Raw genomic sequence first — 576,716 nt, 5'->3', positions numbered from 1 at the left:
TCCATGACTTGAATGACATAATGAATGTTGGCTTTGCTTTGTTCATCTTGGCTTATGATGTTAATGGTCTACTAATCTTTTCCCTTAAGTCTCACCTCCTGTTTCACCCAACTGTTTGACAATAATCAGTATGTTTTACTATATTTTGTAATGCTGAATGATTACGGATGTAAACTAAAATGAAAATTCCCATGTTTTAATAGATGGTGCACTTATTCCCCACTTCTTCATTCTCCTTCCGTGAGGAGTATGCTCCAGTTATGGCATCTTTCTTGAGGAGAAAGAACAAGTTTTCTGATTGGTCCAGCCTGTGTTGGTCAACCCCTTTTACCTTTTTCTCTGTTGGAAGGGAGGGGCTATATACCTATCTCCAGCAAGAGCATTCTCTAGGATGCTTTACTTATTTTAAGAAGTGTTTTATTTGTCTAGACTTGACAGGGACTGGCTATTTGATGAGGTATTCACATCCTTCATATTTGGTTGCTATACAAATCCAAGTCCTCCATTTGCCTCAAATAAAGATGTTTTATCTGACCAATAAAATAATTTTTTTTAAATAGTGGCCATGCTTTTCCTTCTGTCTCTTATACAGAAAATCTTTTATAAATAGAAACCCTCTGACAAATGCTTTTTTTCATTTATAGAAGTATAAATTTTATACCACACATACTAGTATAAATGTTTTACATATAATAGTGTAAATGTTTTATACAACATTTTATAAATGGGTTCTAACATTCTCAATTTGCAAATCAGGTTGAAAGAATATAAAATGTGGAGTGGATTAGTGGATTATCAGGATATCATACCACATAGGATAAGTCCACATCTTACTGCAGCTCACCAGAACAAGGAATTGTCCTGTCGCCCTGGGTTTATGCCAGCTTCCTGTACTTAATCAAATCACTTTAGGAAACTATTAAATCTATTGTCTACCTTTCTTCCTCTGTAAATAACAGACAACAAAACTGTCCTGTACAAGTTTTAAAGTTGTATATACCTAAGAAAATACCTAAATAACTTTGTATACATGATCAATGGTATTAAAAGGAACAATCAGACTTCTTTGAAAGATTACCTACATTTTTAAAAATGCCTTGGAATAAATGATGTTAGCTCCTCAAGAGGATTAAAGGTTATACAAACTCATGAGTAAGTTTTTAGTGAAAATCAAACAGTTGTTATACTAGGGGTTTTTAACTTAGTGGTCCACTAATAGAATTCAGCTGATCCATAAAACTGGCTAGAAATGCTGTTTGCTTTTCTTAACCTTGAACTAAAATTTAGCATTTACTTCAATTATGAAAAGTGGGCAGCCATCCACAGTGGTAACAAGCAGTAACTGTGACTTTTTTCTATATAATCACTGATGTTTTCATATTTTTACTGCAGTTCTTTTGAAGCTTTATCTCTATATATGTACACATATATGTACACACATATACATGCACACACACACATGTTTTAGCGCTTATCTTTTGAGTTTTTAGCCTAGGTTCCTGTCAGGAAATGACACCTAAGACCAAGGCTTGTTGTGCAAGGTTTTTGGGGAAATGACCTCAGTAAACAAGAGTGGGGACAGGGGAGAATGAAACAAGGAATGAAGAGAAAAATACGTGCACTGTGGGCAACATACGCAATACCACCAGGAGGTTCTGAAGTTATATCCAGTAGCACTCACCCTTGTTGGTCAAGCAGCTGCTTCATGGTGTGTTAGCCAGGAACCACTGAACACCTTAAGGTTTTCCATGAGTAAGGGTCTTGTGATTTTTCTCAGGGGTCCCAACCGGTTGAGATTTCAGGTAAAATGTTCCATAATTTGTTGCCTCAGCATCTATTTTATGTGGCCGAGAAGCCTGGAGGAGCCTTGAATTGATACTAGTACCGCTGGTATACACTAGATAGCATGTCCTAGATAACAGATGGCTGATCACAAGTCAATGTACATTCCTGATGCGACTCCTCCAATGTACCTGGTGATAAACAGTCTCTCCGCCCCCAGCTCCCTTCTCTCTCTTTGCGTGTCCTTTAGGTTAGAGCCCCAGTGAGCTTACCAAAACTCCACTCCATTTGGTTTGAGTCATCTAATCCACCCTTACCCCAGCATCCCAAAGCATTCCACCCAGGTACACTAATACAGGCATGCACCCCAGGTCCTGCTTCTAGCTCTCTGTCTGCACCCTGGATGGACCTTTCTATGTGGCACCTGAAGCCTGCCGTGTACCTGCTCTGTACCTGCCAGTAATATACTTCTCTATTTCACTTTCCCTTGAGGTCTTTTTGAACTTTGTCTCATCATCCATCACCCCGGCACTCTACTTAACAAATATCTCAATACAACCATAGGTCTCAGAGAAAATGCTAGAATAAAAAGAAATAGTTGTAAAGATGAGGAAAGACCCTATCCAATTACAGCTGCGTGAAAGCAGTTGTTACAGCAATGGCTGGAGTAAGATACAGGCTCAGAAGTTATGAAACAGGGAAAGAGAGATCACTTAACTTTTGACAGGATTTTATATACTACATTTACTTTCTTTTTTTCTTAATCTTCCTTCACCCAAGGACATTTCTTTTTCATTGCTTTTAGAGAGAAATGAAAGGGGGGAGAGAAACGTCTACTATGTGAGAGATAAACATTGATTAGTTGCCTCCCATTCGCGCCCTGACAGGGAATCAAACCCAAAACCTAGGTATGTGTGCTGACCTGTGATCAAATCAGGATGATGCTCCAAGCAACTGGTGGAACTACTTTTTTTTTATTTTTTTTATTTTCAGTAGTTATCGGATCCTTGAGATAGAAACAATACAATTATCTTCACTTCTTAATTTTTGTTACTAATATCTTTCTTAGAGTTTTCTTGAATAAATTTAGATTTCTACTATTTGTTTTGTCAGCTTTGGCTCACAGTTACAGTAGAAAAGATATGTCTATCCCTGGAAGGCGTGGGTCAGTGAGCTGTTGGCCTGCACATTGAAATGTCACCATTTCAATTCTCTGTCAGGGAACATGCCTGGGTTGTGGGCTGAGTCCCCATTTGGGGGTTAACAAGAGGCAAACACACATTGATGTTTCACTCCCTCCCTTTTTCCCTCCCTTCTTCTCTCTTTGAAAATAAATAAATAAAACCTTAAAAAAAAGAAAAGACATCTTAACCATTTTTATTTTTTCCTAAATACTTTCCATTTTTCTCCCTCTTTCTTGTAGATTTATAATTTCTGCATTGTCAGTATATTTATGTATCCAACCCATTCTTTCATCCTTGCCCCATCATGGTTTTAGAACCAAAGATCTTTAATGAAATATATTTAGTGTTCATAATAAAGAGATGTTCAATGGCATTACTTTTGCCGGAATTTCCACAGTTTCAGTTGAATGCGTGGAGATACTTCTCTTGTCTTTTCTTAGATGGGCTCACATGAACATTATTCCCTATGTTATTGCATGTGTAAGGGCTTTATCTGTAGTGATTGCACATAAAAGACAACTTGTCTGGATGTAAATATATTCCCATGAGAATGTGTAAATGTCACTGCACTAATTTTGGTCATTAAATGTTTCTGGATCCATTAGATTTTGCTTCATAACTAATAGCCTCAAAATCTCAAAGGCATATAACATTAAATAGTCATTTTTCATAACTCTGCTGATCAGCTGAGAACATAGTGATCCAGTCTGAGCTCAGCTGGGCAGCTCTGATGACTTTAGTCAAGATTATTTGCATACCCATGGGCTGGCTCAGGTCCTAATCTAGGTTGGACCTTGATGGAGGTAGCTCCATTTCACATTTCTCTGTCCTCCAACAAAGATCCACGTGTCCCAGGAAAGATCATGTAATGGAGTTCAGAGTGGGGTTCTCCTGAAAATTGGACAAAACCCCCACAAACTTTGGTTGGAGGAAGGAGGAAGTGGATGATACCAAGTTTAAGGCACTTTGCATAACAATAGCAAGTTAATAGCTGCGTATTTCTTGAAAGGAGTGGGCTGCCGCTCAGGGCAAAAGGTGTATGTGACTTTGAGAGTGACTCCTGACATAGCCAGAGGAGGCAGATGCCCCTGTGTCACAGGGAAGTCTCTTTTTAAAGATTTTATTTATTTATTTTTTAGAGAGGGGAAAGGATGGAGAAAGAGAGAGAAACATCAATGTGTGGTTGCCTTTCATGCGCCCCCTACTGGGAACATGCCTGCAACCTAGGCATGTGCCCTAGACTGGGAAGCGAACCAGCGACTTGTTGATTCTCAGGCCAGGTCTCAATCCCCTGAGCCACACCAGCCAGGTCACAGGGAACTCTTGACCACACTAAATATGACACCCAAAACAAGGTAAAAGAAATGGGGGAACTGGCACAAATGGCATATCATAGAAGGGGGCAGATATGAGGTCACATAGGAAGTTCCAGGCTGAGCACTTAAAGGAGGATGGGCTGAGAGAGTCCAGCAGGAAGGGGAGTTCACCACAAGGAGAGGCCATGCAGTCTGGAAGAGAAGAAGCCACACGGTATGAAAGGGTATTCATGGGAGTCAGTTACTATGAAAGGGTGTAGATGGGAGTCGGTTACGAGCTCTGGTGTGTAAGGGGGAAGCTATGTGGTTTGTGTTACAGCACACCACAAGGTCTGGAGTTAGAAGGAGAAGGCCGAGGCAGAGCTGATGGAGCTGTGGGGCACCTGCCTAGCAAAGCACGACGTGAGAGATGCTTGGAGCTGAACTGTGACCGGAATGCTGAGCTACTTCTGCTCCCCTGCAGGACATACGGAGAAGCCACTCTTTTGGGACGTGTGCTTTCCTGGACTCCACCATGATCCAGTGTAACTTGGCACCTGTTTTCCCAAACCACAATAGGAGGCTAAGAAAAATGTACCCCAGATCCTGTAAGAAGGTGGTGACTCTGAAATCCACAAGGGAGGATGGAGATCTGTTTGGGCAGCCAGCTTAAGAACAGATAAGGATTTGGGGAACATCTGGGCATGGTTTTGCATTTGGTGGAGTGAAGGAAGGGCTGGGTTTTGGGGGAGAACAAGGCTCTGAGCAGGGGTGCTCTCAGCCCCCTGAGGTTGGAGCCCTGTTAGTAAAAACCTGCTTTCCTCTACACTAATTGTTGGGTCATGTGTCAAGGCATGACATGGCCAAGCCCAGGTTTTGCTTGGTTACAATCAGGCTACTGGCCCATGCATGTCCTTTTTGTGGTGAGGGTGTAAGCGTAAAAGCAAGTAAGTGTAACTGTTAGAGTAGGCAGCAACTTTGATATTAACAAGGAAAGAGGGAGCAAACCGAACACAACATCTGACTAAGCAGGTAAATACCTTTGCCATCACCCCTGGGAGCACCACAGACCTGGGAGAAACCACAGACATTCTGAGAAGGGGGAGAGAGGGGCAGAGGGAAATTTCTATTATTATTAGCATGTGTGCAGACTCATACACAAGTCACCTCAAAGTGACCTCTCCTCAATTATACCCAGATTATAATAAATTAGCATTGTGATTTTGACCCCCCTTGTGGGCAAATCTAAATTGTGGGTGGGAGCCAAAGTGGCAGGAAGCCTCCCAAAGGCAATCAGAGGATAGGATTGGACAGTTCAAAATACACCCACTCTTCTTCCAAGCCCGAGACAATAGGGGCAGATCTCTAAAGGATCAGCATAGTTGCTCATGGAGCCTGCCTGCTCTCTCCCTGAGAGCGAACTTCCACATTAATAAATCTTGCCGCTGCTGCTTTAACTCCTGTGTGTGTCCCTGAATTCTTTCCTGGGACACCTCAAAGAACCTTCTCAGTCTGGTTACATAATTAGAATAACAGAACACTTTTTAAGTGTAGGGGTTAAAACATCACTTTTCCTCCTACTTTCTAAATTCTTCTTGCTGGGCTAATAATCAGGTTAAACAGGATAAAGTATACAAAGTTTATTATGGATGTATATGCTGGGGGGTATCTTAAGATATGATACCCTAAATACATTGGGGAGTTGAGATTTATAAGCCATTATGGACAAAGGAGAAAGGTCGGAGGCGTCTGCAAATTCAAAGAAAATTAGCAATTCACAGGTAGCTGAGAAAGAGCTGAACACGTGTAGCCGGCAAGTTCTTGCTAGGCAACTCAGAAAATAAAAGGGTCACAACTAGGGAGGGAGGTGAGGCTACCAGGCCCCTGCCTGGAGCCTTCCTTTCTAAAGCTAAGGTGAAAAGATTATCTTTCTGGAGCAGGCCTTTCCATTTTAATTGGTAAGGTAGGATGGGGGCAGAGTCAAAGGTTCTTTCTCTGTCTTTTGTTTCTTAACAATCAGTTTAAAATCGTATCTCAGAAGGCACAGCTTTAGGGATAGCAGCAACATCTTGGTCCCATTAAGAAGCTTTTAGTCACATCACACCAGTAACATTCGTAAAAGTAAGACATACAACTTATCCCCAAGTTCAAGTGCTGGGAAATATATTCCAGTGCTTTTGTTTTTAGAAATTGCTAAATCATATGGCAAAAAAAAAAAAAAATCTGGGGAAGAGACCAAAATTCTGCTATCCTGAAGCTGCTTTTTAGGATATTGATTTTGAGCTACTAAGAAACAAAACAGTTAGAACTTTTGACCCTCCTCCCCTTTGCTGCCCAAGAGATTCAGTCAGAGAAACCTGCTGCCGGAAGAGTTCAAAATATTCCCCTTAAGGCAATTGAATTAAATATGGTAAAGAAGAGGGCTTCAGGCAGGTGCCTGTTGGCTAGGTTCCCTCTGTGTCCCATTGTTCCGAGTCACCTAGCAAGGATCCTCCTGCCACGTGTGTTCAGTCCTTCCTCCACTACCTTGAAATCACCCATTCTCACTGCTGACGTCTCATAGCACAATACCCCCCACCTCTTCTCCTTTGTCTCATATATCCAAGGTTGCCTCTTTGTCCTTGGGATTTTCATGGATTTATCATGTCTCTGTGAATTCCCCTGCACATGTATCAAACTTGGATTTTTTTTCTTGTTAATTTGTCTCTGTCAATTTGTTATTAGCCCAGCCAGAATAACTTAGAAGGTGGGGGGAAAAGTATTAATGTACTTTTCACTGGCATACCATATACAGGGATGGATGAAGAAATTGACAAATACTGAAATCTACATCAATGCAATAAATAAGTTCTGCCATAACCTGATTTTATTTTCCTAATAAAATAACTTAATGTTATATTTTGCTGTCCTAAAGTATTATTTCTTTGTCTTAAAAATCCAAAATTATACTATAATATGTACTGTCTGGGTCAACTTTCCCTGGAATACTGTTGCTCTTTCCTTATGTAATTTATCTCATTTGATTTCAGGAAAATATTTTTGAATTTGTCATAGCAAAAATTACATTGGATGTAATTAAACAGGCCAAAGGGTCTTTCTGCAAAGCTATTGCAATAAAGACCTGAACTCTCAGTCTGAGCTCAACTCTGCTCAGCGGGTGGCTGAGGGTATAGAAGAAGCTGTGTGTTTGCAATTGTCTTTACTCAAAGGAAAAGCAAACTTTCTCACATTTTTATGGCAGCAGGTAGTTTTACAACTTGGAGCAGGGTGCTGGTGGAAATTAAGCCCCTCTCCTCTCAGAGGAAACTGGGAAATAGGGTGCTATTTCCCTTAATGATTCTATTTCAAAGGGATGGTTCTCAGGTCATTGAGAAAAGCATTCCTGGATTGTAAAACCGCCAAGAATCTTTTTAAAAGATTTACAACTCAAAGAGCAGAGGAAGAATTTGCAATTATACATTTTCTAAAGTACAGGTTCTTAAGTATATGGTCTAGGTAAGAGGTCTAGGGTCTAAAAGAATCCTGTCTGAAGCTTAGTCAAACTTAGGGAAACATTAAATTCTTCTTGGTCAAATTAAATTTTAAAACATTTGTTAATGTTCTAGTTACTTTAGTCCTCTTTGGCTTAGGCCTCCCCATCTTGCATGTGGAGTCATTGAGTTTGTTGGGGTTTAAAGGAACACCTTTCTGCATTGAAAAGGAAGTTTCAAAGTTATAAAACATATTTTTTAACCATGAAGGGAATTAATCAGAATTTATTACTTACTTTTAAAATAGAATCTTTAGAACAGATATATTTAAGAGGAAAGTAGGTCTTTTTGAAATTAACATTTTGCATCAAGACTAACTGCTTAAGAATAGAATCTTATAATTGGATTTTGGGTAAATATTTTTTAATCCAACTATGTATGTGTAGCTGTATAGTGGATGCTCTAAGTACAGTGAGAAGGATCCAGCTCCTCCTAAAAATATTCTTGATGTGAGACATCAAAGGTAATGTTTGTAGAGGGATGCCCTAATTTTCTCTCATATTGTGACTGGTAATTAAAAAAAAATTATCCCTGAAGCTCAATCCCTAGTTTAAATTATAAAATAACATGCATGACAATATTTCAAGCTGGGACTGTTAGAGGAACCTCAATGATTTCTCCTTGTGTCCACCTGCCTTTGTACACTGGCCCCAAGCAATGCACTAGCAAGTGTTTGTAGTATATAAAGAAAACCTAGTGAAGCAGGGTGCAGCCAAGAGGAGGGCCCCAAGAAGGGATTTGTAATGGGGTCCAGGACTCGGGGTGTCCAGGAAATATTAGAAAAATGTATATAGGATGTCCTTACCCCCACAGGCCTGAGCCAGGGGGGATGGGACACATGGAACAGGGCCATTCAGAGCTGTTTTGGGTAGCAAGAGCTTTGCAGCTAACCCCTGGCACAGTCATTTAACATATCTATAACCTTTCACTGGTTTCATGGATGTGTTAAGTAGCTGTGGCCATGCTTTGAGCCAGGGGGATGGGACCAAATTCTACCTAAGATGGGACTGGGAAGCAACTCCCCCTGGTTACAGGGCCTGTGGGAGAGCTTGGAGATGATTGGCTCCATGTCATGGGGCCACACCTGCCCAGACTTACTATGGCAGCCCAGTAAAGCTGGAAGAATACAAGGATGCTGGCAGGTGTAGCTGGTTGGAGGAGGAGTCAGAAATGGGGCTGCAAAGGAAGATGGGCACTGGGATTTAAACCTAGGCCCGGCAGCCATAGAGAGAGTAGACCACGCGGCTCTGAAGTAAATGGGAGAACCACAAGGTTCTGAAGCAAGTAGATAGATAGAGGTCCATGTGGTTCTGAGAGTACCATGAGGTTCTGAGGGGAAAGGAAGAGGGCCAGGATCAGGCAGCTTTGGTGAAGTAAAGAGAGGACCATGCGGTTCTGAAGGGAAAGGAAGAGGACCACGAGGTTTTGGAGTGCTTCTTTTTGCCACGTGGCTTAGGCAGCAGGAGAGACTTTGCCGGAAAGAAAAGGGGAGAGAGGACTCTTGCTGGTGGGCCATGAGAAGGTGCCACATGGCTTTGGATTACCTGGAGATTGCAGCAGCCACACAGCTGATGGTGCCGGGAGCCTGAATCATGGACTTCTACTTCTTTTCCTGAGACACGGTACCCCGGACTGGGCACAGGGAGAGGGAAGGACTGTGCATCTGTGGGTATTCCAAAGGACTATAGTATCTTATTGAAGACATTAAGCCATTACTCTAAGTCTGTGTAACTTTTAAATAAACAATTCCTTTCCTTTTCACCAGTCTCTGGCATTGAGAGATGTCTTTCCTCTGGCGGCGGGCATTTCGAACCTAGCAGATGGGCGTGGGGGAAGGAACCTCCAGAGACAGAAAAGGGGAATCCTTTCTGTAATAATTTATCATGAACCACCCCCTGCCCTGTTCTGTAACACTAGTTTAACACTGAAGTGGCCAGCATGGAGAAATAGAGCTTCTTCCAAACTTGGACTCCCACATGGCATGTAGGTTACAGATTATACTGAGCAAATTCAAAAAATAGAGTAGTTAAGGGGTTAGGGGTCATGTTGAGAGCTGATTGGTCAGAGGTGAGGTAAGGGTGGTAAATCATTTCAGGTCTTGAGGAGAGTTCTGAGGCCTCTCTCACCTTCTCTCTCTCTGGTTGCATGGGAAAGTAGCCGGACAGGGAATGGGCAGTGGGGAGGGGGTGTCTTTCCACTTAGGGCTCAGGAGCTGAAACCTAACTTAAGTCAAGATGTTATCCTTAGTCTGCCAGCTGTCCGAAACTTGTGGCTCTTAGTCAGTTTCTGGTTACTGTTTTCTGCTGCCTCAGGGGTGCATTTTGTCCAGGTCTCTGAGGGGTATATACGTAGAAAGATAAATAAGATTTCTAGAGCTGTGGTTTTGTAGTGCTTCTATTTGCCACGCGGCTTAGGCAGGAGGAGAGACTTTGCCGGGAAGAAAAAGGGAGGAAGGACTCTTGCTGGTGGGCCATGAGAAGGTGCCACATGGTTTTGGATTAACTGGAGATTGTGGCAGCCACACAGCTGATGGTGCCAGGAGCCTGAATCACGGACTTCTACTTCTTTTCCTGAGACACGGTACCCCGGACTGGGCACAGGGAGAGGGAAGGACTGTGCTTCTGTGGGTATTCTAAAGGACTTTAGTATCTTAATGAAGACATTAAGTCATTACCCTAAATTTGTGTAACTTTTAAATAAATAATTTCTTTTCTTTTCACCTGTCTCTGGCATTGAGACGTCTTTCCTCTGGCGGTGGGCATTGCGAACCTAGCAGGTATGTGTGGGAGGGGGAAACTCCAGAGACAGAAAGGGGGATCCTTTCTGTAATAATTTATCGTGAATCACCCCCCGCCTGCTCTGTAACAAAAAAGCTGCTTCTAATGGCAAAGAGCAAATTTAGGTCTTAGGTATTCTCAGCTTCATCAGAATCCACTTTATGCTCAAATTCAATTTTTAGGATTTCATTTCTCCTCGATATCCTCATTGTGAGAAAAGAGACTCTGTGGCATTGAGAATTCATTTTGGGCTGTAATTTAGACACCAGTATGTTTAAACCTAGGGTTTAATTTTCAGAGGTCCAGACCTGGTGGCTGCAGGAGATGTGTTTCTTTTAGGAATGCCATTTATGCTTTTCTGTTTCTATACATTCCTTTATGTTGGAATTTAAAGCTTTGATCTCATCATCTTTATTCCCAAAGTTCTCGGAGCACTTAGGATTTATTAACTCACCCCTGTGTATTCTTTATTTCACACAAATTTTTTTTCTATGGTAGCAAGTGGTTGATTACCCAGAGCGTTGCCCCCTATGAAAACTTGATTATAGTTACACACAAACGATAAGTTACATAACTGTTTTGCCTCTACAAGCTGCGGACTAGTAATGCCCCTTTTAAAATTAAAACTTGCCCTGGCTGGTGCAGCTCAGTGGATTGAGTGCCTGCCTGCAAACCAAAAGGTCACCAATTCGATTCCAAGTCAGAGCACATGCCTGGGTTGCAGGCCACGTCCCCGGTTGGGGGCGTGTGAGAGGAAGCAGTCAGGTGATATATCTCTCACACCTCAATGTTTCTTTCCCTCTCTTCCTCCTTCCCTCCCCCCTCTCTAAAATTAATAAATAAAATCTTTAAATGAACCTAAAATCATGGATACTAATAGTTTTAAATATAGTAAGATCAGAAACCCAATTACAGATAACAATAATTCAGAGAAGAGACTCTTAATATTATATTGCTTTGGAACCACTTTTGATATCAAACTCTGTACCAATCCGGTTCTACTAGAGAAATAGAACCACTATTGTTAATGATAGGGGACTCAAGAGTTGGAAAATTTTAGTTTAAGGTAAAAAGTTATAAGCCTAGCAAGTAATGTCTGTGTTAAAGCTTTTGTTTCAGAAACTACAGATAAGGCCAATCTTGGCTCCTGGGAAAACAGCTGACCTCCTGGGGCACTGCTGAAGATTATCGCCTGGGGACAACTGGAGGCATCCTGGCCTTTGTGTTCCAGAGAGAAACAGACAATCACTGCCACAAGTAACAACTAACTACCCAGGACAGGAATGTTGCAGCTTCTTTCACCCAATCCTCCCTGAACCTCAAAGCCCTCACTGCACCTTGTTTATTCCTCGTTATGAAATGTCTGGCTGGGAAAGAAAAGACAAGATGGTCTGTTAGGGTATGAACCCACCATCTTCTCAGATTGCCAGTCATCTGAATAAAGCGCCCACAAAGATTCAATCGCTGTCATTGCTTATTGGGTTTGGTAGTGACAAGCAGCCCGAACGCTGGTGTCTTTTCCAGTTTCATTACTACCTAGATATAATCACATTTGCAGGACCTTGTTTTAGGAATTGATCTCACACAATTCTGAGAGCTATTTAAAAACAGTCTGATTTTTTCTTGTTTTACATGTCTTTAAAGTCCACAGTGCCTACAGTCAGGAATTGAAATGGTTGCATTGTTGGTGAGATCAAAAAGGAGTTGGGACATATGAACCAGAAAAGAACCCATGAGAACAGAATGCAGATTCTTACTGCCTTCATCAATGTAGAGAGGGTATTTTATAGGAGAAACCAATGCCTTTTGTCATGTACTTAAACACACAAGAGGGCCAGAAGTAGAGAAGCCAAATGAGGATTAAGGGAAAAGTCGATTGGATTGCAGGCCAAGCAGCTGCTTGAGGAAAATCAGCAAATAAGCATGGAACTTTGTGAACAACAAAATTCTTCTCCCTGCTGTTCTGAGTGCAAAAACAAAGCGGCTGCTTCTTCATTTCTGACCTTCGGGTCCTCTGGAAAAATACCTTCTGTGGCTCATCCAGACACATGCAAGGAAGGGAATTCTGGGATGGTCAGTCAAGCCAAGTTGACAAATTGCAAAGCCAGCTGAAACACATTAATTTGTGCGGCAAAACACATGATTATCTACAAGCGACAAAAAACTATAAATGAGCTCACATTAAATACATGTCAGGTTTTGCCATCAAAAGACTGCATTAACCTAAAGAAACATACAGGTTTTAAAGATTCTTGGCTTTATTTTCAGTTGTTTTAAAGATATTCTACAGTAATAGGGGGTTACTTGATGATGTCAATAACTTTCTAACTTCTCATACCTGCCTTCCATTCCTCAAAAAATCACACAAAAACCTGCGTGATCCTTTAACTATATAACTCAGGTAACTTCACTCCTTTGTACAAACCTGTGCATTTGCCCCCATTTCATTCATTGGCCTATAGGATTTGCAGGCGCACCTCTCTGGCTTCCTCTTTTAGTGTCCTAGTGACTAACTCAACTCCAGATTCACGGGCCTCCATGCCATTTCTGCACTTGAGGGGAATTCTTTCTCTTCATGCCCTTTGTCGAGCTTTCCCTGTGACTAACACCTTCATTTTGTTCTGTGTTTTACTCAAATGTTTCATTTTCAGTGAGGTCTACCCTGAACATCTACATTTAATACTTTAATCTTCATTCTCCTTCCCCAGCACTCCTTTGCCTACTTAAACTTTTCCCTTTAAAAAAAATTTCAAGAATTTTCCATCTGTTTAACAACTGATTTGCTTGTTTATCATGTTTATCGTTCATTCTTTGTCTACTTTAGCCTGAACATGAGCTCTTTAAATGTAGGTATCTTTGGCAATTTTGCACCAGCACAGAGCCGCAGCGCCCGGTCACCTTTCAAGGGACGGCGTGAGGCTTGCCAATCTTGTTCCCCCAGTAGCCTCGCCGCACAGGGACAATGGAGAGCTTGGCCAGGACGATGGCCCCACGGATGGCAGCGGCTACTTCCTTGAAGCACTTAACACCCAGACCAACGTGCCCATTGTAGTCCCCAATGGTGACAAATGCCTTGAACTGGGTCTTCTGGCCTGCACGAGTCTGCTTTTGCATGGGCATAATCTTCAAAACCTTGTCCTTGAGGGATGCCCCAAGAAAAAGTCAATAATCTCAGATTCCTTGATGGACAGAGAAAAGAGATAGATTTCCTCCAAGGACTTAATTTTTATGTCCTTGACCAGGCGGCCCAACTTGGTGACGGGGATCCACTCCTTATCCTCGGCCTTGCTCCTGCAAGCTCCATGGCCTGGACCCCGACCAGACCCCGGCAGCGACCTCAGCCCTGGATGCCGCTGCCAAATCCTCCTCGGAAGCCGCTGCGGCCTCCCATTCCAGGGCCCCCGGGGCCTCCTGGCCCCTCCGCAGCACCGGTGTCATCCGCCATTTGATGTTCCTTGGGAAAAAAAGAGTTAAGATTTGTTTTAAATGTCTGTTTAATTATTTAAATTAAGTATATCGTACCAATATTTAAATAGCTTTGAGAACACACACAACATACAAACAGCAGTATTAAAGATACGGAATATGTATAGAGCTCAAAAATAGAGAAGAGACAGTCAAAGCTCAACTGCTCACACTAACGAAAGGAAAAAGGAGGCTCCGTCTGAGGGGAGGTGGTGGACACTTATTTTGATACTCGAGCATGGGTGTCCGTCATCTAAGGAATAATGTATTCATTTCATGAAGCAGAAACTAATGGGTGTCTGGAATTTCTTTGTTGGTATTTGCTTATCTGCAAAAGCCAGGTCATGTAAATATTAAAGAAAATCATCTCTCAGATTGATTCAAACCACACATTCCAGAGAATTGAGCTATCCATTACCTCTCCTCAGATATATTATATTTTGCATATATAACGCACACCCACGTTTTTGTCCCAAACCTTCAGGAAAAATATCTTTTGTTTTAATTTTTTTATTTCAATATTTTATTTAGTTATATGTAAATACTTGGTTTTGTATTATAAAGGAATTTTAGCATTTGTTTTTGAACATAGTATGGTATAAGAAATTTTATGGAACAAATAATTACAAAACACAAGAACAGATACAAAGGTATTTCAGGTACTACCCATGTACAATGTGTATCCTTATTTTTCCCTCAGAAATTTGGGCAAAGAAAGCGTCCATTATACATGATAGAACACCAGTAGTCAGATGCTTTGCTTTCAAGTAGCTTCTCCTTAGATTGCAGGGTGAATGAAATGATTAAACTTTGTCAGAGAGAAAGTACTTAAACCCAATAAATTTGAGGTATAAACAATTTGGAAAATAGAATGTCCTAATGATAATTTTCCTGTAGAACCCTTGGAAACAGTAATTGCTCAGAAATAGGAGATTATGTTATACTTCAGTACTCTAATTTATAATGAGCATTTAAATATTAAAACCTCTTTAAACATGTAATTGAAGGCCAAGGTCAGTCTATTAAGAATGCAACAATGAAATTATTTTCTAGAATTCAGGGATAAACTTAATAAACTCAAACTTGAAATTCAGAGACCATATAGTTTTTGGAATAAAACTATTGCTGTTAAGAATTTCTTAAAATAATTTTACTTTAATAAATATATTTTGTGCAATTAGCATTAGAAAGTACCTGTCTCATAAACACTGACTGATATCCTCAAAATATCATTTATTGAATTAAAATATCAATATCATATTAATATTATAATATCATATTATATCACATTATAATATCATATTATAATATCATATTAAAATATCAATAGATTTAACATCATTGTTTCTGGTGATGAAAAAAGATTTTATATGTGCTACCGGATTGAGAGTAATTTTATAATACCATCACTTGTAAGGTCCATTGCTATTATATTTCAACTAAAACAAATGTGAAAAAAGAATAACTCTAAAAGTGATAAACTAGAGAACCAATTTTCAATCTGTGTGCTGTGGCAGACACACTGGTGTGCTGCACAAGTCTGTTCAATATGAAAATGGAAAAGACACCGGCATCTGGGCTGCCTGTCACTACCAAACCCAATAAGCATTGACAGCGATTGAATCTTCATGGGCGCTTTAGTCAGATGGCTGGCAATCTGAGAAGATGGTGGGTTCATACCCTAACAGACCATCTTGTTTTTTCTTTCCCAGTCAGACTTTTTATAATGGGGAATAAACAAGGTGCGGTGAGGGCTTTGAGATTCAGGGAGGATTGGGTGAAAGAAGCTGCAACATTCCTGTCCTGGGCAGTTAGCTGTTCCCAGGGGCGGGTGGTTGTCTGTCTCTCCCTGGAACACAAAGGCCAGATGCCTCCAGTTGTCTCTGGGAGGTAATCTTTAGCAGGGCCCCAGGAGGTCAGCTGCTTTCCCAGGAGCGAGGATGGGCCTTATCTGTAGTTTCTGAAACAAAAGCTTTAACACAGACATTACTTGCTAGGCTTATAACTTTTTACCTTAAACTACAATTTTCCAACTCTTGAGTCCCCTATCAGATATGCAATACCTGCCCGTCAGGGCACTGGTTCTTTTCCTTTAGTTTGTAAAAAAAAAAAAAAAAAAAAGGGAGAGAGAGAGAGGAGACCAGTCAACACAACTATAGCCATCTGGTGTGAATGAATTCAAATAATACCTATTTTTTGTCTGGTTGGCAAAAAATATATTTTTGGTGTGCTGCAGAATTTTAGTAATTACTGGATGTGTGCCATTGTAACAGGGCACAGAACCTGAGTCCCCTGATTATAGGAGGACACCCTCACAATCCTGCCTTCGGGGCAAGAGAGGTGCCCACAGAGAGGAAAGTACAGCATTTAAGACACATTACATAACAAAGGCAAGATTAACAGCCTTGCCTTTCTGAAGGGAAGATCACAGAAGCTGCAGAATCCTGTAGCTCTTGAGAACGTACAGTGACTCATAGCCAAGAGGGAAGCTCACACAGCACCTGCTCCAGAAGTGGGGGGGGGAGGTGCCCACCCCAGATGTCCCTGTGTCTCCGGCAATTCTTGCACTGATTAAAGATGGTCACCAAAACAGAGCCAAAGACCCTGGGGAGCTGACAAAAATGATGGGCACTAACGCACCATAGGAAGAACCAGATGAGATCACATAGGAAGTTCCCAGTAGAACATACAAATTATGGCAGGCTGAAGCTGGGAAGGGGAGAGCCACAGGGGATCTGAAGTGAGAGAGGAGATCTACTGGGAAGTCTGAAAGTAGGGAGAGACACGAGGTAAGGGAGGTCTGCAGAGGGGGTCTGACTGGAGGCCTGGAGGTCTGAAGGTCAGAGAGTCTGCCATGAGGTTGGGAGGTCTGCCTAGAAGTTTGGCTGGAGAAGACGGTGGCAGAGTTGGTGGTGCTTCTTCAGGGAGCCTGTGTAGCTACCCAGATTCGTGACAGGTGCTGGGACCTGAACTGTGACTGGTATTGCTGAGCTGCAGATGTCTGCTTTTCCAAAAGATGGTACCTCTGGGTGGCATATTCTGAGACTGGCCTGGTTTGGCAGAGGGAGGCAGGGCTATGTGTTTTTACAGGGAGTGGGACTTAACGGCAGAAATCTGCCATTATTCTAAATCTGGATAAACTTTAAATAAACAATCCCTGTCCTCTTTCATCAAAGTCTTGCACTGGGAGTCCTGCTTCCTGGTGGCAGGCGATCAAACCCCACAGCTGCTGCAGAACAGCGTGGGCTAGTTCTGTAACACCATGAGATGAAAAAGGTTGAAAATCGCTGAATTAGAGTAATACGTAGACAATAGTAAATTTGGGAAATGACCTTCTGAAGACAATATTTGTATCAAAATAATATCACAAAATCTCTAAATTGTTGGAAAGAGAAAATTATAAAAATCTTTGCAAGTAACATTTTATTATTTTTATGCATTTCCATTACATTCACTTAGTACTGTTTTTATGCTTGTAACTATTAAGTCATTATCAACTAAGTTACTATTTCACATAGTTCTCAGCATTGCAAACATGCAATATTTCTAGGAAAGAAATAATCAATAGTAATATGCCATATTACTAGTGATCAGTTTAAGCATTTATAATAATGGGTCAAGCTATTTCTCAGAGTAAATTTCTTTAAAACCCTTTAGAACTGAAAGCTTAGTGCCTGCATTAACATAACTTTACTATTCAACATTCTGCATTAACATTATTTGCCTTTTCCAGGAAATTCTTACCTAAGAAGATAAAGTTACAAATAAGTTTGTTCCAGAAACTTCGAGAAAAGCCAGATACATGAACAATAGAATATTTAGTTCTCCAGGAAATACTCCTCAGTTCTCACGGACACCAGCTGTTCTAGGGTTCATTGAAGCTCCCTTTAAAAACTCCACCTCATTGAATTCCCCACTAATAAATTCCACAAATTTGACCCAATTTCAAATACAACATCTCACTGAAGGGCTCACCTGTATTGGACCCCTCAAATCTTATAAATATCTTGTCCGTGACCTTCCTGTGATTGTCAAGATAGTTCGTTCCCTTGTGTAGCCAGCAATAAATCCGTGTCTACTTAACCGACAGGTTGTGTTCGCCAGTCATTCTGGGGAGGTGGCAGGAGTCACTCTCAGTACCTAAAAAATGTTTACGATTACTATTGATTTATTTACTATGTGATTTCCATAAAATAAAAGAGCATTAGCATCACCGTTTTGTTATACTCAGCAGCTTGCCATATGGTAAACATAACATTAGAAGACAATTAAGGGTGAAAAAAGCACAGCTTTTCTCACATAACACAATTATATAGTGTGAAAACATTCAGGAAGTGTTTATGAACTCCGTAGATGTTGAAACATAAGCTATTTCTTCACAAGACATAAGGAATTTTGCAAGGGAAACATAACCAACATTTTAGTTCCTTTTTAGAGATCTAATTAGTATGTCTTTTAAAGAAAAGCTGTCTAACATTTAGATTATTTTTATGTGAATTATAATCACATGAAACCTTCAAACTGTAAATCAGGCAAAAATATCTTTTAACTCTTGATAACCTCACATACAGTTGTGCAGTTTTCTAATAGAATAGCAGCAGATCAATGTTCATATTAAAATCTAGGCTTTGAGTTAGTGCAACATACAGTTCCCTGAGACTGTCATCATGCCTGGGAGACTTGAATCTTTACTCATAAATGTGTAAAAAATATTGTTGTACAGAAAAGAAATGAACAAGAGACATTAAAATTTAAGAGAAGCCAGTAAATTTGATACAAATCAGAGCTGCCTTTTTAAATTATTGAAATACAACATATTGCAGAAAAAGTGCAGAAATTATCAGTACCAGATCAAAGAAAGTCAACAAAGGCAACTGCATAATCAACACGGAGAAGAAGAAAGGATATCACCCGTATCTTGGAAGATCCCCGCACATTCCCTCTCCATTGTTGTCTTCCCTTAATGATGGTGCTGTCTCGGAGATGTTTTGGTGTTTCCTTTGGTGTAAACTTATGTCAAAAATACATTTTAAATATGTGAAGCTTATTTTATGTTAATTATACCTCAATAGTTGTTTCTAAAAAGTAAATATATAGCCCTGGCTGGTGTGGCTCAGTGGACTGAGTACTGGCTTGCAAACCCAAAGGTCACCAGTTCAATTGTCCCTCAGGGCACATGCCTTGGTGGCCGGCCAGGTCCCCAGGTGGAGGCATGCGAGAGGCAACTGATCAATGTATGTCTCGAACATTGATGTTTCTCTTCCTCTCCTCTTTTCCTTCCCCTCTCTCTAAAAATAAATAAATAAAATCTTTTAAAAACTAAATATAAAAGATGATTTCCAATAATGATATGTGTCATAATGTGGTTAAATGGAATGAAGAAGAGAAACATAAAAACAACCCCTTTGAGGAGACTGCATTTTTTTCATGATAGACCTGAATGACAAGAATGAGTCAAACATGAAAAGCTCATGATAAAAAGCATTACACACAAAAAAAGAACAGTGATTACATGTCACAAACACAATCTTGAGTTAAAGAAACCAGGCACAAAACAGTATCAATGAAGAATTCTTTATTTATAAGGTACAAGAGGGATGACATGAGTGTTTACTGTTAGAAGTCAGAACAGTGATTATCCTTGGGTAATTATGCGATGGGCAGAGACTGGTAAGGGTCCAGGGGATGCTTCTGACGACCTGTTAATATTTTTTATTTTGGTGCTGCTTGTCCAGCTATATTATGTTTGTTAAAATTCTGTGAGTCACAATTACACACACACACACATATGGACTAAAGTTTAAAGTTAAAATTTATTAAAATATGAAATAGAAATATTATCCCATTTAGACACTTTCCAAGAGTTGACTTCTGTTAAAGTGATGTCCCACTTCTGACCTAGAACTAGAAATTATCTTCCTGCTGGGGCTCTGGGAGCTCCAGGGACACTGACTTGCTTGTACTTCAGGCTTGCCCTGTGTGACTGCCTAATATCCTCCCATGACAGGGAAATCTCCAGAGAAGAGATGCAGGAAGTTGTTGGCATGTATAAGACCCCTCTCTTAACTACCTCAGGTATAGACCAAGAAGATAGAGTTGGGAAATTGATGCTTTGTGCCAACTATTTTGCCTCCTTTTGTGAACAGTATCCCTAACACTCTTTTTTAAAAAAATATGTTCATTGATTTTAGACAAACATGAAGGGAGGAGAGAGAGAAACATCAATGTGAGGGAGAAACTTTGATTGGTTGCCTCTCATTTGTGCCCTGACCAGGGATTGAACCCACAACTTGGTATGTGCCCTGACCAAGAATCAAATCCCCAACATTTTGGTGTATGGGTCGATGTGCAAACCAACTAAGCCACACCAGCCAGGGTATCTCTGAGATTCTTAATGGAACTCTGGCTTTGTTTGTAATTATGACCTAGGGTGAGCTTAATGTTGGCGGCTCCCAGACCACCCATTCTCAGAGACTGCCAGAATTAAAAATTGTTAACCCCCTTTGGTATGCTTCATGGTGGTTCATGAGCTTTTTCAGACTCCACAACCTTAAGTAGGCTGGAGAATTATCTTCTACACATATAGTTTTCCCATGTACTAAAATATACTACATACATTGGAAAATATGAAAAAAATTGACCACATTCAAAAGGTGGACTTGATGATAATTAAAGGTGAATGGAACTGATAGTGTCAGAATTGCTAGTCCAAGAAAATAACAGTCACAAATTGGGTGTGAGTTAGCATGTCAGGTGGTATAGGCCATTCAATATCTGACCACAGAGCAAATAAAAAAAACAACTGTAGAGATAGATGATATAAACTGTCACCTAAAATAGGAGAAAATAACTCACAAAAAGAAAAGAGAGAGCTAACAAAGAACTAAGTCCCGAGGATATTTTTAGAGGGCCATGGGATGGTGGTGCACCAGAAAGGGACTTGGCAGTCATTATTCTGACAACTCTGAAGAGAACCTCTGCTTGTAAACCTGCTCTAAATGTCTCGTGTCAGTGGCTATAATACGTGTTTATTTACCTCAAATGAACAATGTATTTTCCATGTTACTTAAAAGGTGTACATTCTCAAAACATAATTTGGAGCAGAAGTACCTTGCAAATAACCTAGAATTTAGTGGCAAGGGTCATAGTCCTCCTTAAGGCTGACACACTTGAGTAGTTCAGTAGGACTTCTACTGGTATAGGCTCTGCCTCAGGCCCAAGGAGCAATAGTTGCTGCATGAAGTCTCCGGTATGTGCACAGTAGTGAAGCTTGGGCAAGTCACAGGGGACATGGCAAAGCAGTTTAATAGATGTAAAAAATATCTTACTTTCCCACTGTCAAAAAATCTGTTCCAACTACTATGTTTTGATCAAAGTCTCTTTTAAGTGCTATAAATAGATTATGAGAAAGAACTTAAGTGAATAAGCTTTTAAAAAGAAGCTTTGAATTGTCAGAACAGTCTCTGGATCTACTGTTCAACTGCATAGTAACCTAGATGTGTTCAGAGAGCCTGTTCATGTGTCAGAACTTTAATAAGGTGGGGTGGAGACTGGTATATGCTATGTGGCCTTCCACTGTCACATAATCTGTTCACCATGAATTAAATGTAGATGATAGGAAGGACATTCAGGTGATTCCTGCTGAGCACAGCAGTATAATCAAGCAAAGGAAAGACAATTAAGTGATAATTTCAATGAGGTAATGTTATTTGAGAGTGACATTATTAATGATTTAAAGAAACCACAGATTTTTTGGCATATGGTTAACTATCTCCTAAGTTTGGTATGCATGTCATTAAAATTTCAAACTCAATTTACTCTTGTTTGTGTGTGTGTATATTTGCTATATTGTGAAGTTGGCATATTGAAGTTTCTGCTAATGAGTAACAGTATTCAACAATCTGTTTTTGAGAAGTAATGTGAAAATAGTCATAAAGACACAAGTTCCATGAGAACAACTATTTCCCTATAATTTATGACAAAGAATAGCTCTATTTTGCTCTAGATTTCATTGGAGATGCATTAGCTACAACAATGATTATTCTTTTTCTAAGATGTCCACACTTCTGCACATCTGAACAACTTTCCTATATAGAAAGCATCGGTCTGACATCATTTTGTTTGCACTTTTTGTTGCCCTTTTCCAAAAACGATCATTTTCCACTCGCATTTTTCCCTTTTAAAGATTTTACCTATTTTAAAGCAAAATATTGTTTTAATCTAGCAGACTTGTATCTGACACTGTGCTAATATAGTTTCTCAAATATCAATGTTGATGTCAAATAATTTTGTACGTGCCCTTTATGGAAAACCTGGTGCATCTAATGTTCTGACATCTCTATTTTTCTTATTTTTCATAACCGTTTAAAATTCTTTTTTCATTACTGTCAAACTGGGCTAATACACAGAGGGACTTTGATGAATATGGCTTATATTTCATTCATAAGGAAGTATCTATCATACCACGGAACACAAATGCAGTCTGGAGATATCATAAGGGATATTGTCATCGTTTTTAGTGAAATTTACTTCTTCATTGAAGTAAACTATAGATAATGGAGAAATTATTTACCATCTTTTTCCTACCACTATATTTATCACTTCCTAGCATAGCAAAGTCTTGTGAGGCAATATGTTTAAAAACACAACTTCATGTTATTACTACACAGACTATACTAGTAGGCATTTTCCCAATCTAACAGAGTCGAATTTCCATTAAAGATACGTGAACCCTATTTTTAGCAATCCCAGTGCTAAATAGATTTTGTATTTTATGTCACTGAATCTTCACCAGAAATCTCAAAAGTACATATTGCTGTTTATCCCATATTACAAATAAAAATCCTGAGGCTTAAAGTGTTTGAATTACTTGCCCAAAACTGCAGAGCTAGGGAATTTGGGACAAGGATTTAAAGCCAAGTCACCAAACTTCAGAAACTTGCTCTTAAATGTTGCATTGCACTGCCAAACAGGGTTCTTCAGGAATTACGATAGTTTTATTCTGTCCACTTCTAGTAGTGTTTATCTAGTGGGTATGTGGATTGCTTCACTTCTCCTTTTTAGGTAATATAAAAATTTAAGTAAACATTTATATTATCCTCCAGAAACTGTGTACTGCCCACTCACCCATAGATATAATCCTATCTTCCATTCACTTTAGGTCTTTTTCAAGACTCCTCACCTTAAGTAAGTTTTCTATTGGTTTCTACCTAAAGTTAGTCTTCCTAAGTTTACACTACATAGTAATTTCTCTTTAAATTTAGTGTATCATTATTTTAATTTAATTTCAGTTAGTTCTCAAGTAATTTCATATAATGATTTTTATAAGCTTTATTGAGTTATAATTGTCATGAATTAAATGCACGGATGCAAAGAACACACACAGATATTTTAGTTAATTAATTACAAAATTCTATTACTAACACAATATTACTAAATGTTCTGTTTTTCTTCAGTGAAACTACTAAAATCGTTCTGACATTCCACATTTTTAAAATGATGACCTTGTGACCACATCTTATGCTATTTTGTGATATCGTTTTCTTACTGTTATTTTTCATAGGACTTGCGAAATGCATCTCTAGTGGACTTGTACAATTTTAACATTTTCTATGGTTTTAAATCTGAGAAAACATGCTATTTTGAAAAGAGAACTTTCTTACATATCATCAAATAAAAACAATAAATGTCTCCATACTTAGAAAAGTTGTTATTTATTTAATTCCCTCTTTCAGGTCAGATTTGCAGGAAGCACTAGAGGGAAGTAAAAACAACACAAACCAGACAAGGAGAATATAAGATGATGTGAAACATGTGGACAAATCTTAAATGTCACAGTAGACTTCTTAGAAGTGCACTAAGATTACTGAAAATGAAGAGCATGAAGATTAATGAAAATTTCAGGGAATTACATAAAGTGGAAGAAATGTAAAATTTGGAGAAATATAGGAGAAATATCTAAATATGGACATTAATTATGTAGACTTCTTTGGACAATTTTAATACTATTGATAAACATGTATTTATGACCTAAGGCTACAGTTAAAGGACAGAAAATAAATGTGTACCCAGTAAATTTTTTTACTGCCTGATAAGTAGCAAATTTTCTAAAATGAAGAACCTAGTATTTCTCCTTTTACTTATAAGCTGTTTTTTTTAATCAAGGATCTCAATATTAAAAGGGAAAAATCTGAATAAAAATAAAAATAGAACAGTATTTTATAACTGGAAGTCTACTGCTAATTTATTGTGTGTTTGTATGGCTAACAATCTCAATTTAAATTCTAGGACATGACTTCTAAGTGTCACAAATAGTGTGAAGAATATCTTAAACCATAAAACTGGCTCAGTTTATTAAGAGTAACTTTGGATTCTGTATGAATATACTCCATTTTTATTAGACTCAAGAAATCACACTATAATTTATAATGTTATGGATGGATATTTAAAAATTCTAATTAGTCTATTAATATTGTGTAAAGATAATAAACCTAAATTATTCAGATTAGTTACTTTGATATATATTAATCTATTTTTCAAACTTGTCACAATGAACTCATTTGCTTATAAAATCCATTTTATTTATCCTTACAGAACTTTCCACCAACTCATTTAATGTTAGTTTGGAAATTATAAGGTAACAATGGGCAGACACATCTAGGAGACATTATCACATATGTCTTATATTATGGTGTTAATAAATTGCATTCTTTGAATTTGTTTATGAAATAGTTAAACATAAGATTTAGATTTTTATGGCCAACTCAAAAAATTAACACTAAAAACAATAGACCATTTGCTGTAATCTCATTCTATGCCAGGTAACTTAAAGTCACGAGAAATTAGATTGTAAGAATACTTTATTATATGTTCTTCATACAAATCCCCTATTAGATATACAGTTGGCATATATATTTTTATCATGCTGTGGGTTAACCTGACACTTTCTTAATGGTATAATTTGAAGCACAATATTTAAAAATGTTGATGAAGTCCAATTTATCAACTTTGGGGGTGTCGTTCTGCTGTTGGTGTTGTATCTATGAAACTATTACCTAACTCAAGGTCACAAAAACTTACACTTATGTTTTCTTCTACTAATTGTATTATTTTAAATCTTGCCTTTATGTCTTTGATCTGTCTGTGGTACTTTTGTGTATATTGTTCGGTATTTGTCCATGTTCATACCTTTTGTATGTGAATATCCAGTTAGCAGAGCATCATTTGTTGAAAGGTCGATGCTTTCTCTTGAGTTGTCTTCACGCCATGATAAAAATCCATTGATCATAAATGTAAGGGTCTATGTCTGAAATCTCAATTACAGTCCATTAATTTACATACTTATCCACATGAAAAACACCACAGACTTTTGATTACTGTATACTTACAGTAAAGTGTTAAAATCAGCAAATGTGATTCCTACCACTTTGTTCTTTTTAAAACTTGTTTGGCTCTTCAGTGTGCCCAGCAATTTCATACAAATTTTAGCTCAATCTTTCCATTCCCCATACCAGCCCTCTAACTTCCCCTCCCCCACCAGCTGTCAGCCTGCTGAGTCTCCACTTTCTAACACATATTTTCCAAACTGTACAATTAAACACTCTTTAACATTTACCTCAATGAAAACTGGTAAGTAAACACTAAAACACCAAAACCTCTCAAAATTTATTAAAATGACCTTCAATTATATTTGCAGTGGCCAAACAAAAGCATTCGGTCTTTTTTTTTATGTTGTAGAATCATATTTATTGGCGTGGAAAAACGTTCACAATATACAGGTTGGGGGCAGGAAGCAAGTTACAAACAGTATTTACAGTATGCATTGTGTTATTTTCTGAACAGTTTAAAAATCTCAGACCGTATAACCCATTATTTTCACACACTGAGACATTCTTCTGGGCTCAGACCAGAGGTGGTAATTCCTACCATGAGCCTTAGAGAACAGAGCCATAGCCCAAAAGTCCTGGGGATGCTTTCTGAACCCTAAAGACTTCCAGAAATCACTGTGATGTCAGTTGAGGCAGCAGCTTCTTTCATAGCTCTCCTGTTCTGTGTTGATAAAGCTGTAATTCTTGGTCTAAGTTTATCCAATTACATTTATCTGGTATAGTTTTAGCTAGTGCAGATGCAGGAAAGTGGACTAGTCCACCAGTAAAAGATGGCAAACACATGATATAGAAAAAAATATAAATGGTAATAAAATTGTTATGATTTTGCAAGAAGAAAGAAAGCAATCATCTTTTAAAAATGTAATATATAAAACAATGCACAGAGTTATTCTGGTTATTTGAGAAAAAAGTACAACCAGATTGAAAAAGATAGGAAGGATATATGTCAAATCTCACTTTCTGATGACTCCAAATTTACATCTTATTCAACAGTTTTGGCTGTCTACTGTTTTCTAGACACTTATCCCTGATTGATCTTCTAACACCAGGTATTGCCAAATGCCTAGTGGATATGTACGTTTGGAGGAAATGACAATTGCGAGAATGAAAGAGGCATTATCTACAGCAAATTGAATTATTAAAACCCAACTCTGAGTTTTCAAGGTCACCACCTAAAGAAGTGAGAGGACCATGAGGTTGTGAGTGGGTTTTGTCATCAGACAAAACAGCTGTGACAATTGCCTGCTATGGGAATCTAAGAAAAAGTATTTAACCTCAATGATTCCTATTGGAGGTGATCCAGAATAATAAGTTAAAAAAACAAACAAACACAAAGTAGCAAGAACAATGACAACAAAACTACCAGTACCTAGCTCACAGGACCGCTGTGAGTAGAGGGACAAAAATAGGCACAGTATGTGAACATATCTGCCAAGAAAGTACCTGCCGTAAGACCAGGTAACCAGGAAACGTGTCCTCCCTGTGCTTACCTCCTTTCTCTTCGGGAAGATGACTTTGCCATGAATAAAAGAGCCACACAATGAGTTATAAATTCAGTAGCAACATTTACAAATGAATATTACATTTGATCTAGGATTCAGGGCCATTTCTGTGTTGTAGAATAAGTCACATGACGCAGGCAGCATTCAGTCTTCAGGAGTTATTGCTGGATTGTCAGATATAAATTATTTCAAGCAAACAGAACTCAAATTGGAACTCATAATCACCAATCATTTTGTCATGGTTTCTGAATATAGCCAACCATTGATTCAAGGTCCAAGGTAAAATACGACTAGTGCATATACATATATGAGGATGAGAAAACGATCGTCACGGAAATTCCACTGCATTTTCACATTTATAACACATTCAATACAATGTGAGAGTGTCGTTCTGAGTAATTCTGCTCCATGAACATTGCCATAGATATAATCATTAAAGAAATAACTAAAAAAACTATTTAGGTTAGTTATTTATGAAATTAGGGAGAAACTCTCATACTTTTTGAATAGTGGGCAGGAAAAAGAAAATAGCCCCATACTGTAGTGAAACTTCCTGAATAAAATTTCACTTTAACACACGCTTTGATTTATAGAGTTGCTTAGTGCTTTCTGGGAAGTAGTCGGAGTAAGGTTTTTAAAAGAGAAGCAAAGGCTCTACTAAGTATTAGTATCCTTATATGAGAGTTTGAGCTGAGTGTTTTTTACTTCTTTTAGATATTAGTATTTTGTATTCTTAAAGTGGAAAACAGTATTTCACTTAAAAAATAAAATGATGACATTTAATTATTTTGCTACTTGATATTATGTTCCGAAGAAAAGGCAGCTATGCAAAAGGTAAAGCTTGACTACAGTTAAGATTTCCCCTCCTAAATACAGGCCTTCACTGGCAAATATTCCTTTAGAGGAAACGGTGATCAGCGTCTATCTGGTTCTCCTGAAGCACAGCTCAGAGGATGGCTGCAACAATTTTCTGCCTGAATCAATTACTTGAGATACCTCCTTCATCTCAAGTGACCATGATTAACAGGATGAAAGACAACACTGCAAATTGTTTCAAGGGCTTTAAAAGTCAATAGCAAGAACAAATCAACTGGTTATGTATAGTAGTTAATTTCTGCCATCACATGAATCACTCCTGTTAAGGGAGACCTATTGATTTATTGTACACATATTTGGAGATTATCTTTGAAAGCAGATTAGAAAAGATAATTCATTGAATTTAAGCCTTTTATAGGGAAATATATTACTATTAATAATCTCTTTATTGATTTGTTTTCAGTTTCACTTTCATTATGGTTTAATGAGCAGAACGTTATCTAATTGAGGGGAATATTTTTAGTCAAAATATAGTTTTTAATTCCTCAAGTCATGTTTTCTCAAGTGGATTTTGTAGTCACTAAAACATGAAAAAAATCAAAGACATGGCAAAGATTTGGACATATTTAAAAAATAACCAATGCACATTCTTGAGTCCAAACATTGGTCTTCATTGTTCACCAGGACAAAACCTTCTCATTTTGCTCATATAACCCCATTTCTGGGCCCTGGGGAGAATAGCATTTCTCAGAATTACTGTACCGATTTTTTCCACTGTCTACTTCATGTGTTTAACGAATATGACAGGTTATGAATATAATAAATACAATCAAAATTGACCTAACGAACCTGATCCTCAGAAATTTTTCACCATGTAATGACTCACTCATGGATTAACCCTTCATTACATAATCTCTAGCACTGTAACTTTTGATACTACTTAACTTTTAATGTTGCATAATGGGACTGCCCTCCCAGAATGTAGGTTGGCTCGCGGAGCACCTGCAGCAGCAGATGTCAGCGCTCTGACAATCCCCCCTGGTGTGTTTACCATTTTCAGGTCCGCAGGCTCCCGCCGCGCCTTCACTCCCTATTGCCAGCACTTGCGTGTCTTTCTCCGAGGGCTTCCCCCAGGCTGGCAGAGCTCAGGTATGGACTATGGGAATTACCCTACCAAGAATCTGCCCTGAAACGATGACCTGTGGGTATGGGAGTGTAGATATTTCTGCTCTCCTGCCTCAAGCAAGACAATCATGTGACCCTACCCTTGACTCTAAAGCTCCCTGTGGGACTGAGTCAGAATTATCCCCTGGGGTACTAGACTCCATGTTCTACTTTGCTTGGTTTCCTCCTTTCTTTGTCTTACTCCCTATCTCTACTAGATTTTTCACACTAAACTTCCAGGTCTGATTCTATGGAACACAATTTAAAACAATACTCAATCCCAATCTCCTTCTCTTTTTCTTGATTTTGCTAATGGAGTTTAAAAAAGGTAAATATCCTTCCCTTATAGTTCACCTCACCTAGAGACTCTCAATATCCTGGGCCTGACGTTATGAGCCTCTGAGATAATGAAAGCAGCAACCTAATGATGATTCTTGTCACGTGAGACAAATGAACTTCCATTTGCATTGCAAGTAAAAGATATACATAAAAGTTAAAAAACATATTTTTTAGAGCTTTCCAGGCAACACTGCATGCATTGTTTTGTTCCATAACCCCCCCAGAAAATATGTTGAAAGATTATTATATCAAACATGCTGCCTGAGTATGTCTTATGGATAGCTGTCTATGCCCTGTTTGGTTAGAGAAGTAAGCAGATGAATGGCTAAATGCAAGAATGCGCTTCGTTAATGTTGACTGCAGTGCCTAAAAATAATTAATTCTCAGTGTATGAAGAGCATGTTAAATTTTACTTCAAAATGTGAGGGGTTTTTTTTGTTTGTTTGTTTTTGTTATTTAGTTTGCAAGAACTGTCAGGAAAACAAGCAGCAGGGGTAGCCACATGACTTATTATCAAAAGCACCCTGACCCTAATTATGGGATCTCAGTTTTATCATTCATTAGTTACATAATCCTGAATTTATTTTAACATTCTAAAGTGAGGGGAAGCCCAACCTTACAAAGCTACATTGTTATCCAGCAGTGGCTATTGCGTGCTGTCTGCTGCATTTCTACCAATTACACTACCCATGGGTATTCGTAAGATAATTGATCTACATAAATTCACTGTTTTTATCAATTAAAAAATGGTTCAAGATTGGCAAGTTACAGTTTAACCTATTTAGTGGATATGAAATTCACAAGACTCTATCCTACTGTCAACATTCTATTAAGTTATATGGTAATTTATGTAAAATTACATAAATGATAAAGTGAATCACACAGTTGACTCACGATCTTTTTGGAGGCAGTTGGTGCTGAAGCTGGGTTACAGTGAAGACTGCGAAATGCCACACAGGAGAGGCCACGGCCATATTTTTATTATTTATGAGCATTGACAACTTTCCTCCAGTCTGGCGATTTTAGATTTCCATCGTATATGCTCATATACTTGTATGTGTGTGTTAAAAGTGCCGACCTCTAACACAAAATATATTGCCCACTCCATTTTCATTGTGCCAACACCTGGAAATTGAGTATACAACCCTATGTCTTCGGGTACCAATGGGTGACCGACACACGTGTCTTTGGGATGAATGGGAGATGGATGGCATCTTTACCCCGTTACCAATATAATGAGACACGCTGCGGTTTCTTAATTAAGTGAAAATTGCTTTGAGGCGTTTTTAGTCATAATCTCAGCTAACTTCATCATTTCACTATATTGCTGTTTAATTGCTGTAGGATACTTTATCAAATGAATTAATTTAGCAGGAAATGCATTCTTGAGGGAACTGATTGTGTGATTTTTCTCTTAAGTATTCTCTTGCCTAACGCAGTCAAATTCTTAGTAATTTGTGGTAAAAAAATTCTTACGCTTGTATTTAGTTATAGCAAACATGAAAATTAATCCATATGTACCATACATGTCTAATTTATAAGCACTAAAGTAATAAGGAAATAAAAATTCCCTTTGAAGTTCTCATGGGGAGAGAGCAGTTCCTAGTTTAATTACTTTTTGGGGTTTTTTTTTACATTAATAAAGTAGATTCATGAAATTAGACACTATTTGTTGCAATGTCTCAAGTGAGCTTTATATTTATGTTAGCCTCTAGAGGCGAGCAAAATTAGTTTGGGGAAAGAACAGAAAGGTCAAGTACCCCAAACAGATAAGGAAACAGGCCTGTGAGGTGGGAAGATTAATTGAAGGGTGTGGTTATCTACAGGTGGATGCAGCACCTGCATATGAGGGAATAATAAGGGGCAGTGAAAGAAGATGTCAGGCTACTTATTACAGAAAGAGTTGTCAGGAGACAAAGATGATTTTCTGAGGAATAAAGAGCTAGCTTTTAGATGCATTGAACTTGAAATGGAAATGCTCAGCAGGCACTTAGGAGACCCAGGATTGAAATTTAAGTAGAGAGATTAGAGCTGGAGATGTGGATTTAAGATCAGCCTCAGATAGATCATTGTTAAGCCTTGAGCTCTGTGAACTCTCTGAGGACGGTTACGACAGAAGACTGAAATTTTCAATAAGCATGTATAAGAAGTGAAAGAAAGGACATTTATCAAGTGACTTCAGGAAAAGTTCTCTTGTCTCACCCTTGTCAATGCATTTAATTTGTCCCTTCTGTTCTGGTTCATTTCCAACACTACTTAAAAATTCTTAGGAATCTACCATCTTAAATACAAAAAGAAACAAAACCTCATTTCTTTCTCCAAACACACACACACAAGCTTATCTCTATCCATTGTTTCATAAACATCTTTTTCACAAGATTATTTTCTCTCTCCATTCCCTCATATTCCCTTATACCTCTTACCCGTTTAGTTTTTAACTCACACAATTTGGCTTTAGCTCCCACTGTCTACTCTGATCAGCCCTATAAAGTGTCTAATCAGTGGCTCCTTATAGTAACTACAATGGACAAACTTTAGTGTTTATTCAGCCAGACTTGGAATGAATTGATTATGTTACCCATTTTCTCCCACAATATTCTCTTTCCTAGGCACCAAGTCAACCTCTTTGGCTAATTCTTGACAGTAACCATCTTATTGTTTTTTCTTCCTTTTCAGGGGTATAGTTCCCTGAATTCTGCATTAATTATACCTCATATAGTTCTAGGGAACCATACCTGAATAATTTTACTCATGACCTTTTTTAAAAAATTTGTTAACATCCATTAGACATTTATAACAATGTCTAATATAGAGTAAGTGCTATATAGATTGAAAAAACAAAACAAAACAAAACAGCTCTGGCTGGTGTGGCTCAGTGGATTGAGTGCTTGTCTGCAAACCAAAGGGTCGCTGGTTTGATTCCCAGTCAGGGCACATGCCTAGGTTGTTGGCCAGGTCCCCAGTAGGGGGCGTACGAGAAGTGACCGCACATTGATGTTTCTCTCTCTCTCTTTCCCCCTCCCTTTCCTCTCTCTAATTAAGGAAATAAAATCTTTAAAAAAAACAGTGTTTTCATCACCTGTGTGCTAATCAATTACTCTTACCCTAAGAATTTTGCACTTCTGCAAACTCAAGTGCACAACAATGCAAAAGTCCTACAAATTGCACTGGCAAAGGTGAAAGCCCTCAGCATAACCCTACTGAACCTCTGTAAAGTCACTTGTACTCCAGATTGAACAATTCAACATGCTGAAAATCGACCTGAGCACTAAGTCCTTTCTCTCAGCCTGCTCTGTCTGTGGAACGCTGATTCTATGGGTAGACACACATTTGTGTAATTACCTAGTCTTTTGCATTGCAAAGCATTTAGAATATCCACACTTAAAATGATCCAGCACAAACTGGTATATCAAAGGCTACTGTCATTTTACAAATAAAGTCATAAACATCTTGATATAAAAATACTGGTTTGTAAATGTAGAGAATAAAGGACAAATCTAAATTTAGAACATCTTATGTTTTATCTTCTTGTGTGAGCTTGAGCACAGAAACATACATGTAACTTTATCAGGTATATTATCCTCATATTTAGGTTTCAATGTTGTTATTTTTATCTTTTACAATTTAATATAACCAAAAAGAAATGGTGTTTCATGCAGAAAACCAAATGTATGTTCATAACACGACTATTGTTCCTGCTATATGGTAAAGTCCCAAAGGGGAATTAAAGCGTTTAGGACACTTAGTAAATTTCTGATATGTGAGGGAAAAGCAAGAATTACAACACTGTGGATATTTTTAAAAATTCTAGAAAAGTAGTCAGTTCTTTAAAGTACAGAGAAAACAATCAGGAATTAATCAATGACCTTTAACAGAGAAGGTTGTATTAAATGGTGTGATATGGAATTACAGTAAAGTAAATAAAAACACAAATAGTTGTGAGATTATTCTAAATGAAGTAAATTATTAGCATAGGTGTGATATTAATCATGGTAGGCTAATTAATACCAAAAATAATAAAAATACCCCCTATGACTTTGTACATCAAAGGATGAATTGCTTCTTATGCTTGGCTGGGGTTCTGTCCACATAGTCACTCAAGGATCCAGCTGACATAGGCTTCGTCCATTTTGTACCCGAAACATACTTTACAATTTATATTGGAACATACAGTCTCCCTAATATTTGTAGCAGGAGAAGGGAGCTCAGGAACCAAATGTGAACTTTTCTAAATCAGAATGAGTCACCTGTCTTGGCCTCACCAAGTATTGGTCTGGAAAATCAAGAGGAGAAAATGGAATATTTGGTGAGCACTACCCTGATTTCCATAGGTACCAAATTTAAACTTAACAGTTAAATTTAATTTTAGCTTTCACAGTATATGGCAAATCCCAAATAAAAATGGTTTAGAAAATGTTATAATTGTTTAAAATCAGAGTGGTTACATTCAATACACAAGATGTGACTAAGTTTTTAGCTTAGTCATAGCTAGCTATCTACATTTGTCTTTTTGTTTTCTTCCTCCCTTCCTCTCTCCTCTCTCTCTCTCTCTCTCTCTCTCTCTCTCTCTCTGCCTCGTATGCAAGAAACAACCCTTAAGTTTGTACAGAGCAGCTTAATATCTAGCATTGAACTCCGCCTCGCCAAATTTATGAAACAATCTAAATGCTTGCTAAGTTTACCCTTTCCTCTGACATCACATCAAAACTCTAAAATCTTATGCTGAGCCAAGGTATGTGTTTAGACAAAAAAAGAAAGAAAAGATATGACTGCTATTACTCAACCAAGAATTACTTCTCTAGCATGCTAGGGAAATGGGAACTGCTGAGGTGGATCATCCCACGCCAAGTGCCTAACACACTATCTAGACCTTCTCTGGAGTCTGGCTCTTCCCAGAAATGATGCCAAAGAGTGGGGCCCAGGACCACATGGTTCCAGGACTCACATATTTCTCTTCAGCCCACCAATACTTCCCCTAAACTATTAGAGGAGGAAGGGGTGTTAGTCCTCATGACTTTCCAAAACCTTTCTCTCTTCTGTTTTTTAGAAACCCTCTGTCACACAAGGATTTATGATTTTGGAATTAAAACACCAAAAAAATAGTGAAATCTACTTATGCTTTCTCTCCTATCACATACATTCTCTAAGATAATGAGATCATTGAATGTGTGGCAATTTAAGAATAGAGTAATGGAGAAATGAAAACAAATGTCCCAAATTGGTAGTAACTACACGAACAATCCCAGTACCACTCTCTGTTGCTTGTTCCTACGTATAATATTATCACTTGTATGTACTTCACAGTCTTCTTCTTTTACCACCTCACACATTTCAGCATATGATGTGATTTTCTGCCCTACTTCCTACTTGATATTCTGATACATTCCCATGAATCAATATCCAATTTTAAATGAGGGCCCCTCCCTGAATATAATAACCCTCTTGGTATATGTGACAGCTGAACACAGAGGGAGCGATGTCAGCTTTGTGCACGGTGGTGCCATCATGAGACAAAATCTTCCCTTGTTGGTCATCACCGAAACCAAGTCATCTCTCTTCATATTGACAAATATTAAGACAGATATTAAAAAGTCTATACATATATATATATATATACTGTTGCATGTGTATATTTTTTATATTTAAGCACATAACTTTCCATTTATCTCTATTAAATTCATTGACATTTAGTTATTCATTTTAACATCCTAGGACTTATATTTTTGAAAGAAATAGACTTCCCCTAGACTACCAAAACTTGCGTGTGTCTCACCACAAAAATTCACCCATTTGGACTGTACTATCTTCTGAAATAATTTTTCATTAACATATCAGAAAAGACACTGTCAATAGGAGTTTGAAAATTTGATTTGACTTAGTGTATCAGTTGAGTAGACATATTTTATATATACATTATTACTTATGGTTTCTCTTAGTGAATTTAGGTTAACTCTTTATTTCATTTTCTAAGAACCTATAGGAATAATAATCATATTCTAGAAAATTTTGGAATAAATTGTAAAGATTATTTGTCTATAGTTTTCAAAATTTGTGTTTATTCAAGTATGCAATATTCCCCAGTCTCAAAACTTAATGAACTTTTGTATTATCCATTAATTACTATATTTCTATGTATAATATATAATTCCTAACATATAAAAGTTGCTCAGAAATTGTTCAGATAAAAGAATAAAGGAAGAAAAATTATTTTTAAATAAATTGGAAGGGATTCTTCAAATAATGTATTCTTTCCACTTCCTGGGATTAAAATATATAAAACATAATACTTGAAAGATAGTCACAGACCCTTTGCTGGAAACTAAATGATGAAGAAGTAGTTGGTTTCAAAAGAACTTGTAATGTTTTCAAATAAAAGAGCAATGTAACATTTCACTTCTCACTGATTTAGTTATATAAATATCACTTTGCTATCACCATTATTTATGCTGTGTTTATTTAAATAAAATTTAACACAGTTGAAAACTTTAACTTTTTCAATGAATGGTTTCAATCTTGTGATTATTGGAGTATGCAATTGTGCGAGCACACAGACATGCAGTCTGTAACTTATTAGCTAGTTAATACACATTTGTCAGATAAATTAGTGATCTGCAAATGGCTTTTTTCAGAAAATCAACACTGTCAACTCAAGCAAGTCACTTAATATTTTAAGGACTCTTCCTCTTTGCTGAAAGGCGAATATAAACACACTTACTTCAATTAAATTTTTGAGACTGTAACTAAGGTATATGAAAGTACTTCTAAATTTAACTTAAAAATTATGTTTCACAATTCCTTAATAAGACAATACAACTCTGTATCATTCCTATTTCATAGTCAAACTTCCTGGATAAACTGTGTATATTTATTGTCCTCTACACTCGAACCAACTGAAATCTATTCTTTCCTTCCAAATTATTTTGTTCAATGCCTTCATAAGCTGCTTTCATCAGCCTATTCCTTAAGTGATGGTATCCTTTAAAGTAGGATGCTAACCCCATTCTGGTTTCACATAAAAGTAAAAATAAAGTATACCCTTTAATGATGTTATCTATTTCCATAACATCAATTATTATTTATGAGTGATTATTGCAATGTACATATCTACAGTCCAGGCATTTCTGAGGATAAGCTTATAAGCTTTATATGCTAGAAATCTCTAAATGGATATTGTATGGCATCACACAGAATACGTAACACTGAATCATTCTGGAATCCAGAAACTAGAGATAATTGAGATATTTGAAAAGTGTAGGCAAGACATAGTTTTAAGCTATGACAAAAATTGACAAATTAAGCAAAAATTGACAGGAAGATTAGAATCTTAAGATTTAAACAGAAAAGACCTACTTGAATGAGTTAAGTATAAATTTTAGGAATGAAAGGTATAACTATTAAAATATAAAGAGAAAAAAGCTACCTTTAATAAATGGGTTAAATGGTAAATTGTACTCAGATGAAGATAGAATCAAAGATTTGAAAACAAATTTTATAGACTCTCAGAAATGCAACATACACACATTGAAATATTAAAAATACATGTGACATGTGTATATATAAATTTTTGTAAATATAAGTATTTGTAATGCATGTAAAATATAATATATTCATTAAAATATATATAGGACATAAAGGTAGAGTATAAACATCTATCAAATATGTAACAGAGGTTCATAGAGAGAAAAAACAAATAATTTAGTTGAGAACTTTTTGAAAGATAATGGCAGAATGATTTGTGTTGCCTGTTACAAAAATGTAACTGGTACTCAACTTGTTCTCCTAACACAAACAATTTTAATATAGGACAAAATACATGAAGTGACTCTTTTAGACGTTTGTATTTAGGCAGCTCAATCCCTAGGCACTTTCCAGACACCAGAACAGGAAGGTGGAGTCCCAGCAATGCCTGGCGGACTCACTAAGATTCAGAGGCACAAGCCAGAACCTGAGGTTGTTGAAATAATTTGCGAGGACACTGGAGAGGAAACTTTTGTGAAACAACGTGGACTAAAACTTTGCGTGATGTGTCCTGCATGTCTTGGGCCAAGGACATGGAAGAAAATTCATAGCACAAAACTCTACGGGGTGCAGAGGAAAGTGGCTCCTCTGGATCTAAGAGCTGAACAGATTTGCCATAGGTTGGGCAAGGCTGGAAGATGTTGAAGCTGAAGTCCAGTGATATTTGAGGTTCCTCATTCAGCAATTGAATCATCTAGTTGATCTCTTAAGCTCACACCTTACACGGTACTTCCAAAATTGTGTCTACAACAAAGGACAAAAGCCAGGTATTTGAGCCTTAAAGAGAATCTAAGTCAGATGGAGGAAAAGCCAGCAATATAACTGTTTATCAGGAAAAAATTTAACACCAGACCCCTTGCACTCATTTGCAATGGCAATCATACAATAAAAATTAAAACAAAGAATCAGATGTTGGAAATAACAGATAAACAATTTAGAACAACTATTATAAATGTGTTCAGGACCTTAAGGAAAATATTGATAATGAGTGAACACATACAGATCTCAGCAGAGGAATGAAAATTGTAAAAATAAACCAAAAAGAAATGTAAGAACAAAAAACTATAATAGCTAAAGTGGTAATAGAAAAGTATAATCCTTCCAGTGTTGGCAAGGTTCTGAAACAACTCAAACTCTCATGGACTATATGTAAGAAGTTAACTAGGCACCACTTTTGAAATGGTTTGGCAGTATTTTTGAAAAGTTAATCACATAAACACATATTACCTAGCAATTTTACTCCTAGGTATTTACCTGAATAATAAAAATGCATTTATACATGGAGACTTGCATACAAATATTCATAGATACTTTATCTGAAATAGCTCCATACTGAAAGCATATCTAATATCCATTAACAAGTAAACAAAAAATATTCTGCTATATCAATAAAATGCAATAATACTCAGCAATAAAACTTGAATTAAGTATTGATATGTATAAGAGTTTCTATCATTCTCAAAATCATTTTACTAAATAAAAGAAATCAGACAGAAAGTCAATTGCTTGGTTTAAGAGCAAAATAAGAGAGGTAAGAAGAAATGGTAAGTAATTTGAAGATAGACGAATAAAAATTATCCTAACTGAAGAACAGAGAGGGGGACATAGTAGGGAAGGTATGAACTGTGGGATGGTACATTCACAAGTGTTCACTCTTCTTACTTGAAGAAACACAATGAGAGCCTGATGGAAGATTAACAGGTGAATAATGTTAGCTTCTAATTAATTTATTCCCATAGCTATATAATTACAATTACTAATTAGATCTAGCTTCAGAAAAACATAATTTATAACTTTCTTTTAGTTCTTTTATTAAAATTATTTTATCTTTTAAATATTATTGTATTGAGCAATTGAAGCAAATCATCCAAATGTTAAGAAATGTTTTTATTGTTAATCACAATTTTTACAAACAAGTTTCTGAATTCAAAACTCTCCCAGGAATCAAACTACAAAATTATCTCCCAGATAAATATGTTGAAAATCAGAATTTTCAAATGTATTTAAGTTACTAGACTTTTAACACACATTTCACATCATTTGCCAAAAAAAAATTTATGTCTAACTTTTGTAAGCTAGTATCCCTGTGGCCTATTTTGGATAACTAGACATTGTTTATCTTTGGCTTTCTTACTTTTTGGCTTATGAACTTTTTAACACTAATGAGAATGTTGAAGTGGTGGGTATCCACAATTCGAGAGCTCATGATCAGATTTATTTCCACTTATAAGTTCATGTAAGGAATCAAAATTCACCATGACAAAAAAATATTCACTAGTGAACTCACCACAATAAAAGCTAGTTTCCATTCAAACATACCTATTGTTTAACATTAGTGCTTTTTTTCCACCTTTCCAGGCAATTAAAAAAAATAAATATCCTGTTAATTGAAAAACTGTAAATAAATTACAAACTCAAGTAGTTTATTTTTAAGTAGATGAAGTACTTCATAAGCCAATTACAATGTTTTTCAAAATATCCTCATAAGCGAACGCATGGCTAATAATCAGCTGTGATGTACTGGTTCAATATCTACTCAGATGCAGCATCTCCATGCCCTACTGATTGTGTAAATATTTTGCATAAAACCGTATCAAAGCCTCAAGATCTGGCAGAGATGGACTAATTATCAACTGAAAAAGAGAAATTTACACAAATATGATGATAGATGATATTCTTCAAAAGAAAATGATTATCATATCAATATATTAAGAGTGGTCCTTGGAAACAAAGATGAAGCCTGAGATAGTTTTACATAAATGACCTGTTTAGTGATCATATTTTGAAAGCCTCTTGTAAAGAGATAATTTATGTTACAATTATACCATTTTGTCTGAAAAATTATCCACAAAATCAACCCAATTTCTTTTTATTCATCATTATTTAGTCATTTATTAAGTATATGCCAATACATTTACTGAAATAATTTTCATCACATTTAATTTCATTCATTTGTCTGCTATATTATCTATTATAAAATTTTGACTTTATGCCAAGGGTTTACTTTAAGTGAACTTTTCAAAAAATAATTTTCCATAATTGGTAAAAACCTTCTCAAATGACAAACTGTGATAAATAAGCTAAAGGTAATATTAAGAGTTCAAGGAGAGAATGTTCAGGGCAACACTACTCCACATAATGCTATCTCGTTCTAAACTAGATGAGCCCGGGCTGGTGTGGCTCACTGGACTGAGCACCAGCCTGTGAACCCAAGGGTCATAGGTTTGATTCCTAGTCGGGGCACATGTCTGGATTGTGCACCAGGTTCCCCAGTGTGGGGCTCGCAAGAGGCAACCACACATTGATGTATCTCTCCCTCTATTTCTCCTTCCTTTCTCCATGTCTAAAAATAAATAAATAAAATCTTAAAAAAAACAAACAAACAATGATTTGGTAGTACTCCATTGTATTGTATGGAGTTTATTTAAATATATAACAAATACAGTTTCATTTGCATAGAACAAAACTATAGTTTCTTCCCTTGTTGTATTTTTGATGCCACAATTCTTCATTCTTCATGTTGTAATTTCATTATCAAGTTGTAGTAGCTATAGTTACATTTAATTATCTTTAACTTTTATGCTATAGTTAAGGGTTTAATATGCTATTCTAAAAAAAGAGTTATGGAAGTCTAATTCTGTTTGTCACATTAATTAGGGTCTTGTGAACTTTTGCCCTTTAGTTTCAGCTTAAAAAGTTCCCTTTAGCATTTCTTTTAAGGCAGGTCTAGTAGTGGTGAATTTTCTCAGATTTTTGTTTGTCTGAGAAAGACTTTATTTCTTCTTCATATTTCAAAGATAACTTTGTTGGTCAGAATATTCTTGGTTGGCAGTTTGTGTCTTTTAATATTTTGAATTTGTTATTCCATTCTTTTCTAGAGATTTTCTATAGATTTTCTGCTGAGAAATCTGCTAATAGCCTAAATATGGGTAATTTTGGAATTTATGGCCTCTCCCCCCAATAGGCTGCCTTTAAAATTCACTCTTTATTGTTGACTTTTGACAGATTTAATATAATGTGTCTTGGAGAAGGTCTTTTTGTGTTGAGATAATATGATGTTCTATTAACTTCGTGGATATATATATGTGTACACACACACACACACACACACACACTCTTATATAGTTTCTTCCTGAGGTTTAGGAAATTCTCAGCTACTATTTCTTTAAACATGCTGTTGGCTGTCTTATTTTTCTGGGATTATTCTTATGTTGGGTTTCTAATGGAATCAAATAATTTACATAGGGATTTTTACTTTTTTAAAATCTTAGTTTTCTCTCCTTTTCCACCGGAGTCATTTCTTTGCTCCTACCCTCAAGCTTGCTAATTGCCTCTTTTATATGTTCTGCTCTTCTTCACATGCACTGTAGTGCATACTTCATCTTACCTGAGTTTTTTAGCCACAGAATTTCTCTTTGTTTCTTTTTAAGTATGTCAATCTCTTTAGTAAAGTATTCCTGTTTATTAATTTCAATCCTGAGACCATTGTAATGACTTTCTGAGTTTTCTGGTTGCTCACTGAATTCCTTCAAAACAGCTATTTTAAATTTTTTATCATTTAGATATCAAAATTCCATATCTTTGGGCTTAAACATTGTAATTTTTTATGATACCACATTTTGATTATTTTTCATGGTGTTTGACAAGAAGTTCCTCTGTCTCCACATTTGAAGTAGCAAACTCCTTCCCTACTGAGGCAGGCTCTGTTCATTTTGATTCTAGCAGTTCAACAGGTTGGTAGTTAGGGGCCTTCTTTTTGTTTTCTGGAAGGTGGAACTTTACCACCTTCTGGGTTCTCTTACTAACAACTAACACTGACTCACAACAGCCAAGGTTGGGAGCACAGGCATGTCAAGTACAGCACACAGAATGTAGTCCATAATTTGTAATAAGTTTGTATAGTACCAGGTGGGCACTAGAAATGTCAGAGGGAACACTCTGTAAAGTATATGATTGACTGTCTAACCACCATGCTGTACACCTTGAAACTAATACAAAGTAATATTAAATGCAAACTATAATTGAAAAAATATAATTTAAAAGAACTGAAAAAAGCATAGTCTGACAGCAGAGCACGGGGAGGTTTGTACTTAGCACTTTGGGTTTTGGGTGTGCCCATGGCCCTGTAGGGAGATCCTCAAATGGGAGGAGGATCCCAGAGGTTTTGGGGTGGTCTTCTTGCTTCCTATGACAGATAGCAGAAAATGCTTTCTTCAGCTTACTTCATTTTCCTTTTCCTCCCCTCAGTCACTGCGGTATTTCTTCAGAGAGAGGGCAACTGTTTCCTTCAGCTGCAGCATGCACGGCCAGGCAGACCCTCACTCTTTGCCATCACTTTCACCTGCTTTGCCAGAAAGGTTGGGGTGGCTCGCTGCTTAGTCAGCTGTCGGTTTCTCTGTCATCACTACCTCTGCCATCACTGGCTACAGTGGTCCAAACTGCCCCCTTTCAGGTACAGAGATGACTGGATTTCTTAGGCGTCCTGGTGTGTCTGGTTAGTTGTAAATCAAAGGGGAGAGAAAAAAACAAGTTAAGCCATCATATTGCTGGCATAAACATTGTTTTTTAAAATTCACATTCATACTTCTCACCTGTTAGAATGGCTACTACCAACAAGATAACTAATAACAAGTGCTGGAGAAAATTGGGGGGGGAAAGGAACCCCTATTCACTGTTGGTGGGAATGTAAATTGGTATAGCCACTGAGTTGGAAAACAGTGTGGAGGTCCTTCAAAAATTAAGAGTAAAACTACCACATGACCTAGCAACCCATCTTTTGAGTGTCTACTTGAAAATTTTGAAAACATTTATTCATAAAGATATATGTACCCCTATGTTCATTGCAGCATTACTCACAGTGACTAACGCATGGAAACAACCCTAGTATCCTTTGATGAATGATTGGATAACGATGCGCTTCATATGAAGAATGGACTACTCAGAGATAAGAAAAGCTGAAATACTGCCATTTGCACAACATGGGTGGGTCTTGAGAATATCATACTAAGCAAAATAAGTCAAATAGAAAAAAACCCAGAACCTTATGACTTCAATTATCTAGGATATAAAGCAGAAAGCAACAAATAAACAAACAAAAGAAACAAATAAACAAAACTCGAACACAGACAACAGTATGATGGTTACCAGAGGGGAAAGGTGGTGACGGGAGGTAGAAAACTGTAAAGGGGGTCAAATATAGGGTGATGAAAGGAGATTTGACTTTGGGTGGTGAACACATAATGCAATGTACAGATGATGTATGATGGAATTGTACCCTTGAAATTTATATGATCTTATTAACCAATATCACCCCAATAAATTTAATAAAGTTTTTAAAAAAATGAAGTTCAAAATCTAATATAATCAATTAGAATTACTTCCTGTTAAAAATGATAAATTAAGCAATATATTTGCCCCAACTTTCTCCTAAAATTTTACTAGAAGAACAGTAAAATAGCCACATAAATAAACAATGCATTCTTAATTATAAAAATAATAAAAGGATAATGTACTAAAAAACACAGTTTTGGAAGTTGAAAATCACGTGGGTTTGTAGAAACTAACAGTAAATTTAAGAAACATAATACTTTGAGCTATAACAGAAAAAACCACAACATAATAGGATTTTCACCGTGAAGCCGTAACAGCCTCAGAAATGGCCTGCAGCCTCTAAATACGCGGGCAGAGTTGGCCTGAGAACAAAAAATTTGTTGACTTGTTGAGCTTTTTTAAAAAAATGGGTAGCTCCTTAGAGTCTTTATACTGGCAGGAAGCTGAACCTTTGGTCTTTGGAGAGGTGATGCAGAGGATCCATATGGAACACACCAGGAACATCTAATTTTAGGAGAACAGTACTGAATGCAAAAGGATAAGTTGAAAACCCATATGGGTTTTCACTTAAATTTTGTCACTTACTGACAAAATTTACAGGCCCCTTCCCATCCCCATCTCATTTTTTAAAATTTAATGAGCTATTTAATATATTTTTAGAGGCAACACATTCCAATTTGATAATAGCAGATGTAAAAACATTGCATGTCATGGCACAGGACTCATCTCTACAGGTGAAAACAGAGTTGTACTCATTGTCACCATAAAAAGAAACAGAGGGATTCCTTATGTATAGAAAGATCTTGGTTTTTATGAGGGAAAGGTGCACTTGACCCCCACAGTAGAGCTTGCTAAAATGATAATGGAAAGTCTATGTTACAGTGGAAGAATAATCAGCACCATGGCACACGGACAGCTTCCTGTGCATCCTTTTTTGACCTCATCTCTTGCTGTAGCCATGCTTATATCCTCTGGGCGGAGAAGATTTTTATCTGAGCATTATAACCAGCCTGACATAAATTTCCGTAGAAGCTGCCAGATTATCTATTTGAAATCTTCACTTGATAAGCCTTGACTAAAATATCAAGCTTTGCTCAACTTTTTAGTACCTTTTAAAAACATGTGCACAGCCATAAATCCTGAAATATTTGAGGAAAACTCCTGAAAATCAAATCAGGTACTCTGACAAATCTTCTAGAAAAATAAAATTGAATGACCAAATTCAATTAGGTCTTAGAGAGATGCAAAAGATAGGTTTCTATGAAAAATTGTACCCAGAGAATAAGTTTAAATTAAACACATCACAACAGAAAAATCTTTTTAAATTAATATTTTTATAGATAAAGATGACATGGTTTCTTTAAAAGTAAGAAAAAGATATGGGAAATAAATAGATAGAGCATAAAAAAATTTGAGAAACACTTCAGGTGTCCAAGAGCAAATATTAGAAATTCCAGAAATAGAGACAAAATTAGGTCATGGTACATGCAGACTATCTGCCTGTTTAAGCTAAAGACTAATGAGTATTTGCAGAGTTTCCTACTCTTATCTGATTGCATGTTTTTCCCCTATAATCTCTGTATTATATCTGCATTTTTTGCTGCAATGACAGTTTTTCTGTGACTACTGTACATGACATCACTTTAATAGTTATGACTTAGAAGCCTCACCATTATAATTTATTCCTTCATTACACATCATAGTCATTTAAATTTACCAAATCTTTCTGTTTTTATTGTCTCTAAAGTAGTCCTCAGATCTATTGTTATTCTACTGCAGTTGTCTCAATTTTCCCCCCTTTGGCCTCCTCCACCAAGTCTACCCCCAATCCCACAGTCAATCCCCACACTGTTGTCCATGCCCGTGAGTCATGTTCTTTGACTAGTCCCTTCCCCTTCTATCCACTATTATCCCCCTCTCCTCTCCCCTCCTCTCTGGCTGCTGTCAGTTTGTTCCATGTTTCCATGTCGCTGGTTCTATTTTGCTTATTAGTTAATTTTGTTCATTAGATTCCTCTTATAGGTAAGATTATATGGTATTTGCTTTTCACTGACTGGCTGATTTCACTTAGCATAATATTCTCCAGTTCCATCCATGCTGTCACAAAAGGTAGGAGTTCCTTCTTTCTTTCTGCTGGATAGTATTCCATTGTGTAGATATATCAGAGTTTTTTGATTCACTTAAGCTGTTTCCAGTAGTTGGGTATTATAAACAGCACTGCTATGAACATAGAGGCACATAAATTCTTTTGAATTCGTGTTTCAGGATTTTTAGCATATATTCCTAGTTTTTGAATCTCTGGATCAAAAGTCAGTTCCATTTTTAATTTTTTAAGGAAAATCCATACTGTTTTCCACAATGGTTGCACCAGTCTGTGTTTCCACCAACAATTCATTAAGGTCCCCTTTTCTCTACATTCTCATCAGCACTTGTTTGTTGATTTATTGATGATAGTCATTCTGGCAAGTGTGAGGTGATATCTCATTGTGATTTTAATTTGCATCTTTTTGATGGCTATTGTTGAGTATCTTTTCATATATCTAAGGCCTATTTGTATGTCCTCCTTGGGAAAATGTCTATTCAGATCTCTGGCTCATTTTTAAATTGATTTCTATGTATTCCTGGCATTGAGTCCTATGAGTTCTTTACGTATTTTGGAGATTAAACCCTTGACTGATGTATCATTGGCAAATATGTTTTCTGATGAAGTTTGTTCCCTTTTCATTTTGATGATGGTTTCTTTAGCCATGAAGAAGCTTTTTGATATAGTCCCATTTGTTTATTTTTTCCTTTATTTCCCATTCCCTGGAAGATATATTGGCAAAACTACTGCTACGTGGTATATCTGAAATTTTACTGCCTGTGATTTCCACTAGAACTTTTATGGTATCATGACTTATACTTTAGTCTTTTACTCTTTTTGAGTTTATTCTGGTGTATGGTGTAAGTTGGTGGTCTAGTTTCACTTTTTTTTGCATGTACCAGCCCAGTTGTCCTAATAACATTTATTAAAGAGGCTATTTTTATTTCATTGTATATTCATGCCCACTTTGTCAAATATTAATTGACCATAGAGACATGTGTTTATTTCTGGGTTCTCTAGTCTGTTTAATGGATCTACGTGTCTGTTGTTATGCCAGTACCAGGCTGTTTTGATTATGGTGGCCTTGTAGTGTAGTTTCATATCAGGTATTGTCATCCCTCCAATTCCATTCTTCTTTCTAAAGATTGCTGAGGCTATTCAGGGTCTTTTTTGTTTCCATATAAATTTTTGGAGTATTTGTTCTAGATCAGTGAAATATGCCATTGGTATTTTAATAGGGGTTGCATTGAATCTATAGATTGCTTTGGGTAGTATGGACATTTTAATGATCCTAATTATTCCAATCCATGAACAGGGCATATGCTTCCATTTATTTGTATCTCCCTCGTATTTTTTCCTCAGTGCTTTATAGTTTTCCAAGTATAGATCTTTTACTTCCTTGGTTAAATTTATTTCTAGGTACCTAATTTTTCTTGTTGCTGCAGTAAATGGTATTTTTCCCTTAGTTTCTCTTTCTGGTAGTGCATTGTTGGTGTACAAAAGTGCCATCAATCACTGGCTGGTGTGGCTCAGTGGATTGATCTAGTGGATTGATCTAATTAGGTCATTCAGCGTGATCTAATGGGTTGCTGGTTCGATACCCGGTCAGGGCACATGCCTGGGTTGCAGGCAGGGTCCTCAGTTGGGGGCATGTGAAAGGCAACATGTTGGTGTATCTCTCACACATTGATGTTTCTCTCCCTTTCTTTCTGCCTTACCCCCTCTCTAAAAATAACTAAATAAAATCTTTTAAAATGCCATTAATTTCTGAGTATTGACTTTGTGTCCTGCTACTTTGCCAAATTTACTTATTAGGTTGAGTAGTTTTTGTTTTTGGCATTTGTTTTGTGTGTGTGTGGAGACTATAAGGTTTTCTATGTACTATCATGTCATCTGCAAATAATGACAGTTTCACTTCCTCCTTCCAAATGTGGATATCTTTCATTTCTTTTTCTTGTCTGGTCACTGTGGATAGAACTTCCAGTATGATGTTGAATAAGAATGGTACAAGTGGACACCCTTGTCTTATTCCTGATCTTAAGGGAGAAGCTTTTAGTTTTAGCCCATTGAGTATGATGTTGGCAGTAGGTTTCTTGTATATGGCTTTTATTCTGTTGAGGTATGCTCCCTGTATTCCCCCTTTGCTGACTGTTTTTATCATAAATGGGTGCTGAATTTTACCAAATGTTCTTTCACCATCTATTCATATGATTGTGTGGTTTTTGTCCTTCAGTTTATTATGTGGTATATTGTACCATCCTTTCATCCCTGGGATCAATCCCACTTGATTATGGTCTTTTTAATGTATTGCTGGATTCGGATTGCCAATGTTTTGTTAAGGATTTTATCATCTATGTCCATCAGAGACAGTAGCCCATAATTTTCTCTTTGTTGTGTCTTTATCTGGTTTTGGCATTAAGATAATACTGGCCTCATAAAAAGAGTTGGATGTCTTCCCTCTTCTTGAATGTTTGATTAAGATTTATTCATTTCTTGCCTTATTGCAGTGAACTCCAGAAATATACACTGTAATGTGAATTTTTTTAATGAATAAGCATTGATTCTTATCACTGAGTCACTTTGCAATGATATTTGACTTTTCACTACTGTTTTTAACTGTTTGAAACTTTTTACTTTGAGTGAACATAGTTCTCAGAACTGTTGTTTTCTGCCTCCCCCTTTTTTATTTTTTACAAAAAATGGGTTTTCTCTTGTTTAAAGACCAGTAGGAGAGGTCAGATTAATATTTTCAAAAATTAGGCTTCACAGAAAATATTCATTTTATCACACGATATTACTTCTTCCTTGAGCTAAATTTGGACTTTATCAGTATGTAGTGGAGACAAACAAAAAAATCTACTTTTGAGATTTGGAGAAAAAAAATTTCAAAAATAAATGTTATATGCTATTGTTCTGTAGTGAAGTGTTATCCACATAAATGAAAACGAAAATTTATTCAAGGTGTAGTGAGTATGAAGATTCTCGTTGACTCCTCCTTTAACAATGATTGTCTGACTTCAAGAGAAGAGCAACAGCCCTGGGCTCTTCAAATCAAATAGAGAGGACATGTAGACATGTTTTTTAAAGGATCAATACCTCAACTGGTAATGAGAAGCAGAGTCTATTTCACAAAGTTCAATACTGAAAATCATAGCTTAGGAGTTCTATTATGTTTAAACTTTCAAACCGAAACAGAGGGGCTAAAGAATTCACAGTAAAAAGAGGGAGTCAATGGTCTTTAATAAATCACCCTGTGACTTTTTGTACCATCAATAACAGTCCTATTACAAAGAATAAATTAAGATCTATGTTTCACAGCTTATTTTGAAGGTTTTTCCAGGGGAAGAAGCTGAGGCAGTCAATTTTCCTCTCAAAGGAATGACACAGGCAAATACTCATATGCCAAAAAGCTTGAATATCTTCCTGGATAAAACTGTCCTCGAGGCAAGAAAGATCAAACAAAAATCTGTCTTGAGCTTGTTGTGTCTTGATCTTTTAAAGTTTTATTTCTTCTGCTTGAGCAAGGTTTTGTGAAGTTTGCACTGTTTTAGTGTTTTTTAAACTATAAGCAATCTATTTTGTATTTATTAGTGCCATCTTCTTTTTACATTAATTTTAATTATTTTAATATTTTATTCTAATACAAATCTAATAGAGTATTACTTTCTGTTACTATCTTTCTGAGTCTGGAATTCCTTTTTTAAGTTTTAAAACATGGACTGTTTCCTTGTTTAGTTCTAATAATATTTCTCCTCCAAATTCTTAATCAATTTTTAAAAATGATAAAATATTCTAATCAGCTAGAGATTATTACTGGATTATGTAGGATATAGGGATTCAATATAAATGTCAGTGATCCAAGCTGTTTCAAGAAAGAAATAAGACCGCTTTTTCTAATTTACATTTTGGGATTTATTATTTGTCTTGTTTAACAATACCTATTCAAGCAGCTTTGCATCTCATTACCAGGAACAATACAAGCACAACATATGTCCAACATACACACACATATGCACACAGTTTTTTGCTAATTTAAATCATACAAAATGTAATTTAAGTGTAATTATTGATAGATACTGTATCTGTGACTACTATACACATAACACTTGCCTATGAATCCCTTTAACTTGAAATAGTAAATCAACTAGCAGTCAATGACTATTTTCCAGACTCATGCATTCAAGTTTAAGAGATAATCTCATTATCTTTTGTGTGCCAAATTGGTTTGTGTTGAGAACTGTATAGGTTTATCAGATTTTGAAATTTGTGTCTAGAAGTGAAAGTTATTCCTGTGTTCTTAGCCTACTTATTTTCTGCCTACAAGTTTCTGCCTACAGATTTAATAAAGGTGCTGTGTATTCTTTGGTAATTGATTTTTAAATGCTTGTGCACCTCTATCTAGTACCTGACCTTAGTTGAAGCTCTTTGTATCTTCCTGTGGCTCAGTTTCCTCCTCCGTAAAATTAAGAGTAGAGATCAATTGTCATAAGTCTCCTATCTCTAGTATTTTAGACTCCATATGCAAATTAATGGTTATCTGATAATAACAACTATATGTTATGATACAAGTTAGATAGCTCAGGGGAAAAATGGTTAACACATGTGTTCAAACAAAGAATGGAAGATCTATGTATGATGCCACAACCAGGCCCTTTAATCAACACTATCTTGTAATAAAATTATTGTTTCTTTAAAAATTTTTTTATTGATTTTAGAGAGAGGGGAAGGGAAAGAGAGAAATGTTGACTTGTTGTTCCACTTATTTATGCATTCATCAGTTGATTCTTGTACATGCCCTTCTAGGAGATTGAACCCGCGACCATGGCATACGGGAACAATGCTCTAACCAACTGAGCTACCTGGCCAGGGCATATTCCTTCTCTTCTATGGGCAAACTGTACTAAAAAATTAAAGTATGGAAATCCACTTTACCTCCATTTAACCTTCATTATCCCTAGGGTACAGTCTTTTTTCCTTTATCCAGTGTTGGAAGATTCCTATCGTCCCTTTATAAGTACCTAACCCCCAACAAAACTGGAGATGTACAGGAAATTCTGTGGATTACAGACATAGTACTTCCTGTCCCCACTGTGTGGCAGACTGAAAGCCAATTTCCTCTTGAAATCAATCACCACAGTCATTATAGTAACCACTTTCTCTCTCCTATATTATTGGCACGAGATGCCCCAAATAGCCAACTAGTAAATTTCACCTTCCATTTCAATGTACTGTTACATCTTTTGATGGAAACATTCTTCTCAACTGGATCCAAAGTTCCAGACAGAGGAATAGAAAAGTTATTTCAATGGATCTTCAGGTCTACTCGTGTAAAGGGCCACCCCCACACCTTCATTCCTAACCCTGTGTATTCTGACTGTAGAGCAATGAGGTCCACATGTAGTTGTCTCTGCCTCAGAGCTTACAGCATGCTTTGTAAAACAGCACACCAGGCTTTCAGGGCATCGTCTCCCAGATAGTATCATACATGTTAGCAAATACTTTCCAAAATGATAATGATTTCTATAACTGAGTACTTCTAGCCTGGCTGATGATGTTTCCAAAGTATAGCTAACACAGTAGGGCTAGTGCTATTCAAGTCACCTCATATATGGATGCCATTTGGCACACAGGTTAAATATTCAATATGAAGCAAAATATCATGTCCTCCATGAAACCACCACTTGGTTGTATTCCATCCCAAAGCTCAGTCTAGGTGTGCCATATGCCTTCTGAAAAGTGTCCAAGGGGTGTCATTGGTGGAATGAGGCAACCATGTCACCCCTGTGCCTGTTGTCCTCAAAGTAACAAGGTTCCATTGCCACTTTCCTTGAAGGCATTTCATCTAATTTATATTCAGTGTAGATGAAAGAGCAAATCAAATAATACCTCAGGTATGCTGTAGCCATCTGCTATCCAACATACAGAGACAGCTGTCTTAGCAATGTGTCAACTTAATTCACAGTCGCACCAGCTCTGAATGACTGGCTATTGAGCAATTTTCACCCTGTACAAATCAAAGTGATCTCTCTCTCAGGTTATCAAAAACAGGAACAAATTAGTAAATATTGCCCCGAAATGGTAAAACAAAAAGTATGTCTAACTTGTTACCCACCAGTTGAGTGATCATGGGATTCGGTATCAAATATTTTCTCCAAATTATCTAGGTTTAGTCTTGAGGCCAAAGCTATAAATCTGCAGGATCTGTATTTCCCTTCTGTCAACATCAGCTTTACATGGGCAACACACTGGGAGAATGTGCTCTGGGACTCTCATCCAAGTAAAGTTACTGCATTTTTTCCATTTCCCAGCTGGTTATAATCTACTCTTTGTGCCTTTTCCCCACTCACTGCAACCTCTTTACATGTCCACTTAGTTTCTGTTTTAACTCATACCCTGCCTGTGTCCACTACCTGTCTTTGTGTGCTAGTAATAATAAAGCACATACTCTGATCACAGAAATACATGCATGTGAGAAAATCAGTAGACTATTTATAGCGCAATCCTTTAATTATGCTCATCCTTGTTATTTCTGTTATGGTGTGCTCAGAAAAAGGAACACTTAGAATAGTTATCAGTTTAAGTGAATACCTACTCGTAGCCTCCCCAGCTATTAACAGACAGGTTTCCTCTGGAAATCAGGCCTTCTGCCATCATTAGGTAATTTCTTTTGTGCTGATAATAAAGTGGAGTCAGTTACCCACAGTTGTTACTTCAGTATGTGCAGCAAATATGTAATCATTCGACCAGTCTTTGCATTGGTTAAGTCCCTTTATTTCATAAATCCACATCTGAACCCGGTTTCAGGTATCTGGCTTAGGCAATGTTTTAAGGGTTCCAGTTCACTTCTGAACTGTCTGCCAGGTTTGTTTCTTTGTTTTTTTAGTGCGAGTCTCCGTGATTCCTTTCGGGTTGCGGTCTCCACGGATCGGTCAGTGACAGGGCAGGGGGTCTCTAGTCATCGCAGTTGATTCTTGTGTCACCTACCTGGTTTTGCTGCTTTTCTGGCCTTGGAGCTGAAACACGACTGAGGCCTAGATGTTATTCCTGGGGAGGTGACCTTCGGTATCTGTTTAGAAATTGCTCAGCCAGTTTGTTCAGGCCATTGTTGTCAGCTGTCTCCGTTTCCCTGCTCAACTTGCAAAGGAATCTTCCTAGTTTCTTACTATCCTGTCTCAACACTAGCATCTGTAAATATCCAAAAAGCCCTGTGAGGACACGAGCCTGATTCTTTCTGTAGTCCTAAACAGTGGCTCCACGTTCTAATGCTGGCATGGGTTTGCCCTTATTCTCTCTCAGGCATCTTGCCCTCTGCCTAGAGTTCTACAGTCTGCAGAACATTTTGCATCCCATTTTCAAACAGCAATACTATCCTAAATGAAGACAAAATCAAACAAAAGCATACAAACAAACAAAAAAGCCCATATGGATTTTTTTTTTGACTTGGAGAGAATCATAGAATTCGAATAACAGAGCAATGGCTGTGGAGAGATCTTTGGGGGGACCCATCATGAAACACACAACCAGAGAAGCATACTGCATACGTTTTGGTTGAATTCTCTGAACTTATCTGAACTCCACACATTGCATCCTCCTGATTATATCATTTTTGCTTAGCGAGTACTATCTGTTGAGCAGCTTCTTTTGTATCTATGTGTCTCTCAAGCATTACCAGAGAAATGGTCGCCGTTTCTGGGCTGAGGACTACTGGATGGCATGTCTGTGGTACGGTCTCTGCTGACAACTGGTAGCAAGTTCACAGTTGCTTGGAAGGGGCTCCACTGAAGAACTGCGTTAAGCAGCTTTGTCCCAAAATCCAACAATCACTGCCTGTATCCTGGCTGTAGACACTTCTAAAATCATTTGAGCAGTTAAATTAAATGAGTTAAATGGTGTTGCCTGAGCAAAAGCAGTTTGTGGATCTTTTTGTTTTTTTATTTTAAACCTGGGAGCAGGGTGTGGGGTGCACAGACGAGGGCAAAGGGGGAATATTGGGACAACTGTAGTAGAAAAACAATACAAAAACTGTAGTGAGGTATAATTTACATGCAGTCAATATTACCACATCAATTACCCTCAAAAGTTATCTCATACCCCTTTGTAAATTCTCCCTCCCACCCCTCTCTTCCAATTCTGACTCCACACAATCACTGATCAGCTTTCTGTTTGATAGATTAGTTTGAAATTCATAGAATTTGAATAAATAAAACCATAAAATGGGTATTCATTTTTGTCTGGTTTCTTTCAATAAACATAACTATTTAGTGATTCCTCCATATAGTGTGAATCAAAAATTTATTACTTTTTACTGCCAACTAGTAGTCCATTAAATGTATGTATCATGATGTTGTTCATCTAGTTTATTTATAGGTTTTGCTGACTATCAATAAAACTTCAGTCAGCATTCACAAGGCTTTTCTGTGAACACAAATTACCACTGCCCTGGGAATTGGACTGCTGAGCCACATGACAGGTGTATGTTTATCTTTCTAAGAAGCTGCTAAACTGTTTTCTAAAGTAGTTGAATGGTGCTGCCATGAATGGTTCATACCAGCAATATTAGGAGAATCCATTTCCTCCGTATCCTTATAACATTTGGAATAGTCTTTTTTCAGTTTCAGCCATTCTAACAGACGTGTTGTGGTATAATACTGTGGTTTTAATTTAGACATCCCTAGTGACATTTCATCTGTTTGTTTGTCATCTTTATACGTTCTTCGGTAAAGTGTATGTTCAAACCCTTTACCAGTTTTTTTAAAAAAATATTATTGAGTTTCAGAACTTTTATTCATTCTGTATAAATGACCTTTTATTAGGTATATTATAATTTGTGTTTTGTCTTTATCTGTGGCATATCTTTTTATTCCCCTAACAATTTCTTTAAAGAACAGAAAGTTTTAATTCTGTTGAGGTTTAATTTATCATTTTAATCTTCTGTGGATTATGTTTTTGGTGCTATCTCTGCAAAATATTTAAAATATTTGCCTGCTCAAGGTCACACATTTCATGTTTTCTTCTAGAAATTTTATAGTGTTGTGTTTTATAATTTGGTTTATAATCTAATTTAGTTCATTTTTGTTCAATATTGTAAGGTGTAGATTAAAAATTGTTTTTTCCACATATAGCTATGCAATTATTTTATTACCCTTTGCTGAAAGACTAAAGCTTTTAAGGATTGTCTTTGCATTTTGGTTTAACATGACTTTTCCCTTAGTCTTGGCCAATTTCTGGATTCATCACTGTGTTGATTGATTGGGTTGTCTATCATGCCAAACCTCTTTGTCTTGATTATTGTAGCTTTATACTGATTCTATAAAACAGTGTTACTCCTCTAGTTCTGTCCTTCTTAAAAGTTGTTTGGCTAGTCTATGTCTTTTTCATTTCCCTATAAACTTTAGAATCAGCTTTTCAATTTCTATAGTGAAGGTTGATGGGATTTCGATGAGGATGGTGTTGAAACTAGGGATCTATTTGAAAGAATTGACATCTTAACATCACTGAGTATATCAATCGATGATTACGGTGTATCTCATCACTTAGTTAAGTTTTCTTTCCTTGTAGTCAGCAGTGTTTTGTTGTTTACCATGTGTAGCTCTTTTACATGTTTTGTCAGGTTGATCCCTAAATTTTTCAATGTGTTGTTACTGATAGTAATGTAATATTTATTTTAATTTCAAGTTACATTTGTTTGTTGATTATAAATGGTAATTCATTTAATTTTTGTACTTTGATCTTTCTTTATATTTTTTGCTGAACCTATTTATTTGTTCTAGGAGCTTTTAAGAAGACTGCATAAGATTTTGTATATAGACCATTATGTCATCTGTGAATACTTATCCTTTTCTAAACACAATGCTTTTTTTTCCTTGTCTCATTGCACTGTTAGAACCTTTATTATAATAGGAATTGGTGAGAGTGGAAATCCTTGTTTACTTCTGATTTTAGGGGAACATATTCAGTCTTTCACAACTGAGTGTACATTAGCTATATTTTCCCCCAATAATTGATCATAATTAAATTGAAGTTCTTTTTTTCCTCGTTTTCTGAGAGTTTTTTTTCTTTGGGGGGAGATATGTTAAAAACTTTTTCTTTATCTATTATGGTGATCATGTAGTTTTACTTTTTTTTACTTGGTTAATATGATGAGTTACATTAATTGATTTTCAAATATAAACCCAAATTTGGCGTATGGGATAAATAACACTTGGTCTTGATGTTTATGATTTTAATAAATTGTGAGATTCAGCTTGCCAAAATTTTAATAAGTTTTACATCTTTGTTTAAGAGGAACATTGATTATTAATTTACTTTACTTTTGGAGTCTTTGGCTTTATTATAGAATGAATTAGAACATATTCCTTCCTTTTTCAACTTCCTAGCCATTTGATTATTTTTAGGGTTTTTTTTTTTCTCTAAATGTTTGGTAACCTACCTGTAAAGCCATCTAGTCTTCCAGTTTTTTTTTTTTTTTGTGGGAAGGCTTTACATTATAAATACAATATCTTTACAATAGATATAGTTCAAACCAGTTCTGTAGAATCTATACAGGTGTCATCTTTCACCTGAAAGTTGTAATTTGTGTTCTCTCTCTCTTTCTCTCTTGTGTTGGCTTAGGTACCATATTTTTCAGATCATCAGATGCACCTAGCTTATAGAGGGGGAAAATAGGAAAAAAAATTTTGAAGCAAAAAATGTGGTAAAATATTTAATAACACCCTTTAAAGCAGAAATGCTGTAGTGAGCCAGGTAAGCTACATTCGGACTATAAGACGCACCCCCATTTTCCTCCCAAATTTAGGGGGTGAAGTGCATCTTATAGTCTGAAAAATATGGTATATCAATATTTTTGGTTTTCTCAAAGAATCAGGTTTAGCAGTAAAAATACTCTATACAATTATAATGATCAACAGATGCCATTATGCATATGCCCACATGCATAGAATGTACAAAACCAAGCATGAATCATAAAGTAAACTATGGACTTTGGGTAATTATGATGTCAATGTTAGGTTTACCCTTGGTTAAGAAATACATGATTCTGGTGAATGACGTTGTTACTGGAAAGGCTATGCATGGGTGAAGGCAGGGTTTACATGGGAAATATCTGTATCTCCTATCACTTTGATGTAAATCCAGAACTGTTCTAAAAAAAATAACATCTTAAAAAAAAATCAGCTTTTGGTTTCATTCATTTTTTTCTGTAGCTTTTTTTCTTTTATAAATCATTGATCTTTGCTATGATCTTTATGTTTTGTTACTTCTACTTACTTTAGGATTTATTTGATCTCTGTTTTCTAGTTTTTAAAGTAGAAACTTTGGCCACTGATTAAATCAATTTTAGTTTTATTCTAATATAGATTTTTTCCCTGTAAATTCCTAGCAAAGCAATGCCATCTCACATATTTGGATATATTGAGATTTTATTTTCACTCAGTATAAAATATTCATTAAATTAATTTTGATTTTTTCTTTGTTCCAGAGTTTATTGAGCAGGGTATCTGTGTTAGGTAATTTTTGAAATATTTTCCCAGATATCATTTTTATATTGATTTTACTTTAATATTATTGTGATCAAAGAATAAAATCTATGACTTAATTGCTTTAAAGAGATTGAGACTATTTTTATTGACAAGAATATATGGTCTATTTTGGGAAATATTTTATGTGTATTTGAAGAGAATCTCTGTTTCGCTATTTGTTACTCTATCCTAATACCTCAATTACATTGAGTTAGTTGTTAGTGTCTTTCAAATATTCAATACCATTGTTGATTCATTTATTTTTTCTAACAGTTATTGAGAGAGGAACATTGAAATTTCTGAGTATAATTATGAATTTGTCTATTTTCAGATTCTTTGTTATTAGTTTTTGCTTTATTTATTTTTAAAGTTATGTTATTAGTTAGAAAAACATTTAGGATTATGTTCCTTGAGTAACTTGATTTCTTTGTTATTATGAAATGGCATTCTTTATCCCTGGTAATACCTTTTGCTCTGATTTTCTCTATTGTTTTTCTTCTTTCATATCATCACTTTCTGCTCTTACCATATTATTTCTTCCTTTGGCTTGGTTTTGGTTTAATTTGCTCTTCTTTCTCTAGTTTCTCAAAGGAAAAACACTTATAGTTGCTATTTCTTCTTTTCTCGTGTAAGCTTGTCTTGCTATAATTTCCTTCCAACCTTTGCTTTTGTTGTACTTCATAATTTTATATGTATGTATATTTTCATTTTTAGTTCTAAATATATATTTTATTTCATCTGAAACTTCCTTTGTGACCCATTGTTTGCTTAGAAATACAGGGTGTAATTTTCCAGTTACTAGGGTTTTGTTTTAATGTAGCTCTTATTAATTTCTAGTTTATTTTATTTTGAATATTTTTATTTTTAATTATTATAAATGTTATAATTTTTATGTTTTATGGCCCAGTACATGCTCTATCTTGATGATTGTTCCAGGTAAGAATAGTGTGTATTCTGCTGTTGAGTAGAAAGTTTGTTAATATCAATAAGTCAAATTGTTTGAGAGTGAAGTTCATGTTATTCACATCTTCATTGATTTTCTGCCTTCTTATTCTATCAGTTACTGAGAAAATAATGTTGCATTTCCAGGTATAATTGTGTATTTGCCTATTTCTATTTTCAGATTATCAATTTTTGTCTCATGCTCTAAAGCTCCGCTTTTAGGCACAGATGTTTATAGTTGTTAAGTCTACGTCTTCTTGGAGAATTGACTCCTTTTTCCTATCCAATGCCTTTCTGTATCCATGATAACATTTCTTGTTCTGAAATTATTGTTAGAAATGAGTATGGCTTCTCCAGCTCTCTTTTGGTTAGAGTTTGCTAAAAGGCTTCTAGTTTCTCTAGTGACAACTTGTGTTTATGGTGTGGACTAATTTGCCAGACAGATTTTACCAATATCTCTTCCACACTTGCCTTCAGGTCTTTCTACTTGCCTTTGCATTTTTTCTTTGCTCTGATTCCCAGAGGTAATCTGTGCCTTACAGCAGTACCTGATGCATCTTTCCCACTGTTGGTTTTACTCGATGCTTGTTGGCATTGTGATGTGGGGCGAGGGAAGGCAGCCTTTGCTGATACTCCCATTATGGCTTAATGTTAGGCAAGGACTGTATATCCTTGTCTCTGGGGTCTGTCCTCTTTCAGATGTAGCTTTTGGGTCTAACAGTAACTCGGTCCTTCTCTTGTAAACTTTTTTTGTTTCCCTTTCTTTTCTCTGTTGTTGATTTCCACCAGTTCCCTCAGGATAGCTTTTATTGTTCCTGTGCCTGCAGATTAAGAAATTTGTTTTGTAGGAGAGATAAGGGAGATGGCTTTCAGTGGATTTTTTTTTACAGTGGCTGCTATTCCCTTCTCTCTGCTGCAATAATTTCCCACCAGTTCATTCAATCTAAAGTTATTGTTTCCCAGGACCCAGGGTTTTGTGTAGTAGAAGAGATGAGAGAGAAGTGGTTCCTGATGAAGCTCAGGAGTGGCTGTCATTCTTTCCCACCAAGCACCAGAGGGTAACTTTCTTCTTCACTGAAGTCCACTGGTGCTAATCAAATGTTTGGGTCCCTTCAAATACCTCTGTCTATATATATTTCAGGTTGGTTTTTTGATCTGCTCCCTTATTTCTATAACATGTTCAAAACAATCATTAATTTATAATTCTTTCAAGTTTTTTCTTGTTTTAAGTGTAGGAACATTCTTTCTGGCTTTCTAAGTCTTCAATCTGAAATGTAAGTCCCTTTTCTGATCATTTAAATATTTTTACTATTATAATTTAAAATTTTTTCTTAGCTTTTCTCATTTCTATACACATCCATATTTCCCACTACAAAATCAGTTCTTCATTAAAGTCAGTTCTTCATTAAAATCTTCATATTTTCTTTAATTTTATGGTTTTGTTCTTGGATGTATTATACTATATCTTCTCATATTTAGTTTTTCACATATCTTTCTGGAATTCTTGTAACTTGTGTGTGTTTTCCTTACACATTGGCAATTATTTTTTAAAAAATATTTTAATTATTGACAAAGTGCTTAATCCCTCTCTTTTCTACTGTGGCAATATTTTTCTTCTTGGTTAGTGGGTTTCTGGTGTTTATTTCCTCATACTTCCTTTATATTATTTATAAAATCTATTTATTGATCTACACCAGGGTTTTCTTTCCTTTTATTCAGCATTAGATGAACTAGAGTTTCCAGGATGTGGTATTTGCAAGAAATCTAAGACACCGATATAGAGAGATGAGTGGTCTCAGAATTTTCCAGACCAGCTAATTTTTTTTTTGTAAATCTGTGCTTTTATTGGCTACTTGAGAGGGATGAAGTGGGAGGAATGGGTGGCCCCAATGCTGGGCTGGCCATGCTTCACTGGCTTATAGGTGATGGAGAACTCGCCCAGGTAGTGGCCAGTCATCTCCAGCTTGACTTCCACCTGGTTGAAGGTCTTGCCATTGTACACGCCCACCATGCTGCCCACCATCTCTGGCAGGATGATCATGCCCCGCAGGTGTGTCTTCACTACTTCAGGCTTCTCCGTGGGCGGCGCTTCCTTCTTGGCCTTGCGCAGGCGCTTTAGCAGTGAGTGCTGCTTCCTCCGCAGACCGCGGTTCGGCCGCCGCCGCTGCTTGGCTGGGTAAAGCCGCATCAGCTGCTCCCAGGACACGTCAAGTAGCTGGTGGATATCCACGCCGCGGTAGGTGAACTTGCGGCAGGTCCGCTTCCTCTTCTGCTCCACTTCCGCCACCTTGTCGGCTCTTCGGCGAGCCAGACCAGCTAATTTTTATGCTCCAATGTTTCTCCTTCTTCCTACTGGCATAAAGCTATGCTTCTTCATGCAAATATAGTTTGTCTTCTTTTCTGAACCAGCAAGAGCCAGGGAAGCTGTAGCTGTCAACCCTTCTGAGCTCAGTTCTCAGTCCCATTATTGAACTAAAAGTTTACTCGCATAGCCTTTGTTCTCTTGCCTTTGCAGATTTCTTCCAGTGACGACCCTCACAATATTCTCTGTGCTTCTGCTTTTTACTTTCTGGTTCGCGGTGTCTACTTGATCACAGATGTTTTGGGAAACTCATGTATTTTGGAGGGCTTAAAATATTTTTGTCTCCAAATATATATGTAAATATATACTGATATATGTATATAAATGTGTGTATATGTTTTTCATGATAAAACACAAAAGAATTACTTTTATACAACCAGTAATGACAAATACTTTGATTAGACATATGTTGGACTACAAAACTAAAGTTCATTATTACTTTCCATTAACGACAGATACATTATGTATTTTGGATGACCATGTACATCCATTTGATATATCATTTGGCAAAGTGATGAAAATAACTATTTTAATCTAGATATGATGCATTTAAAAAGTTTTGGGCCTGGAATATAAAGAAAAATAATCGTTTCAATGATATCATATTTCTATTAGTAATATACTTATTATATGTAATAAAAACCATATGTATATATATTCCATCAACTTCTAATGCTATACAACTTCAAGATCTTTATTAAGAACCAGTAGTGAAATACAGTTATCTAGAGTTGTGAGTAATATATTCATCTATATTTTATCTACAGGGAACTTTCAGGATTTAATCTTGGCTCATGGATTTAAGGTTTTGTGCATATTTTATTTACAAATTATTTAAATTCACAGGTCTGACTTTGATTTAGAGGTCAATAAAGTGAAACTTCATGCCTGTAGTTGATTTTTAGTATTCTCTGGATATAACCTGATTTGTGGAAAACAACATTTTGTTTAGTATTTAGGTTTTAATGTTGGTATATTGAAGCAAAAGTGCCTTGAAAACCTGTTCATACTTTTAAACATCAAAATTTATTGCTGAGCATATGCAATGGAGAATTTTATTTTTTTCTCTCAGATCACCATCAGCAGCAAGATCTTATGATGGTGTAATTAACCAGATTATTTTCTCAGTTTTACGTTTTGATTATACCTGAATACACTAACTTCAAATAATATACTTAAATATATGGACACAGAGATATATTGAGTTTTTTAAAAAGACTTAACAGACCAACAGCATAAATCACATGTTAAAAATCAAACACAATGTTACATCATATATAATGTAATTTTAAAGACTGAAAATATTCTGTTAATATGTAGAGGTACTTTCTTTTATGGTGTTATAGAACCTATACATTGTATAGGTGGTTATTTACAACCGTGTTTTCTGAGAGAGATTTTCATTGACTGAAAAACAACCCATGCTTTTTGCTTTTCCTTATAACTTGAAATGACTCTCCTGTAAATATTTCATCCACTATATCATATTCCTGTCCTTTTTTCACTGCTCTCCACCTGCACTAGCTGGGTCTTTGGCTTCAGGTTGAAATAGTTGGAGTGCAGAACTCCTCAATCCTTAGAGGGAGAAAATTTCACAAGTTGTTGGCTGTTGCTGTTTTGCTAGCTCAAGGATACCATAGCATAAATACGACTTCATAATTCCCCTTAAGAACCATCTGTAGAAACCTAAATTCTTTAAGATCCCTCTTTTCCTCTAATTGCATTGCTCCTAATTTTCCCCTTGGGTGCTTTATCCTTTACTTTAGCAAGCTAAATTAATCTTTTTTTTTTGTACCTTACCTAGATAAAAGTATGTATGTTCCTGGTTGTATTTGTTGATGGGCATTGGCAATCCTGGAGCTTCCACTGAGGTTTCCTTCAGACCCTGGCTGCCACACACTAATATCCTTCCTTGACTTAAAAGGAGTGTGTGTGCGCCTTGTATCTAAACCGACTAGAGGCAATCTTGGGAATGATAGTAAAGGAAGTTAATACTCTTTGTTCCAAATATTTCATTGAGCCATTTAAGATTCTTTTTTGTTGCCTCTTTAAGAATAAAGAACCAAAAATTCCTTGCTTATCTGATGTTTGCAGCAATTTCCCTGATGAAACACTGACACATCATTGATTGGCCATTAACTACCCTCTCTCTTTTCTCTTTATTTATTTATTTATTTAATTTTGGTATTATGTTACCTAGAGGAAGTTGAAGACCACTGTAGGTTTGATAAATGTCTTTTCAAAACAACTTGAAGAATATGGGCTCTCCTTAGACCGACCTTCCTTACTTACTTCCTTCTTTTTTTTTCTTTTTAGAACAAACTTTGCAGTATGTCTTTAATCAACAAAATAGTAACACTTTCCTCAGTCTTGTTTATGTATACGAAGTTGTTTTTAATGATATTTTGTCTTCACAAATTCAGCTGCCAGGGGGACTGCTGATTTCTCCAGTCAGCAGGCAGAAGCAGCTTGACCTTAAGGTTGAGGGTCAAAGAAATGCAAAAGAGATACTTTTTGCTTTGGACTGATTGTCAGCCAGCCTCTAATGGATTGTCTGCTGATAGAATAGTTACCTGTTGGCATTAGCTTTTGTATTATTTTCTTGCCTTTACTTTTCTAACTAGCAGGACAGCACTAAGGACAATTTAAAATTGCAGTTCAGTTGTCACTTTGGAGAACTGCAGATATAGACAAAATTGGGTATTTGAGATGCACTTTAGAACAAAATGTAAAACAACCACAACCACCACAAAAAAACACAATAAAATTCAAGGGGAAAGTCTTGTTTATATAAAAGAGAAATTACTTTGTTTAATAAAGAAGACCTTCTTTTTCTGTACTGGGAGGATTAATAAGTATAAACTTTTAATCATGAAACCTGGCTGGAATTGCCAGGGTCCCTGATCATCGTTCAAACCAGCTACAGTGACAATCTCTTTACCTCTCATCAAAATTAATTTTGCTTCATATAAGCTTTCTTCCCATCTTGCAAAGGGAAGAGAATTAACATCTAATATTTAACTCTCATCATGTTCGACTACAGATGACTCACTTGTCCATTTTTTTCTTTACCTTCCTCTCATATTTTCCCTTCACTTAGGAAATGAATTCTTCCTCAAAATGTACACATTCTGAGTAGTTTGCTGTACATAAATAGATCTAACACAAAGTGGGGAATTATAGGATAACATTTTCTACAGTCTCGTGGTATGGAATTTTATAATAGACTTTTACAAACAATTTTGGTTCATTAAAGATTTACATACATTTGAAATTAGAGATTCAAGGATTTACAATATAAAATACACCACACTATTTTTTAATTTTGTTGGTTCTAAGGAAACAGCTCTACAAAAGAAAAAGTAATTAAGCTTCTATGTTATTGGCTTCATTAGCTACATTACCTTACACAGTAAAAAGAAAAGCAGGACACTCACAGCCTTAAAATATGATCTAAATATTCTGTAAAATGAAATTTTTAAACACAAAAACTTATAAATTACATTTTAAATGTTTATGTAATATTTCTATCAAAATTAATATTGATGTGTGTTAAGCTGATTGGAATGAGTTTAAGAAAATACTTAGTTCTTGATTTTACCAGAGCATAAAAATATTTTATTTCTATATAGTAGCATTGTACAGTACTTTAGTTTGTATAAAATGAAGGTTTATTTTCCTGGATATTAACTTTGTAAATTTCTTACACTGGTTTTTAAGATCAGGAAATTATAATTTATTATATAAATTGTTTGAAAAAACATAAAATTATGTTTATTCAAAGAAATTTTAATACTGAGTCTTTTATAGGAGTTTAAATTTCTGACATTCTTTCAATTTTACAAGTCATAGACTTAACATGTGAACTTTACATTGCAATTTTCAGATATTTGATTTCCTTTGAGATTTTAAACAATATAATTAATAGTAAGATTATTGTATCTGTACAATATACTTTAATATACTGTATTGTTTTAAATGTATCATAGAGTAACCATCAGTTAAAGGTTAAAGAAGGATGCATAACTGTATTTGACTTACCTAAAAATCAATGTTCTCTTTAAAAAAAAGTGTAAAATAATGTGTATAATAATACAGTAGATATTTATGCAATATCATAGATATGTTTATGTTTATCAAGGAAACATTTTACTTTTAAAGAAAAATATTGGTGTTCATGCTGGGATATTAAAAAAAGGCTAAAAGGTGATTTTGAAAGGATACATTAAATAAATATTATTATCCTTCTATGTAATGTATACAAGTAATAGTTCTGAGAGCAATAAAATATATTAAGATGACACCATTGGTTAATTGTTTTTATGAGAAAGAAAAGCATTAGGGTATTTCACTGCAGATTTTTACGTAGATGATATAAAAGAGAATAAAATTAAATTCTTAATTTTCTTTATTTTAAAATGCCCAAATATTCAATGCACAAATTTCCTTTTATCATCAAAATATTCTACTTTTTAGTATGCTTTTGCCATAATCTTAAATCATTTTAAATATAAATTATTGTTTCAGAAATATACTAGCTTTGAGATAAAATAAACTAATGAACAAAATGGAACCACAGGCATGGAAACGTAGAGCAGACAAAGGCCGGGGTGGGGCAGGGGGAGACCGTGGTGGAAAGAAGGGGAAGGGCTAGTCAAGGGACATGTAGAGCGGCCCACAGACATGGACAATGGTGTGGGGATGGACTGTGGGAGCAGGGGTGGGCTGGGCGGAAGAGGGCAAAGAAGGAAAAATTGGGACAACTGTAATGGAACAATAATAAAAATGATTAAAAATATAATTGATATTTATTGCTGAATTCAAAAAATTGTCTAATTTTCCTTTACAAACTTTTGAATTATTTTATCTTTTCTTTTCTGAAAAATTTTATTGATTTTGTTTTTTCCTAACTCAAACACCAAATTCAGAATAAAAATGTATTAAAATAACTTTTACATCAAAAGTATGGTACAAGAGGGAATAGAAGGAATAAATGGGCAAGGAAGAAGGCTTGCCTGGGGGTGGGGGGTGGTGAGCACACAGTACTAAACACAAATGAAGTATGTGGGCCTGAAACCTATATAATATTATTAACAAATGTCATCCCAATAAATTCAATGAAAAAGAAAAACAAATATAGCATTGGGTTACCTAAATAGCAATTGAATAGCATGAATATTTGATCTTTCAAGTTATAAAAGGAAGGACGGTAAGAATAATTTCATTTGTAAATCTCTACATTTTAATTAACTTACAATATTTTGAGATTTATTTTTTTAATTTACCAATCTTTAGAGTCCAATAAAATCTGACAAATCAAAGGTAAAATTTAGCCCATATAGATTAGTTACTTAAAAAATATATTAATGTAGATATGCTTCAATAATAGTGTACTTTTCTGATTAAAAATATATTCATGTTATTAACAGAAGGACACAAACATTGGAAACAAACTAGTAAATAAAATGAGTCTTTGATTCTAGGTTTCTACTCTGTAAATTTGTGATATTTGTAATGTACTTATGAACTAGTTAAAGGCCTAGAAATTTCTTAATGGTTTCATTGTTCATATTATACTCTCACTCTCGGAACATTTAATGAAGAAATACATTTCTTGTATAGCACAAATGAAGCTTTGTTATCTTCTATTCTGGTTACATACATTAAACAACTGAGAACCAGCCAGTGTTGTCCCGACATGTTCTGACTGTCTTCCTTGCCAGGGCAGCACTACCTGATCCCTAGTTAGCAGGCTGGGTGTTTTGAGAGCACCTGCAGCAAAGCACTGCCCTTGAAAATGATTGGAGAAAGTCTCATCAGTAATATTCACTGATATTACCACAGGAAAACTTCAAGAAGATTGATTTTTTCAGTGTTTTTTTTTTATTGCTAAAACAACAGTGCCTGGTATCCAGCAATAAAAATTATTAATTATTCAGCATTGGAATTGAAACAAAGGATTCTTAAGAATCCTTTGAAAGCAGACAATCTTAGGAGGGAGACTGCTAACCCAAAGTACTTTAATTAAACAGATGACAATAAGAAGTAGAAAGCTTCCACCCAAGACAAGAGAATAACTACTTAGGGACTTCTCCACTTCTTTTCTTCTAGCTTTATTTTCAGTCATCTGTACTGTGGCTCTACTTCTAAACTCCCAGAGCACTTTTACAGCCTCAGAGAGAATTTCATTGTCCTCGTCTGACTGCTGAACGGGTCAGCTGTGCCACATGATCTCGTTGACAAAATATTAAAAAGTGTTTTCTTAAGTACTACAGAACACAGATAGCTTTCCCTTAGTCTTTTCAGATACTGACTTTTTTTACCTTAAAGGGGAAAAATTGAATCTATAATTTTTTTTTTAATGAACAATGATGCTAAGACAATAAAGTGCTTCCACTAAAATGATCACATTGTTGTCATTGCAACCAAGCTCACCAGGAATTAAAATGATTATTGCTGCTACCCTGCAGCAACACCAGTATGTTATTCCAGGTCTCCAGCCTGTTTGCAGGAGTAACTCATTTCAACATAGGAAAGATTTCTACCTCAAGAAACCAAGAATTAGTAGGAATTAATATGGAAATTAAGAAGCAGTTTGTTTTAATAAGGCAAAAAGAAGAGTGTACCTTTACATTCTTGCCCAGAATTATGTGGACTCTCTTGTACTTCATCTGAATATTGTCTCTAGTGAATTTTGTCATCATGAAATACTATAACATTGATCTGTCTCATTGCTGACATTATATTCATACTACTGCGAAGAAAACAGAAGCATCCTACATTCCCTGATAAGATATATGTGCGCCAGAGCATGTAAAAATGAATCTGTGAATGTTAGAGTGCCTGACTTTGGGCATATAAAGATAAACTTTTAGAAGTGAAACACAAAGTAATGCATATTACATTGCTTCCCCTGTAAATGGAACAAAAATACACAGTGGTCTCTTTGAACTTAATAGGTAACATCTGAGTATATCATATTTGCTTTATTAGCCTTTTTTTTAAAACTGGGAACTCTTAAGTCTGCCAGTTTCAAGTGATATCTTGAGAAAGAAATGGCTTTGCAACACCGGCTCTGGCACAATCCTGCCCATAACCTGACTTTACGACACAGCAGACTGCTATGATCAGAAGCGACTCTGGCAGAGATAATGCCCCATCCTCAGGGAAGCTCCACTGTGCCAGGAAATCTCCGGTGAGACTACCAATATGTTGGAGAAATCCACACCGTCCTCCACTGGGATTACTGAGACCCCCTGTTAGAGACATAAACTTGACCCTGTGACCATTGATATAATACTGGATTTGCCAAGAATCAGTCCACTATAAAAGGGAAGGAGTGTGTTCCAGACTAGGCTGAGTTGTTCAGAATCTTTCTAAAATGTGATCTTTTACTTTTAATGCTTTCCTCTCAATCCTCTGCTCTTACTTTTCAGTGACTCTTCTGTGATTATGTAATAAAGGAAAAAGTGCAGGTGGAGTCATGGTTAGGTAGGGAGGATGGGTTACAACTAGTGAAGATGAATGGTTTCTGAACTATAACTTCACCAAGGAGTGACCTTCAAGGCACTGATAAGATGAAATCTTCTCTGTAGGAGGTCTTTAGGTCGTGTGTTCTCTTGTACACTTCATCTGGCCTGAGGTGTGCTTCTAAAATCACCTATGTTTAGCAGGTAAGGGGTTGACTTGCTACTCAGGGATGTGGGAAAAGTGAAATTGGAGACAGTGGAGGCAAGATAATGTGGGCCAGTCTACCCAACCGTGCAGAGTGTGAAGACTTTTGTGTACCCCATAACTGCCAACTAGATAACATCAGTGGAGAAAGAAACATTGTTAACATTTAGATAGACAAGGTGAGCTGTCCTAGAAATATTGATCAGTTTTTCTCTCAGCTGTCCTCATGTGTCCTCAAGGAAAACATGTATGAAGTAGCCGTGGTGAAAGTGACGCTGCCTCAGCCTGGGTTCCGCTTGTTTTTCTCCAGATCTCAGCTTGTCTGGCTATACCTGCCAATAAATTCTAATACCATCCTAGCTCCTTGTGGGTCAGAGAGCAGATAAATTTTATTGTCCTGCTCCCGTAATGGAATAGACAAACTTTTGCTCTCCCACAATTAGTTATATACTCCTGATATGGATTTGCATTCACTGACTCTGCCAACTTCAAGATCAATTAATTTTTTGAATGCTTCACTTAGTATCATAGATTGTACTAAATGCTGCCTCTGTCCAAGGAACAAAATGGGCTGATCACAAAGGACATCTTCATGGGACTGCAAAAGCAGAAGTCGCTTGTGAGGAAGTTTCGAATCATGAGATGAGGATTGTGACCAAATGCAGGTACTTTGGGGATAGTCCATGAGAAGACAATCCTCTACATGTATCTTAGAAAGGATTCTTCTGCCTGTATTAAGTAGCAATAAGTAGCATTTATATTGATTATCACATTATAAAATCTTTCCACATATATGATTTTAAGTAAACCTTAAATAGACTGTAATATAGGTATTAGGTTTAAGTTGTTATATTATCTCCTATTACAGATGTGGGAACCAAGGATAAAAATCTTAAATGAGCCGCCACATAGATCCAGCAAATAGGTAATTAAGCTGAAGCTAAAATTCTGGTCCTTAAGAAATCAGCTTTTATATTATATTTCACAGTATCATGTTTTTCCATATAAACTCATTATGTTTTTAAAAAGCATAATAGCAACTAAATAATTGATAAATCAGACTTTGGATTATATTTTTAAGATATCCACTAATTACACTAAAACTATTCTTAAGCATCATTAAGTTTATTCAAACTGTGTCAGCATTTCATGAGAATAACCTCATGTTTTCTCATGTCAACAAACAATTGTGTGTTCGTTTAAATGTGGACTGGGTATAATCCAATTGAGGTTAATGTCAGGAGTTTAAACAACCTAAACTATGAGATCACTCTAAGCTGAAGGGGAAAACGACAAACACTACATTGCATAGTGGCAGAGGCATTTGTAGTTGCTTTTCAATTAAGGAGTTAAGATTGGATTTAAAGATCTGACTTTACCTAAATAATCAAAGTTATTAGTTCATAACTAGAGGCACAGTTGTGAATTTGGAGCACAATCAGGAGCATCAGTCAAGCATAACAGAAACAGTTCTGTTCACATATGTTCTGTTTTAAAATGGAACATCCATAACAGTTCAGTGGAGCTCAAAATTACAGCTGAGAAGTGATCAGTTAACCACCCCGTAAAACTGCATATGGGAAATAGACTGAAAAATTAGTTTCTGAACATTGACATGTTGTTCAGAACAACATTATGTTCATGAAAAGATCTAAAGAACATTCCTCTCAAAATAAAGTGTGTATAATTATATATTAAGATATATTAAACATTAAAGAATATTTTAAAAATTAGAAAAAGTATATGTATTTGAAGATCTTGATTCTTAAAACAAATTCTAAAACTTGTGCTAGGAAGATAGGCTAAGAACGCGTATAGTGTCCCACCGACCATTACGACAGGCACCCAAAGCAACAAAGGTAATCTAAGAATCGGTTCCATTATTACAAGGAAAAATAATTCGTACATGTCTACATTTGAATTCCTTGTCTATTAATTTTCCAAAAAGTAAAATGATTAGATGTTCATATTAGTGTAGAAACAGTATATCCCAAGAAAAGCAACTGTCCATGTGATCTCACACTTAAATTTGTGGTTTTCCAGTAGCAGGCCTCGAAATCGCAGTGCTCTTCCATGCTGCTGCTGGCTGGGGGCTCCGATCAATTGCGAGGTACACAATCTATAGGGAAAACAGCTGACAGGAGACATGCAGACCAATGGCCTAGCAAACTTTTGTGATTGCCAGTCAGTGATGACAAAAAACCTCTATGGAGTAAATTCTCACAGAAGAGAGGCAGTGTGGTAAATCGGTCCGGAATACAGACTGTAGATTACAGTGTCTGGGTTCACTTCCTAGATAAACCATTTTCTTTGTTACTAGGAATAAGCTAATTATTTGTGCTCTAGGTTCCCATTTATAAATTGAGGATCATAGTAGTTTCTGATTCATGGGACTGTTGTTAAGAATCAAATATCGGTTAACAGATAAAATGTTCTAAGAATAGGCTTGGCGTAATGTAAGTATTATATAGATATCAGTGTATTATTATTATTACATTAAAATACACACTTCCAAACAGTTAACACACTTCTTTAAACAGAAACACTGAAATGGCTCACTCACAGCATATAGGCTCAGACTGTGACGCAAGCTATATTCTGAACCAGGGATGGGCTCCCCACCCTTCTAGCTCAGTGGAGCTGGATCCCAGAGGAGAGGTCTTTGCACTATTGGTAGAAGTGCCAGGAGAAAAGTTTCCGAATACCACCGCCTGTGGCCTTGGCAAATATTCTTTTTATTAGATCATTAAGTCCTGTCCATCTTTAATGTCTCAGGTTAAATGTCACCTTCTAATTGAGGTCTACTTTGAGCCCCACTTTATGAATGTTCTCCCTTCCTCAGCTCTGGAATCACTCTTTCCCCCCAAACCCCTTGTTCTTCTAGTGGAGAAAGGCATTTGGATGTGCTCAGTGCTAAAAGTCTGTCATTACATCTACTGCAATTTAATCCAACACCTTCTGCTGCCATCTCCATTTTTCATTTTCCATATTGGTAGTGGGTTTCCACAACAGTGAGAAACCTGACTTACACTACCCTCAGTGTATTTTCATTTGCTCGAATCCAGAGAGTATAGATTGTATAGATATTAGTTTAATAATTGCTACTCTGTATCACTAAAAAAGTCAAAACTTTTAGCTAGAATTCAATATTGATTTACAGTTGGATTTTTTTGGGTAAACCTTCATTTGCATATAGTGAAATGTGCATATTTTAAAGATACAATTTAATATTTTTTAACAAATATATACGTTCACTTAACTGCAGCCCCATTAACATATATGTCCTTATCCTCAGAAAGGTTTCTCATGTTTTCCTCCTATTCAGTTCCTCCAAGCAGCCAACAATTTTTAAAAAATTTTCACGATTATATTTTTTCTGTTCCAGAACCACAGGTAAATGGAATCATATGGTATGTGCTCTTCTGGGTCTGCATTCTGTCACTCAGCATTATGTTCAACAGACATATCATTTAACAACAGACATCATTTAACATGCTATTTCAAAGGATGCACTGTTCACAGAATGTGTGCAGGAGGCAGTGGAAAGCCATGTTTTGTATCCAACTTGGAAAAGCTGCTTTATAAAAGTATCCCCCAAGGCAGACAGTGCTTCTGCTGGCTTAACTGCCCTCTCTCGCCTTTGAACCATGTCTGCAAATCTTCCTCACAGAAAATCAGCAGCTTAGCACCCGTGGTATCTCTTCTATTATTTAGCACATACATTTGTTAATATGGCTCTAGACTATTTGTCTTGCTAATGACAAGGCTTCGTATTCTTTTTTTTTTTAATCCTCATGCAAGGATATGTTTATTGATTTTAGAGAGTGAGTAAGGGAGGGAGGGAAAGATTGAAAGAGAGAGAGATGTGCCCTGATAGTGGATCAAAGCCTGGACAGTTCCCTGTATGTGACCATGCTCCAAACAGCTGAGCTACACGCCCAGGCAAAGCCTTCCTAGTCGAAGGACATCTTGTAGCTACAGAGAAGGAAATCATCTTCTATAAAGACTAGTAATGACATAGACACAGTGGAGTATCACGCACGAATATAATGAAATGCCCCTAATATTACTGCAAAATATGGACTTTTAGCCATGCTTTATGTTTAAGGATATGATAATATAAGTCAGTCTTTAAGGATACAGACAATTAAAAATTAGGAAAATAAATTAATTTTGTATATTTACTCTACTAGAGGAAGTGTATAGAATGAAATAGCAACACTGGAAAGCTTTAAACATTTGAAAGAGAAAAATGATAATTTAATAGAAGCACTTATTAAAATTAATGCAAACCTTTAAATAAAAGCAATATTTGAGAACCTGAAAGAAGTATATAAAATGTGATATTTAAATGTGTCTGTCTTTGTGGTTCAGAATCAGAAGTCCTTACAGATAGCAAAAAATTTTTGAAACAATTACTTTTCCAGTTTATTAAATCATTCTCACCAATATATCCAGTTAAAATTAAATGTTTTCTGACTCTGCACCTATTTCGTCTGCCAGGAAACATGAAGATAATAGAAGTATATTAACAAACAAAAGAGGATTGTTGCCTTCATAATATTAATGCTGCTCTAAGGCTTGAGGCTGTAAGATTCAAAATATTAGGCTGAGTGTCTTATTTCAAGCCGGGCCAATCTTTGTGTTTCAAAATTCATAGGGATGATTTAAAATGACATGTTGAACAAGTTAAGGTTACCGATCATAATTGCTAAAATCTGTGAAGATAATTGATTATACAAAGCTGTATATAACTCATTTTGAAATTAGTAGCATGGTTTTTCAGCCTTCAAACAATTTAATTTCAGAATTACCTCTTTCTCTGATTGACAGCCTATAGGACACTGTGTCCAGACAAATTAGTAATATTGCTTATTATATTACTAATTTTTCCACTCTATGGGTCTGCTTCTTATAAACTTTCAGCATTTGCATATGCTGAATGTTTCAATATTCCACAGTTTATTTCTACATTTTAAACACAATTAAAATCACTTACAGGTAAACACAGGTGGTATAATTATAATTATTTCTTAAATAACGTTTAGATGCACAAACCCTTCTGTCTGGAGTGTGTGTTCACAGCTCTCAGATCTAGCAAGCTTTGAAACAGCAGTTCCCAAACTCTTGAGGCCCCCTAAAGACCCTCGAACTGTGAGCCCTCCGTTCGTGACAAGATAAGGACCTTGTGTCAGAGGGTTAATCTACCGCATGACCAAACACATGGTTTAGTTGCTCTGCCTTATTTTTTACAGCATGACTTTTTTCATACAGGAAATAGTGCCTGAATTCACAGACTGGCACAAGCTCCTGCACTTGTTGCAGAGTGGCTTTTTGAATAGCATTTCTCTAAATCAGGGTTCAGCAACCTTTCTGTGAAGGGTCGGATAGTAAACATTTTAGATTTGTGGGCCAGGCCATTCAGTTTCTGCTGCACACACTCAACTCTGCTGTGTAGCATAGAAACAGTCATGGACAACACGTAAGTGACTATGTCTGGCTGTGTTCTAATAAAACTTTATTTTATGGATAAGAACATTGGAATATCATAAATTTTCACATGTCAAGGAAGGTTATTCTCACCATTTAAACATGTAAAAATGCCTAGCTTGTGGCCCACAGAAAAATAGGCAGTTTGCTAACTCCTGCTCTGAATCCTCCTCTAACTAACAATTGAATTGACACTTATAAAACTTTTTCTAACTTAAACTGAAGGAAATTCAGTATATCCTACACTTTTTAAAAAATTCATGTAGACCTATAGAGGTTTATTACTCTCCATTTCTATGATGATCATTTTTTTCTTCAAAAGATTGACATCACCTGTCTAAGGTTCTGCATCTAGTAAATGTGTCCGGGATTTGAACCCAAGGGTCTTGTAACAGAATGTGTTATTAGTCACCGTAGCAAATGTCAATTCTTAAAGCATCTGTCTGCTATATAGAACGAAGTTGGGGCTTAGGAACAGAACTTGATGCTTAGAGAAGGCTGTATATTTTTGTGATTCAGTGAGTGTCATTTAGGACATTACTGTGTTGAGTGGCTTTGCTAGACTCTGAACGAGTTATTTAGTTTTTTGAGTTTCTGCTTCATCCGGAAATTTAAAGGCTATGATGAGATGTTCTCTAAGTATCTCTAATTTCTTCCACTTTTTTGATTCTAGGATATCAGGGCACCATAGAAACAGGATTGGCTTTTATATAGAGTAGGGCAAAAGTAGGTTTACAGTTGTGAGTATGCAAACTGGTTTATTCTTGTATTATTGTTATTGTAATATTTTCCATGCACCAAATTGTAAGCCTACTTTTGTTCTACACTGTATTGAATATCTAAAATACACAGATTTGCATTGAAAGGACAAGAAGAGAATGTTAAAGAAGTTATCCAATCAAAACAACATTTTTAATGGTTTATGAATCATTGTGAATACTGGAGATAATTCAGTAAACACATTAATATATGTTACACTGATTTTACCATCAAATTAATGAAGCTGGGGTCTGGCCAGTGCTGAATTATAGCATTTATAGTTATGGCCTCTGAAAACTTGGAGTTATCCATGCTCCAACCTCGGCACCTTCTGACAAAGTCTGAAATCATGTGATGCTCTGCTCAAGACCATCTGCAGCGTCAAGAGCCCAGAAGAGCAAATTCTGGTTCTGCTAGATCTCTGACACTAACTTTTCTGACTTTGACTTACAATATTGTCAATCATGCTACACTATCAGAATTCTCTTTGGAATCTTGAAGTCTATTTACCACATCTTGACTAACATTTCTGTAATTTTTGGTCACAAACTACACATAAGAAAAGCCCCCTTGGTTTTTTCTCTTGTGCATGTCACTCAGGGAATGCCTGTTTACCTAATCCAAGTTCCCCACTAGCTTCCTTGAAAATAGGTCCACTGGGATTCTCTCTGTTTCTTGGTCTAATCTTCATGTGGGATATCAAACCATTCAAAGCCAACCTGGCAATAAATCAATCCTGAATTTGCTGTGCAGGAAGAAGAGAGGCTGCTAAAATTCCCAGCTACTTTAATCTTTGAGATGGGAGATGAAATTGACTTCTTTCTTGTCCTCCAAGAAACACTATCCTAGATTACTTTGCCTTAGACTATTTTTTAAAAAATTCCATTTCACTTTACTCCCTCCTCATATGCCATATACTGCTTTCCTGGGCTTGGAGACATTTCCTCCTGATGTTCATACCTGGTTAAACCTTCACTACTCCATTTGCTGCAGACCAGACAAGTCATTGGAATGATATTATGTGATGCTGTCTCTCTAGAAGGTAAAATGCATGGGTTACCAGAATTATAAAATGAAATATAAAACACCTGGTTAAGTTTGGGTTTCAGAAAAAGAGCAATTTTTTTTAATGGACAGTATTCCCCATGGAACATGGGAAGTATATTAAAATATTATTTATTGTTTATCTGAAATTCAGATTTTACTGTGTTTTCAATTCTGTATGACAATTCTAATAGATGGCATATAAGGCATATTATGAACTGAAGTACATTTTTTGAATAAAGAAAATCAATTATGTGAATGTGTGTGCATATGCGTGTACATTTTCAGAATTAGTTGGATACCATTTTTATTTCCCATTCCCAAATGATAGGTAGGACCAATGGAACCCATGGGTCTATACCTGCTGTCATACTTTCTTAATTATAGAGTGAGTTCCTTAGCCTAAGGCAATATTATGTGGAACACCACATTAATAAATTAACCCTCAAATATTGATGCTGATAGAAGTCCTGTGAGTAGGAAAAGAAAATCCACACTCAGCATACATATTAATCTTGATAAGGATGAATTATTGTTTTTTCTAAGGTTACATGAATGTTACAGAATCAACTCAATATCAAGCGGCTGGTTGGCCTCCATGACAAAAATATAGGGGCCTCAGAGCCATTAGCGCCCGCTGCTGACAGGTTGCATCTTTAACATTTCTAGTATCTATATCAGCTTTAGTGTGAAAGAGAAATTGTGTTTTGTTCTATGCACACTCTCTGTATCTGCCACCATGTCTACTCCTTTCACGTTTAACGCTGGAGTGGTGGAGGGAAGAGGCTAGTTGATATCTACTGCGCGTCATCTTTACCACCTGGTTATTGAACACTATTGTGTAGAGTACAGGTGGCAAACACAAGGCCTGAGGGCTGGATCCCACCTTTCACCTTGTTTTATCTGGCCCGGCACCTGGTGTCTACCTGGCGGCAGCACTGAGCTCCTTGCCCCTAGTTAAGGAGTAGTTACGTTTACACAGTCCTAAAATTACATTCGGCCCTTTGAAGGCAAACTGCAAGGCTGATGTGGCTCCCCAGTGAAAATGAGTTTGACACCTCTGGTGCAGAGGATGCTCTTTTGGGTGCTACAAAGACCCTCTTATCTTGTGCTCACTCTTATAGTTACATTTGCATAACTTTTCCCAGACATCCTTGACTATGAACTTCTAATATCTATCATCTCAAGCCCCTGATCAAAGTATTAATTATTACCCAGGGGTCTATGTGTTATGTTCTTATTTCAGGTTACTCTCACACACAGGTGGATGGCCAGATGCTTAACCCAAACCTCTGCCCTGGGGTAATTTTTCTTACAACTGTCTTTCCAAGAAAGTCTGAATGGGAATGTAGTAAAACAGCAGTATATTTTTTGGCTTACAAAATATACTGAATTAACCAATTAATTCAATAAGCATAGCCCCCCTTTGTTGATGATCTGTAAGATTGTACATATGGGGTTATAAGTATCAGAGAGGGAGAAGCATTAGGAAAACAGACATGAGACTCCTGGGAGGTTGGGGTTGGAACTAAACTCCCAGGCATTCTGGTTCTGCACGTGTGGAGCATACAGCTCTATAGCCTGACTGCAGCCTGGGAGAGAATCCCAAGTGCTGGCTATTCAAACCAAACACGCTGAAACCAGAGGAGGGAGCATGGGAAGGGTAACAGGAATCTGAGAGGGGTCAGAGTAGAGAATTAACAGTGTCTGCATATTTTTGTAACCCTGTTATTCTTTAACATTTGTTCAGCAACTCATCAACACAAATTTTAATGTTTTCTATCCATTTAGCAAAGCAAATTGGAGAAAAATGACTGAACTATCTTGATAGATGTCATTAAAACTTAACCGTTTCAAAACTCACCTGGGTCTTCACTGTGACTGTTCTTGGTCAACACATAATAAACATACAAAATCCACAAACACTACTGTAACTCCTGCTTCCATCATGCCCTTATGAGACAATTTAAAACTGAGGTAGCCATGGGTGTTTTTCTCAGGTTGCTCTTCCCAAGTTTAAATATTATTTCTATCTATGACCTTGCTCACTACCTTTCTTCTGGTCTCAGATGATGAGGTATTCCTCCTGCTCAGAATAACCCCTCTGCTTATACCCATCTCATCTTTTACCCGTTAGGCAGATATTTTCTACCTTTCTTCTCTTCTATTTTCTTACCCAGATTATGAATATACCTTTTTATTAGCAAAAAGTCCCAGACACTGCCAGCATTCTAGTGACTGTCTAATATTCCTATATATGTTTATGTTAAAACTTGTCAAGGAGAGTCCTAAAGAATCACTGTGTCCATTTTCACTCTTCAATCTATTATAGTCTGAGTTACTTCTCTTTTTTTTCATTAAAAAATTTTTTTTATTGTTATTCAATTATAGTTGTATGCCTTTTCTCCATAGAATGGAATTCTATGCAGCAGAGAGAAAGAAGGAGCTAATACCCTTTGCAATAGCATGGATGGAACTGGAGAGCATTATGCTAAGTGAAATAAGCCAGATGGTGAGTTACTTCTCTTTCAAGTGCAGAAGCTGCCATGGCTAAGTCCTCAGTGATTGATTAGGCAAAACAAAGAATATATTTCAATGGCTGTCTACTTGGATATTGACTTTCCTCCTCTGACTGCTTAGAAAATGTATTTTTCAGGCCTTTTCTTTCCCTGCCAGAGTGATACTACAAATTATTTCCTGGTAATGCCATTTAATATATACATGTACATCTGAAACACAAATGCTATCTGTACTTCAGACTCGTGGGTTTTAGGTTCACATAGCCAAAGTCGTCTTGTATGCATCTACTTTACACTCATAGCTAAAAACAAAACTATTCAAAATTGAAGTTGTAGTGTCTCTGTCTAGTTATCTTCTACAGTAACCAAAGGGCATCCTCGACTCCTCTTTCTAATTCTACTACCCACATTCAGTTTCTATAGCTACACTCAACTAATTGTCAAGACCTGTTGGGTTTATCTCCTATGTGTTTCTTATACCTATCTTAACTTATCCATTTCTTTTCTTATTGAAATTATTACAATAGCCAATACTTCATTTCTAAGTTTGTAGTTCCATCATGTTAAGGTGCTTTTTCTATGGCTCTCCTTGAAAAATTTCTCTAAAATATAAACCTAGCTCTCTTTATTTGACTTTGTTGAATGCAAATAGTTTATATGCAGGGTGATCCCAGGAAGCACCATTATGAAGTGCAGTGAGATAGGAAATGGAGGAAGTTAAAATGATATATTATTAATAAACAGATGATCACCTTGAGAAACTGAGGCTTAATCTTGTTGAGAACCTTCTAAAAGAATTATATAATGTACTTCAGAATTACTCTGCTGAGGAATAAGAAAGCTTGAAAGTGTATTCACCAATTCCCATCTCACACAGGTTGAGTATGACTTATGTGGTAAGTTAAATTCCTGGCATTTCCATCTGCCCCTGTGAAGGCTGAATACAGCCCTACACTAAAAGAAGCTGTCCAACAGAGAGAAGCAGGTGCTTGAGGTAGGAAACCATTAGTGAGTATGGGACCTGTAACTGAAGCCACAGGTGACCTCCAGTTTGGACCAAGGGCATGGGGCTGAGGCAGTGGTGGAGTCAGCCACATTGTCAACATTCTTTTCTATTTCAGACTCTTTAGTGTCTTACTATTATGTAAAAGGTGAGGACGTCCACAAATTTATCTAAGATGCAACAAGTCAATTCTTACCACTCCTTGCCTCATATATTTTATTCCAGCCACAATCAAGTTGCTCATAGATATTAAACACAGAGTTCTGTTGCTTGTACATGCTAAACACATATTTCTGTGTTGTCCCAAACTCATTCTCAGCTGTTACCTAACTAATAATCATTGTTCATGAAGCAGGAAAAGAGTCGCTTGATCCAGGATTTCCAACTGGAATCTCTCATAGTTAGATAGGTACTTTTTCCCCCTCCAATACCATTAGTACAGGCATCTAATATGTTTTCCTTTACATACCTGTTATAGTAAATTCATCCTTTACTTCTACCTAACTTTAAGCTTTTTGAGGAAATAAAGTCTATATCTATCCTATTTATTTATTTTTTTGCCATTCCAGTATATGACTAAGTATCTGACCAAGCAAATTGTCCATGCTTGCTGAATAAAACATTAACTTCTTGCTGTCTCATACATAGAGGAGTAATTCAAACTGAGCAAGTCACTTTTTACATCACAATGGGTCATAACTCAAAGGTATATTAATTTCCAGTGTAAAAAAGTTTTATGGTTTTAGGTCCACTATGTCAAAACATCTCTTCTACATTCAGTCTTAAAATAAAGTATGCATTGTAGAAACATTTTACACGTTCACCTAAGATATAGGAGTAAATCAATCCTACTTCAGCTGTCGTAAAAGATGTATTAAAAGGAGAAGATTTCTGCACTGTGTATTGGCCCACTCTTAAGTGACACGAGGAGATGAAATGTAGAATCTGAATACCTGTGACACATTATCATTAATTTTCTTGAAATCGAAGAGAATTCTGTCAGCTTAATTTCCTAGGTATCTATTCTGCTGAAATTTTTTCCAAAAGCTCCTTCTGAGTGAAGAGCTTTGTTTTCCATGTATGATTAATATGTAAATATTAAATTTAACTCATATTTTTAGAAAAGCCTATTCTTTTTTTAGTTGAATCACTATGGAAGACCAATACTGCACTTCCATAGTAATCTACCAAATAATAATTCTATCATCTTAACACCTCAATGCAATTTCAGTGAAGGCTCATAGATGCTAAACCAATAAAAATGCACATTGCCAAATGATTAGAGGTCAATATATATTTGAAATATATATTAGTTATTACAAAGAAGTTTGATGAAGTAAGATAATCTAATATAACAGTGAAGTGGCTAGAAGCATTTTGTGTAAAATGTAATCTGGACAGGTAGAACATTTATCAATAACATATGACAGGAAAAAAGTGGTTCTTTCATGTTATTTCTCTTGCCAGCTAATAAAAAAGATGTTTTCTTGAATTACTTGAATCTCTAGTTTTTGTTTTTTTCTGTTGGAATCTGACAGATGGGAGCTCAGCAGCAGCCACACAGAATGTTGCTGAATGTGATGTGTATACAAATCAGATAACACCTTTTTTCCTGGGATGCTCACTTAGCCCTCCTCCGAAACTTTGACCCACTTCATCCAATACATCCTCACAACAAAATTGCAAGGCATTTGTGGAATTGTCTGTGAATTGAAATTGGTTACATACCGTAGTGATTTTTTCTGGATCTCTTTATTAAATATAACTATAAAACACATTTTCCCCACATAAATATTAGATTTTTAATGTAATATTGATATTTATTTATCCTTTAAACATTATCACTTAAAAAAAACCTGATTCTATAAAGCATTTTTGGCTGTGAATTTGATGATATAAAATCAAACTCAGTTCAGTTTAAAAAATATTCAAAATATACTGACCAAATCATCTTAGGTAGAGTTTTAAAATTATAATAATCATTGATATTTATCTATTTAAACTCACAAACAAAGAAATAGTGACTCTCAAAGGCATTGAAATGGTTGTTTGAAATAGAATTTGAGTAGTAATCACTATTTTTTCTTTTTCTAACTTTTTAGTAAAATAGAAACCGGGAAACAAAATGCAACACAAACAAAAGGCGCATAACACGGAAATCCAGACTGGCAGAAAGCATTACACCGGAATTGACAGTCCTTTTAAAGCAACGAAATTGGACTTATAAAGCTTAACCAGGGTTAACCAATTATGGTTTCAAATCATCAAAAAGAAAGCCTGAAAAAGGTAGCTAATTTTTTTGTGCCTTTCTAGAATGCTCTCCAACTCAACAGATTGAGACTGGCCACACACAGACATGGAGCAACAGTTCCACTCCGCCTTCCCGTGCTGCCTTGTTCCACAGCAGCAGCGCTGACTTTCCTCACTGTTTGTCCTCTCTGCCACCCTTACAAATTCAGGGCACAGAATGGAATGCCAGAAAATTCTGGCAAATGATAAAGTCACATCGTTTTCTGCGTTTACGGAGAAGGGGTGCAAAAAAAAAGTTTGTCCCTTCAGAAAAAAGTCAAGAAACTATAATCAGGGAAATAATAACAGAACATTATTCCATTAAATAATACTATTATTGTCCCCAATGTATAGATAGAAATGTCAAAGATGGGAAAGAATACATAAATTTCCTGAGACTATGCCGTGATCTTAGTAAGTATGAATGGTATTCGTGGGATGTGAGTTTCTCATGGAGTAATTTCAGCAGGTAGAGCCTTATAAACAACAATAATAGACACAATTAAATTAATAGTAATAAGGATAATAGTTAATTTGTGCTTATTCTATGTCAAGCACTATGATAGATTCTATTTTTATTTTTTGTAATATTTTTGGAATCCTATTTATATGTCATACAATCACTCAAAGTGCAGAATTCAATGGTTTTTGCTATATTCAGAGTTATGTTACCATCACCACAATTAAGTTTAGAACATATTCATCACTCCAGAAAGAAATCCTATACCATTTTGCTAGAATCTCTGCCCAATCCCATAATTTTCTCCAGCTAATCTACTTTCTTTTTATTTTTAAAATAAAACTAGTATATATTTAAGGTGTACAACATGATGATTTGATAAACATGGTGACATCATTGCCACAGCCAAATTAATTAACATATCATCTCCTCTAGTAGTAACTAGAGTCACTACTGCTTTTGCATGTGAGAGCACTTAAAATCTACTGTCTTAGCACATTTCCAGTGTTCAATACAATATTATTAACTATAGTCATCACGTTCTACATTAGATTTCTAGTCTTATCCAACTTAACCGAAATTTTGTACCCTTGACAATTTCTCTGCCCCTGATAACCACCATTCCATACTCTGATTCTGTGTATTTGGCTTTTTAAAAGATTTCATGCAAAGGTGATATCATGAAGCTGCTTTTCTTTTGTGCCTGGCTTATTTCACTTAGCAAAGAACTGTGGAGACCCACATTGTTGTAAGCTATGTTTTCTTTCTTTATCATGCTTCAATAACACAGCATTTCATTATGTATATGTATATCTTTTTGGTATCCTTTTAAAAATTTCCTTTGTGTATATACCCATAAGTGAGATGGCTGGATCATAAAGTAGTTCTATTTTTAATTTTTTTAAGATTGTATTTATTTATTTTCAGAGAGAGGGGAAGGGAGGGAGAAAGAGAGGGAGAGAAGTATCAATATGTGGTTGCCTCTCATGTGGCCCCCACTGGGGACCTGGCCTGCAACCCAGGAATGTTCCCTGACTGGGAATCGAACAGCGACTCTTTGGTTCGCAGCCCACTCTCAATCTACTGAGTTACACCAGCCAGGGCTTCTTTTTAATTTATTTTAAAGAAACTGGCATACACTGGTCTATAGTGGCTGAACCAATTGACATTTCCACTAACAGTCCAGAAGGATTTGCTTTTCTCTCCATCCTTACCAATATTTGTTATGTCTTGTCTCCTTGATGATAGCCTTTCTAACAAGTGTGAAGTGATCCTACATTGTTGTTGTGATTTGCCTTTCCCTAATGATTATAGATATTGAACATCTTTTCATGTCTGTTTACCATTTGTATTCTTCTGAGGAGAAATGCCTACTCAGGTCCTTTGTTACATTCTTTACAAGAATAATCTCATTAGGTCTTCTAAATAATTGTATGAGGAATGATCATGATGTCCATTTTATCAGTCAGGTAAAAGACTGGCAAGTAAAAATTATTTGCCTAATGTCCTTTTATTTTTTTAATTTGTATTTATTTATTTTTAGCCAGAGGGGAAGGGAGGGAGAAAGAGAGGGAGAGAAACATCAATGTTTGGTTGCCTCTTGCAAACCCCACACCGGGAAACCTGGCCTGCAACCCAGGCATGTGCCCCAACTGGGAATTGAACTGGCGACCATTTGGTTTGCAGGCCAGCGCTCAATCCACCGAGCCACACCAGCTGGGGTTTATTTGCCTAATTTCATACTCCTGTCCCTGAATCTGTGACAGAATTGATTCATACTTTTGTGGAAACTTTATATAAGCTGAGTCAATGTGATGTTCTTTCTTTAGAATTCTGAACTGTGTAACAGAGACAGCTCATTTCTATATGTTGATGCCTATATTACTATACAGTAATCTATATGTTGACACATATATTACTATAGAGAAATAAGAGTAAGAGAGGAGCAAGAGAGAAGTGCAACAGCAATGAGATGGAAGAAGAAAGAAGCAAGAATGAGAAAATAAAGCTGGATTTGTTTCCAGCTTTGTGGCTGCACTGAATATAACACCATGTTGCATTCTAGCCCCAGGTTTGTGTCTACCATCTCTGTAATTCTACATTTTATTTCAGCTAAATTTAGGTAGATTTTTATATAATAGTTATATATTAATGCATAATAATCATTCATGTTTTGTATGATAGGCATATATGTTAAAGCCAAATCAAAAGATAGCATTGATTATTACTTTGAGATGGGGTTTATTAATTCATATTATCTTGTTTAGTCTTTATTGTATTTTCCAATATTCTGTGCTAATGAAGTTAATTAAGCATTGGATTAGATAAAGAGAAATTTAACTACTTTAGCTGATAAATTCATTCAATTATATGTTAAAATTAAGGATTTGTAAAACTTGGCTGACAGTGGTAGAAAAACACTGAGCTCAAATCAGAGGTCTTTACCACACTAGCTTTACTGAAATGTTCAAAGCACTCCTTCTAATCTTTACAGTGTACACTGGGTTTTAGGAGACACTTGAAAAATATTTGTATATGCATTGTATGTATATGTGGGCACATACACATACATATGCATATTCAACTTTAATTGCAAAATGTATAATTTTATGGGACACTTTTTTCTTTAATAAAAAGTCAAAAAATTCATAAGAGCCATACAAAAAGATAATAATATTAGCGGGTAATCAGAAAATTTAATGAATGGGTAGTTTTATGTGTATAAATGTCTAAATTTGAACCAAATGGTATCCAGTAAATGTCAAGTGTAAAGAAGTAGACTTAATGAAATATTCTATTTTTATAGTCTTGTAACTATGAACAATCAAATACAATTTTTCAAATATTAATCCAGAATTCCTGCCATAATGCAATAATCAGCCTAAATGTTTTCATTAAAGTAAAATATCTAATTATAAGTTTTAGTATTTCCAAATTAGTAAAGAGCATGTATTTACTATATAAGCAAGAAAAATGTAATACTTGGAATTAATATGTATTTTCAAGACAGAACAATTATCTATTCTAGTTTCTATGATTCCATTACTTAGCATTTCCAGGGTAAAGATATCATTTTCATTTTACATTAAGAGGCAAAATCTTAATGAATTGGTTTCAGTGGTAATCAGGAAGAGTATCTAATACATTATTTTATTTTATAGTTATTTTTTTAAAAAGATTTTATTCATCTATTTTTTTAGAGAGAGGGAAAGGGGAGGAGAATGAGAGAGAAACATCAATGTGTGGTTGCCTCACACACACCCCCTATTGGGGACCTGGCCCACAACCCAGGCATGTGCCCTGCTGGGAATCAAACTAGCAGGCCTCTGGTTTGCAGGCCTGTGCTCAATCCACTGAGCTACACCAGCCAGGGCTGATGTGTTATTTTAGAACTCAAGTTACATGTTACTTTAACTTGCATTTAATCTTAATAAAATTGAATAAAATGTCTTTCTTTTCTTCTTTTAACTATCCAAAAACATATATTTCTAGTAAATCAATAATTAACACATGATTTTTCAAATTTGATCTTTTAAAAACATTATCTACCTGTTTCTTGCTTCTTAATGAATAGCTATCATGCGTTTAAAATCCTCTGCGTGAAAAATTTTCTTTATAAAAAAGAATTTAGAGGCATTCTTTTGCATGTTCTTCTCAATTAGAAATCTCAAAATGAGACAATATCTTTTAGTTTAACTTGTTGTAGAAATGTGATGCAGGAAGATTGGGTCCTATTTTCCTTGATATAAGTCATGGCAAAATCATTAGGTCTGTCCCACATGAGCCAATTAATTTCACATAGAGAAACACCCACTTCTAATCTCAGTGTAAAGCTTTAGTTCTATTGACTTACTGAAAAAAATCATATGCCATTAGATTCAAAGTGTAAATGGTGCAAACCCAATCTCTGAATGTCTGAAAGTGTGGCATCTGTTTATTAAATTCAGTCCAATGATTCATTATGTGGTGAAGGCACACAACTACTAATTAAGATGGGAGTTTATGAAGACTTAAGTTCTCAAGACATGTGAGTCTGTTAGAGTTTTTATTTACCTACATTCCTTTTAAGTCTTAACTGTTTTTTTTTCTTTCTAGAGTAAAAAGTTCATTACTTCTACTTCTGAAAAATAAATATTTTAGCTTTACATATAGAACACAACACAGACTGCATGACAACATAAAATACCATAAACCCAAATCACTTTGAGAAAAATTATTAATAAACTACATTTGCTTATTAATGTAAAATGCATTGCACGGACCCTGTGCCCTGTGCATATGTAGAGACACTTGATCTCCCCAGTCATGTTCAGGAAAGATCTACCTTCTCTAGTATTTGGAGTAATTGGTCGGGAAAAATTTAGAGAAAACAAACAAATAGTCCATGTATCAATAATTAGCATGAAGATAATTCATATATTTCTATTAAAAATATGTCAAACTTTGACAGCTGAAAATATGCTTAATTTCTAAAATATTTATAAAACCATACCCACAAATCTAGAAATATAAGTACAAATTAAATTCAGTTTAAGACAAATAAAGAGAATAATATAGATGGAGCAGTTATAAGCACATGTTAACAGAAAAGCAACAGAAGAAAGCTACAAGATATAAAACTTGTTCTTGAAAAAACATAAAAATTTGTAAACTTCTAGTGGATCAGGAAAAAGTAAAGGTCAATTTACCAGTTCAGCAATGAAAGAGGGGAATCACAACAGGTTTTATAGACATTAACAGAATAATGAAAGGACTTTGTGAATAACTTTACATCAATCAACTTGATATGTTATATGAAATAGATACATTATTTGAAAGATTGAAACAAACTTTACAAGAATATAAAACTATAGCCATTATAAATATGATAAAAATATCACTAATATTTTCCTTCATTCTTCATTCCATTCTCTCTCTGTCTCTCTGTCTCTCTGTCTCTCTCTCAAATAAATTCTGTCAGAGTAGAATTTCTTAGATTTGTTCAACCTTTACAGATTAATTTATGTAGTATAGCCTAAAATATTTTTTAAATGTAAGTTCATTGTCATAAATGAAGAAATACATTTGACAACTTTAGGATCCATGATGTAATAAAAATAGCTACACAAGCTAATGAAATATAACTTTCTCAACCTGATAAAAAGCATCTAATAAAAACCTAAGCTAACACTGTATTAAATGTTCTAAGAGCAGAAACAAGGCAAGGATGTCTGCCCTCACTATTCCTTTTTGAATTTGTGCTAGAGATGACTGCCAATAAAATCAGGAAAGAAAAAGAAATGAAAGGCAATCATTTCAAAAAGGAAGAAGTAAACTTTCTTTTTACAGATGCCCTAATTGTATGTGTATAAAATCTCAAAGGATCCCAAGTGAGCTGCCAGATGAAGTAGGTGTGTTCAGGGAAGTAATACAACACGAGGTCAATATATAAAAATCAATTATATTATATGAACTCTAGATTCCTTCCCTTCACTGTTGTTTCTCTGTGAATTAGTTCTTTGTTTCACTTAGTGTAGCCTTCATTTCTTTCCTTAAGCTTTTGCCACACTCATTGCATTCTCTGAGTATTCTTATTAGCAGTGGTTTTAACTCTGCATCTGATAGGTTGGCTATATCCATTTCACTTAGGTTTTTTGTTTTTTGTTTTTTTTTCCTGGAGTTTTGATCTGTTCTTTCATTTGGGCCAGATTTCTTTGTCTCCTCAATTTGGCAGCACCCCTGTGTTAGTTTCTATGTATTAGGTAGAGCTGCTTTGACTCCCTATCTTGGCAAATCTCTTGTGGCCTAAGGAGTGGAGCCTTAGGTATTTGCAAGTGTGGGTCAACCTCTTTTGTGGCACTGTAAATGGAGGAGAGTTTATAAAGGAAACAATGCCGCTTGATCATCACTTGTCCCATTTCCAGTCACTTTACCCACTTCCTTTATGTGACTGGTGCCCCTCTAGCTGTTTTCCTGGTCGTGGTTCACAGAGTGGATAGGTTTGTGTACATTCTAGTACTGTGGGAACCCTTTATTTGGACTCTCTTGAGAGACTGGCAGTTTCTTCTTCCACACTAACCCCCACTGGCTTTTACAGTTAGCAGTTATGAGGCTTTATTTTCCCAGTACTGGAACTCTGGGCTGCGTGGTCTGGCCTGGCTATGGGGTTGCTTTCTCCCCAAGTGTCCCTCCTGGTTTTTATCTGCCACACGTGAACATGGGACCACCAGTTCCACTGGCCACTGCTGCTGCAGCCTGGCCACCACTGCCTCCCTGTCACCACACTGTGTCCTCTCTGCCCAGGCTTCCTATTTCCGCCCCTCCTTCCCGTCTGGATGAATATTTCTTCTTTAAATCCTTAGTTTTTGGACTTCTATACACTTTGGTTTTCTGGCAGTTCTTTGTGTTTTGTTTTGAGGTTAGTTTTGATACTTCTTATGGTTGTGTGAGGAGGCAAAGCATGTTTACCTACACCTCCATCTTGGTCAGAAGTCCCCTGAGCTTTGCTTTTAAGTGTTAACTCTTCCTTGGGTCTCTATTCTGCGTGACTACTCTGCACATTTTGGACTGGTGAGCCTCCACAATCACATGAATCAATTTCTTGAAATAAACATCTCTCTCTCTCTCTTTCTGAATATGTATACTATATACGATAACATATATATATATATACATATAAATGTTTCTGCATGCAGAAATAGGATGTATACACACATATACATATGTGTGTGTTTATATACACACACATTCTATCCTGTTTCTCTGGAAAACCCTAATAAATACACATGTATTTGCACAGAATCAAATCTATTTCAAAAGATCTCAGTATAAATGAATATAGAACTAGTAAGCTATTTTATATAAAACTTTCATTGTTGACTAAATTATAATTTGGTAACATTCAAATATTATTAATACCCTATATAAAATAATGTATACTTTGAAAGCACTTTCAAAAATATTTTATTGTTACTTATCTTTATAAGCTTGTGAAATAAATATAGACAGAATTATTGATGAGAATTTCAAGCCTATATTTAAAATAAATATAAATTTCAGGCTAAAACTTTCAGGCTAAAATCAAGAACTCTCTTGAGTACTGATATTTATCACCTCTCTCTTCTAGTTTGTTTTCTAAATTTCCTTCTCTTTCAGCTACCATGTCCACTGGTGTCATCTAGACTTTCATCCTTGAGTGACCTGCTTTCCTGGTCAACGTTCTCTTCACAGGACAGGGTGCTATATCTGTTCATTTATAGTCACAATTGCTCAACAGAATAATTACCAATTATGGAAGCAGCCCTTACTTCTTGTTATAGACTTAATTATTCCTACTAAGATAGTGGTTATTCTTTTTCTTTTATTATTTTTTTTAATCTTCTGGTCTCCAGATATTAGGAGCCCAAAGTGTCCTAGCAGCTGATGTAGGTTATAGCTCATTGGGGTTTTTACTTGTCCCTTGAAGTGTTCTGCCTTTGGTCACCATGGTCTCTAATGCTATAAAACTCAGAGTTGTAAGATACGGAAGCACAAATCTCCCAAAAATGTCATTGGGAGTGCTGGTAAGTATAGTTACTGCTATTCCAAAACTTTGCTCCAAGATCCATGTGGAAGTAGTCCACTGTACAAATCTTTGATTTAAGATATATGTTTAATATACACTATGGTATATACAAGCTTATTCTTGCTACTTCTTTAAAGTATCTTTTCCAAGCTGGTGCTTCGGTTGTGCCTTCAGAAGATTTTAGGTGTTCAGTCTGGCTAGAAACTCCTAGTCAGTGGCACATGTGGTACAATCAGCGGACCTAGTAGCCATGCACACACCCTTGTACTTCCTCTCCTGTAAAGGGAATCCCATGATCTCACATAAGGTTATGTTTCATCCTCTAACATTTCATAAGCCTCGTGGCGGTGCTAATGTTGCTCAGCAGACAGGAAAAAGCAATCCAAACCTGTAATACATGTCTATTTTTAGAAGCACACATTTCTACCTCGTTCATGTGGAAAGGACCTGGTGTAGCAAAACTAAACCATCCTGCATGGTGGTTGTAATTAATACTGTTATTTAGCTGAGATTTCTAAATTTAGTCTTCCTAACACCTCCCAAATAAGGATATGAGAGCCTCTTGGTATGCTACTAATAATACCTCTGGCTTCTTCACTTAGCTTTCAATTGCCTGTTAATTGATCTTAGCTTTTCCTTTTTTTTAAAGCATCTGCTGATCTTAGCAATAGCCACTCTATTTCATTGCCCTTGAAGTTACTCTTCCCATCATATTTCTAAAATGCCTAACATATTACGCAAAACTGAATCTAACTTTAAGATTGTGGTGCCTGGTAGATTTGCAAATGAATATGTTAAGTACGAATGTGTATATGTGCATCTGGAATTCTGAAGAGGATTCACATAGAGACAATCTGGTAGATGAAAATAAGACTTTTTCTAGGGAACTTCATCTTCTCTTTCTAAATCTGCTTCATTTTCTTCACTCTTGGGTAAAGCTGAAGTTCAACATAAACATACACATGGCAATAGCAATTATGAGTGTTACAAGGTATATGATAGGTTAGAAATCATAAGAAAAGTGGAAGTGTATAGGAATAAAATATGTAGGGATATACTAATATGCAAGAGTTAAAAAGAGAAGATAAATTTTGCTGTTACCCAAATAAGTGCCGAAAGAGCTATGTGGGTGCCGCAAACACTCTTTCAGTTAATTTTTATTGGTATAGACAGATACAGGTCCACTAACTGCACATAATTGGGAATTAAGCTCAGAACCAAAATTTGAGAGAATGTCTGTGGCAGTTCATGTCAACACAAAATAGGTTTTAATAGAATCATGAAAATTTGAGAGAAAGAATATTCAGAGTATTTTATATGAGAATGACAATGCTAAATGAATGACTACCAAAGCAATATAACCACTCCACTGTGGAAAATCTAGTTTGAAAATCCAGGATAATTTATTTCATAACTGGATAAAAATTATAGTAAGATAACTCAAGCATGCCTATGGAATATTGATTTTACCTAAATTTTACATATTATTAGGAAGGTTTTTATATCCAATAACAATTGAAGAATAAGTATACAGCCTCTAAATTTGTGGTCAAGCTGTTTGAATATTCTTTTTTTTTTTTTAGGTGAATGGAAAGGAAATGTGTTCAGAATGGCAGTTTGTTGGGGAGAAATAATAATTTTTCCACTACTTTTTTTTTAGGTTCTTTGCAGTGATTACCCCCTCCCACCACCTCTATAATAAAAGAAGGATTAACAGGAGAAAAACAAATAGAAATTTAATAACATGTACACCTCTTCCTGTATACATAAGAGATATCTAGGAAAATTGAGTAGCTCCCTGAAATGGCCAAAGTCACCACCTTAAATAACATCTCCTGTTAAAGACAAAAGAATAGGTTGGGGTGGGAGAAGCCAGTTATGGGAGGTTATCAGGCAAAGCACAGTAAACAAGAGTCCCTGCCTTCTGCACTATTAAATTTCTAGAGATTTATTCATTCTCTTCTTCCTGCTACAGAGAGGGAGATACCTTACAAATGGAGATTTTACTTTTAAATATATTTTTTCTTATAAAAGGGCAACTTACACTGGTTTTCAGAGCTTTTCCTGTGTCTGTAGTTCTTAAAAATAATCAACTCAAGATAATTGTGCAAAGAGGCATATTTTGGGGTGACAAAATTCTGCTCCCCTTCAAATTCTATGTAATTATGGTACTCCTGAAGAAGACAGCAGTTAGCTTCCTTTGAGGTGAGGCTTCCCAGTGGAAATTCCTACTAAACTTGAATGTTTCCTGAGATTGTTATCGCATACTTTTGCCTGCCCCATGCACCATGCCAGGTGATAGAGCACAGGTCAGTACTCCCAGGTCTGGAACTGAGGATCACTAGAAGCAGGGTTTAAATGATGCTCCTTGTTCTGAGATGCAAAGCAATAAGTAGCTCTGAATTTTGCAATGTTGAAATTAGATATTGAACTGTGTTCCAATTTCAAGTACTAAGATCCCGTGTAACATTTATCAACATATATTAATATACTTAATCCACACAGTTCTTACTGGATGCCCTCATGCTCTAATTGATAAGCCCATGATTAGTTTATATAAGTCCAAATAGTGTTCTCAGTTCTTTAGGGAAGACAAATAATCTGTGCTTCTTGTTTTGTTGTTTATTTCAATAAATGGCAAAAACTCATCAAAATTCTATCATAGTGGTTTCTAAAGCTTATATACTATGACACAATCCCTTAATGATTAATTTTCCTAAAAATAGCACTGGCATGACATTTTTTGCTAAAGAGTAAGTCATTCTGTGTTTGACTCAAAGGTGACTTTTATCTGAAATATGATTGACATTTGTACTTATTTCTGTAGGAGAACAACCATGAAAATAGGAAATTAACTTAGAAAGTAGATACAGGTTTCTTGTGTATAAGAAAGAAAATAGATAAAATGAGTTGGTCTATGGTGCATAGAAATTGGTAAAATTGGTGCTGGTTTTGATGTTATTGGGGAGAAATTTTGATTAGATTTCATTTAGTGTGGAAAATTGGACCCTGCTACAAACTCTATAGTATTCCATGCTCCAGACAGGCTCACAGACCTCTCCATCTGTCAAATATCATGCTCTTTGGTTTGGAACATATTCCTTGGTTTGGAGCATTATGTTTGAACAGATGGAGTGGCCTGTTTGTAGATAAAATTAACAATGCATTTCTGTGTATATTAGTTCGTTCTAGTTTTCATAATTTTTTCCCTGTGGTATTTAAAAGCCAAATTACGTATGTTGTCTAAAAGAGGGAGAGTATGAAAACGCTGAGCTTGAGCAACTGGAAATAACTCTGCTGGAATCATGGCTAACATTAAAGGTTTTGAAAAATTACTTGACATGTAAAGGATATCTTTTGAATACTTTTTAAAATATTGAATAGCAAATTTATTATGTTCTAAATCTCTAAAGCTTTGTAAATTAGAATTTTAGCATTATGCAATCAATATGATTTGATGCTTTCTATTAAAATGCCATTATTAAATATTGTAAACTATCATTGCTCTAAGAATATAGAGGATATAACTTTAATGGTCAGTAGAAATAAGTGGCATTAAGATACATGAAAAATGAAAATTATTTCTTCCCATGAGAAATGAATAGCCAAAAGTCATAACTGTATGTTGCTTAATTTTGTCTTCATAATTTCATTGATTTTAAAAACCTATGTGCAAATGTACTTACAGATACACATACATGGTCAATAAAATTTCAAATATTTTGTTATTCTGGTGTCTTTTTAATGCCAATTTTGTATGTTATGTATGTATATTTCATATATAATAGCAAAATAGAACATATAGTCATAACAATCCCTCTTTTTATTTATAGTTTCTATTTTTTAAACTATAATGAAAACTTCTGCTCCATATGAGAACATAGGCATTTTGGTATAATTTCTTCTACTAGTTTTATACTTGCTGGGTGAATAGTTCACATCACTATTCTATCTCACATTTACTTTTTTTTCAGATGATGTTTGAACTTCTGTTGTTAAATTCCCATCATTCCACCTAATTTTTTCATTGTTCCTGGGTCATGTTTTATATATTTCTAAAATTTACAAAACATTGTTGACCTTATCATGCTGCTGGGATTTTAATTCCAGAAAAAAATGTTTTCCACTTATTTAATTTTTAAAATTAAATCTAAAGAGACTTTTTAAATTTTATATCTCTTTTGAGTTAGATTTTTGAGGGATCAAGTTTACTAGAGAATTATTGCTGTTTAATATGTATTTTTAATTGATTTATTTACTGTTTAAAATAACTTTTATTTGGTTCTTGGGGTTTTCTGGAGATTTTGAAATAAGCATGTCAGGTATGAATGATTATTATAAATATACTTGTTGATCTTGTTTTCTCTCATTTGTTTGAAGTTATCTTAGAAACTAAAAAAAAGGTTGCATTGCATCTGTGATAATAATTTTTTCTTTACTGGGAATGTCTTTAGTATGAGATATATATATGAATGCTTCACATATTTCTAACTGTAGTAAAATAATAGTCTTATACTTCTTGTGTGGCAGAAACTGGCTAAACTGTTATCCATTATCCATATCCTTTGTGCCTTGATGAACTGCTAGACTGTCTTTCTCAGGCCATTTGCATTAGCTAGAGTTATGTAACTACCTGCATTTGTGTATTTGGCAGAGAGCTAAGGTGATCCAATCAGATGTATATTTACTCTTTTCTTTCTCTTTTCCTATATGTCATCTAGATGCAAAGGATCAAGTTGAAGGCTGGGGAAAGCCTACTAATTAGAAGATTTACCTCAATTAAATAGAATCAATGATTCCTCAAATAATTTTGTGGAGCTGATACCTTACTTGGTTTTACCATACCTTCAATCCTAACCACATTGAACAAATTGAAGAAGGAATGATCCTTTTTGTATTAAGCAACTGATATTTGGGATCTATTTGTTAAAAAAGATTTTACACACTTAGGTTTTTGGAAAAAATGAAGAATTGACATAGAATGGATATTTTGGGATCACTGTTTGAGGTTATACTTATATTGTTTATTAGAGTTGTGATGTTATAGTAATAATTTTTCCATCACTGAACAACTTTTGGTACTAGAATGTCTTTATTTAATTATGGTGACTTATTTTTAATCCATGTGTTAACATTTTGGAAATATTTCCATATATATTCAAACTATGACATATAAAATATTTTAATATTAATTTTCTAAATATTAATAGAGAAATTATATGGCTTGATTCATGACTAGAAATCAGCTACTGAGGATAATTGTTTATTTGATTCTATTACAATGTTATATGATTGCTGACAAACTTTTATTTAAGCATTTCCATTTATATTTAAAGTATGATAGCCTTTAGAAATATATAAAGCATACCTTTTTGGATAGCAAACATTCACTTTTTATTTGTATCTGAAGTAAACAAACTTGTTATACCTTTAATACACTACTGAGCATCACCATTCAATTTGTGATCAATACAGAAAATATTGAACTAGTTTACATGACAACTTCTCAGTACATGTACATAATATCCAATAATGAAACCTGTTGTAACAACAACAAATGCCACATTGTTATATTCAGAATCTGTCCAATACTTTTTCATAGGCATTTGAATATCTAGCATGAAGTAAATTATTTCTCTAGGGATTATATGTGTATACTTTTTAATTTGTGGCTTCTTTAAAAAGATTAGGATTTAGAGTCAATAAATAAGCAAACTTACATAATTTGCATGGATAGTTACCATCGTAGTTATGTAATAACAATATCATCTGATGACTTACAATAGAATCTATAAATAGGTTAATTAAGTATTCAATTGTTCAGTAAACATGCAGTAATTTACAAATATTTTCTTAATGGAGAATGTTATGGTTCCTTTTACAAAAATATATAATATTAATCATCATTATCTTTAGTGGAAATCAGATGTTTAGTATTTTATTTTAAAATAGTCAATATTTTGATATGTATTTCTATGAAATGACGTATTATAAAATATACATCACACTTATGCTTGCATCATTCATCCACTTATCTCTATGTTTTTCATATTTCAAATATTATTTAGCAGGTTGATTCCTTATTCTTTGAAACAATAGACAACTTGATTTAAGCAAACTTTTCTTTACAATTTTTTTGATGGTGGGCATCACAAAAGATGTACAAGTTTCTTATCATCATGTAATCTAAATGTTGGTCAGTTGCTCTATCGAGAGACCTCTCAAAACATCGAATTGTAGTCCAAAGAAATGGCAATTATCCTAATGGAACAGCTGCCTCCAATTTTTACAAACTTGTTACCAAAGGTAATTTTAGTGTCAAGAACAGAAGCAAATTTAAACTGTTTGCCAAGTGTCTCAGTGAAAGAACACTTTGCTCTAAAATACTTGTGAGCAGCCAACTTATGAATCATTTTGAGAGTAGAGCCAGACAAACCAATCATCTTAGCATACATTCATCGATGGTTCCTATAACAGTGGTTTCCCCTAATCTAATTCATTCTGTGCACAAGTTAAATGCTATAAAACTGAAAAATGTCAAGCAGCGATTTTTTTTTTGCTTTTCATTTGCTTATTTAATTTTTTTTCAGGCAAGACATTGAACATGAGGTGCTGGGACATGCAGAAATGCCTAGCCTACTTTTCCATAATGTCTCCTTAAAAGAGTTGGCCTTGGTGTTTTATAAAGTACTTTTGGCTTTGACAATATTGAACTATCATGTAGTTAAGAAATATTTTATAACCTGACTATATCGCAAACATAGTTGTGTTTGGCTCTCTCCCAGTCGCTGTCTCTCCCTCTGTCTCGTCTCATAGACACACGTTTGTGTATATAACTCATGACTCATGGCATGATGTCTGGAATCAAATCCAATTCTACTTCTTACCAACCATGTGCCATTGGCTAAATGAATTAAGTTCTCTATGGCTCAGTTTCCTAATCTGTGAAATGAAATGACAACAATAATTGATCAAATCTTTTGAAATTTAATACCTATAAAGCACTTACAACAGTGTCCAGCATATACTTAGCACTCAATAAATGTGAGCATAAACATTTTATTTATTTTTAAAAATTATTTTATTGTTGTTCAAGTACAGTTGTCTGCATTTACGCCTCACCATTAAAGGCTGTAACGTAGAAACAGACATGAGGTAGTATCCATGATTTCCTGCATTATGTTTGCTGACAGTATATCTTTATACATAGTTTCAGTCCTTTGCATGCATATTTTTTCTTAGGTAGTTTGGTATTCTCTTCCATGCAAATGGAGCAACTAGAATGATATCTGGGAGTTGGCCTTTGTAGTAATGTCATTAAGAATTACAAGTCTTCAAAACGTGTCTAACATTTTGACAGAGAAAATGCATGGCCCAGTCATTGGATGAGGATATGTTGCACCTCAAAAGAGGTGTACCCCTATGTTGTGAGGTGGTGTAGGGCAGATATATATTATTTTGGTAATCCTACACCCTTCATTGAATACATTTTTGTGAAAGGGACACATTTTCCAAACTTGGGTGTGAATTACAGTATTCCTTGCCTCTACTGAGAGTTAAGACGTGGACATTTTTAATAGTTTTGGCCAATTAGGACTTGGGCATTTTAACATAGAGCAACTGACTCAAAGAAACCAGGAGAGCCAGCTATAACTCAGAGCAGCAGTGAAGTTCACTGTACAACAATAGCACCATGGATGTGTAGAGAGAGGTGGCAGGCCATTGTAACAGATTATTTCTGTGGACTATCATGGTTGTATTTTCTGCTGCTTGTTTTACAGAGCCGTTTCTTCAGGCTTCTTTTGATTCTGTAATCTTTTCAACGTATCTCCAATAAATTGTTTTGTTATTCCCATGCATACATAAGTAGGCCAGCTAAAGTTTGTGTATGTACAAATGCCTTCAGTAATCCACAGGTAAGAGCCGTGGTGATAGTGATGACTGCTTTTAGAAGGGAGGACTCCTAGGGAATGGTTAGGCTCAAAGGTGAGAACAAATAAATTCAGTACAATGTTTACATCACCTTTGATGGTGCAGGACAATAGCAATTTGTACAGAGAAAGTAACCCATGGGGATGGTGGCAGGAAATCAAGGTCACTAGTCCTTGGTCTTTGAGGAATGTGGCCACCACAGCTAAAAGCTCAGCAAGGACCATTCTTGATCTTTACATGATCTTCCAGTGACAGAACTTACTTAGGAGGAAAAAAGTGAATCCCATAGCTGGCAGAGGATACCAAAGAAATGCAGTTTTGCTAGTGTTGTTATTATATTGTTGTAGACGTGGTAAGGATTAAATTGATTTCATAAAAGCACCAAAAACAATGCCTAGAACATAGAAAGCTCTCAAAAAATGCTATCAATTTTTGAGAATCAAGAAGACTTTATTTCAGTTGCCCTGAATACAAGTGTGCTGTCTTTGAGCTTTATAGAAAGAAATAATATGTTTTTAAAAAGTAATATGATTATCATTTAATGATTTGATTTCAATAATGTAGAAGTGGCATATGGCAATTGTGTTACACATTACTCATTGTTACTGATTTACACTCTTCTTTCTACTTGGAGACTTAAAACATGTACATTATTATTTTAGCATAAAATATTTCATATGGTTTTATATTTCAACTCTGCTTTTACATGAATGCAGGCAAATGACCCCATAGTCCTAAAATTTTTATATGAACGGTTTAAAATTTAAGTAAGACATAAAACATTTAAAAATAAAATTAATTAAAAATAAAATTTGATCTCATTTATGAAAACATATTTATAAACACAAATGACTTTAAAATGAATAAGATCAGTGGGTTTGCTAAAATTATATTTATGTATAAATTTTTGGGTCTAGTCTGATCTATATGCAAAGAAAAATCATACAATTTTTATCTTTTATACCTGACAGAAACAAGTTAGAAATTTTGATTTAGATGGGACATAATAGTGATACAATTTCTTAAAAATATACTTCATGTATTGTAGTATTAAAAGAGCTACCTATATAATTTTTATGTTTAATAAAATTGAACCATAAATATACTTTAAATAATAGCATAAAAGCCATTTTTTGCCCTGGCTGGTGTGGCTCAGTGGTTGAGTGCCAGCCTGTGAAGCAAAGGGTCTCCTGTTCGATTCCCAGTCAGGGCACATGCCTGGGTTGCAGGCCAGGTCCCTATTAGGGGGCACATGAGAGGCAACCACACATTGAAGCTTCTCTCCCTCTCTTTCTCCCTCCCTTCCCCTCTCTGAAAAATAAATAAAACCTTTCTAACAAAGTTATTTCTTAGTTGATTTTACTTTTAGTTTTTTAATAATATATTCATTTTAATAATATTCATGGTTTATGCAAAGGTTAATAGCTGCCAAAATTATGCTAAATGATTTATGCTAAGTGGTTTGTAAAGTGTGCTATAATGAATTATCTGGAGTGGCTACCATTTTTATAAATGAGAAAGGTAAGGATTAAGGTGACTTGGTAACTTGTACAGAATTACACAGAGACGGTGACTTTCTCTCAGCCCACCCTTGGACTCCAGAGGCATAGTTCTTAACCAACAAGCCCTACTGTTTCAAAGGTCGGGGTTTTCCTGTCTTAGTTTTTAAAAGGGTGTCTGATTTTTACTATATTTTCAAAGTGAAATATTAATTTTCAGGTGGAGAGATGTATGAAAACTTTTTATAAACTTTTAAAAGAAAAAAATACGTATTACTTGTCACATGTCACCTGGAAAGAGTATAAAAACTAAAAAACAGACAACAAACAGGCTATTTAAAACCATGAGGGAGCAAAAAATATAGCCTGACCTTGCAAATTCAAGATCACAGAGAGATGGGAGCCAAACTGACAGGGAGTGGACTGTCCGGACCGCTCTCTTCACTCTGGCAATCAGCTGTTTCCTAGGATGTGCCCAGAGGCCCAGGGACATTGCAAAGCACATGCACACTGGGTTTCACAAGGCCGGGAAACATCCCAGAACCTGCTCAGTCTCTGATTAGAGCAAGTGATTAAGCCCTGCTCTTTAACAGCTGGGCAGAGAAAATTAAATCCTTTAGGAAGATTATAATCTCATTCAGAATATGTATACATATATGTATATAGATGCAGATATAAGCTACATATATACATTCTTTACAAACTAGATTGTTATAAAAAGGTTGTAGTAATGAAACCTTTCAACAATCACAGCAATACTTTCTCTGAAGTTATATAGCCACTAGAATATATATTATTTTTCTGGTAATATTTTTCTTTGATAACTTTATAGATGGAAGTTGTAGAAACACTGAAAATAAGCACTTGTTTTATTTATCTTATATTATACAATTTCAGAAGAATATCTTAAAATCAAGTTGTCTGGATACACAGTTTGTTTCAAGTTAAATTCTTTTTCTGAGAAATATTTATACATATGTTAATTTAAATCATGGCGATGAACACGGAAAATAATTATTTTCGGTGTTAAAGATTTGACAATTTTTGTTTGTAACAATTGTGTTCTCTATGTCATTTTAAAAAGTGTATCTATTATTCACAATTAAAAATAAACAGAAATGGTAAAGTATGAATTTAATGATTTCTATAACATCCTTTAAAAAACACATGCCTAACTATAAGAATTGTAATTTTTTATCTTGAGATTTCATGTGCTTTTCTCCATTTGACTTAATATGTTGCCTATAAAACATAAACTTCCTATCACTGCTGCTGCACATTTGAAACATAATGGCATTTGACAGTAAATACATAGGCTTATCAAATCACTTAGCCCTCCATGTTTCTGCAGTAATATTGAGGGAATCTGAATAAATCACATCTCAAAGCATACAGCTGCTCTCAAACAGCATAACTAATGAATTGCCTTGACTGGAAGAGAGCAGGCAATGTCTTGCATTCATAATCTAAGACCACTGACAGCCTGTGCTTGATCTGAATCAGTCGCCGTAACTAATTACATCTTAAAATATTATAGCCATTTTATACTAATAACTAGTAAACACATAACTATAATGTGTAATGATATAAATACTCATTTTTGCTTTATGTTTGACTTTCTATTTTCTTTATTAAAATTAGAGTTGTTGAGTTATTATTTTAAAGCATTATTGATAATGTACATCTATAGAACAAACTAAAGATAATAATACTTTATTGAACACCAGAAATATGGTAAGAGAGTACACTTCAGATCTGTCATCACTTACAAAAAAGTAGTAATTATGTGAGATAGTGTATTAATACCCTGACCATAGGAATCATTTCCTTATATATATATATATATATATATATATATATATATATATATATATCAAAACATGTTTATACTTTAAATATATAAACTTTTTATTTTTTAAACATATAAATAAAAAGAATAAATAATAGAATAATATAGAAATAAAAATTAAAATCTATAATAAAGAAAAAGTAACTAACTATAAATTTACTTTTTTGTTCCAATTGAGTGTATATATTTATACAAATTGCAGTATATTTTTGTAGCTTCCCAATGCTATAGGGTAGCATGTGTGATTAATATCTGTTAAAGGAAATTCCTATTGATACATTGAAAAACTTTTCAAAATATGAGAATATGCTATTTACTACATTTGACTGATATATAAATTTTACAATCATGTAATTTTTGCACAGCAAGATTACCAAGATCATAGGTGAAGTTTGTATTTGAAGAAATATAAAGTAATCAAGACAAAATAACTTTCTTATGTGGCTGTAAGTATTAGAAGCACATCATATTTCAAAAAAGGAAATGGGGTAGGAAAGAAAGAAAGACTGTTCAACCTTACTGAATCAATGAAATATAAAACAAAATCCTAATTAGGTGAGCTGCAACAAAATCTGTTCTCTACTTTAAGTGCTGGAAAAGAATAAGTTGCTAAAGCATTTTAAGGAAAATATTCCATTCATTTAACCCTTTACCCCCCCAATAATAAATTATCAATCAGTAGTTTAATTTCTGTGATTTTTTTAATAAAAGGAATAAAATGGAATGTAATAAAACTTACATAAGAAAAATGTATCAATGGAAATTTTGTAGCAACAGGGAAAATGCAAGGTAAAAATATGTTCATGTATTACACATAAAATATGTTACTATTATGAAATAAAAGCAGTGGGTAAAATAGGTGAAGGTGGCCAAGACATGCACACTTCCAGTTGTAAGTCAAGTCACTCCTGGGGCTGTAGTGTACATTGTGGTGACTGTAGTTAATAACACTGTATTATATACTTGAAAGTTTATGCTAAAACAGTACATCTACTTTTTTATAGTTCATTTTGTTCTGCATTGTTTTCATTGCCATTTGTCCCCCTATACCCTCTCCCACCTCCACCCACACCCTTCTCCCACTCTCCCACCCACACCCCCTGCAATCACCACACTATGGTCCTGTCCACGAGTTCTTTTTCCTTTGTGCTAGATGTCTCCAGCCCCTGAACCACGCCCCTGCCCCAGAGCTGTCAGCCTGCTCTCTGTGAGTCCGCCTCTATTTTACTTGTTAGTTCAGTTTGTTCACTTAATTCCACATATGAGTGAAGTGTTATATTACTTGCTTTTCTCTGACTGGCTTATTTCTCTTAGCATTCTTAAATGCTTTAGTTACAAAAATCATTGTCACTATGTGTGGTGGTGGATGTTAACTAGACTTCTTTGATGATAATTTTGTAATACATATGTACAAATATTGAATGATTATATTTTGCACTTAAAAGTAATTAAGGTTATATGTCATTTGTATCCAAATAAAATGTATATGTTATGAAAATAAAGCATGACTCAGTGTCAGGAATAATGGATATTAATGGTAATATATACTTCAAATTTATAAAGTATGCATGTATAATATAAAACATAGTATTTTTGTATATTACCCAACTTAAAATATTATCAATTTATCTTAATATTTCCAGTGCAAAAAATAGAAAATGTACCACCCTTTCACATTATAAATCAGTCATGTAATACTGAAAGTATATTTGGAATTTAAAAATAGCATTGTTTTTCTTAGATTGACGGTAATATTTAAAATATATAAATATTTTGTCAATGGTTTACAATTTTTTAACACATATTGCTAAATAACTCAAATTCATGATGAGATGCATGCAGAACCATAGAAAAGACCTGGAGGAAGTTGTATTCACTGTCAAGCAGAAGCTTATTCACTTAAGTTTTATAATTCATCATTTTTATAAGATCTTTGCTTGAATGAATAATTTATAAGATATACAAGAAGATAAGAATAAAAAGTTTGAACACAAGATAATAATTATGGCCAAATCAGATATATCATATATATATGACAACTATCAAGGAATTGAAAATACCTATGACAAATATGTCAAAGGCTCTAATGCAGAAGTTAGCCAACACATATGATCAAACATATATTGAGTAGAGAAATAAATGAAAAGAAATAGGAAAATGGAAATGCTAGAAATCAAAACACAATAATAGAAATGAAGAGCCTGTCAATGATCTTTCTGGAGCAGCTGACAGAGCTGAGGGGAATAAGATGACCTAAACCATAATGTGAAAAGAAAAGAAAAAATAGGGAACCATTAGAGTATGGCATACATGAGTTATAGGGCAATGTCAAGTTGTCTGACATGCTCATAATCAGCGTCACAGAAAGAGAACAGAGTGAAAATGATACACGAGATATTTGAAGAAATAATGACAGAAAAATTTCCAAATCAAAACACAGATATCAAACCACCTATTAAAATAATTGGAAAATTAAAAGAAAGATAAATGGTAAAGAGAAGACCATATATATGTATTCAAATTGAAAGCCAGTGATACAAGTAAAATATGGAAGTTAAGCAAACAGAAACTATATACAGAAAGTAAGCAAAGATTCAGCAGACTTTTTTCTAGAAATCATGTTAGCAATAAGACAATAAAATTGGAGTAAAATTGGTAAATTGCTGAAAAAATAAAAAGTAAAGTAGAATCTTAAAAAATATTTTCTAAAAGCCTAGCAGAAATAAACACTTATAAATAAAAACAGAGGGAATTAATTGTCAGTAAGACATATTTTATTAGAAATATTAAAGGCAGTCTTCAGGTAGAAGGACTTTGATACAGGTCACAAAAACATAAATCAAAGCCAAGAACTAAAGAACATTTAAAAATGGGAAAATTAAAGTTAAAATAAAACCACTTTTGGTGTTAATTTCTCTAAACTATAATTGAATGCTCAAAGCAAAAAACTGGTAACAATTATTGCGTGTTTTTAGTACAGGTAAAAGTGAACCCACAACAAGGGGAGGGTGGGAGGGAGTGGGATTGCCGTAACAAGATCTTTATACTTTAAGTGGCATCGTACTCTGCCCTCCTGTCCACGAGGCCACTGAGAGGTGGAGGGCGGGGCTCAGGAGTCTGTCCTGGCCTGGGATGAGGCAGGCTTGCTCAAGAGGTTTCTTGCCACCTGCTGCCCCAGCTCTAGGGCTCAAGGAGCCTACTCCCCTCGCCATCCCCAAGGGGACTTCTCTCTCCCCAGGAAAAAAAAGTGGTATCTTAATCTTTGATAACAAACTCAGACTATTTAAATACACATATATTATGTTTATATATAATATAAAATATGTTTATATGTAAACATGTCTATATAACTAGGGTAATAACTAAGTTTTTTAAAAAGGTATAAATAATTGTAGAAACAAAACATCTGTGAAACAAACTCTGTGAAACCTTAGTAAAGTAAGAAAAAGGATAAAAGAAGGAAAGAACAAATAAAAAATTGAAAAGAGTGAAAACAATGATGTTTTAATTTAACCATATTAGCAATTATCTTATATATGAATAATTCCCATCAGTTAAAAAAACAGATTGTCAGTTTTATTGTTAGTATAAGAAAATATGACCTACATATGTTTTCTTTAAGATATATCATATTCTTCAGGAAGGTCTTGGGTGAATTTCGGTACCACATTTTCTTGCTGTGTAATTCCACAGTAGCGCTGTGCTGTACTCTTTGAAATACTCAGCATGTTACAACTTACTTAGACTGTGTTCTACTCTCTACCGGAAATGATGTTTGTCTCATCCCTAACGTTATCTCAGTGCCTACCACAATGCTGTGCAAATCCCTGTTATAAAGTGCTCAGTTCTTTAAACAAATCATAGTTTTATAGATAATTCATACAAAAATTGATAATATGGCAAGAATTTTCTGAGAATGGTTCCTGGGGTGGGGTGTAAAGATGCATTCAGATCAATTGATTAATTATTTTACAAAAATAATGATTTAAATGTAACATAAGATGCACTATAATTCTTAATGGGCAAGTAAATAAAAAGAACAATTATAACCATATGAAAGTATCTGAGAAAACATAATAATATTTCAGCCCATGTGACAAAGAAAATACTTATGTATCTCTGGATGTTAATGTGGAGAATGCACATAATATTTAAAATTGTGTTCATGATACTTTATAATATTTGGAAAGGCAAGTATGATTTCAAATAATAAGTAGAAAGAATATGTTAATGGATTTTCGGTTACTTTGGTTGATGAATTCTAAATTACATATAAAAATTGAATCAGATCAAGAAGAATTACTCAAAAACAGGTTTGATGCTTGCCAGGTACAAAATTTATGTAATAAAACTTCATTCTCCTTCAAAATAGCTATGATTCTAATCTATTTTTTGCATATTGAATTTTTAAATCATTCTCTCAGTATCATAATCCTGACGTATTTCAATTTGTTAAATGTTTTATATGAGTTAATAAAATTTGTGGTTCACTTGTCTGTCATGAGTTCTAATTTCGAACACAATGATTTTATTTCTTTGAAGGTTATTATAAAGGAAATTCATATACAACATTCAACTGTGTGCCATATGAAATCATGTAATGTCCCAAAATAAGTATTTAAAAACTATTCAATGACATAGGATAAAGAGCTAACTAAATTGTAATTTAAAATAACATTAAGAAAAGGCAAAAACAATTATCTCCAAAACATACAATATACTGTAAGATAAATATATTAATGATCAAAACATTATATTATCAAAAACTAATAGATAAGATACTAGTATATGTTTTTTCTGTAAACCTAAGGCAGTTACACACATTGGTTTCTCCACACACACAAAAATGTCTGTAACAAGGACAGAGCAGTCCCCATATATAATGTATAAATTACATTTGAAAAATAAAAAAATTCCAAAGCAAAGATTTATCCCCATCAGTGATGTATAGGTCAAAAATCTAATCATGGTAATTATGTGCCATATGCTAGATTTATTTCATTATATGTTGAGCAATAGCAGATTTAATGGTTATGTTTTACTAGAAGCTGAAAGCAGAGCAATTTATTATTCTTTCTTAGACATGCTTTACATGGATTTCCAGTCAAGTATAATAAAAGTTATATAGTGTAATATTTACATGTATCAAAAATATGTATCATTTCATTCCAGGGTAATATGCTACCTTTAAAATGCCAATTTTATCCAATTATATTGATGTTCAAGCCGGGGAATTCCTCCAAATTGTGCACATACCATCATCTCATTTTCTTAATCAACATTGATTGCAAAATTCTTTCTAATTGACTCAATTGTGTTATGCCTGTCTTGCCTCATCCAAATCAAACAGGGTTCATTAAAATTCAAGTTTCCTGTAATAACATCAGATTATACATTGATATGATCCATTTGTTTAGAGACAAACTAAATCAAATTGCCATATTTTGCACATGCAAATAAGTAAATTTGGTCAGTAAGCATAAAATTTTTAGTGTATAGATATATCAGAAATGACATTTTCCTTTTATTTGTAGTTCTATTTATCCTTGGGATAATGTGAGAGGAAAAATTGCAGGTCATCTACAAAGAAAAGCATTGAAATTATATATTTTTTGTATTAAAACATAAATATATTTTAAATAAGACTTTTGGTGTGATTTATATTTATGTGGAAATCACATCAATAACACGTGTCTGATTGGAAATACTAATGTGTTTTTGATAATTAAAAATAGAGAGCAACTTGAAAAAAACAAGAATTAACCATATCCCAAAAACTTTAAAAAAGTTTTAGTTAATTTTTAAAATTATGATACTTAAAAATGGAGTCCTATTTTATTTTGGTGTATACATTTACAAATTTCAACATAATTGCCAACATAATACGCATAGGCAACATTTTTATCACCTCAAAAATCTCCCTCATGCCATCTCTCGATAACCACATACTCCCATGACTTTTTGCAACCACTCAGCCATTCTCTGCTCCACAGTTTGTGTTTTTCTTTTTTTTTAATCCCCAAATGGGCATATCATTGGCATGGATTCATATAGTATGCAATCTTTTGAAAAGGATTTCTTTCACTCAGCAAAATGCATCTGAGATCAGTCAAGACTTTGCAGGTATCAACATGTATATACACTTTTGCAAGTATCAATGACTTGTATTATGTTATATGGAGGCTCTGCATTTTGTTTTTCCATTCACTTACTGAAGATCTTTTCCTTTAGGGATTGCAAATATAATTATTCCTCTACTTACAGACTCCAAAGTATTGGCCTTCTGTTGTTGTCCTACAGGTCTTTGAAGCTCTATTCATTATTTTCTTTTAATATATATTTTTTCCTGTCTCTCTCAGGTGTTCAGAGTGAATAACTGCTATTGACCTATCTTCAAGCTCACTGACAGTGAAAGGGAGAGAGAGAGAGAGAGAGAGAGAGAGAGAGAGAGAGAGAGAGAGAGAGAGAGAGAATGAGAATGGAGGAGGGCAGAGCCTTCCCCAAGTACAATGTTCCTTCAAATACTGCAGAGCTATGCAGGGCACTCTGAACATGCACTTATTGAAGTTTCAGGGAGAAAACTTGATAATACCCACCAAATGTCTTTGTAGGCAAGAGAGCTAAGAAAAGTTCTTCTAAGACAATTTGGGCATTTGTGGAGTATACTGCACAGAAACAAATTTAAGACTGTAAAACAAAGAGTACTTCTCAAAGATGCACAATAACAGGGGTCCCCAACCCCTGGGCCAGAGACTGGTACCAGTTGGCAGCCTGTTAGGTGGATTTTAACTTAGGTGGATTTACACAGTGCTGGAGTAGAAATCAAGGTGCAGCAGAATTTGCATAAGGTGGGGAAGTTAAGAAGAGATGCTCCCACATTCATCTGGCACGCTGAAGTGCCACAATATTGGTATAATTTAAAGTAATATTTTCCAGAAGATTTTAAAGATTGTTTTGACAAGGAGCAGCTCATGGGGTAAATGGCAGGTTAAAAACATATTTGATGCTCACATCATGTAGGGTTGCAAGAACTTAAAACTATGAACTTAATGATATGGAGAACCATAAGAGTGCCCTGGGCATGGGTATAGGCAAAAGGAAGTATGTTCTAACAGGAATATTTAAAAAAAATTCCTAAGTCAAGAATATACAAAAATAATGAGTGATATGCAGAATATAAGCACCTTAGCTAACATATCACCATATATAAAATCAAGCAGAATCAAAAACAGTAGAAAGCAGCTCACAATGATTTCAAATTTGGAAATATTAAGCATAGATTATAAAACAATAATAATGATTAAAAATTTATAGGATAAACTTTAAGGTATTTTCAAGTCTTAGACATAATAAAATGTAGCCTGACAGATATGAAAACAAAACACTATTCAAAAAGCAGCAAATAAATTTTTAAAATGATAAATACAGGTATTGAAAACAGAATCTAAACTGTGGGGTTCGAGGATTAGTGACAGATAATTGTCCTTCTGATACAACTGTGCTCTTGAATTTGGTGTCTTTTGTAGAACTAATTGTGCCAGAATGTTTATTAAGCTTGATATATCTACATACAGTTAGTGTTTACTGCACTTATGCTGGAAAATTAAAGAAATCTTTATTATGTATGTAAAATAATTTATCCTTGTATTTTTAAATCAGCTATTTTATAGTAGGTGAGAAAATTTGATCACTGCTATGTGATCAAAAAATCTTTCTCATGCCTAGATTATAATGGGAAAAATAAAATCATTCTCACCCATCGATAAAATATTTTTTCATTATTATTCGCATATATTGGTTCAAATGTTCACCACTTCAATATAACCATACTGTCAAGTCGTTATTGAATGCCTGCTGACATTCTCAATAGCAGTACATAACCAGTTTACGTGAAGTAAATGGACAGCCCTGTCTCCGTGGTTTTCTTATCAACAGCCTTCAGAATTATTCTTACTCATTTGAACACATTTACTGATTAAAAAAAGAAAAATGAATTATCTGCCATGATGAATTAATTAAAGAAAGCCCCAATACATCTAAAGTCAAAACTAGATAGTAGCTTTGAAAATCCAGAACCTGCAGGCACTGTAATAATGTTTCGAATTCTTATACTGAAGCACTGGAGTAACTTTTAGAAATCTTATTGGGATCCTTTTAGGGGATAATCTCAAAGGACTTTTTTTCTAAAATGCTATAATCTATTTTTAGATAACTTGTAAGGAAGCCACAAATACATAATCCTACAGCATTATTTTTACTCGTTCATCAATAAAACGACTTTCTTCCCTCCTTTTTGTGTTTAGAATAATACTATTAACTCTTTATAACAATACTGATTTCCTAGACTGACAATCACAACTCTATGCAAACCACGCTTAGTGACGTCTGTGCTAAAATCAGTGGTCTAACCCAGCAGTTCTATGTGAACCCCTCCTCAGACTTGAAATACTCATTATTAAACAGCATCTTCTATAAGAACTCTTTTTTTCTTATGAAACTTCTTTCTAGTCATAATCAAATTTCCAATTATTTTTCTTTTCAATTTTTGAAACTTGGAAAAAGGGGGTTTTGATACAGCTGTTTAGTTTTGCATTTCTTATCCCCCCCCCATAGACTTACAATCTAAGGCACTCACCTTTTTGATTTAATCTTTATTGTATTTTTCCCATTACCAGTCAGTCCTCTTCCACCCCTCCCACCCATTCAGGTCTTCTGTATTTACTTTACAGTTTCCAGTGCTCTGCATAGTACTTATATAGGGTAAAACTCACACATGTAAATGAATACCAAAGTTATGAGAGAACAAATAAAATCTCTGGTCTTATTCCAATATATCTTTGTGAAAACTATGCTGATTTGTCACTTGTCCTGACATTCACCTGAAAACAGTCCAAGGATGAATAAAGTAAGTTGAGATAAATAGCTTCACTAGACAATGATTTCACTTTGTTTGTAGAGATAACTTCATTTCCTTTTCAATTATCTCAATACAACTGAATACATGCAGTACTATGTAAGTATCACTTTTTATATTGTTTTGAAACAGAAAAAAAGGTAAATTTCCTTACATTTCACCTCATATTTCTTAAAATACTGCTGCTTTTTTGTTATCTTCATATTCATCTTTGCATGCACTGAAATGAGGCCCACTGCTGCTTTAATTAAGACCGTTTCAATAAGCAGGAACTTCTGCTTCACATGAGATTCTGACAAGTTTTCTTCCTCATTCTTATTTATAGATCTTGGAAAAATAACAACCATGCTTAGTACAAAACTATTGTCCTTTTGAGGAGGTTAAATCTATTAGATCCAAATAAACACTCTCTATGGACAATGTCACCAGTTTTGACACAAATTTAGATGTTTGCTATATGGACATATTTTAAACTAAACACCTTTTTTAAAAAAATTTCATTGTTATTCAGTTACAGTTGTCTGCATTTTCTCCCCACCCCTCCACCCCACTCCAGCCAAACCCACCTCCTCCCGCCCCATTGATTTTGTCCATGTGTCCTTTATAGTAGTTCCTGTAATCCCCTCTTCCCACCGTCCCCACCCCACTCCCCTCTGGCTATTGTTAGATTGTTCTTAACTTCAATGTCTCTGGTTATATTTTGTTTGCCTTTTTCTTTTGTTGATTATGTTCCAGTTAAAGGTGAGATCAGATGGTATTTGTCCCTCACCACCTGTCTTATTTCACTTAGCATAATGCTCTCCAGTTCCACCCATGCTATTGCAAAGGGTATAAGCTCCTTCTTTCTCTCTGCTGCATAGAATTCCATTGTGTAAATGTACCATAGATTTTTGATCCACTCATTTGCTGATGGGCACTTAGGTTGCTTCCAGTACTTGGCTATTGTAAATTGTGCTGCTATAAACATTGGGTTGCATAAGTTCTTTTGGACTGGTGTTTCAGGGTTCTTAGGGTATAATCCCAGCAGTGGAATTGCTGGGTCAAAGGGCAGTTCCATTTTAGTTTTCTGAGAAAATTCCATACTGTTTTCCACAGTGGCCTCACCAGTCTGCATTCCCACCAACAATGTACTAGGGTTCCCTTTTCTCCGCATCCTCTCCAACATTTGTTGATTTGTTTATGTTGGCCCCTCTGACTGGTATGAGATGGTACCTCATTGTGGTTTTAATTTGCATCTCTCTGATGGCTAGTGATGCTGAGCATCTTTTCATATGTCTCTGGGCCCTCTGTATGTCCTCCTTGGAGAAGTGTCTGTTCAAGTCCTTTGCCTACTTTTTAATTGGGTTGTTTGTCTTCCTGAAGTGGATTTGTGTGAGTTCTTTAAATATTTTGGAGATCAGGCCCTTCTCTGAAGTATCATTGGCAAATATGTTTTCCCATACTGTTGGTTCTCTTCTCATTTTAATGCTGCTTTCTTTAGCCATGCAGAAGCTTTTTATTTTGATGAGGCCCCATTTATTTATTCTTTCCTTTATGTCCCTTGCTTTAGGGGACGTGTCTATGAGGATGTTGCTGCGTGGAATGTCTGAGATTTTCCTGCCAATGTTTTCCTCTAGGACTTTTATGGTGTTACGACTTATATTTAAGTCTTTTATCCATCTTGAACTTATTTTTGTGTATGGCAAACACCTTTTCTTATTACAAGTGTCAAGTACATAAAGATGACATTTAAAAATAAATATCCAAAACATGGTGTTTGTCTAATTTAAATATACAAATGTTAAAGAGAAACAGAAACATGGGCTCCCTCAAATAGTATTAAAATCAATGGTTTTACCTTTAGTTTACAAAGAAAACCATTATGAAAAGCAAGTTTTGGATGCTACATACTTAAGTACCCAATTATATGGCAGACTGAGTTTTGTTTGTTTCCATTAAAAAAAGAGGACCAGGGTGATCCTAAGGTTGGCGGGAAGGAATGCAAACATGTCCAACTTTAGCTGTTCTTTTTGTTTTGGACACAATCAGTCCCCAAGTTATACTGAATCCCAGTGACACTGGAATAGTTTCATAGTCACTAGGCCAGCTTTATGTCGCTTTTATTTGCAAGATATCTCTTTAAGATTATATTGTAGATATTAAAACTTTCCCATTAAATTTGTTGCTTTTTACATAAAATTCAACAAAACAAAAAAGTTTTAAGATTTAATCATTGATGTAATGAAGAACTGGGATTTCAGAGTTGAAGACAAACTCACTGAATTATTCAAAGCGGGTTACCTGCAGATTCTATTCTATTTATTATTCACACACTACTTTGGAATCATATTTATATACCATAAAAAAGGAAAGTAGAGGAAGAAAATTGTAAATTAACATGTGGTATGTAAAATATTTGGGGTATTGGAGGTTTCTTTGTTAATGCAAAGATATGTAAAACTCACTAAAGAAATCTCTTAGAATGCTCTTCCCTGAAGAATTATTCTTATAGAATCCTCACCACTTCAAAAGCACACCAACTCTGAACTTATTTTGCTACTCACAGTAATTACTTAAACTTATAAAAATGTAATAAATCTAAATTATAATTGTCAATTCCTAAGCCTTAAAAAAGTGTTTGATCAGTTTGTATATGCAAATTCATTATTGTCAGTTGCAAATGAGTATGCCATCATGTCAAAGGGAAGTTTAATTTATTTGAAATAGCACTTATGAAATACTAATGAAAGTCATAAAACATTATTTCTGTATTAGTAAGTGTAATTACTAGATTAAGCTATAATTATGTGAAAAGCAGACACTGTCCGCAGATACATATTTTCTGGAGTACTATTTATTAGATTAAGGAGTGAAATGAGTATGGTGCTTATTCTCCCAGAAGTGCTAGGCAAGTTGAGAAGAGACAACATGAGATTACACACAGTTCCATTTAGGTTTTATTTAAAAAAAAAATAGATTCTGCAGGTGTTACACTGGAAAAAACCACAATTTCCATGGGATGTAATTCTGACTTAGAGGCTTTTAAAATTTTAAAAGATACCCATTTTTCCAAGGTAAGAAGTATTATAACACTTATAACACATATGTTAGCAAAAAACATACATCACTATTTATCAAGTAAAAACTCACTTATTATTTGGCCATGAAGGAGCAATTTTAGAACATTTTTCTAAAGAAACTTGTACTAGAAATAAATAATTTATCCCTGATGACACAACCAATTAGAAAACACTTGTTGAACAGAGAAAGGATAATTGTATGATGTAATAGGGATGCTAACTATCACTACAATGTCAATCATATTACTGTCTATGAATGCATCAAATCAATGTTATACACCTTACAAATATATACAATGCACATCACACATATGTTTTAATTAAAAATATGAATAAATAAAAACTACTTGAAATATATATCTGTACATATATATTTATATATATAAAATAAGTCATGAAACATCATCTTTTATTCTCCATGATTTTCCACCTAAGGACACATTTATGTCCAGTGACTCACTAAGAAGCAGAGGTTGGCCATCATTAAGACCAAGTCTTAATTTAATCTATCCATGCTTCTTCTAATACTTTGTCCAATATACCTGAAATAACCAATTTGTCAAACTATCACTTTTTTTATTAGCCATAGTTTATTACCTGCAGTGTTCCCTGCAGTTAAGAACATTTTAATAATTTTGAATACATGATTCAATACTTCCAGTTGCATACACACTAAATCTTTGGAAAGTAGACAGCAGCCTCCCTCTCCTACGGACCTTTCCGGTTGGGGAACTCTTGTTTCTGGTGACCCAGCACGGTCAGGAGGGTGGTCCAGCTCTTGTTTGCTCGGCATTTATCAGTTCATTATTATCAGAATGGGAGTCAAAAGTGACACAAACCATTGTTTTAGTCGCACTGGAGATTTAATTCTGGAATACGTTTTTCTTTAAGAAGAATCTTATCAATTTATTATTATTCAGATATATAGAACATTTTAAAAATGGGTCACTTCCTTGTCAAAATGTTTCAGATCAGCCGAGTACAGGAAAAGCAATAATTTGGAATTTAGCCATGTTCGTTTTAACTGATTGATCATATTTCAAAGTTTTTGACATACAAAGAAAAATAAGCCAATTCCCAAGTCAAGTCACTGTGCATTTAACATCTTGTTTTGCTAATGAAGTTATCCTACTCTGGAATACATCTTTCTGACTTTTACACTCAAATAACAGTGTTAAATTTTGTGTTTGTGTCACAGCACACAGCCTAGACACTACCACTGAGAATAAGCAGGGAGAATATTGAAAAAATGTAATGACATATTTAATAACTAGAGACTGTATGGGGCATTCCCTTATTAAATATTTACCATCTGCTACAAAACCAGATGGCCAAGTTATTATTTGATAATACGGTTCACAATGATGTATTAGTTTTGCTCTGGTATAAATAAAATTTTAAAAAATTAAAGTAAAAGAAAAATTATCACATACACAGTTTCTCCACCAAGATTTTAACCATTAAATTTTACTGGTTCAAAAGCTAAATTTATCAAGGTAAGTTACCAGAATTAATTTTCTTCAAAAAGCTACAAATTCTTTCTTTCAAGTTTTAGAAATTGATAGATGTGAACTTACAGTTATGTAACTATTTTGTGACTGGCTTTATTCATTTTCATTTAATTTAAGGTTCATTTAAATTGTGTTTGTCAGTAGTTTGTTTCTTTTTCTTTGTGACTAAGTAACATTTTTTTATATAAATAGACCATAGATTTTTAAGCCATTTTTATACTAACGGAAACAGGCTATTTTCAGTTTGATGCTATTATGAAAAAAGTTATTAAATGTTTCTATGTAAAAAAAGAGCTATAAATTTTTTGAGGAAAAATGCCAATGACTGCAACATTTAGATACATTAAAATCATCTAAGGACTTTGCTCAATGATGAATTCAGATATTATGAATTTGCTGAATCCATTTCAGATGAAAGGAATTGTGTCTCTATGACCCATTAACTCAATATAGAAAGGCAACAACAAAATTTTCTATTCGGGTTATTACCTGAATCTACTAGGTATTAAGAAGAGGAAACATGTAATAAATTGAGAATATAGCAGACATGAAACATATGCTTTAAATAGATTACTAGTCATTTTGCTTGCCCAGGAAAAATTAACTTTTTAAAAATTTGAGGTAATAAAAATACAGTATTCACTATTATGTTTAAGTAATTGTGAATTGTCTAGTCCATGCTGAACTTAGGTGGGCCTGTGCAAATCCAAACGCAGAGAAATTCCGTGAGATCACGGCAGCACTCGTGGTGCGTCCCTGGCATGAGCCAGTATAAACCAAAGTGGGGGAAGCACGTTCATGCACAGAAATACAAAACATTGGATCAGCATCGCACAAAAAATAAACAAATAGGTGACACATGAAATCTCGTGATTCATTTACATTATTTGGAAGTAATTTCTTACCTGCAGAATGTCCTCTGTTTGTTACACTTTGAAATTTACTTTACATGGTTTTACAGTGTATATACTTAAAATTAGCAATTCCAGTTTTAATTTTGTACCCTAGGGGAAAACAAACATATCCAGGAAAAGTTACATCCAAGACTACTTATAGCAAAACTCTTGGTGATATCAAAATACAAAAACTATTCTAATGTCCATCAATATCAGAATAGATGGATAAAGTTCTGTTTGTTAATCCCATGGAACACCAGCAGTGAGAATGTGTAAACTACAATGACATGCAACAACATAAATATATCTTGGACACACCAGTGCAAAACCATGCAATAAAAATATGCATGTAGTATTGTTCTAAACAATTTTACGGAAAACAAAAACCTAGAATATAATATGTCTGTATTTAAAATCCATAATAAAACTGTGAAGACAAACAAAAGAAAATATTAAATAGCATGAACACATAGTATTGCTCACCTCCTAGGTAAGAGAGAAGAAATGAAACCAAGGAAAAGCTCAAAAGGGCTCAGATTTGAAGGGAATGCTTAAACAAATAAACTCAAAGATATACAAGTCCTACTTGTTTTTAATTCATTTGACCTACAACATATACACTTTATAAATATTCCATCACATCAAGTAAGTATTAAGTATAAAGAATTTTAAATGTTATGCTACCAATAACAAACTATTCATTTAAAGTATCTCATAACAATATATGTACAGTGACTTGCAATTCTTTTTCTGTGCATCTGCATTTCACAAGAGTATCCAATGTGTATTTGCATAGCAAGTCACTACCTCTTAGTTGGTAAACATAGACAAAGTGAAGCATTAACTTCAATAAATAATTACAGCAGAACATAATTAGACTTTATAGTTCATGTACTAATCATGGGTCCTGACATACCATGAAGAGTTCTCTGTCATTCCACTCCACTTGCTTATTATCTTGATACAGAGTTATCTCTGCAAGCCACAGAACTCCCTTTCTACATTAAAGATGATTGAACGTTGGTAAGACAGGTGAATCAAGCTGCATTAGGATGTTTAGTCACTGTGATATTGTATCCTATTAAAACATAGTTGGAATATCATAGTCTTTTGTTCTCAGGAAGATGGATTGAGAAATATCAAGTTCATCCGTCATTAGCAGGAGCCGAAAGTGAAAACCCACATGAGTTAGAAGGTACCATGATGTGTCCATTTGAAGCTGGAGTTACAAAAAAAGCAGAAACTAAGAGTAAAACAATCAGTTCCTATGAGAAATTAAAAGTTATGAAACTAGGAAAGAATACATCACCTGCTAGGAAAATCAAAAGAAATGGAGACCTGTAGAGCAAATCATTCATATCAGTGATGGAAAACTAAAGCTTAAGTCCATGATTCATTCTTCTGAGATCTCTAAACTGCCTTAATTTAGGACCATCTTCTGTTCTTAATGCTCAGATGTTATTTGACTTTTCTTGGCTTCTATGCACAGGCGATTTTGCGCTATAGATCACTTCTCTTGTGCTGACTTAAAGTTAGCAATGCTGACAGCTTATCTTAAAACCGCTAAAATAATGTTTGTAATATTTTTACCCAAATTATAACCTTAAATGTGAGACAAAAAACATCAGTCATGTGAATACGTTTGAGTGTGCATGTGTGTATGCATGTACACACACATATGCACATGATACATAAAATTAACTTTAATCTGAAATCTGCGTATTCATCTGATTCATGCTATTTACTGGGCTTGTTTGAAAAACTACAATGTCTTATGCTGATAATGGTGCCTGTTCATTCCTTGACTTTTAATTGATGCACCATAATGCAAAGGGTGGTTCACTTTATACTATTTATCAAAAAGCTATTGCCTAGAATGAAAGCTCCGACCCCCACCTTTCTTCAACAAAAAAATCTACCTGTGCCAAGTCTTGCATTAAGAATATGAATTATGTGGCAGCAGCTATAGTAATGTTCAAGTGGATGTATATTTTGGCAAGTCCTTTACATCAACCTGGGTCTGCCTGACATAAGAGGAGGCATATTTATATTCTCTTTGTTGGATACTGATAATGTAATATTTATAGCATGGGAGGCATGCCTTTATTCTGCTGCATACTACAGTTATTAATTAGATTTGCATTCAGAGAAGGGAGAAAAGATTGATGCTCATAGTTTATCCTTGTCTGAACAGACTGATCAACATACTTCTCTTATTGCTTTATATGGTAAAGCCTCATCTAAATTTACTGCTAACATCCCAAATCCTATTTAAAGTATTTTGGCTTATTGAAAAAAAAAACTCATATTCTCACCTTTTTACAATAAAATCTTCCCAGATTTCAACATTGTAATGCCAATACAAAATGTATGTATTTTCTGTATTCTTATTACTATTTTAACATACTTTTAAAAACAAAAATCCCAAATAGAATAAACCCAAATATTTAAAATTAGGCTTAAAATATATCTTCCATATAGTACCTGCTCAGTGTGTAATCTTAGAGGAATCTTGGGTGGTTTGAGATTTTCATATTTAAAGAGTGTTCCTAATATTCTTTGGCCACTTTCAAATGATTACTTCAGCAACACATTTTTATTTTCAGCTGGTTTGTGTAATCCACAGTGATGTGGATGAATTTCACGTCGACTTTTAAGGTCTGTAGAGGAATACAACAGGATTTTTGTCTCTCAGTATTTCTAAAACCATGCTTCATGGTACCGGTTCTTGCTATGTTATTAGTTCTATGTAAAACCAAGAACTGTCTTCAAAAGTGATGGGAAATGCTATATTACTAGCAAAATTAAAGAGTTTACCTTAGAACTCTTTATAACAGTTAAAATGCGTGGTGATAGCTAAGAGAAGAATGCCCATGTAAGATTTCACATTTACTTGATCACTATTTGTTTATTTTTTTAAACTGAATTAAGCAGCCTACTTAAAATTTCGTGAATATACTTTTCTATCAGTTGAACCTATCAGAATGGTTATATTTATAGTCCAAATGAATTGAAATATTTTTAAAAAGAATGTTTTGCTTGTGATTAAGCTTTAAATTCTAATATAAGATTTTTACAGAGAAATAGTACATCATGCATTACTGTATTACAAGACTTGTAGCAAAATAATAAGTCACAGTGTTTATTGTGATAGTTATGCTTCTCCCATTTTTTTAATAGAGATTTGGGATTGAGAGATATTTGTGAAATTATTCTAGTAGAGGTTTTTTTTAGATGGTTATGATTTGTTTGTCTTTTATAGATATTGCACAATTCTTCTTTGGCTTTTTCTTAAAATATTATATCATAAATCATATTTTCCCATAGGACAATGAAAAGATACTTTGCTTTTATATTCTTAATTTAAAGCACATTTCATCCTTTAATGCAATTTCATTACTAAAGGAAATATGCATAAACATGTTGTGAATAAAAGGAGGTTTTGATTTCTGGTAAGTACCCAGCTCTGTTGGTAGGTGAAGAGGTGTATAGATGTGCATCCGGTAAACCTTACTAGCTACCAACCTTTGGTGTGCAATGGACATAGCGCAGAATATTTTACATTAAAAGTGGATAATCTGGTAGACCCATTAATTAGAAGCTTAGAGAGTCTCCCATACATAGCTCACCATCTGCAAAATAATAATTTTATAGTTGCGTTAAGAGACCAGTAGTCTAAAGATCAACAAGAAATGGGTAGGCACATTCCCTACTAAGGTATAATGCCTAAGGTCAGACTAATAGTTAGAGGATAATAAACCCTGCATAAAATGATACTCAGTAGACAAATAGGAGTTCTTGAGTCACTTAGTAAGTGAATAATTGAATAAATGTTGATCCTTTATGAATTTCATAACACAGTGGATAGGTGCTCATCATACATAATGCCCCATTTAATATTCACTGATTTAGCTATCCTAAGTGAATGAATTTAGAGGTGGAATCAAGTGCAGTGATCAACTAGTAGAGCATGAGGATCAACCTACCCCTTGATAACAAATATTTGCTGAAGCCCATTCTATACAGGCCACTTCAAAGAACTGTAACAATGTGAATTGTAGCTCCCTTGAAGACATGGGAAATGGAATGCTGGCTTGTGAAAAGCCGTGTTGATACAGCCTAGAAATAGCATTGAAACTTAATGTATCCTATACAACCAAAATCAGGGCCATGGCCATGGGTAAATTATTCATAGTTCAAAAAAGGAATAGCAAATTCATAGCAGGAAAACTTCAAGATTCTAAATCTAAGGTCAAAAACGGATGATTGCCATTTAAAGAATGTGGGAACAGTTATTCAGCTTCAGAAAGTTTGAGGTGATATCGTTAGGTTTTGTTGTCTTTAGAAATTCTCTTGAAATACCAGAGACCCACAACTGCTCCTGGGTCTGCCAATGGCACAGGTCACTGACCTGCTGCCGCGCACCTGCTCTAAACCAATTTTGACCTCAAATATAACACTTTTTCTTCAAATAATCCTTCCATTATCATTGAGATTCCATCCTGAATTTCTGTTCCCTAAAAAGAATCTGTCAACTGGAGAAAAAGGTTTAAAATTATGCTTACATACTTTTCAATTCAGTATTGAGTTTAAAATCTTTTTCCTTAACTCTGTATTTTCATCCAGTTTAAAATAAATTCTTTATATTGCACTTCTCCATCTCTTTTAACATTCAGTAACAATGGAGCAAACTGAGGACCACACTTAGGTAAAGCAGTGGAATCAGTAGGTGAAGTGGTTGCTTAGCAACATCATCTGTGAGTAATTAAGCAGCTCTTGAGAATTGCTGAATTTGGCTTTAAATTCTTGGCCTTGTAACAAATAGCTATTTGGACTAGTTGGACTCTGCCTAACTATCACATTAAAGATTACAATACCCAAGGTGTGCAACAAGGGGAAGAATGTCTTATCACCACAAGTTGTTGTTTTCTCAAAGCTCATGCTCTTTCTTTTCCCTGCAGTCTGCCTAAGGCATATACCAAGAGAAGTACAAGTGTCTGTGACTGTCACAGGTGAAAAATCCCTTTTGGTAATTCACAGGACAACACTGTTTTCTGATTCCTAGTCATCCTTTGTCTTATTCTGCCTTAGGTCAGTGCTAAAAATACATGAAAACATCCAGTTCAGGAGCTCTGGCAGTAAGGCAAGGCATGGATGAGGTGGGTTTGAATACCTAAAGAGTATTAGAAGCTAAGTCAGTATTCATCCAAAGATGAAGATTTGCAAATCTTTTCAAGCTACAAGAAGCGTACAGTATGGAAATGTCATCACATTTTATGACCCTTCAATCATTGTGCTCTCAGGCTTCTTCCTTGGAACTGTGCATTCCCCAAAGAAGAATAATCTCAACTGAAAGCATCCTTTGGAACACTTCATGAGAACAAAGGCTTTGCAGTGCTCTCAATTTAATCAAGGTGCCCAAAATATCATCATAAACCATATACGACTTGTGTGACTTCACATATATTAAAAAACTCTGAATTGTGGGATTTCGATAGGGTCAACATAAAAAGTAATAACAGCCTATGTGGTTTCATTTATAATGCCAATAACTTTCTAGTTAGAACAAGAATGATATAAAGGTTAAAATGGTCTAACAGCTTAATGAAATAAAGAGCAAAAATGGGCGTGACAAGCTTGAGTTGCAAATACAATAAAAGAAAGGTGTAAGGAAAGAAGAGTTTTCAATGTCTTTATTTTTTATACAAAAAAGATACCATACCATAGATGACAAGGACATATCAATCTACAAGAAATGGATGCTCCATTATTAGCATTTTAGGAAAAAATCAACACAATGCTAAATATAATAATTAAAAATAAAACTTCAAATTTATCATGTGGAAATACCCTAATATATAAAAAGAAAAGCACAGTGATACCTCAGAAAGAACAAGATGTTTAAGGTGAAACGTATTTTAGAAAGATGTAATAGTTAAACTGTCAGTACCCAGTAAGTTTTGGAGAGTTTTGCCATCAAGAAAGCCAAAAAGACTTTTGAAAGCAATGAAATATATCATCATTGTTAGAAGAAGCAGTCCGTCTCTAGGTTGTCAGTGTCAGCAATAGGTAAATTACTCAGGAAACCAATAAAGCTTAATAGAAACTCAACTATTTATATGAGATTGTTGGTGGTTTCTGTGACTTGCATTCCTTGGCAGATGGCCAGTGAACTCAGACATTTTCAATCATGAAACGAGCTAAGAAGCTAAAATGTCAACATGTAATCAAACACCAAAAACATTGTCAAATGCTATTCTTGTTATTTGTGTATAATTTTCTACTAATTTTGGCAAAAATACAATCTGACACAGTCCCTTGAAACAAAAAGGGTTCTGATTTTAGCTAATGACAGAGAAATGTGAGAAAAAGGCAGAATTTGGCATTTTCGGTTTCAAACTGTACCTAAACCTTCTTAGTTTTGTGAATTTTTTGCTCATTTTAAGGATCTTAACCGAAATTTGACAATTTTCAAATGGCATCATAATATGACTTATAGAATTGTGCTATGTGCTTGCATATCTGACTCATTGATTCCTCTATATAAACTAATCAGGGAATGAATGTATTAGCAATATGTTGTTTAATATTCCATGCAAAAAATTTTGATTCTCACTCTGTGATGAACAGGCAAAATTAGGCAATGGTTTCAGCAGCAGGAATATCAGTTACCTTTGGAGATGAAGGTTGAGTTTCTGACTGGAATACAGAAGTAGTGATTCTTTGACATTATTGTATGTACTGTGTGTACTGTATGTTAGCAGTACACTGGTGTGTTTGCTTTGTGTTGATAAATATCATTTATACTTAAGCTTTTTAATTATATTATGTTTATGTCAGATTGCTTTTAAATGTCTATAAAAATGATATTTTAAATAATTTACATGTTAAATTGTTTTAAATCCTGCTTATACTAATATTTGAATGGGATTGGCATTACAGGAACATGAGTGGTCTTTCTGCCTTGGTTTCATCAAGCTTTTTAGGCATTCTTAGAGAATTATGGACTTTTACAAATATTTCTAAACAACTAAAGAATTTTCAAAACTGTCCTTTGAAGATATAACTACTAATTTTTCAGGAAGCATGGCTTTAAAACAAATGCTGGTAACCTGAAGATACACAGATATTTTGCTTTTTACTGGAACTTAATTTTGTTAGCTGAAAGTACACTTCTCAGCCCGTGTCTCATTTTAGTCAGTATCACACATGACATGCCAGCACTGCGGTGCCTCTCCTGGTGGGGATAAATCACTCCACTCCAGTCCTCTGGACCCATCAGGTACCTCACCGGTGATAAACCTGTGCATTAAACTGAGGACTATGCGTATCATTTTCATAAAATCTGGCCTGATATATTTCCTTCCCAGGATTTTAAAAATCGTTCTGTTTGAAAAGATCCTCTCTGATTTCAGGATGTCAGACTATCAACTCAAAAATTCCTACATAGATAAATAAACCCATGACAGGTTCAGTTCCTGCACTTACTTATCAAACTCCATGGTTCTTAGATGCTGGAACTGAGTGCTGAAATTGATAGTTCCAGTCAAGATTCACATACATGAAAGCAATAGTTACATAAAAATTTAATTTACAGTTGTACAAAGAGTGTAAGACAAGGGAAGCCAACCAAAATAGACCGGTACTTTCAATTAGGTAATTCAAGTGCACAGTATCTTCACCAGATTTAAAAAATATATATTTATTGATTATGCTATTATAGTTCCCATTCCCCCCCTTCACTCCACTCCATCCTGCCCACTCCCTCCCTCCCACATCCCCCCCTTATAGTTCATGTCCATGGGTCATACTTATAAGTTCTTTGGCTTCTACATTTCCTATACTATTCTTACCCTCCCCCTGTCTATTTTCTACCTACCATTTATGCCACTTATTCTCTGTACCTTTCCCCCCCTTCCCACTCCCCTATTGATAACCCTCCATGTGATCTCCATTTCTGTGTTTCTGTTCCTGTTCTAGTTGTTTGCCTAGTTTGTTCTTGTTTTTGTTTTAGGTGTGGTTGTTAATAACTGTGAGTTTGCTGTCATTTTTACTGTTCATATTTCTTATCTTCTTTTTCTTAGGTAACTCCCTTTAACATTTCATATAATAAGGGCTTGGTGATGATGAACTCCTTTAACTTGACCTTGTCTGAGAAGGACTTTATCTGCCCTTCTATTCTAAATGATAGCTTTGCTGGATACAGTAGTCTTGGATGTAGGTCCTTGCCTTTCATGACTTGGAATACTTCTTTCCAGCCCCTTCTTGCCTGTAAGGTCTCTTTTGAGAAATCAGCTGACAGTCTTATGGGAACTCCTTTGTAGGTAACTGTGTCCTTTTCTCTTGCTGCTTCTAAGATTCTCTCCTTCTCTTTAATCTTGGGGAATGTAATTATGATGTGCCTTGGTGTGTTCCTCCTTGGGTCCAGCCTCTTTGGGACTCTCTGAGCTTCCTGGACTTCATGGAAGTCTATTTCCTTTGCCAGATTAGGGAAGTTCTCCTTCATTATTTGTTCAAATAAGTTTTCAATTTTTTGTTCTTCCTCTTCTCCTTCTGGCACCCCTATAATTTGGATGTTGGAATGTTTAAAGATGTCCTGGAGTTTCCTAAGCCTCTCCTCATTTTTCTGAATTCTTGTCGCTTCATTCTTTTCTGGTTGGATGTTTCTTTCTTCCTTCTGGTCCACACCATTGATTTGAGTCCCAGTTTCCTTTGCATCACTATTGGTTCCCTGTACATTTTTGTTTCTTTCTCTTAGCATAGCCTTCATTTTTTCATCTAACGTGTGACCAAATTCAGCCAATTCTGTGAACATCCTGATTACCAGTGTTTTGAACTGTGGATCTGATAGGTTGGCTATCTGTTCACTGCTTAGCTGCATTATTTCTGGAGCTTTGATCTGTTCTTTCATTTTGGGCCATTTTTTTTTTTTTTTGGTCTTGGTGCGCCTGTTACATAAAGAGGCGGAGCCTTAGGTGTTCCTAGGGGTGGGGTAACGCTGGTCATCGTGCTGTGCTGTGATGCTGTATGTGGAGGAGGGGCCAAGAGGGAGCAATGGCACTTGCTCCACTCTCTGCCAGATTTCAATCACTCCTTCTGCTACCCACAATCAAACTGGGCCCCTCTGGTGCTCATTCCCAAGTGGGTGGGCCTGTGCACGCTCTAGGTCCCTGTGGGTCTCTCCAATGAACTCTCCTGTGAGGCTGGGAGTTTCACCTGCTGCCGCCTCAACCCCCACGGCTGTTTTCAATCAGAGGTTTGAGGCTCTATTTCCCCGCACTGGAGCCCTGGGTTGCGAGGTCTGCTTTGCTCCCCCGCCATTCCTCCTGGTTTATCTCTGTACGAATGTGGGGCCGCGGGGTCTGCTAGCGGTCACACTGCCTGCCCTGTTGCTCCACAGTCTGCCACCGCTCTGGGTCCGGCCGCATTGCAGCAAGTCCTCTCCACCCCGGCTGCCTGTCTCCACCCCTCCTACAGGTCTGGATGAATGTCTCTTCTTTATCTCCTTGGTTGTAGGACTTCCGTGCGGTTCAATTTTCTGTCAGTTCTGGTTGTTTTTTGTTTTTAACTTGTCGTTGTCCTTCTTTTGGTTGTGTGAGGAGGCGAAATGTGTCTACCTACACCTCCATCTTGGCCGGAACCTCCACGTTCACCTTCACCAGATTTTTTTAAAGAGCATTCTTAATTGGTTTCTCAGCTTTGTCATCCTCATATCATAAAACTATTCTAGTAAATTCTATCTTACTTGGAAACTTTTTCTTCAAATGGGAAAAACAAGAAATTTTAACACAGCAAATTACTATAATTTATTACTTATTCCTCTAACATGAAAGAGAGCGTTAAGAAAATGATTCTACATAGAAGTCAAATATTCTAGGTATGCTACTGAAACATATACCATGTTTAAAATTACATCAAATATACTAAGTCTAAAGATATATATTAAATATATGTAAAACCTTATGGGTTTGGATAAAGAATATTTACTAAAACCAGACACACATTTTTGCTCCTGAACTAAAAGACTACATATCTTTAAGTTGTTAAATCTCCCCAAGGTATACTTTTTAACATGATTCCAATTAAAACACAATCTGTGGAGAGTGGCTTGGCCCACATAGTTTGATTTACTTGACACTGGAAATAAGTGATTCTTGTTCTCTCGTGTTCTACATTTTTCTTTGTGTATTTTTTTATCCTATATATAAACATATATCTAGATTATTCAGTATTCAATGGAGAGTTTCTTGGGAATTATTGATTCGAACATCGGCCACCATCAGAGAGTCTTTTATCATTTCTTTATCCAAAAATGCAGCATTTGCTTTATGAAGCAAATCATAGATGAATGGTTTGTTAAAAGAACTTGGACATATATACAGACTTATGGAATTGTATTCATTAGTAGTTCAAGTGTAAGTCCTTAGCATTGCAGAATTTTGTTTCCCTTTCAGTCTTTAAAAAATAAAGTGTTTGGCTTTATATAATTCATGAGCTGCAACTTTCTGGCCTCTGTCTTACTTCTATTTTTGCTTTTTCCTTCTTTCTATATTACTATAAAATATTATTATATTTCATGTACTATGCATCTTTATTTATATCTGCATTGTGCATATCTATACCTATATCTATGACAGCAAAAAAAATCAACTCACATTTAGAGAGTCTCTGTTCATTTCAATTACCATGCTAGGCATTGTGAGCAACAGAAAAATAAAATGACATGCTTATTGCTCTTAGAATTTTATGAATAAAGTTAGAATGAAGCAGAGCAGTTTCTCTTAATTGTGAAATCATCATTTTAATCACCATGTTATTTTACATGCACTTTGTGTAATTTTAACTCTAAATGCATGAGAAAAAATAATTTATAATTTGAGACGCTTTTTTTTTTTTGGCCAGAAACAATTTGAAGGTGTTTCAAAATTTCTTGTGAAAATATTATACATGTTATCTATGTGAAAATTTGACAATCTTTCTAAATAAGACTTTGTGGGTCCCCTATATTAATATGTAAACAGAATGGTTCAAGAAACTCTTGCGACCATAATTTTTATAAGTGTACTTCTTTCAAGGCTCTATTTAAAAAATGCTGTTTTGAGTCTTTGCTGACAGCTGCCCGTAGGTAGTCAGTTAGGCCAAAACATCAACGAAAACTGCTTTTTAAGACAATCATTCTGGAGATTTAATAAATATTCTTAAATTATGCCAATCTACTATTTAGATGTTCTGCTTCTTCATTAGGCCCTAATACCATATTCAGTGATAATCAATATTGTTTTCCTTTAAGAATTAGATATACTTTGTGCTTCTAGAACTTTCTTTGCTATGTTTACAATTGGAATATTAGTTATTCTATTAACTCTAAGTTCACTGTCTAGCTCAAACATGTTGATGTAACCTCTACAACATCCACCACAACTCATCCCAGCCATTAGGAAAAAGGCAACATCTGGGAATGGCCAGGTAAACTTGGGCTCAAAAGAAACAAACAAAAACACATTTTCTGTTGAGCATTTGTACTTCTCTCCTGTGTTGCCTCAATCCACAAGAGCAGAATTCAGGCTTCTGCTCTTGTGCTCTCCTCCACTGAGCATGTAGCTCTCCTCACCTGTGCAGTTCTTCTTGACAGGTGCTACTGTCGCTTTCCAAACATCACTGCTATTCTCTAATGCCTATGCTTGCTCTCCCCCCCCCCTCTCTTCCTCTTCTCCTTCCCTCTCTTCTCCTCTCTCCCTTTTCTCTCCCTGTCATGACAGCCTTCCATCAGGAATAGAAATTCCACTGCTATTTCTTAATGAACAGTTAAGTCACCCGTTGGTCTCTGCTGCTCCACCAGTGTCCATTGATGGCAATGGCATTGTCATGTCCAGGTTGTACTCTAGTTCCCAGTGAAGTCAGAGAGTGGTTTTTCTTCTTCTTAGGCAGTACCAAAATGAATTTTTGTGCCTAAGGGTCTATGGTGATGGGGTTTTAAAAATATTTTGAAGTTTTGTTTACATACCCCTCTCTCCCAGAATCTCACTGCTGAATTACAGATTTACTAATAGAGCTTAGGTCCTTATTTCCTAAAGAGAATTCTCTCCTAGGAGACAACACATTTGCAGTCACATCAATTTTCCTGGACAAATATACCAGTGTAACAATTTAACCTAGACATATCTATATCCTGCTCTTGGATATAACTGACCCAATCATCTTTAATCTTCATGCACATACATTTTTGAAAGGGAAATATTAAAGCATATTAATCTCACATAGAGCATATACATTGGTATAATTTTTTATAGAACCATTAGGTTGTAAAGCAACAAATTGGTATTGTTTCCTAAGCAGTTCTTAACTTTTGTGTTATTTACTACAATTATTTTGGGGGGCATAGTAGAACATCATTGGCTTATAATATAATTAACTTCAAACTTTCTTAATATTTTTATTATTATGTCAATATGTTATTCTGTTTAATTTGAATTTTAACTACTAAAAAGCAATGCTAGTGATGGTCACAGGAAAGCAGAGTTAACTGCTGTTTCAGTAACATGAGTCCTGATGGAGATACCATAGTATATAATTTATTAGAGAATTATAAAGAAAAAACCCTCAAGTTCCTTAAATATAAATTGTAATACTTAATGGAGATTGGTGTATGTGAACTACATCATCTGTTTTAACAATGGCCTTTCACTATTTATATCATATATTCAACATTGCTTAGCCTGCTCACATCTCAGTGGGGAAAGATGTCATTGGAAGCTACCTGTCTTTCTCCCACAATGGGATATTGTATTACCAACTTTTTCAGTTTTTAATGGAACGCCCTGTTCTTTTTATACTGAAATCCTTTTATTTAAAGTTTCTTAGTGAATAGCGTAGGTATCTCTGACATTTCCTGCTATCTCCCTCTGAAGCTTTAATAGCAACATAAACAACAACAAAAGAAAATGTAACAACAAAAAACACTTTAATTAGAAAAGTGTGATTCACATAAACCCTCATGGAAAATATTAATAAAAATCCCTCTCTGTGCAAATAATTGGTTTGTAAATGTTTATGGTACTTCTTACCAAAAAGTGTAACATAATGGTCACGGACCTTAATGCAAGAGTGTTCTTCCTGTTGAAGTTTTTGATCATTTGTCTCTTTTTAGTTGCTTTAATTGAGGTTCTTTTGCTGAATGCTTAAGAGAAACAACTGAAAAGTGTAAAGTGAAATGAAAATACAATGCAAAGAAAGAAACCTGCATAAAGAAGTGCATTAACGAGACTTGGCAAGAATAATGGGGGGGACGATTGTTGTCAGTAGAGCCGCCATGGCCTCGCGTGTTCCTGCTCTGCTGAAACCTGCACGAGAAGCTTCATGTTGAAAGGGGTTGGGAACTAATTCTTACATCAACTTTGAATTAACATTTATATTAATTCTTTTTCACAGGGTATTCAGAAAATTAATTTTTCATTAACATAAATGCAGACTGTCTAGAATAATTGCTAATGTGACAAACACTGTTTCGTCCTGTAAAATGTGCCTTTCTGAGAACACTTATTGTATCTAGTGCATTTACAGTCAGTATTCTTTCTTTTTGCCATTTGCCAAGTTGGTATTTTAAATTTAATTTGTGCCGATTCTAATTGTGTTTGAATATTTCAGACTATATCACTTACCTTTAAAATAGCATATACTTATTATAACACGGCACTCCTTACCATTTAGGTTCAGAAGACAAAAACATTTGTTCAACATGACTTTACAGTAAGAACACTTGCCATCTTCTTTCAGTGCAAAATATCAATTTTTAAGATCTTAAAATATATATTATATACTAAATCTCTTGTTTTCATGATAGATAGGTGGTTATTCTTGCATTTTTCCTTCACAACAGCTTAAAAGAACTTTTGAGCAAAGATCAGATATATCAATTTAAATATAGTTGCTTGAAATTATTTCATTATTTCTTCACATCTCTGGCTGTACATAATGATGCTGATACTGTTGTTTCATTATCAAAATATGGCTTGATAGTTTAAAGAAAACAATATAATGAACATTTAAAAAAGAGAATAATTTAAATGATATATTCATCAAGGAAAATATGGTGTGTGTGTAATATATAAATGTATAATGTATTAATTCAAATTAATTTTTAAATTATGAGGAATACATACATACCCCTTGGAAAAATAGATATAAAAATCACTAAAATATCATGGAAAAGTATAAGAAGTCTTAAGCCTTGTATTGCCATCTATCTGCCAATAAGTGAAAAACCTACAGCTTCACTGCAGTCTTCCTTCTGAGTGCTAACCCCATAGAACCAACTGTCACTGGCTGAACCACCTAAAGCTCAAAATAAATTTGTCAGAAAATACTATATGTAGTGACACCGTTTATACTTTATTACACCTAGCCCCTCCTTACTTTTGTTAATAACCTTGAAGGACTTTAACTAGTCCTCAAAGGATAGTCCATTTCATTATTTTAAACATCTGGTGCTACAGACCTGGTCAGTCATTCCTCGGTCCTCTGTACTCAGTGCAGGCTATAGACCCTGGGCCTAAATAAACCCAGTAAGATCTGGCTCAAAATTTCTTTTAATTTGTCTATCTTGCTCTGTGATCAAAATCTTTAAAATGCGGGCTGCTTTTTGTCACTCAAAGTACTTGAAAATTAAGGCATGCAAAATAAATCAGACTCAAGAATTTAGAAGGAGAAACAGCAACTTGAGGATATTTCCAATGGTGACTGTAATGTAAACATACCAGAGACATAGTGCCTTGGTGATGCTTACTGTGGAGTCTCTCTCTTGCAACTCATTATTATTCACAAATGTATTCTTCCTCTTTTATTAATAATGGGGTGTGATATTGCCATCCTTGTTTTCCTACTATCACGTTTGACCTAGGATTGACTTTCTGAGTATAAGATACTTTCTCTTTAACCAGTGAAAGGGAAAATATAATGCTTTGATTGCAGCACTGTTTTAAGGATAAAAAGACTACAATGTCTGCACTTTAAAAGTGGTTAGGTATTCACCCAGGTGACTAAGAATCACTTTGGAGTTTTCTTAGCCATTCATTAATTTTCATCATCATATATGTATCCCTTTTAATCCATTCATTCTTCTTTACTCTTTCTGATGCAGTTAAAGTAAGTACATTTTGGCAATATACTGCCGAGGTAACGAGAAGCCCCAAACCTCAGTGGCCTCCAACAGTAAATGTTTTTTGTTTGTTTTTTTTTGTTACATTAGATGTCAGCAATTGGTGGCTGACTGTTACAGGTTCTGCTGCATATATTTTCATGCTGACACCCACATGGAAGAATTAGTCTCACTTTAGGACATACTTTTCTTGCTGCAGAAGAATACGAGTGATTGAAAGGAAGATATATCCACTGACTCAAGAATTTCCATAGGACTGACACTCTGTTACTCCATCATAATTCATGGGTCCAAAAAAGTCATATGGCCATGCTAGTTATTGGGCAGGCAAGCTAAGTTAGCTTACAGGAAATCATTGCAAGTCACAGTGGAGTAGAGATGCATTATTTTTCCTAAAATGCAAAATTAGACAGCATACCACAATCAGGATCCATTTAAGTCTCTTCTGACTTATGGTAACAAACACTTTACAAGACTTCACTCTATCCTGTCAAAAAAATACTTTAGAAAACACATCTCTTTTCTTATCACCCTTTTTAAAAATATCTTACTCAGGTTCACCATCAATAAAAATTATAACTTCTTTGTGGACATTAAATTCCCAGCTTACTTATTTTACTTTTGACACTGTCCCATAATTGTAGATTGTATTTCCTAGATGTTTCTCATTTATTTCCATACCTTTGCATCTGTTTTGCCTCTGTCTGAAATAACACTTTTCATTGTCAACTCCTCCTGTTTCTTTTCAAAGGGCAATAGTGGAAGAATAAACCTCAAAACCAAACAAATTCACTTCATGCACTTTTGGTGATCATCTTTTCACCAAACTTTTTGCTAGGCATTGCTATAATTAAATCTTTCTCCTTTAGCAAACATCTAATTACCTCTGCCAACAATACCGTCGAACTAATGCTTACATCACTTAATCTTTACCACCAGCCTTAACAAGTGACACAATAGAATCCATTTCATTCCCTAGAAGACAATCTTGTTATTTTCATGGTGTTGTGTTTCCAACTTGGATTGAAAATCTATTTATAGTTCTCCCACATTTAACTTGTCACCTTCAGCCTGGAAATGAAGTAAAGAATAGCTTTTGATTTTTGATGTTCCATTTGAAGAATTGTGTTCCAATTGAGCCTAAAAATGTCCAAATGGATTGAGACTTTTTTAAAATATGTGCAATGTCCTCTTTCTCTCTGTATCTTGCACTATTATTTTCTGGCCTTGGTCCTCAGTTTCAGATAACTGTTATTCTTATTATGGATTTACATTAAACACAAAAGAGTCTACATTGTAAAGCATTAACTTGAAAGCATAGATTTAATAAGTATTGTAAGTGTTCCAAATGACCCCATGAGATCAGTGCTCTTATTATCCATATTTAATTGATGTGGAAATTGATTTAAATGTTTATTAATTAACTTGCCTAAGTCTCAACCAGCAATCTTTAGAAAGATAGTAGTCTCTAAGGGGACCAATTAAATATCTCCTTTTTTCCTTGCTTTTGTTCTAGACCAAGTGACCACTAAAAAAACAGAAGTTACATCGCCAATTTTGTTAATGATTAACATACAGGTTGGAGCAGAGGGCTGCTTTTTACAGGCAAGCAGATCAACTCATAATAAAGTCTAGTGTGGGGCAGTGATGGACCGGGGCAGATCTCAAATGTGAAGGAGACTTAACCCAGTTAAATTAACACCATGTCATGAAGGAATGAAGTAGACAGCTCGCTCACTTCAAAGATTACTGCCAAGAGGAAACAGAAGTATAACCAAACCATATACATTCCCAGTGTATTGTTTCACAATTTGCCAGTAGATATGCTTTCCTCCCTCTGTAGGGAAGAATGAGTAAAGGATTAGAGAAAGGTCAGTGGAGGCACAGGAATGAGGACTTCCACACAGAAGGGGCGGGGTGGGAAACGCCAGGAGGAAAGAAGTGGTGCTTCCTCACAATGATCATCTCACGTTTTTTTTTTTTTTCCTCACCCTTTTTCTCCCGCCCCTTTATGTTCAGCTTATAATTTTGCTTCATACTTCATTGACAAATATTAATAGCTAACACTTATACTTTCTTGGTGCCAGACACTGTTCTAAGAGCTTTACATATATTAGGTCTTTTAATGAAATGGAAGCAATCAAGCAGAAACTTCCCCTGTTACATAATGAAAAATCTACAAAACGTCTTCCCTTCTTTCCTGTGGAATGTTTTTCGTTATTACAGGGGATAACCTTTTCTGCTTCTGTAATGGGTCACACATACCATGCTCGTGGGTGCAAAGCCATGCTCATGTTTTGGATGAAATCTGATCTTATTTCTCAAAAACTTTGCTCTTGAAATTATTTCATTTTTACAACTGCATCTTTAATAATTTCCTTAATCTTCAATTATAGGCATCACATCTTCATTTATAAAAACAAATTCCTTCAAATTACATATTTTCAAGGCTGAGAAAACTCTGTTGCCATTTCTTCAACCCTCTTTTGGTCTTAATCGGGGCTCAGTTTGCTTCCCTATCAACCACTCCAATAAAACAAAACCTATCAAATCCAACAACTTCCATAATATAAAATTTTAAAAGTATTTTTCTTAATCTTATCATAATTTTACCTCATTTAGAAATGTATCTTATTATATCTCTTAAAGAGGTTTTACTTAAGCAATTGTCCATTATGATTCTCAACAACCTATAAATAAATAGCTATTTAATTTCCACTTAGATTTTTTTCCTCATCACAACTTTCTTTATCAGATAATAAGTCTTAACAATGCATCATTTAAATTGTGCTCTGATTTCCAGGAGTCTCAGTTAAAATTTTGTTCCACACACTAGTGCTTGTTTTTTATGAAATCATTTTTATTGTTCTTCTGTTACAGCTGCCTCAATTCTCCCACTTTGCCCCGCTCTGCCTGTGCCACCCCTGCTCCCACAGTTAATTTATGTGTGTTGGTACAACCCTATTTCCTCTCTCTCTCTCTTTCCTCTTTTAATTTCTTTTTATTCACTGACCACTTGTTAATACTCTTAGCTGAATTTTCTATCTCCTAATTAAATCTAAATGTTGGGATGTCCCAGAACATCTAAGCCCACCTCCTTCTCATGTTTTTAGACTCATCTTTATGCATGTGTTGTTAAAATATGTATCTGATGAGCCTTTTACTATATATATCAAAATATTTTTCCAGTCTAACAATTTTTCAATGTTAGCATGCATCATACCTTATACTTGATTGCCCTTCCTTCAGATCTGCTTCTCTTCACATTCTTCCTATGTTAATAAATAACAAATGGCTCCATCATCAACGCAGATTCTGACATGAAACCTCATGAGATCTCGAATCCTCTTTTTAACTAAGCTGTCATGTCCAGGCCAACCATGGGTCCTTCCAGTTCTATCAAAGTATAACTCAAACCCGTGGCCTCCTTCTTGCTCTAAGTCACGTGGGTTATTGAAATAGCCACCTAACTAGATTCTCTGAGTCCCTCTGTACTTTTGCAAGTAGTCAAATTAAAAATGACCATTTAAAAATGTGCATTGTTAATTCTCTGATAAAAAGCCAGCTGATAAAGGAAAAATGTAAATAAGTTTTTATGAACTTCCTGATTCCAATGAATATCCACCAAGTGAGTTTGGGCTTTCACATGACCTCATATTCTTTGGCTCACATGTAATATGTTCAGAGAGGCCTTCCCCGGCCACCCATTCTGTAGTATTTGCACTCACCCAGCAAGTTGTTCTGTTACCTCAGTTCTTGGATAGCACTTATTTATACTCTGCAGTTAGTGTCAGTGTATTTGCTTTTGCTTATGTATTTTGTTGTCTCATTGCAGTAGAATATCATATCTCAAATGGCAAGGATATTATCTGCTTTCTATATTACCACGCCACTAGTGGTAAAACAGAGCTTAACACATGATGGGTACTAAGTGATATTTATTGTGCACATGAATGGATATGCATAGTACAGTAACTGGAAAAGCACATGCAAAAATAGCTGCATTTTTGCCAGTGTCATGGGAAAAGAATTAGTCATCTTTCAGCAGTGCATTCATGTCTTTAGAGTTAAAGTATTAGCACTGTAGTCATGCAGTGTGTTTATAGTGTTAGTTTTTGAAAAGATTATTTTAACAAAGATGAGAGGGTTTGTATAAAAGTATGTATAAAAAAAGACCACCTGGCTGCTGTGGCTCAGTGGATTGAGTGCCAGCCTATGAACCAAAGGGTGACCAGTTCGATTGCTAGGCAGAGCACATGCCTGGGTTGCAGGCCAGGTCCCCAGTACAGCGAGCATGAGAGGCAACCACACATATTTTTCTCCTCCTTCTCCCTCTCTCTCAAAAATAAATAAATAAGTAAGTAAATAAATAAATAAATAAAATATTTAAATTAAAAAAAATAAAAAAGAATAAAAAAACAAACAAGATCAAAAAATGTTATTAAATGTTTGAAGAAAATAATTAAAACACTGAAGCATAAGCTATCTACTTATTGAATATATGCTTTGATCCTTCCAGGAAAATTTTATAGGTCATTCGAGGTACTCATCATAAACACAATAGAGAGACAATGAGTAAAGTTAGACTTACATCCACAACTTGTAGGTGCTTCTGGTGCTGATGATTACTTAAGACAATATAAACTATATGAAATATATTTGTTATATATTATATATTTGTAATATATTACATGAACTATATGTAATAGGGCTTTCTACTTAAAATTATGTAATTCTTTGAAAATATATTTTAACAAAACTGATATAACATTTTATAATTAATAATTAAATTTATATTTTTCCTGTTACTTCTCTTCATTATAATTTCTTACATATATAAGCCCTGATTAAATCCTTAGTTCTGTTTATATAAATTTCTGTGATAAATAAAAACATCTTTATTTGTATCTCTATATATCTGGGCATCTATCATCTGTCTGTATATATATCAGCCATCTGCCTATCTATATTTTTATCTAATTTCTCATTCTCATCTCTTATATTTTATGTAATATTATATTAACACAAATAATATTGTGAAAGGAGAAATACTAGTCATATATGGTTGGCTGTATTACTCAAGTTTTATTTGCTTTTCTTGATTTAGAAATAAATACCCCATTTCCTCTGGGGAAACCACTGCTATGCACACCCATTCCGTGTACTTTTAAGCAGAGATGAATCTAAAAGTAGACTCAGGTGGCGTGTTCCATCAGTATATCTTATCCTCCATGCCGACATGGTTAGGAATGAACAAAATCCAATCAGAAACAATTGGTCCTCAATAAAGAAAAAAGTCTTTCCTTAGGAAAAAAAGGCATAAAAATAGGAAGTACATGTAAGTTTGAGGTTTTTTGCCTCCAGGATATAGGGAAGGAAATACCAAGTGAGGAGGAGCCTCTGAGGAGTCCGAAGATGAAATGGTGGTGGGAATCTTGGTTGCAAAAGTATTTCTCACTGGCAAACTGACAAAAATAAAAGTTGAGGAAAAACCATAACATAAATATATGAAAAGTAAACTAAAATTTCTGTATAGCATAATCTCTGAAGTTCCATGTTCTGTACAACATGTAGCTAGCTGCCCCATACTTGGTAACATTGTAATTAGTATTCTCTCTACTCAAGTAAATATCAGTGCAATGATAGGTGGGATTAGACAGAGTTCATGAGGAGGGTAGAAATTAAAGAATAAATAATCCTAGCCAAGAGTTAGCCACAGAGGTAATATTTTCTCTTAAGTTTCACCCTCATTCCCAGGAAGAGTATATTTCATCCTACCCTGTTGTCATGTGACTTGCCGTTCTGCCCCGACATTGGATGTAGCCACATCTGAGAGCTGATATAATGTACACCAGTCATTGCACGTTTCCCCCAGTTCTCTTGTTCTTTTTCTTCAGGAATGAAAGTGTAACATAGGAAGTAGGAGCTCCTGAATTCCAGATAAAAGACACATGGAAGAGCCCCACAGCTGACCCAGGGTAACCGGTAGTGGGTATGTCACATTTGCCACTATGCTTTCCTGGCATTTTCGTATCATGTGCTACCGTAAGAAAGATGACTAAATCTAGAGCTTTTTGAGAACCCGATGTAAGCATTTGAACTTTGCTATTGTTTTGCAGGATAATAAATGAGATTGATGATAGAGGAAAGATAGATAAATAGATAGGTAGATAGATAGATGGACACAGAGATGATGGCTACACACGTAAGGCTAAAAATATTTGTGAATGGAACAAATTTTAACACATCAATTAAAAAATTATTAGAAATGCTTAATCAATCCTATGTGGTCATTATCTTTTTTAAAATATATTTTATTGATTATGTTATTACAGTTGTCACCTTTTCCCCCCTTTATTCCCCTCTGCCCTACACCCCCTGCCCATCAGCATTCCCCTACCTTACTTCATATCCATGGGTAGTACACATAAGTTCTTTGATTTTTCCATTTTCCATACTATTCTTAACCCCTGTATCTATTTCATACCTACCATTTATGCTTCTTATTCCCTGTACCTTTTCCCCCATTTTCTCCCCTCCCCTCCCCACTGATAACCCTCCTTGTAATCTCCATTTCTGTGATTCTGTTCCTGATCTAGTTGTTTGCTTAGCTTGTTTTTGTTTCAGGTTCAGTTGTTGATGGTTATTTATTTGTGTGTATTTTCCTAAGCACCCAAATGAATTTCTTGTCTTGATAGTATTAAACTACATTAAATGCAAGCCATAATTGAACACTCTAGGGTCCTATTTTGTATATACTGTTAGTTAAACATCATGTTTAAAATAAAAAGGAGACTTTAAATTAATACATTAAGCTTAAAACCTGTCTCTGCTGTTTTTGTTTTGGCTTGTTATAACTTGCTCTGAGGCCATTTTCTCCTTTCTTAAATGAAATTAATATCTGTACTACATAGTGTTGTGAGGCTCCAAGGCCATTAACCTTGAGTTTGGGGATCTAGATGTTTCTCCTGGATAAAGTGATAAAGAAATACATACTTTGGGACAGAAGAGTATATAGAAGTTGGCCAGATGATTTGGAATGGGGAGAGGAGAGGCATATCCCATGGAATAAAAAATAGACGGATAGATGGGTAAAGGCTTGGATAAGAGATCGTGAAACCTGCCATTTGGCTGTAAAGTTCAGAGGCAGTGAAAAGTAATCAAGAAAGCAGACAGGAAGAACAGAGACTTGTAAACTATATGCAAGAGATTGGACACTAATCTAAGTATGAGGTAATGTCACTAAAGAATTTTAAGCTTCTGACAGTCAGACTTTGCAAAATGTTTTCTCTACTCAAATGAGGAACAGTGATTCTGGAGGATAAAGACTAGAGGCTGAGAAATGTAGAAACTGCTGCCATGTAAAATTTCCCTGAGTGCCTTAACAGCAGCGCCATCAGGGAGAGGTAGATGTATGAAAAATAATTTAAAATACAAGCATTAAGGGGCTTGGTGATGGATTGGATTTATGGGATGGCTTATGAGGGAGAAGAAGGATTATTTTGTAGAGTGCTCAAGCTTCCGGTTTGAGTACTAGATTATGTCACTAAAATTAGACATAGGAGAACAATCAAGTTTGGAGAAGTTAAAGGCCTCAGTTGTTTTCCATGTAAATTTGAGTTTCCTGCAAAGAGTGGAATGGATTGAAGGTAGTCAGAACTAAAGTTTAGAGGACAAATCTGGCAAGGACATAATTAAAGTAATGTGAATGCATTTTATCATCTATGAAGAGGAGGTGAGCTAGAGTGGAAGGAAAAGCAGTTTATAAGAAAAGAGGAGCAATTCTATAACTGAAGAAGAAATCGACACTTCAAATAAATTGTGAAATGATTTAGTAGAATTAGGAAAAAAACATTCCGGTTTGACTTGATACAACAGCATAACTTGTTTCAAGAGGTGAGTGGATAGCACTTCGAATGTGGCTGAAAGAAACGAGGCATGTGGAGGCAGTGGCTTGGGGACTTTGCAATAGAAGGCTGTTAATGGTCTTGTTGATGAAGGTTTTGAAGAGAGGGAGAAAATGGGTGGGAAGAAAGACGCAATGCGTGGAGGAGTCAGTGTTGGCTTGCAGAGTGATTGGTCAAGTGCCAAAAATTCTCAGGTGTCTTTATATTTACTTCATTTCAGAATCACATGGGCATTTTTCTTTTTCTGTCATAGTTTCAAGTACCAATTGATGCCAGTATTCTATTATTATTAACATCCATCATTGTTTTTCTCTTTTACACATATACAAAGTCTTATGACTATTTGGGGTTTCACTCATTATCTCTCTCTACCATTATTATCATCATCACCATCATCACCTGCTTATTATCATTCAATATTTAATGTAAATTGTATCCATTTAAACATAACATACTAAATTATTTTTTAAAGTTAACATGAAAAATTTCCTAAGTCTGTTTGATCACGTATAAATAAGGTGTTTAAAAGCTTAGATCTCATATTTTTGTCATATTCAAGTATCGTGTGATTTGGTGTGTTGTTATCACCATGTTTCATAGCAATTTTAAAATTGTACTTAGAGTTCAAAGTTGGACAAATAAGAATATAATATAAATTGATAAATAATGTGGACTTAGGCAATATATAAAATATACCAACATATAGTTTTAAACCAATCACTACATTGGCTAATGTTGAATAAAATGTATAACTACCCCAATGCATGCACAGTGACCAATAAATCTTTTGATCTATTGTATTAAAACTGTCTTAATATTGTAGGAGAGACAGAGCTTTACCTCTACCTTCGTAGGGTCTCTGACTGGACCTGAAAAGAAGTGGCTGTACCTATGAGCCCTTGTGCTGGGTGAACCAAAGGTAGGCAATGTGTGAGGAGAGCAAAGGAAGATAAGAGCTAGTCTAACTAGGCCTGTTTATACTGATTTCCCTTGGCCTCTAAAGCTCACTTGGTGATAAGAATGTTTCCATCTGGAACAGGGAAGCCATCTTTCACAGGGGAGTTTTATCTCCTGCTTTCAGGAAGAAAAGGGGAGGTCAGAGTGCCCTCTCACTTACTGTTTTTAAAGGTTTTTTTAGTTCAAAATAATTCTTATAGCAAAATAGCATAAATTGGGGTTCCATCTTTTAATATTTAAGCATCAATTTCAAGAAAATAGATACCTCTGAAGCTAAATGTTGATTATTTTTAATTTTATACTTTTGAAGAAATGACCTGTTCCCCAGTGGTATTTTTTTAATGTATTCATGTTAAATCTTCTAGCTTGTCTCTCATTCTGCCCAACTCTCCTAGGATAAATCTCATTAAGAAAATGAAATTGCTCCTAATTTTATCACTATAGATAGCTCTGGATGACATAAAATTAATGCTGTCCCAGGACACATCTGAAACACAAGCCAATCACGTTCTTTTGCTGGTGAGGCACATTTAATTGACAATATTCAGCTAAAGATAAAATGAATGATCTTTGACAATTTAAATGTCATACCTCACATCCTTCAAGCAAAAGAAATAATTCCATGTTTTCTTTTTTATTAATATGAACTCTATTTCAAATATTACCAACACTTCTAACTATGTGTAGTGACCTCTACATCTTGCTAATGTATATCTTGTACATTGTTACTGTATTATTCTTTTGCAGTGTGCCCATAAAGATTCTTTTTTAGAAAACTCTTTTAGAAAAGTTACACAAGGTAGGGTAATAGGGAAGTATTTCTAATTAGCCATTCTACAACTCTCCAAAAATTTACAGAAAAGTAAAACTTTGTAAATTTCTCAGGTTACATTTGAAAACATTCATATGTCATATATACAGTACATAGGGACACATAATATGTGTATGTATGTGTACAATATGTAGTTTTATTTTAATCATACAAAAATTCACATAAATATTTTCTGAATCATTTATATAAGCTATTTAAATCAAGTGCCACGAAGCTATTTCTGTTGCTGTTATTTTTTATTTACATTTATATTGGTCTTATTTGTACCACCATAGCATACATAGTAAAATACATATAACAATATATATTTTAGGAATATATTCTAAGTGAGTAAGGCCAACAGAATCCATGCATTACTTTAAAAAAAAGACGTTATGGTTTTGCAATGCTTTGAGTAGAAAAAAGTAGTGAAAAAATGAAATTATCACACAGTATTAAGCGGTGTTATATAAAATTCAAAGGCAACTGCATAGTAGGCATGTGCCATACATGCTGTACAAGTGTCTTACAGCAGAGTAGCACTCTCAGTTATATTGTCGTTTTGATTTTGAGGTTAATTATTTTATGTGTTAATACTAAGCAAATTAATCGTAGTTTTGTATTTCTACATAAGTATTATAATGAAAATATTTTAAAGCAATAATGGGTAATAAAATACTTTTCTCTTTAAAGTATATCTCATACATTACTCAAGAAAGCAGCTTAACTAAATGTCAGTATGGAAGAGTTTAGTGAATGACGCATAGGCTTGACCTTTCCATTGAGCATTTTGTAGTAAAACCAAATAAAATAGGATAAAAATAATAAGAGGGAGGATATGTTTTGACTTGCTTCTCATCCTCAGTACTAGACACACACACACACACACACAGGCTGAAATCAGGTATTAATGACCATCCTCACATTGTCCAACCAGAAGTTCTCAGCTTTGTGAAAAAGTTCTACGTGTGTTTGAGTGTTCTAGAAGACAGGCAAATGAAGAAACGTAAGTGAATGTCTCAATGAATAAAATACTCCAGGAATTTCACATTTACCTTTCATTGTTACACTTGTATTGATGACATTGTTCTTCTATTCACATAATTTTAGAATGTAATGTTCATGTTGAAATAAAAATATGTGTTTTGCTTTTTTTTTTTATTGCAAGCTCTACCAATTTGTGCTAGACACAGATTCTTTCGATCAGCATTAAAGATTGGACTGGGAAACTCATTTTAAATCAAATATATTGCGATTTTATATAGAGATGATACTATGATAGGCAGAAAGAAATACAATTTCAAGCAATTTCACAAGTGATTCTCATAGAAATTTCTTATTTAAAACTAACCAGAACCATCATGCCTACCTGACCTCCTTCCAAGAACCCCATTTGAATGAAGAACAAAAATAAGAAAAAATTAATAACATGACAGCACCAAAAAATAAAATAAGTAAGTATGCTACTGATAAACGAAAACACGAAAGGGACACCTTGCAAACAGCAAACAGAAAAAAACACGATTGAAAAAAATTAGGACAAAGGAAACTACAATCACGTCCGGTCAGGACATGAAGGAGAATACTTCATGCCAGGAGAGCCCCAGAGAAACTCACAGTCCAGAATCTAGTGAACTGTCAGCCTTAAGATTATTGACAAGATATAATGGACTGCTTGAAGAGCGGGGTGAAGGCTCAGTCTACCTTTCAAACCCAGATCTCTAATTAAAGAAAGCAAAATACAGGGGAGAAAGGGGAGGTGTTGGGGAAATTATACGGGATGTGAGAAGGGCCTTATCCAAGCTAAATATAAGTTCTGAGTTTCTTTCTTTCTTTTTTTTTAATTTATTTTTTTTTAGAGAGAGAGGAAGGGAGGGGGGAGAAAGAGAGGGAGAGAAACATCAGTATGTGGTTGTCTCTCATGTGGTCCCCACTGGGGACCTGGTCTGCAACCCAGGCATGTGCCCTGACTGGGAATTGAACTGGCAACCCTTTGGTTCACAGCCCACACTCAATCCACGGAGCTACAGCAGTCAGGTCAAGTTCTGAGTTTCAAACATGATGTGGAATAAAAAGGAAAATGCATTCTGTGCATAAGTGGTGTTACAAAGCTGTCTTCCTGTGAATTAAAGTTTTGAGGGAGGGCATTTATTTTCCTGTCTGCATACGCTCCCTAAAGAAGAGTGTGTTAACCAGGATACCCTGCTCATTCCTATGCAGAACCCTATATTTATTTTTAAATATGTTTCTTTGAAAACCTATATTTTATTTATTTCTATTTTGATTTTTTAAATTAAAGTCGATATTCAATATTATTTTAGATTGGTTTCAGGTGGCTAGCAAATGGTCAGGTACATAACTTACAGAGTGATCCCCCTATAATTCCAGTACCCAGCTGGCACCTCCACAGTCACAACTTCATTGATCGTACTCTCTGTGCTGTACCTTCCATTTCATTGACCACTTTGTAACTGCCGCTTTGTACAGCTTAATTCCTGCACCTTTGCATCCAGGCCCCCAAACCACTCACCCCTGGCAACCACCAGTTTTTTCTCTGTATCTATGAGTCTGCTCCATTTGTTCATTTATTTTGGTTTTTAGATTCCACATATGAGTGAAATCATAAGGTATTTGTCTTTCTCTGGCTGACTTTTTCACTTAGCATAGTACCCTTCAGTTCCACTTATATTGTCTCAAATGGCAAGATTTCATTCTTTTTATGGCCAAGCAGTATTCTTTTGTATATATGTACCACATTTTCCTTATCCAATTGTCTATTGCTGGGTGCCAGGGTTGCTTCCATGTTTTGGCTATTGTAATTGATGCTGCAATAGACACATGGGCGCATATATCTTTTTGAATCAGTGCTTCAGGTATATACTCAGACGTGGAATTTCTAGGTCTTCAGATAGTTCTATTTTTAGTTTTTGAGGAACTCCCACACTGTTTCTCACAGTGGAGAATTCAGTAGGCTTGTCTCCTTAGTCTCCTTTAGATTGTGAGAGTTTTTTAGACTTTCCTGTTTTTGATGACCTTGATTGTTTTGAGCATTGCTAGTCAGTGGTTTTATAGTTTAGACTGTCTCTCAATTGGGATTTATATGATGTTTTAGACTGGGGTGTTTGGGGAGAGAGACTACAGATGAACATTTTTATCTACCCTATTAAGTGTATATTCCATCAATATGACTCATTACTGTGATGGTAACCTAAATCATCTGGATTATGATGATATTTGTCAGATGTCTTCACTGTAAAGTTATGCTTTTTACTCCTTCTTCCCATACTGTACTTCTGGGAAGACAGTCACTATATTCAGCCCACACTTAAGAAATCAGGTATTATGATCTTACTCCTTAAGAACAGGCTATCAGAGAAATCATTTGGAAATTTTTTGCACAGGAGACTTATTTATTCCCCCTTATTTGTTTATTATTCTATTATTGATTTATATTGTATTTTTGATATATTCCAATACTACTGATTAATTTTGTTCAAAATTTTCCCTATTCGGTCATTGGGGGAGACTTTCAGGGTTCCTATATCCCTTAGACATGATTCTCCTGTCCTTATTTTATCTATCTTTTTCTATCTACCTTTCTATCTATCTATCTATCTGTCTATCATCTATCTATCATCTATCATCTATTTTTGATGTCTATTTTGATACATGATATCTAATCTGTTTTTGTGAATACAGTCTTATTTTCTGCTACTACAAGTTTTGCAAACTAATCGTGTATTTCCTGCTCTAGTCTTATAGGAAGCTATTTTTTTTTTCCTAAGGAGAATAGGATTATACCCTCCTACATAAATATGTCTCTATGTATTTCTATATGTAACTAAATATATTTATATTAAATTAAACAACAGTTCATACTGATGAATCATTCTGTCTTCTTCCCCGTGTTTTTTTTGTAACCTCCCAATTCAACGGTGAGAAATATTTGTTATTCCTTACCCCCCATTTAGTTAATGGTTCAATTCTGCTATACGGAAATAGTGATTTCAGAATTGTTATCCCACACTCCTGAGGTGCAGAACATTGTCAGTTAGGCTGCAGTGTGCATGTACAGTGTCTTTTGCCTTTATTGCCAAGTATTTCCAAAGTTGCTTTGGTCAATACTTTACTGCTCGTCTTCAGTTAGGTTATTTCATATATTCGCAATACATTAAAATCTTTTGACACAAACTACATATTTCATCCTGGGATACTCTAGCCTTTTAAACATATGTATATTTTTTAATTTGCATGGATTAAGATTTACTCTTTGTACTGTAAATTTAAACACATTTTGATAAAGGCATAGTGTTGTGTATCCACAGTTACATTTCACACAAAATAGCCTTATACCCATCAAAATCTCATTCTCTGGCTATTCAACTCTCTCCTTGACCCCTAAGCCCATGGTAAACACTGACCTACTTATTGTCTTCATAGTTTTAACTTTTTCAGAATGTCATATAATTGAAATCACAAATTATGTAGCTTTTTAAGACTGGCTTCTTTCACTAGAAATGTAAATTTAAGGTTCCTCCATGTCTTTTCATAGTTTTGATAATTAATTTCTTTTGTTGAATAATATTTCATTATGTGAATGTACCACAGTTAGTTTACTTACCATTAACCTATTAAAGGACACTGGGGATGCTTCCATCTTGGTGATTATGAATAAAGTTTCTCTGCATATTCATGCACAGGCTTTTGTGTGAACACAAATTTACAACTACATTGTGTAAACATCAGTCATGTGCCATTGTTGATTACAGGTGAGTATGTTTAGTTTTGAAAGAAACCGTCAAACTGTATTCCAGTGTTTCTGTAGCACTTTATTCCCACCAGCAATAAATGAGAGTTCCTGTTGCCTCTGGCCTTGTCAATAGTTGGTATTATCAGTGTTTTTCTTTGTATTTTGACAATTCTAATGTGTATGTAGTCGTTTATTATTGTTGCTTTAATTTGTAATTCTCTAATGACAAATAATGTTGGACAATTTTTATATGCTTATTTACCATACATATTCTTTCCTTGGTAAGTGATCTATAATGATCTTTTGCCCATTTTTAATTGAATTGTTGTCTTTTGTTAAAATTTAAGTTTTCTTTGTGTATTATTACATTTATATATGTACCTATATATATGGTAAAGAAAACAACTCAACTTCTAATCTTATTTTTAAACTTAACTCACTAAGTATTAATATATCTTAAAGAAAACAAATGTAGAATTTTTATTTCCTTCAGGCTTACTTGTTCACTTTTCTTTGGATAAATTATTGAAGAATCTGTTTATTAAAAAACAGGTTCTTATAATAGACTCTAGTAACAAAATATTACAAAAATTAACTTTTATTATTTATAAGATAAAATTGAATTTTTTATTCATATTGGGCCTGTAAGAAACATTTTTTCCTAGAACTTACCAGTTACTTACAACAAAAGAACAATAACTTTGCAAAGTAAACAAAATTCTTTATGTACTCTCAATTCAGTCACTGTGCTTGAATATATAGACCAGACTTATGTATATGTTTTTCACGGATCATGTATTTAATCTTAAGAGATAAGTTGCTTTATAGAATTATTTTAACATTATTTATTATTATTTCTTTATAGTAGAGAAAATATGTTAAAGTGTTTTAATTGTTTGATACCTTTGCCTATTAATGCTAAACCTAAGCTTATGTTCAGAGAATATAAAAAGTACTTCGTGTTCTACCTGGATAATTTCTCCTCTTTGTTATAAACTAAAATTATGTCTAGATTCAAACAATTGTGTCCCTGAAGTTTACAAAAGATAACATGTCACATGTTGTCTTACTAATTAGCATTCATTACCTCATAGAAATTAAGATATACCTGTTTCGATGCAATAAAAATGGGTCCTGGTGCAGCTTCCTGGGTGCTGAAACTGATTCTTTTCTTTTCGTGGTTGGCGTTCTGGCTTCCATGCGCGCGTCCAGATGTGAGCTCCGGTCTGTGGCTGTGGCAGGCTGATTTACTCCGGCGGCATCGACACGTTCCTTTCCTTCTGGCTTCTGGTGTGTTGACCTTTGGAAAGCACTAGTGGGTAGCAGAGGGTAAGGTGAGAGGTTGATGACACATCGCCCAGCATCTGTAAGTATAGGCTCAGTTGGCCTCTGTGCCCCAGTACCAAAAATCACAGGACTTGTCAGATAATACTCATCACCTCTTCACACCTCTCTGTCCCCTCCCCTTTTCTCATTCTCTTTCCCATTCTCTTTCTCTCTCCCTTCCTCTCTCTCTCTCTCCTGAATAAAGTGGGGAATACAAAACTGATTAGATCAAATGTAATTGATGTTAAGTATATACTATACTAAAGTTCTAAGATTCACCAGATCTCCTTAATTAGTAAATCCCTGTGAGTGGACAGTGATGAATTTGGAAACAATAGAGGCATTCTGTTTGTTATTGTCTGCTGAGTTAACTGAGGGATTCTTATAGACATAAAAGTATGCATTAATTATAAGTAAAGTTAATGTTCTATTAATTCCATATAAAATGTTACCGTTGTGATGCACTTAAATAAATGCATTGAAATATATACACTCCTGATATTTTCACCCCAAAATACTCCCATCTAGTATCCCAATATTTGAGAATTACTTTTCAACATGTATGAATTGCTCCTTTTTTCTTTTTTTAAGGAAATTAAATCTTTCTTATATTTTAGTTTCTATACCATATAATTCACCCCTTTAAAATGTAAAATTAGTGCTTCTAAATATTCACATAATTGTGTAACTTTTTGCTAATTTTACAACATTTTATTAATATCCCCCCAAAACATCTAAGTATTTTCCTTTTCCATCAGTCCATGGCAACCATTAATCTACCTTCTATCTTTACAGATTTGCCTATTCTGAAATGTTCACATAGTGAGGTCATAAAATAGATGCTGATTTGAAACTGAGCTACTTTATTTAGTGTAAGTGTTTTGAAGGGTCACACGTGTAGCATGCACTAGTATTCCATTCTTTCTATTGCCAGTATCCATTGAGGGATATGCCATATTTTGCTGATCTGTTTATCAGGTGCTTAAATGTCTTCTGTGAGGTTGAAGAAGTTCCCTTTTCTTTCTACTGTGTTGAGTAATCTTCTTAAGAATATGAATTTCTCTTTCTGCATCTATTTGAGATAATCATATCCTTTTTCTTAATCTATTAATATCTTGCATGAAATTGAATGAATGATTTCTAGCTGTCAAACATATTACTTTTATATATATTGGATTCAATTTGCTCTTATTTCGGCAAGGATTTTTATGTCTGTATCCATAAGGAATATTAGTCTGTGATATTATCTACTTAAGATGTCTCTGGCTTTGGCACTAGGACAGTATTGCTTCATAGAATGAGTGAAGAGCTATTTTCTCTGTTACTTCATGGAAGAGTTTCTGAAGGATTTGGTTAATTTTTGTGTGTGTGTTTGGTAGAATTTACGAGTGTCGCCATCTGGGCCTGACTTTTTCTTTGTGGGAAGTTTTAAATTTACTAATTCTATTTCTTTACCTGTTATAGAGACCTTCTTAGCCCATTTCAATAGTTTGTTTCTTTCTAGGAGTGTTTCGTTTTGTTTGTAATGAAATTATCTGATTGTCTGGCTTATGGTTATTTATAATATTCACTTCTAATTCTCCTGGGACAGGACTTTTATGGAACTCCAAACTTAATCTCTCTCCTCCAGGTTCAGCTAGGCCACTAGCTGTTCACCTGTTTCCACAGTTGCCACAGTTGTGAAGTTTAAGACTCACATGAACTAGGAAGAAGATTGGGATAAAAAAATTAAAATTCTCTGAAGTTGAAAATTTTTATTTACTGTAGTTGCCATTACATTTTTCCCTGGTACTTTATTGTGATATAAGATAATTCTTCAGAATGGTAGGTGTTAGTCAACTTAACATATACATGCTGAATATACCATATTAAAGACTGATTGGCTTTTTAAAATACACCTTTACTGATAATCTCATACAATGACTTTTAAAATCTATTAATTTCAGTTATTATCATATTTGAGTAATGAAGTTTACCTTGTCAAATGGCATTACTTTAATCTTAAACTTATGTCTATAATAAAATCAGACTTTGTCTCAGTTTTAAAACAAAGAAAGATGCTTTGGAGTCTTAGATTAAAATTATTCCATATTATTTTATTTTCTAAGACTTTATTGTCTTTAAATCTTCTCCATAAAGAGCTCAGTCTTATCCATGGGTAACAGTGTGACTGAAGTCAGAAGAAGATGATTTATTGTTGGGTTTCTGTAGCTAAACTTTTAGTGAATATTTTCAGGAGTATTATCATTTATTATTATTATTATTATATAAACTATTATTATAGGACTATTATTAAAATCATACAACTTCTAATGGATCCATTTGGCTTTTGAGAAAATACACTATTTCTAAGACAATCTGGATGTGCCAAAATTTTCTCTTCTGCCTCATTTCTACTTTTATACATAAAATCTATAGGCAGTGATGCTATGTTAATAGTGACTGCAGAACAACACCTACTGTCTTTAAATACCTTACAATCTGTACTTCAAGTGACTGGCTAACTGCAGTAATTTTTCCACTGGCCAGTAGAATTTCACACTGTGTGGGAGTTATTAATCCTTGAACACCAGATCATGCTTCCATTTCTGAGCATTCATGTCCACCCACAATCTTAGCCCCATAGCTTCTCACTTTCTGTCTGCTGAAAGTCTCTGTAACTCACAACACCTTCAGGGCCTGTAAATAGTCCAGGACAAGAGGAGAGGCAACGTTGAATGTGTTAATTTTTGCACACTTTGAGCTTTGTATATGACAAAATATTATATTTTTGAAAGCTTCAAACAAAAAAATGAAATCTATACTGTGTGCTGTGTAGCAAATTCAAATTGAGAGAAGTCTTTTTAAAACAATAATACCTAATGGAATCTGTATACTTAGACTTGTTACACGTGGCCATTATCTTTATTGATTGCTGATTAAACAAACAAACAAAAAACAAATGCACTAATTAGGAAAAAAACATAAAGTTACAACCACTTAGAGTCTCATCACATAGAAACTGATAGTATATATGTTTTTATGTTTTCTTTTACAGCTCTTCATGCCTGAAATTTAATGTGTGAATTAATAAACAGAGAAATGGAAAGACATACATATATATATGTGTACATAATACAACACTGTATATATGATTTACATCTTGCTCAATTCTCTCTACTTTTAAGATTTTTTGTGCTATTACATTTTTCCCAATCACAATGGCTCACACTATTCCAGTGTATGCATTTACCTAATTTATGCAATCATTTTGCTTTTCCTGACTTTTGGATGATTGCCAGATTGAGCAATTATAAGGAAGGGTTGAATATCATTGACCATACATTAAGGGCAGTGTTTAACAAAGACTTTTTTTAGGAAAAATTCCCCGAAATAAAAGCTTGGGGCCAAAAAGTGATACTGTTGATAAATGATTGGAAATTTTTATCTTATGTTGTTACTTTCTTCTTTTCTATACCAAATTATCTAGGATGTAAATGGATCAGTTTATGGAGTCCAGAAACATATTTTCTTAAATGGCATAGAAAATAAGTTGGTAAAGGGTTTTTGTCACCTGTATAGTATTTATGCCAGTAAGTGATAAATTTGAAAACAATGACTAGATGTATTTTAAAGTGAACGAACAACTTAAAACCCATGAATTATTACCTAGTATGGAATAAATATTTGAGTATAAGGAAATTAATAGTAAAATTTAGAATATATTTTTCTTAATATTTAAAATTCTTAAAAGGCATAAGGTATCCTGACAGAATATATTCAAAACAAGGGATTTATTTATAATATAAACACTTTAAAATTAGAAATAAAGGAAATAGTCTATAAATCACAATTATATTTCAGGTTTACTTTACATGAATTAATTTCTTTTAAATGTTTAAATGGACAAAATTTTTCTTTTGAAATAATACATGTAAATGTATCAAATTTAGATAATGAAAATGGAAACAAAATATAAAACAATATAGAATATCACTTGAATTTCTACCATATAAAACATAATAATTTTTAATATTTGACATGTACTTTTCCAAACTCTGTCTATGCATAATGATATATTAATTCACAAATTAATCATTGCACAAATACATATTAAATGTGTTAGATACCAATTACTGGGTGTTGGTGATATAATATTTTACAATAAAATTCTTTATAATGTTAAAAGTTCTTTATGTGTGCTAACTCATCTAATGCTTTATTCAAAGTTCTGAGAGTAACTTCTTATATCATTACATGCAAATTACAAAGGATGACTATAGTGGCCGAGAGGGTTTTGGCGATAGACTTGAGATCGAAGGACTAGAAAATGAATTTAGGCACTATGGGTGAATTCACTATTCTGAAAAAGCACCTAGAGTGGAAGGTAGGCTAGCAAAAAGAAGTAAGGACATTTATAATTTAGTGTTGTAAATGCTTTGATGTGGCAATTATAGTTTGTCATGGATTAACATAGGAATAGCATTAACAATATGTTGATTTGCCTTAAAAGAATTCTGGAGAATGTGACAGCTAAGCTTCGTGAATGATTAAAGGAAGGATAATTCAGGAAGTGGTTGTTTTGTATTAAGGACTAGAGATCAAAGAAAACATAAGGCTTTTGAAGAGCTGTTGTGGTATAAACTCTGAATGAGAAAGAAATGTGAAAATGAAAATAAATATATATATTATTTTGTACATACCCATTGTAACATTCATTTAGACATGTTTTAATCATTTAAGTTTTTCCGCACACTTCATAATATCCTGTTAAATATGTAAAACAAATAATCCTTCCCCTCCTCAATGAATATTCATTTCCTTTTTTTCTCCTCCTTATTCTTAGCCTTTTATACAATCTGCCTTTTATTGTCAATACTTCTTTATTATGAAACAATTTGTGAGCTGCTGTATCTCAGATTTGGTATTGTATAAATCTTTGAACCCTTCACAATATTTTCTATTCTGCCCAACATAATATATATTTTATTTCTATAATTCTATTTACTTTTTTCAGTGTTCATGACCAATGAATTAGATGCTATGATTGGATAGGACTGGTAAATAATAATCCAGTTTTCCCTCCCTGAGTCCAGAGAGGTGAGTCAAATATCAACTATATTGCTAATAAAGATTGACTTCAGAACGCAGCTTTCATATGGAGGCGCAGGAGTTTCCTAATATAGAAAGATATATGCACCGAGCAAGAGCTTGGTATTGGCAGGTCTCTCTGAAGAGTTTCATTCCTAATCTTCTTAAGACAATGAGCTGAGACTATATGGACTCTGCAAGCAGGAGAAATGTAAAAACAGAAAACAGATGGAACCGACACCTGCATTTTATGTTCTTCCTCTAAAACTCATCAAACATGTAAATCATTCTGCTTTCTTTGGGAGCAGGGAAGAGGCTGTAGTGTAAGGTTAGAAATGGTTCTCTTAAAGGGTTTTCAGGAACTACCATAAAGGGCACATAGACAAAACCAAGGGGGAGGGTGGAAGCAGGGGAGGGAGGTGGGTTTGGCTGGGGTAGGGTAAGGGGTGGGGAGAAAATGCAGACAACTGTAATTGAACAACAATAAAGTAATTTAAAAAAAAAGAAATGGTTCTCTTAAAGAACTGTCCTCCTTTTGGAACCCAAATCAAGGCAAAAAGTGCCCCCTCCCTGATCTCATCACAACATTTGCCATGTGCCAACCTCCAATTTGGACTGCATCTATAATATTATAGTACTGTATCATCCTCAAGATTTTTATAATATAGAATAAAATATAGACATATGTAAGTAATTAGAAAATGGTGTTCACATGCTATAACAAAGAGGTATAGAAGACTGTTTTAATGAAATTGAGAAAGAAAATATTAATTCTCCTTCAGTGGGGGAGAAGGAGGACAACAGGGTAAGATTTGCACACAAAGAGCATAATGTGACTGAAAGAAATATGTAATTTTATAAGCTAAAATAATCTATCACAGTGCTTTGTATCCTTCCTCTTATTCTATGCAAACCACTCAGGTTGTAAAATGTTCACTATCTCTAATGACACATGTACAATTTGGTGAGTCATCTGGAGTAAAAGCCTGTTGTTTCCTAGGATCTTTCAAAGTTCATGAGAATGTAAGCATTGCTTGCTCTGTGAAATTGTAGGTTTGCTTAAAAATTTTGACACATTATTCCTCAGTAAACTGTTAGTGTAAATGATGACACTTTCTCTTCTTCCTTTTCTTCTTTCTTTCTTTCTCTTTCTTTCTTTCTTCTCTCTCCCTTCCTTCCTTCCTCCCTTCCATTTTTTCTTCCTTCCCTTCTATTTTTCTTCCATTTTGCAATAAGATACCAGAGTGCTAAGTCTCCATCTAAGACTATTCATTATACTGTTGCTGTTTGCTTCTCTGTTTACTCTATGCAACATATACTAGTACTCTGTATTTCTTTGAGACTCTGTTGTCTTATTTATCTGTCCCATAATGAGGAAAAAAAACCCACTCACTTGTACCACAGACGTGCTTCAAACCCATCCCGCTGTTAGATGAGAAGATTGAAGCATTTATCCATTGACTGCTATTTCTATTTGATTGAGGAAATTACTTCTGAGATATACCTGCACATAATTTAGGAATTCTTTATAGCTTGAGAAATTAAAAAGTGCATAGCATTGTCAACCGTACTGTGAGAGTTATCAATTGCTGTGTAACAAGTCATTCCAAAACCTAGCATCTTAAAGCACATACACACACATTTATTATTTCATAGCTTCTGTGGGATAGGAATTTGGATACAGCTTAGCTGAGTCCTATGCTCAAGATGTAAGACGAGGACTAAATCATTTCAAAGTTTGAACAGAGAAGGATGCACTTTCCAATGGACTCACATGGTTGTTGGTAAAATTGAGTTCCTTTTGAGCTATTGAGCTAAAGCCTTCAGGTTGACTGATGGCTACAGGCTTCCCAATTTCTTGCTATGACATCCTCTCAAATATTTCAGTCTGCTTCTAAACAAAACATCCCAACAAAAAGGCATTGAAAAGAGTCAACAAGCAAGTTGGAAGCCAATGTCTTTTGTAACCTAATTACAGAAGTGACATCTTATCACTATTCTTGTCTTCTGCTCTTTAAAAGTGAGTCACTAGGTCCAACTCACACTCAAGTGGAAGGAATTACACAGTGGTGTGACTATTAGAAGTCAGGTTTGGTGTGGTCCATCCTAGAAGTTTGCCTGTCACACAAACTGTGCTTATCATGTGGCTGAGGAAGTGTTGTCCAGTGCTTTGCTACAGTTAATTTTACATATTTAAAAATGCATTGACATGGTATATACATATAAATTTATGTCATTCTACATGAACATATTAATAAAAATATATGCACAATGGATATTAAGAAAGCCTTTATATCTCTATTCATAATTCCTACCTCAAAAAGTACATAAAGAAAATTATTATTATTTATATATTTTCAGTTGGAGACACTGAAAGTTCAAAGATGCCTGTGTTTTTAAGCTGAGTGGTTCACAAAACAACATAGGAACATTCAAATATCTGAACTATGAAAAAATAATGAAGCAAATTTTCAATATTACTTGATTAAAACCAAATTAATCACAACTCACAAAAACACTAATCAAACCATGTAAAACAAATTATATGCTAGAGAGATTTACAAATGAGTAAAGTTTATTCTAACTTTTCTGACTTCAAATGTTTATTAAAAGATCTATATCCAAGTTATAGGAAGACAATAACTACTTCCTTTCTTTTAAAAATAGTAGTAGGCTGGTGAAAAATGGGAGTTACAGTTTATTAATTTTAACCATGTAGGCAAATTAAAGTGCTGACTTCTGCATTTTGGTAGTTTAAATAAAATAACTATATCATGTAAGTATGCAAAATAAATTTCTGAGAATTTGTAATTAGAACATACAATTCTTTTTCCTCAAATATTTTCCTATAGCTTTACCGATGAAATAGAAAAATATAAACCTTATCTATATAATTTTGTCTTTCAGAGTGAATTTAAAAAAAACAGTAGTAAATCAACCCATTTATCACAGTTCTAGGTATAAAAAATCCTTTTCTGATGATATAGATTAATAATTTCCAACAAAAGAAAGCAATCCTTTTCAAAGAACTTAAAGATGTTGGTGTTCTGAGTTTCTGTTATTTTAGATATTAGGTTCGCTCCTCTGTCTGTATCTTATGAAATGACATGTTTTCATAGGAAATATGTAACTATGTATTATCCTACTTTATCATGAATATTTAAAACCAGATCACAGGTTGTGGATAATTTTTCCTGCTTAGACCACTTTCTGCTTTGCATAGCAAACTAAATCTCTTCATGTGTGTGTGTGTGTGAGTGTGTAATATCCTGATATCGCCTGTGTCAAAAGCGCATTTAGGAAACAGATTGAGGAAAGCTAAGTCAACTCAAATATCCTCTTCATACATTCAGAACATTGTGACTTTTTATAAATAATCCTGATTCTCTATAACTTGAAGAAACTGGTTCTTTAAAAATATTTCAGAAGGATAATCTTCCCACATTTTCTACAGTAAAATAATTTACTTCTAATAGTTTCAAAAGCACCTTGCTAGAGGTTGGCACTCTGTAGAGCCTATCAGAAACCACTTTTCTTGATACTGGCTATAGATAGGGATGAATAGATGCTAAAACAAAACTTCAGAGCACAGGAAGAAAACAGGTGGAAGCTCACATGAGAAAACCCATATTTTTCTTGCCTTACTTTTCACAAGTTTAAAGATAATGAGTCATTTACTTCTGGAATCTATTGTTTGATTTTTTAAAAGTTAACTAATTGAAACGTCTATAGGATAATTTAATTGAAATATTCATTTTCAGTTTTAAAGTTTGAGAATAATTACATGTACCAAAATATATATTATTTTAATAAATTATACTGTGAATAGAGTTTTATCTTTAAAGCACAGAGGGATGTTCATTGTAATATATACACATATACTTTTTTATGGGTAACATCTTTTTTACAAATAATAAATAGTTTTTTAAATCTTCTGAAAATTTGTACTTTAAGGACAAAAAGTAGAAAAAACTTACCAAAATATATTTAGTTTCTCCTTTAATAGATTGTGAACCAAGTTAATAACATATCATCCATATCATATATAGTATCTACATCTGTGCATATAGTGTTATGATATGTGTGTATGTGCAGCACATACAGACTCCACGTTTATAGGGGGAGAGATGTGCTTTGAAAGTGAAACTTACAACTCAATTATGACACTCAATAAAGATATTTATGTTTGAACTCCTTATATTAGCAATTTTCAAGTACATATAAATGTTCATGCTCAGTTAAACACAAAATCAATTTTGCAAATAATAATATAAAAACAAATATAGTTGTTACTTGCTTTTTTATTTATAAACATCAGCCAAATATAAAAAAATAACCACACTCTTGTTGGAAAATGAGAATTTCCTACACAATACAATGATTTAATTTTTGATGTTCAGTAAATTCCAAGGGAAGATTAAATTGGGAATCTAAACTAAATATTTAATAAAATTATATTTATTTTTTAAAGATTTTATTTATTTATTTTTAGAGAGAAGGGAAGGGAGAGAGAATAAGAGGGAGAGAAACATCAACATGTGGTTGCCTCTAATGTAGCCCCAACTGGGGACCTGGCCCGTAACCCAGGCATGTGCCCTGACTGGGAATCAAACCAGTGACCCTTTGGTTTTCAGCCCATGCTCAATCCACTGAGCTACACCAGCCAGGACAACGTATTTAATAAAATTTTAAATGAATTGTATATGTCTCCTTCACTTTGGAGTAAATTAAAGCTAAAACATTATGTATATGTATTTCTTAGTCACCATGATTATAACTTTGATTCAATATTTAATTTTGATTATATTAAACTTGAAAAATATTAAGAAACAGTAAAAGTGCTCCACCAGATTTGTGTATTAAAAAAAATGTCTAACCTATTACTACCCTGAAACTAAACCTACTTCTTAATGCTATCCTTATTTTATAAAAAGATTTTTACTTAATGACCTTTAATTAAATGACTTTTTGTATTTATATAAATGATCACATTTTTGCTTTTTGCTATTTATAAAACATTAAATTACAATAACAGAGTTGATCCTATAAACAAAACAAATACTACATGCATGATCTTGGAGTATGGTAATGAAAACAATATACCGCTAAGTTTAATACTCTTGTATTTATTAAATAATTTTAATTTTGCCCTAAGACTATTCTTCAGTCACTTCCTACCACCTCATGCTCTCTATACTTCCCACCTCAGTCCACACTTTTTCCAGAGTTTGCTTTCAGTACTTTCATCTGTCATTATCTCTATAGGAAGCGACAGCACTTTCAAATTAAAGTAAGTCAGAGAAGCTCTAATAAATAACTGTTCAGAAAAGTGTGTGGAGAGTGTATATGAGAACCACAAATTGCTACCACATTGAGAACCAAAGACATTACAGGAAAGTGGAGTTATCAGAAACCAAAGAGGATCACCCCCTTAAAAATGACATGGCCAACCAAGGAGACGCAAAGGGAGAAATCCAGGGGATTAAATACCCTCCTCTTACTCTGATCCTTGCTTTCAGGTGCATTCTGGGGCTACGCATTGACTGAAATTAATCAGAAGCCATGAGACAAGGAACCAGATGATATAATTCGGGGAATACAAATCAGTCACTGAGGCAGAGAGGATGCATTTAGGGAAACAAATGGAAGATTTTTGCAGACTGTCATATTAGATTTACAGAAATAATTGGAAGATTTTGCTACCTGCCATTTCATTGGAAATTTATAAATAGAAATGTGTATTTCTGAAAATGAGGGTATCAAGGTAAAAATTGTACCCAAGTTAAATAGGTGAGGAAGACTATTGCAGTAGGTGAGAGAAACCAGGATGCGATCTGAACAGAACTACATTGAACCAGTGTGTGGAAGACATTTTTTAAGAGCTGGATGGGTGGGCTCCCAGGCCAACTGTTTGCTAATTGGCCTTATGCCAAAGTAAAATTCACTCTCTTCAGTCTTGATTACAGAAGGTCAGCGGCCTAGAAACAGAAGGAAGCCTGTGGAGAGTTTACTCAACCTGAGGAAAAATTAGGGACATCCTCATTTGTGGTCTCTATTTCTTCAATGGTCACTTTTATTTAAATTGAGGACATTTGCAATTCTCCCTCATTTTTTCCTCTCTTTATTCAATAGGCCTTATGTTCAGTCAGGTATAGACAATTCCCTGGGAATCATTCTAATTTTTCCTGAGCAGGCTCAGCTTTATGCCTACGCACAACCTTCTAGAACACCAAGATTAAGTGGGATTTTAGCAAGCCCTGCGGCGCTCTCTTATGCTAGATCTCCCTGTTGAGTTTCAGGCTGGCCTGCCTTGGTGTTGCTTGCTTTAACCCTACTCTGACCTCAAGCTCCCCTTTATTAGCCTTCTCTAATTATACTCCACTGAGTTGTCTATTGTTTTTGATAGTGCCCCAGGCATGGATTTTTCCACACTTCCAATAAAATTAGCCCATCTGCAGTGTAACAGAGCTGCTGGTGCTTCAGACCTGCACCAATGTTTCAGGAATGAAAGCAGTCCTGGAATGAAATGCCTAGAATTCTTAATCTTACTAAGTTTAGCAGGTTTTCTTGAATAAATAATGCTTTTCAATTTGTTAAGCCTTGAAGTGGTTCTTCTGACATCTTTGTTCTGCGTTATCACTGCTTTCAGGAGAAAGGATTAATATTAACCAGGCTCCTCACCCAGCCATTCTGGAAGTCCTATCCTCTCTACATTCTACACATATTTATCTGTTTTCTTGCCCCTGGTTGTATAAGATGTCCCTTATCTCTGAGGTTAGAAAGGTCATTTATGTAAGTGCTTAAATAAAGGATTTTTTCATATTGTTTATATCTTTACCAGTCACAAATTGTTACCAATTTTAATACTAAACACTCTTTAATTAGGGCTATAATGTTATGATTTAGAATAGGAAATATATATTAGATCTTCTTTCCCGTTTCTGCCATAGAACTCCTAAAACCCTTAGAATTTTCTAAATAATGAGAGCTCTAAACGTGTGTTTTGGTAATGAGTGACTTTTGTTCCCACCTGCCACCAATGCTGGAGGCTGGTTACAAACCAGAAAATGGGGTTGGAATTTTTAGTCCCACCCCAGACTTTCCAGGAGGGGAGAGAAACTGCAGATTGAATCAATCCTCAATGGTCAGTGACTTAATCAACCAAGCCTATGTAATGAAGACTCCGTGAAAACAGAAAGGTGGGGTTTAGAGAGTTTCTAGGTGGGAGAACAAGAATAATTCCAAGTGCCATGTCCCCAGCTCCTTTGTTCAGGACCTCCCCTTATGTATTTCTTCATCTGGTTGTTGATTTCTGTCCTTTGGTACCCTTTATAATAAACTGGTAATCTAATCAGAACATTGATTTTCCTGAGTTCTGTGAACTGCTCTAGCAAGTTAATTAAACACTAAGAGGGGGTCAGTTGATAGACAGTTGTCCAGAAACACAGACTTCCGACTGGCATCTGAAGTAGAAGGTGGTCTTGGGCCTGAGTCCACCGCGTGTGGAGTCTGGTGCTGTCTCCAGGTAGTGTCAGGGTTGAGTAGGATAGTGGGACACCCAGGCGACGTCTAGAGAATTGCTTGCTTTTTGGTGGTGTGCAGGAAATGCCCCTCTACACAAGCAGAACATTGCACTCCATTCCGCACCACTTTAGCTCAGAAAAACAGATAACCTTTCCTATTTTCCTGCTTAACTACATTAAAACCAAAGTTCCACCATTCTGCCATCCTAGAATCTGACTGAAATACAAATCTGACCATACCACACCCACAGTTGTTTAAGCATCTGACAGGAACTCTTAACGCTTGCCCCAAATTATAATCTTGTGCCTTATATAACCCCACCCTACCCCCCTGCCTCATCTTTACTACATGCTATCTATACTGTATCTTTCAGTAACAGGAGCCTGCGTGTGGATTTTCAGTACACACCATACTGTTTCATTGCTCTGCAACTTGGAAGGTTTATATTACACTGTATGCATCATCTTTCCCTAGTATTTGTCTAATTGGCATTTACTTATCCTTTAAGAGCACACAAGTACACATTGTCAGAACACCCACCCTCGAGGCTGGGTTTGTTAGCTCATCCCCTTCTCTCATACCTCCTTCTGCATTCCTGCAACATTTTACCACAGTCTTTAAACCATTTATTAGAATTCTCGATTTCTGAGATTTGTTTTTCCACTTTTATGGTTGTTCGTCAAAGGCACATAATCTTTCTTATTTGCAGTACATAGCATAATGCCTGGCAAAGAGAATGGGTTTTATAAATATTTGTGAGCATAATCCAACGGATTCTGGCTGACAGAAAAGCAAATTATAGTTTATTTTCTCTCTATAAATTTGCATATATTCTTTTACACCAATCCAATTTTTTCGCATCACTTCTATGAACAAAAGCCCAGTGACTATGAACTTTGCTGTAAAAAGGCGAGGATGGACAGATGTACAACTCCGTGCGCCCAATTATCTTTTGCCTCTGAGGGGAAAGCAAGCTGTCAAAAAGGCATTGGATGTCTCACTGTTCTTTGCACTGGGCTAGAGAAAATGACTAATTTCTTAATATACAAGATCAAAACTGCACTACGTCACCATGTCACCATGTCACTGTACTCATGTGCCTGTCTTGGCTTTTACAATTTTCCCCCAAATTGATGGCCTGGAAGTACTAAGACTTGGCCCAGGTGGTGCTTACAAAATCCACAGCAGCCTGACCTGTGTTCCTTTTGAGGATTATTGCCACGCTCACTTTGCAGACGATTGATGATGTTCTTATGAAGACAGACTTCTGTTATTAAAAGAGATAGTCAGACTGCAGAAACTAGTATTTCATTTTATTATCTTTCTATCTATATTTTATTATATTAACAAGTAAATTAAAATTTAAAAGATTTGATAAATTAATGACAATTATGTTAGTGACATAGTGATACAACTCATCAGTTTCGGGATCACTTTTTTAATGATAAAAGAAGAAAAGATAGTACTATTGTAAGAAATATTTCAAGTTGGCTATATATCTCTTAGCATTGGTATCATTGTTTCTAACTCTTCAAAGACCAAGAAACTAGATAAATTATAACAGAGTGGATAAACTTCTCAATTCATAAAACTTTTCAGTTAGAGAAATTAGGTAAACTAATTTCACAGAGAAAAAAATTGTCTTTAGGATTCCTTAGTTTATAACCCTTGGTTTATTTAATCATTTAATACCTGTTTGAATACTTAAAATATGGGAAGAACTGATAAACACACAGAAAATATACTGATTTTTCAAAATAACTATTTTTAAATTGTTACTTTAAGTGGGGAAAATGAACTCTAAATTGACAATGTTTAAACATACATATTTAAAGTCAAAATTAAGAATATACACTAACAGGATATACATTCAAGATTTTTTTGACATGTGGTCAAGATGGCAGAGTACATAAATGCTGTGCTTTTCTCCTCCCAGGTCCACATCACAATTACAAGTAAATTATAGGACAACCATTAATGAGAACCACCTGAAGACTAGCTAAACAGAAGTCGTATAACTAAAATATAAAGAATAAGCTATGTTGAGATCAAAGAGTGTATTTGTACCCAGAGAGGGAAGATGATATGAAGACACAAGGATTTTGTTCTCATTTTAGTTAATGCAGTGAAATAAGAAAATAAAGTATATGTATTAGATAAAAATAGCCAATTCTCACTATTTATAAATAGTATCTTTACATACATAAGAAAGCCAATAGAATTATACATCAATCAACGAATCTAATAAAAGAACTCTGTAAATTTAATTTAACACAAGCTCTACATATTCAAAACAATAACTTTCTACTAGTTATATGAAAGATCAACATAAAGACTTTTAATGTTTGTAAACAGATTTCAGAGTATTTTACAACAGAAAGGTAAAGGATATGTACATATGTGTGTATTCATGGCTATGACTTTCAATACTAATATTAAAGTAAAATGTGTGAGCATATGGTATGACATATTTTGAATATGAAAAAGAAATTCTTTCATTATTTAATTGGAAAATAATTATTAATTGTGTGTTTGGCCATCTACTCTGGAAAATTCAGGGGGTTCTATCAAAAATAAGCACGCTTGTAGAGGTAGATATCAATTTTTTCTTATTCTTATATTTAAAAGTACATTTGAAAGAAAATAATCCATTATAAATAGTTTTCAACTTGTAGCATAATGACTAAGATTATTTTATATGCTTTTTTTTACCAGCAAGTCATTGTTACACCAACCACTTAGATTTTGAATAAGGATTATATACACATCTGAAATCTTATAAACGTAAACATCCATAAGCAGCATAGCACTGCCATTTTCCCACAAAGTCCTCAGCTTTCAGCCTCATGACGTTCACTCCTCTGATGTTCATCTGTCAGAGCAGAGACCAGAACTATTGCTGCTCTCGGATACACAGACTTGGCACTACCTGAGTAGCTTTCTATTATTGTCGATTGTCTTTTCTATTTGTGTTTTATTGAACTCCAAAAATATGGATTGAATAAAAAACTAAATGTTTGTAGTGACATTGTTATTAAAAAAAAAGATGTCTTGTTCAGCACATTTCTTGTATTATTCTCTTATAAGATGCTCACAATATTGTTCATTTAAAGAACTGGTGATTTTAGAACTTGAACTGCCATTGGAAATAATTTTTTCAAAATAAGCTATATGCAAGAGTATAAGAGCTTGACTTATTCATTTATTTTGAACTTGTAAACTGTTTAAAAGAAAACTGGTCAAAGAAAAAAAAAGAAAAATAATTCTGAGCATAGTTTTCATGTTATAGAATTATCCAATAGTTATCTAATTGTAATAACAATGAATAGTACAAACAGTATCTAATGGATGGCATTATGTTTAATAACTTATGAGGAAGTAAAATAAATTTATTCTTTCATCAATCCACCAAATTTTAGTTCACATGTATCCATCATTTTGTTAAAGGCTGTGTAAAAATTGTCTCTCTTCATAGGTCATTTTTTCTTTTATTTTTTGAGAAAGGGAAGGGAGGTAGAGAAGTAAAATGTGCAAATATTTTTAATTGTTACAGTAGTACGTAAGAGAAAACTGTAATGCAGTATAAGAGGTGGCTCTGAGGAAAAGTCCCTGAAGTCTGGGGACTGTTACATGGAAGAGAACACACATGAAAGGCAATGCTACAATACTACTGAAGAAAAAGAACTCTAGGAGTGTTTTTTATGCTCTAAAATATAACCCCACTTATGATTACATGTTTTTTTAGGTGGGTATGAAATCTGTTGTACTATCGTATTATGCCCACTTTATTCCAGGATATATTTAATTGATTTTGTGTAATAGTTAATTATGAGAATGAAGAGGTTGTTTTGTCTCTTTTTATTGAAAATAAACTCTAATTTCCCCAAAAGACTTTATTAAATATGTGATCTTACAGGTCTACTATGATCATTTTCTTTTTTTTTGTATTGTGTATTACACAAGCTTTCACAAGTCACACACAGATAGCCCACAGTGCATATGCCCTGTGAGGATATAGCACTGAAACAAACAAAAATACTGAAAATAAACTAAAGAAAAAAGATCTTTTCTTACATGGTAGTGTTAGGTAGAAATGTTAAAGAATGAAAAAAAGCTTAGTGGCTTCATAGAAAAAGAGACATTTCTACTTGAGTGAATATGAGATATTTTTTATTTGATTCAATAACTTAGAACATTATTTTGGTAAAGGGCAGATCTGGGAGACTGAACAAGAAAAGCACACCAAATAGAGGACATTGCATTTATATATTTCAGAGACAATAAGCTTACCCAATGGAAAGCTAAGACATCAGACACAATAAAGTGAAACTTTGATATAGAATTGTTAGTAAATTGGAGTAAAAAATGAGAAAAAAGGGAAATTACATATGTATTAAGTATTTTTAAGTTCCATTTGCCATTGATATGTTTTCAGTTGAATATATTTATTTTAGAGAATATTTATTCAACTAAATAGATTCATAGCATTTTCTATTGAAGTATAAGAAATGGTTGAATATTTTTTTAACTACATGAATTTCAATTGGCATAAGAGTTAGAAGGAACCAGTAAAAGAGAAAGTTTTTTTCCATAGTCTTTGTTATTTAGCTCACGTCGGCTGATCAAATTAAGCATTCCAAACAAAGACTCTACACACTTGCTTTTTAAAAGGCTTTTTTCACTGTTGCTGTAGAAAAAGCCATAAGTAATAATATCAATTTGCTATTTGTTTTTAAACTCTTACATTTTGTTTCAGTACAGGGTCACTCTCTTGGTCTGGTTGCTCACGTATGTACAACTGCTATTAGATCATAAGCTAATCTTTACTTGCAGACTCCCTTCACTTGCTTGTTCAAAGGTAGAAACCGAAGTGTTGAGTCAGGATATGACATGTCACCTTAACAACCAGGATGCTTAGCCTAAAAAACATGTGAGAGGTAGAGAAAATCAGCAAAAACGCTATCAGAATTAGTATGGGAGTCCAGCAAGATAGTATGCTATACAAGCAATATACAAAATCAGTAGTTCTCCAATTAATTGGAAATAATGAGATAGAATACCTTATGAGATAAATTCTTTGTTCATAGATAGGAAAAAAAATCAATATCACACCCATGAAGAAATTTACCAGAGTATGCGTAGAATCTCTGTGAAGAAAGTTATGACAGTTTAAGAATAAAAATAAGCTCTAAAAACTTGTAAATAAATGCCATGTTAATGAATGGAAAGACTCGATATCTCAAACGTTTCACTTCTAACTCTGACAATGGAAGTAAAATAAGTAACTGGAATAATAATAATGGTAAAATAGAAGCAACAGTAATATAGTATCACAAAAAAGATTAAGACATATAGTAACAATAGACAACGAAGTTATTAATATCAGTAGATACAGATTAGATTTTAATGGTATTATGAAGAATGAATATTTGTAAAAGTTTATGTTAATCTATATTTATCTATATATACTGTATAATGGACAAATAAGGTAGGAAATATCAAAATATTTTTGCCATACATTTTTTATATAAATGATTACAACCTGAAAAGAAAAACAACATACTAGAAAAACCATTGTTATATATACACACATGTGTCTCTACATATACAAGGGTGACCACCTAAAAGAACAGAATTATTTTCTGGAGGGCGGGCCCCTTGCAGTACAGGTTTTCCCTGGTAGATGAGTGTTCTGGGAACCCACCTGTATCAGTGGATAGCTGGCATTGTTGTGAAAAGCTGTATTTGGCTTCAATTAATTTTTTGAAGCCACTCTCTCAATGTGTTTGCCCATTTCATGATGGATGACTTATGAGTGCACCTGCCCACACTTCACTGAGTGGTCAGCAGTTTTTGACCAAAAGTGGCCTGACCCCCCATGCCCCACCCTCTCCATTCACCCAATCTTGCTCTGAGCGACTTTTTTTTTGTTTTCCCAGATGAAAGAAGTCCTTAAAGAGAAATGTTTTGCCAGTGAGGAAGAGATGAAACAAAAAATGGCAGAAGCACTAAAAGTCATCAAAATTGACAAGTTCAAAATTGTTTTGAGCAGTGGAAAATGTGTCTTAATAGGAGTATTGCGTCAAATAGAGAGTACTTTGAAGGTGACTGAAGTTTAAACATGTAATAGTAAATACACAATTTTTAATAAGTAAATTCTGGTTTTGAGGGGACCCCTTGTATATCATATCATGAATTTATATTCATTAGTTAATATATAAGGAAGTTGTACCAAACATTCAGAGATTAAGAGCCATCTCATCAGTTTGTTTAGGTTGTGCCTTGTATAAGGAAACCCACTTGGTAACACAAGGGAACTGAATTCCAGTCTAAACTGGGCTCACTAAACCTTTCCAGCGTGGACTTGTAACCATCCGAAGGAACTTGATTATTTTCAACAAAAGTTCCTGGTAACTTTTGGTGGCCACAGTGAATGCAAAGAATACAAATAGGCAATTCACAGAAAAAATACAAAAATTTTCAGATTGTATATACAAATGTTTTCACTGTACTTATAATCAGAGTAATGTTAAGTAAGACAAGGGGAAAATTTACATTTACACAGGAATCATATATATGAAATATGTTAAAAGATCCAAAGCTGGTTTGGGCAAAAATAAATGAGCATTCCATTTGCATTGTTAAAGTATTAATAAGTATAGATATTTTGCAAGGTATCCATGAAAATATAAAACACATAAATATTAACTTGGCAATTTCACTTCTTCATATCTATTTACATATGCAGGATACACAAAGTTTCATGAACAATGATTTTAGTTGCAGCCCAGTTTCTAAAATTAAAATTAAAAAACTACCAAGTTATCATCAATGTAAATTAGATAATCAGTTGTTTTACATTTATTTTATGCAATAGTAGATATTAACATGGTAATAAATTTAGTATGTAAATAAATATCATAAGACTTTGTTTACAGACATTAAGAAGATCTTCATGCATTTTGTTACATTAAAACCAAAAACCAGTTGCCAAAAAGAGTCAATCATTCAACCAATATTTCCTGTGTGATTACAAGGGGCCAATTGCCAAATATCATGAACAAAAATCTTTGCCTTTGTATAAATTTAATTATAGTGGAAGAAAAATAAATAATAATAGATGCATAAATTATATATAACAAGGTAATATGTGCTATGGAAAATAAATAATACAAAGTGAATAGCAGTGAAGGTATGGGGGTGTTTATTTGCAATTTAAATGTAGTATCCAGGTGGAGTTCATTGGAAAGTTGTCATTTGAGCAAATACTTGAAGAACAATGGAATGAACCTTGTAAATATCTAGTAAAAGAGCTTTCTGCTTTTGGAAAGGAACAGACAGAGCATAAACAATGAAGCATGAATAGGCCTAGCTCTGCAGATGAGGATAAAAGGAAATGGCTGGAATAGACTTAGTGGGAGAAAGGGGATTTCATAAGAGATGAGGTGAGACTAAAAATAGGGATAAGACTGTTTAGATATTCTAGGCTAAGAGTAGAGTGACACCATAATTGTCAGAAACTAAATATTTGTGAAATGAAAGGTGACTCAGACAAAATGAACATATATAGTGTGCAAAAAATTTATATATTGACCAATTAGTTTAACAGTAATGTTTTATTTTAAAAAATTAAAATTGTATCTTTATTTTTTCCATTTATTTATTTATTTTCCACAAATAACTTTATCATTGTTCAATTACAGTTGTCTGCATTTTCTCCCCACCACTCCCCTCCAGCCCACCCAAAACCATCTCCCTCCCTTGCTTCCACCCTTCCCCTTCGTTTTGTCCATGTGTACTTTATAGTAGCTCCTGAAAACCCGTCTCCCCACTGTCCTTTCCCCCCTCCCTTCTGGCTATTGTTAGATTTTTCTTAATTTCAATGTCTCAGGTTATATTTTGTTTGCTTTTTTCTATTGTTGATTAGGTTCCAGCTAAAGGTGAGATCATATGGTTTTTGTTCCTCACCGCCTGGCTTATTTCACTTAGCATAATGCTCTCCAGTTCCATCCATGCTGTTGCAAAGGGTAGGAGCTCCTTCTTTCTCTCTGCGGCATAGAATTCCATTGTGTAAATGTACCATAGTTTTTTGATCCACTCATTTGCTGATGGGCACTTAGGTTGCTTCCAACACCTGGTTATTATAAATTGTACTGCTATGAACATTGGGGTTCATAAGTTCTTTTGAATTGGTGTTTCAGGGCTCTTAGGATATAATCTCAGCAGTGGAATTGCTGGGTCAAAAGGCAGTTCCATTTTTAGTTTTCTGAGGAAATTCCATACTGTTTTCCACAGTGGCTACACCAGTCTGCATTCCTGCCAACAGTGCACCATGGTTCCCTTTTCTCTGCATCCTCTCCAACACTTGTTTGTTGATTTGTTTATGATGGCCATTCTGACCGGTGTGAGGTGGTATCTCATTGTGGTTTTAATTGGCTTCTCTCTGATGGCTAAAGATACTGAGCATCATTTCATATATCTCTGGGCCCTCTGAATGTCCTCCTTAGAGAAGTGTCTGTTCAAGTCTTTTGCCCATTTTTTTTTTTTTGTCTTCCTGGAGTGGAGATGTGTGAGTTCTTTACATATTTTGGAGATTAAACCCTTGACATGATAGTGTGCATAGAAAATCCTATAGACTCCACCAAAAAAACTATTCAACCTAATAAATGAATTTGGAAAAACAGCCAGATACAAAGTCTATACTCAGAAATCAAAGGCATTCTTGTACACCAACAATGAAACATCTGAAACAGAAATCAGGAAAAAAAAATCCCATTTGATATAGCAACAGGAAAAATAAAGTACCTAGGAATAAACCTAGCCAAGGAGGTAAAAAACCTGTATGCAGAAAACTACACAACACTGAAGAAAGAAATTAAGGAAGACACAAACAAATGGAAGCATGTACCATGCTCATGGATTCGACGAATTAACATCATCAAAATGGCCCTACTACGCAAAGCGATTTATAGATTCAATGCAATCCCTGTTAAAGTACCTATGACATATTTCACAGATATATAACAAACATTTCAGAAATTCATATGGAACCATACATGACCCTGCATAGCTACAGCAATTTTGAGAAAGAAGGACAAGCAGGAGGGATTATAATACCTATATCAAACTGTATTATAAGGCCACTGTAATCAAAACAGCCTGGTACTGGCATAAAAACAGGCACATAGACCAATGGAACAGAACAGAGAGTCCAGAAATAAACCCAAGTCTCTATGGTCAATTAATATTTGACAAATGGGGAAGAAGCATACAATGGAGTAAAAATAGCCTCTTCAACAAATGGTGTTGAGAGATCTGGACAGCTACATGCAAAAAAATGAAACTTGATCACCAACTTATGCCATATACAAAAATAAATTCAAGGTGGATAAAAGACTTAAATATAAGTTGTAACATCATAAAAGTCCTAGAGGAAAACATTGGCAGGAAAATATCAGACATTCCGTGCAGCAACATCCTCACAGACATGTCCCCTACAGCAAGGGACATAAAGGAAAGAATAAACAAATGGGACCTCATCAAAATAAAAAGCTTCTGCATGGCTAAAGAAAACAGCATTAAAATGAAAAGAGAACCAACTATATGGGAAAACATATTTGCCATTGAAAATTGTATCTTTAAATAACAAACATAACTTACATGTGCATTACGTTAAAGTGCAAACATACATTAAATGGGCAGCAATAATTGAAAACTTTTGATCATAGGAATGTCATGACCTAATTAACTTTGACAGAACTATTTTGGCTGGATATTGAAAAAAGACACTAAGATGATTGGTAGACACTTCCAGGCCAGTTAGGAGGCTACGATAGTCTTCTATCTAGAAGAGTGATTTTCTACCTTTTCATCTCATGACACACAGAAATTCAGCAGCACAGTGAAAAATACATTCTTCTTTGCCGACCCAACAAATAAATAGGTATAATTTTGATTCATTCACACCGAACGTCTATTGTATGTTGGTTGGTGTCATTTTGTAATTTGACAATGTAAGGGACAAGAGGGCAGTGCCCCTGCCTAAATGTAGATATTGCATGTTTTAAAAATTCTGTGAGAAACCAGTGCCCTGCAGAAAACCAGCTGAAAATTGCTGTTCCAGGAGAAAGACGTGTGGGCTTGAACCAGGATGTAGCACTCTTACACTTTGCTGAACTTTTTTTTTAAGGAAACACAGTGCAGTAGTTCTGCACCCACTGTTGCAGTTTCTCTGTCTGGAGTTTCAGTTACTCATGGTCAACCATGGGCTAAAACTATAAAAGTCTTGAAATAAACAATCATAAGCTTTAAATTGTGCTTCATTCCAAGTAGTATGATGAAATCTTCCACTCCATGCTTCCTGGAAAATAAGTCATTGTTTTGTCGAGTGCATCCACCTTGTATACACTATACACTATACACACATTAGTCACTTAGTAATGGTCTTTGTTATCAGATTTGTTATCATATGTTTTGAAAGAGAAAGAGATATACCACATTTCCCTTTTATTAAAGTATACTATTGTAATTGTCCTATTTTATTAAAAGTTATTGTTGTTAATTGTACTGTGACTAATTTAAAAATTAAACTTTATCATAGTTATGTATGTGTAGGGAAAAAAAACAGTATAAACAGGGTTGGCTTACTGTCTATGTTTTCATGCATCTACTGGGGATTTTGGAACATATCCCCTGTATTTGGGGGACAGGGGCTACTGTAAGTCAAATGTGAGCAGTGGTATATGTGCAGAGGTAGAACTGTACATTTCAAAGTAAGGCTTTGAAAGTAGATGCTCATTGGTTGAAGACACTGTCTTTGTTCCATTGTATTGTATTTATGCCTTTGTCAAAGATCAGTTGATTCTATTTATGGGGGTCTATTTCTGATCTCCGTATTCTTTTCTATTTATTTATGTGCCTGTTATTTCATCAATAGTAATGCTGCCTTGATTATTGTAGCTTTATAGTAAGCCTTGAAGTTGGATAGTCCTCCAAATTTCTGCTCTTCTCCAGCATTGTGTTGGCTATTCTAGGTCTCTTGCCTCTCCATATAAAATTTAAAATCAGTTTGTCATTATGTACAAAATAACATACTAGATAAGATTTTGTAATGTATAGACCAAATTTTGATGGGATTGCATTGAATCTATAAAGTGGGAAGAACTAACATCTTGACAATATTGAGTCTTCCTTTCTCTGAACATGCAATGTCTGTCCATTTATTCAGTTCTTCTTTGATTATGTATTTCAGTTTTGTAGATCTGAAAAATTTTATTAGATTCATATCAAAAATATCCTTTCTTTGGGTGCTAATGTAAATGATATGTGATTTTTTTCAAATTCCACTCATTTATCTTTGGTGTATAAGAAAGCAATTGGCCTTGGCTGGTGTAGCTCAGTGGACTGAGTGCTGGCCTGCAAACCAAAGCGTTGCTGGTTCAATTCTCAGGGCACATGCCTGGGTTGTAGGCCAGGTCCCCAGTAGGAAGGGCACAAAAGGCAACCACACATTGATGTTTCTCTTCCTCTCTTTCTCCTTCTTTCCCCTCTCTCTAAAAATAAATAAAATCTTTAAAAATAAAAAAAGAAAGAAATCGATTTTGTATATTAACCTTGTACCCTAAAAATGTATTAGTTTCAGGAGATTTTTTAATGTTTTCTGGAATTTCTATATAGATAATCATGCCATCTGTGAAAAAAGACAGTTTTGTTTCTTTCTATTCAATGTGTATACTTTATTTCATTTATTTGTGTTATTGTATTAATAAGGACTTTCAATACAATGTTAAAAAGGAGTGGTGAAAAGATACATACTTACCTTGTACTTGATCTTAGAAGGAAGGCTTCAAGTTTCTATATTAAAGTATGTTAGATGTAGATTCTTTGCAAATATTTTTCAAGTTGAGAAAGTTACCTTCTATTTCAGTTTGTTAAGAGTTTATACGATGAATGGGTGCTGTACTGAGTTTTATGAAAGGAAAACAAATATATGTAATCCAGATAGAAGTCTGTGGTAGATCATATTTGATCCGACTGTTTACTTCCTCGCCCATTGTGATGCCCATTGTAGGAGAAATATATTTCCCAACCCTGTTGATTTTGGGGCTGGATCATTTGTCTAATGGAATGTGAGTAGACAGTATATATGTTATAACCAAACACAAGTTTTAAAAGTATATGATTGGCTTCTCCTCTTGCTCGTTATGTCTCGTGTTCCATAATAACATCACACCCTAGAAAAGGGCACTGCTCCTTCAGCTAGGGTTGCAGAATAAGAGTACATGGTGAGGGCGCCCTTATTACCATCTACAATCTGAAGCAAAATCTCATTTTGGAAGAGAATCTATTGAGTTTATGGTATTATTCTCGAGCCTCTTGCAAAGAGTTAGTATAGTCTATATTTCTGAAACTGAGAAAAATAGGTACAGAAGGCAGAGATATCTTTTTATGACCCTGATGACCTCTGTTTAGAAGAAAGTGTTAGAATTGCCTCCCCTTTGATACAGAGAATCTGATATCTAACAATATAAAATTTACCTTGGTTACAAACATAGAAAATCTAGGGAAATAATAATCTGTCCAAAATTTTTATAAAAATAAAAATGGTTTTTATGAGAACATGAAAAGACAGTTAACTTTGTTGGGTCTTATGAAATTTTATAGATCTATTTTTCAAATAAAAATATGAAAATGCTAGCCTCTAGACTGCTTTGAGAATGTACATGTTTTGACAATTTCAATTCATTTTCAAAAGGTCATCTGTCCTAGTTCTTAAATAAATTGACTTTATTTGCTTTTGTCTATTCTAGATAATAAAAAAGTACCTAGGTATTAATTGAAGTACATCAACTGCTATTAGAGGGAGAACAATATAGATTAATTTCCTTTACTAGATAAAAGAAAAAAAGAAGCCAGTATTTCTCTTACCAAAATTGCATAAATATATAGTTTTTTATTGAATTATTGATTTCCTCCAACTATTTTTCTCAGAGGATAGCGTTAGATGAATCTGCTATGGGAACCTGAAAGATATAGTTCCAAAACTTAAATATCAGAAAAGCAAAGATCAATAGGAGACATACATTTATTTTTAAAATCAGACATGAATGTGAGATATAAGCTCTAAAGCAAATTAAATTCCCTAGAGCTGCTCATCTGTCAGCCATGACAGGTTTGAAGGTCATTGTTGCTGGCTATTTGGCTAAAATTCAACTCAATTTAAGCCCTGATCAGTGATTCAAAACTGACCCACACAGATGGGCAACCATGTGGTTCCCGGGTGCATATTAATCAGAAGATTCCCTTACTCCAAAAAAGAATAGATGAGTTGTTTAAAAAGAAATTGTGAGGACAGATGTAGAAGGGTTGGGTGATGTGCCAAACAATTCTAAGGCACTTTGCTTTTTGACTCCTCACTGTGTGGTTCCTTTTTGCCAGTAGGAAATCCAGATCCTATCCATGCGTTATTTTTCCACATGTGGAAAAAGCATCCAAGGGCTGATATTAGTTTCAAATAATTTACAGATATTCTAGCTTTATAGAATATAAGATATCCTAACATTCTGTTTTATTGATTTTCTATAGTAAAATATAATTATTTTTCAATTATTCATTTATTTTGTGCTAATCAGTTCTTATTGCCTTAGGAGTGTAGTGTGAAGTAATCAATTCACAAATATATATGACTTGAGAATTCTATTCCATTTTTAATCTAAATTTAAATGATGTCTACATTAGTTTAAATATCAGACTTCTTTACTATTATCTAATATAGGTCACAGAAAATAGTTTCAATTTTCTCAATATACTTTGGTAAAAATAACTTTGTGTGGGCCAAATGATAGGTATAACCAAAAATATAAAATACAGTAAAAGTTATTTCAGTACATTTTATTCTCAGACATTTTTATTTCCCAAGTAGTTGCATTTATAAAAAATAACTGTGATATATATATATATATATGACCAGCAAAAATTACCAATAAAGCAAAAAATGAAAAGATTGTCATGTCTTCACAGTATGAATAGTAAATATAATAAAAATAATATTGATTTTAAAAACTCAACAAAGTTTTTCATATTATTATATTCTGAAAATTCTTTACTTTTAGATAAAACTTCCATGAAAAGTCTTACATTGGTAATTTAAGTTAGTGCTAGAGAACAACTTGACTCTTCATTATATAACCACATACATCTTATTAAATCTCTCCCTCCTTTTAATCATTGTTTGGAAATAACAACAACAGCAGCAAAAGTCATAGCATTCTTAAATGCAAATATTAAGTCAATTCAATAATATTTAGAATGTGTGATCTAGCATTCCATCCTGGACTTATTTTTTTCTGTTATACCCCTTAGCTCAATTAATATTTTTATGGCTATTTTTCATCCTGTATGTAGATGATTGATTTATATCCTTCTTGAAAAATAATTTTACCTCTTCAAGTTTTTATTCTAATTTTTAGAGAGATATTCTAAATCATAACCTCAAATCAAATATGAATAATCAGAATATGTTTTATCATTTGAGATTTTCCCCTTGTGGATCAGTTGACTCAGTGTTCTGTGGATTCATTCAAGTAGGCAACACTTAAACATTTTCAGAATCAACACTGCCATCTTTACCTCCAAAGCTCACACATTAACAATAACCACTGACAGTTGTGACTCTTCAGAACTGGAATTGTACTGTAACCTGATATATGTTATCTCAATCATCTTGTTCTGTTGTATAATACCATGGTAGATTCTACTTCTCTTTTCTGATATTCATTGTGATTGAAAGTATGTATTTTCACTTAATCTGTGTCATGTTAAACACACTCATGACATGCATCTGCCTTTTTCATGGGAAAACCAATAAAAATATACCTGTCACATAGCACATGATCATAAGCATTTGTTGAACAAATTAATGATTCGAATAGAAAGGTATTGTTATGGTTAACAAATGGAGAATCTGAAGCTGATCAGGTTTCAATAACTTGCCCAGCATCACATAGCTAAGTAGTATTATAGCTGGGAGTCTAAAGATCATGTATGCTTTTTTCATTTATTCATATATATATATATATATATATATATATATATATGTATATATGTATATATATTTCTTGTTTATCCTACTACAGCTGTCCCAACTTTCCCTTTTGTCCCCCTTTTCCCAGTCCACCCCCCACCCCAACAGTCAATCCCCACACTGTTGTCCATGTCCCTGGGTCATTCATACATGCTCTTTGACTAGTCCCTTCGCCTTCTTTTCGCCACCCTCCCACCCCTTTTCCTCTGGGAGTTGTCAGTCTGTTCCATGTTTCTATATCTCTGGTTCTGTTTTGTTCATTAGTTTATTTTGTTCATTAGATTCCTCTTATAAGTGAGATAATGTGGTGTGTCTTTCACCAACATACTTATTTCACTGAGCAGAATAGTTTCCAGCTCCAACCAAACTTTCGCAAAGGGTAGTAACTCCTTCTTCTCACTGCTGCATAGTATCCCCCAGTGCAAATGTACCACAGTTTCCTAATCCATTCATCTACTGGTGCACACTCTGATGTTTCCAACCCCTGGATATTGTATATAGGGCTGCTATGAACATAGGGGTGCATAAGTTCTTTTGAATTTGTGTGTCAGAATAATTAGGGTATATTTCCAGCAATGGACTCACTGGGTGAAAATGCAGTTCCATTTTTAATTTTTTAAGGAAAATCCATTCTGTTTTCCACAGTGGCTGGCATCGGTCTGCATTCCCACCAACAGTGAAGAAGGGTTCCCTTTTCTCCACGTCCTCTCAGCACTTGTTGTTTGTTGATTTATTGATGGTAGCCATTCTGACAGGTGTGAGGTGGTATCTCATTGTGGTTTTAATTTTCATTTCTCTGATGACCAGTGATGTTGAGCATTTTTTCATGCCTATAGGCCATCTGTATGTCCTTTTGGAGAAGTGATTTTAATTTGATGTAGTGCCATTTGTTTATTTTCTCCTTTATTTCTCTAGCCCTAGGAGCTATATTGACAAAAATATTCCTGCATGAGATCTGAAACTTTATTGCCTATGTTTTCCACTAGGACTTTTATGGTACCACAATTTATATTTAAGTCTTATCTGTGGCCCCTATTACTATAATTGTTATTTTACAAATCATAGAAAGGTGAAATCCTACAATATGCATCCTTCTGAGACTGCCCTCAGATAGTTTCCTTAAGATTTATTGAAGTTGTTACATGTCTAAATAGTTTTTTTTCTCTTTATTGCAGAGTAGTATTTCATGGTACAGATGTATCACAGTTTGTTTATTTACCCAATGAAGGATATTTGGGGAGTTTCTAGTTTTTGGTTTTTACAAATAAAGCTGCTATAAACATTCATATACAATTTTTGCATGAAAACTGATATTTATTTCTCTGAGATATAAGTACCAGGGTGCAATGGTTAAATCATGTGGTAAGTCTATTTTTAGTTTGAAAAGGAATTACCAGACCATTTTACAGAAATCTGTACTTATATAAAACTTCTAAGAATAAAAATAAGAAAAAAAATTGGAAAGCTGGGGCTAGGCAAAGACTTAATAACAAAAGAAAGATCAAATAAAAAGAAAAATCATAAATTAGACCTTATCACATTTGAAAAGGTTTGTTCTGTGAGAGACTGTTTAAGCCACCATCTATGGTATCTTCTTATGGCAGTCTAGGGTGACTGGTAAGTTCTACTCAAGTGAGAGAAGATCCCAGTTCTTCTCACTGTATCATATATGTAGAGCAAGTTACACAAGGAATAACAAATTCCAACATGAAAATCAGTTTTAAAAAGCTAATAATGCCAGAGTTTTACTGGGTTAATACTGGGTTTTTCCCACTAAATATTCCTCCTTCCAACTTGGTGGTACAATGCTGTTTCCAACTCCTCGGACCACACGAGAGCTTTAGTTCCAGGAGGAGTGACAGGAGAAGCCTAGTTTCTCCAGAGAGCACCCACCACCATAGTACCACACATGAAGTACCCTCTGTTGTGTTTATCAATACACTAATCCATATTTTTATTAGGCTGTGACTTAATTAAAGCAAAGAAACAAATAAAGCATAAAAGGGTAAAAACAGTTTAGATTCAGAATAAGTAAATACTAAATTTAGTAACTTCTTATTTTTTCAAGACATAGTGCAGAGTATCAGTAGAGGACAAGTTTACTTCCTAAAGTTGTACTTTCTGTAAAAGGAAGTAAATATTTTATAAAAATGTGTAAATATAATAGAAGTAAAATTAGATCCAGGGTATAAAAGAGAGGTAATCATAGTTTTATATAAAACCATGCGTGTGTCCGCTTGCCTATGACTAATTCTAGTTTTCCTCTCTCCCTTACTCCTCTCTCCCTTAGGAAGCTACCTACATACTACAAACTAAAACATGGACTGCTAACGTCAATGAAATATCTAAGCAGAGATATTAAGCGTAGGGTTGAAAAAGGGAATCTAGCTTCAGAAATGTATACTAGATAAGACATACAAAATGATATGAAATTCAGCCGCATAAAAATGTTGGGTACACTAAAGGGAAGTTATGTTAAGATAAGAGTAGCATTTCAAGAAATGTAGAGATGTCTTAATAAAACTCAAAAGGAAAAAAAAAACATTAGTCATGGAGAGTAAAAAACTAAAATAGGAAGATTTCAGTTGACATTATGTAAATTATACAACTTAATCATGTCCGTGTGTGTTGATAATTCATGACGTTATCAATGATCCTTGAGCATCTTCTCATGGGCCTTTTCAACTTTATACTGTAATAAAAATTCTCTGGCATATGGTGAAGAGGGGATTGAGTTGGCAGAAGGGGGCACATTTTCCATGGTGAAATATTGTTTATGTAGACAGCCAAATAAACTTTCCCTCAGATAAGGCCGGAACTCTAAATAAATAAGTCATTTTTAAGCCATTAAGTCAAAGTATCCTACTAGAATAAAATTACTAACACAAATCACTAACAGAGAATGGAACAGCAGATCAAAGTCTTTTTATAAAACTTATAAATTACATGCTTTATTCATTTGTGTACATACTCCCACAAACTGGTATTTTCAAAATGACTTTCTTTTTTCAATATTTTAACCCATTATTCACTCAGTTTTACTAGGATAGACTTACTGTGTAGGTAAGCATTCTACTTCCTTCTGACTGATTCCTTGGATTCTAAAAATAATGCCATAAAGGCTATGAAATTTCTCATCATATTAAAATAGCACTAAATAAATATTCCTCAATCATAGTTTCACTTTTATGTGAGTCAGTAGGAGATTAAAACATCGCAGTGTTACAGATATCAGGTTTTTCCCACTCAATGACTTTTTTGGTATTCGTCTACAAATTATTTAAAGAATTGTATTCTGGAATAGAAATGAATCATCTGTTCCCTTAGCAATGACTGAAGATACTCAATAAAATCAATGAATTGGATTATGCAAATTATAAACTTTAAAATGTTGTAAGAAATCTATAGCATATATTTCATTGTTTATTTGATGGTGGTTTATCTAATACTTCATAAATTTGCTTATTTTCAGTTATTTCACATTTGATATTTGACTCACTCTGGTCATTCCAAAGCATTAGTTAGAATGCTTAAAAGGGTAACTCAGTGAATTTTTTAGTGTGTTTGAAATAAACAAAAACATTTGTGTTTAATAACTTACTTTTTATTAAGAAAAATAATAGGTTATTATCAAATGTATATTAAAAAACTGCCTTTGTGGTTTTCAAATAGCCTAAATAAATGCATCACAAATATTCTTAATCATAGTAAACAATTAGTGTATAAATCACATGCCTAAGTCAAGATAACTTTCATTGTATGTATTTTCCTTTTCAAACTTCTTTTTTAAGGCAATCTGTCAATAGCTTACACAATTTAGATGATCACAATTTGACAGAGGAATTCAACTTCTATAAAAGCGTCCTATACATATATTCATACATATACACAAGATATCTAAATAGGTAGATGTTTTAATAAACATACAAGTGTGTGTATGTTAGAATAAATTTCCCCCAACAAATTTATTCTAACACACACACACTTGTATGTCTATTACCACATCTACTTATTCGGAAGCGGGAAGGGTTTTCAGGAACATCTATAAAGGACACATGGACAAAACCAAGGGGGATGGGATGGGGGGGTGGGGATGGCTGGGGTGGTGAGGAGTGGTGGTGGGGGGGAATGGAGGCAATTGTACTTGAACAACAATAAAAAAATTAAAAAAAAACCCTCATAGAATACATGCTGTGTACTAAAGAGCCAGCTGAGAATACTGCATCTGCATTGCTTCTCTACAGATTGCTCATTAGGTGTAGACTCCATATTGGGAGGAACAAGCCAAGAATACCAGTAACTGCCATCCTTGGACAGAGACCCTCATAGAGAGTGAGAAAGCTACTCAGCAGAAGCAAGCTGCTGTCTGCAGCTTCAGCATTAGGACAGTGGACCTGAGGCACCACCCAGGTTGTCTAAGGAGACTGCCTTTATTTACAACAGAGAATGGGGAAGTGCATTAAAGACAAGTAAGAGGAAGCTGGTAGCTATGTGATACAAGTTCTAAAAAAAATGACAGGTCCAATGGAAGTTTAACACAGTGAGAACCAGGAAAAGAGAAAGCTAAAATGAACCTTTGGGAATCAGCTCACAGAGTAGGAACACCCTGCCCCTGCAAAGGGGCCGGGGGGGTTTGGATCAGACTATGAAGTAATTTATGCTCCAGGACATCATCAGACACTAATTCAATTCCACTTGAAAACACAAAGAATGTGTGTTATGCGCTGAATTGTGCCCCCCTCAAAAATTCTTTTAAGTATGAGAACAAAGGAAATAAAATTTTAAAAAAATAAAAAGAGGAAGGCACTGGTGTGATCTTGGAGAGAAACTTTTTCAGGATTCCTGGAAAAACAATGCCACTTTGGCATGCTAGTGTCCTTGCTTTGGGGAATCAGGAGGTAACACACTAGGTGCAGACATTGACACCGACACAATGAGCACCATATATACATCAAAATTCTGAGGCTTCCCCCCACATCCAGTGACCTTATAGAACCAACAAGATGAAAGAGACTAAGGTCATGAACATTACTGAAGTGGAGAAGAAAAAAGGAATGACCTCCATGAACCCAAATAGCAAGGGGGATTTTAATAGAATCTAAGGTCACATGCAAACTTATGAATCAAGAGGCAGAAAAATCTAGTTTGATACTCTTAATGTGACACTATTTCTACACTCTGAAAACACAGAAATTTGGGTGTTTAACCTTTGCATTGAGTTTTTACTGACTCACAAATCACACAAATGCTTACACACTAAAACCACAATTTATTTAGCTGACAATTCTGGGGGCTGGTTGGACAGTTTTTTCTCTCTGACAACTTAAATGAGCTCTGTTGGGCTCTCTCATTAACTTCTATGCAGCTGGTACCATCATCTGGGCCTGGATGACCTAAGATGCCTTTATTTATGTGGTTGGTATTTGGCTGGATGGCTCTTTTATGAGGCATCTCAAGTCTCTGCAATTTGATATTTCTTAACCCGTCAGGCTAGCTCTGAGTGTTTACCCAGGGATTTCTGGTTTCTGAGAATAGCAAGAAAGGCCAAGATTTAATGAACAAACACTTCTTGTCAGGTCTCTGCTTGCAACGCATTAGGAAATGTCTGATTAATCACAACACTTTAAAAGTTTGAATTTGCTTACCATTTATTTGGCTGTTATTTTGCTACTTAATGTTGGTTTGTAGACAATAGCAAGAACGCTGCCCCTGTGTGTGTTAAATTGCATTATCTCAGCGGCTACCCAGATGTAATATCTGAACCTGTATTTTAACAAGATTTTATGTGATTTATATGTACATTGCAGTTGGAGAACTTTTTGACTTAGCAGAAAAGTGCTTATCTATGTAAAGCTTTTTGATTTGCAGTTAATCTAAGAAAAAATGCTCTAACCATTTATTTTATAGTGGAAGCTATTAATGTGTAATATGCTAAGTGGGAAAAATTTAGTAGCATGACATTTCATAACATAATCATAACATGAACTTCACAGATTTAAAATTTTAATATTCAATATATAATTTACTTATTTTGAAAAGTATATTTGATACATATTAATATTGAGTTAATTAACATAATATTCAAAACATGCAATCAGAAAAAATCACCCTACAAAACAATTCCATTATATTATAAATTTTAAAAGTATTCAGTGATTTATCATCAAGGTAAGCATGTTTGTTTACTGAAATGTTTCTCTAATCTATTACTTTTGGACCCTATTTTCATGCTTACAGAGAAACTTTTTATTACTGCTTACATGAACCTTTTTAATTATGTCTATCCAATTTCTGTATCTGGACTCAACTTTGAGACCATAATTCCATTGTACTTCTCAATCTCCACAAAGTTTCTGGATGATGGCATGGTTATTATATTCCTTTAAATGGCTATCCTTCCAAAATTTATAATCCCTATCCAGATGGCTTTCTCGGGCATCAAAATCACATCCACTGCATATTGCACATTTTAAATATAAGTCAGATAATTCATTACAAATTAATTTCTCCTCATTTATCTTTTCTAGCAAGTTCCCTAACTGTCTCTCTCTTCCTCACTGGAATAAATCTATTTATTCAACGCATATTAACCACAAATACATTTTTATTACATTATTTTGTCATCTGCTTCCCTTTCATGTGATAGGTGAGGAGCATTTTAAATGTTCATTAAAATAATGCACATTTTTAGTACGCTACACATATTAAAGGTGCTTGCATTATCTTATTCATTTTATATCTTCAAAGTCAAAGAAGTTTAGTTAAAATCAATAGAGCATACACATACCTATGCAATGCAAAACTCAAAAGATTCACTGATTTTGAAGTACTTTCAAATAAAGAATAGCCAATCTGCTTTTGCAACTTTTCATGATCTAGTTAAAAGCTGTTTTTATTACTTCATATATTTTATTTATTTTCACTCAAAATAAAGTACCCTACTACCTGTTTTCTCTATCTTGCTTTTCTTTGTGCCTTGCCTATCTTGTTTCATTATAATGTGTTTTTCATCTTCCATGTCCTAGTAGTCCCTGTTAGAGGTTTTTCATTTTCATTCATTCTCCATCTTAGTAGAAATTTGAACTCATCTTTTATCTAGCATACATGTTATTATGCATGCTAAATCTACCCATGAATGGCAGGTGAAACTTTAGGAGAAGGGCCTATTTTTTTCTGCATAAAAACAACATCACGTCATCCTCCCCTGTGCTTCCTTTAGAAACATTCTGTTAATTTTGTTAGATTTATGTCAGCAAGGAGTTCTGCAATTTTTTCATTTTTTTCTATTGTTCAATTACAGTTGCCCCACATTTTCCCCATTGCTCTCCTGTCCCCGTCCCCCCAACAGTCCATCCTCACCCCGTTGTCCATGCCCATGAGTCCTTTATACATGTTCCTTGACTCGCCCCTTCCCCTGCGTTCCCCTGTTATCCCCTCTCCACCACTGGTCACTGTCAGTTTGTTCTTTATTTCCGTACCTCTGGTTCTATTTTGCTGCTCTGTTTGTCTTGCTCATTAGGTTCCACTTATAGGTGAGATCATATGGTATGTCTGGAGATCTTCATTTTCATCCTTATCTAAGTTTCTACATGGTACCAAATTTTTTCTTTAACTTTGCCTATAGAACTTATTTGCTGGGAATACATTTTCTGAGTTTTCATTGGCTCAAAGTCCTTTTTCCTAAATTTTTCAAGATATTTTTGATTGTACAATTCTAGATTGAGAAAGGTTTGCCCCATCCTCCATATTACAGTTTGAAGTTTCAAAATATAAACTTGCTGTGTTTCTAATGTATGATTCTCTATACGTAATGTGTCTTTTTTGTCCGGGTACCTTTGAGCCTTCCTCTATATCTTTGATTTTCAGCAGCTTAAATATGAAATGTCTGTGTGGCTGTGTGTGTATGTGTGATGTGCTATTCATCTTGCTTGGGGTACACTGATATCTATGATTCTCAGAAAAGTTTGATGTCTTTGTCATTATTTTTGGAAAATTCTCAGGCATTTCTTTAATTAGTTTTTCTTCCCCATTTTATCTCTTCTCTCCTAGGATTCCAATCACATACATCTTTTCTTTTAATTGTCCCACAGATTTGAATGCTGTCTTTTGGTTTTTTTTCCCCACAATCCTTCTTCTCTACATAGTTCACTATGGGTAATTTCTATTGACCTATCATTAAATTCCTGTGTCTTTCCTCAACTATGATGCAACCACTTATGAACCTTTCCAATTAATTCTTTATCTTTCTTACTGTAGCTTCTACTTCTAACATTTCTATTTAACTTCTATTATTTCCATTACTTTCTGAAATTCCTCATCAACTTATGGATATTTTCCATTTTTTCCACTAGAAGCTTTAATGTTTATGTCACACACTGTATAATGAAATAGTTACTTAAAAGTTTCTCTATTGTTGTTCTAACATCTTGTTCCATTTCTGAGTCTGGTTTTATTGTTTTCTTTGTCTCTTGAAAGTGGGTTCACTTTGTGTGTGTGTGTGTGTGTGTACATTCCTTATAATTTTATTTGAGTGCAAGACATTGCATTCTGGACATAGAACAGAAGATACTGAGAAAAATAACATTCATACCTGGAAAAAAGTCATATTTTTTCTGCTTGATGGATATTGTGGGTATTTGGTCACTCTATTCCAGAGATGAGGTTTTGTTTTGTTTTTCTTTTTTTTTATAGGTGGGTTGGTTTGCTTTTGTTATGGTTCCTTTCACTTCATCACTACCATAAAAAATTAGTTTAGAGTTACCCTTGTGTAGCTAGGAATAATATATATATATATATAATAATATATTAATAATAATATTATATTATATTATTTATAATATAATATTAATATAATATATAATATAAATATAATATGATATCAATATAATATAATATAAATATTATATTATATATAATAATATATTAATATATAATTAATTATATGTGTGTGTGTGTGTGTGTGTATAGTCTGTCTAGAATGTATTTAGCCATTTAATTTGAAAAAGAGAAACATTTATTAAAGAAGATGCAAGAAACACTGTACATAGGACAATGATACCTCAGTCCCCTTCAAAGTAGGCACCTTGGGACCTCACACAATTTTCCCAATAGCCATCAGCTGCCCCACTGTATTTTGCTGAATCTATTCAATGGTCTGAAATCTCTTCCCTTTCAAAGGTGATTTTAGTTTTGGGAAAAGCCAGAAGATGCAAGGCACCAAATCTGGTTGGTAGGGGGGCTAAGTCACCTGGGTGATTTGATGTTCTCCAAAAAACTCTGCAAGAGACAGGATGCAAGAGGGGGCATGTTGTGATGAAGCTTCCAATCACCCATTGCCCATAGCTGTGACCTTCTGAAATGTCCTAATAGTTTCCACAGAGGAATGTTCAGGCTTAATGCAAAATATGATGCAGATTAGTTGCTCTACCTGCTCAGTCATTTTGAATGTGACAGCCACACAATACACATGCTCACTCAATGGTATCTACCACCCCCACTGACTAGTGTAGTGAAGTCATCATTATTCATGCATGTACATTCCAGTCCACTCTCCTAGGTTGCCAGGTTATAATGTTGTCACACAAACTGTTCATGTTATTTTAACAGTAATGACTGGACTTGCTCATACATATATGTTTCTGCTCAACCCTCAATGTTTAGTCTTCCATTTATACCTCTGTCCCAGAGTGGTTCTCTGTCTATGTTTGTGAACTTCATGTGGGGGTAGAGTACTATTGTGTGTGATTCTGTTATTGATAAGTAATGGTGAGGCACAGCTGGAGTTTTCTGTTGTTCATTTTAATCTTCCATTTTAGGCAGGTCTTACTTCTCTGCCGAAATAATTATCCAAGGATTAAATCAATGCAAAATTATTTCCTTGATTATCTTTATCTTTCCTTTCTTCAGCTGAATATTTACTTTCTCTCTTGTGAATCCTATAGTATTTTATTTATTCCTCTTATTGATGATTTCCACATTTTATATTGAGATGCATTTGCTTAAATTTTATGTCTCTTATGAGGTATTGGGACTTTAACTGGTTACAATGCTATGCTATTAATTTGAAAATAAAGGTAAATAGATAATTTTAAAATTATGTATAAATTAAGAAAATACGTAGAACACAATGAATTATCAATAAATACCCACTGATGAGTTTATCAATGAATAAAACCACCTTTAGTATAGCCCGATGTAGTATGTATATTTAGAGGTTATGTGTGTAGAGCTCAGTATCAATAGCTTATAGCTTCAAATAATCCTTTAGAATGAACAACTTCATGTTTAAAATTAAAATATATTAAAAAGAAGAATGTATCAAAGTCTTTCTTCCTACATTATTGGCTTCATGTTTTCAGCTAATTATTTTATTAAATTAAAACTTCTGGGTCATTCAAAATAGGATAAGGATCTAATTTTTCAAAAGTTGTAACCTCACAAAATTTTGCTGACTTTGCAATGGTAACATATTTCATTTCTTTACGTTATATCCTACTTAAGGAAAAGGAAAGGTGATGTAGTGGAGCAACTGGATTGATGTTGAAGGGGCACTGCAGCTCCTATAATAGTAAAAGTTGAGCACTTTCATTATGGACTAATGCCAGGATTGCACATAATATACCAGAAGCTCTGTCTACTCTCTTAGTCCCTTTCCATGAGCATTCATATGTAATTTCATCTTTTGTCATACAACAAACTTAATATTTAATTGACACTGAAGGGATTTTTGGAATATGCAGAACTGCATATACTTATTTCACAATCAACTTTACAAATCTGCATTATTTATCTGTATTAGATTTGTATAAATATTATTTATATTTATACAAATCTGCATTATGTAAAGATACATTCTTTATGCTTTGTGATGCTATGGCTATTTGAAAAATATTAAACATACTTACCATGTTTGGACATTAACAGAGAAAGTCACAAGCTTAGAATATTTTCACAATCAAAATGTGTGACCATTTTAACAAAATGGAATACTATACAGCAGAAAGAAAGAAGGAACTCCTACCCTTCACAACAGCATGGATGGAACTGGAGAGTATTATGCTAAGTGAAATAAGCCAGGCAGTGAAAGACAAAAACCATATGATCTCACCTGTAAGTGGAACCTGATCAACAAACAAACAAACAAACAAAATAGAATTGGAGACATGGAAATAAAGAACAAACTGACAATGATCAGACAGAAGGAGAGGGGGATAACAGGGGAAAGAAGGGAAAGGGGCAAGTCAAAGAATATGCACAAAGAATCCAGGGACAAGGACAATGGGGTGGGGATTGTCTTTGAGAATGGGGATTGGACAGGGAAGGGGAGAGCAACGTGGGGAAGTGGGGAAAACTGTAACTGAACAGCAATAAAAAAATACTAAAAAAACCCCAAAATATTTAATGCTGTCAATTAATTTATATGATACTTTTATGTTTATTTCTTGTGCAAAATAAATGCATTTTTGAGAAATAAAATGAATGAGTATAATAGATGATTGATACATAAAATATTTTCAATAATAGATGAACTAATTCTTACCATAATCACCATGAAAGGCCAACAATGTTTTCAGTGAATTCATTGAGACCATCATTATAATTAGAAAATAATTTTTAAGTCATATGAATTAATATAACTTTTTATCTAACTGTGCTTAAATGGAGGAATTACTTCCAATGAGTTATTGATATGAAAACCCACATTATTTTCCTGAAAAAGCTCATGTATAAACACATTTTTTCCCTTTTCCACTGTGGAAACATTTCCCATAGTTATTAGAAGTGTATATATAAAAATATAACCTCATATTACATAGCTAATATAACCATCACTTCAATTTTATTTAATATGTATAACCTTACTTTTTCTAAAGATCTTACTTATTTATTTTTAGACAGAAAGGGAGGGAGAAAGAGAGGGAGAGAAACATCAATGTGTGGTTGCCTGTCATGCACCCCCTACTGGGCACCTGGCCTAAAACCCAAGAATGTACCCTGACTGGGAATTGAACCTACCACCCTTTGATTCACAGGTCAGCACTCAATCCACTGAGCCACACCAGCCAGTGCTGTATAACCTTACTTTTAATGTTTCCTGGACTTGTTCATCTAGATGCATGCTTCACAAAAAAATATTTACCTATTCCCTTTAATTCAACAACAGTATGTAACTTATTTCAACATCTTCTATAAGAATGTCTCCATCTTACCTTTCTTTAGGGTCCCAGTTCAGGTAGATTTGATGGCATCATTATCTGTGGCAACAATATAGTTGTGAATGTGTTTCCTATAGATGCATAGCAATTGCCAAAATATGTAATCTGCTCTTTTATTGTTATTTTTCCTTGGCATTTTTGCCCTGATGAAATGGTCCAACTAATTTATGAATAGGCGGTTTGCCACTCAGACAGATGGCTCTGACTAAAACCCAGAGAGCCTAAATAGTCCCAAAATGCCGATGCTGACAAGATTTTCAGACGTAAAAAAATCAAATGTCTGTCAGTGTCTTAAGATGTGTCAGCACCAATCCACTATTTATTGGGTTATATTCAAATACAAATGTTTTGATTCTCATAAGGAGTGATTATAAAAAGAAGTATTTTAATGGAAAATTCAGAGCTGGGCTTCCTTTCCCAAACAAAGAAACAGCATTTTATCTTTAATGGGCAATACATCCAAACATAACACATAATGCTATGCCGTGACTTTTACACTAGGACGAACTTGCCAATAAAATGAATGGGCACATTGCCATAAAGATAAAAAGTTTATCATAGCCTCATTGGGTATTTGCTCTGATTTTATCTGTATTTCCTGCATATAAAATCTAGGAAACTAAATTAGATTCCTTCTTAGTAGTATTACTTTTGTTATATAATAAATCCTGTTTATGATACATTCTGAGATAGGTATATTTTTAGTTATTTGAAATATTTTTTAGTAACCAGAAAAAGTAAACATCAACAGAACTAAGCTTATTTTCTGATGAGCATTCAGTTGAAGCCAAAGCACATCTAACACACACTGATACCATTATCAAACTGTATTTATAGTTAGTCATATTGATTTAAATGTCTACTTATGTTACTGGTGCATATAGACACTGACTTTTTTGTCATGTTTTCTTGATAATAAAAGGGGACCATTTTGCTAAAAATATTTCTGATGTGATATTTGATGTAAGTAATAGCATTGGAAGCAAAACTATTTGTCATAAAGTTTTCTTTAAAAAAAATCTTTGTCATGTTATGCTGTGGTGAATTTATAGGAAATAACTGTTTTATGGGGCAGAAAATATGTTATACCATCTAAATATTACTGCATCTAAATAACAAATTTACTAGCAAAGTCATTTGGGATTATATATGCTGTCAATGTTTTGGGACAGAAAAACACACTTTTAAAAGATTGCTTTAAAAAATACAAGCTTGCTTGAAGACAAAGAAGGGTTAAATAAAAAAGATAAAATTGATTTAATGTATACACATTCAAACAATAATTTGCAATTTTACTATAGCTAAATAAAATAAAGACTGAATAGTAACAAATTTCATATGGAAATTCACATGGAAAGGTTATCAGCATTTATAGACTTTCAGCTTCAGAACAATCATACCAAGAGCCAACGTTTATAAACAGAGACTTCATTCAAGTAATCCCCATTTATAGTCTTCTCCAAGAAGCTAAATTGCCAATGTGAGCAAGCTTGGGACTCTAGCAAAAACTTCTAAGGCAAAGGTAGGTGGCTAGTTGCTTAATAATTTACAAATGTTCCCATATCATCACAGTGTGCAGAAACTTGTGAGAGAGAAAAATGATAAGACCTAGATCTTATTCTTTAGAAATTCAACATTCATTTGTGAAAAAGGGCAAATCTCAAAATGATGATGTGCGTAGAATCATACATGTGAAAAAGATGTAATATAAAGAGTTTGATAAAGGACATATTAAAACAATAAATTGATTAGTAATCAGGTACAATGAAAAAAAATTCAACAATCTGGTGAAATAAGGATATTAAAACATAATTTTTAGAATTGGCAGTTTTATAACAGTTTTTTAATGTGAGACTGATACATTTTTTATTTGCAAAAGCAAAATTTCTGAAAATATCTTCCTCTCCATTTCTGATATCATGTTGTTGTTCTTTACTGAAATTATAAAATGTTTCAATAATGCAGCAATAATACAGTAAAGTATATGTAGCTTATGTAACTAAAATTACAACGAATAAAACTAAAATTACAAAATGTACAAATCCTAACAAAAATTGCAAGGTTAAGAAAAACTATGCCTTAGTAAGTGTGAAAAAAGGAGCCTCAGAGGGCAACATTTTGGATGAAAATGCCAGGCAGTGGTAGATCTCAAGAATCACCAGCCAGCAAGAAACACACTTATGAATAAAATGTGCATTCTCCAAGGTGGAAAATGCATATCTTCTTGCATCAGTTGATTTATGGGGTGGGGTGAGCAGGGCTGTGCCAGATATGATGGGATTCTAGTAGTAGTAAACAATGATGAAAGAACATGGACAAACCATACTTGCAGAAATCAGTAAAAGTGGTGGCTTCAGTTAATGGACCCTATGCTTTGTAAAAACCAATCATCTTAGAATAATGTTCTATGATACTGGGATGTTCTAGCACATAACTGATTCAGAAAAATTCAACTAATTGAGTTACAGGGAAAGATAAAAGAAACTAGCACAGCATCTTACAAAGACTCACTAATAAAAAAATAAAGTGGGCTAATGAGCATCAAAGACTAATAGATAAAGAACATTTACCAGAAGTGATACACCCATTTAAAAGGTGAGTATTAAAATCAAATGTTTTTTTGTGAATCAAAATAATCAATATAATTATGCTTCCACACATGTTGGCAGGTACCATATTCATTTTACTGTAAGAACTATGAAAGAACTTGATAAATGGCTAAAACAATAATAAAATTAAACATAACACAATAAAGCATTAGTGAACAACCAAGAAAGTCAATGTTAAGAAGCCACATTAATTGTTGATGACAAAACAGAATTATATTGAATTTTACTAGATTTTTTCACAATCTTCCTTCCTTTCCTCTAGAGAATATTCCCATTTGTGAAGCATGCGGATTAACAGAAAGTGGATTAGGATTTAAGGCAGTCTTGCTACACTACAGATGAAAAAAAAAATTGGACTGGAAAGTAATTATTACCCTCTGTACCTCCTCTCTACTATGACATTATAATAAGTTCACTGCAATTCCTTATATTATTTCAGACTAAAGACTGTTGTGTGCTTCTCTGTTTTTTTTTAACCTCGTGTTTTCCAAAAACATCAATTCTTGTCTCTTTTTCTTTCGTTTTATTCAATTTTACTTTTAAACTCACCTCTAACCAATTTTCTCTCAACTCATAGTGTAAGTCACATATTTGCACTTAACACGGTCATTTGATACATTAACCCAAAACCCTAAAAAACAATGAAGTCAGAAAATGAAGGTCAGGGCCTGTGCCCAGGAACACTGATCTTCCAGCCTCCTCAGTTCACATCACTTTGTTCACTCCTTTTGGCCCATGTTGAAATTTATCATTATTCTCAAAAGAATGTTCTGGAAAATGTGAGGGAAAAATGTGATGTTTTATCCATGGGAAGATTGGGAGAGTAGAACGAGGGATCCGGTCAGGCTTTAATAAGTCTCCTACAGCAAAGGCTGCCGTACTTGCCCACATCTGTACCAGGCCCTCTGCAGTGTCTTTCCCGGCCTCTCATATCTCACGTGAGTGCCTGGTGGCACATCTGCAGGTGAGTGCAAATTGCCCCAGAATATACTAATACACTCTGGAAGTCTAAGAAAAAAGTAACACAAGTAGAAAAGAAGTAAAAAACATTTTAAAATGCTCGGGAAAAGTATCTAAATATTCACGTCAACAAGTGTGCAATATTTTTATTCAGAATAAAAATACAAAAACAGATTTCAAACTCATTGATTTTGATGCCTTTTAGTGCTTCTGTGATTTTTTTTGTTTTATCTCTGCCACAATAGCATACCATTTCCCTTTGAAGACTTTTTTTATTCCTGGGTAACAGAAAAAAATTGCTTGGGGCGAGATCAGGTGAATAGGGAGAGTGGGGCAGGTGGATCATGCCATTTTTGGTCAAAAATTGCTGAACACTCAGCACAGTGTGGGCATCTGTTCTCGTAAATCAGCCACCACGAAATGGGCAAATGTGTTGTAAGGGTCTTCAGAAAAAATTAACCGAAGCTGAATGAGGCCTCTCACAACAGCACTTGCCGGCACCCTGATACAGCCAGGCACCTAGAACACTCACCGAACAGCAGTAGCCTGCACTACAAGGGGCGTGCCCTCCAGAAGATAATTCTTGTTTTCTTTAGGGGGTCCCCCTTGTGTATTATATTTCAATAAAATGTTATAGAAAATATTTAATAAATTCTATTTTACATATAAAATGACCACAAAAGAGAAATATAAAAACACAGAGAATAGATGGTGAGTCAATAGCAAAATATGAATAAAGAGTACAGAAATAAACACACGCATACACCATCAACTGATCTTATACAAGAGGACCAAAAACACACATTTGGGAAAAAGGATAGTCTCTTCAACAAACGAGGTTGAAAAAAAGTGAGTCTAGACATGCCCCCCCCAAAAAATTGGACTCCTACCTTATACCCCACATAAAAACAACTCGAAATGCATGAGAGACTTAAGTGGAAGACTTGAAACTAAAACTCCTAAAAGAAAATATCTTGACATTGGTGTTGGCAATGATGGTTTTGGGTATGACACAGAAAGCACAGGCAACAAAAGTAAAATTAAACAAGTGGAACTACATCAATCTAAAAAGCTTCTGTACAGCAAAGGAAAAAATAAACAGAATGATAAGATAACGTAAAGTAAAGATCTTAGGGAACCATGTGTCTGATGATGGTCAGTTTCCAAAATATACAGGGAACTCTTACAACTCAACAGTAATACAACAAAAAACTCAATTTAAAAATGGGTAATGGGCCCAAATATACATACCTCCAAAGACATACAAATACCAACAGGTTTATGAAAATGTGCTCAACATAAATAATCATTGGGGAAACACAAATCAAAACTGCAGTAATGTATCACTTCACAAGTATTAGGCTACAGAAACAATATATCCATGTATGGATGAATAGATAACAAATTATATATAATGGGATATTATTCAGCCTTAAAATAGAAAGAAAACCTGGCCTTTGCAACAATGTGGATGCACCTCCAGGTAAGTCAGACAGAGAAAGACAAATACTATATGATATCAGTTATACGTGGAATCTGAAAAAGCTAAACTTATGAAAACAGAGGATAGAATGGTGGTTACCAGGGGCTGGGGGTGTTCGTAGATAAGGACATCCTGGAGACTGAATGCAGACTACAGAGATTATAGTCAATGATACTGCATCAACTTCAAAGTTGTGCAACTTCAAGTTGCTATGAGACTAGATCTTGATTTCTCTCACCATAAAAAGAAATATTAACTATGTGATGTGATAGAGGGGTTAGCTAACACAACAGTGGTAATCATATTGCATTACATAAATATATCAAGTAACCATTTATGCAGTACATAAATAATTCGAGTAACGTAACATACCAAATAACCTTAAATGTACATCACATGTCAATTACCTAAATGAAACATAAGAATGAGTATTATAAAAAACAGAGCAAAATTCAAAACTTAGCAAGACTTTAATAAAATGTAAAGAAAAGGGAATGTTTATACATGGTTGCTAGGAAAATAAAATGGTGTTACAGCTATGAGAAACTGTGAATATTCTTCAAATAAATAAAAATTTAAAAATGAAACTATGATATAATCCCACTTCTGAGTACATATCTTGATAGATAGATGATAGATAGATAATTGATAGATAGACACATAGATGATACATAGATAGACAAAACCCTGACATCAAAGAGGTATCTGCACTCCTACCTTCACCTTAGCATTATTCACAATAGCCATGACATGGAAGAAACCCAAATATCCGTCAATGTATGAATAGATAAAGAAAATGTGGCATTTACAAATAATGGAATAACATGTAACCTTAAAAAGAAAAGTATCCTGACATTTGCAACAACATAGATGAATCTAGAAGACATTATGCTGAGTAAGAAAAGTCAGTCATGTATCAATAAAGCATTTTTTTAAGAAAATACTCATGCACTTATAAAAACAAATATTCTCAAGCTACTCCTATTTTAAATGATAAAAGTGAATTTAAGAATGGTGCACATATCAAACCACCGATTATATGTCAAGTATGAAAAATTATGCATACGGCTTAACCTTTTCAGAAAAGACAGAAAAAAGTAGTAATTGAGGTTATTGACAAGGATGGAGTGAGAGGATTTTTTCATTGTATACTGGTTTCATAATAATCCTAAACCATAGAAATATAAGTTATCTTAAACCATAAAGTGTTTATTCAGTATGTCAAAAACTGAATAAACATTTTAAAAATAAAATAAGCTCCAATATCAGCATTAATTATCTCTTGATGATGGGGCTTTGAAGTTTTAGTTTTGCATTTTTTGTTGTTCTGTGTTTTCACATTGTAAAATACTTCAGTATACTTCATTTAAAAGAAGTCAACACTAATCAGAGCTGAAGTAATCTCAAATTTGAAATCCCAGGCTTAGACTAGGGATGTCTTTTCTACACAGTGTGCATTCGCCTAATGCAGTACCCTAAAACGGGACCTATGTGCAATGTCTGTGTATGTATCATCACCTCGTCACTCTCTCACACCCAAATGGTCAGTCTTTTATGCTTTCTTCCATTAATTCAAGCTGGAGACACTTTTTATCTCACTTAAATTAAAACTGTCAAGACCTGTCTCTTTCTTTCAGGCTTTTTTTTTTTTTTCTGGTCTAGATAACCTTTGAAACTTGGTGTGTTATAGTTCTGTTACAATTAAAAAATGTTAAAAGGAATGAAACTCAGAAACCCAAGTTTGGGACATGTTGCTGGCCAGATGTATCACTTTACGTCACTCTACTTAGATTGGCACAGCTGCCTGCCCTGAACTTTATAATAATTCCCAAAAGAATGTTCAAGCAAATCTGGGGAGGAAATATGGTGACTCGATTTTGATTCATTTTCTCTTTGTTCACAAACATTAGAAATTTTTCCTAATCAGGATAGGCAAACTTTCTCAATGTGCAGACCAGTTTTGCATTAAGGAAGTAAGGCAATTTAATAGTTTAATTCAAACAGTGACATAAAAATGTTGAAGGACAACCAAGTACATAATAGTGCATCAATGTAGATGTGAGGATAGATAATGAAATATATTTTTATACTTTAGCACTTAGATGTACTATAATTAAGGCTGACCTCTTTTGTGTTGCTTCGGATCTTTTAATTTCTTCAATCATGATACTCAAATTCTTCTATTCAAAACTGTGTCAAAACATAAAAGGATTGATTACCACCAGTGGATAATCAGCATCTTCCTGTTTGAACATGAATTCTGACAACATGATTTAGACTTTATCCAAAATCTTCAGGCAAATTCTATATTGCTTGGATAATTAAACCCTCAATAGCTGTGAAATATCAAAAGTCTTGTTCATGTGTGATTTTGGTTCTAAATATGGTCTTATAAACCATTTTATTACACACACACTAGCAAAGTGCCACTAGCCTAAAAAGTTAATTTGCCTGCTTGCTGATTGTTCTAATGACTTTGAAAACTCCTTTAACAAAAATGCCATCGGCTGGTAAAGAGGTCAGTTAGCCAAAGTCCCTGTACCTCTGAACATAGTTAGGTACATTCCCAGATTCCAATAGTGAAAAGAATCCGTGGACTATTTATATGTACTACTTTGTGCTCATCAGTTAGTTTATTATACCACATTATACCTTGGTTAAATTTTGAATAAATTTCTGGTGCTTGTAAGCACATTTGCTCAGCTTTAATGGATATGACCATACTCATATTTTCAGCAGTGCACAATGGACAGGGATTGAAATTTCTCTCTCTCTCTCTCTTAAGGTGCTGTTACCGAAAGCTGCACATACCTCATACATGACCCATGCTCCTATCACATTCTATATGGGACATTTTTGAGGTTCTAATATTAGTTGTTTCTAATGATGCATGTATCCTGCTACTAAAACAGTTTATTGAGAATGTCTTTTCCATGCCATTTATTTTTTAGGCCATTCTCATAATTGATATTCCTTACATTTTTTCTTTCTTATAAAAATAAAAATGGAAAATTTGTATCTTGTCAAGCTATTAATTTTTATAAACATGTAAAAAGAGAAGACTTTTTCTTTGAATCTGAAACTTTCATGTCTCAACTTTCAATAAAACTAGAAGAATTTTAAAGTAAACTTAATGTATTTTTCCTATATTTTTTATGGCTTCTCGGGAACCTTAAATTAACGAATATTTTTATTCCTCTTGAATATTCAAAATCTCCCTCAATTGGATCTTTCACCTCAGATCTAAACACTATTTTCTCCTGAATTTAAAAAAGTATTTATTTTAATCCAATTTCTGACCCTCAGCCTACCTTACAGATACCACCTTATTTCTTGCTTTCTACTCAAAACTTTTCCTACAGCTGTCTCAAAGAGTAATAACTTGTTCATTCACTAACTCAGATTTAGAAAATGGGCTATTCTTTATTTTTATAACTGACTTCTAATTTCTGACTCTGAATCCCCAGTCTGTCTAATGACAGATAACCACTTTCAGTTAAATTTAGTTCAATCCAGTGATTAATGAATCAATTCAAGATGTATAAATTAGTCACAGTCTAGTTAAAATTGTCTGTTTTTATTCTTTTCCTTAGGTTCCAGATTTTATTTCAGGAGTCAGAGGGTGGGTGGGAAAGGAAGCCCTATACTCACTGCTGAAAGCAGCACAGTAATGGCATGTGTTTGTCCCATTCATATTGTCAATGTCACCCCCTTCACAGATGGTAAAGGCTCTGAGGCCGTCTGGAGAAGGTGACATAGAAAAGTCTCATGCAGTCTCCTGGTGGAGGCCATCTCACAGATACGCATACCACGCCCAGTTCCTGCCACCCAAACCTGTTACATGACCTTTTGTTCTAGAAGCTCTCTTAGGCCCATGAACACCTCAGAATCTTCTCAATTGATCTCTTGGCACCAGGACCCTCTTATGACTAAGTTCACCGTGCTAACACCTCGCTTGTAGTTCCTGCATCTATATTTTATGCATTTAATAGTTAAGTCACCATATTTGAACTGCATTCTGAAAGATAGTGGTGGTGGTGGTGAGATTAATTTTATCTCAGGCATCCCATATTTTAGAAATAATATTTTTGAAAAAATCAAATTGATTTTTATTACTTTTTCTGAAGTTGTGTTGTGCTTCTCCCAGCCAGAAAGTAAGAAATAGGAAATGAAATCCATTGTTCTAACATAAAATATCCAGTCTTCTTTTCTATCTCCTAATCTATTAACAATCAACTCTGCATCATGAAAGATGACATCTTTGTTTTCTGATATTTAGCAACTGTACACACCACCTCATGCACATGGTTAACCTGTATGCATGCTCTGCGTGGATATTGGTTGCAGGAATAAAAACAAATTAAGGTACACAAGTTAAATATGGATGTGTAGGAGGCCAAAAAGTATAAGACTCTAATCATGAGCTCAGGAATAGAGGAAAAAATCATTTTTATGGACTATCGGCAGTATTCCCTGTCAGCCAAATTTTAGCCAAGAATATCTACTTGCACTCTCTCCTCATACACAGACAACAAAATAGAGAAATATATGTATGACTCATAATTTTTAGATAAAAACTGTTGAAAAGGATTTTCTATGATGATGGAAATGCTGTATACCTGTGCTGTCCAACACTTTAACCATTAGCAATTGTGACAACTGAAAACTGAAATACGCATGTTGATTGCTAAATTCAAATCAAGAAACTGTATTTGGACCTTTCTTTAGTGGCTATCACGTAATGCATTGTATTCTTAGAATAGGTTTCCTTCTTTTTCTACATACTTCCAGAATAAGCCTTGAGGTTTAGCGTGGGCACAACTTCCATTTCTCCGGTTCCCCTTTGCTTTCCTGTGTTACCTGCCTCTACAGTGTGCTCATGCAGCACCTGCGAATACACTATATTTTACAGATTGCTTTCTCTCTTCAGCTGAGGTTCTTGGAAATACAGGTTCTATGTTAAACCCAATACCCATAGCACCTATCATGGTGCCTAGTACTTGAAATTTTTTGATAGACATTTGAGGAAGGAAGACAAAAGAAAATAGAAGTAAGGAAGAAAGAAGGAAGGGAGGGAGAGAAGAAGAAGGAAGGGAGGGAGGGAGAGCCAAAAGAAGGAGGGAAGGAGGGAAGGAAGGAAGGGTTAGTGTTAGGGAAGGGAAGAGAAGAGAAGAGAAGGAAACTATGGACAAGTTGTTATAAAAAGAACTATCTTCTTCATATCAGGATGGGTCAATATATGGATTAGACTGTACTGTAAAGGAGTGAATTTGTCAATGATTAATGTATTTAAAGAGAATGTTTGTGAGAGACTGCTAGAAATATGGAAAAGATAGTTTTGTACTTAGAGGCAGGTTTAACTGAATACATTCCAAGGTTCTGGAAGACTCTTTTTTAAAAAAATTGTAGTTCAAGTACAGTTGTCTCCATTTTCCCACCACCCCTTTCCCCTGCCCCACGCACCCCCACCTCCCATCCTCAGTCCTGCCCACCTTTGGCTTTGTCCATGGGTCCTTTATACATGTTCCTTGATGACCCTCCCCCTTCTTTCCCCTGTTATCCCCCTCACTGCTCCCTTCAGGTTACTGTCAGTTTGTTCTTTATTTCAATGTCTCTGGTTATATTTTGCTTGCTTGCTTGTTTTGTTGATTAGGTTCCTCTTATAGGTGAGATCATATTGTATTTGTCTTTCACCGCCTGGCTTATTTCACTTAGCATAATGCTGTCTTAATATTTTGTAACTGTCTTGAAAGTTGCCCAGTTTGAGAAATTATGCAAATTAAAAATTCTCAGTAAAGTCTTCTATTGCTCCTTTTTTACATTCATACTTTGCCACACAGGAACGTAATAACGTTATATATGTTATGGCTTATCAATTACCAGCAATGAGAGTTCAGTTAACACTGCAAATTGGTAACATGAAAATTTAAGTTGTATTGGAATGAATTTTAATGAATGATGTAAAGTAATAAAAATAATTGCATATAAGTTTTCTGGGTATTAAATATTAAAATTTGATCAAAAATATACCTATAACATAACATTTCTGCCATTAGAATTTTACTCATTTTTAACATTAAGTTTCTTGTGACTCATAAATAAATGGGTCTCCATAGTAACTGTCAGTCAAACATTTAAGTCCTTGGAAATTATTGAGTAGAATGCTATGAAAAATGAATATTTTATAAAGGTTGTTGATGACACTAATTTTAACATCAGAATGACAGACAAGACATTGGAACATTTGCACTCTTAAAATAACTGAAATAACAGAAAAACATATGTGCCCAGAAACAACAGAGGAATCAAGTAGGAAGAGCATCTCTGAAAGAAGCTGAGAATTTATAATTAACAAGGTAATCTCTATTAAAATTATCCTAGATTTATGTGTGTAGCAAAATTAATTCTTACTGTAGCATAATTACTGTTTGAATGGAAGAAATGGAAATGTCCAAATCAAAGCATTTTACATTCACTTATTCTCCTTATAATTGTTGGCACAACTTTGTGATCAATTCTGGAAAAGGCGGAAGTGACACACACGGAGAGCAGGAAGAGAAGGCACATGAAACCCACTGCTGTGGCTCTGTGCCGTCTCAACGGCGTGTTCTCGTCAATGTGTGTGCGTGTGTGATCACGTACTCATGCGGTTTTAAGATGTACATGCACATATTAGACTAGCATTAAGTGAAAACAGTGAGTATCGTTCAGAATTTTGTCATAATATATGCATTCTAAATTGTAACCATTCATTCTGATAGTCACTGTTTGTATCAGAACTGCAAACACCATCACAATGTGACTATAGGGTGAAAAGTATTCTCAGAACCAAGGTGAATTGGGGAGCAAAGAATGGACCAAGATGTTAGCAGAAAAGATAGTTTGAATATGTCAGATTCTGGAAATTATCGGAAGTTTGGGCCATTCAGAGATGCTGATGGATTGAATGCAATGTGTTAGAGAGAGTGAAGAATCAAGAATGATTCTAGTATTTAAGGACCTGAAATGTAACTTTAAAAAGTACTCTTCAAAAGAGTTACCATTATCAAAAATGTCAAAAGAAGCTGGTCTAAATAAACATTTTAAATGTGTGCTCACTGACAATTTCTTAGAAAATATCTTTGAATCAAGTCCAATGTAACTCTTATCTTGGCTGCTCCATAAGTGAGTGTTGCTTTTGGTTGTTTGGTTTTTGTCCTCTGTCTTCTAGGATTTTCTTTTTGTCTTTTGTATTCTAAGTTTGAGTATAATAGGCATAGTGTAGTTTTTTGTTATTTATGTTCCATGTTTACTGAGCTTTCTAGAAGGAAGCTAATCATGAATTTTGGAAAATCTGTGGCCTTTATTACTTCAACTACTTCTTCTGTTTTCTTTATTCTCTCTGTATTTCAAATACATGTAGGTTTGCCTTTTGTCTCATAGTTCTTGGTTGTTATTTTTTTAATACTTTCCTTTGCATTTCATTTCCATAAGTTCTTATTGACATATCTTCAAGTTCACCGATTGTTCGTTCACTCATTATTGTCAAGTGCACTGATAAGATAATTAAGGACTTTTTTTTCATTTTAGTTACTGTTTTTATTTCTAAGATTTCCTTTGATACATTTTTAGACTCCCTGTCTTGCTCCTTACATTCCCATGTGTTCTTGTATGTTTTCTATTTTTTCAGTTAAAGTTCTTGACATAATCATAATTATTTTTAATCCCCTGATAGTTTCAAAATTTGTGTGTCATTTTTACCTGGTTCTGATACATGCTTTGTCTCTTCAAATTCTGTTTTTTCTTGCTTCTTGTTTTTAATTTGTTTTGTTTATTTATTTCACTTTATTTCATTTGTTTGTAAGCCAAACATAATGCATTGGGCAATAGGAACCAAGGGGAGAAAACCCTTAGTATGAAGTTTTATGTCCACTTGGCTACATGTAAGCTGTTTAAGTTTTTTGGTAGCTGTAAGTACAAGGGACTTCAAATTTCTCTCCTGTCCTTGGTTTTATCTTTCTTTTTGTCTCTGGCCTTCTTGAGAAACTCATCTAGAATCTAAGTCATTACAACACTTTGGTTTAATTCACTGTTTTATTATACATTTTTGAGGGTGGTAAGGTGTGGAAAGGAGAGATTTCTATACTCTTGTGACTAAATAACATTTAAAAAATAGGATGCTCTCTCTGGACGGTGACGTTCACACTGTTTCTTAGCATTTTTCTCCCGTTAGATGAGCTAAGACTGGAGTCAGCTGGAGTCAGGAAAATGCTCTTCCTTCTGGTGAGGTAAGGCCCTGATGAATTTTTTTGTCCTTTTTTTCCTGGATAGGTAGCCCTTTTTTTGTGGAGAAATTCTGGGTCTTTTTCAACTACATTCTCTCATTACCTGTCATAGTTATGAAGGCATCTTTTTGGCTCTTTACCATGAGAACCAGGTGTGGATCCTGATATAGAGCCCATCAAAGTGCGCCGAATCCCCTATTCCCTTTTCCCCCACCCCAACCTCTCGTTATGAAATTGGATCCCCCTGAGTTTATCACTGTCGTGCCAATCCGCGATGAGCCCCCAGCATTGTTCATAACATACAGGTAATGTTTTGACCAGCTTATGGCTCTAGCAGCTTCTGCTACAGGTAAATATGTATCAGCTGTGACTCTCGATTTACCTGACTTGCCTGCTTCCAGGGTGGCGCTCTGCTCTGAACGTCAGTTTTCTGAGGTATCCAAGAAAGGCTGATTTCCAGTTTGTTTGGCTTTCTGCTGTTGTGACTGTTTTTATTCTAAACTTAGGAGTGACAATTCCAAGCCTTTTACATGTCCAGGCTTAATCTGAAAGTCTGTGCAAATTATTTTATTTCCAATTTCAGGATTTATCTTTAGAACATAAATATAAAGGTATAGAAAGGTACAGATAAACAAGGTGTGTTGTGGCATTATTTAAAATAGAAATAAAATAGGAAATAACCTGAAGACCAAGAAATGGATGTGAAGCGATTACAGTACAGTGAAATACAGACATACTGTACATCTGTTAGCACCAAATGTGTGTGATAAGATTCATAATATATTGTTAACATTTAAATGATCATGTGTAAAACAATTTCTTTAAAGTCATATCATTTGCCTTAGTGTAAGTGGTCAAAAAATACACTTAAATTTTGTTACCACTGAATACATTTTTTGTCTTTTATGCTTTCTTATTCCACTAGTTTGTTTAGCATTAAGCCTGATTTTTTTTAATTAAAAAAAGGGTGATTAAAAATCAAATTAGTGTGAAACTCAGGTAAATGCATTATAGTTAATTTAGGCCATATATTCATCATTATCTTTTCCAAAATCATGTTTTTGTAATAATAATTTAGATCTTTTTATGTTGGCGTTTTTTAATCTTATTGTATATGTCACAAAATAAATGATTGGTACACAATAACGATGTGCTTTTTCTAAAGATACAAATTGAAATTTTAAAAATGAGCGGGAAATAAAATTTCAATTAAGCTATTTTTGAAACGAAAGGCCATTAGACTTTTTAATCAAACTTTTCCCATTCATATAGCTGTAATATTTTATGTTTAATTAAGGTTTTATTTATTTTATTTTTTATATCACTGTAATTTTCATAGCTGTGAAATGGTACATGAATACTTTGATGTCTGTGAAAATCATTCATAACCTTGATTATCATTCTGCAAATTATCATCATGACCATCATCATAAACATTCAAACCCTATCTCATAAAATTAAAATAGTTAATAAAATACAATCTTCTCACAATAACACATCCATAATTCATATTAACATAATACTAATAAGCTATCACTCACCATGGTAACCACTTAATGGAGAACACAGATGCTATTTTTTAAACTGTCATGATAATCAAGAGTTAGATTTTTTAAATTGAGGTAAATATGGATGAGCACAGCATTTTTGTTCCATGTCTTGTCTTCTTAATTTCCAGATAACAGAGATAAAATAAGGTACAAAAATATTTTAAAGATCAAATTTTATAAGATTTATGTAAATATTTTTAATTCAAAAGGCAGAATCCTCCAGCTAATCTTCAGTGTTTATGTATTCAATGGACGTGCTTACACAAACATTTGTAAAGCTCAACCATTAGAAAATAATTTACTGTTAGTGAACTTTTATTGAGGCATATTTCAAGTCACTATTTTCATTTATAGAGTATTATTACAAGAGTAATTTAGTTAAGGAAGTTTTCTTAGTAACCTGAAGCACTAAAAGGTTAATGGCATAATTAATTTTACAAAATAAATGGTAAGCCTTTAACCATGTTTCTACCAGAGGGTGGTAAAATAACAGGTAATAATGTTTGTATATAATATGCATTCACATTTGAATATCCTATATTTAGAAATTCCTTTAACTGACAAGCAAGGCATAGAACTATGTAGTTTCTGTGCGACCAACCAAGCAAAACAATATTTATCACGCAAGAATTGATATCTTTATACTACAATTCTCTACATAGTTATTTCATGGCAAAGGCATGTATCTAACATATGAGGTGAAATTGAGAATATGTGGCAAACTCACGGAAGGAGAGGGAATCTGAAGTTAAGAAGAAGAAGAGACTCAGAGACCAACAGGGTATTAGTTTAAGACCCGTGCTGATGAGATTGTAGGTTCCCACATGGAGTTTCAATTTGGACTTCGTGTCATGAAAACTCCACAGTATACAGCAAAGACTAGGATCTACAGTGTTAACGTTTAGCCAGGGAAGCAAGCTGTTGAAATGTTTGGGAATTTGTAGCTGTTAAAGGTATAGGGACTAAATAAAACCTCTTGGAAAAGTTGGGGGAGAAATATATACCAAATTTGGGCAGGACAGGGGAGAGTAATGGGGGGAAATCAGGACAGCTATAACTGAACAACAAAAAATTAAAAAAATAAAGATACAATTCACTTGGAAAAAAAAATAAGCAGCCCTGACAAGAGCATTATATAATTATATTGGTAATGACTTTTAAATCTGAGGGATACTGAATGAACAAGAATTAGTGATCTATAAGGTCATCATTAAACTCTTAAATGAGGAGCATGTAGACAAGACTTGGATAAGTTGAAGAAGACGATGGGATTTGGATGGGATAGGATAGGGTAGGATACCTGGGTTATTTCCAGGGGCATTAGAAAAGGGCAATGTCATACTCTGTATCTGAATTAAAAGATTTGCTATAGGATCTTATTTTATGTGGACTTTAGGTACCATGGATCAAGCCAAAGGTAAATCTTAGTATTTATACAAGTAGTAAAATTTATAAATTTAACATAATTTCTACAGGAGTTTTTTTTTTTTTTTTTTTTTGGTTAGGATGCTAGCCCAGTCTTCTTGACTATGTGTTAGATCAGCAATTTTCACCTTTTTCATTTTGTGGCACACATAAACTGATGAGTAAAATTCTGTGGCACACCAAGAAACATGTATTTTTTGCTGATTGGACAAAAATAGGTATAATTTTGAGTCATTCATACTGGATAGCTATTGTTGTGTTGGTGTTTGTCATTTTTGTATCTGTCAATGTAAGGGGTATAGGTCAATGGCCCTGGCTAAGTAGTCGGGTATTGCGTATTTTAAAAATTCTTGCAGTGCACCAGTTGAAAATTTCTGTGTTAGATCCTTAAATGGAAAATATTACTAATCAATATTTAATGGGAAGAGCAGTATAAATAAGGATTTGGCAATTTTTTAGTAATCTGAGTACAATGTTTTTTAAAAAGAAGGTAGTGAAAATTCTGCATATAAAGAGGAACTTTTTAAAAATTTAAATATATTAGATTGTGTTTTATGCAAGAGGAAAAACATAGAAAGAAAATACTACTCTTATCCATTCTCCCGGTTCTACTGAGTAATCTTGAAGATAAATAAAGCAATTAGAAGGAAATGAAGAACCTATATGGAACAGGTCTCATGTTCTGATGATATAAGGGAGAACGGACATTATATAGATAGATATATCCATGACTGCATGATCACGTTACCATCAAGCTTGTTCAGATGATGCCTTCAGTTCCCAGCTCCACTCTGGTGTGTTCTACATTCCATGGTCACAGAGAAGCCGTATTGTAGTGTATTTATCACTGTCTCTATCTATCTAGAGACAGCTATCTAAGCAGGAGGATATTCTATGTGAGGGCCATCAGATGCAGATTAGGTGGAGTGTATGGCTGCCACTTTTACTTCTTCCTTATGCAATGTACTTTGAATATATTGAACACTCTCTTAAGAACCTACATTTTCAGTGAAACTTATTTGAAGAGCCTATATGAATGGCCAAGAAAAGTGAGATAAACTTTATTACCCAAACTTTACATCTAGACTACTCAGTGACCATCCGTGCATTATTTATATTTAATCCTCTCAAGAGTTCTGTAAGGTAGGCATAAAACAAGTTCTGTTTAGTTAAGGACATTCAGAAAAAGAACCGAGGTAACTTGCCCATATTTCAGCTGGGTAATAGTAGATCTTGGATTTGAAGTTAGCCTTGTGCCTCTATGCTCCTAACATTTGGCTTAATGCCCAGTTATTAATTTATTCATTCACTTATGAAGTCATCTGAAAGCCTGTCAAATAAAAATAGCATGCAGGTGCTATTCAAGATACAAAAGTGGACTAGAAATCTCCACTTCTAAGGGAAACATAAAAGCTTATGGAAAATAAATATGGACTGTCAAATGATTTGGGAGAGCAAAGCAAACACAAACAAAAGATAAAAAACCTTGTGGCACTCATTTTTTTCTATGTTGTTACAAATAAACTGAGTTAGAATAGGTTAATAGACATTGATATTCAGAATACTACTTAATTTAAATAATAGGTTGTCAATTATCTAAAAAGAGATCAAAATTATTTAAAAAATTTAAAAATAAGTCTACAGAAATACAAAATGATGATACATTTTTCTATAATGCAATCAAAATAGTATACCAAAATTAATTAATTAATATTCTTTTCTTACATTTCTGGAAATAAGTTATTACATTAGTATCTAATATTTGTGCCTGTAAAATAGATTATACATTTTAAAGTACATTAGAAGTTGTTATGCCCAGTCTCTGACACTCTGACACAACTTCTTTATTTTATTTTATTATTTTATTTTTAAAATTTTTATTCAGTTACAATTGTCTGCATTTTCTCCCCATCCCTCCACCCCACCCCACCCCACCCCAGCCAATCCCACTGGAGGAGCAACTTCTACAGCCTCTCAGAAGTGTGCCTTCTGGAATGTGGGGAGGCGGGTGGGGGGAATAAGGTGTCATTCCATCCCTTTCTCAATAACAGAAACCAGTTACAAGCTCTGTCATATAACTGCAAAAGGTTCTCTCATGTAATGAATAAAAATGTTTCTGTGAAAACTTTTAACCATGGGCCTTAATTCTGCCTTTTGGAGCAAAATATATATATCTATAAATTCCCTCATCCATATGGTTCTAATAAAAGTATTTATTAAAAAGGGCAAATTTTTTTAATTTTCTGTACCTTAAGGGAATAGAGGGAAGGGCCCGAAGGGATCCTTTCTGTTGCTTGCCTGCGTGTCGACACCACTGCTTTAAAAAGCTGCTGCAGCGTGGTCAGGGACCAACACAATGAGTGCTGCTGCTGTGAAAACGACGCGTACCCAGCAGACACGAAATAAGGTGCAGGGGAAATTATCTGGGGGATTCCAACTAACGGAAATTCTCTGTCTTCTGAAGAAAATGTAGGATTTCTTTAGCAAATTCATACAAAATTCCTCTTATGTTTCTTCGAGACAACAAGATGATGGAAAGTTTGTGAGTAAAGTTTATCAGGGCTCGTTTTTTAAAAAATTACTGAAAAAATAACATCCAAAATATGTATTTAAAAATCTGAGTATATCACCTGTCAACAATTGAATCTCAAAAACAAACTAAGTAAACAAGAACAGAGATGGAATCATAGCGTTTTGATGGTTGCCATATGGGAGGCAGGTGTGAGGAAATGGGTGAAGAGGTGAGAGGATTAAGAGGTACAAATAGGTAGTTACAGAATAGTCATGGGGATGTAAAGTACAGTGTAGGAATTGGAGTAGCCAAAGAACTTACATGCATGACCCATTGATATGAATAATGGTGGGGGGACTGCCTGAGGAAGTAGGGGCACTGGGTGGAGGCAAGGCAAAGAGGAAAAATTAGGACAATTATAAAAACATAATCAATAAAAAATAATGACAATAAAAAATAAAAACACCTGAATAGGTCTAGCACAAATAATGCCCTCTTTTTATTACAAAATCACAAGCATGTAATTCTGTAACATAACAATATCATGCTCATGCACACCATGTGACACTTTAGGCGAAATGTTCAAATTAAAACTATAAATTATTACACCCATATTATTACCCTACCAACCACACTCAAGCAGGCATTACTTCTGCCAGACCCTGTATCTGAGTTATAAGTAGTATTTTAATATTTTATTTGAATTATTTGAAAAAAATGTACCAAAACAGTAAAAGAATATAATAAACATGTACAAAACATTTAGATGTAATTAATAATAGCATTTAATAATAGCATATGAATAGCATATTCATATTAGTTTATGTTAAAGAGCACAATATTACAAATTCAATATACTTATCATGGTATTCCATCACCCTCCTACTTTACTTTCTCCCCCCAAAGTGAACAAAACAAAGTGTTTTGTAGGGATTTTTTTTACATAGGTACTGTAGTTATTATTTATTTATAGTGATGATGAAAATCGTGGCTGTTATTTATGAGTTGTTCTTGCAGAATATACACACCTAATTATACATTTTGTACATACAAACACTCTTTCTCATATGAAGTATTTACATGGCCTTTAGCTTTTAAATTTCTTGTTTGTAAGGATATTTTATTTATTTTTGAAGCATATTAGTATATCTGTTATTTATGTATTTATAGATCCATAAAAATACATTTTAGTTTTGGTATTCTAAACTTTAGGTAAGTGACATCAAATTTATTAGCTTTATTCAACATTCTGTTTACGTTATTTATAAATATTGATACATTTTGCTCTAGTTCATTTATTTTCATTATTACAGGTAATTATAATACATAGATTCTTTAGCCAAAATTTGCCTTCATTTTTTTAATTTTTAATTTTTTATCATTTTTATTAATGTTCGAATACAGTTGTCTCCATTTTCCCACCACCGATTTTCCCTGCACCACCCACCCCCACCTCCCACTCTCAATCCTACCCCCTTTGGTTTTGTCCGTAGGTCCTTTACACATGTCTATACATAGGTCCTTTGACAATCTTTTCCTTTCCTTTCCCCATTATTTCCCTTCCCCCTGCCCCTCTGGTTATTGTCAGTTTGTTCTTAATTTCAATGTCTCTGGTTATATTTTGCTGGCTTGTTTGTTTTTTAATTAAGTTCCACTTATAGGTGAGACCATATGGTATTTGTCTTCACCGCCTGGCTTACTTCACTTAGCATAATGCTCTCTAGTTACATCCATGCATAGATTTTCTTTATCCACTTTCTTTTTGGTGGACAATTATTTCTAAATGTATAGCCCATACAGATAAGGCTACCATAAAACATTTCTAGATTATTCAGTAACATCAATCGATAAACTTCTCTCCATAGAAATTTCTTTATAAAACATATTTTGTATTTTTTAACATGAGTTAGTAGTATACATTATAAAATATATGGTTATATATTTACTGGGACAGAAATGTTTATAATTTAATACTTTCTGGAAATTGTTACACAATGATGGAAATATCTATTTAGGAAAGATTAACCTTTAGTAACCCTAATTATCCAGGTTTTGTGATTATAAAATGTAATATGCTATTAATTCTCACATAACTTTTGCATAGTCTTCTATTTCTGCATTTAATGCTTACTAAATTTCAACTTTATACTACATGTTAATCTACACCTTGAACATGAAACTGGATGCTTTAATGCCACAAAGCCATATTTCTTTGAGGCTTCTCACCTTCACCCCTCTGCATCCAGCACAATCTGGGACATGAATCAGACAAATTCACTTAGAATAGCTTGTGGGTTAGGGCTTAGTAAGTTCCCTTGGTCAATATAAGTAACTTGAGGTGAATTGGAAGGGACAGAAATCTTGTAGTTGATGGAACAGATGGTATAACATAATCTTGGAGGTCAGTTATGTCAAAATTTTGGTCTCCCAAAATAACTAGTTGTTACCTTGGGTAAATTATTTAACCTCAAACTTTTAGTTTTGTTATCTATGAAATGGGTATAGCACTTTCAAGTTTAGTCCATTGGCAAATGATAATTATGGACCCCATGTATTGAATGTTTACTTGTTCCAGGCACTGCGTTATGTGTTTCCAATGCATATATTTATTTATTAAATACTCTCATAACTTGAAGCAATTGCTTTAAAGTCCCCATTGAACAAATAAGAAAACGGAAGTACATATAAAGAAAATAAATTGTGGATAGTTACAAAGCTACTATACGGCAGAGTTGTGATATAACCCAAGTCATTTTTATCACTGGCCATCACTTTGAATCTTTTGAAAAATCGTGCCTTCTAATTTGTACCTTGTATCAACTATCTATATAAAGATGGATCATCTCCAGTTGCTGTCTGCGGAAACCTCAAAAGTAGAGGTCCACAAAAGTTTTTTGAGTCATTAACATTGGGGGAAATATTACTTTGGGTATCATAAAGCAGGGGTTAGCCTCAGGATTGCTCTACTTCACAGAAGGCCGCAAGGAAATTTCTTAGCATTTGGGGGTCTCAGATTTCCTTATTTATAAAAGCAGAAGTGGAAAAGTTCTAATTTGAGCTATCTTGAAAATGTTCAGTAAGTCATATGTATTTTTATAAATATACATACTCAAGATATGTTCTTTCTGTTGTTTCAAAAACTCACTTGACAAATATACAAGCAACAAACGTCAATATTAACATTATTTGAAAATTGTCTTACAAGTTTTATGACATAAAATATTCCATTTTTAGCACATTTTTCTTTTTTAATCCTCAGTTATATATCTTTATTAATAAACGATAAATGAGATACAGAATAAACATCAGTCTCAGACTTCAGGTTGAACTATCCTATGTTAAAGTAGGAATATGAAAACATAAGATTTTGATATTCTTAAAGTGGGTAAGAATTAGATCTATTTGCATTGCTGTTTTAATTTCATACCAGTCTGAATCTAGACATCATGTATATATCCATAGTACTTGAAAATTTGATTCAGCTACTCTCTCAGCAGAATCAAGTCTGAGATACTAACAATGCAGCATCTTAGTGGATTTTGGTAGCTCAGAAAACCCAATGAGCTGTTACAAGTCAATGTACTCATGTCCGACGTTTGAAACTGGTTTTTTTTCATTGACTTGCTCTCATTGTCAGTATTATTTTCTCAATGTCCTTAGAAGAGGCCTAAGGATTATGCTTGTCTGAGTTACGAGTAGCCCTACAAGCTATCCTTACAATACTTTGAAGAAACCTTCAACTTCAGGTTTTGCTTTCGCAAATGTTACAAAATGACTTAACACAATCATTTTTCATATATGAACAAGTCACAGTTATAAAGAGATTTTTATACCAAAATGTTGATGCTGAGCACAGATATTCAAGAAATGTAACAGCCTCATTATTCTTAACCGGAAGCTCTACTCTTTTGACATACGTACTTGTTCATCTATGATCTCTTGGATGCCCACACATGAATACCATCTAAATTTATGACATATTAAACAAAATTAATTTATATTTTGGCAATTTACACAGAATCTAGAGGAATATTTTGAAATAGATTTTAAGTGTCCTATGATACTGAAGGTATATTTAAAAAATTTGATGACATCTACAGATTCTGAAGAAAATGATGCCATACAGTTGGGAAAAAGAATAATGTGATTTGGGAAATGATTCATTTGCCAGTAAATAGGTTATGAATATGCATGAAATTATTAAAGTTGCATAAATGTGTCAAATGAAAGGAGCCTGATAAACCAAATTTTATATAAAAGTAGAACCTGGTTAGGTCCCTAAAATGGAAACTTCTAACTAAATAATAAAAATGAAATAAAGTTGAATGTAAATTAAATGCAGTGAAAATTATGAAATCTTTTAACAAGAACCACATATATTTTGAAGCAGAGATATTTTGCATTATAAAAATATGTCACTTTGGGAGATATCACCAAGATGGCAACTAGGAGGCTCTTGACTTTCTCGAGTCTCGTGGATATACTGGGGATACATGTAAACGTGAATCGGTTTCCTCTGAGAGTAGTTCAAAACCTGTTGGACTATTCCCACACACTGAACAGCTGAGACAATACACTGAAATAGGTAAGAAAGGCTGAGGCACGGTCTTGCCATGAACCCTACCACAAGCACAGTGTCTTACATTCAGGAGGGAACCCAAGACTCCCAGTTTCTCTCCGAAGAATGAAGGTTTGCATTATACTTCTGGCACCACAACCTTTGAGGTTGCCACTCAAAGGACAGACCAACAAATTACCTAACTCTGAGAGCTGAGAGGGGAAGGCATTTATGCATCTCACAGAACCATAGTAAAGAAGCAGTTTTTAAACAGGTATGTGAGCATTTACAATAACACTCCCCTCTAGACTCATACTTACCAATAATTACTTTACATGTTAATTAATTATTTTTCTAATCAAAATACATATAATTGCTGCATTATGCTAAGTGAAATAAGCCAGTCAGAGAAAGACAAATATCATACCATTTCACTAATATGTGGAATCTAAGGCAGAAGCTGAACTAGTAAGGAAAATGGACACAGACTCATAGATGGAGAGCAGGATAACAGCTAGTTGGGGTAGGGGGAGGTGAGGGGCTGGAGGGATTGAGCAAAAATGAAAAATGACTCATGGACATGGATAATAGTGTGGTGATTGCTGGGGAGAGAGAGTCATAAAGGGACTAAATGGTAATGGAAAAATAAAGATTAAATTTAAAAAAGACATATAATTGCTGCATTGATTAAAAAGAAACCAAGACCCAACTCTGTGTTGCCTACAAGAGACTCACACCAGCTTTAGGTACACAGAGTCTGAAGGTGAAGAGATGAAAAACGTTCCATGCAAATGAAGTATGCAACTACATGAGGTAAATATTAACAAGCATAAAAGGGAGAAATAGACACCAATGCCATGATAGTGGGGGTTTCATTACTCCATGTTAAAAGGTCCAGAGAGAAAATCACTATGACAATATTTGACTTAAACTATATCTTTGACCAGATAGACCTAAAAGACAGCTGTAGAGCATTTCATCTGACAGTAGCAGAACAAATATTTTTCTCAGATGCACATGGAACAGTCCCCTATGGAGACCAAATGTGAGGCCACAGAACACATCTTACCAAGTTTAAGGAGATTGGAATCAAATCAGGTATCTTTCTGAGTATAATAATATGAAATTAGAAATCAATTACAAAAGGAAAATTGGAAAATTTGCAAATATGTGTAGATTAAACAACATGCTCCTCAACAACCAAAGAGAGCAAATTACACCAAAAGGAAAATATGAAAAACATTTTCAGGCAAATAGAAACACAACAACAAAAACATTTGTTTTTATGCAGCAAAAACATTTTTTGACACAGAAGGACATATAAATAAACTGCCTATGAAGAAAAGAGAAAGTTCTTAAATAAACAACCTGACTTTACAACCCAAGAACTAGAAAATTAAGAATAAGCTAAGCTGAAAGTTAGAAGAAAATAAAGTCAAAATAAATAAAGACAATAGAAATGATCAATGAAACTAAGAGCTTTTTAAAAATTAGATAAACAAAATTGACAAATCTTTAGCTAGAGAAAGAATAAAAGAGAGATGACTCAAATAAATAAAATTAGAAATGAAAGAGGCTAGAAATGATACAACCGAGTACAAAACATCATAAAAAATTGCTATGAACTATTATGTGTCAGTAAGTTTGAGAAGCAAAAAGAAACTCATAAATTTCAATAAACATAAAAGCTAAAAAGACTGAGCTATGAAAAGTACAGAATTTGAACAGAATATTAATGAGCAAGGAAATTGAAGCAGTAATCAAAAACCTCTCAACAATAAAAAAGCCCAGGATTGGATTACTGTGCTGGTTATTTCTACCAATCTTATAAAAATAATTAATACCAATCCTTCTCAAATTCTTTGAAAAAATTGTAGAGTGGGGAACACTTTCAAACTTACTTTATGATGCCATCCTATCCTGATAACAAAAGCAGGCAAGGACGCCACAAGAAAAAAATGATAGGCTAATATCCTTAAAGAACACATGCAAAAATACTCAGAAAATATTAACCAAAAATCATTAGCATATACAAAGGCTCATACATCATGATTAAGTGGGCTATAACTTTGAGATGCAAGGACAGTTAAAATACACAAGTCAATAAATGTGATTCGTAATGTTAGCAGAATTAAGAAGAAATATTGTATGATCATCTCCATAGATATGGAAAAAAGCATTCAAAAAATTCAATATATTTTCATGATAAAGACTCTTAACAAACTTGATGTGGGTGGAATATAACTCAACCATAATAATGGCTCCAGATGATACGCCACAGCTAAAAAGCTTTCTAATTTGAGGAAGATCAGAAACAAGATAAACGTGCCCACTCTTGTGCCTTTGATAGTGGTGGAAGGCCTAGACAGACCATGCAGGCAAGAATAAAAAAGCAACGAAATCAGACAGGAAGAACTAAGTAAGACTGTATTTGTTTGCAGATGGCATGATCTTATGTATAACAAACCCTAAAGACTCTACCGAAGGAAACAGCTTTCCAAAAAAAGACCTCCTTAGTAATTTTTAAAAATATTTTTAAAATTTATTTTTAGAGAGTGTGTAGGGAGGAAGAAAGAGAACAAGAGAAACATTGATGTGTGAGGGAAACAGGGCTTGGTTGCCGCTCACACACACCCCAACCAGGGACCAGGCCCACAGCTCAGGCAGGAGCGGACTGGGAATCAAACCAGAGACCTTTAGTTTGCTTTGCAGTAGGACACCAACCAACTGAGCCATTGGTATGTCTCAGGTATTACTTGGCCAGGAACCAAGTAATTTTGATATACTAATTTATGAAATGGAAATGTTTTTCTAATATCTCAATTATTCTACTCATTTTCATGGAAAGACAATTATTTTTCTTTTGTCATTACCACATTTAAGAATATGTACATGAGAATTTGAACTTTGTGTCTGTTTACTTTCAAATCAGAGTTCTTTCTAAATACAAATCCTATTAGGTAATATTATAAATATTTTTACTGGCAGTTAAAATGAAATATGGCAATTTATTGTCATTTTGGTGATTTGAAACTATCAGCCTAAGACAAATTTAATTAGGAGTTTGTTCAGATTTCTCCATGAAAATTTTTTTGTAGCTACATGCTGTAAATAGAACACTCAAGATCATTTTTTCTGTCGTCCCTTCCTTCACTCGAATACCATGAATTGAAAAAAAAAAAGTCCTCCAATGTAGCCTGAACAGTCAATTTCATACCTGGCCACAAAGAAAATGCAAAAGTAATAGACAGTATCACTTTAAGCAGTAAGTACAACAACTATAACCATACTGGAGAATGGTGTCATCTTCCTTCACCAGAAACAATGGATCATGTATTTGCAAGGGGAATTTAGTTACTTGTCATTTATATAGCAGGCTGCTATATCATGGGTTGTAACACCAATGATTATGCCAAATATGAAGGTCTATTTCTTATCCTACTTGTATTAATGCTTAAGTATATTAATAGAGGATATGTGCATATTATTAATATAATGGGGAATAATATTTTAAACATTGTGTCTATTCAGGAATATCTAACATTGTTTTAGAAATCATTTGCTTTAGCTCTGGTCCTGATAGTGAATATGCCACCCCCTGTGTATATACACAAAATTCAAGGAGCCATAAAATACTTGTGAGTCATTCACATCTGTGTCAAGATGAGAATGTGCCCAGAGAAGAACACACCTGAATTTCATAGCCTTGACCTTCCATTCCCATCACTTGCACGGTCAGCCACTGACTGTGGCTGCCGCAGTAACCCGTGGAAACTCACTCCTACTCAGGCCTTTATTCCATTGTAGGTGATGTGAATAAAAAGCAAGCTTTAGGCAGATGCCACAAATTACTTAAATTCATAATTTAGAATCTTTGATATTATTGATATGCCAGGTTTTAGGAGGATGAGGAAGAGAGCAAAGTGTTAAGACAGAAAAACAATTCAAGTCTCAGTCTTTAAGCATTATTAAGTTGGGAAATGGACTACAAAGTGAGAGAAAAATAAAGAAACAGAAGCCAGAGTTTTATATAGGATTAATTCTTTGATTGTCATTGTCATTGTCACAGTAGAAAACCTTTTCTTCTACCCATTTAAAATTAGCAATGGGGTCCATAAGTTAAACTGAAAAGAAAAGACAAATTAAAAAGGAGTAAAAACAAAGTTTATTCTCAGAGGTTCATGGGAGCTCACAGAGTGGCTCATGCAAGTGACCAGTATTTAGAGTTTATACACAATCTTAACAGGGGGAGGGCAGGGGAGAAAGGTCACTAGGAGAACAGCAAGTTACTTTCAGGAAGGGCAAGTGGAACTTTAGGAGCTTGTATGGGAGGAAAGACAGTGTTGTGACCAGTTTTGGATGAGATTTCTTCCAGGTGCTTGGCGTCTCCTTCTTGGTGACAGGAGTCAAGAGCCTTGAAGGGAGATTTATGGCTCTGATTTTAGACAGGTAGTGTTCAGAAGAACACTCTTTCCGCATCTGTTGACTTTCAAGTGTCTGCAGTTCAAAATATTTGCTATGTTACAGTGGTATAATCTAGATACTGTCACCATCTTCTCTTCTCATTAATGGTTCTAACTAGCACTGGATGAGGAAAGCATAGGAAAGAAAAAGTGCTAATTATACTTCTTGCTGACATCAATCTGGGATACTTAGCACGCACATTTATGGTATTCCTGAGGTGATTTCTAATCATATAGATTAATTAACTATCTTTAATTTATTACAGTCCTTTAACATCGACTTATTTTTCTTTCCAGGCATTTAATCAGCAACAAGTTGAATAACGAAAACAAGAATCTTACAATGTGGCACTCTTTAGATTTCTTCTAATAGTCTACAAACCTCTATTTTCTTTTTTATTTAATTTTATTATTATTTTTTTAATTTTTATTGTTATTCAATTACAGTTGTATGCCTTTTCTCCCCATCCCTCCACCCCACCCCAGCTGAACCCACCTGCCCCCCCCCCCGCCCTGGCTATTGTTAGATTGTTCTTAACTTCAATGTCTCTGGTTATATTTTGTTTGCTTTTTTCTTCTATTGATTATGTTCCAGTTAAAGGTGAGATCATATGGTATTTGTCCCTCACCGCCTGGCTTATTTCACTTAGCATAATGCTCTCCAGTTTCATCCATGCTGTTGCAAAGGGTATAAGCTCCTTCTTTCTCTCTGCTGCGTAGAATTCCATTGTGTAAATATACCATAGTTTTTGGATCCACTCGTTTGCTGATGGGCACTTCGGTTGCTTCCAGTACTTGGCTATTGTAAATTGTGCTGCTATGAACATTGGGGTGCACAGGTTCTTTTGGACTGGTGTTTCAGGGTTCTTAGGGTATAATCCCAGCAGCGGAATTTCTGGGTCAAAGGGCAGTTCCATTTTTAGTTTTCTGAGGAAATTCCATATTGTTTTCCACAGTGGCCTCACCAGTCTGCATTCCCACCAACAGTGCACTAGGGTTCCCTTTTCTCCGCATCCTCTCCAACATTTGTTTGTGGATTTGTTTATGTTGGCCACTCTGACTGGTGTGAGATGATACCTCATTGTACAAACCTCTATTTTCAAACAGCAATGTGAAGGAGTTCTAATCACTGGGAAGAGGAAATGACATTCATTCAAGCTGGCAAATATATGTGTACTTGAAAAATGGAGTAGGCTTGAATTTATCAAGAATTTTATATTGCCTAAATCACACATACTCTTTTCTGAAAAATCAGTTACTCTATAAGTTACCCATTATTTTTAGTCACTGATGAATAGTGTAATAATACAGACAAAACCATGCACTTTTAAAAGGAGAATCTAAAATAGTGGGATGCGTTTTGTTTTCCTGCTCTTTGTATGGTAGTCTGTTTGTGAAATCAAAATTAATATAACAATGCATTAGTTATTGTATTTATTGAAAAATTTGTTGGCATATGGAAACAAAGCTCATGTGGAAATTTGTTTCAGTCACTTAGAGAAAATATATAAGGTAAGAGAACAATCTGTTAATTAAAATTCAAAACTGTCCAGCAAAGCTATCTAGCTCTGCATTACGTAGCTTCTAGATTTGCATTCTGAGTGCAGTATGATTAGAACTTGTCTGTCTTTCTTTCATGTCGCAGTTGTTTCTGGACACAATCAATTTGACAAGTGTCCTGGGAGTCACCTGTGCAGCAGATGCTCTCTGTACTGCCTCAATCAGCTGTCCAGAGCTCCAGGAAATGAAGATAAAACAATTTCACACTTGTTCTTAAAAATCTCAGACACTGTGTTTTATTGAATTATTTTCAAACACGGGTTATTATTTCCATGAAGCAGATGCTACTCCAGTAAAAAGATATAGACAATAAATAATTGCATAGTGTTCGAAAGGCTGTATAGTTGCTTTTTTAAAAGTCTGTACTATGGGCTTTTGATATTTTTCCTCTACTTTAGTGTATACATTTTTTCTAAATATCATATCATGAAGAGTACTAATTTAATGAATAAATTAAATTGCTCCAAGAAATAAGGATATTTCCTTCTCTGAAACAACCCATTGATGAAATAACCCATAATTTACTAAGGTAAATGCAGGGAAATTGATACATTTTGCTGGAAATACTTTAATAATTTTGAACACATACTATTTTAATATCCTAACTTGTAGTCATACTGGTTGGTTTAGTTTTACTTTAGCAGACACAATCATGAGAGTAGAATTAAAAAGATCTCTTGAATTTTTCTATGACTGTCAGTTAATACATAGCAGTATCTTACATTTAACCTAAAGCAGTAGATTGGAGAAGCAGCTCAGAAAATCAGTGGTGATCAGGAAAAGTACAGACACATTAATTTAATCACTGAAGGATAAAGAATAAAGCATGTTTATATTTCATTAGAAATTTATACTATTCTGATTTAAAATATTTCAAAAATATATCTAGTATTTCTAAATTGCTAAACTTTTTTTTCATTTAGGGAAAGTACCAATAACTAAATGTAATGATGTAAGAAAACTTAAAATAAATATATTTTTGACCATGCTTAAACAGTAATATATTACTTAATGCCTTCATTTGCCATCCCTCAGAGTAAACCCAAAAGTAAGATTTCCAGTAAAAGTATTTTATTTGGAAGATGATGATAAGAGGAACAAGTAGAATAAGTAGAGAGGAGGAAGTATGGGAAAAGAAGAGCAAATTGTCAAACAAGTATACCTGTAGGCAACTGGAACTTAATGCCACTCAGGAACTTTGAGAGCCTGGAGATGTGATAGGGTATGGACTTCAGTGAGTCTTCCTGTGGGGCTAGAGTGTACTTCCACTAACACTCATCTTTGGTTGAGGGCTGTTCAGATTCCCTGACTCTGCCAGATCGTCCCACATGTGGGCAGAGTGTCCTCTTTCCACTATAGAAAGCTCTCTGTTAGGGATTTTTTGATATGTCAGCTTGACTAGATTTACAGTCCCCAATTATTCATACAAACATTACTGCTTTTAAGGGATTTTACACATGTAATTAAAATTTCTCTCGGTTGATTTTAAATAAAGACTATCCTGGATACTCTGGCTGGTACTGACTAAATCACTTGAAAGGCTTTGTGTGGGGCTGAGGCTTCCCTAAGAGGAAACCCTGCCGTGTGCAAGGGCACTGGCACTGTGTTCCAGCCTACCACGTTCTTCCCTTCCTGACTCTGTCTGCCCTGTGCACTTCAGACTTGCCTGGCCCACTCCTGCAATCTTGCAAACCAAGCCAATGCTTGGAGATTGTATGTATATATTATCTGTCAAAGATGCAATGATGCAGTTACTGCAGTTACTGGCCATTGACAATCGAGCTGATGTGCATGAATGATGTGTCAAGTTGATGTGGGCAACGCACTGATCGAATCCTCTGACTGCCCTGATACATTCATAGCTCACAGAGAACTACTTTCATTTTATCACTGACTTCTCAAGGTGACTGCCAATGAATTCCCTAAAAAATATTTACATAGTTAGTTGAGTAGGATAAGCTACAATAACTCTGCTGTTTTCATCCTGAGGATGGAACTGATATCTATTATCTCCCTCCACATTCTATTCCTCATCTTTAAGTCACTTCCTAACTTCAGTTGCTTGCCTCAGAGGGTAACCCAGATCTTCATCCCTGACAGGCTTGTGGCCCTGGTTACAGTATCCTTGTCATATGTGGTTGGCATGACCTTAAATCATTTCTCTAGAAGTAATAGTAGTGTGAGTTGATGATAGAAATTGAGGAGCACAAGTTATCTGCCTCAGATTTTTTTATGATGATCTCCAATTAACAGTACTTTGAAAATGAGAAAGTCATTTATCAGGGGTTAGAGCAGTGAGGTTCAACCAGTGTGCCACTGGTGTGCTACAAGAATGTTTAAAACATACAATACCTGACTATTTAGTTGGGACACTGACCTATTTTCCCTTAAATTGCCAAGTAAAATATGACAACAGCCAACACAAAAATAGCTGTCCACTGTGAATGAATCAAAATTATACTTATTTTTGTTAGATCAGCAAAAATATATCGTTTTTTGGTGTGCAGCAGAATTTTAGTAATTAGTTTATGTGTTCCATGAGATAAAAATGGTTGAAAATCACTGATTTAACACAATGAAATATTTTTAGCACTTTTATTTTGAAGCAAAGACTTTTCATCTTTTTCCTTCTATTTTTCTCAGCAGCCCCTATGGGGACAAAAGATCCTACCTCTTATATTTTAAAAAATTATTTCAAGGCATGAATACAGTGCTTACAACTACAACTCACTGGCAGACAGAGTCCAGTCAGCCCCAGTGAGGGGGGCAATGATTGAAAACAAGTAGTCAGACTGGGCAAAGGGATGCTAGACAGAGTGGAACCTGGAAAGACTAAGCCTTTTTTTGGTCTCACCCTACCTATCTAAGATGAGAAACTTACATAGCGTGTTTCACAAAGAACGCATTGGTGGATTTCTTCTCATTGTAAGATAGGAAGGCTATGATTTCTGTTCCACCTTTTGTGCTATTACATCTGTTTGATGCAAATTAGTGCAACTGTTTGTCATTGCATCATACAATTACAACTGAAAACTCACTGGTCTTTTTAGCACAGTTATTTTTTTTTTATTCCTTCCTCTACATATATTATAGTCTGGGTACAATCCTAGGGCAGAAAATACAGTCATTGGAGCAGAAAACTTCAGTGAAGATAATTAGTAATATGGGATTGGAGTAATGGCGAATTGGTTAATAAACTAAGAAATAAAAATAAAAATCTTATCTCAGTAAGAAGAAATTTGGGAAAAAAACAAACAAACAGTTCTCCCCAAGGCCAGGATTCACACTGGTTTCAGTCCACTGGATCTCAGAGAAGTTCACTGGGTTGTCCTGGCGGAGGAGCTCCATAGACAGAGGGTCAAGACTCAGGTTCAGGAATTAGCTATTGTGTGTCCAAGGAAATTTTACTGGAAGCTCATGCAGGTGAGAGGAAGGTGTGTGCAGTCACGCTTTCTGGAAAGTCACAGGACAGCTGCTCATGTGGGAATAAGAACAAGGGGAGATGCTTAGTAGGAGCTGCCACCACCACCACCACCAAACTTGCCTGACGGGGACAGGTGTAAACCTCTAAGTAAACCACCGATAGCACTCTGGTCTAAAACTAAGAAGGTGGCTACGATGTCCTTGATTTCCATACATTAATATTGTTAATGGCAAGCATTATTTTAATCAGTTTTCCATTAGTTTATTAAGTTAACTTCCTTAAAAGGGAATTTAGGATCCTATCAGAACTTTAAAGGATATTAGACTGATAGATAAAAAGAAAAAACAGGAATATATAGAGAACAACTATTTTAATGGGGAGATAAAACCAATAAAATATCTGCACAGGGATGTTCATTTATCTAGACCATTATGCCTTAAGTACATTGTAAAATCTCTAGTGTTTAATGAGTTTTGTGAGGAATCCTAGTGCTCCTGTCTACCTGCACAGCTTGATCATGTTAGCCATACAGGCGCACACTTCCAATTTCCTTAAAGTCCTGTAGACATTAACCTCACAGATTACTTCACAATTACACTCTTCGCCAAACCTGTGCGACTTTACCACAAGATTTACTTGTCTCGCTTTCCTACAGCTCAGTGCTATAAGGATATAACTATGCAATTTGGGAACATACTTCCAATTAGTAAGTTGCAGATTCAAAATGATTATGGGCAGATTTATAGTTGAAACCCAGAAGTAACTGTTGGCTTCACGGAAAACTAAAACAATCTGCATTTGAATACAAAGGCTGACAGGCTTCTGGACATGAAAGAAATGAACAATACATCCCTAGTTTAGTTTTTGGGTTTTCTGTATCAGATTTGCTAGGCTATTTAGCGATATTCAAGACCAATAGTAAAATACAAGAAAAAAATTCCATTTTCTCTATCTGAAATAAAAGGAAGTTAATTTAAAGAGAATTTTAAAAAATTCTCAAAGGCAAATAAAATGCTATCATAAAATCCTCCTTTAAACTTAATAATTCTGAATATAAGATACTGTGTTATATTTTAAAGGGTTGTATTATATATTTCCCTCTGAAAAATTCTTCATAATAACATTTAATTTTTAATAACTTTATTGGAGTGACATTGGTTAATTAGATCATATAGGTTTCAGGTGTAAAATTCTGTGCTCTATCATCTGAGTCTTACATTGTGTACCCACAGCTCAAAGTCAGATCTTCCTCTGTCAACATATATTTGACCCCTGGATGTTTTTAAAGACTATAATTATCATTATTTCACGTTGGAAATTAGAGGAAAGTAGAACATTATTCTTTTTAACCTCTAAGAAATAAAGCAAACTATAATCTTATTCTGGTCTATCCATTTATCTAGTGCTTTCAAAGAGTGATTGTTTATATGATATAGTAATAAATATAACTATTTACTTCCATGATTGGACTAAGAGTTTATTAAATTAGGGGGAGGTTGTTGTAAGATTTACTATGTTCTGTGTTTTTCCCATATTAAATACTTTAAGAGGAATAGTTGGTACAATTAATAAAAATAGTCACTTTGATTGATAGTATATGAGTATTGTAAAAAAGACAGCATAAAACTAGCAGTAGTATGAACTTCTTTAGAAAACCATAGGACTTCCAATCGAGATGGAGGCATAGTTAGAAATGCTTCACCTCCTTGTGTAACCATAGAAAGAATTACAACCATATCTCAAAACCAGTAAAACCCAGAACTCTCAGAAAATAAAGCTGTAGGGAGTTCTGACAACCAAGTATTTAAAGAACACACATTTATCCAGACTAGGCAGAGTTGTGGAGATGGGTAGAGAGGCAGTGTAGCATGGAAAAGTGGTGGTGGAACAAGTGGGACAGATACCTTGGAAGCCAGTAATCCCAGCCCCAGGCCAAACTGCACAGCCCAGACCACACAGCCTAGGGTTCTACCACCGAGAAGATAGATCCCCATTACCTCTGGCTGAAAAAACCAGCAGGCATTGGGGTGGTGGAAGAAACCGCTGGATTTTTGCCACTTAAAGTGTCAGCACAGTCTTAGAATATGCGCAGGCCCACCTGCTCTTGGATTCACCACCAGGACAGCAGCCAGAGGGGTTCCAATCATACACAGGAAGGGTGTGAAGTGACTAGAAAGAGGGCAAGCACCAGGCTAACCACCAGAAGCCAGGCAGCGACATTGTCCCTTCTTGATGTCCTCCCCACACAGTCACAAAACAGTGAAGAGGGTTGCCCAGCACTGGGAATTACCTAAAGCTCCACTGCACACAATTTACAGGTGCCTTTTTAAGTTGGCCATGCTACTAAGACAGGGAATAAAAGCAGCTATACCTAATACTCAGAAACAAACACAGGGAGGCTGCCAAATTCAGGAGACAAAGAAAAATGGCCCAAATGAAAGAACAGAACAAAATACCAGCAAAAGAACTAAGTGAAAGGGAGATACCCAAGCTATCAAATGTAGAGTTCAAAACACTCATTATTAGGATGCTTAGAGAACTCCTTGAATACAGCAAAAAAGTAAAGGCAGAAATGAAGTTCACACTAAGTGAAATAAAAAATCATCCACAGGAAACTAACAGAGAAGGGAAGGAAGCTGGAATTCAAAACAATGATTAGAACATAAGGGAGAGATAAACATTCAATCGGAATGAAAAGAAGAAACAAGAATTCAAAAAAATGAGGATAGGCTGAGGAACCTCTCGGACATCTCCAAACCTGCCAACATCCAAATCATAGGGCTGCTAGAAGGAGAAGTGGAAGAGCAAAAATTGAAAATTATTTGAAAAAATAATGAAGGAAAATTTCCTTAATTTGGTGAAGGGAGTTGACATATAAGTCCAGGAAGCACAGAGAGTCTCAAACAAGTTGGACCCAAAGAGGAGCACACCAAGACACATCATGATTAAAATGCCAAAGGTTAAAGAGAAAGAGAGAATCTTAAAAGCAGCAAGTAAAAAGCAGACAGTTACCTACAAAGGAGTTACCATAAAACTATTAGCACATTTCTCAAAAGAAATTTTATAGGCAAGAAGGGACTGGCAGGAAGTATTTAAAGTGATGAAGAGAAAGGACCTACAACCTACATTACTCTATCCAGCAAAGGAATCATTTAGAATCAAAGGGCTGATAAAGTGCTCCTCAGGAAAGCCCTTATTACATGAAATGTTAAAGGGACTTGTCTAAGAAAAAGAGGAGGATCAAAAAATGAACATTAAAATGGCAACAAATTCACAACTATCAACAGGTGAATATAAAAAACAAACAAAAATGAAAGGAACAACCAGAACAGGAATAGAATCATAGATATGAAGATCATTTGGAGGATTATCAGCAGGGAGGGTGAAGGGGGAAAGTGGAGGAAAAGGTACAGGGCTTAAGATGCATAATTGGTAGGAACAAAATAGAAAGAGGGGAGTTAAGAATAGCATAGGAAATGGAGAAGCCAAAGAACTTACACGCATGACCCATGGACATGAACTAAGGGGGGATTGCTGGAGGGAAGGAGGGTACTGGGCAGTGGGGAGCAAAGGAGGAAAAACTGGAACAACTGTAATAGCATAATAAAAAATATGTTTAAAAAAAGAAAACCATAAAGGGAGTCTAACAGGGGCTGTGATCACTGTCTCTAAGATCATGACATTATGTAAAATATTCTTCTTTGTAGAAACAACAGAAACAGCTTGAAGAATTTATTTTCCTGATTAATTTGTTTAGTGATATACATGTCATCTTTTGAATACTAAAGTGGTAAAAATGAGAAAGAGACAGAGATGAAATATGAACCTTTTAAATTAGAGGAAATATTGAGCTAATCAATGAGAATGCATCTCAAAAATCTTGTTTTAAAAACTTTAGTTCACCAGGAGTTGCTATCAAGTGCTGCATATTTCTTATGATCGTTCAAAAATATAAATGGGTTTAATAAAATCAAAATAAAAACTAACAAATTAAATCTTCAATCGGAGAAAATGTATGTGCTAATATACGCGATGTAATGTTTAAGTATTTAAAAAGATTTAGAGACTACTGACCTTTGCTTCCTCCTATCTTAGGCATTAAACAAAGTGGCTTATTGTCATTATTGATAAATTGCTTAATGCCACAGTGTATCAAGATCGCAAATTCATTCCTGTATCGCTCACCATCTCCACCATCCCCAACCATCCACTCTTATCCTGGGAACCGGAGTGTTGTAACATGTACCTGAGATTATACATTACCCCAAGCATCTGCTAAAAACAACCAATGTTGGAGCTGAGCTATAAGCAAGGGAATCAGATTCTGAAATTTAAGTACTAAGATATATGTTTGAGCAAAAACAGGAAAGAATTCTTGGGGACTAACACAATAATTTACTTACAGGCAAGGATCTTTGCCTTAGTGAAAGTTAAACTTGTTGAGAAGATAAAACTTTAAGGGGCTTTAGAAAGGGACAATTGCTAAAACCTGTCTGTTGTAATACATCAGTAAGTAAAGTCTGCCTTAGCCAATGTGATGTCTTGAATCTCTTAGCAGACAAAGTAGCCAACATTCCTAGTTATACAGAGCTTCTACTCCCTAATATCTTGTCAGCCTACCCACACTCTGCCTGGAATGAATGGAGACGCAGATGAATACTCTAAATTCAGGAATTCTCTTAATACCCATTTCACTTCAATTTCTTGATAAGTAACAACAAAGTAATGTTAAAAAAGTGAGAGGGAGAGGCAGACTGATCTTGCAATTAAAGTCCCATAGGGCAACAGATGTAATATTAGGAGCTGGTTGTATTTATAAATCTCCCAACATACGTACCACAGAAATGATTCCACACTACCTTTTCAATCAAGGCAGAGAAGTCGTAAGTATATATGTCTATTGTATGTCCTTACATTCAGATTTAAAGTTGCCAGGTAAGTAGACTGTTTCATTTTAACTTTCCATTTATTTTTGAATGTCATTATTGTCAGGAAAAAAAGTGACATATATTTCAGTAGAAAGGCTGCCACTGACTGGACTTGTAAAGAGTTATTAGAAGTGTTCAAATCCTCCTTAGAGAGAGTTATCATTGTATAAATGGGAGAAATTATAGCAATCTAAAATACTCTCCTATACACACTGATAATTAAAGTAAACAAAATAATAGTATCCAAATATTTAAATAACACAGACAAGCACCAATAAATAGGTCTTTGTTTCAAATTGTCCAAATGAGCACGGTAACAACATTCGTGACCATGGCCACCCTCCCAGCCCAAACGTAATTAGCGCAGCTGCATCTTGCCATAAGAATTATTTCCCTCACTGCAGAAACTTTAATCTCACACACTGTATTAATCTGATACTTACCTGTCAGAAAACACATATTTCCCCTCATAATTTTAAATACATTTTGTGCGTTTATTCAAGTAAGCTTGTTAAGAACATTTTGACATGTTTATAAATTTATTGCAAGTCTATTCTAGTTTTTAATAAAAATATAAAGGAGACCAGAAGTTGCTGGGCTAAGATACTATGAAGAATTACTGATGCCTTCCTCCCCCCTAGTGAAGCCAAGAGTTTGATGAAAATATATGTGTGTGTGTGTGTACATATGTGTGTATGTATAATTATACACTAAGTTGTATGGTCCAAAATGTCAGTGTTATAAAAGAGATAAGACACCAGCTCTAATGAGAACTGGATTAGTTGGCATAGAAAACTTGAAAGCTATGTCTTTAGAAGGGAAAGAAGATGGAGAAAAATATTCTTTTGTGGAGGCATACAGAAGAAAGCTAATGTGGTAGTATATAAAAATCATGCCAATAAATGTAGGTTAGATGTTGCTAGGAATTAGTAGTGACTTTTTAAGTCGGTTAATCACATGATAAAAGTTCAATTTTAAGATTCTTAATATGGTAAGGAGCATAGGATGAGTTTTCAGGAAACCAAACAGCTTGAAATCCTAGGAAGGGATTGTTCCTTCCCCACAAGTAGAAATTGAATACTTGTATTTTCTCAATTGTGACAGAGGAAGAAAAAAAGGGCCAACATATAAGCAAATAGTATAAAATGAGCTAAAATATCAACAAGTAACTGAAGGCCAAGTGTCGGTGAATTTGACAGTATAAGCCCATGAAAATGAGATAAAAGCAGAGTTTGCACCCATTCACACTCCCTTTCCTCCGCACGCCATTGTATACTCATGGGAAAATTTAAAGCAGGGCCGCAAAGCAGCAAGTGCTACCCTCACAGGGATAGGAAAAAGGATCAGGTCCCTGTAGAGGAACAGCACTTTTTCTTAGAAGCATTAAGCATCAAGGGAAGGAGGAGCAGATCCTGATAACCACAGAACACAGGGAAATGGTATAGATAAAACTACCCATTGGGAAAAGGAGAACAAAGTCCTGAAACAAGGATAATACGTTAAATGGTCTCCCAGACAAAACCCAGCAAAAACACAGAATTTTCCTGTCTGCAATAGGAAATTGAAAAAAATCCCACACTGGAGGCCCCAAATGGAGGCTGGAACAGGATAAGAGCAAAGTAACCCCTCCTTTGCCCCGGAGAGCAACAGAGCTTTAGCGAGCGCAGAATTGCAGGCATCAGAAAGCTACCACTGGGGAAAGGTTATGTGCTTTAAGAGAGGGCACTTGTGTTGTGCAAGCACATGTGGAGAGTTGGAAACCAAGGAGAGAGCACAACCCTGAGAAATGCCCTGTGAATTCCAGACTCCCATCTAAGTACACGGCGTCAGTAGACTAATTTGAAGCTTGTCTTGCACTGAAGGAAAAGAGCAAAGACCAAACCTAAACCAGGCTCACCTCTTGTCGAGATTGATTCAATCCCCCTGCTACTACCTGAAAAGAACACATAGTTCCAGGTATAAATCCTGTATCTGGCAATTACCTCAGTCTGTTTGGCTCCACAAAACATTTCCAGTATTCAATCAAAATTTATTAGACCCAAACACATGCAAAAAAGAAAAAGAAAAGTAAAAGAAAACAAAACAAAACCACCGACAAACAATGAACAGACTCACACTCAGAGAAAATCCTAATATTGGAACTAATAATAAGTAACCTGGAATCTATTGAAATAACCTATTTAAAATAACTACAGTAAATGTACCTAGAATCTAGTGGAAAGCATGAACATGGATGAACTTAGGGGAATCTAATCAGAGAGGGAAGACTATAAAAAGATATCAAATACAGTGTTAGAAATAAAAATACTAATTTCAGAGATAAAGAATTACTGTGATGGGCCCTTTCGTAAAATTGGCACAGTCAGGTAAATGATCAGTGACCTGGAAGATAAGTCAAATAAATCACTCAAATGAATACACCAAGAGAACAGTGAAAACTTCACATAATCAAGTAGTGCAAGTATAAAGGATAAATATTTCTACTATTATTAATAATAACAACTCATACAATGCATACATAAGTAGTTGCTCACATTCAAATTAATGAAGGCAAAACATAAGAAAATCTTGAAGGCAGCCAGAAAAAAAGACACATTAATTATAGATTAGCAAAGAAATAAATATACAAGATTTTTTGTCAGAAAAAATGCAAGCTTAAAGACAATATTAAAATATCTTTAAACAGTGGAAGGAGGAAAAAATGTCATCTACACCAAATAAAAGCATGTTTATAAAGTAAAATTGATTGTTCAGATAAATAATAGCTGCAAGAATTTAATTCTAGCGGAGCTGTGCTTCAAAAATTGTTAAACTAGGTTTTCAAGCACAAAGAACACTGCCAGAGAAATATGTCTACAAAAACAAATAACATGCTTGGAATGGATAAAAATAAATGTAAATATAACAGTCATCTTGGCCTATTTTTAATTGCTCTAAGAGATAATGTAGTGTTAAAGACAAAAATAAGAGTCAAAGACATGGGGGTATATAACAGATATAAAAGTAAAATATGGAATCACAATAAGACAAAGGAGAGGAGGGAGAAATTGAAAGAATACTGTTCTAAGATTCATAGACTACAAGTGATGTGACATATTATCAAAAAGTAGACTGTAATAAGTTAAGGTACATACTCCAAATCCAGAGAAACTTCTAAAACAGAAGTTAGGAAAATAGATATAACATTAATATTGAAGATACAATGTAATAAAAAATGTACTCAATCGAAAAGCAGTTTGAAGAACAAAGAGTTGAAAGCAGATTAGAACTAGAAAATAACTACAAATATCAAATTAAATTTCATCGTATTAATAATTATATTAAATGGAAATGGTTTTAATATCTCAATGAAAAGTAATGATTATAAGATTGAATTCATAAGAGATCCAAATATATTATCTTTACAAGAAATCCTCTTCATAAATAAAGACATAGATAAGTTAAAAAATAGTTTCAAGATAAAAAATGTAACACCATACAATTAATCAAAAGAAATCTGGAAAAGCTATATTGCTGTCTGAGAAAAGACTTCAGTACATAAAATATATTGCCAGAGATAAAGAGAGATATTACATGATGATTAAAAAGACAAATCACAGAGAAGAAATAACAACCCTGAATAAGTAAGCACCTAAGACCAGAGTACCACAGTGAAAATAATAATAAACTGAGTTTGTGGATAAGAAGCTAGCAGAGCAAAACAGTGGAGAATATCAGTGGAGAAATGTTGGTTATTTATTCTGAAAGGTGTCATCCAGAACGGGAAGTTAATGTTCAAAGACCAGAACTCCCGATGGCAGTGGCCTGTGGTACAGATTATACGGACAAAATCACAGGGCATTGTGGGTTAGAGATTCAGAGTCCTGCTTGGAGCAGATAGGTCAGAGGTGAAGAAAGGGAGATAAATCATTTCTTCAGGTCTGGAAGACAGCTCTGAGGTCAGGCCTGGTGTTCTCCATCTCATTTCATGGGAAAGTAGCTGGAGTTTTTTTATCCAGCTCAGGAGCTCAAATGTAACTTAGGTCAAAATGTGATCTTTAGGCTGCCAGAGGTGAGGACTTTGTGATCACTAGTCAGGTCCGGGCTACTGTCTCTTGATGCTTCTGTGGTTACTTGATTATTCAGAGGGAAAGGCTAGGTCTCTGAGGGTATATTTTTAGAGAGATAGGTAATTTCTAGAGCTACGATCAAAACCCAATTTAATCGAAGCCATAAAGATCCTTGTTTTCAATTGTTAGGATGAAGTAGTTACGTTACAAATAAAGAAAAAATTAACAAGAATAATCTAGAAAAACAATAGGGGATCAAACAAATTCAGAATAATCTAAAAATGAAAATAATAAAAATAGGAGCATCAATAAATGAAACGCTGAACAAATATTAACATAATCTGTATATATTGCATTGTGTGCCCACCACCCAAAGTCAAATTACCTTCCATCATCATATAATTGGCCCTCTTCATCTGCTACTGCTCCTCCACCCCCTTTCTTCTGGTAATGAACATGCTATTGTCTGTCTGTGTCTACGACTTTCAGTTTTATATCCCACACATGAGGAAAATCTCATGGTTCTTAGAGTTTTCTGACTTATTTCACTTAGCATGATATTCTCAAGATCCATCCATGTTGTCACAAATGGCAGTATTGCATCTCTTCTTATGGCTGAGTGGTGTCCCATTGTACGTATGCACCACACCTTCTTTATCCAGTCCTCTATCAAAGAACATTTTGGTCGTGTCCATGATTCGGCCACCGTGAATATGCTGCAATGAGCACAGGGGTACATGTATCTTTGCAGATAAGTGTTTTCAGGTTTTTCAGGTAGATACATAGGAGATAGATTGCTGAACCCTATAGTAACTCTATTTGTAATTTTTTGAGGAATTTCCATACTGTTTTCCATAGTGGCTGTACCAGTCTACTTTGCCACCTGCAGTGAGTGAGGGTTCCTTTTCTCCACAACCTCTCCAACACTTGTAATTACTTGTCTTGTTGACAATGGCCATTCTAACAGGTATGAGGTGGTAACTCACTGTGGTTTCGATTTGCATTTCCCTAATAGCTAGTGAAATTGAGAATCTTTTTATATATCTATTGGCCATTTGTATGTCTTCTTGGGAGCAGTGTCTGCTCAGTCCTCTGCTTGTTTTTTAATTGGATTGTTTGTTTGGTGTTGAGTTATATGAGTTCTTTACATATTTTGGATATTAACTTTTTGTCTGAGCTGTTTTTCACAAGTATCTTCTTCCATTTGGTTGGTTGTCTTTTTGTTTTGTTAAGTAGTTTCTTTTACTGTGTAGTTTTGATTTGCATTTCCACACAATGAAATATACTGATATTATAACATCCAAATGTACACCTAAAAACTACATGACCATATGAACCAATGCCATCCCAATAATTTAATATAAAAATTATGAACTGTAAAAAATTATCAATATAATCAATAAACAAGGACATCACTATAAATATGACATTAAAAATAAAATAATGGAGTATAAACAACTTTATTCTGAGAGATTTATCAATTTCTGTGACATGAACAGTTCTTTAAAAGACACAAACTATCAGCCCTGGATGGTGTGGCTTAGTGGATTGAGCACTGGCCTCCGAACCAAAGGGTCACCGGTTCTATTTCCAGTCAGGGCACATGCCTGGGTTGCAGGCCAGGTCCCCAGTAGGGGGCGTGTGAGAGGCAACCACACATTAATGTTTCTCTCCTTCTCTTTCTCCTTCCTTCCCCTCTGTCTAAAATAAATAAGTAAAATCTTTAAACAAAGTCACAAACCATCAAAAGTTGCTCATGAAAAATATATAACTGAAATAATTTTGTTTGAAATTGAACTGTGGAAAACATCTTTACAACATAGAAAGCTCCTGGTGCAGATGGTTTCACTAGTGAATTCATATATTGAAAGAAGAAATAATATTGATTGTACACAATCACAGTCTCCCCTAGGTAATAGGAAAGGAGGGAACACTTCAAACTTATTTTATGAAGCCAGAATTATCCTAAGATAAATAAGAGAAAAAGATATTAAAAAGAAAGAAAACTATATATAAACACCCCTTATGAATATTTTTGCAAAAATCTTCAACAAATATAAGGTAATAAAATCCAACAACATATATAAAAATTTATCATGAACAGATATATCTGTCTCAGGTAATGCAAAGTTAATTTAATATTTGAAAATTAATTTATATAGTTAACTATATCAACAGACAAAAAGCTATTTCAATAAATGCAGAAAAGTATTTTTAAAAAATTTAACATCCATTTCTAATTTTAAAGTATAAGGAAAAAGAATTGCAGGAAACATTCTCAACCTGGTAACATTTACAAAAACCTAAAGCTAATATTATATATAGTGGTTAAAAATTTCATGTATTTTCCCTAAAAGCAGTAACCAGGGAAGTATGTCCCATCTCACCACAAGAAAAAAAGAAATAAATAAAAGACATTCAGATTATAACAGAAGGAATAAAAATGTCTACAGTAATAGATAACATGGATTCCAACTTATAAAATCTCAGAGTCTACATAGATATAAAACTAAAATAGTCGAGTTTAGCATATCCATAAGACATAGGGTGAATTCAAAAATTATTAATTTATATATATAAAGATTAATTGAAAATTAAAATTTCAAAAAGTCAAATAATATGTTCAATAGAGTGCTTACATTATGCCCATTGCTCATATTCATTTGAAAATATTCAGAAGAGAAATTTTGTTAAAGTTAGATTGCACAACTCTTCTGTCCAAAACCCTCTATTATTTCCTACTTTATTAAACTTAAAAGTTCTTAAAAATCTGCACAAAGCTCTACATATACTGTTCCCTCCCTATTCTCTCTGACATCTCATACTTTATCATTCTTGTTTTGACCTGTTCCAAAAATGAGCTATATTGTTATTCTTCAAACACAAAAAGCATGTCCTTGTCTGAAGGCTTTGGTACTAGGCACCTAGCCTGGACCGTTCTTCTCCCAATAGCCATGTGGTTTTCTCCATCACCTCTTTCAGCAGGTCCCTGATTAAAGGCTGTCTTGTTCAATTAGTCTATTTAAACTAGCACTCTTCTCTGAAACCTACAATACCTATGATCTCTTGGTTATCAAATAGCAAAAACATAGCTTCAAATTATAGTTTGGAGTATTTCCCATAAGATTATGGGCTAGGTTTTCCAAGAATTTAAACATGTTTTTTATACACCAGAAATTAAATTAAACAACATAATATGTACCATTACTTTGTTATCTGTAATTGATCTAAATTTCCTCACCTTTTTGAAGTCTCACTGAATACTTTGGGGCTGGAGTGGATGGACAAGAGAGGAGGGGTAGATTGAGAAGAATTTTATTTACTAGCAATCTATCACAATCTCTTCTAATATAAAACAAATCTCTAGGTTTGCTTATTTTTTCCTTTAACACAGACCCCACCCCACAAGTGTCTGGGGAGAACAAAAATCTTAAATGTCTTCATGATAAATAGGAAGGAGATCTTCAGATCTCCATACCCATGCATTCTACATCCAAGGATTCAAACTGAGGGTAAAAAAATATTTGAAAAAATACTATATTGTTGCTGAAATGTGCTACGTAGTTAGGCCTATAAGGGTTGCATCTATACTAAATATGTATAGACTTTTTTCTCTTGTCATTATTCCATAAACAATACAAACACTATTTATATAACATTTATCTTGTGTTAGGTGTTATAAGTAATCTAGAGATTATTTTAAGTGTATGGGAGGAAATGCATAGGTTATATGCAAATACTATGCTATTTTATATCAAGAACTTGAGCATCCATGGGTGTTGATATCTGAGGGGGCTCCTGGAACCAACCCACCGACCCTCTGTGGATACTGAGGGATGTCTGTCTGTCTGTCTGTCTGTCTCTGTCTGTCTCTGTCTGTCTGTCTGCCTCTCTCTTTCTCCTCTTTGGTTGGGTTAGTTCAGACTTTGTCCTATTAAGGTTTTTGGCTGATAGAATTATCATCTTCCATATTATGGAGAATACTCCATTTAGTTAAATATTAACTTCATTCAAAAATACCTTCACAGCAATATCCAGAATAATGTTTGACCAAATATTTGGGCAACATGGTCCAGCCAAATTGATACATAAAATTAACCATGATGCTAACAATCCCCTGGTATAATTTATACCTTAAATATGAAGTGTAAGTTACTTTCTATATATTACAATTATATGTACCTACACATATTTGTGTATTCAAAGAGTTCATTCAAATAGTGGGAAATATTACTTACCAATTAGTTCATCTGTACCTTTTTAAAGTAACAAAGGTCCTTTGTTTGCAGTCACACATTGCAAAGAGCATGAAATCATTTTGCAAACATCACTTATGTGTGTTAGATTGCAGACTATACTGGATGTGCAGGTAACAGGTAGTGTCACAGGTAAGAGACAGTAGGGATTATACTGCTGTTTTTTTAATCTCTTCTCATGAAAATGTCTCAAACATAAAGATCTACTACTTGGAAGTCTCTGCAGTGGAAGCTTAGGAAATATATACCAGTAGCATCTACCTTGTGAATGCATTTTATAAACTGTTGATTATTTATATTTTGTCAATAACCACCAGGGATCAGTCTAGATGAGGGTATAAGGAATAATGTGATTTGGACCATTGTAACAATTGGGTATTATAACCCACCCCACCATTCTTTTGATATTGCTTCTGTAAATACTGAGTCTGACTAACACACAACTTGTAGATAAACAGCATGTTTATACAAAAATCCTAGGAACTAACTTCAAAAGATACAGACCTTCAGCCACCTCGGCTCCAGGAGATTTGCCGATCTCCAGTCATAAAACTGGGATGGCAGTAAAAGCAGGGTGATGCCCACCAGACCGTTGCTTGAGCGGTTTTGAAGTCCTTATCAGAATGGACTGTGCTGGTCTGCACACAAGGAACTTTTCAACCCTCTCCCTTAATCGCTTTCTTCTGCTTTCCCTCATTCTTATGAAAACCTCTGCCTGCACTGACATTTTGAGATTGGCTTTGAGACAAGAGTTCCCCATCATCTAGTTGCTGGTGTCTAAATAAACCTCTTTCATTTTCACCGGTATCGGTCTTACAAGTTTGGCGTTCATTGTAGCAGGCAGACAGACCTGAGTTCAGTTACATGACTAACTTCCATGTACCTGTCCTTCTTATTTTGGGAAGATTCAGCCTCAACCCAGCTCCCATACTTACTGTACTACCCCATCCTCAATAATAAGACAACATCCATACTGAAACTTCCTAGGAATGAGCCTTCATAGTGCTGTGAGACCACACTATTGAACTAAAAGGTTGGTCATCAGTACATTCTTAAGATTGATTTATGACCAAACCTGTGGATGCAAAAAAGGGATTCTATGAAAAGTAACCTCACAGGGTGATGTGATTATAAATTCCTAACTGGGCAGGTTTTGTTGGGTAGTCACACTCCAGGCATATAACTTTTTAGTAAAAGGTTTATTTTGCCTTAAGCAAGCCCTGTCCACTATTTCTAGGCATTTAGGTTATTATCTTTGAAATACACCAACCCCACATAATCTTAACTATCCAGTAATTCTATCCCCATGTTCCTTCCTGCCACCTTATGCAATTTTTCTTACCTATGTCTTTAATTTCAATGCATAAAAGAAGCTGCAAATCTGTTCTTTTGGGGGAACACTTGAAATCTTACTCCCCAGCATGTCTCATCAGTTTGGCTCAAATAAACTTATAAAAATTCTCTACCATTTGGACATGTCTCACATTTATACCACGTAACATTGCAAAAACAAACAAAAATCCATACTGTTGTTCCCACTATCATTTAACAAAAAAAAATCAGAGTTTAAACTTTAAATATAACAAAGTATGATCTCAAATTATCAAACAATACTAAAACTGGGAAGTCTTTATTTTCTCATTTTACCACAAGTGGCTAAAAATTCCATGAGCATTATTGAATTCTGCCTTATGAGAATAATATATTCTGTCTTCTCCTTTCCATCAGATGAGCTTGCTCCTTCCCCTCAAGGACATATACCACATCTATTTCTTTCTTTCTTGAAAATAAGGGTAATTTTTCTCTAATTTGGAAAAGTTAAAAAGAACATGGGGGTGGTTCTTATTACTGGGGATGGGAAAAGCACGCGCAGTATTACATACTTTAGGTCTATTTAATACTTTTGCATGTGTATAATTCAAGAGGAGGTACTTCTGCTGAAAACACACACACACACACAACTGCCCATAATTTCAGGGCCTTCACGGAGTCTCAGGAGCCTAAGGACATTGGGATCAGAACTGTTGTTCAAACATGGCTGATCCATATTTACCTTCTAGTCAAATACTTTCGAATGGCTTCCTTTTGCACCACAACAGCAGTGATGACAAACTACAGGTGCTTCCCTGAGGTGTCCACTGACACGTATGCCAGAGAACTGCCCTATGGAATCCCCCAGCCAGGTTAAGCTCATAACACCACAGGACAAGACTGAGTGAATGAAGCTACTGGCTTGGATGGATTTTTGTCACAAGCAGCATTGCCATGAGAAACTTTAAAACATTTAAATTCTAAATAAATATTAGTGTGAGGCATGCAGGTTTTATATGTGGGTTAACAGAGCTTTGCTTTCTGTGAAAAAGATTCTGGTAGGTATTTGCTATTTAAATATTTTCAGGTAATTAGTCCCTATGGTGCCTCCCAATTCAGGCTCCTGCTGTTCACGCTAATGAGATGTGACTCAGTGTCAGGCATTCCCTGCCTCCAGCATGAAGTGGTTAACTAATAATGGGGTGCTTGAGAAATGGCACACAGAAAGGGGGTAATGATTGACTGAAACTTAATTAGCACTTTTTATGTACCAAAAAAAAAGGCAAGTGATATCTATAGTATTAGTATTAGTAGTGAGTTCTCTGTGATGAAGCATAGTTCAAAGGGAAGGGGGAAAAAACATCTCAGCCATCATCAGAGAAAAGGTATTTCTTTAGATGTACAACCTGATTCCTGAGACTATTAAACCCACAAAAATAATCAAATATTTATAAACCACTAACTCTTATATCTCACATTCACAATAAATACATGAAGAGTTCTAGTTGGCCAACATAAAGAACTGTAAAAGGTGAGTTATGAGTTCCGCATTTTGTATACTGCCACTTCACTAACAGTGCTTGACTGACTTGGCCTAGGAGTGAGTACATTAGAGTTTTACATATTGATTATCTGTGAAATGTTTAATTTATAATTTAAATGTAATATATTGTCACACAAAATGCTTAGAAAGTTCCAAATAGGTATGTTGCAGAGCACATTATCATCAAAATGTAGTAAGACTAGAGGTGAAGTTCAATTTAAAGATATAAAAAAATGAACATGACTGTTCTAAAATAATTACTGGATAAATGAGTAAACCAAAATTGAAAATATAAAAATAAAAGTTTTGAATTATGGGCCTCCAATCTACATTTAAGGATATTGTAAAACATGTGTTTTAAACTAAACAATAATAAACAAATAAATGCATTAAATTTTAAATGAAAGAAAGAAGAGAGTTAAAGGTTAAGAAACTAATCATGATAGAAGAAAAACTAACAAATTACAACATTCAGAAGAGCTGACCCAATGACAGAGATCGAGATCCTTGAAGCTGGTTGTAAAAAGACAGAGAGATTTCATGACAAAGTGCATTACTTCTTGGAAAGCACGACCCAAACTAAGGTGTGCTGGGTGGGGGTGGGCAGGAAAGCAAACTGACATAAGGATAAAGACTGAGATAAAACTACATACTGTATATGGATACAAGTAAGAGGTTTATGAAGGAATAAGATGAGAATATTTTGTCAATAAATAAAAAATAAAAGTAAGTTATAAAATATTGAGCTACATTGTATGAAAAGATCTCTGTTATAAAGTAATGATGAATAACATTTATAGCCCAATGTGTTATTAATTAAACAACTTTCTGGTGTGAAGACGTTTGTGCATGCATGTTTATGCGTGTGTAGATATAGGCACAAGAATGTCAAAAATAACCTGAAATTCCTGACCACATGGTAGATTGTCACAAATTCCTGAAAACATGGCAGACTTTCTTAGGGAGAAGGATTGACCATTATACTTTTATTCATATTTTAAGTAGAAAATATATTTTAATTTATATTTTCCTTTTGGTTATTTATTTATAAAAAACGCACATTAATAATAACAAGCATAAAAAATATAGCTATATTACTCAGCTGCTTAGAAGTGTTACTTATTCTTATTACTATCATTATTATTAGAAATCTGTAGTTCATCAAAGTAAACTCAGAAAATCTCCTAGTCAAAACTATTCAAAAGCAAGTCAAAGATATTCAAATGCAAGAGTACCTGCTGAATTTGAGGCCCAGTGTGGACATAAAAATTAGAAAGATGCATGTCTTGCAAGTCCAAGAAGCACAGAGAGTCCCAAAAAAGATGAATGCAAAGAGATCCATGCCAAGACACATCATAATTCAAATGCCAAAGGTTAAAAATAAAGAGAGAATCTTAAAAACAGTAAGAAAAAAGAAGTCAGTTACCTAAAGGGGAGTTCCCATAAGACTGTCAGCTGATTTCTCAAAAAGAAAACTTTGCAGGCTAGAAGGGATTGACAAGAAATATTCAAAGTCATGAAAAGCAGGGACCTTCAGCCAAGATTGCTCTACTCAGCCAAGATATTTAGAATCCAAGAGCAGATAAAAACCTTCCCAAAGAAAAACTAAAGGAGTTCATCATCACCAAACCTTTGTTATATGAAATGTTAAAGGGACTTAAAAAGATCAAAATTATAAACAATAAAATGACAATAAATACATATCTATCAACAATTGAATCTAAAAACATGCTAAGCAAACAAGAAGAACAGAAACAGAATTATGGATACAGAGAAGGTTTTGATGGTTGCCAGATGGGAGGGGAGTATGAGGGAATGGATGAGGAAGTGAGAAGATTAAGAAGCACAAATGGTAGTACAGAATAGCCATGGGGATGTAAAGTACAGTATAGAAAACGGAGAAGCCAAAAAAGTTATACGCATGACCCAAGGACATGAACAATGGTGGTGGGATTGCCTGAGGGAGTGGGGGTGCTGGGTGGAGGGAAGCGAAAGGGGAGAAATTGGGACAACTGTAATAGCATAATGAATAAAATGTAATTAAAAAATAAAAACAAGCAACAAAAAAGATATGTGTCTTACAGAGACAAAAGGGAAAACATTCAGATACTAACTGCTAGATAATTGTCTTTTAACTAATTCCTTTATTTTGAAAAATATATAAGTAAAGTAGAAAAATTCTATCTTTGTAAACCCCAGCATCACTGTTCTAATTATATGTCCATTTTTGGTTGTACTCTAATTTAAAATGTAAGAATCCCCAATATATTAATGTAATACAATAAAAAAGTTACTGAGACTCAGTCAATACTAACTTACTCCATACCTGTCCATATCCTTGCTATGCAGCCTTCGCTCTGGTAAGGAAGATTTCATTCAACTGAAATTTAACGAAAGTTAAAAAAATAAAACACTTCAATTTCATAACATACAATTAGTAAGGAAAATTGATTATCTCATATAGAAAGAGATACATGGTTAAAAGTGGTCATGGGTGGGGAGGCTATTGCGTAGACATCTAGGAAGTGTCCTACAATAATTTTTGTCTTATCCAACATTTTGGCATTATGTGAAATACAGTCTTGTCACTGTAATTTGTTTTAAAACTGGATCTATAATGAATATGTTTTTGTCCTTTTCTTGATGACTTTATAGAATCACAATGTGTATATGTTGTTTATTTTAATCTCCTCATCTATTTTCGTCTCCAGAAAAAGAAATGTGGTTTTCTTGACACCAGTTGTACCTGATTTTCAATCATATTATTTGTGCATGTCTCAGTTGGGGATGCCGGAGATTTATAGCAAAGGCAGAACAGCATTATTAAATCCATCTCACCTTTCTGAGAGCATTATGAGACTGAGGCTAAAAAGAGAAATGACTGTATTGTTTCCTGACAAACATTTCTTTTTGTAAATGACTATGACCAGTGTTGTTATTCCCATTCATTCACAATATATTTTTATGCCCAGACTGTCAGGTACTAAAACCACTGTTAATGTGGATGGACTAAACCACAGTTAACTTCTGTATTTATCATTTATAAATTATAGAGTAACAGAAAATTACTTAATACCTATTATGTACAAGTAATTAGTGTATAAAGCATCCAAGGTACCTCATCTTTCGAATCTGGAGCAGGCCAGAGTGTATAATGCCTGTTATGTACCAGTTCTTATTGCAGCCACATGTTCTCTTTCAAACTCCTTGATCCAATTATTTTAAATTGAATACTATTTTGGGAATTACCATAATTTCTTATTGTGTTCCAGAACCAGAACATATATGATGAATGAAGATATAATTTTGAACAAATAATATAACTGTTTTTGCAAACTATGGTCATTAATTTAATAATCATTTGTCAGTTTTTTATTATAATGGGAAAAATTCCTAAATCACCAGATTTCCTAGTTAAAGATAATGTTCCTAGTTATTATAAGAGCTAGACAGTAAAATTATGTTCCTTACCCACTCCCAAGTTAGATTTGTTTATTTCCCCTACGAGAGGATGGTCTACCACACTACAATGAACAAAGAAAACAAGTTGGCTCGTGGTCAGTGGCCAGTAAAAAAAACTTTTCAAACATCTACCAGGGGGGTCCAGCCTTTTTTCATCTCTGGGCCACACTGGAAGAACAAGAGTTGTCTTGGGGCACACAGTAAATACACAAATGCTAACAAAAACAAACAAGCAAAATCTCGTAATGTTTTAAGAAAACTTACAATTTTGTGTTGGACCACATTCATAGCCACCCTGGGCCACGTGTGGCCCATGGGCCACATGTTGGACACCCCTAACTGTTGTTCTTCATTGGTTGGGAGAATTTTAATTTACAAAACTTAAGCCCCTTCTTTTACTATTTTTGTGGCTTTTTCTCCTTTTTTTCTGTCTGTCTGTCTCTAGTCTAATTGACTTTCTTTTTAATTTGAAAATGAGGGCTCCCCAGTAATTTTCAAAAGCAATGGGTATGGAAGAGAATGTGCACACCCTGTTCTGGCACATCGCTGCTGCCCTCTCTGTAACATTGAACACTAGGGTCTTATTTATCTTCAGGGATCAACACCTGTGCTGTGGCCTCGATATTCCTTGACAAGTTGGAATTTTTATACTGATCATCAATAAATATATAAATATAATTAAAGATACAAATTATAGCCCTGGGCTGGTGTGGCTCAGTGGATTGAGCACTGACCTGCAAACACCAAAGGGTCTCTGGTTCAATTTCCAGTCTAGGGCACATGTCTGGGTTTTGTGCCAGGTCCCCAGTAGGGGGTGTGCAAGAGGCCACCACACATTGATGTTTCTCTCCCTCTCTCTCTCTCTCCCTTCTTCTCTCTAAAAATAAATGAATAAAAAGGTACATTTAACAGATAAATTTATTTTTGTGTTTTTTTCTGTTGTGAATAAACAATGTATCCTAAGACATAGAAATATTTTATCAAAAATTTTCAGGTTAGTACTTTATTTTAATTGTTCTTTATTCATGGAAAAGAGAGCAGGGACTACTAGAGAAAGTGACTAAAATAAGCAAGAATAATGTCAACAAACTGCAAATGATATAAACAAATTTACATGAAATCCTTTTAATAAGAGTTGTGCAGAGTCTGAGATTTAACCTACTGGGAAGATAACACGTCAGACCACCATGGTTTTATGGGTTCTGGTAGAAGACAGGAGACTGTTGTGTTAGAGATGAAGAACAATAGTTATTCACAGTAGTAGCAGTAGCCCGAGTGCATGTTGTGTGAACCCAATTCCAACAGATTAATGTCAAAACACAACAACCCAAAACAGATAGCTTCTAAGCATAGTTGGTTGCATTGAAGAAGAGGAATGCTGAACATAGAAAAACAGATTGTTTTAAATAATGTAGGAAGCATGCTTACCCTTTCTTCCAGAAGGAGAAACCACCATTTGTTGCTCACAATTCAAACACCATTCAAAAATAAATCAGAACCCAACATAGTCAGTCCCTCACTTAACAAGTCATACTCAAACATGAGAGACACATCAAGAACCGTCTTTCAACAGCCTCTACCTTATAAAAAATGTTTTCTTAGGATCTCCTTGTAAAGTAGAGTAATTTGTGGGAACATTCAAAATAGAAGAAAAGTCAAACCCTATTTGATAACAAATGAGTATTATATGATTTTAATTAGGTCAACTATAAAAGAAAACTAGAAAATAATGCCAGGGTAGCAGACACTGAAATTTCTTTTCCTCTTGGTGAGTACTGCTCCTCTGGCTTGTCTGTAATTTCATTTTTAAGGGTCTGCATCAGCAACTCTCTCCAGAGAACTTCCCTTGGGATACTGATGCCACTTTGCCTACACTGGCAGAGTTGAAAGAGGCTGAGAGCTTGTTTCCTGATGGCTGCTCTTAGCCAATGATTGATTGGTGCTTGAATTGAAAGCTCACTCTGCTTCTAATCAAGACGAACACTGAAGTGGAGTTTACACTTCCAAGTTTTCTTGAGGGATCAGGCTATATTTACCCTCCCTGAACATTCTGGAAATAACATACTTCTTGACTATTATTTCCCTTTCTGTTTTTTTTTCCTTTTACTTTCCTAGTTTCTCCTCAGAGGACTTGTTAAATAAATCATTTTTACAAAAAAAAATTATTCTCAGCTTCTGCTTCTCATTAAACGTGCAAAAACAGTCAGACAAAACAAAAAGAAAAATGATAGTACTGCTGTTGACTGCTTACTATATGCAAGCACTGTGTACGTCCTTGATTTCATCCCTACAACAACAGTACAAAGTGGAAACAGTCGTTCCCTTTTTCTTAGGAGAGAGGTTTAAAGAAGTTAATTAATTTGTTCAGGTTGCATAGACAGTGAGTGACAGAGCTCAGTTCTGGAGTCATCTCCACCCGAAGACTGTACTTCTGAACACTGTACTGTGAGTTGTAAGGAAGATAAGAAGATGAAAATCTCTCTCTCCCCCTCCCAATCTTTCCCTGCAGAGTTTAGAAAATCTAATTCAACTCTCAGTCTTTTGAACTCAAAAAGCAGCTCTGAAGAATATTTCCATGAGTCCTTTGGTTAAAATGTTAACAAAGAATGCATCCCATGGACATATTTTAGCAGGGATTACATATATATTTTTTCTTTTTTTTTTTTTATTCAACAAGTTTGCAGTACACCTCAGGTAACTGCAATTGCATTATAGAATTTTCAAAAGTCAAAGGTGTGAAAAAGAAAATCAATTAATATTTAAAATATGAATGTTAATTTATCATTTAATGGTGATGTAGTAGAAACACTTATAAATTCATTATAATATTCTAATAATGTTGTCCTTTTCCTTTTTATTCACATTGCCTTTTTTCCCTTTTCCTCATCTCTACCACTGATACATTTCAAGTGAGAGTGTCAGAGTTGATTCTCGGATGTTGGATTACCTAACCTGCAGTATTAGGAAGCCTCTAATGAGGTTCCTTGCTTTTCTGCAAATGCTGCAATAGATGCACCTCAGTGAGCAGAAGCCCCAGGGTCCGAGAACAGACTTTGCAAAGGAAAGTGTACATTTCCAGTCATACAGATGGATATTTTGCTAAATTCTATCTCACCATGCTGACCCAGAAACAGATTTTGTAATGTAATATCTTTGTATCATCAGCAAGTACCTGAAATGACTTGGTTAGTCCTGATTGATAAGTCTTAGGCCTTTTCTCCTACTTTTAACATGAACTTGCTTTTATTTGATCACAGGACTGATGTGGATGAGAAAAAAAGAAAAAAACCCAGTCCAATCTCGATACTACCACTCCTCGGAGTGTTAGAAAGTTCAAAATGCTGGTTTGAATGCCATGTCTAACAAAATTTATTTAAAGTTGATATTTTAATAAAACAATTACAAGGAACTTTATAAATTACAAATATGTCTTAAGTTACAGTTTTCTACTAAAGAAAAAAGCAAAACATCAATAAGGACACAAGAGAATAAGAAAAATATCTCTTCTTTCTAAGAAATAATTTATGAAATTATTTGGCAGAAATTTGTCTTATTTTGATTGGTCAATAAAATAGTAAAAAGGGGAAATGAAATTATATTATTAAATATATTAGGTTATATAATTTAAAGTAGAAAATTAAAAAATTGACTATAAAATTAATAAATTGTGAATGATTTTCATCTAGAATATGTTAACTCAGGGGAAACGTTGAAGAGTAAGTGACATGGAATGTTTGATTCTTATAGTAATACATTGAACCATTAATTGTGCATTGGAAAATAACAGATATTCCATATAAACATAAAATATTAGACATCTACAAAAGCTCAGATTCCCTTAAACCTGGTATGATTCAACAAATATCTTTTTATAAAAGATTGTATTTGCGTATTTTTAGAAAGAAGGGAAGTGAAGGAGAAAGAGAGGGAGAGAAACATTGATGTGAAAGAGATTGGTTGCCTCTTGTATGTGCTCCAACTGGGAACCGGGCCCGCAACCCATGCATGTGCCCTGACCGGGAATCGAACCACTGACCTTTTGCCTTGTTGTAGGACACCCAACCAACTGAGCCACACTCATCAGGGCTCAGCTGATACCTTTTAGACTTATGAGTACCTACAATCATTTTTTCATACAGTAAAGTATGTTTGTTTTATCCCAGCTTTCTTATATAACGATGTTTCTTTACATTCCTCATCTATGATGACACTAAAAGATTCAATAAGTAACAATTGTTTCACTAGAAAATCCAGTCAGCACTTTCATTGAATATCATCATTAACAACATTAAACTGCTTTATAGAATTTGAGCCCAGTGAAAGTTCCAAACATACATTCAAATTTCTAAATTACCATGTAAGGAATATAAATTATACATAATTGACTGATACTTGGTTTTATGTCTAGTCAAATTCTCATGTATTTATAGTAGTTTTGGACATCATTATGAAATTTAAAACCTTTTTTAATAGTTAACAATCATAATCCTACCTTTTTTGTCCCTTCATAGATATTCTAAAAAGTTTTGCTTATACTTTATCTCCCACAATTTTCTCTTAAACTCCATGTAATATGGCTTCTAAACCCACTAGTCTATTGAAATAACTATATCAAAATGAACAAACAAAAATGATTTATGTCATTAAATGAAAAATGCAGAGCTGTTATTTACTTCACCACCTAATGCTATTGACAACTTTTAACATGCCTTTTACTCAAAACTACCTCTTGTCATTATTTCCGTGATGCTATATTTCTGTAGTTTATGCCCTAGTTCTGTGGACATTTCTCTGTGTCTTCCACAGCTTCTTTCTCTTCTTCTCAAGCTTACAGGTTTGTTACTTCCGGGACCCCCTTTTCTCTTCATAGATTCTCCCTGGGCCTAATTTCAGATTTCTAAGACTTTACTTAAAATGGTAAGGATGATGATTCCAAAATAAAATTTTTATTATATACCCTTGTGAGCTTTAGATCTGTTCAGCAGTTCCTTTTTCAAATGATCTGCATTTCTATCTCAGAGTGATCACATTCTTCATTTCCTATAAAACTGAATCCCAAAGAGTAATGTGAAGCTATTAGGCCATTCTCTAGGATGTCATTATACTTACTTCACCACTGCTAATAATTTGCTTACCAGGAGTTAGATTTGTACTCCAATCTCTTCGTGCATGTTGAGTTCATTACCACAATTCCATAATTTAATTCAACGTTGAGTAAAATGATGAAATATAAATGCAAAGAGGTAGAGTTTATTTCTACTATGTTATGGCCACATAGTAAGATTGGAGAAAAATAAATAATTAAAACACTTTTTATTTGTTCAGAAATACATTTTAAATAAATAACTCTGCCTTCTGGCTGGCATGGCTCAGTGGATTGAGTACCAGCCTGCAAACCGAATGGTCACTGTTTCCATTCCCAGGCAGGACACGTGCCTGGGTTGTGGGCCAGGTCCCCAGATGGGGGTGTGTGAGATGCAACTGATGGAGCTGTTTCTCTCACATATCAGTGTTTGTCTCCCTCTCTTTCTCTTTCTCTTCTCCTTGCTCTAAAAATAAATAAATAATATTTTAAATGAATGAGTGAATGAATGAATGAATGAATGAAAAATAAATAAATGAATAAACAAACAAATAAATGGGAAGTCATAGATGATTCATTTTGAACATGGGCCACAGGAGAAAAGACAACCAATAACTTCAGCAATGAAACAGTTATTCAAAGACAAGGCCTTGGACCGATAGCACTGTATCAGTGAGTTTAACATACAGTAAGATCATGTGAGTCAGTGCGTGATGCTGAGACTTGGCCAGTATGCAGGCACCTTAATGTGTGCTTTCCCACTTTAATCGAACCACGACAGTCAGTCTGTCCTGACTGGTTCAGACAGGAGAATTCATGTAATTCAAATACTCCGTATTCATGTATTTGCTAGACAGCCCGACTCGGATATATTCCAACTGCCTAAATTTAACGTATCCAAAGTTGGATATATTATCTTTCATTCCCTTAAAAGTCCTCTAACTTTTGCAACCTTTCTTCTACTCCTGTCTTCTATCTCTCCATAGTTTGTGAAAGACCAAATCAACCTAATTGCCCCGGCCTGAACTTTAAATTTCATTTTGAGATTCTCTTTCACTCTTCCAGAACTTTCTGTATAAATCAACTCCCAAATGGCTCTAGATTATCTAACTTCTAGCTTATGTAACCAACATTGGATCCATTCCCTTGATGCAGCTTGAAAGTTCCTTTATTTTTCTGGCACCCTCAACACTCCCTAACTGCATAATAATGCATAATAATGCATTCTTCCTTATGTAATCTTAGGGATATTTCCAATCTACAATTCTGATTTTAAAAAATTCATCTTCCTGTTTAAAACTGTTAATAACTACCATCCTAACTATAAAGTCCTAATGATCTGCCCTTTCCCTTGCTTATCTCTTAGCCTCTTCTGTTAAAATTTCCCCTTCCACTCTTCTGTTCTTTTAATGTGTCGTATATCCTCTCTATTAACACATTGTTTAGCACCCTTGTTATATTATGTAGCCTATCTTATTAAAATTGCTTATTTACTTATCTATTTCCTTCTTTTGGCTCATTAGCGATAGGCTTTATTTCCATCTCTCTCTCCCCAGAGCCTACTAGAGCCCTGGAACATAGTGGATGTAAATGACCGTAGAGACAAGTTTGCCTATACAAGGTATCAAATTAAAAGGTGTGTCAAAGATGAGAATAGTGTAGCCATAGCCTGAAACTATGTTATTAGGCAGAGTTTATTCCTTTACCTCATCATTGATCAAACCTGAGTACAAACAACCTTGTTTAAGCACTTATTAGATACATTTTACTAGAATAGGTATCATGGCATTTTCTATGAAAGACCTAAGGAAACATGGGATTTATTAATGACATGGAAGAGGAAGGCATCTCAGATGCTTCTAAGCAGTTAAAAGTATTTCCTCATCTTAGACTATATGTACATAATAATATATTCCAATTCGGCTCTCGACTATGACTATAAAGAGGTAGAGTAGCATCGTGTTCAGGGAACATCAACTGGAAATTCAGGCAGTCCTTGGTGTATGTGTGTTTCACAAAGTGGGTCTGGAAGGACTAAATCTGTCTCATATGCTTGGAGTACCAGTATCTGGAGCCCTGAGCTCTTGTGAATTCACAGGGGTGACCAGCAGAGAACAGTCTGCCAGTGCCCTCCCTGGTGCTAACTCAAACTAAACAATTCATATTTGAGAACATGTATTATTTTTTTAAAATTTTTATTGTTATTCAATTATAGTTGTATGCCTTTTCTCCCCATCCCTCCACTCCACCCCAGCTGAACCCACCTCCCTCCCCCACCTCCACCCTCCCCCTTGATTTTGTCCATGTGTCCTTTAAAGTAGTTCCTGAGAACACGTATTATTTTCAAAAGCAGGAATGGCAGTTAATATCTCTCAAAATGGGATGAAAATTTCAAGGGACAGTGAGGGGGAAGCAGCACACCTGAGGGCAAGTGACCGTGGTTGGGTACTAAAATATTAACTCCTTGTGAATAGTTGAGTTCATTACCAAGGAAAGTCGTATTCGGTGCCTGATTTCAACATTTGCACTCTCACTTTGAAATCCCTCTATTCTCTTAAATGTCTCAACCATTCAGTTCAGAAAGTTCCACGTGTTCTTTTGGAAGGCATAATGAGACAGTGCAACCCATTGCATTTAACCTTTGCTGTGGCTGCAGAGAGAGAGAGAGAAGCATTGTCAAAGGAACAACGTCCAAGAGTTCCAGGAAATTAAAACGCAGTACAATTAGCACCGGTTTCAGGGCGTGGGGGGAGAAAGCCTCCAGTACTGTAAAGCAGCTTCTAAGTTTCCAAGTAACAACTTGAGAAATTTTTAAAAAACCTACTTTTCTTCACTTATCTCTGAGCTCATAGTTTATAGGTGGATTCAATTTAAATTTGTGTACAGCAATGCTATAATGTATTATTTTTCATGTAGAGTTTTATTTTTATAGTTCATCTATATTCAGTTTTATAGTCCACTTACAGTCCACTCTATATTCATAGCCATTAAAAAATACCTTTACTGTTTGTAAACTCTCATTTCAATCAAAACGTATAAACCGGTTTTTAACAGAGAGGGGGACTCTAACACTTGATAGTGCAATTATAATGAGCTTTAACAGCTACCTCCAACTTTAGCTACATTTATCTGTATAAAAAACACATTTTTGTACAGTCTTTTCTATGCTGACATGTTTAGGCGAAGGTTATCTATGAGAGAATGATGTATCTTATGAATACTAGGGAAAGACTGATTCTCAGTTTTAAAATAGATCTTTGTTTAGCAATTGGAAAGGATAATGTCACAATAGTATCACGTAACAGCACAGCAGATAGGCAAGCACATTGGCAATTCTTGGATATGTAAAATGCAATTAAAATGGTTAATGTCTACAGTGTATTTGAAATATTGCATTATGTTTTACACTACCTAAGAAATGGTGTGGCTTCACAAAGGTCATGGTCAGGAAAGCTGGGTTTTAGGACAGAAAATAGAGTTCTCATGTCAACAGAACATACAAGGTCTGTCCAGAAAGTATCCAGCCATAAGCTGTGAACAATAGACATTTATTGAAGTTTCAAGATACAAGAAACATTGTATGACACCTTAATCCCCTTCAAAGTAGGCACTTTTGGACTTCACACAGTGCTCCCAATAACCATCAGCTGCCCTGTCATATTTTCCTGAATCTCACTGATGGTCTGAAATCTCTTTCCTTTCAAAGGTGATTTTAGTTTTGGGAAAAGTCAGAAGTCTCAGGGCACCAAGTCTGGGCTGTAGGGGGGCTGAGTCACCTGGGTGATTTGATGTTTCACCAAAAATCTCCGCACAAGATGCCATGCAGGAACGGGCACATTGTCATGGTGAAGCTGCCGATCACCAGTTGCCCGTAGCTGCAGCCTTCTAATCATCTAAATAGTTCCTTCAGAGGAATGTTCAAGCTTACTGCAAACTTTATGCAGATTCATTGCTCTACTCAGTCATTTTGAATGTGATGGCCACACAGTACCCATGTTCATTCAACGGAGTCTACCACCCCCACTGACGAGTACAGTGAAGTTGTCGTTACTCACAGATGTGCATTCCAGTCCACTCTCCTTGACTGCCAGGTTCCATCGATGTCGCACAAACTTCTTATTATAGCAACAATGGCTAGACTTTTTCTGGATAGACCTCGTAATAATATTGCTATCATTTTTGTTTCAGTACGACTGTTTTGGAGATGGAAGCCATTTAATAAAACCTACAAAAGTTTCAGGCTTATCATTTTAATGAGAAGGTTAATTCCCTACGAATATACACAAGTTAAAGTAATAGCACTTTTTAAATCATTTATTTATTTATGTTTAGATTTTATTTATTTATTTATTATTTATTTGTTTATGTTTAGATTTTATTTATTTATTTATTATTTATTTATTTTAGAGAAAGGGGAAGGGAGGGAGAAAGGAAGTAAAAGAAACCTCAATGTGTGGTTGCCTTTCATGACCTGGCCTGCTACCTAGACATGTGCCCTGTCTGGGAATTGAACCAGTGACCCTTTGGTTTGCAGGCTGGCACTCAATCCACTGAGCCACACCAGCCAGGGCTGGATATGTTAGATTTTTAAAACTCACTCCTCCTAAGTTTAAAATGTTATAACTGGGCAGTCACAAATCAGATATATGATGGCAATTTGTTGAAAAGGGGGTAATGTGTACTGTAAGTCAATAAGCATTTAGGACTGACATAATTAACTCAAGTAAAGTGGTTAACTTCTATGAGTACATCTAGGACAGGGGTGTCAAACTCTTTTTCACCGGGGGCCACATCTGAACATATGAAGAATAAAATTAAATTAATATTAAATGATGAAATTAAAATAGTCTTAGACATAATCAATATTAGCATGATATGGAAGATAACAATATTAAATAACAAAGTATAATGAATTCAATTGAAATGTAATGAGATCTATTTTTTTAAAATCTAAAATATATGATATAATATTCTAAACAGTGTGAAAATAATAAATATATAGAAAATATGTTCCATAAAAATGAGGAGGTTAATTTATAAAAAATAAAATGCAGTAGTTGAAATCAGAATTCTATAAGAAAAATATTAGTAAATACATAAACAAATATAATCTAAATATTACCAGAAAAATACAATTAATAAAAAATAATTTGGTCATTTGAGATGATTAAAACACTCTTAGTTTTCGACCAGGAGCATCCCGGCTCAAGTAGATGCCATAGTCATATTTCAAGGGTGGAGAGCTCAGGGAAAGTGCTGGTCTGTAAGATGACTCCGTGAGTAAATAAAAGGATCTTACTCTGGGCAGTTGGTTTTATGAGCAATGATGTCTTTTTGTGAAGGCAAAATGAGCTCTTTCTCTGGACCAGTGCCGCCCATGCTGGGTTAGGGACGGGGACAATCCACAGGGCAGGCAGGTGGTAGACTGGACTTCAGTCACATACAACACCTCAGAACAAATTGAGTAGCTTTTTACTACTGTCTCCAAAGCAAGATCTTGAACTTCAACTGATGATATAAATTAGTCTTAAGCCTTTATTTAATTTTATTTTTGAGAGAAAGTAACCAGTTTATTGGAAAGCATCCCTGGTGGCAACTTTCACTCTCAAGGACAGGGGTTTAGCTAGGCAGATAAGCAGAGGGAAAAAAGAGTAGAAACAAGAGCGAGAAAGGAGAATGCAATACAGTGGGGGCGGGCAGGGGGAGCAGGAAACACATTGGTGAATGTAATTTCAATCTACGTGGGTAGACACAATGAAATATCAAACTTTGGATAGCTAACTAAGGTTACATCTGTCCATCTCCCTTAGTAGACCTGCGTATCTGAGCAGCAGATGCGTTCCATTCATTTCTTTATCTCCTAATCTAGTTTAGTCTCTGACACGTGGTATGTTAATGTTTGATGACAGGTACTAATAGAAAGATGAAAGATAATAGGTGATGGATAGAAGATAGATAGACAGATAGATAAATAGATAGAATTTGTGCCTACCTCTTGGGCTAAGTGAAAGGGTTGAAGTCACACTTTGATTATTGATTATGGAGTTCTATTTTAAGTGATTCATAATCCCATTAAAAAAATAAGTACTACTTCATGCTAACAAGTGATTTGAAATCATAATGTTTTAGCAAATTATATTTTTAGTTTGACTGGTTTAGAGCCATTTGGGAGTGAAAAATGGATAACAGTTTCAAAACTATAGTAAAACCTGCAAAGATTTTCTTTACATTTTTCCAATTCATTTTATTCCCTCATTCAACTTTTATTATTTACTATGTGTCACATACTACATTAACTCAAAGAGGTCTTATGTTGGGAACCACCCTGCCTGGTTTCAGAGGCTGTAACCGCCCATAGTTAAGGCCGAGTCAGAGTTGGGACCATAAGCCAATAAGGAGACAAAGCTTAACTCCCTGGCAGGGGTGCCATCTCTGCCCACTTCACCCTGCTTGGCCCTGAGCTTGACCAGTTAGCCAATGACGGGTAAGAATCCTCAAGGGAGGATCAACCTAAGACAGGCTCTGGTCACCACAGATAAGCTCACAGGGAAGGACTCGGGGGGGCTGTGGAAACAGGGGGTGATGGACCCTCGCCCCTTGGCTTTGAAATAGCCTGAGTCCTCATTCTGTCTGCAAGAAGTCTCCTAATCTCTTGGCTGCCTTACTTCCCTTGCCTGACTTAAGCCTGAAGCAATAACAGAGGGCAGTGCAGTCCTGTGCTAGGAGGGGCAGATTCCCTGGGGAATCAGGCCTAAGAAAAATACATACATTCCTACTTCATTTGTACCCTCAGCTTAAAAGATAAGGGTCCAGACCTGAGATGAGTCTGGCACCTAAAGTTTTATGGCCCTCTAACTACTTGGCTGTAACTCAGAACAAGCCCTCAAAGTTCTCTGTAAATCATGTATTGTTTAACCCTTACTGGCTAACAATGATTGATGAGCTTTATCTGTATCCTGTGCTAATGAACCTAATAAAAGCCCATGGAGGGAAAGGCTCTGGGCCCTTCTCCTTTGAGAGATTGGCCACCTCTCCTCCCCAAGCAGATCATGTCTTGGTAGACTTATTCTTCATCCATGGCGGACTGGGGGGCTGCGTTAAAGCTCCCCGACAGTCTTATTCTAATGAATTTGACAAATGAGAAAGTATATTCAACACAGAAAACACTACAACAAGATGTGTCCACAGTATGCCTTGTAAGGATAAAGGACAGGAAGCTAATTTATCTGCAGAAAGAGGGAATCTGGGAAAGAATCTGTAAAAAAATACTGACACTCAAACTGAATTTTGATTCATAATAGTTATCCAATCGCAGAAAACTATAGTGAGGAAGCCATTTCAAGTAGATAGTAGATTGTAATTTAGTAGATAGAAGGGTGGCCCTGCAGGAGAGCCGGAATGAACGGTCGTGAGCAGGGAGGCTGCACCTACATCTCCATAGGTTCCCTCATGTTAAGGACTTTGATGTTTATCTCGAGAATAATTGAGAATCTACAACAGGTTGTAAAGTAGAAGGTCGTAATTCCATTTTAAAAATGTCTGCCTGGCAGCAGTGGGGAGAAAGATTGTAGGAACATGGAAACTGGGGGAAAGACATTAATTTATAACAGCAAGTCAACAATTCCACTTATTGAGGACTAGGGTTAGAACATACAGTGTGTAGGGGCAGGAAAGATTTGAGAGAGAATTAAGGAAATAGAGCTGAACTGATCTACTGATTTCATTGATTGATTTGATATGGGCATGAGACCCTGGCTTCTGAATCGGATAACAGGGTTTTTTTCCATTTGTTTTTTGTTTTATAATAATGTATTCATAGAGCTTAAAAACACAGAACAAAGAAAAGTTTTCAGAGGTACCTGAGTTTGGGTACCTGAGTTCAAAATACTTGGCCAATTTCCAGGGTGAGATACCTTGTGGACAGTTTTCACATCATAAAGAGAAACAGAGAGAGAGGTTATTTGGTTAGAGTTACAGGCTACTTTCTATGTTTAGGTTTTATTTTATATTGTAATTCATTCATCTTTATAATAAATAAATGATATAGCAATGCCTGTAACTAGAAAACTAGAGAGCTATAAATGGTAGGTAAGGGATAATGTTATAGTTACTTAAATGTTTGATTTTACAGGCTGTGCATTAATTTACACATGGATAGGACTGATATTTCAATAAACGGTAGCCAAAAGCACTTCCAGAGTGTACTATTATGCTGGCCTGACTCTTGACTGGTGGTCCTCTGACAGCTCTGTTGCCTGATTAGTCCATCCTGACTTACCTGTCTGATTGCTTTGCTTGATGATGATCTTCAGCCCATCAGCCCCATTCACTTGATTCTGTAGTTGGTGTTATCAGAACAGATGAACTAGTGTCACATTTTATATTCATTTGAGTCCCCAACATATAATGAATGCCCAGACTATGTTAACAGTATCTTATCAAAAATGAATTATCTAGATGAATTACTGATCATCAGAATGGCTTTGACATGCTTAACTAACATGTGTTTCTTGTCCAGCCACTGGTATCATGAAAACAGTTTGATTTCTGCTGAGTTTCAAGTTGTCTTAACTGCAAAGTTTTTCCCACTTTCTATCATATACCTAGAAATCAAGCATGCCTAGTCATATTTAACCAAAAGGAATATAGGAGAGCAACAGAATTGAAAAAATAAATAAAAGAAATGATAGCATGAAGAACAAAGAGGAGAAGACACACATCCCATAAATGGTGTCTACAATGAAATTAAAAAGACAAATACCAAGAGGAAAAGGAATTAAAGAACAAGAACGAGAGGCATCCTAAACATATAGGATGGTAGAAGATGACAAAAAGAAGAGATAAAATCTGTACATTTCAAAGTGAAACACTTGGTTTGATTGTAAAAGGCGGAAGCAACAACCCTGCTCCGAGATGAAAGCAAACTGGGCCAGCGTTCCCCAGTAGATATTCCCATCGATTTTATTTTCAAGGGTAGTCTCAAACACTTTGCTTGGGGAAAAACCATCTGTTCCAATTCTAGTTCCCATTTTTGGAACATGTTATCTTAGAGCATTTGAAATTAAATTGCTTCCCTTATCATTTTTATCTTCTATTTGTCAATCACAAAATGGTATATTCACTCTTTCACAACCATTTTCTAGGAAACATTTAAGTAAATGATGATTATGGCACATTATCAATCAAGTATGTGACCCTAGATTTTCTCCCTTATTTCTCTACTTAAATTATAATTAAATATAGGTTATTTTGATATAGGAGTATACACTGATATTTAATATTATTTAGGGTTACCCAGTTGCTAAGGGGAACATAAAAAATAGGGGAACATACTAAATTTCCTTAGTCCAACATAAATGCTGCTCTCCCTTTACAAGGATTCAGTTGGAATCTGTGTCAGAAGTCATTGCCAGGCTGCTATAATCCCTTATCGTTTGCACATGATGAGGTGAACCCTCTCTACCAGGCATGTAGATTTGTCTTACTAAGTTACATGGACTGGCACGAGTACACATGGCAAACCTCTCTTGGGAAGAGTGTGGTGTTTCCTAATTTTCTATTGAATAACTATATTCCTCAGTACAAACAGAAGCACTTGAGTAAACAAAAATGCAGAAATCATTACAAATAAAGCAGAATCTGGAGGGGAACCATAAAGGCTTTCTAAGTGTTCCTGGGTGACTTAGAAATAGGGTACAAACATGACCACTAAAAAGATGTGCAGAAGGAAAAGCTATTTATTTATGCTCCTTCCCATTTCCAGGTTCTCAACTAAGAGTATATCTAGATACAGACTGTTTTTATGTCATTCTTCCCAAGATGTTACATAATGGATAGTGATTTATTAATTTATTGTCTAGAGGCCAAGTTGTTCAGGAAATTTAGTAAACCGTGGGTATAAGCAACATTAGAACAAATCAGAAAAAACTAAATAGATCTCTTATACTTATTCTGAAAGAGGGTATCATAATTTAAGTCCTGATAGGACTCCAAAGATATTTTGCAGGATCTCTGAGTTTCAGAGGTAACTACGGATAGAAGAAACAGGATAAATCCAAAATTTATTGTTAGCATACAGTCCCCAAACAGTAAAAGCAACTAAAACAAAAGTTTTATTTACTTAAATATTTAACAAAAATTTATTGCAAGAGATATTTTTACTGAATTTACAGTTTCGAGGAACATGGTACAAAACATAGTGCCATTAGCTTTGTCTAAACGTTAAATAGGTGCAAATACACAAAGATTTAAAAAAAAAACAAAGCATACTTTACAACATAAAATACAGTACTATAAATATATTTTATGTACATTATACATACTCTTAAGACATCAATTTAATATACAGCATATATTGTATTGATTTTGAAACTATCAGTGCCTTAATAATATTATATATTGGAAACTAAGAATTTATTTGCATCATTAGACTTACAGTAAATGATTTCATATCAGGGAGGCCACATTTAGGCTAGTTTCTTCCCACCATTCAAAAAGGCAACGTTCCCCTTAGATGAGCGTTTACACACACGGTAATAGTTTCCACATGAATATTTTCTATCCCTTTTATGGTGGCGACTAGAAGAGGGGCTGTAGGGGGATGACGGCAGGGTGTGGGGAAAGCAGGGAAGGGAAGAGTGCGTGGGGTAAAGGCGGAAAAGCCAGATGGCCAGGACGAAGAACTGAAGCTGGAATGATGGGCATCTGAGGAGGAGCAACAAAAGTTGGCTGATTCCCAGGACAAAGCCTCGGTCCGACTGGTCCTATTGAGATTTGAGGTAACGATGTTCTGGTGAGAGCTGGGACTTGGGCCAGAAACTGGTGGTGTGGTTGAAGCACTTTGAAGGTTCCTGCAGCGGCTGCAGGGGCTGCAGTGTGGTGGATTGCGGTTACAGAGGTAGAACACAAGGGCTGCTGCAAAGGCAAAGGCTGCAGAGCTGTGCTGGGGGGCGCGAGGGCAGCTGGAGGAAAGGCGAACTTGACTTTGCTGGCCAGCACGTTCGGTGGTATGATGTGCTGGTAGACCTCACAGGGGAGATTTTTGAATTTGTCATGGTTTTCGATTGGGATCAGTAACGCTTGTTCTGGTAAAGCCAGTGGAGCCAGGATATGCTCTGTCGTTACAAAGGTATGACCACTGACATGTGCTTCTTTGAACGGTAATGGTGGTTGTGCGTTAAGAATTCCTGAATTAAAACGCAGCCACTCAGTTGATGCTTCATTCACCTTTCCCTGTGGAAGGGCTTCAGCCAGTTCATAGTGACAAAGGTATGATTTAGGTGGTGACTGTCTAAAGTTCTTTTCTACATTAGGCACCTTGGAAGGAATTTGCTGTTCATTAATATTTATATTGTTTTTTGCTTTGTGTTCCAGCAAGGTATTATTGATTTCTTCTTTTGAGGGGGTGCTAGCTACGTCCACAGATGTGGTGGGTTCACTGGAAATCTCTGGCAATGCACCAGAAGTGGCGGCCGTGACCAAACGCTCATTTTCCCCACTGGTTCTGGAAGGAAGGGGACTGCTAGGGGGTAAAGTCGGTTTGTTTGCTACTTGGTCTCTTTGTTCTGAGTTCCTTTCAATGTGTGCAATTTCTTGTGGTTTTATTTCCTCTTTTTTACCTTCATGTATTAATTCATCCTGGTGACATAAGGAAGAATTGCCTTTCATGGGATAATCTGTATTCTCTTTGAGTTCCAAAGCTTCAAATCTGGAGTGGAATCTGTTTCTTTTTCTCCTCCGTTTCCTTTTGGGCTTAAAGGGAGCAGAAGCATGTGGTGGTCCCCAAAATTCTTCTGGTAAATAATTCTGCCGATTTAAACTTTCATCTGAAGAATAAGAATATGAATGTTGTCTACGTTTTTGATAAAATATTTCTGATTCATTAATGAGAGAATTATAACTTCTCTTAACAGCCTGATTTTGATGCATGCATTTTATGTCATTTTGAAGAACTAAGCATCTGTGATCCTGACTACAGCTGGACATTTTGGCTTTACAACTACAGTAAGTTCTGGAGTATGCTAAACAGTGTTTCCCAGAATGCAGCATTGTTGGATTGGATCGTTCATTTAAAACAACTGAGTTCTTTATACAGTGATTTTTAGAACTGACATCATTATTATTGTATTCAGTGTTCCAGGTTTTACACATTTCTTCATTTTCACTTAAGTGTATAAATGCTGACTTGGGCTTTTTATCAGGTAATTCATGTGAGTCCAATAATTGCCCTACAGCTGAATCCTGCTTTTCTGAAATTGGCCCCAGCAGAGTTTTCCTACTCATATCAGTGCAACTATTTTCTGTTTCCATTTTGAAGTGACTTCTTGATTCTTTGGTTTTCTCCCCATGATGATGGTGACATAATTTTCTTCTTTTCTTCCTTCTTTTACTTTTATGGAACCAGTGTTCATGTGTATCTTTCAATCTTGTTTTGTATTTCTCATGAGTATTGTGTTTTATTTTCTTTTTAATAAAAGTATGTCTTTTTGCTCTTCTCATCCTACAGGAAATATTTTTATACTTCTGACCCAAATTCTCACTTCTTTCAGAATCGCAACTATTGGAAAGAGTGTCTTCAGCCAAAAGAGTGACTTGGGTGGATTCATTGCTGCTACCTCCAACGCCATCCTCTGTGAGTCCTGCAATAGCTCTGTCCTTGCAATCCAGAACTGGTCTCTTGCCAACGTCTTCCCCCTTCTGCTGAGAATAAAGGTCATTTAAGGGCAGCTTGTTTTTACCTAGATTGTTGTTTAATTTAGTGGACTTGAAGTCAAAACAGAGAGGATTGCAGCTGTAGGAAAGTGACGGCTGAGTAGTTGTGTAAATGAGCATTTCTGATGGCCACTGAAGAACTGTGGATCCGTCTTTGTTAAGTACAGGTGCAAATGGCTCACAAGGTCTTCTACAGAAATCTGTTTTTTTCCCTAAGGTTATATTATCCTCCTCAGAGTTTGAAGGGGCCAACATCTCAGGACCACAATTTTTATTTTCAACTTCAATTGTGCATGCATCATTGTCCTTCACGTTTTCCTCTAGGGTAGCTTGCAAAGACATGCGGTTATCAGGAACTGCGGGCTTATTTCCTAACAACTCGGAGCTGTTACCACTCATAGTTACGTCTTCATTAATAACATCTTCCAGTGGTAATTCACCTGTTAATGGTACAGAATTTTGACAATTATCAGCCTCAGAAGCTAAGGGGAGTTGAAACTGGCAAAATGAAGGTAATGAAAATGTATCTGTTTCATTAGAAACGTCTTTCATCTCTTGAGTTTGAGCAGTTTCTTTGTAAGTGCACATTCCCTCTGGTGGATGAAGAGAGTTAGCTTTCTCCTCAGGACTCAAAAGCATGTCTGTTGGTGAAGACAGTTGAAGATGACAAACACCAGGGACAAATCTGCTTTTTCTACTTAATCCTTTTTCCACAGAAGCTTCCTCATTGTGTTCACAGAAGGCTGCAGCTGAGGACTCCAGCTTCACGGATGCTTTCTTTGGAAATGCAAAAGAAAAGCCAATTTTGTGTCTGTTAATTCCCTGGGCTTGATCTCCGAGTTGGTTACTTTTTGTATAATTGTTTGCACTTTCTGGATCTGTAGCAACAGTGGTAACATCTTTAGCATTCTCTTCACTATGAAGCAAAGTATATTTGGAATCTTCCTGGTTATTAACTGAATCCACAACAACGCGTTGGGAAATCTCATTACAATTTTCTCTCACAGTAACAGTTGTTGACTTGAACATGGGGCCACTTCCGGGAGCACTACAAAAAGTAGCAAAAATTATATTAGATGGGGCACTTTGGAGGAAAAGTATTCAAACACATTTATCTTGGAAATGTCATTATAACATTTTTTCCAGTTTTTTAAATCTTTGTGAAAGAATTACTTTGATACGGTACAATTGCCTCCCTAAGGGTGACAGTTTTACTTAATTACTGGTTGTCCTTTGGTGTGACTTGGAGGCACTGTCACCAGGTCACTTTCACAGCTATCTGCTAACAGCGATGGCCCGGGTAATCCCTGCTCCCAGCCAGCGCTTCTTGACCAAGATCCTTCAGCCCCCATGGTCTCCTCTGAGACATCTATAAGTAATATAAAATTTTCTAAAATACAATTATTTTTAATTCACAGATACTCAACATCATTCATACTATGTGGAGAATAGGAAGGAAATGAAAGAAAAACCCTTCATCATGCCCTCAGAAGGACTGGGAATTCACCAACATTTACTGAAAGTGTAACACCGGCCAGCCAGCATGTTGTAACGAAAAACTTACTAAGAGATAATACTAGCTTCATGAGAGTTTTGAGCTTTTAGAATTGATATTCTTAATTTTTAAAAGTACCCAGAAATTATAAATTGTATAATAATATACAGTGAATATAAGGGAAATTTAAGAGAAAATACTTCTTAGTTAAATTGTGATTTCTATTTATTTGGAATTCCAGTATTCCCAAAACTGAGCTGTGATGAAAAGAACAATACTACCTAGCACATAAACAAGAAGCTACCTTGTTTATCTTTGCCCAGGCAGAATCATGCTATGCAGAATTGTCCAGCTTTCACAAAGTTAGCTTCTTAGAAATTAAAATTGGCTAAATTTTAAAAATTATTTTCTTTAATCTCTAACACAATGGACTATTTCACCACCTTATTTTATATTTAAAAACAGCACTACTTTTTAGCTGCGCATCTTTAGAAGCACCAAATTAATGGAAAATCATCTGAGGGTGTGTATGTATGTGTGTGTATATAATGTGAGAAATGTACTGTATACTGAGGAAAGTAATTTAGATAAGAAGTATTGCTTTTTTGTACATTTCCTGTTATTAACTTTAGTTCTTTTAATATATTAGAGTTTATATTTGCAGCTGCTGCTCATTGGACAGGAATCACATAGGTCCTTTGATTATCTATGGCAGCAATTTTCAACTTTTTTCATCTTGTGGCACACATACACTAGTTAGTAAAATTCTAGGGAACACCAAAAATTTCATTATATTTTTTGCCACTCTGACAAAAATAGGTATAATTTTGATTGATTTATGAAAAAAATAATAGTAATTACCTACCCATTTTGCTTTAAAGCAACTTTTTAAAAAACCAAGTGCCTATACTTGTATACAAGGATTTCTGGTACAAAGAATTAACCAATCATGTTCAACCTTACTATGCGATGCAACCAATAAGATGCAACTCTATTAAATGACTTGCGTGTTTGTGGTTCAAGGCAAGGAATTCACACCAGTGGCTTCTGTTGTGTTGGAGGCTGTCATTTATGTTTCTTTGACAATCTAAGGGAAGAGAGGCCAGTGCCCCAACTAAGTGGTCAGTTATTGCATGCTTTAAAAATTCATGAAGCAAAGCAGTTGAAAATCACTGCTCTATAACATAAACTTGTACTTGTATAATTTTTCATTTATTACCACACAGAGCAAAAATATCTGGTTGGTACAACTGGATAGCAGTTATATTTTAACAGTTTCATATATGATTCCAAATGCACTTAAATTTTATTTTGATTTTTTCCAAATTTGACATTCCAAGGAATGTTTTATATATAGTCAATATCCCCTAACACTATTCTATACTAAATAAAATGATCTAAAATAGCTTGGTTTTAAACAATAGTAAGAGAGACTTATGTATCAGGAGGAGAAGGAAAGTACAGTATAAATGTGGTCTTCTTTTCATACCATTGCCCTGGCTTGAACTGGAAGTTCCAAATTTTAACATTATAGCTGCTGTTAGAAACAGGTCAAAATGTAACAGTTGTGAAACTTCTAACAGTCTAGTGACAATAAACTAATTTTGACCTACCTCTGAAATGTACAGTGTCTTCCTGATCCTTTAAAAATAGAATTAAAATAATTTTTAAAAAGTTTTTCCAATTTATAATTAAATAGTCCCTCTTAAAACTTCATTTATAACAAAGGTCATAAGATGCTGTTTTGGTCTCTTCTTCAACCAAATGCTTTTAATTTCTCCAAGAAATAGAATACATTTCAATAAGACAGCTTAAATAGCAGAGTAGTGTGAAATTTATTTTTCATAAACTAAAATTTTACATTTTGACTTTTTATTGAAATGTGCATTAAACACGTTTGCATGAAATTTCAATTCAATTTGCTGTTTAAAGCCCATGGAGAGCCATGAAAATGTGTCTTATTCTCGGTACAGAAAAAAATTAATTTGTGTTCTTTATTTGTTTTTTTTTAATTTTAAGAAAATAACATTTTATTGCACACTCACCATACAGTTTCTTTTCTTAGCTCGGCCAGTTTGTGCAGACGTTGAAGTGCTTTTTCCTGTTTTTTTTCATCTTTCCTCGATTTAGATGCTACGTTTCGAGCAAATTCCCTTTGTTTCAGTTCTTTGAGCCTCTATTTAAAAAAATATGGAAATGATTAATAGTATTTGGGTCTATGGCAATATTAAAGTTAGTATTGTTTTTATTATTGGAATTTTCCAGTACATCGTCTTTGACCTTATCTAAGGAAAATGCAATATTTGTGACAACCCACTTCAAACAAAGATATTTTCTTACCCTTTTGGCTTGTGAAGATGCCATAATATATTGTTACCTCATATTAGATGATATACCTATGCCTCAGGTAAATTGAAATTGAAAGCTTTCATTTCTGCTTCTTGACTGTTTCCTGACAAGGTTCTCTGCCTAATTCAGATGAACTTGTGGAGCCCTGTAAACTCCTAATTTTCAAACAAAATTACTTTGTGTAATTCAATTACATATAATAAATCTCATCATATTTTGATATGCTGTATATTAGAAAGGTATCTGGTAGTTTTATGTTTTCTAAGAATAGTAAATGTTTTATGTTAATTCATAAGATAAATGGCTTCTACTAATGTGATTTAAAACAATCCTTCCCCTCATATATTAGGCACATTTCCCAAATAATTCAAGATATGACATGACAATGAATAGTGTTTTTGTGTAAATTATTTTTATATTAGGTGTATTTGTCTTATTTTTTTAAATTTGTTGATTTTTAGAGAGAGGGGAAGGAGGAGAGATAGAGAGAGAGAGATGAGAGAGACAGAGAGAGACATAGAGAGAGAGAATTTGTTTTCCACATTGGTTAATTCTTGTATGTGCCTTGACCAGGAATCAAACTCATATTGAGAAGATGCTTCAACAAACTGAGACACCCTGCCAGGGCCTAGGTGTATTTTCTATCTATATTATCAGGCTCACTTTGGGGTTGAAGGCAAGGAAAAGAGCGTGTCAGCTTGAACAGAATGGATAAATAGCCGTGCACGTGGCATGATTTGAGATACCAAAGTGATTCTATGCCCCAAATATTTTCACTATAGCCTTTCAGAAACACAGCATATAGTTAATGAACATGCTTAAAGTACTATATTTTTCATGAAGGATCATGTTATTATGCAATTGTAATATGTTACAGTCTTAGAGTAAGACTATGAGAATAAATATATATACTAATCATGATTTTATGAAGTGATTGAATAAAGTTTTAATAAATGTCATATATACACACACACACAGCCACACACACTGATTTATACTGAGGCTTAGAACAATGCCTGGTATGTAAAATGACTGCTTAATAAATATTTGTTATTTATATGTGAATCACTTTAGGTCCTTCAAATTAGGAATTTTCCTCCCACAAAAAAATATAGTAATACTAATAAAATAATATTAGACTCTCAGTAAACCTGAATTGTATCTGCTTAATTTCAGCTGCTTAAGCTTTAAATAAACTTTAATATTTTAATTGGTGGGATTTATATAAAATGGGTATAATTATTTAAAATTATTTTAGAATAATTATTAAAAAAAGATATTTTGAGAGTGAACACTTGCATTGACATATCTCTGAAGAATGGGTTTATTCAGAGTTGAATTTAGATAAAAGACAGACCATGTCATAAATATCTAAATTGTACAAGTATTTTATAGACAGTAGAACATCAATATAATTACTTTGATACAATGATTAAAAGTAGCTATAATTTTATAATCTACAGTAAATTATTTATTGATCATAGAAAAGATCAAGAATTAGAGTACAAGAGGGAAAGGACATTTTACTTATAAATTTTGGTATTCCTAGTCTTGGTCATCACTATTTCCTAAATTCTTGCTGTAATATCAAGACTCATCCAAGGGAGAATTACTGAGCATTATCAATAGTCACTCTGTTAAGTGGCTGGGATTTTTTAAAAATTGAAGAAAAATTTTTACCTTTATCTGGGCTAGGTCTATATGTCTGTGACTGTATGTAGAGGCAAGTGCATGCAAGTGTACATGCAATTTGAAGAAATGAGGAGAAAACACACACAGGAAGGGATGCCAGCAGTCATCGGCTGAGACATCCTTATTGTGCCATATAAAGACAGATGGGATACCCCAAAAATCCCAAGAAAGGCTGCCTTGGAAAAGGATACCTGATCTGGGCCTTGAAGGACATAAAAGATCATGAAGGAATAAGGGTTGGGTATTGGAAGTGGGAGGATATGTCAGCAAAAATAAATAATTTTGTATAAATGTAATAATAGGAGCATGCATGTTCTAAAAAAAATTGTGTGTAAAGAAGTATAACAGAACAAAGGGTATTTGTGGAAGTGATTAGAACGGATGAATTACAGGGTCCAACCAAATCATGGGGCCCTGACAATCATATGAAATGTGACTAAAAGAAACATTAAAAGACTTGAAATGATGCAATGCCACAATAGACTTTTGATTTTATCAAGAATCTTTTGGCATTGGCATGCATAAAATTTTGCCCTGGAACAAAATTAGAGGCAAGGAGATACATGATGGGTATACTGCAGTGTGTACCCACCGCCCATAGTCCAATCATTTTCTGTCATCACATATTTGGCCCCTTTAGCTCTCTACCGCCCCCCACCCCTTCCCTCCAGTAACTACCATGCTGTTGCCTGCAAGTATCTCTGAGTTTCAGTTTTCTATCTCACAAATGAGTGAAACCATGTGGTTCTTAGTTTTTTCTGACTGACTTATCTCACTGAGCATAATATTCTCAAGGTCTATCCATGTTGTTGCAGTAGTGGTATTTCATTTCTTCTTATGACTAAATAGTATTCCATAAATATGCGTATCACATCTTCTTTATCCAGTTTTCTATCGAAAGGCACTGTGGTTATCTCCATGTCTTGGCCATGAAGAATATGACCCGGTTAACAAATGTCACCCCAATATATTTAACAATAAAAAAGACAAGGAGAGCAATAAGTAGAATGTGCAATGATTCAGGTAAAAAATATTAGAGCCTTTTCTAAGGCAGTTACAGTAAGGAGAAAAAATAGAATTGGTGACTTCTTTGATATGCTCAATTGAGTGACCTAAAAGAAATGCATTTTCTTTACTGAGAAATACTGCCTGCCATTCTAAGAAAGAGACATTTAATCCTAAAAGTGTCAGGGTGCTCGATGGAGGACGCTAACAGAGAATCTGAAAGTCAACAGAAGCTGTTTTCTAAAATAGATATTTAAATAAATCAAAGTGCCAAGCAAAACACAGCAAAATATAAAGTTGCAGTACCAAAGAAAGAATTAAGGTTCCAAGATTCTAAAAGTTCTTATTTAAGGATAGTGGTATTTCAACTAATTGTGATAATTTACTTCCTACTATGTCATTTGGGAAATTGGGGACCACAAATAGGAAAAAAGACTATTTTAAATAAAATCTTTAGAAAGTGGGTTTCTATTATATATACATATATATACACACGTGTATATATATATATACATATATATACGCACACACAATTTCTACTTATACCTTTATGAAATAAGTTAAAAGTACACTGCTTCTAACAAAAAGCAAAAATATAAAATGCCAAGAATTTCACTTACTGTTTGACCATTAAGATTTGAATTAATCCATTTCCATTTGCATAGTAGTTAAACACAAGTAGTCTGCCAGTTATCAAATGTCAGTACTGTTGTGTTATTTGTGACATAATTGGTGACTGACATGGCTGGAATCAGCCCCTAAATTCTGACTTAGATAACTGTGAATATTCAGAATGTAAACGTAGTTTTAGTCTTGTAGAGGTTGTCAAGAAGCACCAAGCTATTCAAGGACTGTATTGATCTCAGTCTCCCTCTCTATAAACATAATTCCCTCATCTGAGCTCCAGACTTAATAATATTTAAGGACTATTCAGCTACAGAGCTTATAGGCCTGGGCGTATACTTCAGTTAGTTTTAGGCTTGAATTCACCAGTCTTTTAATTAATTAATTAATTTGTTTATTTATTTATTTATATGATATAAGATCTGTATATTGCATGGTGTGTCGACAACCCAAAGTCAAATCATCTTACATCAGGTCACCATACACCTGGTCCCGTTTAACCTGTATTACCTTGCCACCCCCCCTTTCCTCTGGTAATCACAACACTGCTGTGTGTGTCTCCATTTCAGTATTATTAGGTTGTCCAAGGAGTTCAGTTTTATGGCTCTAGACATACTTAGCTGTCCTTAACTTCATTAGAAACTATTTTGTTAGAACATATTTTGACAGCTGTCATGTCAGCATACATTTGAAAAAATTATCAAAGTTGGTAAATTTTGGTGGCCATTTTAATATTGAAGATGGAAGAAAATATGCAACATTTTCAGCATACTCACACTGCACTTGATTATTTAAAGAAAGGTAAAATGCAACTGAAATGCAAAAAAACATTTGTGCAGTGTGTGGAGAGCTTGCTGTGACTGATCAAACGTGTCAAAAGCAGTTTGCGAAGTTTCATGCTGTAGGTTTCTCGCTGGATGATGCTCCACAGTGGGTAGACCAGTTGAAGTTGATAGCAATCAAATCAAGACATTATTGAGAATAACAAATGTTATACCACATGGGAGGTAGCTGACATACTCAAAATATCTAAATCAATAAAGTTATTGGAGAAAATGAAAAATGTGTCTTATTTTATGGAAAAAACTAAACAGACTTTTTGGCCAACCCAAAATACCCCACATATGAGTGAAATCATATGGTTCTTAGTTTTTTCAGCCCGACTTATTCCGCTTACCATGATATTCTCAAGGTCAATTCATATTGTCCAAATGGTGGCATTTCATCTTTTCTTATAACTGAGTAGTATTTCATTGTATCTAGGAATGTACCACATCTTCTTTATTCAATCACCTATCAGATGATATTTGTTTGTTTCCATATCTTGGCCGCCATGACAAAGCTGCTATAAACATAGAGGTACATATATCTTTTTGAAAGTTTTCAAATTTGGGGGTCAAATACTCGGAAGGGGATTGTTGGGTCATATGTTAACCCTACTCTTAATTTTTTGAGGAAACTCCATACTGTTTTCCATAGGGGCTACCCCAGTTTACATTCCTACCAGCAATGAATGTGGGTTCCTTTCTCTCAACGATCTCTCCAACACTTGTTAATACTTGTCTTGTGAATAGCAATTCTAACAGATGTGAGGTGGTGTGTCACAGTGATTTGCATTTCCATAATAGCTAGTGAAATTCAGAATCTTTTTATACATCTGTTGGCCATCTGTATGTCTTCTTGGGAAAAGTGTCTGCTCAGGTCCTCTGCTCATTTTTTTTTAATTGAAATGTTTATTTGTTTGGTGTTGAGTTGTGTGAGTTCTTTACATATTTTGGATATTAACCGTTTGTCAGAACTGTTGTTCACAAGTATCCTCTCCTATTTGGTTGATTGCCTTTTTGTTTCATTGGTGTTTCTTTTGCTGTTCAGAACCATTTAAGTTTGATATAGTCCCACTCATGTATTTTTGCCATTTCCCTTGACTTTGGGGTCCAATGCATAAATTCTTCCTTAAGACCAAGGTCCATAAGTTTAGTACCTATGTTTTCTTCTATGTACTTTATTGTTTCAAATCTTATATTCAGATCTTAAATTCATTTTTAATTAATTTTTGTACATGAGATTAAACTGTAGTCTTGTTTCATTCTTTTGCATGTGACTTTTCAATTTTCTCAACACTATTTATTGAAAAGGCTTTCCTTTCTCCATTGTATGTTTTTAGCTCTTTTTTCATTATATGTTTTTGCCCATATACATGTGATTTTATTCCTGTACTCTCAATTCTGTTTCCTTGATCTCTGTGTCTATTTTTTCCTGCCATACCGTGCTGTTTTCATCACCATTGCTGGAGTATAATTTGAAGTCAGGTAGCATTATACCTCTGGCTTTACTTTTTTTTTGTCTGAGGATTGTTTTAGCTATTCAGGGTGTTCTGTGGTTTCAAAACTATCTGATGATTTTTTGTTCTATTTCTTTAAAAATGTCATTGGTATTTTGATGGAGATTGCATTAAATCGGTGTTTTACTTTGGATAATATGAACATTTTAACTATGTTGATTCTTCCAGTCCATGTAATAGAATATCTTTCCATTTTACTGTGTCTTTTTAAATTTCTTTTATTAATGCTTTATAGTTTTTAGCATATCAGCCATCCACATCCTTTGTTAAGTTTGTTCCCAGCTATTTTTTTCTGTTGTTGCAATTGCAAAAAATAAATTTTTATTTATTTTTTCTGAAATTTTATTTTAAATATATCAATATGTAGTAGATTTTTGTACATTGATTTTGTAACCTTCAGCTTTACTGTATTTGTTTATTGTTTCTAATTGTATTTCGGTGGAGTCATTAGGGTTTCCTATATAAAAGAATCAGAAAGTTTGTCATCTGAAAAAAGTAACACTTACTTCTTTATTTCCATTTGGATGTGTTTTATTTGTTTCTCTTGCCTGATTTTCTGGGTAGGACTTCCAGTACTATGTTGAGTAAGAGTTGGTGAAAGTTCACATCCTTGTCTTGTTCCTGATTTTACAGGAAAAGTTTCCAGCTTTTCACCATTGATGATAATATTAGCTGAGGGTTTGTCACATATGGCATTTATTATGTTGTTGTACTTTCCTTCTACACCTGTTTTACTGAGTTTTTTAACCATAAAGGGATGTTGTATCTTATCAAATGCTTTTTCTGCATCTTTCGATAATATCCTATGACCTTATTTTATCTCGTGTTAATGTGATGTGTTATAGTGATCAATTTGCATATGTTGGAACCATCCTGTGTCCCTGGAATGAACCCCACCTCACCATGATGTACTTTTCAATGTTTTATTGTGTTTGATTTGGTGTATTTTAAGATTTTTACATCTGTATCAGAGATGATGGTCTATAGTTTCTTTTTTTGTCTTTGTCAGGTATTGGTATCAGGGTTACATAGGCCTCATGAAATGTGTCAGGAAGTACTGTCTCTTCTTAAATTTTTTGGAAGAACTTAAGAAGGACAGGTATCAAATCTTTGAATGTTTGGTAGAACTCACTAATGAAGCCATCTGTTCCTGGATATTTTTTTTCTTGGGGGGGGTGGATGATAGTTTTAATTTTCTCATTGTTGATATGTTTATTTAGATTTTCCAGTTTTTCATAATTCATTTTAGGAAGGCTATATAATTTTAGGTAGTTATCCATTTCTTTTAGGTTGTTGAATTTGGTGCCAGTCTTTCATAGTATTATGGTATGATTCTTTGTATTTCTGTGATGTCTGTGGTAATTTCTCCCCTTTCATTTCTGATTTTGCTTGTATGAGTCTTTTCTGTTATTTTTTTGCTTGAGGAGTATAGCCAGTAGTTTGTCAATTTTATTAATCTTTGCAAAAAACCAGCTCTTGGTTGTATTTTTTTTGTATAGTCTTTTTGTTCTCTATTTCATTCAATTCTTCTCTAGTTTTTATTATTTCCATTCTTCTGGGATACTTTTATTATTTTTCTAGTTCTTTAAGCTGTAATGTTTGTTTGTTTACTTGGGATTTCTTTGTTTCTTGAGACACATCTGCAATTATAGAAACTTGCCTCTTATTATTGCTTACACTGTATCTAGAAGATTTGGTATGCATTATTGTCATTTTTATTTGTCTCATTATATCTTTTGATGTTATCTTTCATTTCTCCTTTGGCCAAGTCATATTTTAGTAGTATGTTGTTTAATCTCCACATATTTGTGAGTTTCTCTACTTCCTTTTTGCAGTTGATTTCTAATTTTAAAATGACGTGTGGTCAGAAAATATGGTAGGTATAATTTCAATCTTCTCAAATTTATTGAGGCTACTTTTGTGACCCAACATATGGTCTATCACTGAGAATGTCCCAGGTGCATTGGAGAAAAATGTGTAATACCAATTAATGATATCAATATGTTTAATTGGTAGTAAGTGATGTATCATTAATGTTTTGCCTGGAAGTCATGCATTTACTAAGAAACCTGCAGTATGTTACAGACATAATAGCCATTTGTATTTCATTATTTAGAACTGATATCATTTCATAGTATTTATTAAGTGATATTATATACATTACATTGACTCAGCAAATGAATATCTGAGCAAAGATAGCATTATTTTCATATTTAGAGAGGGCAAAACTAAAACTAAACAACTCTTTGATACTTGTCCAGAGTCACATGCTAGAGGATCCTTATTCACGGTCTCAGCAACCTGAACTTCCACTCACCGGGGATGACCTGGCTATAGCCCCCACTGCGTGCACAATCTGCCAGCAACAGAAATGAACACCAAGCCCCCCAGTATGGCACTGTTCACAAGGGCAATCAGCCAGTTGCCTAGAGGCAGGTTGATTGTATTTGACAGCTTCCTTCATGAAAAGGGCAGGGTTTTGTTCTTCCTGGAATAGAAGTCAACTTTGAATATAGATTTGTCTTCCCTCCATGAGATACTTCTGTCAAAACTGCACTTCGTGGGCTTACAGAACACTTCATACATCACCATGGTATTCCACACAGCTTTGCTTCTGGTCAAATAACTCCCTTCACAGAAAAGAGTACGACAATAGGCCTATGCTCGTGGAATCCACTGAACTTACTCTGTTCCCCACCACGCTTGTTTTCATGGAAAAGGGGAATGGCCTTCTGAAGACTCAATTACAGCTCTCTGGAGGTGGCAATACCTGGCAGAGCTGCAGCAAGATGCTCTAGGAGGTTGTATTTCTCTGAATCAGTGTCCAATATGTAGTTCTAATTCTCTCACAACCAGGATTGAAGGATTTAAAATTCAAGAGGGAAATGGAGGTGACACCACTCACTATTACTCCTAGTGATCCACTAGCAAAATGTTTGCTTCCTATGCCAACAATATTATGTTTTGCTGGCCTAGACATCTTAGTTTCAAATGGGGAAATAATTCCACCAGGAGACACATCAGTGATTAAATATGCTACCTTGTTATTTTGAGTTCCTCAAGACACTGAATCAACAAGCAAAGAAGGAAGTTACTGTGCTGGATTAGATGACAAATTCTGATTCTCAAGGGGAAAACAGTCTACTAGTCCATAATGGAAGAAAGAAAGATTATGTTTGAGTACAAGAGATCCCTTTCGGTGTCTCTTAGAATTACCATGCCATGTGATTATAACCAATGGAAAACTATAACAACCCAGCCCATGAAGTACCCTAGACTCTATAGAAATTAAAGTTTGGGTCACCCCACCAGAGAAAGAAGCATGGTTAGTTCACGTTTTGCTCAGGGCAAAAGGAATTGATAGTGGCACAAATCAGTTATAAATGCCAACTATTACCATGTGGCTACTTAGTTTAACTACACATGAATACATGAATATATTTATATTTAAATTGAATTATAATATATGAATATATTTTTCTACTTTATCTTCCATTATATAACATAGGATGAATTAAATTTGGATCATAGTATTTAACTTTATTTCATAGTATTTAACTATAGGATATCTAGAGGAAGATGAACATCATCCGCGGACTTTGATCCTCTTCTGCGGACTGAGTTCATGAGTTTTTTGGTTATATGCAGGATAGTTATATCATGTTAGGTAGTATATGGCTGGTTATTGTCTTTATTTGGAGGTAAGTACAGTTTAAGGAAACATCCACAGGTGTCAATTTGACAAGGGGTAGATGTGGTGGTAAATTATGTATGTCAACCTGGCTAGTCTACAGTAGCCAGATATTTAGTTACACCTCTGTCTAGATGTCACTGTGAAGGATATATATTTTTTAAATATTTTGTTTATTTATTTTTAGACAGAGGGAAGGGAGGGAGAAAGAGAAGGAGAGAAACATCAATGTGTTGTTGCCTGTTTCACACCCCAGACATGTGCCCTGACTGAGAATTGAACTGGTGACCCTTTGGTTTGCAGGCCAGTGCTCAATCCACTGAGCCACACCAGCCAGGGCTGAAGAATATTTTTAGATGAGATTAACTTTCAAATCAGATGAGTGATCAGATTTACTCATTAAATCTTAGTAAAGCAGATTATCTTCTATAATGTGGGTGGGCCTCATTGAATCAGTTGAAGGTTTTCAGAGAGAACACTGAAGTTCTACAGGAAGAATTATACTTCCAGACAGCCTTCAAACTTTAGACTGTAATCCATCAACTCTTTCCTGGGTTTCCAGCTTGGTGGCTTGTCTTATAGATTTTGGACTTGAACTTGTCACCTCCCCAAATGGTGTGGGCCAATTCTTTAAAATTAATCTTTCCCTTCCTCCTTCTCTCCCTCCCTCCATCCCTTCCTCTCCCAGTCTCCCTCCTCCGGTCCACCCTCTCCATCTCCCTTCTCTCTTTTTTTTCTTTTGTTCTGTTTCCCTAGAATGCTGATTAATAAAGAACATGTTTTTGCTAGTGGATGGGTAGTCACGTTGTGATATTTGTGGTAAACATTGCAAATTGCCTTCACTTTATCAATTATATCCTTTGACCTCATTAATAGAATTTAAATACTGAGAGTACAGAAAAGTGTTCAACTAAAATAATAAAAATCCCAGTTTTTAAGTAAATAGGAGTGGCTACGTGATAGTCTTCACTAACAGAATTACAAGCCGATATCTCTGAGAGGGGTATCCCTGGAAAAACAAAAGTAAAGTCTCATTAGAAGAAAAACTCCCTTCCTGTTTCTTTAACCATGATGTTTGTTTCTTACCATCGTGTAAGTGTGTGTCTTAGGTGGGCAGCAGCCGTTTTTCCATTGTGAGGCTATCAGTTTGACAGGGAAGGACTAGATGCTAAAGCTAGCAGAGAACAAAAGCTCCTGTTCCCTAATAGCATCATCGAATGACTGCAGCATCCCAGGACTGATCACCTGTGTCTTTCGGCAGAAAAAAATGTATATAAGCCAACATTATTTGAGTTTCTCTTATTGGCAGCTGAAATAATCTTAGCTTATATATCCACTTACCAGATGTGTGACTGGAAAATTCACTCGATATTCTTAGGCCTTTGTCTCCCCAGACGAAGATGCTGGTGGTGCCTAAAGTTTTTTCTAGTTTCACATTCGTGATCAATGTTTTCATTGCCATCTTTTAAAATGGGGTTAGTTGGTATTAAATAAAAATATGTGTTTAGGACAATAAGAATTGCCTTGTTAAGTGTTTTCCCTACCACAAGTAAATTCATTATTCTTTTGAATTGTTCCAATACTCCTGTTTCTAGTTTTATATTTCTTTGTAAGTTAATATATTACCCACTATTATTGCTTCCATGGGCTTAACATTTTTTTGTGAATTCCCAGGAGTTGATTCTATCACAAACTATTTTCAATGGCTTTTGAAAAAGCTAAGTATGCTTTCTATCTTGCATGGAAGTAATATCCTTTAAGAATTACAGCTCAATCACCATCTCTATTTCCTGAATCAATTTAGCTTTCCTGGAAGACAGTGTGCAGTGAGTGCTGTTAGAATGTTAGCAAATACATTTCTTCAGAGACAGTTCAGATATGCAACTGAATGGTGTCACACTTCAATGTGTAATTTCCTTCTAGTCATTATTTAATCAATGACATTATGCTGAGTGAACTTGTGGAAGACTCTTTTTAAATTTCTTTCCCCATTACTATCATGAATGTGTATCATTTGGACTTCTCTCTGGGCAGCTTTAAAAGAATCTAATCTCTTAATGGCATATCAGATCAGAACAGTATCTTTCCCTAAGGTCTCGCATTCTTTAAATTCCATTAACTCAAGTTTCTCTTTGTGGACAGAAATTTCATTCTAGTTCTAATGTAAAAGTATTTTCAATCTGCATGTGTTATATCTAAAACGGTTATTTTGACCATTCAGTTCATTTTCTTAAGTGCTGAATCGAAAGTGTCTTGTGCTCATGAATGCTGTCAGATTAAATTGGCACAGGACGGCAGTGATTAACTTTTATATAAAATAGAAGGCTTTAAAAATTTGCTGACAGAAATCTCAGTACGATGTTAGGTAGTACAGGGAAAGCAATGGAAACCTGAGTATAAGAAATATTGAAACTCGTATTTTTATTTATTTATTTATTTTTATTATTAGTTTTGTTTTTTTTTGTTTTTTTTTTGAGAGAGGGGAAGGGAAGGAGAAAGAGAGGGAGAGAAATATCAGTGTGTGGTTACCTCTCGTGCACCCTGTACTGGGGACCTGGCCCGCAATCCAGGCATGTGCCCTGTCTGGGAATTGAACGGGTGACCCTTTGGTTCCCAGTCCACACTCAATCCACTGAGCTACACCAACCAGGGCTGAAACTTGAATTTTTTTTAAATGAAAAAAAAAAAACTTGATTGGCCAGAAATTAAAGAATAGTTAAGAATTATGATATAATTTCATAAGAAAATACTTTTGCTGTGGTTACCAATAATGCTAAAAGCTGTAAAATATTAGAAATATTATTATATTATAATCATATTTAAAAATAGCATGCTAATAACTTTACAACATATTCAATTATATGTGCACCTATAACAATAAATGCCACAAAATATACTATAGCTCTATTATCAAATGTATCTGCATCTATGGAAAAAAATGCCAGAAAATACACAAAATGTTAAAGATATTTCTCTTTTTAAGGTAAAATAAAACAAATAGTAGTTTTTGTTTTCACTATATGGTATTTTTCCATTTCTTCTTATTAGTATGTTTTACTTGAAGAAGCTTTTTTTAAATTTAAATTTGAAATACAAAAATGAGGTGTGTTTAAGAATTTTAACAAAACTTACCATTTTTTGGATTTTCCAAACATATATTCCTATCTATAGCTTGATAAGAAACTAGATTGTTCCAAGCATTCAAAGTTCTCTGAACATTCACAAGCAAATCAATACAACTATAAAAAGGATGAAATCAATCTGGTGAATTTTTTACGTAGTATAAGATTTTAACACATAAAACACATAAAATACTTGTGGGTTGGTTAATATTTTTATGAGCTCTGTTGTATATGTATAGTATAAAAATAATATATAGGGACTGTAGTAACAGTTGTCTGTGGGAAATACAATATTATGTTACATAGATACATTATTTTATTCTTTTTATTTTCTGTCAAATATATTTTTATATATAATTACAAAAGATTTATACTTTATTATATAGTACAGTCATTGTGAATAAAGCGTTAAAATATCTTCTCTTTCTCTGGGGAGGAATTTAACCTTTGTGAAATGTTACAGCTTTGTTTCTTAAACATGTAATGAAAGTGGAATATCAATTGTGTTATCAGGTGATTTTGCTTATGGTTGAAAATAAGTCCTGTTTGGCAAATTGCATTTGAACTGAAGAGACTGTGAAGAATTTATTAACTCTTGGTGGGAAGCCATAACTGGTGACTTTCCGTGTGCAAACCAGAAGGTACAGGTTTGTCCCTTGACAGGAACGTGGCAGTTATACCCATGGAAACTTCTGCAAAGATACCAGTGACTGTTTGTAAGATGAGGCTTTGAAGCCATCGTGGTTCCCACAACCACACATATGCCTTCACTTTTCTCTCTGAAACGAGACTGTAACTTGGAAAGGCACCCAGAACTACTGTGGGAATGTGAGGACTCTTGCTGAGGAGAAAACCTCTAGAGTTAGATGCTGGCCTGCTAAGTCAAATGATCATTCAAATATGCAAGTGTGGCAAAATTAACAAGGGAAATGAGTGTCGAAATCACAACTAGATACTATTTCACACTTAACACAATGGCTAAAATGACAACAATAACATTGTCAAGGGTATGAAGAAATTGGAACTCACGCCAATTGAGTTCCATTGCCAATGGCTGTTGGCAATGTAAAATGGTGCAGCCACTGCTGAAACAGTTTTTCAGATCTTCAAAAATTAAACACATAATTACTTTGTGACCTAGCAATTCCATCCCTAGGTATATACCCAAATTGTTTGAAAGCAGATATCCGAACAAATACCTGTACACCAACAGTTATAGCAGCACTACTCAAAATGGCCATAAGGTGGAAAACCCAAATGTCCATGAATGATATATCAACAAATTGTGTTACATGTATACAGTGGGGCATTATTCAGCCCTGAAAAGGAATGTGCAGCATGGATGTACATCAAAAACATCATGCTAAGTGAAAGAAACCAGACATGAAAGGTCACATTTTATATTATTCCATTTATGTAAAATATCCAGGATTCCAAAATCCACAGAGATAGACAGTAGAGTTGCCTGGGGTCGAGTGAAGGAGGAAATGAAGAGTAACTATAAGAAGGGTTTAGGGTTTATTTGGGGGTGATGAAAATGTTTCAGAATTAGATACAGTAGCAATACAACACTGTGAATGTATGAATGTCACTGAATTGTTCATTTTATTATGGTGAATTTTATGTTATGTGAATATCACCTGAAAAACAAAATATGCAGCAATTTTCCCACATTGTTTAACATAATCATCATTTTGTCTAAGTATTTCTTTAATCAATTAAACCAAAATGAGTTCTCTTTAAGACCCTAACACAAAATCGACAGTTGGGGCATTTTAGAAATGAAGAGGAAGGAAGAATATGAAAAAGTAATAAAAAAAGAAAAAAAGCTTTATTTTTTGTCCTACTCATTGATTTAGTAAAATCTGATCTATTTAAAATTATAGGCCTTGAAATTGTTTTGTTTTATTTTTAATAAACCAATACTATTGAAACAGGGTACAGCCAAAAGGAGGGCCCCAAGAAGGGATTTGTAATGGGGTCCAAAACTCAAGGTGTCCAGGAAATATTAGAAAAATATATATAGGATGTATTTGTGTCCCTCACCCCCACAAGCCTGAGCTGGGGGAAGGGACACATGGAGTAGGGCCATTCAGAGCTGTTTTGTATAGCAACAGCTTTGCAGCTAACCCCTGGCATGGTCATTTAACATATCTATAACAGTTAACTGGTTTCATAGATATGTTAAACAGCTGTGGCTATGCTTTGAGCCAGGGGGATGAGAGTGACTTCCACCCAAGATGTAACTGGGAAGCAACTCCCCTTGATTACAGCACCTGTGTGAGAGCTTGGAGAAGATTGGCTCCATGCCATGGGGCCACACCTGCCCAGACTTACTCTGGGGACCCAGTAAAGCTGAAAAAATAAGGAATGCTGGCAGGTGTAACTGATTGTAGGAGGAGTCGGAAATGGGGCTGCAAAGGAAGATGCGCGCAGGGATTTAAACCCAGGTGCGGCAGCCATAGAGAGAGGGCCACGCGGTTCTGAAGGAGAAGAGAGAGGACCACACGGTTTTGGGGGAGAGGAAGGAGGACCGTGTGGTTTTGGAGTGCTCCTTTTTGCCACACGGCTTAGGCAGCAGGAGAGACTTTGCCTGGAAGAAAAGGGGAGAAAGGACTCTTGCTGGTGGGCCATAGGAGGGTGCCACATGGCTTTGGATTAACTGGAGATTGCAGCAGCCACACAGCTGATGGTGCCGGGAGCCTGAATCACGGACTTCTACTCCTTTTCCTGAGATACGGTACCCCGGAGTGGGCACAGGGAGAGGGAAGGACTGTCCATCTGTGGGTATTCTAGAGGACTTTAGTATCTTAATGAAGACATTAAGTCATTATTCTAAGTCTGTGTAACTTTTAAATAAATAATTTCTTTCCTTTTCACCAATCTCTGGCATTGAGAGACATCTTTCCTCTGGTGGTGGGCATTTCGAACCTAGTAGGTGTGTGTGTGGGGGGGGGGGGGGGTACCTCCAGAGAGAGAAAGGAGGAATTCTTTCTGTAATAATATATCGTGAACCACCCCCCATCTGTTCTGTAACACTATACATTCTAGAGGATTACTTTTGACTGACACAATTGCAAAGTTGCATAGACTCTTGGCATAATCCTATCTAGAAGCAAATTCAGGCTGAAGCGTACAACTCTCCCATCCCTTTGAAGGGACAGGCCCACAGCCAGTGCGATTCACAATACTGGAGGTTACAGTAATATCTAACAAGAGCCATAGAGCTTTCCTAGGGGGTTTTAGGAGACTCCTGAGAAATCCAGACATATAAAAGGAACTTTATTTTTAATTTAATCTTTACTGTACTTTTTTCCATTACCATTTAGTCCCCTTATATGCCCCTTCACTGCAGTCCCCAAACTGGTGTCCATGAGTCCTTTCTCCTATTTGCTCAATCCCTCCACCCCTAACCTCCTCCTGCCACTAGCTGTCATCCTGCTCTCCATCTATGAGTCTGTCTCTGTTTTCCTTTTAGTTCAGTTTGTTCATTAGATCCCACATATGAGTGAAATCATGTGGTATTTGTCATTCCCTGACTGGCTTATTTCACTTCGCATAATGTTCTCCAGGTCCATCCATGCTGTTGCAAAGGGTAAAATTTTCTTCCTTTTTATGGCTGAGTAGAATCTCATTGTGTAAATATCTCATAATTGTTTTATCCACTCATCTACTGATAGACACTTGGGGGGCTTCCATATCTTGGTGATTGTAACTAATGCTGCAATGAACGAAGGGGTGCTTATGGTCTTTCGAATTCGTGTTTTGGGTTCCTTTGTATATATATATATTCCAAGAAGTGAGATCACTGAGTCAAAAGGCAGATCCAATTTTAATTTTTTGTGGTATCTCCATACTGCTTTCCACAGTGGCTGCACCAGTCTGCATTCCCACCAACAATGCAAAAGGGTTCCCCTTTCTCCACATCCTTGCCAACATTTGTTCTTTGTTGATTTATTGATGATAGCCATTCTGACAGGTGTGAGATGATATCTCATTGTGGTTTTAATTTCCATTTCCCTGATGGTTAGTGACAGTGAGCATCTTTTCATATGTCTATTAGCCATCTGTGTGTCTTCTTTGAAGAAATGTCTATTCAGGTCCTTTGCCCATTTTTTAATTGGGCTGTTTGGGGGGTTTTTTGGGGGGGGTGTTGAGTTTTGTGAGTACTTTATAAATTTTGGATATTAACTCATCAGATATATTGGTGAATATGTTCTTTAATTCTGTGGATTGTCTTTTTATTTTGTTGATGTTTTCCTTTGTTGTGCAAAAACATTTTAGTTTGATGTAGTCCCATTTGTATTTTTTATTTTGTTTCCCTTGTCTGAGGAGATATATCCAATAAAAAATTTCTATGGGCAATGCCTGAGATTTTGCTGCTTATGTTTTGTTCTAGGATTTTTATGGTTTTGGGTCTAACATATAAGTCTTTGATCCATTTTGAATTTATTCTTGTGTGTGGTATAAGAAGGTGGTCTAGTTTTATTTTTCTACATGTATCTGTCCAATTTTCCCACCACCATTTATTGATTAAACTATCTTTAGCCCATTGTATGTGCTTGTTTCCTCTCTAGAATATTAATTAATTTTAAAGGTGGTGCAAATCAATAAATGTGATTCACCACATAAAATGAAGGATAAGCTTTTCACAAAATCCAGCACCCATTTATGATCAAAACTCTCAGCAAAGTGGGAATAGAGGGAACATACCTAAACATAATAATAAAAGCCATATATGACAAAACTATTGCCACCATCATTCTCAATGGGCAAAAACTATAAGTGTTCCCTTATGATAGGGAACAAGACAGGGATGTCCTCTTTCACCTCTCTTATTCAACATAGTACTGGAAGTCCTAGCCACAGCAATCGGACAAGAAGAAGAAATAAAAGGCATTCAAATTAGAAAGGAAGAAGAAAAACTGTCTTTATTTGCAAATGACATGATACTGTACATAGAGAACCCCAAAAATTCCACCAAGAAATTACTATGACTGATAAAGGAATTCAGCAAAGTAGCAGGATACAAAATTAATACCCAGAAATAAGGAACTTTATGCACTACCACTTTGATCTCAAAAAAATGTGGGATCCCCTTAGGAAGCTGGATTTTCATTTTTAGTTAAACACATCACTGTCACATTCCAATAAAATTGGAATTGAAGGTATATGAAGGAATAGTCCAATGTCTATTTTGATATGCTTTTAACATTAGTTCTCCCTATACATTTATGTCAGTATTATCAAATCTATAAAGAGGTGGTATTTATCATGGAAAAATTATGAATTTGGGGATATTTCAAGAAGTGGAATTTGGCCTCATGATTTGCTATCGTGTTCCTTTCCCCATTTGTATAACAGAGAATAAGACACCTATGTAAAAGCACATATGATTCTTAACACTCAATAAATATTTTTTTCTCTTCCTTATCTTAACCCTAAAGTTAAAAAGTATAATTCTATAAATAGTATACAGATCTCATTTGAGGTTGTGTTCACTGGTCCAAAGGCTACTTTATCTTGTAAACCTAGACAAACACTCTTTTTCAAATATGCTAATCAAGGGACATGATTGCATAAAAATAAATATCAGAAGCATTTTGAATTAAACTTGTTTCACATGTGAATAAATGTCTTTTTAATAAATATTAGGACATTGCATTTGGGTAACATACAAATATCAAGTGCATTTCTGAAAGTTGAAGACATTTTATAATGGACTTTATAGCTTATATTTTATAATGGACTTTATAGCTTATATTAGAAAATCAATGCCATATTTCATTTGTGTTAATTTTTCAGCTTGATTCACATATTTGTGTTCATTCTGCATCAATGATCCACACATGTATGTTTTAAGAAATTAAAAATAAATTCCTTTGTTGTGCATGCAATAAAGTATTTTCTTTTGCCTATTTTTATATAAATCATTATAAAACATACTCTCAATAGCTAATTATAAAATAACTAATTTGTTTCCTTAATTTAATTTGGTACTTTTGTTATATTTTCTTAATTAAATCAACTGAGATTGAGGCAGTATTATTTTACTTTTGCTTTCTGTTGAAAACCAACTTATTCCTGATAGAGCAATACAATTGTCTACAAATGAATTACTAAAAAGGCCTAATGGAGAGACAGAGATTAATTTAAATATGCTAGGCTGCTGCTGCTATTGGCTTTGAAGGCAGAAGAAAGGGTTACGACCCAAGGGATGAAAGTTGCCTCTTAAAGTTGGAAAAAGTAAGAAAATGGATTCTTCTCTGGAATCTCCAGAAGGGACACAGCCCTGCTGACACTTTAATTTTAGGACTTCTGACACTCAAAACTATTAGATAAGTTGTGTTGTCTTAAGCCTTTAAATTTATAGTAACTTGTTGCAGCCACCATAGGAAACTAAGACATAAGCATTTTCTAGCAGAAACTTACCATAACAGGCAAATACAGGATATTTTGGGAAAAGATTAATATTACAAGCCTGATCATTGATCAGGAGTCCAAGATTCATTAACAGTTGTCTGTATGATTTTATAAGTCAGATTATAAAGAACTTTGTGTCTTCTTCTATTAAATGTCATCCTCCTATAGTTTAGATATTTTTAAACAACAAATACTCTAATGCTTCTCAAATTACAAAATGTTGTATAATTATATGACATAACTCTTGCTATTTTTGTTGTTTAGATGATGAAACCTTTGGAAATTTGAATCTGCAAGACTAAACCTCTATCAGTATTCCTTTATTTTAGAGTCAACAATGTGATATTTTCTACTAAAATGTTCTCCATTTGAGGGAGTATGTTTAACTCATTACTGCATTTGTCCCTGTAGTGTCACAATTTAATTAAATATGATTTTTTCATTTCCTAGATATAGGACATTCCTGAAGTTTCTATGGAAGCAAAGAGATGGATAAAGAAATGCCTCTTAATCTCAGCAAAATAAGATTTGGCAGAATAAAATATACTGTATGTGGAATACAAAGTGCATATTTCCCAGAAGAGATTTATGAATAATGTCAAATAAGTTTTGGGTAATTGTCAAAAACAGGCCAACAACAATGAAAAAATAAACCTTTAAGACATAGAATAAAGGGCATCACAGGTGGTTTTTAAGCCAGAAACAATGACATGAAGATGTAGAAGGAACATTTAGAGTTTAAAATAACAAATGTAGAAAAGTGAGAGAATGTACTGGTTTTTCACTTGTGCCTAAAAAATCATCACAAACTTAAATGGCTTAAAATGACACACAGTTATGAGTCACATGTCCTTAGGGCAAAAAGCAGCAGAAAATGGCTGTGTTCACTCTCAGGGTGGACAAAGCTGAAATCAAGGTGTCAGTCCAACTAAAATTTCATCTGAAAGCTCTAGGGAAAAATCTGCTTCTTAGTTAGTTCTTATTAATTGGCTAAATTCAGTTCCTTGTGGTTGTAGGACTGAGATACCCTTTCCCTTTTTGGCTGTTAGATGGAGACCTTAGCTAGAGGCTGCTGCATTCCTTCTCAGGTAGCTCTGCCATCTTCACTGTCAGCAACTGAGAATTTCTCATCTGTCAAATATCCCTCATTTTTCAAATTTCTGGCTTCTTATACAAGCCAGAAAAGATTGTTTTTAAAGAGTTTATGAAATTATGTTAAACCCAATGAAATAATCTTAAAGTAAGTTAATTTGGGAATTTAATCACATCTGCAAAGCCATTTCATAGAAGAACATAAATTAATGCCTAATTGAATCACTGGGAAAAGATGTGTGTACAGGGGCCAGGAATTTTGAGGGCCATATTAGAATCCTACCTACTATAGGAAAAAAGCAAAAATTGTAATAAAAAGGAAATGCATTACTCTTAAGGACAAAAAGCTACACATTGTGCTAAGTACTTAGATTCTATTCTATAATTACACAAATATGAAGCAGTACCCCTCCAATATATTATTTTATGAAGTTTTTAGTAGAAAACCAGCAATTTCAAATGAATTGAAAAATTTCTGATACATGAAATGTTTCCTTTCCCTTTCTTTCCAGTGATTCATTATGATGGCAAAATTTAATTAAGAAAAATAAAAATAACTGTTTTGAAACCAAGAAAATAAGACAGAAGTGTACCTAAGTGTTTGCAGAAACCCAGATATGGAAAGCCAATGAGATAGGATTGGCAGGAAACACAGAGAAGGCACGTGGCAGCCCAGAACGCTGACGTAAGTGTGCTCATTCTCATGAACTCAAGGGCAAGAAGCTTCTGTAATCCTCAAGAACACTTAGGGGAAACATAAAGTTGGGTTTATGGGTTAAAGTTGGGTCTAGAGTATCTTCTTTTTTATGAGACATGTGTTTAAGCTTTTGGCACATCTTTGTTGATGTAAGACAACACAATGACTTTATATTTAAAAATATGCTGATCTGCTGAGAAAAGCAGTTTTTAATGTTACGTAGAGGATTTTGTTAGCCAACTTGGTGATATGAATCATGCTTCACTGGTTGGAAAATATCATGTGTATGCTTCAACTTTACCTTTAGTTGCCTTGGGAAATATCAATAATGAGATATCAACCATTTCTCAATTAACTCTATGTTTATCCTATAATTAAAAGCAGTTATTCCTGATGGAGTACATAGGCAGCATTTTCCAAAATGCTACAAATACGCTGAAGTAAAATTGAGCAGGAGTAAAGATGAGGGAATGCTGCACCACAGCACATCAAAGTTTCCTACAGAGGAAAATCTATATAAAGAACATGTTTTTTGGATTAATGTATTTATTTTGGTGTATTTTTAACTGAGTATATTTTATGTATATTATGTGCCTATTGGGTGCTATAGATTTACTTAGCATGCAATTACATAAGAAGAACACTAAAAATCAAAAACATTCACAGAAACATATAAATTTGTGTGTACGTGCTTCAGTATACATTGATATGTATCTATATCAATACTTCAATGTAAAAAGATATGTTAGCATACATATCTGTAATACATAATACCTATAATACATAATACCTGTAATATAAACATACAATATTAAATGTATATCAAATATTAAATATTTTAGTAATTTAATTTCATATCAATTGAATCATACCTTCTTGAAAAAATTTTCCTTGACTATAATAAAATAAAACTATTAATTTAGGAAATTTTGACATATGTAACCATTTTGAAAATTATTTCTATGAAATTTTTAAGTTAGGTCTCCATTTAGTTTGCTAGATATTTATAAAGTCAAGAAATGTTAACATCATTTCTATGTTTCATTTTCATTTTGAAATCTTGCAGGGATAAAAATTGAAAATCTGCAGCTAGTATAAGGGTAATTAAAGTGTCAGAATTTAAAATATTGAAAGAAAATAAATGTAACAGGAGTGAATGTTTAAGATAAAACATAGTTGATGGAATATTGCGATTCCATTAAAATTATTATAAAAATCATTTAAAAATTAAAAATAATATTGATAATATTATAGTGAATGCTATAGGGTAAACACTGCATCTCTCTAAAAATAAGCATGCATGGAGAAAGTTTGAGAAAAATCACTTTGTTTTTAGGTAAACCAACTTGGGAATTCTTTTCTCAGATCTCAAAATGGTTATGTATATATGTGTGTGTATTTTTTTAAATGAAATAAACAGTAAAAGGAAATAGCAGGCAATGTAAATGTAAGTGGCTTTACATTTTAGCTCTGGGACATGAACTGCATAAAAGCAATCAGATTTATCCGGAAGAGCTGAGGGCAGATGTTCTCTTTCCTCCACATATTTTATTTCTTTAGCCCTTTTCCCTTCTTCTCATAGCCCTCCAATAAAAACAAATAAACAAAAACAACAAGAAAAATAATCCCCGGTGCCCGAAACATTGGTTTCCTCGGGCAGCTTTTAGTACAAACAAGCTCTGGACTCTACGATTCTGACCCAGTTCTGTTCAATGTTTAAAGCAACACGGTACAGGTTTAAGTTAAACTCCTGAGAGTTTATTTAACTCACTTTGAAATTAGGTGTTTGTGTTCAAAATACATGCCAGCAAACAGAAGTCAGAAAATCAGGCAGAGCGAAGGGTTTGAAAGGGCGTGTTGCTTTGGTGAAGCCAGGGTCATGGCAGGACATGGGCTCTGCATAAAAGGTACCATGGACACGTGGTAACCTTTCTTATGCACTCGATCTTTCATAACTGGGCAGAAGATGGGGATGAGATTTAGAATACGGGATGGAGGTTGGGGTGAATTTATGGATAGTTTTATTGAAAATCCTGCTTTACTTTTCAGAACAAATTTTATCATTTCTTTTATGTACTAATTGTCATAACTTAATGTTAAATAATTGCATCTGGATATATGCCACGGTACATGCTATGCAGAATTATCTTTACATAGCATCAACTATTTTTAAATTGTCCTTTGACAATTTTTTGCACTGTAGGAAAAAATTCAGTATAACTCATTACACCTCCCAAAACAAGGCAAAGCCATCACAACTCACGCAGCACAAACAGGGAAGTATTGAGAAAAATATTAATCTCTATCACTATGAACAGAATACAATCATAAGAGAAAAAGTTTTATCTTCAATTAGATTAGATAATACTAAAATATAAAGAGGGAGATTGGAAAACAGGAAATGTTAAAATACTCAATGATTGGCCTTGTGCATTGGTAGAAGATTGTATTTATTAAGTGCTTAGGACAAAATGGCCAAAAAAATAAAGCTAGAATCCTACCTTATGGAATATAAAAAGAGTGCATTTTACTTGCAAGGCACGGTCATTTGAAAATTGCTAGATATACTTGATATGACTCTGAATAATCCACATTATTTTAAGCCTATTTAAGCCTTTCTTAGCATAAACATTACTGTTAGAGTCATCTTGAAGTCTAGGTAACAGTAGGACACCATGCATGGCATCCCCGAAGCTGTGTGGCCACAGAGTGACCATCGCGGCAACGCAACAGAGTTTCAGCCTAGGAACACAGGTGATGCCAGGCTACACAACGGCCTGTGTTTGCCAATCTTATGCTTATGCGAAGTCCGTATTTTTTTTTAAAGTGTCGTACTTTTGGTCATTTGAAAAAAAATGTAGATGATCTGGGGATGCAATTAAAAAGGACATTTATTTTTAAAAAGAAAGTGTTTCTTAGAGATGGGGTTTTAAACATCACTATGTTCTACCATCAGAGGGTGTGACCGTAATAAAAAAGCCAGTCTTACATAAATGAGGTGAGTTAAAGATTGGCAGAATTCTCCTTAACATAGCTGCTCCTGGAGATAAGAATTACTTATAGCACTTATAACCTTGAATTGCCAAGGCTCCAAATATTTGTATTCCTGGATAAAGGAAGGCTGTACATGAATTTGAATATACATATGTTGCAATAGGTGCATAAATATCTATGTATCTATAAATTTTTTGCTTTCATTACTTTGTTCTCTATTTTTAATACTCCAGGAGACATTATTATTTCTTTGGACAAATATAATCTGTTCCTTTACAAATCACTAAAAATAAGTTATGTTTAAGATACTTGCTGGTAACGTCTATATGTACAAGTTTGCCTTGTACTTAAGCATAGCTAAATATTAAAGTAGCTAAGCAAACATAATAAGTGAACCCTTCCATAGACTCTTCACTTTTTATTTATTATCAAATTTGATATAATTTAGAATATATATCCTGGCAATTTGGCTGGGCTTGTTCATTGTCCGAGCTTCAAAAATAAAAAGAAAGCTATTTGTGTAATTAAAAATCAAATGGCCATTGGTAAAATTTGTAGTTGGGTGAAAAATTTGTACACTTTACATCGCAGATATAAGAAGACATGTTTACTTCTTTATTTTCTAAATAAATTTACCTTCCTATTACTTGAGCCATTCCCCAACAGATAGTAAAAAATGAATAGTATTATAATCCATATCTAAATTGACAATTTACTGGTAACAAGTTTTCTGAAATAACTGCTAAGTATCTCCAAATTCCTATTTATTTCCTTATTCCCACTAAGTCTTCTTAGGTCCTGGGAGTTTAGTGGGGCAGGAGAAGACTTACATGAGCCTTTGGCAGCCAAGATCCATATACTTTTTGTATGTAGTACATGATTTCTCTAACCACAGGCAATGTTGCTGCCTCCATTTCTGAAGTCAATACCTGGTGTAGGTATTCCATTGTCTGTTCTCATTTTGACAAGGAGGACATAGTACCCCTCTTCAGGTGACTTAAATTTAACTGCACATTAGCTCTCACTGGCAAGATAGACATCTTTGAATCTACTCATCCTTACATCTTGCTCATTGCCACAGATAATCTACGTGCATCTCTCTCCTCCCCATGGCAATAAAACAGCTCTCAAATCAGTTGTCAGAAATTCTGGACACCATCCATTGTATATTCAAACAGAGCTTCCTAGGAAGACCAAACAGCAGAGCTCGTTGCTTAAACACATTCTTATGTCAAATTTACTTATGTTTTTCTTCTCTCTTGAGAACATTTTTCCCCAATGCTTTTAGAGAGAGAGGAAGGGAGAGAGAGAAACATCCATGTGAGAGAAAAACATTGATTAGCTACCTTGCCCTATGCACCCCGACCAGAGATTGAACCTGCAATTTGGGTATGTGCCCTCATCCCAGAGCAAAAACTGTGGCCTCTGGGAGGATGCTCCAACCAACTGAGCCATACCAACCAGGGTTCTGATGCCAAGTTTATTTTGATATTGGATGAGTTTCATATTGGTATGGAGCAGGCAGCCCAAAAGGCATTCTCTTTCTAGGGTCTCCCACTTTTACCACATATTTCTAAGAGATCTCCTCCCGCCTGGGTCATTGCCTGGAGAAGATAAATCAGGATGCATATGTGTAACTGCTCCCTATTGTCTTTACTCCTTTCTCCATCCTCTTTCTAATATTTCTTTAACAATTATTCTGGGAAAAGAAGAGATACACTTTTGCCATGCATCTATATCACAGAAACACACATATGTCATTGAATGACAACTTAAATAGCAACATCATGACCCTTGATATCTCCACTCTCCTTTTCAACCCTGGCCTCATAATCATCTGAAAAATTCAAACAGAGATACATGCCATGGGCTTACACCAAATTTTGAGGTTACTCTTCTTTAAAGCTTTCCTGAGGATTCTAATATCTAGGTGAAATTAAAGTTTATTGGTTTTATATCATCTGTACTCCTACTACAGAAAACCAATATATTGATGTCTTAATTGCTGTAGAATCCAGGAGAATTTTGAAATGCATTTTGAGACAATCCTCTGTATAGATAATTTAAGGTTTGGTTCTTGATCTGATTAGGAGATGAAAATGGGATGTTCAGGATGCTCAAAGCTAAGTGCTGCTCCCAATTTCCACATTAGGTTAACCTTGGACATTAATTTTCTTCTGGATCAATTTTCTTCTTAAAAATTTGATTTTGTTAAGAGTAATTCCCAGAATCTGTCTCAATATTTTTTTAGGAAAAGAAAGTATAACTCAAGCTATATAGTAGAAATTATATAATAAATCTATAACTATTTCCCAAAATAGACATAGTATCTCAATATGTTGTTATCATTAATATCGTATGATAAAAATAAAATAGTAAAATAGAGTAATACAATTTTATTTATGCCACCAACCAAGTCATTTTGTGACATGTAGGAAAAACATACAGAGTGGGGCAAAAGTAGGTTTACAGTTGACTGTATGTGAACCAGTTTATTCTCATAATATTATTTATTAATTACTGTATTATTTTTCATGTGGACAACTATAAACCTACTTTTTCCCCACCCTGCACTTTCAAGAGTCAATAAATAATCATTATAACATAAATAAAGTTATACCAGTAGGGCTCAAGGTGGTTTCCTTTTAGTGATTGTTCTGTTGTTTTAAAGAAATGAACATTCTGGTGGTAACAAATACAAAGGTGTAGAGGAAATTTTTATTGGCCTATAATGCATAATTTACACGTTAGGTGAATTTCTGCACTGTAGTCTGTTATTTAAATGCTTTTTGGCATAATTAGGTAACATAGAATAGAGACCTCTATTTAAAGTTGTGGTAGTTTCTACCTTTTCTGAAGATTGATTGATTCTATAGACAGCCATCACTGTAACGAATTCAAAAGTGGACAAAACCTTCAGCTGAATTATATTAAATCGTGGCTTGGAGTTGAAATGCCAATGCAGTGCAGTTCTGTGATTAATGAGACAGGTATCCATGCTTCTTTTGAAGCAGTCCCGTTTGGGGGAATCAGGGAGGCTCTAAATGAGAAAACTGTGTTCTTCCCTAGTTTTGATCTTAAAGTTGTTTTAAAAATAACATACTACCTCTAAGAAACAGTTTAAACTTGTCTACATTGGAGTTTTGTTGTCAAAAACTGTAAAAGTTCATGCTCTCTGATCTAGGATTTCCATCCATAAAGACCTATGATAAGCACACCCAAACAAATGTCCACTGTCTTCTTATTTATGAGAAAAAAAGTGCTTTAAAGTCTAATAACAAGAGAATGGTTAAACAAATCATGATGTATTTACAATAAAAACAGTAAGAATGCAATGCATATCACAAGAAAAACCTCAGGGAAGATGTTTGAAATGGATTAAATCATGCAGTTTTATCTGTGTCTAATATTTTCTTATTAACCTTTAAATATTGTCTTGCAGATGAAAATTTATACTCAGATATCAAGAAATGATTCCTTTCTCAAGTATCATATTAGTGAACATAAACTTCAATTATTAGGAAACGTTCACATTTGAGGGAAAATCTGCTGCACTTGTCTGGTGATACTAGTCCCTGCAGAAACAGCAGCTTGCATCCACCGGCCTGATGGTGACTTCCTCCGGAGCAGAGCAAAGCAGCACGCCCAAAACACTAACTCTTGAGTTACTGGGTGAAGGTCACTTTTGTGCCTTTTGGGAGATATTTTTGTCACACTGAAGCCTCTAAAACAAAAATCAAAATGTTTGAGGGGTAACAGAAATAAGGCGATCATTCCCTTTTCTATCTCTTCACAGCGTCAGTGTGACAAATCTTTTTGAGTGAAAATAACTCTGAATTGCCAGAGGCGGCCAGGTGAGAGGACAGGCACAGTATGGCTCCCCTTTAAGGGCAGATGAACAAGTGAAAGCAGAAAATCCTTTGTTTTTATCTGACACTGAACTATCCATTTAAAAAAATATATATGTATATATATATATATATATATATATTTATATATATCAATGACTAGAATTCAGAATGATATAGAATTCAGAATTCAGAATGATCAATTAATAGAATTCAGAATGATAACTGGAAACTATTCTAATATTTTTATATGCAAGAATCACTTAGAAAATATGGAATTGAGAATTAAGTAAATATTATTTATGGATGAACATAGAGGCCCTAACTACATATTATATTTGATGATATAGAATTCCTGAATTTTAGATCCAGAAAAGCCAATAAAATTCACTTAGCCCAAACCCTCTGTCTGTGCATGCACACTTGGAGCCCTGGGAAGAAGTACAAATTAGTGGTTACAAAATGGTCACGAGGATGTAAGGTAAAGCATAGGGAATATAGTCAATACTATTGCAACAACAATGTATGGGGCTGGCTGGGCACGGGGGTATTGAGGGGAACACTATGTAAAGCATATGATTGTTTAGGCACTAACTGTACACCTGGAATCAATACAGAATGAAATTGAAAAAACAAAAGAAAAAGAAAGAAAAGCTGCTCCCATGCCGGAAGTTCATGATGAGACCTGTCTGAGGTGCTCCGGTATCCTGACTCTTCAAACGCATTCAAATACATATAGAAATGTATGTTTATATAGTTTCACAATGTATATGCTAAGTATATGATTGTAAATATTTTCAGTTACTATAACATCTCATGTTAAATTAGTCAATTAAGACTGCTATCTAGCAGAGTTCATGGTGATTTAGATAGTGTATCTGCCTCTAGGGTCTAATGCCCTCTCCCCCGGCCGCCACCCCCAGCTCTATCAAAAGTGACCCTCTGGGTTTCAATATAACAACATAAATCCTTCCTGAATTCCTCTAGCTTATCTGTGGATAGTATACAGTATCCTAACTTCACTAAGAAAATGGAAATGGAAAGGTCCTCTTGATAATCTAAGTGAGTTTAATCTTGCAGCACCTATGGCTGAATGAAACAAAGGAAATTTTTAAAATATTTAATGTATTTATTTTTAGAGAGAGGGAAAGGGAGGAAGAAAGGGGGGGAAACGTCGATTGGTTGCCTCTCCTATGTACCCTGACAGAGGACTGAAGCCATAACTCAGCTATGTGCCCAGGAATCAAACCTGTGACCTTTTGCTTTGTGGAATGATGCCCAACCACCTGAGCCACATGGATCCGGGTGAAACAAAGGATATTAATATTTGGTAACATATTCTTAAAACACCCATACAAACATACATTTGCAAATACCTGGTTTATACAATGTAATAAATGTGTAAATATCATATCTTGTGTTTTTAGGTACTTAGAAAATAATCTGAGAAACAACTTTCTCAGTTGTTCCACATCTAGAAAAACATTCCAGGATCACTTTATCAAACAAATACCAGGAATTGCAGAATAAAGTCCATATTATTTCCTGATGGATTTTAATGTTCAAATCAACCCATAGTGTATGCCTATGTATGCCTTTATGTAAGAAAAAAAACAATATTTCACCAAAACTTTCCCTTTCGCTGGTGTGCCAGTGGAAATACTACCAGGAAAAAGAAAGGCAAGGACGGCTTTTTTAATGTGACTAATTAGCAAAGTATGTAAATGAAGACTTTTCCCTACAGCACCCTCCCTAAGCACAGTTTTGTTGGTATAAGAGAATGAAAGGAAGAGAGAGTAAGAAAATGTATCCAACTGGTTCATAAGCGCTTACTGTGGTCATTTCTCCCTACTGTTTCTTACTTATGCCAAATAACTCCAACATTAATGGAAAGTTACTGTAAGTCTGTGGGTTAAATATGTATCTCTTCTTAATACCAAGCCAAACCATATGTGGATGCTATTTGTGAGTGATAGTTAAAAGGAAAGTGTACGTAAATTGATGATAACTAAGACTGCTAGGCTGCTGTATCACATCGGAATGCTGCCAACGCAGAAGTGGCCCTGACAAATGTAAGGTGTATGAGAAAGAGGAGTCTGTGTTATTGACTTCGCTTCTGACAATCGTCGCTAGTTTAAACTCATCTGTAGAGAATCCTGAAAAAACATCAATCTTGGATTTACCATTGATAGGGAAATGAAAATAATATTAAAATAAACTAAATTATACACATATTAAGTACTTGTTTATCCAATAGCCTTGATTATTTTTACCATCCTCAAACTTTTTCTTTCATGGTTTATGGCAGTTAAAATGGCAAATGTTTAGTATAAAGAATTATAGATACATTTGATAAATATCATTAGTTGTTCAAAATATTTAAAAATTTATGAATTTGAAGATATTTAGATCATAACCTACAGAAATAATTTTCAAAATACTGTCAATCACTAAGAGACAATTGGATGGTATTTCTTGCATTTTTCTTTGCAAATTTGGTGTTTAAACATTTGTTCTTTGCAGCTTTTGGTGTTTTAAACATTTGGTGTTTTTAAAAAAAGGAACTTTCTTTTGCTGTGTCATCAAATCATCCCAGAATATCATAATAAATGTATAAAAAGAAAAAAATAAATAAAAATAGTTTATTCACACAGTCTACACGATTTAAATTATTACAAAATTTCAGAGATACTGGATTTTTTAGACATTTCTTACTTACCTGTTTGTGAGCATGGTCGTAGGAATTAATATGGTTGTCAAACTCCTGATGCTTATAATACTGCTTGTCACAGAGTTCACAGTAAAAATTGGCCTTCAGATCTTCCAGGGCTTTTGCTATGGTGTTCTCCTTCTCAGCATAGTCCTTAAAAATAAAATTTCAAATAAGGAAGCAATTAGCTCTCCCTGGAGGGTACTTTGTTCTGAAGGCTGTCAACTAGTATAATCATTGGAGTAGGAAACAGAACTTAACAGGCAACCAGAACAATGAAGCAAATACCAATAAACCAAATTAAAATAAATTATGAGTTAAAGAAAACAAAGGACTAAGAGAAGCAGCCAAAATAAGAGATGAAAAAATAGAAGAGCTATCAAGAAGAAAAATAAACCACAGAAAGATATAGAAGCCCTTATTTGAACAAGCAGCTATGTTATAATAGCATAGAAAAATGCAAATTATATAGTATGTTGATTCAACTGCCAGTTTCTGTCAATAGTTTAGTTAACATAAAACTTCTGAACTCTGAACAAATCTAAAATGTGCCTTCTTTGATAAAGTCCACATGGGTACATCAATATTCAAGTTTGGTATTTTTGTTTGCGTGTTTGGTTCCTTAAATGTCTGTATAATAACGTATTCATTGCAACTAGATTTCATTTGACTGTTTTCGTCTTGATTTGTAACAATTGAGGCTGAACTTTCAAATATTCTCTAGCTGTGAAAAAAGAAGATTCTTTTCTACAAGTTCTTTACCTAAACTGAAAAAGATTAAACCGTATAAGCAGATTGCTTTCATCATAAAGATGGATGTAGTATAATCAAACTCTGGAAAAGAGGAAAAATGTAGCTTTCATTTACAAAGCATAAAATAGCAAAATGTTTGACTGTAGTTCTTAGGGTTTCTTAAATCTAAATTTGCTTGCTATTTCATGCCTCCTTAAAATTTAATGTTGCCAAACGTGAATAAATTTTACATGTTGAAGCACCGTCCAAGTCTCTCACTGGAGTGCTGGTACGCAGAAGTCCTAAACTTCCATCTCTGCCATAGAATATGTCATGCTTCTACTTTACATATTCTCTATACTCACCTCCTATAAAATCCAGAATAACTCTGCATACCCAGACCTCTTATATGCTACTATAAGACACTCTCTTAAACACTTGGGTGTGGAGATGAAATAACTTCTCTCTGGCCACGACAATTGTCTTTTTACCAAATGTAGAGGCTAGAAATGACTCATAGTTTGAATGTGTAAATTACTCCTACAAAATTTAAAAGTGGTTTGCTAATTCTAATGCAACGAATGACAAATACTTACCTGACACCATTGTACTGTATGTATATATGTGTGTACACATCCCATAGCATAATCTTTATCATGATTTGTTTGTAGACCTTGTAGTTTGCCTGGCAGTAAAGGGTAAATACATTGGCCATAGTCTGTGAACACATCGCCCACGTTCTCACCTTAGAGACAGTGATCTATTGTTCTGTTTTACTAATTTGATCAACTGCATAGAGAGGTGATAAAATGCAAAATCACTCAAAATTGTTATATGATCCTATCAATTTCCATAATTAATTTACCATTTTTGGCAATTTGTGAAATATTTTTTATTTTTGATGATTTCTAATATATTAAAAAGGTTGGTTTACAAATATGAAAATAAGTCACATACTTATAAACTGCTTACTAAATTTTATAAAATCTTCAAAATATTATTTTGCGGATTAGCCAATATTGATGAAACAAAAATTAAGTATTAAGATTTCATGGCTAAAGTGTGCAAAGCAAAGATAAAATTCCAGTTAATATGAGTAATAATGGCAACAAATTTTTCTTCAAAGCTGAATTAGCTCTCCAAACAATGGTTTTAAATAGCAATTTCTTCACAACTTGTCAATTTTCCCCATTGATTATAAAGTTAAGCTACTTCCTCTATTTAAATAATTGGTTATTGCTTATTATGCTATAAGTTTATTTTTCTTCCTGAGATTGATATTCCTCTAGAGAAGCAATAACTGTTTCCTGGGACAATCTTTGAGTAAAGCAAATTGACATTTTTAGGTAAAGTACATTCTTCATAAATATTAGCCTCATTCTAAATTTGAAGAGAAAAACAAATCTGAAAATAATGGCTAAAATTTATTCAGGGCTTGTTTAGCGTCAGTCACTGAGGAAGAGTTTGGATGCATTTACTCATTCACTCCTGTCTAAAATACAGTGATGTTTATTCTAGACATCTTCCTCATTTTACAGGTGTTTAAGTTGAATAATCTGCTCAACAGCATTTCCTTACATTTAAACGTTTGAACACATAAAAGTAGAGAGAACAGTGTAATAACCACTCAGGTTCAACAATATCAACTCCAGGCCAATCTTGTTCTATCTTATCCTCGTCTATCTCACACCCCCTCCTGCCCCGGATAACTTTTAAGGAAATTCTCAAATTATCTATAAATCTTTCAGGACATTTTTTAAAAATAGAACTTTCTAACACATCACAAAATCTATAAAGCATTATTAGACCTAAACAAACAAATACAAACAATAAAGGAACGTTACCCATTCCTTGCTATCATAAGAAATCCAGGTAGTATATTCAAATAACTACAATTATGTAATATTTTAAACTAGTCTGTTCAAAACAGGATTCAACTAAGGACAGTAATTACCATCAGCTGAAGTTCCTTAATCTCTTTTATTCCACAGGTCTTCTCTATTTTTGCTGTATTCATTATTAAAATGTATCTTCCAGAAAAAAATTAACTTATACTTAACATTTTGAAAAAAAAAGTTCAGAAGTACAGAAATATTTTAAAAATACAACAATAAGCTTATACAACTTTCACTTAAACTCATTGTTAACATTTTGACATCTGTGTGTTCTCTTGCTCTCTATCTCTATATTTTTTCTAAGATATTAAAAGAAACATAGCCTAGTGGAAGCTTAGATTGTAACAGATTGCACAGCAAAAAAACATGTTTAGGTTAGAACTTTCAAGTTGATATAAACAGCAATAAGGAGTCAGGGCTCTATTCTAAAAAATGTTAGTGGCATAAAAGGACTGGTTATTGTACATGAATCATAAGGCAAAAGAGTTATATGTATTTTCATTCATTAATCATTTTTAAAGGTTTTTAATTTATTTTTAGAGAAAGGGAGGGAGAAATGGAGGGGGAGAAACATCAATTTGTGGTTGCCTCTCACATGCCCCCAACTTGGCACCTGCCTGCAACCCAGGCATGTGCCCTGACTGGGAATAGAACCAGTGACACTTTGGTTCACAGGCCAGCACTCAATCCACTGACCCACATCAGCCAGAGCTGATTATACATTTTTTCAAATGTATGTAAACAAAATCAGCCCTCATTAGACTGACACGCCCCAATGTCCCTTGGCCTCTCTCCTTCCCCTTTGTGGATAATATTGGAAGAGGAATTGACTGACATTATAAAGCACAGGAATACATACTCTACATGGTCATCCCACTGAGAAGACAAGAAATGAATTTGAATAAGACGAAAGAGGAGCATGGCTGCTCTTATATGTCAACCCCAAATTTCCCCCTCTCTATCTGGCAAAGCCATTTTGTTCAACTAAGTACACAGAATTTCTCTAATGTCCCATTGAGTGGGATGTGAAAATAGTGAGGGAAAAAGGGAAAGCTGCTTGTGACTAATCAGATCATCCAAACCCATCACATTTTACATATATCTATAAGCAGTAAAGTTTGAATTCTTCCTTTCAGGAAAGTAGCGTAGAACTCCAAAGTCATCAAGTGAAGAATTTTTCAATACAAGGCATTAGCAATTGTGCAGTACAATTTTTTTTTTTGCAGATCAGAAAATTGAAATATAAAATTTACTGGTTTATCCACAATTTCAGGGTCATCCAATCCAGCCCATATCAAAAAAGAAATAGTACCAAAGTAGGACTTTGAAGGGAGAGAAATATTTCAAAATGACGCCTCTTACGGTGGCTTTCGTATAATATATGGTATGACATGACATTCAGCCTCGAATAAAAGCTGCTCCTAACTTGGTGCACTTGAATAACCTTCCCTGAGGAACGCGAGCTCCGTGAGGGCAGGGATTTGTACCTGTTTTGTTCACAGCTGTAGCTCCAGAGCTTTTACTACAATGCAGCATTGACAGACACTCAACAGAAAAAGAAAAGGCAATACTAGCACTTTTTGTTCTGCACATGTATAAAATGCAAACAGAACAGAAACTAGCAGTGCAAGGTGCACAGTATTATGGCAATAGTTGTGCTCATTCGTGCCTGGGTTTGTGTCACCCAGTCATTTGGAAAACAACTTTAGAGCTAATTCCAAGTTATGCCATATACAAATTATCATTGCTAACTAGAAGTTATAATGCACATTACATTCTGATCTTTCTGCTAGAAACTCTGTTTAAAGAGATTAGAATTGCAACGCTATAAATAGATGAGGTACTGTTAATATATAACTATTTTCAATGCTAAAAGTAACAATTTGTGTGCAATTGACACAAAATACATTGGAAAGTCTCTCTCTCTCTCTCTGCTATTTCTCCACCAAGAATAAAAGCATCTGTTACTTATTTGCAGGGTAAATTTTATTAGAGGTTCTTTAAAGAGAGAATGCAAACAATTTTTCATTAAGTTTTCATTGTAGTAAAAAGATTGATCAAAGGAGAGAGGGCGAAACTGTTCTCTTCTAGAAGGATGCCCCGACAGAGGGCATTTCGTTTGGAGATCCATAGCCTACACGTCCAATAAGGGAGCGCACATCTTCTGGGCCCCATCGTTTGTGCCAGTCATTATTTCAGGGTTGGTTCTGAAACGGTCTCCACAGCAGTGTGTGTATGATAACAACCCACCACCTTCTGCTCCAGTCTGTGTTGACACATTTTCCCTTTCCTGTCCAGGGGGCTTCTCTTACTCGTGATACCAGAGCATGCAGGATCCCACTCAGCACTAAGAAATTCACAAGCCACAAGTTCTGAGGAATTAATACCATATAAGTTTCCCTTCGAGGGAGGATAAGAATTCAAGGTTAAACATTCCTTCTTTTGTCTATCAGGCAGACATTTTCTGAGACAACATTCTAAGATTCTACAGACAGTCCCAGGGTGTGGAGCACCAGCTACTTGTAATAGTGGCAAACACGTATCCTTAGATTAATTTTCCTTGCTTACATTCTCTACTTTTTTGGAACTTCACGTCTGCTTCTTGGATTACTTCCCAAATAAATTCCCTGCACAGAAGCCTTTACCCTGGTCTTGACTTTAAGGAGAATGGGCTATGATAAGTGTTTTAGGGTTTACTATGAATGTCTTGCTGACAAGCTACATCTTCTAGAATAGTTTATATTGATATTATGCTTTAGTTCAAAAATCTCTACAAGTTCCCTACCATTATTAGAATGAGTGTACATACAACTGACCTGCAGCTCCCTCTCTGCCCGGCACCCGGCTAAGGCCATCACCTTCTATCATTCTCCTTCCTTTATCTCACTTTACTTTAGGCTTCCCTATTTCCTTAATGCTTCCAAAGCTGTATTAACTATGCACCCTCTTTGACTCTTGAACTGGTTATTTACTCTCCCTGGAATGTTCTTCTATCAGATGTTTGCAGGAAACATTTCAGCAAAACTCCGCTAAAATGTTATTTCTTTCAAAATGTCTTCCCTTATCATCCTTCTAGCCGAGGGACACCTTTCATTCTCTGGCTTCTCTCCCCCCTTTATCATTTTAATGTAAAAAAGAGAAAGCTTACTCAGGGAGAAAACAGTTATAGGACACCTTTGGACAGTGGAGTCCTATGTTAACAATAAGGAAAAGATGGAGGACAGAACAAGGCTTGTGGAAAAACTGATGCTAGTTTTATCTGCTTTAAATCCTTTCCCTAGTAGGCAAGAGGGCAACCATTTCTTGGTGATAAAACACTGTGTTATTGTCTCAAATATATATATATATATACATATATATATATGTATATATATATGTTTATATATATATATGTGAGTCTGTTCTTAAAGGGTAAGTGTTATGATCTCAAAGGCTAAAGAATGTATAACAAGATGATTTTGAGGGATATGGAAGGGACAACTAAAGGACGAATTACAAAGTCACATTTTATTAAAAGTAACAGATGTATTGAGCAGAATTATAATAAAATGTACATTTAAAAGTGAGGATTTTTAAAGGACTGCACAGAAATGCAAACTCATCTACACCACCATGCAACCCTGGTGAGCTAAACCAAGTGCAGGTCACAGCAAGGGCAAAGTTTATCTTAACGTGCACACGTACAAGAATTGGAGGAAGTAAACTTGTTCCTTGAACTTGGCCATTTCTTTCAGAATTAGTACCAAGGCAAGAGTTCATTCATAAAGGTTTATCTATTTCTATTCTGTGATTATTTAGTTGAAAGTGGACATGGTTTCCTTACCTTAGAATCTGTTCACATAAAAGCAGGATTGGCCCCCGAGCCTCAGCTCTCAGAGCAAAGTCTTGCTTGTCTCATTGGACTATACTCACCCTCACAATGAAGTGTGTTTGGAGGCAGCTCTTTATCTTTTTTATCCATGGATCCTACAGGAAGTCCCGGCCTGTGACTAGTACTTGTTAGACTCTCTGGTTAATTTAACTCTGTATTTAATACCACTTGAGAAAATGCGAGAAGACTGAGTTAGACTTTTCATGTTTGGAAAGGTCTGAAGGACATCATGTGTTAATTTCAGGCTAGATTTTCACTAAACAGTCTTCTTATGCATAAAGCAAGGCTGTGAGGGATTGCACTTTCAAGACAAACAAGAAAAAAAATATATCAGGTTTTGCAAAGTTAAATGGTAGTGAATGTATATAAGGTTCCAGATCATTCGTGTGTGTGCACACACATATAATCAAATACACAGTTTCAGCAGAATTCTGTAGTAGTAGGTTCTGCAAAGGGTCTCAGTGTAGAATATGAGTTGCATTAATTTGGGGAAGTCATTTCAATTTAGAAACATCTTAAATTTACAGGCAGCAATCGTTTTGTTTGAAAGGTAGAAGGAAGGCATACAATGCCCTGATACATACTTGCTACGGTCTCGGTTGTATCAGTAAACTAGGGTTGGACCGAGAAGTTCCTCTAGTGAATTGTCTCACAGGTTATCCTAGTTTGAGTTCCCCCATAAACAGACACTGAAGTAAGGAGCTGGTTTTTAGTGATTTATTTGAGATATCAGGAAACATTGGTAGAAGAGTGGCGACGTAAGAGAGAACATGGACAGAGCTTGGAAGTCATCACTCTTGTACTTACAACAAAAAACAACCCATGAAAAATGAAATTCAATCCTTTTTCTTGGCACTGTCACTGAACAGAGGCCACAGGGTAAAACATGACTTCGGAACCTGAAGAGACAAGCACATTCAGGGACATAGGAACTGACACCTGCTTACTTGATTTAGAACCTGCTGAAGCCGTGACCTGGTTTGACCTCTTCAATGTTAACACGGATGAATTACTACAGACTGACCATGCTCTAGCATGTGAGCATAAACTCTGGTGGCTGTAATGCAGAAGGGCCCCAAAACGCTTGTGTAGGCTTCTCTTTCATGAACCCCACCAAATTCTCATGATAATAATCTGAGAGAGAGTTCCTTATGTCCCTGGAAATTGGATGGGGAGAGTAATTAGGAAATAAAACAAGAGTGTCCTCTATAACTAAAACCTACTGCTTAGGGATAGAGCATTTCCACATCTCAATTCAAAGACCTTGTTTTAGCCAAAGAAAGTAATTTACTTTTCCTACACCCTTTCTGTCTCACCTAAGTCGTGGGAGCAACATTGTCAACAGGGGTCATGGCTCAAGAGAACAGAGTGAAAATTCTGTAGCCCCCAAATGGAGTAGGTCCTGGAGGGGAAAGAAAAAACGAAGCTATGCCCCAGTAGCAGCCCACAACAGTCATAGCACCGAGACACGGACACAGGACAAGCTTGACATCTAGCCGAAAGGTTACAGAGGACTTTCTCTCCCCTACACTTGAGCAACCAGTGCATTGGGAGCTGAAATAGTTGCACAATTCGATTCTCCCTGTGAAGACATCCGGAGAGGAGCACAGAGTGAAAAGGGCACACACAATCAGGACATTAGGGAAATGTCAAGCCTCTTGTACACAGAGCCACAGAAAACGTTAGACAAAGCCCAACACCTAGATAGATTAACAAAAATACACTAAAGGTCTTTTTACCTCAGTTCCCATTATTTTATACATGCTCAGTTCTCGACAAAAAATTACAAAGCATGCTGAAAGGTAAGAAAATAAAAACAGGTTTGAAGAGCAAAGAGTACTAGAAAGAAGCTTAGATCTCAGCTATTACACACATTGAAATTTCAGAGAAGGAATTTAAAATAACTGTAATTAATGTATGAATGCCTCCAATGGATAAGGTGGACCGCATTCAGGAATAGATGAGTAAGGCAAACAGAAAATGATGGAAGTCAAAAACATTTTAACTGAAACGAAGAATCCCTTCAATGACTCATCAGGAGACACAGCACAGCTGAGGACAGAATTAACGAACTGGAGGCTATTTCCACATAATCGTACCAAGTTGAAATGCAAAGAGGATGGAAGGAAGGAAGAAAACCATAGGAGGACAGTTTAAAACTGTGGGATAATATCAAAAATATAATGTGTATTTGGAATACCAGAAGGAGAAGAGAGAGACAGTAAAGGGAAAGAAATAGTTGAATTAACAATGGGTATTTTTTTAATTAATTAACAAACACCTAATGTGTGCGTGTGTGTATCTCAGATAACATCAAAGTAATTTAATAAAAATACAGCAAACACCTGGCCATAGCATATGTATAAAACAGAAAACCAAAGACAAAGACGATCTTGAAATCAGATTTTAAAAAAGAGGAGTACTTATGGAGAAATAAGAACGAGAATTACACCAGTTTTTTCATCTGAAACCGTGCAAATCAGAAGACAGTGAAAAGGCAGTTTGAAATATTTAAAGTGTTGAAAGGTGAAACAAAAACCAAACAAACAAAAACACACCACCAGCCTAGAATTTTATATCCAGCAAAACTATACCTCAAAAGTAAAGTAGAAATAGACGTTCTCAGATAAGCAAAAAATGAGTCAATTCATCACCAATAAGTCTATCCTGTAAGAAATGGTAAAAGTTCTTTATGAGGAAAATTATATAGGAAAACTGTTAGAGAATGAATAAATTAAAGTGAGTACATATATATACACACACATATATATAGTATTCTTTACTATAGTATATCTATATATTTAGTATAGTATAGATATAGTATTCTTTAATGATATTATATATAATTTCTTTTAAATTAAATTTATTAGGTTGCCGTGGTTAACAACAATATATAAGTCTCAGGCATCCATTTCCATGAGGCGTCGTCTGCTACTGCTCTGTGCCAAGTCTAGTGCCCTCCTGCCATCAGACATTTGACCCACTTTCTTCTCGTTATCCCCCTCCCGCCCTCCTTTCTATCTGGTAACCTCTATAGTGTGTGTTTTTAATCAATCCCCGAGTTAAGTTTGTTTAAACCAAGAATACTAAAAACAGACTGGGTGATTGTAACATATGAGAAGTAAAATGAAGTACAACGATGCCAGAAAAAAATGAAGAATGAATTAGGAACACTCTTTTAGGAATATTCTTTTTAGATAACTCACATATCTAAACTACATGTCAAATAGTATGTAGTGTCATGTGAAGGTGAAATTAAATGAATGAATATGTATGTTGTAAACTCTAGATCAGCTATTAAAATCCACTGAAAAGAAGTATAATCAATAGAGTAGAGAAGAGATAAAAATCAAATCTCGTATTATTCAATTAAAAATAGGGAAGGCAGAAAATAGGGGGAGAGAAACAAAGAACAAATTAAACAAATAAAAAGTGCAAACATAGTAGCTGTTACATCAACTATATCAGTAATCTCTTTAAATGTGAAAAGACTAATATACCAAATAAATACAAAGATCATCAGAATGACTTTGAAATGAACTACACTAACTATATGTTGTCTTAAAAAAAAACCCAAAACATGAACTATAAAGACTCTGGTTAAAGTAAAGAGATGGAACTAGAAGTAAATGAAGTGGTTTATGCTGGGAACTCTGGAATCTAGTAGAAAGCCCAAACCTCCAAGCTTTGTATTAACAAGAAAAGGAGCTATACTATTTATGCAACAAATTGCTTTAAGGATTGGTTAATGGCAGTTTCCAGAGGGCATTGACACCTGGAACTTTGGGTTTCTTAAGCTCAAGGATGGAGTGGTCTCCAGTGCCAGTAGACAGGTCTCAGGAAGGGAGCCCAGACATTGCCAGTCAGAAGCCGGGACTGTATGTGTGGAAAGGGTAACCATTGTTAGGCATGGTGGGGCACAGGACTATCAGCTGCATTGACTGAGCCCACGGCAGGAGCTTCAAAGGGAGAGCAGAGCATGATCTCCACAAGATCTGTGGGTTCTGGTAGGATCCCTTGGAGAAACAGAAGTTTTCCTAAGGCATCCCCTCCTTCACCACGAGGGTTCTCACTCCCTGAATTGTCTTTCTCATCACTGTAAGTTTTATGAATGCAGGGTCTTTGTTTTCACTGCTATATCCCCAATACCTGTAAGAGTACCTAGAGCAAATAAGGGTTTAAAAAAATATTTGTTCAATAAATGAATCAAGGAACTGTAACTATGATTTTGGAGGTTGCAGAGATCATTTGTTATTTATAGTTTTGAACCTTGTTTTCGGTGGTCTGCACTATTTGATTAGGTGGAAAAATACATTTGAAGTACCAAAAATATACTTTTTTGGTTACTGAGATATAGAGGCTCATACTTATAATCTTTACTAAGTATCTGTGCAAAATATGATGCATTTTATATAGGAATTTTCCAAAAGAGAGCCTGTAATACTCTAATGTAAATTAACAGTGTCAATTCCGCAGGAGGCTATGGCGCACGTATTGGTTTATTTTGCAGTGGGGAGAAGAAGCAATGCACAGGGAGGTATGAAAATCTGCCTCTCGTGGTCAGCAAAACCAATTTCAGATAGTGGGATATACATGCATAAAATATTTCTGTATTCTGCTAACATTATTATGTTGCAAATGCAAAAGACACACAGCTCTTGTTCACAGGGCACATGTAGGTGTTATAATCATTTAGATCTCTAAACAAAGGCTGTGAGAAGAGTGCAGTTGTGGGCAGACTCTCCAGTGGAGGCAATCAGTGGGGTCTTTCAAAGTAACACCTAATTCACTGAAAGCTGAATAGTTGTCAGTAGGTAGAAAAAGGCTGCAGTGGACTTTATATTACAGGAAAAGTAATTATATATAAAAATGAAATGTTAAACTTTTGAAAAATTGAAAGCTGATGGATGTGGCTAGGGAATTTTGTGCATATTTCAGCGTCGCATGAAGGATTATTGTTCGTGACAGTAACAGAAAGGTGTGACAGAGGTTAGATTGTGACAATGTCTCAAGTGTGCTAAGAAGTCTGACTGTTATAACAGCTGATGAGGAAGTCAGTAAAGATTTTTAATCAAGAAAGAAAATTGATCTGGCTTGCATTTAGGAAACATATATGTCTCCTGGGTAGTAAACGAAATAGAAATGGAGTTAAGAATGGGAAGCAAAGGGACTAGTTCGAACAATATTTTCCAGGTGGGAAAAAGCAGTATCATCAATAACAAGAATAACAGCCAGAGCAGAGACGATGGGAAGGCACGGGAAAATTCGAGACATCATTGCAGGAGGTTGTGACTGATGGAATGAAGCATGCGGAAGACACCAGTTCCAGCGGTGTGATAGAAACAGAGGCCTAGTTTTTCCACAGTGGTGAGTGATTGGGAGGCAAGAAAGTACATATTCCAAGTATCTTCCTTTGATAGAGGAAGATATTAGCTACTCACTTCTGCAACGACTAATCTGTTTAATCTATAAAATTGTTCTCAATTTTTTTAACAAGAAAATTACCCTAGAGCTTGGATATGAGCTCTTAAATATTTTCTGACTTTTACTCAGATTTACTTTCATTCAACTATGTTTTCTTATAAATTAATTCTTATTCTTTGCTTTCATTGTTAAATGTTTTAAACATATCATAATACAATAGATTAAAAACTTCAGAACTACTATTTTATTATTATATAATGAAATTGAAAGGACATAATAAACATTGTAAAAATCAAAGTACTAGGTAGCTTGTTATACCCATTCAATGAAGGCACCATTTTTCCTCTAGTAACTTGGGCTGAAATGACCCATGACTAAATTCTAGAGTTACCTGGAGGCCAAGATGGTATTTTGGATTAGATGAGAAATATACATATTTTGTATTACTGCATTTTGGGAAGGAAAGATGTAAGTTCTGCATATTTACTAAAAGATTCGTTGCTCAAAAAGATGGTCACATAGAAAAGGGCTGATATGATGACGACCTAAGAGTAATTTATATATGTAAAATAAAAAGATGGATTCCTAATTAATTTTAGATAAGTTCTACTACTTTCTAAAGTCATACATTTTTCCTTTCTTTTTTTAACTTTTTACTTCCTAGCTACAACATGAAACTGTCTTGCTGAGAACAAAATAAGGTAAAATAATAGTCCTCAAAACTTTTACCTCTATGCAATTTTGGAAAATATTTTCTCAAAAAGCAAGCATGGTGCTGTAGGTGTCACATCACAGGAGTTCTCAGGCACCTGCAAAGATCATAATGCAGCTACAGTTTCCATAATAAGAGGAACAATGTGTGGAGACCTGCTCTCCCTCCCATTTGCGCCAGCAGGCTTTGCCCTGCGGCTAATTCTGCTTTGTCTTGAACTCCAAGTGGGAGTGATAGTCTGTGCATTTGATACATTGTTAGCACAGCAGGGAAAGCCCATTTGAAAATAATAATATGTTTCAAGTACCCAAAAGAAAAGGCATATTTTGCAAAGAGAAACATTTTAACATGAAAAACTTGCAACTAAAATTTGGGTGGAGAAGACACAATGAAGAAGGGCAGTACATGATCACGTACTGATTGACAAAAATGAGCACTGCGCTCAAATCATCTCAGCCCTGACAACACTAAGCTTCAGGTGACCATTATTAGCCCCATTTTACACACGATGAGAAGGAGACTAGAAGCACCAGGGTAACTGCCCTGAGACTGGATACCTGTAATGGCGAGTCTGACTTTAGTTGGCTCTTTCTGAGCCACCCCCCAACTCTGACAGTGTTCTCCATCAGAGGAATCAACAGTGGCCTATAAGAATTAACACAGAGGGGAAATGTGTGTGTGTGTGTGTGTGTGTGTGTGAAATAAATATATATGTGAAGTAAATATATATATGAAACAAAGATTTTAAAAGAAACTACTAAAAGTTTAAAAATACAGCATTTTTGTTAAAATAGGAACTTACTGAAAATATAAATACCTGATAATGATAATATAAAACATTTAATTCTGTCTTTTAATTTAAATGTATGATTGTTAGCCAGCCTGTATATTTTAGGAAGATGACATTTTAAGTAATGTTTATGTAAGGCTACGCAAACGCTACAGGAAAACTACACTAAGCTTAGGGAGTAGAGCAGCGACGGAAGTTTTACCTTACATGTTGTTATACTCATGAATGTAATGCATCCTAAATTGTAGCGGCATTAATTAGATTATAGAAACAGTACGATGATTTTAAAACATTCATGAAATGTAGCTTTAATTAAGCACTAATCAGAGTAAGAGAATATCATTCTAAAATACGGCATCGGAATTCTGTTCAGTAAAACAACAGTGTTTACTTAGGCTATGCTTTGATGGTTCTCTGTGGCAAAAGGAGAACTATCTTCACCACAGCCCCTTCTTTGCATTCCTGGAATTGCCCAGGGTCTGGAAAGTCAGGGATGAATTGCTTTACCTGAAGAAGTTGAGAAATTTCACAATTCTATAGCTTTTGGGAAGAAACATAGAGGAATAAATGGGGAAAAATACATAGAAGGTAGGGTGGAAATTTCACCAAGATTATTAGATGACAAGATTCAAAGAGGAAATATGTACAGAGAGAAAATCATTGAGGTGAAGATAACTGAAAACCCTTTATGAAAGAGGGAAATTCATTGCATTTTCAATTGTTCACTTGCATCATGATTTCCCCAATATTTAATAAAAGTCTGCTAGATATATGATTGAAACATGGTGCTATAGGAGGGGTAAGGCCAGAGAGTAGTTTACTATGGTCTATTTGTGAGTGACAGGAGGTTGGAGAAAAGGGGAGCTACTAGGTATTAGGCAAAAAGTTAAGAATGCTGCTTCAGAAGACAGAAAGCAGAAAAAGACATAAATTACAGAAATGAACTCCTTTAGAAAACAATGGTTTGTGAAGAGATGGTGATGGTGGTGGTATGCGTGAGCATGTACATATTTTGCTGTGTATAATGCATATTTTTTGCCCAAATTTTTGAGGGAAAAATCTGATGTGCATTATACATGGGTAGCACTAAAAGTTGGTGTGTAACAGGGTGCAGCCAAGAGGGGGACCCCAAACAGGGATTTGTAATGGGGTCCAGAACTCAAGGTGTCCAGGAAATATTAGAAAAATATATATAGGATGTCCTCACCCCCACAAGCCTGAGCTGGGGGAAGGGACACATGGAGCAGAGCCATTCAGAACTGTTTTGTACAGCAACAGCTGTGCAGCTAACCTCTGTCATGGTCTATAACATTTAACTGGTTTCATGGATATGTTAAACAGCTGTGGCTATGCTTTGAGCCAGGGGGATGGGAGTGACTTCCACCCAAGATATAACTGGGAAGCAACTCCCCCTGGTTACAACACCTGTGTGAGAGCTTGGAGAAGATTGGCTCCATGTCATGGGACCACACCTGCCCAGACTTACTATGGTGGCCCAGTAAAGCTGGAAGAATAGGGAATGCTGGCAGGTGTAACTGATTGTAGGAGGAGTCGGAAATGGGTCTGCAGAGGAAGATTGGCACAGGGATTTAAACCCAGGTTTGGCAGCCATACCGAAGAGAGAACCACTCGGCTTTGGCAGAGTGGGGACCCTGTGGTGGCAACACAGCTGATGGTGCGGGGAGCCTGAATCACGGACTTCTACTTCTTTTCCTGAGATAAGGTACCCCAGACTGGGCAGAGGGAGAAGGAAGGACTGTGTGTGTCTGTGGGTATTCTAAAGGACTTTAGTATTTTAATGAAGAAATTAAGTCAATACTCTAAGTCTGTATAATTTTTAAATAAATAATTCCTTTCCTTTTCACCAGTCTCTGGCATTGAGAGACATCTTTCCTCTGGCGGCAGGCAAGGCGAACCTAGTAGGTTGGGGGGACCCCCTAGAGAGAATGGGGGGTTCTTTCTGTGATAGTGTATTGCTCACCACCACCCGGGTCTGTTCTGTAACAGGTGCACATTATACAGGGCAAAATGTGGGTGTGTTGAAGGAAGAATTAATTACTAAGCTTCTTTGCCATACAAAAAGATCAGTAAATATTTTTGTTTTGATTTTTCAAGAATTATTCTGTGATATTGGAATTTGATGCCTGAATTATAAATGATGTTTCTAATTTAGAAATCAATTTCAATTCCTAATAATTAGAAACAAAAAGTTTGATTTTAAACTAACTTGTACAAAGAATACCAGGAAGTAGTGGAACCTGAAGTCTTATTTTATCTTATGAATTTATTTCATATAAGATAGCTTTATTCATAAATTAGACAAAAGATTTTCAACCCTTTTCATCTCACTGAACACATAAACTAGTTACTATAATTCTGCAGCACACACACAAATACATCTTTTTGCCTGACAAAACATAGGTATAATTTGTATTTATTCACACAGGATGGCTATGGTCCTGTTGGCTGTTGTCATCGCTTTTTATCTGACACCATACAGGACAAGAGGTCAGTGCCCCTGACTAAAAAGTAAAGTATTGCAAGTTTTAACATTTGTTGTGCCACACCGGTTGAAAATTATGGGGTTAGATAATAAGTTTAAATAGGTTTATCCAAAGAGACCATCTTAATATTATGAAAATTTCATTAGGTGCATTCTCCACTGTGTAGACAGACCTACATACAAGTTCGTAGGAACGTCAAGTCTCAATGGCAGAGATAGGTTTGAATTCCTCTCTCTAGGTTTTTTTTTTTTAAGCAAATTACTTAAGTCAGGCAATTTTTTCTTAGAACAGATTTCACTGAAAATTAATGAAGGATAATTATTCCAAGATGGGAAATTCTCAAGATTCTCCATCTATCATCTGGAGTAGAATATTATTTTTTTGCTATCGGATTAGTTATATGTATTGAATACCCTAGGTTGCCATACATATTACTCAGTGATCTCATGAATTCACTATCTTGTGCATTAGATGTTTCCTCATTTTTTAAATGTATATTAAATTTTAGACACTATATTCTTTCTTTTGGCACAATTACTCTATGATAGAGTCACTTTTTAAAGATGGGTGAGCCTATTTCTAGCTTCTCTGTTCTGTGATACAGTTAAGTCAGTTATGAGTATCCCACTGATGAATAAATACGTCACCAGGGCTCTCAAGGGCCCTGGTGATCATGCTCAGTAATAACTCCTGTCATGACCAAAGCCACTGTGGAGGCCTCTGTTACTGTGGGAAAGGGCAGCGTCAGATGCGCCAGGCACCCCACAGTCTAGAGACACTTTAACATCTTGTAAACTATGCTTAGTGAACTTTCATACATAACCTTTAAAAAAAAATAAACAGATGACATTCGAATAAAGTAAGAATTTACACCTAAATACTAAATGAGAACTACAGAACAATATTCTCTCCATTAATTTTTGTTTTTTCCAATTTATAACATTATAGAACATTATATTTTCTGTAGAAATATTCCATCATGTTCTCTCTTTCTCAACCTCTCTCTCCCTCCCTCACTCTCTCTCCCCAAATCACTATTAGGATTGTATCTTTTATTGCATCAGAATGTGCCACAGATTATTTTAACTTTTTAAATATCATGAAATAGACTGAAAAATCAGAAGTCTAAAAAAGGGACATGAGAAGAGTATTCAACACAAAATGTTAAGTGAATATTATTTCTAAAAGAAAATATGCTATTATACCTGATGTGACCATAATAAAAATTAAAATAAGTCAAAGGGCAGCTACAGAAAACGACATAATCTGGGGACTAAATTAGGTGATGTATTACCTCGAAGCAACATTATTCAGGACACGGAGGTGACAATGCTGTTCTGTGCTTGACCTACTGCTTAACAAGCACTGCTCTAGATTCTGGGTTTACAGAAAGAAATAATCAGGGTTCCTGGAATAGAGGGACATAAAAACAGTGAGAAATACATAAACAGATGTTGTCAACCTGGAGACATAAGTGCCATGGTAGAGATGTCACAGGATTCTTTGGAACACTTGGAGGTCAAGGGAGGCATCTAGAAAAGGTGACAACTGAGATGTGAAGAAGCAGTAATAATTGCCCTAGGAAAGAAACGTCTGAACAGGTTCCCAGCAAGAAGAAACAGCACATAAATAGTCACAGAGGCTTGAGAAGCCTTGATGACTAAGCAGTGTGAGTAAGAGCTAAGGATGTAGGGGCAGGTAAAAGTTTGTTGACAAAATGAATGGGCACACTAAGGGGCATGCTGTTATTTAGATTATTATTAAAATTGGGAAGAGAGGTTAGGAATAGGGAGGCCTCTTAAAACACTTGTAAACTTGCTCAAGCAAGAGACGCTGACTCTGTATCATAAACCTATAGGTGAAAAATATTCAATTCTAACAACCAATGTCGTATTGATTTTAAAAAATAATTCTATATTAAAATAAGTTATTAGGAATGAATTTATCAAATCTTACTTTGAGGACTACTTTCTAAAATATCCAGGGACTTAATGTCTATAATCATTTATTTTCATCATGATAACCCTAATAAAATCCAACCCTGCTTACCACTTTAAGGCACAGAATCTACATCCCGACAGTCACGAGTTCTTCCCAGCGTCACAAGCTGCCCAGACAGCTGGGTGTGTGCATAAGCATCTCCCCCGGATTTGTGAACATGGGGAGGTTTCGGGCCTGGCAGCTGCCCTGTGTAGGAAGCTGCTTGTTCTCAGTAACAAGCACCCATGAGAACACACCCAGCCTCACTATCACTCATTGTCCACCCTTAGTCTCCTTCCCCAGGAGACATTTTACTGTTGTTAAACAATTTATTTTTAAAAAACAACTACATTGTACTAACCACCATGCTAGGTGTTTCTCATTTCGTGCTCACAACAATCCTCCAAAGTACGTATTATTAACCCTAACTTATATTTAAGGGAAAGGAGTCCTTTTAAGATTAAGCAGCTCTTCCAAACTTCAGAAATATTGGGTGGCAGAATTAGGATCTAAATCCACACATGTTTTGTCTCATCCTCCATGTCCTGGCCATTACCTTACATCCCTAAAATTACACACACACAAAATAGTACCTACAATATGTCAGGGACAGAACTTGGTGCTGGGGATGCAAATATGAAAAGCAAATAGTTTCTTCCTCAACAAACTCACAGGGTAGGAGAGGAACTGGGGAGATGTAAATATAATGTCATTCTGTAACTATGACAACACAAATGAAAGAGAAATAATGAATTTCACTCAACAAGGCAAAGAAAATCAGAGAAAGAAGAAAAGGAGATAGCATTAAGTGGACCACTAAAAAATGAACAGGCCAGCCCAGGTAGGGCACATTTGTCCGAGGGAAGAGCAGGGGTGAAGATGTGGAGCTGAAAGTTCACGGAGGGCTCTGGGGACCACCAGTCACTCGGTGTGCCCAGAGAGTGTGTGAAGATGGACTCAAAAAATAAAAATGGAAGAGCCCCTGGCTGAAGGCTGGGAACACTTCTGTATCATAAAAATAGATGAGATCTCTATCCTCTAAACAGTGAGGAGCCGTCAAGGAATTGTGATCTAGGAAAAGAACTGGTTATACTCATCTGGGCCGTATGACAACATTGGTTTCTTCAAGTACTTTTTAAAAGAAAGTGAATTCCTAAGATAATTCAGTATATATGTGAAATCACTTATTGAAGGTGGTTTCAGATGTAATTCATTTCTATTGTCAATGAACAGAAAATCTATTTTAATAACTGTGATTGAGAGGAAGAAAAAGTAACAGAGAGAAGCTAACTACTTCCTCAGCTTTCAGGTACACTCAAATTTGTTTGAAAAGAAAATGAATAAATAGATCATATTCAAGTTTTATATTCTTTTTATATCAATGCATTGTTGTTTTAAAATTCTTCATCTGCTTTTCTGGATTAAATTTGAATATACATTGCTTTTAAGTTAGAAGGAAAAATTACTCAAAGCACGTTTTGACAAGGAAATCAATGTTATATTACTATTATCTGACTAAATCTCTTTAAAGAGACAGACATTAAATCTGGAGACATAAAAGGATTTTCCAGGGTCATACACACTTTAGTTTCACAGTTCCAAAAATTTCTGTTATTTACTCACCAAACAAAATTTATAATAAGTTATTCTCCTCAACAGCACCCCTAAATATTTTCTCATAACCACATGTAATACACTTTTCCTATTAACGTGAAGCAGAGATAACCAATAGACTTTGTCTCATGTCAACTATTGCAAGAAGTGTAAACAAGAGCACTGTGCCTTTTTCAAGGAGATAGACTACATAACACAATGTGAAAAAAGACATGAAATGCCTGAACATTTCCTGATAAAAGTCCTTTGTGTTTACAAATTCTGCTAGCTTATTTGCTAGGTTTCCATTTCAGAAAAATAGGACACTTGGCCTAGAAGACCCCGAGTGAGTTGGAAGAGCTGTGATTGCATTATCAAAAACCTCACAATTTCTGACCTGTGTAATGGAAAGGTAGACTTTCTCCCCATTCTGATTGACTGCAGGGACTGAAATGCAAGGCACAGGTAATCTTTTGTTTTGCCAGCTCTTGCTTACTAAGCAGCAAGGAGAGCTTCAAACCCCAAACCATTAACCATCTGGAGCACTGCAGTATTAACAAATATTGTGTGGTTATTACAACTGTCATGAAGAAAACAGCAATGAAATTTTTTATCCATTCCTTAATATTTTGAATTTCCTCTCATTGCAAGGGTGAACAAATGGAGAAAAAAGGTGATATATATTTTGTACCTTCATTGAGCTTATAATCTACTGGGGTTGAATGAACAATAAAGATGAAAATAAGCAAAGACTTACAAGGATGAAAAAGAATTACAAATCAAGTATGCTTTCAGAAGGAAAGAAAAAGACATTGTAAGGAAGAAAAACTGCATTTCAGCTCCAAACTACACTTCCCAGCTCAGTATGATGGAAGCCTATTTCCGGCAGAGTGACTGAGAAGAAGGTCTCCCTCTTCTCTCAGCACTCATTTCGAGGGACAGTTTTTTCCTAAGAGCAGGCAGGCTACTGGCATTCACATCCCCCTAGGCCTGTGTTGGAGAACCTCTATTCTGCTAGAGCTCTAACCAGCTCCCACTCACAGAGTGCGGGCAGAACAGGTCAAGTGCACTGGGATTTGATTACTCTCACGTGAGCTCGCGTGTAGACAAAGGTTCCACGCAGGGACAGAGGAGTGGAGAACGCTATAGAATATTGCCCCAGCCCAGCACCTTGCCCATACAGCTTAGATGTCACTCTTAGAAAACCAGGCCACTTTTTCACCTTCAACTCCAGAATAGTAGCACATAGTTTCTGCACAGGGGCAACTTAAAAGCTGTAAGAACAGAAAATTCCATAGTTTTCCCTAAGGTAAATGACTCTATTTGGAACAGAGTGTGGATGCTTTAGTGTTCAATAATTAAGGGGAGGTTGTTAGCTGCATGATAGCAGCTATTCCAAATGGTAGACCAGCTAGAGATTTAACAGAGACAAATCCAGGAAAGAGATCTATGTGAGGAGGGCCATGTGGAGTCACAGGAAGCTTCAAGGACTGAACTCAAAGACCATCATTTCAAAGAGAACAACCTTTAATTGTGTTGCACTTTGTAGCATTTATGTCTCAGGGCATTGCAGAAAACCTTAGAGCAGTCATTTCTCATTTTATGGAGGCTAAAATTTTGTTATGATACCAGTAAAGCCATACCAGGGAAATCATAGAAACAGATAGTCAAAAATATCCTCAGTAAAACCACTGTCCTCTTTTGGAGGAAAGAGGGTCAAGTTAACCCGTGCACTTGTCTAAGGCTGTGCTCTCAGAATAGCAACATCAGGTGATGCATGAGAGAGGAAATAGACTTCACAGAATTAGTCAAGCCAAGTCGCTAAAGGAATGAAAATGAAAACAAGCAAAGAAGACCCAAAGGGAAGGACCAGTATCTATAGATCAATCCAGAGGTGCTACAATATGTTATCTAAAAATATCTATTTTTCCACAAAAAAATTATAAGATGTGCCAAGAAACAGGAAGAAGTGATATAACAGAGGACTAAGCAAGCAATAGAAACTGTCTTAAGGAGCCCAGATGTTGGACTTAGGAGACAAAAATTCAAAGCAGCTATTACAAATATAAATGAAAGTGTGGCATGCTTAAGTAATTGAAGAAAAGTATGACGAAAGTGTCTCATTCAATAGAGAATATTAATAAAGAGGTAGGTGTCCTAAAAACAATTGGGAAGTCTGGAGTTAAGCAGTATAATAAAAAAAATTCATGGAAAGCACTCGATAGTTAATTGGATTTGTCAGAAGAAAAAAATCAGTGAATTTGAAGATTAATCAATATAGATTATATAATCTGGAAAAGAGATAAAAAATAAACATTAAGCCCATGAATATATACATATAAGTAACAGAAGGATAGGAAGAAAAAATGGTACAATAATATGATGTCAAAACTCTTTCTCAATTTGATTAAAAAAAATAATCTGCACCTCCAAGAATCACAACCAACTCTGAGTAGAATAAAAGTAGAGAGACCCACACATGATGATTATATTTAAAATGTTGAAAACCAACCAAATACAAAGAGAAATTCTGAAGGGGAATCTCAATAATTTACCAATTGACTTCTCACTAGAAGCAATGAACACTGGAAGGTAATGAGATGTCATATTCAAAGCACTGAAATTAAAATAAAAAACAAAACAAAACACACAACAAAATAGCTTTCATCCTGCAAAGCTGTCATTACAGAAAGCATAATTAGGAGATTCCTCACTAAAGAAATGGAGAGAATTTGTTGCTGGTAGAGTGGACTTATAGAAAACACTAAGACAAAAAAACAAGAACAAACCCAAAACACATTTTCAAGGTAAAAATAAAAGTGGTACCAGATAGTAATTCACATCCCCATACACATAAAAACATTAATAAACATGATTGTATAGTTAAAAATAAAAAAGAATATAATTGCATCTTTCTTCCCCTTTGCCTATTAATTAATTTAAAATATGTATATGTAAAATATATGTATATAATTGTATTGTTAGACCTATGGCACATAGAAATATTATATTTTTGACAATAACACACAAAAGAGGCTATAGGAGCAAAGCTGCATTAAAGTAGAAAAAATGGCATAGTGACAAAACTACAGGAATACATAAAGAGAACAGAATACACTAAGTGAGATTAATAGAACAAACACTTTAAATATATACTTGCCTGTTTTGCTCCTCTAAGCTCATTTAAAGGATATAAAACTAAACAGTACATCAATTCTAACAATGCATTTTGAGGTTTGTAAAATATATACACCTAACATGTATTATAATAGAGCATTAAAAAGAAGATGAGATAGAGCTATGTAGGAATAACATTTTATATCTCACTGAAATTAAGTTAGGTAGAGGTAGATGCTAATAAATTACAATGTCTACTCTGAACCTGAGAACAACCACTGCTAAAATGAATTTTAAATAAATAAAAAAGAACACAATTAAAATGTTACAATAGAAAATATTTAGTAAATAAAAATAGTGCAATAAAGAAGAACTTTCTTACTAAAATGAGGAATAAAAGATAAGACATTACTAATGAACTTACAGAAATATGAAGGTTTACAAGGAAACACTGTAAACACCTATATGCCCAAAATTAAATAACTTAGATGAAATATACCAATCCTGTAAAAGACACAAACTGTGGCAGATAACTAAAAATAAAATAGGAAATTTGGATATATATTTAAAACATGTAAATTGATTAGGTAGTACTAATTTAAAAACCACTGACAAAGAAAAGTTTATACTCAGAGGGTCTCATTGGTGAATTCCACAAACATTTAAAGAATTAACACCACTTCGCAAAATAGAAGTGAAATGAGTCCTGAGCTGTTCTAATCTCAATACAGGAAGAATTATATACTTAAAAAGACTGATATTAGAAGAGGTTATAAATGCAAAATTTCCTAACAGACTATAAGCACACAGGATATATCAACATATATAATGTATTAGACATCATGACTATTTGGGGTATACCTCAGGGATGCAAGATTGCTCTAACATTCTAAAATATTCAATGTAACACAACATATTGATAAAATCAGTGACAAAAAGCACATGATTATTTCATGATAAGTACACTCCACAAACTAAGAATAAAAACAGAATTTCTGCTGTGACATAAAATATCTGCACAAATTCTAAAGCGTACACCTTCCTGACGGGTAAAGTGCCTAATGTTCCCTCCCACTCAAAGAATGAACATACTTGACCTTGTCTCTTCTATGCTGTACTGGAAGTTCTCTCCAAGGCAATTACACAATAATAAAAAGTAAAATTCACATAGATTGTGGAGAAAGTAAAATCATCTCCATGTCCAGATACCTTGATATTATATACAAAAAGTTCTAAAATATCCACTAAAAACAATTATATAAGTCACCAAGTTTGCAGGATAAAACATCAAAATACAAAATCAGTGGTATTTCTAAACACTACATAGAAATATTCCAAAAATAAAGTAAAAATACAATTCCATCTATAACAGTATTGCAATGACTAGAATACTTAAGAATAAATTTAATAAAACATGTGGAACACTCATACATGGATGTAAATGGATGAAAATACATCACATGTTTATATATTGGAATAATCAATATTGTTAAAATGTGAATAATCCTTCAATTGTTCTACCTTTCTCATAATGTCACCTACTTATTTTGCAGAAAATCATGAGCTAATCCTACAATTCATATTGAAAGCTAAGCAACACTAAAGAACCAAAACACTCTTGAAAAGCTTGAGTAAAATCAGAGGAACCACATATCCCTATTTCAAAACTTTATATAGAGCTGCAGTAATCAAAACATCCTGGTGCTATCACAAGAATACATATGCACAGCCATGAAATAGAAATGAGTCCAAATATAAGCACATTTGTGATCAGTTGATTTTCTATAAGGGTGTAAAGAGCAGAGGAAAATAGCCTTTTCAAGAAGTGGGATTACTGAATATTCACAGCCAAATGAGTGATGTATGATTCCTTTTTTACCTCATACACAATAATTAACTTAAAATGTATCACAGAGAATAATGTAAGAACTAATACAATAAAATTCTTAGAAGAAAGCATAGGAATCAATCTTTGTGACATTAATTAGGCAAAGTTCTCTTAAAACACCAAAAATATAAGTAACAAGAAATAAATTCATAAGCTGGACATCAACAGAATAAAACAACTTCTATCATGTGAATGATACTACAAATAGATGTGTGAGAAGGGCACCACAAAATGGGCTAAAACATTTGTAAATCACCAATCATGATAAGCCATGATGAGGAACTTGTGTTCAGAATAGATGAAGAAGTCCCACAACTCAATAAGAAATCAGCCAATCAATTAAAAATGAGCAGAATATCTAAACAGACATTTATCTAAAGAAGACATACAAATAACCGACATAATGAAAAAATACTAGAATCATCAGCCACTTAAATAATGCAAATCAAAACCAAAATAGTACATAATTTCACAACCATTCTGATGATTATAATTAAAACAAAGAAACAGAGTTGGAAAGTATGTGGAGAAATGGGAGACTGTATATTGTCAATTTGATATAAAATGGTGCAATGTAAAATTCACCATTTTTTTGTAAATGGTGCATTTACAAGATGCACCAAATTGTAAAAATATTTACAATTTGATGGAAAACGTTTGACTTTGTAAAACAATGTGGCTGTTAAATTGTCAAACATAGAATTATAATATGACCCAGCATTTTCACCAAAGATAAATGAAAACATACATCCACACAAAAACACAGATGCTCATAGCAGTGCTATTCATAGTGGCCAAAGGGAAAGACCCAAATATCCATTAACAGATGAATGGAGAAACAAAATGTGATATGTACAAATAACTGGATATCATTCCGAAATAAAAATGAAGTACTGGCACATACTACAATACAGGTAAACAAACCTTGAAAATGTGCTAAGAGAAATAAGCCAGTCACAAAAAACAACATATTGTAAAATTCCATTTATGTATGAACTTCCATAATAGGTAAATCTATAGAGAAAGAAACTAGGTTGTGATTGCCTAGTGCTAAGTAGGTGGTGGTTGGGAATGACTACTAATATGATTTTTTTTGGAGGTGAAACAAATGTTCTAAAATTAGATTGCAGCAATGGCTGCACAAATCTGTGAATATACTAAAAACCATTCAACAGAAACTGCAAATGAATGGACTGTATTGCATATAAAGTACATCTCAATGAGTCTGTTAAAGTGACAATATACCTTTTAAGTATCATTTTGGTTCTGTTGATAGAAACTTTATTGTATAAAATGAAAATTAAAACACCAAATATCATCTTTGATTGTGTATAAATCTAGCTTTATTCAGAAGTGGTTTAAAAGTTTGTGCAAATAGACCAAGGTACATAGAATTTCATTTAAATAATTATATAGGAAAAGTAAGATCAAATCCTCCATTTCTATGACTAATGTTATTAAATACTGGGCTAACGTTCCCACTGGAAATTAATTAAAAAGCTGCACAAAATATCAAAAACTTCCTGTCGAAAACTATGCAGAGGTAATAAGAAATCTCCAGAAAAACAGGTGAAGAAGTAAAACCCAGAGAGTAAGTACATACATAAAAGTCACTTTTGCCCTGAGTGTATTGTCAATATCTCAGGAATGTGGACTGAACTGCTGACCCGTTAGTACAGTGTGCACGTGGAAACACAGCTCTGTGCCCGCTCAGCTGAAAGGTTCATCGGACACCCTCCAACCACGAAGAAGACTATAACGACACAGCTTCACCATCCAGGTCAGAGTAAGCCAGAGGGAATCTCAGCCTTGCCTTCAACAAGGGGAAGGAGCTAACTTCACCTCAGGCCTCAAGTAAGTTCTACAGATAATTTTCAAATGGAAGGGAGCAGGTCACATAAAAAGCCATCAAGAACATGGGGAAGACTAGATGAATCCTCTTTTGTTGGATATTGGACTAGAATTAACAGTATCTGGATAAATTTGGAGAGAGAGCCAAAGAGGGAGAGGGAAGAGAGAGGAGAGAGAATGTATAGAATATATGATTTTCTGCCTCTGATCACTGAGAGAACTTTGAAGTGTTGACACTGCAGTAGAAAACAGCATACCTAGCTCCCAGATACATGTTCCTATGTCAAGCACCAGGCCATACTGGATAAGGACTGATTTGAGGACTGAAGGCAGAAAAGGAAAGACAAGCCTTCAATATCATGTGCCAGCCAGTTAGGAAATACCCGAAGAATTATGGGACATCTCAGAAATAAAAAAGGCCAGCTTGAAGAGTCTCCTATTGGCTAAACCATGGGCATATTTAGAATGAAATAAACAATGATATTTAATATAAAGCATTGGATAAAATGAACATAATGAATCTATATTCATATGTATGTAAATGAGTAAATAAATGGTAGAGAAGAAAAAAAATTTATAGTATGATACAAACTACTAAATGAAGAAATGATTTGGAATTAGGAAAATCACCAGTTCACAAACATCACAGTCATAATTGATGCAAACCAGAAGTCTTACTAGATACTAAAATAAGTAAGTGAAATTTTAATGATAAACAGGAATTTAGGCGGGCTCCAAACACTTCCCCCCTCATTACTTGCAAGGGAATTGCAAAGGGAGCCAGGATTGGGTCCTACACAGTGTGCAGGATAGAGACCTGGCAGACATCGATTTTACTATGTGATCAAAGTTAACATGGAATGTGATGGGGCAAACTGACTTCATGCGCCTCCTGATATGATGAATTAGGGACATTCCATCATTTCCAAGACATTTTTTGTGTGAAAAAATTGGGAATATATCAAAATAAGGAATTTCTGCTTAACAGAAATGATTACAAATAGCACACAGTAAACTATGAAATATCTAGTACCAACAAAGCGTCAATATCTACGGCTGCACGGTAAATATGGCAGTAAGTTGTCAGATGTGGTTATACATATTTTAATCTAAATTAGGTAAAGCGCATCCAGGTGAATACTGGGTTCTGAAGTCATATTTCAAGTGTTCGACAGCCACACGTGGCTAGCGGTCACAGCAGCAAGTACACATATATGGAATATTTTCGGCATTACAAAAATTTCTCTTGGACAGAACTGATATACAGTTCTAGACAACACAAAGAACCCTAAAAGAGAAAATGTCAGGAAATTAATAGAAAAATAAAATCAAGTTATAAGACATACAACCCACAAAAAGGGATACCTCAATAATTTATATGTAATCCAATACGTATAAAGTAAGACAAAAATAACATACAAAGAATGGAACTTAAAAAGAATAACAGATCATGCCAGAGCTGGGAAAAAGCAGCAGGACACGTTTCCTGGGCCCTGCTTGAGCCAGTGACACCAGAAAACAATTTCCCAAGAGTCTGTAATGAAACTGTATGTCCATAGGCTTGCAAATCAGGGTATCCACTGTTGGGGGAGTGTTTCAGATAAAATCTTGCTAAAGTCCAATACCACGTGCAATAAAACACTTGAGTGTTCTGTGGTAGCGTGGTTTAGGAGGCAATCTAGATATCTGCATTCCTGGGGGAATGAGCAAGTAAAATATGGATGAGATGTGCACATTGTCAGTAAAACTGGTATAAAACAATGAAAGTTGGCACAATATTATTTATATAGATTTAAAGCACTAAAACTTCCTATCATATAACACTCTGTATATTTAAGGACATTTATTAAAATAAGGTGGAATAGATGTCTTTTTGGAGTGAGGATCAAGGATAAGAAATAGAATAAAGCAAGAGTGAAGACTTATGTGCACGGATGATGACAATGTACTGTGAACTAAGAGTAAAATTCAACTCATCTATTGACACCCAAGTCTCAAAATAGAAAAGGAAAATGGCCAGATTCAATATTTATGCCAGAGTGTTTTTAAAGTTTAAACGGCCCACCTTTTTGTTTGTATTAGATCATTTTATTTTGTGATCACTTTAAAACAAAAAAGTCTTTGTTTTCCTGACAGAAATATGCATGAAAAATAAATATTTAAGTAATACAGTTTAATAATAAATTCTGAAAAGAACTTGACATTTCTCTAAGTTCCAATTATATTCTTCTGACTTATCTTTTGTACTGTAAAGACTTAAAAATAGGGTTTAACCCTAAAGGAGCCATACAAATCTGCAGTTTAAACACACACGACAAAGTCCTGCTGTGTCAATAATTGCCAAAACAGGAGGTCTCTGGATAACCGAGACCACCCACTGGCTGAAGTACCAAGTTGTGATGGACTCGCAGTAATTTCTTACGGACTAGGGGAATGGATGCAGGATTATAATGTGGATAACAGAGAGATAAACCGCATAATTAATTGGTAAAGCTCCATATACTTTGATGTATTTATAGGTCATTAAAATGAGAGAAGATGCATAAAATCCCTACAGAGTCTAATGAATCCTTCTTGACTTTGAATCCTTGAAACTGCTCATTTTTCTCCATATGCTAAGACAGAAAAGCTGAAGTTTCTCTTTAGTCAAGTGTAGCTGTCAGTGTTTAAAGTTCAAAAAGAAGTATTGACTTCTACAATAAGAGATTCAGGGTACCATTTATGTTCATAGCATTTGCCATGAATCCGAAACTGATGGAGAGTAAAATTGTTCCCCAAGTTACATTTTCCATTCCCCTCAGTGTCGTGTTTGCTGTTGTGGTGGTTGTGTTGTTTTGTGTTTAGTGAAGCCCACTTCACATACAAGATCGTTTCTTTTCTTCAGATATGAGAGCTATTAAAGGAGCTGGAAACTCTTTTAAGTGATGTGTTTCAAATCCAAACATCCGCTTAAGCCACCTGGCGAAGTGCAGACGCTGGTTGAGTAGGACCGGGCTGGGTGGGGCCTGAGATATTGAATTTCTGTAAAGTTCTCAAGTTACAGTAACGCCACCAAACTATTAGTTTAGTGACACATTTAAATCACTCAAACATCTAATGTTTCAAGTACTTTTAATTTTTTTCAAAGGGGCTTTAAGTAATATAAAAAGAACAATTTCTTCTTTGGTTAAAAATTCTGATAATATAACAAATAGCTTGGTTCAGAGAAAGAGATTAAATCAAATAACCAAGTGATATTTATTCTAAGATTTAAAAGTATAGCACAATAAAAAAAAATGAAAAAAAACCTCTCAAAGTCCAAAAAGTAAAAGGTGTTAGCACTAAGATTTCAGGTGAATACCAGTTCACACGTTTGGCAATAACATGCATCCGCACACAGAAGTAGGTATGTAAATAGGTGCTGTACCTTTAAAGGGACATTGGCTTTTCTCCTCTCAACTTTTTAAAACTGAGTATCCTCTGTAGTCCTTTTTCACTTGGAAAGTAGCTTTCAGAAATGTATGACACATAGCAGGTGTTTTCTCTCAGTATATTCTGGAGATCGTAAAACAGACTTTGTTGCAGAGCTGCATTCTAGCAGCATAACTATATTTTTACTTCTTTACCCCATAACTTCCTCTTATAAATAGAGGCTATAGTTAAGGAGAATTTATATTTTACTGTGTCGTGTAAGTTTTCCAGTAGTACCTGGTAAAAATTACAGCCATTTGTACACTCAGGCTGGATTCCATCATCTCGTAAAATGCTTTATTCTGATGGAAATCTTTTCAGTGCTTCGGAGAACCAATTTAGTTCTTAAGGAAAGGACGGAAGGTGACTCGCCATGAAATACTGATATTAAAGTTTTGGTGACTAGATATTACAAGGAGCTCTCAATTGTGTCTGAAGAGTTTTCTTTTCAAATCCTGTTCACCACTCGTGAACTACCAGATGGGTCACAGTTACTTGACTACTTAAAACAGGAGTCTTATCCTGCTTAGCCTTCTACGACATCATTGCTACTTAAGTCATGAGGAAAGAAATGTTTCAAATGACAAAATATTCAGGTAAACATCAATGTAATCACTTCTTTCTTTAATCACTATAACAATGATAACTTGGGACAAACACTACGTCAAAAATCCTCAAACTTCACCCCTGAAAAAAATATGTTATTAAAGCTGAGACAGTAAGTTTTGTAAGCAGATCACATTTTTTCAGGTAAAAAACTGGTTTGTAATATTTAATACTTATTTCAGGATGGACCTCTCCTAATAAATAAGCCAGGTAAATTTCAAAACTTACCTATTAAATAGACACAAACAATAATTGTTACATTTTATCAGTAAGTAAAATCCAAAAATAAATATGTATTTGTTCTGTACTACTTAAAGTTACATTTTACAAAATTAATATTTATAAAATAAAGCTTTTTCAAGTAGATTAAAAAAGAATGTTTTCTTATTTCATAAGTTTAAAAATGAAAAAAATTCTTATGAAAAAAATCAATGGCTCTCCCAAGATTGAAACAATCTAAGAATGGCCGAATAAAACTAATAATTTCAGCCCTGGCTGGTGTAGCTCAGTGTATTGAGGACTGGCCTGTGGACCAAAATTTTGCAGGTTTGATTCCTGGTCAGGGTACATGCCTGGGCTGCAGACCAGGTCCCAAATGGGGGTGTACAGGAGGCAACCAACCTAGGCAACCAATCCATGTTTCTCTCGTAGATCAATGTTTCTCTCCCTTTCTTTCTCCCTCCTTTCCCTTCTCTCTAAAAATAAGTAAATAAAATAAAAAACTAATAATTTCAGTAAAATGATTTATGTTCCCTGAAACTTGTCTATATCAAATATTATAATTCTATTTTTTTTCTTACTTGCAAGTTAATTGATAGCTAACTGAAATTCCTTTGGAGGCAAAACGAAAGTAAATATTAACTGTGAAGGTAGAGCACACATTTTGTAAGAGACTGTCCCAATTGTCTCATAAAGTACTTCATGAACGAAAGAGTATGTTCCACAAGGACAAAGCCAAAGCCGGTAGGTTGGAGGGTAGGAGGTGGGGATGGTGGGGTGGGGGGGCATGGTGGGTTGAAAATGGAGACAACTGTACTTGAACAATAAAAAAAAAAAAAGAAACTGAAGTGCTGCAGAGATAACAATTGTATAATTAGAATACAATCATTTACTCTTGGCAACATCTTGAAAGTATGAGTTTTAAAGAACAATTAAATTTCTACGTATTTGAAAAAAAGTATATATTCCTTAAACAATTAATATGACAATTCTAATTCTTTTATATTTGAAATGACAATGACCAGGTCACTAGGAAATTCAAAAGAAAACTTGATGTCTCCATGTTTATTAATATAAGGTTTTTATATTTAAATCCTTAAACATTTATTTTAAAATAGTTTTCACATTATTTAAAATATTATACAAAGGATTTAAATTGTGTGATAGCTACTTATTTATTCCAAAAGCTGTAACCACGCAAAGATAATCAAAAGCTAAATAAGATATTGTGTTTTATATACTGTTTACATAGATTCTAAAAATATTACATATAAAATTATAGTATATCTATATATTATATATGATTTTATATAGAATTTATGTTGAATTAATGACTTCAAGTTTCATGTTTCCCATTTTTGGCAATAAAGTAGGTACTTATGAAAAAATTATTATCACTAAATTTTGTTTTACAGGCAGTAATGTATATTATGATGGTTAAGTACATATAATGTGCAATAAATAAAATTTAAGAAAAACGTATTTATTTGAGTCTAACATTTGCATCAGTCTCCTTTAAGAAACACAGTTTTAATATCTTCAGATTACATCTGCTGCTTTACAGGCCCACTATTTGGTCCAATAGTAAATATTTTCATAATGATAAAAGCAAATGCAATTTATTGATAATCAGCTCTTAGATTCACATTACAAATACTGAGAGCAAGACTTTATTGTAGTTCTAGAGCAGGATGTAGATCTACTAAACTCTACATGGACACAAGTGCAGCTGACAGAAGCTGTGAAACAGTGAACCGAAGTGGAATTGACCTCATTTGCTCACTTTATATAGGATGAAGTCAAGAGAAACTGTATACATTGATGTATTAGAAAACATGTCTTTAAGTACAGTATTTAAAAATATAAAAGAAACTAAAAGTAAAGTATAAATAATAAAAAAAATAGAGTGGACAATTAGGGAGAAAGACACATAATTCCTTATTTTCATTCAGGAAAATGTAGATAGAATTGACAAACCATGATCTAGTTTTTTTATTATTAAATTTTTTAGGGTGACAGTGGTTCACATGGTTATATAGATTTCAACTGTACATTTCCAAATACATGGTCCTATATTACATTGTGTGCCCACCACCCAAAGTCAAGTCGATCTCTATCATCATATATTTGGTCACCTTTACCCCTTATTATCCTCCACCTCTTTTCCTCTGGTAACTCCCATGCTGTTGTCTGTGTCTACGAGTTTCAGTTTCATATCCCACATATAAGTGAACTTATATGCTTCTTTGCTTTTTCTGAATGAGTTCTTTCACTTAGCATAATATTCTGAAGATCCATCCATGTTACACAGATGGCAATATTTCATCTTTTCATATGGCTGAATAGTGTTGCATTATATACATGCACAGCATCTTTATCCAGTCCTCTATCAAAGGACACTTGGGTTATCTCCAAGTCTTGACCACCATGAATAATGACAAGGGTGCCTGTATCTTTGTAAATAAATGCTTTTTGAGATTTTCAGATAGATACCCTCTATCCGAGGGATTGCAACCCCTCTTCAAAGCCTAGTTGTTCAATACCATATTTAGAATTGTGATCATATAATATAAAATGAAAGGGTAGAGAGTCATTCTTTGTAGAAATAAAGGATATAAAAAGTAAGACATAGTTTCTACTAACAACATCATCAACTTCTGTTACTTTAAATTTTTTTACCATGTTGAAATTATATTAAAATAATATACATGAACTCTGAGTATGCCTTCAACAAATTTATCTAATATTATTTTCTTGGTATCAGGACTGTGTTTGGTAAACCCTACTTTCACTATTAATTATGGTTTATGAAATATTTATATCATTTTTGGTAAACTATTAAATGGACTAGAATGTAAGAAGATATGATACCAATGCTAAATTATCTGAAAACTAAATTTTATTGTAATTATGCACTCTGAAGGAAAGAAACAAAAATAATATAAGGTATTGGGAATAATAAGCAGGTATAAATTTAGATGCATTAGAATTTAATTGATTAAAATATTACCTGAAATAAGTGGAACATGTTTTTGGAAAATCAAATCATTGTCATAGACATATTTGTTGACCAGTAGTATTGTATAGAATTTCAGTTTTGGGGGGGAAATGAAATTTTTGCACAGCGTCAGTAAGACAAAATGAGAAATTAGAATATTTATATACTCACGTATGTATAAGATGAAGTGGTGTGTATATGTGTGTATATACAACATATACACACGTACTATCATATAAGGATTATACTTCCATGCATATAGAGATATATGCAGGGGATACACTTACAATTTTATGGAGTGGACTACTACTTAGTCATAAAAAGAAACAAATTATTGATTCACTACTCAATCCAGATTAATGGTACATATATTGTACTGAATATAAAATAATGAATATGTATTAGAAAATATTATCTGAATCAAGCATAAAAACATCTAAAGCATGTAAAACGAATCCAATAACTGGTTGCCTGGAGTGAAAACCAGAGAAGATGGACTGCAGAGGAGTGTGAGTAAACTTCCCGGGGAGAGACTAATATTCAATATTAAAACTGGAGACACAGCTACATAGGTGTGTGTATTTGTCAGAAGTCATGAGCAACTCAAATATGTGAATATTATTGCATACATATTGTACCTGTTGACTTAAAAATTAGGTATGTCTGTGGAGAAGTGCTTTCTATATAATAATATAACTAGACATTTTAGGTTTAACATTATATAATATCTATTCAAATAAGAAACATTGTAGTCTTATATATCTCATTTATAATTAACTGGATCATTTAATTTTCTATATTTTAATATAACTAACCCATTGCTCTTAGTCAAACACATTGACCATTTCAGGTTAAATACCTAATTAAGACAGTTCAAAATATTTAGACATTAAACTAGTATATTTCCTTGCCGTGGATTGATTAAATACTCGTCAGTAAGAAAAAAGATAGAAGACCAACAAGATTTCATGCGCACTTGTTAAGATTAAGTAGAAACTATATAAAGTTAAGATCGTCTCTTGAAGGACTGATGGCAGGGACTTAATTATTTCCTGGGTAGTGCCATTTGTCATGTACAACACATTTGTTTTAATGCTGTTGCCAAGTAGAAACATGGATTTGATATAAAAGAATACAAGAATAAACAATGGCAACAGGCTTTGATAATATGTTTTTAATGTTTTTTCTGAACTTTAGTTTACAGGATAATCTTCAAATAAATAATTAACTGGGGTTCCAAGTACCTATTAATAAACTTTCAAGGGCTTATTAAAAATAAAACTCCCACTTTGGATGAAATCAATTAATGAAAAGCAATATCACAATTATTGTTTTTTGTTTGTAGTTTTAGGTAAATGGGAAGGAAGCCAAGGAAATGCAACAATTTTGATAATTTTTTAAGAATTCCTCAAATATAAGAGAAATAGTATTTTGGTTCACTAATACCCATATAATATCAAGAGAAAATGCATTCCCTTCCAAGGTAACTTCATGTTTCAAAATCAGAATAGTAGGGCTATCTTAAAGTCTAGCCTTAGAAACTTTGTTTTTCACACAACAGGACACACTAAATATGCTCATTTCACTCTATAATGCTTTGCCGTGTCCTCTAAATTATAAAAGTTTCAAAGAATAAATTTAAATATATTCAACTTAATGTATATTTTTTAAAAAATGAATTAAATTGGCAGTTCTCAGTTCCTAAAAACACAAATGAGGCAAGGACATGCACATACATATATATACACATATGCATGTATGTGTGTGTATGTGTGTGTAATATATACCTCATCCATTAATTTATTTTGAAAGTACAAGTTTGACAATATGAGCACCCGGTACTGACACCTTATTCTTCCTGCCTATAACATGGCCTTTGAATATAATATTCTCTGGATCTCAAATGCCACTGAACCTCCTCTGCACCTGACTTGAATGGTCAAGAGGCTCTTTCTGAAAGAAGCCTTATTATGCCAGCTTTGGAATTTTAAGACATCATAATATGTCATTTCTTTCTTCATAACCTGGTATCATCTGTGTGATAAATACATTAACCAGTGTATTTAAGTCTGTTTCTTTCAATGAACTACAAGGTACAAGTGGGGTTGGATGAAAAAGGTGAACGGTTTAGGGTGTGGGAGGAGGTAGAAAAGGGTAAAGGGGATATAAATGGTGATGGATGGACACATAACTTGGGGTGAAGATAACACAACATATAGGTGATATATTATAGAATTGTACACATGAATTGTATATAACTTTATTAATTAATGTCACCCCAATAAATTCCATTTAAAAAAGTAGAGAGGATGATATTTTTGTTGTTGTTATTGTTCACCAGTGGATTCACTAGCAAGAAAAGAGTGAAAACAATCTCTTTCTGATCTACAGACTGTTCTTTATTGCCATAACAAGCATATCAAACTGCCTATTCTGGTATGTTTACCAAGAGTATTTATATATCACCATGTTTTCCTCATATATAAAGATTTAATAAACTTTTAAGGTGTACTTTTAAACTCAGTTCGACTGTCTGCTTCACATTTTAGAGACCATCCGTAGCAAAGCCCTTTAAATCTTCAGCGTCAGAGTTGTAACAAATGCAATGTACATTATTGCCACTGATGAATTCCAACTGCAAACATGATATAAATTTGTTCTCACTTAATGACGTTTTTACTTAGAATTCATTAGCACAGTGTCATTGACTCTAACTAGATGTGTCTCATCCCCGCCTGTTTTTGAGTTACAGACTGCTACGCATTTAGAAGAAAACACCCACTGGGAGGACATTCCAAGCATGTCTGTTAATCTTTGTCAAGAGTTCAATAAAAATGTAATCTCAAAACAGTGGAACCCTCACATTTAAATAAAACCTATCATATTTTACTTGTCAGTTTATCTATAAAGGGACAATATTTATTATGCTGTTTAATATTTTAATAGAAAATGTGAAAGAAAATTTACATGGATTTGTAAATTAAATGTACACGAGTAGCACTGGTTAATAACATAAATTTCAGGTGTACAACTATATAATAAATCATCAGTATACTCCACTGTGTACTCACCACTCAAAGTCTAGTCTCCCTCTATACCCTATATTTGACCCAGCACCTTCCTCATTCTCCCCTCCTCCTCCGATCCCCACCGTACCTCTATCTGTGTCTCTGAGTTTGTTTGCTCGTTTGTTGCTTTTTGCTTCATATCTCACATATGAGTGAAATCCTATGTTTTTTGTCCTTTCCTTTTGACTTATTGTACATACCATGAACTTTCAATATTTGTCCATGTTGTTGCAAATGACAGTATTTCATCTTTCGAATGGTCAAATAGTAATGCAAAAATAAAAAGCAAAAATAAATTGATGGAATTACATAGAATTAAAAATCTACTGCACAGCAAAAGAAACCATCAACAAAACGAGAAGGCAACCAACCAACCTAATGGGAGATGATGTGTGCAAATATCTTCAATAAGGTGCTAATCCACAGTATATAAAGAACTCACAGAACCCAACAACAAAGAACCAAACATTCCAATTAAAATATAGGCAGAGAATCTGAGCACATTCCCCAAGAATATATACAAATGGCCAACAGATATATGAGAAGATACCCAGCTTCATTAGCTATACAGAAAATGCATATCGAAACCACGATAAGACCCTACCTTACAGCTGTTAGAATAAGACAAGAACCAACAGCGTTGGACAGGGTGTGGAGGAAAAGGAACTGAAGTACTCTGCTGGTAAGAAGGTAAACTGGTGCAGCCCCATGGAAACAGTATCGAGGTTTCCCAACAAGTTAAGAATAAGGCTACCATATGGCCCGGAAGTTGCTCTTTTGGATATTTACCTCAAAAATTTGAAAACACAAAGATATATGCACCCTTATGTTCACTGCAGTATTATTCAAAATAGCCAGACATGGAAACAATTTAAGTGTCCTTTGGGTGATTATTAGACAAAGAAGATATGGTACATATATACAATGGAATACTGTTTAGCCATAAAAAATGAAATACATGGTATTTTCTTACCAGGGGATATAATGGAGACCATAAGTTTCAGAAATGTAATCTTCTACCTTATGTTTATATTGCTTTAAAATTTTCTTTTATTTTTATTGTAGAGAATGGCTTTAATATGTAGAAGAATGTTATAAAGGCATTTGTTACTGAATCATTAATTACAAAAATATCATAAATTTATTGGATATCACCTACTATGTAGATCATAATTAATCTTTCCACTTATTTATATTAGTAACACAAATTTCAACAACACTTTTTTAAAAATAATGATATAATCAATAGATTTATTCAGCTAGCTTCTGTATTGGTTTAAGCTCGTTGTACAGGATCTAATAAAAGTGCAGAAACCTGCATTTAAAAAAATGACAACTAAATTAGTTTCTCAGTATGCTTTAGTAAGCACATACTTAATTGTTTAATGGGAAAACAAGTGCTAATTTGTTAATGCCATACTGTTGAGTATGATTTTAATACCAAGAATTTTAGTATTGATTAATATGTTTCAAGTTACATGTTATCTAATTTTTATTAACATGCATCTTACCTTTTCCATTATAAATCTTGCAAATTATTATAAAAAGCAATAAGGCAAACAATACCTTCAAGTCTACTTGAAACATGTTTTATCTTATATAAGTCAAAGTTATAAGAAAGGACCCATTTCCTTCAAATATTCCACCAATGATGAACACAGAAATAGATGTATTAAGAACAAGAAAATAGTACACCAGGTCAAAAACACAGCAATTTCCTTCCTTTCCCACATTAAGTCTGTTTCTCCTGTAACAGAAGACCAAACATACTCTGTCTACAACAAACATGCAATTAATGTATGATAAACATATTTTTGAAAAAGTATTTAATAAACATCAATAACAAATCACATGTCAAAGACCAATATTATCTCTGCCTTTATCCTACATGTCAATGATTCTGAGGTATATCAAAGGTTCTGCATGATGTCCTCAGGTCATTCATGTTAGCACCATAATATCTGAAACTCCTAACCTTGAGAATCCCCGCTCTCTGACCACAAGGCTTCTAGGACTATTTCTATTAGTTTGCTCTTCAAAAATGCAGGTACTCTTTTGCTATGTACTACAGAACACACAAATACATACACAAACACACTTTCTTTTATCAAGTATCTCAAATAATCTTTATGAATAAAGCTATTTCTCTAGCTTTTGGATAACTGGAAATACAACAGTTGATTGAAGCAGCAATGAATTTATCATTAAATACACAAAGACATCTAGTTGCTTGCTAAATTTTTAGACTTGTATTTTCCATAGAGTTATTAGATATAAATTCTGCCAACTGGAATTTATCTCCTTCCTTGAACCAAAGATTTATCCTGCAGGAATTAAGGAAATCCTCACCACTATTTCACTTACCTCTTAAATCTGATTTCATGAATTTAAGCTACTTAATATCTCTCCATTCAACTTTCTGCTCTTCCTCACTTCCCTGGCCACTTTCTCACTTCTCTCTTGGATTAATGATCTTCTAGCCTCTCTTTCTTCTTTCAAACAGTATTACAAGGTTGAGAGCACCTTTTCTTTACTGCAAATCTTAATTGCCCACTGCTCTGCTATAGCTTTTGAGTATCCAAAATATTTAAGGTATATTTTCTTTGAAATTAAATCTATTAGGTTGTCATTAGTTAATAAAATTATATAGGGTTTAAATGTACAATTCCATGATGATGCATCACCTATATATTATATCGTGTGCCCACCGGTCAAAGCAACCATTAGTTTACCTAAATATCATTTAAAGTTTCACCCCTCCTGGTTTCAGCCTCCCCTTTAATCACTAACTTATGATCCAATAACAAAAACGTACTTGTAGTTACTCAAGTTGATTCAAGCATCCATGGTGTCCCTCAGCTGAGTAAAGGACTGAAGAAGACATTTTAAAACAAAACAAAAATAAGTAAATAAAAATAGAGTATGACATCAAGAGACAAAATTTTCAAAGTTTAGTAGTTTTAGGATTGTTGAAAGGTAAAAATGTGGAAATATAAGGAGGACTTGATTGGGAAATAAGATAGGTTAAACACATTTAAATCTGGCATAAATTAAGCACTTTAAAGATCAAATTCTAAAGAAGTCAAGAATGGAAAAAGGAAGATATTTGTTAATGTACAACTGTGCTAAATAACTGTGAATTGGAAATTGAATAATTAAAAAATAAATATACAGGAAAGGAAAAATTCTGAACTTAATTTAAGAGATGGGACATTATATTATTATGCCTTCACAATTTTACAAGTATTTAAAAACAAACAGAACCCACTTCTTTTAAGTCTCAAAATTCTGTCATGGAGAAAGTACCAATGATAGTCACTGACCCTCCAGGGGGGGAGCTGTATCCCGCACGGACGTGTAAGGCAGGACTGATGGCCCAATTCCCTTTGTAAAAAGCAATTAGACGTTAAAAGAGATATCAGACAGTCAGTTGGGGGAATTAGGCATCATTGCTGCCTAGTGACTTGCTGAATCCATCTGGGGACAATTGCCATGTTCTTTGTTTAAGCTAATAAACTTGTGGCCTAGAGTTGTATTCCATTAAGGAATCTCTGGAGTCTTTTATTGCCTGAGGGGACCTAAATCAGCAGTGAGGAAAATGGGATGGTGAAAGATGTTATGTTCTTGGCTCTGTGTTTACAATGCATTTGTCCAATGACAACCTATGTACTGTACTTGTGTATTTTAAAATGATATTTTAGAGGTTTAAGGCTCTTGGTACTCATATATATCAAAACAAGAAAAAATGACAAGGGGCCATAAACTAGCATGTTATAGTGACACAATAAGAACAAAAATCAAAGCAAGACTTTGGCTCTCTTTTACACACACCCAGATCTCACTTCTTCTCGGTGAAGTCAGTGTGCGGGCACTGCATTCATTGTAGGGTGCTGGCTGGCTGTATTGCATGGTAGATCATTTAAAAGAAGACTCAATCAATTTTTTTATAATAAATGCTGTTGTGGTTTCTGTCCATGAAAGAAAAAATCACTGTATCTTGAGATTCTGGTCACTAGCAAATTTAAAATATATTAATTGCTTTTAATTTAGAAATTAAATAAAAACTACCATAATATTGTAAGCTATTTGTGTTTTAAAAGTCTTTTGAAAAAATATGAATTATGAAAATAAAATCCAGTAACAATATTATATTACTCTTACTTTAATAAGTTTTCACCATTATATAATCTATAATTATATTTTATGCTAAAAGAACATTCATACAATTATGAACACAGCAAGATACCATCATATTTTGTTTATTTTTTCAAAAAATCAGTATTTTAAAATAAGACTAAAGAATACAAAATATTTTGTGACTCCATGTTAGGGTTTTATTTTACCATATATTATGTGACAAAATATTAGATAACAAAATCTATTAAGATTTAATAATTATAAGTTATTTTCCATTTTTTCAAAAGCATCTATACACATCTAAAAAAGATAAACGTAAATAATTATTTAGTCTGTGGTAATATAGATTTCTGCACTTCTTACAGTAACTGCATTGCATCACTCACTCCCAAATTCTATAAATTTGCTAATACTAGCTTTTTGCCAGAATACATAAAAATGTTATATTGTTTACATTGGCTAATTTTTCTCAAGCATAATTTTAATTTTCTAAAAAGAAATTCCTATACATCCCAAAGTGTAGTTCTAGCTGAGATGAATGAATGTTCTTTATAGTGATGATCTATCTGGTACAGACAGGAGCTACAGGACGTTAAGAATGTTGAGTCTTTCATGGAAGGAGAGACAAGAATATCCTTCACACTAAAAATTCTGCATAAACAAAGGAATTGCTCAAAGCCATATCTATTAAAGGAACAGACATGGAATAGCAACTACCTAGGTGAAGGGGATTCATTTACATATGTCAAGTTAAGCCTCCATGCCCCCCCCCAAAAAATGTGCCAGAAATTTAAGTGGGTTTTAAATAAGTCACAAAAATCTACTCAAGTTTAGAAGGGCCTCTCAGCTACTAGACAAGTGATTATATCCCAGGCAGCACTTGAAAGCCCGAAACTGCCATGCTGTGCTGAATAAATTCTCCTCAATGACCTTTCCATGACAACTTTCTCATTTCCTATAATGTGAAGACAATTAGGTGTTAAATTATGTGTTTGTGGAGCAAAGAAGCAACCTTTGAAGCAGAGGTTTTTCTGATTAAGGTATTGGGTGAACGTGTAAAAATAGCTCCTAACAAGTAATATAGTTGTACAATGTCCGGTTCCTTAATTTAACGAATGAGAAAACTGACATCCAAATAACTTCACTGACTTGATGAGGGTAACAGCAATTTCGAGTCAGAACAGCACTGCAAACTCGCAATTAAATTCTCAGGCTGGTGAACTTTCTATCACAATGTTAGTTTTGTACTTTTAAATAATTCAAGTTAGCCATTTGTCCTTCCAAACATGTACTCACTTAATAACAATTTAATGATGTCTCTGAGACAAACCCCAATCACGAAAACTCGTGGGAAAGCATGGCAGTTTCTAGTTTTCAAGAGATTAAAAAAGCACACTCCTTATCCTCAAGGAGGTCACTGTCTTCAGTCAAAGAAGAGATTTTTGAGAAATTTGTATGAGTCAGGTGTATTGTATTTTTAGGTGTTGGGCATAGAGTAGTGGACAAGACCAAAAAAAGTGTACCTTTCTCATTGAGCTTAACCATAACTACAGGGGTGTAAAAAGCGCTATAAAGTGTACATTAAGAGTTTCAAACACAAAGAGGTAAGGAACCTGATGTATACACTGAACACATTTGAAAAAGGGAATCTCACTCTCAATGGGACCAATAGAAGAGTCTAGAAGCAGGAAATAACCTAAACAAAACATAGATGGAGGAAGATCAAAGTATATTGAAGAACCTGTAATACATATTGGGTGGTTAGTGTAGGACAGAGTGGAAGATTCTGGGATAGGCCTCTAGAGTTAGGCAGGGGTCATACAATATCAAACCATGCTTAAAAAAAATTCCTTACAGATGTTTAAGTAAAAAGATGAATAACTAACAAAGTAAAACTACATCTTTCCATTTACTTTATACACATATTTCAATCAAAATAAAAAAGATCTTTGACCAGTCCTGTAATTCTGACCCTGGTATTTTTAACTATATGCATAAAAAATTCAACTTAGGCTAAATCTGGTCTAGGGTGGCCAGATGGTCAACTCAGATATGTAAGGAATTGTTTTCTTCTGTACTTGACTTCTTCCTCATGATCCTGAGATCCTCTCTACTTTCTCCTCTCTCAGACACTAACCAGATTTAACAGAAACTCTCAATTCTGACTGCATGTTTAGAAAATTAAGAGTCAGCAGAGCTGGAATATTGTTATGGTTCACTCACGCTGCCATGTTCCCCTCGGGTTGGATATCAGTCACTCCCAGAAATACCGTGCAGCTTGTGAGGCCAGATAGCTGATATTCAAATCTGTACCAAAGTCAATATGGAAGACGTTTCCCAAACGTAGATTTAAAGAAATGGAGTATCTTCAGAGTTTGTCACTAACACTGTCAGAATTCAGGGATTTTGATTTGCACTTTGTTTAGATATTTACATAAGCTGTGAACAACTCAAACTACACAAAAGAATTCATAACTTGGCCCAAATTTGCACGATTCCCCAGTGATGGGGTGATGGGCAATAGTGTTCTCATCTGTTCTAAAAGAATCACAACCTGTTTGCAATTCTTTTATAACTCTGTGAAATTAACCTGCAGAGCTAGAAAGCAAATTCCTAAAATGACATTTTGATTGTTATGTTGCAAATTGTTTTATTATTAAAATATTAAGTTAGAAGTTGAAATTCTTTATAGACTTAATAATATTAAATTTGAATACTTAATTTATAATGTAATTTTGGCAATATAATAAAATAGCACATTTATTATTATGCTCAAAAATTATAGAAAAATAAAAGGGAAAGGAAGTTGATTGTACTTGTTCAGAAAATCATGATATTCATATGTCCAGCTATATACATATTTGTCCAGTTTAGCACAAAACTAAAAAGAGATGGTTATCATTTAATCTCAATTCATTTTACTAATAAATTGAATTAAATAGCTGATTTGTGAGCAACTGAGAAAGTAAATTGCTATGTAAAGCTGCTGAACTACAAAGGGATGAAGAGCATGCCCCTGGTGTGAAGTGCGGCTGGTGCTAACGTGTCATTTCCTTGTAAACAATAATGATGTTATGTATCTGACAGGCTTGGCTGAGTCCTGGCAGTTAATTGTGAGCATAATTTGCCACCTCCAAAGTGTGCCATCCCAAAAAGGGGACATCTGACCAAAGTACAAACTGATTTTTTTACTGCAAATTTGGAACGCCTCAGTGCCTACCACTGAGAAATTCATCTGCAGTCCCAGTACCCTATTGTTTTCTCCTCTAACTTAAAAGTGTAAAAAGTGATATTGTATGAGAAAGAATGACATTGTAAAAAAAGTAATAGTAACATTTGACATTAAAGTTTCCTTTACATATGAAGACATTTTCAGAGATTGTTTTGCATACAAACACTATTTCTTCATATCTTATTCTGGTCAAAATTCACATAGTAGAGTGGTTGTTAGTATATTTGATCAATTTTATGGGAATAAGAATATTTACAATTTCAAAAACACTGAAAATGACTATTATCATAATGAAAGAGTTATGTAACTTCATATTGTGTCAAATTAAAAATAAAAACAGTGTGTTTGCTTGTTTGTGTTGATGTGACTGTATGACTACATATGTGAATGTGTTCTCTAGGTGCAAAAAACAGCTGTGAACATATATAATTGACTTATTAATCACCTAAGCTGCAGATGAATCTTATAGTTGGGTATGATAATCATCTATAGCAGAGGCTAGCAAACTCTAAAACAGTAAGCATTAAACTTTACGGCCATACGTTATTTGTCGCAACTCCTCAACTCCGTCACTGTCGGGAGGAAAGGAGTCATAGGCCACAGTGGAGAGGAATGGCTATGGCAGGGCTTCAGCAAAACTGTTTACCAAAACAGTTGGCAGGTTAGATTTGGCTCGTGAGCCAAGGTTTGCCCATTCTTGATCTATAGACACAAAGCTAATATGTGTTTGACGTAACAAATGACATTCATGAGAATTAATTGCCTTAATCCATTTTACTATTTTAATTCACAAGAGAATTTAATGGAAGAGTTGTTATCAAAACACAAAATGTTTCTATTCACATTTTTCTAAGGTTTTGAAATTTTAAGGGTTTATGTAGTACTCCTGCCACTTATAAAGCAAAAGATATGAAAGACTATGAAGAATCAAAGTACTGACATTATTTGAACACTTTATATACTCTCTCTATAAATAAACATGTACACATACAAGTACACATTCTTACATACTTATATAACACATGGATAATTTTATTAGAGTACTTTTAACCACTACCTTAAAGCTAAACCTTCTTTTTTTAAAATTTTTTATTGTTATTCAATTACAGTTGTATGCATTTTCTCCCCCTCCCTCCTCCCCACTCCAACCAAACCCCCCTCCCTTCCCCACCTCCACCCTCCCCCTTGATTCTGTGCATGTGTCCTTTATAGTAGTTCCTGTAATCCCCTCTCCTCACTGTCCCCTCCCCACTCCCCCCTGGCTATTGTTAGATTGTTCTTAACTTCAATGTCTCTGGTTATATTTTGTTTGCTTTTTTCTTCTGTTGATTATGTTCCAGTTAAAGGTGAGATCATATGGTATTTGTCTCTCACTGTCTGGCTTATTTCACTTAGCATAATGCTCTCCAGTTCCATCCATGCTGTTGCAAAGGGTATAAGCTCCTTCTTTCTCTCTGCTGCATAGAATTCCATCGTGTAAATGTACCATAGTTTTTGGATCCACTCATTTGCTGATGGGCAATTAGGGTGCTTCCAGTACCTGGCTATTGTAAATTGTGCTGCTATGAGCATTGGGGTGCATACGTTCTTTTGGATTGGTATTCCAATCCTGAACCCTTTTCAGGGTTCTTAGGGTATAATCCCAGCAGTGGAATTGCTGGGTCAAAGGGCAGTTCCATTTTTAGTTTTCTGAGGAAATTCCATACTGTTTTCCACAGTGGCCCCACCAGTCTGCATTCCCACCAACAGTGCACTAGGGTTCCCTTTTCTCCGCATCCTCTCCAACATTTGTTTGTGGATTTGTTTATGTTGGCCATTCTGACTGGTGTGAGATGATACCTCATTGTGGTTTTAATTTGCATCTCTCTGATGGCTAGTGATGCTGAGCATCTTTTCATATTTCTCTGGACCCTCTGTATGTCTTCCTTGGAGAAGTGTCTGTTCAAGTCCTTTGCCCATTTTTTAATTGGGTTGTCTATCTTCCTGGAGTGGAGTTGTGTGAGTTCTTTATATATTTTGGAGATCAGGCCCTTGTCTGAGGTATCATTGGCAAATATGTTTTCCCATACTGTTGGTTCTCTTTGTATTTTAATCCTGTTTTCTTTAGCCATGCAGAAGCTTTTTAATTTGATGAGGTCACATCTGTTTATTCTTTCCTTTATGTCCCTTGCTTTAGGGGACATGTCTGTGAGGATGTTGCTGTGTGGAATGTCTGAGATTTTCCTGCCAATGTTTTCCTCGAGGACTTTTATGGTGTTACAACTTATATTTAAGTCTTTTATCCATCTTGAGTTTGTTTTTGTGTATGGTGTAAGTTGGTGATCGAGTTTCATTTTTTTGCACGTAGCTGTCCAGATCTCCCAACACCATCTGTTGAAGAGGCTGTTTTTGCTCCATTTTATCCTCCTGCCTCCTTTGTCAAATATTAATTGACCGTATAGACTTGAGTTTATTTCTGGGCTCTCTGTTCTGTTCCATTGATCTATGTGCCTATTTTTATGCCAGTACCAGGCTGTTTTGATTACAGTGGCCTTGTAATACAGTTTGATATCAGGTATTGTGATCCCTCCTGCTTTATTCTTATTTCTCAAAATTTCTGCAGCTATTCGGGGTCATTTATGGTTCCATATAAATTTCTGAAATGTTCGTTCTATATCTGTGAAATATGTCATGGGTACTCTAATAGGGATTGCATTCAATCTATAAATTGCTTTAGGTAGTATGGCCATCATTTTGATGATGTTAATTCTTCCAATCCATGAGCATGGTACATGCTTCCATTTGTTTGTGTCTTCCTTAATTTCTTTCTTCAGTGTTGTGTAGTTTTCTGAGTACAGGTCTTTTACCTCCTTGGTTAGGTTGATTCCTAGGTACTTTATTTTTCTTGTTGCTATATCAAATGAGATTTTTTTCCTCATTTCTCTTTCTGCAGTTTTGTTGTTGGTATACAGGAATGCCTTTGATTTCTGAGTATTGACTTTGTATCCAGCTGTTTTGCCAAATTCATTTATTAGGTCAAATAGTTTTTTGGTGGTGTCTATTGCATTTTCCATGTACACTATCACGTCATCTGCAAACAGCGACAGTTTCATCTCCTCCTTTCCAATTTGGATGCCTTTTATTGCTTTTTCTTGTCTGATTGCTGTGGCTAGGACTTCCAATACTATGTTGAATAGAAGTGGTGAGAGAGGGCATCCTTGTCTTGTTCCTGATCTTAGTGGGAAAGCTCTAAGTTTTTGTTCATTGAGTATGATGTTGGCTGTACGTCCCTCATATATGGCCTTTATTAGGTTGAAGAATGCTCCCTCTATTCCCACTTTGCTGAGTGTTTTTATCAGAAATGGATGCTGTATCTTATCAAATGCTTTTTCCGTATCTATTGATATGGCCATGTGATTTTTGTCTTTGCTGTTGTTTATGTGATGTATTTATTGATTTGCAAATATTGTACCATCCTTGCATCCCTGGGATGAACCCCACTTGATCATGGTGTATGATATTTTTAATGTATTGCTGGATGCGGTTTGCCAATATTCTGTTGAGAATTTTAGCACTTATTTTCATCAGCAATATTGGCCTGACATTTTCTTTCTTCATTGTGTCTTTATCTGGTTTTGGGATTAGGATGATCCTGGCTTCATAAAAAGAGTTTGGGAGTCTTCTATATTCTTGAATTTTTTGGAATAATCTATAGAAGATGGGGGTTAGCTCTCCCTTAAATGCTTTGTAGAATTCTCCTCTGAAGCCATCTGGTCCAGGGCTTTTGTGTGTTGGGAGTTTTTTGATGACTGCTTCAATTTTGTCTGCTGTTATTGGTCTGTTCAGGTTTTCTGCTTCTTCTTCATTCAGTTTTGGAAGATTATATTTTTCTAGGAATGTGTACATTTCACCTAGGTTTTCAAATTTCTTGGCATATTTCTTCGTAGTAATTTCTTACAATCCTTTGTATTTCTGTTGTATCAGTTGTAATCTCTCCTCTTTCATTTCTAATTGTGTTTATTTGGATTCTCTCTCTTTTTCTTGATGAGCTTACTTAAAGACTTGTCGATTTTGTTTATCTTTTCAAAGAACCAGCTCCTGGATTCATTGATCCTTTGAATTGTGCTTTTAGTCTCTATGTCATTTAACTCTGCTCTGATCTTGGTTATTTCCTTCTTTCTACTTTCTATGGGCTGTCTTTGTTGTTGTTCCTCGAGTTCTTGTAGGCGTAGGGTTAGGTTGTTTGTTTGAAGTGTTTCTATCTTTTTAAGGTAGGCCTGTATTGCTATGAATTTCCCTCTCAGCACTGCCTTTGCTGTGTCCCATAGGTTTTGGGTTGTTGTGAGTTCATTTTCATTTGTTTCCAGAAAGTTTTTGATTTCTTCTTTAATCTCGTTGTTGACCCATTCATTGTTTAATAGCATGCTATTCAGTCTCCATGATTTTGAGTGTTTTGAGTTTTTTCCTTTGGGGCTAGTGTCTAGTTTCAGTCCCTTGTGGTCAGAGAAAATGCTTGATATGATTGCAATTTTCTTGAATTTGTTGAGGCTTGCTTTGTGTCCTATCATGTGGTCTATCTTTGAGAAAGTTCCATGGACACTTGAAAAGAATGTGTATTTTGCTTCTTTGGGATGAAAAGCTCTATATATATCAGTTAAGTCTGAAGCTAAACTTTCATACTGATTACATTACCATGAATAAATATACTATATACATTAAATAGCATATATTATTAAAAGTCCTTAGCGTAATATTTACAAGCATAATATTGACCCGTCAGAGAGAACTAAATGGCTACCATTTGACAATTTGTAGAATACCTTAAGTGAGTCTTCTAAGTTACCAAATGTAACCAAGATAAAACTTCTAGACATGTATGCCAATTATATTTTCCATATTTCCAGCCTTTGTACGTACTGAAAAGTTCATAATACTTTATTTTTACCCTAAATTATTTAATATCAATTCTTATGAGTAACACTATATATATATATATATTATATATATATATACACACACATATATATATATTCCTGCATCGTTTTTCTTCCATATCCTCTCCCTTTTGTTGGGTCTCTTCATCTTGTGTATATTTTGTAAATATTTCATTTAAGGACATGCAATCCTACAACTAACTTGTAAAAGAAAAATATATTGTATGTTGAAACATTTTATAATAAAATTAATATCTGATATTTTATCTTTATGAATTATATCCATTACACCATACATGGCATGGAATATTCTCTAATTGGCTTACACAAATCTGCATTGTCTAACAGATGTTCTTTCAATAATGAATCCCTTCACTTCTTGATTAAAGTACAGAAAATATTTATAAGTGAGAGCTCTGATTGAACTGAAATTGGGTTCATAAAAAGTAGCTAAGACAATATATTATAAAATCCTAACAAGACAAACTTTATGAACTTATAGTATTATTTTTTTCCCAGAAAAAACACGTGTAGAATGAACTGTATGTACAACCCATGGACATGAACTAAGGGGGGAGGAATGCTGGTGGAAGGGGGAATAAAGGAGGGGTAAACAGGACAACTGTAATAGCATAATCAATAAAAGTGCACTATGAACATATATGCCAGAGGTGGAAAATAAAAATGAACTATTATAAACATATAATGCTTTAAACATTAATAGTCATTGTATTTTATAAAGCATTTCATTAAATTGTAATACTTATTTCTGTTTCTAAAACAAGTCTTTTACTAATAATGGGGGCTTACCATTCTTATTTGATTATTATTTAACTCCTCAAGTGTTAAGTATTTAACTTCTCTTGAGTCATAAAAATGTACTTGAAAACAAGTAAAGAATGTTTAAAAGTATAATCTACTTTAATAATTTTAAAAACACACAGTGTCTATTTTATCAATAAAATATATTCCACAATTTCATACCTGTATTATTCTAAAACTAAACGTGTATTTCAAGTTTAAATCTTGCTTTAAATATTGGGTTTTACATTTCTTTCTGAATATGATTTATCTCTTCAAATTATTTAGCATCACTTCTACCAAAAAAGTTAAATGTATTTTTCAAAAAATAACAGTTTTAGCTTTTAATGAATAGGAAAAAATATGTATTTAAATGATTCTAAAGCATATTATAAAATACAAATACAATCTATACTATAAAAATTATAGTAAAACATAAAAGTTTGTATACAATAAATTATTATCTGTTCATTCTATTATTGATTCTATGATATTTAAATAAATTAAAAGTAAAAAACTTATACTGAAACTTACCTGATAGCCTCATATAATCTGTAAACCATAATACTGACGTAAGTTTTTCCCATGAAGTTTTATTACCTTTTAATAGGCAATTCTGCAGTTTAAAGGAAATGCATTTTTTCATATAAGTGTATATATACATAATTATAGAATATAAATTTTCAATTTAAAGTAAAAATATAAAGAGAAAAATGATAAAAATAAAATACAATTATAACTCCACATTCATACTTGCATTCTAAATCTAATATCAAATTCATTCTATTTCTTCCTCTTTCTCATTAAGTAATAATGATCTCTGCATGAATGTGTAAGGCTAAAAGGAACAGCTGGAAAATTGAAAGATTTAATAAGTGTATTTCTTAGGCTACACTGTTATATTGGACACTTAATTACAAACACAAGTTATTCTCTACAGTGACAATTCTACTCACCAGTCCATTATTGAAACAGATTTTAAAAATCTGCTGGATTTTTTGTTTAATTTTTAAACATAGAGAAATTCCCACCCTGTTGTCCATGTCTGGGGGTCATCCATACATGTTGTCTGACTAGTCCCTTCCCCTTCTTTCCACCATTACCCCCCACCCCCTCCCCTCTGGTCACCTTTAGTCTGCTCCATGTTTCCATGCCCATGGCTCTATTAAAATTGGGACAACTATAACAGAATAACAATAAAAATGATTTAAAAAATAGAAATACTATACATTATCAAATTGGCTGTCCTGCACTTTTTATTTAGCATTTTTCAAGCTTTTCTTCCAGTTGTGCAAGTAATTAGGTGCTTTTTAAATTTCCTGATTGTGAAAGCAATAAGAAATCTAAGTTCAACAAACAAGTTGTCTTATATATGGTATTCACACTGAGAATCATTTTTTATTGCATTTTGATAGGAGGAAGTCTTTATAAATATCTTTCAAACATGCTGCTTTATCTACCTTTTCTCCTCTTCTTTTTTCTTTCTTTCACTCAGAATAAAATGGCAAGCAATTAAACCAGGTTGCTATATTTGGTGCATCCAAACTTCAGGAGTTGATAGCATAATGATTTTAATAACTACTTTAAGTGTAACATGGTGACAAGTTGACACGGAGGTTTGTGTCCTGCAATTTTATTTCCTAGCGTTCTATTGTTGCACTACAGGAACAGTGATATGATCACAGCCAATGCTACCATGTTTTCTTTGCTTCTGATTTAGACCTAATGTACTTACGCAGCATACATTTTTCTCAAGATATTCAAGGTAAAACATATTAAATTAAAATGAGACTTTCTAAAAAACACAGGTAACATTTAGTTATAAGACTGCTCTGTTTCCTGAAAGTAAAACATATATGAGAGTTCCCTTTCATCCATGGGAGATACATTCCATGACTCCAATGGAGGCCTGACACTGCAGATAGTAGTGAACTTTATATATACTGTGTATTTTCCTGTACATACCTTTGATGAAGTTTAATTCATGAATCAGGCACAGTAAGAAATTAACTATTGCTCATAGTAGAACAATTACATCAATATGCTATAATAAAAGTTATGTGAATGCAATCTCTCTTTCTCACAATGCCTCATAACCGGTCTACCAAGAAGCACACTAAAGCGCAGGCAGCGCACTACATGGACACACTGGGCAGCAGGGCAATGCAAGTTCAGGGAAGGACTGAGCAGAGCAGTGGAGAGTCCACCCCGCTGCTCTGAATGATACAGCACTTAAATCTTATAAGTTGTTTGTTTCTGGAATTTTCCATGTCAGATTTCTTAACTGCAGTTGATTGTAATTCAAACCCAAAAAAGCAAAACCATGGACAATGGTGGGGAGAACTACTGTAGACATATGATTTCCTTCGTGACTTTTGATAGTGCATTAGAATTTCATTCAATGTTAAAAATGTAAATTCTGTTCTGTTTAAATAAAGACTTTAGTATATTGATGTTTTAGTCACCAAAAACTTCATGGGAAAATTTAATGTTTCATAAAGAAAAAATTTATTTTGCCACCTTAGAACTCAGCCTTAGTACAATAAGTTCATTTTAAAGTACTTCTTAAAAATAAAAATACACTTTGGCATAAATATACATAACTTATAAAGATGGTAAATATAACATGTTGAATTTATTAAGATATATTTTGTATCATTACATGTATGTCATGGTGATTTATCCTAGTATTTTATATTACTTGAAAAAATTCTTGCTCATCATCCAGTTTGGGATGATCAATTAGTAGTACTTATCAAACCATCACTGAAAGTGACTTTGAGGAATATAACTTTTAAAAATCTGTTCCTTTAAAAATGTGTACAAAATGTTTTCATCCAAATTAAATACACAAGTATTTTTCAATAAAATAGTACACATTCTAATGTTGAAATTCTATTAAATGTCAATATTTCTGTTAATAATCCCTCATTAGAAAAAATGAACCTAGCGGGATTTTGAACAGATGAAAGGGGGATGACCCTGCTGGCAGCAGTGGCTGTACAGTGTGCCCCCCCCACCCCTGTAGCATGCTGGAGAATTCATTGTCATGTCACCAAGTTGCTCAGGAACCGCCTACTGTCTCATTCAATGTCCTTTACTAAGTGTGTTTTAAAGTCGATAGTGATGGATACACAAAATAATGACAAGTTTTACTACAAATATCCCAGGGAATCAAAGTGGACATTTCCTATTTCCCTGTGATGTAAATTGATCTTCTATGCTTGTTTGTTCAGAGATGATTAAACATTTTCAAAGTCTTAGTTCGATTTCTTGATTCTTTATAGAATTGTAAGTGATGTGTGCAAATACTAAAAACCTTAATTATTGTTTTAAACCTTACTTCTACATATTGATCAAAAACATAATTTTTAATAAAAGATTTACTTTCTAGATGTTTCAGAAAGGACAAATGTCTTGGCTTAAACATTCAGACTCAGAATATTCAGAATTTTTTTAAAAATCCCTGAGCCAAATGTGAATAAATGTCAAAATTTCAAACTCATCAAATATTTGAATATCTTTCCTTAGTTCAGTTTCTAATGGCTTGTGATATTTAGGCTTAAACTGCTTTACTGAAAGAAAGGCTAAATCTATTTTTGAAAAACAGAATTTGACCAAAATAATAAAGTGCCTCCATTTTACCCCCTGAGATCTCTCCAACTTTCTATTGGTGACATCCTTGAGGGAGGCTGAAATATTCAGAAAAGAAGTGGGAAAAAAAAACATATGTATATATATAATAGTTTGCTGTTTTATATATATATATATAATATATAAAACTATTCTTGGTCATAGCAAACTATTTTTATATATATTTATGTAAATATATATTTATATATTTATATATAAATATATATACATAGATATTATATATATTTATAGATAAATATATTACATACACGTGTAATATTTACATATATACATATGTAAATATTATATATGTGTAAATATTACATACATATGTAAATATTACATGTGTGTAAATATTTATATATATGTATAATAGTTTGCTATGACCAATAAAACTATGGTAGGTAATTTAAGATTATATTCAGTAACATTCATTTAACAGCCACATTCCAGGGCTAGATCTCTAGCTATAAGTATATGACAATACCCTTGTATACCTATGAGTATACAAAGACATTATGACAATTTTTTAAAATAAAAGGCAAAAAGTACTGTTAGACTACTGGCAATTTTAAGATTGCTCAAGAAATTTATAACTTTATAGGCCCAGATCTTTCACATCTAAACTTTGCTTTCATTCCTACTTTCACCAGTTTTTCTTACAGGCAGTAAAAATATTAATATGTCACATTTTGTTTGAAAGAAATCTGAGAAGAAGATTCTTGTGAAAATTTATTACTCAAGAAACTGAGGCATTTCCCCCCTTAATATATCTATCTAAATAACACTAAGGAAAAGATATTTAAATGTGGCCTATGGACCAGCAGCATCAACTTTACCAAAGTGATGTAGATGGCAAATAAGCATATGAAAAGATCCTCAACATTTGATTTTAGGAAATCACCAAGTATAACAATAGTAAAATACCACCACACATTAGAATAGCTCCAATCCTAATCACAGGCCATGGCGATCTTTGGAAGGATTCAGAGAAAGATGTACTCTTCTCTGTTGCTGGTAGAATGTAAAATTTTGGAAATCAGTTTGTCAGACGATGATCTCTAACAAAGCTACAGGTTACCTGCAGGTGTCATATGGAACTCATACTCCTAGATATCTACCCATTTGATTTGAAAAAGTATGCCTACTAAAATCCTTTGCTTGAATATTTATAGAAGCTTTATTTATAATAGCTCCAACCTGAAGCAAACAAGAGGTCCTTCAATAGGTGAATAGATTTAAAAAAAATTGTAATGTACCTACAAAATAGAATAGTATTCTGTAATAAAAGTAAATGAGCTATCAAGCCTTATAATATTGTAGAGGAACCTTAAGTACACTTTGCTTAAAACAAAAAAATATGTATACCTAAAAATCCTATTACATTTAATTCCAATTATATGACATTCTGGAAATGACAAAACTATAGGGACAAAAGAAAGATCAGTGGCTTCCAGTTGCTCAGAATAAGAGGTGAAAGTTTAATAGATGTAACTTAGAAAGATTTTTATAGCAGTAAAAATCATTCTGTATAATAGCATAATTGTGAATATGTGGCAATATATATTTGTCTAAATTGATAGAAATGTACAGCACAAAGAGTGAACTTTAATGTGTGCAATTAAAATTTAATTGGAAGTTTGGAAGAATCACAGTGTGGAATGTCAAATGTAAAAAAAAAAAATCTAACTGTAACACCAATGTATGAAACCACCCCACTGTAGGGGGTAGGAGAGGAGGTGCCATGGAACTTTCTAACTGAATTCAATCTTTAAGACTAAAAGCAACAGAAATTGTACACATGAACTGTATTCTACTTAATTAAATCATTTCTTACTAGAGTGTGGGTTAACAATTTTGATTCTGCTATGTGTGTATATTGGAATTGAGCAATTAAATAAATGGATCCCTGATGGGAGACCAGTTTCTTACTGATGGGAGAAGGTTTGAAGACCACGTAGTTGTGGATCAGAGTTAGAGCTGGCAGTGGAAAGTTACGTTCAGCTTGATACATAGGTAGATGACTACTTACAGAAATATGCATAGGTATGTGCGTATTTATAAGTAGTATGCACACACATATGCCCTTGCTCTGTCCGCTGAGAAGCCAAGAAGCAGTGACAACCAATAACAGTAGATACTTAACCAGACCCAGTTAAGATGAGCATGGAGCATATTGTAGTGACAGAAATTAAGCGAGTGTTCAAAAAACAAACAAAAGACCTCACAATGATGGAAGTATGTCAGAGACACATTCAGAAACCAATTGAAAGAGCACCTAATGGTGAAACTGCAATAATATAAACTACAGAAATAAAGAAATAAATATCAAACATTACCAAAAGTATAAAATAAACATTAATGAGCTTATACTTATATAAATAAATAGATAGATAGATAGATAGATAAGGAGAAGAGACTGATTTTCAGTGCAAAACAATTAGAAATCTTTTATGTATATTCCACCCACCAGGAGGTAGAGCACAACTCCCTACTCTTTGAAGAAAGGCTGTGCGTAGTAACTTTCTGCTTTCCCAAAGAGGACAACGTTGAATGGCAAGACATGAGGAAATGTACAATAGGGAAACCTAACAATCACTACCTTAGCTAGTTCACTGAAGAATAATCAACAGAAGTAAGTCATAATAGAGCATGTAGCCTTGATATGATGAAAATGGCACTTTAGCTCAGAGGCATTTCTCCCCAGAACCCAACCCATAACCCCAGTCTAATCATAAGAAAAACATCAGCAAATCTCAGCTGAGGGGCATTCTATGAATGCTTTACCAGCACACTCCCAAACCGTTAAGGTAATAGAAAAGAAGAAAAGCCTGAGAAACAGCCATAGCCAAGAGGAGCCTAGGGAGATAAGATGGATAAATGTAATGCATTATTCTGGATGAGACCTTGGAATAAAAGAAACACATTAAATAAATGCTAAGGAAATTTGAATAAAGTCTGGATTTTAATCAATAACTGTGTATCAATATTGGTTCATTAATTGTGCTCAGATAGACCTTATTAATGTTAAATAATAGCTGAAACTGGCTGTAGGGTATATAAGAACTCTCTGTACTATCCTTAGAATGTTTCTGTAAATTTAAAACTATCCTTCTGCATTCCCACCAACAGTGCACCAGGGTTCCCTGTTCTCCACAACCTCTCCAGCACTTGTTTGTTGATTTATTTATGATGGCCAGTCTGACTGGAGTGAAGTGGTATCTCACTGTGGTTTTAATTTGCATCTCTCTGATGGCTAGTGATGCTGAGCATCCTTTCATAAGTCTCTGGGCCCTCTGTATGTCTTCCTTGGAGAAGTGTCTGTTCAAGTCCTTTGCCCATTTTTTTAAATTGGGTTGTTTGTCTCCCTGGGGCAGAGTTGTATGAGTCCCTTATATATTTTGGAGATCAAGCCCTTGTCTGAGGTATCATATTTTCCCGTACATTTGACTCCCTTTTCATTTTACTGCTGTTTTCTTTAGCCATGCTGAAGCTTTTTATTTTGATGAGGTCCCATTTGTTTATTCCTTCCTTTATGTCCCTTGCCAGTGTGGGAAACATATGGAATTTCCTCAGAAAACTAAAAATGGAATGCCTTTTGACCCAGCTATACCACTGCTGGGATTATACCTTAAGAATCCTGAAACACCCATCCAAAAGACCTTATGCACCACAATGTTTATAGCAGCACATTTTACAATAGCCAAGTACTGGAAGCAACCTAAGTGATCATTAGTAAGTGAGTGGATCAAAAAACTCTGGTACATTTACACAATGGAATGCTACACTGCAGAAAGAAAGAAGGAGCCCCTACCCTTCACAACAGCATGGATGGAACTGGAGAGCATTATGCTAAGTGTAATAAGCCAGGTGGTGAAAGACAAATACCATATGATCTCACCTATAAGTGGAACCTAATCAACAAAACAAACAAGTAAGAAAAATATAACCGGAGACATTTAAATAAAGGACAAACAGAGCAACCAGAGGGGGGGTGAATAATGGGGGAAAACAAGGGAAAGTCCATCAAGGAACTTGTAGAAAGGACACATGGACAAAGCCAAAGAGGTTGGGTTTGGGGGTGGGAGGTAGGAATGGGTGGGCCAGGAGAGTCATGGTGGGGTGAAGATGGAGACAACAATACTTGAACAACAATAAAAAAAATACATGTAAAACAAAAAATATTTAAACTATCCCCCAAAATTGTTAATTACAATAAATACATTAAAATATGGCCAGATTTGGAAGTATGTGTGATATAAATATGTCTCAATATATGCAAATTAATAATTGTGTTATACTTCATCAACAAAATAAAGAATAACAAATTCCATGATCACCTCAATAGATGGCAAATGAAAGAATTTGACAAAATTCAACATTTTTTATGATAAAAACTCTCAATTAATTAGGCATAGAAAGAATGTACCTCATCTTAATAAAAGCAATATATAGCAAGTATACAGGTAACATCATACTTGACAGTAAAGAGTTGAAAGATTTTCTTCTAAGACCAGGAACAATAGAAGATACCTACTCTTAGCACTTTCATTCAAGACTGTACTGGAAATCCTAGCCAGAGCAATTGGGCAAGAAAAGGCCATCCAAATTAAAAAGGAAGAAGTAAAATTACCTCTTTTTGCCAAAGACATGATCTTACATTTAGAAAATGCTAAGGACTATACCAAAAAAAAAAAAAAAGTAAGAACTAATATATGCATTCAGTAAAGTTGCAGGATACAAAATCAACATTGCTGGTGTGGCTCAGTGGATTAAGTACCAGCCTGCGAACCAAAGGGTTGCCAGTTCATTCTCAGTCAGGGCACATGCCTGGGTTGTAGGCCAGGTTCCTAGTAGGGGGCGTGGGAGACACAACCACACACTGATATCCCCTTCCTCTCTTTTTCTCTCCCTTCCCCTCTAAAAAATAAATAAATAAAATCTTTAAAAACATCATTGCATTTTTATACAGTATTAGCAACCTATCTGAAAAAGAAATTAAGAAAACCATCCAATATTTAATAGCATCAAAAATAATGAAACAAATTCAACCAAAAAGTTTAAAGATCTGTTGAAATTAAGACATTGCTAAAAGAACTTTTTATAAAAATTTTTTATTATTGTTTTTCAAGTACAGTTGTCTCCATTTTCACCCCATCATGGCCCCCAACCCCTTCCCTGCCTCCCACCCTTGAACCTAAAGGAACTTAAAGAAGACACATAAATGGAAAATTATTCTATGTTCATAAATTGGCAGACAATATTGTTAAAATGTCCATACTACCCAAAGTGATGGATCTTTAGTTTCAAAGTATTCCCTATCAAAACTTTAATGAAATTTTTCACAGAAAGAGAAAAATTCTAAAATTCATATGGAACCACAAATAGTCCAAAGAGCCAAAGCAATTTTGAGGAAGAAAAACAAAGCTGGGAGCATCATATTTCCTAATTTCAAAGCACATCACACCACTATAGTAATCAAAACAGTATGGCAGTAATATTAAAACAGGTACACAGGCTAATGGAAAAGTGTAGAGAGCCAAGAAATAAACCAAATACATGGCCAAATAATCTTTTAGGAGGGTGCCAAGAATACATAATGGGGGCAGGAAAGTCTCTCCAATATTGGTATTGGGAAAACTGAATATCCACATGCAAAAGAATGGAACTGGACCGTACTTTACACAATTCACAAAAATGAATTTGAAGGAGATAAAAGACTTAAATGATAGAATTGAAACTGTGACACTCCTAGAAAAAAATAAGAGCAGAAAATCTCTTTGACGCTAGTCTTAGAAATATTGTTTTTCAGATATGACACCAAAAGCACAGGTAACAAAAGCAAAAATAAGTAAGTAGAGTTACATCAGACTAAAAAACTCTGCACAGCCAAGGAAACCATGAACAAAATGAAGAGGCAATTTATGGAACTGAGGAAAATATTTGTAAGTCATATGTCTGATGAGTGTTTAATATCAAAATATGTAAGGAACTCATATAACTTAATAGGACAAAAATATATAAGGCAATAAAAAAATGAATAAAGAACCTGCACAGACATCTTTCCAAAGTGGACATACAAATAACCTCAAATAACCTGCAGGTATATGAAAAGATGCTCAAAATCACTCATAGTCAGGGAAATGAAAATCAAAACCCCAGGAGACATCACCTCAAATGTGTTATGATGGCTATTATCAAACGGACAATAGATACGAAGTATTTGTGAGGCTGACTGTGGGGAAAAGGGAACCCCTGAACATTCCCGGTGAGAATGTAAATTGATGCAGCCAGTATGGAAAATAGTATATAGGTTCTTCCAAAAATTAATATAATAGAAATACCATATGATCTAGCAATCCCACTTCTAGGTATACATCTTAAGGTAATAAATACATAGTAGAATACTATTCAGCCATAAAAAGAAAGAAATCCTGACATTTATGATAATATAAATAAACGCAAGGGACATTTTGTTAAGTGATGTAAACCAGGCACAGAAGGAAAAATGCTCCATGGTCTTACTTGCATCTGCTATCTAAGAAAGTAGAACTCATAGAATCAGAGAGTACAATGGTGGTTGCCAGGGGCTTGGTGATGGGGGAAGTGGCGACATGTTGGTCAAATTATACAACCTTTCATTGTTAACATGAATGAGTTCGGGGATCTATAAGACAGCATGGTAACTGTGGTTAATAATATTGTATGTATACTTTAAAGTTGTCAAGAGATTATATCATAAGTGCTCTCACAACATACACACACATAACTATATGAGGTGATGGAGGGGTTAACTTGATTGTAGTAATCATTTAATGATGTATGTATATTAAGTTATCAGACTGTACACCTTAAAAAATCATTTTGTATAATCTAAATAGAAAAAAACAGTTAAAGCTAAGTACTGACTCCTGTGAACTTAAAAAAAAATGTTTTAAATCCTGACTCCAGGATAATTTTTTCATTGCTTTCTAGAGAGAGAGACATCAATGTGAGAGAGAAACATTGATTGGTTGCTTTCTCATGAGTCCCCCGACTGACCAGGGATCAAAACCACAAGCCGAGTATCTTTGCAGACTGGAAATCAAACCCACAACCATGTGGTCCTTGGGCCAACTGAGCCACACTGGCCAGTGTACTCCTGTGAACTTTCAATGGAGTTAATTCTTCTAGTATCTTTAGAGTTAGAAAGTTCTTTGGAATGACAAGATTTTTTTCCCTAACTTTTCTTAATGTACAATCTCACATTTATACTGTTATCCATACATTTTGAATCCAAGACACTCTATCTTTAACCTCAACTATATCCTAACATAACAAGTATTGATCATTTGTGCCTCAACTCTTGTTCCTGTGGACATATACAGGGTCCCACACAAATAGCACCCCCTTTTTATTACAAAATCATAAGCATGTAATTCTATAACATACTAATATCATGATCAAGCATACTATGTGGCATTTTAGGTGAAATGTTCAAGTTAAAACTGTAAGTTATTACAACCATATTATTACCCTACCAACCACACTCAAGTAGGCCTTACTTCTGCCAGACCCTGTACATGGATGTCTAAGTATATCTTTATATATGCCTTTTACAATGTTACTTTTACCAAGTTAAGTCAGGCTTAAATTAAATTTACATGTTTATGATAAACAGTTTCTATGTGGTCTGATCATTCAAAAGTTAATATAGACCTTAAAGTAAAAGAACAGACTATGTTCATTTAATATTTAATAAAATATTAATAATTTTTGCTCCTCCACAATATCATGAGACCAAATGATGTGAGTGATAAATGTGGTTTTAATAGATGAAAAGCTATTCTTTTTTTGTCTTCTTCCTTTTTTATTTATTGATTTAGAGGGAGAGGCAAGGAGGACAGATAGGGAGAGACGGAGAGGGAGAGGGAGAGAGAGAAACATAGATTTGTTGTTCCACTTATGCATTCATTGGCTGATTCCTGTTTGTGCCCCTACGAGGGGTGAATGCACAACCTTGGCTATGATGACGATGCTCCCACCAGCTGAGTATCCAGCCAGGGTGAAAAGTTATGCTTATTAGGGACAATTACGTTATCCAAAGTGGTGGCTGCGTTTTAATAGTACTTAGTTACATTAATTGCACTTAAGGGCACTTAAAATAATGAGTATTGAGACTTGAAAATCTCTTTTGAATTTTAAAATAAATTACTATTAATTTATGCAGATTGGTATACCAAATATTTTGTGGCATACTACTTGTGCAGGAATTATATTCCTGATAAACTTAGATGAGTAAATGGGTAAATTGAACATAAGGAAGCTAGAGGGTCACTTGTTGATATTTGGGGGTGTGATGGTCTGAATGGCTGTGTCCCCCAAAATTCATATGTTGTAGCTCTAATCCTCAATATGCTGATATTTGAAGGCAAGGCCTTTGTGAGGTGATCATGGTTAGAGTAGTTCTTGAAAGGGACCTCATGATAAGACTAATGTCTTTTTACAAAAGAGGAGGAGAGACTAGATCTCTCTCACCACGTGGGAGGGCACAGTGAGACAGGGGGCCAGGAAGTAGGCCCTCACCAGAACCTGACCCTGCTGGTGCCCAGATCTCGGACTTCCAGTCTCTCCAACAGTGAAACATGAATTCCTGTTGTTTAAGCCACCCAGTCTATGGTGCTTTGTTACAGCAGGGTGAGCTAAGACAGAGTTTTATTCACAGGGACATACTCAAGTTGGTACACAGCCAGTGATACGTGGGTTTTTGTGAGCAACAAATCTTTACACAAGAACAAACTCTTACATGTGTGACACATGTGTAACAAGGGTAGCCAAGGCAGGGAGACAGGTGGGGTTGGGATGGTGAACATGGAGGGAAGCCACATCTCATGACCTGATTTTGTGGACATTGCTCCACCTAACACACAAGTCCAAGTTTATCCACCATTGATGGAATATTAAATTCTACTTTCTTAGAATTTATTACCTTGTTGTTTTGAAAGATCAATATTTCTGATGTGGATCATAATTAAGCAGTTATATGTTACATGTGGAGAATTAAGAAACTAGACATAAATTTCCATCATTTCACAGAACAAAATAGTGACAACACTTCCCTCAGGAATACAAAATTTATAGCGACACATTAGGTTCACAGAAAAAAAAAAAAAAGGGGGAAGACTGGAGTACTGAGAACCTTTCTCTTACTCTGGAGTTTTACCTAATTCCAAACGTAGCATCACAGCACACTTGCACTGTGTTGCGACAGTGATTCCCACACAAGCCATTACAGCACAGTCCCAGCTGTTGAGAGTAGAACCTGTTCTCCACAGCCTTAGACACTGAAAAGGAAAAGCAGCTATTGCAGAAGGCGGCTATGCTGTTGTTGAGACACGGTGGCCGCCACTGCCTTGGGCCCCGCCTCAGTCCTCTGCTCTGCATCAGAAATGCTGTTCCTTTGGGAACCACAGCCAAGGAAGAGACGGGGAGATTCTGGAATAAGAACCTTTGTTCACACCATCCTCTGTGTCTTCATATCACTCTCTACAAGTCGACTATTTGCAGGGCGATGTCCATTTGCCACTGCAGCACTGGCAGAGCCCTGAGGGCAGGAGTCTCTCTTTCTGGCTTGCGGGCCCTGGTGCTGCCTGGGAACTTTGAGTCTCATTTGGAACTGGTGAAGTCGCTGTGTCTGGGTCCAGCACTGATCCACACGGCCAAGTTTGCTCTTGCCTTCCCCGTTGTCTACCATACCTGGAATGGGTCTGGCACCTAATGTGGGACCTTGGGAAAGGCCTGAAGATCCACAGCTGTGCCAGTTGGGTGTGGTGGTCCTGGATCTCCCTGTGCTGTCCTCTGTGGGGCTGGCGGCCATGTGAGCAGCTCCAGTCCCCACTCCAGCCTCTCACAGATGATTAGTGGTCCTGATTTCCTTTTGTCACCCTCCCTCCAGGCAGGGCAGAGTCTTCTGATGTGTCCGCTCCTTTCATGCTTGTAGTTGCCCTTGACACTCAGCAGCAGAGTCCCTTAGAGAAGCACAGCCCTGGAGCAGGGCCCAGTGTCCCTTGTTTTTAAAGATGGAATAACACAGATTCTCCCTTCTCCCGCCCCCATGAACAGACTGCTTGGGGCCCAGAGGCCCTCATTCTCTCCACCTTGGGCTTTGGTTTGTGCTGAGGGTCAGCTCTTGGCTCCTTCTTTCTGAGACAGTGGAAGCAAAGCCAGCTTTGTGGCCCCTGCCATGGGGACTGGGGGTGGGGCTCTGGGGGCCGCTGTGTTCTGCCCACTGTCAGAGCCCAGGGTCTCCCGCACCCACACAGTGGGGATCAGGGAGGTGACCTGTCCCAGCTGGAGGGGACAAGGAGGGTGGGTTGGCTCTCAGAGCAAGTGCTTTGGGGAGAAGATACATAGTTTTTGATGTAAGAGAAAGATCCAGAAAATTATTGTTGAAACTGTTAAGGGTTATTTTTTTTCCTTGCAATTTCAGAAAAAATAAACCTCTCATTGTCATGTTTTCTAATCCAAATTCATGTTATATCTTTTACTGAAATTAATTAAAATATTCATTTTGTCTTTGAAAAAAAGGAAAAGAAAAAGAAGCTATTTCAGAGATGACAAAGGAGAATGAAATAAAAGAGATAGAAATGTATGCCAAGCAGAACTTTAATAAGATTGCTCTAAATTTATATTATAATAATATAGAACATAGAATATATATTCCTAGAAATGTCAGATGTATCTATCAGTCATTTATCGATCTAGCATCTATGCAAGAGTTCATGCAGCAAAATCTGTGGCTGATAGAAATAAGTTTAAAACCCAACATTCTTCTAGAATTGTCGTCTTGGGGCACTTAGGTTAAGACTGCCTCTAATGCTGAAAAGAGAACATAGCTCACATTACCACAAGTGTATTGAACCAATGTAAGACATGAAGCATAGTAGTCTTTTAATGAACGACTTTTCATTTGTGTGTTTTTGTGAGTATTTGCAATCATAACTTTCTAATAACCAAACTGGATGATTTTATGATAAGAATTTCACTAGTAATCAATACTTTGAAAGAGAACTAGAAAAATGATACGCTGGTCCCCACCATATTGTGAAACATGCAATACTTTACTCCATCTAAATGAGGTGATCGCCTTAAAAGGACTTCTTGTGGCAATACAGCCTTGGTGAAGAGGAAACCTGCTGTTTGACAAACTCAGAAACCCCCCTGTGCAACCTGGGCGGGGACAGCTTTGTGCCTAACACAGGAGACACAACAGTGACGGTATCAGTGCAGAAATAAAGGACACTCTGACTCCCGGAGCCTAGACGTGCGGCGGTGAAGAACCTGCGGGAGATGCGTCTTTGTCAGAGTTAAAAACATGCTAATGTTTTAAAGCATGATCTTAGAGGTTTACAGGAAAAACTAGAGAAGCTGATTCAGGAGAAAATTTCCTATTCAGAGATAAATCAGAAAATCATTGGGGAGAAAGAGCAGAATATGAAAACATAAAGCAGATAGAAAGGCAAAGAAACGGTTATTGCATTTAAGTGCTTTTATGTAACACTTTATCTTCCTCCCTTTTAGAGCAAAAGGGAGGGATATAAAAATAACAAAACTTACAGTTTATTTTATAATGGTCACTCAGTGAATTATAAGATTTCTATTGCTTTTTAAAAGTACTGCTTAGAAATTCATTATCTTTAGTTCCCATTGTTATTATAATTTAAAAGGTACTTAAAATTTAACAAATAGAATACAGAAGTGCCTATTTTATATTAAACTATAAGCCACCTTATATATTTAAAAATCTTTCAACACAAATTTGAAATCCCACTGGGGGGAATGGACAGGACTGCAAACCTGAGCATGAGAGGGGGTAGGGCTGAGGGATCAATGCAAATACAACTTTTATCCTTGTTCTAAATCTCAGAGAACACGAATAGAAAGAGAAGAGTCCAGTGCAAAGAAAATCTCCTTATTGGAAAATGAAATGTCAGAGGCTCATTATACATGAAAGCTGTTAGGAGCTAAACTGTGCACCCTGCCCCAACTTCTTATGTTGATCTAACTCCCATATCTCAGAAGGTGAATGTATTTGGAGATAAGGCCTTTAAAGAAATGAAGTCAAATAATAACATCAGGGTAGAGCCTAATCCATTGTGACTGAGTTTTCTTACAAAATGAGGTGCAGATGGGAAGCAGACGTGAAGATACAGGAAGAAGATGGCCATCTGCACAGGAAGATACAGGCCTCAGGGCAAAACCAACCCTGCTCGCACCTTGATCTTGGACTTTTAATCTCCAAATTCTGAGAAAATAAATTTTTATTGTTCAAGCTACCCAGTCCATAGTATTTTGTTATGTCAGCCTTAGAAAACTAATACAAAATCTTTTGTTTCTCACCTTTCTGTTCTGATTGTGAAAACGGAAAATTACAGAGATGTTTTCTCTTACACAAACGGGATGCAACGAAGCGTAAGTTAGAGTGAGCTAAAGCCATATGCAATACTTACCAAGAGTTAGTCAATGACAAGCCCAGTTTGACACAGCAACTCGACTGCAAGCAGCCAAGGTAGAGTGTGGGGCCCAAAGGAATTTAGATAGTGCAACTGTTCAGAGAACATTTTAAAGTTTTTCCTTAACGCTGAATGAGCACTTAAACAAGTGTGGTAGAAGCAAGATATCATTAATAGTTGAAATTTACTAATATGGTACTTAATCCTGTTTTTTTTAATGTGTGCTATTTTAGGAAAATATAACTCAATTAAATATCTGTTAAATATTATTTAACAGTTATTCTATCCTCAGGAAAAGAGTAGCTAGTTGTACCTTATTGCACAAAAAATTAGAGAGAAACACATTCAAAATGTAATAGAAAATGTCTGTTAAATCATTAAGATAAATTAATGCAGAGTCAGTCTCTGAGTTCATTTGTTACAATGATGTTTCTGGTTTCTTAAAACCCTTATAGTTCAGAAAAACAAAATGTATATTTTGACTGGTGAGATCTAAGTGTCTTGAACTTCTAATTTCTAAGGATAAGTGATTAGACATTTCCGAATTCCCATGAAGAGCAGGTGAACATAGAAAACACCTATCCAAGGCAAACTTCCTAGAATTTATGTCTCTCAGCTGCTACAGTTACTTGAAATGTACACAAGCTGTCTGCATTTCAGAATTTCAGAAGATGGGCCCTCTCCTAGGGAGGAATTTCAGATGCAAGGAAAGCAAAATAGTAAAAGGCAGTTCAAGTTTGAGTGAAGGCCAAAGTTGTGCTTGAAATGCAAATCTCTATCTTTTTAGTTCTCCTTTCATTAAGTTACATTTGCACTTAACCTGCTGTTGAAGAGAATTCTTAAAGCATATCCAAGTCTTTTGGGACCTAGGTTCTTGGATTCAGGATGACTGAGGAAGGCATTGTCACAGTGTCCAGCACATTACAGGCACTCACAGAAAGTTTGTGTCATTAATGACTGTATGTAGAAGCATGTTGTTACAGAAAGCCTGGTGTGGCCTTGAAAGCAGGTTTTCCCTAAAGGAAATTTCTGGCTACAGTGTTTCTCATTAACTAGAAGGAATCCTATCTACTAGCACAGACTTTTGCCAGTTTTGAGATGTTCTTTAATGGTGTCAGAATTATGAAGGTTTTATATAAATAACAAGTATGCCCTGATAGCCCCATCTACAGTAAAGCCGTAACCTAGTCCCTCTCGTTCCCTTATCCTGCTCCATTTTATCTTATAATCACATGGCAGGTATGTGTTAGTGCGTTGATAGACTTTCACTTATTCCCACGATATCCCACAAAATTAGGGTACTGTTAGGCTTTCTTGAGACAATTTTCTAGCAGCTACAAAGAACAGTGGGTCCTGGAAGTTGTGTCCAGTGGGGCTCAGTTGTTCCGAGCATTGCCCTGTAACCAGGAGGTTCTGGGTTTGATTCCTGGTCAGGGCACAAATGGGATGCAGGTTCATATCCAGTTTGAACTGGTGCGTATAGGAGGCAACCAATTGTTGTTTCTTTCTCATATTGATGTTTCTCTCTCTCCCTTTCTCTCTTTCTAAAAGCAATGAAAAAAATGTCCTCAGGTGAGGATAAACATTTTTTAAAATAATATTTATCAAATGACAAATTATATAATGTGGAAGTAACAATTATAACTAAAAATATCTACTTTTTTAGTGCATGTCAAAAGTTTTTTATCTGAAGGCAAAGCAAGAAAATGCTCAGGAGTTATCAGAGCTTTGACACAGTTCCTTGGAGTGATGCTGAAATCAATCTGAAACAAAGGGTGGATATTTTTTATCTGAATACAGATTCCTCCAAACTGAACAGGAAAAGTCACAGCAGAGAAGCTAACATAATCTGTTAAAACACACTACTTTGATTACAAATTTATAAATGGATAATTAATCACATATACCACCATATGCTGTTTAGTTGATTATATTTTAATAATCATTGAATATATTCAAAGAATTTAGCTAATATTTTAATCAACTAATCATCATAATTTCTTTGGGAAATTACTGGCTGAGTTTTTGGAAATATTTATTTTTGAAAGGAAATTTTAAAAAATTGGTTATCAGTTTTTATTAGAACTAGATACTTTCCTCCTCCAAATCAAAGCAAACTAATTTTACTGTTTCCTTTTTTTAAAAAAATTGTAGCTAATGTTGAATATTTAACTTAAATAAGGTTAAGTAAAAATTTCTGTAGGTCTGAAGCTGAATTAGAGCTATCGGCACAAATGTATGTTCTATTTAATTTTCAAAAGAGAAGAAGCTTCAAAACATAGGTGTAAACTCTCTCTATTTAAAGGTTGAGAAACAATTATTAAAATATCCAGTAGCATTCAGCACCACTGAAGTCTCAGAATTTGGTATATAGATATTATTTCTATGAGTAATGCCCTGGAAATAAGTCTGTAGTCTATTATAATAACAGGAAAGCTATCAAATATGACCAGCATTATATCAAAGGACTCAGTAGCCATTTTAAAGAAGCTCCCACTGGCCAAAGATTTAAATATAAGCATAAAAACTCCAGTGGGTTAAAACACATCAAATGTGCATACATTTATGAGTTCATAATAATAAGCACACACACCCCTATCATCCCTTGGTAGGATGCAAGGAGACCATATCATTACTTTCTTGGAAAGTGGTTAATAAAGGGAAAGAATGTTGCATTTGTTCTGCCATTCCTGTGTGAACCACCTCTGGGTAGCACCACAGCTGATGAAGAAAGTTTTCTTTTTAAAAGTGTTATAATGAAGGAGGAAGTAATGAATATTGCCGTTCGAAACCTGTAACTAGTTGATACGTTCAGGCGGTCGTCATGCATGGCTATAGCACAGAAGGACACCCCACCCCAGCATCTCCTGGTAGGAGAACTGATCGATGAAGTCATCTTGAACCACAAGCCTGCAGATCAAACTCTCAGTGCACTGGACAGATTCCCATGTTAAATGTCACTACAGAAATACATTAATCCATCCAGAAAGGACAAATAAAAAAGACTGCAGGAAACTTTGTAGGGCAAATAACAGACATAAAACACCTTTTATGAAATTATTTAATAAATTAATTAATGAAAAAAGAAAGTTACACTGTAGATTAAAATAAATTTAAGAAACATATCAACAAATGCATGGCTATTATTTGGATTCTAGTCTAAACAAAAAAGTTAATAGTTATATGACTTTTTATTTATTTTTTTTGTTTTGTATTTAAAATAGGGCTTAGCCCTGGCTGGTGTGGCTCAGTAGTTGAGTTACGGCCTGCGAATCAAAGGGTCGCTGGTTCGATTTATAGTTTAGGGAACATGCCTGGGTTGTGGGCCAGGTTCCCAGTAGGGGGTGCATGAGAGGCAACCACACATTGATGTTTCCTTCCCTATCTCTCTCCCTACCCTTCTCTAAAAAATAAAATAAATAAAATATTAAAAATAAAATAAAATAAAATAGGGCTTAGCTTCCTTTAAAAAGCCATAGAGAGAGCGACTGCAGTAATTGTACAGGATCAGGGTCTTATCACCTGGTATGGGGTAAAGACAGTAATGCAAGGGAACTAAGGTGATGGTGAGAAAGTTCAGATGCTTCATCATATATAACCATACAGACCAACAAAACAAAACAGAACATAACATAAAATAACAGCTAAAAATCTGGAACAAAATCAAGTAAGGTCCGGAAGTCTTTCTGAGGTTCGGAATCAGACATGGTAGAAGCGTAAGTTGAGACACTGAAGGATAAAAACCTGTAAGCAGAAATTCAGATAAATGATTTTAAGATTTCTGAGTTGGTACATTTACTGGTCCAGCCAGTTATTATGTGAACAGGTTAGTGCGGAATGTAGAATCAGAGATTATTACAGTTTAGAGGGTGAAAACACTCCAAGGTGTCTTTTGGGTTATGAGGATGTCCCATGAAATCAGTCAACAAATGGAATAAAAATAAAAATAGAGCCAAGTGTCAACATCTCCCACAAATGTGCTGCAATAATCCTTAAATCACACAAGTTCTTTTTTCTCTCTTACATATGGGTAAGCAAGCAAGGAGAGAACTATGGATACTGTTGACCATAGCTTTAGGTGTCTCATTGATCAAAACATAACATTTAATAAGTTCAAACCATGACTCTAACCCTAATATAAAATAAACATGTGTCAAATAATATTTCACTCATTAATTATTCAGGGAACAACCGTTAACCGGTACAAACAGCATTTACAAAGCCAGGCAATGTTACAGGAACAGTCATGTCCAATAGAACCACATACTCTAATCTTTGGGGTTATCAGTTCCATCTGGATCAATATACAGATTAGTATGCAACTTCATTAAGTTTGGGGGCTTTAAACAGTAGTAATGGGTGAGCTAATTACATTTTTCTAGATTATCTTCAGGGGATTTTTGCTTCTCTTATGACATTGGAAGGTATGTCTCCCAAATTTCCCTTATTTCAAAAGGCATGAATAATTTGTCTCTCTTATTCTCCCACTGTATTTTCAGTGTTCTCTAAAATATTACCTGGTACAGAGAAGATGCTTAATAAATATTTGCAGAAAAGTGAGTGATCTTAGTTCTATATGTTTTGTAAACACCATCAATAACTATGATGAAATGCAGTAATAATAATTCCAAGAGAAATTCAGGACAATTGTTAGAGTTCTATAATTTTTGCATTTGGTGACTCTTCCGTGAAATACTAATACCTAGCTTAGCTAAGATTTTCTGTCATATCCAAACTTCTATTCCTCCACCCCATTTACCCATTTTCAATTGGTAATGAGAATTAGTGCAATTTCATCTTGCTCCATGGCTAGGAAATGCTTTAGCAGTACAAATCCTTCGCCCTGTCATTACAGATACCAAGTAGTCAAGCTTGTGTGCACAATTAAATTATAGACAGCAACCTGAGGAAAGTTGCCTGAGAATTTGAAAAGAACATTTTTTTACTAATATCCCTAACTCCCAAAGAAGAAAATTCCTTGTACAAGTATTTACTAAAACTACCTCAGCAGTTCATGCTTGCATGAGATTAATATAAAACGATACTGTTTTCTCTAATTTAGGAGTTTAGAACCTAGAAGTGTCAGCCTCCATTCTACAGTCTCATAGCAGGCAGTTAAGACTGATGTAGAGAATAATGCGTTCTCAGTATCTAAGCAGTGATGTTTTCTGAAAATGACCATCACTAACATGGCCCTATTTTACAAAACCTAGGAGCCTCTGCTTTCTTAGCGTTTACCGTGGTTTCGTATCATGGCTTTCCACGCTAGGTAAATAACCTGTCACTTTTAGGTAATTGTAAACAACACGATTTTCAAAAGACCCTGTGAGTTCTGCATAGCAAAAGAAACTGCCAACAAAATAAAAAAGCAACCAATCGAATAGGAGAAGATATTTGCAAACAACAGTTCCAACAAGGGGATAATATCTAAAATATAAAAACAACTCAACACCAAACAAACCATCCAATTAAAAAAATGTGCCTGAACAGACACAAATGGGCAGCAGATATATGAAAATGCTCAACTTCACTAGTTATTAGGGAAATGCTAATCAAAACTATAATGTGATACCCCTCATACCTATTAGAATGCCTGTTATCAAAAAGGCAAGTAAGAACAAGTGTTGGGGAGGATGTGGAGAAAACAGAACCTTCATTCACTGCTGGTGGGAATTTAAACTGGTACAGCTACTATGAAAAAACAGTATGAAGTTTCCTCAAAAAATTAAGAATACAGTCACAATAAGACCCAGCAACCCTTCTTCTGGAAATCTACTTGAAAAACTTGAAAACACTTATTCATGAAGATACATGCACCCCTGTGCTCATTTCAGCACTATTGATGGTGGCCAAGTCATAGAAACAACTAAACTGTCCTTCGACAGAGGGCTGGATAAGGAAGATGCGGTCCATAGATACAATGGAATACTACTCAGCTGTAAGAAGAGGTGAAATACTGCCATTTGTGCCAGTGAGAAAAAGTTAAGAACCGTATGAGTTTTTTTCTCACATGCAGGATATAAACCTGAAAGCAATAAATGAACACAAAAAACAAACAAACAAAAACTCACAGACACAGACAACAGTGTGGTGGTTACCAGAGGGGAGCAGAGTGGAGAGAGTGGGGTAAAGGGGGTCAAAATATTTGGTGACAAGAAGATTTGATTTTGGGTGGTGGGCACACAGTACAGTATACAGATGATGTATCATAGAATTGTACACTTGAAGCCTACATAATCTCATTAACCAATGTCACCCCAAGAAATTTAATAAAAATATGTTAATTAAAATGATAAATGTAGGTGATATTTTAGAAATTTTGCCTAAATACATATTTAAAGTTCATAACAGCTCAAAAATGATTTTAGAGACTTTTGAGGAAATTATAAATGTTAGACCTGCTCACAATTACATATTTACATATATTTTACAATGAACCAGAAGGAATTATTAATAAATAGAGATTGAAATAACAATCTTAAAACCATTCCTTTATACATACTAAGGCAATTATGTTATAAAATAACTATGGTGATTTTTATTTTTATTTCATATTTATGCAGAATGCAAAAATTAAAATCTGGCATTAAAAGAAAGAGTGAGAATAATCAATCTCTTCCTTGTAGCACCTGGTGACTTCTTTTTGATTATAAGTCATGATCGAGATCACTCCTAATGCTACTGACCTCCAGAAGGCACGGGCTGCAGCTCTCGCTCCTCACTCTTTGACTTGCTCCACACGTCTTTCTACTCACTGACCTTTTCCCTTTTCACTAATATCCCCTCAATCAAGACAGTATGTTGCTGATATCTGATGTAAGATCTGCGCTTAGAGGAAGTATTTTGAATAAAAGAATTAAAAATAAAACTTAGCTTCTTCAAAAACCTTTCTAAATGATAAAACATGTGCCATTTATTCTTCTTCACGAGCAAACAAACTACCTTCACAAACTGCAGAAAAGGGGCTTGAGAAAGGTGAGTACACAGAAGCACATTCGACCGACAGCAGACGGAGTAAAAACCAGAAGTGTTAAAGTTCGAGCATGTGCTAATGAGGGAAGATTTCCCTTTGAAGATCTCTGACCAAGCCAATTAACAAATACTTTAAAAGTTCTACTTCCTCTACTTCTTTCCTGGCTGGATTCACTTTGCTCTACACCTCCAGGAATCACCTACAATGCAAGACATTTTTAAAACACAATCTACATATTCCTAGAATGAAGAAGCATATTGTAACATATGTTCTTTCTTTATGTCCACAGGAGTAAGACATATGATGTATACGAGGCTTTCATTTGACAACCTTGACATTAATTGACACTGAATTAGTTTACCAGTTACCAAAAGATAGATGATAATTATGAATATTTTTCTCATGTTTAAGGTTCATAATCAAAAAGCAGTTTAACCATAACCAACGAAGCCATAGAATTAAATTTGTGTGTTCTTCGTAGCATTTACCTAAGAAAAGTAATACCATGTTCTTAACATTTGCCAAATACCCAAATTACTGCCGAAAGGCAGCATTCAGAAAAGTCGACAGGACAAACAGCTTTCAATAAATATCTACAGAGTACAGTAGACTATGCAAGTATTTTCCTCACTTCCATTGACATAGCTCTCCCTCTAGATTTAATATATGCATAATGTGTGCATATATTTGCAACTTTAAATGAATTATCAATATCTCCCTAAATTCTGCCACTTATCTCCTTACTTTGTGTTAACACTTAGTACTGAACTTAAATATGGTATTTTCTGCTTACTCTTTCTATTTCATAGTACATTGTTATAGTTATTAGCTTTAATCAGCTACTTGGTTCCCCTCCTAATTATTACTAGTTGGTAGGTAGTAATATAGGTTCCTAGTACACTGTCTCTCTTCTTCACTCCCTCTTCCTCTCTCTTCATCTTACTGACTCATGAACTGGAGTAGAGACCAGGGGCAATGACTCAGCAAGAACTCTGTTTGTATTAGTGTATTCACTTTGCAGAGGTGAGGTAATGCTGTTGGTGGTTGGAAGGAGAATTGATGACACAGCTCAGAAAAACTGAAAGAATTGCTTCACATTCATACGAGCTGAGCCTGAGGAACTGTAATTGTGTGCTTCTCTGCACATCACAGCCCAGCACCAGTGACTCTTTTTAAAATAACTGAATGGGTTATAATATACAGAGAAGTAGCTCAATAATGAGCATATAACTTTATAAATTTTCACCTAGTAAACACATTTGTACTTAAAAAAATCATCAGCCATCAAGGTAATGCAGATTAAAAACACAATGAGATTCTACTTCATATCCACTAGACAGGTTATAATCAAAAAGAAGCATAATAACAAAAGTTGACAAGGATACAGAGAAACTGCAACCCTTGTACATTACTGGTGTGAATGCAAAATGATGCGGCACCTTGGGAAGCAGTCTGACGGTTTCGTAGAAGTTTAAATATAGACTTATAATATGACTCAGAAATCTCACTTCTAGGTACACATTCAAGAGAAATTACAACATATGTCTACACAAAAACTTGTACACAAATGTAACAGCAGCATTATTCATAAAAGCCAAACAGTGTAAACAACCCAAATGTCCATTAACTGATGAATGGAACAAGAAAAGTGATATAGTTACACTATGCAATATTATCTGGTCATGAAAAATAAATGATGTACTGATACATAGTACAGAACAAATGAACCTTGAAAACATTATGCTAAATGAAAGAAATAAATCACAACAGGCAATATATTGTATAATTCCATTTACATGAGAATTCCAGAAAACTGGTGTATCTCTGGAGATGGAAAACAGAACTGTGGTAGCAGCCTAGAGCTTGGGTGGGGAAGGAAGAAAAGTGACTGCTAGTGGATCTGGATTTTTTGAGGGGGTGAAAAAATGTTGTGAAATTAATTGTGGTTTTGGATGCACAACTCTGTGGGCATCACAGAAGTTATATCTCAATAAAGCTGTTATCTAAATAAACCCGTGTTTTGAAGTAATTGTAATACCTCTGTTTATATAGAATAATGGACAATAACAAGTAAAAATATAGAACCTTCCATTGTGGCAGACAGACACTAAAGTGTCCTCTAAAGATCTTTGTCCCCTTGTTTTCACACCTTTGTGTATCCCCCTCCTCTGGAGAGTGAGTGAGACATCTGCCTTGCTTATAACCCATGTAATATGGCAAAGGTGGTGGGATGTGACTCTCATACTTTGGTTACATTATACAGTTACTGTAATGAGGTGTCAACTCCTGTGATTATATTATGTTCTATAAGACTTTATATTGCTAGAGTTTTTCTCACTCTACAACTGGCCTTGAGGAAGCAAGAAGCCATTTCGTGAACTATCCGTGAAAATGTCCACATGCTAAGTAAGAAGCTACAGGTGGCACACAGGATCACTTTTCCCAAGTGATCTCGCACATGAGAAATCAGTTTCACTGACACCTTTAGTGCGGCCTGATGACACAACAGAGAACCCAAATAAACCCTGACCAGACTCCTGACTCACAGAAACTAAGGTTTTTTAACCCACTGAATCTGTGATGATTTGTTATGTATCAACAGATCACCATCATCTGGAAAGATTCCGTTCTCCCCTCCCAGGAATCGCAGCCCCATCACCAAAGGTAACCAACCCCTTCATTTCTAACATGTTGGAAGTATTGCCTACTGCTACAGCCAATTTATTTAACTGGAATCACAGAGTTTAAGTGCATTTTGTACCTCGGTTCCAGTGATCAACATGGTTGTGATTCATTTGGTTTTGTGTAGCGTTTTCTTGTGTGCAGCATCCGTAATCTTCATCACTGTTCCGTGTCCTACCGTGTGAATATACCAGAGTATGGTTTGTATTTTATTGTTGAAGTAAATGAGAGCTGTTTCCAGTGACCGAGTTATGCTGCTCTGAAAATTCATAGTCATGTACATGTTTGGACATAGTACACGCAGACACACACAAATATCTCTATGGAATACATCTACACATGTGATTTTTGGGTCACAGAATAAACATATTCACATATTCAGGATTTTAGATACTGCCAAAGAGTTCCCCACAATTCTCTTCTCAGCAGAAGTGGTTGTTTTTTTTTTTATCTCTTTTGTTTCAGGTAGTGTCAATTTGAGATATTTGGCAATGATAATCTGGAGTTTCTATTAAATAACTTGCAATCACATTATGCTACTTGAACTCTCTGACATTTTTCATGTTAAGTTACTTGTTTATTATCTGTCTTTCTCTACTAAAAACAGCGTATGATCCTTGAGACAGTAACTTTGCCTTTTTAAATAACTATATACCCAGTGGCTTCACAAACAACATACATATTTATCAAAAAGTTAATTACATAGTGAATTAATCATTTTCTTTCCTCATGCACTTAAAAAAAACACTTTTAAAGGGAGATGAACAACAGTATATGGTTACTAATGTTTTTGCAACTACGCTTGTTGGTATTATTTCTAACCTATTTGTGGAAATCTTATAACCCACTCTATAGTACAAAACGTTGAGCGATGTCTTACCAGAGTATACAAGAACATGGGTTTTATAGTACTCCAGGTAGTTTGGGTTTGAGAAGAAGTTGCACTCTATTGTGAAAGGAAAGGGAACTAAAAAAAAAAAAAAAAACCTCCCATGTACTTTTGTTATTGTTCTTTCCCTAAATCCTCCATCATTTGGGTTACAGATTTCTTAGTCATAAAGTTAGATAGACAGTTCATAAACCAGATGGCAGCAGTGTGCTTATGTCTTAATGCAGGAAGACAAAAACCTTGCAAAGAGAGTGTGCAAATAGTTCAGGTCATTCCCTGCCAATTTAAAGGAACATTCAGTGGCTGTGAAGCAGGGCAAGAGTGGTGCACACAACAGGGAGGTACTACATGTATTTGCATAAAAGCATGATCAGAGAAGAGTAGAATAGCTGAAATCTGAAACATAAAGCCTAAATACAGCATATTCTTCATCATGTAAATCATAATTAATTGTTTCTGTTTACGTGCATGCAGTTAAAAGAGGATCATTAGTTAATATAGACTACAGGATACAGTTGTTACATAGTGCTAAAAATCTGCATGTGCAAATTTTTTATCTTCATTTAGGAGTCATTCGATTTGTATAAATGGCATTATAATTACTAAGTTCATGTGTAAATACAAAGGTAATGATAGTCTAAGAATAATAGCATTTGAATTCTATAAAATATGCTCCAATTTCCAGGACTGAACACTTACTCCTTCATATGCCTCCATGTTTGCTATGACAATGACCCTCAGAATGTGGCCCCTAGAAGAGCAGCAGCAGCAGCACCACTTGGAAACTTTATAGACGTTTTTCAGATCCCATCCCAGACCTGCTATTGACATGGTTCTGTGATTTCATTTCAATAGATGTAGTAGAAAGTTTGACACAGGTGTAAAGAAAGGTGAAATTTAATTTAAAAAATAGACATTCTTAAACATTAGGATGCATTGGAATGATCTTGAGAGCTTGTTAAACCATAGGTTATGGGATCAACCCCCTAATTATCCATTTCAATGGGTCTGAGATGGGATCAGTCACTTCAATAAATGATGTTGGGAGAACTGGATTGGCACTTGTCAAAAAGTGGAACTAGACCACCAACTTATACCATACACTAGAATAAACTCAAAATAGATAAAAGACACATAAACCATGATACCACAAAAATCCTAGAGAAAAACATAGGTAGTAAAATTTCAGATATCATGTGTGGAAATATATTTGCCAATATATCTTCTAGGGTAAAAGAAATAAAGAAAAATAAAAAACAAATGTTACTACATCATATTAAAAAGCTTCCTCACAGCTAAAGAAGCCATCAGCAAAATGAAAAGGAAACCCACTACTATATGGGAGAACATGTTTGCCAATTAAACATACGACAAGGGTTTGATCTCTGAAATACATAAAGAACTCATATGACTCAAGACCAGGAAGACAAACAATCCAATTTTAAAAAATGGGCAAAGGACCTGAATAGACACTTCTCCAAGGAAGACATACAGTTGGCCTGTAGACATATGAAAAAATGCTCAATATCACGAGCCATCAGAGAGATGCAAATTAAAACCACAGTGAGACATCACCTCATGCCTGCCAAAATAGCGATCACTAATAAATCTGCAAACAAGTGCTGGTGAGGATGTAGAGTAAAGAAAACCCTAGTTCACCGTTGGTGGGAATGCAGGCTGTTGCAACCACTGTGGAAAGCAGCATGGAGTTTCCTCAAAACATTAAAAATGGAACTGCCTTTGACCTAGTGATTTCACTTCTGAGAATATATCCAAAGAATCCTAAAGCACCAATTCAAAATAATATATGCACCCCTATGTCATAGCAGCGTTCTTTACAATAGCCAAAATTTGGAATCAGCCTAAGTTCCCATTGGTAAATGAATGGATAAAAAAGCTGTTGGTACATTTACAAAATGAAATACTATACAGCACTAAAAGAGAAGGAAGTCTTACTTTGTGTGACAGCATGGATGGAACCTAAGACTATTATGCTAAATTAAATAAGCCAGTCAATGAAAAACAAATAGCATATGATCTCATTTAGAATTGAAATCTAGTAAGAGAAGATGAAGGGATTAGACCAAGTACAGATGTGCATGACCCATGGGCATGCACAAGAGTGTGGGGATTGCATGTGGCAGCAGGGGGCAGGCCAAGGGGAGGGGGCAAAGGGGGAAAATTGAGATAATTGTAATAGCATAAACAATGAAAAATGTTTAACTTAAATTTTTTTCAACTATAGATCTTCAAAGGATGTATTTTCAACTTTTCATAGAATCCAGTGGTTTTATATCAGTTATGATTAAAATATACTGTGTAGTAACAACGATTACTTTGTGCCAGTTCTATATTTGTTTTATATTGCTACCATTACTAGAAAGTTTATTTTTAAAAATTTTGTGTTTGATATATAACAGATTATTAAGCATGATGAAAGTTAAAAGAGTACTTTAACAATGGACAGATTGAAACCACTGACAAGTATCTTATTTATTCCCCAAAATTGGATTATTTACAATGACCATTTGAATTTTTATCTTTTCAATGTCTCCAAGTTTTGAACTTTTGGACAAGGTGGACTCCTTGTATTCCCTTATATTTCATTTAAGTTGTTTTTGATTTTTAAGACTTAAATTATCATTTTTACTTTTAAATTTTAAAAGCAAAAGTAAAAATCACTTCAGTTATTTTATCTTATAGCATCATCAATTCCAGAAAATTAGTGTTTTTTCTTTGATTTTTAAAAATTGTGGCAAATACACATCATGAAACTTATCATTTTAACCATTTTATAATTCAATAGTGTTAAGTATATTCACATTATTATGCAACTAATTTCTAGCACATTTTTCTCCTTCAAAATTGAAACTCTGTACACTCTGAACAACAACTCTTCATCCCCCTTTTCTCACCAGCCCCCAGAAAATACCATTCTAATATCTGTTTTTCTGAAGTTGAATATTTTATATACCTCATCTAAGTGAAATAACACAGTATTTGTCTTTTTTGTGACTGGTTTATTTTGTTTAGCATAATGTCCTCAAGGTTCTTCTATGTTGTAGCATGTGTCAGAATTTCCTTCCTTTTAAAGACTAATATTCCATTGTGTGTATATAGCACAGTTTGATTATTCATTCATCTGTCAAAGGGCATTTGAGTTATGTATTAGTCAATCAGGGATGTTATCACAAAATACCACAAATAGGATGGCATAAATAGACACTTATTTCTCATGGTTTTGGAAGGTGCAAGTTCAAGGTCAAGGCACTGTGGGGTTGGTCTCTCTGGAGGCCTTTCTCCCGAGCTAGCAGAGCACCAAATTCTCACTGTGTCATCAATGGCCTTTTCTCTGCATGCACACACCAGGGTGTCTCCTCCTCTTTTTGTGAGGACACAAGCCCTATCGGATTAAGGTTCTGTTCATATAAACTCACTTAATCTTAATCGTCTCCTTAAAGGTCGTGTCTCCAAATACAATCACACTGGAGTTAGGGCTACAGCCTAGGAATATCCAGGGAACCCCATTCAGTCTATTACTAGACTCTTCCACTTCTGCGGTTATTGTGAATAATACTGCCATGAATACAGTTGTACAAAAATCTTTTTCGGTTATTTTTAATTCTTTTGGATATATACTCAGAAGTAAAATTGCTGGATGATATAGTAATTCTATTTTCAATTTTTTGAGGAACAACCGTACTAGTTTTCATAGAAGCTTCATCATTTTACTTTTCCACCAACAGGGTACAAGAGTTTCAATATTCCACAGCCTCATCAATCTTTTTTTGTTGTTGTTAGCTATCCTATAGGTATGGAGTGATATGTCATCATGGGTTTGACTGGCATTTCACTAATAAAATATTTATAAAAATTATTTAACCTTAAGCGAAAGAGAATAATTGATGTCACTGTTTAAAACATGCAGAGATAATTGTTCTGAACTAGAACTGAATATTTTATTCAATTCGCCATGATTGTTTCCATCAGTGAGTACAAGCGGTGAATCCAAGATAAACTTTACTATGAGCATGATCTGTATCTCGAAGCATGCCTTCAGTAAACTTCAATTTCTAGCCTCCATTAAAACGGTGCCAGTAAGACATATTTTTTAAATTATATTACCAAGAAGTTTTATTGGTTCCTGGACTGTTTTCCTCTGGACTGAGGTGGGAATAAAACTGTGAAGTTACTTTAAAATGGACTTTATATTCTACTTCTCATCTTAGATACTGATGATAGATACTGATTTCTGTAGAACTTCAGAATTTTGGGTTACAACCAAGCAGAATGAGTATATTAACAAAGCAGATCATGTCTCACTTATGGGCCATATTTGTAAAGTAATGGTTAAAGATCAACTACTAAATTAATAAAAGTCCATATACTACCTACTTTTAACAAGTAGTCTGTGTTAAAATATTATCTTTTAGTGAGTTGTTTAAATAGAAATTTCAATTACAATGTAATTTAAAATATATATCTAATTACTGTTTTATGCTATTTAAGCATGTTTTAAAGTTTATATTTCAATTATATTTCCTACAAAAGTGACATATAATTATGGTACTATCCATTTGAGGAAAGAAATAGTAAACTGACCTACAGGAAGAAGTCAGAAATATAATAGATTTTCATTTAGTCAATAAATATAATCATATGAAGAAATTAAAAGCATGGTAGCCTCAAATAATGAATTCTATAATTTTCTCACTTTTAGTTAGCATAATACCTGATCATGTATCTTTTGAATGTGTGTATATGAGTGTGCTATGTGTGAACATTGATGCTATAGGACTGCAGGTACAACTGACTCCATTGTTTCACTGAGCTAAAAAAAAAAAAGTAAGGCTTACAATTATAGGCTATGTAAAGCAGTTACAGTCAAAACCCATTTTCAGTCTCTGCTTAGGACTCTGTGCCTAATTACATTTTGTTACATAGGCTCTTGAGCATAAGTATTGTTTTACTAGAGATTTAGCTTCACTTCATAACTTCTTTAATTTTCAAGCAGCTGTCATGGCTTGTCTTAGATTTCTTTTTCTTTTTCACCAGTTTTCAAAAGTGCTCTAACTATAAATTATAGAAATATCTGCAAGGCAGGAAATAAGATAGAGTATGTTTTCATTAAATAAAATTAAATTCCACAGCAATTAAGTCAAGGTTACTCAGATATTTTATAGCCAGTATACAATTCATTTATTTAAATAAACTTACTAGTTTCCAAGTAATCAAATACAAGGTTTTTGAAGTGCTTACTTCAAAACCGAAGCTTTGATTAGCATGTTTATCAATATGTATATGTTTCTTAATCAAAACTCTACCATAAAAATAATATTAAAAAACATTTTAAGTATCTTTATGGCTATTTATTTGTGTCTAGTTCTGGAATCTAGGAGGCATCATCCAAGTTATGTAATGACTCTATATGAAGGCTTCCGGATGTTAAATACTCTGAGTAGCCAGCTTATCACCAAAAGATGATTTGATAGTTAAGTAGAAAAATAATGATTACCAATGAATTACTTTGGTTTGATTATCAGTGTGATTTCAAGTAGAGCAAACAATAATAAACTATAAATGGTTATATGTATACATTTTTAAAAGATATATATTTATGAAATAATGGCCCACTTTTCTTTAAATTATAAGCAGGCTGTCATTTTGTTTCCTTAGGAATAATTTTGTCTTGCAGCTCTAGACAATGTGTTATACCGCTTTTTCTAAGTAAAGTTTCAGTAGAAAATGCCACAGATACATAACTCTGCTTGAAACTAGAAATTCCGAAGACCTACAGGTACAATTTACTGTGGGAAATATTTTAGAGTCTCATCAATGTATGGATAAGTAGTAGTAGTGGAAAATGACTTTTCTTTTAGGTTCGGTCTCTAACCTTAGTGTGGCTCAGCATCATATTCCAATATGTCCCTGTGTGCATGTTCCACCAAGACAGCTCACTACACGCTACTGAGGGAAGAGATAAAATCAGCTTATTTTAATTGTTTCATAAGTGACATTAACAGAGCTATATTGTTACAAATATGTTGATAACAGAAACAGTGCTAAACATAGCTCAAAACTACTTGTCCATTTGTAAAACTTTTCAACATCAGAATAGTCAGCTATTTTCTTAAGGCAAGAACATATTTTTGATAGTTTTACTTTTCCTCAATAAACATTTTACCAATTTATTCTAACAGCTTTGAAATTCCCTTGGAACAGTAACAATAAAAATACTATCATAAATTACAAGAACTACAAAATCCAGAAATTGGGTATGGTACAACTGCACACATCATATTTTCATAACTCACAACATTGGTTTTAATTTCAGCTTTCATATATGCAATTACAAATGTCAAGGGAATGATTTGGTACTGGGATAACAGTCTTATTGTCTTGGGTTATATTGTATATAGTTTATTCATAGATGTTACCTTTCTGACTGACAATAGAGCTATATTTTAATAAATATAGTCTGTAGGCTTTTCCTAATGGAATGAGGAAATCATGCATGTGAATCACACAGCAGATACTAATGAAGCATTGCATTAGGTGTCGATAGGTGCAAAGCTAGCTGCTAGCCAGTTTGAACCCCAAAGGTAAAGTCATAATTTTTCCTGAGTATGTCTGATGGATTATAGCTCAAGAAAATAAAAGTTGTATGATCACAATAGGAAAATGAATAACGAAATGTAAAATACTAAAATTTCTTTGTTTTATGAGCCTTTTTATTCAAATCACCAATTTACATGAATTTTTGGCTGTAATTAATGAGTCATATTAATCACTCTCTCACATAACCTCAACTAAAGATGGTTTCATGGCTATTTTAGAGAGGATACATTTAGTGTGCAGATCTGGAAAATGAAAGAAAATACATGGCTTTTATGTTTTTATTTATTCAAAAGTTGTTTTGACATTTAACAAAAGTCTTCCATATTTATTTGGGCTTCACACCATGGAGTCATTGACTGAACCACTTAAAAAATAATTGCGCACCGATTACCTGTGTTGCAGGGATAGAGACTCAGAGTAGTGAAAAACACGTCCCTGTGTTCATGGGGGGGGGGGGCGGCAAATGTGAGATAATGATTTACACTGTTAAAGACAAAAGCTCTTGGAAGAAAAAAGTAAAATTGTACTGGAGAGGGCCCTTACATTAGATATTTAGTAAAGGTCATTAGTGATCTTAATAAGTGGTCAGTTTGGCTCAGAAAATCCTGATTTTTAGAGGGCTTGCAAGAATGAGAGGGCAGAAAAACCCATAAGAGTAATAGGTAGAGAAGACGTGTTTCACAAGAGAACAGATAAATAGAATACTAATTGAGGAGCTATATCGACTTAAGGTGGTAAGCCTGTGTTCTTCATTTTTTCACTCATTAATAAATAGTATAACACTGACAAGAATGCAGGGTTTAAAAAATAAACTATAACCTTTAAGAAAGCAAATGTAAATTTAAGCCTGCATTAAGAAATTGCCATTTCATCATTTTCATATTCAACTTAAAAGTTAATTACCTTGGTTATATAGAATTTTATAATTTACCCATTTTATATATTATTAACTCTACTTTGATTATAAATAATATGCTTATGTTTATAGATTAATTAAATTGTTACTATATGTCACACTACTTTTGGACAGATAACATGTACAATGATTTTTTGAAATAAAAATTATCACAAATATTAAAGAAACTTTATTATTATAATTTTTAAATGGTTATTCATTTCACTACATTTCCAGCTTTACAATGATATTAAGTTATGGCAAATAATTTGTCAACTTTATATACTCAATCATTCTTACTTTGATTTTGAGGAAGTTTTACTACCATTGCCCTTCTTTTCCTCTGGGTTGAGACCCTGTCTTTTGACTTCTTGGTACATCCTATATCCTGATTAACAATGTGTATTATTCATAATTTGAGAACTCTAAAATTTGTATATATTTTCAAAAATGTTACTGTTTGCTTCTATCTTTAAACCCAATTAAATCTTGCTGCTCATAATTTTTTTCCATCTTAATTGAATATAGATCTTACAAACTTATAGCTTTATGAACAAACATTTTTAACTCTCCTATTTCTCTGCCTATGTGGGCAGCTAAAAATATGTAATCTTGTCTTTAAGTGGTTATGTCTTTAAGCAGTCGTGTCTAATTTAAAAATGGAAAACTAAGCAGATAAATGATTGAAAAAATTAATTGCTCTTAAAAATAAGATTCTTGGGACCTGTTAGGAGTAAATTATACCCTGTAAAATAGAGAGGATATCAGCCAAAAACATTTTAAAAATCAGACCCTGTTCTTTAACTATTTGTAACATGGGTTACCTTACAAGATGTGTCTATTTAGATCTGGAAGTGTCAAGATCTTTTTGTATGTCTTTTACACTGCTATGTTCCCAGCACTGAGAATGACACTCAACAAATAGCAGGTTGTCAATAAAAATATGCTGAATGAATGAAGACGACCATGAGCAAAGATGCCATCAACACTAAGATAGGCTGTGGGTTTGGACCCAGCAAGTGGAGAGAAGGAGAGACAGAGAAAGAGAGGGAGATGTTTAAAAAGGTGAAGGTGATAGAAATCTCTTCACCCTCTATTTAGCACCCAAGCTGTGTATCAGCAGTTTAGGGAAAATGACAGCTGCAGAATATACTTCCATAGGGTTGCAAATATGGACAATACAGTCTTCCTGAGAGAGTTACGTCAGAAGTTTAGGCTCGTAATTCCAGTCTCAAAATCTCACTGGGGCCTGAGGTAACTAGCAGCCAGGAACACTGTCAGATCGATGCACAATTTCCAAAGTCCATCTCACGTTCTGGTCAATGGACATGACCTTGACCCCCTTGAGCAGTCTCAGATACTTCTATTTTATACATTCCGTATGTACACACATTTCCTCTGTGGCATTCAGAAATATAACTGCAAACTTATTTGCATATATCTGGCGATGTGTGGACAGTTGAGAACTGGTTTTTGTTTTGTTTAGTTACATGATCTTATTTCCTACCTGTCTTCCAAGTCTCTGGCACAGCAACTAGTATGTAAAGGACTCAAATAATTCCTGTATCGAATTTTCCATTAGACTTTAAAATATGTACCTAAGTAGGCTGTTATTAGTCTTAAATTGTATTTTCAGTATCTCATTGAAAACTCGCAATGCTATTTTAATCACTTTCTGTATATGAAAGTAACTTATGCAAGTCCCTAAAAACCATTGTTAAAGCTTTAAGCTTCTGGTTTAAGCATTATCTGGCTGAGCACAATTTGATTTACAAATGTATCCTGAAATTCAAAGAAAGAGATAACAAAACTAGGGAAAAGCAATTTTTTTTCATAAAGCCTTACAACATTTTTAAAAATGCAAACTTGACAGACTGAAAAGACCCCAACTGTGCTTGCCTCCATGGATAATGGTTTTATGTCACTTTTATGTTTGGCAAAATTTCTATAGAAATCACAAACCAGCTTTATCTCTGGACTTTCAAACATACCTTGAGTAAAATGTGCTGAAGTAGTAAACTTAATTTAACTTCTGCAAAGTGATTTCAGTAAGGACTCAAAATGCAAGACATCATTTGATTCTCTAAAGCTTACTAACTACTCTGATATTGACACAAAGGAAAACACCATTTTATTTATATAACCAAAAGAAAAATGAATTAAATGCAAGTTGATTTGATAATAATAGCTGACACTCGTCAGAGTTGTCATTGCCAGGCAGTGAGTTAAACCCTTTTTTACAGATGAAAACACTGAATGAAGCTCAGGGAGTGGAAGGGTCTCCCACATTAGTTGGGGTTTGAAGTCAGGCAATTGCTTTGGTATACTGGGAGGGTATAGGAAGGACAGAAGAACTACTAAAAAAAAAAAACCCTCCACAAACTAAACAGCAACAAACCTGCAAATCCTTCTAGGGACCTCATTAAATCATTTTTTTCGCTTGTCATCTTTCTTCAAAGCATAAAGTCAAATGCCGCCAACCTATGATAGAAGGTGTCTTTTTGGTGAGGAAAGAGAGGAGGTTGGGGCTTAGGGATACCTTTGAATAACCCAATATTACAAAAAATGCCATGTTTAGCCAGTATAAGATATAGCGCCTTAAAATTCACACATTATGCCCCCTTAAGCTTTGCCATAAACATACACTATGCCTTTCTGACACCCTTCCCAACAGAGTAGAGACACGGTACGGACATTAAATTTTTCAAAGTGAAATTGTCCAAGATTTAATTAAGTTAATATATATTCCCTGAATAGGAAATTCTTTATTTTATAATGACAACATATCAAGATATATGCATAATACAATTTTGTAAATGGAAAAAATATGACTAATTTTTGTAGTATGTAAAGGCATAATTTACTGATTTTTTATTTTAATTTTACATGGTATATAATATTATGCATAGAAAATGAGTAAAAAATATGTCTATTGCACCAAGTTATCTATATCTTTTATTTTCTCCAACCATAGAAAGATTCATTATTTACTATTCATGTTATCTTTTCTTTAAATGTTTTTTGTTTGTTTTGGAATAATGTTATATTTACAGAAGAGAGGCAAAGGTAGTATGGAATACCTATATACTCTTCACAAGTTTTCTTTAATAATAATAACTTCCATAACAATGGTACATTTGAAAAAACTAAAAAGTTAATAATGAGATGTTACTATTGACTACAGAGTCTTGTTTGGGTTTCATGTTTTCCCACCAATGTGTTTTCTTTGTGTAAAGAGTCAATCCAGAATACATTGCTTTAACATACTATGCTTTTAATTCTTTTTATAGATTTATGATAAATTTTAAAAGTTAGCTGTTCATAATTTTTACTAATAAATACTATTTTAAAAATTAATTCCCCCAAATTAGTATAAGAGCAGGACTTTCATATATTATTACATAGTATATTATTACATATTTATATATACAGCTTATATATTAGTTATAACCTATTATATTTAAGTAATATATAGATTATATATCATATATACTGTACTTTTTTGCATTGATGCAGTATAAACAAACAAAAATATAAAGGCTTAAAAGTCAAAGAGTAAATACATATTTTTAACTTTGTGAAATTCTAATTTTAAGGTTATAAATAGAAATACTTATTTAGTTTGGGGGTCATACAATGTGGTAAAATGGAGTTATATTCTATTTTAATAGTATAGCATATTATTGTTTAATGTCATAATATAGAGGCATGTGAATGAGTATAAATCTTTTTAAATTTTTAAAATCATTCTAAGCAGATGAGAGCATATTTAAAGGCATTCTTCATAAAATATTAGATTTGTTTAAAAAATAATTAGTTGTAACTTTGTGGTTAAGTTAATAAATACAACGGTAGACAATTTGCTTGGAATCCTAGCATTATCATTTACAGATAACCTTGGAAAAGTTAGTTAAACTATATAAGACTTAGTGTCTTTAGCTGTAAAATTGAGTTAAGTATAGTATCTTCTTTATGGGATTATTGGAAAAATTAAAGGGGTGAATTCATATAAAACACTTAAAATAGTGATTTGTAGCCCTGGCTGGTATGGTTAGGTGGATTGAGTGCTGGCCTGCAAACCAAAGGGTCACCAGTTCAATTCCTAGTCTAGGGCACATGCCTGGGTTGCGAGCCAGGTCCCTAGTGGGAGGCTTGTGAGAGGCAACCACACACTGATATTTCTCTCCCTTTCTTTCTCCCTCTCTTCCCCTCTCTAAAATAAATAAATAAAGTCTTTTAAAAATAGTAATAAGTAATTTGTAAGTAATAAGTACTATTAATTATCATTTGAATATCAATTCTATGTAAATACTATTATTGATCAATTATGTGTATTATCAGAACAGTTTCACATTATCTTATTTGCTACCTCAAATACGTTATTTTTCATTCTTTATGTCACAAAACTGAAAGTAAATTGAATTAATATTTAACTGAAATGTAATATTTATATTCATGTAATTCTTTAATAATCCTCTGAAAACCTCATATGTAACAAGATGAAAAAATGGACTTCAAATTTCTACATAATAATGTTTAAAAGGACGCATTAAAATATTTTATTTTTAAAGTCCCAATTATAATTTTTCCTGTACAATGGTAAGTAGTGTTATGTTTCAGGCTTTGCAATATTTAAAATAAGAGTTAATAATTTAAAAAAAAACTACACAGTAGGGAGAATCTTTAAAATGTTTTTAAGTTCTATAATTCCCTTCAATAAAATTATGGAAATCCCAAACAGAAATTACTTACATGTGTGTTTATTCAAGCTCTGCAGAGATCAGCAAATTCATTCTGCTTACGTTACACTTTTTTGTTTGTTTATTTTGTTTTTTTCCCACTTTTACAAATAATCACACTGAAACTCATGGCAATATGAAAGAATAAGTAGGGCAACTTCTGGAGAATATTTTCTTATAAAAAGTCAGAATAGACTGTTTCTTTAAAGTTTAATATTTCACTCTTCAAACCATGATATGTAACTTATTGGATAACAACTTTCAAATGATTCAATTGTATGGTGTTACCTTTGTCCATAATTGCATAGGACATTTCAAAACAGTGAAAGAGACAAATATAACAAACCTGAAATATAAGGATAATCTGGTCTTTAAATTAAAGTTCACAGTCAAAAATCACTAATAATATGAAATACTGATTTGAGAGGAACAGATCTCTCAAGGAACCAGAAAAAACAATGTGGAGGTTGTTGTAATAATTCAGGCAGAAGATGATGGAGGGATTCAGATGTGTTTAGAGGTGACTTGGTGACTAGTATTCATAAAGGTTAGAAAAAGGAAAAATACAGACTGTGTGCAAAGATTCAAATCTGGCTTCACCTTTGATCCAGGAACTAAACCTGAAGTTGATGATGGCAGGAATTTCAATGATCCTCTGAAGTTGACTTTCCTGAGCCTCCCCTGGACTATGAAAGTAGGAAGCTGTGTTTACAATGTTTAGAAATATGGACATGTCTTTAGATGATGAGACTTTAATTCTTGAACCTGAAATAGCTCATAAAGAAAGATGTGAGCTGGTTGAGGGTGCAAGAATTTAGAAGGGCTTTAAGGGTTGTTGAACATTTAGAGTAGACTTTGAAGAAAACTGGAAAGGTTTTCATTAAACATACATAAAAAAAGACTGGTAAGAAAGACTGAAGACTAAAATAAAGTTTAAATTCATAAATTTTATGACACTAAGTTGTCCAAGTTCTTATTTTTCTCTAGAGTGTTCAACCTACCAATTATAATAGCAGAAAAAAGTTGAGGATTGTATTAATTAAAAATAGAATGTTAGAGACATGTAGACATTTTATATACAAGTATGTATATATGTATAAATGTGTGTTTCAATACATATATATACACACACAAAATAATCATTTAGTCATTTTCTGAAGTATTTACAAATGTACACATGAAATAATCCATAAATATTTTAGTCGTGTTTCTCACTCTAAGCACTCTTTTATGGATATTAGATATGAAAAATCATATTGTCATTTGAAAAATAATTGAGCATTTGCTCAACAAACTTTGGAAATTTATACATAAAGTAAGAAGGAAAAAGTCTTAAATGACAAGAGCATATGTTACTGTATTCTGCAAGTATATCAGCCTGATATAAATGGAGACTCAAAATATCATAATCACAAATCATAGTCATTATATAAAATTTAAGAACACTTACTAAAATATTTTATTATAAGATAATATACAATGTCAGGCAAGAAATAAATATTATACTATGAAAACCTGTTGAAATAGAATGCAAGAATAAGAAATGAATACTCATCAGAACTGAGAAGTCTATTTGCCTGGGACTATGTTATTGATGTTTACTTTTTTTCATAAGGGTTAAGTACAATAAACCAATTTAATCTTTTATTAAACATTAGATAAATTGTTTGTATACCACGAAGAGAATGTAAAAATTTAAACATAGCAAAATTTAAATGAAGGACATGCTGTTATAAATATAATGTCTATTTTTTTCTTTGGGTCAAAATTTCAAAAAATTGTGGTTGTTAAAGCATTATATGCCTATCTAGAACAAAGCTGCTAATCAGGAATGCATCTGAAGACAACGAAGTCAGAGGCAGTACACAAATGTTTTTCAAATGCATCATGAATGGGTTATTTTAATTAACATGTACTTTAAAAATATTCATTGCTAAGAATCAGATCTGTTAAGATTCACTTTATCCACAAATCTGTAGAGTTACCTATCAATAAATCCATAAATCATAGCACTATGTCATTCAGTATAGTTTATGAACACTCAAGAGTAATGAACCTATTTTTATTGCCTTCAAAAATCCACCATTTAAATTCAAGGAGAAAAAAAGCACAATAAAGGAAACAAAGATTCATCTTACGCCTCACAAATACGTGGAGAACACAGAGCAAAAATAACAAACGTGCTGAGAAATGTAAAATGTGAACACCACTGCTTTAGGGGTAAGCTTAGGTGCGTTGTTTGAGCTCAGAGAGGCTCTGCTGAGCTACAGAAAGCGATAGGCCGAGACAAGCATTCAGTTCATAGGAAGGATTCACATTTTAAAAAGTTGGCTAAAATTGACTGTAAATTCTAAGGAGAAACTTCGATATTTTCTAATAGGTCCACAATATTTTCCAGTATTAGACCTCTATCAAACATGCTCAGATATAGTAAGTCATAGCTCATATTCCCTGGAGAAAGAGGACACTTTACCTGTGAGGAATGCAACCTCGAAGACTAAGTGCGTCTCATCTTTCAAATTTGCACTAAAGTGAATTGAGTTATCATTAGCCCTGAGGTAATTCTGTTCTTAATTGCTGCCATTGGCATTTTCATGTCTGTGGCATTATTTCTAGGATTACACTGAGGAAAAAGAAGACTTGAAAAACAAATACATAGAAACAGGAAATACCTTGATATTTATTTCTTCTAAAGACTCATGAATAAGTGATCACAAATGACAGGTATGTGAACAGGGACAATGGACACGAGAAAGGTGCTAGATAATTGAAAAAGGAAAAGTGATGAAAAGGCTATGTATAATGAGTTCATATATAAATTTTCCCAATCATCGGTTTTTGTACATTGGTATTGTCTAATCCCCCATTTTCACAGATTGGTATTGGCCTATAAGTGTGTGACATGTATTGCTAAGCATAAATATACAAAGTTGGAACATTACAAGTGAGCTGTCTGATAGCCATCAACACTGATTTTTAATGTTTAGCAGAGAAGGAGTACCTAAATTTGCTCCGGTAAGGAAAGGACAGACATCTCCTGGGAACAGAATGTGATAATGAGGACTGAGGACATACTTAAACCGATCAAGTTTATGTCCCAAGAAGGTTGCTAGATAAAATACGGGATACTAAATTAAATTTCATGTTCAAATATATATCTACCTACAGATATATATCAGATTCTTACATCAATATCTGTATCAATCTCCATTGATTTGGATATAGTATGTTTGTGGTGAGTGCCTAAAATATTTGGGATGTACGTATGCTAACAGGGTATGTTTATCTAGAATTCAAATTAAACTGGGTATTATGTATTTTAATTTGATAATCTGGCAACCTTAGTCCCAGAACACTTAGCAAGGAAGAAGAAAATTTTATCCTTCCTTCATATGTTAGCTTCAGATAACTTAAGATGCTTCCTAAACATCTTCCTCATTTTTGAATTTCTATCAAAATGTGTTTGGAGATTACTAAATTTGATTGGGGGGAAGAGTCAAAGAGAAGTTTCTAATATTGTTAGTGAGCACAGGAACAACCCATAAGAGGCTTCCACTGCTGCAGGTAAAACTAGAATGTCCGGCCACCTCTCTGCCCTGTATTAGATTTCAAACAGAATACAGAACGGCAGTGGAGGAGTAGCACATGCTGTGCAGGAAAGGAAATCTTAGCCCTAGCTCATAATATTTTGCTGTTTTCACCACAGTTTTAATAAAAATGTTGGAGAGCTGTACTTTCGCATGTTTATGAAAGGATTAGTATTGCATAGAACTAAAAGAGTTGTGTAACATGTGTGCTCATAATATGCCAGTCAGCAAGGTTTTCCAGATTATATGTATGGCTATGTTTAGATTCTGTTGTCATTCTAGGAGAAAGGAAAGAGGAACCCTTCAGCTTACTGCCTTTGGAAACAAAGTTCACCAGCCTCATTCCCTTAATTTATAATTAGGATCAAATTTTAAAACATTTTCCTTAAAGTAAGAAAATCTGTTATTAAACAAATATGAAACAATAAAGGCAAATATCAGAACCCCAATCAAGTCATTGTGTTCGCATCAGTTAATCTTCTCTCCCAGGTTTCAGAATCATGGAGTCACCACTTCTACCTAATCAAGATGACATAGAATTCTTTTTTTATGGTCCTCTCTATCTATATATTTCACCGCAGTTTAGGCCATCATCACCTTATATCTGATTTACATTACTGTCTCTGAAAATTGACTCTCCTGATTATGTCTGGCAATTCATCACATATAATCTATTTTTTTTTTCAAAATGAGACATAGCAATTAGCATACTGTTGGACACATTTTTTTTTCACTATAAGCCTTCAATAATTTCCATTGCTTATTCAATGACAGCTAAGGTGAGTGTGGCCATACACTTATGCCATGCTGAACTGTAAATAACATCATTTTCAGTATCATTATGACTTAGTCACATTTTATTACAAAATAATTTAAAGAAATTAATAAGATAAAATCATTAGTAATCTAGGAATTTAAAATACAAAATGAAAAATAATGCAAATAAGTATAAAACATTAAAAAATTAATAAAAAGGATAGCATATTCTATATTGTCTCGAAGTTCAGTAATGCCCAAACTTGAACTTTCCAAGGGGCTATTATGTATTGAAATAATTTCAGAACTAAATAATTATGTAAATATTCATTATATTTATAAAAATCCTAATAAAAATCTTTTAACAAAAGTGAGATTGAACTTCTTTTTTACATTTTTATTGGATCTTAAATCTTCTGCAAAAATCACTTGGTACCAATGTAATCCTTGAATGAAATGAAAGCGAAATACTGTATATGAAAATCTTATTTTATTTTAATATGTATAACTTAGCTTCAGTGGAACCTATGATCCCACTAAAATGAAATAAATATCTTAAACTCATAAATTAGTGAATTTTGTCTTTACAAAAAGTGGCTGATCTATTCCAAAGATTGATGATAAATAATTAAAATTGTAAGCTATTTTTATAAATTAACTTTTTAAAATATAACATAAATATTTTTAAAGTAAGTAATAATAACAAAAGCAGAATTCAATTGCAGATAAATTCCTAAGTAAACTAGTGACACTCATTATCTGATATGGTTATATTTTGTGCTTAAAATGAATGAGAATTTATTATATTAAATGTATGCCTATTAAAAATAAATTATCGTTAGATTGTTCTTAATCTAACAATAGCCAGAGGGGGGGGACAGTGGGAAGAAGGGATTACAGGAGCTACTATAAAGGACACATGGACAAAACCAAGGGGGAGGGTGGAGGTGGGGGAGGGAAGTGGGTTCAGCTGGGGAGGGGTGGAAGGATGGGGAGAAAAGGCATACAACTGTAATTGAATAACAATAAAAATTAAAAAAAAAAAAGAAAGTTCCCCAGTAAAGGCACCTATGAGATGCAATGGATTGATGTTTCTCACTTGCTTTGATGTTTCTCTCCCTCTCTTTCACCTTCCCTTCCTCTCTCTCTAAAAATAAATAAATAAAATCTTAAAAAAAATAATCTTTTCCCATTTCTACTTATTGTAGATAAAAGAACTTTAAGATGTTCACTAAATATATAAAAGTGCAATCAACTTTTTAAAAAGATTTTATTTACTTATTTTTTGAAAGGGGAAGGGAGGGAGAAAGAGAGGGAGAGAAACATCAATGTGTGGTTGCCTCTCACGTGGCCCCTACTAGGGACCTGACCCACAACACAGGCATGTGCCCTAGACTGGGATTCGAACCAGTGACCCCTTGGTTCGCAGGGTGGAGCTCAATCCACTGAGCCACACCAGCCAGGGCAAAAGTACAATCAACTTATTTCACATGTAAAAAGTTATTCTAAACATATTTAAATACCCATTATTAAATATGCTTGCTTAAGTATATGTTTCTAAAGAGGACAGAAAACTTTTATTTTGAAATCATTTATATATTTAAAAGTTGTTTCTGTACTAAGACATTTCATATCTGTATTTCTGCTTATAGTTTCCTATGTATTTAATTCTTCACAGACAAGCAGAAATGGCTAGAGTGCAACTTTTTCACCCTTTGAAAACTCTTTTTCAAAGCTTATTGTTGCACTAGCTTTAAAAAATTACTAAGAAAAGATGTTGAAAATGTAAAAAATATAAAAATATATAAGAAATAGATTCTTGTGTGAAACTGGGAGAGGGATTTCAGTTTATTCAGATAAGCTCTCAGTAACTATGTGATCTTTTATGGGCTTGTCTAAAATGAAAGGAAAAACTTTTTCAGGTTAATTCATCAAAAATACACCCTTTTTGATTCATGATATTTATTGGAAAAAATGATTCACTAAAGTGTTAATAATGTCAGTTTCTTCTACTGTAACAGAAAAATTATTAACATATATACTTTGACTAATTCATATACCATTTGATATTTTATATGATATAACTTGATTTAATTTTATTATCACAATTTTTGTATCCAATAAACATAGTCCATTATCTACTGTGTCCTAGGCATTACGGTTGCAGATAAGCAAACACATGATCAGAACACGATCTTGCTGATGAGAAGTTATAATCCAAGTAATTTTTTTGTTTGTTTCTGACGTTTGCTCCACATTTGTGCTAAATGCAGTGTATCTGTAGAATGAGTGGCCTGAGGGGAAGTTAAGGCAGGGCCCTCACCATTGCAATCTAATAAAGAACTTAATACAGGAGGCCAAAATCAAAGGCTCCTGTGACTCAGTTGTCCTGAGCCTGGTTCAGTAAGGCTGCCAGGCATTCTGAAGAACACAAGTAAGCTATGTTAGTGCAGGAATGGGGAGCCCTTGAAAGTCTGTATATATCATCTCCACTAGTTGGGAAAAGGAAAACCCTGAGGCTGTGTATTCATTCCAAGGCTGAGTAGGAGGAAGGGGATGAGTCTACAGTGCCCAAAGAAATCCTTGAAAACAACTTTGTTTAATTGCCTGCCCCCTGTCACCTATGTAAAATGAACAAATAGAGTCAGGAGCAAGATAAGGATTGGGGCTAACAGACTCCCAGTCATACCTACCTTTGGATAGTCACATCTCCCTGGGGAGAAGTTGGCAACACCTTTACCTGTCAGTCAAAATGTAACTTCCTCACACCCACCCCACCAACTATGTAAGTCCTCAGAACAAAAGACTCTCTCCCTTGGCTCTTTGTGCCACATAGGGGGCCCCTGGCCACCTAGCCTCTGGCCAGGGGGTCTGTCACCACTTGGCCCCTGGCCACCTCTTTTGGCCACCTGGCCTCTGGCCATCCTGCTTTTACCACCCCTGCTCTAGCCACCCTTGCTTTTCTTTTCCCATTAGAACTTAGCAGTGATAAATTGTGCTTGCAATCTAGTAGGCTCATTGATCTGTAATTCTTTACTGTGTCAATATGAAGAACCAAGTTTCTGGGAGTTTCTCCTATAACAGAAATATTCTAATAACGGGATATTTGCTAATGCTTAGAGCAAAGAAGAAAAATAAATATGCATGAGTTTGTGTTTTGTTTGTACATTTAGTTGGAGGACTTATTTTCTTTTCTTGTAAGAATTTAAGCTTTTGTTCTTGATATCTCGACACAAATAAGGTCATTTAAATATGATCCCTGAGGAATAGTTGTAATTACATTCTTGAAAAAACGTGTCAGTAGAACATTGACTTAAGAATATTAAAATAAGTAAATACTTGTTTATAAAAATATTTGTGAATTTAAAATTACTCTTTATACTGAGAGTTGTAGCTAGTGTACATGACAAATTGTACAGCAAAATTTACATGCATGGAGTATCCATCCATATGATATCCCCAGTCTCATCAACTGGATTAAGTTTACTTTTGCTTTTAATGTAGGGTATCATCTAAGATTGGATAGGTTTATTCTCTATAGTAGTATAATATCGATAGCTATCATTTTTGAGCAAATATTATGCATTTTATATGTTATTTCTATTTTGTACTATAAAATAGAGATAACATATATTTTAATACCTTTAAAAAACCTGTAATATACTAAGCATGTTTTTATGCAGCAATAAAGTAAAAATATTATATTATATAAAAATTGATTTAACCCTGTCCTGGCTGGTGTGGCTCAGTGGACTGAGCACTAGCCTGCAAACCGAAGGGTCATCAGTGCAATTCCCAGTCAGGGCACATGCCTGGGTTGTGGGCCAGGTTCCCCAATGTGGGGCGTGTGAGAGGCAACCAAACATTGATGCTTCTCTCCCTCTCTTCCTGCCTCCCATACCCTCTGTCTAAAAATAAATAAGTAAAATATTTTTAAACATTGATTTAACCCTTAAAACAATACAAAATACACTGATTATTTTATTGAATACATTTGCACTAAATATATTTGCAGGAAATATAAATATAACTTAGCTACAGCCAAAAACCACTTAGACAGTAGACAAGTTTACAAACAACTGTTTCTCTGCCTGTGTTGACTGAGCTACTAACAATTTAATTTTTCTTCCTCCAGATAGTTATTTGGATTTGGGGTTACATAAGGAAAATCTACTGAAAAATAAAAATAAAAAATAAATGAGAGTTGATTATTTAAAAATAAATGTGCCTATATATACACAAACATTTGTTTGGCAGATAGGTAATATTAGAAATAAGGTGTTAGTTTTGTATTTGTAGTCACTTAATTCAATTTCATACATATTTGTGTATAATGCTTACTTGAGTTGGTAATCCTTTTCTGAAAATACTATATAACTGTGTTTGGAAACATTCTATAATAATATTTTACATTTTCTACTGTACTGTAATGAAAAAAGTAGTTTTATGTGTTGGTTTTGGTCTTCATAATTATCTGTGAGCTACAAAGGACAGGTGCATCTAGCTCTAATTAGATTCCACTCACATGTGGGGTCTAATGAACAAACTGAACTAATAAGCAGAAGAGAGACAGACTCAGAAAGAAAGCAGAATGACAGCTCCAGGGGTGGGGTGGGGGCAGTTATGCGGTGGAGGGGTTGAGCAAAAAGGAGAAAGGACTCCTGGACATGGACAATGGTGTGATGATTATGGGTGGGGGGAGTATAAGAGAGATAAATGGTAACAGAAAAAGTATAATAAAAGTGAATTTGGAAAGAAAGTGCCTGAGAGATCCTAAGGGTGTTAGTGTAAAACTGGATGTAATTAAGTGTTTCAATCATTATGAACAAAATAAAAGCATTGTGCATGCATTGGAAAAAAAAAGAGAGAAAAGAAAATAAATACCAGAAAAGAAATTTGTCAAGGCTCGCATGACTAGGAGGTAGTAAAACTACAATGGAGAAGTTGTCCACTTCCTGTTATTTTTTACCCATTAACAAGTGAATATTTCAAGTATCATCAAATAGATTCATTATACCATGTATTTATAACTATATATTACTATATAATTTTGACACTAGTATTGGCAATTGAGTTTCATAGGGACTATTTCACCATGACCATTTATGCACTTGGCAAATTCCACAATGTCTATATAGATGTCAATATAATGATGATCACACATTACTTATAGTGTTCCCAAGTAGCTAGCTACTTCTTTATGCTATTAAGTTTCCTTCCTCTTCCTTTTACAATTCACACCTCTTTTGAATGTTATTACTATTGCTCCCCAAAACATTCTTACCTAATTTGCAGCATTTCCTATTTTATTCTACAAAACTATAAACTAGAAGAAATCTCAATCAGAATAAAGAGATATACACATGATATGCCGTTGTTAAATATTAATGTTTTATAGATTGAGTCTTTTTTCTTCTACTTTACTCTCTTTAATTTATATGTATTACACATAAATATGAAATATTTATATATCAGTATTTATTTTGTACACAAATTCAAAATTATGAAACATATTTCTTTTTACAAATTTGATATTTATTGAGCCTAGTAAATATGTGCCATATGTTGTAATCTAGGGATAAAATTTCATTTTGAATTTTAAAGTTTGTTTATTTGGTTTTACCTTAATGTTCTTCATTTTTTACCTATTTCAAATATTACAACATTTCAAGAAAAAAATTAAGATAATGGTAGATATGCCAGGCTAAACCTGCCACTTTGAAAGTCCTTAGAAAGTATCTCGGTTGTAACTGTTTTCATGGATTGAAATTAATGGCCTAAGCAATCAGGGCTCAATGAGACATTGGCTTTGAAAAATATAAAAAAGCAAGTCAGGGACATAATTTCAATTAAAGACAAATAGAGCAAATAGGTGATACTGGAAAAACTCAATGCTTCATTGCATATGTTGAATGACGGAAAGAGAATTAAGAACAATTTATATTTGACCCCCTTTACAATCAATACATTTTTAAAAAGGTTTAAAAAAAGAATAATTTAGAGTTTTTAGACTTGAACAGTTGGGTGGGTGATTGTGCTGCTTAATGAGACAGAGAAGATGAAAAAATATTCAACTCTGGTGATCTTGAAGAGGGGAAAGAGAATCAAATATAAAGTTCTCCTTAGGTCATGTTAAGGTTGGATGTTTATTAATGAATGAGACAAAAACATGTCAACTGCAGTTCATTGCTCTAAACTAGATGGCAAAGTTAAGTATCTGAAATTCTCAGTACCTAAAGAAAAGAGCTCTCAAACACAGAGAGACTCACTACTAACTTGGCAGAGAATAACATACCGTGAATCTAAAACTGGGAACTATAATTTTCCATTTATTTGCACACAATGTGGCTCAATTTCATCAGGTTATTTGCTGTCCACTCCTATAAACTCTTATATCTTACAACTAGAGACTATATCTATACTTTGTACCACTGGATTTCCAGGACCTAGTATTTTCTGATCAATAAATGTTTATTGACCGATTAGTTACCAAGCAGGGTCAGAGGCAGTTAAACTCAATGTGAAATTTAAAAAAAAAAGCCTTAAAAACAAAGTTTTGCTGCAGATTAATGCTATTTTTATCCAATACCATATAACACACAAAATAACTTATTCTATCCTCTTATCTGATAGGTTGTCAGATTCACCTTTGTTCTAGCCCTTTTTCAGTCCTTCCCTACACTTTACTCTTTTCAAACACCTACAAAACCTATTCAAAGGCAGCTGCCAGGTATTTTAGAGTGAATACAAAAATGAAATTGAACACAAGAAAGGGAATATATTACCTTAGATTTTAAGCCATACACTTTTTTTCAAAATTATGGTAATTAAAACACTTGCACAGGTTTAACGGTGCAGAAAAGAAATCGAACAGCTTTTATTTCTCTAAGTTTATTATCATAATGATTAAAATGAATGCACAAAAATACTTGTATAGTTACACACCATTTCTCAGACTAAATGATTAAAAAGAAAGGTTACTTCTTTCGGAATGGGATGTAAATTAGTACTTTGTATTTCTGCCAATAGCACTAATTTTTTTTATTCTAAATCATTTTTTATGTTTCAATTACAGTTGACATACAATATTATATTAGTTTCAGGTATATACCCCAGTGATCAGACATTATATAACTTACTAAGTGATCTTCCTGATAAATCTCATACCCATCTGACACCACATACAGTTTTTAGAATATTATTGACTATATCACCTATGCTGTATTTTATATCCACTTGACTACTCTGTAACTACCAATTTTTACTTCTTCATCCCTTTACCTTTTTCACTCATCCCCCAAGCTCCCCTCCCATCTAGCAGCCATCAAAATGTTCTCTGTATCTATGAGTGTGTTTATGTTCTGCTTGTTTGTTAATTATTTTATCTACCCCTCCCCCTTCTTCTTCAAGACCATTTATCATTTCTTGTCAGCCTGGTTTGGTGATGATGAACTCCTTTAGCTTTTTCTGGGAAGCTCTTTGTATGTCCTGTGATTCTAAATGATAGCTTTGCTAAGCAGAGTAATCTTGGTTGTAGAAAAACACACTTTGCACTTTACTAATAAAAATCAGTATCTAAAACTCAACATAGGTGAAAAACAAAACAACATAGACAACCTAAAATAATTAAAATTAGATAACATGAAAATTAAACTGCTAAAGCATTTATTATACTTAAGTGATACAAAGAGCTCTGATCAGATCCCTGTGGAGCAGTAGGGAAGGGCTGTAGGAGGAGGTTGCCAGAAGCAATGGTAAACAGTCTAGGACGGGGCTGGCTGAGAAGATTAACACCTCTGGAGTGCATGGAATTATGGGCCAGAAGATTTAAAACAAAAGGAAGAAGAGACTGGCTCTCTGTATCTCTTTCTCCAGGATGCCTGGATGATCATGCTGCAGCTGCCTGCATTTCCCAAAGGATGGTGTTTTGTCTGGGAGAAGAAACTCCAGGCACAACCTAGGATCGAACTGGCCTGGTAAAGGGTGACAGGGTTATTCTTCTTTGGGTGTTCTAGAGGGGATGGGCTCTGAGGTAGAAGCCTGACATTTTTCCAAAATTGTGTAGCTTTTGTATATTATGTTGTTTTAGTTTGCAAACTAATTCTATAGAAATAGAGTAATTAAAAACTAACAGAGGGAATGATATAGGAACTCAGGACTTAAAGACTGTACCCTTCATTGAAAGGCTCCCGTGACTAATGCATATGGATAGCTGTTATTCCGAAACCGTGTAGCCTTTGAATGAAGACGCCTTTCCTTGATCAGCAAAACTTTGCCTCCAGAATTTTGTCTACAGGGTGATGGTGGGCAGCAGGACCCCACTTGCAGTTCAGTAACAGAAACACAAAATGGAAAAACTATGTAATTTGAAACGTGTTGCTTTCTACACAGAGGGAAAATAGAATTCTAACTAGAATTTTATTTTTACCTCAGAAACTATTATAATACACAATTAACATTTTGTTTTTAAAAAATTATCACTTGAACTCAATGAAAAACCCATGATAAACAATATACTATTAACTATTTTACATAACGTGCAGCTGCAATTACTACCTCTAGTTTGTACATATATTTGAACTTCAATTTGAAATTCAAATGGGATGAGATGAGCACTCGAAACTTCAATATCCTTGCCCAAAGTGAGATCCGGCTTTTGTCTTCAGCTCCAGGGAGGTAATCTCTAAATCTTTCGAAAGTTTTGCTTGATGAGTGTCTGCCTTTGGCCAGGGGCCTGTGGCCATGCTAGGTAATCTGATGATTTGATTTTTGATGGAGGCTTTGGATCTTGCAGTTGTCGTTCTACTTCCAGAAGAGTCAGACCCTGAAGTTAGCCACATGGGTAGTCCACCATGTTTACATGGCTGAGTTCCGGGAAAGGCCCTAGACCAAAGCTTCAGCGAGCTACATTGGTTGGCACTGTTCTGTGAGTGTCTTCAACATCTTTGCTGGGAAAGTGAACATTGTCCCAGACGCTGTCGGGAAGAACAACTGAAAGCTCTGCCTGCACATTCTTTCCTGCACTGCCTCCTATGTCTCTTCTTCTGGATGACTTTATCCCGTATTCTCTCACTGAAATAAACTGTAGCTGTGAGTAGAGCAGCTGTCAGCGAGTTCAGTAGTCTTTCTGGCAAAATATCAAAATTGAGGGGGTCTCAGGAACCCAAAAGTTGCATTTGGTGGCAGTCTTGAGTGGTGGTCTTGAGGACCCCGGAATTTGCAATTGGTATTAGAAGTGAGGGTAGTATTGCAGACTTTTCCTAATTTTGAAAATATTTAAATTGCTTTAATTCTCATATTTATAATTGTGTAACTAATATTTATTAATTATATCCATTAACTATTTAGTCACTTATCCTTGCAAAGTACTGCTGAATTAAGTACTATAATTAAGCCCATTTTACAGATAGGGCAACTGAAATGGTTAAATAATTTAGATTCTGTCTTTGATGTAAATTATCCATACTAACTTAATGATGTTACTAATGTTGCATATAATAAACATTTTTGAGTTAAGAAAAGTAGAATATAAGGCATAAAGTATTACTGAATTTTTAAATTCATGAACAAAACTATTAAAACGTTAACAGAGAAACTCTTCTCTTGCCCAAATAAGCAAAAGAATATCTGACTCAACTCTGTGTCTGAAAGATATCTTTAAAGTTAACCTTTCTGAGGTTTTACTTATTCATAAGGAAATGAAGTTTTAAGGAAAAAAAATAGAATTTGGCATAATGCTCGGGAAACAGAAGATTTGGTTTCTGAACTATCCTGTGTATTGAGACCTGTTCTCCAGAGTCAGCAGCAAGTCAGAGTGCAGACTTTGTATGGTGTTCTGAACGTATTAGGAAATCGGCATCAAGATGCAGACGCGGGTGCCTCTTAACATCCTCCTCATGTCCCTCGTCTCCCTTCTTTATGGGGACCTCATGAAGCAATTGGGTGTTTCTAGAAAACATTCACCTGGTTTTAATCACATTTCATTTCTCTACCAGAATGCACATGAGCCCTATCTGAGAGAAGGTAAGCAAGAGAGTCTTAAAATATATAATACATATGAAATTTTATTTATAATTTGATTGAGGATTACTAATTATGGCACTAATGCAGCACAATTTGAGACTATGAGTCTCTTGAAAAATTGACATTAAAAAGTGTTGAATGAGTGTCAGAATTCATTTCCCAAGGCATGAACACAATTATTAGAGATTGTTGGTTAAAATACAGAAAAATAACAAGTGATATAAGAATTGCGTTTCATCCCCCACATTTTTAAATACTATTTATTTTCGTAAAGATTTCATTTATTTATTTTAGAGAGGGGAAGGGAGGGAGAAATAGAGGGAGAGAAACATCAATGTGTGGTTGCCTCGTGCATGCCCCTCACTGGAGATCTGGCCCGCAACCCAGGCATGCACCTAGACTGGGAATTGATCCAGTGACCCTTGGGTTCACAGGCCACTGAGCCACAGCAGCCAGGGCTATTTTTAATTTTTATCACTTTTTTCTGCACATTGTGTTTGCAAATTTTTTCATGGACAAATATTTAACAGTTACACTGGAATCATAGATTGAACTTCTTTTTGAATTTCACGTTCATTTTGATAATTCTTTGAGGCACTTGCCAAAGATACGGCTCTTTGAATCACCAGTCCTTTAGATACACAGAGGAAAGTAAATGCAGTAAAAGGACTAAAACAATTACATTAACGCTAAATTGATCAAGGGGATGCAAAATTAAGTTATGTATGTGTTACTGATTTAGTACAATGCCACAATGCCTTAGTAGGGTAGCCTTAGGTAATCCAATTTACCTAAAGAAGGACATCAAATTTATTTAATGTCAACTTAGCCCATGAATTGTTAGTTCCCAAAAGTTCATAAAAATTGCTACTACTGCTCCTGGATCTGGGCGACCTGGGCAGATAAGTCCAAGCTTATACATTTAGAGTGTTCATCCTAAATAATGCTCATCCATCCAAATCTCAAAGCTTATTTTATCCTTCTTTTATTTCCTTGCCTCTAATGTCTATGGCTTTTTCCCCTTTGTACCTTTCTCTTCATTAACTTACATTTCTTTTTGGATCTAATTTGCTTTTTTTTGAGTAAATATATTTGCTTTTCTCAGAAACAATTCTAGTTCCTTACCCGATTAATAGTTATTCAGGTCAAAGTGTTTATTCAACTAGGCTAAACAAATGGACTTCATCAGTCTGAAATCCAAAAATCTTCTAAGTGAATGCTGACTAAACCTTAGTTTTTATGTATGGCATGGGCCAAAAAAAAAAAAAAAAACTTGAAATAAATATTAGAAAGAGCAATGGACAAATTTATTAATTAAAATAAAGTCACACTGGGATAATAAAATCATATATTTTATTTCAGTGTGTAGACTCATTAGCGATGATCACATAAAATGTGGTTAAAATTACAACACAAGGTTCTATATCAGAAATAACTATCATTGAAATTAACTGCATTACTAATGAAAAAAGCACACACATTTTATCCTTGTTTCAGAACATTTATATGACAAGATTTAATCTTATTTTATGATTTTTTAAAAATAGTGAACTACTGGTAAATGAGACTTTTCTTAATTTGATATAAATGTTAACAAAACCTGTAACAAACCTTAGGCCCAAAGACAAATAAATGTTAAATACATTCTCTTTGAAACTGAGCTAAAAAACAAGTGTGTGTGTTAACACCTAAACTTTTTAATATACTACTGGGTGTCCTGGTCATCTTGTGTAGAAACATAATAAGAAAAACAAGTGTACATATTAGCAGGGAAGAGAGAGAACTCATGATTTATAAATAATAAAAGCATCTTACTAAAATATAAATTAAGCAATATTGAGTTAAAATTCAAAGAGATATCAAAATACCAAGTATCATTACTTATGCTACAAGTAATAATAGTCTCAGCATATTTAATACATACTATATACTTACTACTTACATATATAAATATACTAAGTACTTATATTAAGTATAACATTAAGTATATTCTTGTACTAGAATATTAAGTACTGTATCCTTCATTTTCATAAAAGAACAGTCACTTTGAGTTCAAATCTAGCATGGATGAAATATCAAGCAAAAATATCAGTAGAGTGCAGTTGGCAAGGTTGTCCCCACTGTCCCAAGACCTTTGTGAGGTCGTGATGGCACTGACCCGCCTCTGTTGCCCGAGGCTGTGTTTTTCATCCTGTGAGCAATGAATGAGGAGCCGAAGTTGTAACCTGGTCTTCCAGGGGCATGTGCGTGTGTTGGAAGGAATCTGGGTGGAGACTAAACATCAGAATTGAAAGACAGGAAAAGTCTTAGGTCATCAGTCAGCCAGACTTTCACACAGGGTCTCGTACATGCCCCAGTTCCAGTGTATTCGTGACTCGTATCAGCTTGCAGTGAACTACAATGACATGGGAAAGCGTAGCATTATGCATCCATTCCACTCTGTCCCTTTGTCTAGGCAGTAGGGGAGGCTAAAAACATAAAACCTTTAAAAAAAAATCTTACTTCATGATTTCCCACAGGATTCTTCCATGTTCAAAGTTCTGCCACTAGTGGAATGTATGCATATTCCTATTATTTTCCTCCTTTTGATTTACATTCTTAGAAAAGAAAATGTAAATTAGCACTAACTGAAGACTGCCTTAAGAGCATTTTCTTCAGCATTAATCTTCAAATACCATATTTTCACCATCAGCTCTAAGAACTACAAATTTATCTCATTTCTGTATGTTACATTTTTGTCAGTAATGTAAATATTCCTTTATTGACCAATATTTTAATTGTATTTTTAGCCTGATTTTAGACCTATGGAAAGAAAAAGAATGATTTCTAAAAATGCATTTAAAAGTAACAAAGTCAAGGAAAATTGTCTTTCTAGTAGATTACCTAGAAAACAGTTTTATTTTCTAAAATTACAAAGTTCTTAAAATTGAAAAGACAGGACATAGTTCCTAAAGTTTAGTTGAATCTCAATATAAATACTTTTAGGAGTTTGCTCAAATAAGGGTAACCATACTGGTAGTTACACTAATATTATTAATTAATATTAATTTTTACTATGATACAGGGTCAATGCTGGTAATTTCCATAGGGTATATTAATTACATTAATATTTAAGATGAGCAAGTGAAAAGTAAGTCACATCATCATAATCTAACAACAATATCTGGTATCTGATCACCCAGGGTGATTTATTTTTTTATTTTTGTATTTGCTTTTGAATAACTCAGTATGCCATATGGTTTTGCATAGGCTTGGCCTGAGAATAGAGTGTTTTATATTGGCATGACACATTTGTGAAGATGTCTAGACATTATAGTAATAAGTGCTATGTAAATAGAGTTGAGAAAAAAATGTTTTACTAACAAAATAATTTCTACATCCTACATTGAACATTTAATTAAACATCTCTTTTCCATCATGTATATACACCTTGTTTTTTCAGTTCGCCCTTCAATAATTTTCAGAGCAACACTATTTTTAGATTACATGGGCTTTGTAAATTGGCTTACAAGGGATAACAAAATAACATTGATTTTCCCTAACATTAAGGGAAAATTAAAACACTTTTAAATGATTTTGAAAACAAAAAGCTGAGTGATAAGCTGAACCAATGGAGTAGTTTGGAATCGTGGATTCCATTTCAAATGTACTGTTTTTAAAAATGACTTCATTGTATCTTCATTGTTATGGCAGACCAGGTATTCCTTGCTAGGCTAAGACCCTCTAATTCCCTAAAATAATATTCCACCAAAGAGAAAGTGAGATTAATAAGGACATTAACACATCGTGATTATTTTCCATTTTTTTTAAGCAAGCTAAACTAATCTCTGTGCCTCTTTCTGAGAATTTGGAAGTACAAAGGAAACGTCAGCCACCTAATGTTATTCAAATCCTTTTTGGAAATCTTGCTGGTTTGTTTTTCATATTCCTATTGTATAATGAGAAGAACATTTTCCGTTCACAAAAGAATAAGTGAGTTATGACAGAGCCCATGTGACTCAGACTTCTGTACTAAAGGATCCGAACACAACACATCTTTGAAAAGAAGTATGTCAGATTAGAGGGGATCTCTAGGTGCAAAGTCCTTAAAAAAACACAGTGTTTTTCCTGTTTTATGGAGATATAATTGACATACAACATCATATAAACTTAAGTTGCACAACATAATGATTTGATGGAATCCACTTCCAACTGGGAACCTGACCAGAAGATCCAGGCAGCCTTTGAGCCCAACCTAAGGACACACACGAGCAAGCAACAGGCAGTCTTTGCGCTTTTTAAATTCCCCGTCCTGACATCATAGACTTAACTCTTCTGGAAGCAGAGTGGATATAGACTGACTATTATGGGAACTTGGATGTTAGGGCATAAAAGCGATAATACACATTGACTAGTATCTACCACTTAGTATTTTGAGTTTTCCCATTCATTGTTACTAAAGCATCCAACTATGGCACAGCCTAAAATGGGAGATCAGCTTTCAATTTTGCGTATTCCCACATAATGTTTTTTGTCTTTATTTTATATTATTTTTATTTTATTGTTTATACTATTACAGTTGCCTCAGTTTTTCCCCCTTCACCCTCCTCCACCCAGCTCACCCCCCACTTCCATAATCAGTCCCCCACTCTCAATCTCCCACATAATGTTTTATTAGTAGTTGCATTGTCGATGACTGTTTGTATTAGGCATTTTAAAGCGTTAGTTGAGTCCTGGCCAGTGTGGCTTAGTTGGTTGGAGTGTCTCCTTGAACTGAAAGGCCATGGGTTCGATTCACCTTCAGGGCACATGCCTAGGTTGTGGTTCAGTCCTCAGTCAGGGCATATTCGAGAGGCAACCAATCAATGTTTCTCCCTCACATGAAGTTTCTCTCCCTCTCTCTCTCCCTTCCCTTTTCTAAAATCAATAAGCATGTCCTCAGGTAAAAATAGATATGTAAGTTTGTTGAGTTTTATTTCTGGTGATTTCATCAATTAAATGTTTCCTATCCATAAAAACAACATATTTAAATACTTTTCTAATTTTATCGTCTTTTAAAAACTACTAATTATTTAATTTTAGGGCTCTATTCAAAAGTATTACTCAACCAGCATACTTTAGGAATGGGTATCCTGATTGCTATATATATATATATATAGTTTTTCTTGTCATAGTATTTGTTATCCACAGTTGATGACCACAGAAGACTGCTTTTAATATACTCTCAATTCACAGATTGTATTTTCCATTTACTACTTTTATATTCTTAGGCAAGTTATTTTCTGAGTTTCATTTGCAAATGCTCATAATAAAAATACCAAATGAAACTCTGAATGTAAAGTATCTAGTGTGAGACATGACACATTGTAGATGCTCATAAACTGGTAACTCTTTTCATCATATTTGGCTGTCAATAAAATTCCTTGTGTAATTGCATAAGTAACATTTGGCATTCAAATATCCACTATGAAATCATATAGCATTATATGAAATAATTTTTCCTGATAATGCTTAATGTTATAGTACATAAAATCATTTCTAAAAATATCTCCTCTGGCATATGGTCAAAGTCAACCTATAAAGTAGTACTGAAATAGTTAGAAATAATTTATCAACCATAGACAAAAATAGAAAAATCATATAAAATTCACAGTATCTTATGTACAAGTACTTAGAATAAACCCAGACCCATAGATTAATAGAAAAACAATGAGACATAATAAAAGTTCAGGTGAGTGCCTGAGTTAAAAAGGCTTCATTACTAAAAGAGAAGCCCAATGATATTTAATGATTGACATTTCTAGCAATAAATATATTAACACCTTTGACTTTAATTGCTTTGATTAAATTCTAGTACTGAGACAATTTTTTCATATTGCTTCTGTTATTTACTTAATGAATAATAGATTCTCCTGGAAAAATACATCTTCTGTGTCATATCAAGCTCTGGTAGAAAGGTTAATGTGTTATTTTATAACGCACAAGATGTGCGAGATAGTAAAGTTGTACTCAGACTAGCAGAAATGCCAGGGCATTTTTAATACAAACCAAGATGAAATGCTAGCATATGTTCTAAAAAATAAGTTCCTTTTAAGAAAATGCAAAGAAAGTGTTATGTTTTTCTGTGCTATTTCAGTTACAGATAAGATTTGCTTTGGTGAAATTACCAAGGAAACTATTTTCTAGTTTTACATAATTCCTCAATGTTAGTAATGCTAAAGAACCTAAATTCTGAGTTTTATTCTATGTCTGGTATTATTTTATATTAACACATTTTATATGAAAGCAACTGTTCTTTTAATATGTTTTTCACACAGACCTTTATAAAAATAAATTTGAGGAATATGGAACTTGGGCTTTTAATACAAAATTCTTGGGATATGTGTACTTTCTATGATCTAAGGCGGTCATATGCAAGGGATACAACTCTATATTTTTCCAAAAGGAATTTCTAGCACTATATTTATATAATTAGTGTGTGTTCTGGAGATGATGCAGAAGGAAGATGAATAACAGACATTATTATTATTTTTAATAAAAATTATATATGTTATTTAAGACACTCAACATAATTATTTTGTGAACATATACAATATGCATAGTGAAATGATTACTATAGGCAAGCTAATTAACATATTCATCTTTTCCCATAGCTATGATTTTGGGGGTGTGGTTAGAGCACCTGATAACTGTTGTGTTAGCAAATTTCAGGTATCTGTTTCGGTATTATTAACTATGGTCATCATGCTGTACATTAGATCTCCACACTCATTCATCCTACATAACTGCAACTGTGGATTGTTTGACCAGCATCTCCGCACGCCCCCCACCTCCCTGCCCCTGCTAACCACCTTTCTCCTCTCTGATTCTATGTATTTGGGGTATTTTTTAGATTCACATAGACGTGAGATAAGTGCTTTTTCGTTGTTGTTCTTGAAGCCTACGGATAAAATTATTTATTTTCTCATGGAGTATAGAATATTTCTTAACTCTAGTCCAAAAATCCAGTTTCAGTCTAGATCTTTTTCATCCTATTTCTTTAGTTCCTGGATAACTTAAAGCAAACTTACCTTTATCTCAAACATCTGTTTGATATTTTTAAAAGACAAAGTATTTTTTACCTATTTGGAAATCTGTTTCTATAAAAATGAATATTTTCTTTTGATATAAAATATCTTAAGACTGCAATGAAGTATCAGTAAACATTGATTAGAACAGCCAAAACAAAACAGTGGTGATCATATCAAATATTGATGAGGATATTAAAAATCTCTCCTATACCATTGCTGGTAGAAATGTGAAATAATACCAACATTCTGGAAAATGGTTTGACAAATTCTTAAAACCCCCAAAACATAGATTTCACACTACCTGGCAAGTGTACTTCAGGGCACTTATCTAAAGAAATAAAAAACCTATGTCAACACAAAAAATATGTAAATGATTACTTATAGCATTTTTAACTTTGTTTTTATTGTGGACACTGTCACATATGTCCTCACCTCCCCCTCTCTTGCTCACCTCCACCCGGCCCCTGCCCCTTCCCTCTGGCCATCACCACACAGTTTTCTGTGTCTATGAATTATCCGTGTATGTTCTCGGACTGATCCCTTCATCTTCTTTCATCCATTCCCGCTTCCCCTTCCTCTGACAGTTGCCCATCTGTTCCATGTATCCATACCTCTGTTTCTTTTTTTTTCTTCAGTTTATTTTTGTTCATCAGATTCTACATATAAGTGAGATCATATGGTATTTGCATTTCTTTCTCTGACTGGCTATTTCACTTAGCATAATAATCTCCAGGTCCATTCATGCTGTTTCAAAAGGTAAGATTTCTTTTCTTATACAGCCATGTGTTATCCCATTGTGTAAATGTACCACAGCTTTTTTGTCCTGTCTTCTACTGATGGGCAGTTTCATTTGTGATGGCTCCCAAACAGGAAACAGTCAAATTTCCTGCAATAGGTGAATGGTTAAGCAAACTTTGGTATATCCAAAATATTGAATACTACTCATCCAAGAAAGGTATCAACTATTGATAACCAACTTCAACAGATCTCAAAGACATCATACTGAGTAAAAAAACCCCAAAAGGTCACATAATATATGATTTCATTTATATAACATTCTTAAAATAAATTACAGAAATTTTCAGAAAAAGTGTTTTTGGTTGCCAGAGAGTAGAGACAGTGTGTGGAGGAGGGGGTTGTGCAACTGTAAAGAAATAGCAGGAGGGAAATCTAGAGGATGGGATAGTACTGTGTATTGATTGTGGTGGTCGTGGCAAACACTTACCCATGTAGTAATGTAAGATAGAACTTACACATGCTTTATGTCTTTGTCACATTCTGGTTTTAATATTGCATATGGTTATAGAAAATGCAACCAATGGGAGAAAATGGGTGAAGGGCACACAGAAACTCTCTGTACTATATTTTTGGAACTTTCTTTGAATCTATAAGTGTATAAAAACAAAGAAAAATCCAAATTCCCAATTAAAAAGTATTGGGCAGTGGAAGATTATGACTGGAGTTAAATGAGGTTTATTCAAATTGATATGAGTCATATTAGATTTATATTCATTTTCTTCCCATTGTACAAAAATTCTACTATACGTGATCAACACAATATTTTTATATTTTATTAAAGAATAGAGAATACAAGAACTTGCAGGCATGGAATTGTTTTTAATACCTTCTTTACAGCAGTGATAATAAGATAATGCTGTATCCTAACACTTACCCGCTTTTTCATGCTCCAGTGGCACATTTTATGTATACTTACAGCAACTTTACAGCTAATTACTGTTATTCTCATTTTTAGAAAATGAAAATGAATTTGGAAAAGCTAAGAAATTTCCAAAGGTCATTTTATTTTTAACAGTAAAAGCTAAGATCAAAATGAAAAACTGTCTGATTCCAAGGACCTAGTAGCTAAACTAACCATGGCACATTTGGTGATAAAAGTTTTAATCCTTAAAAGGCTCTAAATGTTCCTAAGAATAACTCCAATAAGAATAACATCTGAAAATTTAGGCTTTAGCCTCATGCCCTAAACCCACCACACTATTTTCTACCTCCAACTAAATTTTTCAAATATTGATATTCCAGCTTGTAAAATTATTTTCCTATCTGCTTAACAAACTCTTGCCCATCCTTCCACCCCTACTTAACCTGTGTTCTCCCTATACTATGTACTCATTTTAAATATCGATTAAATTGTAATTAATTTATTTCCATGTCCTTCCCAATGAACAGATAACAGGATCCATTGGGAGTAAAATTGCTTCCTATTCATATTTGTAGAATCTGTACCAGGTATGTATTTAGCAAGTTTCTGGAATGACCTTGTGACTGTTACGTGATTGACCACTATCAGCATCAGTGTTTTGTTTTTGACTTGAGTTGCTTCCCAGGCAGTGTTATTTCACTCACATCCTCCTAAGCGCTCTCTTGCTTCTGGGTAGTACTGTGTTGAGAGACTCTCTGATTATTTGCCCAATTTCCATTATCATGTAATTCCATCATATCCGCAATGCCCTCCTTCTGCTTTCTAAGGGAAATACCGTGATTTCAAACTCATAAATATTCTTTTAACTATGATGTGCTCTCCACTTACAACTCAAATAAATGCACATAGAGCATTACCTGTACATATTCTATATACCTCATTTACTTACGTAAGGTAATAAGTGTACTTCTAAGTCCATCTTTTAGACTTAGGCTTCTAAGTCCTTCTTATTCCATCTTTTAAGAATTTATTCACAATTAGCCCTGGCTGGTGTAGCTCAGTGGGTTGAGTGTGGGCTGCTTTAACCAAAGGGTCATCGGTTCAATTCCCAGTCAGGGCACAGGCCTGGGTTGCTTGCTGGCCAGGTCCCTAGTGGGGGCCATGTGAAAAGACAACCACACATTGATGTTTCTCTCTCTCCCTCCCTTCCTCACTAAAATAAAATCTTTAAAAAAAAGAATTTATTCACAATTTTATTTATATGTTTTTTTCACTCAAGGAAAGATTATAACAGCATTTTTCTGGTACATAGCTTCACAAAAATTTACTTCGCAAGTAATTGTTGAGAGATATTAGAGGAGTTAGAAAAATAAAGCTAAAACAAGAAGAATAAACAAACAAGTGTGAGGGAGATGAAACACTATGAAAAGTATGTTGAACCTCACAAGTTCAACATTGTAAAAGGATTATGTCAATTTCTAGTATTACACAGTGATTTATGTTCATTTTCAAAACAGTGAAACAGTTGTTTAACAGTGTGCCAGTTAAAATTTTTGCAGAATATGAGGTTAAAATCCATTAATCTACCATCCTTTTATCTAACCTGTCCTTTAAACATTTTCAAATAAAAGAAAACAGATAATTTCTTGAATATAAAAATCCTCAAATTTCTAGACCATTACAAGCCAACCTATTCCTGGGACAATGCAAGTATTATTGCTGATCTTGACGTTTTTCTGTGCATTGTATAATACTGCCCCTTAACTGTATGGGAAGCAGTGGTTGTTTGCATAGCAATCAAAATGCACATTTAAAAGAATAATATGTAAAATGAGAGCTATAAGATGTATTTGAAGTAAATAGTTTATTTAAAGAAATATCCTCATTATAATATATCAGGGCTTTTAGAATTTAAAATGAAAATATTAAAATGTAATGTTGAGAGATTTATTATGTCTATAAAATAATCAAACTGATATCTCTACACAATTAGTATTAATATTTGTGAATATATTATGCCTAAATTAACTTTTTAAAAATATTTTATTTATTTATTTTTAGACAGAGGGGAAGGGAGGGAGAAAGAGAGGGAGAGAAACATCAATGTGTGGTTGCCTCTTGTACAACCCCCTACTGGGGACCTGGCCCACAACCCAGGCATGTGCCCTGACTGGGAATTGAACCAGTGACCCTTTGGTTCGCAGGCCAATACTCAATCCACTGAGACATGCCAGACAGGGCTAAATTAACTTTTATGTTCTATGTAAAATTAAAAGTTTTTAATCGAAGTATACCTTTTAAATTTCTTTATGAACAAGTTTTATCTTTAATAATTTTAAGATAACATTGAACTATAAAATAACTATTTGTTCTGTAGGGAGGAAAAATAATTTCTTCTTAACCCTTTCAGGTTCTTGGCTGAGACAATCCCCATCCCTCCACCATGCATAATGAAAGAAAGATTAGTAGGAAGAGAAACAGAATTTCAGTAGCATGCATATACTTCCTGTATACTCCCTGGAATGGCTCAGCCATCGCCTTCAATACCATATTCTTATGTATATGGTGCATGAGGAGCCACTTATGGAAGGTATCAGGAAAGAACAGTATACAAAAATATGGTTGTTATGCAGATTTAAGTCTATGTCTTTTCTATTGATAAAGAGTTTCTAGACATTTACACATCCTCCCTCTCCTGGTACAGAGAGGGAGACACACTATAGGAGTTTTTCCTTATAGTAAATGTAAATTTCCCTTAAAAAAGGGTAATGTCTGGTGGATTTTCAAGGCTTCTCCTGTGTGTTGTTTCTCAAAAACTAACCACCACAAGATAACCCTTAGGCCAAAGGGGCACATTTTAGAATGGTACATTCTCCTCCCCTTCCCTTCCACTTAGAATTTCCTCACATGCCAAACACAGTGAAACACGTGGGTATGTTGCTAAGTATACGGTATGTGTGAGGAAATGCAGTTTTGCAAGCGCCTTTCATTGTAGACTTTTTTCCACTTAAATGTATGATTTATTTAAACATAGTTTTAGAATGATTTTCTATTAAAAAAGAAGAAAAATTATTTAATTTGCATATGTACTTATTTTACCTTCTGGGCTTGTGATAACTTTAAAATTGTACAGGGCTATTTAACTGATTATCTGTGTTACTTTATACTTTCTCTAAAAATTCATAGTAAAATCAATCTAGCTCTCTAGATTCTGTATTATGCCAGATGGTGTCTTCACAGTAATATGTTCTTAAATTGGATGATTACTTTAATAGCCTAGCAAAGTTATGCTGTTTTAAAAGGCTGCACACTGTAAATGAAGCCGAAACTTTCCTATAAATTAAATAATATAACAGTTTTGAAGCTATTGGATGATGTCTCTCAATGCTAAAGTTTTGTACTCTGATGAAACTCTTGGTGAGGAGGAATTATTTTTGTAGAATTCACTTTGATGTTAGATTAATGATCACATCTAGAAACGATAAAACAGAATTTTACCTTAATCATCTGTATGGATGTATTTGTAACAAAGTTATCAATACACAAATCAGAAGTGATAATTTCCATTGTCAAAGTATTTCATTGACGTTATTTGACATTGAGAATATAGTGGTAACTTTGCAGAAACTCTATTTCTTCAATACCATTTCTCCATTCTCTTCTTTCGATTCCAACTGACCTCACCCAGCCTGAAGGCATCATGACTCACCTACCCACCTCTTTTCCTCCTTAACCATTAAGCCCTCAGAAAAATGAGGTTTTGGTCATCATCCAACATTCTTAGGAACAAAGTATCAGGTCTGCTGACTATAGAAAGTAAGTTTCAGTGAAATTAGAGATAGCACTCAGGTTTCAGTTGCATTTCATCTCTGGGCCCAGGAAAGCAGAATGACCCCACAGCCTTGTGAAGCCGGACAGAAAAATGCCATGGCTGACATCAGGACCAGAGTCCATGACCACCAACCCACTACCCTGGCCCCTATCCAATCAGGAGAGACCCTGAACCTAACTCCCTTAAGTCACCATGACGAATGATCTTTCTGCTATATAATCCATTCCTTTAAAGCCATCATGGAGCCAGGTTCTAGAGCAATGGCTAGCCTGTGACCCCAGGTTTGGTCCCATTTCCTTAAATAAACCTTTATTTTATTTGCTGCAAACTCCTGCAGGGTTTGCTTGGGCTTCGATGTGTGGAGGTGAGCAAACTCCTTTAACCATTTCACATGCCAGTATCGAATAAAGTATCCTCAGTCAATGTGTCTGCTGAAAGTAATTTTGGAAAACTCTGAAAATAATTATAAATATATTCAATAAATTAAATACACTGTATTTAGTTATAGATGTGAAAATTCAGAATCAAACTCCACTTTGGGGGAACATTCACAGTAGCTTTTATTATACATTCACATTTTCTAAATAACCAATTTTGATGCAAAATTCCTAAAACATAAACTTTTCAGATGAAAATTTTTAAATGCACCATTTACTTCCCAGTAATTTTAATTAAGCATAGATATAGAAGAAATATAAACTTCTCTTACAGCTCACATTGTCCTAAGTATTGATTACAAGGCAGTATTGAAATTATTTGCTACAGATGTAGATACGCAAATAAATTATTTAAGCGTAGAATGACCGAGACAGCAGTGGTGAGTCTGGTTTTATGATCACAAAGCATATTGATGTTAACTTTATTTTTAAACAATTGATTCTTTTCTCAGAAACTTAAAGTTAGACCAAAAGAGTCAAATTTTACTATTTTAAGAAATAACATAAAAGCCCTGGCTGGTGTTGCTCAGTGGATTGAATGCTGGCCTGTGAACCAAAGGGTCACCAGTTCGATCCCCAGTCAGGGCATGTGCCTGGGTTGTGGACTGGGTCCCCTGTGGGGAGCACACGAGAGGCAACCACACACTGATGTTTCTCTTCCTCTCCTTCTCTCTCCCTACCCCTCTCTATCAAAGTACATAAATAAAATATTTTTTTAAAAAAGAAATAACATAAAAGGAGCCCCTTGAAAATGGAGTCAGAGCTGCCATCCCCAAAAAACTGCCTTGCAGATCTTACTCTTAAAGCCTTTGTAATGTTAAAACTTGATGAAATGACCTTAGATTGGGCCTAAAGCAGCAAAGTATTCCAAGAACCTGTCTGCAAGGATAATAGGAAGCAGGCATTATGACTGTTGCTTTAAAAATTAAAGACATTTTAAAATATTAACATAGCTGTCTTAGCTTATTTGCACTTATAGAAATTCTTTCCTTAGCTGATTAACACCCATAGAAATTTCTTTTTTTCTATTTAAGTAATTAACCCCTTTCCCTTTTTCATAAATATGCGTTGTCTTTACTTCCTATTCAGAATAGGATTTGGGTTTCTGCCTGAATGAGTGCTTACAGAATAATAATTCTTTTGGATGTCAAATAAAAACTGTTGCCTCTCACTTTGGGCTTTTACTTATTTGTTTATTTTTATCCTCACCCAAGGACAGTTTTTCATTGCTTTTAGAGAGAGAGGGAGAGAAGAAGGGAGAAACATTGATGTAAAAGAGAATCATCTATTGGTTGCCACCCAAACCCACCTGGACCAGGGGTTGGTGTCCATACTGGGGGCCACACGCATACACGCCAGGACAAGTGATCGAACCCCCAGCCTATGTATGTGCCCTGACTGGGAATCAAACCCACGACTCTTTGGCTACCGGATGACACTCCAACCAACTAAGCCACACTGTCTAAGGCTGTCCCTTTACTTTTTAAGTTAACATTATCTAGAAAAATCATTTTAACTTTTGCTGTCAATGTCTGACTGGTTTCTCAACTTATTAAAATGTGCCTGTAATTGTAAGTACACTAAAAAAGGGACTTTGAGTTTCTCTGACATCTCATACAATATGTAACACAACTCCTTGTTTCTACCCCGTTTGGTATGTAAGGCAGCAAACCAAATCTTACTTGTGTGAACTCACAACTTCTCTCTTCTCTCCCACATCATCTCTAGGAAAAAGTCTATCCTTGCCAGATTGGGGTTTTTGAAATTCACTGTGAAGATTTTGAAATATAGATGAGGTGTGTTAGAATGTACTGGGACTTGGAGGACCTGAGTCACCGCCAGTGCTGAAACAAAGAGGGTGGGAGTCACTGGCTATGTGCCTGATCATGAGGCTCCCTATTATCACAGGAAACTGAGGCATAGCCACCAGTATCCTGTTGGAACTGGTTGAACTCCCACGGCCCCCCTTCCCCTCTCTCTGGAGCAGTTCCCAGGAACAAGCCCTATAAGCCTCCTGGACATTCTCTCACCAAATCAGTCATCCCTGACTAGATGGCATTGGTGTTTCACAAACACCTTACACCCTGGACATCTGGGACAGACCAGCAAGGTGACTCACTCCCCTAGGTGTCTACTCCACATCCTTTAAACCCCTCTGCCCTCCCCTTGGGGCTGCAGTCTGTTCCGACCCAGCCCACCTGATTATAGTGTCAACCCTCTACTAAAGCCCTGAATTGGGCTTTTCTGGCTCCAGGTCCTCTCTTAGCCACCTTGGCTACCTAACGAGGTGAAACACTAAGATGCCCTGAAAGCGTTAATGGTGGAGTTAGACCTCAGTCCTTGAGTTTGGCTAAGACAGAACTCAGAGCCAAGAACTCTGGCATAAGAAATTTATTAAAGAAAGTCCCAGTGGTAGAAGTGAGGCAGCTGGGCTATGTGGACTTGGGAAACAAGGTACAGGGGAAAGAGAAGGGCCCTTGGAGCACAGGAGAAAGACCAAGGTTACGTGTCTTGAGGGAAGAAGGGGTGGAGAAAGGCAAAGCAACAGCTGGGTCCTTTGTCTTAAAGGTTTTAAGGACAGGGAATTTAGGAGAAGTCTCAGGACAGGAGAAATCTCAACAGACTCTTCATCTCATAGGCTTTTCAGGTGTGTCCTTTCAGGGTCCTGGTCTCTACTGACCGATCAGTGCTAGGGTAGACAGAGGGTCCTTAATCATTGCAGCTGGCCTTGATGTCAGTCTTGGCATCCCTTCATTTGTTTTTGCTGCCTTTCTGGGGCTGTAGCTGAAACACAACTGAGGCCTAAGTGTTATCTCTCCTTTGACCAGAACTCTGACTCTGTGGTGAACAGACCTGAGGCTTTGTTCCTAAGATTATTTATAGCAGGTCAGAAACTCACTGTTCTGAGAGCTTAATGCTTAACAGAGTGATTCTGCAAAGGCTTGTTCCTCCTCATTCCTCCTCAGAGTCAGTCTAACAACACATGGCTAGGGATGAAAGGTCAGGGGCCTAAAACCAAATGACTAGCAACACACTAGGGGAGGAAAGGTCAACCTTGGGGTGAGGTCCTTGCCTACAACATTTGTTTTCCCAGTTTTGCCATGCTAGGCACCCAGGGTTCTTTGCCCTGGCAACCTTCTGTGTGTGGCCTATCCTTCCTACTCTGCTTGTGCCTAACTGCCTACTGTAACAAAGGATCTATCTCTGATTTTGAAAAGGCAAGACAGGGTTACTGTTAGAAACAACAATAACACAGAGACCTTGAAGAAAGGGGATATGGAGAAATATCAGAACATTCAAAGTAATGGAGACCTGTACACCTATCACTAGGTCTCCATTAACAGCACTGTATTGGAGTGCTTACCCAGTACACTGGGAAATATTGGATAGGCAATACTATTAATTATATAGCATAGTGCTTACCATTAACAGAACTGTATTGTCTACTTAAAAATTTGCTAAGAGGGTGTATTTTATGTTATGTGTTATTATCATAGAAAATAAAGTAAAGGGAGCAGGAGAAAAGTAATAATTGAAGGGAATTTGGTCATTTGGAAATAAAAGATTTCAGGGCAGCTAAAGGACAATACCGAGAAACACACACACACACACACACACACACCCCTTTTAAGCAGCTGTGTAGTATTACATGACTAGAATTCTCTTTTGCCAATGTTTAACAAATTAGAGTAAAAAGCTATTCAAATTATTTCATGAGATCTAATTGGGTTGTCTTCATGCCTGACACCCTGCCAGGATGAGAGTTCTATGGAGTTCTGGGTTCGTGTGTCATGATTTAAAGGACTTACGGTCACTCTTCCACACAGGCTCATCCCGAGAGTCCCATTCTGGGCTCAGAAGGGGGCAGTTGGGAAAATAGAAATTTTATAACATATGGAAAACACAAAGGACCACACTGGACATGTAATAACCATTTAATAAATAATTCCTTCTCTCTTCAATTATATTAGTTACACTTTTCAATATTTTTGCATTCATGTATACACACACTCACCAACTACAAGTTTCCTTAAATCCATCGCTACTGGGGAGCTTTAGCTGAATCTAGTCGTAGGCTATGGACAACTGAGGGTGAGTGGCTCCAATCTTCACACCACATAGGTATCTAAAACTATATGATATATTTACCTCACAACTGGGATAGTTACATAATCCTGACTTTTTATATTCTGAGTCTTTTCTTTGTTGATTAAAATTTTTAATGATTTTACTGATCCATAAATCATGCAACTATTACATGCCTTATGCAACTATGACATTGATTATTCAGATATTATAACATTATTAAAGGAAATGTCACATGATTAAAATGCTTGTATTTAAATATTAGTTGGGCAAAAAATAGAGAATAATATTTGCAAAACCATTCTGGAGGAAATGCATGAAATATGTACTCCCAAATAGTAATAATCATGAACAGTATTAAGGTATATGAAATTATGGTTATGTTCTTCAATTAAATATTTAGTTATTCCAAAGCCATAATATTTTCTTTGGTTTTATAAATAATTCTAACCCCTTTACTAAAATTAAAAGTTAAACGATGCTTTTTTGATATTTATGCCAAAGTAAAGTGATTTAAATTAAACACAATTCACTACTTATATGTTACAAAGCTTATAGGAATCATAGAATTTTGACGGGCTAGTTACAAAAATGTTAGTGTCATATCCATCAGTATTGTTGGCATAAGACACTGTAGCATGTGCTTAAAACATGAATCCTCTCTCTGGCTGGTGTGGCCCATTTGGTTGGAGCATAGTTCCCTAGGCTGAAAGGTTGTGGGCTCAATTCTGGGTCAGGGCACATGCCTACGTTGTGGGTTCAGTCCCCAGTCAGGGCTCGTGTGAGAGACATTTGACTGACATATCTCTCTCACATCGACATTTCTTCCCCTCTCTCTAAAATCAATAAGCACGTCCTCAGGTGAAGATTAAAAAAACAAAACCAAAAAAAGTAACATGTATTCCTGCAATGCCTATAACAGACCAATATCTGTAAAGCAAAGCAATTCAGTGAAGAACTACCAACGTAAAAATATCTTTAGATTATTTATCAGTCCAAATCTAATCTATACCCAATTTTGTAAATAAAGTTAAGTATCAATACTTTGAATATAGATAAACTTGTAAAAAATATTTCAGGGAATTATCTTTTTAAAAGCCTTACACTTGGGTTGTTTATTCTTCTTTACAGAAAGTATTAAAAAAAACTGCAAATCTCAGTTACAAATTTGGGCACATTTTCATGGAGGTGAACACTTTAACTACATTTTAAACTTCTCAAGTACTCAGGAACTGTTGCTTGTGTAACCTGGTCTCCATTGCCTAAAAGCAATCCCTTCTCCAGATTCTACTCATCATGCAGAAACATTGTTGTGCGGATGCATTAGCGTTTGAGGCTTCAAGTTACTCGACTCTTCTTAGCTTAATCCCATGGGGCATTGGTTATATAATAGGCCCTTAGTCTGGCTACCACTCTTTTGCGGAAGCATACCAAAGCCAGAGTGAAACATTTAGTAACTGAACCTTTCCAAAACTCTCCCTTCAGTTTTCAGTATAAAGAAGGGACGGAGGAAAACAAGCAATGCCAAATCTTCTTTACCTATGTTCTTTATAAAGTTTATCCAATCTTAGTTTATTCTTCTGATAAATTAATACTTAGCTGAGTTGTCTTACTATAAAAGTTGAATGGGTTTTATTATTTTTCAGTGCTCATCAGCAACACTCTTCACATTTTTCACAGTTCTCAGCCCCAAACCCACTCTTCACATTTGCTTTCTTTTATGCTGCAGTGTCAACATCTTTACAATAAAAAATTTTGAGAGCAAGAATCACAAATATCTATTTAAAGATGAAAAATTTAAGAATAGTAACATCTTTATCGCTGTATTTCAGAGTAAGCTGTCCTTTTGCAAGAATGTCATGGGGGAAAAAACCTCATATTTAAAAATAATTCAAATTCATATAAACCAGAATATGAACCATTGAAAGTCCTCAAAAAACAAGGATTTATGGTCGTGTTGGCCTGCTCTAATGATTCCCATAGACTCATGGTAGAACTTGTGATTTCTGCCTGTGCTTGATTACATCCGTGACAAATGAGGACATCCCCTTTCCTGTGAATAAGCTTTGTTACTGGTTGTGAGGGGAGGAGGTTCCTTCCTAAACGTCCCCTCTCGGCTACTGGAAATAAATCACAACTCAAGGAATCCAACTTTGAAAACAAGCTGTGTTTGCTTTTCTCTATCAAATGTAAATGTGTTTTAACACACAAAATGAGATGAAATATGGTAACAATTATAAAACAGAAATGTGGTTGTTAGATATGTAAAAAATAATGATTTGTATTTAATGATTTTCAAATGTTAAAATAAAACAAAGAAATTTAAATGCTGGCAGCAAGGGAATAGTACATACATGTGCATGTGATTTGTTTTTGCTAGTTGCAGATTGTCAGAGAAAGTGAGGTGAACAATAAGGGTTGTAGCGAGAAGTCATCTGATTCTTCCTAGGTGGTTTCATATTTTAAGTCAGCCAAGACAACCCTTCAGAACAGATACCTCATTTGCCACACAATTTAAAAATAAGCCACCCTATAATGTACAAGTTATTCTAGTCAATCAGAAATGTCTAGAGTTAAAAAAATAAAATGCAGTGAAATAACTTATTAAACTGGTAAAAATATAATCCATTAAATCTCTACACTAGTATGTTCTAAACAAAATCTTATTGCTCAGCGTATTTTTAGTAATTATCTGCATATCACTAAAAATGTCTAAAAAATTGCCTTATTTAATTTCTCATGTGTATTAACTTGAAAATGCACTAACCCAAATAAAAATGTAATTTCCACCTCAAAAGGCACATTTGCTCTTTTGCATTAAGGGCAGTTTTTCATTGTCTTGTATTGTGTGTGTGTGTATACACATACACATATATACACAGACATGCATACACACATGCACACATATATACACACATATGTATATAATCTGTCCAGAAAAAAAGTCTAACAATTGTTAACATAACAAGAACAGTTTGCACGACATCACTGTAACCTGGCAGCCAAAGAGAGTGGACTGGAATGCGCATGGGTGAGCAAAGACGACTTCACTGTAATTGTCAGTGGAGGCAGTAGACACTGTTGAGTGAGCAAGTGTAGTGTGTGACTGTCACGTTCATGACAGTAGAGCAACAAATCTGCATCAAATTTTGCATGATGCTTGAGCATCCCTCCGAGGGAACTATTTGGATGGTTCAGAAGGCTGCAGCTATGGGCAACTGATACTGGTAACTTCACCAAGCCTGAATGTCATTCTTAGTACACTGGGAGGTTCTTCAGATGTTTTAGGCAGGAAGGAAGCATGAGGTGGTTTACATCTTAAAATCCCATAAGGTTTTTTACTCAATGAACAGAGGTTATTTATAGATAGCTTGAATATCTAAGTAGATATACATTTATTTGTCATAGATTATAATTGTAAATGATTATTGAAATGATAATATATAAAACACTCCCCATGTAGACAACTTAAAAGTACCTACATGGATAATTTTGGAGTAAGGCAAGAAAGCCTCCATCCTAGAAAATATTTAAATATTTTCAATTTTATGATAGAATATTATAGTTGGATTTTCAAAGTTAGTTCTAATGAGCCAACATGGGATTTAAAGCAGTAGATAATTAATAGCCTTGAATCTGCTCACTGCTATGAAGTAAATGAACTTGGCACTTCAGGTAAAAATTTTAATATAAAAGGTTACATACAATGACTTTTGCTACACTGAAATTATTTATTAAAACTATTGGAATACATACATAAACTCTGCCTAACTTGTCACCAAGACTTCTGCTTTGCACAGGCAGTTAGCAAATGTACAGCAGTACAGGAACTCATTTTCTACAAAAGTTCTGGATGCTTTGACACATGAGTCAATGACATACACAAAGTTGAATGCTACGAATACCAGGTAGCCGATAGCCATTGGAACATTGAATACAAACAAAATATGTCAGTATATATAAGTGAGAGGACATGCAGGCTAATGCTTAGCCTTAAAACTTAGTGGTTCTGCTGCTGCTCAGGTGATAGGAAAGGTAGGAGACAGCCATCGGAAGCCGCCTTGGGCTCTCGTTGATAAATCAGATCAAGCAACTCTTAGTCATCTACATGCCATTGAAGCCAAGTGCTCAGTTATCTGACTAACAAGCCCTAACGTTGGGAATGGACAGCGACACTACTTCATGAATTGCAAGAGGTTTATATGCAAGCGGCCCTAAAGGCACAAGTGAGTTCCATGAAAAAGTGGCCCAGGTGCCCACGCTCTGCACTCCTGCTGTCCTGCTTTCTCTCCCCCAGCCTGCCTGTACGGCCACATGGGAAATTCCCTTGGACCAGTCGACAAAGGAATGACAGAAAAGTCTGGGGATAAGTACATAGATAGAACTCTCCGAGTAGGCAAAAAATGTGAAATATCTGCATCCCAGGTGAATCCTCACCAAAGGATTGCCTCAGCAGAGAAGGGTTTTAATAACTAAGTGGATAAGGGATATAAAGCACAGCATAGAAAATATAGCCGATAATATTGTAATCATGATGCATGGTGCCAGGTGGGTACTGGAAATACCGGGAGGACCACTTCGTAAAGTGCATGACTATCTACCACTTGAATCTGCTCACGGCTATGAAGTAAATAACCACAGTGTATGACCGCTACATTGTACAGCTGAAACTAATCCGAAATCATAGTGAATGTAACTGTAATTTAAAAAATATTTTTAAAATTTAAAAAAGAAAACAATAATTAAGTGGATAGGATGACTTGTTCTGCGGACACCAGTTTGTCCCTTTCCCTAGTCATCCGCGTCATCCGTAAATGGGCTCTTGAATGAAATGGCCGTGTTGCAGGGAGGAAAGTTAAGTCAGTTACCAGTTTGTTGTTCAGTTAACTTTCTTCAACAATAGCCACTCTTTTCTGTTTCTAAACCTCGAACAATATTTTCTCTCACTCTAACACATGAAATATCCATGTGCTAACATGTGTAGTTATCATGTGTGGAGGAGTGGGGAGTTACTTTTGTGTAAAAAATTCTATAGAAACTCTCTGAAATGAACTTTCCACCATGTAGCATGATCCTACTTTTTTTCTGAAAAACAGAACTAAAAGACATTTTTTATGCTTTTAGAGAAAAGGTGTCCTCTGAACTTTCGGGGTACTGCACAAATGACACCGGCTGCACCCTGACATAGGAAGTAGAGAATATATTTACCAGACGTGGAGAGAAGAATATGTTCTACATTGTACGTTTAGCTACACTTCTTATAGGCAGAGCTAGAAAATCTTCACCGATGGAATCAGTGCATTTTGAATTGTGTATGTCTAAAACATAACTCAACATTAACATCTGCTCAAAAAAGTCAACAACAAACATAATTTCCAAAGGGAGCTTTATCGTCAAGCCAGGATAAACAATGTGGTATCATTTCCTGTTGCCTTCTATTATCCCACGTGCATTTACTTGCTAGGCCCTGATTTTTGTTTTCACACCTTCATATACTCATTTCTTTCTTTCCACTCCCAATGCTGAGATGCTGATGAAGGCCTTCGCTATTCACCTGGGCTATTAAAAAAAAATTCTAACTGGGCATCCTGTCTTCCGCATATTTTTCTTGGTCACGTGGTCATGTTGGTTTTTCTAAAACATTGCCATATCAAAGAAATGTAACTTTCCTACCTTCTGTGCCACATCGCTTCCATTCTCAGCTCTGTTTAGGCTCTGATCCACCTTAAACAGGTGCAGTTTGGCACTGTCTGAATTCTTGGCCAATTTACAATCCAGAAGAGCAGGAATATTAACAACTCACAGGGTGAATGTTTAGCCAATCTAATTTGAGAAGAGATGGTTACATTATTCTTACTTTCTTTTTTATCTCCATGAGAAACAGTCTAAGACAATTTTTATAGCTTCTCAGGACGCCCCTGTGGGATCTAGCATCAGTCAATGCTTAGAACTGACCAGCTTAGTTCAGCTCTGTCTCTGCCCTCTTCCCACTACACACCCACTTCAGTCTTTGGTTCCTCATTCCTGTTCCTCAAGATTTACTGAGAACATAATAGCATACATTATATATAACATATAATGCACATGTAAATGTACATATAAAATAATAGTGCATATGTATACACACACACAGTGTTTTCTTAGGAACCCAAGCTAAAACTTTAGATTTGGGCTTTTAATTCTTTCTTCAAAAAACTTTAGTAACAAAAGTCTAAACCTCTTAACTCTTTACTTCAAAGGATTTCACAAACTAAGTGCTCTCTCCCTTTCTGATTTACTTTCCTCCTACTTTTCCACATAAAGTTATCCTAAACGATTACTTTGAGCGTCTTTTCAACAGACTCTATGTTAGTGTAGCCTCTCAATGTCATTCTATTCTCTTTCCTGTGGAAATCTTTCCTATCTTGTAAGAACTCACGTCCACCCCTTTTAGGAAACTCAGTCTGCGTGTTCTCTTTCTTCTCAAAATCCCAATAATTATTTAGATGCACTTGAGCAGTGATTTTATCCTGAATGTATTAAAATGGGAAATACCACTTTAATAGCTTTTTATAAAGAACTTGAATGTGGGGAATCATACTTCATACTTTTCACATCTTTGAAAAAAACAAAATAGTTTACACTAAAAATTCTGCGCTTTTATATTTTTGAAATTCTCATGTGCTTCAAGCTTCATCATGATAATTATTTTGTTTTATTAAGAATCAACAAATTTATTTCCAAAAAACATTATTTGGGATGTTATGTAAATATAATTTTAAACGTGGCATCACTTTCCATAAGTTAAATGCATACCTGATCTCTCTAAATTATACCATCCATTCAGCTTATGCTGCTCCTACTAGAAAACAATCCTCCCAATTTATCTCCCACAAGGCGATTTTAAATTCCACAGACTGATAACATATATGTATATGATTGTTATGAATATTTAATGTAACAGTTTTCAGCAATATACTGTTTGTGGTTGTGTTTATATTAAATCAGGCATTAACATTAACATATCCCATTCATATTGGTCAGGGTCTCCACAGTAAATAAAATAATAAAAAAATACATTTTATACACGGTAATTGTGTTCTCAGAAAATACATATGATAGTCAGATTTTGATAGTAAGTAGAATTACTAGAGTAAGTAGAGTAACTAGAATTTTAATAGTAGTAGAATTTTCCTATGAAAATTATTTACGTAGTAAATTCTTCATGAACACATAAGAAAAAGCAGCTATCATGACAAGTCATCATATTTATGCGGCAGTCTAATTGCTCATAGTAAACCGGGAGCAACTGTGAAAAAAAGAGCCAGACAGCATATTCTGATATGCATATTATGACATAAGCATAGCAATTAAAAACCTCAGAGATACAAAAAATGTTTAGTGAACTGTCGTGTATCAATATGCTTATAAAATTGGGTGGTGAAAAGAGAAGAGACAAATTACTTTAAAAAATTCCTTCTAGAATACATACATCTACATAGACATACATTGAGACACAGCAGCTATTTGATGTATGTAAATATGAGTCAATAAAAAGCCAAAAAATGTTCCTCAAATAATAACTCTCTAAATTGCTGTTTTTCTGAGTTTTCCTATTCAGTGAAATGTACTGGATTTTTTTTTACATATGAGCACAATCGTGAAGCAAAGTAGCAAACTTACAGTTACACAGGATAATGTCTTTAAGATGAACCAGAACAACTGCTAAAGCAACGTTTCAAGGCCACATTTACTTTTTAATCACTGTCCGTTTCATCGGGATGATTTCATGAACACAGAAGGAAAGAAGAGATGAGGAGTAGAGAAGAAAGCAGAAGTCAGGGTCAGAGACTTAAAACAGGCAGGACCAGTGGAACACTGAGCTTCAAAATCAAAACCTAAAGAGTAAGTTTTAAAAATCACATGCCAAGGGGCAGCTGCTTCAGAACTAAAATATAAGTATACCTAACTTTCATCAAAAGTACTAGGTTCAATTGCCGTCATTCCTCCTCCAGCTTAAGCCAGGAAACGAGTGTTTTCTAACGTTACTGACACTCGGAGAGGAGTGATTCTGGGTTGAGAGAGAATTTCCTGAGCATCGCAAGACGTTCACTGCAGACAGCCTTTCCCACCAAGTGTCTGTCGCAAGCCCCAGTCACTGAACACCTCACCCCTTCCCATTTCTTGATGCTATTTTACAAATGGTCCATATTTGAGAACCATGCCAATAAAAGGCACTTCTCATGAAAGTCACGTGTATAGTTAATCCAGACTTCTTTAATTTTGTTGTTTCTTCGTGGCAGGATCTATTTTGTGGGAGTAGAGGAACAGGGCAGAAGTATATGCCTCCTTAAGTCACTTAAGGCAAGTGAGTTAAAATTAAAGAGAAAAAAATAAAACCTCTGAAAACTTTCTAACACACATGTACTCCAAATATATATAATATCTAGGTTCAAATACAAACAATGTTAATGATGGTAAACACAGACCTATTAGAAACTTGGTGTTAAATTTTCTAATTACTGTCCCCTTGCAAATTTACCCCAGAGTGAGAGCCTGCACTGTTTAGGACCGACACCAATTTTAGGATGTATATGCAGTGCAGTGTGGGTCACTCTTTTCTTTAGTGTGTTGCTACAGTAACTCCCTAATAGATCTAATCCAGTTACAAATCATTTTTGACTTATATACACCCAAGAGCTGGTAGCTCAGTCTCTTCCTTGTTCCTTGAAGTGGGCTTTGCAGCACTTATAGAAGAAACCACTGAAAAACAGTTTGAAAAGCACTGGTCTGAAAGTTAACACCATTAGGTCTTTGGTGATACCCTAAGAATCCTGAGACATGAAGTCAAAAGAACCTATGCACCCCAATGTTCATAGAGTGTTATTTACAATAGCTAAGTGCTGGAAACAGCCTAAGTAAATAAGTGAATCAAAAAACTGTGGTACATTTACACAATGGAATACTATGCAGCAGAAAGAAAGAAAGAACTACCTTTTGCAATAGCATGGATGGAACCAGAGAGCATTATGCTAAGTGAAATAAGCCAGGAGGTGAAAAACAAACACCGTATGATCTCACTTGTAAGTGGAACCTAATCAACAAAACAAGCAAAATAGAACCAGAGACATGGAAATGAAGAACACACTGACAGTGACCAGAGGGGAGGGGAGGGGAATAGTGAGGGAGAGAACGGGAAGGGGCAAGTCAAGGAACATGAATAGAAGACTGGTTGGCACAGACAATAGGGTAGGGATTGGCGGTGGGGACTGGCTGTGGGGGAGGGGTGGGACAGAGGAGAGCGACAGGGAAAAAGGTGGGACAACTGTAATTGAACAACAATAAACAAGATTAGATCTTTGCAGCAGAAGTGACAGGGTTCATTTTCTTGTATGAATAAAAGTGATATTACAACACAAAGATGCAGGAAAGTATCAAATATTTGAATAAATTAGAATTGAAAGTCTCATTTCCAGTCTCTTACCACGAAGGATTTGTCAATAACCCTGGTGTATCTCCATACTCTTTCGTTGTCTACCCTGCTTCTAAAGTAAACTTTCTAAAGCGGGCATGGGTCATTCCACAGCCTCAATGTAACAATGGCTTTTTCATCATCATAGGGTAACAGACAACATCTTTTGTAATCCGTCCTGGGGGTCTGATGACCAATCGCCTCTCTGCTTTCCCAGCTTTTACTCGCATTTGTCTCTTCCATATACCTTATTATGCAGCCAACAAGCTCTATTAAAACACAGTTTAGCTGTCATTACTCCCAGGAGGCATTTCTTATTTCTGCCCATCAGGGTTATGTATATACATTCTCTACTTACAACCCGGATCAAATCACAATCACGGACACACTACATCGTATCATCAGTATCTCTTCCTGTTCTCCTATGCTAATTAAGGGCAAGAAGTGCACCATATTCATATATGTACCCTTCTCAGATACAGCAATTTCTAAATTTGTTAACTGAATTAATTATTTGATAGGCCTTCTAGAAATTTTGGTAATGTTTTCTAACTGGAAAAACCCATTTTTATCAGATACGCTATGCTTTTTTGTTTCAATTGAACTTATGGTAGCCAAAGCCATAAAACTGATTTATTGGAGCAACACAGAGGATGTTATTATATATTCTTGATAAATTTCATCACATTATTTTCAATTTTTTAATATTTAGAGCTACTCTTTGATTCTAAATCTAATTTGTTGTATAATTCCTCCTGAAAAGTTTGGTGAAAATTGCTTCTAAGTCTTTATCCAACTTATTAATTAAGAATATCAAATTTGAAAGTACAGTACCAAAAACATAAATTTGAGAAGAAATGTCTTTAAAACAGTAATTAAAATTTTTAAATAATGTTTTCTCTAAAATATAATTGTTTTTAACTTTAGTTCAAGACAAGTTTCATTGTTTCAAGTTTAGCTAAAATGAGTAGATACTCTCTCTGTATATCAATAAATAGATGATAGATCATAAATGAATAGATCATAAGCAAGAGAGAGAAGGCATTATACAAAGTTTAGAGAGCTCTCAACTCTCCTTTTATCCTCATTTGAGTTTAAACAATTTGATTTCTGTAATACTCCTATTTTGTTCTTGACTCTTTCAGTTTCTTGCATGTAAATTCATATTTCTATGGTATGCAACAGTTCTTAAACAATTTCATTTCAATTATCTCATCAAACCAAAATAACCAAGATAGCTGAAGGAGATTAATGAGCCATGCACTTCTTAATTACAATTAAAATAAATTGGTACTTATTAATTTATGCAGACATATCAGTGGTGAAATACTCAAGATTTTCCTAAAAACACAGTTTTATTTTTCCTTACAATGATCTCATAAAGAGTGATTATCATTATAACTCTTATTTTAAGATAGAAATATAGTTAAATTTCTGGAAGTTTCTATAATTCGTCCGAATTTTAGAGTCTAATCTCTGAAAAAATCATTTTGACATCAAATTGCCTTATCAAATGAATAATCATTACATATCTATTTTTCTTCACTCAGGGATACTTAACAGTAATGTAAGAAACACAAATTCTAGAATCATATAACATTAGTGAGGTAGAGTAGCCTTATAATGTCATTTCGGGAGCTCAGATTGCAGTAATTTGCTCTTGGTCAGCGATTCTGTACTAATGGCATTTTCCCAAGGAAACTGTTCTATGAATTTGTAATATCTTATTTGCCTTAAGATTTGTATGATATTAAGTTGGAGAAAAACTATGAACCTGATTTCTGAGAAAATCAAGCTGTCAATTCCCAGTTGATTATTCTAGAAATCCAATGGCACTGAATTTTTTATTCCCTCCTTTGGATAAAATGTTTCCAAGGCATAACAAAATGATTGAAAGGACTATCAGGCAAAGCAGATGACCTCATTTGAATCAAACTTAATGTTAATTTGCCATCTTACTAATGATTTCAGGCAACAAAATAACTTAAAGTATAATTTTTAATAAAAGTATGCATTCAAATTATTTTGGAAGAGTTTTGTTATTGAGAAAATAGAACATTTATTTTAGCAAAATGAAAAGGACTCTATTGTCATCCTATATTATAGATTATATAATACATTATAGTCTTATACATTATAGTCTTATAATGTATCTTCCTAGGTACTCCGTAAAATTTTGAGTCCAGAAATGGTGCATGTCATTTGTTGTATTCTGTTGTACTATCATTTTTGAGCCTCTCATTGTTTTATTCACTATAAAACCATTTATTTTAAAAGGGTTTAATCATTGTTTCACAATAATATAATGTGCCAAGCCTTGTAAACATGGGGCACACATTGTAAAATCTTTTTTTTTCTTTATCTCTCCTTTAGGTTAACAATGTCCAAGAGTTCTTTCCAAATTACATACACATATTCACCTACTGTTTAGAATTTTTACAGACACTTGGCTGGTGCAGTTCTGAGTTGCTTAGACAATGCCCCATGACAAGTGAAAACTGCCTTCCCCTCACATACAATGTATCTCTAATGACCGTTTCTACCAGTTTGAACTTTTTCTTGATTTCATTTATAGAAATCACTGTCTTCATATTGTTTTTATATCATTTGAGGCTGCCTTCAAATGAGTTTCTGAGTTGAAATGATGGCTTTCCTGATGTCATCATGTCTTAAGTATTTCCTTCATTACTTAAGCCTGAATCAAATATATGTCAGCATCACTAGCCATCAGAGAGATGCAAATTAAAATCACTTCACACCAGTCAGAATGGCCATCATAACCAAATCAATAAACAAGGCTGGAGAGGTGGTGGAGAAAAGGGAACCCTAGTGCACTGTTGGTGGGATTGCAGACTGGTTCAGCCACTGTGGAAAACAGCATGGAATTTCTTCAAAAAACTAAAAATGGAAGTGCCTTTTGACTTGGCAATTCCACTGCTGGGATTATATCCTAAGAACCCTGAAACACCAATCCAAAAGAACCTTTGCACCCCAATGTTCACAGAAGCACAATTTATAATAGCCAAGTGCTTGAAGCAACCTAAGTGCCCATCAGTAAATAAGTGGATCAAAAAACTATGGTACATTTACAGGATGGAATACTATGCAGCAGAGAGAAAGAAGGAGCTCCTACCCTTTGCAACAACATGGATGGAAATGGAGAACATTATACTAAGAGAAATAAGCCAGGCAGTGAGAGACAAATACCATATGATCTCACCTTTAACTGGAGCATAATCAACAAAAGAAACAAGCAAGCAAAATATAACCAGAGACATTGAAGTTAAGAACAATCTGACAGTAACCAGAGGTGAGGTGGGGAGGGGATAATGGGGGGGAGAGTTTTCAGGAACTACTATAAAGGACACATGGACAAAACCAAGGGGGAGGGTGGAAGCAAGGGAGGGATGTGGGTTTGGCTGGGGTGGGGGGTAGTGGTGGGGAGAAAATGCAGACCACTGTAATTGAACAACAATAAAATAGTTAATAAACTAAAATGAGGATTATAATAGTAAAAAATATATATGCTACCTATTATTCTACTGTCAAACATTTCTTTTTAACTTTTATCAGTTTCAAATAGACTTCATATGGTTTTAGTATTTGATTTTGATTATGGGCTGCCTAGACCCTTGCAATGCTTAGGGACTTATATGAACTACAAGTGTCCTGAAAACCAGTTTTTATGTAGAAAATACTTTTTGATAGATACAACAGAAAACTGTAGGATTGGAAAATGTATGTCTACCAATCTATTAAGTTAAATTTATTTATTTATTAATTCATGCACTTAACACTTGTGCATTCATTAGGCAAACTGTGCATCTGATAAAAATGCTGGATATTATTTTTAACACACAAAAAGTAACCCAGATTTAAAATATTTATAAATTTGATTTTGGAATTCTGGTGTAATATATTTTCATAATCCATTTTAAAAGATTTTATTTATTCAATTTTAGAAAATGAAGAAGGGAGGGAGAAAGAGAGGGAGAAAAATATCAATGTGTGGTTGCCTCTCATGCACCCCCTACTGGGGACCTGGTCTACAACCCAGGCATGAACCCTGACTGATAATCGAAACAGCAACCCTTTAGTTTGCAGGCCTGCGCACAATCCACTGAGCTACACCAGCCAGGGTGTTTTTTGTTTTTGCTTTTGTTTTTTTGTATTCTATAAGAAATACGTAGTTTGGAAATGAATTGAAGCAACATGGTTTTAAAAGATTTCACTTAGTGTTACAAATAAGCACATAATATACTGCAAAATGAAAGTAGTCACTATTTCATATTCTAAAATAATTTGTATAAATTCATTTTCTGCCTTCTAGAATTATAATTTAATTTTGCCAGATTCTTTCTTAAGTGGGTATATAAGTCCCTTTTTCTTCTCAAAGTAAAGCCAGGTTTTTATATTAAAATTACATCTTTCTTCTTTCTTGAATCTCTGTTAGAGTCAGGATGGCACAGTATTTAAGAGTTGTGGACTCTGGTGCCCTATTGCTTGTGTGGAAATACCAGCTCTGTTACGTAACTACAAGGCTTTCCTATCCCTTGCCCCTTGCATGAAGATGACAACACTAATAACAGGGCCTGCCTCATTCATTTGTTGCAGACCTTTAGCTCACTCAGAGTGTTGCCTAGCTCTTTAGAAATTTTGGATAGCAAACCCTCATCAGATGTATTGACAAATATGTTCTCCCAATCCATGGGTTGGTTGTCTTTTTACTTTGTTGATACTCTCCTTTACTGTGCAAAAATTTTTAGTTTGATGTAGTCCCATTTGTTTATTTTTTTTCTTTTTTTCCCTTGCCTGGGGGTATATTTCAGATAAAATATTGCTACAGACAATGTCTGGGATTTTACTGCCTATGTTTTCTTTTAGTATTTTTAAGGTTTTGGGTCTCACATTTAAGTCTTTAATCCATTTGGAATTTATTCTTGTGTGTGGTGCAAGAAGGTGGTCTAGTTCATTTTTCTGCATGTGTCTGTCCAACTTTCCAATACCATTTATTGAATAAACAGTCTTTAGTCTTTTGTATGTGCTTGCTTCCTCTGTCAAATATTAATTGACTGGAAAGGTGTGGGTTTATTTCTGGCCCCTCTATTCTGTTCCATTGTTCTGTGTTTCTGTTTTTATGCCAGTAACATACTGTTTTGATTACTATTGCTTTATAATATAGTTTGATATGAGGTAGAGTGATTCCTCCAACTTTAAGCTAAGTTAAATAAGCCAGAGAAAAACAAATAACATAGGATTTCACTTGTAAGTGGAATCTAATGAACAAACTGAACTAACTAGCAAAATAGAAAAAGACTCAGAGATAGAGAGCAGGATGACAGCTATTGAGGAGGTTAGGAGGTGGAGGGATCAATCAAAAAGGAAAAGGACTCGTGGACATGGACACCAGTGTGGTGATTGCAGGGGGAAATGGGGTATAAGACAGATAAATGGTAATGGAAAAAACACAATAAAAATAGTCTTAAAAAATAAAAACAAAAGAATATTACCTATCACCACACAATAAGGATTCCATAAATGTTGCCTACCTTTGTTTTTAAGTTTCTGTTTTAGATTTTAGTTGCTCTCATCTCATCTGCTCAATGGAATTATTTTGTATGGCAATTATGGCAACATGAACTTGATTTTCAGGACTACATTTCTGGTTATCCCGACATGCCACTCAGTGTCACACAAGGTTCACTGTTGGAACTACTTAAGACGTGATTATACAAGAGCTGACTCCAACCTGTAAGTCCACACAAACGGGGAAGCTCTACAGTTTGGCTACAGCTTTGGTAATTTTCTGTACCAATTTCCTAAGGTCATTTCATTACCTGGTTCAGCAACTGACATTCTCTTTAATCAATGCATCATTAAGCATCATGATGCCTAAATATTTAACTCACTGAAAGCATTCAGATTAGTATTACCAGTGAAAATCTGTTCTGTTATTTCTCAACTTATTCTGACAAAATTTTAAATGGTTGGGAAAGCTTGGGCAGGAATGCCTAAAATGATATTTTGAGAACTTTATTCAATTCATTTAATTTTACTTTGAGCTCATTACCATTCATAATTGCTGTTTATAAATATAGCCATATGCTATGAGCATCATATAGTGGTACAGACACTTGCCTAATCATCATCCATTCTGGCTTTCCAATTTTATCCAGGTGTCCAGCCTCAAACAGCATGCACATAATTATGTGTTTCATGGTAAAGTGAACCTCTCTCCATTGCCAATAGTGGGCATAGTTGGATAGACACAGAGAACAGAGTGATGATAGCCACAGGGAAAGGGGGTTGCGGGGTCAGAGGAGATAGGCAAAGTGGGGGGCAATGGGGATGGAAAGAGACTGAATGCATGGGGTGATGGGCACATGATGGGAAGGTGTTTTGTTGAGTTGTACCCTTGAAACCTCTATGGTTTTGCAAACCCATGTCACCCCCCTAAGTTCAATAAAAAAGAAAAAGAATGTTCATGTGAGCCAATTCTAATCTTTGAGACCAGACTCCAAGTCAGCTGAATTGCTTCTACAAAAATATACTTCTGCGAGACAGTCATAGGAACATCGCTTTTTCTCTTTATTTGTGGACATTATTGCATCTGAACATGATACAGAACATCTTCAAACATCTTATTACTGGAAAAGAAAGTGGGGTCGTATCTGAGATACTTGAGCTGCTTAGTCCACAAACCTCAGAATCTGCAGTATTTTTGCAAATCTTTGCGATTTCTATTATGTGTAATGATAAGTTTCCTCATTGATTAAACCAGTATAAATGAGTTTCTCCTACCATTGTCAGTATAAAGTGTCCAAAATAATACAGACTGGAAAAAATGATTTAGAATAATTTAATCATTCCCTCATAAAAAAAAGAGGAAGGTATAAAGATTCAGGCAGAGTAGGTTACCACAAAAACAAGAACATTTATTTTTAGGTTCTTGACAGATTATATGGTTTAAACAGTAGTACTGACATATTTCTTTTTCAGCAATATGTTTGAAACATTATCTTAGCTTTAAAAGAGAAGTTATCAAGGTTATAGTTTCTCCTTCTACAGAAATAAAATTTGTGATGAATATTGAGTTTAAGGATATGAATCTTTTATGTTGGTTGAATGTTCATATTTTCTGTACCCTTGTATATATTATAGTGTAGTGGAAAGAATATTATCTACCACTTTTAGTGGACTACGTCTTCAAATTCACACAAACAATGAAGGTGCAACTGAAAAGACTCCAAACTTTTAGAAGGCTTAGATTTGGTTTTGAGTTAACCAGTGTGTTTACTCCACTGGAAAGACCACACATTTTGCTCACATGACATAAAATAGACCCAAATTAAATCTGAATAGTTCACCTCCTTTTTAAAGCAGATAAAACTTTTATTTTTTCCAAATAAAATGCAATGCAAAAGTATTACATATGTGTGTGTATGTGTGTGTATAGTATATTCTTATATGCTGTTTTTATGCCAGTGTCATGCTATTTCAATTACTATGACATATTACATAGATATATGTATGGCATATGAAGTAGATGCTTTGGTTCCAGTGGGAATAAAGGGCCTAGACCCACCAAGTGAATACCAACATCATACTCTGATGTCTTCTCTGTGAAACTTTTGTGCTCTATTGATGATAAGTAAAAGCCACTGAACTACACAGATGATCTCTAAGCTTTCTTTTAGCTCTTAGATTAAAAGTTTCCTTCAAATGGAAAACTAACTTTTAAAATATTGTAAAATGCAATGCATACTTTCTATTTTTATGTTTTTCTCATTTTTCTGGTGTTAATTTTTCACACTATTTAATTGTAGAAAGACAATTAAACACTGCGTTTTGATAAATACTAGTTCATTGAATTACTGTATCCTGATTGGTGCTTTTTCCATGCTGGGAGTAATTAAATATATTATTCTGTGACTCTAACTCTGTAAGTAGATTTATACATTATCAGATTCAAAAAAATTACAAAAGTGACAATATGTTCTAATTTTCTAACATTTTTAATATAAATGGTTTTTGTGAATGAATTGGGACATCAATCTCTGGAATCCATTTGGATTTGTAACCCTCTCCCACAGATTCTGTGACCAGAAACCAGGATGTGGCACCCAGTGGGAGACTCAGCAGCTGCTTTTCCTCCTCCTGTCTTCACACTAGAGAGAACGGCTCTCCAGAGCTTTACTATCCCCTTCACAAAACCCATACGTCCTCTTCATGTGTCGATGACCTCTTAAATTAACACTATATGCTGTTTAATTCTACGTTTTGTAATGCTAACTAAATTTCAAATAATTGGAATTTATTTTAATAGAATTCATTTAAAATACAGTCCCACTCTTCACAAATTAGTTTTTATTGTAAAAATTAGTAATATTTTGTCTAATCCCTTCACCTTCTTAGCTAAAGTAAATATACATGCATAACCCATAGACACAGACAGGAGTCTGGTGACACTCCTCAAAGGGAAGTGAGGGTTGCTCTGGGTGGCCGGGGGGGGGGGGGGGGGGGGAGCAGAGTGGGTACTTCTGCAATATTGTCAACAATAAAGAAAAAATTAGTAATATTTTATATTGATGATGCTTATACTGAATTATTGAAATGGCTTCTTTAATACTGAAAAGTAATAACCTACAAAAAGCAAAATGCAATTGTTTTTCTAAGTCATAGTTCTAAGGTACTAAGCATAGTTCTTTATTTCATTTGTTTCTACATATTTAAAATTACTGGCAAAAAGCAAATACTTTTTATAATCATAAAAACAGATATTTTAATCAGCTTTTTTTATATAAGCAATTTGATTACAATTATGTAAAAATAATATTCACAACAATAAGACAGAGAAAGCAAATAAAAAAAGGTTAACAATTGTTTTTTGAAGTGATTAAGAGAGGGTGACTTTCTTCCTGCATATTTTCATATTTTAACACCCTACAGAGAAATTTAAGTTAATTTTACAATAAACTTATACTGTCAAACTGTTTAAAAGATCAGTTAATTTGGGTGCTATAAAAATTTTATTTTAATGGGAAGTATAATAAATGATATTGCATTTCCTGAAACAATGAGTATCCTACAACAACTCACATGTGTGTGAGGTGGCATCCCTTGAACATTTACTCTTTTAGAGCAAACTCCAAAAATCCAGTACAGGAAAGTCCCAGACACAGCTAAACTTCCAAATAATTGCCTTGAATCTTTATCATTTTTTTCGAACCTGTTTTCACCCTGGTAACTTTAATCCACTAGATTTTTTTTTCTTAATCCTCACCCAAGGACATTTTTCTCATTGCTTTTAGAGAGATCAATGTGAGAGAGGCATCAATTGGTTGCCTCTTCTATGTGCCCTGACTAAAGATTGAACCCGCACTGGGACCAGAGATTCAACATATCCAGACCGGAGGTCGCAGTACCAGTGTCCAGGCTGTAGATCAATCCTGCAACCTTGGTATGCCCCCGACTGGGAATCAAACCCTCAAACTTTTGGAGACAGGATGATGCTCCCACCAACTGAGCAACACTGGCCAGCGCTTCTCGAGATTTTAAACTAGGTTCTACATACCCATGGCTTCAATCCCAGTTTTAATTTATGTTGTTTCCTGATTTCTCCACCATTTGGAACTAATATTTTCCAACAACAATTCATTTGGTCCCACTTTTGGTTTTCTTAATGTAATCTTACTCTGGTTGAAAAGTATTCTTTGACCTGCTTTTAGTTGCTTTGAAACGAATTCTTTTGTCTTCTGACCAGACAGACATCCATAGATATAGCAGATTATACACACACACACACACATATATATCTTATTCTGAAAAGATCTTAATATATTTAAAATTAACAGTATTATAGAAGTACAGAAATGAAACTTCTCCATCGCTAGTAATATAACAACCCCATAGACATTATCATGTAATTATTTATCCCAGTTAGATCTCTTATACAGCGTTTATACAAATTGCAAATTGATTTATAGAAAGCATAACCATTTGAAACAGATAATGAGCTAGTCATCTTATCTGCTTAGCAAATCATGCAATCTAAATTTTGCAAGAATAAGCAGAGGATGCAACTGACTCAATTATTACTAAAACTATTAAAAATTCTAAGAGACAAAGTATTGACACAATGAAAAACAGCAAGGAGCCTAAACTTACCTTGTGATTACAAGATGCCCTAAATATCTGCTATAAAAGTCATTCCTTATGTTTTATTGATAAACTATATCCCATTTGATTGGTTAAACCTAGGTATTTCCATTGCCAGGAAGATGAAGTATGTTTGGAGACTTTTATGCATGGACCCTTAAACATGTGTACTTTTAATGTAATTGTTGCCCACTAACAGCTCAAATAGACCTCCTTCTCTAGAGTATTACCCTTGTTAGAAAGGAAGTTGACCATCCAGGGAGTTGTTTCACCCCCAGTCCCACCCCTGCACCATACAACCTGAAGCCAATGACTAAATACAACTGGTCTAAGGGGTCAGCTCCATCGTGGGACCAACTCCATAGTGTAATTCATACTTCTCATAGAATCTACACTTTGCACAGAATCTGGCTGAAGCTCAAGTCCAACTGACAACACGCCTTTGCTTAACTTGTTGCCTTGCCCTATTTTTCTTTAGTCCCTCTCTGTTGAGTAGGGCCATGAGATGAAATACATGACTCTAAGATTAATATAAATTTCAGAAAAAGAATGATATCACTTTGAAATAAGTATGCCCCAAATATTTTAAACAACTATTCACTGTATATTTCACTAGGAATACCATATTTGTATCTGCGAAATCTGATAAACCTATTCCTGACAACAGCCTTCAATAAATTATATTCACTTGAATTATCTTTGTATTTTAATTTTTTTCTTATGTATTGATTTAAACAGATGAGAGAGAGAGAGAGAAAGAAAGAGAGAAACATGAATTTTTTTTTTGCTCCATGTATCTATTCACTCATTGGTTGTTTCCTGTATGTGCCCCAAGGGAGGATCAAACCCACAACCCTGGCATATCAGAAAGATGCTCCAACCAACTGAGCAACCTGGCCAGGGCTGCACTTGAATTCTTATCTTAGACTCTGCCTCTAAGAAATTGAGCCTTAGATAATGCCAATTATATAATGTTACACATAAATAATATATTTCTAAATAACTATATATGTATATATATATGTCAATTTACATACATTATACAAAAATTAGTTCTAGAATGGTAAATAGCAAACTGCTAGAAGAAGTTATTTATGGACCAGACGATAGGATTTGGATGAAAAAAACTGTTTGTGGTAGTCTTTATTTTACCCTGAAATTCTCATATTCTTTGCAGTTTACAATGAAATGTTACTTTAGTAACTAGTATAACAATAGAGATCAAACTAGTTGCATCACTGATTTTTGTCCTTGTAACAGCGGAACACCAGAGAAATTTTTTTTTCCTTATTCTGTTTTGGCAGTTTTATCTTGGTCAATTGAAAGAAAGAAAGAAAAAAGAGAGAGGGAGAGAGAGAGGGAGGGAGGGAGGAACAAAGGAAAGGAGGGAGAACGAAAAATTTTATCTTTTGCAGCAGCATGGGTGGACCTGGAGAACATTATGCTAACTGAACTAAACCAGTCAGAGAAAGACAAGCACCATATGATTTCACGTATATGTGGAATCTAATGAACAAAATAAAGTGGCAAACAGCACAGAAAGAGAGGCAAGGATATACAGAACAGACTAACAGCTGGCAGAGGGGAGGGAGGTTGGGAGACTAGATAAAAGAAGGTGAAAGGGTTAACCAAAAAAACATATGAGATCTGTCTAGAAAGTATCCAGCCATTTAATGTGGAAAATAGAGACATTTATTGAAGAAGACACAAGAAACATTGTACATAGGACACTGATGCCTCGGTCCCCTTCAAAGTAGGCACCTTGGGAACTCACACAGTTCTTCCAATTGCCATCAGCTGCCTTGTCGTATTTTCCTGAATCTCATCCATAGTCTGAAATCTCTTCCCTTTCAAAAGTGATTTTAGTTTTGGGAAAAGCCAGAAGTCGCAGGGCATCAAATCTGGGCTGTAAGAGGGCTGAGTCACCTGGGTTTCACCAAAAATCTCTCCATGAGATGTGATGCATGGGTGGGCATGTTGTCATAATGAAGATGCCAACCACCAGTTGCCCATTCCTGCAACCTTTGAGTCATCTGAATGGTTTCCATGGAGGAATGTGCAAACTGAACTCAAAATTTAATGCAGATTCTTTGCTCTGCTCACTTGGTCATTTTGAATGCAATGGCCACACGGAACACACACTCACTCAGTGGTGTCTATCGCCCCCACTGATAAGTACAGTGAAGTTGTCATTTTTTATGCATGTGCATCCCAGTCCACTCTCCTTGGCTGCCAAGTTACATCGATATCATGCAAACCATTCTTGTCATATTAACAATGGTTGGACCCTTTCCAGACAGACCCCATGTATACATAACACACAGACACTCAACAGCGTGGTGAGAGCCAGACAGAAGGGAGGTGGGGGCTGGGTGGAGGTGGGCAAGGAGGGGGTGGAATGGGGGCAGAAAGTGACTTTGCTTGGGGCAATTTGCTTACAATGCAGTGCGCAGACGTTGTATTGAGTTGTACGCATGAAACCTGTGTGGTTTTGTGAACCAAGGTCACCTCAACAAATTCAATAAAAAATGATAAAACAAAAATAGTTTAGAATGCCATATTTTAATAAATTATTTTTAATCTTAGATTTTCCTCTAGCAATAAAAGGAATACAATAATGTGAGGAAATAAGAACCTTACATTTTAGTAAGCACATTTTCCAGATAAGCAGAAATAATGTATTTATTCTGACTCCACAGTGAATTATTATTGCACTTCCTCTTTTAATCTTATATGATCACATTCTTTTAAGACTTGTCATATCACATCTGAGAATTTCTACTCCCATTAGAATATTTTCATTTATGAATATTTATATGGATGTCATAAAGGCATACATTTTTATAATACCTCAATAATAAAATAATTCAGTCTTCATAAGGTAATTATAAGGTGATAGCTGGGTATATATTTCATCATTCATTGGTAAGCATACTTACTCAGGATTTTTATATCCACAATACAACGCAGAATCTCAGTACTTGGTAGTTGCTGACCAAATGCCATGAAACATTCTAATATTAGAATAATAGTGGTAAATCTTTAATGTGAACTAAATTGGTTAAAAATAGGTGGGATTGTTAAATGGATCCTCCACTGAATAATTAAATACACTTATGGGACAATCAATAAAAAAGGCAGATCTACGGTACCAGCATCCTTCAGCTTTCTTTGAAGCTGTGAAAACTCAGACTCCGCTGTGAGACATTGAAAGGACATATGATATCACACATAAATCCTGAGGGCTGCCATAAAACCAGAGTCAAGTGTCAGAAACTATATTCTTCCAGCATCACAGACTGGGACTGATGCTTATTATTTTTAATCCACTGCTCTGAATTATTTCCACTGGGTAATTTCTTGCCTTTGTGCCCACAGTGAAGGCCAGACAGGCAGTTATGGGTGGTTGGCAGTAAATCTACATCTGTGAATAAATTCTCCTGGGATCTTGTGAAAGACTGTAATGAATTCAACACATGGCGCTAGTCCTAAGGCAGACACATTCACACCATGAGCGAAGACAGTTAGGGTTTTCTAATAAAAATTAAGTGCTGAGTCAGTGTGTGTGAAGTCTTGCTGCTATTAACTGCTGTGCCCTGGATTCAAACACACCCCCCACTTAATGTGTATGAAGACACATACTGTTGAACAACTGCTACTTGTCAGCTTGGCCTCCTAAAATATATTTCTATGGCCAGTTTTTTCTAGACAAAGATACACTTAATTCAATATAACATTTTAGTAGGTTATATAGTTCAATCGACTTTTTAGAGCAAGTAACATCTAATATACACCTTTACAAACTATCTTTAACTTAAAAACTGTTTATCTGTATTTAATGAGGAAATTTTAAAATATCACTCACTATTTTTCTCATCAGAAAAGTGTGAATCATTTCTCTGTGTTCTATTCAGCTCTATTTCCTCCAAATGTTATTTCTAAGAGTACAGGGATAACTGTGTTCTCACTTCAAGTTCTTGGAGAGAGAGAGAGAGATAGAAATGTGTAGTAAAAAATAAAAATAAATATAAACCCAAAATGAAAGCACTAGTAAAATAGAACTATGCAGACTTTTTAAAAAAATTATTCTTTATCCTGCTTACCTATATTCAGAGACAAGAATAGATGCTGTTTCAAAATAGCAGTCAGAATAAAAGTGAAACCTTATACCAATATTATATTTAAATCATATTGCTGGAATTTAATTTGAGAAACACTGAATATTTCACATGGAATTTGTGATTATATGCATTTATGTATGTGTTTACATGGAGATTCACTTTGGTAAACTAATTTATCTAAATAGTAAAGACATTTCATACATGGAAATATAAAAGTAAATATAATCTAACCCTGTATCTTAAACATGAACACTTAGAATATATTTTTGTATATGATTTTATATCTCATAGAAATTAGCTCATAACAAAAGGAACAAGAGTCCTGTAGTATATTAGCTTATTCTTGTATTGGCAGTGTTCCCCTAATTTATTAGGAACAGTGGTGATTCTGGTGAAAAGAGATAGGCAAAGCTTTTGAGGATTTTGCACTGAGCAAGTTGAAAGATCAGAGTAAATGTTTCTTCTCTTGTCCACTGACATAAATCTGTAGATGCTCACACAGGCCCTAAACATCACGTTGTTAAAAACTACACTGAGGAAAGTCACGACAGTTTCTTCACAAGTGCGGACACCATCAGGGCTTGCACGGACGTGCCATGCCGCGTGAGTGACCCCATTCACGTAGTTACAAGATCGTGCTCGTGAAATGTGCCTCACTGTAGCAGAGTACTGTGGGGTCTTTGGGTATAAAACTATATTTTATTATGTTTTTTCAATAAATTATTTTAAAACATAGATTTGGTAGAATTTATTTTTATATGCCTGTTTACGCAATGTAGTTTAACATACATGCTTACAGAAATAAAAACAAAATAAAAATACAGAAGTAATACTTTTCTAAACCACCTGCAGTAAAATTGGACGTGTTTCCAAAGAGATGTCAGATTTCATTCAATGGTCACATTTAGTGATAACACTACTGACCGATGTATTTTAATTGAGTATTAGGTAAAAGAGGACTTCTTCAGGTATTTCACAAAGGTGACATGCAGTAAATAGCCATTTCTCCGGCATGAATTGAGTAATATTTCACCTAGTGACCTATAATTTCATAAGGGATTTCCATCATTAGAATTTCTCCTCTGAGTTAAAATATTTTAATAAAAAGCTGTTGTAAATCATATACAACCCACAGGTTATTGCTAATTTATCTAAACTCATTAAAGAGTAGTTTATCAAATTATTCATACATCACTATGTAAGGCTTATAATTGAGTAAAATACAACGCATCTATGATTTGATAGATGACTAGAAAGGGAACAGCAATCACCTCACATGATCAAGCTTCTCTTGATGTCTTTACGAAATACACAGTGCTAAAGTGGTGGGTCCAAAATACATCAAATGCGCAACAGTCCGTTCCTCCTGCACAGATGCATGGTGGGTTTACCTCTGTAACTGCATCTCGTATTTCCTACTGCGGCATTCGCAACCCCATGCTACGTTATCATGGCTGAATAAACTAATTTTTACTCAAGGGCCCCTAAAGATTATTGTTTATGAAATCTCACACTTCTTATAATTCACATTATTAATTAGAAAATCTATATGTATCTTTATTTTCAAATTTTTGAAAGCTGTTTTATAAGTAAATAGGTATTAATTGTTGTTCTAGTAAAGTTGTTTGGTAAAAATTGGCAATATTCTCCCTCTTGCTATATATTTCCAAGAAAAAGAACAATCCTACCATCTAATAGTTAATTGCCCAATTCTTTTATTCTTACACTGCATGTCTTTTTTTTTACATACAGCCATTTGTTTCGTATTATATAGTATATTTCAATGCTAGAATATAGAGAAGAAAGAGAGTCTAGGAATATTCTCAGAAGCAACATGCACATATTCACTTGTACTTATGGAAGGCCATCTGGAAGGGCAGGACTTTAATCAGAATATAGGAGAAACTAAAGATTTTGTGTTGATAAAAAGCTCATTAAACATATCTAATTATATAATATCTTATTAAATATATCTAATATAACTAAAATTTTATGTTTCTACACATCTCATTAAATGTATCTGATCTTATTAAATATATCTAATCACTTATCTCTAGAACTTAGTGATATAATGTTGTCCTAAACTATGGCCCCAATGTTATGACTGGACTTTTTAAATTATGCTGTAATCTTAAAATGCTATTGTTCACAAATAGCTTCCAAATGAATTTTCTTATTAAATCCCCACAGCAAATCTGGCTATGTAATTAGTGTACATGTTTAATAGATGAGGTAATTTAGAGACTGCATGCTTTTCCAATGGCCACATAATTATTTAAGGGTAAAACCAAAACTTGAATACCAACCTGCTAATTCCAAGTTTATTTTTATTTTATTGTGAAAAAGTTTAGGTGAATATCATGTGAAAACAAGTCATCCACAATACAATTGGATGAGAAATCTCATATTTGGAGTATTGTTGAGTAGATAAGTATTTTAAAGTGAAAGATGCTTGACTTTCTAAAGAATTAACATTATAAAGCAAGAATCAGATTCAAAGCTTGAGACCATGGCACACTGCCTGAAGGATGTCATGTTTCTTATGTAAATCAGTGCATACAAGTGCTTATTTAATGGTTTGTTTATTTTGTTAAGTAGGATAGATAGTAAACCGAGGCAGGGAGGCAGAGGGAGACATGTCTCACCCACTAACTCAACATAATATTGGTCTGATAATATTGCCAGGTGTTCCAACATCACAAGAAACACAATGCTAGCATGGGAAGAGGGAAGCCCTTGAAATTCTGTGTGTTGTTTCTGCTCTCTGGCAAAGCAGGCCTTGAAACTGTGTTTTCATCACAAGGTCTAGAAGGGAGAAGAGGAGGGGTCCACAGCGCCCAAAGAAGAAATCCATAATACAACTCTGGTTAATTGCCTACCTCTGGTCACTATCTGTTTTACAAGGGAGTTCCTAGTGCTTACAGAGAGAGCCCATGGATATGTTTGGGTAACTGCCCCAACTTTAATTCACCTCCTGTCACATATCTGTCTTACAACCAGATGAACAAAAAAAGTTGGGAGCAAGATAAGAATTCAAGCTAACAGACCCAGACACATACCTAAGTTTTGGTAGTCAGGTACCACCCCACCCTGGGGGAAAGCTGTTACCACCTTCACCCTCAATCAATATGTACCTTCTTCACCCCCATCCTGCCAACTACATAAATCCTCAGAACGAAAGGACCTGATGCTCTTGCTGCCCTTGCCCTTCCCTCTTGCCACCTTTACCTTGCTATGCCCTGAACCTATGCCTTTCACCCACACCTCAGCAAGGCCAGTTCTCTTCCATGAGAATGTTCCACTAATAAACCCTGCTTGCATGCTAACTGACTGGCTGATATGTAATTCTTTACTGTGTTGGCAAGAAGAATCAGGATCCTCCCATAACAATTTGTTTATGTTATAAAACCAACAAATTGTATTCCTTGCTTATTGGGGACAAAAGATCTAGATTTTCACTACATAAAAACTAGAAGTTTTTCAATGATATCAGATATACACTTCAGTCTATTATTCATTTCTTTTCTTTTAACTTTTCCTAGAATAGGTGGATACATAGTGTACTTCAAATTGAGATTTTTAAAAATAAGTTTAAAAGTATCATTAACAGTGTTTTACACTGTAACTTCTTAAAATGGTCCTTTTAGCACAAAGATGGATCATTATTTCATTTAATTGCTCATGAGGCGTTATCCATTAAAATGAGTTTTTCCAGAGAAGAAAAACAATTTTATACCCCTAGGCAAGTAAACAGTAAAAACAGCTTTGAAGTATTATGTATTGAGGAAAATTTAAAGCATGGAATTATTTTTTTAAAGAGATTACAATATCGAAATAAGCAAGAAAAAGTAATCCTTTCTGCTTGAGTTTTGCTGATGGGTTAAACAAAGTCTGCCTGAAAAAAAGAAAGTAATTTAATATGTTAAAAATCATGTGTTTAAATGATATACCATATATTAATACAAATTTTGAATTGACTATGGAGAGAGCCTGAGAAACTGAGGTAGACAGACACATGATTACTCCATTAGTATATAATCTACCTGGAATCCCTACCTAGCATCCTCTACAGAGAAGAATAAGGGGGAAAATATGTGATTCATCTCACTGTTATATTAAAAGTATTTATTGTATATTGAATTTATGCTATGACTTAGAATTGCTTACTGCATATTACATATGTGTTCATAAAGCTGTCTTTACATGTGGCATGTTTGTCTGAATATTTTTATTGAGGTAAAGAATGTATAACATTAAAATATACCATATCAACTATTTTAAGTACACAATTCAGTGGTATTAATGACATTCACAATGTTATAAAATCATAAATACTATCTCTTTTCAAAACTGTTTTTATCACTCATAGCAGAAGAACCTCTTAACCATTAAGCAGAAATCCTCCCCATTTCCTAGTCCTCCCAGGCCCTGGTAATCTCTAATATATTGAATTTTACAACTTTACCTTTCAAACAAGGTAGTGAATTTTAGTCCTTGTATTAATTCCTTTAAACAAGTATGAATTACAATATTATTTTCAGTTCCTCAAAGATTACAACATGTTGACATCTTTGAACATTTACTATTGCCTTACCTATTCTCCTGACTTGACTCTCTAAAAATTATTTAAAATGATGATAAATAAATAAATTAAATACAACTAGGCATTAACATTCAACAACTTGCAGCAATATATGCACTAATCATTCACCGCATCTTATAAATACACAATATTTTCTAATAAAATAAATTATAGACTTCATATATACAATGTACTGTAGAATTTATGTGCCATTGGCAAAGTTGCCCAATAAAATCATATGGAATTTCATGAACCCTGTAACAAAACAAATTTAGTTTTATAATTTCAATTTTCTTCTAAATGACTAATTGGATAGTTATTAACAATATTCTATTCCTTCATATAAACTTAATTTTCAACCCATATATTTGGTTTATGTACCCATGCTGTCAGAAAATTCATCTCTCTCTTTTCCTCCTCCTCCGTTGTTGTTGTTGAGAGAGATCTCTCTCTTTTCCTCCTCCTCCGTTGTTGTTGTTGAGAGAGATCCTGTACAAGCTCACACATCATTCATCCTGCCTTGGGCTTGGATGGTTGGGCTTGCATGTCTTTAAAGGAAGCAACTTCCTTATCAAAAAGAATCACTCGAAAGCCATCTGCCTGCTTATCATTACATCTGGCTAGACTTATGTTTTAAAGGAATAGCTAACTAAATAAGGAAGAGACAATCCAGCTAACAGACATTTCTGGCAGTCAATGAAAGGTTACTGAGGAAGAATAATCACGCACACCACGAAAGAACCTGATGAGTACAGGATGTTATCTAGAGCACAAGACAGCGAGGAGGCCCCAGTTAAACATTACTGAAAACATTAATGACACATATAATATGAGTAATGACAATCTTACAAGAGGAAACAAATTAGTCTTTGCTATATTAAAGACAAATTATAGGATAGTTTATCTAGAATAATTATTAAAATATTTATTGATCTTTGCATATCCTTGGATGTACAACCATGCTGCCAAATCTAGTATTCTACAATATTGTTGATTTTATTTTTTTCATCCCTGCCCTGCCTCATCTTGTATATATTTTTTCATTTAGCAACTCTGCTTAGAAGCTGTTCTAGTAATTGAAGCCGAAGGGGAAAATGAAGCAGTGCAATATCACAAACATCAAAGTCTTTGGGGCAGTGATTCAGAAAAATAAAAAGTGCAATAAATTTTGGAACAGGATTACAATGAAAGTAAGTTCAAAATGTCTGTTTTGGGACGTTCATCTTTCATTTGACCTCCAACATCAAGTGTACACTGAGTAGGCAGAAAAGAGTATTAATATCCCAAATGTGAAGTTTTAGTAACAACTTTAATTAAAAGTTGCATAGGACAACAGCAGTTTATCTAGCATATCGAAACCTAGAAAAAATAATTTTTATCATTGCTTAGGCAACTAAGTTATTTTCCAGAGTAATCATAAAATAAAACAAAGAATAATGTGAATGTGCACATTTTACAAGGTGCATTAGAAAAATTTATCCCCACAATAAAACCACTGTTGATTTTTCACCCAATTGTATGTTTGTTTGTATATTCGGTACTAGAATTGGAATTCAAAATTTCCAGCACTTTTCCATGTAAATGATGGTGTATCCTCTACATATATTGCTCATGATAATCCCATTTATTTTGCTAGGAATTGGTTCATTAACCCAACTATGGTCAAAGAGATGTGAGGGTGAAGGGAGAGTCTGCTGTTAATGGTTCCTTTTCACCTTCTATATTATTATTTAAATGTTGTACTTGCAATTATCACAGTCAACACCAAATGGTAGTTAGAAAACTAGAATAATTTATGTTATTGGTGATATTTCCTGAAAAAACTGTATATGGAATCCCACTCAGCTCAAAAAAGTCCTGTTATGTGAGATAATTAATCATATACAGTTTTAACCAGATTGATTTTATATTTCTATTGGTCGTATCCCAAATCATCAGATCAGATATAGTCAGTGATAATACAGGAAAATAAGAGTGTTTTATTTTATTTTATTTTCTGTTTCACCAAAGTAGTAGAACCAATGTTTAGGCAAAGGCTATTAATCTTTATCACTTTATATTTATCAATTTAGTAAGTGTTCCTGTGAACACACAGGTTCATTTAAATTATAAATAGCTAACTGATCTTTAATATATGTTATAGATTTATCCATACTTAATAATTAAGTATAGTTAAAATGAGTAAATTTAAGTAAATAGTGTCTGTGCTAATAAAATCACATATATATTCCATTAATGTTTTTAAATGCTTTTAAAATGTTTCCAATGTTTATCTATCATGTTTGAAAAAATAAAGCAATATATTGATCCTTACTAAAGAATTCATACAATAGGCATTGTAAAGTATTTAAAGCAACAGTAATCTTGACTTTGATATCTTTTTATCAGCACATTTTAATTAAAACTAAATTTCTAAACATTCTCAGAGGATGAAATTATATCAGCTTTAATTTAACAAATTAAATGATTTATGAGGATTCTTCATAATTGCAATATTCAATATAATTCAGTTACTCTCATGTTATTATGAAAGTAACTGTTTAAGGAAGAGTACGAGTAAAAGCCATTATTCAATGCATTGTCACTCTTTTCAGTATTGTGGTATTATTGAAAGAGTTAGTGAATAATTATCCTCATTTAATAAACACTTAAAATTTTGATAACAACATAAAACATAGACAATAGTGATACTATACATATATATATATTAAAATGTATGTAGATCTGCTTATCCTGTTAAAAATTATATTATTATTTTTGTTAATCCTTTTCATAAGAAAACAATCTCATCCAATGACTAGAGAAATGATAATCATAGAGATGCCAAAAGGAGAAGAGGAAGAGCAAGAAATTGAAAACTTATTTGAAAAAATAATTAAAGAAAACTTCCCCAATCTGGTGAAGGAAATAGACATACAGGAAGCACAGAGAGCCCAAACCAAGATGGATACAAAGAGGTCCCTTCCGAGACACATCATAATTAAAATGCCAAAGGTTAAAGATAAAGAGATAATTCATACAGGTCAGAGTGGCTATCATAAACAAATCAACAAACAAGTGCTGGTGAGGATGTGGAGAAAAGGGAACCTTGGCACGCTGTTGGTGGGAACACAGATTGTGTAGTCACTGTGGAAAACAGTAGGGAATTTCCTCAAAAAACTAAACATGGAACTGTCTTTTGACCCAGCAATTCCACTGCTGGGATTACACCTTAAGAATTCTGAAAGATCAATTCAAAAGAAGCTATGCATCCCAATGTTCACAGCAGTGTAATTTATAATAGCCAACTGCTGGAAACAGCTAAAGGCCCATCAGTAAATGAGAGGATCAAAAATTTGTGGTACATTTACACAATGGAATACTATGCAGCAGAAAGAAAGAAGGAACTCTTATCCTTTGCAACAGCATGGATGGAAATGGAGAGCATTATGCTAAGTGAAATAAGGCAGTCAGTGAAAGACAAATACCATATGATCTCACCTATAAGTGGAACCTAATCAATAAAACAAACAAGTGAGCAAAATCGAACCAGAGACATGGAAATAAAGAAAAAACTGACAGTCACCAGAGGGGATAGGGAAGGGGGGATAACAGGGGAAAGAAGGGGAAAGAAGAGGAAAGGGCATCAAGGAACATGTATAAAGGACCCATGGACAAAGACAATGAGGGTGGAGGATTGAAGGTGGAGGTGGGGGTGGGTAGGGCAGGGGAGAGTATTGGGGGGAAATGGGGACAACTTTAATTGTACAACAATAAAACGAGAGAAAGAGAGATAATCTTAAAAGCAGCAAGAGAAAAGCAGAGAGTTACCTACAAAGGAGTTTCTATAAGATTATCAACTAATTTCTCAAAAGCAACTTTGCAGGTAAGAAGGGATTGGCAAGCAGTATTCAAAGTCATGAAAAGCAAGGACATACAACCTAGATTACTCTATCCAGGAAAACTATCATTTTGAATGGAAGGGCAGATAAAGTGCTTCCCAAACAAGGTAAAGCTAAAAGAGTTCATCATCATCAAGCCATTATTACATGAAATGTTAAAGGGACTTATTTAAGAAAAAGAAGATCAAAACTATGAACATTAAAATGGCAACAAATTCACAACTATCAACAACTGAATCTAAAAAAACCCCCAAACTAAGTAAACAACCAGATCAGGAAGAGAATCATAGATATGGATATCATATGGAGGGAGGGTTATCAGCTGGGAAAGGGAGGGGGAGAATGGGGGAAATGGTACAGGGATTAAGAAGCATAAATTGGTAGGTACAAAATAGGCAGGGGGAAGTTAAGACTAGTATAGGAAATGGAGAGGCCAAAGAACTTATATGTATGACCCATGGACATGAACTAAGTGAGGGTGAATGCTGGAGGGAAGAGGGATACCAGGTGGAGGATTAGTAATGGCAACAATATCAACACATTCAGATTCAATGCTTTGCATATGGTAAATATCTTGAATATTTTATTATAGTTAGTTCTCACAAAAGTTACATGAAGTGAGTATGATTATCTATAATTAGATATGAGGATATTGAAGCAATGGAAACTAAATAACTTACTAAGGCAACACACTGGTAAGAGCTACAACCAAGACCTCAGTTTGGATATTGTGACTTCAGAGTCAGCCATGTAGTCTAAACTGGCTTTTAATGTCATCTCCAGAGATTAATATATTATACTCAGTTGCAATTCTTCATGCAGCTAAAAAAAATAGCATTTTTTAATTGCAATCAAATACTTCATTGGTTTTAATTAATATAACAATGACCATTTATCATAATATATTGTAAATGGATTTTTAAAATAAATATACTATTTATATTTTTCATTATGTACTTACAGATGTGCACAATATAAATGTGTGCAAATAAACATGTAGCTATAATCAATCTCCATATACACATAAATATACACGTATACACACATAAATTCACATACTCATCTATCTGTCTATCTATCAGGATTGCATCAGTCAAAACTGTCTTGCTTTTGAAACCCAAATATCTCCTAGAATTGTCATTAGGGTACTGTATTTCTATCTATTCTTCCTTATTATATATATGGACATTTTTCCCTGCACACCCATGTACGTACATGTATGGTTAAGGTATGTAAGATTTAATAGGCTGCCGTGTGGCTATGAAGTAAGTGGATGTTTGGGTTAGGACTTCTGATATTATTTCATGTTCATGATTGACTCAGTAAACATTTGATGCCAAATTTATATATTTATTTATTCATATAATATAAATAGTTGCTGGTACATGGGATTTTATTTGTCTTTAACTGTGTGCACATTTTGTGATCTCACTTAGATGTTTATGAGTTTATTTATATTTAAAAGATTTTTTGTAAGCTTTTTAAAAATGAATGTTTGTATTCCTGTTCCTTGGGTAGCTGACTGAGAAAAACACATTTTTTAAGTTGAATCAAGAGTCTCCTTCCATCATGTTTATCATATTTTCTCTAATATCTCTATCCGATCTTCTCCTCTTCCTTGTCTACCCCCATAGTATTCAACTTACAGTGGCAGATAGTGAAATCCTTTCATTACTACGTCATATCCTAAAATTAATTTTCTGTAATCTCAATTTTCATTATGATTTCCAAAGTAGTTTTAATTGTATCTTTCAAATTTAGTCTCTTGCTTTTTTGAAGTCATGTTGTTTGTTTTAAAAAGCTTATTTTCTTTTTGTACTATGACTTTCTGACTTGGTTTCTTCATTTCATGCCTTCATACATTGTAGTGATGCATCTTCTTTTGTGAATTAATTTGAAAGATTTTTTTAATTTCACACGCTCCAGGATTATTGTGTTTATACCACTTTCTGATGAACATGAGCTTGCCAATAATAAAAAGTCAAGAGTAATAAGGGCATAGAAATCTTAAATTGTCATAAAATGATATTTCACTACATTTTAACCTTAAATTATTGCTCTGAGATTCAACAATATAAAGAAATTTAGGGAACAACTACAAACAACAATAATAAAATGTTCAAAATCTTCAAACTTATTACAAAATATTACTTGGCAGTTTAAGATAGTGGGAGTTATAACTAACTTTGCCTCATTTGCATTTACACATAAAATACCAGGTCTGAAGAAATGAATAAACCTATAGTAATGTCCGTAGCAGGTGAGACATTTTGTGTTGGTTGTAAGTAATATGCCAAAGTAAAACTATTGATTTTAGAATAGAATTCAAATCATTCTATATTTTTCTGTGGGATATTTCAATGCAATCATTTTCAGTTCTTTTCTTTACAGTCTGACCTTGGTGGCAATGGCAGAAAATCAGTTTTTCCTAATAAAGTCATTTATTTCCCTCCCAATTGTGGTGCTGCCACTAAGTTTTCCTTTTACTCATTTTTCTTTGGCAATCTATTTTAAAGCACAAAGCCATAAAAAAGCAATAATGAAGGAAGAGACACACAAAGTAATTTTTAATGGATTGTCAGCTCATGAAGGCAATTCACAAGCTGTGGCAAATGAGTTCTATGCACAAAAGAAATCAATACTTATTGTACCATCATTCCTCCTGCACTGTGATTCATCAGTAAACAGGATACTGTCACATCTTATAGGCCACAGAAAACTAGTTGCTTTCACAAACAATATTCATTCTGATAGGTTTCATCACAGCTGAATCTGATTTAAGCAAAGCAAAGCTTTCCTGGCAATTGAAGAAGCAGGATATAGTAAGTGTGTACCTTGATTGGCAGGAAAGGAATCTGAACAAAAGCCAAATGGGGTTATGGAGATTCTAAACATTGGGAAGGGACAGATATAGGTTAATAAAAATGGGTTATCAAATGCATTTGAATACTAAACACAAGCAATGCTTTTCTTTTTATTGGGGGGGAATGTACAAATATGAGAATTAAATTGACTCTGATTTTTCTGCTTTGCTCCCTTTTCCTCTCTCCTCCCTCTCTTCCTTTCTCTCACCCTCCCTTTACCTCCCTTCCTTTCTTTTCCTCCGATCCTTCTTTTCACTCCCTTTTTCCTCCCTCTCTCCCTCCCCCTCTTCCTTCCTTTCCTTCAGTTGCTGATTGATGAGCCATCTCTGTAAGACCTTGCTAGTAGTCTCTTTCTGCCTGCATTTGGAGTCATTGTTCGATTCATCTCCACTTTCTCAAAACTACTTATGTAGTTTTCCAGGTGAATCTGTTAGCACTCTGGGATATGAAATACATGCAACAAGCAAGATTTTTACAAAAGTAGCCTATCTTTATAGCTCTCTCACTCCCACACCATTTCAGGAGTTCTAGTGCTATCATTGTGTCAGCCTTTGGAGACACTCTTTAACTTTCATTTCCATAAATAGCTTCATAAGAAAAGTTGAAGATATTTTTCAACCTATTATAGGTGCAATATCTTAAGTTTCCCCTACCTTGGAAGTATTGCATAAGTAGGGGGAGCCAATCCATCGGTCAGTATAAGATTTTAATTCCATTTTATGAACATGTGACTGACTTCACCCCCTGCTCAAAGCAAAGCAGTGATAGAGAAATTATTCTAGAAAAAGAATAATAAGACACTGTAAAAATCTTATGCATAAAATTAAATATTTCATTAAACAGACATAGATGAGAAAAACAAAGAAATAAGTGAATCAGAACCTGTAGACAAGTGAGATTATTGCTTTAGAATCAAGAAAGGGATAAAGCATAGTCTTATAGGGAGATGGATTATTAATCAGTCCACAGGAAAGTGGCAGCAGCTGATTTAAGATAACTCATGAAGGTCTAGTAGAGGGCTGATTGCCAAGTAATGTCAAGCTATAGCAAAAGCACTGTACCTCAGCGGACAGCTGTTATCACCATGGTAATAAGGAAGAATAATGGTTACTAGAACATTAAAGGATAGGGTCATATAAAAAAAAGTAGGTCACTTCAGTTGAGATATAAAGCCAATCTCTCTGCAGAACATCTGCAGTCTCTTCTGACAATTCAGGAAAGTACCCAAAGCAATAAAAACCTCTGCCACTCTCTCCTTCTTTCCATTAATCTCTGGCTGGGCCCTCCCATGGCTGAACCCAGTCAGTAGTCAGAAGGCATGGAAGACCATTGGTAAGACCTAGAGAGGTTAGTCTTCTAGAATAAGATGAAAATGAACACCACGAAGTGGATGGAGAAGGGCCAATATAATAGCTACATAGATGAGAATAAAATTTCTGGTCTCACTGATTCAAAATAAAACCTAAGGGGAAACATTCCCTTCCAAGTAAGTGGTGAAAAGCCAGGACCGATCACTCTCTGGACTCTGACTGATTATTTGAACCTGATTGCTTTAGAAAAGCAGGTAAACCAGTTCTAAGTCTATAATTAAAACCTGAACAAATTGATTATTGATTAAATATTAAATCCGTAATATATCTAATATTACCACAGGAAAGGATTCTCGTGTAGCTAGCATAACCTGATTTAAATGAGAACCACATGGAGTCAGAAGAAGGCAAATGCAAAAGTAGCAGGCACGGAAGAAAGGAGCTGAGAAAGCGAGAGGTGGAACGCACACGCACACGCATGCACACACTTGCACATGGAGCACTCAGGTGAATCTAGAACTAGCACTCTCAAATAAAAAATTAAAGAAAGACAACCAACAAATAAGTAGCACATGTTTAGAAGGAATATGAGACTAATATGGAATGCTATAACTAAATTTAGAGTTCTTAGAGGGATAAAGTACAGCATCAATACAAATAAAATATTAAATAATATTCCACAGACATCAATTGATAAGTGAAAAAGTTAAATCACAGTAACTAAAATATATGTAGTCATTTAAATAACTCAAAGACACAATATCTAAAACAGTAATAGTCAAAGAATTAGAGAAACACAATAGAGACTGTCACCCAGAATGCAATGTGCAATATACATCATTGGATATATATATCTCGTATTTTCTATATTTTTCTGTGGAATATTTCAATGCAACAATTTTAAGTTCTTTTCTCTACATTCTGACCTTGGTGGCAGTGGCAGAAATTCATCTTTGTATGTATGTGTGTGTGTGTGTGTATATATATACACACACACATATATACATATATACATATATATACATATGCACACACACACATACATATATATACACACACACACTTATGAATAAAACTATGAAAGAACCAGCAAAGGGCATATGAGTTAAATGGCAGGCTCTAACATATGTCTTAATGAAGTCCCAAAATAAAAAAATTAAAGAAGTGATAGGAAAGCCCCCTTTTAGGAGGAAACATTAAAATATTCCAGAAATATAGTGACAAGAGTACTCTGATTAAAGGTAAACACTATGTGTTGAGATGGTAAATTAAAACAAATCAACAGCTAAATGCATTGGGCTAATGATATATAAAGATTCAGGAGAAAGATAAAAAGTAAATCTATCAGATAGGAAAGGCATATTTATCTAAAAAAGAAATAGTACATAGGCTGACAATAGACTTCTCATGAAATATAAACAATGCCAGAAAATTATGCAGGAAAATCATCGTAATGCTGTACAAGACCAAATGTTCAACTAGGATTCTAATCCTGATGAAGTTTAATCAAAAATTAAGGGAAAATAAACACATTTTCATATGAACAAAGAGAAGGCAAGAAAAAATGTGTTAAACCTAGAAATTATTCATATCTGCCAGAGAAGTGTAATGAACTCAAATATGAAAATAGCATTTCTCCTTGTAAAGATGAAATTAATTTAAAGAAAAAATTGAAAAATTGAAAGACTCCAAATGTGTATGTGTGTGAGTACTTTCCCTGTCACTCATTAGTAGGATTGGAATTAATTATGGAAGGTTCTTCACAAAACTTTTGTGAGTGTCAAATTAGACAACATATGCATTTTGAAGAGCTGTTAACACCAAGCAAGCACTAGATGATAACTTATAAAACTACCCCATATCTTTCACCTGTTCAGGAAGAGCCCATTTTTATTGGAAAGGTGGGATGGAGTGCATTATCCACTACGTTAAAGTTACTTTATTGTATTTGGTTTCTGCTCACTAATTATCATGTGCAGTTCCATTCACAAATTCTCTGATATGGGATCATAGATTTTGTGACCAAATCACCTAGAAGGATCAGTGGCATGTGATTTCAAGACAGTTAACAATATTTTAAAATAATTATCAAAGAGTTTGAATGAACCCCTTCATTTCTGTGTTTATTGATGTATTCAATTGTTTTGTGACTACTACTGCCATATTCAAAGCTTGTGTTGATAGTGGATATTCATATAATGGGAGAATGGTGGCAACGATGGAAGTTAGTAGTTTTTAGAATTTTTTTTGTCAGTCATACCTTACGTGTCTTAACTTAAAAAATATAAAAGACCAAAAACTATGTATTGTCAATTTTATCCCATAGAAGACTAGACTGAAGCTCAGAAAAAATTCAATATTTGTCTAAGGGACTAGAACTAATAAGAGACAGAGTGTGATTTGAAACTATGTCTCCTGTTTTAGAACCCCCAATTGACAAAGGAAAGACAAACCCCAAGTCAATATTTGTATGATATGTAATAACTTCACTTGTATGAAGTTATTCATATATCACCTAATCAAAAATGTCTCAAAACCTTGTGTAACTGCATTTCCAGGAAAAAACAAAGAAACTGTACTTTTGGAGACTCTGTGTGATTATTAATACATGAATTGCTTTATATAGCTTATTCTTTGTCTCATACAATAATAGGGAGCACAGCCATTACCTTTGTTTTTAGCAACCCCCAGGAGAACTCCCTCACAAGGCTGACAAGTAGGTACAAGCTGGAGACCAAGAATGGGGCTCAGTCTTCTCTTCAGTGAGCTGGTACCGAATGGGGAATGGTGTGCCTTAGACACTCTGCTGGCGGGGAAGGAACCTAAATGACAAATCCCATAGTCTAATCTCTAGGCTCATTAACTGAAGACAATGCCAATTGCAGTGTTAATGAGTTAAATTTAAAAAAAAAAAATTAGTCCTGGCTGGTGTGGCTCAGTGGACTGAGTGCTGGCCTGAGAACTGAAAGATCGTGGGTTTGATTCCCAGTCAGGACGTACACCTGGGTTGCGGTCTAGGTCTCCAGTCGGGAGCATCTGAGAAACAACCAATCAATGTATCTCCTACACATCATTTCTCTGTCTTTCTTTCTCCCTTCCTTCCCCTCTCTCTAAAAATAAATAAAATCTTAAAAAAAACAAATAAAAATTATATAATTCCTACTGACCTAATATGTTGTCTTTGAGTTTATAGATACTTTGTTCTCTCTAGATGTTTTAAATATACACAACTTCAGTAAAAAAGGTCATTTGCCCTTTGATCTTGTACAATTTTGATTATTGCCATCAAAAAATATAACTTTCCAAATAGCCATTAAAAAAACATCTTTCTTTTTTTTAAGGACTCACAATGGCATATTTCATGATTTTTTAAACCTTCTGAGTAGCTCCTATTGTTTCCAGTCACTAAATTCCTGACAAGTTTTTATTATGAGAAAGAAGAAAATCATAGGTTTTCTTATGAAAATTGGTTGGTGGAGAAAGTAATAATGTTATTTCAATTATCAACTCAATGTTGACATTCTATTTAAATGCAATTGTAAGAAACAAAACAAAAATGCCATTATATTTTACTTATAATTTATTATAAACATAGAAAATAATGTTCTAATTTTTTTGGAATCTCATAAATAGTTAATTTTCTTTAGTTTATTTCTCAAATAACTTCAGCCCATTTTATTGTGAAATGTATTCTTTTAGCTTTTAAAAATTTTTTGAACTAGATAACACTAAAAATTAGTACACATTTCAAAAGATCACATTGCCAATAAGTACTGATTTTAAGAATGCTTGATCTTTGAGATTTTTAAAGATTGTTTTTAATACTTTGAAAATATTTTGAAAAATCATTTTTTTATTTTGGTTACATAGATTATACAGTAACTTTATAGAAATATTAAAAATTGCCCTGGCTGGTGGGGCTCAGTAGATTGAGTGTCGGCCTGTGAACCAAAGGGTCACTAACTCTATTCCAGGTCCGGGCACATGCCTGGGCTAAGGGCCAGGTCCTTGTAAGGGGTGTACGACATGCAGGCACACATTGATGTATCTCTCCCTCTCTCCTCTGCTTCCCCTCTCTAAAATTAAATAAATAGCATCTTCAAAAATATTAAAATTTTTCATATGAAAAATATTTCATTTAACCAAACACAGAATTCTCTGATATGTGAATTAACATACGTATCACGATACCAAACATAAAAATGCTGAGATTTATATAGATTTTCTGACTGGATTATGTTACATTTAAAAACTTAATAAAGAATAAACCAGTCAGAGAAAGACAAATACCACATGACTTCATTCATATGTGGAATCTAATGAACAAACTGAACAAGCAAAACAGAGACAGGCCCATAGATAGAGAGCAGGATGACAGCTAAGGGCTGGGGGAGGGTAGGGGACAGAGGGATTGAACAGAAAGGAAAAAAGACTCATGGACATGGGCAACAGTGTGGGGATGGTGGGGGTGGAGAGTGGTATAAGAGGGATAAATGGTAATGAAATATAAATACAATAAAAAAAAATCCCTCTTCAAAAAAATTTTAAAAATAGAAACTTAATAAAGAAGTATCTAACTCAGATAAATTGTTGAGTGTAACTCTTTTTCTTTTTTTAAGATTTTATTTATTTATTTTAAACAGAGAGGAAGGGAGGGAGAAAAAGAGGGAGAGAAATATCAACATGTGGTTGCATTCGTGAGGCCCCTACTGGGGACGTGGCCGGCAACGCAGGCATGTGCCCTGATTGGGAATCAAACTGGAGACCCTTTGGTTTGAAGGCCAGCACTCAGTCCACTGAGCCACACAGGCTGGGCCTTGAGTTTACTCTTTAATGGCTTCTCTGCTTTCAATACGTGCATGAATGTTTGAAGGCCCTTTTCATTATGTAATCCTCCTGAAGGACAATGTTCTTATACAATGCATTACTATATCTTTGTTGGTCCCAGGATAGTGCCTTTTACAACTAGGTCTTCAAACATAATTTCAGGTGAAATATATATGTATGTTATATTTATAATACATATACATGTAAATTATATTTACATATAATTTATATGTATATATTATATATAAACATACATATGTATATATAAAGTTATGTGTCTGATAAGCTTTACATAACATAAAATCTTACACTGGCTAATTGGGTCAAAGGAAAAATAGAAACCTAAAAACATATTAATTAGTCACTGGGGTTTCACAAACGTTGAATGTTCACTGAATCAAAGAAATAAAGTTACTGGAAATTAATGAGTGTCAGTACTATAGTTCTCAATCTTCAAATGACAATAAAAAAGTATATTTGTTTAACAACTAAAATGATACAAGTTAATGAAAAGTAAAAATAATATATTTCTAAAAGGCTGCATTTGTTAAAAATTACTATTTAGAGCTAAAATTCAAATCATAGCCAAAATCCTAGATTTCCTACCTGAATGTTAGGGTAAGCACATTTTAAGAAAGCTTTTAAATTTTCTGTTACTTTGGATCCTTTCCCTTCCTAGACCATCAATGTCACAAACATTTGAAAGTAACACACATCCTCATTACAGTCAAAACCAAAATGTGTATGGAGTTAACAAAGCTGAGTTCCATGCAACTGTCTTGTGGAGCCACTTGCTAGATGGCCAGTTTCCTGCAATTCGATTTTCATTGCAATGTATTTTGAAAACAAATATTTCTTCCAGTTAAGACACCCTAAGAAGTAAACTTTGATATTGTTGCAAAGAGAACAAGTAATAAATTCTCCGAGCACATCCACTTTATAAGACTACTCTAAATGCAAAATTAATGTGTCAAGATAATTTCCCTACCTCGCCTCTGGCTAATTATTTAAAGAACTTAAACTAAACAAATTAAGCTTTGTGCTAATCTACCTAATACAATAGCATATAATTTGAAAATTTTGAATTTCTGCTGATCATGAAAAAACATATTTATACAACTGCTGCAATACAAAATTACCACAAAAACTTTTTTACCATAGTGTTTAATTGAATTAAAACGTGAAATTACAATTGGTAGTATATGGATATAATTTTTCATCTTAGATATTAGTTGTTCATTTTGCCATTTGTGCATTTGTTTCCCTGGAATCTGATTAGTTGGATGTTAGGGGACACACATTTTGAATATGGTGTGATAGATTATAATATTGAATGTGTAGATGTAACATACTTCTCGGTATTTTTGTGTATGCTTTAGAACGGATCAATTTTTATTTTGATACTAATTAAACACTATTTTGAAAAAATCAATTTAAGATATACAATAATAAAAATACAATAAATAAAATGCACATTTACATCAGTTATGTTCTTTTATACACTGAAATTTCTCTACATGGTTGTTTTGGGTTAAGGGAAACATTAGAAAGTAAGTATCTTGTATTATATGTAAAAATCTCCTTTGGGAAGGAACTGCACTAGGCTGAATTTTGACCTCCACCAACTACTTGGTGTTACTCCCGAGGTCATGTTTTATGTTACCTGTGAAAAGGGACTTTGCAAGTACAAGTATACTAACCAGTTGACCTTAAAGTAAGAATATTATTGTGGATTATCTGTGTGGTTAATTACATAAGTCTTTAAGAGTGGAAGAGGGAGGCAGAGAAAGAAGCCAGAGAAAAAGACATGTGACCCAGGGGGAAGTTATTGAAATTCAAAACATGAGGAAGACGCAAAATGTGCCTTTTTTCTGTATTGATGATAGAGACTGGCCATATTAAAAAAAAAAAAATGCAGGCTGTCTGGAGCAGAATGGCCCCTGACTGACAGTAGCAAAGAAACAGGGACCTGAATCCTACAACTACAAGGAACTGAATTTAGCCTACAACCAAATGAGAGTGACAGTAGGTTATTCCCTAGATCGTGCTGATAAGAACCCAGCAGTCCTGACACCTGACTGTGACTTTGTGAGAACCTGAGCAAAGAATCCAGCTGTGTCATGCCAGACTTCAGACCTACAGAGCTGTGAGATGATAAACGTGTTTTAAGCTGCTAAATTTAATTTTTACGTAGCACAAGAAAACTAAAGGTATGGTATATATGGTATGGTATATATGGTATATAAAGGTATGGTATATATGGTAACTCAAGTCAATAAAATTCTCATCTCTATGAGTTCTTTCTATAGGTAAAGTGCTTAGGTTAAGAGAGTGGATTTTTTTTCTTAAAAGAATCCTGAGATAGGGGCATAAAAATCACATTTTCCAAAAAGGCAAGCTCCCCGTGCATTCTAGCATCCCCATGGGCAGCTTCATGGTAGTAAAATATTACATAAAAGCAGAAAATTTAAGTTTCTGTAACTGAAGGAAGGCTCTTAATTGTCATCGACACTGCTGTAACTGCTTAAAAATCTATTACTTGCTATTTTTTTTTAACTTTTTAATTGCTGCCTTTTGGAACTCTGAAAGTGATACAGTCTCAAATTCTGATTGTTATTCTAAAGAAGTTAAATTGATTAAATACTAAGCTATACTTTTAAAAAATTTGTTGAAACAGAGGTTTAGAGATATTCCATGATTCTGATATACCCTGCTGACTTTAGATCCCTAAAGTATTTGCAGAATAATTACATCAATGATTCAACTAATAGAAAAGAGCCCACAATTATAGTCTATAAAATATAAATGCTATGGCTGCAAGAGTTGCAATAAAAACAATATTGTTGTATTATTGCAAAGCAGCCATTCAAAAAAATCTCCTCTGCCTCAAACACTTCCTGTACATAAAGAATGTAAACATGATATGTTGAAATTGCTAGAGGTGACTGTATCAAGTCATTCTTCTGTATAGAACACAAATAAAGAAGATAAATATAAAAATACAACAATATTGATGCAAAACAATAAAAGGAAAATAGTATTTACAAGTTTTTCATCGAATTAATCAATGAAGAATGAGATTATTAGGAAGAGTTTGAGCAAAGAATTGGAAATCAGCTTACTAACACTCCAAATACTTTAAGGTGAGAACTGTTAATAGGAAATATTCATTATTCTTACTCAAGAAGATAGAATAAAATAATATTTCATTTTAATTATTTTATTTCATTTTAATTATTTTATTTCATTTGGATGTTTAAACAACTCTTATTTTAACATGTAAGTTATAAATTATACTATTTAATATATGTAATGAATTCACATCTAATTCAATGATTTATATTTGTTTGAGATGCAGTTTTTTCCCATTGCTTATTTATTCCCACTGATGTATTAAAATTTTATGAAATATGAACAGTTAAAAAAATAAAATACTGCTATCGATACAAATCCTGTCATTTAGCTCTGGTTTGTCCCACTACAATTCCCTGAAATCTGAGTGAAAGTCTTCATAAACCAGGCAGGTAACAGACGTAAAACATATTGGAGACATGTGCTCTATACAACCTATATGTTTAAATACTTTGGTAACAACAGGCAAAAGGGACAAACACGTTTTCATGCCAAATTCATTACTTAAACACATAAGGCTCAAAGCTCAGATTTTGCCTCCCATTGGAAGTGACCTACATGTATGCTCCCCAGCTAGACTGCAGCATTGCAAAGCACATTGATTTTGGACTGCTAAGCCTTTCTTCCTTCCAAGACTCCCCTAAAGTATATAATAAATAACTAGACTATAAAAAGAACAAATTCATGTTAAATTGAAAAGGTGATGCAAATGCTTTATTAGGAATGGAATGAGCATTTTAAGATACTTATGAGAAAATATCTGGGTGGTTATAGTAATGTCACAAAGTGTTGATATCAAACAAGAGCACTCTGTATCATATCTGAACACAGGCTAATGAACATTGTCCATAGCACAAAAATAATTAGCATCCTCCATGCAGGCTAATGTGAATTACTGCTGCTTCTTCACTACTTACAGATTTAGTCTTGATGAATCTACAAATAGAGTAGAAAATGCATTATCCTAGTTTACAAATATTGAGATAACTTTTGTTGGTACTCCAATTTTTGATATTGGAAATCCTTCTTGATAACATTTAAGATGACCAATTATAAAAACATCCCTGCTTCTTAACTCAGACCAAAGACCACTTCTATAAAACTCCCCCCAGATTATTTAACACAAGCCCCAATCCTCTAAAAAATTGTTCTAACATTGTTACCTACTCACACGGCCTACAGTTGTCCATGGTGGGGCACTTCAGCGAGCTGCGGTGGGCAGCAAAGGATGCTTCCTCAAGCACAGATGTGTTTCTGGCTGTGTTTGGTGAAAGGGCAATGAGAGATGAGTGGGAAGTTTAGATAGTAAATTATTTGGAGTTTTTTTCTGTGACATTTGGGTATGTGATAACCAGAGACTTCCTGGAGTTACATTTCCTAACGAGCAAAATTATTCAATTAAATAAATGATTCAAACCAAATAAATCATGCAAAATAAAATAAAAAATGGAGAAAGGGCTACACAATAAGACATAATGCAATATATTAAAGTGTAATAAATGAATACATTGGGACTGCAAAACATATAAATAATCTAATATGCAGCTTCTTTTAGATTTAGTTCATTATAACATCATTAAAATGTGTCTATTAATAGAAAAATTCCATTATACCATGAGGTACTTCTGATAGAATTAGAACCTTACTAAAAAATGTTCATAGAATTTCTTTTATTACTTCTTTTGTTTTGTTTTGCCAGTTGTAGAATTCAGTGTGAAAATTAATTTGGAAGAAAGCATCAGTTATAAACTACATAAAAATGCCACTTAAGATCTATATTCAAACGGCAACTAAAAAACATCTAGCAATGACATCTAATTATTAAAACTAAACAGAAAGCTTAAATAAACATCAAATTCAACAGTGGAACCAATTTGAAATTTCAATTTATTATTGACATAAAATACTGTAGGGAATTTTCTCAACTTCTTTAGGTAAGTGTACAGTAATTTGGACATACCTTCATATTATGAATAAGGTGAATGTTAAGTTGAAAAATTCAAAATCAGAAAAGAGCAATATTTTTGCCTTTTATTCTGTCTTTAAGATGTTAACATAGCAGGGAAAAAATCTAGTTAAAAAAATTAATGTCATCTGAATAAAATGGCTTGAATTAAGTCCAAATACTAAAATAAGCAGTTCTGCATACAAATTTGAGCTTCACCAAAGGCAAAATATCTAAGGTTTTTGTGTGTGTGAAAATAAAGGCATCATATTAAGCAAACTATATCATTTGTAATACTGTAAATGTGGCTACATTTCATGTCTTATGAAGTTAATTGTTATAAAATTTAATATTTATTATTACATATTTTAATAACTATGATAAGGTCTTTTATCACCTTGAAAAGTATTGTTTCTTTTAGTGTTATCTAAAAATCAGTTTTCTTACTAGAATATATTATCCACGTTTAAGTTTAATTTTACATTGTGAAATTTAATATTTATTTGGAAGTGTATTTTATTAACTGAGGCAGAACTCTCTTATCTTGGAAAGGACTATTTATTTATTAAGCATCATTACATACAATGAATTTTATCATGGGAAAACATCTATCTTAGTAAGTTTAAATTTGTATTACGTGTGGAACATGCATTCTCCTGGCTTACAAATAATGACATAACTTTTGCTGGTACTCCTATTTTTGATATCAGAAGTTACTTAACATAGGAGTGATTAATGGACACTTGGACATGTTCTACCCTCCAGTTCTCTTTAAGTGTCCCAATGGGGAAATATTTTACTACCTCCTAAATTTCCTTTAAAAGCAAAAACAAGCACAAACTAAAACCCTTTCTATCAGACTTTCCTTTTCTAGATTTGAGAGTATAAACTATTGATAAAAAGATCCTTCTGTGATATTTGATTATTTAAAATATTTTTCCTCTGGGTTCTTCAATTATTTGCTTGTGATAATACATGAAATGAAACAAAAATTTGAACAAATTAAAAAGAGTTATAATTTGTAAGTCTTATTTTATTGAGAAACACCAGCTACATATTTTGCCATAGAAGGATGGGTAAATATAAGGCTGTAAAACTATATGTATCAAGAGATGAAAGCAAGGTTACCTGAGAGAAAATTAAGGTCCTGAAAAAGTGTTCAATATAAAAAGAGATCCTTTTAGAGGACGTTTTGAGCCCTGTCCAGTGTGGCTCAGTGTCTTGGGTGTCATCTCGCAAAGTGAAAGGTCACGAGTTTGATTCCCAGTCAGGGCATATGCCTGAGTTGTGGGCTCTGTCCCCCGTTGGGCATATGTGTGAGGAAACTGATGGATGTTTCTCTCCTCTCTTTCTCCCCTCATTCCTCTCTCTCTAAAACAAACAAACAGGAAAAAACCCAAACAAAAAGTTTTTGAACACATTGATAAAAGAAAAAGGCATGGTCTCACTGAAATGGAAGACCAAAGTCTCACATGAGAGAAATAAATTAACAAAAGAAATGGGACAGGTGATATTAACATACAATTTGGGATTAAAATAGAGTTTGATGCAACATAAGCACTGTAGAATGTAGAAGAAAAAGACAGAATTAAAACTTAAAAAATAAAGCTTTAAAAAAATGAGACAAAAGTATAGAAACTACACCAATTGGAATAACAATAAACTTCAAAATCATAATATAAAAAGGATTTTCTGACGAAAAAAATGAAATAGAACATTTTTATGGTATATTGTGTTCTCAGGTATACAATTTAAGAATAAAACATCCAGCAATCAGTTGAGCAGTTAAAAATAAAGATAAGTATACAAATTGTGTTTTAAAAATCTAAACATAAAATTTAGGATGTCAAAAGTAATTTTGACATGAGGTTACTAAGACAGTGGTTTGACCCCCCACTCCAGGTTACTTATTACTGGGTGGAGGAGGGAAAAACCTTAGGGGATGGTGTAAAGTCACAATAAATGGACCACCTACACAGGGAGATGATTGCGACTTAAATGATTGGGAAATATAGGTTGAATCATGTCTTTTATAAGATTGCAAGATAATTACTCTCAGGAATACTTAAAAGATTTTTACCTTTAAAAATATTGAATTCTTAAAAAAACAAAAATATTATATGGCAAATGAAAGAATAAAAAATGTAAAACTAAATAATACCAGCAAAAGTAAGTTTATAAATTTACAAAAATATCTAAAACTCCCATCTGAAAATAAAAAGACATTTAAATGGGTTTTAAAGGGAGTTAAGTTAAGCGCAAATAAGATAGTAGGTTTACTTTGTTTATTAGCCTAATCAGAAGTTTATCAAAAATGGTTGACAAGTTGAAGTCAGTTCATAAACTAAACTGGAAAATTTCTAGTTATGTAATAAATAAAATGTTCAAAAACTTATAGAATCAAAATGGTAATAAACTGTAATGTATTGCTCACCACATCAACTATGTAATAAAAGTAGTATATAAGTACTTATAGAAAACATTGCTATTAAGTATTTATTGCTATTAAAATGAGTAGAGATAACTTGAATAATGAAATAATTTGTATGTGTGTATGAGTGGTTCTAATTCCCATATGAAATGTACCTTCTTTTCAAGTATCTATGGAATACAATTAATCAAATACTTTCCCCCACCAAATATGCATTAATATTTGCCGAGCCAGGAATTGTGAAAGTTTCAGTACTAATGAACCATACTTCAATAACCAAAGGCAGCAATAAAATGTCACCTCTCCCTAACTAATTGAAAACTACTAAAATAACTATAACAATATTACTTAAAGAAAAGGGAAGTGACTTGAACTACAACTGTGTAAGAATGAGTAATGTACACTTATGCTAAGAGATACTATATAACTATTCACAACCTGCTTGTAAAAAAAATCATTGCCTATTATTGGAGATCTTCCTAATGTTATATTACTTGATGATGCAATTTTTGTATACAACATGACTTCAACTTTACAAAATTATATATATATATACATATATATATATACATATATACAAACACACACATATATAGTATAGCAAAATAGTAAAAGTAATATTTTGCCATATATACAGTTGTAATTTTGTGGTGATTTTATGAATGCATTCAAAAAACAGAATTTGAATTTTTAAAAAGTCCCAGACTAAACTATTGCTCTTGATCAAAAAGTGTGTTTTAAAACAAACCAACCATAGGAGATATGGAAAGAATGTGCAGTTGTAAGAAACAGAGTATCTGAGTGACGCATACCCACTGAACTTCCGAGCGCAGAGGTATATAGGTGAGAGGCATAGGCGGATAACTTACAATGGCCCGGGGTAATCAGATTCACGGACCCCATCCAGTCATGGTCAGGAGCTCTCCTGACCTTCCTGACTTTAACAGTCAGACTCTAACCTTTATTCTGTTTGGTACATCCGTTCTTTCCTTCCCTTCTCCTTTCTCTCCATTTTTAAATATTTGAATTAACCATTGTAATAGTCTGTCCAATACCTATTACTCTTTCTCCTTGCTTAGTGGTATAGTTCCCTAATATTAGAATTAACTATTCCATGATTTAAGTTAACTTTGATATAAAAGCTAACAAGGGTGGACACAAGTTCTTCTTATGCAATAATTATGTCAGAAATGTTTAAGTAAAAGCCGTAAAAACATAGCCTCCAAAATTTACAGTCTAATACTTCAAACTGGGAGAAAAACAAAGTATCTTTGTCACTGCTAAATTTTAAGGAATATATGCACTACTTTACAAAGAGAAAAAAATTTAATATATGTAATCAGTAGACTGACTAATTTAAAAATTCCATGTCACATTATACATTTGTTTCAGATTTTTTACATATTGCAGAGTACTACATTAGCTACAGTGGCCACTCTGGGAAACATTTAAGTTGAACAAGATGTTCATGTTTCAGTCACCTTAGAAAGAAAAGAGAATATAATTTCTTGGGCCCAACAGGCAACATTTTTTTAGTGGTATGTAGAGTCCTTCGGATGAAATTATAACTAAATTTTCCTTCAGCCCTGGCCGTTGTGGCTCAGCTAGTAGGAGCATCATCCCATAGACCAAAAGGTCATGGGTTCGATGCCTGATCAGAGCACATACCCAGGTTTCCGGTTCAATTGGTGTACTTTCGGAGAGGCAATTACTCTCTTTCTCAGGTTGAGTTCTCTCTCTCTGTCTCTCTCTCTCTCTCTCTCTCTCTCACAGCAATGAAAAAAGTCCTCTGGTGAGGATAAAGATAATTTTTCTTCACTAAAATGCAATTTGACAATCTTAAGCAACACAAATTAATTTCCTTAGTACATCCCCCTCCTTCTTGTTCTTCAACTGCTCCCCTATATACTGCTATACACAAAACCACTATTCTTCTGATCTCTCCTCAGTTTCATCCATTCCTCCCTCCTCTTCCCCAGTCCACGACCTTACATTTTCCCTATGACTCTAAAACCCCAAGAATACAATTGCCTCTAAATATTCATCCCTTCCATCAGCCAGGTATTCAGTTAACTGTGGAATTTAAACTTTGGGCCCAAAGTGGATTAACAACTATAATTAAGAATTTCCCCAAACCCAAAAAGATCAGTAACTATTAGTACCAGAATAGACAGAGTGCAGTAAAAGTATGTTTATAGCTGTCCATGTGGAAAATAATATAATAATTAATTAATAATAATACAAGAATAAACTGTTTTGTGTGCTCACAACTGTAAACCTACATTTCCCACCCTATAATTCGTTGGATGCACACAACCCAGTTACCTGACCTATATCAAATTATATATATTGTGAGGAACCTCACATGTTAAATGTTGTATCTCATAAAGTAAATTGGGCTGACACTATACCTGCCACCCTGTGGGTTAGAAGTATCACTTTTATTGCTATTTATTTCATTGACTGGATGCATCATAGTTTATTCATCCACTCAGTTACTGAAAAAATCTTGATAGCTTCCAAGTTTTGACCACTATAAATAAGTTTGCTATAAACACTCACGTGAAGGCTTTTCTGCGGATATAAGTTTTTAATGCCTTTGTGTAATATCAAGGAGAGAGATCGTTGGATCTCAGGGTAAGAGTATGTTTAATTTTGTAAGAAATTGCCAACTGTCTTTCAAAGTAGCCATACTATTTTGCATTCCCACCAGCAATTAATGAGAGTTCCTACTGAGACACATTCTTGCCAGCATTTGGTGACGTCAGCATTTGGTGTTGTTCCAGATTTCGGACACTCCGATAGATGCGTAGTAGTATTTCGTCGCTTTTTTGAACTTCCCTGATGACACACCATGTAGCACATCTTTCCATACGTTTGTTTGTACTCTGGAATCTTCTGATCTGTAGTCACGCATTATCCACTGGCACTGGCCCCGTATTTATTTGTACTCTGTACGGTTTCTTTGATAGGGCACCTGTTAAGGTTTTGGGCCCATTTTTTAAATTAAATTGTTTGTTTTCTTGTTGATAAGTTCTTTTTTTCCCACTATATTGTTTTCCCACTCGATTGCCTGCCTTTGAGTGCTTGTTACAGATAAAAATAATGGCATCTGAACCAATAGCCATAGCAAAAGCTGAGGAAATAGCATGTGTTTGTTTTTTGGGTAATCTTTGCTTAGAGGCAAAACACCTTTATTATTGGAGTAAAATGTATGTATTTGAGTGTTCATAAAAGGTATATATATATATGTTCATAAAATTTATATATATTCAAAAATTATATATAAAATTTTACTTTAAATAAATTATACATATAATTTTACTTTATTTTATAGACCTTTAAATAAGACTGCCTTACTGGTGTTTGAATTTGCAATCAAGCAAAATGACTTCAATTTTCATTGTGATGATTCACACCATAGTGCGGAAACATGGAAGAACACAGTAGAAGAGATAGGGAATACATCTACCCTGCTCGAAGGCAGGGGAAGTGCTTGGAAAGATACTGGAGACATGGTATTTCACAAACAAATGCAAAGGTGCCTCTTCCACGAATGATTTGTTAACAGTCTAGGAATCAACCACTCAAGAGTTTTATCAAAAATCCCATATTCTCAAACTCCAATGAATAAAATAATTTAAAAGTGTAAAACTACGTTAGCAGATGATGTTAGATCTTGCTGTCAGTTTATAACATTCCCTATGATGCATTCAGCATTTCTTTTTGAAGACAGAGTAATGCTTTTTTCCAACTCTTTTCCCATTAGAACTTTATTTTTAAAAATTATAAACAGTTATATCTAAGAAATGAATATTTTAAAACATTTTTGTCTTGCTCTATTAAAAATAAAGTCACTTTCATTATTTTGCTAGTAAACTGGCATAATTTTATCATCATAACCTTAGCAATAAATGAGACAACCAAATATCTTCAGTCTAAGTTTTATATGTCTTCAATGTCAAATAAAATACTATACCAGTAAATATCATTGGTGTTGAAGAACAGTATATTTAAGCTGACCTATTACACATGGATAATACTGCTTTCATACATAAAAAATGAGGGAAACATTAATAGAGGAGACAGAAAGAGAAGACTCAGGTGAACATCACATTAATATAGTGATTGTGGCCTTAGAGCCTCTTTCTTTTGTGCCCTCAAACTATTGATAATACACACATACAAAAATGGAATTAACATTTTGACAGCAAAATAACACCTATATCAGAGATATGAATTATTGTACCAGTAATGAAAATGCAGAAGTCATACAGGAGGTAGTAAATATAAAACTATTGAAACCACTATGATATTTTTCATCATTAATTTTAAAACAAATATGCAAGAGGTATCTTACATTAACATGATTATGTCACACGTGGAATTGTAGAGGGCTAATCTGGGACCCAAAATTCTTTGATCAACCAGAAGTGTGTCTGTATTAGCTTCTCATAATTAAACTACAAGCAGTCAGTATTATTGTGATAACTATGTATGGTGTCAGGTGTGCAGAAAATCAGGGAGTCATTAAAAATGAATAAATATAATATGATAAAATGAAGATAAATAAACTACAAACAGGAAATAGTTTTGAAGCCAAAGTATGAAGAAGTAAAATGTAAACTTTGTTACTCCTTTAAATAAAAACCAAACATTGGATACTTGTGGTAGACTTTATTTAGGAATACTAATTTTTCTGACTGCTGCCCCAATGTGGTGCAATATTAAACATCATAGATTTGAATAAAATAAGAAGACAAATATCCACCCAGCACATTTCCCTGGCACAGTTCTTTCTATAGTTGAAGAATGAAAATCAAGCTAAGTTTTATAGCTTTTTGAGAAATCTGCATCTTGTCTATCTTCTCACAGCACTGATATGCTTGCATACAAGGAAGAGTATCATACCTCAATTTACAAAACAGACTGAAAAGGAACAAGCTTTCCTACATCACCTGTCAATATTAGATATTAATATAGGATTTAATGTGTATATTTTAGGACATACAATATCTATAGAGATTTTTATCTAAAAACAAAATTTGATGTTATTTGTCAGATATATAGTTGTAGATTTTATTATTTTGTAAATAAAGATGAATTATTATGCTTTTTAATATTTTACTTTGTAATTAGTTCATATACACTTAAAAAACAAAGACTAGTTTACAAAATACTTGCTAAAACACAAGAAAGTAAAATCATATACGTGGAAACATTTTTATTTATGAATTAGTACATTTTATAAATAATATCTAAATAATCTATTCTATTATTTCCTTTCACAATGCAATTGATAGTGTGTTTATTATAAAAATTTTAGTTATATTACAATCTTCACATCCGTCATTAGTTCTCACTGGCTTGCCAGTGTAACTCTGACAGTTAAGTTTTGGCATATTTACTTCCCTGTTTCCTACAAGTAAGACTAGGGGTTCCTAACACCATACTCTACTTCCTCCACTAAAAGCAAATAACAGAATTAACATAAGTCACCTTAAAGGCAGTTTCAGATGTGCTGGGAATGTTACGGTAAAATACTTTTAGAATCGCGATCATAATGAAAGTTACTTGGCATGGCCTTTCTGCAGGAAGCCCATACCGTCAGTTGAGCTGTTCTGAGTTTCCCAGTGTTTTTTCTTTTGTTATTTTTTACTCGAAAAATATATGTTTACTTCCTACAAGGCTAGTAACTTCCTTGATACATAATATTAAAACTAAAAAAAATCTGCAATAAAATAATTCTTCTTGGTTCTATTTTGTCACTATAGAAAGAGCCACAAAATATATAAATATTATTTTGTTTGACGTTTTAGTAAAATGTTTATTATACTTGAATTACTTATCATAAATATATTATGAAAACTGAGATAAAATAAAAAATAGCCATTCAAAGCAAATTCATGAAATGTGCATTTTATGTTCTTCGTTAATTCACTGTGAGAAAACATCTGCTAGAAATTACTTTAACTCTCATTTATAAAAGAAAAACCCAAAGTTCAGAAAGTTTAGATGACTTGACCAAGATGTCTAAAAAGTGATGAAATGGAACTAAGACCTAGGTTTTAGTCTTTCTACTGCCCTATTTTGCATATCAGAAAAAGTATCCAATGCATAAAGAAAATAAACAATAGGGCCTTAAGTGACATTTTCAATCAGGACAGGTCATCACTCTAAAAGATCTTGATTTTCTCATGCAAATAAGCTACTTGTATGGAATATAGAAACAAAAATTGAGAATGTGCTCTTAGGTATTACCTATTCAGTCTTCTTTCATCTTTGTCACAGAAAAGCTTCTGTAGTTGTTATGCCTAAATTGTGTTTATAGGATGGAGTAGTAGGAAGAATGACTGAGGATGTCCGCAGAGGCACTAATGAAACATGGCTCACTGAGCAACTGGTTGCCACACGCCTACACAAGATAATGTAGAAAGAGGGGGAAAAAGAAAAATTAAAGGTGAAAGGTGTAAGCACCTTACTGACTCCTGTGTTTTTTCCCTGTTATATCCTAAATGATGTGTTTTGAAAACAATTATAGTTTATTGTAAGAAGTTGGCCTAAAGAGTCAAGAAAATCATAAACTTTAAAAAAAGGTATTTGAAAGCAAACATGAAGCATCACTCTCATGTTATAGAGTAGTAGCAGGCCCTCAGCTAGGGTGTCTAAGTCAACAAATAAGAATGTCCATTGGAAGGGAAGTGTAGAGAATGGAGGGGGAGGCTTTGAGTGTAGAGCAGGAACAGTAAATGATAGCACCTTGAGGACACATTAAAAACAAAGAACATGTAAAAGAGCATGCTTTTTCTCTTAGTAAGTAATGAAGTTAGAAAACCTATTAAAATAATTAAATACCACAGAAAACAGAAGTGAGAAAAACAAAAAGCAAGCATGGAATTACATAATTAATCTTAGTATCAACAAGAAACAACTGTGCCTCCTGGTAATGTTGTAATTTGCAGGCCTTTCTGCACTGGAAAGAATGTAAATAGGAAGTGCATGTGTATGTATATATTTACATATATTAAAGAGGGGCAGTGATGTGTGTGTGTGCGTATGTGTTGAGAGGACAGGCAGACATTAACAGTTGAAGGGATGACATCTCACATGATGGGCTCAATCAGAAAGAATCGCGACTGATTTATTCTGTCAATGTCTGGTAAATCTGTGGGGGTAAAAGATAATTTACATTCATATAGAATATTTGACATCTAATCCTAAACAATAAACAAACACAGAAAACCTACCATAAAGACCTTATCTCTATGATAAAGGAAAACACTTTCACTTACTACATAAGTTGCAATTAAATATAAAAATATAATGTAAAGATAAAGAGAGATATAAAGATAAAACACATACTGGAAGTTTTTGTTTTTTTTAACTATTGTTCAAGTACAGTTGTCTCCATTTTCCCCCCACCACTCTCCCCTGCCCTAGCAAGTTTTGATTGTACCATTACAATTCCTTAATATTTAAGAAGTAATTGGATATGATCCTTAAAAAATAATATTATTAAATGTAGTGATATTTATGTGCATATACATTTATATATCTTTTTTCTATAACATATTAAAACAATGTACTTTTAAAAATAAACATTTGGAGGTATAATTTCCATATAATAAAATGGAATATAATATATCCCATTTTAATAAAATATATTCCATATAATAAAACTCATTTTAAGCATGCATGTCTGAGTTTTAATAAATGCATATACCTGCTTAATGATGGGCACAAACAAAATATAAAACATTTCCATAATTCTTTTTTTTTTTTTTAATATATTTATTGATTATGCTCTTACACTTGTCCCATTCCACCCCCCACTCCACTCCATCCTGCCCACCCCCCTCCCTCCCACATTCCCCCCCTATAGTTCATGTCCATAGGTCATACTTATAAGTTCTTTGGCTTCTACATTTCCTACACTATTTTTACCCTCCCCCTGTCTATTTTCCACCTATCATCTATGCTACTTATTCTCTGTACCTTTACCCCCCTCTCCCCCTCCCACTCCCTTACTGACAACCCTCATGTTCTAGTTGTTTGCCTAGTTTGCTCTCGTTTTTGTTTTATGTGTGGCCGTTAATAACTGTGAGTTTGCTGTCATTTTTACTGTTCATATTTTTGATCTTCTTTTTCTTAGGTAACTCCCTTTAACATTTCATATAATAAGGGCTTGGTGATGATGAACTTCTTTAACTTGACCTTATCTGAGAAGCACTTTATCTTCCCTTCCATTCTAAGTGATAGCTTTGCTGGATACAGTAATCTTGGATGTAGGTCCTTGCGTTTAATCTTGGGTAATGTAATGATGATGTGCCTTGGCGTGTTCCTCCTTGGGTCCAGCTTCTTTGGGACTCTCTGAGCTTCCTGGACTTCCCAGAAGTCTATTTCCCTTGCCAGATTAGGGAAGTTCTTCTTCATTATTTGATCAAATAAGTTTTCAATTTTTTGTTCTTCCTCTTCTCCTTCTGGCACCCCTATAATTCGGATGTTGGAACGTTTCAAGGTGTCCGGGAGGTTCCTAAGCCTCTCCTCATTTTTCCAAGTTCTTGTTTCTTCATTCTTTTCTGGTTGGATATTTGTTTCTTCCTTCTGGTCCACACCGTTGATTTGAGTCCCAGTTTCCTTCTCATCACTATTGGTTCCCTGTACATTTTCCTTTGTTTCTCTTAGCATAGGCTTCATTTTTTCATCTGTTTTTCGAATAGATTCAACCAAGTCTGTGAGCATATTGATAACCAGTGCTTTGAACTGTGCATCGGATAGGTTGGCTATCTCTTCGTCGCTTAGTTGTATTTTTTCTGGAGCTTTGAAGTGTTCTGTCATTTGGGCCTTTTTTTTTTTTTTTTGTCTTGGCGCGTCTGTTACTTTAAGGGGCAGAGCCGTAGGTGTTCACTGGGGCGGGGTAATGCTGGTCGCTGTGCTGTGACGCTGTACGTGGGGGAGGGGCTGAGTGGGAGCAATGGCGCCCGCTTCACTCTCCTCCGGCTTTCAATCTTTCACTCCGCTACCCACAATCAAACTGGCCCACTCTGGTGCTGGTTCCCGAGTAAGTGGGCCTGTGCACGCTCTAGGCCCCTGTGGGTCTCTCCAACAACCTCTCCTGTGAGGCTGGGAGTCTCTCTTGCTGCCGCCCCAACCCCCACGGGCGTTTTCAATCAGAGGTTTGAGGCTTTATTTCCCTGAGCTAGAGCCCTGGGTTACGCGGTCTGCTTCGCTCCCCGCCGTTCGTCAGGTTTATCTGTGGGCGAATGTGGTGCTGCGGGGTGCTACCCGCTGCTCTGCCTGCCCCGTTCTCCGCCACTCTGAGTCCGGCCCTCTCAGTTTATCTGTGCAAATGTGGGGCCGCAGGGTCTGCTAGTACTCAGACTGCCTGCGCCATTTGTCCCACACTCCGCCAGTCTCAGTCCCGCCACAGCCACGCGAGTCCTCTCCACACCGGTGCCCGTCTCCGCCCCTCCTACCAGTCTGGATGAATGTTTATTTTCTATTTCCTTGGTGTTGGTCCCCCTTGCTGTTCGATTCTCTGTCAGTTCTGGTTGTGCGAGGAGGCGCAGTGTGTCTACCTACGCCGCCATCTTGGTTCTCACATTTCCATAATTCTAAAAGTCCCTTCATTTCTCCTAGTCAATTCCCTCCTGTTTAAAAGCAACAAAGGATCTGCTTTCTGTCACTATAGATACTATTTTTGTGTCTAAATGCTTTCTTCTGCACAATATTTTGAGATTTATGCTTGCCGTTCCATGTGTCTCTTGTTTATATTTTATATTACCAAGTGGTACAATATTGAACAGAAGTTGTAAGAGTTCACATTTTCCTCCTATTTCCAAACAGGGAGAAACAAGTTTTTCATCTGTAATGACGATGCTAATTGTGGGTTGTTCATAGATGTCCTTTTCCAGGATGAGGAATTTCTCCTGTTTAGAGCCGTTCTCATGAATGAATCTTGAACTTTGTCCAAAGCTTTTTCTATATCTACTATAAATGATCCTCTGTTTTTCTTCCTTATTCCAATAGAATAAATTAAAAATGATTTTTATTTGTTTAACCAATCTTTGCATTCCTAAGATAAACCCAATTTAGTAACCACTTGGTCAGTGGGTAGTATCTGTTGTATTTATTGATGTATTCAATTGCTAATATTTTGTTAATAATGTTTGCACCTATGTTCCTAAGAGCTATCTGTCAATAGCTTTCTTGCACTGCTTTTGTCCCATTCTAGTACCAAGGAAACACTTGATACCTAAAATAAGCTGAGAAGCCTTTCTTACTCCTTTATTTTCCAGAAGAAATCATGTGGTATTGACATTTATCCTTAAATAGTTGTAGAATTTACCAGTGAAGCCATCTGATGTCAAAAGTGATATCACTTAAAAAAAATTGGAAATTCTAAACCCAAACAGTTTATGTAAAAGTTTAAGTTTTTAATAATGACATATGGAATAAAGGTTACCATCTCTTCTGTAGAAAATATTAATGTTCATTTTCTAGAAGTGTGTTCATGCATTTGTATTTTGACACATATTTGAGTTCAGATCTATGAAATTACAAGGCCACATTTTCATGCCTACTCAGTTATCTCCAATCTTTTCAATCCTCTACCAAAATAAAAATCTAACAATTTTAGTACTTAAAATACAGGTGCATTTTAAAATATGTCAAATCTGACAACTTTTAATTATTAGTAAAATGTCTCTTGTTTTTTTCATCTATTCACTTAAAAGCCATTCCTTATAATTACAATACTTGCTAGAAATCTAAAAATAAATTCAGCAAATACTCAATGCTCAAGAATATCAATCTCAATGGAGCGAGAAAATTGAAGAATCATAAAAGTATAGCTTAAGAACAGTGGTAGGGCTTTACGAGCATATTTTTGTGTTACTGAGAAGGTTCATCTCATGAATGCTCAAACTTTGAAAAAGACCTCCGAGAGACGATGATGCTCATGCTAAGTCCTAAAAATAGTACTTAACAAATAGATGAAAAAACAAAGCATGTGACAGTGCCTCAATGAGAAAGAACACCATAAAAAGTGCAGGCATAAAAAGAGTTACTTGAAGTACACAGACAAAGAGAGTTGATATACAGAGCTTCGAAAAGGTCTTTCACCACAGTGTCGGAAAGCTCTGCCCTGGAGAAACAGCAGACCGGTTAGGGTACATTTCAGTAATGGATGAGCCAATGCCCTCAGTCCTGCAGGTGTCTGGGGGCCTGTCATGGCTGAAGCCCTATGGAAAGTCAGCTACTTCAGTAAGCCTCTGTTGTTACCCAAGGAGAGTTAAATATCAGTCCTTACAATTTATACAAAATGTAATTACAGTCTGGCCCAGATGATGTAGCCAGTGGAGGAAAGAAGAGGGGCTAAAGCAGTGACTTTCCACCTTTTTCATCTCATGGCGCACACAAACTCATTACTAAAATTCTACAGCACACCAAAAAACAGGGTTTTCTTTTTTTTCAGATCTGACTAAAAAAGTAGGTATTATCTTAATTCATTCACTCTGGATCGCTATTATTGTGTCAGCTGTTGTCATTTTTTATTTGACAGTCTGTGCCCTTGCCTACATATTCAGGTATTTCACGTTTTAAAAATTCCATTTGAAAATCAGTGGGCTAAAGAGATAAGTAGTTTCCAAATCTTCGAGGACATTTTAGGCCATATTATGGAGCCTGGACTTAGTTCTCAGAGTGACAGCGAGAAATGGAAGACATCTATGAGTTCCAGGTCATACACTTCCACACCATCTCTCTAGGAAATGACAAGCAGTACAATTTTCACACACACAACTCATTACTATAAACATATCCACATGGTTTACTGTTTGGAGAACATAAAAGATGAGTTGCAATTGTATAACCTTTATTTCCCTTAAAGCACATTGTTTTCTAGTAATCTTCCCCATAAAAATATGCACATTAAAAGTGCGATCTTCCAAGTGAAGTCATGTAAGTGACATTATTACTCATCACCTTTGATGTTGTTTCTTAAAGTTCTTTTTATATAACATCAGACTTTCAAATAGTATCATAAAAGATTTCCTTTAGTCCATTAATACTTGTGAATTTAAATGTTTGATTTTAATGGAGCAATATCCTGTCAAGAAATGGAATTTATCAGAAACACATGTTTTGAAATATGAAAATTAAATAATTTTTCTAGTAATTACTCAAGCAACTACTAAGTTCTCTGTTCTATGAAGGTCCACATTTTAACTGTATAAACTGTAACTTTAAAGTGGAATTTGTTATAAATGATTAAATCTCCTTGTTATGAATTGGCCTTATTTCATTAAGGACTCATGAAGATGAGTAAAGAAAGGTAAATGTGAGCATATCACCTCTGGGAATATGAATGTTGAATAGTAAGCAGCATGATGAGCTGAAGGTGGAAATATTCATCATTTTTATATCTTTGAAGTATCCATTCTCCTTTTGACTCACAAAATAATGAGAAATATGGAGGCAGAGCATTGGAAATGGTGATTTTTATGAACACCTTCAGTGGTAATACATTAAGCCACCGAAGGTTGTATATATCAAATTTTAATAATTTCTATATTGTAACCAAACCAAGAATGTTATATATGTTAAATTTTAATAAGTTCTATATTGTAACCAAATTTATATATTCAGGAGTTAATAACTGTAATTTAAATTTGATAGAAATTCTTTTGAGCTTCAAATTTTAAAGTTTGTAGTATTAACTTTAAAGAATGAACCCAAAATTATCAAAAACATAGCCAATGGCCTAGCATTTTATAAACCACTCATGATGCCTCTGTGAACAGAGGACCCAAAAGAGGAGCTTCAATGTTGCAGCCCTGTAAAATGTCCTATGTGATCACTGGGTCACAGGGAGACCAAGGAACCCTGGTGCGCACTTAATCCACATACAAGTCTGCTTTCATCAGATGGGAGTGATTTCTGAAACACCCAGTCTGTTACTGAGATTGTTTCTGAGTCATACCTCAGTGAATTCAGATCCATCAGTGGTGGGATGAAACAAACAATAAGATGGAAGGAGTGTGTTGTCAAAAGCCCTGTGAGACCTGAGCAAGCCTAGCAGCTCTACATTGTTTGCAGGAAGAGTCAGAGAACATTTGACCTTCGGGGGATGATAATTATCAGCACACAACAACAGGGAGCAATTTTAAGTTCTGTCAGATTCAGGACCTCCGCACTGCCAAGTTTAGTCAAGGGAAATCCTTAACAGTCTCTTTCCAATATGCACAGGCCTAACTAACTAAGAACACACATGACCATCGTCAGAAGTGGTAGAGAACAAAGACACCGTTCTCTGGCTTCCCAGGGGTGCAGAACTAAAGGATGGAAGCAGGATGAATGAGTAAGGATTTCTTAAATTTTGTGTAAATACTAGGTTAGAAAATTTGTTTGATTCCTGCTTTTATGATCATGTGGCACCCTCAGGATTCCATGTCCCAGAGACACATTGGTTACAGCTTTTTAAAGATTATGTTAAAACGGTTCGTTCAAACTAAATAGCTTAATTATTGTTAAGCACAATAATTCTGAAGTTCATTAAAAATGTTATTTTCCAAAACTAGAAGAATATATTATGCCTGCAGAGTACTCTAGAGCATTAATTCTGGGGAGAAGTGCACACAACGTTAATCTGCACCGTTACCATTTCTGCCTTAAACAAAATTATAAACACGTTGGAATCCTCACCATAGCTCATTTCAAATGGTAACACTGTATTAGTCCACGTTTTTATATTTGGAATACAGTAACAAAATTCTAACGAATTACTTTAACAATCTCTTCCAGCAAATACGGAGATGTTTTACCATATTTTTAAGACTGTAAGACGCACCCCCCAAATTTGGGAGGAAAATGGGGTGCATCTTATAGATCACCTAAGACTCTTTTCCCAGAGATTATCAAGTTGTCGTGAACATATACATTTTTTAGTATGGTACTTAGGTTCCTCTGCCTAAAGTATCTTCCAAAGTTGGAGAAAATAGTTCGTGAAATAATTCACATCTTATCTTCTCCTCATTTACTATAAAATGATCATGAATTCTAAAAGAATCACCTATGGTAGATTAAAATCAGTCTGGTAAGTGAAAATGCCCCTGGTTCTAAAAGTAGATTTTAATTTTAAACTCCATCCACTACAATTAAAAATATAATAGGACATACTTGAATCACTTGCAGGTTAAGAAACTGATACTGTTTCAGAAATTATTGAAATCACATGTTTACAGCATTTTGAAGCAATATAAAAATGTGTTTCACAGTATTTTAAAATACCATTGAATTCAAATAGCAATATTAGGGAGAAAGTGATTCGGACTTAAGTATAATAACTTCTAGAAAAGGTAATACCCTAGAAAATAAACCACATTTTTTATGTAAGATGTTTCTTTATGTCTTAATACCCCAAATCACTTAAGCACTTAATTTTGATATTCATGAAAAATACAGACTTTCATAATTAAAACGCCTTCATAACCAGGAACATTAAATAAGTTGAATATAGAAAAGGATATTAACAATACTAGAAACACAAAATAGATGAAGTAGAAAAAGTGCTTTGGAACACTTTTTGACTGGGGAAGCGCACACATACACACACACACCACTCCTTGAGCCCATCTCCTAGTCCAAGCATTAAGTCAGGAGAAGGAGAAAATTCAAATTTTATCACATTCATGTCTAAAGACCTCTCTAGTTTTCTGATACTTTCATATATAGCAGGTAAGTTCAATGATTAATTAAAAAATACAATAAAAATAATGATATAATTTCTAGTAAACACAGGTGAGATTAAAAAATAGAGAAGACAAATAAAAAATGGAATTTACTTGAGTTGAAATCACCTTTTATGTTGTAACATTGACATTCAACTAGCAAACTAGTGTCATAGAAATGCAGTATTTAAAAACTACCTTGAACACCTAAAGTTCCAGGCTCTTGTGTCCTAGAAATAGTAGGCCAAGTGAGAGGAAAGAAGGAACTGAAAAGAAGATAATTATTTTAACCCTAGTGTCACATTTTTTTTCATTTAAAATATTTTCACTTATTCATTCATCTGGTAAAGTAGAAAAACCTAATTTACTTGGAAAAAGTCATTTTTTCAGAACGAAGAAAATGCTCCAACTTGCCTCTAAATGTTTGCTTGATCTTGCTTGCTCAAATAATATAAATGTTGAGGATATCAGTTTCCTAATTTTGCCAATGAAAAGGCTAAAAATATCTAAATTTCCTTTACTTACAGGACCAAGACTTTAAAAAACATACATTCTAGGAAATACTATTATTTTATTTCCAATTATTTATAATTAGATGGCAAATTTTAAGGAAAAATATCTGTTCCTGATACCAATGAAAACAGAAGGTTTTGGGGTGAGAGGCTCGCATTGTTATTTTGAAACATCCTCAGGTGATTCCCACAGGCTATGAATTTTGAGACCTACTGAACTCATGGATCCCTGCTTTTTAATGATTTTTAATTGATTATTGTCGATATTGTCCTTTGTTCTGGGGTTCAATGTGTGATGAGTTTAGTCAGTATGAGCTCCTTCAAACTGGCCTTGATTTCCTTGTCACTTTCCTCCCTCACCTTCGTGCACACGCCATTGTTTTCTTTCATGATAAAACATTCCAGACACATCTGGTAGTTTTCCTGACCCAGCTCCGAGATGTGCCAGGATGTGGACACTACGTGTGCACGTTGTTACTGGGCTGCCTTTGCGTCTAGGCTCCTTCACCAGGGATCACGTGCTCAGAGCTGCACTGGTGGTTTATCACCCTAAGCACCCACTCCCTGAGACGAGCAGCCTTCATGTCACAGTGACATCTTTCACCACAATTTAAGGATGGTAAATTCAAAGTTAGTAATTAATTTAATTATTAATAAAATCAGAGAAAATACCATATATTAATGTGAGAAGTAAATATGTATTAAATTACATTTTACGAGAGTAAAAAAAATTATATTGAACACACACACACAACTAGAACAAGAAAATAAGTTTGTATTAATGAGTATTTCACTGACATATTACTGGTTTTAATAGGACCATTAAAATAAAATTCTATTTTGGGTATTGAGTTAATTTTTCAGTGTTATCTAATGTTCACCAATGTAAATGCTTTCCTTCTATATCATTTATGTTGTGGATGAATGTGTCTATGCATATGTGAAAATTAAGTGCCCCTTGGAAATATTAAAAATAATTCTGACTTCAAGCTTTGCTTTATAATTGTTAGAAGTACAAAATCGATGAGGTAGAGAGAATAACTTAACATACAAACTTGAGAGTTCTGTTTTTACACTGGGATTTTAGAAACAAAATGTTTCTTTTTCTTTCATTTCTGATCAGGTGCAATACTTGAGAATTAATCATGCTTCTTAACATTTTCTTAATGTTAAGCACTCAGTAAGTGTATGCTAAATTTGTGAACTTAAATAACTCATTGTAGATTATGGTGTGTTAACAAATAAATAAATACTTTTTCAGAGTGAGAGAATTGAATGGCATTATGATTCCCTGCGAAAAACTCTTGCAGATTTTTACGTTAGGTATTTTGATAAAAATAAAAGGAATTCTGTCCAGAAAAATTCCAGCCATTGTTAATATAATGAGAATGGTTTGCATGACATCTATGTAACCTGGCAGCCAAGGAGAGTGGACTGGAATGTGCATGTGTGAACAATGACTTCACTGTACTAGTCAGTGGGGCAGTAGATGCTGTTAAGTGAGCATGTGTACTGTGTGGCCATGGCATTCAAAATGACTGAGTAGAGCAATGAATCTGCATTAAATATTGTATTAAATGTGAACATTCCTCCGTAGAAACTGTTCAGATGATTCAGAAGGCCACAGTTATGGGCAACTGGTGGTTGGCAGCTTCATCAGGACAATGTGCCCACTCATGCATAACTTCTCATGCAGAGTTTTTTAGTGAAACATCAAATTGCTCAGGTGACCCTGCTACAGCCCTGCTACAGTTCAGATTTGACATCCTGTGATTTCTGGCTTTTCTTAAAACTAAAATCACCTTTGAAAGGGAAGACATTTCAGACCGCCAAGAGATTCAGGAAAATACAAAGGAGCAACTGATGGTGATTGGGAGAACAGTGTGAGGCCCCAAGGTACGTACTTTGAAGGGGACTGAAGTGTCATTGTCCTATGTACAATGTTTCTTGTATCTTGTATCTTCTTCAATAAATGTCTGTATTTTTCATATTACATGGCTGGATACCTTATGGACAGACCTCATATAATTTTTTTAAAATTCAGTTGGAATATTTCAGCAATTAAGAATAAAATATTGAATTGTTAAACTAATACAGATTTACTAAAGTATAAGGGGAGGGTTGTGGGTAACATTTTATTTGCTTTCTTTAATAATGCTTTTGCCATATAAATCCAAGATTCATTATTAGTGTGTTATCTCCCATACTTGACTCTCTATGCGAGTCTGGAACAATAGTAATTGTTAAAGTCTAGTAAAGAATAGTTTCTTTGTTGTAGTGCTTAATGAAGTCTAAATAAAAACAAGCGGACAGGTTTACAATATTACTGCCAAGAAACTACTTGTTCTTGAAGTGGAGCATCTGGCTTGGCTTAATTGCTCAACTTCCATAGGAAATCCTTTCTGGTGTCAGACACACAATGTGTAGTTATTTTAGAGGGAAGCATGCTTTTTGGCATGCTTTTGCCAAAGAAGAGAAACTGTCTTGTAGGACTGGACATGTTTATATTACCTTCTCAACAGGTACATATGAGTAAAGAAGAAAATGAATTACAAAAGCTCTAAGTCTTTGTCAAGTACTTTCCAAAATAATAATCTCTACTTGATAATTATTTCCAAAGGGGGAAAAAATGCTGTAAATTCTAACTAATCTTTTATGCAAGAAAAGATTCAATTTTTGTAGGTCTCATGTTTATATAGCTTTTTTAAAAAAGTATACAAAATTACTAATACAAAATGTCAAGCAAAATGGATATTAACTTTCAATGAAGAACATAAACAATAAATGAAGATATAGTGCTGATAAACACCACAAATATTTTATTTTAGCTTGTATTAGTTTCCTATTGCTGTTGTAAAAAGTTACCACAAATTTAGTTGCTTAAAATTTGGAAGGTAGAAGGCAAAAAATAGGCCTTATTTAGTGGTATGAAGGTTCTGGCAAAGCTGTGTTCCTTCCAAAGTTGTAGGGGAGAATCTACTTCCTTTTATTTTTCTGCTTCTGACTAAAATAGGTCACCTGCATTTCTTGTCTTGTCTTCGAAGTCAGCAATGAAACATCTTCAAATCATTCAAGCTTTCTCTCGCAACTGTTTCTGTCATTATATCTCTCCTTCTCTGCCTTTGGTTCTCCTGCCTCCTTTCTCTACAAAAATCTTCGTGATCAGATTGGATCCATGCAGATATTGTAGGACTATCTCCCCATCTGAAGATCCTTAACCCAATCTCATATGCAAATCACCTTCCCAAATAAAGTAACATATTCACAGGTTTCAGGGATTAATATGTGAGCACCGGTAGGCTATTATTCTGCCTACCACACAGGTTAAGTGCTTGCTTCCAACAAGTTATGGTTCTTCTATTGTAACTTAGTTTGGGTATGATCCGTAACTCAAAATATACAAAATTAACCAGAAATCAAGGCATATGAAGAGTAATTAAAATAAATTTGTAAATTATTGCTACAGTGTATTGAACTGCATATTTCTCTAAGCAATTTACTCTTATAATCTATCAATAGACTTAAATCTGGGGAATATTAGTTTTATAACTTCAATACTTTTTTCCTCAGCCATTTATTTTTCTGTCTGTGGTGATTGTCCATGTTGTTATTTTCTGGAACCATCAGACTTCACACTGCACAAGAAATATCAAATATACTAAGATACTCCCTATATTTTAGATAAGTTGAAAGGAAAAATAATCTTAACCACTTGCCATTAAAAATACCTTACTTTGAAAAATTTTACATAAATATATGTCTACATGAATACATCACTATGGTCCATCTTGGAGCAGGGATGGGACTCATTCAATGGGGATGGAGGTAATTCCAAAGTTTATAGCAAAGTTCATTCAAGCTCTTCTCTTTAAATTAAACATCCATGTTGTTTTTCCTTTATTTTTACAAAAAGTGCTAAAATATATAGATTTGTACATTCAATATCTTTGTATACATTTATGATTATATTCTTAGGTTAGGTTGCAAGAATTATATCAGGATGTTGAGTAGGATTTTTAGTCTCAGAACAGGAAACATAAGAACCTTACACTCTAAAGAATAACCGATATTTAGGGCTACTTATTTCCATTTAAGACCACCCCTTCAATTAACTTATTTTATTATTCAAAACCACCTTTACCCCTTTCCCTCTGTCCAGTTTATCTAAGTAGAGAACTGAAGAAAGGAGAGAGTATTGTAGTTTCCTGTGCCTGGTGGAAAATGTAGTAATCTTAACGTGGGACTCCCCAACCAACTCCTTTGCAGTAACACATTGTGAAGGAAAATTCCAAAGGATTGGGGATATCTGCTAGATAAAAGAACTAACATTCTATTCCCAGGTGAGAGTTCTGCTTCAGCAGTAGACTCATTTATCTGCCCCCTGATTACAGAAACTAGAATTAAGACAGGTAGCAGGATAGAGAGGGGGGCAGAATTGATGTAACTTACAAGCCCACGGTTGTAAACAGCAATGCCGGATAGGTTTCATTGGTCAAGCAGACACCATGGATGGAAATGAGACTTGAGTCAACTTTCTGAAGCTCTACTCAAGAGAGAGTTGTCTATAGAAAAAAAATATATATAGAAGAAAGATGTTTTTGGAAGGGCTCCTGGTAAGCAAAGCTGAGGTCAGATGGGAAAAGTTAAGCTTCATTTGGATATCTATAATCACAGCGTCATTCAATAAAAGAACCAAACATTACCTTTTGAAGAATTTAGTCCTAATATTCAATTTATCTGCTAAACAGAGGCATCCATGGGTAGTTAATGTTAGAATGAAAAGTTTCTATATCTGACCAAAAGGCTACAATTCTGGTCAGAAAGTAAAAGGAGTACTTATCTCCTTTCCTTTTCCTTCTACCCAAATTCAATTGTATCTGCTGAGGTTTAGAAAGAAGATATAAGGTAATTTGGAGGTTTCATTTGAATAAGAGGTTGACCATTAAAATTAAATGGTATTTATTATAACGAATAAAAGTGACCAAATGTAGAAGAATCTGCCAAAATAGTCATTAGAGGTGAGTGAAAGATAATTTAGAAGAATATAGACGAACTTGCTAACAGAATATACAAAATGATATTGCTAGAGAAGTCTACTCAAAATTTGTTACAAATAGAATTACTGAGGTAAAGTGTATGACCATTTAAAATGTTGATAGCTAATTCCTTATTTACTTGCAACAATGCTGTGTCATTATGTACTCTTACCAACCACTAGTAAAAGTGCCCCAGAGCCCAGTACCAGTGACCACGGTGAGTGTTAAATACTGGGGGTGGGGAGCCGGAAGGCAAAAGTAGGTTTATAGTGTGAGTATGCAAAACATAGAGTTTATTCTTGTGTTATTACTTATTTATTAATATTTGTATGATTTGTTTTCTTTGATTATTATTATTTTGTATCATTAGTTATGATTTCTCTTTTAGGTAATGATGGCTGGTGATTTAACCAACTATAATGAAAGTGGATACCTAAAACTACTTTTGCCCACCACTGTACTCGCTAAGTCTGATATTCTATTATTATTTAATAATTTTTCTGAGGCAACTAGGGAGCTTTTGTACCTTTAGATTTTATTTGACTTTATATGCCTGCTTCTGTGTGAGTTCTTTATTGGCCCTTTTCATGGAAGTTTATTTGTTTGAACCAAATAGCTTGATACTCACATTTTCCAAATCCAAGAGTCCTACCTCAGAGGTTCATACAGTTAAATTCTTGCTAGTTTAATTTAGTATCTGCTTTTATTTCAATACAGGAAACTGGGTGGGATTTTTTTGTTTCCCAATTAAAAGTTACTAATTTTTTTTTTGGAAGAGAGAAAGAAAAATCTGTGGGTTAAAATCTAATTATTGATTTAACAGGAAAAATAGTGTTTCCAAATTTCATTAATTCATCTGGAGAATGTGGGTAAATCTCCACCCTCAATCCTGATATTAACTATATACCAAGTATGGGTTAAATGCTGCCTATATCTATTTTACTCAGTCAGTGCCTGCGTCGTCTTGACTGTTCAGTATTTTGAAAAAGCTTCCAAATGTAGCATTAAATAAGCCTCATTAAATAATGTATAATCAATTATAAATAAAGATGCTATGCAAGTGGCTTTCAGTATTACCTAGAATATATAATAAAGAAGGTATAATATTTTCACCTTTAATATATTTATAGTATTAAAAACAAAACCCCTATATTAAGTTTGAAATATATTCCCAATATTTGTTTTCCAGTATTGTCTTGTTTTGCTGGGGAATAGGGAGTGAAAGGAGGTGCAGATTACTATCCGTGTTTTGCTTAGGTAAAGATTAAAATTTATTCTCACTGTCTGGAGGCACTAAATTCAAAGAACCCAGAAATATATAAGGCTTACAAGCAGGTTTGGGATACTGGATGACTGCTAATATTTTATAAAATATATAAACAACATATAAACATAAAATCAACACTATTATAAGAATTATCTAAAATATACCAAATTTTAATGTTTTAATTCAACAGTGATATATCTATTAGAAAATTTTAACAGATTAAAAATATATTTTCCTAACTCTATATCACATATTTTTAAAATCTAACCTTTGAGAAATACCATACAAGGTCTGTCCAGAAAGCATCCAACCATGTCATGTGAAAAATACAGACATTTATTGAAGAAGACACAAGATACAAGAAACATTGTACATAGAACAATGACACCTCAGTCCCCTTCAAAGTAGGCACCTTGGGACCTCACACTATTCTCCCAATCACCGTCAGCTGTCCCATCATATTTCCCTGAATCTCATCGACAGTGTGAAAACTCTTCCCTTTCAAAGGTGATTTTAGTTTTGGAAAATCCAGAAGTCAGAAGTCTCAGGGCACCAAATCTGGGCTATACGGGGGCTGAGTCACCTGAGTGATTTGATGTTTCACCAAAAAGCTCTGTATGAGATGTGATGCATAAGCAGGGACATTGTTGTGATGAAGCTGCCAATCACCAGTTGCCCATAGCTGCAGCCTTCTGAATCATCCAAATAGTTTAAGTGGAGCAATGTTCAAGCTTAACACAAAAGTTGATGCAGATTCGTTGCTCTACTCGCTCCTTGATTTTGAATGCCACAGTCACATGGTACGTAGGCTCACTCAAGGCGTGCAACGCTCCCACTGCCTAGTACAGTAAAGTTGTCATTGTTCACACATATGCATTCCAGTCCATTCTCCTTGGCTGCAAGCTTACATTGATGTGCAAATCATTCTTATTTTGTCAACAATGGTTGCACTTTTTCCAGAGACCTCATATAATACTTCTCTTACATGTTTTAATCAATTTTAATTATCATTTTTTTTAATTTTACTTTAATGACATTTTATTTATTCATTGTATATTTAAAATACTTTTACAAGTTCTTTGATAGCTCTTGGTAATTAAAAAATTCCCATTGTACAACTTTAAAGTACTTTATTTTAATACTGGAGCCTCACTCTAATCCCCGGGGTCTTTAGGCATTTAGCAGCTTAATACATTGGAAGTAGATTTTAGAAATGATGAATGGATCATTAGTTGCATAGTTTCCATTAAAAGTGATAGATGAACAGACTAAACCTGGGGATTTTATGTCTTTTGAATTTTCTTTTAATGTTCCTTTTGTGTAAGATATCATTTAAAGCAGTTCTTTGATAAATGAAAAATTTTGGATATCTTTATTTGGCTTTCTAAAATTATTTTATTGTTGTCTGCATTCAATTACAATTGTCTGCATTTTCTCCCTGCCCCTCTACCCCACCCCAGCCAAACCCACCTCTTCCCTTGCTCCCACCCTCCCCCTTGGTTTTGTCTATGTGTCCTTTATAGTAGTTCCTGAAAACCCTTCTCCCCACTGTCTCTTCCCCACTCTTTATTTGTTTTTAAATCTGGAACCACAAAACACATCAAGCATTGTCTTATATTTTCTTATATTTCTATACACTGTTTTTTGAGAAAGTAAGTGGTCAGAGGAAAGTGGCATTAATAGGTTCTTTTAAATAATTGTGTGAATGTTTTACCTTAGATTTCTCACCCACACTAAAATGGAAAATGGAGGGGTCCTCATTCTATGGTTGTGACCTGTCACAGCTGATGGCATTGGACAGGTTACAGACTCTCTGTGGACTTCAGTACTCAGCTTTCTGAACAGAGGATGAATAAATTATCTAAGTTCGTATGTAGGTACTAAAGACTGTAAATCTAGAAATAGAAAAATCTCTTAGAGAAGTAACATGCCAGTCCCTATCAGTCACTCGTATTTCAGCATGCATTCATCAGAACCCGCTGCTATGCACACCACCTGACAGAGAAAGTAAGAGATTGAAAGGACTAATAAGCAATGAAGAAATGACTCAAAACAGGCTAAACAGGGTCCTTGAAGTCCAACACTGCTTTTCAGCCATTATTTTTGCTAGAAATTGCTTGAAAATAATGTATTGATTTCAGATCAAATATTGCTATTTCTATTTCTATTTTGTGACTAATTTTTACTTGTAAGTCTCTTAAGAGATAATTTATCCTTTTAATCACAGCATTCAGCATAATGTCAGGGACATCCTAAATATTCAGTAAACCAGATAAAATAATTACATAATATACCCCTCCTCATATTATTTCTTTCTGTGCCTAAAACAACATGTATATTTAGTAAAGACACTTGATATTTAGTTCAATGAGCAACTTCGGAATACTGAATGCAAATGTTATCAATAAATTAGAAATACATTATTTAATATTGAAGCTTTGGCTAATATTATTTTATAATAATTATGATTAACATTAATAGGTTTTCCATTTCAATGGTATATAAAATTGAAATTGTGCTTTGAAGTATTTGTATATCTTTATGCTACTGTTATTATTTGTCCATCTAAAAACTCTCAGTATCCTGAATTTATCTGCTTTCATTATCTATCCAGGTTATTACAAAGTTTCCACACAGGGCTTTGAAAATGCAGGAAAATCTCTCTAGACCTTTAATTTTGGAAATTTGACTTTAAGAGTTGGCCTGAAGAGAGCATTCTGGAAATAATAACTGGTCCACAGGTCAAATTCTTCCTTATCGTCTTGCAAATGTTTAAGCTAAATAGCTTGGAACAGATGTTTACATTTCTAGATGGCAAATGGATATTATAATAAAATAGTAAATCTTGCTTAAGTTTATTTTGAGTTAGATAATGTATATCAAGGTTATTTTATTATAAGAATAGAATCATATTACATGAAGCATGCTTAAAAACATACACAATTTCACAATACCAGCATAAATATTTTCACTTTTTTCCTTCTTTTTAGTTCATATGTAAGCATATTTTACATTTTAAATATTGTCTTTTCTCCTTAACATGGTATTACATATTACATAATTATTCAGGTTGCTACATAGTCTTTATACATATGACTTTAATGGCTAAGTTAACATTTTAATAGTGTTTTGAAAGTCACTTAGTGATACCTCTGAACATTTTTTTTCAGGTATGCTCAAATAGTTAATGTTACACTATGTATATGCATATAATTTAATGTTTTTACTTCTGAAAAGTTCTTAAAAGTGAGATACTTATAAAATTGTTAATTTAAGTATAGTGATATGCATTTGAAATTAAATATTTTAAAATATTCCCTTTAATATTTCTATAAATTAGACATATAGTTCAATAAGAAAAATATTTTGAGAAAATTACACAATTTAGCATGTGACTGCCATATTTTTTGGACTATAAGATGCACTTTTGCCCCCAAATTTGGGAGGAAAATGGGGATGTGCCTTGTAGTCTGAATTTTGCTGTTTATCTTATTCTTCATAATTTAGTTGACAGTGTATATTTTCAACAATTTTAATGGTTATTCTCTTGAGTACTACTTGTTGTGGGTAGATGCAGTAGCTTATGTTTTTAAATTTTGTAAGAACCTTGTTGCCATAGAAATCATAAAATGTAAATTACTATACAAAAAATACAATATGCAACCAAATTTCAAAAGTCAGTATTTAAACTGTTTCTTTCAATTCACATGTTTCTCTGGACCTGGAAAAAAACAAACTTTAAAAATCATTCCATAAATTCTTAGAGAAAATAAATTTTACTAAGAAAATGGATTAAAATTTGAAATTGTAATTTCAATAAAAAATTTACATTATATAAATTAAAAGTTTATTTGTAGGGTTATTAAATTAAATTTATTGGGGTGACATCAGTTAGTAAGATCATATAGGTTTCAAGTGTACCTTTCTATGATACATGACCTGTATATTGCTTTGTGTGTGCGCCTCCCAAAGCCAAATTTTCTGCCATCACAAATATTTGGCCCCTTTACTCCCTACCAATCTTCCCACCAATCTCCCCATCAATCCCCCACACCTTCCCTCTGTTAATCACCATACTGTTGTCTGTGTCTATGAGTTAGTTTTCTATCTCATATATGAGTGATGGAAGCATATAATTGATAGAGGAAGATTCTAGAAAAAGCATTTGGTGGAGTTTATAATTCAATTCATAAGAAATTACAGATTTAGAGAGTAATGTTAAATACTACAACAACTAAAACATTGAATACATTTTAAAAAATAAAATTTAAGTGTATTAACGAGTTAACATGTACATAAATACATTGGAGAACTCCAAAAATTGGAAACCAGACATATCAGAAGTAAGGAAGTACCAATAGCGACATTATTATTGTGTTTATACAAAAATTATGATTTTGAGCTACAATTTGACCTGTATGGATTACAGAAGACAGGAACTCTAACCGGAAAAGACCACAGTGTGGAAACTAACAAGAAATCCCCAGTAGAACTGGAATTTATGAGCTAACAAAGACAAAAAAATGGAGAACAAAAAATGGAATATTGTTTATCAACCCATCTCAAGCTGCCTCATCTAAGGATAATAAAAACCTGGAATATTGCCAGTATCTGTCTTGATATTGCATCAAAGAGAAAATAAAAATTACATGAGTCATTTAAAATTTTTATCCTCCCCAAATGCCAAAATTTGCTTTACAGGTAATGTTCCGAATACAAGGTATTTGTTTGTTTGTTTGCTTTGCTTTAAGGTTTAGAGAGAGGGAGGGAGAAAGAAATGGAGAAAAACAGCAATGTGTGGTTGCCTCTCACATGCCCCCTACTGGACACCTGACCTGCAACCCAGGCATGTGCCCTGACTGGGAATTGAACTGGTGACCCTTTGGTTCGCAGGCTGAGGCTCAATCCACTGAACCACATCATCCAGGGTCCAAACTATGGTATTTAAAATAATTTAATTTAACATTGCCCCAGATTGGTAGAGAGAAGCAAACATTGTATGAACCGACTACAACCCAGAGCATAAAAATGTCCACAAATGAAATTCAAAAAAATCAGTACCTCATTAAAATATAGAAGAAATTAACACAGAAAGAAAAATAGCTTTATACATACACATGCCACACACAAAAAGGTACCATGCATAAAAATTAACAATCAATAGCAGTAGACTTGAATAGATTTCAGCTATTGCATTTGCCAGAAATAATTTTAATAAAAATAAATAAATACAATAAACATTTTTATAGAAATAAAGAGAAAATTTGGAAAAGAAGAGCTAAATGAAATTTCTGCATCTTAAATTATAACTAGAATTTTTTAATGAATAAATGAAGCAGTAGTTTAGATATAAATGATGAAAGAATCAATGAATTGGAACGTGGCTCCAAAGAAATTATTTATATTTCTGCTCAGATACATAAAGAGGAGCTACATTATGGGGAGAAAACTGTGAGAAGGCTTGTTATACAACTAAACAGAGATCTGGAAGGTAACACTGACAAGGCAATATTTAAAAAGATAATAGCTGAATACTTTCCAGAAATTTTGAAAGAGCCCATCTATTCTCTTTTTCTTTTTTAAGTATATTTTATTGACTATGCTATTACAGTTTTCCCAGTTTTCCCCCTTAATTCCCCTTCCACTCTGCACCTCCCAGCCCTTCAGCTTCCCCCCCTCTTAGTTCATGTCCATGGCTTGTACATAAAAGTTCTTTGAGTTCTCTGTTTCCTATACCATTTTTGACCTCTCTCCATCTATCTAATGCCTACCAATTATGCTTCCTCTTCTCTGTCCTCCCCCGCTTCCTCCCTTCTCCCTCCCCACTGAAAACCCTCCATGTGATGTCCATTTCTCTGATTCTGTTCCTGTTCTAGTTGTTTGCTTATTTTTTGTTTTCATTGTTTTTCTTTCTTGTATTTTTTTAGGTTCATTTGTTGATAGTTGTGACTTTGTTGTCATTTTACTGTTCGTATTTTTTATCTTCATTTTCTTAGATAAGTCCCTTTAACATTTCATCTAATAAGGGCTTGGTGATGATGAACTCCTTTAACTTGACCTTAATCTGAGAAGCACTTTATCTGCCCTTCCATTCTAAATGAAAGCTTTGCAGGATAGAGTAATCTTGGATGTAGGTCCTTGCCTTTCATGACTTCAAATACTTCTTTCCATCCGCTTCTTGCCTGCGAGATTTCTTTTGAGAAATCAGCTGATAATTTATGAGCACTCCTTTGTGGGTAACTCTTTCCTTTCTTCTTGCTGCTTTTAAGATTCTCTCCTCTTTAATCTTGGGTAATTTAATAAGTTCCAGCCAAGATGAAGGCGTAGGTAGAAACCCTTCACTTCCTTGCACAACCAAAAGGAGGATAACAACCAAACTAAAATCAATCAACAACCAGAAGTGCCAGAAAATCAAACTGCATGGAACTCCGACAACCACAGAATTTAAAAAAACGTTCAAACAGAACAGTCAGACCGGCAGCACTGCAGCGCAGCAAGGAGGGTTGCCCTGCCTGGGGGAATACCTAAGGCCTATCTATTCTCAATGAGGACATTAATGAGAAATCCTGACCGATATATATCATTCTAAAAAGCAGAAAAGCAGAGGAAAACAGATATTAAGAAAAGGCAGTAAGAAAGCATAAAGCAGGTTCAAAAAGAAAAAGTAATTAAAATGGCCAGTGATTCACTAGGAACAATAGAAGTTAGAAGACATTGAAGGAATATCTTTAATGGGATGGAAGAAATATCTGCCAATCAACAATTCTTTACATAGCAAAATTACCTTTATCAATGACAGAAATATAAAGATATTTTCAGACAAAAATGGGGAAAGAGTTACCATTCACACAAAGATACTCAATAGAAGAAAATTTAAGGAATATATTTCAAGAAGAGAAAAACTGGCAATTGGTAAAGCTATTAAATTCAAGAAAAATTCTTGAGTTATGAGATAGGAAAATGTCTATAAATAACTTAAACAACTATTTGTTTTATAAAACAATACTAATATCTAATTTGAAGGGAAAAGTTAGAATTTAAATCTAGCAGCAATAAAAATGTAAATGGATTCCAGGATGAAGGCTAGAGGGCCAGGATGAATTAAGTCTAAAACCCTTTCCTTATTTATAGAAAGAAAATCCATTAGTTAAATTTGAATGTGTTAAGTAGAGTATGACCTAATATACCTGGAAAAACCAATGAAATAATAAAAATAAATAAATAGAGAAATAACAATAGAAACTAATTTGAAAGAACCATCCAATTCCAAAAAAAAAAAAAAAAAAAGCAAGAAGGAGTAGGGAGAGGACCAGAAAACACTGAACAACAACAAAAAAAATTAGTGCATTTTAAGTTTACAAAAATAAGTTCAACACTGATCACTCTCTATATAAATGGACATAACACAATTTATATGGGGATGTTTTTAAAATGCCATTTTAGGTTTAGGAAGCAAACTAGGAAGAAAAAAATTTAACCTGATACTGGTCAACAATTTGTCTTTTTTTTTTTTCTGGATTCTTCTTACATAACCCACTATTTTTGTCAGTTTCAAGCACTATGAGATAGCTATAAATAATATTTGGAGAAAAGTCAAAGTTTTACAATATTAGTAACCTCAAATTAATCCTCTTACAGTGTTGACTGTCTCAGCAACAGGCTCTGTTATTCACAAGTATCAAAAATCATCCTTGACATCTTTCCCATCTTTACTGCCCAGTCCTAGCTGTCCCAAAGTCATGATGACCCCTGCCCTCCCCTTGAGTTCAAATCTTCTCTCCTTGATCTTACTCAAGTTCAAACTGCCCTCATTATGAGTCTGAGCTACTGCAATGATCCTTCATTCCACCTGAAGTTAACTCCTACTTATCCTTCTGCTATTATCTCTTGACCAGAATTTTATGATCTCCCTGCTATAACAAATCCTATTACAAACTCTCATAGCATAAAAATCTTCATGTATGGATCTCTGATAGGGACAACTATGATAAATTTGTGTTTGCAATTGTTTGGATTAATGACTGTGTAATTCAGCAGATCCAAACTCCACAAAGTAGAAACAGGGCTTATGTGTGTCATAATTTGTTTCCCAAAGGTAACAGGTATATGGGAAAAACTCTATGTGGAATAAATATTGAATGAACTAGTTCTCTTTTCTTCATTTTAAAACTTTCTTAGACTTTCCTGGGAAGATGAGGATCACTTCACTACCTTACTGGTTTAATGAATTAAGAATTCCAAGACCAGCAATACTGAAGACTTCGGTTTTTCACCCGGCTGAGATATTAACTTGTGGATCTTCCTAGAACAAATCCATTTTTAATCTCTCCTTGTTACCTATGGAATTTAAAGGATGCTTAAGAATTAAGAAAAATTTTAAAATAACAATACTTAAGAGAAATTATTTAAAGAGCATATTTCCCTTCCCTATGCATGCATAATTTACATGGTACAATGTACTTGTTTTTATATTCAATAGTATCTAGTAGGTGTCAAGCTCATACTAATTATTACACCAGTTCATGTGGGCATGTTATAGATGCAGTTAATTTCAAGGCAAAATCTCTGAAAATGATACAATTTGGTAAACAAAAAATGAAACACAAATTTGAAAGTTGTCAGTAAAAATGTGAAGTTTAAATAATAAAATACTTCTGTATAATGAAACAGCTTCTCAAGAGCAAATTAATTAGAAAAATATATAATTAAATATAATTTTATCTTCACTTTAGGTAGCAAAAATCAACATATTTATTCTTCCTGGAAAAAGCACAAATATGCAATTTTGATATACTGATTAATTTCACTTGTATTATGATTCACTTCTATATACTAATGAGAGTAGTCAAGATAGATCATCTTAATGATGAGAGTTGACAATAAAATGGTAAACAGAGCATAATTAATGAATTATTACTTAGCATTCTTTGCCATTGGCATTATACCAGTCTAGATTGCTAGAGTTAACCATCATCTTAAACCGTGTGTTTTGTTTAACAGTATGCTTCCATTGCAGTTGGGGCTAAGTTAGACATTAGGAGATATTACATGTAGAGACCCACCTGAAATATTATATAATTTGAACTATAAAAAAGCATACATTTATTGTCAATGAGTTTTAGTTCTCCTTTTCTGATATACAACACATATATGGATGTCTTTGAATGTCATTTTTTTTCTGCTGGTATTCATCTTATTTTTTACACATCGAACAGTTCATTTACATAAATGACCATTTTGAAGGGCAGGAAAATAACTCCTATTAGTATTATAATATCATTCTATTCAAATAGTGTAAGGTACACTACTTACTTAATGTTACATTGTATATTTGTTTAAAACATGGTCTTTGGTAATTAGTTAGAGAGGCTAGGGGTCATGCTCTCAGTTTCAGTCATACTGACATCATTTCTGGATTTGTAACCATTATGAAAAACTGTCAATAAGATGGCAAGAATATACAAGCATATTGACATATTATTTATTAAGCACATATTCTGAACATTGGAGGTACTCTACTTCTATGTAATGCAGATGCAGAAATAATTACTTATGGTAAAAAGCACACTTTTTATATGGCTAAGGAAAAACTAATTTTCAAGCTCATTAAGTTAAGGATGAAATTGTAGGTTAACTCCTATCAAGTAGTATATATCCTAAGTAGATTTTAAAATCCCAGAAGTATAAATTGTCTCAGTAGTTTTTTATAGAGGCCTTAATAGAGCTTAAAACAAGGCAAGTAAAAATTCCTTCAATGGCATTGACACAATGCTGGCAATATACTACTCAGGATGCACTGCTTGACACGACTTAGTCAGGAAAACTGAGACTAGGAGATTATAAACAAAAAACTAGAAAATCAACCTGCCTTCCAAGTATTATATATTTAAAAATTCTCATTGTCTGTTAATGTTAGCTTTCTGAAATTTCAAATAAAATAAACTGTCCTTTGAACAACGATGAAGTAATTAATTTTTTTAATTTAAATTCATCTTAGAAATAATATTAATGGTAAAATACTAACAATATTGCTTAAAATAAATGAATGAAAGAATATATTACTAATTGGTAAAATGATAATAAATAATGTTAATATAAAATTATTTATTCTACTCATCATTATAGTATAAAAACTAAAATAGCTTGAAACAAGATTTATAAAAATGTGGTCACTTTAAAACTCTACCTTTTGATTTAGCTATATATCCAACTTTTCATCCACCGGTCTTCTTTATTTCATTATAAATAACAACTTATTTATGTTATACTAATTTTTATGGAATAAAAACTACTACATCATTTATACAGATTGTTTCAATAATACAGATTCAGGTGATACCTGCTTTTATTATTTTGAATGTAAAATGTTAAAAAATAAGTTTAATGTTTAAGTTGACTATTATTTTCAAATGAGGATTCTTTGTGGAAAATAGAAAGAAAAACAATAATAAAGTGCTTAATTTTGAATAATCTGGTAACCAACATGTATTTACAAAATTTAAATTTTAAAATTGTATTTTCACATTGCATTGTTGGAACTGGTGCTTAGTAGAGAACAAACACGTGTCAATCATTATGTCTGTCCCTCTACCCTCATTAGCTCAATCCTTAATATTTTCATTTGGGTGATCTTGAATTAAAAATTCAGACATCTGAAAGACTGAATTGTTCTGATAATACCATGAATGGCTTTTTGGTATCATGAAAGTATGCTGTTTGTTTTAATAATCAGAAGTGATAGAACATTCCCAACACAGAGAGAGCAATCTTATATTACTTAGTGCTGTAAGAAGTGCTGAAACCCAATATGCAGAAGCAGTTTGCATGCCATCCAACCACCCTCATTCATCCAAGTGGTATATTTTTCAAACTGTATAATTCAGGATTACTTCTCATTAATTAAATCAGCTGCTGTGTTCCCAAGTTATAAATGCCAATACAATGCAGAAATCAATTCCAAACAATAAGTAGGAAAGAAAAGTACGCTCCAGTAGTGGTCCATCAGAGAAGGAAAGAAATCTGTAGTAGTCTAGTAGTTAGAACACAACAGATGGAGTTGCATTTTTTCTTACTTACATGCTGAAACCTGCATAATGAATAATTCACAAATATATGAATGTGTTTGTCTTCTCCAGATTGTCAGTGATCCAAGTTGACACATGAACACAGTCTTTTACATTCATTGCTGGTTCTCTGAGAAAATGTGTTACAGACTTACTACATCCCTCACACACAGACATGCATACATATTTTTGTGGAAAAACTGGAATTTAGATAGTTAAGATTTTGTTTACACCAAAATGAAATAAGAAACTTTCACAGAAGGCTAGAAGCATTGTATTTACAGCTAGACTCTCTCTCTATATATACACATATATATATACACATGTATATACATATAATTTTAATGTTTACATTGAATGTGTATATATTAAATTATATATGCATGCATGTATACACACACACAAAAATATATAATTTTAATGTTTAAATTATATCTATATATTAAATTATGATTAATCACCATATATAACATGATATATAATGATTCTATATAATAATTCTAATCATGATATAACATATGATTAGAATTGTTTTTTATTGTGGCTAAATTGGCATAATATAAAAATCACCAATTTAAGCATTCTGAAGTGTATAAGTCACAGGTATTTTTTTTTCAATTTTTAAATTATTTTATTGTTGTTCAGTTACAATTGTCTGCATTTTCTCCCCACCCTTCCACCCCACCCCAGCCAAACCCACCTCCCTCCCCCGCCTCCATTCTCCCCCTTGGTTTTGTCCATGTGTCCTTTGATGTAGTTCCTGAAAACCTCTCTCCCCACTATCCCCTCCCCACTCCCCTCTGGCTATTGTTAGATTGTTCTTAACTTCAATGTCTCTGGTTATATTTTGTTTGCTTTTTTCTTTTGTTGATTAGGTTCCAGTTAAAGGTGAGATAATATGGTATTTGTCCCTCACTGCCTGGCTTATTTCACTTAGCATGATGCTCTCCAGGTCCATCCATGCTGTTGCAAAGTGTATAAGCTCCTTCCTTCTCTCTGCTGCATAGAATTCCATTGTGTAAATGTACCATAGTTTTTTGATCCACTCATTTGCTGATGGGCACTTAGGTTGCTTCCAGTACTTGGCTACTGTAAATTGTGTTGCTATGAACATTGGGGTGCACAGGTGCTTTTGGATTGGTGTTTCAGGACTCTTAGGGTATAATGCCAGCAGCATTCTGAAGTGTATAACTCACAGGTATTAAGTGCATTTACATTATTGTGCAACCATTCTTACATTATTTTTAATCAACATCGCCTTAAAGAACCATTCAGTAAAAGGGGGGCCAAAACTTTACTTATAATTTCAAATGGATCAATGGGCCAACATCATTTTAATTTCTCTTATCAAGTTATTATGGGAATACTGACATGCTTTTAAGACTTGGAATAGCCAGATATATCTAATAATCACCCATTTGGCTGATTTTCCAAATAAACATATTGCTTTCTGATGCTGGTCTATAAGTATTTCTTGATAATGTTTCTCCCTCAAAATCAGAGTATTTACTTAAATTTTGGTGCCTAGCACAATGTTATAATTTGATTTAATAAAATGATTTGTATTTAACCTATTCATGATATGTCATTCAGAATCTTACCATTGACATTTGCCACCTAAGAACTTAACATTTGATAACCATAAATGTAATACCCAAAATATACAAGTCATAAGACATGTGCTTCCGGGAACAACTAAGGCAAAAGTGAAAAAGGTGACATGTCCTTGTTTAGAATTTGCATGCACTTAATAGAATGGCACAGATACCTGAGAAGTGCTGAATAATATTTGGACTTTTTTGAAATCCTGTTAAGTACATTTTCCTGAATATGACAATTTTTCTAAACCCAAAGTATATAGTTAGAGAATATTTCCATGTTGATTTTATATTTAAGAGTTTGGGATTTTTTCATGCAGGAATTAAAATATAATTTGTCTTTTATGTCATATCAGGTTTTTACAGACACATACATGGAAAGTAGGATGATAGCTGGGGGTGGGGAGGTTAGGGGGTGGAGGCATTGAGCACAAAAGATAAAGGACTCATGGACATGGACAAGGGTGCAGTGATTGTGGGGGGAGGTAAAAAGGGGGTAAATAGTAATGGAAAAAATACAATAAAAAATAAATTTAAAAAGTAAAAAAAGTAAATTAAAAAATTTGAAAGGTTTTTAATTTTAGAAAATGTATTTCTAATATCTCATAGCTCTCCACTATTTCATTCCCTGAATATTTTATACATATTAAGTTTTTATTTACTTTTGGATATAGATGATAAAATCATATATATTTACTGTTATATAGATTTCAATTAAGAAACAGCTGGTACGTTCAGACATTTTTAGTTATGTTCCGTGACTAGAATACAGAGTAGTACACCACAAGGTATTTGTTGCTCCCATATGCACTACTTACTTTTTCAGTGATTAAAGAGAATGATTTTTTTGGGTCTGACTAATAACATATGACTTTTACCTTGTGTAGTCCTTCTGTTAATGGGGAATTGTATTGTTCCCACCTCTGGTTTCTCAGTGCAGTATTATCTATTAGTCATGTGAGCCCCTCTTCAAATGCCATTTTCTAGTTTACTTTATAGGCAATAATTGAATAGCATTCCGTTTACTAAAGATTTTCCTCAGAATCTTTTTCTCAGTTCTAGATCCTTTTCCTTCCTTGGTTTTCATTTTATTTTATTTAAATTAGATTCTAGAGAATAATTTGAAGTGACTCACTTTTAGTTGATCTCACACACAACACACACAACACAAATCTTTTGTTTCAATCAGTTTTTAATTGTTCATAAACACTTCATATCACAGCCCTGAAAACATCCCCCAAAGGGCATTTGTTTTTTAGTGTCATTGGTAATCTCTACATATACGGCAATAAAAGAATTTTCATGGGTAGATAAATACCAAACCTCCTCCTTTAGAATTAAAGAAAAAAAGGAAAGAGAACGAATCAATTAAAGAATTAACTAAAAAAAAAATAGTGTGTCAACTTAAAACACCAAGTGGAAAAATAAAAAAATTATCTTTCCTACTGAAAAAGTATAATGATGGTGGAATTTATTTCATTAAAGAAGTAAAAGTCTAGCTTTGTACCTCAAATAGTGCACATTGTGGTTTCTTTCCAAACCCCAGGTCGGGCCCTCCGGTAGAAAAGGGAAAGCACCAGAAAACTGGTGTGCGGCAAGAATAACCAGTGACTGCCTAAAATACATCTTCAGTCCAGACCTGATTTGTGACCTCTGAACCTGTATGTCTAATTATACACCTGAAATATTTGCGAAAAGCACTTCATGTTAAACACATCCAAAAATGCATTTTATTTAAAATCACCACTGCTTATGCCAGTGAGTGGTACTTACACTTTTACAATATTATGAGAAAAATTAGAAGCACATCTTTTTACCTTGTCCCCCATGTACTGTTTATCATGCATTTTGTTGATTTTGTTTTGTAAATGTATCTTAAATCAGTATACATATCTCAAAATACATCTTAGATTACCACAATGACCCTTAGCTGGTATGTCTAAATTCATTATTATGTATTCCTCATGCCATCTTTCCTGACACTGAGCAATTTGATAATTTGTTCAGTGCAACTTCTTAAGGAAACCCAAATCTTGGACTTTCTGGACCAATGCACTGCTTTAGTCTCATCTCTATGAACTCCTCAGCAACTCTAAAACCTTATGATTTACCCAGCCTTCCTTATTTTCTACTCTAGATTATGTTCTCTTCTGTTTGTCCCTTTCCTCCGTGGCATTGGGGTAGTTCTCAATATTGCCTATTACAGATTGAACTGTGTCCTCCAAAGAGATATTCTGAAGTCTTAACCCTCAGTATCTAAGAATGACCTTACTGGAATGAGGGTCTTTGCAGATGTAATTAGTTAGGATGAGGTCATTTGGAATAGGTTGAGCTTTTAATCCAATATGGCCTGTGTCTTTATAATAAGAGAAGCAGAAATGCATAAGAATGTCTTGTGAAGATACAGAGACATGCAGACACACAAATGAAACTATCACATGAATATAAAGACTGAGGCTGAAGTTACGCTGCCATAAGCCAAGGAGTATCTTAGGCTACTGGAAGGACTCAGAGAGAGCATGGTCCTGCCAGTACCATGATTTCCAACTTGTAGATTCAAACTGTGAGAGAATAATTTCTGTTGGTTAAAGCCACCCAGTTTATGGTCTGCATTATAACATCCCTCAGAATCTAATACAATACACACCTACTTTTCCTGCTAGATTACATGTTTCCTGAGGGCAGCGAATGTGTATTATTTTGCCTATTATGTTTCTTTTGTTCGCAGGCTGGTGCTCAATCCACTGAGCTACACCAGCAAGGGATATTACATTTCTAATACCTAACCCACAATAGGTGTTTGCACACGTTTGCACATTTTTGAATTAAATGACTATACCATATAACCTGGAACTCACTTAAACAGTTCTTTATATTTGGTTTTAATGCAAAATAAATAAACTAGTGTTTTCTGAAAGCAATTTAAAAACTAGTTAATAAAATTATGTATTATTGAAATTGATGTAAAAAGATGAATTGATAGTTTGCTATACCACAAAATACATATGAAATGAATCACTTTCAGTAAATAGAGTGAAAGTCTATTGAAAAAAGTAGGTAGGCTTTTCAATCAGCATGTAATATACTCTAAAAATATCATATTAATATTCAGCAAAAGAGTTGAGGTTCCTATTGGTGCAGAGAATTTATCTCAATAGGCTCCGTTTCCCAGGTCCTGATGCAGTGCTGAGCACATTGTAAGGTTTAAATCTGACTCAATATTTGATGACTATTCAAACAGCATTTTAAACAATCCTGTCAGAAAACCATAAATGAATACTGTGAGCAAAGATGTATATACTTCACATAAATAGAAATATTGCCTATTTTCTGACAGAATGTATAGATGCAAATAATGAAAGATAGATTAAAGCTACTTATTCTTAACTTATTTCCAGATAGACCTTTATCATTGCGCTCTATCAATGAACACGAAATGTGAGAGACAGGGAGCATAGTGGAAATGAGCTTTGGTTCTGGAGACAGATTACCTAAACTTAAATGACACTTAATCAGAGGACCTTCCAAAAATGGTTCTGCGAAGATAAATGTGTTAATTCAAACCGATTGCTTAGAAATATGTCTAGAACAGACTATGTACAAATTACTACATAACTATGAAACTACAGGGGACATCAAACAGGTGATGTTTCAAAATGTTCAAATCTCCCCAAAATTTCAGCCCTTCCTTAAAAATTATATTGTCTTTGGCTATAAGATTTTTCATTGCATTTAACTTTTTTATCCCTTATACTAATCCAGTCTCTTAATTTTTTTCATAGAACAATCCTATTAACAGAAGAATTTCAAACTAGTATTCCAATATATACATTCATTCCTATGTAGCATAAAATATAAAAACATTTTAAATGAGATAATCCAAATATAAAGATTATTTTAATATTTCCACTTGTTCCTTATAAAGTCTATTGCACACTTTCTAGACCACATGGGCCATATTGCATCAGACTATACACCTTCAAAGCAAAGAATCGAGTATCGCCTTCCATTGTATTAATGGTGCCTAGTACTGAATCTGATGCATAGATATAACCAATACGTACATGTCACAGGAATATTCAATTAAATGAAAATATGTCCCTCAGAGCAGATATATATTTTCTCAAGTGTCATATATATTTATCCCAAAACTGTCTTAGTTATTTAGACAGAATAATTAGAAAGAAACTAATTCTTCAAATTCTAAATCCAATGCTCTTTCAACTATGTCAACTCATCCATCTAGACATATAGGTGAGGCCTGGGCAGTGTGGCTTGGTTGGTTAGAGCATCATCCTGTGCACCAAGAGGTCGCAGGTTCGATTCCTACTCAGGGCACATACCTAGGTTGCAGGTTATGCCCCTGGTCAGGGCACCTATGGGAGGCAATGGATCTATGTTTCTCACATCATATTTTTCCCTCTCTCTACCTATCTCTCTAAAATCAATAAATGTATTCTTGGGTGAGAATTTTTTTAAATATTAAAAATATTGGTGAAAGACATATAACTTCGGCAAGTATATGCACAAAGATAATTCTTAATATAAATACTAATAAAGGGAAACAATGTGTTACTGGGATTAATATGCATATGTGTAAGGTACTTTACTAGAAAATTGTTAAGATTTCTAAATTTCGATCCTGTTACTAAATATTAAAATTATGTTTTAAAATATTCAATTGTTGATAAAAAGTAGAAAATAATTTATCTGAAAAGTAACTTCTCTAAATAATTATATATAAAAATTAGACATGAAAATGTTTGGGAAATAAAAAATTGACTATTTTTTACATGTGTGTCTGATATTTTCTTTCTAGGTTTCTGAAATTTCCAAATTGGCAGCAATTGATGGCTGTGTATATGTGTCTAGTCCTTCCATCTATCTATGTCACTATCTACCTACTTATGTACCAATTACATGTTAATCATTCTGAATTGCAAGAAATTAAAAATCTAAAAAAGAAAATTTATTGAAACTCAAAATAATTATGAAATAGCCATCTTATTAATAAACACGTACTAAAGTTAAAAGTAATAATAGTAGGTAGTATAAATAATAAGTTGCCCTTTTTCTTGTTTTCTGAAATTATAAAATATCAGTGATCATGTTTATAATTAATTAAAAATTGATCAAATAAGTATGATTATTTTTATTCTACCAGTAATTATAACACTTTTCTGCAGAAAGTCTATTACAGCTTTTATCTTATTTAATATTTTCTGCTTTCCATTTGAAATTATCTTTTCCTGTCTATCCAATTATTATCATATGATACTCTCCTTGAGGATGACTTTCAACAGTCTAGAGCAAGGAGAATAAGTGTAATTCTACACTCTGATGACTAAGTAAGTTAGTAGAGGAAGAAAGGAGACATATTTGATCATCATAATTGATGAAGAAACACATGAGTCCATTCTGTCAATCTTAGTGAGAATTAATCGTTAAAAATCAAATCACTTAGCTACTAATTTGCTACCAAAAACACTACCTTATTTTCACTGATACTCGTATAGTCTTCCTTCTGATGAAAATCATAACTTACACCTTTTTTTTGTGAACCAATCTGCAAAATTAGCACTTTTTCAGCAGGAGATAAAGCAATATATTTAATTTCATATTTATGGGAATCTCTGTCACACAAATTTATTCCTTTTAGTATGTAATGAAGAATGTTAAATTATAATGCTATATCTGGCACATGAAACAGATATAGGGATTTATAGGCAATACCTCAAGTTGTCATTAAACATTAATACTATTTTTCAAGCGTTTCTATATACACTCCCTTTAATAGTTTGTATTTTTATTTAGTGGAATAAGTATTCACTACTGATTCTCTGACAAACCTATATAATAACGTGATATAAAATCAGAACTTAAAGAAACTCAAATACATACTTCCCTGGAGATACTTATACACTTGATTTTAAAAATATATATTCAATTTCCAATTTTTTTGAGTAAAATTGTTAAATTTTTTATTAAACATTTTATTTTATTGCTGTTCAATTACAGTTGTCTGCATTTTCTCCCCACCCCTCCACCCCACTCCAGCGAAACCCACCTTCCTCCCCTGCCTCCACCCTCTGCCTTGGTTTTGTCCATGTGTCCTGAAAAACCCTCACCCCACTATCCCCTCCCCACTCCCCTCTGGCTATTGTTAGGTTGTTCTTAACTTCAATGTCTTTGGTTATATTTTGTTTGCTTTTTTCTTTTGTTGATTAGGTTCCAGTTAAAGGTGAGATCATATGGGATTCGTCCCTCACCACCTGGCTTGTTTCACTTAGCATAATGTTCTCCAGTTCCATCCTTCTTTCTCTCTGCTGCATAGAATTCCATTGTGCAAATGTACCATAGTTTTTGGATCCATTCTTTTGCTGATGGGCACTTAGGTTGCTTCCAGTACTTGGCTATTGTAAATTGTGCTGCTATGAACATCGGAGTGCATAGGGTCTTTCGAATTGGTGATTCAAGGTTCTTAGGGTATAATCCTAGCCATGGAATTGCTGGGTCAAAAGGCAGTAACATTTTTTTTCCTAAGGAAATTCCATAGTGTTTTCCACAGTGCCCTCACCAGTCTGCATTCCCACCAACAATGTACTAGGGTTTCCTTTTCTCCGCATCCTCTCCAACATTTGTTTGTTGATTTATGTTGGCCACTCTGACAGGTGTGAGATGGTACCTCATTGTGGTTTTAATTTGCATCTCTCTGATGGCTAGTGATGCTGAGAATCTTTTCATATGTCTCTGGGCCCTCTGTATGTCTTCCTTGGAGAAGTGTCTGTTCAAGTCCTTTGCCCATTTTTTAATTGGGTTGTCTTCCTGGAGTGGATCAATTTCCACTTTGATTTACTTTTCATTATTATGTTCAGATTTCATCATAAACTGTTTTAAGGGTAGAATGTAGAATATGTATTTGCAAATCATATCCAAAATTTGCATTATATGATTATCTGTTAAATTTATGTTTTTATAAATAATATAAATATAAGTGTTTATAGCATTATTATTATAAAAATTAATGTAAAGAGCTACCATTTATTATGGCTGTTACTAAAACAAAACTTAAGAGAAAATTAGTCCAAACTACTTATAAACTATTATAATCTTTGGCAAGATCTTTACTTTCTCTTCAGTTCTTCACAAGTAAAATTGAGTTATTAGTGGCAGCTGCCTGATTTAAAATCATATGCTTTCTGCATTATCAACACATTTATATAAAAATATGAACTTAAAAAAATCTGATGTAGGGTCATGCTATTATCTTCTAAATCTCCACTTTAAGGACATTTACTATCAATTATATTTTTAGCCACATGGTTTGTTTTTAGCTTCTGCTTTGTGACAAATTATGCTGGCTTTCTTTATCCTCTACTCCAAAAAGTTACTATAATATTTTCTCAGCATAAAGACAATCTTAATTCCTAAAAGGTTCTTATTCCCCCCAGATCACCCAGAAGCTTGTAACTACATTTATGGTTTTTATCTTGATTTTATCTTGATTGACACATTACACAGACAGTTCAGTCTTAGACCATAGTGATGAGAATAGAGTAGAAAGCTCTTTACAAATCACACCAAAGGGCTACTCAAAGACTCCTTTCTGTTCACACATCACAAGATGCTTTTCTCACCGTCCCTCTTAGCCCCTGTTCCTCTCCACTACAGTATACTCAGCAATTAGAAAAAAATAAATTTAGAAGCACTAGCATCAAAACAAATATATATATATACATATATAGTGAAGCTTCACATCTTTTCATTTTCTTGTGCTCCACCTGAAAATACTCTTTGAGAAAGATGGTAAGATAACCTACGCAGTATGAACTGTCTAAAGCTGAAAGCCAACCCTCTGCAAATGTGTGCCGCAGAGCCCAATAATTAGAAAAGGGATGCTTCTCTTCTATTAACTCCTATAAATGGAAAACCCAACCATGAATAGCAGAAAATAATGGTGCTCTTTGAGCTATAAGCAACTTGCAAATAACTCATTATCTGCTTTAATGTAAGAACTTTTATTACTCATACAGTTAGTAAATAGAAGATAGCAAACATCAGGAATAAAAAGAGCTTTGGGGAGAAATCACAAAGTGAATTGAAAGCACTAAAAATATACTAAACACTGAATTTTACTAAAAACATATTTCTTTTTACTATATAATCCCTTTTGTTTCCTTTCTTGGTGCTATATATAGTGTACATGAAATATACACTTGACACTTAACTTTGACTAGCTGGCTTTTTCAGTTACCCATGAGAAGAAAAAGGATCACAAAAATGTGTCTGTTGAACACTTCCCTGATAAGTAAACAAATGGACAATACTTCAAAGTTGAAGTGTACAAACTTTGGTACCAAAAAGATACACATAATTAGATAAATAAAATAAAATAAAATATTTTTAAGAATAACACCATGTTTCTGGGGAAAATATTTAAGGTTTTTACGTATAGATTTCCTAATTCTAAATCTATACTCCTGGGCACAGGCATATTTTCTAGGATATGAGACTGCATAATGTTCATTATTTATGTGCTGAACTAAACAGAATAGAATAGACAGGGATATGCATACATTAAGGTCTAGTATTTATTTCCATTCTCTACAGTGTGCACAGGACACCTATGAATTAAAAGCAACATAAATGATATTAAATAGATATAATCCCTAAAAACTAAATTTTCTTACTTGTAAAACGCTAATTGTAATATTAACAAATTAAAGAATTGCTTAAATGATTAAATGAAATATACTACGTAAGTTTTACCATTGGACTTGATACAGAATAAATGTTCTATAATTGAAAATATAATTTAAATGAGTTTATTTATTCTTAGGATTTCAAAATATTGTGTGAAAATATGACTTACATAAGATTAAACAAAGACATTTAGATGAGTTATGAAACTATATTAAACAACGGACTCAGCCACACATTTATTACTGTATAATTTATTCCTATGAGATCATAATCACATTATAAATAAAAATCTAAACAATTATAAAAGATAATCACATACACACAAACATTAACTTAAGAATATCTATACAATATTTTAAGTAAAATATTTTAATTTGAGTCTCAAATGGCAATTGAGATATAGTATGTGATTTAATAAGAAAATAATCACTATATATGATTTTATTTATAAATCCATGCTACTAATGATAAATCTTTGATATACTTTTTATTGAAGTACCTAGTATCTCCCTACATTTTATAAGCTATTCACTTTTATGTTATTATATTTTGTAAATTACCTGATGTTTATCTCAACCATTTGTTTTGTTGTTCAACCCCATGATTTTCTTAGAATATATATATTGAAAATTAATAAATATTATGAAATGCTTAAGTATACCTAATTTCTATGTGAATTAACATATTCAAAGCATAGTTGGAAAGGAAACTGGCCAAGTTAACTAAATTGTCTCATGAGGCCGAACCTAGAACTAGAAAGTTTCTGCTTACGACATGAAATCCTTACATTTTCAATCTTTCTATAGATGTTAAACTATATTAAATACAAGATTATGTGTCCCTTAACAATATTCTAACTAAACTTCTCTAATTATATTTTTCTTTATGATAAAACAAATGTATCTCTGATAGTTTTCTAACAGATCTTTTTGGTGGGGAAGGAGGAGTGTTGGGCAGAGAACCTAAGGAAGCCCAAGATCAGGGCCTCATCACCCAGTTGACATGGGTCACATCCAAGTGTCCTTCTGGAACAAGCCCACAGAAATGGGGCCAGATGACTTAGGGTCAAGCAGTGAGAGTTGTCTGAGGGCCTACAGGAAAGCTAGATTCCTGAACCCTGCCTGGAGGTATTAAATTTAGTAGCTCTAAAGTGAAGTCCAGGATGTTGTATTTTTTAAAGTTTCACATGAAAATTATGATCATCTGGAATGGAATCTGCACAGCAGGGAACTTTAGTCTTCCTACACAGCACCAACTGGGTAATCCACCCACAGACCCTATAGGTACTACACGTTATGATCAGTTTCCTGGCCTGTTTTTCATTGAACTCCATAAAACATCTATGCTTTGTATCATTCATTTGACATTCCTTACGTGCTGTCTGAAAAGCACAAGTCCATGTATCAGATTTGGAAGGACGAAAGATAAGTCTTCTTTAAGATATCAATAATGATAAAAATAACGAAAGCTTTGATTATGGGCCAGACGCTAAAGGAGAAAGTTTCCTTATATTGTTTAAACCTTAGTAGTAATAATTACATATAGTTTATATAATATGTTTTAAATAACATGTGGTACATAGCAGAAACTAAATGAATTATAATTTTTGTCTTTATAGAAAAAGAACAGAAACTAAGAGAAGTTAAATAACTAGCCTGGGCTAGGTGATGGGAAACAGGAGTGAAACCCTATCAAAACTCTTTAGGTGTAAAACCAAGCAAAATGCTCATGTCCTAGAAAAAATTTACAATTTTATAGTTGTCCTAATTCTAGTCAGGTTGTCAGCTAAAAATAACCCAAATTAACTCATTAAATTAAACATATAATACATTTATTGGAAGAGCGTCACGTAGCTGACAGACTTGAATTAGCGTTGTTGAGCAACCAAACCTGGCAATGCTTGGGTACAGTTGTGCCACTGAGCTCCTCAGCCCCAGGACCTTTTCACTCACAAGGCTCCGCTCATACGTGCTCATGGTCAGTCATTGTGGCTCCCATCCCCTCTTCACTCTACTGCAGCTGCCTCAAATTATCTCATTGACCCTGTGCCTTTTGCAGCATCCTGCCTCTGAATACCCCTTCTTCCATGCAGCTAAACTGAAACTGCCAAAAGGTGGGGAGAAAGAATAACAATAATTGCATTCCTCTTTCTCATTAACATTATAGGGCTTAGGGTTGTTGAAAATAACCAAGTATCATTTCAATGACATCATCTATACATAGCTTTCTTGTGGGAATCTACAAATCCTAAAAGAATGCAGAAGTTGAACAAGGACAGAGAACGGGGATCCATTTCAGGCAGATTCCTGTCACTGTAGGGGTTTCCATATTTAGCAATATGACCATATAAATCATCATTCAAATCAGAATACTTCAGATGATTAAATGCAGTACCTTATTAGGCATTCTAGAACAATAATCTAAACTGGGATAATCCCAGGCATTCCAAGATATACCATCATCCAATTATTTAAATTGATACACATTCTTATATTAGTTTACATTCTTCTTAAGTGCCTAATAAGAATTAATGATCTCCTCCTTGTCTTTCCCTCCCTCTCTCCCTCCCTCCTTCCTTCTTTTGTCTCTCTTCTTTTTCTTTCCTTCCTTTTTTCCTTCCTTCTACTTGGTATCTCTTCCTTCCTTCTTCCATTCCTCCCTCCCTTCTCTTTTTTCTTTCTCTTTCTGTTTATGTACTTATATTTTATTCTTAGGATTGTGGCTATCCAGTGGAACTTTGGCCATTGAATTGCTTCAGATTTACCAAAACCTTACCAATGTTACTGTCAGAACTCTGATACATCTGGTGGCTCAGGTGGGGGGAGGGGCAGGTTCTTAATTACTGTTCAAATAAATAATATTTTTTGATCTCTGGACCTGGCTCAAACTGCTATTAGAACTCCATGTACTTCCTGAGAAACAAACATGCAAACAGGCTGAAATTAGGATAACAATATCCTCTCTTCTTTTCCAGATTACAGTGGGGGTGTAGAAAGAAGGGGGAAAGAGAGAGAGAGAGGAGGAAGGAGGAAGGACAAAGGGAGGGTGGCAGGGGAGGGAGAGAGGGGAGGATGAGGGAGGAGGAGAAGAGAAGAAGTAGAAGAAAGGAGGGAGGAAGGAAAAGGAGAAAGTGAATACGAATGATTTTTGCTGTATATGTGCATGTTTATTTCACCTGTGCCAGTGAATAGTGTACTTATGTTGTTATGTGAGTTGCTGGGAGAAAAGATAAGAATCTCTCACATGACCTATAGTTTCAATAATTGACAAAACTGCATTGGTACTTCATTAATGAGTCAAAAGAGTTGGCATGTTTAGTGCCTGGAGGACAAATAACTACTCAGACTTTAGCATACGTGAATTGAATCACTGATATAGTATTTTAATTAAAGCAATTTAACATTATAAATAAATAATATCCAAGCCTCTAATTATTTCTTGCATTATCAAATTATGCTTACAGCTATGCTAGGTATTATGCAGAGAAGAATCAATTTGTTTTCATTTATTATTATCATTACTATATTTACTTCAGTAACCCTTTACCGAGGAATGACATGGTAATACGGTCGATTGTCTTAAAGGTGGTTCTCCAGGACAGCAATAGGTAGTATGCTACATCTAAAATGTTATCAGCGTCAGCCTACCTGCAAAAGAGCCTTCTGAGTTTTTTGAGTAGCAGCATGTATCGTATTATCTACTCCTCTAACTCCTGATCCACAAAAATTTCATCTTTCATGTAGCATCAATAATTTCACAGTGATTAGTAACACAAATAGAACAGTTTGTGTAATTATATTCAATCTTCACATTCCCCCTAAGAAATATAATCCCAATTTCTATAGAAAAAAATTGTTCAATTTTAATAAAACTTGGAAATTTGAGTCTCAGATATTGTGCAACTATTTTTCTGTCATATCACTTGTGGAAATCATGAAAGTAGGGCTGCATTTCACAATTTCTCATTATTTGTGTTTTAGATATTCTTGTTTCAACAAATATTGGTCATTGCAGTCTACCCTTTTTGCTTAATAATGCAGTACATTTAAATGTCAATAAAATTTAATTATAAACTAACTATCACTTTGAAATAGGGCATTATGAACCATAAAACTAGTAAGTGGTAGGTACTCAGAAGAACCTAAAAACATCAACTTCAGTAGTAAAAACTGACAATTTTACAAGCAAGTATGATGGCCTATCAAGGTATAGCTGGACACCAACTTTATGTCAGCTCCAGTACTATGTATATCAATACCACACGTGGCCGAGGCAGAGAATGACCAAGAACAATTACTTGGTGAAGTACACAATAAAGCACATAACAAATATATATGTGCATTTTTGTACTGACTTCTTCCTGGTCAGTGAAATTTTAAAGTTATTCTTAGCCCAAAAGAAAAAAAAATTACTGTAACTGTATTGAATAAATGTATTAATCCATGATTATTTCCTAGACCTGTACATATGAGAGCAAGAGAAAATGTTATGCCGCCCCCTAGTGTAAATATTAACTTTGTAATATCAGAACTGCAGAAATCCAAGAACTGCAAGGGAATCACTGCTATAGAGATTATTATGGACAGAGGTAAAAGAGATTCTAAGCTTTCTTAAAGAGATAGCTTTCTATGAGTACAGAGTATAGTTCCATGAACTTTATGAATCAGAAGAATGGCTGATATCTGAAGATTTCTGTAGAATTTCCATTTCTTTATCTTCTGGAATATTCCGGGCCCAATCCATATTCAAGGAAGGAGATTTTATAACTCTTGGGGTGGAAATAAGTATGCAAGAGGTGCCATGGGTAAACTGAGAAGAAAGGAAATAATGATATTGTTCAATACTATGTTCAATTTATATAAATTTATTCATATTGAATTGAATAAATAAGATTCTAATACAGATGTTAATGTTCCAATATGAAATATGCCAATAACCACCACCATTTACTGAGAGTTTATTATGTGTCAAACCTGGTGCAGTTTACTTGATATGCTTTATCTCATCTGATGTGCAAACCTGTCTTCTAGGTAGGTTTTATTATCATCTCCATTTAGAGAAAATATAATTGATAGAGAGGTGAACTTGCCTGACATAATAAAGCTAGTCACTAGTTGTTCTAGATAATTCTTGTCTGATCAGTCACCTCTTTTTCTTTCTAACGTTATCCTGGTTTTATTGGGACTGGCAATGTGCTTGTTTAATAAATCACATTTCCATCCTTCCTTGCACTTAGAAGTGGTCCCGTGACACAGTTCTGGCCAAGGAGATGTAAGAAACACCGTTGGGTGGACTTCTTAAAACAATAATCAACTTTTTGACATTTCTCCTTACTTATTTATTCAAGCTTACAATGTAGATGTAATGGCTGGAGAAGTACCAACCTTACAACTATAGGAAAAAATACAAATGAAATCTAAGAGTTTTTAGCCTTAACATTATTGAACTACTTAGTGTGAAAATATATCTACTAGCATATTTCTCTTATATTGAAAACTTACATAAAACACTTTAAGTACAGAGTTGATATTTGGGGGGTTGTTTAAAAGCAGCTCTTCTCACTATTTATTAATAAAGAAGTATGTATATGATTTGAGCTCAGATCCATATATTCGTTAAGTGTTTATGTTTTACCCCATAAGTATGTCAGTAAATACTCTGATGAAGACATGCTAAACTAGATGTAAGAACACAATCAATAAACATATCTTCAGGTGAGGATAAAAAATAAAAAATAAATAAATAAAGTTATTTCCTCTCACTCAGAGACAGGCTGATTTTATTCAAGTATAATAACTGTATGTATAATTAGCTACTAGAGTTGAATAGATAAAAATACTATATTTAACATAGTTATAAATGTGGGGTTTAACTGGAGGATGCTGGGGACTGATTAAAAGATTGGAATCCATGCAAATATTTAAAATAAGGTTCTTATAGACAAAAAAATAGAGACATTCCACAATAAGTTTTATCAGCTAAACCTAAAAAATTTAACAATATCCACTTCATCTATTTCCAATTAAACCCAAATATGATTTATATTCTTGTACTGGCATAAGAACAGACACATAGATCAATGGAAAAGAACAGAGAGTCCAGAAATAAACCCAAATCTCTATGGTCAATTAATATTTTACAAAGGGGGCAAGAGCATGAAATGGAGTAAAAAGAGACACTTCAACAAATGGTGTTGGGATATCTGGACAGCTGCATGCAAAAAAATAAAACTCAACCATGAACTTATACCATACACAAAAATAAACTCAAGATGGATAAAAGACTTAAAGTCTTGACACCATAAAAGTCCTAGAGGAGAACATAAGCAGGAAAATCTCTGACATTCCATGCAGCAATATTTTCACTGATATGTCCCCTAGAGCAAGGATATAAAGGAAAGAATAAGTAAATGGGACTGTATCAAATGAAAAGATTGTGCATGGCTATAAGTGGAACCTAATTAACAAAATAAACAGGCAAGCAAAGTATAACCAGAGATACTGAAATAAAAAACAAACTGACAGTAACCAGAGGGGAGGGGGAAGGGAGATAATGGGGAATAAAGATGTTGAAAGGTCGAAAAAGAGCAGTGATCCCTTCCACCGAGAACGTACTTTTTTCTGAGGAACCACAGCAAAATGAAAAGGGAACCAACTGTATGGGAAAATATATTTGCCAATGATACCCCAGACAAGGGTTTGATCTCCAAAATGTATAAAGAATTCACATGACTCCACTCCAGGAAGACAAACAACCCAATTAAAAATGGGCAACGGACATGAATGGACACTTCTCCAAGGAAGACATACAGAGGGCCCAGAGATATGTGTAAGGATACTCAGTATCACTAGCCATCAGAGAGATGCAAATTAAAACCACAGTGAGGTACCACTTCACACCAGTCAGAATGGTCATCATAAACAAGTTAACAAATGCTGGCAAGGTTATGGGGAAAAGGGAACCCTAGGGTACTGTTGGTAGGAATGCAGACTGGTGAGCCATTGTGGAAAACAGTATGGAACTTCCTCAAAAAACTAAAAATGGGACTGTGTTTCGGCCCGGCAATTCCACTGCTGAGATTATACCCTAAGAATCCTCAAATACCAATTCTAAAGAGTCTATGCACCCCAATGTTCATAGCAGCACAATTTATAATAGCAAAGTGCTGGAAACAACCTAAGTGCCCATCAGTAAATGAGTGGATCAAAAAATGGTACATTTATAGGATGGAATACTGCACAGCAGAAAGAAAGAAAGAGCTCTACCCTTTGTGGCAGCATGGATGGAACTGGATAATATTATGCTAAGTGAAATAAGCCAGGCGGTGAAAGACAAATACCATATGATCTCACCTATAAGTGGAACCTAATTAACAAAACAAACAAGCAAGCAAAGTATAACCAGAGACACTGAAATAAAGAACAAACTGACAGTAACCAGAGGGGAGGGGGATGGGAGATAATGGGGAATAAAGATGTTGAAAGGTCGAAAAAGAGCAGTGATCCCTTCCACCAAGAATGTACTTTTTTCCGAGGAACCACAGTTGTGTGGATGCGGGTAGGCTTTTTACATGGAGACAAGTTCTTCCAGCATTTTTACCTGCACGTTCCGAGACAGTCAGGTGCATCGGTCCTTTCAGTAGAACCTACCTTAGGCACTTAACCTTTCGTGGCTCAGGCACCCCAAGACAAAAAAAAAAAAGGCCCAAATGAAAGAGTAGATCAAAGCTCCAGAAAAAATATAACTAAGCGATGAAGAGATAGCCAACCTATCAGATGCACAGTTCAAAACACTGGTATTCAGGAAGCTCACAGAATTGGTTGAATTTGGTCACAAATTAGATGAAAAAATTAAGGCTATGCTGAGTGAAATAAAGGAAAATGTACAGGGAACCAACAGTGACGGGAGGGAAACTGGGACTCAAATCAATGGTGTGGACGAGAAGGAAGAAAGAAACATTCAACCAGAAAAGAATGAAGAAACAAGAATTCAAAAAAACGAGAAGAGGCTTAGGAACCTCCAGGACATCTTTAAACATTCCAACATCCTCATCATAGGGGTACCACAAGGAGAAGAGAAAGAGCAACAAATTGAAAACTTATTTGAACAAATAATGAAGGAGAACTTCCCCAATCTGACAAAGGAAATAGACTCCCAGGAAGTCCAGGAAGCTCAGAGTCCCAAAGAAGTCAGACCCAAGGAGGAACACACCCAGGCACATCATAATTACATTACCCAAGATTAAAGATAAAGAGATAATCTTAAAAGCCACAAGAGAAAAGGACACAGTTACCTACAAAGGAGTTCCCATAGGACTGTCAGCTGCTTTCTCAAAAGAGACCTTGTAGGCAAGAAGGGGCTGGAAAGAAGTATTCCAAGTCATGAAAGGCAAGGACCTACATCCAAGATTGCTCTATCCAGCAAAGCTATCATTTAGAATGGAAGGGCAGATAAAGTGCTTCCCAGATAAGGTCAAGTTAAAGGAGTTCATCATCACCAAGCCCTTATTAGATGAAATGTTAAAGGGATTTATCTAAGAAAAAGAAGATTAAAAATATGAACAGTAAAAATGACAGCAAACTCACAGTTATTAACAACCACACCTAAAACCAAACCAAAAGAAAACTAAGCAAACAACTACAACAGAAACACAGAAATGGAGATCACATGAAGGGTTATCAGCAGGGGAATGGGAGGAGAGAGTGGGGGAAAAGGTACAGAGAATAAGTAGCATAAATGGTAGGTAGAAAATAGACAGGGGGAGGTTAAGAATAGTATAGGAAATGTAGAAGCCAAAGAACTTATCTGTATGACCCATGGACATGAACTAACGGGGGGGAATGAAGGTGGGAGGGGGTGTACAAGGCAGAGGGGAATAGAGGGGGGAAAATGGGACAACTAATAGCATAATCAATAAAATATATTTAAAAAAAAAGATGTTCAAAGGTCAAGTCAAAGAACATGTATAAAGGACCCATGGACAAAGGCAAGAGGGGGGTAGGATTGAGTGTGGAAGGTGGGAGTAGGTGGGGCTGGGCAGAGTGGTGGGGGGAAAATGGGGACAACTGGAGTTGAACAACAATAAAAAATAATATTCTATTAAAAAATAAATAAACAATGAGTTACCTTATTGTATATTACATAATAAACTGATCCTTAATGTATTAATCAGAGTTCTCCAGATAAACAGAAGTGATGGTTGGGGAAGGGGAAGAAAGAGAGATTGATTTTAAGGAACTAGGAACTCACGCAGTGACTGTGGGTCTGTGGGTGTCTGTGGGGCAGGCTGGTAGGCTGGACACTCGGGAGAGATTTGATGACACAGCCTTAGCGCAGAATTTTTTCTCCAGGAAACTCAGTTTTTGCTTTTTTAAAAAATTTTTTCTAAAATTTTTATTGTTATTCAGTTACAGTTGTATGCCTTTTCTCCCCATCCCTCCACCCCACCCCAGCTGAACTCACCTCCCTCCCCCACCTCTACCCTCCCCCTTGATTTTGTCCATGTGTCCTTTATAGTAGTTCCTGTAATCCCCTCTCCTCACTGTCCCCTCCCCACTCCCCCCTGACTATTGTTAGATTGTTCTTAACTTCAATGTCTCTGGTTATATTTTGTTTCCTTTTTTCTTCTGTTGATTATGCTTTTACAGCTTTCCATGAGGCATCCTTATCATGGAGGGTCGTCTCACCTATTTAAAATCAACTGATTGTATATGTTAATCACATCTACAAAATATCTTCACATCAACACCTAGGTTGGTGTTTGATTAAATAACAGGTTCTATTCTGGTTAACGTACACAACTAGCCATCACACTCAGCATAGCTCATTTTTCTAAAAATAGTTAAGAAAAAAAGTTTTATATTAATTTGAATATGGCATTGTCATCATGAACATTTTATACATTCAATGTAGTTACATTTAGAAAAGTATATAATTTTCTTCTAAGAGTGTCAAACCGTTATGAAAAAGTCCACAGTAGTACATCAGGTAATGGACTTTGACAATGAGAATTGTGTTTTAATTGCTTATTACCCTATATTATTTTATACTGTGCTAGAAAGTATACTGTAATACATTTACAAAATTAATGAAATCATGCTGGCTGAAAACACTGTAAAATAGTATATATGGTAAGAATTTTCTGAGTCAAGGGGTAATTTAGAATAAGATAAGACAAATAAAATGGTTTCCGGTTAAAGTTTTTAGAAAGGAAAATCAATAAAATTATATTTCTTAGTTTTGGTAGTCACAATTTAAAAAGTGACAAATCAAGATATTCATACATAGTTGCTTCATAAATTTTGACTTCAGTACACCACCAATCAAAACTGCTGTTTTTATTTTTTTCTTTCTATTAGGAGTACTAAAGCTCATAATATACAGATAATTGCCTGCTATAGTCATATCTCAGTTAAACAGAATCATTGGAGGAAATTATCAACATTCTATTATCATTACCATTATTAAAAAAGGTTATTTCCCTATGCATAATACTTTTAAAGAACTATTTTCCAAATATATTCCATGAACTAAATAAACATGTTTATTAGACATATAAATTAAAGAATAAAATTGCATTCAAATTTCATTCTTAAAAAGACCAAAACAATAAGAAGTTACCAAAAATGCCTTTGGCATGAGCGCCAGTTTGCAATTTTAAAAGGTAAAAGTGCATCATCTTTGATTTAAATGTTTCTTTATTATTTTAGTATTCCTAGATATATGATCTGAAAACCACTGTTCAGCACCTCAACCACTATTTAGTAAGCAGATGCTATGGAAAAATACACATATGCCAAAAACTTTTTTGAATACTATTATCTATCTAAAAATTGGTGAAATGAAGGGCATTTGATGTGGAATCATAAAAATGATTCTCTCTTCCATATAAAATTTGGTTCTCTGAATAAACAAGGAGTAGAAAGTGCCTTCATCAGCCAGGGAAATAATGTAATTAAATGAACAACCTATATAACAGTAAAAAAAAAAAAAAGAAGCAATTCAGAGAGTAGCAAACGGCAAAGTGCATTCTTCTTTGAATGGCATTTAAACCCATATATTTTAAAATACATCTTAAAATTGAAAGCAAATGAAGGCCAGCCTTGACATTTTTCTGAGCAGACAAAACCAGTTTAGTCATACAAACAAAATTTAATTTTTTTATTTAAGCTTTCTTGTATTTTTTCCATTACCATTTAGTCCCTTTATAACTAAGCTAGCCTGGGTCATCTCTTGCTTATGCCTCTGCACATCATAAGCAAAATTTGATCGGTTACCTAAGATTGATATGAGGTAACCACTGAAAATTCTAATTATAAACAATTACTGTGAAAATAAACAGCCATTGCCTTCTCACTACATAAGTTGCGTTGTAACTATATGCCCCTGAGCCTCATCCACACTGTGGTTTGAGTGCTCCCAGTTTGCAAACTATCTTGTCATTGTGTGCACAACAAACTTTTACTTATCACTACTTACCAGCATACTTGAGATGCATTGGTTTTACTTGTTATTCCTGATACTCGATAGTTCACAGCATGAGACTTGAGATCTAAAGACCACTCCGATGAAACAGGAAGGTTGGTGAGCAGCCAGGTGTTGTACCTACAGAACCCTTTGAACTCCCTGCCTTCTCACCAACCCTGGAGTTTGAGGGTAAGCTTGCATCTGAGCTCCGCTCTCTGCATTCTGAGCTCTTCAGCTATATTATGCAAAACTGCATTCTGTTTGTGTTTGTTGAAGCTTCTTGTAAATTGCCATATTATCTGTAAGGGCAGAAAACCATGATTCCCTGTGATTCAGGCAGCAGTAGGATTACCAGGCTCACAGATTATTTGTTTTAGATGATCTGAAGGTAGAGGTGTGTTCCAACTGGTCTAAATCTCCTCTCTTAAAATCTCTAGACTCTTATACGTATACCCACTACGGACTAGATTCTTGTACCTTTCTGAAAAACTGGGTGAACTTTCTGATAATTTAGAATTGTAATGGCCACTTTGGGGGAACTTCAGCTTAGATAAATCCATCTTAAGGGGCACCTTTAAAAGAAAAGATTCTAAAATTTTCAGAGACAATATAATGCACTCTTTGATCGATATGCGGAAGGTTCTAAAAACAAAACTCCAAAAAATAGCTATAAGAGGATCCTTACACCATGCAAACAGAAGAAATTGTTAGTGTAGGTAGTTAACTAATTATTAATAAGAAAGAAAGCAAAGGGAATTACACATTGAGCTAAATAAACTGAGGAGCAAAAGCCTGCTTGCTTAGCCAGGAAGCTACAGCATTTACAGACTCATTCATACACTCTGGGAGACTGAATTCTAGGAGCACAGGAAATCTGCCCAGGAGTACTGTTGGCCCTGAGGTACCAGGTTGTTCTGGGGAGCGGGAGAGGTGCTTGGCCACAGAGGCCAATCAATCTAACTAGGGGTGAACCCAGCAGAAGCCCTCGGAAGCTTGGGAAGTCGATTGGTTATTTTGGAAAAGCTCCTAATTTATAACCCCAAGGAAACAAAGAAGCCCCCTCTTTCTCTTCCCTCGTTCTCTCCCCCTGCCTCTCTCCCTCTCTCCCTCTCTCTCTCTCTCACTAGATGACCCGGGCTTGCCCAGTTCGTTCACATGTTTTCTCTCTCACCCAGGAACACATGCAATCATGTGGGGCTAGCAGTCATGTGGGCCTGTAGCAGACTGAGTGGGCTCCCAAAGGACTGAGCTTTAATATGAAACAGAAACTCTGGACACTGGCCTTTGCTTTGTCCTTGCTGAAGACATGATTGGACTTTTTACAAGGGGGGATAGATGGAGGTGGGATATTAGAAACCTAAGGGCAGATTTCAACACGAATAAACCTTACCACGCAACAATCTCCCCTGCATGGGCCCATGATGTTTTTCCTTGTGATCCTATGAAAGAGCCTGATTTCTACTGACAACAAAATCTTTAGCAAAGCACTGGCCATATCTGAGCAGGTAACCCTGACTTAGTCCATCTGCCTTACACAAAATTTGGATCCAACCATTCTTTTAAGTTTTATACCTAGGCATACCTAGAAAATTTTAAAACAAATGCTATCAGATCTCTATTTCTGTTGTGTCTGTCTGTAAGTTTATGTATATGTGCTACAGATATATGATATTTTTCTACCTTCACGTGGTATTACCAAATTAACTTGTAAAGAGCACTATTTAATTGGCCTACAGAAAACCAAGCATTATTTAAATCAAATACACTGTCAGAAATATAGAAACTGACCCAAATGTTTTTCAACTTCATATGAACTATGATAATCTTTGAAAAATAAAAGCTAGTTTAAGTTTGTAGGTTTAATAAAAGCAGGTCAAAAATTCTCAACAAGAAAAATAACAATATTATGGTGAGCCGTTTGGTGTCTAAACCAAGCATGTTTATTAGAAGCAAGTAATTTAAATAAATGTAAATAAGATAAAAGTTTATACTGAGTTAAACTAAATAATTGATATTCAATGAATATCTAAATTATTTTCAAATAAGATAAACATTAAATGCTAAACATAAGTTATTTTTTAATGTTTTATATTGAGACAAAGATATTATATCTATTAATGGGGGAAAAGGGTAACGGGTTTACAGGAACAATTATAAAGGACACATGGACAATAACAAGGTGGGGTGGAAACAGGGGAGGGAGGTGGGGAGGACTGGGGTGCTGGGGAAGGATGGGGGGAAAGGCGGAAAGGCAGAAAACTGTACTTGAACAACAATTTAAAAAAGTGTAAAAAAATAATTTTTTTTTTGGTCTGCCTGGTGTGGCTTCATGGATTGAGTGCCAGCCAGTGAACCAAACGGTCACAGGTTCGATTCCCAGTGGGGGCACATGCCTGGGCTGCCGGCCAGGTCCCCAGTGGGGGGTGCATGAGATGAAACCACATATTGATGTTTCTCTACCTCTCCTTCTCTCCCTGTTTCCTTCTCTCTAAAAATAAAGAAATAAAATCTTTAAAAAATAAAAACAAACTTTTTTCCCACAATGAAAAATTTATTACACAGGCAGAAATAACTCATACAAGCTCCCTATGTAAGTTCCCTAGACTTGGGAAAGAAACAACACCAGGGAAATCCTGTTTTTCATTGACGTCTATGTGGGGAAGGGTGGCCTGGATGTTAGATGCTTGTGGACCGTCTCATGAGTACAGGGACACTGTGAAAATGCTGGCTGAGTTGATGTGTTTGCTACAAGAACCGTGCATAACACACTGTGGCAAAGAAAGCAAATAAGTGGCTGCTGCAATGGGCTGGCCTTTACTGCGGGCAGTTCGGCTGGACAACAATACATAAATAGAGGTTGAAACTCAAATTGGAAAGTTGGAAGAGCTGAGATTACAGAAGGACAGAAGCTGTTCACTCCTCTGCTAGCTCTGGGACACGCATACAAGGTGGGAGAACACAATAATAATTGGGAAATCTTAGAGAGAGCTGTTTTGCAAAGCCTGGAAGGTCACTTGTGACTAAACCTGATTAGGATGCTGAGAGGTAGAATCTCTGGGAAAGTGATGAGAATGAAGAGAACCGTGTTGTGGTGTTGTGGTGATTAATGAGGAATGAGATGAAACAAATGTCCCATGCCATCTGACCCCTAATACACAGGAAAACTTTAAATAGCAATTACCCCGTAATCCCTAAAAGAAAATTACATTTTTTTCTCTGCCTTTTAACATTGTAAATCTTGTCATGTCTTCAAATGTTAAAATGGAGCCCATGCTGGTGAAGCTCAGTGGGTTGAGTGCCAGCCTGTGAACCAAAGGGTCACTGGCTCGATTCCCAGTGGGGGCACATGCCTGGGCTGCAGGCCAGATCCCCAGTGGGGGGCAAACACACATAGATGTTTCTCTCCCTCTCTTTCTCCCTCCCTTCCCCCTTCTATAAAAATAAATAAACAAATAACTTTAAAACAAAAGGCATAATTAAAAAAGATCATAACAGTGAATTGGGTAGGAATTTCTAAAATTTGATGAAAAACTGATAAATTTATAAAACTGTTAACAAAAGATACAGATGAATAAAAATTAACAGGCTAAACCAACTGATGAAGATAATTACAGTGTTTAGGGATTCATTTAAAGTACTGCTGGTACTTTAATATTTTGTTTTTTAGATTTAAAAGACCCCCTTTTCTCCTCTCTTTAAAATTATCTATAACACAGCAACTTGGTAAAGTATTTCTTTGCCACAGAAGTTGAAATATCTTTCTCCTGACATGACCTCTTTAGAATTCAGGAACTCTTATTTAATACTCTTATTTTATGACAGTATTTGTATCTACATAAGTGTAATAAGAGTTATTTGCCTAAGTCCGATGAGAATTTTTTCCCTTTGTAATAGGACACAACGGACAAGTCCTTGGTATGGCTTGTTAGTATCAAGAGCTTTTGAAATTCAATTGGAGATTTCGTATGAAAAGTTCCAGCAAAGCTTATGTGGTAAACACAACTTTTGCTGCATTTGTGTAAATAGGCCGATTTTATCAAAACTAGACTTAATTTGCAAACAAATTAATTTTATAATGGCTATCTTTGATAGAAACAGTGATGAGTATAGAGAGAAATTTTTTTTCCAGTGATACACCTTTATGGATATCAGAGTGTAGTGCTATTGTCTTTGATGTTTTGATTTCTACCTGTAAACTGGACTGAATCCTAAATTCTTCAGATTTCCTCCAATACTTGGCGAGGCCTCTCTGAACTAACACTTCCAATTTTCTCCCACTATTTTGACTTGGAATCACTATGAAGCTACATAAAACTGCCCTTTACTCAAAGTCATGCAGACTAAAGCTGCACAACCTGACATAAACTTTTGAGAAGTCACCCCAGCAGCTCATATGTGGACAGTATCCATGCCTGCTGTTAGGTACCCACTCAGAAAGACTACCAGGGACATTCAAACCGCAAACCAGAACAATCTGTCTGGTAGCCACGGCTTGCCCTCACTCCATCTGAAAATGCTTCTAACCTGACATCTAGAAATTTTCTCAACTGGCTGATCTCCAAACTCAGAAACTGAATGTATAATTTGTTCAAACTATTAACCTTTGTGTTCCTTCTGTTTCCATAGAAATGCCTCTCATTAAATTACCTGACTGATCATGTTGTATAGATACGGCTTAATTTAGGTGGAAGCTTACCTGCAACACAGCCTCCTGAAAGAAAGCATCTTCATGTTCATCCTGTCCTAAGTAATCATGAGGATGTGTCTGCTAATGCATCGTGTTATGCTTATGTAAATAACTTAAATAATTGAAATCCAATTACACATTATCCAAATAATTGTTGATTGACTTAGAAAGGGGAAATCTGAATCTGATTATAAACCATCTGAGTTAATTAATTGATTAAATCTTGACTCCTGGGAGTTTCTGCTTTGGGGAAATTGCCAATACTTGGTTATTGTTCTCCTTACAATCATCATATTAACCTGTCTAGTGCATTGTGTGCTCTCAAAGGATTTAAATGCCTGCAGGCAGCCACTCACATCAAAGGTAACCATCAAGATCAGACAACTGGATGAAAACAACAATAACCACATAAATGATGAAGATGGCAACCACATGTCATTCCTGTTTGCCTATGTGACTAATGGAAACAGCAAATGTGTGATTCTTTAGCTTGACTACATCACTGGTGATAAGCAAGAATACTGCTATTCTAGTTGATCATTCTCTCAGTTGGCTGAAAAAAATGACCAACATGGGGGAATAGTTAAATACAAAAACAAATGGAGACCAGCCTTAAAAATACCCTGAGCAGACAAAACCAGTTTAGTCATACAAGTGTGATTTGGCTTATTCTGCAAGACTAACTTGAGCTGGATCATTTCTTTCTTAATCATAAGCAAAACACGAACTCTTTGCTAAGGTTGATATGAGGTAACCACTGACAATTCCAGTAGTATAACCAATCACTGTGAAGAATAAATACTCACTGATTTTTCACTACATGGGCTGTTTTATAACAACATACTCCTGAATTTAAAACAAAATTCCATGTTTTGGTTTGAGAGTTCCTGGTTTGCAAACTATCTTTTTGGTTGTGAGAACAATAAACTTTTACTAATTTCTACAGCAGATTCTTGAATAATGTCCATTCATTAAATGCCATTTTGTTATAAACACTGATGAAAAATTCAATCAATCAATCAATTATAGCCGGGGCCATTGTCTGTGTAAAGGGAGTACATTCTCCCCATGTCTGTGTGGGTTTCCTCCAGGTACTCTGGTTTGCTCCCATTTGCCAAAGATGTGCACATCTGATGACTTGGCATGTCTGAATCATCCCAGCCTAGGTGAGTGGAGGTGTGGGTGTGAGTGGCCATGAGGCACATGCTCTCCGTGTGGGGACCAGCTCCATGTGCTGAGCTACCAAGAACTGGAATAAGTTCTGGCCAATCGGCACCCTGAACTGGAATAAGTGGGTTGAAAAATAATGACCTTACTTGTTTTTAATTTTTCTTAAATGTATGTATAGGTCACATTTATTCCAACATTTAATGTTAGAAGTGTTTTTTGGTCTTTATTGAGAGGTTTGGTGATGGTTTTGTGACCAAAAATATGACATATGAACATAACTCTTATTTACATAAATTAGTCTATGGTGAAATTGGTTTCATTGAACACCCTTTTGTTTGAGGTTGCCGTTTCCAAGAACTTACGGACAACATTAAGTGAGGACTTCCTGTACTTCAAAGTTACTAGTTTTAGTTCTGTTATTTCTGAACTTTTAATACATGGTACACACTGAACAAACTACTTCAGCAGATGAATTTGACCTTGAATACAACCATATGAAATCTTTCGACTAGATGGTTCTCTAGGCTCTTACTGATCAGTAAAAATGTAATTGCAGTCATCAATAACCTAGAAAATGCTGGTACAGAACAGTGAAGTGAAGACAAGATATTATAACACTATCTGAATTATAGCTATCAAAAACAACTCAATATTTCATGAACTAACAAGGTATGTTGCAGTCATGGGTATCACTTGACAATATTTGCCTTAAAATATTGCTTAAAGTTTTAGTAAGTAATAACATAAATAATTTAAAGTTATTTTCCTTGCTTGAATAATGTGTTCTGAAAATGCACAAGCGGCAAAGTTTTGCTAAAAGAACAAAACAAGTATAGCAGAAGAATATACAACACCTTACATTCGGAAATGTGAGACACAAGATGATCTCTAATTCTGAATGTACAATAGTTTAAAACAACTTGGAAGAATAGATACTGACTGATTACGTGAACAAGTTTATAAAGTAGGAAAGATTGGACATATATTAGGATATTACCCTAATTCACCCTCACCCTTGACCTTAGTTGAGGATATTAATCCAACAATGACAACTTTTCATCATCACTTATTCCGCAATTGGTATCTTTAGTCTTATGTACAATCTTAAATATGACACATAAATGGGTTTCAATGAGTGGAGGAACCTTTCAAATTACACTCCCTAGGAAATGCTGAAATGCATAAGGGAATGACATAAAAATAATGTGATATTAGGTAATAGTAATTAGAACTAAAGGACATATAATAAGTTTCAAAGACCTTACCTAATTTTTGTGAGTTCCTGTATACCCAAAGGAAAACCCCAGAATATTTTTATACTTTTCAAAATGAAACATTTTCATATGAAAATGTTCTGAGTGACGTGAAACCTGCAAACATGTCAAAATTTGTGAATACTTTTTCAACACATTAAAAATGAACATGAGCGTCCCTGAATACAACCTAACACACACTGTTTAACACAGAATACTTAGCACCGAGCCTGTGGTGCCTAGAATTGGGCACCACAATTGGGTACCTCAATAAAACTGAATAATTCAAATGTATTGAGAACCCATTAATAAATTAATTCTAATTTCTTGCCAAACCTGGTACTTAATATATTGGAAATAGAGGGCAGCCTATAGAAACAATGCTTAGGCCAGACAGATATTATTGATGTTTTCATATTGGAAGACAAGAAATGAAATAAATTTGAGTTCAAATTATTTTTTGAATCAGGTACTATTTCAAAGTACCTGGAGGCAAATGGACAACTAGAATGTTTTCAAAATATAGGTGACAGCAATACCATCTTTTTATCGGTATGAATGTTATCATAGCAATTCCTACAAAATCCATGTTTAGTACATAAATTATAAAGAAGATACATCTGGAATTAGGAAATCTGCATTACAATATTGATTCACTGCATGACTGCTGAACCACCAACCATGTCTTCTGAATTCCATGCTCAATAAAACAGACACAAAATACTCTTACAAGATACAAAAATGCTAATCAACTAACAGAATGTAATGAACAAAATGGTAACGATTTCCAAAATTCCAAAGGCAAACCCTAAATTCTGTATTAAACGTGATTAGAGTATATTTAAATTCTGTATTAAATATATAACATACATTTAAATGTTTCAAAATACATAATTAGGACAAAGAAATTTTGTGGATCAATTGCAAACTCTAAATATAACAAAATGTCTTTGTCCAGTAAACAGTTACATACTAAATAGTAGTTTGCAAAAATCTAAGAAAAAGAAAAATGAGTATGAGTGAAAGGTAAACTTAATTCATTCTTATTAAACCACATGACTTATTCAGGATATTCTAAATCACTAGTTAAATAATAATTTATTTCTTATTCCAAGGAATTAAAACTATATCACAAATATGGTGCTATGTATAAAAGAAATCATGAAAAGCATAATGACCTTTCTCTTTGCTTTAAGACATTGCAAAACAGAAATTTGCATATGTTCAGTTAAAATTGTCAAGAGAAATGTACTTAAAAGCCCAGAATAGGGCCAAGATTGACAACAGACCATTTTAAGCACTTTAAAAATTTTTTTGTATGAGTGGCATAGTATGACCTATGGGAAGGACTGTGTATTTTGATAATCTCCTCCATGTGAGTGGCAGGGTTACATTCTGAATTTAGTACTACAAACAATTGATCAAAGTTTATGAAACTTTTGTTTTACTCTATAAGTAAGTTTATTCTTTAAGTAACTTCTAATTTCATGAAATATTATTGTAGGAACAGTTATAGACCACCTTCTATCAGTTCAATGATATTTTGAGGACTATAAAATCATTTTTTAAATCTAAATTTAAAACTTTTCAGAATATCCATTAGTTATCCAGTGATTGAAAATAATTAGAAATTATTCGGAAAAATTATAATACCTTTTCTCTAAATGGTTTCACATTGTAAGTTGTAATTTTCCTGAAAAAAAAAAAGCACTGGGAATATTAAAATCCTTTTAAATTAATATGCATTTTAAAATGCAAGAATTAGATGATTTTTAAAAGAAAAATTTCAAAATATGTGAAAATCAAATAGACAAAAAAGTAGAAAAGATCTCAATTTTTATTCTGTGAGACAGAAATTAAAAATATGATGATCATAATTCTTATTTGAAAATGTACAAAATATAGCATATTTACAATTTTAAGGTAATATTTGTGTTTTTTATAAGGTTATTAATTCTGAGAAGTTTCAGGTTCAGTTTTCTGGTTTTAGCTTATAGTAAGTTTTCAGTAACTATGAATGTCTATTAAAGAATGTAAGAATGTTTATAAAGTATAAATGCTCTTTAATAGAAAATGCATTTATAAATATATTTAGAATCTGTTATACTTAAATAATAAGCATTAATCTCATTCTCTTCAATAACAAAGTCATCAAAAGGTATACAAAACAAACATTTGACAACTATTACTTGTAAAGTGATAGTTCCAAACATAGTTGGACCATACATGAAAATCTACATCATTTCTGTTAGTGTAAATTTCTTACACAGGAAATACAAACTTGCTCAGTTTATGAACATAACCTGAAAGGACTAGCTACGAAGTTCTGATAAGTCCTTTTATTATAATTAAGACAAATATGATAGGAGCTAATTCTAAACCTTCTTATCTCACTTTGTTGCTTCTGACACTCATAAAAGTAGCTGCTTTTTCACACCTATTTTAGTCCCAAATCAAGGCTTTAATCTATTCTTTGTTAATATCAGTGATATTAACTAAAAACTAATAAAGAACTAATAAATTTCAAACCCACAACAAGCAAATAAGCATAAGCAAGTTTAAACATTGTTAGAAACTCAAGGTTGATTTAAGCATCAAGATTACCATAATGTTTGTTTCTATGAACTCTGCTGTGCAATTTTATCACCAATAAAATGAGATCTTGTTTTCACTTTTCCCATAAGTGAAACTTGATTTTAAAAGAAAGGTGGAACATAGTTTTTTTAAATGAAGGATTTTCCCTAAAAATATTTACTTTCCTACATGTTTGAGCTCTCTACATAGAGCTAGAATAGTTCTTTCTTTTGTCCAACAACAACCAACAATTTTATCCAGAACAATAATAAAAAGCAACAAACTATCCCTCCTTCTTTGCATCTTAAATGAGCTGAGAGGAATGGCTTAACAGATTCATGGGAAAAAGAAAAAATAAATCAAATGCATGATATCAATGTCAGAATTCACTTAAAACTTCTGAGGAGAACTTTTTATTCTTGGAAAACACATAACAGCATATTTTTTAAAAAATTATGTGGAATCATTTTTAAGACATGCAAAGAAAAATAAAGAATACTGTATTTGAATTTGGACTAATTGAATATGTCCATAAACTACAAAAAAACGGGGTTGAGGAGAAGGGGTGCTGCTTACTAAGGGTCCCAGACTTCAGTGATACACACATTTGCATATTTCCACCTTATTCTGGCTCTACTCTCTCGGCAGTATTTAGCCTAATGAGCCTTCTCTTTACTTCTTCTTTTCTTTATTGACGTGTATACTTCTCAGAAGATACCGATACATGGGAGTCAGTTCTGCAGGGAGGTTTTGTAGCTAAGAGGGGATTTGAAATTAAGTTAATAGCTATAACCCTGCAGTGTCTCAAAGCTCAGCACATCTCCCACCAATCAGGAGTGCTCTTCCTACTAGGATGCTGAAACATGTAGCTCTGTGGTCCAGTGAGAACCTCCCAGCGACTGCACGGCTTCTGTTTGTCTAGCATGTTTCCTAGTGGCCCTGATTGTAACCCAAAGCTCGCCTCTCACACATCTCTGAGCTCTTTCGAGCGTATAGCTTAAAGTTGATAGCTTGGGGAGTCTCGAGTCACACCGTCAAGCTTAGTACGGACAACTTCTCACGAGAGAAGTTTGCTACCAGTCCTTCAGGGGACCGCCGAACACAAACTCCTCCTGAGACCATCACTCAGTCCCGCCACTTGCTCCACGCCACCAGCCACAGGGCTCCCTGCCTCCATCAGAGACACTCACATCCTCGTTCACCTTCAGCCTCGTAAGCCGAAAGATGTTACGGGGTTATTTGGGGTTAGGGTTTTCTCCTCTTCTTTCTTAAGAAAGAAAATTGCTGGCACAATTTGCTTCAAATGAGGAGGCATGGTGGTAATCTTCAGCATTATGGAGTGAGGTGCAGTCCGGAGCGTTGGCTAAGTGTCAACCACAGCCGTGGACCACAGCGTCCCTAAGATCCCTGCCTTTGCTACACCTAATCCTCACCGCACGCCCACAAGATAAATAAATGAATGCATTATGAATCAAATTGAAAACCAGATTGAATCGCAAAACCTTCAAAATCCCTCAGGAACCTCGATCCTCTAATGCCCTCTTAGGAGAGAGACAGGGAGAGGAGAGGAGAGGAAGGGAGAGGAGAGGAGAGGAGAGAGAAGAGAGAGAGAGAGATTACCAGAGTTTTGTTCCCGTTCTTGCTGAGAGGGCCCCGGAAAACTCCCTTGATGTTGCGAAAGTGTCCGTTGCTGAGATGCGTGGAGCTGATGACAATGTAGTAACACTCCATGGGGCAGCCGCCGCCTCTCCCAGCGCGGCCGCCTCTCCCACCGCAGCCGCCGCTTCCACGCGCCCTGTGCCCGCCGCCGCAGGGCGCCGGAGCCCGGGGAGGCTGGGCTGGGCTGGGCACCCGCCGGCGGGGCGAAGCGCCGCGTCGCTCGCACGCCCTGCGGAGACAGGCTCACTACACCCCTCTGCCGTGCGCGCCCGGGCTCCGCCGCCTCCGCATGCCCGCCGCGCTCCCCCTCTGTCTCTGCCTCCCTCCTAATTCGCCTCGGGGCGCTGCGCCCCGCGGGAGGCTCGCGGGCGGGGAGGGGCCGGCCGGGCTGCGGGACCGGGCGGAGCGGCAGTCAGTGCGAGCGCGGCGGCCGAGCGGAGCGGGGCAGCGGGAGCCGCCCGAGCCGCAGCGGCGGCAGCGGCAGCGGCGGCGGCGGCAGCAGCATCCCCTGCGCCCGGTGCCCGCACTCGGAGTTGCTGCCGCTGGCAGGCATGAGTGTTATTATAGTGCGCGGCGTTGCCGGTCCATCGCACCGAGCCAATGGCAGGGAGCCACTGGGCTGATACTGAGAGCTGTCAGAGGAGTACATCTGTCACCGCCGCCTCCCCCCGCCCACCCCCGCCGGCGCCGCCGCGGCCGGGGCCGGGTCGCGCGGGTCGGCGCGCGGGGAGGAGCGCGCAGCGCTAGGGACGCCCCCCGCGCGGCGCCGCGGCCGCACAGGGCCCGCGACCGGAGGCTCCGCGGGCCGGAGGCGGAACGGCCCGCCACGGAGGAGTGGGAGACTCCCAGAAGGTGGGGGCGGAGGGGGAGACGAAGAGACAGAGATTTCCAGCCTGGCAGTCGGGATTGGGGGAGGCGGCGAAGGGGGAATAAATAAATTAATAATTCAGTACCAAAAGCCAATTTCTTCCAACTGCGGCGTATCCAGGCAGGTGCCAGAAGCTGCCTCTCTCTCGAGATAGTCTTTGCCCTTTGGGTTTAGCTTATTTGATTTTATTTGTTTTAATGTATTTTTAGTTTGGAGGCTGGATCCTGTTCAGAATCTTACAGAAAGAAAATGTCCCCCTACCCACCCACCCACCCCTTTCTCCCATTTGTAGAGATCATATGTGCTTGTGTTGGTAGTTTTTTTTTTCTTTCCTTTTTTTTTTTTTTTTTTTTTTTTTTTTTTTGCTGGGGGAGGGGAGTTGTGGCGGTGCGAGTGGAATTGGATAGGCAAAAACAGGGATTCCAGGTTTATGTGTTCCTTGACCTAGGTGGCATTCCCCTCGCCAACCTTTTTGAGAACCTGGGGTCTTCCTAATTTGCCAAAGCTGAAAGCAAAGGGATGCTTTGACGCAAAGAAGCAGCTGCCACGAGCTTGCTTGATATTTCTCTCTAGTTCTTTTCTCACTACAGAGAGTGGTAGCGAAAAAAAGCGTTCGCCCTGGAAGCGACCTGAATGGAAAATCTCCCGTGAAGGAACTAATGGGCTGCTTTAGGGAAAATAGAAAATGGGGTCTGGTGTGTTCCGTTCCCTGAAGACAGGTTCTCCAGCTGACTGTCAAGGGGCCAAGGAAGCCATAGGCCTGGAGGTGCCCTGCCACCCTCCCTTCTCACCCAGCGGATTCTTTGTGTAAGTTTAAACCTCTGAGGTGGTAGGGTGAGAGTCCCCCGTCAGGGATGTATAAGATTCATTAGTCTGCACTTAAAGAGGTCGATTAACAGGCAGTGGGAGGCTAGGAGATGGTGCCTTCAATGAATTTGCTGAAGGCTTTATTTTCCTTTTGCCTTGAATGGCTTAATTGGTTAAAGCAGATTCCAGACATACTGATGCTCATGCATCAGAGGAAACTGCACTTTGATATAAACTGTGTTTATCTTGTTTATTTGAAGGTCAAGATTTCAAGATATTCCATTCATGGTGTCCTATATATAAGATTTCATATAGCAGGGAGTCTGCACACATACTATATGGTCCTCAAATGAATCTGCCAGTTTGACTCTAATCTTTGAAGGAGAAAAATAAGAGAGACAAATATTTGTAAGAGAGGCAATAGTTATGTAAGTAAATTATAACATATAGGGATAGAAGAGGAGTGTGCTAGATTCATGTAAGGAAATTCTTCTTGTGTCACACTTCAATTTAAGCAAAGAAAATAAATTGGTGACAATTGATCAAAGCTCATTATGAAGTGTCAGAATTATTTAGAGATAGTTGGCTAAATTTCTCAGATATCCACTTGGGGGAGTCTGGAAATCTTGGGAGAAAGAGAAAGGAAGAATTTATGAAATTTCTATACTCTGTGGAACAGGTCATCTAATAATTTAGTAGAATTCAGTATGAACACAATACTATTAGAAAAAATATTTTGGTGATCTCCACTAAATATTGTGTAGAAATCAAACCTTTTGGGAATTATATCATTACAGTTACTTTTTTATTACACTGTGAGGATGTAGGCATTCTCTGGAAACATCGCTTTGGGAACAACTACTGACCTGTGTGATTTCCATTATGTCTTTTGAAGTTTGGAAGCTCGCAGTCATTACACAGAAGATAACATCTTCCCTGTTACTGAACCACACCAGGGAGTATTTTAAGGAAATGGAAGATGCCCCATACATGTAAGAATCAGATAATGTAGTTTTTTTGTATGGGCAAGTCATAATAGTCTAAGCAAGGTTTGTTGTTGTTGTTTTTTGCAATATTTTTCTTTCAAAATACTTCTGACAAAATATTAAGATCTTTATCTACATTATAAAGCTCACTTTCAGATTCAGGAAACAGAATCCACAGTAACATGAACTATTCCACTGGAACAGAGTATCATCTATATGGAATGCCATACTGTGTTTCTACTGGCAATGTTTATATGTCATGTACATTATATATCTTATGATACATATATCATAAAAATAAACTTTAGTGAAATATCTTTATAATCTCTGAAAAGGCACTTTACTGCGAGTAGTCTACTTTTGTCACATGCCTGATGATACAATGCGGTGGCTTTTGACTGTCTCATCTAAACCTATACATTAATGGTGGTAAACACGCCATAGATTAGCTGCCAGTACATGAAGGATGCTAATGATTAAAAAGAAATGTAAATTTTTTGCATAAAATTGTTCTCATTATTTCTCTATACATGAAGTAACCTATCTCAAACCTAATACTAAGTGTAATCAACAAGATTCTGTACTACATTTTGAACATATTTCAAAAGAGAGTACAGGTTCCTTTTGTTTTCCCCAACTGATTAGCCACATCTGTAATGGTCAAATAAAACTGTTAATCACACTGTATGATACTCACTATGACATTACCAATAAGCTCAGTTGCCTGTTAACTCTTTATCACATCAACCTAAATACTCAGGAGAACAGTGAGCCGCCACAATGTACAATCTGGTTTCTCACTACAACAAACAGCTACGAGACATGGAATTCTTATATCAAACATAAAAGAGCTTTCACTTGAATTCTGTTAAAAATGAAATGAGAAGTCAAGAAGGCAACCAGGACTTCCTCATCACCTCAGAAAGAAAACATTGTGCAGCGATAAATTAAAGTAGAAAAACAGTGATAAACTATTGTGCCCTTCCATCTTGCTGTTCCTGTTTCTTACCTTTTGTCATTGTGCAAAGATCGAAGTACATAAGTGAGCATCTTTAAATTTATTATTGTTTTACAATCCCTTTGATATTCATGGTCTTTTCCCACCATTTCAAAGAATTCTGATTTCTATTATTAGTAACTATTTTTACATGAATTCTTTCTATGAACAATGTTGTCCTCATTTTTCAAAAAAGTTTCCTCTCAATGACTTGGAGAACTTATGTGAAGCTAAATATCTAACTGCTGTCGCAAACATGCAGAATCAATATTATCTTAATGAGAAATATATTTTAAAGTATTTATAGTTCACTGGGATTTAATTGCTAACTTTTCAGCTAGAAAATACAATTCATAATTTAAATATAAAAGTTTTAAATGAGTGACTTTAGCCTAAAAAAATTTACAGTTCATTTTTTTGCCACCACTACACTTCAATTTTAGCCTTTCTACAAGTACAGCCCCCCCCCTTCAATTTTGCCACCTTCTACAATTGCAATTTAAATCAAGATCCCCCTTGTTCTGAGCTTGTACTGATTTACCTTGCTTAACCCAAATCTGGGCAAAGGTTTCTGCTAAACAAGTGAGTATTGTCCCTAACCCACTTTTGACTCACACACGATTTCAGAACTATGTTGTTACCGTGCAATATAAAATCAAGGCCCAGTAACAGGATGCAGCCAAGAGGGGGCCCAAATAGGGATTCATAATGGGCTCCAGAACTCAAGGTGTCCAGGAAATATTAGAAAAATATATATAGGATGTCCTCACCCCCACAAGACTGAGCTGGGGGAAGGGACACATGGAGCAGGGCCATGTATACTAAGTGTACTCAGAGCTGCTTTGCAAAGCAACAGCTGTGCAGGTAACCTCTGGCATGGTCATTTAACACATCTATAACCTTTAACTGGTTTCATGGATATGTAAAATAGCTGTGGCCATGCTTTGAGCCAGGGAGATGGAAGTGACTTCCACCCAAGATGTAACTGGAAGGCACCTCCCTCTGGTTATAGCACCTGCCTGAGAGCTTGGAGAAGATTGGCTCCATGCCATGGGGCCACACCTGCCCAGACTTACTATGGCAGCCCAGAAAGCTGGAAGAATACGGGAATGCTGGCAGGTGTAACTGATTGTAGGAGGAGTTGGAAATGGGGCTGCAGAAGAAGACTGGCGCTGGGATTTAAGCCCAGGCACCGCAGCCGTAGGGAAGACAGAACCACTCGACTTTGGCGGAGAAGGAAAAGGACCACCCAGCTTTGGCAGACTGGGGACCCTGTGGTGGCGACACAGCTGATGGTGCCAGGAGCCTGAATCACGGACTTCTACTTCTTTTCCTGAGATACGGTACCCCAGACTGGGCAGAGGCAGAAGGAAGGACTGTGTGTGTCTGTGGGTATTCTAAAGCACTTTAGTATTTTAATGAAGACATTAAGTCATTACTCTAACTCTGTATAACTTTTAAATAAACAATTGCTCTCCTTTTCACCAGTCTCTGGCATTGAGAGATGTATTTCCTCTAGTGGTGGGCAAGGCGAACCTAGTAGGTGGGGGGGACCCCCAAGGAGAATGAGGGGTCCTTTCAGTAATAGTGTATCATTCACCTCCACCCCCCATCTGTTCTGTAACAGCCCCGCTACCTTTCCCAGACCAGTGGCTGGACCTCTGCATCTTGAATCTCTGCCCTGATTCTCTCTGTCCAGATCTTTCAGAGGAAAGTAAATCTCTTGAGTTTGCCTACTGCTATTTGAGACCATAAGTTGCTACCCCCCCATGCCTGAACATCTACTTCCTATCATTACAATCGCTGGATGTTTTTACTTTGCTAGTCTAGATTACTTCACTAAATGAATGATCCACTAGTTAGATCCACGTTTGGGTCCCAGCAACTCTGCCTTACCTTAGCCTCTGTGAATCAAGTTCCCGTTTTTATGTCATCCTGAAGAAAACAGCATATTTCACCTATTACAGTGTTTTACAAATGTATTTGTAATGTATTCTTGGTGGTTACAGAGTATATTATTGGGGTTAAAAACTTTATTTTTATTACTATAATAATCTTAACATAATAGGCATATTCTTGATTATTTATGAAACCATATACTATAATGATAATTTGTAACTATGTCCTGTTACTCTGTGTTTCTGTCGTTTGCCTTCACATTGGTGATCACATTGGTGTCAGGTAGTACTCCTATTGTTTTAGGAACGAGGAAAAGTCTAGGAACTTAACACATAGACGTTTTGTTTATCCTAAGACACAACAAATGATACCATGGCACGCTGCGTGAGTGAAGGTGTGGCGTAGCTAAATTGGAGAAAGTCAGTGGGAGAACTGTGTCACAGAGCACTCGTATCCACCGTAATCATACACACGCTTAGATCAGTACTGACATGCCAGTACTCATGAACAAATTCATGTTTTGAGATGGGGTTTGGTTTATGCAAAGCAACATCATCTGTTGTATGAAATTAAGATTGTAAATTTGGATATTTTGTCTGTTGTACTTTTATTTGATTTCTATTTTTTGTTTCATATTTACATAAGAGATCTAAACATATGGGTTTTTATAACTAGTTTGATGTTAATGTGTTTAAGTAAAACTGTGCTACAAATGAAGGTAATCTATGCTAAGGAATCTCTTTAAAAGACCTGTACATTATTCAAATATGAAAAATAATTATATACGTTAGTCATGGGATATGTATTGAATAACCACAATGAATCTTATCTGCAGCAGATTTTATTATTGTATGATTTGAAAGTAGATTTTTCAAGTTAATTATTAGTTAACTATTACCTAATAGCAGGTCCATCCTCCACATTTCTGTTTCTGTATTGCAATTCTACTGAGTTTAAGTGTGGGGGAGGGGTTAAAAATAAATGCTGTATTTTAACAAGTGTAGTATCCCATCAATTGTAAGATGGACTCTTTTTTCTTTTCACTATAAATGAAAACATACTGGCAATTAACTGTAAGGAGCCACTTATTATAAGACATCTTAATTACAGAGGTATTGAAAACAAAAAGGCATCTTAGAAACAGAACCTAAATATGGGTAGATACTACAACAATTAATAGTACTAGAAACGACTTTAAGATATTTCCAACTGAAGCAACCATGGAATATTGGACAGATAATGACTGAACTTCCTTAACTTTAGTAATTTCATCTCTAAAAGAAAAGGAATGCGCCAGATATTATTTATGTGTTTTCAAGCTTTAATTTCTCTGATTCTCTGGCAGCTTGCCTAGAGCTGATATTGGTCAGGTCTGGCAAAACACATCAATTTATTTTCCTACTTGAGAATGTGTGTCTTGAATAGGTGGTGGAAATGTAGAAATTGTGAAAATGTAGAATTTAATACAAATGTAAAAATGATTAAAGAGAAATTTTACAATTTTATTTAGGTTCAACCCTAAAAAGTAAATTAAATAATTTACATTCTGCAGTTCTTTAACATGTCTTAAAAGAATGTTAGATTACCTATTGAGCAATAAAACATATTGATCTGATACTGGGTTTTAATCTTCTTTATCCCCTTACTTTTCAGTTCTAATAAGTAGCATTGGGATAGATGCCAGAACAATGCTAATTTAAGAGGCAAAGTTACATTTCTAATATGTTGCCAAAGAAATTAATGCAATTGGATGCTATATAACTAATTTACCAAAAGGACTAAAGTGAAGATAGATTATTACTATAAGTCAAGGAAAAAGATGAACCATTGCTATCTTTCTAAGTTTTATGGTCCTTTTGGAAAGCAATCTGGCAAAATGTGTTAACATTAAAATTTCATATAAATTTTCACCTAGCCATTGCATTCCTGGGACTCTACATAGGATAAAAGAATTTTCACAAGAATATCTAATGTTTAATTATGTAATTATTCATAGTTATAAAAAATTAAAAATGAAGTTATATGTTTTATTAAAAGAAAATTATCAATAATGGAATGGTTACATAAATTGTCACATATACCATAGACTTTTCATCTAATAAAATAATAAGGTGTATCTCTACCCATCAATTTGGTAGGATTACCTAGTTTTTTCATTATAATATGTAGACAAAAAGAAGAATATAAAATAGGATCTGGTTTTGTATAAAAAACATGAATATGTATATCTATTTGTAAAAGAATGAGAAGACATAAATATAGGTAAGGGTATTATGTAATGTGCTAACATGCCTTAATGTCAGGTATGAGGGAGAAGAATAAAACTAATAAAGAAGGAAAAAGCTAGGGAAATAGAAAAAATTAGCCTGATATGCATACACATATCTGGGTAAAAACACAGAAAGCAAAAAAAAAAAACCACCAAAAAGGGAAATAAGGAAGAAAGAAATAGAGGGAGGAAGGAAGATACATTACTCAGTATGTGAAAAATTGTAGGAAATAGGTGAAAGCAGGGAAAATATTGGGAGGAGACTAAACTGAAAGCAATTTTTCTATAATGGTGAGTAGAGATGGCCACGAGATGAATTGGGAAGTGACTTAAAACTAGAATTGACAAGACTCACTGATAAGTTAGATGTGGAATGAAGAATAGACAAACTCAGAATAACTGAGATTTTGACCTTAGCAAGTGAAGGGTTACTGGTTCAGTGTATTAAGATGGGGAAGTCTAGAAAGAAGTTAGGGAAAATGCTAAAATTTAGATAAATTTTTAATAAGTTTGGGATGATTTTTAGATGCACAACTGGAGAGAGTTGGTAGGGCCAGCTGTAGGGTCTGGCATCAGCATCAGATACCCATTTGAGAGCCACGGGTGCATCTAATTTACAGGCATGGGCTGCACAACATCACATGACAGTTCATGTAGGTGGAGGGCACCAGGAAAGGTCAGAGTGAGTCTAGGTGAAGTAGCTAAAAAAGAGACAGAAAATGAGCTGCCAAAGAGTGTTCAAAACCAGGATAACATAATGCTTTAAAGGCTCTTTTCTTTAGGAAAAAAAGGGGGGTCAAATTTAAGAAGAGAATGGTCAGCACTGAAAAATGTCGTGATAACTCAAATTAGATGGGATCAGAGAACTGATCTCAAGTCGTCCATCTGAAAGGTCATTGGTATCCCTAGCAAAGCAGTCTCTGGAAATACCAAAAAGATTATGAAATTTACAAAAACTAAGTTCTGCAACAGAGAATGTATGGTATTCACATGAGATAAATTTTGTGGAGACATTGCTGTACATAAAACAGATGTGACAAGACTTAAGAATAGAAGGCCAAGACTCACTTCTACCCCCCAACACAACCAAGTACACCTGAATCCCCCTCTTCTCTAGCCCACCGTTTGCTGATATGAGGGAGAGAAGGTGGACATTTTTAAAAGGTTTCAAATTCATGTCTGGTCATTTTGACTTAAAACCAAATAAATTATAAATTTAAATTATATATAATTAATTTATCAACTAGGTTTATATGTTAATACTTTACAGGGCTTATGAGGTAATGGTGAAGCAGGTACTTCATAAAATTTAGACAGGGGTATTTAGCAGTATAATATATATGAAAACAAATTTGACAATTTGTATCATAAACCTAACCCCTATTCACCATCCATAAACTGTTAATTTTTCTAATGACCTAGTTGCCCACCAAAATTACCAGAGTGTTCCATGGTGGGCCCCCAAACCAAGCACATCCAGAAGTCTACTACTAAGCTTCATAATGAGCCAATATCTTGCTTGCTTGATCTCTAAGAAGCTTAGGAAGAACTGATGGACATTTTTACCTCAATGTACCCTCTTCTATATAGATCAAGAATACAGAATGTTCCTAAAGACATATTCTGAAGATCTATCTGCTTTCCATATGATGTTTCTATGTGACAACTCAGAACTCATAATAAAATTATTAAAGTTTGTAAATATTGGATCATTATAACTGAATCTATAGCATTCATTTTATATATGTTCATGAGGATTCTGAATTCTAGTTATAAATCTTAACAAAAAAATCAAATATTTGATCTATCTTTCTTTTTTCTTTTCTTTTTTGTTAATAGAGAGTAAAGTTTTAATTCACTCTTCAAGAAAGGAGAGGGGAATGGTATGGAGTGATAACCAGCATTGAGGGGTGGAGGCTTTGAGCTTTTATTGAATTATAATTGGATTATAAAAGGGTGAGGGGTACTGTTGTGAGTCCCTGAGCTATTGGGGGTATTGTAACACCAGGCTCCAGTTTTTTCCAATGTTATCTTCAGACTGTGGCTGTAGAGAGCAGTCAGTCATTTTCTTAATTTCCAGTAATCTCAAGTCCTGGGGACAGAAGCTCAGAAGAAAAAATGGCAGTTATATTTAACAAGGTCATAGACCTGCTTAGCAAGTGGTGCTGACTTTATCTTTTCATCCCCTTCTCTGTTTTGAAAATGGATTTATTCTTAATTACTTGGTCCAGTTTGGTTTTGGGAAGTAGGGGCAAAGGTCTCTTGTTCTGTAACTACTTTAGGAGGGCTAAGGGTGTAGAGCTGCCTCTGCCTGGGTGTCTGGGTGTGGGTCATTAAGGGGAAGAAGGTGGAACTGGAAAGCCCAAAAAGTGAGAGCTGTGGCTGGTAGAGTTTTGTGGAGGGAATCTCCTAGAGTCTGGATGCTCTGTTGAATGAAGGATATGAAATATTTGAGGAGACAGGGCCTAAAAACAAGAACAAAGAGAAAGTGCTATAGGTCCTAAGAAGGAAGTTAGCCAGGAAAAGCAGGACCAGATATTGACCCTAAAGTCCCAAAGAGGGAAGGGCAGAGTAGTAGGTGAATTCTGTATGGATGACACTAATCAGTAGTTCTCAGTAATTCCAAGTCAAAGAATGAAAGAAAAAAAAAAGAAACATTAGCTTGGAAGAAAAATAGAAAAACTTGGATTCCATCAGTTTGTGGGCAATAGTTGGACATAGCAATTTCCATTCTCTCCCCAAAATCACCCTCATTTTACTAAAGGGACTGCATGTAACTCCAGTTTCAAGTTATAATTATTTGCATGAACACAACAAGGAAGGTAATTGATCATCTAGTCTCTTTTAAATTGGCTTTGCTGGAATTTTACAAAGAAACTTCAGATTGAGCTTTAGTTGGCCCTTCAGGGCAGAGAAGCCAAGCCATACAGTTGCCATCTGGCTTTATCTGCAATACCTATAGGTTTGGCAGGTTCCTTAAGTTTTTGAGGTCCTCAAAATGCCTTCAGGTTCTTTCTTTGCCATCTTCCAGGAAAGCAACCTTTGTTCCTTACCTGGAAAGACTGCTATGAATCACGTGACAAAGTAAGGTACCAGGCTATTTCTCCTAGGGGCTCTTACTGGCTCCAAAAGTCAATCTTAATTCCTTAAAGCTTTCTGGTGATACCCAGAGTCCAGGCATGACTTTCTATTATGACATTACAGACAAACACTTGGTTAATAAAACCACATTTGGAGACTGGTGCTATTACAAAGAGGACAGATTCTTACTGGGTTTATGCAAACAAACATATTGCCGTGAAAATAATACTCATTAAGAGTTGCTGAATTCTAGAAGGATTAAGTAGGGAAAAAGATAAAAATGTTTCAATATTGCTTGGGAGGGTATAACTTACAAATTGTTCTAGGAAAAAATAAGTTCTTATATCTGGAAAAAAAAGATTTAAAATTAGCAATATTTTGAATAGTCATAAGAATAATAATTATCTTTAGTTCATTTAGTCACATATAACAATTTTGTTGGCCTTGATTATTTGCTAGTATTTCCATGAATTCATTTATTCCTTGGGGTTCTATAAACTTTCATTTACTTTAAAGATATGACCTACTTAGATACCTGGAATTTAGAGTAAGTCAGAGTTACTTTTTAAGAACCTTTCCAACAGTATATTTGCAAATGCATTATAATAAAACAATGACTGTTTATAAATGAACAAATTTAAAATGACATGGTTGTGGATTTGATTAAAATGCAATTGATAAAGAACTTTGCTTCTTTGTGAGATATATTTCAAGATAACGATTTCTTGATAAGTAATAATTACTATGAAATGACATAAAAGAACAATATAAAGCCCATATTTCTAGATTTAACACATAATCTTTATATAAAGACCGAACAATATGCAAGGTTTTAAAACACTGTACAGGACTTACTGGAAGTGTCCATTGAGCATTAGAAACAATTCATAAAGTCCCAATATGTGGGTTACAAATACCCAGAGTACCACTGCTTGATGTCCCCGGAGGGAACCATCACTCTTGGCTTGTCCAGCATGAATGACAGGATATCTGTTACCCCTGAGAGCTTCCTGTTTGAACTTGATTTTGAATCTTTGCAAGTTCTTCCCTGGGGCAGGTTGAAATTCCTTGAAAATCTATTTTGATAAAAATATATGTATACAGCCTTGGCTGGTGTAGCTCAGTGGATGAGTGCTGACCTGTGAACCAAAGTGTCGCTGGTTTGATTCTCAGTCTAGGGCACATGCCTGGGTTGTGGGCCAGGTCCCCAGTAGGGGACACATGAGAGGCAACCACACATTGATGTTTCTTTCTCTCTTTCTCCCTCCCTTCCCTTCTCTCTAAAAATAAATAAATAAAATATTTAAATATATATGTATATTTATAATGGTTTTAAAATGGATTATATATATAAACAAATAAAGTAGTTATTATTCTATTCAGCAAAGCTTCCAATGTAACTTCCAGCATATTAAATAGGCCTAATTAGTTCAAAAATCTTTTATAAGGAGAGAGAATAAATCCTTGAGGTATTCCAGGGACCCACTGGAATAACTCAAAGTCATTTCTCAGTGTTGAAAATTTAAACTTTGGGAAAGTTATCAAATATACTTAACCAAAACATCATAACATAAATTTTGTGTAAAACACTTTTTTTGGTAATAACCTTAAAACACATTAATTAAACTTAAAACCAGTTTAATATCAAACATTTTGTCCAGAACATAGGATCCTGCTTAATTTAAATAAGTATTTAATATCTTTAAGCCAATAAAATATTACACCTTAGTTATGCCTTCTGGAGGCAGAAAATGCGCCACATGTAATATACAGATAAATACATATCACGTGAAGACTGAACACATAAAGACCATACACATAATTTGAATTACTAATTTTTGTAGAGAAAGTATAAGATTTTTCTTATTTGCTTTTGACAACTTTTAAGAAGACTGGAAAGGGGATGGAAGGTTCTAAATACCAAGCAAGAAGACCTGTTGAAATGCTTAATAAAAGCTTTAAGGACTGTTAATGAGTGGTGGAAATAAAGTCTCAGCCCCAAGGAGTCTAGCAGCAGGGAAGAGCCAGGGCAGGGCTGCTTTGGCTTCTTGAAAGGTCAGAAACGTGGTGAAAGAGGGTAAACACTCCAGATGGAGGACCAGGAGTTTTAGTCCACACCAGAAGAGAAATACAAAGAGATCGATGTGTTTACCCTGTGCCTGAGGATGACCTTAGCAATGAGGAGAACATCAGCCAAATGCCCTGGGAATGGATTTAACCCATTCATTATAGGGAATGCAATAGAAAGCCTTTTTAGAGAGTCATACTGGCAGTGACAGAGAAAATGTGTTTGAGAGAGAAAGCCCTTGGATGTGTTTACCCCATGCCCTGAGGGTGGCCTTACCAATGGCCAGGGTACCAGCCAGATGTCCTGGGAATGGATATACCCGACTCATACAGGGGACTCAACTCCACACCTACCCATGGATGTGTTTATCCCGTGCCCTGAGGCTGGCCTTACCAATAACCAGAGAACCAAACAAAGGAGAAGAAAAGGTCCTTTTGAACATCAGGGGCGATCAGTGCCTGACTCACTGGACACTGTGTCCCAGGTGTCCCCTGGGAATGGTCATGTAGGATGACTCTGTGTCCAGAAGGCAACCTTGCCTTCTATCTCAGTATTGACAAAACATGTTTTGATGAAGGATTTTTTCCACAACCGACAGGTAGTTTCCCCCACACTGACAAGGGCATGAGAAAGTGTAATGCAAACAACTGCAGGCGCCACCAGAGTCATCAAAGAATGTCACCAGAGAGAAATTAGGTGGAGGAAGAGGTTCTAGAGCCTGAGGTTTCTTTTTTTTTTCATAAATTTAAAACTTCCACAACCTTTACAAACCTTTCTGCAACATTCACAAACTTTCTTATCCCTTTAGAAATAGCTATCTTTAGAATAAATCACTTTCAACCCTTGTATTTCAAAATTTCATCTCCATGCCTTATGTCTTCTATTACTAAAACTGTACAATGTCTTTCCAACTTAATTTGAACTTAACTTTTAGAAACCTCAATTTCCAATAATGACCAAAAGGTAAGCAACCGGCATTCCCTAGACTGACTTATGAACACATCTCATAACTGTTAGAAACATAGGTTCCTCTATTTGCAAACAGACTCTTACTTTCAAGAAACACACCTTCAATAAAGCGCAAGGCATTTATCCACAGCTCCAAATCCACTCCACTGCCCCTTTGTAATAAAAAGCAAAAGCAGGTCTAGCAATCTATGTTTCGGCATTTCATGTTGTTTTAAAATATCTAGACATTCAATAACTTTTATCAGAATTTACTAATTTAGAAAGGAATAGCTGAAATAAATTGATTTGCTCTGATACAGCTAAGGTTTTCCCCATTCGATATGAATTATCTCCCCAAAATTTGTATTTTAAAAGATGGCCTGTGCAAGAGTTCTTGAAGACCAGATATTTGCATTTCAAAAATGTAGGAAAAGAAAAGCAAACTTCTCCTAGAAGGACTTTGGTTTCAGCAGGTGAAGTGGTGGAAAAGCAGCTTAAGTTTAAAAAGCCACTTCTTTCTCTGCATTGAGAGAGAGGCAGGCTCAATTTTTCCCAGGATTTAGCAGCTCCCAGGTCTCCAGGAGGAGAGTATACAGTGTTTTATAGTCTGGGAGAGGACTGAGAGTTTCTCTCTCTTTGTACCTGAGTTTTAACTTATTGTGAGTACAGTGGAGCCAAGCCTAATTCCAAAAGGCAGTTGAATGTAGGACTTGGGTTAGGCAGGTAAGGAATAGCGTCACCCCCTGCTGGGTAATATTGATTAAAAGAGCATGGTGTTAGTTGTTTTCTGCTCAGCTGGACAACAAATACAGGGTGATGGAACGGTGATGGGAGTGAGACAAATTTGAATGAAAAGTCATTGTTAGGAGAAAGAGGCCTGGAATCCACACTAAAATCTTGTCTTCTCCTCTCGAGAACTAAACCTAAGGAGGGGATCAAGATGGCAACAGTTAAGGTAGGGTTGGAGGATACTATTATGGTAAAGAGATCCATCCACGGGTCAGACTTCCTGGTCACCCAGTTTGTATCGAGGACAGGCTGTTTTACAGTAGAAAATCAAGTGCTTGGGCTCAAGGTCAGTAAGTCTCAGAGCCTTCAAGTTCCGATGGGAACTCCTTGGGCAGGGCGAATTGAGTATTGCCCATGGTGAGAACTAAAAAAAGAGAAGGATATCTCAGGGATGAGAACAAACGAGGCAGGGGGGAAGGTTTGAGAAGGGTGTCCCAATACAAAAGACCTTGAGATCTGCAGCCAGAGCTGAGTGTCGAGCCTGAGGGCAAACTGAACACAAGGATCTGTCTCAGAGCCAGGCATCCCTGGGCTCTGACAGCAGACTGAGCCCAGCAGGGAGATGATTGCAGGTGTCCCTCCCAGCCGAAACCCTGAGAAGTGATAGACCCAGTACCGGGGTTAACTGGCAAGGAGGCAAGGGAATAAGCTATTACTCTCAGTAGGATATTACCAGCTAGAGATTCAGAAAGACTTATTGACTCCTGCCCATGAAGATGCATGAGGAGGAGACTATCCGCAGAGGTGTGAGCGATAGAGAGAGATTAGAATCCTCTCTCCAAACCTCACAGAAACAGGGTTAGGGGGTTAGTCCAGGTCAAGCTTTCACTGCCCACTGCTCCCCTAGTCCCAAGTCTCAAGATGCCGGAGAAGAGGGAGAAACAGAATGTCCCCATGCGGGCCACCAAAATGTTAGGGTGGTTGGTTATGTGGACTGGGAAAGAATTCACAAAAAGAGAAGAAAGTGTAGACAGTAGAGTTTTTATTCACTCTCCAAGAAAGGAGAAGGGCATTGGTGTGGAGAGATACAGCAGTCTGATTTTTCATTATGTATGACAGAAAAACATCATAAATGACATGAAATTTAAACAATAGAAAATGGTTAAGCACTACAGGTAATCCAAAGGTGTAGTATTGCAGATAATATTTTGATGTGGAAAAATGACCATGAAGATAATGTTATAAAATGGCAGGTGTAAAACTGCATATTTGTATGTGGTATATAATTGCATGTATATAATTGCACATATATATATATATAACACATGAGTTTTATATATAGCAAACTCACAATACATTAAAAATGACTTTATGATATTAAACCATTAATAGATAAATCTCTCAATAGTAAAACTAGTTGATTTTTTTCTTTCAATACCTTTCTGCATGTGTTCATATTTTAAATGATCATTTCTTTCACATGAAGAAAAATAATTTACTGATTATTGAAATTTTAAGAAAATAATTTTGATCTAGAAAAAATAGAAAATAAGAAGTTATGAATGTATAAAAATAGTTAAAAATAAGCACCAGATAAACATACATGTTTTCACAATGAATGGGAATAATTTTAATCAGAGAGCTTTTTAGATGACAATATCTAACAAGCAACATGACTAAATCTAAAGTAATAGAGAAGTTGAAGGTAAAAAGATAGGCAAAGAGAGTAATTGAATGCAAAGAGAAAGAAAACCATAATATCTACTTTTCTACCCTATAAAGTAGAATTTAAGGCCAAAAACATCAAAGAATATAATTAATTGATAAAGAGAATAGAGTACGTCCTCATTTAACACCATCAATAGGATTTTGGGAACTGACTTTACTGTGGCTGAAGTGAAGAAATGAATAATGAAAACAGTTTTTCTATAGGCTAATTAATGTAAACAAGAGTTAAGTTCCAAAGCATACTTCTGGTCACAAAAACATCTCCGAACTTCTAAATAAAGACCCAAAACACTTCTTACATTCAACATTGAAATAAAAGTGTATATGCACATTTAAGAAAGATAAATAAGGACAAGTAGGATCGTTATTTTCAAATAACTCCTTACAGTTCAGAGTCAAGGGTGACTGGAGTGCAGCCCTGTAGCTCAGGGCCCAGGGCAGGAACCAGCACTGGACAAGAGGCCCTTTGATAACAGGGCCACTCACCCTCACTGCCACACTCGGACTGGGACGATTTAGACACGCCAGTCAACCTCGTGTGCACCCTTTGGGCTGTAGGGGAAACCAGAGGACCCAGAGGAAACCCACTCAGACGTGTGGAGGATGTGCAAACCGTTCAGATTGTCTCCCGGTGAGAACTGATTCTATTTCTATCATCAACTTTATAACAAAATGATGTTGGCATTATTTGAGCATTTGGTATATAACACTCACAAACTTTCACGCCCCAAATGTTAAGTGCAAAATGCATAAAGCAAAACTCTTAGGAAAACAAGCAAAATATATAAAGGGATGGTTCACAAAATAAATATGAATATTCAATAAACATGAGATGTTATTGACTACATATTTTTTCTATTTGATTATCCAAATAAAAATAGATGGATAGCACTTAGTGGTTGTTTAAGGATGGTGGTAACGTACATTGACAAAACTGTATGAAGCATAAATTGGTTTTGTGCATAAATTTTTAAAAAATGCATATCCTGCATATCCTACGAGTCAGCCATCCACTCGTTGAAAACTATTATACAGAAATAATATGAAGTGATAAAAACATAAGCACAAGAATGCTCACTGCAGAATATCTGTAATACTTAAAATTTGAAAAGGGCCAATATACCCATTAAAGAAGAATAGCAGAACTTAATAAAAATACACTCAATGGTATACTAGACATCAATACTTAAAATATAAGTATGACTCTATTTATTAAGTAGAATTTTCACCTAAGAAAATCAAGACCAATAACTACAGTGTTGTCTCATTTTGGTGTAAATAAATTAGTATATGTACTTTTCCAGACAAATGAACAGGTGGATATTGATAAGCACAGGAAAAGCAGAAAGACTGAATAAGCAACAATCACTTAACAGTGATTAACATTGTCAAGATTAATTTGGATGGTTTGGGAGAAAGGGTCAGGAGGTATTAGTTTCTTAAAGGATAATACTTTTAAAATAATTTTAAGTGATATATAATAATACTTGTTTGGTATATATTTTTTAGAATTTTCAAGGAAATTAAGAAATCTGTATGCTTATTTAAGTTGACCTAATTATTTTGCATACATGAAATTTATGTATCTGCTTTTTTTTTAGTTTTCCAGCAATATAAGGCAACTTTGGGGCAGAAACTTTGGTTGGCTAACCATCGTATCCCTGGGGATTGAAGAGTACTTTGAGCTTAGAATGTGCTCGGTCATTACTGCTGACTGATTGACTTTCAGGACCAAGAGAATTAGGGCCAGTATTTGTAATGCAAATGCTTTTCCCCGTGATTAATCTTCTCATATTTACGTTATATTAACAGATGTGTTGCTTCTGTATTTAAACACAATAGAACAGGAAGAAATTAGCTTTCTCAGCATTTCAGTGAGAACAAACTTCAAAGTCCCTAAAAAGACCCACAAACAATAAAAGCTTAAGCAACAGTTTATTTCTCTCGTGCATAATGGTCAGTATTTATGTTGCCCAGGACAAACAGTATCAGTGATCCAGAGTCTTCTACCCTGGTGTTCTACCATGCTTAACATGTGGCTTCTGTCCTGTAAGCGAGACTCTCCTTGCTTGCATCATTGCGTGCGGCATGCGCGTTTCAATGCATTCACAGGTGAGAAGGACAAATGGAGGGCATTGCCCTCTAAGAGAATGGCTCTCAAATTGCATATGACACTTCTCTAATTATATTTCATTGGCCATAATGTTGTCATATAGTCACACAATGCTGCAACAGGAGGCTTGGGAATGTAATTCTTGGCTATGTACCTGAAATTCAAGAGCTGTATAATTAAAGAAAGAAAAGAGACTCACCTGGAGGACTTGCGAAAACACAGATTTCTGGACTGCATCCCAGAGTTTCTGACTTAGTAGGTCCCAAATAAGGCCCACTTCTAGCAAGTTCCGTGTATACTGAGGCTGTTAATCCTTAGTCTTCAAAAACAACAATAAAATAAAAGGGCTGAAAACTGCCACTGCTCTCTCATTCCAAGTTTGAAATTAAAATATAAGAACACATACACCCTTTCAAATGGCCAGATTGAAAAAATAATAATAAAGTAAGTGAAGCTTGACTCTCAATGAAACTTACTTTCAACACACCTAGATCAGAAAGTCAGACTTGAGTCAAGACCAAACACAACGAAGCTAGTTGCAGAACCCAATTTTATAGTCTGGGGCCTTGGGAGTACTGTAAGTAAATAGGTACATGAGTATGAATGCAAAGTCCTTTACAGCTATCAACCTAGGAAATACTTCCGTGGCTCACTTGTTGTGAAACAGGACAGTAAGAAAAATGATCGCCAACTGGCAGAAAATCCATGCATACCAGCTGAAGCTGACAGAGACGGTCCTGGTGGTTAGGAAGGGAACGGGGCCAGGGAGGGCAGGAGGTTTTTTGAGGCCACTTCTTTCCTCACCTTTTAGTATGGCCCTCTATTCGAGCACCTACCTCCCTCAGTTCCACCAGACAGCAGCAGGGGTGTTGGTGGCCACTGAGATAAATAGGCAATAGAAAGGCAAATGAGATCAAAGGGAAGTGCCATTGACCAGTAAGTAGTTGCACTTTAGTCTGAAAGGTGAATTGGGGTTACTTGTGCTAATCTGAACTGCAGCAGTTGATATAAAAATAAATTATTTATAATAGTATTAGGACATAGCTGGGGATTTTTAGAAGTAGGTAGAATTGTGACAACTGCAAGAATATTTGGGTGCTTTTTAACAAGTGGGAAGTGGGAGTTTGCTTACACTGTATTTGAAGATGAATGTAAATGTGACCTCTTTGTGCCAATGACCCAGTGAAGCATAGAGAGGTATATAAACATTTTATCAAATAACGACCCCCCCCTGGATACATTTTATATACCACTCTGAAGTCTTTGGCATCTTGGAACTCTTTGAAAAAGCTGACAGTATTAATACTAGCAATAATGGTACTAATTATACATCATATTGAATGCTTACTATGTAATGCACACTGTGCCTAAACTTGTATATACTGTATTTCATTTAATCTTTATAATAAAACTAGTAATTATGCAAAATTACTATTTGTATCTTATAGGTAAAAAAACTAATATTCAGATAATTGGTAGAGTTCAGATTGATTGTCTGGAGATCATTCTCTCAATTACTACAATCATACCCCAGAAATGATATTCACCATAACAGAATATTGTTCATATGTTTGACAACTTTTAGTTTGGCAACCACTAATTAATTTTATCACTTTTTATTTCAATAGCATACTTTTTTTAATACATGTAATTGTATTTGACCCTAATGAATGCACACATACACACACACACAAACATATGTTATTCCAAACTAGCAGATATATTAGTTTGGAATAGTTTAGTCCATTAATATAAAATTGTACTTAAGGAAAATTTATGTAAATACACAATATTTCATTAACATTTAATTAAATGATAAGTTTGTTTCAATTAATTCTTTTTTAAAAAATGGGTTCATGGGGGACGTTTTACTGCTAATTTGCTCACATTTCTTTTTAAAAATATTTTATTTGTTTATTTTTAGAGAGAATGGGAGAGAGGGAGAAAGAGAGAGGAAGAAACACTGATGTGTGAGAGACACATTGATCCGTTGCCTCTTGCACACCCCTAGCCCAGGCATGCACCCGGGGTGGGGACGGAGTAGGTGATCCTTCAGTTTGCAGGCTGACACTCCACCCACTGAGCCACACCATCCAGGGCTCAATTAATTTTTGCAGTTGCTTTTTTTGATCATATAAAAGGTGAGAAAACCTATACGGTTCTGCAGTTACTCTATTAACTCACAATGATGTTTGTTTATGTTAAAAATTAGAAAATGTTTATGTTAAAAATTGTACAGGGTTGAATTTAAGTGAAAAAAAAACAAATTAAGTATTAATATTAATCAGCTAAATGTACCGTAGTCAATATAAACTAAATTTAATGGTCTTATCTTAAATTCTATTAAAAATTAATTATATTTATCACAGAATACTTTATACATTAAAAGCTGAAATATCACTAAAACACCATGACACAAAGAAAAACAACTTAGATTGGCTCCATAAATCAATTGATTTGATTGAAGCCAAAATAATACACCATGTAAGCATTACTTTGAATAAGTCCAATATGATAAGATTTTTACATGGCTAGAAATAAAAAGGCAAGTTTACTACATCATCTGTTTGAAATTATCTAGGTTTTCAATTCTATCTAGCTTCCCCTAATAAGGAACATCTTAATGATTGTGTTATTTGAAACAGAACGCTTAACTGTGCTATCTGCATATAAAAATAAAATTGCAAGTTCTCACATAAAGTCATAAGTAATAACCAGATTAGACATGTCAAAGGATACAATGGCTGGGAGACTATTTTAGACAAAGGAATTCAATGACGTATCACAAATACAAGTGGTCAATGTGTCTGAGGTCAATGTTCTAGATCCAGAAAATGCAGGAAATTTCACCTGTAAAATGAGGAAGGTATGGTAGTTCATGATTTGAATCCAAGGACTAGAAATCTATCACTGTAGACACATAGGTAGGTCTAAATTATCCAGTTAGGTGAATGCAGACAACCCTTACACTGCTAATAGGGTGGTGGAAGGGAAAGGGAGAAAAGGGAAAATGTATCTCAATATCAGATATGCTAGATCATGAGTTCGGCCTTGGTGAATAAAGCTGTGATTCTTTCCTGGTAGTTATAACAGTGTTATTAAAAATGCAAAAGCAATAAAGGCCTCATAGGTTTATAGCCAAGGGTAGATAAAGGTCCTAGATCTTGGCAAGATTTGTATAAATTTTCAAAGCTCTCAGTAAAATGTAATAAACTACAAAACACGAGACCTCCTCATTTGGAGTAGGAATAACTAGTGTGTTCACTCTAATGGAATACTTGCAGAGTGGAGTGTGATGGGTGTTATTTATCTTCCCATATGTGATTGTGTTATATTGAAGCACAGAAATGATCGTTTACAAGTAACTCCATTACAATTGATGGGTTAAATGACTGATTTGTCATATTTCCAATAAAAACTTGAAATAGTTTCCAAGTATTGGGTTTACACTGTCTATTTGCCAATTTGAGGATGACAGGGTAGGCATCGTGTTTAGCTGCAAAACATTCTGTTCAGGTCAAATCTTATCCTATATAAGTTAATCCAGCTGAAGCCTGCAGTTAGGACTCAGAACTCCTCAAAAAAAAAAAAAAAAAAAGATCAGCCTCCAAAGAAGCCCATTTTAAAAACCACTGGTCTAAGAAATGCAGAAGGATCATAAAGAATTGTTGCTGAACTTAAAAGGCTTATGCAGTTGAATGTATTCAGAGATCTAGATATTCACCATGAATTAAAAGTAAAATATTCAGTCCAAAAATTATTCATCATAATGACTAATTAATTTGTTTGTATTACTTTATTTAGTTTTTATTGCCTTTTAAATTTGGTAGCCAGATTTTTTCTGAACTAAAGCAGCAATATACTGAAATAGTAATGAGGTTTTGAAAAAGAAATGCTGAAACTGAAAAAATTCAAAGTTATAAGAAAAATACTGCTTCAAGGACTGAGAAATTGGTCCAAGTTAACAAAGGTAGAACTAAATATTAAGATATTTTAATCAAAATAAATTTAATTCTTCAACATAAGTAATTAAAACGATAGTTGCCTGTAAAGATTCATTAGTAATTGTGACTTGGACTAATGCCATTATACTGTACAGACATGCTGGTATTAGAGAAAGAATGTTAGAAGAGCACTATTTGAGTTGTCATGCCATTTATTGAAAACAAATAAAGAAGTATGCAGAAATATTCTGGATATTGACTAAGAGAATCCAAATAAAAATTAAAACTATTAAAGTAAGGTATCGGATCATACACACATGAACATACACAGAATAAAAAGCAAAAGTAGTCAGAATAAAGAGCAGGAGGAAGGTTCAGTTTAGGACAGGAGAGTAGCTGAAATCCAACCTGCATTCTCCATGCTAATGTAGCAGATGCAAAAGCTGTAGAGAAAAATCATGCTCTAGCCAGATGTATGCCAAGTGTGATTGCTTTTAAGTCCTAAAAGGGACTGAAAATTAAAGACACAAAATTTAGTTAGGGTTTTGAAGAGTTAGCCAGTCTCCTACAAAATTCTATCCTAGGATAACAAAGAAAATAGTATGTGGATATTCATGACAGTATAAAATTAATACTCATTAGCATATTAGCAGTATTTCAGTATTCCTCTTTAAGTTCTCATTAAAACACACAAAATAAGAGTAATAAAGAACAAATTAATTCAAACTAGCAAATGCACCAAATATTTAATAATGAAACTGACCAAGAGGAATGATTCATTCTTGTTTTAGACCTTTGATTCGGGTTAAAAATATAGTTAGGTTACCTGTAACAAAGGTTAAATAAATAAATTAACCTACAGTTAAACAATGGTGAGCGACATTTTAAAGTTTCCTGGGTGAAAAAGGAAGTACCTAAAATTATCTTTCAGCTACCACTGTACAAAAATAGAGGGAAATGTTTCTTAAGTTTTCATTTGCAATATTACATAAACTCTTCAGAAGTTATTGTTTTTTAAAGAGAAAACATTTTGATATATTTCCATATTGAGACAGACTGTCATTCATGTAAAATGGCAATAGAAAACCATTTTAATTTTTGCAGGAGTATAATAGCCTGTTTATTCATCCAGAAACACAAGACAGTTTGATATTAGGAATCGCACAACATATTGCATCAAAAGGTCAAATGAAAATGTACTTTTCATATAATGCAACTTCATCCTTAGGGGATTTGTTAATGGAAACATCACTCATATATAATCTAATTGCTGTTATGGAATTCAGGACATACAATTTACCATATAGTTAAGAAATAATTTACCTGCCTTTATTAGGGATTTAAGTGTTCTAGCTAAGTGAATTTTCAATACCTTTAAAATTTTAAAAATTCATTAATTTTCTCTATGTTACACACTTCACTGACTTAGTAAACAGTATTCCAATAAAATTTGCTAGGTTAATAACTTTAGAGTTTCATTATGAATATAAATTGCTATGCTCTATTACAATGACAATTTAGGGCTGTTTTTTTCAAGACCTAATTGTGAACTGCTCTGCAAGAGACACAGTTTGGTGGAAGCCTGAGAAATGTATGTTTGATGTGAGATGTGAGAATCCTTTCTCTTATGTTGCTCTCTTGACTGCACAGTTAATTCCAATTGGTATGTTTATATTGCGTCCTCTGTTCTCAAATCTGCTGATATCTAATGTTAAGAGAAAAAACTAACATCTTCTATAAACAGAAAATTATAGTAATTTTAAAATTTTCTAATTTGAGAATAGATTTTACTTTACAGAAAAATTACAAAGATACTATGGAGTTCCCACACACGACACATCCAGCTTCTTTTATCATTACTATCATACAATATTCGGTCTTTGTGTCACAATTAATGAACAAATATTGATACAATGTTACTAAATAAAATCACCCAGATGTCCTTAGTTTTAACCTTCTGTTCTTTTACCATTCCAGGAACCTATCCAGCATACAATATTACACTTAGTTATCATGTTTCCTTGCCTTCCTCTTGGCTGAGTCAGTTTCTCACTGTGGTTGGTTATTTGGTAGAATGATCTACAATCCATCATGATTTGTCTGATGTATTTCTAATGGTTAGACCGGGATATGGGTTTGAAGGAGGAAGTAGTAAATTTCCAATCTCATCACATTTTATTGAGGGTATACACTTTCCACATGAATTATCACTGTTAAGGTTGACCTTGTCACCTGGTTGAGGTAGTAACTTTCAACCAGGTGACAAGGTCAACCTTAAGTTTGTCAACTTTCCCCACTGTAAAGTTACTCTTTTCTTGTCCCTTTTCATACTCTGCTATTTGGAGGGAAATCACTATGAGCAGTCCACGCTAAGGACTGCAGACCTATGTTCTGTCTCCTTTATTGGGGAGTGTCTACACATATTATTGGGAGTCCCTTGGCATGGGATATTTATGTATTCTCCCCCATTTGTTTAGGTATTTAGTCATTTATTTATATGAATACTGATTTACAGATATATATCTTATACTTTAGCTACAATGCAATTGTATACCTATACCTATATCTATCTATATCATCTATATCATCTATATCTATATCACCTCTATCTCTATCTATCTAATCTATCCATCTGTATCATCTATCTACAAATTGTTTCCCAAATGTCATTCGGGAGTTCTTTTATTTGGCTTCTGTGTCCTTTTAACACACCTCCAGTTGTTTTTTTCTCATACTTCATTGCTTTCTGGCATTTCAAAATGTTCCTAGGTTATCTTTTATAATCAGCCATTGCTCTAAGAGTCCTGGTTCCTTTTATTAAAGATGACATTAGAAAACAATAACTGAACACCAGGTGTGCCTACTGCTACTGGGATAGCATTGCTTCTAGGCTTTCTCTGCTGACAGAGCTAGGACATATTATAGGTGTGTATACACATGTCTATAAACCATTCTAGATGTAACAATCAGTATATATACATAAAACTAAACATGAGTTGATACTGATGTGTCCAATTCTAATCTGTGGCTACATGGAACCCTTTGCTCATTTGTAATCTCCCACTCTCACCATTTGCCATCCCTTTACTTAGTTGTTTAATTCCAGTATACGTATATGTTTCAGAGTTGTCAATTCTTACTCCAATGGGAAACAACTGTATCAACTAGTTTATGGTGTTTATGTACAGTTAATTTTACCTTTAGCCTAGAGAATTAATTTATTTCCAAAATTGCTTGGGTAAGCATCTATTTTCCCACATGCTTTGGTGAAGATTTTTCAGAAAGTTGTAACACAAATATATTCTTTTGTCAATTATGCATTTCATCCTGGGATCTCCAACCTCCTAAATGATTTATAAATTTCATACATTCAGGTTCACTCTTTGTGCTATACGGAATTCTAGAAGACAAATACTGTCATGTATCCAGCGTTAGACAATGGTTTCATCACCCTAAAAATTCTCCTGGGCTTGACCTATTCAACTCTCCTCCCACCTGAACTCCTGGACGCGACTGTTAGTTATCACTAGAGTTTTACCTTCTGTAGAATGTCAGAGAAATTGAATGATAGAATACATACTCCTTTTCAAACGGGCTTATTTCACATAGCAATATGTATTTGAGATTCATCTACAAATATGTCTTCGCATGGCTTGATAGTTCATCCTCTGTTATCACTAAATAATATGTTGTATAGATTTATCACAGTTTGTTTCTCATATACAAGCTAAAAGTCATCTTTGTTGTGTTCAGTTTTCATCAATTATGAATAAGGCTGTTATAAACATTTTTATGCAGGTTATTGCAAGAACATAAGTTTTCTAATCAACTGGGCAAATAGCTAGGATTATTCCATAAATGTCAATTAGTTCAGGTAGATTGATAATGTTGTTCCACTCTTTTACATCCTTACTGATTTTTTGCCAGCTTGGTCTATCAATTTTTGAAGGAAGGGTTTTGAAGTCTCCAGTGATAAGAGTGGATTTGTTTATTTCTCCTTTCAGTTCTATCAGTTTGTCTCATATATTTTGACACTCTGGTGTTAGTTGCATATGTGTTTAGGATTATTTTATCTTCTTAGAGTGTAGGTTCCTTCATCATTATGTAAAGCCCTCTTCTGTCCCTGATAATTTTTCTTGTTCTAAGTCTGCTTTGTCTGAAATTAATACAGCTATACCAGCTTTCTTTTTATTTGTTATCTATTGTATCTTTATCTCTTTACTTTCAACCTACCAGACTATATACGTAGTGAGTTTCTTCTAGACATTATACAATATATTCCTGCCTTTTTAACACTGATCACTTGATTTTTAATAGTTATATAGAGATCATTTGTATTTAAAATTATTTTTCATATATTTGGGTTAATGTCTAATATCCTTGTTAGTGTTTTATCATTGTTGCATTTATTTCTTGTTTAGTTTTTCCTCTTTTTTGGCCTTCTCTGGTTTTAACTATTATTTTACATGATTACAACTAATCTTCTGTCATTATACTATGTATATGTCTTTTTAATTTTTTTTCTGGTAATTACAAATCTAATGGTAAAATTCTTCCTTGTTTCATATCGATCCATGTTTATGACTTACACCATTTTTCTTGTGCCTGAAAACTTCTTTTACCATTTCTTGCATAGAAAGTCTGCTGACAATGAATTCACATAGTTTTTGTATGTCTCAGAAAGTGTTTATTTCTATTTCACTTTGAATGATAGTTTTACTATGTATAGAATTCTAGATCAGGGGTCTGTGACTCCACTTTCTTCTTGCCTTGCCTAATTTGACGTAAGGACTTTGTTATAATTCTCTTTTTAAAGGTTGTATTTATTTATTTTTAGAGAAGGGAAGGGAGGAAGAGAGAGAAGAAAAAAAACATCTATGTGAGAGAGAAACATTGATTGGTTGCTTCTCCAACACACCCCAACCAGGAACTAACCCGCTTCCCAGACATGTGCCCTTACCCAGAACCAAACCAGATCTTTTGCTTTGTGGGATGACATCCAACCAAATGAGGCACACTGGTTAGGGCTGCTATAATTCCTATTGTTGTACCTCATTTAAAAGCTCCTGAGCCTCCACTTTTTTCAATTTTTTGGTCATTAGTTTACTGGAGTTTGTGTATAATATGTGTAAGTCTGTGTGTTTGTTGGTATTTATTCTACTTAGTTATTCTATACTCTGCACTTCATGCATCTCAGGTTTGGTTGGTGTCTGTCATTAATTTTAGAAAATTCTCAGTCATTATTATTTCAAATGTTTCTCATGCATTCTTCTCTCTTTATTTTTCCAGTGTTTTAATTACATGTAGGTTATATCTTTTGAAAAAAATATCTCACAGTTTTTGGATGTTTGGTTCTATATATAATTTTTGAATTTCTAACATTGTATTTAAGTTATAACAAATTGCAGCTATTTGAAATATAACATTTAAACTTGTATGTAATTCTTAGTTACTTAATAGATTTCCATTTTTCCAGTAAAACAAAATCCCTGTCGACCCAATGTGCTCTCATTATAAAGTTAGAACAATGCAGCTAAACTCTGCTGACATGGTCCTTGTAGTAAAAATACCTGCTTGAAGCTATCTTACATGACCAACACACTGTTATAGAGAAGCTAAAGACTTTACACATGGTGAACTTGTTTTATTTGGAGGGTATAAACTGGATTTTAAAGTTGAAATGTTGGCTTTGTCAAAATCTCTTCAAGAGAGAGTTTTTTTTCAATTACAGTTTATATTCAATATTATTTTGTGTAAGTTTAGGTAAACAGCATAGGGGTTAGACAATCATATGCTTTACAAAGTGTTCCCCCTGATATTTCCAGCACCCAACTGGCACCATACATAGTTATTATGGTATCAGTGACTACATTTCTTATGTTGTACTTCACATCTCTGTGACTATTTTGTAACTACCAGTCTTGCTTCTCAAGCTCTTCAACTTTTTTACTCAGTCCCCCGAACCCCACCACTCTGGCAACTACTAATCTGTTTTTTGTATCTATGAGTCTGTTTCTGTTTTGTTTGTTCATTTATATTGTTCTTTATGCTCCATATATAAGTGAAATCATATGGCATTTTTCTTTCTCTGACTTTCTCTAGTTCAATCTCTGCATAAAACTTCACAAATGATAAGATTTTTTTCTTTTTATGGCCATTTATTATTCATATTTTTGAACTTTTCCCCATCTTTTTAAAAAATATTTTTATTTATTTATTTATTTTTAGAGAGAGAGGAAGGGAGGGAGAAAAAGAGGGAGAGAAATATCAATGTGTGATTGCCTCTTACACGCCCCTCACTTGGGACCTGGCCTGCAACCCAGGCATGTGACCTGATTGGGAATTGAGCTAGAGACCCTTTGGTTCACAGGCCAGCACTCAATCTACTGAGCCACACCAGCCAGGGCTTCTCTTCTTTTTCTTAAAGAAGACTCTTTAACATTTCCTGTAGTACTAGCATGGTGATGATAAATTTCTTTAGCTTTTTCTTCTCTGGGAAGATCTTTATCTGTCCTTCAATTATAAATGGTAGCTTTGCTGGGTAGAGTAATCTGAGCTGAAGTCCCTTGTTTTTCCTCACTTTGACTATTTTGTGCCAATCCCTTCTGGTCTGCAGAGTTTCTGTTGACAAATCAGCTTAAAGTCTTATGGGAGCTCCCTTGTAGGTAACTAACTGCTTTTCCCTTGCTACTTTTAAGATTCTCTCTTTGTCTATAAACTTTATGATTTTAATTATGATGTGTCTTGGTATAGGCCTCTTTGGGATGGTCTTGTTTGGGACTCTCTGTGCTTCCTGGACTTGTATGTTTATATTCTTCAACAGGTTAGGGAAGTTTTCCATCATTATTTTTTCAAATAGATTTTCAATTCTTTGCTCCCTCTTTTCTCCTTCCTGCACCTCCATGATGCAAATATTGATATACTTGAAGTTGTCCCAGAGGCTCCTTATACTATCCTCATTTTTTTGGCCTTTTTTCTTTTTACTGTTATGAGTGGGTGTGTTCTGCTTCCATATATTCCAAATCATTGATTTGATTATCTGCTTCATGTTGATTCCCTGTAATTTATTCTTCATCTCAGTTAGTATATCCTTCATTTCTGACTGGTTCTTTCTTGTGGTTTCCATGTCTTCATTCTGATGAAGTTCTTACTAAGTTCCTTGAGCATCCTTAAAACCATGGTCTTAAAGTCTGTTTCTGATAGTTTACTTGCCTCCATTTCATTTAGTTTATTTTCTGGAGGTTTCTCTAGTCATTTAGGACCTGTTTTGTGGTCTCCTCATTTTGCCTGCTTTCCTGTGTTTGCTTCTATGTATTATATAAGGCTGCTATCTCTCTTGCACTTGCTTATTGTTTTTTTTTCTATAGGCATTTTAGTTTGTGAAATTTTTATTGACCTATCTTCAAGTTCACTGAACCTGTGATTAGTATACTGAGGAGCCCACCAAATGTATTCCTTAAATCTGTTACAGTGTTACAGTCTTCAGATTCCCTTCTGCATCTTAATATTTGTCTCTCTCCACTTGTATTGCCCAAGCAGCATGCGTCTATTTTTCCACTAGAGCCTCCAACATACTTTTCACAGATATTTTACTTAATTTTTTCAAGATTTATTGACATATAATTGACAGATGAAAATTATATATAAGCAATATATACAATGTGATTATTTGATGCACCTATATGTTAGGTACCATAATCAAGCTAATTAACTCTTCCATCACCTCACATAGTTACCATTATTTGGTGTGATGATATCATAATTATCTTAAATTCCCTGTCTGATGATTCCAACATCAGTGTCATATATGAGTCTTTTCCTGATAGTTTATTTGTTTCTTTGGAGTATTTACATTATTTTTTCCTTTTTGGTGTGCCATGTGATTTTTGCCATTGTTAAAATCCAGAAATGTTTAAAGGTCTAGTAATATGTAATGTCAATAATAAGAATTGAAGTCAATAGAACTTTAGTGTGAGTGTGTATGGTTAGGATGAAGTTGTGCTTAATGCTTGCTGTATCTATGAATGCCTGTGGAGACACTATTCTTGTAGTGTCCTTGATTTTATCTCCCCTCCTCATTTTAGGCTTCCCTAAGTTCTCTTGCTCAAAGAGTCTCTATCTTGCAGCTTTTAAAGCTATAATGTTTTGTTCTGGAGCCTTGACTGTGGGTGTGGTGGTAAGGTATGTAGGAGGAAAAACTTCTATAATTTTTCTATTAAATATCCATCCTTTAGTGGACCTGTGTTTCAGGGAACTGACCTTCAGAAGTGTTTCTCTAGTAATATAAGTATTTTATTGTTCCCCTTACTCCCCTACCAGGAAATAGTATTCCCAATCTATTACTGAATACCTTAATTCTTGCTGACTATTTTCTGCCCCTTATGTAATATTGGAAGGGTATGGGACTGCAGTGGGAGCATTTTCTTCTCCAGCTGACATATGGTTTGAATAAATTATTTTTCCTGAGAGAATGAGCTTTTGTTATATAAAAGACTCTGGGTATGTTTCACAATTATTATTCTTTTCTCCCCATTCAAGTTCCACAAGGAAATATTTCTCAAATTCTCATTATGAACAACTGGTGGAGTTACTGAAGATAAAGCCCATAAAAGTATGAGTTTCTCACTCTTAAGCAAGTCGATACTCCATTATACTTTAGTGGCATGTGACAATTACATTGAAAGTGTTCCTGCCAGTTTATGGCTTGAGTAGTTTTTTCCTTCAGATAAGCAGATCTCAGTTATGACTCTCTGAATAGACTTCTCTATCCAATTTTCAGAGTGATGATTTGCCCTGCAACCTCATTTCTCTGATGGTTCCAAGAAAAGTCATATTTTTTTTTCTTTTCACAAGGTCTATCCAGTTCCAGAAGGTATCCAGCCATGTAGCATGAAAAAAATAGAGACATTTATTGAAGAAGACACAAGATATAAGAAACATTGTACATAGAACAATGACACCTCAGTCCCCTTCAAAGTAGGCACCTTGGGACCTCACACAGTTCTCCCAATTGCCGTCAGCTGCCCTGTCGTATTTTTCTGAATCTCATCAATGGTCTGAAATCTCTTCCCTTTCAAAGGTGATTTTAGTTTTGGGAAAATCCAGAAGTCACAGGGCACCAAATCTGGGATGTAGGGGCACTGAGTTACCTGGGTGATTGGATGTTTTGTCAAAAATCTCTGCACAAGACATGATACATAAGTAAGCATGTTGTAGTGACAAAGCTGTCAATCACCAGTTGCCCATAGCTGCAGCCTTCTGAATCATCTGAATACTTTCTGCAGAGAAATTTTCAAGCATAATGTAAAATTTGATACAGATTCATTGCTCTACTCGCTCAGTCATTTTGAATGCAAAACGGCCACACAATACACATGCTCACTCAATGGCATCTACTGCCCTCACTGACTAGTATAGAGATGTCATTGTTGTTCACGTATGCACATTTCAGCCTACTCTCCATGGCTGCCAGGTTACACTGATGTTCCACATAGCATTCTCATATTAACTGTGGCTGGACTTTTTCTGGACATACCTCGTAATTTTCTTACCTAGCTTTGTTGTAAAGATGAATATGTGAAATTTCATATTCTTTATGTGTTATAACTGAATCAAGAAATCTGTTATGTTTTTGATGGTCCATTAGCATTTTAATTGGGTGGTTAAGTATGTGTACTGTGTGGGTGGGGATGAGTTGAAGCATGGTAGCAATGTTCAGAGGAACTGAAAAAGGTGTTATATGACTGTACTTATTTTCATTCAGTTTTAAAGTCTTTGACTCCATTTTTTGATAATAGTCATTCTAGAACAATGAGAACTTCCAAAGTCTTCATCAAAAACATATAAAGTTTACCTGCAAAAAACCCACAAATAAACTAGACACACTCTCTAAGGTTTTTTTTCTATGACAGTATAAATACCTCCAGAAATAAGAAGAGCCACTGGATGAAGTTGGTATATCATCCTTGAGTATCAGTTTAGCTGGAAGTTTTGGTGAAATCTTTATAGTAAAACATAATAAATATCACATACTAAAGAAGTGCAAAAATTAGTGTAAACATTAAAAATAAAACCTGAGCCTCCATAAATTGTTTGTGTTGAGATGTGCTACTCAAATCTTCAGTGTACACTTTACACTCCTTTGCTATTAATGGCACTAAGATGAAAATTTTGTGGAGTACTAGTCTGTAAAATTAAAATAGAAAGGTTCCTAGGAGGAATTTGTTTTTCATATTAAGCCTGCATTATCATTTATGCTTTAGAAAGAGTGGAATTAAGAGTGGCCTACATAAACAAATCAACAAACAAATGTTGGAGAGGATGTGGAGAAAAGGGAACCCTAGTGCAGTGTTGGTGGGAATGCAGACTGGTAAGGCCACTGTGGAAAACAGTATGGAATTTCCTCAGAAAACTAAAAATGGAACTGCCTTTTGACCCAGCAATTCCACTGCTGGGATTATACCCTAAGATCCCTGAAACACCAATCCAAAAGAACCTATGCACCCCAATGTTCATAGCAGCACAATTTACAATAGTCAAGTACTGGAAGCAACCTAAGTGCCCATCAGCAAATGAGTGGGTCAAAAAACTATGGGACATTTACACAATGTAATTCTACGCAGCAGAGAGAAAGAAGGAGCTTATACCCTTTGAGACAGCATGGATGGAACTGGAGAGCATTACGCTAAGTGAAATAAGCCAGGTGGTGAGGGACAAATACCATATGATCTCACCTTTAACTGGAATGTAATCAACAAAAGAAAAAAGCAAACAAAATATAACCAAATACACTGAAGTTAAGAACAATCTAATAATAGCCAGAGTGGAGGGGGGAAGGGGTGGTGGGGAGAAGGGTTTTCAGGAGCTACTATGAAGGACACATGGACAAAAACCAAGGGGGAGGTTGGAAGCAGGGGAGGGAGGTGGGTTTGGCTGGGGTGGGGTAGGGAGGTGGGGAAAAAATGCAGACAACTGTAATTGAACAACAATAAAATAATTTAAAAATTGAATTAAAAAATTGTTTTAGACTCATAATTTTAAAAAGCTAAAATATGCATTCACTTCTCCCATTACTCTTCCTACTTAGCCCACTTGAAAGTGTTTTGATCAAATATTTTAACTGTTCAGTTAATTACAGACACTTAAATAGGTAAAACTGAATTTTTTTAACTTTTAAATTATTGATTTACTTTTTGATCCTAATACAACTCAAGAGAGGCACATAATGCTATCTCCAGTGACGCACCAATTCATATGCTCCTCACTTGCCTTTTTATGAAACCATATTCCCACTCACAGTGTTCGAAATTACTAGTAGAGTACCTCGTTTTTGTAGAGTGCTACAAAAATGTAGTAAAAACTTTCTTGAATTATATCTATTGAGGAACAAAAGCTAAGAGTTTAATGACTGGAACAAGAACAGGACAATCTTTTCCTGATATTTCAGTGCTTTTCAAAAGGACTCAATTATTGTACTTCTTATTTTGGTAAAAAGAGATATGTAATTCATTTCTATTTTGGGTGTTTCTTGTTCTTATTTATTGACAGACTCTAGGGAGGAAATACTCTATCAATATCCTCATATCCAAGCCTTCAAATAAATTGAAGTCATATTGGCTTTTATAAACCTGTATGTGTTGTATAGTTTATTTAACTTTCTTTTTACTTTTTCATTTAACTTTCACATTTTTCCTTTAAAAAGTGTAATAAAACCATTTTTAGTCTAAAGAATCGTCTCTTTAAACATTGTCTAATACATATGGATATAATATGTATTATTTTTCTGGAGAATGGGTTGTTATTTTATTATTATATTGATTTCAAAGGAGTACTAATGTTGTGATAGTCTTTTGATGTGTCAGTGTGGCTAGTCTAAAGTTTTCAGTTAATCCAACACTAATCTATGTGTTGATGTAATGTGATTAGAGTCTATAATCTGCTAACTTTATTTTTTGAAGTTTTTATTTATTTAGTTTTAGAGAGAAGGGAGGGAGAAAGTGAGGAAGAGAAACATCAATGTGTGGTTGCCTCTCACAAGCCCCTTACTGGGGACCTGGACCTCAAACTAGGCATGTGCCCTGACTGGGAATCAAACCTGTGACCCTCTAGTTCACAGGCTAGCACCCAATCCACTGAGCCACACAAGCCAGCCAGGAGTCTATAATCTGTTGACTTTAAGTAAGGGAGGTTATCATAGGTTATCTGGTAGACCTAATTCTTTTCAGTTGAAAAGCTTTAAGAGTAGAGTTTAGGCTTCCCTGATAAAGAATAAATTCTGCTGTGGATGGTAATGTTAGCCCATGATTGAGAGTTCTGTTCTACTCTTCTCTGGAAGTTAAAGTGTAGCCAGTACCACAATTGCTTAAGACAACTCCATGGAATAATTCTTTCAATATGTGTTTCCTTGTGGTTCTCTTTCTTTCTGAACCCTGAATGATACACAATCAAAAACTATATAATTTAATTTAAATTTTATTGTTAATATTCTACATAATTATTACATAATCTTTTTATTATTTGCTCTAAGATAAACACTGTAACATTACAAAAAAGTTAATTTGAAAAAACATGTGGTTGGAAGGAGAGAACATGGCCACCAAGTAGGTGGAAGCTGAGTCCACTTTCTCTTGATCCCAACTTAGATTCTTGGCTGATATTCCAACAAATAATTTGAACAATCAATGGAATCTTAGCCAATATGAAGTTTTCAGCCAAGGAGTTCAGAAGATGCTTCACAACAAGTGGTAAGAAGGTTTTATAAGTTGAAGGGGAAATAGCCCATGTGTGGCACGTGCAGCAGTGGAGACACTAGTCAGAAATCACAGCTTTGTGGCCCATTCCCCTCCCAGGACAGGGAGCCTCTGTCCCACACAGGGAACCCCCAGCCCAGGGCCCTGGAGTGACTTGGGACGATAGAAGAAGTCAGGAAGATCCAACCTACACATACACAGGGATCAGCAGTCCATAAATGAAGTGCCAAACACCAACCAGGAGAGTAAGAGAGAGAGAGGGGGAATCTATGTCCCAAAATAGTCAGGGACCACACCTGGGTTGAGCAGAGACAGGTTACTGCCAGCTGTGACTGTGAGAGACTTTTGGCTTTTTGGAGAGGTGTTGTGTGTGGAAAACTGGACAGTGACTTGGTACTGCAGTGGGTGTGCCACAGAGAGACTTTTTGAAAGGGAAGCTGAACTGTGCTGAGCCAGGACCCCTTGTGTAGCTGCTCTACGAGCAAAGGGACAAGACTGAAAGCACAGTTTGCTCCCACTGGATACAGCTGGTCAGGAAGGTCAGAAAGTTACACAACAAAAGGATTTCTGGGCCCCAGCCCAGCCTGGCTAGCAAGCCAGGGGCTATGCAAAATGAGTTCAGCTACTGTCTACTGTGAGGGGAATGGGCTGGGAATTAGATGGGAAAAAGTTGAGCACCTGAGATTACTTATAGCCAGGCAGAACCGCCTTCCCCAGGAAAGTTCAAACCTCTGGGAAGGGAAAGATATACCCAATTCCCACCTCCTGCAGAATAGCAAGCACCACATCCAACAGGGAAGTTCTGCAGAACAGGCAAGACAGACTCAAGAACCCCCTGCAGGGTGCATATCTGCAACAGAAAGACAGGAAGAGAAATTCTGAAAGGGCACAGTTTGAACTTCTCTCAGGGGGACAAAATACACTGGTTCCTAGGTCCATATTCCACCAAGGCCAGCAAGATCAGAAATCAGCACAGCAAGGGGTAATCAGGGGTCCCACTCAGCCTCAGCTCTCACACAGAATTATCAATAGCACCAAGCAGGAAAGAGCTGATCCTCTTACAGAGATTGACCCCTCCCTTGAAACAGACACCTAGTTCATTGGGACCTACATTATTAGAAATAAGCTGGGGCAGACCAAAATGGGTGGTGTATCTAGGGGAGACCCAGGAGTCCCATACTCTGGATTGCAATAGAAGCCTCATCTAGAGGCAAGTGAAGGTGGTACATGTGGTGCTGCCAGAAGTTGAATGACCCACCCCCAGGCCTTGAACTGAAAAAATCCAGAGGCAGATCCAGAAGACAGAAGGTAACACCAAACTCTGCTGAGATGAATTCTGCCTTGTTCTTCTTCAGAATTTGTGAGATTTATTTCTCTCACATAAATTTTTAACATTTCTTCTTTTTTCTTCCATTGTGTTCCAACTAAGCCACTTTTTTTGTATTTTATTTTTTATTCTTTTATTTATATTTTTATTTTAGTTCAAACCTCATATTATACTCTTCCCTTGTCTTACTTCATTTTTCCATCACCATTCCCTTTTCTACTTACATTTTACATTTTATTTTCTCCCTTTCTTTGCCTTCTTTCTATTCCTTATTCTTATTATTTCTCCACTTTGTCCCTCTAAAAACCAATTTTTCTCTCCTTTAGTCATCTCATATTCTTTTTTCCTATCTTATAATACTCTTCATCTCTTTCTACCTTTATTAATCTTTGCTCATTTGCCATTGACATTGCTGAAGTGGTAAGGGGGTATTTTTGCTGGTATGGGTTTGGTCTTTTGGGTAGTTTTGCTTTGTCCTGCCAGCACCTATAAATCAGCATTCAAGAAATGGTGGAGGTTGTGACTCTCAGTCAGCCAGCTGGAGGGGAGAACCCACCAACAAATGAGCTATCAATAATCAAAGCCCAAGAACAACAAGGGAGCTCACATAAATTGAATAAAGGTCATCCCTAGAGCATCCAGATGAGGAGATCAAAGAGAATGCATCATTGAGTCCCACAGAACTCCTATTACAGAAGGCCACCCCATGAAGACAGGCAGTCAGAGCAGAGCAAACTGAGATGCATAAAAAACAGAATGAGTCACCTAAAATGAGGGGGAAAAGAAAGAACCCCCAATCAAAAGGAAATGAGGAATCCTTCTGAAAAAGAGCTAAATGAAATTGAGGTAAGCAATCTATCAGACATAGAGCTCAACATAATGATTATAAGGATCCTCAAGGAACTCAGTGAGAACTACAAGGAACTTTATGGAAGCTACAAGGGACTTAGTGGGAACTATCACACCATGAAAAAAGACATAGAAACTAGAGTAAGTACGAGGAAATAAAGAATACAATATCCAAAATGAAGAACGCACTAGGAAGTAAAAGCAGGCTAGATGAAGCAGAAGACCAAATCAGCAAGCCGGAAAACAAGGTAGAAGGAAATACCAGTCAGAGCAAAAATGAAAAAAGACTCCAAAACAAATAGGATAGTTTAAGGGAGCTTCAGGACAACATGAAACATAACAACATTCCCATCACAGGAATACCAAAAGAAGAAAAGGAGCAAGGGATAGTATCTGGAAACAAATGAAAAAAATAATGACAGAATGATAGTATCTGGAAACTAACAAAAACATAATGACAGAAAACTTCCCTAACTTGGTGAGGGAAAAAGTCACACAAATTCAGGAAGCACAAGGGTTCCAATGAAGATGAACTCAAAGAGGCCCACTTCAAGACACAACATAATTAAAATGACAAAACTTAAAGACAGATAATCTTAAAGGCAGCAAGGGAAAAACAGCTAGTAATATACAAGGAACCTTGTGTAAGGCTATCAGCTGATTTCTCAATAGAAACATTACAAGGCAGAAGGGAATGGCAAGAAATATTCCAAGTAATGAAAAGCAAGGACCTTCAACCAAAAATTTTCTATCCAGCAAAGCTCTCATTTAAAATGTAAGGTGAAATAAGGAGCTTCCCAGATAAAATAAGGCTAAAAGAGTACACCTCCACCAAGCCAGCACTGCAAGAGATACTAAAGGGACTGCTTTAAGAAGAAGAAATAAAGAGAGAGAGGAACAGAGGTACCAAGGAAAAGGTGGCAATGAATAAGTACCTATCAATAATAACATTAAATGTAAATGGATTAAATGCTCCCATCAAAAGCGTAGTGTAGATGAGTGGATAAGAAAATATAATCTGTACATATGCTGTCTACATGAAATCCACCTCAAAACCAAAAATCTACACAGTCTGAAAGTGAAAGGATGGAAAAATATTCCAAGCAAATGGACATGAAATTAAAAGCTGGGTAGCAATACTTATATCAGACAAAATAGAATTCAAAACAAGGGCCATAACAAGAGACAAAGAAGATCACTACATAATACTTAATGGAATGGTTCAACAAGAGGATATAACTTGTCAACATATATGCACCCAACATAGGAGCACCTAAATACATAAGAAAAATCTTGGAGGATTTTAAGAAGGAGATCAACAGCAATACAGTCATTCTAAGGGATTTTAACACCCACTCTAAACAATGGATAGATCTTCCAAAGAAAGAATCAACAAGGATATTGTGGCATTGAAAATGCACTCTAGATTAGATGAACTTAACTGATATTTACAGAACATTTAACCCCAAAGAAACAAAGCATACATTCTTTACAAACACACATGGATCATTTTCAATGATAGACCACATGGTAGGACACAAAACAAGCCTTAACAAATTCAAGAAATTTGAAATCATATCAAACATAGTCTTGGATCACAATGGCTTAAAACTAGAAAACAACCTCGAGAAAAAAAAAACCCTCAAAAACATTCAAATACCTGGAGACTGAATAACATGTTATTAAATAATGAATGGGTTAACAATGAGTTCAAGGAAGAAGAAATCAAAAAGTATCTGGAAAAAAAACCCCCCACAACAACCCAAAATCTGTGGGACATGACAAAGGCAGTCCTGAGAAGGAAGTTCATAGCAATGCAGGCCTACATAAAGAGGATAGAAAAAAATCAAATAAACAACCTAACACTACACATACAAAAATTAGAGGAATAACAACAAGCAAAGCCCAGAACAAGTAGAAGGAAGGAAATAATCAAGATCAGAGAAGAATTAAATGACATAGAAACTAAAAAAAAAAAAAAAAAAAAAAAAAAATCCAATGTATCATTGAATCCGGGAGACAGTTCTTTGAAAAGATAAATGAAATTGACCTTTAACCAGATTCATAAGAAAAAAAGAGAGAGGATACAAATAAATAAAATCACAAGTGAAAGTGAAGTATCAACCAAAACCACAGAAATAAAAAGGATTACAAAAAATTAATATGAATAACTATGTGCTAAGTCACTGGACAAACTAGGCAAAATGGACACATTTCTGAAAACACAATCTCCCAAAACTGAATCAAGAAGAATCAGAAAGCCTGAACAGACCGATAACAACAGGTGAAATTGAAGTAGTAATCAAAAAACTCCTGACACACAAAAGCCCGGACCACATGTCCTCACTGGTGAATTTAACAAAACATGCAAAGAACAACTAACACCTATCCTTTTCAAACTATTCCAAAAATATTAAGAAGAGGGAGGACTTCCAAACTCTTTTTATAAGGATAGTATTATCCTAATTCCAAAACCAGATACAGACACAACAAAGAGAAAATTACAGGTCAATATCTCTGATGAACATAGATGCCAAAATCCTCAACAAAATATTGGCAATCTGGACCCAGCAATACATTAAACAGATCATACACCACGATCATGTGGGATTTATCCCAGGAATGTAAGGATGGTATAACATTTGCAAATCATTAAACTTAATACAGCCCATAAACAAAATGAAAGACAAAAATCATATCATCATATCAATAGATGCTGAAAAAGCATTTGATAAGGTACAGCACCCATTTATGATAAAAACACTCAGCAATGTGGGAGTACAGGGAGCATACCTCAACATAATAAAGGTCATATACAAGAAACCTCCTGCCAACATCATACTCAATTGGCAAAACCTAAAAGTGTTTCCCTTAAGATCAGAAACGATACAAGGGTGTCCGCTTTCACCACTCTTATTCAACATAGTACTATAAGTTATAGCCACAGTGATTAGACAAGAAAAAGAAGTAAAAGGCATCCAAATTGGAAACGAAGAAGTAAAACTTACTGTTTGCAGACAACATGATAATGTATGTAGAAAACATTAGAGTTTTCACACACACACACACAAAAAACCTATTCAACCTAATAAATGAATTTGGAAAAGTAGCAGAATACAAAGACAATATTCAGAAATTTATGGTACTCTTGTACATCAACAATGAATTATCAGGGAGAAACTAAGAAAAAAATCCCATGTACTATAGCAACAAGAAAAAAAAGTGCTCAGGAATAATTTTAACCAAGGAGGTAAAAGACCTGTACACGCAAATCTATAGAACACTGCAGAAAGACAATGAGGAAGATGCAAATAACTGGAACCACATACTGTGTTCATGGATGGGGAGATTTAACATCATTAATATGTCCATACTACCTATAGCCATCTATAGATTCAATGCAATTCCTATTAAACTACCAGTGGCATATTTCACAGTTCTAGAACAAATATTCCAAAAATTTATGTGGAAACAAAATGACCCTGAGTACCCTCAGCAATCCTGAGAAAGAACAAAATGGGAGGGATCACAATACCTGACAGTAAACTATAGTACAAGGTCATTGTAATCAAGAGATTCTGGTTCTGGGTTAAGAACAGACACACAGATCGATGAAACAGAATAGAGAGCCCAGAAATAAACCCATGTCTCTATGGTCAATTAATATTTGACAAAGGGGGCACAAGCATAGAATGGAGTAAAAACAGTCTCTTTGATAAATGGTGTTTGGAGAACTGGATTGGTACATGCAAAAAAAAGAAAAGAAAAAGAAGTGGAACTAGACTACCAACTTACACCATACACCAGAATAAACTCAAAATGGGAAAAGGACTTAAATATAAGTTGTGATACCATAAAAGTCCTGAAGAAAAACATAGGCAGTAAAATTTCAGACATCCCATGTTGCAATATTTTCACTGATATATCTCCTAGGGCAAGGAAAATATAGGTAAAAATAAACAAATGGGACTACACCAAATTTAAAATTTTCTAAACAGCCAAAGAAACCATCATCAAAAGCAAACCAACTGTATGGGAGAATATATTTGCCAATGATAAATCAGACAATGGTTTAATCTCCAAAATATATAAAGAACTCATATGACTCAACACTAGGAAGACAAACAACCCAATTAAAAAATGGGCAAAGGACCTGAATAGACATTGGTCCAAGGGACATAAAGATGGCATAGACATATGAAAAAATGCTCAAATCACTAGCCATGAAAGAGATGCAAATTAAAACCACAATGAGATATTATCTCACACTGTCAGAATAGCTATCATTGATAAATCAACAAACAACAAGTGCTGGCGAGGATGTGGGGAAAAGGGAAACCTAGTATACTGTTGGTGAGAATGCAGACTGCTGTAGCCATGGTGGAAAACAGCATTTTCTCAAAACAGGAATTTTCTCAAAAAATTAAAAATGGAACTGCCTCATGACTCAGAGATTCCACTGCTGGGAATGTACTGTAAGAATCCTGGAACACCAATTCAAAAAACTTATGTATCCCTTAGTGTTGGAAACAGCCCAGATGCCCATAAGTAGATAAATGGATTAAAAAACTGTGGTACATATATACACAATGAAATGCTATGCAGCAGAAAGAAAGAAGTCTTACCTTTTGCAACAGCATGGCTGGAACTGAAGACTACTATGTTAAGTGAAAACAGCCAGTTGGCAAAAGACAAATATTATATAATTTCACTTCTAACTGGAATCTAATGAATAAAATAAACTGATGAGAGAAATGGAACCAGAGACGTGGAAACATGGAACAGACTGATAGCTGCAGGAAGGGAGGAGGGGGCAAAGAATGGTGGAATGAAGGGGAAGGGACTACTCAAAGAACATGTATGAATGACTAATGGGCTTGGACAAAGGAGAGGGGATTGACTGTAGGCAAGAGAGTTGGTTGGGTGGAGGGCTCAAAAAGGAAAAAAAACGGGGACAAATGTAATAGAATAAGGAATAAAAAAGTTGTTCTTTTGTTTTATATTTAATCCATTGAGAAATAATGTTCATAAAGCAAATTCACTCTTTTTTGGGTGTGTATAGTTCTACAGCTTTTGGCAAATAAATAAAGTATTGTAATCACCACCAGAATCAATATGTAAAATTGTTACATCCAAAAATTTCTCCTTGTTCATTTAGTCAACCCCCATGACAGTTTTTAAAAAACATTGAATTTTGTTTGTTTTATAATTTTGCCTTCTCAAACATTGTTATAAATGACATCAAACAATATGTTGTCATTTATAGCTGTATTATTTTACTTAAAATAATTAATTTGTGATTCATGTATATTCTTGTATATATTAGTTCTTTCTATTTTATTGTAGGGTAGTATTTTAATGCATGGATATACAACAGTTTGTGTAGACATCCTCCAGTTGAAGAACATTTTAGTTATGTTACATTTTTTGGTTATTATAAATCAGTCTTTGAAAATAGAATTTTTTCCCATTGCCTCTTGAATGTATTCATTTAAACAATATCTACCAAATTCTTGTTTTGTGAATAGATTTATGGCACTGGGGATAAGATGATGTATAAGGTAGCCACAGTCCCACCTCTTCAAGTTCATATACTTGTGATAAAGATGGATAATTATTCAATGACTCTGAGAGTCATGGATGAATAGGTACATGTAAGGTCACACAGCTGTAGCAATTAGTGTACTTTGTGAAATCAGGGAATAATTTCTAAAGTACATGACCTTTAAATTGATGCTTGAATAATTCAAACATTATTCCTAAAGTCAAGGAACCATAGTTTAATCCTTTGCCTTTTTGAAAATTTTATAGACTTTTAAAAATTTCTTCCCAGAAAAAGAAAAATTAGAACCTTAAAATGCACTGTGTATCAAATTTTCAAGTAAAAAAAAAAAAAGAATAAGTGCAGAGGTTGTGGCTGCAGGGTACAGAGATAATGTCTCTTTGATCTGTATGAAGAATCACAGTGCCCAACAATGTCTTTGCCATAGTTAATGTATGGAAGCATTCCATCCAAAACAATTTTGGTATAACCTTCAAACTATATATGAGTCAAAGAAAAAAACTCATTTCTCAGGAGCAATTATTTCTTGTCTAGTGATTTTCATCCTGCTAGAAGCAATTTTTTCCTGATATCTCTCTGACAAAAATAGTTTATCAATAGCTTCAGACACATTCTTTTCATGCTAGACTGTGGGGGGGGGGGCGCTCCACCCACAGGGCCCCTCTGGCCGCCATGGATGAGAATAAGTCTACCAAGACGTGATCTGCTTGGGGAGGAAAGGTGGCCAATCTCTTAAAGGAGAAGGGCCGAGAGCCTTTTCCTCAATGGGCTTTTATTGGGTTCAATTTGCACAGGAATGCACGTAAAGCTCATCAATCACTGTCAGGCAGTAAGGATCAAACAACAGGTAACAAAGAACTCTGAGGGCTTATTCTAGGTCAGGGTCAGTTAGCTAAAGGGCTATAAGATTTTGGGAAACAAACTCATTTCAGGCTTGGACCCTTATCATTTAAATTGAGGGTATTAGCAAAGTAGGTTTCACAGGATTTTATGCATTCTTTCTTAGGCCTGATTTCCCCAGGGAACCTGCCCTTTCCAGCACAGGGCTGCACCCAGCTCTGGCATTGTTTCATGCTTAAGTTAGGCAGGGGAAGTAAGGCAGCCAAGAAATTAGGAGACTTCTTGCAGACAGAATAAGAACTCAGGCTATGTCAAAGCTGAGGGGCGAGGGTCCATCACCCCTTTTTCTATAGCCCCTCAACTCCTTCCCTGTGGGCCTCTTCATGACCATGCCTGTCTTAGGTTGTCCCTCCCTTGAGGAATCTTACCCGTCATTGGCTAACTGGTCAAGCTCAGGGTCAAGCAGGGTAAAGTAAAGTGGACAGAGGTGGCACCCCTGCCAGGGAGATAAGCTTTGTCTCCTTAGTGGCTTATGGTCCCAAGGTCTCTGACTCAGCCTTAACCATGGGGGTTTATAGCTTCTGAAACCAGGCAGGGCAGTTCCGTCACTAGTCCTCAAGGGGAGAATTTTAGGAACAAAAAAAACCAAACACTCTTACATTCTAATGTGTCTAGAAGGGCATATGCAAATCACCTAATAGACTTACTTACTCTACTTATATATCACAATTCCATGAAAAGAATATCTGTGCAGAATTTAAAATTAATTATGTATATTGTAATTCTGGATATGATAAATTTTATACTGAAAGTAATTTTAGTTAAAATGCATGTTCAATACATATTTTTAAGTAACAAATATACGTAAAGGCTCTGAAACAAATAACACCCCTTTTTATTACAAAGTCTTTTATTACAAAATCATAAGCATGTAATTCTGTAACATAATAATATCACACTCAAGGGCACCATATGGCATTTTAGGTGAAATACTCAAATTAAAACTATAAGCTATTACACACATATTATTGCCCTACCAACCACACTCAAGCAGGCATTACTTCAGCTGGACCCTGTGTATGTTCCACATCTTCATCACACATTTGTCTTTTGATTGGAGCATTCAATCCATTTACACTTAAAGTAATTTTTGATAAACATGTAGTTATTGCCATTTTACTTTTTTCTGATTGTTTTTGCTGTTCTCCTTTCCTGCCGGACCCTGTAGATAATGAAAACACATTTTCTATGCTGGAAATCTATAGTGTTCTTCAGGGAATTTTTTAGTTTCTTTTTAATTTAAGTCCTCCAGTTTTTAACTGTAAATTTCTTCCCAACTTTTTTTATTGTGTTTAAATTTCATTTTTAAGGGTTTTTTTTGTTTGTTTAGAATTTGAAACTCATTTTCTCTTGGAAACAATGTTATGTTTGTTACAAAAATAAAATAAAATGGTATCTGACAAACATTTGAGCCATAACATTTATTCATTCTTTCCATAAATGTTTATGGCTTTATTCTGTCTTATTCAATGTCGAGTATTGAGAATAGAAGACTAAACACTATTGTGTCAACTTTGAAGATCTCCATGCTTGAATGAAAAATCCCAATATAAGAATCTCTCTAACTTTTCTCCATTCAAAGATATTTAGCACTATGTCAATCAAATTCATAGTTCTATGTCTTACATACAATTTGGTTTATTTTTCAGGAAAGTGTAGGTTTCAGAAGATGTGTACTTGCCAGAGGATACAGTCCCTCTTCCTGTCTGGTAAAGCAGTTCCTCTGCCATTTTAAATGACAAAGGGATGGTTTATCTCATTTACCTAAGATAATTACTTTAAAAGGAAAAGCCGTTTTTTTCATGCACCTCATATTTCTATATTTTACTGTTTCCAAACCTTAACTAGGATAATTTTCCAGCATGACTGAGGGAGACAATGGGAGCAAAATATTTCCCCAATTTCTGAATTTATAGTTAGGATAGCTATCATATTAAAGCTATCGTAGCTTTAATAATACAAAGAAACCAAAGTCAATTTCATTACATTTAAATAGACCAAGTGAAAGAGTAAAACAGCAACTTCATAGTAAAAAAATGAAAAAGCAAAGCAACAAACAAAAACACATTTTTAAAGTTACCAATAATTGATAGCATTGACTCTGACATGACCCTTCCAGATGTATAAACCATTAATATAGATGGTGAGTTTTTTAATATAGTTAACCAACGCTTTATAAGTAGAACACAGATCCTTATTTCTTTTAGTACTATTTAAACATTCACTTTAATTACTGTGAAATTATTTTTTATTGTTTTCTCTGCCTTGGTTATTTGAACATTTCTCATCTACACCGAGGTCTTTCCAGAAAAAGTCCAGTCATTGTTAATATAATGAGAATGGTTTAAACAACATCCATATAACCTGACAGCTAAGGAGAGTGGACTGGAATGAGCATGCTTGAACAATGAAGACTTCACTGTACTAGTCAGTGGGGGCAGTAGACACTGTTGAGTGAGAATGTGTTCTGTGTGACCATCACATTCAAAATGAATGAGCAAGTAGAGCAAAAAATCTGCATTAAATTTTACATTAAGCTTGAACACTCCTCTGCAGAAACTATTTGGATAATTCAGAAGGCCCCAGCTATGGGCAACTGATGATTGGCAGCTTCATCATGACAATGTGTCTGCTTGCTCAGGCATCACGTCTCATGTGGAGTTTTTTGGTGAAACATGAAATCCACCAGGCGACTCAGCCCCCGTACAGCCCAGATTTGGTGACCTGTGACTTCTGGCTTTTCCCAAAACTAAAATCACCTTTGAAAGGGAAGAGATTTCAGACTGTCCAAGAGATTCAGGAAAATACAATGAGGCAGCTGATAATAAGTGAGAAAAATGTGTGAGGTCCCAAGATGCCTGCTATGACGGGGACTGAGGCATCACTGTCCTGTGTACAGTGTTTCTTGTATCTTCTTCAATAAATATCTCTATTTTTCATATTACATGGCTGGATACCTTCTGGACAGACGTCATATGCTTTGTATCCATCAATGAATGATGTATCCAGGATTTCAATGTGGGTTCTAGAAAATACCAACTAAAAATTTGTCCAATAATAGTTCAATGATTGCCTTTAAGAGACCCATTTACATTCAATATTTTTAAAGAGATAAAGTAGTATTTGACTGAAGAATAAACAAAGGTATGTCTTAGAGTTTAAGAATATTAAAATGAAAAACAAATTCTGTTTTAATTCATTCAAATTTTTATAAAATGAAAAGAAAGGTTAAGTTCCCCCAAACAATGATTTAAAAAATTTTTTCAGAATGTCTGAAGATTGTAACCAATATATTTAAAAACTTATAAATCCACTTTAGTTGTTATAAACCTGGTGAATTACATTTTAATTAGGATAGTAGAGCCATAGTGCTGATAAATAAGTTTAAAGTATATAACATTTTGTTTTGAGTTTTACACATTTCATTTTCAGTTAATAAAACCCTTTCTTATTTACTTCTTATAATATTGTTTTGTGTATGAAAATTATCCAAATGAGAAAGATATGGAATATCTTTAAAAGAACAGTACTCCCTCGCCTTTACTTTTAAACTAAATATAAAAACAACTGTTAGTACACATGGGCTTTTGAAAGACAATTATCCTGAAAATTGCTCCAAGTGGCTCATATATGTTCAGTAAACAATTTTACCCATTTAATGGATGGCAAGGGAAAAAGAAATTCCCAGATTCATTTTTATCATGTTTTATGTGTCAATCAGTTATGTGAAATTGTAAAGCATGTTTTATATCACACTTGTACTGTGCCAAGATTGTTCAAATATAAAAGCTGGTTCTCTGAGGCATCCTGAAAATGTATAACCTATATATCAGATTGTGTCCATATGCTGGGAAAGTACTGTTTAAATTGGTAGAGCACATAGTCTTTTCATGTACAACAAAAACATGCACCTAAAAAAATCCTTCAGTGCAATGCTAAAAAAAAAAAAAAAAATGATAGCTTGTAATGGACTTTCTGTACTCTCTTCATTCTAAAATGTTGTTACTATATTTTACTACCCCGAGACTTTATGTCCTTGAAATCCAAATGCCCTAGTTAAAACTGTAGACTGAGATCCAGAGAATATTGAGAGAGAGTTCCTGATGTTAAAATATCAAATCATTTGGTTTGAACAACTGTCATTATTATAATTTCTTTTTTTAGAAAAAGATGTTTTTGGAGATCATGCTTACAGAACATATTCATGATTTTAATCCCACACAATATTTTAATTCCATAAGGTGTGTGGGTGCTTATTTCAAATTGACATAGTTTTGTGTTATTTTTTACATGCAAAATTATTATCAGATGGAAGGGAAATTAAATATTCTGAATGTGATAAAAGAAAAAACTCAGTGTTCTTGACTTATATTACCAACTGTTATTGCTAAAATTTATCCATTTTTGGAAATTGAACCACCTTGACATCAGTAGTCTTAACAAAAAATAAAAATAGAACTTTTTAAAAAAAGATCTGAACAAAATTTTGGTGTAAAATTGCTCAATGTATATATATGAAAAAATTGGTAAATAATCCACAGTTTTATCAAATATTTTTACTGATATTGATGAAAATATTTTATAAAATGAACTCATTGACTTTAGTGAATATTTTTAGATCAATTGTATGATATATTTTATAATATATATTTTAATAACTGAATAAACATAGTATTTTCTAGAAAATTTTACCTTTACTTTTCAGTCATTATATATTTCAAATGACAGGAAATTAAGTGCTTTTGTCAAACAAAAACATCACAATATTCTTTAAAATAACCTAATATATGGTAATATAGAATCAATTCAGCCCTGGCTGGTGTGGCTCAGTGAACTGAGCACCAGCCTGCAAACCAAAGGGTCACCAGTTCGATTCCCAGACAGGGCACATGCCTGGATTGCAGGCTAGATCAGTAAGGGGTGCGCAAGAGGGAATCACACATTGATGTTTCTCTCCTTCTCTTTCTCCTTCCCTTCCCCTCTCTCTAAAAATAAATTAATAAAATCTTAAAAAAAGAATAAATTCAATAACTGAGTAATTAGTATTATAGGGCAACTTATACAATATATCTCATAGTAAATCAGATTTTTTTAGGTTACCATGGACAGATAAATGAATTTTTAAATAGCAATGAATTTTATAAAGTAATGGCATTTATAAACTAACATTTCTCACTACTATGTTAAAGAATAGTTTATGTTGTTATTGGCAGAAACAGTAACTACATGTTCACTGTGCTCCTCTGTGCTACAGATTTTGATTTTTTAAAACAATCTGACATAGAAAAATGTAGCATATTATTAGTGCTTTATTTTTTATTTTTCCTGAATTATAGTGAAGAGGTTTCTTTATTTCTAGTATTATGGAAATAGCTTGCAAAAACTTATTTGTGTTCTTTTTTCTATGAATATCTTATTTTATTTTATTATTATTATTTTTTAATCCTCACCGGAGGTAATTTTTTCATTGCTTTTAGGGAGAGAGGAAGGGCGAGAGGAAGGGAGAGAAAGAAACATCAAAGTGAGAGAGAAACATTGATTGGTTGCCTCCCGTAGCACCCAGACCAGGGACGGTAGGCATGTGAAACAGGGATGAAACCCGCAACCTAGGTGTGTTGTGCCTTGATCAGGGACCCAACTCGCAGCCCTTTGGTTATGGGACAGCGCTCCAACCAACTGAACCACATGGGCCATATGTATCACCCTTATATTGACACATATACATTTACTAAATGGTACATTAGAATATACTAAACAGAGTTGTAGGGGATTTTCTCTAAGTACATGCTTCTTATAATTTCTTTAAAAGAACAAAAAAAAAACCAATCCATTCTCTTCCATCTCTATATATTCTCTACATATTTAAATTAGTATTAGTTAATTTGCACAGCAACTGATTATTATAATAATAATATCATAATAGGATTTTTTTCCTAAAGCCCACTTTTAAATGCTGCACCAAGAGAAACTTCATACCCTGTAGTAATGCGAATTAATATGTTTCTCACCTGAATTGGAGGCTCTCTTTCATCAGCCCCACCACACACAGTCTCCCCTTGTCTAAGAGCAGCATGTTTTCTGAGAGTCAACGTTAATGACATGATAGAAAGAGCTAATTGAACAATTTCTCATTTCGCTGTTGCCAAAACTCACTCTCCTGTCAATTTTATATTTACTGTAGAAGTGATAGGATTACCAATTTGCTTTTAAATGAATACTTTTCCATTGGGCAACATTACAATGTATGAGTACATTGGGATCACTTAAAAAATTTAAAAGAACATAAACACATTTTTTCATACAACAATGCAATTACAGTTGATGAGTTAAAATAAGTTCTAATTTAGGCAAAGCTTTATAAGCTTTTATCTACTCTTTATTACATCCTGTTAACATCATGCTTCAATCCTGCTTCTCAACATAGATAACTGTTTATCCTAACTCTGTCTCACTGGTATTTAATGAATCATATTATGTACCTTTTGTAAAAGAGGCTGGTTTTTTTTTTTGGGGGGGGGGACATAATATCATAGTTTATAGTTGAGCTGATGCTTTAATTAAAGTCAAATTTTGATATTTAAGTATTGAAATACAGCCCAAACTAAGTCCTTTTTATTCTAATTGACCTTGATTACTGAAATCTACTCCTCTTGGATTCAATCTCCTCTGCATAGCCCTGATCAGATACAGTTGTTACCAGCCACCCTCCCCCAACGCATGGGCAGTTTTGCACATTAAATTCATTAGTGAGTTTGATTTTTAAAGCAGTTATCTCTAAAGGCCTTTTTTACAAAACCCCCAAAAATCTTTTTGAGAAACATAATGCAGACAATATTTCGTTTGGAGCCAGAAGGCATTAATTTGAACCATGGCTTTAACCTCTATTAACTTGAACAAATTAATAAACATCTCTTAGCCTTAAGATATTTCCTTGGAATAGAATATATACTAATAATAGCAACATATATTAGGCACTTACTATTTTTCGGGAAATGCTCTAAACAATTTATGTGCTTGTGTCACTTAAGCGTACAACAACCAAATGAGTTTAGCATTATCAATCCCCGTCCTCTAGGTAAGAAGCTAGAGATAATATAATACCCATGTCTCTTACTGTTTAGGGTGCAAAGAAGATAAATTTATGTAATGCAAATTAAAATGCCTCTTCAGGGCCAAGTACTACCACATGATAAAAGTTACTGGTCTTTCTCTTTCTGTCCCCATTCCCTGCTCTAGACTTCTTGTTTATTCATGAATTTATTGATGTATACATTTATCTGCTTAACTTGTGAAACAATTTTAATCTTTGGAGAGAATCACAGGATGAAGGTATCTCAAAGCACAATTTTTTAAAATCCAGGAACTTGAGAAAAAGTGAATTGGAAGAAAGAATAATTTGAGCACTTCAAAGGAGGAAAAATATAAAAAGTTCTTCAGGTTTTGCGAGTGAAGGGAGCAGAGCTATGTACAAGCACCATTCTTCTTGGAGATACCTCATCCTACAGAGTGCTGGTAAAAAATCTGTTTAGAGTGAGTCTTCAATATGCGATATTATAATTTATTTTAAAATGTACATATATATGGTCATTCAGATGGCCAAAATACATTTCTCATAGGCACTTGGTCTTTATTCTAGTTCCTGATTTACAGCTCCCCAAACCCTTGAAATTTCCTATGTGGAGAGTGAGAAAAGGTCTTTTGTTATGTTAATGCGGTGACTTTTGGAAAGCTCCGAAGTAACTGTAGTGTGGGGCCAGTTGCTAGTGGAGCAACCATGTGACTAGAGTGTTGGAACTTTCAGTGCCATCCCCTCAACTCCTGGGAGTGGATAGAGGCTGGATATTGAGTTCAATCACCAAAGGCCAGTGATTTAATTAATCATACCTAGGATATAAAATCTCCATAAAACCCCCAGAAAGAATGGGGATTAAAATGCTCTCAGGTTAGTGAATGTCTTTTGCCATATCTTGCTTGCCCTATGCATCTCTTTCATCTGGCTATTCCTAAATTATAATGCTTCACAATAAACCAGTGATCTAGTAAATAGACTGTTTCTCTGAGTATGATGAGCTGCTCTAGCAAAGTAATTGCACCTGAGAGGGAGATCTTGGGGACTTCTAAGTTATAGGCAGTTGGTCAGAAGTACAGATAACAACTTGGATTTTTTTACTGGCATCTAAAGTCCATGGAGGGGGTCATAGAAATGCCCAATTTGTAGCTGAAGCAAGACATTAAGAAGCCAGAAAAGTTCCTTGGCAAGTAAAAAGGGGAAACTGAGACACAGACACATAGCTGATTCAAACTAGCCTCATCCAGCACCCTGACTCACTTGCCGCCTTCTCCCTTGGACCACTGTGTTAGCATGAAGCCCTCAGAACAATGAGGTCTTTAAAGCATCAGATAATCTTAGGAACAAAGTATCGGGTCTGTTGGCCACAGAGACAGAGTTTTGTTTAAACTAGAGATAACATCTTGGCCTCAGGTGTATTTCAGCTCCAGGCCCAGAAAAGCAGCAAAATCAGACGAAGGTGCTCTGGCTGGCATCAGGAGCAGATGCAAGGACCAGTGACCCCCAATCCTCGTGCTGACCAATCAGTAGAGATCATGACCCTGACCCTATATGCTCATTTTGACAAATCAACATATTAAATGACATACCTGAAAAGCTGATGGATATTCTACCGAGATCCTTCCCTGAGATCTCCCCTAACAGTTTTGCCTTTAAAAAACAGATAAAAATCCCTAAGACAAAGGACCTAACGTATGCCCTCTCTACAGCATGCTCTTCCTCTCTTTAGGCATGTTTCTTTGCTTTCTTCTGAACTATAAGGGTCCTCACAAGACTTGCAATCCGGGGAGAAGCAGACAGCAGTGGTTT

The 576,716-nt window shown here is 34.8% G+C and overlaps 1 protein-coding gene and 2 pseudogenes across 2 annotated transcripts; 1 reads left to right on the top strand and 2 right to left on the bottom strand.

Moving 5' to 3' along the window:
- Nucleotides 1-59,462: 59,462 nt before the first annotated feature.
- LOC112305760 (small ribosomal subunit protein uS19 pseudogene) lies at nucleotides 59,463-69,814 on the bottom strand (annotated as a pseudogene). The gene is made up of 2 exons (XR_011650917.1): nucleotides 69,688-69,814; nucleotides 59,463-59,946 (listed from the first exon to the last, which is right to left on the bottom strand). The product of XR_011650917.1 is annotated as a small ribosomal subunit protein uS19 pseudogene (transcript).
- Nucleotides 69,815-252,903: 183,089 nt separating this feature from the next.
- On the bottom strand, nucleotides 252,904-524,085 carry ZNF804A (zinc finger protein 804A). The gene is made up of 4 exons (XM_024561578.3): nucleotides 523,975-524,085; nucleotides 289,473-289,616; nucleotides 258,921-259,051; nucleotides 252,904-256,428 (listed from the first exon to the last, which is right to left on the bottom strand). The coding sequence occupies exons 1-4, from the start codon at nucleotides 524,083-524,085 to the stop codon at nucleotides 253,248-253,250; spliced, it is 3,567 nt and encodes a 1,188-aa protein (XP_024417346.2). The 3' UTR covers nucleotides 252,904-253,247.
- LOC112305733 (succinate dehydrogenase cytochrome b560 subunit, mitochondrial pseudogene) lies at nucleotides 352,236-352,737 on the top strand (annotated as a pseudogene).
- Nucleotides 524,086-576,716: the final 52,631 nt, after the last annotated feature.

This window comes from Desmodus rotundus, chromosome 2, assembly GCF_022682495.2.
Source record: "Desmodus rotundus isolate HL8 chromosome 2, HLdesRot8A.1, whole genome shotgun sequence".
Classification (NCBI taxonomy): Eukaryota; Metazoa; Chordata; class Mammalia; order Chiroptera; family Phyllostomidae; genus Desmodus; species Desmodus rotundus.
The sequence above is the reverse complement of the archived record's forward strand: the minus strand, read 5'-3'. Positions and strand labels throughout refer to the sequence as shown.

Coding starts and splice junctions, on each gene's coding strand:
- ZNF804A (XM_024561578.3), bottom strand. CDS start 524,085: ATGGAGTGTTACTACATTGTCATCAGCTCCACGCATCTCAGCAACGGA. Junction 289,617..523,974: donor AGAACGGGAACAAAACTCTG/GTAATCTCTCTC, acceptor TTTATTTTTAAG/GACTATGCTGAGAAGGAGAA. Junction 259,052..289,472: donor ACGACCATGCTCACAAACAG/GTAAGTAAGAAA, acceptor TTTTTTAAATAG/AGGCTCAAAGAACTGAAACA.